Raw genomic sequence first — 576,716 nt, forward strand, 5'->3', positions numbered from 1 at the left:
AAAGCTTTTCATAGGGTCTCCCACAGTATTCTTACCAGCAAGTTTAAAAAAAAAAGTATGGATTGGATGAATGGACTATAGGGTGGATAGAAAGCTGGCTAGATTGTCAGGCTCAATGGGTAGTGATCAATGGCTTGATGTTTATTTGGCAGCTGGTATTGAGCAGAGTGCCCTGGGGCCGGTTTTAGTCAACATCTTAATGATCTGGACAATGGGATAGATTGCATCCTCAGCAAGTTTGCGGATGACACTAAGATGGGGGGAGAGGTAGATACACTGGACGTTAGGGATAGGGTCCAGAGTGACCTAGACAAATTGGAGGATTGGGCCAAAAGAAATCTGAGGTTCAACAAGGACAAGTGCAGGATTCTGCACTTGGGACCGAAGAATCCCATGTACCGCTACAGGCTGGGGACCGACTGGCTAACCAGCAGTTCTGCAGAAAAGGATCTGGGGATTACAGTGGATGAGAAGCTGGATGAGTCAGCAGTGTGTCCTTGTTGCCAAGACAGCTAATGGCATATTGGGCTGCATTAGTAGAAGCATTACCAGCAGATTCAGGGAAGTGATTATTCCCCTCTATTCCTCACTGGTGAGGCCACATCTGGAGTATTGCATCCAGTTTTGGGCCCCTACTACAGAAAGGATGTGGACAAATTGGAGAGTCCAGCGGAGGGCAACAAAAATGATCAGGGCGCTGGGGCACATGACTTATGAGGAGAGGCTGAGGAACTTGGCTTGTTTAGTCTGCAGAAGAGAAGAGGGAGCGGGGATTTGATAGCAACTACCTGAAGGGGGGTTACAAAGAGAATGGAGCTCGGCTGTTCAGTGGTGGCAGATGACAGAACAAGGAGCAATGGTCTCAAGTTGCAGTGCGGGAGGTCTAGGTTGGATATTAGGAAACACTGTTTCACGAGGAGGGTGGTGAGGCACTGGAATGGGTTACCTAGAGAGATGGAATCTCCATCCTTAGGTTTTTAAAGCCTGGCTTGACAAAGCCCTGGCTGGGGTGATTTAGCTGGGGTTGGTCCTGCTTTGAGCTGGACTAGATGACCTCCTGAGGCCTCTTCCAACCCTAATCTTCTATGATTCTAAGTATGAATTCTAGCCAGTGTATGTCATCAGTTAAGCCAACTGCAAACATTTTGTTCAAGTCTTTTCTTCTTCTCAGATTTATTCCATTATTTGCCTTCCTTACATTTAAACACATGTTTGAGAGGCCATGGAAGCTTGCTTTTAATCATACCACATATTGGTAATTCACACACAATCCATACCACACTGTCATTTTAAAAAAAAGCAGTATTCATACAAACTAAATATGAAAATCAACAGTACAAAATCAAAGCAAAGTTTTTAGTGCTGGACTGATGCGTCAGAGTAGTTTAAAAAACATAGCAGTTTCTAGTTTTGACAAACCTATCCAACTTTGTTATTCCCTAGCATATGGTATAACAAAACTAATATTCCATTCTGGCTTTTTTTCAGCATATGGTAAAATTTTAGCATTATGCATTTGGCAACTAAAGAATCGTTCAGTTTAATTAAAAAAAAAAAATCAAAGGGTTCCCTATACTTCCTCTACTCCGTGCTTCTAGTCTGCTAACCACTGTGTGGAAATGGCATTTTATACAGCTATTAATTATGTTGGCTATAATTTTAAATTAACCCTTTATAATCAGTCATTCAACTGCATTTCTGAACCATTCTCCATGGTTTCCTTATGAGCATGTACTGCAGGATGGGGCAGAGGTAGTGAATGAGAAAGTTACCTGACATCTACTGAGCTAAAGATTATGGCCAAGACTTTCGAAAGTGACTGACTGCCTGATCCAACTCTTACTGAACTCAATGGAAAGATTCTGTTGATTTCAAAGGAATTGCACCAGTCCCTAAGTTTCCTCAGTTCTTGGGGTACCCAACTGAGATGCCTTACAGGGACATGACTTTCATAGCATGAGAGCTCTGCATCTTCTGAAAATGGACCCCTTGAATTAGCTACACAAATTTGAAGTATCTCACATCACTACTTACTCTTAAAGTCTTTTCCATAGTGTGGAAACCAGAGTTCAAAACAAAGCTGTGCCCCATAAACTCTGCAGTCTTAAATGAACAAAAGAGGTCTACTGTACTTAACTGAAACATATAAAAGGAGGCACATTGGTGCATGTCTGCAGATTTTTCTATGCAGTGAGGAGGAAGATAAATGAAGAGAGATGTTGGAGAGACATGGGCTCAGAATAAGGGAAAAGAGTATTTGGTATGTAACTTCAGTAATGTGAACACTGAAGAATTATCCTTGAAACTAGATGGGCTGACAATACAGAAAACCATTCAAGTATCTGGGTCCCAGAATATGAGGAAATGGACTAAATTAGAGCTAGGATAAATAAATGCTTGGCTCAAATGGAGAGTGCTAAGTGGTATAGAATGTAACAAGAACATGCAAGTAAAATTAAAAGGGAAAGTTGCTCTAAAATTGTGTTGTCCAGTTTCAATATATGGTGCTGAGTGTTGGGCAACGAAGAAGCCTGAGCAAATCTGTTCCACAGAAATGCAAGTGTCTAGCTGGATGAGTGGTGTAACAAGAGGCACCAGATGAGGAGTGTGTACATTAGACATGCTCAAAGTAACACCTATAAATAAAATGAGGGGAGTACAGGCTCAGATGAGTTGGTCATGTAAAGTGCAGTCCTAACAACCATGAGGATAAAAGTCCAACAGATCAGGACAGAAGACAGATGCCAACTCAAGTAGTAGTGGTGGTATGTCGGTCATGTTAACATGTGGTGTGATAGAGGATATGCCATTGGACGGAGAACTCTGGAGGGAGAGGACTATAGAGCTGACCCTTTGATAGGATTAATGCCAAGAAGACTCTATTAACTGTAACAGTATCCACTTTTTTTTATATTTTTAAAACCCCTATTAAATAGAACTTATTACTAGGGTTGGAGAAATAGTCAATTTTTGACTGATTCCACCAATCTAATGAAATATTTGAATAGTATTCAACATGCATCAGAGCTGGTTTAAAACCACAAAGTATCAATTGACTAAATTATTTAACTAATATGTTTAACATTGTTTGGGGGGGGTTCTGTTTTGACTAATCAACTGCCTAAAACCCTGGCTTTAGCTAGCCTCACTTTCCTTTTTGGCCTCTCTCTCTCTCGTTTCTTTCCTTACATTACCTTCAATATATGTTGTTTTCTCCTTCTCTTATTCCCTACACTTTGTTCTCTTCTCTCCAAACTCTGATGTACTTTATTTTAACATCCAATATCTTTCTGTCCTGCCTACCTCCACACACCTACACATAGAATGTGGAAACTTTCCCTGTAACCTGAGAGGGCAAACTGCTAGTCACATCTAGTTGTGAAAGATGATGATGGGTCCCACTGTTTAGGGAAAATGAACAGATGAGAAGCCAACCTCTGCTTTCTTCAGTTGCTGAGATTCCTACTGGACGATGCCTGGGCCCAGCTTGAGGGCTCTGGCTAGTAGGCACCTTGTAAATTTGAAAGCCTAGTCTCCCTCAGTCCATTTGGGCTGCTGGGAGGGAGAAGGAGCACTTTATCACTCTTCTTCCATTCCAAAACCTCCTGGCTGCTATAATGTTAAGACCCTCTGCTGCTTTACACTTTCCCCAGCTTCCAGGCTGCTATGGAATTGGAGATAGTGTCTGTTATTTGTCCCTTAGCTTGTTGGTGGATTTTTCAAGCCATGATTTACTGTGTGGTGTTTGCTCTGCTAACCTTGTGGTCACCAACTACTAAACATAGTTGAGGAGAATGCTAGCACAGTATTGAAAATAACACTATGTTGTGAATGAAAAATAAGAAAATCTGGAAGGAGTAAGTGATTAATTCATTAGCCTAATTCTTCTGAGTCTGGGTAAATGGCTGCTTTGCTCACAACAGACCGAGTTTGTTGAAAACTTGCTTTGGATGAATGTCTACCTGGCTCAGGAACAGCTCACTGAAAACTTTTGTGGGAGATCTATGGGGTTCTTTGTCGGAAAAGCAGTGGAAGCCTGTGGGATTCTGCGGAGACCCAAATTTTCTCAGTCTAAAGTTTCCTGCTCATGATCGAGTAAAGATCAGGTGCAGTTGAGCTGATCAATTTGATTTCTGCAAGGCATGATTGTACTAAAACAGTCTCAGGGTATGTCTACACTACAGAATTAGGTCGAATTTATAGAAGTCGGTTTTCTAGAAATCGGTTTTCTATATTCGAGTGTGTGTGTCCCCACAGAAAATGCTCTAAGTGCATTAAGTGCATTAACTCGGCAGAGTGCTTCCACAGTACCGAGGCAAGCGTCGACTTCCGGAGCGTTGCACTGTGGGTAGCTATTCCACAGTTCCAGCAGTCTCCGCTGCCCATTGGAATTCTGGGTTGAGATCCCAATGCCTGATGGGGCTAAAACATTGTCGCGGGTGGTTCTGGGTACATATTGTCAGGCCCCCGTTCCCTCCCTCCCTCCATGAAAGCCGCAGCAAACAATCGTTTCGCGCCTTTTTTCCTGAGTTACCTGTGCAGACGCCATACCATGGCAAGCATGGAGCCCGCTCAGGTAACCGTCACCGTATGTCTCCTGGGTGCTGGCAGATGCGGTACTGCATTGCTACACATTAGCAGCAACCCCTTGCCTTGTGGCAGCAGATGGTGCAATACGACTGGTAGCCGTCATCATCATGTCCGAGGTGCTCCTGGCCACGTCGGCCAGGAGCGCCTGGACAGACATGGGCGCAGGGACTAAATTTGGAGTGACTTGACCAGGTCATTCTCTTTAGTCCTGCAGTCAGTCCTATTGAACCGTCTTATGGTGAGCAGGCAGGCGATACGGATGGCTAGCAGTCGTACTGTACCATCTTCTGCCGGGCAGGCAAGAGATGAGGATGGCTAGCAGTCCTTCTGCACCGTCTGCTGCCAGCCAAAGATGTAAAAGATAGATGGAGTGGATCAAAACAAGAAATAGACCAGATTTGTTTTGTACTCATTTGCCTCCTCCCCTGTCTAGGGAACTCATTCCTCTAGGTCACACTGCAGTCACTCACAGAGAAGGTGCAGCAAGGTAAATCTAGCCATGTATCAATCAGAGGCCAGGCTAACCTCCTTGTTCCAATAAGAACAATAACTTAGGTGCACCATTTCTTATTGGAACCCTCCGTGAAGTCCTGCCTGAAATACTCCTTGATGTAAAGACACCCCCTTTGTTGATTTTAGCTCCCTGAAGCCAACCCTGTAAGCCGTGTCGTCAGAAGCCCCTCCCTCCATCAGAGCAATGTCAGACAATCATTCCGCGCCTTTTTTCTGTGCGGACGCCATACCAAGGCAAGCATGGAGGCCGCTCAGCTCACTTTGGCAATTAGGAGCACATTAAACACCACACGCATTATCCAGCAGTATATACAGCACCAGAACCTGGCAGAGCGATACTGGGCGAGGAGGCGTCGTCAGTGTGGTCACATGAGTGATCAGGACATGGACACAGATTTCTCTGAAAGCATGGGCCCTGCCAATGCATGCATCATGTGCTAATGGGGCAGGTTCATGCTGTGGAACACCGATTCTGGGCTCGGGAAACAAGCACAGACTGGTGGGACTGCATAGTGTTGCGGGTCTGGGACGATTCCCAGTGGCTGCGAAACTTTCACATGCATAAGGGCACTTTCATGGAACTTTGTGACTTGCTTTCTCCTGCCCTGAAGCGCATGAATACCAAGATGAGAGCAGCCCTCGCAGTTGAGAAGTGAGTGGCGATAGCCCTGTGGAAGCTTGCAACGCCAGACAGCTACTGGTCAGTTGGGAATCAATTTGGAGTGGGCAAATCTACTGTTGGGGCTGCTGTGATGCAAGTAGCCCACGCAATCAAAGATCTGCTGATATCAAGGGTAGTGACCCTGGGAAATGTGCAGGTCATAGTGGATGGCTTTGCTGCAATGGGATTCCCTAACTGTGGTGGGGCTATAGACGGAACCCATATCCCTATCTTGGCACCGGAGCACCAAGCCGCCGAGTACATAAACCGCAAAGGGTACTTTTCAATAGTGCTGCAAGCTCTGGTGGATCACAAGGGACGTTTCACCAACATCAACGTGGGATGGCCGGGAAAGGTACATGACGCTCACATCTTCAGGAACTCTGGTCTGTTTCAAAAGCTGCAGGAAGGGACTTTATTCCCAGACCAGAAAATAACTGTTGGGGATGTTGAAATGCCTATATGTATCCTTGGGGACCCAGCCTACCCCTTAATGCCATGGCTCATGAAGCCGTACACAGGCAGCCTGGACAGTAGTCAGGAGCTGTTCAGCTACAGGCTGAGCAAGTGCAGAATGGTGGTAGAATGTGCATTTGGACGTTTAAAGGCGCGCTGGCGCAGTTTACTGACTCACTTAGACCTCAGCGAAACCAATATTCCCACTGTTATTACTGCTTGCTGTGTGCTCCACAATATCTGTGAGAGTAAGGGGGAGACGTGCATGGTGGGGTGGGAGGTTGAGGCAAATCGCCTGGCTGCTGGTTACGCGCAGCCAGACACCAGGGCGGTTAAAAGAGCACAGGAGGGCGCGGCACGCATCAGAGAAGCTTTGAAAACCAGTTTCATGACTGGCCAGGCTACGGTGTGAAAGTTCTTTGTTTCTCCTTGATGAACCCCCCCACCCCTTGGTTCACTCTACTTCCCTGTAAGCTAACTACCCTCCCCTCCTCCCTTCGATCATTGCTTGCAGAGGCAATAAAGTCATTGTTGCTTCACATTCATGCATTCTTTATTCATTCATCACACAAATAGGGGGATGACTACCAAGGTAGCCCAGGAGGGGTGGTGGAGGAGGGAAGGAAAATGCCACACAGCACATTAAGCACAGCACTTTAAAAGTTTACAACTTTAAAATGTATTGAATGCCAGCCGCCTTTTTTTTTGGGGCAGTCCTCTGTGGTGGAGTGGCTGTTTGGACGGTGGCCCCCCCACCGCGTTCTTGGGCGTCTGGGTGTGGAGGCCATGGAACTTGGGGAGGAGGGTGGTTGGTTACACAGGGGCTGCAGTGGCAGTCTGTGCTCCAGCTGCCTTTGCTGCAGCTCAACCATACACTGGAGCATACTGGTTTGGTCCTCCAGCAGCCTCAGCATTGAATCCTTCCTCCTCTCATCACGCTGCCGCCACATTTGAGCGTCGGCCCTCTCTCCAGCCCGCCACTTACTCTCTTCAGCCCACCACCTCTCCTCCCGGTCATTTTGTGCTTTCCTGCACTCTGACATTATTTGCCTCCACGCATTCATCTGTGCTCTGTCAGTGTGGGAGGACAGCATGAGCTCGGAGAACATTTCATCACAAGTGCGTTTTTTTTTTCTTTCTAATCTTCACTAGCCTCTGGTAAGGAGAAGATCCTGTGATCATTGAAACACATGCAGCTGGTGGAGGAAAAAAAAGGGACAGCGGTATTTAAAAAGACACATTTTATAAAACAGTGGCTACACTCTTTCAGGGTAAACCTTGCTGTTAACATTACATACATAGCACATGTGCTTTCATGACAAGGTCGCATTTTGCCTCCCCCCACCGCGTGGCTACCCCCTCAACCCTCCCCGTGGCTAACAGCGGGGAACATTTCTGTTCAGCCACAGGCAAACAGCCCAGCAGGAACGGGCTCCTCTGAGTGTCCCCTGAAGAAAAGCACCCTATTTCAACCAGGTCACCAGGAATGATATCTCACTCTCCTGAGGATAACACAGAGAGATAAAGAACAGATGTTGTTTGAACGCCAGCAAACATACACGGCAATGCTTTGTTGTACAATGATTCCCGAGTACGTGTTACTGGCCTGGAGTGGTAAAGTGTCCTACCATGAAGGATGCAATAAGGCTGCCCTCCCCAGAAACCTTTTGCAAAGGCTTTGGGAGTACATGCAGGAGAGCCGCGAATGCCAGGGCACAGTAATCCTTTCACATGCTTGCTTTTAAACCATGTATAGTATTTTAAAAGGTACACTCACCGGAGGTCCCTTCTCCGCCTGCTGGGTCCAGGAGGCAGCCTTGGGTGGATTCGGAGGGTACTGGCTCCAGGTCCAGGGTGAGAAACCGTTCCTGGCTGTTGGGAAAAGCAGTTTCTCCGCTTGCTTGCTGTGAGCTATCTACAACCTCATCATCATCGTCATCATCTTCGTCCCCAAAACCTGCTTCCGTGTTGCCTCCATCTCCGTTGAAGGAGTCAAACAACACGGCTGGGGTAGTGGTGGCTGAACCCCCTAAAATGGCATGCAGTTCATCATAGAAGCGGCATGTTTGGGGCTCTGACCTGGAGTGGCCGTTTGCCTCTCTGGTTTTCTGGTAGGCTTGCCTCAGCTCCTTAAGTTTCACACGGCACTGGTTCAGATCCCTGTTATGGCCTCTGTCCTTCATGCCCTGGGAGATTTTGACAAAGGTTTTGGCATTTCGAAAACTGGAACGGAGTTCTGATAGCACGGATTCCTCTCCCCATACAGCGATCAGATCCCGTACCTCCCGTTCAGTCCATGCTGGAGTTCTTTTGCGATTCTGGGACTCCATCATGGTCACCTGTGCTGATGAGCTCTGCATGGTCACCTGCAGCTTGCCACGCTGCCCAAACAGAAAATGAGATTCAAAAGTTGGCAGTTCTTTTCCTGTCTACCTGGCCAGTGCATCTGAGTTGAGAGTGCTGTCCAGAGAGGTCACAATGGAGCACTCTGGGATAGCTCCCGGAGGCCAATACCGTCGAATTGTGTCCATAGTACCCCAAATTCAACCCGGCAAGGCCGATTTAAGCGCTAATCCACTTGTCAGGGTTAGAGTAAGGAAATCTATTTTAAGAGCCCTTTAAATCAAAATAAAGGGCTTCATCGTGTGGACGGGTGCAGGTTTACATCGATTTAACGGTGCTAAATTCGACCTAAAGTCCTAGTGTAGACCAGGGCTTAAAAACTAACATTTAATTAAGGGAATACTGCATTCCCACTTCCTAATAGTTGTATGTCCTTCAAGTACTCATCTGTAACATAAGGCAGGCCTGAGCGGTACAGACTGTCAGGTGTCTAGAAACTACCTACCAGTGCCAAAACAAAACTTACCAGCAAATAAGTATTCTTAGCTACGAATTTACAAATGCAGTCATTTTTAATTCAAACAAAAGTAATCCAAAGACTAATTTTAAAAAAGTGGTGTCCCCATTTGAGTTACAGCCCTGATTTATAGCACTTATAAAAATTAACTATAACGTAAATAGTTGCTCTCCACTGTTTCCCCCACATATGTCTGCAATTGTACATTATTCACTATTCCCAATATGTTGTTCATTTCTTCCATATATAAAGTAAAAATCTTTCAGTTGCCAATAACTTTCTTATGGTTACAAACTGGATTGCTGGCAGTCTCAATAGAGAGGCCAAAGACCCAACATACATTTTTGCATTGTTTAAAATGGTCCCTCTAGATCACCCTTATAAAAGAACTTTAATATTCTGTAGCAATGGTCCCAAACACTGCAATTTACCATAGTGCTGTTTATATTTGGGATTATTGCAGGATACTGTATCCTGTCTTTATTAAAGAGATGCTTCTGAAACACAACAGCACAACCTGAAGTACATTAGTAGGGAATGCTGAGGAATCTTGCACTGACAGCCTGATCAATACCTGTTTTGTAGATGGAAATTTCTCTCTACTCATCTATTTTCTGCACCTTTCACAAAAAATACCTACCTTCACTAAGAACCAAAACCAGAGAGCGCCTCCATAGAGGCTACAGTGCAGGGTTCCATTTTGGAACCTCTTGGTAACTTGCCAAATGGCTGAAGTAATCTACACAGAGAACAAGGTGGATGAGGTAATATTTAAGTTGGTCCAATAAACTTCTCTTACCAACAGAAGTTGGCCCAATAAAAATGATTCCCCCCCACACCTTGTTTCTAATATCCTGGGACTATGTAGCCTACACAGAGCATTTACCAAGCCCTCACAGAGAAGAGGGATGAAGTTTCCTGTATGCCACCATGTGGGGAGTGATGGGGGTATCTACATAGCACCTGGGTCCACACTGCACCTAGAACTTCACCTTACAATTGGATTCATCCCTAAGAAGATAAAGGAACTATTTGATCACTTTCTCCTTCTTTAATTCAAATCTCAGAATTTATTAAATTCTCTTGCATCGGTATATATGAACAGAAGTTGGCCTGAAATGTTTCATGCAGACTTAGTTGGGCTAGTGGACCATGATCTGCTAAAATTCTGGCTACGTCCACAGAAGGTCCTTATCTCCTCCCTCTGCGGCCATCCCCCCACCTCTTGTCGTATTTATGTATTTGTTGTCCATAAAGTCTGCAATGTAGTTACTTGCAGCTAAGAAACTGGCTGCTTCCTTGCTTCAGTGGACTTCCTGGTCTTCCTTAATTCAGCTGCTGTGGTTAATTTTTCAGTTTGGTAAACTGAATTGAAGAAAAAATGGAAGCAATGCATTTTTTTGGTAAATTTAAAGACTGTATCATTTAAACCTAGTACGTACAGAAACAGTATACACTTGTACTTTGAACCTAAATACATGTGGCACATTAAGGAACATTTATTTTGAATCTGAAAACTTACAGCTATGCTTTTTATTGTTGTAGTTGGTAGCCTTGGACAAGGTACACTGCTTCTTTATTGCACTAGCAAATAAATCAGACCCACACTTTTAGGTAAAGTGTTTCTTCACCCTTGGCTGTATAGGAAGACCTTTGATTGCGTATTTGGATGTACTACCTGTTAGATCCAAATGATCTCTCATCTATTATTACTGAAAGATCAAAGGAACTCCTTGCCAGAGGGTGTTGTGAAAGCCAGTACTATAACGGGGTTCAAAAGAGAGCTAGAGAGATTCATGGAAGATAGGTCCATCAATGGCTATTAGCCAGGATGGACAGGAATGGTGTCCCCAGCCTCTGTTTGCCAGAAGCTGGGATTGGGTGACGGGATGGATCACTTGATGATAATCTGTCTGTTTATTGCCTTTGGGAACCTGTCATTGGCCACTGCCAGAGGACAGGATATTGGGCTTGATGGACCTTTGGTCTGACCCAATATGGCCGTTCTTATGTTTTTGGAAGAACTGGACCCAGCAATTGACTCCCACGGACAGACTGAAACTACTCCAGGGATTGATTTTTAATCTCTGCAACTCAAACTATTTCCCTTTTGTATAAAGCAACTCAGTATGACCAATTGTTTTATAATGCTTTTTTGGTTACTTAGGCCCACACAGATGGTGAGTGTGACTAACTTGGATCCTTAGGTTTTTTACATCCTACACACTGATGTCATAAGCAGAGATTAATTCCAATGAGGTGAATGTCCTGATTTGTTAGCATTTTTTTGCTGTTGGAATACAACAATGGAAGGGGGAGGAGACAAACTACTTTGTAGGAGAAACTGACATTCAAATACAATGTTTAAGATAATTAGTTAAGGAAGTCTTCAATATTCACTCAGTCTTTTAAAATGATTCATAAGATGACAAGACCCATGAACTATATCCATAAATGACTCTACTATTAAATATGAAGACTTTGAGAAGATTCTTCTGAGAAACTGCAAGTGAATTACTGCTGGAAGCTGCATCTTGAAACAGTCATTAATCTCAGTCAAACTGTCCTCTGAACTTTGAGTTAATGCGACTTTCAAAGTTGGATTTGTACATACACACTGTTGCAGGCATAACATATGCACAGAGATCCAATAAGTGTCTCTCACCTTGTAATCTGTAAACAATTACCACAAAGAAATGAATTGGGCCCACTGAGTTCTTAGAGTCAGTTTTTACGACCACTTCCTCACTCTGCACAGTAAATCACTTGTTAGTTTCATTAGAGCTACTCAGGGTGTAAGGGATTACTTAATATCCTAGGTAAGGAGAGCAAAATGCAGCCTCTAATACTTACAGTAATTATAATGACTTATTTCGGAGGTGCTAGCCCCAGAAATAAACACTTTAAAAACTTCTGGAATATAGAAAAATTGTGGTACTAAAAACTGACTAAACACCACCCTTTAAAAATTATACCTTTTGGGGACTTTTTTTAGTATTGTGGGTTTTTTTATGTGCTTTAGTTGCTGCTGTTATATTTTTACCTATGTGGTGTCCTGAGTTTCTTCGTACAAGGGACGGAGTGCTTTGTAATTGAGACATTTTTTTTTTATCCAAAAGGTGTGTTCCTATATTTCTACTTTGTCTTCAGAAAACGTATTCAAGTTTGGAACACTCCTCTGAAGCAACTGATGATAACGCTTCCTATAAAATGTGGTGTTTGGGTTTTTCTAGAACTATAAATTTTTCTGTGCCTCAGTTCCCCATTTGCAATCACTGCATAGCTCAAGTTCCATAACTGAGGGTTGCAACTTTGAGGGGGCTTGATGAGTGTTCAGGAGATGTCACAAGTGGCCTAAAATCCATCCTATCATCCCCCCCACCAAAAACTTTCAAGGACAACACTGCTGTGCAAAGGTGGGGAAGGATTGGAGGGGGCAGGGTCCAATCATGTGCTGCTTTTACACAGTGCCAGCAGCACTTGGCAATCTCTCCTTACCCAGTTCCTGACAGAATCGCTGTTGAACAGCTGAGTTCAAGAATAAGGATCTCCACTGCAGCCTCTTGCCAGAAATGTGCTTCTCCCCCGGGTTGGGCAGACAGAATAAAAAGCAGCACTGAGGCTCGTGTATGCAGTGAGTCCAACTCTCTTTTCTGCTGGCTTGGAGGGAGGAGCTCTAGCTGTTGTCCTAGCCTCTTGTGTTAAGGATGGGCTTTTGTCCCTGTCAAAATCCACCCAAATTTGGTCAAATTATGAGCCTTTGAAAAGCTGCAATTCACATATCTTCAGTAAAGCGTAGTTAGCACTCTGCAGCTAAAATTTAAATCTTGTCTGCATTGGGTATGTTCCAGTTCAGGGTTGAGCAGGACTTACTTGCAATTGAAGCTCTGAGCTGCTGCAGCCTGGGTTGTGCACCGCAATTGAGAGCGGGGAGCCTGCACTCTGTATGATCCCTTGCTGGAGCCCAGGAAGCCTAGAGGTGGCTGCCTGATAATGCAAAGAGAATAAAAACTAGAAGGAGTGGGGACAGACTAGTTGGGGACAAGGAGCTGGGAAGGGGGAAAGGGTATGATTGGGAGTGCAGGCTGGAGTGGGAGAAGGAGGAGATGGATTGGCTGAGCAAGGAAAGTAGGGACTGGGCTGAGCATTAGGGAAGGAAATGAAGATGATGGGGAGACTGGGAGCCAGTGGGTTTTGTGCAGAGAAGGAGGGTGGATTGAAATCAGATGACGTAGTAGGAGAAACTGGGACTTGATGGCTCAGGAGACCGGGAACCAGTGAGGTGGGGTGGGAGTGGAGACAGATATAAGGCGCTATGCTATTGGAGTGGGGGCATAACTGGGACTGGCTGAGTAGGAACCTGGAAGTGCAACCCAGGGAAGAGAGACAGATTGTACAAGGAACAAGAGGAGAAGGAACAGACTGATTAGGCAAGGCCACTTGTTGCAAGGAGCTTATGGGGGGAGGGGAGAGGAGGAAGGGACTGGGAATGGCTGGGCAAGGAGAGTGGGGATCGAGTTAGAAGGGATGGGACATGCAGGGTCAAGGTTGGTGAGAAGTAGAAATCTGACAGAGAAGTTTCTATCCACTAGAGTATGCTTCACTCCAGAGCCTGGAATTTCCAAGATTAGTCTCACCATTCCTTTGCTGACAGGAAATAGCTGTGAAAGCCATGGGTAAATGTCTCATCCCCCGCAGTGCAGAAGCACACAGGGGATAACAACCTGGTATCATTTACTTCATTGGCTCATGTGGCTGAATTCTGTGCAGTGGATCTAAAAGATCGAACCCTGCAAATGATCCATGTGAGTGTCAGTATGACATCACATGATGGAATTTCTGGCTTCTTCAGTTTGCTTTTATTAAAACCAAAGACATTGCATACAAAAACTAGGTTAAAAGAGCAATACAGGTGTGACGGGAAACACTCAAAAGCCAGAATGAAGGTTTCCTGTGCCACCTTAATTTGGCCTCCTTTTGTGCATATACACTGATAGTCTTTAATTGCATAATCACATATTTGATCCCCCCCCTCAGTTTTCAGTCAGTGCACAGAGTGGACCTGTGCTGAAGAAGAATAAAGGACACTATCTGTAGGACCTTTGCTTTACAGAAGTTGAAAGGTGTACAGTGAATGATGCAGGAGACTGCAGGAAGAGAGAGAATGGTCTGATGCTTAAAGCAGTTGAATGCTTTCTTGAAGAAAGGGATCGTATCTTTGCCTCTGCCATAGAGTTCCTATATGATGGTGGGCAAGTCACTTAATAAAACTTCTCATAAGCGGTTGCTAATTGCGTGTGCTTTCCTAACTTGAGACCCTACAGTCTGACTTGCAGCCATGAGTGCTCAGCAATTCTGTGCTGAAGCCAATAGGGGCTGTGCTTTGAGTATATAAGGTACTACATAATATTATGTACTCTAAAAAATCAGGTACTAGGTGTTCCAAATCGGCATCCAAAATTAGTAGATTCTTTTGACCTTAATTTCTCTGTGCCTCAGTTCCCCATCTGTAAAATGGAGATAATACCCCATTCACCTTGCAGGGAAGTTGTGAAAATAAATTCATTACTATTTGTGAAGCATTCTGATACTACAGTGATGAGCACCACAGTAAAGCCTGTGAGGAAACTATTCAAACCCTGCTCTAAGGACAGGGTTTTAGTGTGCAGTAAATAAGGCACAGAGGGCCCCATACTGAACAGTGAGGAGAAAACAAAATACTGACTAGCTACCCTTTAAATAAGAACTATCCATCCTGTGCACAAAATGAGTCGGGGGTCCTATGGGGAAAAATAGTATGATCATGTAATTAGACTGATCATAATGCATATGCACAAGGGGGCCACATTAAGATTAAATCCAGGCAACAATAATACTGGCACTTTCTAATTTTTGAACACCTGATTCTGTGGCCTTAATGTGCTCTTAATGTCTTGTGTGTGTGTGTATAACCAGTCTTGCTGGGAGCATTGTAGTTCAGGGGAGTGACTCAAAATTTAGTGCAGTCTTACTTTCAAAAGGCATGGCATAATTTTCTAAACTGGCAATGCAGGTATCTGTAGCTGAGATTGTTGGTCTCAGTGTTGACCTTATTTTTATTGTTATAGTGATTAGTTAGTTAGTTATAGATTCACTAGTGAATGAAAATGCACATTCTAAAGTCTCATTAGGGAAGGAGAAACTGACCGAACTAGACTCTTAGCCTACTGTTACATCTTAGTGATGTGACCTTTTAAAGGGTTACCAAATTGGTATGAGGAGAGAAGCCAAGGTTCAAAAGGTTTTATTCCCTGCTGCAAAATACATTTGGAGATGAGTAAATAAAGATTTATCTATAGCAATGCATTGTCATGAAAATAACAATGTACAGTTTAGCTACCTTAATTTTTCAGAGATCTTTAATGAAAGTCATGTTCTCAGCTAATCCAGGACCTGTTTAAGAGCACAGCATTTGACCAAAATTCTTCCTTCACAAGCCCTCTTGACAGCTGTAGTAATTCTTCACTCTTTAATTTTATCTTAAAACATGAACTTAATAGTAGTTCTCCTATAATAGCACATAACCTCCACTTAGGAGGAGAACAAGGACCGTGTCCAAGCAATCATGAAGATTAAACTTCTTACACTCTAGTAGGGTGACTATTCCAGGTCAGGCATGAGGTTATTGACTGGACAATATTAGGGAAAATCACTGTTTGGCCTGTGGACAGAAGTTGACAGTTCCATAAACTACATAGAAGAAATATTCTAAGCTCCTCTCCAAGAAACCAATAAGACTTGGCCATAGCCACCTGGCTTGAACAGTTGTATTTACAGTATTTATAAATTTTAGTATTGTAGTTGGTATCGGTATGATGCTTAAAAATACAAGCATGTGGGAATTTTTATAGCTAGAAGTAATTTCTTCTGTATTAGCTGTCACATGGACAGACAAACCAGGTGTGGAGGCGTAATGGGAATATACCACAGCAACCCTAGATGCTCTTTCAAAATGGTTTGGCGTGGTCCTTCTCTAAAATTAAAAGCTAATGTAACACAAGACACTGATCTATGTGCACATTTAATGAAGTTATTTGGCTGTCCTCCCTCTTCACTGCAATTACCCAAGTGTCTTGAGGCAGTCCGCTATATTTGCAATAGATTTAACACAGTATCCAACTGAAAAGCATTTTTTGGCATTGTGCGGTGGTGATAGAGATACTTGTACTTTGGTATTGCTGGGGTGGGAGAATTTTTTTTTTTTAAAGGAAGTAGAGTATTTTGTTGGAGGCAGTCAACATTTGTCTGACATTATTTGAGTTGGGGTAGTGGGGGAGGGGAGAGAGAGAGCTCAGTGGTTTGAGCATTGACCTGCTAAACCCAGGGTTGTGAGTTCAATCCTTGAGGGGGCCGTTTAGGGACCTGGGGCAAAAATTGGATTGGTCCTGCTTTGAGCAGGGGGTTGGACTAGATGACCTAGTTTATTGCGGATGATACTAAACTGGGAGGAGTGGTAGATACGCTGGACGGCAGGGATAGGATTCAGAGGGACCTAGACAAATTGGAGGATTGGGCCAAAAGAAATCTGATGAGGTTCAATAAGTGCAGGGTCCTGCACTTAGGATGGAAGAACCCAATGCACAGCTACAGACTAGGGACCGAATGGCTAGGCAGCAGTTCTGCGGAAAAGGACCTGGGGTGACAGTGGACGGGAAGCTGGATATGAGCCAGCAGTGTGCCCTTGTTGCCAAGAAGGCCAATGGCATTTTGGGATGTATAAGTAGGGGCATAGCGAGCAGATCGAGGGACGTGATCGTCCCCCTCTATTCGACATTGGTGAGGCCTCATCTGGAGTACTGTGTCCAGTTTTGGGCCCCACACTACAAGAAGGATGTGGATAAATTGGAGAGAGTCCAGCGAAGGGCAACAAAAATGATTAGGGGTCTGGAACACATGAGTTATGAGGAGAGGCTGAGGGAACTGGGATTGTTTAGTCTGCAGAAGAGAAGAATGAGGGGGGATTTGATAGCTGCTTTCAACTACCTGAGAGGTAGTTCCAGAGAGGATGGTTCTAGACTATTCTCAGTGGTGGAAGAGGACAGGACAAGGAGTAATGGTCTCAAGTTGCAGTGGGGGAGGTTTAGGTTGGATATTAGGAAAAACTTTTTCACTAGGAGGGTGGTGAAACACTGGAATGCGTTGCCTAGGGAGGTGGTGGAATCTCCTTCCTTAGAAGTTTTTAAGGTCAGGCTTGACAAAGCCCTGGCTGGGATGATTTAATTGGGTATGAGTCCTGTTTTTTAGCAGGGGGTTGGACTAGATGACCTCCTGAGGTCCCTTCCAACCCTGATATTCTATGAGCACAGATGCCCCTTAGCTCTCATGGCCCTGGAAAGCTAACCAATATATGCTATCAGAATTCTGTTTACCTCACTGTATGACACTTGGTTTGTAATGTCCTGCCATAGGAGGAATATTGTGCTATGAGGATGCCTTCAGTGGTGCCCAGATCTGTGGATCCACTGAAACAAATTGTGGGATCCTCCTGCAATATTTTCTGCTGGTGCAGACTCTTATGAAGAGGAGTGCTTTTATTGTCAGTGTTTTCTGGCTAATGCCCACTGTGCTCTTCAGAAATGGTGCAGGACAAGACTTTCACTCAGCAAATATCGTAAAGTTGGTTCACTTCTACGAATCCAGTAACAGTTTTATAACTAATGCAGAGCGTCACCTCTAAGATTTACGTGTGTGTGTGTGTGTGAGAGAAACTAAACGACGAAAGCTGCATGGCAGGAAAGATATTCCTGCTACTTGTGAATCTGGTATACATTTTGCTTGATTCCCAAAAAGAAGAATGTTTGGCCTTTTTATTCTTGAATACACCAATCGGGGAGGGGGAAGGGAAATATTTCTGAGCGCCTTTCAGAAATGGGTCTTATGGAGTCCTGTGTGTCTCAGGCTTCAAAGGCCAATAAGAACTAAATTTGAGAGGGGAGGGAAAAGTCCAACTCAAGTTGTATTGCTGTCTGGCTATTATCTAGGTATGTTAATATTCTGACACTTAGACTTCTCAGGATACTTTCTACTGAGCATAGTATAGTGAAAGTAGTTTGAGCTGTCAATAGACCAGATCCACCATCTACTTATATACATCTCTTGTCCTAGCGTCTTACCATTTTTAACACAAAAAGTACCTCGGATGTACTTGTGAAGCAGGTGCATAATACCAGTTGTTACGGGTTGGATCACAAACCCCTTTGGGACTGCCATCTGATGTTCTGAGACTACCTCAGAGCCCGTTTTCCCTGGCAGCTTGGGACTTCAGACTTCCCTTGTTTGTAGCAGGCTAGCATGTCTGGCTCAGATACAGACCCAGGTCTGAACCACGTCCCACAAACTGCAGGCTTAACTGAAAACAGCTTAAGAAGTCTTCCTGTCTCCAAAACCCAGGTGCCCAGCTCCCAATGGGGTCCAATCCCCAAATCTGTTTTACCCCGTATAAAGCTTATACAGGGTAAACTCATAAATTGTTCGCCCTCTAACACTGATAGAGTTGCACAGCTGTTTTCCCCCCAGGTATTAATACATACTCTGGGTTAATAAGTAAAAAGTGATTTTATTAAATATAAAAAGTAGGATTTTAAGTGGTTCCAAGTAACCAACAGAACAAAGTAAATTACCAAACAAAATAAAATAAAACATGCAAGTCTAAGCCTAGTACAGTAAGAAAGTGATTACAGATGAAATCTCACCCTCAGATGTTCCAATAAGTTTCTTCTACAGATTAGCCTCCTTCTAGTCTGGGTCCAGCAATCACTCACACACCTGGGGTTACAGTCCTTTGTTCCAGTTTCTTTCAGGTACCTTTCGGGGTGGAGAGGCTATCCCTTGAGCCAGCTGAAGACAAAATGGAGGGGTCTCCCAGGGGCTTAAATAGACTTTCTCTTGTGGGTGGAGACCCCCTCCTCTCTCCTGTGCAGAATCCAGCTCCAAGATGGAGTTTTGGAGTCACATGGGCAAGTCACATGACCATGCATGACTCAGTCCTTACAAGCCAGGCCACATTCCCAGGAAAGCTCAGATGTGGATTGGCATCTCAACGTTCATTCTTTGCTTAAGTGTTTCTTGATTGGACACTTAACTTGCAAATTTCTTTCTGAAGAAGCTGATCAAATGCCTTACTAAGGCTACTTAAAATCAAACAGGTACACAGCCAATATTCATAACTTCAAATACAAAAAAGGGTACATGCATACAAATAGGATGAATATATTCAGTAGAGCATAACCTTTACAGAGATGTTACATGACATGTGTAGCATAAAGCACACTCCAGTTATGTCATACATACATTCATAAGCATTTCCATAAAGCATTATGGGGTGCAATATCACACTAGTTACCAGAAATAGTCTGAAAACCAGCAAGCAATTGCATCCCCTTTGATCTCTGGGTAGGGAGAGAAGAGGATCTCTATTCTCTTCCCTGAGCCCAAGCACAACTATGTAGTAGCAAAAAGAAAAGGACTTGTGGCACCTTAGAGACTAACCAATTTATTTGAGCATAAGCTTTCATGAGCTACAGCTCACTTCATCGGATGCATGTCATTCTGTCTAGTAGAAATATCATGAGACTAAATAAAAAATCTAGAGATAAGGAGGGTGAAGTAATAGCTTGTATTGGACTTCTGTTGGTGAGAGAAGCTTTGGAGCTACACAGAGCTCAGTGTAGCTCAAAATATTATAGTACTTCCCCACTCTGTCTTGCTAATCATGGGATGACACAGCTGCAACAACACTGAATGTAAAATCTACTTTAACTTAATCTGGAACCAGAAACACTAAAATACCTGAATTATAATCATATGGTCACTGCGTGGTGTTTGCTACAGGGAAGATTTAGGGTTGTTAGGGCACCTCAACTGTTTGGATTTCTTTATATTTAATATTAAACTCTGAATTCCCTGAGTTTATAATACTTGGTTTGGGAATCATTACTACATCCCTGTAATGTTTTACCCTGAACTATTAAGTACTCTCAACTTTAATGTCACTTTCACACATATTTGTCTGGAGATATATAGTAGTTTGCCATGCCTCTCACTTTTACCACCTCATCCTGTTGCCTTGGACACTTCCAGCTTCACAGAAACCAAGCCCACTGCTAATCCTCATATAGCCACAACAACTGGCACTGCTTCTCAGCTGTTTTGTTATGTTCTTCCAGCTTCAGCCTTATTCAAACTTCAGAGTAGCAGCCGTGTTAGTCTGTATCCACAAAAAGAAAAGGAGTACGTGTGGCACCTTAGACTAATAAATGTATTTGAGCATAAGCTTTCATGAGCTACAGCCCACTTCATCGGATGCATGTAGTGGAAAATACAGTGGGGAGATTTTATATACACAGGGAACATGAAACAATGGGTGTTACCATACACACTGTACCAAGAGTGATCAGGTAAGGTGAGCTATTACCAGCGGGGGTGGGGGAACCTTCTGCAGTGATGATCAAGGTGGGCCATTTGCAGCAGTTGACAAGCACGTGTGAGGAATGGGGGGGGGGAGGAAATAAACATGGGGAAATAGTTTTACTTTGTGTAATGACCCATCCACTCCCAGTCTTTATTCAAGCCTAAGTTAATTGTATCTAGTTTGCAAATTAATTCCAATTCAGCAGTCTCTCGTTGGAGTCTGTTTTTGAAGTTTTTTTGTTGAAGAATGGCCACTTTTAGGTCTGTAATCGAATGACCAAAGAGATTGAACAAAGAGACTGGACTTCTACATAGAGTGCTTCTGCCGATGTGCAAGGGCTGAAATTGTGGAAAAGCAGCATCACTTGCCCCATAACCTCAGCCGTGCAGAACACAATGCCATCCACAGCCTCAGAAACAACTCTAACATCGTAATCAAAAAAGCTGACAAAGGAGGTGCTGTTGTTGTCATGAATAGGTTGGAATATGAAAAAGAGGCTGCTAGACAGCTCTCCAACACCACTTTCTACAAGCCATTACCCTCTGATTCCACCGAGGGTTACCAAAAGAAACTACACCATCTGCTCAAGAAACTCCCTGAAAAAGCACAAGAACAAATCCGCACAGACACACCCCTAGAACCCTGACCAGGGGTATTCTATCTGCTACCCAGGATCCATAAACCTGGAAATCCTGGATGCCCCATCATCTCAGGCATTGGCACCCTGAAAGCACGATTGTCTGGCTATGTAGACTCCCTCCTCAGGCCCTACGCTACCAGCACTCCCAGCTATCTTAGAGACACCACTGACTTCCTGAGGAAACTACAATCCATCGGTGATCTTCCTGAAAACACCATTCTAGCCACTATGGATGTAGAAGCCCTCTACACCAACATTCCACACAAAGATGGACTACAAGCCGTCAAGAACAGTATCCCCGATAATGTCATGGCAAACCTGGTGGCTGAACTTTTTGACTTTGTCCTCACCCATAAATATTTCACATTTTGGGGACAACGTATATCATCAAATCAGCAGCAATGCTATGGGTACCCGCATGGCCCCACAGTATGCCAACATTTTTATGGCTGACTTAGAACAATGCTTCCTCAGCTCTCGTCCCCTAATGCCCCTACTCTACTTGCGCTACATTGATGACATCTTCATCATCTGGACGCATGGAAAAGAAGCCCTTGAGGAATTCCACCATGACTTCAACAATTTCCATCCCACCATCAACCTCAGCCTGGACCAGTCCACGCAAGCGGTCCATTTCCTGGACACTACTGTGCTAATAAGCGATGGTCACATAAACACCACCCTATACTGGAAACCTACTGACCGCTATGCTTACCTACATGCCTCCAGCTTTCATCCAGACCACACCACACGATCCATTGTCTACAGCCAAGCTCTACGATACAACAACATTTGCTCCAACCCCTCAGACAGAGACAAACATCTACAAGATCTCTATCAAGCGTTCTTACAACTACAATACCTACCTGCTGAAGTGAAGACACAGATTGACAGAGCCAGAAGAGTACTCAGAGGTTACCTACTACAGGACAGGCCCAACAAAGAAAATAACAGAACGGCACTAGCCATCACCTTCAGCCCCCAACTAAAACCTCTCCAATGCATCAAGGATCTACAACCTATCCTGAAGGACGACCCATCACTCTCACAGATCTTGGGAGACAGGCCAGTCCTTGCTTACAGACCCTCTCCAGCAACCACACACCACAACAAAAACACTAAACCAGGAACCTATCCTTGCAAGAAAGCCTGTTGCCAACTGTGTCCACATATCTATTCAGGGGACACCATCATAGAGTCTAATCACATCAACCACACTATCAGAGGCTTGTTCACCTGCACGTCTACCAATGTGATATATGCCATCACATGCCAGCAATGCCCCTCTGCCATGTACATTAGCCAAACTGGACAGTCTGTACATAAAAGAATAAATGGACATAAATCAGACGTCAAGAATGATAACATTCAAAAACCAGTCGGAGAACACTTCAATCTCTTTGGTCACTCGATTACAGACCTAAAAGTGGCAATTCTTCAACAAAAAAAACTTCAAAAACAGACTCCAAGAGACTGCTCAAGTAGAATTAATTTGCAAACCGGATACAATTAACTTAGGCTTGAATAAAGACAGGGAGTGTCATTACACAAAGTAAAACTATTTCCCCATGTTTATTTCCCCCCCCCCCACACACACACACTATTCCTCACACGTTCTTGTCAACTGCTGGAAATGGCCCACCTTGATTATCACGACAAAAGGTTCCCACCTCCACCCCACCCCGGCTCTCCTGCTGGTAGTAGTTCACCTTACCTGATCACTCTTGTTACAGTGTGTATGACAACACCCATTGTTTCATATTCTCTGCGTATATAAAATCTCCCCACTGTATTTTCCACTGAATGCATCCGATGAAGTGAGCTGTAGCTCATGAAAGCTTGTGTTCAAATAAATTTGTTAGCCTCTAAGGTGCCACAAGTACTCCTTTTCTTTATTCAAACTTGACGCTTTTCCATCTTTGGCTTTATCAGGTTGTAAATTCTCCATTTTCAGTCACAGTGGACTGTTGTCTCCAGTATCAACCATTCATGAAGACAAACCAAACAAAAATGTGGCCACATTAGGATGATGAATGAATTCAGAAAACTTTGCACTGGGCAGACATAGTATGTTTTCCACAAATATTCTACATGTTAGTGTTTCCTCTGATTAGTGACACTTTAAATACAGATTTATAGTTAGACTTCAGATCTGTGATAGAATACATTTATTATTTTTGATTGCATCATAACAAAGAGGAAAAAATAACACTGCATTTAACAAAGAGAAACCCATCAAGAGAAAAGGCCAACTGAAAAATAAAATGGTCTTCTTGAATCATGCAGGGTGGAAGCAAATCCAGTTAGTACAACAGGACCCTCTTCCTGATATTTTTAATACTCGTTAATAATTTTTAAAACAATGAAAATTGTAAATATCCATTGTGGAAAAAAATCTGCATGAGCATTAATTACCAAAATTGAAATCCGCCTTCTAATATTCACTTAAATACTGATATTTTTTTTTAAAAGAATAACTCTTCAGCATATTAAACAGGGATTTAGCTGGAAATTTCCATGAACTATATATAGTATAGGAACCATGTAGCTAAACTCTTGTGGACCTTGATGGATTACTTCTCTCCTCTCTTCTCTCCCCCTCCCCAGTGTAAACTCTTGATAGTGGAAGAACTAACTGATCTGGTGGATGAGCTTCTCTGTTAAGATCCAATTCTGTAAACCCATACTCATGGTCTGAGAGAATTGTATATAATAGTCTTAGCTTGGCTAAAGAAATGTGTTCATATGATGGATTGATGCTAAAAAATGGCTTTTGTCCAAACAGTATCTTGCATTGTTACTTTACCCAATTATAGTTTTTTTTTCTTTCTATTCTTTAAGGCTGTTTCATAGATTCATAGATACTAAGGTCAGAAGGGACCATTATGATCATCTAGTCCGACCTCCTGCACAACGCAGGCCACAGAATCTCACCCACCCACTCCTGCGAAAAACTTGTTGAGGAGGGGAGGGCTAAGGTGGATATATTTTTGTAGGGAGCCCTTTTCTGGATATTTTCTGATGTATACTTCTGTGAGAGGTACTCAGTGCAGGTGGTCTTTAAAGATGAGGAAATTTAAAAAAAAAAAACTTTTAAAAACACAGTTGTAAGAAACCTTTTTCTAGAGCCTTGATTTTGTGTATACCTTTCCTGTTTCCTTGAACCTCTGTTACAAAGGAGACCTTCTCTCCCTGATGGCTGTGATTTGATATTTGGCAGCTGCTCCCTTCCTAGAAGCAGAGGGTCAAATTGGCCGCTAGTGTAACTCCACTGAAGTCAATTACATCAGCAGAAAATTTGCCCCAGAGTCTGTGACTCTGTCCAAAGCAATTGCCATCCATGACAAATAAGCTTTTGAGAATCCTGTGGGAGACTTGAGTCCTTGAAGCAAATTGACTGAGGGCTTTTTCCTCTAGCTGGCTGCACATGAGTTAACAAAGACAGAATTTCTTCAAAGACACAGCCCAAAGTTTTTTCTCTTTTGCTAGCAATTCTATTTTGGACAGGAATCAGGGAAACCGGTTGTGAGACCCAGAAATGATACCCTCCTAAACATAACTCTGTGAAGCAAGACTCCTGCAATAGACTGGTGATTTGGAGGCAGAATTCCTCCTAACACTTCCAAGAAATTCCCCCACCTCCCTCCATTTAACAGTCTTGACTACTACTGGAATGGGTTAGTAGCAAGAGCATAAAAGCTGAGGTGCTTACTTGGATGAAGTGTACTTCCCTTCAGGCACCTCTGCAATTACTTTTGAGGAGGTTTTTTTAAAAAATAAAAATAAAGACTTTGTGGTAGGCCAAGCTTTCCCCTGAGTAGCTTAGCATGCTGCGAATCTGCAGCCTCCTGGGACTTGTGTGGCTCAGCAGGCTCTGGCTATATTGTGCTGGAACGAACCCAGTATATTTGTGTTCAGTCCCTTAAAATCAGTTCCCTTGAAAGGGGGGTGGGGAAGAATCCTATAATGTTAGGACTGTAATCATGATCTACTGAAAAGACTGGGAAATTATTTTAGACAGAGTTCTGGCAAATATCTAGATGAGTTGTGTTGATGTATGCATACTCCTGGTTGAGAACCACTAGCCTAGGCTGCATTGAACATATAAAACCTGTAGTCCTAATTTTGCACTGGGACAGCTGCGTTAGAGACCAAATTGTTATCTATGAATCATCAAACACTGCATGTCATAAAGCCCAAGATGAGGTGTGTAAGAGCTGGGAACCAAGCATTTTTGGTGTAGGAGATGAGCTGTGGAACAAACTTTCAGTGATTAGATTCTGAATTTACTTTCCTATCTTTAGGAAATACCCTAAACCTTCAACTTTTGACTCTTTGAGTTAGAGCAAGAATGACGCTCGCAACCTTGAAACCCTCACCTACCCAAATACTCTCTGCAAAAGTTTTTTTTAAACCTAACAAACAAAATGCACTAGAATTTTAATCCCAAAAAAGGAAGACACATAGAGGCTCCATGAAGACCAGAGATCTTTGCTTTTGCTCTAGGGCCAGGGTGGGCAAACTACAGCCCGGGGGCCTCATCCGGCCCTTCAGACATTTTAATCCAGCCTCAAGCTCCTGCCCAGAGTGGAGTCTGGGGCTTGTCCAGCTCTGGTGCTCCAGCCGGGGCCTTGTCCTGCTCCACGCAGCTTCTGGAAGCAGTGGCATCTCTTCCCTCTGGCTCCTACACATAGAGGCAGCCAGGGGACACCACATGCTGCCCCCGCCCCAAGTGCTGCCCCTGCAGCTCCCATTGGCTGGGAACCACAGCCAGTGGGAGCTGTGGGGCAGCGCCTGTGGATGGGGCAGTGCATCAAGCCACCTGGCTGCACCTCCATGTAGGAGCCGGAGGCGGGACATGCCGCTGCTTCCGGAAGCTGCTTGACGTAAGCACCACCTGGAGCCTGCATCCCTGATCCCCTCCCGCCCGCCAAACCCCTTGATCTTAGTCCGGAGTCCCCTCCTGCACCCTGAACTCATTTGTGGCCCCACTCCAGAGCCCTCACCACCTCCCACACCCCAGCCCCCAATTTTGTGAGCATTCATGGCCCACCATACAATTTCCATACCCGGATGTGGCCCTCGGGCCAAAAGTTTGCCCACTGCTGCTCTAGGGTTTGGTTTGTTTGGTTGATCAGATAGCATGGTGGTGCATGGTAATATAAAACGCTACGGAGCCCTCCAAGAAGAAATCAGAATGACATGGCTGCATGGAGAATGAGAAATTTAGAGCTGGAGAGAGAATTGTGGGAAATCTGCATAGAGGTGGTGGTGGTTGTGAGCTATGGAACAAATGAAAGGACCTAGTCAGATAGACTTCTTCTCTTTTCACTGTATACAATCAACACAACTATTAGTAACTTGGATGAGGATGGGAGAGAGGAATATGTAAAACTGCCAGGAAACACAGGAGGGGTGGTCAAAGCTATGGTAGGATGAGAAAGGGAAGGATATTGAAACCAGCAGACATACATCAGTGCGAATGAAGACAGATCACCAGATTTGACCGGGAAAAATTGCTAGTGATTTGGATTAGAATAACTTTGGTAAAATGAAATGTGTTCAAAAAAACCACACCCGTGTTACCAGATATGCCCATTACTTTAGGGTATGCTAATTTATTAGGGTTACTCTTCTGGGGGGTTGGTTCTGTAATTCTATTAATGTATTTGTGTGTTCATATGGAGCTCTACTCCTTCCGTCTGCAAGTCCCCTCCCAATGGAGCTCTCCTGGAGGACCTGGGTTCCTCCAGCCCCAGAATCAGATGAGAACACGCGCGTGCACACTAACAGAGCAAGTCTGAGCGGACCAGGTCAATCAGCACTCTCAAGCTAACCCCCTTATGTCCCTGTACTCAATGGGCTGGGTCAAGTAGCACTTTCAAGCTGTCACCCTTATATGCCCCATGTTTCAATAGGCTGGGCCAAGCAGCACTTTCGGCTGCCACCCTGTCATAAATATAAAGGGAAGGGTAAACACCTTTAAAATCCCTCCTGGCCAGAGGAAAAACCCTTTCACCTGTAAAAGGTTAAGAAGCTCGGATAACCTCGCTGGCACCTGACCAAAATGACCAATGAGGAGACAAGATACTTTCAAAAGCTGGAGGGGGGAGAAACAAAGGGTCTGGGTCTGTGTGTGATGCTTTTGCTGGAGATAGAACAGGAATGGAGTCTTAGAACTTAGTAAGTAATCTAGCTAGATATGCGTTAGATTCTGATTTCTTTAAATGGCTGAGGAAATAGGCTGTGCTCTATGGCATGTAGATTCCAGATTTTGTGTCTTTTTGTAACTTAAGGTTTTGCCTAGAGGGATTCTCTGTTTTGAATCTAATTACCCTGTAAGGTATTTACCATCCTGATTTTACAGAGGTGATTCTTTTTACTTTTTCTTGTATTAAAATTCTTCTTTTAAGAAACTGAATGCTTTTTCATTGTTCTTAAGATCCAAGGGTTTGGGTCTGTGGTCACCTATGCAAATTGGTGAGGATTTTTATCAAAGCTTCCCCAGGAAAGGGGGTGTAAGATTTGGGAGGATTTTGGGGGGAAAGACGTTTTCAAACGGACTCTTTTCCAGTAACCGGTGTTAGACGTTTGGTGGTGGCAGTGATAAAGTCCAAGGGCAAAAGGTAAAATAGTTTGTACCTTGGTTAAGTTTTAACCTAAGCTGGTAAAAATAAGCTTAGGAGGTTTTCATGCAGGTCCCCACATCTGTACCCTAGAGTTCAGAGTGGGGAAGGAAACTTGACACGCCCTTATATGCCACAGGTTTAACATGTCCCTATCCCCACTTTCACGTCACAGTTGTACTGGTAGTAACCCACTTGATGAGCAAACGCCACAGTATTTTGGGCACTGCAGGGATCTTCAGCTTAGGTAAAAAGTGTTGCTGCAGAGTAAATGGGGGAAACTAAAAACACAAAAGAGTAAAGCTCAGAGAGAGAGAAGCAACCAGCTTAACCATAAGTTCTTGAATAAGTGATAACTACACAAGGAGAGCCTAAACCAACATAACAGTTACATTATTAAAGGTTAATACCTGAGGTAGAAAAGAAAACCGAGAGAGGGATCTTACCCACTCCATGGAGCTTGAACTAGTCGGGGTTCCCAGGTGATGGGTGGTAGCTCAGGGTCCTGAGTGCTGGAGACAGGCAGAGGCCCCAGCACGATCAGTCAGGAGATGGAGTCCCAGTGAAACTGATGCAGAGTTTGGGTCCATGCATCAGAACACTTACTGGAGGGTGAGTAGGGATTTTTGTAGAGAAAATACAATGGTTCAAGGGAAAACACGAGACTTGTTTATAGGTAAACTGATGACTCAAGGGTTTTCTTTAAGCTAGACAATAGGAGCTGATCATAGAAGATCAGGGTTGGAAGGAACCTCAGGAGGTCATCTAGTCCAACCCCCTGCTCAAAGCAGGACCGATCCCCAATTAAATCATCCCAGCCAGGGCTTTGTCAAGCCTGACCTTAAAAACTTCTAAGGAAGGAGATTCCACCACCTCCCTAGGTAATGCATTCCAGTGTTTCACCACCCTCCTAGTGAAAAAGTTTTTCCTAATATAAAAATCTCCCCCACTGCAACTTGAGACCATTACTCCTTGTCTTGTCATCCGCTACCACTGAGAATAGTCTAGAGCCATCCTCTTTGGAACCCCCTTTCAGGTAGTTGAAAGCAGCTATCAAATCCCCCCTCATTCTTCTCTTCTGCAGACTAAACAATCCCAGTTCCCTCAGCCTCTCCTCATAAGTCATGTGTTCCAGTCCCCTAATCATTTTTGTTGCCCTCCGCTGGACTCTCTCCAATTTATCCACATCCTTCTTGTAGTGTGAGGCCCAAAACTGGACACAGTACTCCAGATGAGGCCTCACCAATGTCGAATAGAGGGGAACGATCACGTCCCTTGATCTGCTGGTAATGCCCCTACGTATACATCCCAAAATGCCATTGGCCTTCTTGGCAACAAGGGCACACTGTTGACTCATATCCAGCTTCTTGTCCACTGTAACCCCTAGGTCCTTTTCTGCAGAACTGCTGCCTAGCCATTCGGTCCCTAGTCTCTAGCGGTGCATTGGATTCTTCCGTCCTAAGTGCAGGACTCTGCACTTGTGCTTGTTGAACCTCATCAGATTTCTGATCACTCTTGGCTATGAGTGGTTTCTTCCAGGGAGCTTACAATGCAACTATGCTGCTTCAGTATTCTTGATATCAATCAAGGATTTATTACTAGAATTGGTCTGATAACTGCTGATCTGGGTGTATGCAGGCATAGATTCATTAACATCTGGAGCAGAGATCCCCATGATGCAGTGCTTCCCTGCTTTTCTGGTCCCAGAGTTCAGTGCAGTTCTCTGTTCTCCATTCTACATGCAAATGGAGATGTCTTAATCTTGTCACCCTTGTCAGGAGGGGTCTAGGTGTGTCTCCCAACGCCCTTCACTGCTCTCTGCAAGGCTTTTCTCTGATCAGTTTTGGTTCAAGCAGTGGCTGGTGGTGAGGTGGGGGGTGTCTTTCATGAGTCAGACAGGCTAGATACTGCACCCTGGTTCCCCAAAAACACAGAGCTGACTGGTATCACCTGGATGTGGGAATCTGAGGGCAAGGAAAAAATCCTTAAACAGGAGTTCATATCCAAAAGAGGGAAATGTTGGTGCTTGTCTTCATTATGGAATGTTACCATGCTTGAAAGAGACAAGGTAGATGAAGCAATCTCTTATTGGACCATTTCTGTTGGTGAAAGAGACAAGCTTTCGAGCTTCACAGAGCTCTTCAGGTCTGGGGAAAGTAACCAGAGTGTCTGAGCTAAATACAAGTTGGAACAAATGAAGCATAAAGGTCTCTCTCATTTTTGTAGACCATTTAAAATTAAGTGGGCTATTAAGGGTTAGCGGGCAGTAGATTGTGTTACCAATTGTAATGAGCCATAAAACTAGTATTTCTGTGTAGTCCATGGTTTTTAGTGTCTAGCAGTTAAGAATTTAAGTTCCCAAGTTTATCTTTTGAGGTGGTGTTGTGAAGGTTGCCTTTGAGGACAAGGACTGAGGACAGATACAGAATGATTGCTTTGTGGAAAGTGCTTGCCCATGAGTGATGTGGTGGTTTTTGTCTCATTTTTCTGTGAGTTAATTTGCGAGTGTTGCAATTGTCTGGTTTCACCCACATAATTGTTTCTGTGGCATCTGATGCACTGGCTGAGGTACACCACATGTTGTGATAATCATGCGTAGGACCTAGGGCTCTTGAGCGTGTGTTGGGGGGAGGAGTATTGATCATCATAACAGTGGAACTGTCTGCAGGTTTTGCCACACACCTCTGGGGGAAAAAGTCACAACACCAAGAATCATCACAAATGCTACAATGGGTTTCTCAAACTGGGGTCCACACACACCTGGGCGGCCACGAGGATGCTCTAAGGGGCACACGAGTCCTGTCTGGGGCTGCCAGCCCCGCTAATCAATTCTTTCCCCGTCTCTCCCAGTGCCTCCTGTGTGCTGTGGAACAGCTGTTGAGTGGTGTGCAGGAGGTGCTGGGAGGGTTGGGTATGAGCGGGATGGGGCCTGCTCGGGGGAGGGAGTGGAAAGAGGTGGGGAAGAGGAGGGGCAGGGGTAGAGCGGGGACAGGAAGAAGTGGGGTGGGGGCAGGGCCTGGGGCTGAGCAGGACTTTTGGGGGTCTGCACAAAATTTTAAATCAAAATGGGGGCCCCTGAGTTGCTAAAGTTTTGAGAACCGCTATGCTACACACACCCCAACCTCACCAACCTATCAAGACTTCCTCTAACTGGAACCAAAGTATCTGTACTCTTTTGAAGTTCACAAGACTGAACTTTTGACCCATCACACAACCTGATAATGTTTGGCTTTGTAGTGATGAGCAGGAGTAGAAATAGAAGCAATTCTATTAAATATATAAATACACAAAAATGAAAATAGATTAAACACACAATGAATTTTAAATTTTATTACTGAAATGTTTGTCACAATATAGGGACCATACTGTTCCATCAGTTCTTAAGGTGGTGTTCAGCTTAAAAACTGATGGAATGATACAGCCCTTAAATTTTACATATTGTAACACATTTTTCCTTAAGTTTTTTGCTGGAATGATCTACAGTGCAAGCTTGTGTGCAATTGAATGATGTTCCAATTTAATTAAAAATCACACAAATTAACTGAACATGCTCTAACTCTGCTTAGATAGACTTCCATACTAATACCCCTCAGCACCATGATGTGTATGACAGTTACTAAACATTCAGAAGTTTTTGGTTTTTGTCTGATTTATATATTTTTCATAGCATAAAAGAAAGGGTAAAATGCATTATGCAGTAGTGAGTGTATTCTTCTGCTCTCATTCAGAGCCCCAAAGCTTTCTGTAATGCTTGTGTGGGTTCAATAAACTATTGCATTACCTTCTGTAATCAATAGGCACCAAGGATATTTTTCTGGCTAAATCAAATGTGGCTTTTCTGACTTTGTCAGACTTACTATGTGACTTTGAGCAAATCGTTTAATCTCTCTCTGCCTCACTTTTTTCATCTGTTAATTGGGTATAATTGTATTTACCCTCGTCACAAGTGTTTGTAAAAACACTTTCAGCTTAAAGTGTAAAGTAACGTTATGTAGTCTGTCCACAATACAGCTCCATCCCTATCAAGACTTTGTCTGCGCTGTTTTTAAGGGACTGCATTATGTACAATAATCTGAGTCCAATGGCATTGGAGTAGTAAATGCTGGCGGCTTGGTTCATTGCTTCTGTTGGCATCTGATCAGATAATAAGTGGGTAGGACTAGCTTGTGTTTTCCTTAGTTCTGTATGTCGACGTCCAGCTTTTGTAAGGCTTGCTACTGCATCTTTTGATATTGTATTTTCAATGCTATAACAAAATACCACTCTTGTATATAATGGTGCTACCCCCTCTCTTAACCTGTGTTCTACAAACCACTCGTCAGCAGATAGTTGGTTGCTATTGCAACTAAAAAAGTTAAATGCCTAACCAAATGGCTCTAGCCTGGTCTAATATTCCTTGAAGAGCAAGTTGGTCTTTCTGCAGCGCCAGCTCCCCCTGGCTCGCGCTTTCCGCGACATGTTTTCGAAATCTTAGCGATGCTGTTGATTTCCAGCCTGCAGAGCGATTTGGGAAGGGTACTTTCCGTGCGCCCTCCCTTGCGAGTGCGCAACCCTGTGTGGGCTAGCAGGGTGGAGGACAGGAGGCTGGCCGGGCGGCCAGGGGAGGCAGGGCCGGGCAGGGTGACGGTACGGTGGATGGGGAGGGAACCGCTTCTCCAGCTCGGCCGGTTTCTCCAGCCGGAGCAGGAGCAGCAGCAGCAGTCTCCCCGCAGCGCAGGGGACCGGCCCAGAGAGGCACCGCGAAGGGCGGGGGGCGGAGCGGCAGGGGGAGGCCGATGCGAACAAACAAGTCGCTGCTAGCTGCGCTCCCCCAGCCTGCGCCCCTCCGCGCCGGAGCTGGCAGAGTCCCCGAGGCGGCCGGGGGCGCGGGGCGGCGCTGGCTCCCTGCAGCCCCAGCAGCATCGCCGGGAGGCTGCGCTGTGCGCTGGCTGCTCGGGGCCGGGTAGGGTGACGGGCTCCCGGAGCCCGGGCGTTGCGCAGCTCCACCAGCCTCACTTGGCAGCCGGGAGCCGCTTCCCGCGCGGAGGCGGTGAGGGGCCGGGGGGCCGGGCACTGCGCTGCCCCGCCGGAGAGGAGGGGCCGGGCCCCGGGCGGCCGGGGCTAGGGTGGGCGGCCGCGGCAGAGGGCGAAGCCGGCAGGAGGTGAGGCTGGGCGGCCGCGGCAGAGGGCGAAGCCGGCAGGAGGTGAGGCTGGGCGGCCGGGGGGCCGGGCACCAGGGGGGCTCCCCGGCTCGGGGCCCCGCAGCGGGGCGGATGGCTGCGGGCAGCATCACCACCCTGCCCGCGCTGCCCGACGACGGGGGCAGCGGCACCTTCCCCCCGGGGCACTTCAAGGACCCCAAGCGGCTGTACTGCAAAAACGGGGGCTTCTTCCTGCGGATCAACCCGGACGGCAGAGTGGACGGAGTCCGGGAGAAGAGCGACCCGCACAGTGAGTACCAGCCTCTCCCCCACCCGCTCCCCATCCCTGCCTCCCACCTCGCCCTCTGCACCCCCTGCCCTGCCAGCTCCCAGGGGCACAGCCTGGCTACTCCAAGGGCTACCGGCTGCCCCCTCCCACCTATACACCGTTCATGGCACGTACCCACTGCGCCCACTCCGGTGATACCCTCACCCACACTCCCCTCCTCAAACCTGCGTAGCCCAAACTCCTCGCTGACGGTAAAATCCTGGCTTCATTGACAACAATGGCAAACTCCTATTTCAGCGGGGGCAAGATTTTACTCTAGGTCTCAAACCTATTCCTGTTACCTTCCTGTCCTCTGGATCTGAGGGCATGACTATGAAGACCTGAGTTCACTCCTACTTTGGTCACAGAACTGCTGTGTGACCTTGGGTAAATCGCTTAACCTCTGGGCTTCTTCACATTAGAGAAGCTTACTGTGTTTGAACAGGATTGGGAACATTTGAGTTAATGACACTGTCAGGACCAACAAGGAGTCCGGTGGCATCACCGGACTCCTTGTTGTTTTTGTGGATACAGACTAACACAGCCACCCCCTGATACTGTCATGACCATGACTTTGCAGTCTAAGTGTAGACTAGCTTAATTCAGGAATGTGGGGGTTTAACCGTGGCTAGCTGATAGGGTATCTCATCCTGGGCTACACCAGCTGCAAACTGTAGTCCGTATTTTGTCTAATTTGAATGCTCCCAATCCTATTCAAGCACAGTAAGATGTTCTTGCATATACAAGTTTTCTGCCTGTCTTTCCCCTGTCTCTGAAATGGATAGAATAACACTTGCCTACTTCAAGTGTTAAGTTTTAAAGCTAGTAACATGAGATACTTAAAGTATTTATTATCTGTACTGATCAGTCAGCTTTATTAATGGACAGTGTAGAGTTACGTTTCTGTTAAAGCAAGCTCACATCTTAAACAAGAAAGAAAAGTGTGGGGCATGTTTGTAAAAGTTTTCATTTTCATGTATAATCAGCTTGGATCAAAGGACAGTAAAAACAAGTGTAAAATACTTTGAATATTACAAAACTTGGCCTATATCCCAGACAGTATTCTTGTGGAAGTGGTAATACCTCTCCCAGTGCCCTCTCTCTCAGGGCAGGAAGAGGGTCCTGGGGTGGGAATGACCATTCACTTCCTTTGTTTTGAAAGGGGATCACAGTACATAGAATAGTTTGCCTGTTCTTGCTAACTGAGGATTAATCAGACACCTTGCGCTGCAGGAGGCCTGTTGTCCAACATGGAATTTTGTGGGTGGATCTTATTACTACTGTCGCCTTTTGCTTAGAGAACAAAAGCCACAAGACTTTTTAAAGTATTGAAAAGTCTGTGAATAGTACTTGCCAATCCAGTGACAATATCTTAACCTGTCCCACAACTGAAGAGCTGCTGGTGAATGATTTCCTTCAAATCGGTTATGCATGGCAGAATTACTATGTATCAGAGGGATAGCCATATTAGTCTGGATTTGTAAAAGCGGCAAAGAATTCTGTGGCACCTTTATAAACTAACAGATGTATTAAGTTTATGCTCCAGTACGTCCGTTAGTCTATAAGGTGCCACAGGACTCTTTGCCAGAATTACTATGCAGTCTTAGTCTCTTGCCATAGAGGATAACAGCCCTCTACCATGCTTCCTGATTAGTATACTACTAGATTTGTACTATGCACTTTATGAACCTTGACTAGACAAGGAACTGCTATGAGACAATTGGCACCAGCTGCAGAGAAAATAAGATTGTACTCAAACAGGCTCTTTTCACAAAGAGGTAATTGTGGCACGAAATTGACTAGGATTATGGCCCTATTTTTCATCGGCTGCTGGCCTGATCCTGAAATGCAAGTGGCATAGAAGGGAGACAGAAGAGGAGGAGGAAGACAGAAACAGAAAGAGAAGACATACAAAGAGAAAAAGGAGAGTAGGGTGGAGAGAGGGGAAAATGGCTAGTGTGCTACATCTTTTCCAATGAGAATTTGTAGACCTCAAAGGCTTACACTTCAAGTGTTCATATCCACACAATACACCTGGAAACCCTTTAATATTTTCTTCCAATTTTGGTTTCTAAATTCTGGAAGATATTTGCCAATAGCTTCTTCTAAAATCCTGGAGAAACACTGCAGGAGCCTGACACATGATCTGGGTGTATTGGGAGTGGGTTGGGGACAGCCTATAGCTGTGTTACTGTGTGATGTGCCTGTACATTCACTTTTTTTCTTGTAGATTTCTCAGATGCTCCTTGAAAAAAGGAAAATATAATGCAAATGTGTGTGGAGTAGTGTAAAATATTAAATTATACTCCATGTTACAAATACCATAAACCTTAATGCCTAAAGTAATATATAGGTATGTGGCCTGATTTTTTTTTTCCAGACATGTTGGTCACTGACCGCTCTGGATGCCCTGTATTAGAAATTGGGACATTTGTTTTGGTGTCTAAATATGGACCTAGCTGCTTAATTCTTTTCTAAAATGTGACTGAAAAGTCCCATTTAAATACTCAGGTTACTAGAACAATTTGCTTTTTCTAAGATTTCAGTTTTCATAAGGAAATGTAAGTTTTACATCATAATAGTAACCCTAATGATGTCCATGCGGTCTACCTTTTTAAATATAATGTACATACCCCGCTCCAGGCATCTGTTTGGGATCAAATGGAAATATTGGGAAAAGTAGGCATTCTTATACGAAAAATCTCATTCATTCATAATGCCCATCTTGTCACCTCATGAAGTAGCTGGGAGAGTAGCTTTGAAAGCTAATAAATTCAAATTTATGACTGAAGTATGGGTCTGTGAGGCAAACGCGCATGCTCTCTCTCTCTCTCTTTCCTGGTTGTGCAACCTCTCTGCATTTTCAGTTTCACCTGATTGCACTCCTATTCCTCTGCTGCCATTTTTCTTTGCATCTCTCTCTTTCGTTCCCTCCTCCTCTCTACTGCTTTGCACTTTTCTCACACTCTCACCTTTTAGTTCTCCAATCTCCCTTCTCCTGACTCCATCCTACTGCCTTTTTCCTAATCCCAGTACTCTTTGCCTCTACTCCCTTTACCAACCTCCTCTGTGGTAGGCTGTGGCACCAGTGAGTAGGCTACTCTTCTATTCCAGACCATCTCGAGGAAGGGCTTACAGGTATGTTTCCTTTAAGGTCTTTCCCCTTTCCTGCCCTCTCCCCACTCCCACATTTCTGCTACTGCTAATAACTTGAGGGGCCTAAGAAAAGGTTGTTTTTGGTATGCCTGGAGCATCATACTGAAACAACAAGCAATAAATAAAAGACAAGTCTTGGACACCTTCCTAAGAGGCATAAGACTGAAAATGTTATAAAGAAAAGTATATCTAAATTAAGTGATGCAGTTTTACCTTATGAAGCCTAACTTTCCCTTTCTTAAACATCAGTTTCTATGAGAAATGCAGTCAGGGGAAATGGATGGAATTATTCCAGCAGAGAAATTGACCTAAATGTTCAAGGACATTGATTCAAGGAAGATTTAGGAGAGATTCTTTTGGTAACTGTTCTTTTCAAGATTTAATTGCCTAAAGTTGTACTGGATGAACCCTGGTTCATTTCTGCTTTCAAAGGAAGTTCTGATTTTAGAGGGTGTGAAGACCTGTATCTGGTTGGAGCTGTGTCCAAAATATAATTCTGTAAAACAGTGTCTTATTTAGTTGTGTATGACTTTTTCCTTGATACTCCTTTAGTACTAAGGAGCATGTGTCCAATTATATATTCTGTTCCCTGTGTGAGACTGGATTGTTTTTTGCATTTGTCGTGTGCTTACATGAACTCTTAAATGTATATTTAACAGAAACAAGAAATAGCAAGTAAAAATCCTGTATGCTAGATGACTGAGATTCACATAGCTATAAAATAGGACACTACATGTATCATGGTAGATATTGCCATATCTCATATGCATTGTAAAATGACTTCAATGAAGAAATGGCAGTATGTCTTCTGACACACCCTGGTGTCTTGTTCGTTCTGAAATGTATGTGGCAAACCAAACACAAGACAAGTCACACTTGTGGAGTTTATCTTTTACAAGAAGTTCTTTGCAAGCTGTGCGAGTTCTTCTGGCTGAACAAGGCAGCACAAAGTATCCAGTCAGCTTAGAAAGTGTTTTAGAAAATCCTCAGACGTCTGTATTGAAATGACTACTGAGCAAACAAAGTGGTTCACTTGTCCATAGCTTCCAGGAGACATCCAGTAGCACAGCTTGTTTCCTTCTTGGTCTTTCTCTCACTTGGAAATAGCTAGAATTGATATAATTCCTTAACTTCCATCCTGCTTTGCCTCAGGCCAGGAGTACAGTATGGCATCCTGGAAGGACTACATTTCTAGTAATCTTTCTCCTTGATCTCCTAGAGACTGTCTAGGAACTTCTGAGACAGCTTTGTCCCTCACTGATCAGGGCGAAAGGTGTTCCAGCCTACTTTGTTCATGAACTCCTGTTGCTTTCCTCTGAAGACTTAAGAGCCGATATACAGTCCTTTATTTATTTGTATATTTTAATGTATTAAGTAACAATTTGGGATCATAACATTTTAAAACCATTATATTTTATCAGGTTTCAGAGGAACAGCTGTGTTAGTCTGTATTCGCAAAAAGAAAAGGAGTACTTGTGGCACCTTAGAGACTAACCAATTTATTTGAGCATGAGCTTTCGTGAGCTACAGCTCACTTCATCAGATGTTTACCGTGGAAACTGCAGCAGACTTTATATACACACAGAAATCATGAAACAATACCTCCTCCCACCCCACTGTCCTGCTGGTAATAGCTTATCATTATTCTAAATTACATAAAGCAAGAAATATTTGAAAATAATTAAAATGTTCACAACCTTTTGTAGTGTCCTGATTAAATAAAGGGGAAGGTAGAAATATGATCCCTTAAGCTGAGCCTAGTATAATCAAATGTGATATGAAAATGAACTGAAACCCTTACTGATCCTGAGCCAGACTTTAAGGCTTCAGTAGCCAGCATCTCTCATTTGGGCACTTAATTTAATGGTTAGATTTTTTTTTCCCTCAAAAGCTTTCTGCACCCAGAAGCTCCTGTTCTCATTGGGATTTGTTGGGTGCTGAGCACTTTTGAAAATCTGACCACTTAAATTAGGTACCTAGATGAGAGCTGAGTGTTTTTTCCAAAAAACAAAACAACAACAAAAAATTAGTCCCAATTGTGGGTTCTGAACACTCCAGAAAATCTGGCCCTAGACATCCAGTCACATCACTCTTTTCACATCACACAAGTTATTCCCTCAAAAAATTATTCACTCTGAAGACCCACCCATTAAGTTACTTTTTAAGTTTTTTTTTTTTTTAAACTGTTTCAGTTGTTAATCCCAGCCATTCCCACAGTGTGTGTTTTTGTCCATTTACAGTAATAGATGAGGAGGTGTCAATTCCAGGAGAGGCAAAGTTGCTTTTGTAATGAGCCAGCCACTCCCAGTCCCTATTCAAGCCCAAATTAATGGTGTTAAATTTGCAAATGAATTTTAGTTCTGCTGTTTCTCTTTGAAGTCTGTTTCTGAAGTTTTTTTGTTCAAGGATGGCTACTTTCAAATCTGTTATTGAATGTCCAGAAAGATTGAAGTGTTCTGCTACTGGCTTTTGTATGTTACCATTACTGATGTCCAATTTGTGTCCATTTATTCTCTTACGTAGGGACTGTCCGGTTTGGCTAATGTACATGGCAGGGGGGCATTGGTGGCACATGATGGCATATAACACATTAGTAGATGTGCAGGTGAATGACCCGCTGATTGTGTGGCTGATGTGGTTGGGTCCTCTGATGGTGTCGCTAGAGTAGATATGGGGACAGAGTAGGCAACAAGGTTTGCTACAGGGATTGGTTCCTGCGTTAGTGTTTCTGTTGTGTGGTGTGTAGTTGCTGGTGAGTATTTGCTTCAGGTTGGGGGGCTGTCTGTAAGTGAGGACTGGCCTGCCTCCCAAGGTCTGTGAGAGTGAGGGATCGTTTTCCAGGATAGGTTGTAGGTCACTGATGATGTTCTGGAGAGGTTTTAGCTTGGGGATGTACATGATGGCCAGTGGTGTTCTGTTATTTTCCTTGTTGGGTCTGTCCTGTAGTAGGTGATTTCTGGGTACCTGTCTCTCTCTGTCAGTCTGTTTCCTCACTTCCCCAGGTGGGTATTGTAGTTTTAAGAATGCTTGATAAAGATCTTGTGGGTGTTTGTGTCTGTCGGAGGGATTGGAGCAAATTTGGTTGTATCTTAAGCGTTGGCTGTAGACAATGGATCGTGTGGTGTGTCCTGGATGGAAGCTGGAGGCATGGAGGTAAGTATAGCTGTCAATAGGTTTCCGGTAAAGGGTGGTGGTTATGTGACCATCACTTAGTTGCACTGTAGTGTCCAGGAAGTGGATCTCTTGTGTGGACTGGTCCAGGCTGAGGTTGATCATAGTGGGATCCAGAAAGTTGTTGAAATCCAGGTGGAATTCTTCAAGGGCCTCCTTCCCGTGGGTCCATATGATGATGTCATCAATGTAGCGCAAGTAGAGGAGGGGCGCTAGGGGACGAGAGCTGAGGAAGTGTTGTTATACTGTGGGGCCATGCAGGTACCCATAGCAGTGCCACTGACTTAAAGGTATAAGTTGTCCCCAAATCTGAAATGGTTGTGGGTGAGGACAAAGTAGCAGAGCTCAGGTGTGCTGTGACCTCATCAGGGATACTGTTCTTGACCGCTTGTAGTCCATCCTCATGTGGAATATTGTTACACTATATCCACCCTGATCGAATTGGCCCTGTCAACACTGGTTCTCCACTTGTGAGGTAACTCCCTTCTCTTAATGTGTCAATATATTTGTCTGCATCTGTAATTTTCACTCCATGCATCTGAAGAAGTGGGGTTTTTACCCATGAAAGCTTATGCTCAAATAAATCTGTTAGTCTTTAAGGTGCCACTGGACTCATTGTTTTTGTGGATACAGACTAACATGGATACCCCCTGATTTTTTTGTCATAGTCCACCTAAAAATTCTTCCCAGCTCTGGGATGCAATTTTCTCAAAGGTAGCACAGCAAAGGGAAGAAAATATATATTGTGTTTTAAGACTTACTGTGTAACATCATCTATACTTGCTGGTATGGCATTGGAGTAGAGGTGCCGCCTGATGAATTCTCCTTTACCGGAATCCAGCTGCCCAGCACAAGTCCCATTGGAACAGACAAAGAATGAGAGAACATATGCCATGGAACATGCTTTGCTAATCCTCCAAGCAGAGCTACTATCTACTGCAGCATACTTGCCTGCCTACTAGATGTGGCCTCTAAGGTAGGGGACCACACTCTGGATGTGGTCAGTGAGTTACCCTAGCATTTTCTTGGATACTGTGGGGACTCTTGGGGAAACTTTGCTTTTTGAGTAAGATAAGCCAACACTTCTCCCAGCTCCCTGGTGTGTGATTTATGCGTTAATGTTTGAAAAGTGCTTTGAGATCAAACGTATGATATAGGTAGTCACTATTTATTTCTGTTATACAGAGTAAATACTGTACCTGTGCTTTAACTATTAATCTTGGCAGCTGTTTATTTAAAGTACTTTGTGAATTCATAGAGATGATCATTTAAATAGCTTGTGGGCCAAAAGCTCCAAATGCTTACTCCTGCCAAAACCAATTTTATGACCCAAAAATAAGGGATTAAATTTATGGGCAATATTCTGGAGCTATGTTAGTGTAAAACCAGTGCAAGGTCAGAATCAGGCTCTAAATCAGGGGTGGGCAAACCCCTGAGGGCGGCAACTGGGTATGGAAATTTTATGGTGGGCCATGAAAGCTCATGAAATTGGGAGTTGGGGTGCCGAAGGGCTCCAGCTTGGGGTGTGGGCTCTAGGGTGGGGCTAGGGATGAGGGGTTGGGGTGCAAGAGGGCTGCTTTGGGCTGAGACCAAGGGGTTCAGAGGGCGGGAGGGGGATCAGGGCTGGGGCAGGGGTTTGGGGAACAGGAGGGAGTCAGGGTGGCAGGCTTTGGGTGGCGCTTACCTCAAGCAGCTCCCAGAAACAGCGGCATGTTCCCCCTTCAGCTCCTACATGGAGGTGTGACCAGGGGTGTCTGCGCACTGCCCTGTCCGCAGGTGCCAACCCTGCAGCTCCCACTGGCTGCGGTTCCTGGCCAATGGGAGCTGCGGGGGTGGCGCTTGGGGTGGGGGCAGTGTGCGGAGCCCCCTGGCTGCCCCTAAGCATAGGAGCTGGAGGAGGGATGTGCCTCTGCTTCCGTGAGGAGTGGAGCAAGACCCTGGCCCCGCTCCCTGGCTGGAGCCCCAGAGCAGGGAAAGCCCCAGACCCGACTTCCTTGTGGGAGCTTAGGGCCAGATGAAAATGTCTGGAGAGCCATCTGCCCGGGCTGTAGTTTACCCACCTCTGCTCTAAATGTTCTACTAAAAGACATTGTCTCTCTTATTACCTTTTTAAGAATAGAAATGTTTGTTCCTGTACTTTCCACTAAGAAAAATTAGACCAAGTTGCTAATGTTTTTTGACCTACAAATACTCATAATACTCTGTGCAAACCTGTGAGTTCATTCTGGGGTTAGAAATGTTTTCCAATAAAAAGCAGTTTATGGAAAGTGAGCTGTGATTATTTGTTGAGTATTATTAGTATTGACGGAATAGACAGGGTCTAACCCTTGAAATCAGTGGGAGTATTTCCATTGACTTCACCATATATTGGATCAGTATACTGGAATTGTTACATCAATTGCTACGGAAAGCTATTAAGTGTCAGCTTGCATTTTGGATAAATGCTGAATAGCAAAAGATGTAACACACTAGCAGAATTATCAGTCCCCTCATTCAAAAGCTGTATAAAATATGACTTATTTCTCATGATCAAACTTATACCCTGAAACATGCCCCCCAATATCAAGGTGACTGGTGTTTTACACCGTAATAATTTGAAAAAGGCCGGATTCTCTGCATGATCAGCTCTAACAAGTAGAGGGCTAATAATTTAATTTAGATGTCAACATTTTATACATCTTACCTTAAGGTATCCATTTTATAAACACTTATTTTTTAGTATTCTTGCAATCCTGAGCTCTGATTCATGCTCTCAATTCTTATGATCAAATTCTTTGAGGTGTGTCGTCAGTTTTCACTGCAGGAGGTGTTATGACCTTGAAGGATCAGGCTCAAATTCTGCACAATATTCTTTCAGTTTCAGCTTTAATTTCCTTTTTCAGAATATTCTATAAAACTTTTTTAAAGTAATAACTGCCTCTTTTTGTACTTATTTAAATTCTGTACTGTCAACTTGAAAACTAAGGAGATTTTACTTCTATTTAGGTCTAGAAATTGAGAATAGGGGGGAAAAATCTAAACTGGAATAATTCCTATATTGCCTAACTTGTTCAAGTAGCTCACCATCTGCGTCCAGAACTGTTTCTATATGAAACAGTTATTTGGGTGGCAGGACACAATGCACGGAAATAATCTGCTTCAGTGCTGATACCAGTTCCAAGCAAGGGGCCAGATTTATCTCAGGTGTAATTCTTTTGTGATTTGTTATAAAGTCACCCCCGGGATGAATTTGGCTGGAGATGTTTAGTTGAATTGATTCATCTTGATCACTTTCTCAAAAGCTTTAAAGACCTCACTGCACTGAAATGTAAAGTTATAAACTATTACATTTTTATCAAACTTTGTTGTGATAAAATGATCTTAATTCAACAAAAAAACTGAAATTTGTATTTTGATTATATTAAGTAATGTTTCCAAGGAATATATTTAAAGTTTACGAATGACACATTCCAAGGTGTTTCAAAATCATTTTTGAGATGAGTGTTCATATTATGAAACTGATTTATAATGCTAGACACAATTGGTGTTTTTTGCTAGTGATGATATAGAAGTGTCCATTTTCTAGACAATAAGACTATGTTCCATTCCTTATGTATAATTTAGTGGAATTACTGTTTCAAGTAACAGAGTAACAGCCGTGTTAGTCTGTATTCGCAAAAAGAAAAGGAGGACTTGTGGCACCTTAGAGACTAACCAATTTATTAGAGCATAAGCTTTCGTGAGCTACAGCTCACTTCTTCCTTCTTCTTTCAAGTAAGGGAACTATTAAGAATGCCTAATTTATTGTGATGTAGAGGCTACATATCTCTGTGAATTCCAAGACTATTGCATATCCAGGGCAAATTTACCCTGAAGTTAAACTGGGATTTAACTGGGATATAGAGGACATCACACCTGACTGTTCAAACATTCACAACTAGTAACTTTCTATTTCATTAGCCAGTGTGTATTCAAGGCTATGTATTTCAAAGTACTTCCTTGCTTCTTAAACGCTCAGCTGTGTGCCTTGTAACATTACCTGGGTCATGTTATAAACACCTAGAAATGTACTGTACTATCTCTTGTGTCCAGCTGATTTCTCAATAATACAATCAAAAAGATGTGTCCAGAGTTCTGATGCCATTCAGAATTCATCTTCTTTGTGCAGTTTTTTTTAAATTTTCAGGATAAAGTCAAATTTCTACCTGAATATCTGTGTACACTTAAGATGATAAACCATTTAAATGAGTTACTGCCATATTGATATGGTGTCCCCAAGGTTGGGTGTGAGTTCTGCTACATAAACTGTTCCTGAACATGTCTTTCTAGATGACTGTTTCTATGTAAGTATGTCACTCTTAAAGATGGCAGCTTTCTTGACTTTTTGGTCTAGAGGGGAAGCACCTGACTGCTATAATGGAGGAAGATATTAAGAGTACTGGGAAGAACTATACTCCCTGTATTAACTTTGCAATGGTAATAGAGTGAATTGGTGGTGTATTACTCTAGTACTTCTAGGCATTGACCTAGTCTTATGTTTGCAGTAGATCTAACAAAATAAGGAGAACTGTTAGATGTGCTGGTTATGAAATATCTCATGGCACTTTTTGTTGTAAGAGCAATTATCAACCCTATTTTCCTGGTCACAATCCAAAGTGAATAATTACATTCTGATGAACTAAGCTTTCTGTGCAGTTTCAGGTACACATGGTGCCCTTATCTTCCACTCCTAAACGGTTGTGCAGTGCTTTTGCTTACTATTAAAAATGCTGCTGTGCTCCATTCCATAGGTATCGGTCTTGGGGCACATCTACACTAGAAAGTTTTTTACTGGCAGAAATTCTGTAGGTGTTCTGCAGTTTACGTAGTTCTTTCAGCTGTGCGTTCACATTTGGCTCCCTTTGCTGGTGCAATGTGTCCTTGCAGCATCAGGCTGTATTGCTAAAGGACACCACTGAACATCCCAGTGTCCCGTGCCACCGCCTGGCATGCTACCTTGTGGGAAATTTTTGCAGAACATTGTGGTGCTGCTGCCATGTTTTTGTGGCATACTTTCACTCCTCTCCGGGAACTATGGAAGTTTGGGGTTAAATTTCCACATCTTTCTATTCTATCTCATAATCTATTCCTTTTTGCCACTGTGACACTATGGATACTCACCCAGAGCAGTTGTCACTGCCTGCGCTGGGTGCTTCTGTGGTGTTTTGGCTCAAAGCCCTGCCCATCAGTAGCATGCTTTCAGCATAAAGTTTTCCCCTGGCTTCACTCAGCCTGGTTACTCTTGCAGGGTGATCCAACAGCCCTTCCAGTCTCGAGTCACCCCAAAGCCATCTCCCCTGCAGTGTCCAGTTCCTCTTGCTGGTTGTTACAGAACTTACCAAGATTTCTGCCTCCAAAGAAACCATGTTCACCATCCTGCTAGGTTATTTGAGACTTTTACTATTTAGTTTTATATACAGCGCTGAAATGGATTTGTAAAAGTGAAACAAGTGCATTAACAGAGCCTAAGTTTAAGTGATATTAGGTAGAAAGAATAGGGATATAAATGGCTAGAAACAAAAGTAAAAAATACGCTTCTCAGACTAAAATTTAACTTAAACTTTAGAGTCCCTTGTTCAAAGTAGCTTTCTCACCACAAAGAACGAGGAGTACTTGTGGCACCTTAGAGACTAACACATTTATTTGAGCATAAGCTTTTGTGGACTAAAGCCCACTTCATCAGATGCATGGAGTGGAAAATGCAGTAGACAGACAGACACCCGTCCCCACCTTCCTACTGTATTTTCCACTCCATGCATCAGATGAAGTGGGCTTTACCCATGAAAACTTATGCTCAAATAAATTTGTTAGACTCTAAGGTGCCACAAGTACTCCTCGTTCTTTTTGCTGATACAGATTAACGGCTGCCACTGAAACATTTCTCACCACAGTCCTTCCAGGGTCAACACAGAGCCTGAAGCGCTTGGTTTCTTTGTTGCCTCAGGTAAAGGATGCCAAAATGGCTTTTTGCCTGTGTTTATATTTTTCTCAGTCAATTGACCCTGTTTAAGAGTTAGGAAGGCTTCAAAGGGGTGCAGTCTGCATCCTCGTTCGAGATTAAATGGTCATCTTCCCTAACTTGCTTGCCTGATGGCTTTGTTTACAGTGCATGTAAGTGTACTTTTTCTGTCTTAGGTCACACCTTGCTTAATTTATAGTGGATACATGTCCAGTCTGTGAAACATTCCTTTGTCTCGGATAGGCTGTACTTAAGCACTGTCTGCTAAACATGTCTGAGGAATGTTTTTCCAGCAAGCATCTAGAACTCTTTATACACTGGCTGTACATACAGCACACAATAGTATTAATGATCTGCATGTTACCAGTTTGCATATGACACCTTTACATGACACCTTTCAGATACTGGTTGTCATAATCTGTGAGATGGGGCAATGAGTGTTGTCAGGCCTGATCAGACTTATTGCACAGGATGCGCTCTGACAGTTGGCATTAAGGTGCTCCCTGGATCACAGCTGCTATCTTGCCACCAGAGATATTGGTGAGATATCAATCTACCAAGCTGACTTGACCATTGTATTTGCAGAACTGAGGATGACTGAGCAGTTGAAAGACTTGCAGGTACCTGCTAACCAACTATACAGGGTACAGCAGCAGTCTTTGGGACCAAATGGTGAACATGGAGTGGGTGGGATTGGATTGTAATGCAAACCTGGGACAACCAGCAGTGGTTTTAGAACTTTCGGATGCAGAAGCCCACATTCCTGGAGTGGTCACGCCAAACTCACCTCAGCCCTGCAATGCAAGACACAGATGAGAGCTGCTCTGACAGTGGGGAAATGGATGGCAGTCTGTCTTGAAATTTGCAACGCCAAATTGCTACTGCTCAGTGGGTAGCCAGTTTGGGGTTGGAAAATCTATTGGGGTGCAAATGTGCAAAGTGATTTAATTGTGTCCGCTCTACAGGATGGTCACATTGGGCAATACCCAGGAAATAGAGGGATTCAGTGGGCTTTCCTAATTATGATGGAGTGATTTTTTGTTTCATTGGCTCATGTAGACTTACACCAAAACACCTGGACAGAAGCAAGGACAGATTTAACTATCATCTGAACCATAGGCGCCAATTCCGTGGGTGCTCCAGGGCTGGAACACCCACAGGGGAAAAATTAGTGAGTGCTCTGCACCCACCAGCGGGCAAGCTCCCCTCACCTCCACCCCACCTCATCTCCTTCCTCTCCCCCCCGCCACCCTGAGCGCACTGCATCCCCGCTTCTCCACCTACCTCCCAAGCACTTCCCGCTGCCAAACGACTTTCCAGGAGGGAGGAGCAGGGATGCGGCATGCTCAGGGGTGGAGGTGGAGAAGAGGTGGGGTGGGGACTTGGGGAAGGGGGCGGAATGGTGGTGGGAAGGGGGCGGGGACTTTGGGGAAGGGGTGGAATGGGGAAGGTGCAGGGGCAGGGTTGAGGTCGAGCACTCCCCAGGAACCGTTGAAGTCGGCGCCTAAGACCTAAACTGGTGGAGCATGCCTTTGGAAGACTGAAAGCCAGATGGAAATGTCTCATGATTAGGTTGGATCTCAGTGAGGAAATATTTTTAATGTTTTTGCTGCATGTTGTGTATTGCATAACATCTGTGAGGCCCAGGGTAAGGTGGATAGGCTATCTGGTGACTTTGAGATGCCTTGTTACAGGCCAGTTGCTAATGCCACTACAGGTGCTGTGCAGTTGAGGGAAGCTTTGAGAGCAGACCGTAGCCGGACAGTGTGTCACACTGGTTACTGCACAGATAGTAATTAGTTTTTTTGGGGGGCAGGGACTATAGCTTTGGGAAATTGTCAGCTCTGTACTAGAAGACACAATTATATCTGGGTTTTTGCAGAGTAGAACTTCAAAAAATGTGGTGTGACTGAAGTGTAAGGTGTCCTATAGCTGCATCACACTGGGCAGTAGATGTATTCACAGCAGTTCGTTCTTGTTCTGTGGGGTTGAATGCAAAGGGTACTGTTGCTGGGAGGATTGGAGTCCCATGGAGGTTGTACAGCACTGGCCAGAAGGAATTGTTCTCCAGGCTGAGTATTGAGTGCCGGCCTTTGATTGCCCTGATCAATTAGGTGCTCCAGCATTTGGGTCCTTTTTTTTTTATTTTTTCATTTTAAAGAAATGTATGATTTCTTTGTGCACCCCCTGCTCCCACGAGTCCTGAGTTTCATGGACTCCAGGCTGTGCGCTCTGGATAAGTTTTGATTGGTTACCTGCAGCCCAGGTAACCCATTGTGGTTGAGAACCACTGGTGTAGACACATGAGCAGTCTTTTAATCCCCATTACTTCATGAGCCTTTAACAGAACACAGCTCGGGGTGTGTGTGTGTGGGTGTGTGCGCTTGTAGACATGGGGAAGTTTGGGAGGGATGGGTTTGCATATCTTTAGTGATAGTGTTGCAAAGATTGCTAAACTTATTACCGATTATCATGATCCTTGAGGATATATTGACCATGAGGGTCTTGGAAGGCCAGAGAATGGATGTGCTTGAGGGGGCTGGCAGTTGGCTGGGGTTGTATGCTGCTTGGATCTTCAAAGTGATAATCACCCAAGAAATCCTTTTTAAATAGTGGAATGGGGAGGTGTTCTCTTATGGCAGGAGAAACAAATATTGTCTAGAAATATCCCAAAGATTAAATACGAATGGCTGAAAAAATTTCTGTGAAATTGTGCCAGAAGACTGCAAAATTGTTCAAGTTAAGAATAGCAGAGGGTCCCTGTGCCTACTGGTTGGTTAGTTCTGTGACTGTACCTCACTCTGTTGCTCCCTTCTTCTTCCGATGCAATGCAAGTAACTGTAGTTTTAAAGTCACTGCAAGTGCTTTGTTTGTTACCATGATACTGAATTTTTCTGGTTTGAAGCAAGTAACATTTCTGTTTTTCCTATTTTGGACTGTTGCCTCGTACTGCCATTTCATGCTCTTAAACTAAAGCTGCTAATTTGAAACAGAATTTTTCTCCCCATGCACAGCTGCTATTTTGAGAAGGGGATGGTGGGCAGAGGAACATTTCAGGAGCAAGCAAAATGGCCTAAATTACTGAGGCAGTCCTAGTAAATTACACCTGTGATATACTATACCTTGTGGTATATCTTGTAACCCCCATATTGCTCATCTGTATGTAACTTTGATATTGCATATAAAGCATGCTACGTGAGGTATCAGGGAAAAGGTTATGATTGGCTGAAAGTCACTGTTCTATCTAAATATGTATATCTTTAGTGCATGTGAAGTTATGAGAGTGCATTATATGGTTGTCACTAAAACATGCTGTAAGTTGGGAAATCAGCTAGATATTAGTTCCCCAGAGACAACAGCAAGGAAAGTAACCAATGCCTGGGTGGGGTGTCAAACAACCATCAACAGCTGCTATCCAGCAAAGGAGCTACAATTCAATGACTCGCCTGCATGAGGCCACACCAGGGAAATTGCTCAACCTTGCCTGGGAACTCAGCAAGGACCACCAGACATGCCTGGACTTGTGTTCTCCAAGCACATGGGACTGAGGGTATAGAACAGAACACAAGGGACTCATGCTTGGCCTTTCTCCTTCCCCCACCTATGCTCAAAGAAGACTGAAGACTCCAACAGAGGAGACTGGCCCAGGTTTAAGGGGCAAATTTATATATTAAGGACTGTATAATATCCAGTGGAGTGAAAAAAAAACCTGCTTAATCTAGACGTTGCCCAGCCTAATAGGGTTGAGAGTTTAGGCTGTATTCTTTCATTTTATTTTGGTAACTAACTCTGACTTTTTGCCTATCACTTTTATAATCATTTTAAAATCTACCTTTTGTAGTCAATAAATTTAACTGTTTATCTTTACCAAACACTTCAGGCAAACTCACTGGTAATCTGCTCAGGTTTGCAAAGGCTGGTGTATATCCACTTTCCATTGATGAAGTGGTGAACCAATTAATAAATCTGCACGGCTTGTCTTGAGCAGTGCAAGACTGTATATTCCTGAGGTACTGTGCTGGGGTAATTTGGCTGGTGCCTTTCTCTTTGTGATTCATGAGTGGCTCTGGGAGCATTCATGCAATCTAGCTGGGTGTGGGGCTCCACACGCTGTTGTGCTGAGTGATCACAGCTCCTGGAGGGGCTTGTTGCTTGTCACTAGCAAAGCATTGTAAGACCGCCTAGGCTGGAGAGAATTAAGTGGGTATAGCAGTCCCACTGTCATCGGCTGCACCCCAGGGATCCCATCACAACACCTACCTGAGTCACGTTTCTCAGTGTTTGCTTGGCTCAGTTGATCTTGCTGGGACTGAGTCCCAGCACCGCTTGTGTCCCCAGTGTATGTGATCTCCTAGTCAGTTACCAGTTCTGGGATGCCATAATACATTAGAATAGTCCCTTAGTGTCATGCCTTTGGGAAATAGGGAAACATTAGTCTATCAGACACATTACAATATCCTGATCCATATGTAATGTTTACAGTCTGATATGAACCCCTTGCTGACTTGTTCTCCAACAGCTGCCTAGACCAGATGAGTCCCAGAATGTATTCTGCTACTTTCATGATTCAGCTCAGGACTCAAGGTGGGGCTGTATTTCAGAGTTTTACTACAAATCTGAAGGAAAAACAGTGCATTGTTAATTTTACTCCACATTCTGGGAGTTTGACAGTATGGTGCACTCAACTTTAAACACCTGTGAGAAACGTAGATACTCCCAGAAAAGTGCAGGGGTGGTTTAGTAAACTGATGGCTTATGAAGCCTTTCATCTTCTGGGCTCTGGTTCATGTTCTGTCCAAGTCGGTAGTGATTGAAAGTTGTTGGCCTGATCATTTACAGCTAGCAGTATTCCCCTGTGAGACCATTATTTAAATGTTGTCATAGGGTGGATATGCAGCTTGATAGGAGGGGAAAAATAGATGAGGAGCATTTAAGTTTCAGGAAGGGAGAGTTCCCAATGTTATCCTTCTGCTTGCCATGCCCAGGAGTGAAATACTGTAGTGTGTGGGGGTTTTAAATAGCCATTAAAGGACTGGATTCTTGGCCATTATAAGATGGTTTCACTTTTAGCCTTGGGGAATCCAGTAACACACAGGTGTGATGTATAGTCAGCCGCCATCTCCTCTCCTCCATGTCCTATGATGAACATAGATCGGTGGGATCCTGAGGATCAGGGTCAACAACTTTAAAGGTTGTGATTCCTAATAGGATCTATTCCTTATCAGATCATGCTACTTCCTTTCCCATTGCCATCACTAACTCCTCCATCCTTGCCATATTCCAGAGTTGTAACCTGAATGTCTCATTCCATCCCTCTCACCAATTTCTGTTTACTTTTATTCTTCATGGCATCTCTAAAATCCAGTATTTCATGTCCATCTGTAATGCTAAAACCTATGTCTAGTGTATTCACCATCTCGACTTCTTCTACAGCAAACTTCTTCTCTCTAGTCTCCCTGTGTTTCGTCTCACCCCACACCAGTTTGTTCTCAACTCCTTACACTTATTACCTTCAAGGCCTTGCAGAATTCTACACTACCTATTTCTCCTCCTGTTCTCATTACTTCTCACTTCTGTTCTCTTTCTCCCACATGCTACTGCCTTCTTCCAGGTTGCTTTATCTTTGCTGCTACGTCTAGCTTCCTGTGTAGCAAATGATCTCAATCTTCAAATCCCTCCTCAAAATGCACGACTTTTGCTCAGCCTTTCAATAATGACCTCTGCAAGATTTCTCTCAATCACCCTAAACTTGTTTATCACCTCAGTGTCAGAACTAGATTTTAGGGTCATTAGGACAGGGGGCATGTTTTTATACTATCAAGTCACTTCTGATACCATTCTCTAGAGTTGCTTAAAGCCTATGAGAAAAATCAGATAACTGGAGATCTTGTCATTTGGCTCAGTGTTACAAGCATTGAAAGGTATGGTGGCAAAGCTTCAGTCCAGAATGGTGAATGTGCTCCTTGGCAACACTACAGGAAGAAGGTTTGCTATGTGTACATGGCATGTGTTCATGGATTTCATAATTCAAATAAATGTTATTTTTAGCATTTCTTAATGGAGGTTGTAAAATATTTTTCAACCATGCACGTTTACATTGCACTTCACAAGACAGAGATAAGACACTTTGTGCTTTGAAGAACTTAAAATGTAGACAGATACGGACAATCAAAAGAGAGAAGATGCTCATTATTTGTTTTTAATTCATGAAGGGTTCCTTAAACACTGAAAGTGAAAGCAACAGCTGTGTAACAGCACAGGAGTTTAGAACAGTAGAATACCCTTTCTGATCTTCTACGGTATATTCTTTGTGCCTTATGGAGCGCACTGTCAGCAGGCAGCACTCAATAATAGAACTGACGTATTCTTCACTTCCAGTACTAAACTGTTGTTTGCTGCTGCTTTCTGCTGCAGTTGTGGGGAAGGGGCACTTCATATCACCATTTAAAAAAAAATTACTCTTTGCTTCCTCTGTCTTCTGAAATATTGTTGTTTGTCTTGGGTCTCAGTTTACCTTCATTACTGTTGGTTGTATAGGTTTATTTTGAAAACACTTAAGAACCCACAAAGGGGTTTGGAAAAATGCATGGTAAAAATAGTGCTCAAAAGATTTGGGATATACTTTAAACATGTGCTTAAAAATTTAGATACGAGTAGTCACGTTGACTTCTTAAAGAACTACTCTTCTGTAAAGCTTAGCATGTGCATAGGTGTTCCCAGAATTGAGGTCTATAAGAATAGCTGCTTGGGAAATAGCATAAGGAGAAGGCTGTGAAGGAGGCAGGGATCTGTATCCAAATGTTAAAGACGGACTTGAAGCCCAAACTAGGAAAACTTTAACTTTGTGTTAATTTGTATTACTAGTTAAACACTAATGCTTTGGCTACTGCAACTGTGCTTAATTCTGCTGAGTCATTCCACCATTTTACATCACTAAATACTAAATTAACTGGAATAAATAAAACACAGCCCATTATTTGCCTTTCCTTTTTGAAGTGAAGTTCTTAATCAACTTTAAGCATTTGTTTATATGCTCAGTGTTTATACACTAACAAATTTAATGTAATTTTAATTTGTTTTAAATCAACTAAAGTTGCATTGGGAAAATTCTGTTGGCAACTTGGTCCTGGCTTGAGTCTAGCTTTCACACCAGAGAACAGTACTGAATAAGATACACTTGTATTAAAATGACTCAGATTTCCCTATTTGGTTTTGACCTTTAGGCTTTAAATGATGCAATCAGTTTACCTGCAATGACACAAGAGGCAGTCTGTTGTTAATTTGTAATACAAACAGTGCCCAGAGGCTCCAAATAGCGTAGGGGTTTTATTATACTAGGCAACTGAGAAACTTTTCGCAAAAGATAGTCCTTGCCATCTAAATTTATATGCAATATCATGCAATCACTCTAAACTTGACTCAGCAACCACAAATCATTTTCACAAGTAAAGCATGAAATAAGTAAGAACTTCTCTGGCACTTCAATTTAAAGCCCTTTACACACATTTGACTGCCCCCTTGTGAAGCTGACAAGTATTATTGTACCTATTTTACAGGTGAGGAGTGGGAGGTAAAGAGACTTGTTCAAAACCATGGGTAGAAATTTAGTACATTACATTATCATTTTAAAAATGATGTCCTGTAGAAGTATAATTTGCCTCCTTTTTTAAATAACAAGGAGCATTTGGGAATACTGTAATCCATATAGTCAGTGGCCCCTAGGAGGGCAGGAGTTTAGGGTAGGAAAGAAATGGGCATAAATAAAGAGAGTGGTGGTGAGGGAGGATGTCGTCTGATTTCTGTACTTTTTGTTAAATGTTAGCCAGTTGGAATATGTAATTGCTGTGGGACAGGCTAGTTCAGTAGGATATTTCAAAAATTTCACAGACATGAAGGTCGCTATCTTAAAACAAAAAAACTTCAAATCCAGACTCCAGCGAGAAACTGCTGAATTGGAATTCATTTGCAAATTGGATGCTATTAATTTAGGCTTAAATAGAGACTGGGAGTGGCTAAGTCATTATGCAAGGTAGCCTGTTTCCTCTTGTTTTTTCCTACCCCCCCCCCCGAGATGTTCTGTTTTAACTTGGATTTAAACTTGAAGAGTGGTCAGTTTGGATGAGCTATTACCAGCAGGAGAGTGAGTTTGTGTGTGTATGGGGGTGGGGGGGATGTGAGAAAACCTGGATTTGTGCAGGAAATAGCCCAACTTGATTGTCATGCACATTGTGTAAAGAGTTGTCACTTTGGATGGGCTATCACCAGCAGGAGAGTGAATTTGTGTGGGGGGGTGGAGGGTGAGAAAACCTGGATTTGTGCTGGAAATGGCCCACCTGATGATCACTTTAGATAAGCTATTACCAGCAGGACAGTGGGGTGGGAAGAGATATTGTTTCATATTCTCTGTGTATATATAAAGCCTGCTGCAGTTTCCACGATATGCATCTGAGGAAGTGAGCTGTAGCTCACGAAAGCTTATGCTCTAATAAATTGGTTAGTCTCTAAGGTGCCACAAGTACTCCTTTTCTTTTTGCGAATACAGACTAACACGGCTGTTACTCTGAAACCTTTCAAAAATTGGGTAACTTACTTTTTATTTAAACCCTTGGATTTATTCTGGTCACCAGAGCTTTTAGAAGTGTTCATATTTCAAGGGTGTGTATTTTTGTTGATGTTTAAAATTTTTAAAGCCCTTACTTCTGTCTGCTTATGGATTTATGCCCCTGGCTGCTGACAAGAAAAGGGATTTACCTAGGAGGATGCTGTAACACAGTAGTAAAGAAATGTGTCTTTATATGTTAACATGACTCACTAATTCTCAGTGTAAAATGTTACTCATGTAGCATCATTTGAACTAACAGATCCATTACTATACAATCATAACTGTTACAGATGACTATCTGGTGGGATACAAAATATTGATTGAGGAAAATTAAATTGATTAGGGTTTTAGCTCTTACCTTGAAGTCAACCGCCTCTAGGTCTTAGTGATCCTTCTAATCCTAAGAACTCATGCAGAAAGGGAAAATGAAGGCCACCCATCATTTGCTTCTTAAATTTTTACTTCGCTTTGGAGACAGGGTGGGGCATGTGAGATGATGTCTGGAGTTCTTTTGTGTTCCCTGCAGAAACTCTTCTGAAGAGCTAAGAACTATGAACCGCAGTTATGAAGGTGGGCGGGGGCGAGAATGTAACCTGGAGCATGAGTTTCATGGCTGGAAGCTGGTTTTGTGTGTGTGTGTTTCTTTTTCTTTTTCTTCTTTTTGTGAGCCTGTGATCTTGTCTCAGGAAGAACCACGGCCAGGACTGGATTTTTCCATTTGTATATAGAATAATGTTTGAGTCTTCTTTCACAATTTTTGTTTAGGAGGTGCTTTATGATGAGCCTATGAAGTAGGCTGATCTTTTTTGCAGTCTTCTGTCACTCACCTGAAAATGTCTCCACAATGACTGGAGAAACATGCATCATAATGAAATATTGGGGGAGGAGTCAGTTTTAGATGATTAGAGACTTTGATCAGAAGAGAACAAAAAAGGAAAAATATTGATGACTGGTTAGAGCCAATAAGAGCTAGAATGGTCATAGGGCGGGAAGCAGGGAGGGAGAAAATAGATGCACTGTGTGTAGGAGTAAACCAACCAGGCTAGTTCAAGAGAAACAATCCATCTTTTTTTCTGTTTGAGTCATCTAGTAAAGTTCTAAACAAATAAGAGCTGGTCTTTTTAATGCCTGCTCTTCCAAGAGACTGCAACAGACCACATCAGTTTATGAAAGGTCATGCTCCCTGTGTTGAACTAAGCATTCACAGTAAAGGAATAGCACTTAATGAAGAGGAAATGCCATCAGCAAGACACCCAGAGATATTAGCAGACTAAACGAGCCTTTAAAATGCTAGGGACTAGAGGCATCCAAGAAGGCCAAAGAATTCACTTAAGAGAATCCCTTACTGTCACCTTCCTCCTCATCCCCTCCCTATTACTCCTGAAAAAAGAGAAGTGGGAGTAGTTAAGAAAGTAAAACCTTTAATTATATAGCCTCATCAGACTTGAGCAGTCCCCAAAAAAACCTTAAAGCAGAAGAAAGCAAATTAATGGAGGAGGGTTCAGGTTTAATGTTACTACATGTAACACCTGAGGAATTCATATTTAAGGGACTCTTGTCTGCTTTTTCTGGAAGTGCTTCCAATTATGACTTGAATATACAATAGAAGAAAATTAGAAACTCATAGAGAAGTGAACAGTGTATTGGTGAAGGAGCTGCATCGTTTTGAAACGGATATATTTAGGATGTAATTATAGTAGAGACATTTTAAACAAAACCATGTTTGTTGTAAAAAAAAAAAAACAAAAACAACCAACCCCAAAAAACCCCCCAAAAGCCCTCTTTAAAAAATAAAATCGACTGATGGCTCTGGAAACTGAAACTTTTCTCACAGAATAGGTGAATAGTGCTAGTTTTCCAGTATTGCCTCATCAGTATGACTAATTCCTAACCTGGAAGAAAACTCTCCAAAGGTATGTCTATAGTGCAACTAAAAACCTGCCGCTATCCTGTGCCAGCTGGCTTCGGCTTGGACTAAGGGGCTGTGGTGTAGACGTTCAGCTTGAAGTGTAGGATCCTGCAAGGTAGGAGAGTCCTAAAGCCCATGATACAATCTGAGCTTGAACTCCTACACTGCATTTGATGAGTCCCTTAGCCCAGATCAGCTGGCATGGACCGGTTGCTGTTGCAGCATAGACATTCCCCAAGAGTGAGAGGTTTCAGAGGAACAGCCGTGTTAGTCTGTATTCGCAAAAAGAAAAGGAGTACTTGTGGCACCTTAGAGACTAACCAATTTATTTGAGCATGAGCTTTCGTGAGCTACAGCTCACTTCATCATCACTTCTGATGAAGTGAGCTGTAGCTCACGAAAGCTCATGCTCAAATAAATTGGTTAGTCTCTAAGGTGCCACAAGTACTCCTTTTCTTTTTAAGAGTGAGAGGGTAGTTTTAGTTCTTATTCTCCTTTAGTCCCTGGATACTTTTGAAATGGCCAGTTGATGCCAATTGTGCTGATAGTCTCAGTCCAGTTCCTAGTAGATAGACATGCCACAACTGACTTTATTCATCCCATTTAATAATCCTAATGGAAGATAATGACTTTCTTTTGCTACCCGCCTGAAGGCTTGACTTGTGCTGGCATCCTGGAAGTGAAAACCCTTAGAGGAGTTAGAGGGTTTTTGGGTTTAGACACTGGACTAGAAATCAAGAGATCAGAGTTGTATTCCTGGTTTCCCTCACAGATTTCCTGTGTGACCTAGGGTAAATCACTTTATGGGTGCTTCAGTCCCTGTCTGTGTAAAATGGGGGCAATAATACTTTCTTCCACCGCTTGTGGCTCTTCTCCATATAGACTGTAAGCCCTTCGGGGCAGGGACTGTCTCTTAGCATTGATACATATCCACCACAATGCGGCCCTGTTCTTTGTTGGGACCTGTAGGAATTAACAAAATGTGAATAATAAACAATCCATTACCAGCCCCTATTTTATCATTTAAATTAATACTACATACATGGGTGTTAGAGTGGAGTAGTTACATAAGGTTACACATTCCTAATTCCAGCATGCAGGTATAGTGAGTAAAGTTTTAGAGCCAGATCCTCAGCTGGTGTAAATGAGCATAGTTCATTTGACTTTAATGCTGGGGTAGAAAGAGTATTGGTGTGACATGGGCTATTGTGGGTCTTGTAGAAGAAGCGCATCTTTAGAGGGGATTTGAATGAGAAGGTAGCTACCTCCATGGACTGGATGTCATCCTATGTGCAGAGATCAGCAGTGAAGAGGCTCAAAAACACAGATGGGGAAAGGAAACTAAGGGATTGAAGTTGACGTTGTTTGTGAACTGAAAAAAGCAAGGGGAGGACCCAGTAAGAAAGAGGATCTGAGATGTTTTCACCATTGCTGTCCTGCACAACTCTGCCCCTGCCAACAAGTTGAAACATGATACTGTAGGCAGGAGATAAGTTTGCATTGGTTGGAGGACAGCAATCGTGCTGGGAAGCTCAAGAGGAGAAGGCTGCAGTAATCAAAGCTGGGGATGACTGGGATATGAACAACAACTTTAGGTGTTGGTACAGAAAGGTAGACAACTCTCTCTTGAATATATTGAATGTCTTGTGAGGAAAGAAGCTGCAAGGACTGATAGTAGCCTGGATGTATAAAGAGAATAAATGAAGGGCCAACGGTAGCCCTAAGACCAGGTATAGTTTACAGCGTGCAGGCGTAAGCTACAGGTGTATAGTATTTACGTGTTGCTTGAATTATGCTTTTTGCATCCTTCTTCTATATTGTGCTAATTTCCTCCAAAGATTCTCTCAAACTATAGCAGTGAGAAGTAGTTGCTACTCTGTTCTCTTCAGTAACTGAAGGTGCAGGGATAGGACTTAGTGGAGTTGGCCCAGTAACTTCACCACAGTATGTGTCATTCAGGGGCCTCATGGAACAATTTTCCTGACAGGGCCTCTGCAAATATGTTGGATATGGGCCTTGAGCCCTTGGCTTGGATTTAGCTTTTCCGTAGCAGAGGCTGTAGTAATGCTAGTCATTGATCCAGAGACATGTAGCCTAAATTGTTGTTTTTTTTTTTCCCCGTGGGTATATAAATTCATTCTTCTTGTAAACTAAACGAGAGATGTTTTGCTAATGATTTTTTCAGTTGAAAGAACTTAGCTGTATACAAGTGAGCGAGTAAATGGCTGAAACTGAGATTGTTTGTCTCCCCGCCCCCCTCCCCCCCACCAGCTACCTCTCTGCTGTGCACAGGCAGCTCTAGTCCTCTCCTTGCTGTGCCTTGATCATGTAATAGAGGTGAATGTGAGCTTGTCAACAGAGAACATAAATCCCAAATATTTTTTGAGAATCAGCTAATCAACATTTTTATACTGGAAAAAGGTGGGGCTGGGCCCGGGTTCACTCTGCACTGCCACCCAGGAGACCTGACAGAACACTACTTCAGGCGTTTACATGTCAGTTCAGAAATAATTATAATAATAAACAGATGTTGCAGTGGTGATGCTGATGTGAAACGTAAGCTGCAATTTATCCCAGAGGCTCACAGCATCTTTTGGCAGCCAATTGATAGTGCCATTGTAATCTTAAAGGAGATTCCTTTCTCTCAGCTGGTTGAAAAGGAGAAGCAGTATTTGAGAGGGGCGGAATGATGGAAAAACTAGCAGTGCAGAATTGTCCGGCTGTGCCAGAAGGACGAGAAACTGGATGTGGTTTAATTAGGCCTCAACTTTATTCCTAAATGTCAAAGTACCTGCAAGATAAGTGTATGGTGCAGATAATTCCATAATCATTTACATATACCCAGGATGTGGCTGCAGTCAGCCCTCCCCTTTTACCTATCCTGGTCCCCAGCCAACATGCTGCTGGGACCTAACCACCCCTCCTTGAATGCAGGTTAAGAGGGGCTATAAAGGAAGAGGGGATTTGTCCCCCTGCCATAGGAGCCCTCCACCCCCATTTCTGCCCCTTTAAAAACCAAAACCAAACAATTCCTCATTTAAATCTTTGCCCATCCATTTTATCTGATGACTGTATCACTTCCGTATGAAGTACCTGCACTGGACTTGGCCCCATGCTTATGTCGAGAGTTGTAACATTGCAGCCTAACCCCAATTTCATGTTTGCCCCAGCTAAGCCCCGAACACACTGTAGGGAAGGTGAAAAAACCCCACATCGACTTGGCCAATCTGGTCGCGAGGAAAACAATTCCTTCCCTGTCCCCGAAGAAAGGAGCAAGTAATGTTTTGCCATGAGCTGCTGTGGGCATTACCTGGTATCTAACTCTTTCTGTGGGTGGGAGGATGGGGGCTGCTCCACCTGGTCCAGATAAGAGGGCTTTTCCTGAAGCAGCATGGATCTAAATAGTGATGGGCGGCCTGTCAGGGTAATCTGCTGGTGGGCCGCGAGACAGTTCATTTACATTGACCATCCACAGGCATGGCCACCCGCAGCTCCCAGTGGCTGTGGTTTGCCATTTCTGGTGAATGGGAGCTGCGGGAAGCGGTGCGGGCTGCAGGGACGTGCTGTCTGCCGCTTCCCACAACTCCTATTGGCTGGGAACAGCAAACTGTGGCCACTGGGAGCTGCTGGCAGGTGTGCCTGTGGACTGTCAATGTAAATGAACTGTCTCATGGCCTGCCAGTGGATTACCCTGATGAGCCGCAGGTTGCCCACCACTGATCTAAATAGTCTCCTCTCTTTTCCAGTCACCTGGGGTGGGGAAAATGGGTCTGTCCCCATGCTGACCTGGTCTGAAGCTGCAACAGCTAGTCGTTTGTTGATTTTTACCTGTGTGGTGGTAAACCAGTTTAGCAAGGTTATGCACATTGTAAATGTTGTTGTACAGCAATAATAAACCAGTACAATGATAATACAGTAGTACAGCAATAATACAGTTTTTACACAGTAACCAAGTTGAAATTAAATGAGTTTATCCTGGTCCAGCTAGTGGTTTTTAGCTGATTTGTTAACTTAATTATCCATATATTGTAGGTTGAGGTGTATTTGACCAGTCTCTTATTTATAAAGCACTTCATTTTTCTTTTCTTAATGCTTAATAGTTCCTTGCAGACTCTACAGGTCATACTACAAATATGTGCCCCCTGACAATGGACACAGCTCAGTCAGTGGTGGGACAGTTCACTGCCTCCTAGGCCAGACAAAGACACTGCCCCAGGGATGTATTCTTGTACACTGGTACAAACATGTTACACATCACTCCTGACGTATTGAGGTGCAACCCCTCTACGTAGCAAGGTGCCGCCTCTCCCCTTGTACATGTTGGTTCAAACAAAACAGTTTTATCCATCATATTACCCTTTTGCCCCGTCTTTAGGATGGGTCAGCCTGTTCCTTGGTATGTGTGTGGAATGTGCAAGTATCGGAGCGTCCTGGTATCTCTAGTGTCCAGTACCTTTTAGGTATGTATTTTTGCAACATCAGCCCTTGCCTTGCCAGCGTCTGTGAGCAGGGCCTGCCTCTGGCTCACAGGTTAACTTTGCTTTGTTAGCAAAGTCTTGACAATTATTTTAGTTCAGGCCTTAGGCCTCATACCGGGACTCTGATATAAGGGTTTGTTTCAGGGCCTCATCTTACTACAGGCGTCACTGTTCTTCTCCAGCTGCCAACAGCTGTCTAACTGGGAGTATGAGAGAGAGGTAGTCCTAACTCAGCAGTGAATAACTTCCAATATATGCAGCTCCATTTCTCAAAAGTACTAAGTCACTAGATCATGCCAAGATCTGCATAAATCAAGTTAGGAGAAGTTGTTAGGCCAAATCATTTGACTGCAGAGCAGTGAAGTCAGTTGGGACTATCTGTATGAGTGGAATATTTGGCCTATGCTACGACAATCAAAACAAAAATACTGATGGGTTGGAAGGACCACAAAAGGACACTTGACCTTTAAAGGTCTTCATTGTACATATAATTGTGCATAGAGCATTATATAGGAGCTTATTTGTAAATAAGATATACACACACTTTTCCACACTCATCTGACTTCTCCTATTTTATCAAATTTCTCTTCTGTCCATGGAAGCATGCAAAAGTTTGAAGTGGAAAAAGCTTTTCAAGACGGGTTGGCAAGATCCAGCCTATAGTGGAAAGTTGGTTAAGCCCTTAGCAATCATAATGTTTAATGCTACTTTTCAACTTAAGTATTCCTAGAAAAATCTCTTTGTAAATTAGCTAATATTAATCTATAGCTATCTCTATAAAATATAAATATTCAGTCTTAATTAGCTCTACCTGCAACCTGTAGACCCATCTTTCTGTCTTATCCCACAGGATAAATGGTTATGAAAGACATACACATCTGCATTTTTACTGTTTTTCTTTTTCCCATGTCTAAGTCTGTAACGACATGCAGGCAGGCAAACAGCTATGCCTGCAGAGACCCGTGTTGGCTTCAGTTGGACTCTGTATAGGCACGGGGCCTGACTGTTCACTCATCTCCTTCCAGGATGGGAGCCTATATTAGGAAAAAGACCACATACTCACATAGCATCAAATGATCTGCAGAGATTGATGTACTGCAAAAATTTTCACACAAAGGCCAGCTAGTCATTCTTCATTTAAGACTTCAAATAGCATCAGTTAAAATTTGATTAAATAGATACTTGTAAATATTGCTAAGTTTAATAGAGGCTATGGAAAAACATTGGAAAACTTTTTACATGTACAGTGGGGCCACATTACTGGTGCAGAATGAGGGTGGGGGATGGACACACCTTCCGTCCTAAGCATTCCAACACAGCAGGTGCCTGATCCAGCTTCTGTTGAAGTGAATGGAAATTGTTCTGCTGACTTGAGTGGAAGCTGGACTGGGCTACAGAAGCTGTAGTTCAGCAGCCAGAGCACCACCAAATGCTCGGAAGCCGGTGCTGGGTTCTAAAGGAATACAGTATCTAAGGTCGTCTGTGAATTTGCTACTCCTAATGTTCCTGGAGACATTATCTCTGCTCCTGCCTGTTTTGGGGTATAAGGCTTGCTCCCGACCCCTTCTTCTTGCCCCATAACATGGCTGTCGTTCTGGAACTTTTAAATGAGGCCCTTTCATTTGCTAAATATGCCTGCTTAAATACTAAGGGCTACATCTTACCCAGGACTAGGTCTACTCATTTTGTTAGCCGGGGGGAAAACGTTTTCAATCTTCCCCACCCACCTCTAGTGGTAAACAAACCGAAACACCATAGCCAATCAGTGGAGGGGATGGGATGGGAACTGCTGGCCAATGAGCAGAGCAAAAACAGCAGGCATTTTTGCACACCAATTAAGCAGAGTGGTGCAATAGTATGGCACTCCCTGGAGGTTGGTGGTCAGGACTGTTACCCAGGGTTTTCTGAACCCAAAGCATTGGTAACTTAACTGTTTCTCTCCAGGCGGTGTCAGGAATAAATCAGTGGGCATACAGCACCTCCATCTGAGAAATGCTTGATCCGGACCAGAGTGCTTTTACCTAAAACTACTTTATTAGGTCTCAAGCACACACATGCTATATATCCTGTAGCAGTAGGTTCAGAGCACCCCAAACATTAGTTAGCCACAGTCTGTGATGATTTCAAGTGATCAGCAGCCAGGCTTCCAGGGACCCTCCTTCCAGCCAGCTGATGGGGAGTTTAGATGTCAGCTCCTGGCCCGAAGAAAAGCTCCCTTGGACTGCTCCGAGATATTTACTTTTACTTAATCGTTTATATCTAACTCTCAAAACACAACTCGTAGTAACCCCTAATGGGTCACCAATTCTCCTAGCTTCAACAAATTGCTCGTTATCTCTTATCAGCAAAGCATTTTTAATCATAATAATAAAACTTTTATATGTCAGGGGCACTCAAAACCAAGGTCACTATCCATTTACTCTCTTCCATGCTTATGGTCTGCTAACTCCTTTCCCCTCCTCCCATTCTGATTAGAAAAGCTGCAACTGCAGCAATTTGGCTTTGCCTATGAGAGTCCTGATAATTATTTCTAGTTATGTAGTGATCTGCTTTTAATCAGGGGTGACTAAATACACCTAAAATGGCTGCTGTTTAATTTGGTCAAGTTCTGTGGTTACAAGACAACCACCCCACTAGCCCTCACTGAGAACCAGCTCTGATCCTGTCTACCTTACTCATGCAAGGGCTCTCATTGCACTCTCACAGGATTTGGTATTGTACAGCTCTCCAAAAATTCAGGGTTGAAACTGAAATTCAGTACTTCTCTAACATGTCTAGATACTACATAGTTTGTACATAAGAAGGCCAATATTTTCAAATTAGGAGATTAAAATTAGTCACCTGTTTTTTATTTCTAAATATGTTAACATCCAGCAACTCCTACTGAGGCCAGTAGAAGCTGTTGGGTGCTCAGCATGTTTGAATATTAGACAAATTAGTTTAAATTGATTGCTAATTTTGAAAATCTTGGCCCATGAGATCACCCATTACCAAGTGCCCTGTAATAATGAAGAATTAAATATGGTGTTTTGGACCAGTTTCTAAATTCTTTTTCTTTCTGTAACTTTAAATTGGACCGTTAACGTTTTGTCATGTTACTATTTACAGACATCTGTTGGGGATTATTTTAAAGAATTTCAAAGCATAAAATCACCAGTGTGCTTCAAAACTGTCTCATCAGATTGAAGGGACTTGATGCCAAGTGTTTCATAACTGACTAATATTATGCAGTGGATGTCAATTGATTCTTAAGTATGGCTAACACAAGCCCTTAAAAAGTTAAATAACTATATAAAATATTTGTGTAAAAATGGTTTAAAAAAACACAAAGCTAATTTTATAAATCATATATTTTCTACCCGTATGAGGACTTGGTTTGAGTGACCATGACTGTAAGCTACAGGGGCATGGGTGATGTACCCAGTGGATGGAGCAGGACCTTATCTGGTGGCTTTGGTGGCAGTTCAGAGTAGTGAGTGTTTGCAGATCCAGGACTCGGGTACCAGACTGGGAGTGAAGGTGGAATCAGGGTTGCCAAGTCCAGGGTCAGAACTAGTCAGGACACCAAGCTGAAGGGTGAGCTGAAGTCAGGGTTGAGAAGCTTAGCCAAAGGTTGGAACCAGAGTCAGGATTGGGAGCAAGGCAGGAAGGAAAGACTAGATTGGAATATAGAGGGGTCAGGGCTGGAATAAGGGCTGGAGGCAGGAACAGAGCAAGTGCAGCTATGGGTGTTGTACACACTGACAGACTGCTGTGGTCCTGCAATGCTCAATTAGTAGGCAGAAGGCTCTCCTGCCCAATCAAGAAGCATCATGGCTGTTTAGAGAAGGCTCACTGGGCCAAGCTGAGCTTTCTGGGTTATCTAGCCCTGCTGGGTTGCTAGCTGTGCTTCTTTATACTGCCTCCTCCCCTAGGGCTCCTTCTAGGGTCCCTTGGTTCTGGTTTGTTGGGGTGTCAGTAGTGAAATTCCTGTAACGGGATTGAGTGTGGATGTTTACTCTGAGCTCCAAGGATTGCTCCTCTGGCTCATATCCCCTTCCAGTCTACTAGGTAGTAGAACTTGCCTGACCCATCTTGTAATTAAGGATTTGGTGGACCTCATACTCTTCCTATTCACCACCCCCCATAGTGATCAAGGGTGGATCCATCTGTCCAGGGAAGGGTTCATTGATGAATGATTTGAGAAGGTAGACATCTTGAAGGAGTTCAGGCGTTAGAGTTTGAAGGTCACTGGATTTATTTTCTGAGAGATATGAAAGGGGCCAAAGTACTTGTGGTCAAGTGTGACAGAGAGACAGGTTGGCTTCAAGTTCTGGGTGGAGAGCCACACCTATCATCTACATTTAAGTCTGGGGTGACTTGTTGATGTTGACTGACATAGCTTTTGTAAGCTTCTTGCCAGCTGCCAAATTATGCCATAACTCCTGATTAATTTGTTGGGTATGGAGGACCAAGGCTGTGGCTGCCGGAATGGAGGGGCCTTCTTATAGTTCAGTAGGAAACTGGGGATGAAAACCAAAGTTTGCAAAGACCATGCTTTGCCGGATAAAGGTGTGGGTTGCTTATTGTAAGTGAATTCCACTAGGCATATCGGGAACCCAATCATGTTGGTGAAAATTTCATGAAACAGTGAAGGTAATGTTCCAGTGTCTGGTTGACTCTTTTGGTCTGGCCATCAGTCTCGGGGTGGGGTGGGTACCATTGAGATGGAGGAATTCCTGCCAAATCAGGAGACTAACTGGGCATCCTGATCAGAAACGATGATGTGTTCTGGCATGCTGTGGTACCAGACCGTGTGGTCCAAGAAGAGACATGTTTCACAGGGTAATGAAAGGGCAAGGCAGGGAATGAACTGGGCTGCTTGTGTCAGGAGATCCACAACTGTTAGGACCAGTGAATAGCCTTGGGAGCAGAACAGCTCCACAAGGAAGTCCATCAAAAGGTGGACAAAGATCATGGCAGTGTGGGAAGGATCTGGAGAAGGTCCACTGGTCTCGTGCAGTGTTCTAGTGTGGGGGCAGAGATCATATGTCCTAACAGTCCTTGACATCTTTTTTTGTAAGGCTGGCCACCAGAAATACCAGATTCCTGGTCTTAAGGTGGCTGAAATGGCAGCGTTGTGTCACATACCCAAATCCAAGAATTGGGGATCTCCTTCAGAAAGGTAAAAGTGATCCCTGTGGTGGTGGAAGCCTTGCTGTAGAAGTAAGGGTAACATTACCCAGGGTATAATCTAGGTTGTTGAACCGCTGTGTCCCCTCAGTTCTCCAGCCTTGAGTGCCTTTTACACGCTTCGCTGTGAGAGCAACCACTCTGGGTCTGCTGTCTCACAGCCTCTAACATGTAAATTACTCCCAGCTATACTGTATGAGTGCTATGGCTAGCCACTCTTGCTGGTGTTGCTCTGCAGTGTAATTCAAATTCCCAGTCCCAGACTTTCTCCCAGAAATGTGTATCTTATACTATCCAGTATTCTCATGGACAACAAAAGCTCATATAAAGTTGGTCATTTTATTAAAAGGATTTGTGCATATTATTTTCTTTTATCTCAAATGTAGTTTCCAAACACTTCACTCCAAGCACACTGGTTTTGATAAAACAATAAAACAAGTTTATTTTATACAGAAAGAAATATGGTAAGTGATTACAAGTATCGAGACATACAGGTCAGAGAATTTGGTTACAAGAAAATAAAAGGTAAAACACAACTAATATCTAACTTCCTGTTCTTGTAAAGCCCTAAGCCCACAAGGGTGAGCTGGGCTCCCACTGTGATAGTTCTAGAAGGAACCTCCATGTCATTAAGCCCATGTGCTTCCTACGTCTGGTCTCTTTGGGTTGCTCAAACTATAATCTGCTGGGGCATGGCCTACCCAACGAGTGGAGCAAGATCTTGTCTGGTGGTTGTGGTGGCAGTTTGGCATATTGGCAAGTGTAGATGTAGGAGTCAAGTAGTGGGCTGAGGGTGAAGCTACGATCAGTGTTGAGGAGCCAAATCAAAGATCAAAACTAGAGTCAAGATCCGCTCACCAAGCCAAAGGGTAAGCCAAAGTCAGGGTCAAGAAGCCAAGTTGGAAGTGGAGTCAGGATAGGGAGCTGGGCAGGGAGGCAGAGACTGGATGGGAGAAGAAGGAAGACAAGGCTGGAACAAGGGTTTGAGGCAAGAGCAGGATAAGTGCAATGGCAGGCATGGTTCACCGTTGAGAACCTGCTGTGCTGCTGTCACTGCAAGGCTCAAGTTGCAATCTGCAGGTTCTCCTGCCCAATCAGGAAGGCTCATTAGGAAGGCTCATTGGCTTGTGGAAAAACCAAGGTGGGAGGGGTTTCAAGTTCTTGGAGGATAGGATTCAAATTCAAAATGATCTGAACAAACTGGAGGAATGGTCTGAAGTAAATAGGATAAAATTCAATAGGGACAAATACAAAGTACTCCAGTTAGGAAGGAACAATCAGTTGTGCACATACAAAATGGGAAATGACTGCCTAGGAAGGAGTACAGCAGTAAGGGATCTGAGGGTCATAGTGGGTCACAAGCTAAATCTGAGCAGACAGGTTAACACTGTTGCGCAAAAAAAAGCAAACTTCATTCTGGGATGTATTAGCAGGAGAGTTGTAAGCAAGACACGAGACTTAATTCTTCTGCTCTACTCCATGCTGATTAGACCTCATCTGGAGTATTTTGTCCAGTTCTGGGCACTGCATTTCAGAAAAGATGGGGACAAATTGGAGAAAGTCCAGAGAAGATCCACAAAAATGATTACAGATCTAGAAAATATGACCTATGAGGGAAGATTGAAGAAAAAAAATTGGGGTCGTTTAGTCCGGAGAAGAGAAGACTGAGGGGGGACATAAAAGGCTGTTACAAGGAGGAGGGAGAGAAATTATTGTTCTATCCGCAGAGGTTAAGGAGAAGAAGCAATGGGCTTAAATTGCAGCAAGGGCAGTTTAAGTTGGACATTTGGAAAAGTTTCCTAGGGCCATGTCTACACTACCACTTTTGGGAGTTTCTCATGCCAATAAAGCTGCCGCAGCTTGTGGACGTGGTTTTATTATGCTGAAGGGAAAATTCTCTCCTGTCGGCATAGAGCAGCTACACAAGTGATCTTAAAGTGGTGTAGCTGCATCGGTGCCACTGTAAGCTGTCTAGTGTAGACAAGCCCTAACTCTCAGGGTGACTAAGCACTGGAATAAATTGCCTAGGAATGTAGTGGAATCTCCACCATTGGAGACTTTTAAGAGCAGGTTAGACAAACACCTGTAAGGATGGTCTAGTTAATACTTAGTCCTGCTTGGAGTGCAGGGGACTAGACTAGAAGACATCTTGAGGCCTCTTCCAGTCCTATGATTCTATGAAAGGGCTAGGAATATGCTGCAGCATTAAAACCAAACTTTATCCTGCAAGTAATGGGTATTATAATACTTTATAGCTTTAGAATAATGTAACATATTTTAGCTATTAATCTAGTATAAATGTTAGTAAATGTATTATTCAGAATATACATTACTCCCAGAAGATCATCTTGTCAAAACACAAATATCCAAATAGTCAAAGGTTTCATATTTGGGAAGGAGCTCATCTTCCTTTTATTTTGTCCCTGATTTGCTTTACCCACTTATTGGAACACTTCAAACACCATTCATTTGACAATCCCTCCAAGAGCTAAATTTTGACTGTTGCAGTTAGCTGTAGAGGTTGCCATGGATCTTTATAGGAAAGTAACTTTGCTCACATGATTTTCTGTTGGCAAGATGTAGAATTGCCACACTGGAAATCTGAAACTCCATCCTCAATTAGCCGCTGGAGAAAGGGTTTGTAAGTGATCCCTTTGTGGAAAGCATTTTTCAAGTCAAGAGGATGACAAACAGATTGTGACTTAGAAAAGTTCCCATAAGTAACTGCAAAAAAACTCATTTGGCTAATGAAATGGCTAAATCTGCTTTAGTAAATCCAAGTTAAAGATCCAGGTGTGTACAATTACAGGTGTTTTTACTGTGCTGCATACTTAAAATTATGAAGTGAACCAGGATACTGTCATGTCACATACACCTCACCTCAGAAGCAGATGTGATTGGAGCACTAGCATCATCAATTAAAACAGCATTGTAACAGATAAGTAGTTGATGAGATGGGTACATTCCAGCTGTTTTTATACAGTCTTGAATTTGCTGCTACTTGTACCTAAGAGCAAATACTTCCCTTTTTAGATATGTGAGTAATAAATCTAGCCAGGTAAATTTTGGAAGAGCAGGATATGGTCTTGCTTTTAGAACTGCCCAGGACTGCTCTGCACTGGTGCAAATCATCAGTAATGCTTTTTTGGGGGGGCAGGGAGAGGTATGTATATATAAATTGTATTAGAAAAGCTTAGCAGTCTTTCCTTTACAATTGTTTGTGGGTGTTCACTGTAAATCACTTTCTACATCTACTCAGGGCATTTGAGAGCCAGGCTGCCAGGCATAAAGCAGCTTGGGCAGTATCTTCAAGGCTATGTCTACATTAAACACCATTGGCAGCAGTGTGTGGGAAATATGTAGCTACACCGTGCAGTGAAAAGCAGGCCTCGTCCACACTGCTTGTGTAACTACACCATGTCAGTGAAAGACTCTGGCAGCCGGGAAATGCTTCAGCGGCAGCAGGGAGCTGGAGACTTTCACTATGGTGAGGAAAGGCTTTGGCAGCAGGGAAGCAGCTGGAAAATCCTCTTGCTAAAGCCTTTTCCTGCTACAAGGAAAGGCTCCAGCAACAAGGAGCTGGTGGAGTTTTTCCTTGCTGTCTTCCTGTTGCTGGAGTCTTTTCCTGCAGTAGAGAGCTGCCTGAGCCTTTCTCCTCTGCCTTCCGCATGCCAGAGCCTTTCTCTTCCACAGAAGTCTTTTCCTGTGGCGGGGAAAGGCTCTAGGAGCAGAACACTGTGGCTAAAAATAGCAGTATGGGTGGGGTGGGGAAGAGCCACTGCTTGGGCGAGGTAGAGAGCATATAGGGCATGGGTGGGAAACTTTTTGGCCCAGGGGCCACATTGAGGTGCGAAACTGTATGGGAGGGCTGGGTAGGGAAGGCTGTGCCTCCACAAACAGTCTGGCCCCTGCCCCCGACTGCCCCCCCTGCTCCTTGTCCGCTGACCACCACCTCCCAGAACCCCTGCCCCCCCCCCCCCGAGCCTCTGCCCCATCCAACTGCCCCCTGCTCCTTACCCAACTGCCCACCCCCTTATCATGCTGCTCAAAGCAGCATGTCTGGCAGCTGCACTGCCCAGCCAGAGCTAGACATGCTGCCACTCTGCGCTGCAGGAGCACGCAGCCCTGCTGCCCAGAGTGCTGCCCACGCAGTGGCATGGCTGTGGGGTGGAGGGACAGCAGGGGAGGGCCCGGGGGCTAGCCTCTCCAGCCAAGAGCTCAGGGGCCAGGCAGGACGGTCCGCAGGCCGGATGTGGCCCACGGGCCGTAGTTTGCCCACCTCTGGTATAGGGTATATACTCACGTACGTACATAGACGATTGAGGCATGTCTTGATTCTACTTGCCTAAGCTGAGCCTCACTGGCTATACTGTTGTTTATACCCATGTTGAGAGGCTACACATGTATGTATGTATGTATGTTACATGCTGCTGAAAGAAGTGTGCAGTGTACATATATCTTTTTAGAATGACCCAAGTTCTTATTCTTTTTCTCTACAAAGCTCCAGTGCAGCTTGTACTTGGTTTGGCAGAGCCCATATTGTACATATAAATTGCTTTTAATAACCAAACAATTCTGTCAGCTATTCAGACACTAACTAGTCAAAGGTACAAGTTTCACACAGACTGTAGAAAATGTGGAGTTTCTATGCCAAACTCTTCTGTAGTTGTGCTGAATCTAAAAAGATTGGGGGAAATGCTCAGATTTTCTGTTTGTAGCTCCCATTACCCCACAAAAAGTTTGTGGCAGAATAGGGAATTGAACCTGTCTCCTGAGATTCAGGTAGGTGCTCTAACAGCACCATTCTTCCTCCATTTTTACTTATGCATAATGCTTTTGTCTCCCAAAGGCCTAATCCATTTTGCCTGTTACTTCCCAGAAAAATTCCATCCTGGCATAAAATTACATACATGAATTGTCAGGCCTATGGCTTATTTTTGGCTGTTTTTTTTTCCCCCAGTGGGAACATTTGGCTCATGGAAGGATACAGTATTAAAATATACTGGACTAAGTGGATCATTGCTGTAATCTGACAAGGCAGTCTTTTATGTTCTTAATCCTCATTGAGGAAAGACTGTCTATTAATAACACTGCTTATGTTCCTCAAGCTGCATTAGGAGCCATATGTGCTTTATTATGTATGCTCCTATGCATTTTATTTAACATTTTGATGCACAGAGATACAGTACTTGTCAGGGTCAGATCATTGGTTGGTTAAGGTTTTATTCCTATACTGCTGGCACTCTAGAGGAAGACGAAATCCTTGTGTGTTGCAGCTGGCCTTTAGTTATAGTGCTGTGGCATAAGGGGTATTGTTTCCTAACCCATGCAGGATTTTAGCTTAGCAAACCTATAGCTTTAGTTTTACTGGTGTGATATTGTTTTAGTTTGCAAAGATCACTAGTAGTGACTAATGTATCCAGTCCTATTTTTTGTAGACCACGTATGCAGACTATTATATTGGTATATAATAAAACTAAGACAGCCTGATGATCTAGTTCTCATCTTTGAGACGTTCAGATGGGGTGCTTAGTTTTCTGTCAATGTTAGGTGCCTACTGATTTTTGTCATGCCTTTGCACTTGGCATTCATTGTATAAATTGAAGACCATGCCAAGAATTTATGAACATGGAGAGTGAAATACTTTTTCACTCCACAAGGTGGGGGAAATCCCATTCAGGAGAGTGCCAGAGCAATGTGTGGAAACATACAGTTTAGTCCCCCATTTTATGTTTGGTTGATCTGTTTTTTGTTTAAAACTATCCTACTACTATACTTTAGTTCGTGAGAATAAATGTTTCTTGCCACAACTGCAGATAAATGCATCTTTAGAGGATAACTCTTTACTGTCATGTCACATGCCTGTCTGACAAACCTTTCCTTAGGGTTATATTTCCAAAGACTTCTCTTGCAGAAGTGGCACTATGAAACAAATTTACATGGATGCTAGGACCAAATTTAATATTTCCATAGTTAAATATAAAAGAATTAGTTAATGTTTTACTCTTCCTTATAGTGCAGGTCACCAATAACTGTCTAACCAGGGGTGGGCAAACTTTTTGGCCACAGAGCCATATCGGGGCTGTGAAATGGTATGGAGGGCTGGGTAGGGAAGGCTGTGCCTCCGCAAACAGCCTGCCCCCTGTCCCCCTAGAACCTCCGACCCATCCAGCCCACCCCCGCTCCTTGTCCCCTGACCCCTATCCACACCCCCGCCCCCTTACCATGCCGCTTAGAGCGGCAGGACAGGCTTATTGGAAAGCCTAGGAGGTGGGCTGGCGCAATCCGCGCTGTCCGTGTGGCTGCGGGGAAAGGGGGAAAGTGGAGGAGGGGCCGGGGACTAGCCGCCCCCTCCGGGAGCTCAGGGGCTGAGTAGGACTGTCCCATGGGCCGGATGTGGCCCATGGGCCATAGTTTGCCCACCTCTGGTGTAACCAGAATGTTAGGTACAGAATGCAATTAATTATTTTTTACTTCTCATGGGAGATGGGTTAGATTACTTCCATTTCTCGACAGAATTTACTTAATTTTCCCTTTAAAGTGGTCAATTGTTTTTGGCCTGACTAACTTGGCAACCCTGTATGCTTACCCTGAGAATTTCATACAGCTACAATCTCTTCCATGTGGTCTGATTTGTATATCTAAAACTATTTGACTGTGACCTTTTGACTTTCAAAGGGGTTTAAATTCCCCACCTCTAACCCTTAACTTTTTTTGTTAAGCGCATAGACACACAAACACCTCAGCAAGCTCTTGATCCAGACATTACTGTCAGAATTTCCTCTGCACGTGTTCTCTCAATATTTTGAAATTAAGGTTTGATGTGATTTGATTTGCATGGTTCTTACATGTTTTTAATGTTGAAGGCTAGCTGACTGAAACTCAATACCAATGAGATCCTAATTGCTGCTAAGGATGTGATGTGACTTTTAAAAAAGTTTATATTTTTCTTTTCCAAATACTGTCTCAACTTTTATAATACATTTGTATATGGCCAGATGTGAAGCCTATTGAAATTATTGTATTGGGACATAAAGCATACATAAAAGTGTAGATTAGCACAGTGTATCTTGGAATCTTCAGTTCAGTAAAAGACTGTGTTAGCTTGCATCATAAGTCAAAGTTCCTCTGAGCCAATGGCTCATTGGGTTGACACAGTTAAGGCACATCAGTTTCTTAGCCAATGGTATGCAAGAGTGCTGTGGCCAGCATCATGTCCAACCATCTTTGACTGCCCTAACCCAGTGGACCAGGTACCCATTTTGCAGCTGGGTGAGCTGGATGTGGCCTTTCAGCATGAGTTGAGCAAGACTTAAGTCCACATTCTTCAGGAGCATAATCAAGTGCCTTAATCACTCAACCACTGCACTTCACTTATGGCATAAATGGCAAAGAAAAACATTGCATTATCCATTTTACTAACAGCCTCATAAAATATTAAAAGTGAAACCTTTAAAAATTCAGTTTGTCAACATTTTGGCTCTGTTTGCTTTGTATTTCTCAGCATGGACAATGAAAATCAGTGAGGTCAGTTTCTCTTTGGGGCTCTTAATGCTGCAGTAGTTTTGAAATACTGAATGGGGATGTTTGTTTAAAACAACACTTTTCACTATTATTTAATTGTGGAAACAATTGTACAGGTCTTCAGTTTTTTTAAAAAACTGATTTTCACAATTTAAACTTTGGTGCATATTTAATTTGACAGTGCCCCTATAACTTCTTTCTGAAAGACACCAGGAAGCCTAATGAGCCCTTACCAGATGTAATCCAATATTACTTTTCACACCCAATTCACACAGCTGTATCTAGATAGTCTCATTAAGTGTATGGTGAATGCTTCCCCAGCACAGTTACTCTCCATGCTTTCACCTCACCCAGCAGTACTGCAGATTTCTGGAGCTATTTACAAGCACAGTTTTGATTTAATTGGCTTAAATGGGAATTGTAATTTTGACACTCTAATAATCATTCCATTATTAAACATTTCAAATGCCTGTTTATGACTAAACAGGTTTCTGTACTACATGGAAAGTGTCCACAGATTTTTAAAATCTCTTAACTGTACATGTCTCTCTGTGGTGGCTTGCTAAAGAGAAATCTCAAAAGAAAAATCCCTTTGGATTGCAGTAAAGAATACATAAAAATAGGCCATAAGTTCTATTCCCCTTCCTCACAGGAAAAAAATCTGTAAAAGAAAGGTTTCAGAGTAGCAGCTGTGTTGGTCTGTATTTGCAAAAAGAAAAGGAGTACTTGTGGCACCTTAGAGACTAACCAATTTATTTGAGCAAAAGCTTTCGTGAGCTAAAGCTCACTTCATCTGTTGCATCAGATGAAGTGAGCTGTTGCTCACGAAAGCTTATGCTCAAATAATTGGTTAGTCTCTAAGGTGCCACAAGTACTCCTTTTCTTTTTGTAAAAGAAACATTGCCTAATTTTAAGTAGTACCTAGTCCCTTAGAACTGTTTTATTCTTTACTATAGGTTACTTAAAGGGTACAAGTCAAATGTTCTTCACAGTAAACTATTTAAATATTACACCGAACAGGATCGTGGAATATGTAAACTACTTAGAACAGTTAAGCAACACTTGAACATTTTGGACTAGAGCCTCCAATAGTGTAGATTGGTGTAGTTAAGTGGTCCTATCCCAGTTTACATCAGCTGAGGATCTGGCCTGTTCAATAATCTATTCTCAAGGTGAATCTACTCATCTGGTTAGTTTTGTTTCTGTATAGTATCAATTCCATCTTCCTGCTAAGAGCCACAGATTGGTTACAATGGATACTTCCGCTTGCTTACAGCTGGAGGGGCTGAGGGGGGCACGTAAGATCAGTGAGTCACTGGCACCAGGGGACTACCCTGCCTGCTGAAGTTCCTTCTAGCTTTTTCCGCCTTCCCAGTGGTTGGTGGCTCGGTCAGGTCTCCCTGCTGCAGGACGCTTCTGAGGAAAACTAGAAACCTTTATTAACAATGTTTTGCAATACAGTGTGGCTCAATGTGTCCATCTTATTCCCAGCTGTGTCCTAGGGCTTTGATGCAGGACTGTCTCTTACTATGTCTGTATAACATAATGAATCCCCTGGCTAGTATTGTAATACAAATAATAAATGATCTTAAGATGACAGGCCGTGTGCACAAAACATTTCTTCTGTGCAAATTTTTGTGCGTGCAGTGTTTCGCCGTGTGTGCGGGGTTTAGGATTTGTGCATGCGCACACAGCTTAGAGGGAACAGTGGTGCAGATTCATGCCTTTAATGCACAAAAGTCTAATGTCTAATATCCAACAATCTAGACTGAATGTAGGTACTTCCTTACAAGTAAAGTGTAGAAAATATTGACTTTGAAATGTTAGGAAACATTTTACTTAAACAAATTACATAGAAATTCACATCGTATGAGCAGTTAACTGTGCTGAACTTTGAGACTAAATTCAATCATTAAAGTGTGAAACAAAGGGACTTCTGTCCTACTTTAAATGTGAATGTCCTCTCAACCTTAACTATGACTTCCCCAATACAACCACCATAAATGTTCCTGTTTTTTAGGAATTTGTGCTGATTCTGACCTACACATAGAAGCATATGTATACATAATAGGTATGCAAGATCCCTTTATAGGGTTATAGTGCAAGTCTGGTGATAACTATTTAATTTGTGTTGTGTTGTGCATTTCCTTATTAGATTCTTGAGTCAGAAAATTAATTTTTCCACATCTAATCTTCCTGTAATATGCTACTGTGACATTGCTCTCCATATGCTTTATGAAAATATGCTTATGGATGTGAATAAGAATTGGGCCAAGACTAGAAAGGAGTCTAGTCTGTGAAAGAAGCTTATTGGAACATCTTGGAGGGTGAGCTATTACCTGTAATCAGTTTCTTAATCAATTAGGCTTAGATTTGCGTGTTTTCACTTTATTTTGCTTGGTGACTTACTTTCTTCTGTCTGTTTTATTACTTGAAACTACTTAAATCCTACTTTTTATCCTTAATAAAATCACTTTTGTTTGTTAATGTACCCAGAGTGATTGATTCCTGGGGGTATTAATACCCGAAAATAGCAAACCAGTAGCCACTTTGTCTGTTCTCCGGCCAGCACACTTAAAATCACTACCAGTATCTCAAAGCAATCAGCTCAACTATGCCACTGTGATGGGTTTGGTCACAGAGACCTCCTTGGGACAGTCACCTGATGTGCTGAAGTTACTTCTGAGTCTGTTTTCGTGCATAAAGCTCATACAGGGTAAACTCATAAATTGTCCACCCTCTGTAACACTGATAGAGAGACACGCACAGCTGTTTGCTTCCCCAGGTATTAATTACTTACTCTGGGTTCATTAATAAAGAAAAATGATTTTATTAAGTATAAAAAGTAGGATTTAAGTAGTTTCCAGTAATAACAGACAAGAAAGTAAGTCACCATGCAAAAACACGCAAGTCTAAGCCTAATACCTTAAGAAACTGATTACAGGTAATATCTCGCCCTCCGAGATGTTCCAATAAGCTTCTTTCACAGACTAGGTGCCTTTCTTGTCTGGGCCTAGTCCTTTCCCCTGGTACAGACCTTGTTAGTTCCAGCAGACATCTTAGGTGGAAAACAGGGGCTCTCTCATGACTGGCAGCCACCTTTGTTCTGCTCCACCCCCTTTTTTAGCTTTGGCACAAAGCGGGAATCTTTTGTCTCTCTGGGTCCTCACCCCTCCTTCTAAATAGAAAAGTAACAGATTTAAGATGGATTTCATCATCAGGTGACATGGTCACATGTCTCTGTAAGACCTCATACTTCATTACCGACAGGCTGGCTCACATGTACACAGGAAGGCTTGCAGGTAAATAAACCACCCACAACCAATTGTCCTAGTCAATGGGAGTCATCAAGATTCTAAACCACCATTAATGGCCCCTACTTTGCATAATTACAATAGGACCTCAGTTATACTTGATATTTCTAGCTTCAGATACAAGAATGATACATGCATACAAATAGGATTAATACACTCAGTAGATTATAAGCTTTGTAATGCTACCTTACAAGAGATCTTTTGCATAAAGCATACTTAGTCATTCATAAGCATATTTTCATAAAGCATATGTAGAGCAATGTCACAGCTACATCCAGGTCTTTGTCCAGCTTAATCTTCGTTAGATGATGAAACAGCAATGGCTTTGAGAACTGACTTTATCTTTTTGTTCCTAGTCAAATTGCAACTTCAGGCAGAAGAAAGAGGAGTGGTGTCAATCAAAGGCGTATGTGCAAATCGTTTCCTTGCTATGAAGGAGGACGGCAGATTATTGGCATTGGTAAGCAACGCTAGGTTCATTCTTTACTTCACCTTCTTTCATGTTTAGCAGCTGCTGTTGGAGACATAGGAGTTACTCAGGTATCCAGTTACATCAAATTGTTTATAGCCAAATTGTGCCTACAGCACCCAGCCTGAATAATGGGGCTCAGCACTGGAAAGAGGCATCCTTCCCCACGCCTAGGCAGCAGAGCCACACCACACTGGCTCTGCCTGCAGAGGGCATAAGGCCAAGAGAAAAGTTAGTGATTTTGTTTAAAGGGAATGGGTTGATTTAAAAAAAATCCCACTTATTTCCAAAAATGGAATTACTACCATCGTTACAGTAATCTTAAATGTAAGTGAAAGCAATTCGATGGGTGAAAACTGTGGTTTTGGGGTTTTTTTGGTCCCCTCTCCCCCCAAGTTTGCTTGAATTTGTATTTTTTGACCGTGGTCTTTCATAGTTCTGTCTTTATAGTGAGTCAGTTTCTCTTGTTTTGTGAGAATTTATTTTTATCCAGACTGGGAAACGAGGAGGGACGTTTTTGAAAATGTCTGTGAAACGGCACCACTTAGAGTAGGTAGAGTCAAAGAGCAAGTGGAGCACCTGAAACCACTTACCTTTTTAAAAAATTAACTGGTTTTCAAGCTCTCAGCGCTCCTATATACTTTAACATCAACCTATAAAAGATGTTTTCAATTCTGTTTCAGGACCTACAGTGTTGGGGCCATTTTCATTTTACTTACAACACACATAATGTCTATGTTCTGAGGGTTTATTCGATTTAAGTGTAAACTTTTGGTGTCTTTACCTGTACATTTTTCATATAGATCCATTTAACCCAAACACCCAACATTAGTGACCAGCCATTATATCACCGTAATATTTCCTTCCAGAAGTTCTCTACCAGCTCTTAAGTGACTCTCTAGTACTTTGGTTATTCTGGAACACAGCAGTGTAAATATTCCATGAAATTCTTCTTAGCTAAAGACTTATTGGATTAGTTCCTAACTTTCAGCTGAGCTCCAAGTAGTGAAGAATACAAGAGGAGGGCTAAAAGTATTTTCTGTTCTTCTAATCCTCAAGGCAGTTGAGACCCAGTTCAGCCTCCTTTCCTCCTGCCTCCCCATAATTTAGAGCAGCCTCAGGGAACCTCTAATTTATGTAGGTTAGGAGCAATCCCAAGGGACTGTTGTACCAGCAGGATTCACTGGAGCACAGCACAGTCTGGTACACACCCTCTTCTGCCCCCAGCAGACTCTCCATACCAGGACAGATCCACAGTTGTCCTTTTTAAGTCATTTTTAATGGTCTCTTTACACCAGATGAGCAGCAGGAAGGGAGTAGTGTGTGGGCTGAATCTGGCCCTTGTTTTCCTAGAAAGTCTTCAGCAGTGCTGTCTGTAAGGTCGTGCAAACAAAAGGGAGATGATGCAAGGGATTGTTTGTAAGGTGGTGTCTACATGGGGAGGTTTACCAGTATGACTGTACTGGTATAATTATACGGATATAATTAACTTCCTGTGTGGACATTCATATTCTGGAAAGCGTGTCCACAGGAGGAGGTATAGCAATGCTGTAAACTTATCTGTGTAGACAGGTCCTGAAAGAGACAAATATATTTCCTGGCCTCCGTCACATGACTTATTAGGGTTACAAAAGGCTGTGTTTTAATGACATAGCAGGAATTAATGTCTGTTACATTTTTTCCTCTAACAAAAAATCAAGTGTAAATACAAAACATCAACCAAGAAACAGCCACAAACTGCTAGAGCCAATCAATAAAATATGCAGAAACATCAGAGGAGGAAAGTCAGGATATGAGACATCTGACACTAGCTATAATCTGTGAACCTCAATGGCTTTCTGATCATACAACTATTTCTTATTCTCCGAACCATTCATTTTGCAATGCAATTACATGGATCCCTGCCCTAGAGCCTGTGTTGGGGGTTCCTGGTGTTTTCTATTGCCATTGATTAGGTGGGTGTGTGTTTAATTTTGCCACTAACTTTCTGGATGCCCTCAAGAAACAGAGACCCAATGTTGTCCTTAGTTTTGTTTTGATATCTTCTTTTCCTCCTAGAAGATGGACCTATGACACATAGCTTTGGTGTGTATGGTAAAGCTGTGTTTGTAGTCACTTTTTTTATTTAATCTTTTTTTCAACCATTTGCAGTGGAATTAACCATTGGCATTCTTTTCATAATTTTTCTTTTCTCCTGCTTTGGCTTACATTTGTGTGTGGTTTCTGTGGTTGGTGTTGCAGTTTTTTTTTTTTTTTTATCTTACGCTTATTGGATGTTGGCAATAAGGTGAACAAACTGTTTTATCAAGTAACAATGTCATTAACCTGTGGTGTGCAACAGCTCAGTTGAAGACAATGCAAGGAGTTGTCTTCGGAAAGATAATCTTTCCCAATTAATTCAAATAGATCTAAGCCATTCTTGCACCAAGGGCAATCAGAAATTTCATCATGTGACTTTGGTTCTTTTGCAATAAACTAACTGCAAATTTCACACTTGGATACTTCTTTGGCAACATTCTTGCCTTGCCAGAATAGGACCTCCTCAGCCCTGTCCTTGAACTTCTCAATGCTCAGATAGGTTACACTTAGCATTTCCAATGTCATACTGCATGATTGTGTTACATGATGTTCTTTGCATAGAGTCCCATCATATGCAGCAATTGCATCTTGATAGTTCCAGTAAGATGTTATCCTTGGAGAAGTCTGCTTTTTCCTGTTGTCCACTACAGAATTCTTTCTCAAATTCTGGCAAAGTTGGGTCATTTTGTGTTTCTCATCTGAGCCTGTGAAAGGTTGTTTTTTGTTTTTTTTCTGGAAATGGATAATATTTAAATAGTTGTGTAATGCCTCATCCTGCAGCTCCCTACTTTTTCTATTTATAGGAGCTCTTGAAAATAGTCCATTATAAGATTTTTTTTTTAAACCTAACCACTATTTCTCTTTTAATGAGTACTCTCAATTTCATGCTTTTTCTGACTCAGAGGTGCAGTGTTTCCAATTACAGTGTTTCTGTAATATGGCTTCTAAGAGTTTGTCACCTATGTATATTGCTACTGATTTCTGCCCATAAACATTTAAGAAATTAAGAACTGAAAACCATTGCTTTGGAAGAGTGTACTGCTGGACTGTCATCTTGCAGAAGAACTGCTCCCAATCAACATGAATTTGCATAATCTGAAATGTTAGGTTGTTAATCTCAAATATTTCAGTATGGTTGCTTCTGGATACCTTTGTTTAATTCCCCAAAATGTCATTTAAAAGTCTTAAATGGTGTTCTCTGTTTACCTTAAGCTGCATTCTGAATCAAACATTTTATTGTGACATTTTAAAGGAAATTTATCCCTAATTAATATTCCCTCGAATTTTGAAGGCTTCCTTGTTTTGCAGTCTTTCCATTAGTACAGCTGCCCTTAACATTTCTTTGACCTGGTTAATCTGCTTGGTCATTTGGAATGTCTGATACGATTAATCTCATTCAGCCCAAACTGGTATTTGTTTCTGTTTAGGTTTTTATTCCTTGGCACACTGCAGATAATTAGTGTCTCTCATTACATTGTTCACTTTCATCCAAAATCAACAGTTTATTGTCCCTTTAAGAGGGAGCAGAGCCAGTGGCTTTGTGATTTATCAGTGGCATCATAATTGGGCTTAAAAGTGGGCAGTTGGGCCCTAGGGGGAGAGACTGAGACAGTGATAGGGTCAATCAGGAAAAAGAGCAGGTAGAAACTGCCTCGGTCAGCCAAGAAAAGGGGCCAGTGAGAGGTCCACTGATGAGAACCACCAAGACACTGAGAGGTCCCAGAGGGGAAGCTGTAGGTGGCGTCTGGGAGAAGGCTGAAGGTAGGAGAGCAGCAAGATGGATTTCCTGGATGACTTCTTCGAGCCAGAGAATCAAGACTAGAGAGCTGAAGGCCAGAGAGCAGCAGAGGGAGTTGCCTGCTGACTTCTAAGCTGGAGAGCTGAGGCTAGGAGAGCAGTGGAGGGGCTTACCCACTGACATCTTCCAACTGGAGAGCTGGAGCCGGAGGGTGGGAAGAGGGCTCAGGGCCAGGGGGAGTGAGGGATGCTTCCCTGGTGAGGGTGAACTCCCGGCAGAAAGGCTGTGGGGGTGCCTGCTGGGATGAGCTGAGTTCCACTCCAGCTGGGTGGAATGGAATGGCTGTCCTGGTAAGATGGGAGAGAACCAACAGAGCCCAGTGATGGTGGAAGATGCTGGAGTGTGGTAGACTGTATTTTGGCACTCATGGACTAGGATGTTTAAATAAACCAACCCCAAGAAGAGGCGTTATTGAGGCAAGAAAACTTGCACAGCGTAACTGGAGACTCTCTGAAGGAGGGAAACTGAGATGCCCTGTTCTGCCACTGGTGGGTGCTCCAGGCAAGGTCACTTTATGACAGTAATCCAGTATTATTTCTTCTCCATTCAGATCCTCCGAGGTCTGGGACTAGATACTTTGCTGCTGAGGCAATGCAAAAGGGAAATCACTTAAAGATTGATCTACCAGAAGGGGAACAGACGGCATAGAGTTTTGCACTTTCAGCCATGAGTTGGACCTGCCAAACCCTTTGACTTGCATTCAGACCTGAAAATATTCATGCATTTTGAAGTCTAGACAAGCCCTTCTCAATACCTGCCATGAGGCAGTGCTCTCATTTGATGACATAATTGAGATCTTTTTGACCCAAAGAAATCCATTACTTTGGTCACTGTAATAAAACCATACTGTTATCCCTGTCAGTATGAGTCTATATTGAGTGATATTACTGAAAGTAAAACACCCAATTTTAGCATTTGGGCCAATTCAGCTTTTACTTTATTTTTCAGTGCTAATAAGACACTGGATTGTAAACAGATTTTGGAGCACACTGGAATCTATAAGAATTATTGCAATTACAATTATTGTATAAGTATTACATTGTATCAGCCATGGCCAACCTGTAGCTCCGGAGCCGCATGCATCTCAGAAGTTAATATGTGGCTCCTTGTCTAGGCACCGACTCCAGGGCTGGAGCTACAGGTGTGGGGAGGGGGAGGTGCTGATTGGGGCTCCTGGTGGGTGGGAGGTGCTGAGAGCGGGGCAGGCTGCTGACATATTAATGTGGCTCTTTGGCAATGTACATTGGTAAATTCTGGCTCCTTCTCAGGCTCAGGTTGGCCACCCCTGCATTATATTATTCTTACGCCATTCCAGTCCATCCACCACTTCATCAAATTCTTTTAAGAGTATCTTTTGCATTCTGTAGAACAGACAGCTATACACTCATTTGACCATCAGCACATATAGATTTCTCTTCAACCCAAATACCTACTGACCTTTTCTTTTTCAGTATTTCATGCTATTTTGGTATCTGTCCTTACACAGACCTGCCAGCGTCCTTTCACCCACTCTACAAAACAAGTGTTGGTTTTTATTTTAACATCTGGAGGTCTGTAATCATTCTGCATATCTGTTGTGATTTACATTGATAAGCTCCAGTATCTCTTTTGATACTCACTTTTGGTTTTATTTCCAGATATCGCACATCAATTAGTTATAGTACCTCTTTGTAAAATTTACTGTCTCAACCAAAAACTCATTCTGAATTAACTTCATCCAGAGCTTTTACTTGCTCTGAGTAGATGTTCATAAGTGTATCTTGTCTTAGCATAAATGACAAAGAAATACAAAGTAGCTTCGTTTGCGAAATGGCTTATTGCATGTCTGACACTGCACCTCTTGGGCTGAACTCCTGAATTGTGCAGTGATGTATTTTTCTTTCTAGCTTGGTATGAAGTTTTAAGTAGATGTACTTCTGATTTCTGTAATTGTTAACAGATTAATTTGGGAAACACCATTTTCACTAGCTCTGTCCCTTCCTGCAGTGATCAGTAATCAGAAGAGCTGGTTCAAAAAATTTTGGTGGAATGTTTTCCCATAAGAAAATGCTGTTTTGAAAAAATCAAGTTAATCAAAATTTGATCAGAAATTATCAAAATGGTGCATTATAATAAGGTTAAAATACTTCATTTCAACTTTGGTATTGTAATATCAAAATAATAGCCTAAACTAAACATTCAATTTCATAAAAAAATTAACATTTTGGAATATTTTCTTTCAGTCATTTGAGATTTTTACTTTTCCTCCTGATTTGATGAAAGATGAAACTTCAAAATCTCAATTTACTATGGGATGAGAATTCCATTTTTTGACCCGCTCTTATCAGTTTTACTTCAAATAATTTGTCTAATTAGGCCATCTGTTAACTGGGCATAATCATGTGACTTAGCTTTGTCATGTAGGTCTGAAACATAATGGTCAATGGTCTCACCTGGCTGTTGTCTTGGAAAGAAAACCAAGAAAACCCTTATAACCTAGTGACATTCTTCCATTGATCAGAATATCCTTCAAATTTCTGAATGACTGGCTTGCAGTTTGCAGCCCTTTCAGTATATTCTAGTGGAAATGTTAAGATCTCCAGTGTCTCTGAGCATGCTTCCTGTAGCAATGTTCAGGAGTTCAACCTCTCGGGTTTCTTTCCAATCATGCTTGTCTTCAGGAAACTTGGAAGTGCTGCACTGCTGTCTCAATTTATATGACGGATTCGCTCTTCCATTTCCCAAGACTTATTTACTTTGTCAAACAATAAGTGTTTTCTTCTAACACCTAGTAATAGGGGTGTGACCCAAAGATTGCTGGTAAGAGACTAATCTTATATTTCCTGGCCCCAGTCACATAATGGCATTTGTTTTTTGTAACCATGATCTGTTATCACATGAGTGGGTCAGTATCCGCTGACTCCAATAGCTACTGTTGCAGGTTAACCTTCCACTTTTAACCAGTTTATAGTCTAACAGACATCACATTGAACTTTAGTTTTTAATGCAACTTTTAATTCTTAATATGAATGGTCTAGGATTTCAAATTAGTTCAGACTGAATTTGTTATCTTTAAGGTGGGTGCAGTTTTCTCTAAGTGAATCAATCAGTGGTGGCAGGCACTGCAGTCTACAGTGGAAGAATTTTGACAGGATGTTACTCTTACCTTCAGTCAGTTCTGTATTCAGTGAATCATGACTATTTCAGTAGAAGCTATGGTTTGGCTACTGTGCGGGGTGCTGCAAAAGAGACTGTTGAACCAGTTTAACTACAGCCAATACTGTTAATGTTGCCACTTTCCATGTTTTTATTTAGTGGTTTAGACTTCTTCTGGCTTGAGTACTCAGTTTGGTAGTAGACAAAACATTTACTCACAGATGACTAGAGTCTACAATCCTTATTCAGGCTGAGTGGCACTCACTCACACGAGTAGTTTGATCAGCTTCAGTGGAATTACTCATGTGAATGAGTGCCACTTAACATTAGGGTTGTAGAATATTCCCCAGAATTATTTTCACTGTTTGCTCTTTTATAGAGGGACTGTATAGCTTAAGTATTAGAAATGGACAGTGGAGTCTTTCACCATGTTGAATCTAGCCCTGATCAATATAATAAAGACACTGTACAGTGGCCTGTGAAATGAGTCAGTGGTCAGAATCCCATTCCTATTGGACAGGTGTCCACATCCTACATGCCAGTCAGAAGAAAGGATGAAGAGTGAATTGATCATATTGAGTGCATCACCCTCTCTTCCCTTGAGGCGGTCCCTCCAAGTCAGAGTAGAACTACATTTGCAGGACAGTATACAAACGATAGCAGCAGTGCAAGCTTTTTTGTGGATAAACAGAGGACTTGAGTTTCCGAAGCTGTCAGTCTGGCACCCTTCACAAATAAGAGCTAGTCTATCTAATTATTTAGTTCATGGCGGGCTAGAGTGCTGCAAATCTACATCACAGCTTGATGTGCACTAGTGACTATATAAATTCTCTTAATTTTTTTTGTCTTTCTAAAATTCTTTTTGGCTTGAAAGTCTTTTTCGGGTGTTTTGTTTGTGTGTGTCGTCGTCTCCCCTCCCCACCCCCACCCCCCGGTTTTTTACCTGAGAAGTATCAGGAATGGCAAATCTGGCTTTGCTGGGGAACTCACTGGAGGTCTCAGCTGTGGATTGTGAGCTTTTATGTGCAGTCAGTTGAAGGAATAGGGGTTGTTGATTTTTAACAGAACTCTTTTCTCCTAAGCATTTCTTAGGCCAGGGACCAGCAACCTTTGGCACGTGGCATGCCAGGATAAGCCCCCTGGCGGTCCGATATATTTATCTGCTAAGTTTGCAGGTTCGGCCGATCACAGTTCCCACTGGCTGTGGTTCACTGTTCCAGGCCAGTGGAGGCTGCGGGAAGTGGCGGAATCCCTCGGTCCACGCCGCTTCCCGCAGCCCCCATTGGCCTGGAGCGGCGAACCGCAGCCAGTGGGAGCTGTGATCGGCTGAACCTGCGGACGCGGCAGGTAAACAAAGTGGCCAGGCCCGCCAGGGGACTTACCCTGGTGTGCCACGTGCCAAAGGTTGCTGATGCCTGTCTTAGGCCTTATAGTTAAACTGGATGTTAACAAGTTTTAAGCAGTCTGAGTGAAAAGCACTTCCTCTTTCAATTAATGAAGTTTCACCTCCATAATCTCTCATGTTATAATCTTATCAGTTTGCTAGTCATATATAGTTTTTACAGGATAGACAAGACCAGAATTCCTAACATTAAAAACTTAGAAGTCTGAAAGAAAAAAAAAATCAGACCACCTTGTTGCATCATAAAGAAGAAAAAGCACAAACCCATTTTTCCTCTTCATAGGTGACATTTACATTTATAATATGACAAACATGGGTATTTTCTATAAATTGGAAGGTTTATAATGTTGCTAACTTCCATTAACATTGATAACTCCCACTCAGGGATGAAACAGTTGAGACTCCAGATTGCTGTTCTAACCACAGTATCTTTCCAGTTCCCATCATGTTGCATCTTAAGTTACCTCAATTTCAGACAGAATGTTAAACTGGTCAGCCTATTTGTAAGGCTGGCAGCCATGTCATCTGACTGTACTCTTATCTAATTTCCAAACTTAGTGTTGTCTGGTCATTACTTTGATTGGAGATCACCAGTTGGAATTGCAGGATATGAAATTGATATTTCAAGAGAAGTTCTGCAACCAGTGCTTCAATATGGTATGAGTAGAAATGGTGCTGGTGGAGGTGTCTGCTTTTTGGATAAGATGCAAAACCAAGATCCTGACCACCTGTGATCACTTAGGTTGTGTCTACACTGCAATTAGACACCCACGTCTGGCTCGTGCCAGCTGACTCTGGCAAAGGGGCTATTTAATTGTGGTGTAGTCATGCAGGCTTAGGCTGGAGCTTGGGCTCTGGGACCCTCACAGGGCCCTAGAGCCCGGCTCCAGCCCTAGAGTCTGAATGTCTACACCACAATTAAACAGCCTCTGAGTGCAATCCGTGTGAGCCTGAATCAGCTGATATAGTGATTCCTTTATACTTTCTTGCAAAAGCCTTAGCTGAACATTCAATTTGGCAGTTATATTGAATCTACATAAATTCTGCTTCTGAACTGAATTCAGTGCTTTTTATTCTCCTTTCCTTGTGCAATTTTACTGTGTCTTATTAAAGCTACAGAGTTGGCTGCACATCATTGGTGGTTGAGACGATTAACGCATATATTTGCGCATAACTGAAGTGCTTTGAGATTTTCTGTGGTGAAAGATGCTCTATGTTAGATTATAATTTTGTAATCTTTTCTTTTGGAGATAGGACACAAAACGTGAGACAAGTATTGGTTTGACTATTTCAATTTTTTAAAATGTTAGTGATTTAGAGGTACATGAGAAGTCAGCACATGGATTCTGTTAGAAGATCTTCACAAATCAAGAGTAGTATATAGAAATGGCTGCAAGTATCTATAGTCTACTGCCAAAACCTATATTTGGAGACTGAAGTTTGGTTAGGTCTTTAATACACAGCAGACTCCTTATTCCACACTGTAGTTGTGCATTTAGTTGCTCATAGCAACAGAAACCTGACACAAATGTTAGGATTCAAGATTTTCCCAAGTATGTTTGCATACACACTGTTTTGAAACCTGGTTATGAAGCTTAGTTGTTTTCAGGTTTGGGTTTAGTTGTAGTTAAATACTTAATTTTTCAATTAATGGTCATAAAGCAATACAGCAGTTCTGTTGGTAACTAACTTGGCAGATGGGCTCTTCATTTAGGGTGTATTTTGGTTTATCTGTTTTGATTCCCTTCCAAGATTTCAGACCCTTTCCTTCTAATGATTAGCTTATTCTGTCATTTGAAAAACTTTTCTTCATAGAATAAATGTATGTGACTGAATGTGATATGGCTGAGATATGAAAAGGAGGTAGCTCTTTCTCTTAAATCAATGCTCTGTTCTATTTTAGTTCTTCCCTTTTGAGCGCTCCTCCCATCCCTTTTTAAGGAGACAATTCTGCAACCAAATGAACCCCAGCACAATGGCTCTCTGTCTTTGTACAGGGGTCAGTGCTAAAAGATTTACTGTGAGGCACAGTGTGGCTGCAGTGCAGCTAAATATAGGAGGAGAGATTAGTGTTTCCCAATAAAATATTTGAGTTTTTTCATGTTTTTCCCCGCCTCCCTTTGTTGAAGTGGAGAAATATAGTGGTGTTTTTCCTCTCTGGTGAGATCCAGAGGGAGAATAACTCTTCCAGTTCTCTCCTTATTACTAACAGCCATTAAAACCTACCTAGTCCAGCAGTGGCTAATTTTAAAGATCCCAGTGAAACAATTCCAAACATGCATAATCTAAGGGTTAAATACTGATGCCTTTACTCATGTACTCAACCAGATCCTTTGACATTAGTGGGATTATTTGTAGAGTAAGGTACTATTCAACACAAGTGATGGTGTCAGACTCTGGTCCTGAGGGAGCAGGGGCTTCTTATATGTGTAAAGCTGTGCAGCAGAAGATGGATGGGAGTGGATTGGCTGGTAAGAGGAGTTCACTGATTTTTCTCTTCTGGAGTTTGAAGAAGATGAGAGCAATTAATAATTCCAGATGCTCGATAAATATGGAAGTGGGGAAATATTTGGCATCAGAACATCACTGCAAATCACTCTTTGTACTGCAGGGATGGCGTGCATCTTGGTGACACAGGAAACGTGAGTCATGGAATCTTTAGCTGCATTTGTTAAACTCTGTCAAGTGAAAGATTAAAAACTTACTGGCTCTAAAGAGAGCTTATAGGGTTTTTTTTGAGGCAATCAAGAATGTAATCTCCCTCAACAATAAGCCACTAACTCTTAAGGCTCTTGTAAAGAAAAACACACTTCAGGGTGCACTTTGCTTCAATTTGGTGAGCATGATATACAGGTTTAGGAGGGAGTAAAAGACCCACCTATTTCTGCTGTGCTGTTTACAGTGAAATTAGTTGATTTGTACATACAATAGAATCTCAGTTATGAACACCAGAGTTATGAACTGACCAGTCAACCACACGCCTCATTTGGAACCAGAAGTATGCAATCAGGCAGCGGCAGAGACCAAAAAAAGCAAATATAGTATAGTACTGTGTAAACATAAACTACTAAAAAAACAAAAAACAAAGGGAAAGGTTAAAAAAATATTTGACAAGGTAAGGGAACTTTCTGTACTCTTTCATTTAATTTAAGATGGTTAAAAGCCGCATTTTTCTTCTGCATAGTAAAGATTCAAAGCTGTATTAAGCCAATGTTCAGTTGTATACTTTTGGAAGAACAACCATAATGTTTTGTTCAGAGTTACGAACAACCTCCATTCCCAAAGTGTTCATAACTGAGGTTGTACTGTACATTGTTGTTTCCCTTCCCCAGTGTTGGCTTGTCTGTCTCTTTAGAATATGAGCTTCTTGGAGAGGGTACTATCCCTGGGTGCTTGGAATGCGCCTAGCACATAATGGGCAATACCCATAGATAAAGATCACCACTTTCAGAAGCTCTGTGCGAGGGAGGTGATGGAGATGGAGATAGAATGGGGAAATGGGTTCCTGGGAACAGGCTGGGGAGACAGGGGATTCCATGGGAGTTAATGGAAGGAAGGACAAAGTGGGTGAGTCTTTTGGCCCCCCCAAGCTCATTCATTTAATTGAAACAAGTCAATGTAAAGATATTAACGTGTATATACTTCAGCATCCTAGTATTTCAGTAATGGTTGGCAAATATGAGCGCTGGTATCTGATTCTCAGTTCCTGTGCTTGAGGCAGGAATGAAGAGGTAGGGGGAGGAAGGTGGTTAAACCTACAGCTGCCTTATCTTTGGATCTGTGAGGCTTGAAGGGGGACTAATGCATGTAGCTCTATTTCTTCACTGTGGGCCTGATTCCATAAAGGAGTAAAACATGTGAGTAATTCCATTGCTACTCAGGAAAGCACATAAGAATGCTCATCTTTAAAGTCAATTGGACTATTTATATACTTTAAAATGTAAGATGTTGCTGAATCAGGACCCATATTCAGATCCAGGAACCCACTGCAGGTCTAGGAAAGGTGGGTAGCACGCCATGAAGGTGTTACCACCATGACCACATGTGGGCCTTTGTCCACAGCTGTGCAAATAATTGGGCCTTCTATTCCAAAAACAACTGTTCTATGTTATGATTTAATATTTTTTGTTGGCCACTGAGAACATTCACAACACTACTCTTGGGGGAATTCTACACCAACAAATTAAAAGTTCAGTGCACTATATTTTAAAATTCTGCATATTTTATTTGTCAAAATAACAAAATATAACCATGCCATTTTCAATTATTTTGGTAATTTATTTCAAATACCTGTCAGCAAGTATGTCTGTAACAGTACAGACAAAAATTCAGGAAATGTTTTTTTAACATAAATTACTTACTAGGCATATTAATACAGAACTCTGAGTAATCATTCATTTAAACTACAATACAGAAACTTATTTCCGGCACCCCTCAGAAGCAGCCCAAAGGGTTGGGGGAGGCAGGGGTAATCGAGGAGCTGAGGGAGAGGGAAGCAATTGCTGTAAAGGAGCCTGGGAGTTAGGAGGGATGTTGGGTGTGGATGGGAGAAGTATGAACAGGTTTTTTTGGTGGGAGGGATTGTTAGGAAGCTGGGGAGCCTCCCCCATGCAGACCCCACCTTTGCCCCTGTTCTTGCACCCCTACTCCCATTCATCCCCTGGCTCTATCACCTCTCTAACTCTTGGCCCCCACCTATCCCCTCCACTAGCTCTTCTGAACCCCAGTCTGCAAGATCTTCCCCCCCAGCAGCCCTGTGTTCCCTGCTCTTTTCCCCTATTCCCCCTCCCCCTGTGCCGCCTCTGGACCTGCAGGCAAGGCGTTGTGAGGAAGGCAGCCTCTGCCCCTTTCCTCTCTGCGGGTAGTTGCTCCGGCTTGTGAGCCAACTGCCCTCTTCTGGTCCCACATCACCCTCAGTGGGTGAAAAGTGTAATTGCAGCATGATCCCTATCATGGCTTCCCTTTGCCTCCTAATTCTGTGCTTGCACAGTGGCGCAGAATTCCCCCAGGAGTAGACAAAGTTCCTGCTCCAGAGATCTTACAATCTAAAAAGTATTTTTGCTTTTCATAGTCAAAATTGTATTAAATTATTCCTTTTGAAGTGAGATGTATTATTCTGACATCAAAATCATTAGCCCTTGCAGAAAAATCTATAACAAATGTATTGGTTGCATTGTTCTACATCAGTAAAAATGGGTGAAGTGTGTTTGTGTGTGTGTGTGTGTTTGGGAGGGAGGAACAGCAAGGAAAGGGCTGTTTGTGTTCAGCATTAGAAAATTACTAGAAATTTGAGGGTCGTAGCTTATTTAATTCTAAACTATGTAGGTTGAATTCTAAAGGTGAAAATTAGGGCAGTAGGTCATTTGATGAAAACATTTCTATAATCTGGCTGTCAGGAACAAATAAGGGAGTGGGGGGTGGCGTGTATTCAAGCTCATATGGCATGCTTATGATGCCACTGGACTTTAACAAGTTCCCAGTATTTCCTATAACTAATTTCTTTAGAATGAGGTAAAACTGCAGTAATTGGTTTGTGCTGAAGATATATGTGTATTTGGGAATTTCTGCTTCTGCATTAAAAACTGAAGTGTGTGTGTGTGTGAGAGAGAGAGAAAATCCTTCAGGACTTACTGTCAAGTAGGATTTAGCTTTAGATGAGGAAAATGTACTTTAAAGTTTCTCTCTACCTAGATGTTATCAGCTATTGAGGCTGATAATCAGTGTCATAATTGGGAAATATTAATTTCCTTTACAGATTTAGAGATTAACTGTAATTTCCTGGATTTTGAAATGCACATTGCAAAGCATATTGTGGAACATATCTGAAATGGAGTAAAATTTTAGTTAACATGAATGTTTTTCCTGGCTTAGGTTCCCCTGTAACAATGGATAGAATAAATATAATTTCCACATGGGATATGCTCGTTAGATTTATTTTTTTCTTCTTAAAGAAATCTCATTATTATCATCATCTTGGTAACAGAATAGGCTCACTACTATTATTTTTGTTACTGCACAATAGTAGTATAGGAATTGGCTTCAAGAAAATTAAAACAAACAGTTTGGTCCTAGGCTGGACTGCTAATAATCTATTTCTGACAAGTTGATAAAAAGATTTGGCAGGGGCAAATGACCCACTTCATACTTTTTCTCCTGTTATAACTAGGCAAGAGGGATAGCTGAATTGTCTGACTTGGAAATTAGGAGCTACCAACAATTACAGCAGACAGGATTCTTCATTCATTTTTGATAAATGGTGGAAAGGAACAAAGAAATATAGTATGAAGACTGATTACTCTGAGCTTTATCTAGCTCAATGGCTGCTACAAAATATCATGCAGTAGTTCACATAAAAGTATGTTTAATATGAATTCCTTGAAATCTGTTCTTCAGAAAAGAATATCTTCTGAAAATGTCCCTAATACTGTGATACAAATAACTTTAATCATCAAAAAGAAAAGGAGTACTTGTGGCACCTTAGAGACTAACAAACTTATTTGAGCATAAGCTTTCGTGAGCTACAGCATCCGATGAAGTGAGCTGTAGCTCACGAAAGCTTGTGCTCAAATTTTAGTCTCTAAGGTGCCACAAGTACTCCTGTTCTTTTTGCGGATACAGACTAATACGGCTGTTACTCTGAAATTTAATCATCAACTAACTCCTCTCATTAATAGGCATTGTATGTGATTTGTTATGCCAGAGGGGATGAACATGAATAACACTTTTTTTTCTTTCCCTTTCAGAAATGTGTAACCGAAGAATGTTTCTTTTTTGAGCGCTTGGAATCAAACAACTACAACACTTACCGGTCACGGAAATATTCTGATTGGTATGTGGCATTGAAAAGAACTGGACAGTACAAACTTGGACCAAAAACTGGACCAGGGCAGAAAGCTATCCTTTTTCTTCCAATGTCTGCCAAGAGCTGATTTCAGTGGTAGATTCTATAATCTATGCCACAACACACTAAAGTGGTAGTTTCCTCCACTCCTTTCAAAAGTAGTAGTGTGAGCAAATATTTGATAACTGCTTTTGCAGATGTCTGATTACCAAATACGTTTGTATAGTATAACCTTGATGTTACTGTATGTTTGGAAACAATTGTGCCAGTGTCCAGAGGAAAAAGCCCCAGGAAAATATATCGAAATTTCAGTATCAGTGCTTCATGTATTTTTCCTCGAGTTAGAGCTACTATATTAGCCTTACAGTGTAAAGGAAACTTAAGGATGTGCGCACATTTACAAGAATATTTACCTTTTACAAGAAATGATATATATCTTACTAGAAAATAAAAAATTCCAGCAAGAACAAAGTCCAGGAATATTTTTAATATGGTACAAGTAAGCCCACAATTTAAAACAATCAATTCTAAATTATTATTTGAATAAAATGTGAAGCTTATTACAATTCTGTCATGTTTTTAAAAGTATCTGGCAGCTCCCTGTGGTACAGCTTATAAAACAGGCCAGTGTAAACAGCTGGAAATTCTCTCATGGTTATATCAATCTTATCAAACCCTTCTCTGTATCCATAAAGTAGCAGTTTAGCTACACTGCTGGTGATGGGAGTAGTGTCTTTGGTCTTAGCAAGTTCCTCAAGATCCATCCATTCGCACCTCAAGCACTCCTGCTGGCAGAAGCTGATGTTGAATGAGGAAGGCTGCAGGCGACAGATGATATACATATCTGATATCCCAAAGGCTCCAGGGTGCCTATGTTGCTGCCTTACGCTTAAGAGGGACTTGAACTCTGACTTAATACCAGTCTCTTCAAAAACCTCTCGAACTGCTGTGTTTCCTAGATGGAGAGAAATATTCCTACAGTACATGTAAGAGGAGACTACATTTCAAGAACTGTTCACCGTGAAAGATTTCCAACTCATAAAGTATTGCTGATGGTAACACCTTTTTGAGACTGTAAAGGCTATAAACTCCAACACTACAGTAAGCTCAGTTTTTGGGCCTTTGAACAAAACTAATTGCAATGGACTTTTTTTTTTTTTGTGGATAACCTACAAAATGATGAATGTTCCTTAATATTGTACAAGTATGGTAGCTCTGAAACCGATGCACCAATGCAGTATACCCAGCTCTTATCTAAAAATATTTAAATATTTTCAGTTCTTTGATCCTAACTAATACATTTTTAGGTTTACTTTCAATGACTGATCTTCCTGTTGCAGCCAAGCACTTTCAACTATACCTGATTGTGGGAGCAAATCAATTAGTTCAGTGGCACAAGTACACAATTTATCTTACAGATGTAAAAGTGTGCAAACAAACTGGCCTACAGAATGAGGGAGGACCCTCACCCCTTTTACAAATTTATCCTTAGTTATATTATTTTGCCAATCTACCATGAAATCTATTGATGCATGGGGAATTCATATTGATAATTCCTATTAACTTTGCATATGTAAACCTTTTGTACACTGACCAAGAGGAGATAAAAACCTCTTACATTTCTCATTATAAAAATCAGTAGGAATGGAGGAAAAAAAATCCGTTAACTTGGGCCCTAGTCCAGGAATGTCCTTGAGCACAGGCATAGTGCCACTGAAAGTCAGTGGGACTACTTGTGCTTAAAGTTAGGCACATTTTTAAGAATCTTGCTGAGTCAGGGTCTAAAAACAGCTAATCGTTGGCAGGGTATAACTCATTCACTCTCAATGATTAGACCCAGTCCTTCCACTAACCAAAAGCTAGAGTTACCTCTGAACGGGAATCAAAGTCAAAGATCCCAGGAGGGCTCGAATAGCCTCATCTGCCAAAATTTAGCTGTTCCTAGGCCTTGCAAAACTCTACAAATCCACTTGGGTGGAGTATTTTTTGGATGGGTAAAGAGAATTATTAGATTATTTGTTTTTTATCCTCATGGCAAGGGAGGTGACTGTTTTGTCTGAGGTGTTAAATGCCCATGGCTATTTTGCAAGGCAACTTGCTGCAGTTAATTAGGAATTAGAATGATGGTTTATATTTAACAGAATTACATTCATTTTAACAAAAACCTTTTAGTGATTCTCCCTTGCCGCAAACCATCATCTTGAAAAGTCAGAAGTACAGAAGATGTAAATTTTGGATTTATTTTAAAACCACTGAAAATAATTTCAGGACATACAGTAGCAAACCATAAGCAAAATCTCTAACAGCCCTTCTTGCAGACAATAAACATTTATATAGTAATGGCCCTGATCCTGCAAACACTTCCATGTGTTTAAAGTTAAACACATTAGTAATGGCATTGCATTTAATGGGACTAGTTGCATGAGTAAAGCTTGACACATGAGCATGTGTTTGCAGGATTGGGGTGGGGGTGGGCATTACTATATAAATGTTTGTAGAGCATTTTATTACAATATTAACTACACAGCTACTCCGGGGGTTGTGGGGAGAGAGCTCTCTGACTCCATGTCTCTGACACAGTTGTAGAGATTACTGAGAGTATGAGCCATTACCACTCCTGGCTCCTCTGGGCTGGAATCACTGGAAGTCCTAATGGAAGGTTCATCCAGTCTTCCTTGGTTAGAAGAGATGTGGAAATGAAGCAAATTCCCTACAGTGTATTTGTGTAGTATTCTTTGGACTTAAAGTGGGAAAGGAATAAAAGGATAGAAATCAGGGATGCTGAGGGAGATCATGCTACGTAAGACACAATCATTAGACCAGGGATTTCAGTCTAGATTTGAGCTTTGCTTCAAGATAGTACCTTATTGTAGTTCCCTTATTTTTTAATATTTTAAAATATTATAATAAGTTAAAATAGAAGGAACATTTAGGGCTTGAGTTTAAAAAATCGGCGAGCCCCCAAATGTGTGCAATTTAGTGTTTAATTTGTTCACATAACTACCACAGCTGCTTGTGCAAACTGGTACATGTGAATAAACACTGATCTGCAAGCATGGTAACTGCACTCCTACATTTTTGAAAGGTAGGCCCTTAAATGTTTGAGACTTAATGTAAATGAAGGAAAAATAAAGTTCTGTTATTTCATGCTTCATTAATTTATATCTGTTAAAATATAGTAATGAAAATAACTGTTTGCTACATCACATCTTAAAGTTCCCCTCATACCACTATTAAAATATTAACACACATATATTTTTCCCAGTTTTTCTGATACCTATTTGCTGTCACCCCAGCAACATTTACAGCCTCTCCTATTTTTAGAAGGATGTGTCCCTAGCAGTCCTGTGTACAGCACTCGTACAGTGGAGCCATGCTCAATGCTGGCCATTCTTTGCCTATCAATAATGTAAAAGTTCCTCCAAAGTCCCCTTCTATCTTGGACCCTTCCCTTTCAATCCTTCTCTAACCAGACTCCCTTTTTGGTACAAAGTATACAGCATGTAGTCATGGAATTATGTACTCCTCTCCAAACAAATGTTTGACATGTAAGCTCATGTTTCATAAAACTATACAAGCAACATCAACTAAAGCTCAATTCTGTAACAAATATTTGAAGGAACAGCATTAGTACACATGAAATATGTTAAAACGGTACATGAAATTGCATATAATGACTGAAGGGCTAGATCCACAAAGAGGACTTAAGCATTGCAATGCTCAGTCTAACATTTAGGCACCTTGCCATCTAGTGGAAGCCACAGCCCAAGTCAGGCGTCCACTCTCCCTCTACAAGACCTGCGGAATGTTAAGCACCTAAGAATGAGACCCACAAAAGTTAGCAAGATGAGTAGGTAGCTGCCTAATGTAGCCAGTAGGAAATACCAAAGAAAAGGGTATAACCTATGTCAGTGGTGGGCAACCCGCGGGCTGCACGCAGCCTGTCAGGGTAATCCGCTGGCAGGCCTCTAGACAGTTTGTTTACATTTGCATGGCCGCCTGAAGCTCACCAGTGGCTGCAGTTCGCTGTTCCCAGCCAATGGGTGCTGCGGGAAGCGGCGTAGGCCACAGGGATGTGCTGGCCACTGCTTTCAGTGCAAATGTAAACAAACTGTCTGGTGGCCCACCAGTGGATTATCCCGATGGGCCGCGTGTGGTTGGCAGGTTGCCCACGCTAGCTTAAGTCCTGCCCCTTAAAGGGACCTAGGTGCCTGAGTCTGGGCCTGAGGGAGAGTCCTTCTCTGCTCTTGATTCACAGCTCTGAACCCTCTACTGGAGTTAAGGGCGTAAGTCCTTTGCAACAAAGCAACAACCACAATGAGGAGGAGAAAGATGGTGGTGTCACCTCCTCCATCCTGATAATCTCATGCAGCTGTATGTATGCTGAGTGGCAGAAATTTAGGTGCCGGGGGATTTTAGGTGCCTACAGGGTGTGACAGATGAGCAGGGATTTTAAGGATTTAAAATTTTGAGGTTGGGTGCCTAAAGTGGCAGGTAGGCATCTAAATCCCTTTTGTGGATCTAGACCAAAGTTGAGATGTATAGTGGGAAACTACTGTCCTGTCCATTATAATGATGATGTGTAGAGTTTGTGGCCTTGGACACTGAGGGGGAGAATACATTTGTGGCTAAGGCGTAGGAGTCAGCACATGTGGGTCCTGTTCCCAGTTCTCCCAGGCTGTTTCTATATTACTCCAGCAATGAAGTTAACCTCTTTTTGTCTGACCTTACTCATCAGTACTGTGCAGATGATACTCAAAAATCTGAAATAGTACTGAGGAAAAATGTATTAATGTAAGAGTGCAGAATGTAGTACTGCCCAGTGGAGGTAACTTTTGAACCCCAAACCTACATGCTGTCTCCTATATACAGAAAAACCTCCAGTCTATATTTTTTTAAAAACCTAACCTTTGCATAAACTTCTGTATTGTAAACTCATTGGTCCTGTAACCCTTTAACAGAACTTCAGCAGTACTGTAGGATTAACAACCATCTACATCACATTAGTTTAAGTGAAGTATTTCCTCAACTCAATGTCAGTTCACCTTTACTTTAAGAGTAATTATTACTATTTGTAATACAATAGTGCCTAGAGACTCCTGCTGAAAGCAGGGGCTCATTGTGCTAGTACTATGTACTTCATAGTAAGAGACAATTGCTGTCCCAAAGAGCTTGCAATGTAAACTTCCAAGATGGACAAAGTGTGGGAGAAGATATGTAGTTAGTCCCATGTTACAGATGGGAACAGTGTCAGGAATTTTTATTCAGAATATTGCTGAGTTTATCACCTGGTGCTTCAGGCTGTGCTTGAAGTATTTTAATTCATTTATTTCTATGCTATGTTCATCTTCCTTACACTTTTGGGTTCATATGACACAATGTCAAATAAGCCTACAAATCAAACACTGCACAAAGTGAAAATAAAGAAAAATGTGTTAAATGTAGGGCCTTTTCACCATGAACATGGTGAAGCATCAGGCATCCTCTGCTGAAGTGTCTGTTTTAGGATGCAGGATCATGTCACCCCACCTCTCAGACACCAATTTTAAACAGATATTGACCATCACAAGAGTAATCCTGCAAAACTACTTTGAGCTACATACCTCTGTATCAGCCAACTAACAGAGGGCACAACTCAGTGGACTTCAGTGGAGTTGTGACTGCATATGCTGCTGATGTATTTGAAACATTGTCCAGAGACTTACCAATGTCTTCACCTGGGTCTGACAGGCCTCCTGGAAATTTCCATGCATTTGTAGTCTATAATGGAGCAGAAATATTAGCAAGGTATACAATCTGTTTTGTTCTCCTAATACAAAAGGACAAAATGATTCCTCTAGAATTCCTAATCACCCTAATATGTACATGAACTTTTTAAAGGTGATAACATGTTACTTCTATAATTATCAGTTAAGATTTAAATAAACTTCTGTTTTTGCTAATGTGATCAGACAGCTACCTGTCTATATGAAATATTGGAAGAAAACATCTACTGATTGAAAATATAAACTGTCTAACAGTCATTAGACAAAGTTGCTGCTAGTTACTAGTTAAAAGTAGTTGGACATGAAAGAAGCTGCTATAGATATAGACTGTATAATCTTCTTTTTAATCACTAATGTATTCTACTTCAGTGTTTTTTTGGCTTTTTAAAAATAACTGTACATATTTAATCTTCAAATAGATATTATGATTGTAGTATTGTTCTATACTGCACTGGCTTTAAAGTGATTTAGTGTCTGTAATAACCATGTAGTGTAACTTTGTCATTTTGTTTTCATGGAGAAGAAAAATAAAATCAAGACCTTTTTGGTGTGTGACCTCTCTACAAACTCATTTATTGAAATTCAGCAGAATAAAGTTGAATAATTAGCAGCCTTGGCATTGTAACATTGTAAGAGCGGGTGAGTAGGGGGCATTTGCATGGATAGTGCCTGTGTTGTAGCTGTTCTGTAGCTTTTAGCCTTTCAATTAAGCACTTTCAATAAACATTCCCTCCCCCTAAGCACACTTCGAAGAAAATAAATACACCAGTGAAATGTTTGACAGGTATGCCAAAGGCTAGAGGAAAACTTTTTAAATGGAATATTTTTTTAGAAAAATACAGCTTATTTGTATATTCTGTAATACTATTCCCTATCCCATTTTTTGTTTGTTTGGGGGGCTTTTGCCTTAAAATAACAACTTCATCTTTTTCTTAAAAAAATCTGTCACTTAAGGCTCGTCTACATGGGGGAGTTATTCTGAAAGAGGTGTCCCTGACTAACTCCCTGGGCAGATCCTCTTGTATTCAGGAATAAGAGTGCCTTGTTCTTGTTTAGCTTAACCTGCCTAGGATGTCCAATAAGCTAATTTGGAATAAAACAATCTTATTCCTGAATAGAAGTGTGCCCGCACATCTATTCCTCTTTAAATTCATATCCTAATTTCATCCAAATTCATTTCTTAGACAAACCCTTGGGTCCAAATCCTGCAAAAATTTATGCACATGCATAATTTTACTCAGTAGTAGTTTCACTTTAGTTCATGGGACTACTGCTATCAGTAAAACTATGACTAATGTAAAAACTAAATTACTAATAAGTAATATGCTCAATTCTACTCTATCAGGACTGTAACTTGGAACTTTCTGATGCCTGAGAGGATTCTCGTTTAAGATGGGCAAAATAAGCATCTATGCCAGATGAACCTATAGGAAACACAATTGTGTTATGCAAATATCTTTCTTAAAAATTAACAAAAGAATGTTCCCCTCCCCCTTCTCTGAAAGTGACAAAAGTGGTCTCTAAACAGAATGATTTTCAAACATTTCCATGAAATGTTGGCAGATATTTATATTTGTGTTCTTTTTAAGCAGTGCAGAGATAAACATATGCTCTAGATGAAAAACAGGAGCTCTATGAAAAAAGTCTGTGCCTTTTTTTTTTCTTTTAAAGCAGAAACTGTGTGCATCCTTTTTTAATGGCTTCTCTCACTGGATGTCAAAACAGCCTCTCTCTTGCCTCAGCAACCCTGGCAAGCTGTACCTGCCATAGGATAGTTCTTGCTTCCTTGAGGCAGCAGTGACAGAGTTGTAACTAGCATGCAACTACTGAAGACCACTTTTGTGTGTGTTCTCTAACTTATTTTTTCTTTATCGCTGGCTTACTCACTACATCTGTCTACTAGCTAGGAAGGCAGGCAGCTTCCTATGAGGCAGGAGTATTATTTTAGGGGCAGCTGCTGCTAGATGTGAACTTGTCTATATTGGCACAGTGCTGGCACAATCCACTAAGTTGGATGCAACCCTCTCAACAGTTTGATTAAAATGGCTTCTGCCAAACAAATTATTGCTTTAAAGTAAGTGTATAAAGGGGCTTTACAATATATGTTGGACATGAAACTATACTGGGGTAATTAGAGTATTTAATGACAAAATAATTCTTTAAAAATGTAGTTAATGTCAATTTGGTCACTTTTAGTGGTAATCGGGATGTTAAAGAATGGGAATGTAACAAACAAGGTTATTAACATCAAACTGAGTGTTATGTTTAAAGTAGCAAATATCCAAATGTTTGATTTGTTTTGAGTGTCCTGAACAATAACTATCTAAGCAATATTTTCTAGTTCTCCTTTCCCATGTCTTATTTCAGATTGAGTCCAGGTGTATTTCTCTAAAAGGCAGCATTCTCCATGTTTGTTTTTAAACATAAATACAATCGGTAACACGCACATATATGTATGTATATATGTTCAGTTGTAAGGGTTATGACAAAACAGATGTTAATAGGCAGGATTTCAAACTTATGTCTAAAATTTCCGCTGTACCTCACAGGACTCTGCTACCCCCCCCCCCCCCCGGTCACTTGAAACCCACCTCCATTTAACAAGAGATGAAATAAAAAGAGCACAATTCTATTCAGGTTTAGAGTAAGGCAGGTTAACCTTATCAGCCAAGGGAATTTCCTTGCTTTAGTTTGTGTCACCACTTTAATGTTTCAGCATAGTTTTCTCCTCTCTGAAATTTCATGTTTTAATAAAGAAGGAATTCTGCTCTGTTGCGCAAATCTGTAGTTGGCTGATCATTAACCTCCTAGACAGGCTGTTGTGTCCATTTGGCTGTCATGCAGTCTGTGCTAAAATTCTTAATGAAATTTTATTTGAAAAAGTCACTGAAGATGCCCAGTAGACGTATTTATAAATGTCAATCTAGACTGCTTCCCCCCCACCCACCAAGAACGATCAGGTCATACTACAACAAGCAGTTTGCCACATATATGCATAGAACAAGCTGATAGTCTATAGTGCAGCCCTTTATATATTCATTCTTCAAGTAGTCGTCAAGTAGTATAATATTCAGTTAAGCACATTACTAGTTCATTCAATTTTTATCCATTTAAAATGAACAAAACTGAGAACTGACTGCAGTACAGCAGCCTTCAAAGTTTACAATTTTTTACTCCTTTTTAAATACACAGAGTAATCTATAAAAAGAAAAGGAGTACTTGTGGCACCTTACAGACTAACAAATTTATTAGAGCATAAGCTTTCATGAGCTACAGCTAACACGGCTGCTACTCTGAGAGTAGTTTATAGTTAAGCATTCAAAAATACCAGTGGAGAAAAGTAAACTTCACTGTTCTAACTTATCAGAAATGAAAGCTAAAAAAATCTTTGTTTTATACAATATTCAAAGCCCATTTAGGATTAATTGGTATTTTAGAATAATAACAAACTTACTTTATTTTTGTCTTGTACAACCAATACTTTTCCAGTGTCTACATCCAATGCAGCACCTGTTGGAGACAGAATATTTTCTGATAACTTTAGAAAGATAGGTTTCAGAGTAGCAGCCGTGTTAGTCTGTATTCGCAAAAAGAAAAGGAGTACTTGTGGCACCTTAGAGACTAACCAATTTATTAGAGCATAAGCTTTCGTGAGCTACAGCTCACTTCCGGGAAGTGAGCTGTAGCTCACGAAAGCTTATGCTCTAATAAATTGGTTAGTCTCTAAGGTGTCACAAGTACTCCTTTTTTAGAAAGATAGTATCCAAAACTATTTTCTAAAATTTTAGAATTCAGAATTTTACACAACCTAAACAGAAAGCATGATAAACCTTTTGAGGGACTCATCAGTGCTCAGTGCAAGTTTAGTCTACGTGATTTATCAGAAAATTGGATTGTGCTAAATGAAAAAAGTACATCAAATTACAGGTATAAAAGTTAAAACAGTGGTTCTCAAACTTTTGTACTGGTGACCCCTTTCACACAGCAAACCTCTGAGTGCGAACCCCCTAATAAATATATAAAAAAAAGTGTTTTTAATTTAACACCATTATATATGCTGGAGGCAAAGTGGGGTTTGGAGTGGAGGCTGACAGCTTGTGATCCCCCCAGGTAATAACCTCGTGACCCCCTGAGGGGTCCTGACCCCCAGTTTGAGAACCCCGGGGTTAAAACATCTCAACATGAGGGAATGTGCTTTCCAAAATTAAGATGTAGATATCCTATGTAAAAGAAAAAAGAATCTTAAGTTTTATGTAAAATGACTGCTAGTAAGGTTTTAAGGCCAAGAAAACTATTCCAAATAATCTAGCAAACTAGATTGGAAGTCAATTCCTTTCTTCAAGAGAGGTCTCATTTAAGTCCATGAGAATCTTTCCATTGACTTCAGTATGCCTTGGATCAGGCCCCAGCTGAAAACCATCCTGGGTGAAATCCTGACCCTATTTAATCAAATGACGAAGCTCTTCCTAATTTCAGTGAGGCCAGCAGGGTGGATAAAAATCAACCAGATTTTTTGGATAAAATACTTTTTGAGGAAAAAGCCTATCTAAAGATAGTTTTAATTAAGATACATTATAGCTCAAAGATATCTAATCATGGAATATGGATTACAAATTCTAATTCTATAATATGAGACAATCACGTAATGTTTAAGAAAAGATTTGTAAATGAGTTCCAATAGTTCATGGATTAGGGACCCAACCTTATGGGGTTCCAGGGGCTTCTGTATAGATTATTTAAATTAATCTTTCTATCTACCCAATGGGACTCAGTGCTCAGTCTAGAAGATCCCAACAGAGATGCTTAGTTTTGCAGTTCTCAAACTGGATTTGTGTTTCCAGAGATAACATGCTTGTTAACAACAAAAATGTTTTTACATACTATATAGAGGTGAGAAATAACAGACCTCAACCCTACTGTCCCTCTGCAAATTTGTGTACACAGAGTCAATCCCTTACCTCTCTCTAAAAGTACAAAGTTTCAAAAAGTTCAATTAATAGATGATTGTGGGGGATCTGGACAAGGAGAAGAAGTCTGGAGATAAATATGAGAAGGGAAGGACAGGCGGTAGAGACAAAAGTGAAACTGTTTGAACAGCATATTCCAGAGGTCTTGAGGTCTTTCTGAGTGCAGCCTTCATTGATTTGAGATCTACCATACCATTCTCTCACTAGAAGGGAAAACCTATAATAGCAGCGGGCCATAAAAGAGACCCAGTTTGGGAATAAGAACCATTCAAAAAATATGTTTGCTGATGATGTTTTGAAGAGAGTCACACCAGTTCACTTAAGCACTTGGATTCAGAGACTGTTGAAGTGATGATCTCACTTTTAACAGCAGTAGCGGCTTCTGCCAGTGTAGGAAGAGTATTTTCTTCCTTTGGACTAATTCATTCCAAATTGAGAAATTGTTTGGGACCTAAAAAAGCAGGAAAGCTTGTTTTTCTTTTCCAGATTATGAACAAACAGGAAAATGAAGGTGAAGATGACTGAGTTAGTTGTAGAAGCCAATATTTTAAGTTTCTCATGTTGACCTTGCTGACACAGGAGTTCCGTCAGTAGATATGGGTACTTTCAGACTAAAACAGGCAGAAAATGACATCAGCTTATCACTAACACATTTTGAATTCAGCAGGTTGGTTTTATGGATGATGAAATTATTCTATCAATTTGCTTATATATCATTTATATTCTCTCTAGATAATCTGAATTCTTTCTAAAACAGCAAGCCATAAAGGAGTCAACCGGTTTATCAAATAGCACTGCTCCCCAAATGGTACAGAACCACCTTTACTTTGGTGGAAAAAAATACAGGTTGAAGGGTCTGACTGAATAATTAAGCCTTGCAGTGTACTCTGGTGCTTGCAGTTAGCCTGTTAACTTTCTTCCACGGAAAACAAGTTTCCTTATTTTTCTTAAAACTCCGTCTGTTTTCAGGTCTAGTCATCCTATCACACCTAGTAATCGTTCTTGAAAGGATTCCACTTTAAAAACAGCTGTCCCTTTTAAAACAGACATTTTACTACCCCAGACTCCTTTTTGACAGATGTTAGATTTGTGCTCTGGTAAGCACAGTGAGTACAACTTACAGTGCCCTTTTCCACATCAATTGTGCACTGATTTAAAATTAGTAGATAATTACAGGAAGAACTGTTCCTATCAATTTTGAGCAGATGGAAGCCTATGTGGTTAGTACTCTGATGATGCATACATCTAGAATATTATGGAAAATATTTTAACATAAGGAATGAATTTTTAGATTGAAAACATCCTTTCCTGCATAATACTGAAATGGGAGTTTTCTGTTTAGGAGCAAGAAATAGCAACCCTGAAGTCAAGCTCTGTGAAAGGAGATACTTTAGGGAATTAGTCGTGTATCTGTTTCCTTCACCCTCCCTGTAGATCAGTAGTTCTCAAACTTTTGTACTGGTGACCTCTTTCACATAGCAAGCCTCTGAGTGCGACCTCCCCCCCACTTATAAATTGAAAACACTTTTTTTATATATATATATAACACCATTATACATTCTGGATGCAAAGTGGGGTTTAGGGTGGAGGCTGACAGCTCGTGACGCCCCATGTAATAACCTCAAAACCCCCGAGGCGTCCCGACACCCAGTTTGAGAACTCCTGCTGTAGATAGATAGCTGTATATTGGTTAGTGTGGAATCCTGTGCAGGGAGGAGGGGAGAGAAGGGGGGATGCCGGGATCAACTTTTATGCACGCTGGGGGTGTAGTGGTTATTTTCTAGAAAAGCTGCTCCTCAGACATATGGCTTTCTGAGACCAAGAATGGCCACTGGAAATGGCACAGCGGTCTGGCTTAACTAGAAAGAAGGGTCAACTGCTTCTCTCCTCTGCTCCCAACAAACGGATACCTGTCAATGTAACTTTGAGCACTGTGAGGTGCCTAGAACCAGTCATAAGTAATGATTTAAATCAAAAAGAAGATAGACCACCACTAGCATTTTTTCCTGCTTCTGGTCTCCTTTATCAGAGATCAGTAGCAGGCTCTGGAATTTGGACCTGTGACTTTAGAGAGTATTTCAAACCTGATGCTTTGAACCACAGTGACTCTCTGGAAAGGTTTCAACCTGTCCTCTCTCAAGGCAATAGTTATTAGAATGCTATTTTGTTCAATCACTAGTGTCTTGTCTCCTTTTGGAACAAGATGATAGAATTAAAAAAACCTCTGCAGTATTAGAGAACAAAAAGCAGATATCTAAACCACTTATGAATAAAATTATAAAACAGTTTTAACTTTGTGTCAGCAACAGATGTTCAGAGTCCAGGTTCATCTGTGGCTCACTTAATGGCTATAAACACTGAATGCATGTGCTATAAACATTAACTGACAAATATGAATTATTTTGAAATATGGAAAACTGTTTTTAAAAATCCCAAAACTGCTTCGGAAAGTCCATAACCTATTTAACGTTATCATTTCCTGCAATTTCACACGGTCATTTGTAGCAGCATACAACTGTGGCCCATGTGACATCCTGAGGGCCATACAGGTAGTGTGTGTGTGTATACCCACATAACACACACAGAACTGCAGATGAGCCCACAATGGCCAACAACCTGAGAACCATTGCTCAATGGCCAAGATTATGGCTGCTGTTTTGTGTAGGAGGGGGTAGTCAATAGTACCTACCTGACAATATGAACGGACCCTGAAAATCTTTTTATTTACTTATTATTGTTGAGTTTTTAAATTATTTTCTCTGGAGTCTGAACCTTGATCAAAAGCAATTAACTACCTTGAGTGTAGGAGGACCCTCCTCCTACTCCAACTTGAAGTACTTTCTTTCTTCCAATAACCATTTCAAAATTTGAAACAATGAAAAAGAATATTCATATTGTCAGGTAGATACCAAACTAGGGGTGGAGGAAGAAAGGAAAGATTAGATTCGGTTTCAGGGTATTGATCATGTACAGGTATACATATCCTTAACTCCTAACCTTCTCGGGTCTCATTACATAATATTGCCTTGTGAACAGAGAATATCTAATTTAAAATATTTGCATGCTCTTGGGCTTGCAACATGATTTTCTGTCCTTAAATACTGGATGACACATGAAAGTATATGGATATTTGAGAATGAATCTGTCCCTCCCACCTATTCATGGGAGTTAAGCATCACTTTCTATAAATATCTGGAGATATCTGCAACATTTTGGCATTTCAAGAATACCTTAAACGTCACTTTTATATATATGGGAAATGACTGAAAGAACCCCATTTTGTTGAAAAGTAGTTGCATGTCTAAAAATCCCTTTGCTGCAAATTGATGCAATAAATTCATAATCCATACATAGGGGGAAACACCACAGATTAAACAATAGTAGATAGCACCTGTGAGTAATACTTTCTACCATCTCTAGCTGGCTAAGCAACTCTATGCTATGCTGGTGAACAGTGACCTGGCCTCATTTATTCACACCTTTGTCATCTCTTGGCTAGTCTACACAACAATACAATATAGCTGGGCATGAACACTTCAGGCACCTGAGAAACTCCGACTGGTACAGAATGCTGCAGCATGTCACCTCAGCAACAGTGGCTACCACAACCACATCAGACCTATTCTCTGCTCTCTATACTGGCTTCCCATAGGATATGGAATCAAGTGGAAGGTCTCAGTTCTTATCTTCAGTGTGCTCCATGGCCAGGGCCCAAGGTATCTAAAAGACTGCCTAAAGCTCCAGCATGAACACTGTGGTCAACAACTTTGTTTTTCTGGAACAACGGAACTTTCTACAATGGGGTGAGCTCATCTGTGAAGGAGACAGCTTTCTCAGGAGCCAATCTGGCACTGTGGAATGAACTCCCACAGGAGCTGAGGATCACCAAAAATCTCACCACCTTCCACCCCCCGTGCACTTCTTTTGCCTTGCCTTCTGTACATGAACATATAGGAATGTGTGTGTAAAATATATATAATCCAAAAGAAAACTCTCCACTGCACCTATATAGAAGAACTTGTATAGAATAGAATAGCACTGCTACTACTTTACTTAAATAAATCAGCTGATTTACACTATCATGTCTTCCTGATCTTTTCCTTCAACCAAAAGCTCCTAATGAAACCTGCTGGATTCAAAAGCAATAGCAGAAAATAAATATATAAATAGTCTTAAGGTTAATTTTTTAAAAAATTATTATTATGCAGCAGTGCTTGATATCAATATGCCACAATTTCTGGAACTATTTAATTGCTTCTGCCCTTGAAGTTAGTTCTTATTTGTATAAAACAAAGCCAAAATGTTCACCCCACAATAAGAGACAACCAGATGCTAGTATTTCAAAGATAGTCTCCACATATATTATTTTGGTTTTGTAGTATATAAAACAGGGTGGGTTTTTTTTTTAAAGTTATGACTTTATAAAATTACATTTTGAGTTATGTAAATCCTACTTCAGGAAAATCCCTTTTCAGTTACTTCTATTTTCTCAAATATGTAAATTGTAACCATAAGGAGTAATACTGTACTTTTGCAAAGGGAACACATTGTCTGACCTTAGTTTAATGCCACATATTTTAATGATGAGGTTTTCATACCTCTGGAAAACATGTTCAAACATGTCCATTGAAAAAAAAACCCCCTCGGCTTGTCTTAAGCATTTTCAGCTGTGCTGCCCTCTGCTGATTTGCACTGCAAAATGTGTGACCGGCAACTCAATTTGCAAAGCTGTGTTACAATGCAAATCAGAACAAAAAAGTTTCTTTATAGTTAGATTTTTTTTTACAATATAATGAAACTTACCTGTATAATCTTCCATCTCACATGAGTATCTCTTCACTAGAACTTGCATATGACTGTTTACAGGCTCTCAAAAATCATGTGGTGGTCAGCTAATCTGTACACCAGTGTCTAAAACTGAAGATTTTTGCCCCTCCCCATTCCCTCAAATTGGTGGTGTGACAGAATTGGAGCTGCTCTGGAGTAAGCACATTTGAGCCATTGGGTGCTATAGCCCAGGACCTAGACTAAGAATGGGAGAATTGTGTGTGATTCAACCCCTGGGAAAGTAAAGGCAGGAGGTGTGAGACCAAGGGGGTGCCCCCAAGATCAGAGATTCAGCTAGTCCTATAACCATGACAGGTATTTTAGCATGCATGGGTGCCCCCAAGAACAGGGTCCACGTTTACAGTACATACTATACTTTAAAAAGACCCTTGTATATCTTCTAATTTTTGTAAAAAGATACTTATTAGTTCTAATTTTTTTATTATAGTTCTGGAGCCTTAACATTCCATCTCTCCTGGAGGACATTTCTCTCTCTGCAGGGTGAATGCCATGGAATTCCTGGTTTGATTTAGTTTTTTTAAATAGAGTCCAATAGGACAGGTGAAATTTTAAAGCTTCAGGACCATATCCCCTTCCACGTTTAAAAAAGTTTTTGATCCTGAAAACTGAGACATTAGCTTACCAGTTTGGTTTTATTCCAACATAGCACAATATATTTGTTCTACAGGGACACTCATGACTGACAGACTGCACTTCACAAAGTTGTCCTACAAGTTTGTGTAGTGTGGAAGCCTGGCTGACTTATTGCTGAATCAGGTCCTAAACCATCAACTGTTTTTCTTAAATAGAATTGTCTTTAGAACTAACCTGCCACTCCTAACTGATGCGTGGCGTACCCTGGTAACCTGCTGTGCCCTTCTCCTAGCCACAGTGTCAGCGTGGATGAGTCTGATTCTGCATGGTGGAAAGTAAAACCCTGCAAAGCAGCAGTGGCTATAAATTTGCTTTGGAGGATAGGAATGTGCAGCCAGACTGCTATTCTGCCTTCTGCTCTCCATTGCTTGATAGACTCTGGGGAAGGAAAAAAAAAACAAAAACAAAAAAACCAAAAACATAAAACTCATTGTATACTTTCAAATCGTGAAAATAAAAGCTGTTGTCTTCTGATGGCCACTGCAGCCCCCCTCCCCTTCACTTTATACTAATTCTTTAGTTCTGATGAACATAACAGCAGAGCTTAATGTGGAGTAACAGTAGTCGTCAGAAAAGCGATTGTGAAATAATATTGTCATATTCCATATTCATTCTCTTTTAGGGCCTGATTTTTAAAGGTTTTCAAGCTGGCCTCATTTATTGTAGGAGCAAATAGGTGAAAAAATGTAGGTGAAATCTGACTGCAAAAAGGGGGTATGGCACTGCAAATCTAACTCAATTTCTATTCCTACAATTTACCCTGTTTACAAACCAAAAACTTTGCTTTCAAGTGTCAGTCATGAAAATTGCATCTGGGATCTAAAAATTCATGTGTCCTTTTTGCTTCTTACATGATCAGTAGTAAACAAGATTTTCCAGTCAGGATTTATGTGATTATTTTGTTGAGTAAGAATGATAAAGAGTAGAATCTAGTTCACTTTTCTATAGCTGCATTAACTTTGCAGAGATAACAGTAGTAACTTATTTTTGTCAGAGAACACAGGCCCCAATCTTGCAAGCACTTAGGCATGTGCTTAACTTTCCATCATACTTACATGGCCCTCAGTTCTGTAACATCTGAACACCTCACAATCCCCAATGTCGTTATCCTCACAGCACCCCTGAGAAGCAGAGTAGTAGTATTATCCCCATTTTATAGATGGGGAACTGAGGTAAAGAGAGGCTAACCGATTTTGCCCACAGAGGCACACAACGTCTGTGGCAGAGCACAGACTTGAATTCAGGTCTTGCAAGTCCTAGGAAGAAGCCCTAACCAGTTATCCATCCTTCTCCATTGGGACTACTCCCCATAGTAAAGTTAATTCTATGCCTGTTTGCTGGCTCAAGATTTTGATGGATCAGACTCATATATATTCAGAAGAAACTACTAAGTAGAAGAATAAATTACCTTATTTGCAGTTACTTCTTTGACTATAGGTACAATCCAACTTTTAATTCAAATAACTGTCTTCTCATAATAATTTTGGGTAACATAGTGAAAAAACTTTACTTAGTTAAGAATAACAATGAAAACACATCTCCAAAGAAGACAGCAACTGGCAGTAAGGACACTCATTTTGAAAATTCAAATAATTGAACAGTCTCTTGATCAGTCAAGTTATTTGCTACTATCACTGGAAATTGAAGTACAAGAGATTTTTATCATTGTTTAAACAGTGGATCTCCTGTAGTGTGGTTTACAATATTATGTTGTTTGTAGGTTTTCGGTGGAACTCTATATACGTTTTGCTTACAGCTTTACACACAGGATAATGCAGATTCTGCACTTTGCATGTATTCACTTTTTTCCCTTCAGAAGTAATAGAAGTTAAAAGTTGAATTCTGTGTTGTGCAATTGTAAACCCAAGGTTACACAATTATTCCATCCTGAGGAAAGAATTAGATTTGAGGCTAGTAGGCCAGCTAGGTAAGTATCCTTTCTCTTCAGAGTAAACAATGACAGGTAGATGTATACAAGGAGGAATGAAAAGGACATTTCAAGGGATTACAAAATGGCCTTTAGGAAAAAAAACCATTATGACTTAAATTTTATCCAATTTTGCTTGTCAATGTACCGTTAACAATTTAGAATAATTAAAACTTTTTAAAAACACAACATACTTGTAATCATTAATATCTACTCCCTGCCTTTTACATTGCATTTATATTGGACAATAAAAACAGATTCCTCAGTTACTCTTTCAAATTGATATCTGATTGCATAAGGCTGCTACTGTTGGGTTGAAGATCCCAAAGCGCAATGTTTAAATCTAATTTTTTAAAAAAAGATAGTTTCAAACTGAAATAAAGGAAGCCATTCAAAATACATTCTGCTGGGTGCTTTATAAAATCTCAGTTGGGGGCATTCAATATACCAAATTTTAACTGCACAATGAATAAATTACTTTATTTGGGGCTGGTGCCGCCAAGGGGGTTCCCAGTGAAGGTAAAGGGAGGTTTGTGTGAGGATAAGATTCCTGGCAGTGTGTGTTGTTATTGTGTGGGTTATGTATGTTGATACCCTGCTTCCTACTGGACAGAGTAGAGAGCCCTGGCTGGGGGAAATCCTGAGCCCAGTTTAGTCAGTGGGAGTTTTGCTACTGGTCCCAATGAGACCGGGATTTCAGCACCCTGGGTGAGGAGATCACTTCTTTATACAAGGCCTGATCTTCTCTAGCTGCTGCCCTCCAGCGCAGTCCCCTTGGGCCCACAGGGGCAGCGGGTGGCCCTGCAGGCTGCTGCGCGGGCCCCGTAGCCCTGAAATGCACTTGCCCTGTAGCCATCTCTGGAAGGTGACTTGGTCCAGGCTGTCTGGAGCGTGAAGCTGAGCCAGGTGCACGGTTACCGCGCCAAACTTATCCAGCTGCGGTTGGAGCCCGGCTGCCGCCAGGCTGCGACCGGCTGAGCTCCCCAGGCGGCGGCCGCCCGGAGGGACTCGGGCCGGCTGGGGCCTTGCCCAGTTCAGGGCGCGCCGTGCAGGGAGAGCCCAGCGCGGCGCCCGGGCCCCCAGCATGGCTCTGCGCCGGCGGGCGGGCGGGGCGGGGCGGGGCCTGGGGGGCGGCGCCGGCCTTTGCACTCTGGTTAGGAAGCACTTCCAGGGGCGGTGCACGTGTTCGCTGCCCAGCCGGCTCCTCCTGCCATGTCGGCCTCCAAAAGAAAGAGCAGGGGACGGCTGCCCCCCGAGAGCGGCTCCCCCGGCGTCACCCTGGGGCCGCCGGAGCGGCCCCCCGCTCTGCTGACGCTGGCGGCTGCAGACTTCTTGGAAAAAGGTACGGTGCGAGCGGCAGGCGCCGGGGGGGCGTCTCTCCAGCCAGGCGGCTGCTGCTCCCTCGCTGTGCCGGGGGCTGGAGGGGAAAGTTTGCTTGAAACACCTGCCCCCTGCAAAACCCTCCTCCCTCTGTGCCTGTGGGAAGAGACTTTAAACCCTGTAGAGACGAACAAATGTATTTGAGCATAAGCTTTCGTGAGCCGACGCAGTGAGCTGTAGCTCGCGAAAGCTTGTGCTCAAGTACATGTTGTTAGTCTCCAAGGTGCCACAAGTCCTCCTGTTCTTTAAACCCTGTAGAACAGTCATGGGGAAAACAGGTTTTGCAACAGTCCAGTTTGCTTCCCCCCTTTCAACTGTTTGACTTTTTTGTGACTTTCCTGGACCAGTCGATGTTCATGTTGGATTGTAAGACATCAGCACAACTTTGGGGTTGTAGCATTTTAAACGTGCTTAAATTCAAGTAAAGTTCTCTGTGTGTGTATGGGGCGGGGGAGGGGAAATATGCAAATTCAAAAATTCGGTTTTTAAAGCCCGCATTTTGGTGTTACTCTGCGTGACCCCACAGTGTCCTCTTCAAAAAACAAACCCACAAACAAACAAAAATGTTATGTGCCATCTGAGATGCAAAGTTGCATACAAACATTTAGTGTGTGTTTGTATTTATAGATCGTTTAATCAGCATACATAGTGCTGCATATCTGGTGAATTATTCAACAAAAATAAGACTGTAATTGTTATAATGTAAAGCTGCAACTTTGCTATTGGTGCCCTACAGGCCTGTGTTTTGATCATATACTCGTGCAAAGGCACGCTGGTATAGATCTGATAGGATTGGAACCAAAAAGCACATCTGCTACAATGCAGCACAGTGTATATAGTATGGAATAAATGTAGGCCCTAATCTTGCAGATACTCTCTCATGTGAGTATTCCCATTGATTTTAATGGGACTTCTTATGTGTAAGTATTTGCAGGATTGGAACCATATAACTGTTCTTCAGTGTAAAAACAGATGTTAAAAGGCTTGTGCAAGAGCAGGCTACCACCCACTGAGGCTGGCTATCATTAAATGGAGCTTTTGGATTTTTAAAAAATTGTGTCTTTTCTGTATGCAACCCTATTTATCCAAACATAAATAACTCCACAGTAACTACGAAGTAAAGTTAAAAACAAAGTAAGAAAGCAGTAATGTTAAATGATTTAAAAAAAAAGACATGATCATTGCGCCTTTAAGAATGAAAGTATACTGTTCTCTGTTTTGGTTTCTATCTTCATGCTGCAGCAGCTCCCAATTAAACTGAACAATTCATTAGTAGACTCTAGTACTTAAAAAAAAAAAAAAATCGCTCCTGTTGCAGAAATATTTTCATAGAGACATGGCTCCTGTGTTGTGCTGTTCTGTTCATTGCCATCTGCCCACCACATTAGGTATTGAAAAGATCTGGACTTGGTAAGGGACATGCAGACCTTCTCCTCTGTATCACTGGTTCAAATCATGAGCAAGGTGATACAGACCAAAAGTTATGATCAGATAACTGTTAAGAAACCTAGCTGTATAGGACAGAACTGCCCCCCCCCCCCCCCAAAAATAAAAATAGAGACTGAATGGCTGAAGAAACTGGTTTTCAAGGAAGATGAAGAGGAGTTGTAACCTCTTCCATCTGAGTGGTAGTCAAAAGGTAGCACATGTATCAAGCTGCCTTGAAATTAATTGTGGCTATCTGTCCAATTCCTCATGTGCTAAAGCCACAAACCCCACCATCATGATTCGTTCTCTAGCGTTAGAACTGAATAGGCATAGATACTGAACAGGCATGCTTGTTTTTCTGGTGTAGTGAATCTTACAGCAGGGGTAATGACAATACAACCGTTTCATGTTGGAACAGAGTTTTATTTGCAGTCTTGTCCCTCTGAGTTGGCACATGTTATAAGCACTAAGTTCACTTACTGTACAAAAGAATGACATGTTTTCTCTAATATTTTAGCAGATGACAGAGTTCCTACAATGTACAGAAGAGTTCTTGTGCAACTAGGACTCAACAGTATGAAGTCAGCAAATATATGCATAGGTCGACCAGTCTTGCTTTCCAGTGCAGATGGAAAACAAGAGGTGAGATTTCTTTTCCTGTCTGTTAAGCTAATTTTGTGCTTGGCTAAGTGGTGGATTGGAGTTCGGTCACAAGTGGGAGATGAGTTTTGAGATTTCAGAATTCCAGTTTTGAATTCTAGTTCTCCACACAATTTAGTGCAGTTATGTGTTATACCTCAGGATTGGAAAAACAGATGAATTGTGTATCAGGCTATTTTTGCAGCTTGGTGTTGAGACTTGTGCGCAGCTTCTGATTGCTCTATGCCTGGATTTAGCTAGCGCCATTAATTGTTTTCAAGAATAATAAGTCACTCCATTTTATTTCTTATTTTTAAATGGTGAAGGGGAGTGAACCCCAGACAACTGACTATGTTCTTTCATTATCTACAGAAAAACTCTGCCCTTAGTTATGTATTCTCTCTCATTCACAAAATTTAAGCCGTATATTTTTAGAAAGCATTTTAGTTCAGCCCTTAAGGAGTCCAGTGCTAATTGCCTTGCATTTTAAGTGTTTGTGGAATATTTCATTTTAACCCAATCCTTAATCCCTTGTGGAGTTTGATTTAAAAGGCATGAAGGTTTTTTCACCTTTTACTAGGGAATGACAACTGAAAAAAAGCTCTTAATCACCAAGTGGTTTTTTGTTTTGTTTGTTTTTTTAAATTTGAAACTCTATGTAGGTTTGTACAGCTTGGCCAATTGCAGGCTTCCCAGGAGGGAAAGTTGGCCTAAGTGGAATCACTCAGAAGAATCTGCGAGTGAAACCTGGTGAGGCAGTCACTGTCCAGCCTGTGGTCGGTGCAGTGGTGCAGGCAGAAGAACTAGATGTGAAGCTGAGGTTTGGAATTTTTCTGTGAACATTACTTCCCATGTTCTGGAATCTGTGTTATAGATCAAGTTCAGGCTTGTTGTAGGTAGATGCAGGTCCGCTTTGCTTTTTAATGAGACTTAAAATATTGACAGGATTGGGGCCTAATTTTGTTTTGGGAAGTAGCATAATACTGCCTCCTGTAACCCTTCCTGGGCTGGAGCCCTGTGTGAGTTCTGCACTCAGAAGATTTGATGAGTTGGGCTTTAGCTAAACTGACTGAAAGATTTAATGTAGCCTGTATCCATTTATAAATTGCATATTTGTGTCTCAGTTCTCAGGTAACTGATAAGCACTTCCTGGTGTCCGGGTGCTGCAAAACTGCATTAAGAGGCATCTTGGTGCTACTAAACTGAGAGGAATAGTCTGACTAGGTTTGAAGGGGCTTTTGTTCCCCAAGTCCTTTTAGTATAGTCTCAGATTCCCTAACGCCAGGAGGGATTGAGGATAGCAGCAATGACCACTGGTTGCTTTGGAGCTTTCCAAACCCATCCTGCCCGGCTGGTATATCGTGGTGTGCTGTCTTCTTGTAGGATCAGCGTATGTCCTTGAGGGCAATTTCTCTGAAGCTTTCCAGGAGTCCCTCTTGGGAACCGTAGAGCTGCTGTCTCCCAGCAACAGTCTGGAACCTCCTGCTTTAAAACCCTTTTGCCACCCTTGGCTAGAGGGGCAGGATTAGCTCAGATTAGCTCTTCCACCCCTGTGTCACTGGTGTGGGGTTTGTACACCCCATCACAATTTGTTATTGATAATTGAAAAGGAAAAATGAAATCATGAAGGGAAGCATGTCAGGATAATAGGAAATAGGAGCTAGCAGGTGTTTTATATATTTATTAGTTTCTTGACCTAATATCTCCTGTAGAAACAGAAGTTGTGCTAAGTTGGTTCTAGCAATTCTTTGTGACCATAAAACAAAAAAAAAATGTGTTTAATTTGGTTTCGGGTTATTTAAAGGATGAGCATGGTCTCTGCTTAAAAGAGATCCTGTCAGGTTAAAAGAAATATTAGAAAAACTCATTACTTGTGTGTTGTGAATATTGTAATTAAGAGGCTGATCATAGAATCAAAGAATATCAGGGTTGGAAGGGACCTCAGGAGGTCATCCAGTCCAACGCCCTGCTCAAAGCAGGACCAATTCCCAACTAAATCATCCCAGCCAGGGCTTTGTCAAGCCTGACCTTAAAATCTGCTCAGGAAGGAGATTCCACCACCTCCCTAGGTAATGCATTCCAGTGTTTCACCACCCTTCTAGTGGAAAAAGTTTTTCCTAATATCCAACCTAAACCTCCCCCACTGCAACTTGAGACCATTACTCCTTGTTCTGTCATCTGCTACCACTGAGAACAGTCTAGATCCATCCTCTTTGGAATCCCCTTTCAGGTAGTTGAAAGCAGCTATCAAATCCCCCCTCATTCTTCTCTTCTGCAGACTAAACAATCCCAGTTCCCTCAGCCTCTCCTCATAAGTCATGTGCTCCTGCCCCCTAATCATTTTTGTTGCCCTCCGCTGGACGTTTTCCACGTTTTCCACATCCTTCTTGTAGTGTGGGGCCCAAAACTGGACATAGTACTCCAGATGAGGCCTCACCAACGTCGAATAGAGGAGAACGATCACGTCCCTCAATCTGCTGGCAGTGCCCCTACTTACACATCTCAAAATGCCATTGGCCTTCTTGGCAACAAGGGCACACTGTTGACTTATATCCAGCTTCTCATCCACTGTAACCCATAGGTTCTTTTCTGCAGAACTGCTGCCTAGCCATTCGGTCCCTGGTCTGTAGCTGTGCATTGGATTCTTCCGTCCTAAGTGCAGGATTCTGCACTTGTCCTTGTTCAACCTCATCAGATTTCTTTTGGCCCAATCCTCTAATTTGTCTAGGTCCCTCTGTATCCTATCCCTACCCTCCAGCGTATCTACCTCTCCTCCCAGTTTAGTGTCATCTGCAAATTTGCTGAGGGTGCAATCCACACCATCCTCCAGATCATTTATGAAGATATTGAACAAAACCGGCCCGAGGACCGACCGTTGGGGCACTCCACTTGATACCGGCTGCCAACTAGACATGGAGCCATTGATCAGTTGAGCCCGCCAATCTAGCCAGCTTTTTATCCACCTTATAGTCCATTCATCCAGCCCATACTTCTTTAACTTGCTGGCAAGAATACTGTGGGAGACCATGTCAAAAGCTTTGCTAAAGTCAAGGAACAACACGTCCACTGCTTTCCCCTGATCCACAGAGCCAGTTATCTCGTCATAGAAGGCAATTGGATTAGTCAGGCATGACTTGCACTTGGTGAATCCATGCTGACTGTTCCTGATCACTTTCTTCTCCTCTGAGTGCTTCAGAATTGATTCCTTGAGGACCTGCTCCATGATTTTTTCCAGGGACTGAGGTGAGGCTGACTGGCCTGTAGTTTCCCAGATCTTGCTTCTTCCCTTTTTTTAAAGATGGGCACTACATTAGCCTTTTTCCAGTTGTCTGGGACTTCCCCCGATCACCATGAGTTTTCAAAGATAATGGTCAATGGCTCTGCAATCACATCCGCAGTGCATCTGGCCCCATGGACTTGTGCTCGTCCAGCTTTTCTAAATAGTCCCGAACCACTTCTTTCTCCACAGAGGGCTGGTCACCTCCTCCCCATGCTGTGCTGCCCAGTGCAGTAGTCTGGGAGTTGACCTTGTTCGTGAAGACAGAGGCAAAAAAAGCATTCAGTACGTTTTGCTTTTTCCACATCCTCTGTCGCTAGGTTGCCTCCCTCATTCAGTAAGGGGCCCACACCTTCCTTGACTTTCTTCTTGTTGCTAACATACCTGAAGAAACCCTTCTTGTTACTCTTAACATCTCTTGCTAGCTGCAACTCCAGGTGTGTTTCCTGATTTCACTCCTGCATGCCTGAGCAATATTTTTATATTCTTCCCTGGTCATTTGTCCAATCTTCCACTTCTTGTAAGCTTCTTTTTTGTGTTTAAGATCAGCAAGGATTTCAATGTTAAGCCAAGCTGGTCGCCTGCCATATTTACTATTCTTTCTACACATCGGGATGGTTTGTCCCTGTAACCTCAATAAGGATTCTTTAAAATACAGCCAGCTCTCCTGGACTCCTTTCCCCCTCATGTTATTCTCCCAGGGGATCGTGCCCATCAGTTCCCTGAGGGAGTCAAAGTCTGCTTTCCTGAAGTCCAGGGTCCGTATTCTGCTGCTTTCCTTTCTTCCCTGTGTCAGGATCCTGAACTCGACCATCTCATGGTCACTGCCTCCCAGGTTCCCCTCCACTTTTGCTTCCCCAACTAATTCTTCCCGGTTTGTGAACAGCAGGTCAAGAAGAGCTCTGCCCCTAGTTGGTTCCTCCAGCACTTGCAACAGGAAATTGTCCCCTACACTTTCCAAAAACTTCCTGGATTGTCTGTGCACCGCTATATTGCTCTCCCAGCAAATATCAGGATGATTGAAGTCTCCTATGAGAACCAGGGCCTGCGCTCTAGTAACTTCCGTGAGTTGCTGGAAGAAAGCCTCGTCCACCTCATCCCCCTGGTCCAGTGGTTTATAGCAGACTCCCACCATGACATCACCCTTGTTGCTCACGCTTCTAAACTTAATCCAGAGACTCTCAGGTTTTTCTGCAGTTTCATACTTGAGCTCTGAGCAGTGATACTGCTCCCTTACATACAGTGCAACTCCCCCACCTTTTCTGCCCTGCCTGTCCTTCCTGAACAGTTTATATCCATCCATGACAGTACTCCAGTCATGTGAGTTATCCCACCAAGTCTCTGTTATTCCAATCACATCATAATTCCTTGACTGCCAGGACTTCCAGTTCTCCCTGCTTGTTTCCCAGGCTTCTTGCATTTGTGTATAGGCATTTGAGATAACTCAGTGATCCTCCCTCTTTCTCAGTATGAGGCAGGAGCCCTCCCCTCTCGCACGCTCCTGCTCGTGCTTCCTCCCGGTATCCCACTTCCCCACTTACCTCAGGGCTTTGGTCTCCTTCTACCAGTGAACCTAACTTAGAGCCCTCCTCACTAGGTTAGCCAGCCTGCTTGCGAAGATGCTTTTCCCTCTCTTCGTTAGGTGGAGCCCGTCTCTGCCTTGCACTCCTCCATCCCGTGGTCAAAGAATCCAAAGCCTTCTCTCCGATGCTGCAAAGTCCCTACTGATTGAGTAGTTGAGGCCAAAAGAAGTATTTATATGAGTGTGGAGTTTTCATTAGGAAGGGTGAAATAATTTTACAAATCTGACTTCCCTTTAAAAATGTAAATTGTCTCTGGACATGCTGTTAGTGTAGATTTTGCATTTGCTTAGGTAGAGCAACTAGACTTGAGCCCTATGATTTTATATAACTTTTGTAGCTGTCTGTGCTCTCAGAAGAATATATGCTCAAACCAGTGGTCCATCTAGTTCTGTATCCTGTCTTGTACAGTAGCCAGTAACAGATGCTTCAGAGGAAGGTGTAAAGAATCCCTGAGTTAAGGAATAACCAGCCCTTTGGTCAAGCTTTTTCTAACCTCATCAGTTAATGCTTGGTTTAAGCCTTGAAGCAGGGGTGGCCAACCCGAGCCTGAGAAGGAGCCAGAATTTACCAATGTACATTGCCAAAGAGTCACAGTAATATATCAGCAGCTCCTCAGCTTTTTATGTAGCCAGTTATAAAACTAGGCAAATATCTAGATAAATTGATGTACCCCTGGAAGGTGTTTGCGTACCCTAGGTGTATCCATACTCCTGCTTGAGAACCACTGGTCTAAATGACTTCAAGAGTTTTACTTAGATATGTAAAAGTAATTAAATACATATGTTTGCTGCTTTAGGGTCATAAAATTGTATGGCGACTTGAAGTTTCTCAAAAATTTATGATATGTTTCTTGTCCTAGAATTTTCTCCTTGATCAGTAAAAGTATTTGGGAAGAGACCTTTTGTGATTAGTAGACTTAGAACTCCCTCTGTTGACCATAATTTTAGTTGCAGTTTCTGTATCTGGTGTGTTTTCTTTTTTTTTTTTTTTTTTTAAATGTTTTGGTTTAATTTTGTTTTTGAGAAGCATCTTTCTTTCTTTTAGTGTAAAGGGGAAAAGGATAATTTGTGATGATCATCTACAAATATTTCAAGGGTGTAAATATAAATGCCAAGGAAGTGGAAGAATTATTTAACATGGTTACGGAACAAGGTAAAATTAGGGACGAGAAACAGAGAGAAAATTTAGGCTAATTATCAGGAAAAAAAATCCTGAAAGTGTGGTGTGTTAGACAATTGATATTCTTGAGAGGTAAATGGTTTAAGAGCCCACATTTAAAACTGGATTGCATGAAGTACAGTACTAGAGAATATATCTCAGGGAAAACCTTGCATAGTTGGAGTAAAGGTCAGTCCTCAGATCTGCAAATGCTCACATTTGTGCTTACCTTTACAAATGCATGTATTGCCCATTAAATCAATGGATTACTCGTGTATGAAAGTATTTGCAGGCCTGTGGTATAAAATGTGGTATTTACTGATTAGGAAAATGTAGTAACCACCCTCGCTGTAAGTCACAACTGTAGTCACTTGGGAGATGTATGTATCTCATGCTTCTCATTTTAAGGAATGATAAACCTTGACTTATATTGTTGTAAATATAGTATTTTATATGAAGAATCCAAAGAAATGGTAATATTTAAACTGGTTTTTAATGAGCTTTAGAGCAAATATATTTACATTGTATTTATCACTAGACTACAATGAGTGAAATAGAGCAACTTGTAAATTTTCCCGTCAGTTTCTTCTGTTTGCAGAGTTAAATTATATCCTATACTGCAAAACAAAGAATTTACTGTTAATATGAGTAAATCATGGTTTATCAATATTATAGACTGATTCTGTTTTTAGAATTACTGGGGGATTGTAAAATTGTTTTTCATCACAACCACAGGGACAAAGATGCCTGTATTAATGTTGAAGACTTGTCTGTTTGTCTTTTGCGAAATCTAGGTAAGTGGTTTGTGTTTTTTGTTTTACATATATATATATATATATATATATATATTAGTAGAGAAGCTGTTTCTTGAGAGTAAATATCAGTCACCTACTATCTTCATCAAAGGCTTATTCCAAAATGACTTTTGCCTTGTTAGCATTGGTCATAGGCCTTTAGCTTGTTTTACAAACTCTGTAAACTTTTTATTGACCTATTCATTCTGGGCGACATCACCTCACTATGATATAAATATCAAATAATAATATACTCGCATGAAACATAGTTTTCAGTCCGTCATGGTTGCAGTCAGTTCATTCTGAGATGGTTTAAAAGTCTTCCTTGGTCTTCTGCATTATAATGTGATGTACTCCAAACAACTGTGGTTATGAATTTATTTCTGTTATGAGGAGAGAGAATTCAAAACTCTGCCATGAGGTTTAGTACAGTTTTTAGTGTATCAGTATTTACATTCAATATATTTGACACCCTGAGCCTCCCATCATATTGGACAAAACTGATGCTCCTTGTTTTGTAGATAATTTCCTATCCCTTTTTACATAGCTAAAAATGTTTAGTCCATCTACTCAAACATTTAATTGCTATAGAGTAGAAGCAATGGATTGTACTTCATCAGTACATTAATAGTGGTATTGCCAACCCCAAAAGTAAAAAAATCATGAGATTGGATTAAAATCTTGTGATTAAAAATAAATTTTGGGTTCTTTTTATTTGCCTTCTGGTTTTGGGCTGTTAGGCTGCATTGGTTGGGTTATATTTTGAAGCTGTTCTCTGCAACCAGGAGGGCAAATCTTTTTTTAAAAAAAAAAGAGAGAGAGAGAGCTGAGATTCTCACGTAAGCACATGACTCCAGGAGCTGGGATTTAAAGTAAAACATCATGTCTCATAAGAGTTGTGATAAATCTTGAGTCAGTGGACAACACTAATAAATAGAGAGTTTCTATTTCTAGGAAAGACAGTTCCTTAATCTGCAACTTTTTATGAGCTCCAAAATTTAAAACAACCAGAAATATTCCAATGGCCAGTCATTCAGAATACTTATCCTTATATAGGCTGGCTATGTTTGAAGGCATCATTTTAGATAAGAACTGTATTTTCCTGTCTTTTATCACCTTGTCTTTTAGGACAGTTAATTTGTGACATCCGTTTTAGAGGTTTGCTGATGGAAAAATTGTTCTAATTCATTTGTATTTGAAAATTATTGCTGGAAAATAAGATTAATATGTATGGTTTTTTTTTTTTTTTAAATTTAATCTTGTTGTAGATGGGAAGATAGTTTTGCCAGGCAACCTTTTGCATCTCACTTTCTATGGCAAACCTTGCAACTTGATGGTGACCAGGGTGAAAGGAACAGATGGGGTCCTGCTGAAAATGCAGAGCAGTACTGTTTTCAGTGAAACACAAGAGCCAGTCCTTGAGAAGACTGATTTGGAGACCAGCGCTCTAAACTTGTCTTTGCAGCTCAGCAAGTTGGACATAGAAGACAACCAGGAAGGAGCATCTACCAGCACTCCATGCAAGCTGATGGCTCAAAGTTCACCAGTTACTTCAAATGCTGTGGTGATAGGGGGTGAGCAGGATTATGACCGGACAGATGAGTTCTGTGACGAGGGGAATGTCAGAGACCTTATTGATGGCTCTGAATTAATCAGAGACAAAGACAGCATGAGATTGTTGCCCATTGGCAAAACTGGAGCAAAATGCAATTTGGATACATTTTACTTCATTTCTTCAAGAACTAGAGTCAATTTCATTGAGAATCAGACCATTGCAACAGAAGAACATGACTGTAAACCTAACCTTACCTATGACATGATAGGTGGTTTAAGCAGCCAGCTACAAACTATTAGAGAAACAATTGAACTGCCCCTGAAGCAGCCTGAATTGTTCAAGTGTTACGGTATGATGTCTAAGAGTTGGTTTTCGTCATCTAAGACAATGTTTTTCTTTAACTTACCATTTCTTTCATCCATTTTAACAAGTCATTCTATATGAAACACGCACTCCCTCTCTGTGTGATACAGATTTGATGTACTTTAGTTCCCAACTAAACTCTGTTATAATTATCTTCTTTACAGTTGTTCCTTTTTTAATAACCAAATGTTTAGGTTGTAAGGATCATGCCTTAGAGAGAAGAGTCTGTGATGGTGTAGTTACCCAGGAGAACTCATGACAAGCAGCAAGGAGTTACAGAGTCAGTCACTTGAAAAATAAAGGTACTCTTCTGTAACTCCACTGCTTAAAGTCTGTTTTTATAGAGTTCAATTAAAAAAAGTGCATTCAAATTAAAGATCGTCTGGCCAATCAAATTCTAGTTTTTACCCTCTTCCCTCTCCTCTTTTAATTCCCTCTGTCTGACCCAGAGTTTCTGCAAATTATAGAAAAGAATATAGTGCAATTCACCCATCTTTCCCCCTGTGAATAGGAAAGGATGCAATGATTTAAATGTTAAAATTATTTATTATGATGATTTCTTAGATTAAATCACAATGCTTGGAACATTGTAACACAAGATGGAACAAAGCACTAGAGCAGTGGTTCCCAAACTTGTTCCGCCGCTTGTGCAGGGAAAGCCCTGGTGGGCTGGGCCGGTTTGTTTACCTGCCGTGTCTGCAGGTTCGGCCGATTACAGCTCCCAGTGGCCGCGGTTCACTGCTCCAGGCCAATGGGAGCCGCTGGAAGCAGCGGCCAGTATGTCCCTCGGCCTGTGCCGCTTCCAGCGGCTCCCATTGGCCTGGAGCAGCGAACTGCGGCCACTGGGATCTGCGATTGGGCGAAACCTGCGGACGCGGCAGGTAAATAAACTGGCCTGGCCTGCTAGGAGCTTTCCCAGCACAAGCGGCGGAACAAGTTTGGGAACCATTGCACTAGAGAGTACTGTAGAGAACAATAATAATTCTTCACTTGCAGCAAATGAATTAGATGATCTTAATACGTGTTTTCTATCCATAATTTCTAGGAAAAGTTAGTCGTGGGGAAGTTTTTTCTAGAAAGGGAATAGATAGAGGTAGGAGAGTGGTGTGGCTGCTATTCTTGCAGGTTTTTTGAGGTAAACTCTGTCTGCTTTGACCCATAAATCACTCTGAGTGGAGAGATTGTGCTCTAGGTGAGAAGAATCTGCCACGGTGAGGGAAATAACCAGGTTTTCACCCTCAGAATCATGATGTCAGTAGGGGGATTACTTGTCTCTCTCTGGAATGGCCAAGGTGTTTGACCCCCCCCCAACCCATGTATGTTCTGAGATCCATGTGGTCCTGGGATATGGGCCAGAATTATTCATTCCAGGGGCGCTATGCTTGTGCATTGCTTCTCCTCTGGGGAGATGTGGGTTGACGGAACAGAGGGACAATCCATGTTAGACAAAGATGGGTGTGTCAGTTGAAATTGCATAGGGCTTCCCTCTGGGTTTCTGTGGGATACTGCCATGGAGAATGCCCATCCATGCTCTATTTAGAGAACCCAAACCTCAAGATGCACCAGTGAATTTCATGTGTCAGTGACAAGGGATGCTGCTGCAAATCCTGCACCATATCACAGGTGAGGTCTGGATAATCAGCACCTCCTCTGCTAATGGAATCAGAGAGATGATCAAGCCGTATATTTGCTTCAAGATCATTAGGCTTGAATATGTGGTTATCTCCAGTACAGTAGCATAGGAATTGAATACTAGACCAGACACTTGGTCTCTTTCCTTCACATTGACAAGCATCAAGGAATGTGCAACTATTCCCTCGGTGGACTTTAAGGAGTAACCTGGCAATAGTGGAAGTTTCTTCCTAACTCTTGTCAATTAATACTTAGTTTTTTGTTCTGCTTGCATATGTACTCCTAGGGGTTGGGCTTTGTATCCCTACAGAATACACAGTTCTCAGGAATTTTATCTCATTAGGTTTTGTTCCCTTACCTCTGTGGTACAATTGGTCCTTCTTGTAAACCTGGCAATAAACTATACAATATTTCATTGACTGTTTGTCATTCTACCGTATTTCAGTAATGCTCATTCTGCCAAGGTCCCTTGTCCATTGTCAGGAATTCTAGTTCACCTATTTTTTGGCTTTTAAACTTCTTGTTTTTAATTTTGGGGCGTGGGCCTATTTTATTGGACTCTAGGCTGAAACTGTTTAATTTTTTCAGAATATACTTGTGTTCCCAATCTGTCTCTCAGCTGTAATTTCTCTTGAGTTTTAACTATATGCAGAGACACCTTGTTTTACCGACATCCCTAGCAGATGCCCTTGTCTGACCTAGTGCTCATCAGTAGCTCTCAGCTATCCCCAATCTCTAATATTTGCTATTACAGAGGCACATTCATTCTTATTTTTGATATTTCCAGTGTTTTTTTATATTATTATTTAGGGTGTGCATACCTGTAATGAAGTGGAGTGGTTTTATTGTGCTGGAGTATTTGTACAAACAGTATTGTAGGAATCTTGAGTAACATGATAAAGATTTAATTAATGTTAGGCTTTCAATCAGAATTATTTCAATAGGATTACTGGGGAAAAATAACATTTTATATAATTTTTATTAAAAAATAGTATATACCTATATTTCTTAAATAGAAGCATGCAGAATATAGAAATCAGTAATGTAGACATATATATTGTAGAGCGGTGGAGCATAGTGATTTGATTTGTTCACAACTGTCTTAAGCACAAGTAACGCTTTTTCTCTCTGTTTTGTGTTTGTTTAAAGGAATTCCTCCTCCTAGAGGGGTGCTACTCTATGGCCCCCCAGGTACTGGGAAGACCATGATTGCTAGAGCTGTTGCAAATGAAGTGGGAGCCCATGTTTCAGTTATTAATGGTCCTGAAATTATAAGCAAGTAAGTTCATCTAATTTATTACATCAGTAACTTAGAGACATCGGGACAAATTCTGTACTGGCTTATATCCATTGGAGTTGCACAGTGTATAAATACGTAGAATTGGGTCCAGTACATATGTCCCAACTCTCAGAAGTTCATGGGGAAGGGATTACGCTGCTTATTGTTCTAGAGTGAAAAGTACAGTTGTCACCCCCCCCCCCAGTGAAATGAAGTAACAGGAGGCTGTTTTCTTCATTCCTTTGAAGAGGAGTCTTATATTGTATAGTACAGAGGGGTATGTATGGCAGTGGAATGGGGAAAAAAAGGACATAATTTGATAAATAATTAGAACTGCATCTGCTTGCCAGTTGTATGTCCAACAAGGAAAAAGGATGGTTTGTTAAAGCACAGTAAAATAAAGGATGAGGCTATAGATGAGAATTTGTCCAGTTTGACCAATGTACATGGCAGAGCAACATTGCTGGCACATGATGGCATATATCACGTTGGTGGATGTGCAGGTGAACGAGCCTCTGATATTGTGGCTGATGTGATTAGGCCCGATGATGGTGTCCCCTGAATAGATATGTGGACACAGTTGGCAACGGGCTTTGTTGCAAGGATAGGTTCCTGGGTTAGTGGTTCTGTTGTGTGGTGCGTGGTTGCTGGTGAGTATTTGCTTCAGGTTGGGGGGCTGTCTGTAAGCAAGGACTGGTCTGTCTCCCAAGATCTGTGAGAGTGATGGGTCATCCTTCAGGATAGGTTGTAGATCCTTGATGATGCGTTGGGGACACCATCATAGGGCCTAATCATATCAGCCACACTATCAGAGGCTTGTTCACCTGCACATCCACTAATGTGATATATGCCATCATGTGCCAGCAATGCCCCTCTGCCATGTACATTGGTCAAACTGGACAGTCTCTACGTAAAAGAATAAATGGACACAAATCAGATGTCAAGAATTATAACATTCATAAACCTGTCGGAGAACACTTCAATCTCTCTGGTCACTTGATTAGAGACCTAAAAGTGACAATTCTTCAACAAAAAAACTTCAAAAACAGACTCCAGTGAGAGACTGCCGAATTGGAATTAATAAGTAAAACTATTTCCCCATGTTTATTCCCCCCATTCCTCAGACGTTCTTGTCAACCGCTGGAAATGGCCCACCTTGATTATCACTACAAAAGGTTCTCTTCTCTCTCTCCCCCCCCCCCCCCCCCGGCTCGACTGCTGGTATTAACTCCTCTTAAGTGATCATGCTCCTTACAGTGTGTATGGTAACATCCATTGTTTCGTGTTCTCTGTGTATATAAATCTCCCCACTGTATTTTCCACTGAATGCATCCGATGAAGTGAGCTGTAGCTCACTAAAGCTTATGCTCAAATAAATGTGTTAGTCTCTAAGGTGCCACAAGTACTCCTTCTCTTTTTGCGGATACAGACTAACATGGCTGCTACTCTGAAACAGTTTATAACAAAAATTCTTCTTGTTAATCCCTAAATGCACGACCTTGCACTTTTCGCTATTAAATTTCATCCTATTACTATTACTCCAGTTTACAAGGTCATCCAGATCTTCCTGTAGGATATCCCTGTCCTTCTCTGTATTGCCAATACCTCCCAGCTTTGTGTAATCTGCAAACTTTATTAGCACATTCCCGCTTTTTGTGACAAGGTCAGTAATAAACAGATTAAATAAGATTGGTCCCAAAACCGATCCCTGAGGGACTCCACTAGTAACGTCCTTCAAGCCTGACAGGTCACCTTTCAGTATGACCTGTTGTAGTCTCCCCTTTAACGACATCCTTATCCACCTTTCAATTTTCATATTGAGCCCCATCTTTTCCAATGTAGCTAATAATTCCCCATGTGGAACCGTATCGGATGCCTTACTGAAATTGAGGTAAATTAGATCCACTGCGTTTCCTTTGTCTAAAAAATCTGTTACCTTCTCAAAGAAGGAGATCAGGTTGGTTTGGCACGATCTACCTTTTGTAAAACTATGTTGTATTTTGTCCCAATTACCACTGACCTCAATATTCTTAACTACTTTCTCCTTCAAAATTTTTTCCAAGACCTTGCATACTACAGATGTCAAACTAACTGGCCTGTAGTTACCTGAATCACCTTTTTTCCTTTTCTTAAAAATAGGAACTATGTTAGCAATTCTCCAATCGTACGGTACAACCCCTGAGTTTACAGATTCATTAAAAATTCTTGCTAATGGGCTTGCAATTGCATGTGCCAGTTCCTTTAACATTCTTGGATGAAGATTATCTGGGCCTCTGGATTCAGTCCCATTAAGCTGTTCGAGTTTCGCTTCTACCTCAGATATGGTAATATCTACCTCCATATCCTCATTCCCATTTATCATGCTACCATTATCCCTAAGCTCCTCATTAGCCTCATTAAAGACTGAGGCAAAGTATTTGTTTAGATATTGGGCCATGCCTAAATTATTATCCTTAGGTTTGAACGCCATCTTGTGGCAACTCAAGGAATAGAGTCCCGCCCCAACTGGGAAAACAATAAAAGTTCTGCTTCTAAAATATTGTGATTGTTTCAGGTTTTATGGTGAGACTGAATCAAGATTACGACAGATATTTGCTGAAGCCTCTCAACGGTACATTCATTTTCGTTCGTTCTGATTTACATACATGTTCATGTGTGATACTAATTTTGACATTATTGTGTAAAGAAAAGCTTATGAAGTTCTCTGGATTGTAATATTTTCCCTGCAGAGGTATTTTAAATGTAGATAAGTTTTATTTATATACAGCTTGGCACAAAGGAGAGTAATGAAGTTCTAATCTACACATTTTGTGTTTTTGGTCACTTATAATAAGTGCAATGTCATTTAAGGAGGAGGTTGCATAGTATTCCAAACCAATTAGCGTGTGTCCTAAATAAAATATTAAATTCTCATCCTAGTTGGTGGTAGAACTCAAACCTCTCATTTGCAATAGAAAGGAACCCAAGCCAGATACACTGGATCCAGATCCAGAGTTCGTTTACTTTAGTTCCAAGGGTGTTAAGAAGCAAAGATTTAGTTTGGGCTGATTTCTAATTTCCGGTGGAAATGTTCTGCCACCTGAGCCAAAAGAGATACTCATCTTAAATCAGAGAAGCCCATCTTTTGTTTTACCCATGTTTCATCATAGAAACAGAATGGTAGAAAGTTGTCACTAACATTATTGAGCGGAAAAACAAAAACCTTGTTAAAATCTTAGAGAATTTTAATATTGTGGTTTTTTTTTTTTTTTGAAAAACCTGTTGGCGTGGACATGAAAGTTGTGATTACTGTGGGCATGTAGTATGTACTCAAGTGCTTTTAATGGCTATCTGAACCATGTGTGACTGTACCTATAGGGCCAGATTCAGTACTAAAATATTCTCACTCAAGTTTAACCAATAGAATTGTAAACTAAATTAATTTGGAGGGCCAAATTCAACTGAGGACAGGAGCAAGAGAGAACCCAGCTTGACTTTTAGGTCCCAGTTTAAATTTGCAAGGACAGCACCTAGAAAAGCCATCTTTTTACTTGTAAACAGAATAAGGTCAGTATAGAATCTGAGACACAATAAACATGGAATCACACAATGCAATTATTTTACAGAGTCGTTTATTGGAGCAGAAACATACTTCAGGTCTGAAAGTTTCAGTCACCTAAGAGATTTGGATGCCCCTTAATTTTAATGGAATTGGGTGTCCATATCCATTAGTTTTGAAAATCAAAGCCTAAATGTTTTAAATGCTACTGTGCACAATTAGCAGATAAGTTGCTTTTATTTATTTTTCTTTCAGTCGTCCATCAATTATATTTATTGATGAGCTGGATGCACTCTGTCCGAAGAGAGAAGGGGCTCAGAATGAAGTAGAAAAAAGAGTTGTAGCTTCATTACTAACATTGATGGATGGCATTGGCTCAGTAAGTAAAGTATATTGGTACAATTAGTGTATTAAGGGGAAGAATTGAATAAACTGCATTAGGTTTTGTAGCACAGTCAGGCCAGCATAAGATGAATCAGAAGACACTTTTAGACTGCAATCTAATATCCTTATTGGATTTAAAGGAAGAGAAGACGTGTGTCCCTTACTAACTATAGACAGGGTTAATACTAATAAGTGATTTCCTTCAGTAAATTACATTTATTTTAACAGAGTACAGCACCATATTGTTGTGACACTTCATATATATATAAAATGAGATTTAATTTATGTGTGTGTATTTTGACATTCAGAGGCATTTTTGAACTGCAAAAGAAAAGACTATATAGCTTCTTCCATTTGCTTTTTGTCCTTCCCCATCTCACATTTATCTCCAAAAATCAGAGAAGTGGAAGACTTCAGAGGCATCTTTTTAGCAAGTCAAAGCAGATACCAGATTATTTTGCAATTAAATGAAAATACTGTTGGTAGTGGTGGTGTTTTGTTTTTGGTCTGGCCTGGATTGCTGAGGGATCCGAAATCCACATTAAGATACCCTTTCAGTTCCCACACTAAATTTTTCTAGGGCCTTATTCAAAGATCATTGAAGTCAAAGGAGCCTTGCCATTGACTCGAGTAAACTTCGGGTTGGGCCTATATAATCTATTAATTCCTGGTGTGCCACTGTCTAATCATCAACAGGATGGTAGGAGTGGGAGGTCTGCGTCTTTCTGCACAGAGTTAGAAGCAGTGTGTATAAAAAACTTGTGGATGTTAACTGCAAGTTTCCCTTAATCTCCTGCATAAAGTTTTGGCAGCTCAAATAGCCTTCTATATATGGCTATAGGGAGGGGATATTTCCTATTAGCGAAGAGTGATGGATCTTCTTTGTCAGGATAGAGTCTCTCTGGGGACACTCTGAACACCACACTTTCAAATCTGTCTCTTAACAAATAATAGCACTACTTAGCTCTTATATAGAGCTCTTCATCGATAGAACCGAAAACACTTTACAGAAGACAGTAGAAGTCCTCACCCCCCCCTTTTCAGATGGGGAAACTGAAGAATGGAAAGGTGGAGAGAGTTGAGTAAGGCCACTCGGCAGGATAATGGGAGTGTGGCTAAAACATAGGTTTTATGATTTCTAGTCCAATAACCTGCTACTGCATAGTGGTGCCCCCTGTATCATAGACTTGTAGACGTTAAGGTCAGAAGGGACCATCATGATCATGTAGTCTGACCTCCTGCACGTTGCCGGCCACAGAACTTGCCCACCCACTCTTGTAATAGACCCCATAATCTCTGGCTGAGTTACTGAATTACTCAAATCATGATTTAAAGACCTTCCCAGTCATCACTCTAGAACAAATGTTCTGACACATACCATTAAATCAGATCCTTTTCCAAGAGGAAGACCATTTTCATTGTCTGGAAATATGTAGTTAAATACAGAGTGAGCCCCACGTTTTTGGAGAGGGTAGCCTTTTCTTTTATAAGCCAGAAATCAAATCTCCGCCTTTTTGTCCCTGTTCCAAAATAGATCAGTGTGTTCTGGTTATCCTAAGGAGTAGTATCCTGCTGGAGGAAGACTGTCTGTCTGTGTCTCTCTCTCTGCATAATGGGCATGGAATACCTTGTAAAGAAATGAGTCTTTTTTCTCTTTTGTCTTGATTACTTCGTTCATGAATTTCTGCTCCTGCTCTCCCCATCACTGCCCTACTCCCCCTCCAAAAAAGGGTCACCTTAGAAATTTTTTGATCACTTAAAAAAGAGGAAAATATTATTATTGTTAATGTAATATTGTTACCTTCTTGAAATACTTTTAAGTTTCAGACTCTTAAATTTTTTTAGCTTTTAGTGCTTTAGCTTTTCTCATATTTCCAGAGAAAAATACTCTCATAATAAACATATAAGAATAAAAATACTTGAGGGGGTGGAGGTGCTTCTGGATTTTAATAAGTGAACCAGTTCATAAATTATAAATTCTCTTTGGAAACTCTGTTTGCTACTTTACATTGTGTGACAAAGTTCCTCCTCTACCTGGGTGGGTCTTGCACTTATTGGTGGATTTGCTCGCCTTGGAGCTTCACGGCAGCCCTCAGTTTGGCTGTTTTCGTGAACCCACAGTCCAAGTCAACTTCTCCTTTGTCTGACCAGGAGTTGGGAGGTTTGTGGGGAACCCGGGCCCGCCCTCTACTCTGGGTTCCAGCCCAGGGTCCTGTGGAATACAGCTGTCTAGAGTGCCTCCTGGAACAGCTGTTTGACAGCTACAACTCCCTGGGCTACTTCCCCATGGCCTCCTCCCAGCACCTTTTTTATCCTCACTATAGGACCTTCCTCCTGGTGTCTGATAATGCTTGTACTCCTCAGACTTCCAACAGTACACATTCTCACTCTCAGCTCCTTACACGCACACCACAAACTGAAGTGAGCTCCTTTTTAAACCCGGGTGCCCTGATTAGCCTGTCTTAATTGATTCTAGCAGCTTCTTAATTGGCTGCAGGTGTTCCAGTCAGCCTGTCTGTCTTAATTGTCTCCAGAAGGTTCCCGATTGTTCTGGAACCTTCTCTGTTATCTTATCCAGGGAAAAGGGACTTACTTAACCTGGGGCTAATATATCTGCCTTCTGTTACTCTCCTGTAGCCATCTGGCCCTGTCACAACTGACTGACTTGAAAGATGTATATTTGCATACTCTTTATGGGTTAGTCCAACTAGCGGTTTCTTCTGTTTGCTAGGGACAGTTTTAATTTCTGTATTGCTTCCTTCTCTTTGATTGTCTGCTTGATTATATTCATCAAAGTAATAGCCATCATCTTGGGTGATTTGAGGTGGCAAGGACTGTCATAACGCCTGGCTCATTTGGGCCAGAACGTTAAACCTGACCCAGAGAGCAGCATCCAAGATTTTGTAGAAATTTTACTTCCTGGGATTAGAAAAAGAGCTCCTTCCCCCTTCATTAAGGAGATTAATCCATCTGGGAGCTATAGTAGGTGTAGCCAAAGGAGGAGATAAAGAAGGTTATAGATGTCACCTCTGAGTTGAGGTTAGAGGAGATAAACATGACAGTGTAGAGCAGAGGTGGGCAAAGTATGGCCCACGGGCCACATCCAGGCTCCAGGACCATCCTGCCCGGCCCCTGAGCTCCCAGCCTGGGAGGCTAGCCCCCAGCCCCTCCCCCGCTGTCCCTCCTCCCTTGTAGGTATGGCACTGCGCGGGCAGTGTGGCTTGCGCTCACCCACCTCCCAAGCTTTCTAATAAGTCTGTCCTGCTGCTCTGAACAGCATGGTTTGTGGGAGGGGGAGGCAAGAGGTCCCGGGGGGCAGTCAGGGGACAGGGGGCGGTCGGATGGGGTGGGGGGACAGGGAGCGGGGAGTTGGATAGGGGGTGGGGTCCTGGGGGGGCAGTTTAGGGACGGGGGTCCCGGGAGGGGGCGGTCAGGGGACAAGAAGTGGTGGTGGGGTTGATGGGTCAAGAGTCTGGGGGGGGCCTGTCAGGGGGCATGGGTGTGGATAGGGGGCAGGGGACAGGGAGCAGGGGGAGTTGGATGGGTCGGTGGTTCTGAGGGGGGCAGTCAGGGGGCGGCAAGTGGGAGGGGGCGGATAGGGGGCAGGCGCCAGGCTGTTTGCAGAGGCCCCCGCCTGGGGATTCAGGGGGTCCCGGGAAGGGGAGGACAGGGAGCAGGTAGGGGGTGGGGTCCTGGGGGGGGCAGTTAGGGGGAGGGGGCAGTCAGGGGACAAAAAGTGTGGGGGGGATTGGTCAGGGTTCTGGGGGGCCTGTCAGGGGACAGGAGTGTCAATAGGGGTCGGGGCAATCAGGGAACAGAGAGCTTGAAGGGGGCAGTTGGGGTGGACAGGGGGCTGGGGCCAGGCTGTTTGCGGAGGCACAGCCCTCCTTGCCCAGCCCTCCATACCATTTCACAACCCCAATGTGGCCCTCAGGCCAAAAAGTTTGCCCACCCCTGATCTAGAGGATTACTGGAACCCATTGTAGTCTATCATGTGTTGTCTGTTTAATGGGAACTACAGCTGGTCAGGATTTTTCTGTTGCAATGATTTTCGAAAGGAAAATTCAGTTTTCTGCAAAATTCGAAATTTTTGTGGGAAATGTATTTATTTGGCCGTAATTTTTCAGTATTTCTGTAGGGAAAATCAAAATTTCTCTTTAAATTTTGGGACATTTTCATCTGTTGAACTGACCTGAAACAATTTTTTGGCGTCAGGTCAATTTTAAATTTCATTCCCTTATTCTAGTGAATTGCCCCATGGGGATTATAGTTCATATTCCCATGTTCTCCAATACGATTATATTGCTCAATGTGCAACACTGTCTTTCCTGGGACTCATCAGCATGGTGCCTCATGGTAGTTACATGTCTGGAGGTGCCTCATGGAAGATGTAATCTGGCCAGGGAGCCTGGCCCATGAGGAGGATGGAGGCATCAGGCTCCTGAACTGCAGCTGCCGTGAGGCAATGTGCTACAATGGGAGAATGCAGTTTAATGTTGAGCTTACTCAAAAAAAAATGTTTCATGTTAGTTCAGCAAACCAAAATAAAGTGTTTATTCATTTCTGAAATGAAAATTTTCAGAATTCTGTATCCTGCAAAAAATTAAGGTATTTCAACTTTTTCTCCCAATTTCGGACAAAAACAAATGTTGAAATATAGAAATTTCCTATGGAACTGAAATTCTTTTGCTCAGAGAACATTGCTATCCTCCCCAACTTGATACCAGGGGCTCAGTTCCTGTCCCAAAAGTTCCAGCACGTGATGTTTCCTCATCTGATGAGTTGGAAAGTGCCAGGCATGAATTCTTACTACTTAATCTTTTGGGGTTAGGAGTAGGCTTTAGTTTTGCTACCTAAACAAATGCATAATTCTTGTGAAAAGTAGACAGTGGAGGTTGTCATTACTGTTGAAATATGTGTAAATTGTGAGGTCTTTAACACCATTTTAAAATCTAACTTGTTTTTCTGTTTGTCTCATTAGGAAGACAGTGCAGGGCAACTTTTGGTACTGGGTGCTACAAACCGTCTGCATGCACTTGATACAGCACTACGTAGACCTGGACGTTTTGATAAAGAGATAGAAATCGGGGTCCCCAATGCCCAGGACCGATTAGACATCCTCAGGAAACTTCTTAATAAGGTTCCTCATCTGTTGACAACAACAGAGTTGGTGCAGCTGGCTGATAGTGCACATGGCTATGTGGGAGCAGACTTGGCAGCCTTGTGCAAAGAAGCAGGTAAGGTATACTACTAGTCCCACTGTGAGTTCACTTACTCTAAAAATTCACCTGTCTGCAAATGGTACGCACAGTACATCCCACAGAATGACTTAAAACAATGAAATCTTTTCTCTGTTTTCATACTTTTGTAAAGTTTTGTAACAAAATCCACAAAGGGCTTTAGAAAGTTAACAGATTATTGGGAAACTGGGAAACTTAAGCGGGTTGGTAATGGGATCTGGAGCCTTTTGCTTTCCTGCCAACAGTTTGACTCTAGCCCAGGCTGTTTGAGACCATGTGGTTGTTCTCAGCCCCTTTTTCACCACTGGCACTTCTGTTGTCTGGTCAAGGACTGAAGACTGAAATATTCTCTCTCCATTAAAGGAGAGCAGTACGAGGAATATTGGTCTGCTCCTTCCCTAGCCATATTGTACTATGGACAAATAGAATACCTTCAAGCTACCAGATCTGTAACAGGCACTTAAAATATTTTTTAAAATAATTTTTAAAAAAAGATGACTATGGGAATCTCCATGTCATCTTTAGCTTATTATATAAAAAGTCTCTCTCTTGTAGGGCCATTCTTATGTTGGATTCTATTCTGACCCATGCATCGTGAATGAAATTGTCTGTTAAGAGTGCAGAATTGTTATTATGGGGGATGATGCATGAACCGGAAAGATTTATACTTTGCCTCAGTCTTTAATAAGACTAAAGAGGATCTTAGGGATAATGGTAGCATGACAAATGGGAATGAGGATATGGAGGTAGACATTACCATATTTGAGGTAGAAGCGAAACTCGAACAGTTTAATGGGATTAAATTGGGGGGCCCAGATAATCTTCATCCAAGAATATTAAAGGAATTGGCACATGAAATTGCAAGCCCATTAGCAATAATTTTTAATGAATCTGTAAACTCAGGGGTTGTACTGTATGATTGGAGAATTGCTAACATAGTTCCTATTTTTAAGAAAGGGAAAAAAAGTGATCTGGGTAATTTATAGGCCTGTTAGTTTGACATCTGTAGTATGCAAGATCTTGGAAAAAATTTTGAAGGAGTAGGTAGTTAAGGACATTGAAGTCAATGGTAATTGGGACAAAATACAACATAGTTTTACAAAAGGTAGATCGTGCCAAACCAACCTGATCTCCTTCTTTGAGAAAGTAACAGATTTTTTAGACAAAGGAAACGCAGTGGATCTAGTTTACCTAGATTTCAGTAAGGCATCTGATATGGTTCCACATGGGGAATTATTAGTTAAATTGGATAAGATGGGGATCAATAGGAAAATAGAAAGGTGGATAAGGAATTGGTTAAAGGGGAGACTACAACAGGTCCCACTGAAAGGTGAACTGTCAGGCTGGAGGGAGGTTACCACTGGAGTTCCTCAAAGATCGGTTTTGGGACCAATCTTACTTCATCTGTTTATTACTGACCTCAGCACAAAAAGTGGGAGTGTGCTAATAAAGTTTACGGATGATACAAAGCTGGGAGGTATTACCAATTTAGAGAAGGACAGGGATATCCTACAGGAAGATCTGGATGACCTTGTAAACTGGAGTAATAGTAATAGGATGAAATTTAATAGCGAGAAGTGTAAGGTCATGCATTTAGGGATTAATAACAAGAATTTTAGTTATAAGCTAGGGACGCATCAATTAGAAGTAACGGAGGAGGAAAAGGACCTTGGAGTATTGGTTGACCACAGGATGACTATGAGCTGCCAATGTGATATGGCCGTGAAAAAAGCTAATGCGGTCTTGGGATGCATCAGGAGAGGTATTTCCAGTAGGGATAAGGAGGTTTTAGTACCGTTATACAAGGCACTAGTGAGACCTCACATGGAATACTGTGTGCAGTTCTGCTCTCCCATGTTTCTGAGGGATGAATTCAGACTGGAAGAGGTACAGAGAAGGGCTACTAGGATGATCCGAGGAATGGAAGACTTGTCTTATGAAAGGAGACTCAAGGAGCTTGGCCTTTTTAGCCTAACTAAAAGAAGATTGAGGGGAAATATGATTGCTCTCTATAAATATATCAGAGGGATAAATACCGGAGAGGGAGAGGAACTATTTAAGCTCAGTACCAATGTTGGACACAAGAACAAATGGATATAAACTGGCCACCAGGAAATTTAGACTAGAAATTAGACGAAGGTTTCTAACCATCAGAGGAGTGAAGTTTTGGAATAGCCTTCCAAGGGAAGCGGGGGGGGCAAAAGATCTATCTGGCTTTAAGATTAAACTCGATAAGTTTATGGAGGAGATGGTATGATGGGATAAGATGGTTTTGGTAATTAAATATTCATGGTAAATAGGCCCAATGGCCTGTGATGGAATATTAGATGGGGTGTGATCCGAGTTACCCAGGAAAGAATTCTCTGTAGTGTCTGGCTGGTGAATCTTGCCCATATGCTCAGGGTTTAGCTGATCGCCATATTTGGGGTCGGGAAGGAATTTTCCTCTAGGGCAGATTGGAAGAGGCCCTGGAGGTTTTTCGCCTTCCGTGCCCCATGCTACAGAGGGTCACTTGCTGGAGGATTCTCTGCTCCTTGAAGTCTTTAAACTACGATTTGAGGACTTCAATAGCACAGATATAGGTGTGAGGGTTTTTGCAGGAGTGGGTGGGTAAAATTCTATGGCCTGCGCTGTGCAGGAAGTCAGACTAGATGATCATAGTGGTCCCTTCTGACCTAAATATCTGTGAATCTATACTTGATAATCAGAGTTTACAGGGCTGTCTGTCAAATATTTATCCGTTGATTTGTGTACAGATTAAATGAAGAAGATAAATATGGACCTTTGGTGTCATTTTAACAGAGTCACTTTGCAGGCTGTAACCACACTTTGCTAGCTTGCAACTTAATCATTCTTTCTTGTTAAAACACACAAAAAACCCCACCATTTCCCCCCCTGTTCTGATTTGAAAAATCTCAGTCTGAGACCCCCTTCCCCATTTCCACCCGCCCTCCCCCCCCGGTGGACATTGAGGTCCACATTTCCAAGGTGTTTCAACCCAGTCTCTACTTGTGCACATTCAACTTTTCTCTGTGACCTTGGGCACTTATTTAATGCCTCTTTAAAATGTCAGGTATCTTAGTTATGCAGACCTCTATGCTTTTGTTGTGGTTTGTATTACTACTATAATACAAGCAAGACTGGGGGCCCAACTGTGCTAGACCCTGTACAAACATACAGTGAGAGACCATTCCTGGCCTGAAGAACTTATGGTTTAAGTAGATAAGATAGACAAAGGATAGGAGGAGAAACTGGGGTGCAGTGACTTGCCCAAGGTTCCACAGCAAGTTAGTGGTAGATTTCTGGAATAGAACCCAAATGTCCGGACTCCCAGTAACAGTAAGTTTCACATAGTGCACTGTTTTCTGTGTCTCGCTTATGTTGTTAGAATATGATTCTCAGGATTACAGAACAAATAGAAACAATTTACCAATTTTTTTTGTAAAAATAAACGTTGAATTTCTGTTATAATAATATTTGTAAATTGTTATCCTGGAGTGACCTCTGCTGGAGGAAGATGCAGTCCTGCCTTTGAAGCTGTGTGCAGGCTAGTTTGTATTTTTCCTCCTCAAAGAATTTAAAAAAAAAAAAGGAATGACTTTTTGGCTTAGAGACTTACAGGAAAGGAATTTAAATACCTTATGTATATATAGAACAGCAATGTCTGTTTTTCCTGATGATTAATTTTTTGATTTTTGAATGTCTACTTTGCAAAGAAAAGTCATTAGGTGTCTTTCTGCAGCTTGTAAAATATATGGCATATTCATCACACATACATAAAAGTGAGAGATGGAAAAGATATGCCTACATAGTATATAGCCCACTCTGTTACCTGTGAAGACTTCTTCTGGTACATTTTGTAATGTTTTCTTTTGCCTTATTTTGAAGTCCCAAGCAATGGGCTTGCCCCACTTCCCTTAGGAGACTATTCCACAGCCTAGCACATCTCACTGTCCAGGAGTGTTTCCTGCTATTCAGCCTAAGTTTTTATAGGTTAATGTTATCCCATTATTTCTTGTTATGTCCCTGTATAACACATTAACTCTCCTTCCTTGGTGTTTACACACTTCAGATGTTTGTAGGCTGTTATCATATCACCCCCATCACCTCATTCATTACTTAACCAAACTATAAATATTTAGCTCATTTTAATCTTTTCTCATAAATAAGTCCTTCCAGCCTCCTGATAACTTTTGTTGTTGTTCTCTGAACTCCCTCCAATTTGTCAAAAACCTTTTTGGTAATGTGGTGCTCAAAATTGAACTCAATATTTTGTGTATATTACAGCACAAAAAGCTGCATAAACATGTAGTTAAAATTGCTTAATACATTCCTAAATAATCCAAACAGTTAAAAATCAGAGAATCCTCAGTTAAGGTTCTTTCACAATTTTAGAAATAACTGCTACTTTCAGTCAATACCCTTGCATATGAGTACAAATAAAAAATGGGAATTCACATGACTACCTTAATTCTGACCACAAAAAATATAAATTCAATTTATGGTATATCGTGGTAGTAGTATTTATTTGTATTGAGATATTACCTAGAGGCTCCCGTAGAGAATCAGCGTCCCAGTGTTCTAGGCACTTTACACATACATTTACGATGGAAAGACAGTTCCTGCCCTGAAAATCTTACATCTAAATATATTAATGTGCTTACAACAAGTTTAAGCTGTTTCTCGAGAATTCTTCATTCTTAACAATTATATTGAAAACTTACATAATTTTATATGTATGCTACTTTCATTAGCAGAAGGTAATCTGTGTATGATATGGTAACCCAGTGCTATTGTAGGCCAAGCTGTTCAACTGCACGTATAGTTAAGGTTGCCTATGACATTTCATTATATGCCAGGTTTTTCTAATGGCTTGTTTATATGGAGGCACTCAGGAAAATTAATCCAAATTAACTAAAAGTGTGCATGAAAAGTGGACTAGTTAAAATGCATTAAACTTCTCTGTGGACACTGTCATTTAGAATTAAAGTGGCCTTAATTCAGTTTACTTCAATTCACTTGAATTATGAGATATTTAAACATAATATATTTTGGGTTCTTTTTATTTGCTCTTCTGATTTTTGACCCTTTCAGATACATGGGGGACACATTTTCAAGCTTTGCATCCAAGAGGGCTAGAAACGTACTTTCGTTTTTGAAAATGAAGCCTGAGGTTATCACTAATCTCCAAAGTGGATTGATTTTAAATCAAGGTGATTTATATCATGATTCAAATCTCCAAGTTGAAAGACTCAACCAAAACTGATAACTGAAATACACATGGAAAAGTTTATTTAAATAATTTTTCTAAAGAAAGGAGCATTCTCATTGGTTAAGAGAACCATTAAAACACGTTGATTTATAACTAAATGGCGCCTTTACACTAAATTAGATACATCTTTTTGCTGTTGAGGAGGGTACACTAGAACTACATGTATTTAAGTGATTTTAATATTTTCAGATTCTTATTATTATAAATGTTTTAATATATTAGGAAATGGTGAATGATATATAGCTTATTTACTAGATAATTAACTTTTTGCTCATGATTTGTGTCAATCTGCGTTAGGATGGTGCCTGGAATTTAATTAAACACACACAACAACATATAACATTTATTTGTATTAAACAAAACAAGCCCTTAATGCAGTACATGACCTGTTGTGCCATATTTATAAAGTGTGACCTCAAAAGTTAGATATTTTTCCTCTGATTCTTTCTAAAAGCAGCCTTTAAATCAGTTTTTGAGAGAAGCTCATGGATTCAGCATATTTATTTTTTATTTAAATGTTTAAAGAGATAAGTTTAGGCCTTAACATATTTTGGATTAAAATCTGATTTTTTTTCTTAATTTTTCAGGTTTATTTTTAAAAAGAAAAAGTCTTATTAACAAAATTTTAAAAAATCCCATTTAAATTAAAAACTGATTTTGTTTTTGTTTTTCACAAAAATTGACTTGTATTCATCCCTGCTCCATGTTATAGGGAAAAACACCAAATACCGTGAGGCTCACAATAAAATCGTGTGAGGTGGCAACACTACTAACCTGTTGTTGAGTAACTCTGCGCTTTTCAGCCCTGATTGCTGAGCAAGGCCCATGTTAGGAGGAGGCAGGCAAGTATTATTGATCCATTTTACAAATAAGGTAACTAAGGGCTTGTCTACACTGTGCCGCTGTGTGGACTATGGGGATTTGAATCGCAGAGTACACCAAAATTTTGCTCTTTAGCTGCCTCATGCGGATGTTGATGGCGCGAACTAAAAGATATATGGTTTGCGTTAACATAGTCTTCTTTCAAACAGGACTATATTAATGTGCACTAGCTACCTTTTTAGTTTGTGCCAGCAATGCCCACATGGGGAAGTTAGAGTACAACATTTTGGCGCACTCTGCAATTCACACCACACTGTAGTCTGCGGTGCAGCACAGTGTAGCTATCCTGAGAGGTTGCATAAGCTAACTTTTTGGCAAAGCTGGAACTAGAATGGGGTCTTATAACATGGCAAGTCTCATTCACTTAGGTCAGGCAAGGGGCCTTTCATAATAAATATGTCGGATCTATGTGCTTGGTTGTGTTATCTGTAATCACTAGACACTCCCCGCACCCCACCGCACACCTGTTAAGAGCCAGAAAGAGAAACCAGGATTCCTCATTCACAATGTTCCTCTGTGGCAGTGTTTTTCAACCACTATATTTGCCTATATTTCCAAAGGGGTCTGCATCTCCATTCAAAATTTTTTAGGGGTCCACAAATTGAAAACCACTGCTATACTGTCTAGCAATTAGCTGTGTAAGCCATGGGCAAAGTATGTGTTGCACCCTCCTGTAATGGCTGATTCATTTATAGTAAACAGTTAATATTGGAAAGACTTGCATTTACTTTAATTGTTATTGGATCAGGCCCTATGGCTTCAGGCTTGAAAGGAGCTTCAAATGGCACATCCCCATGGACTTCAGTGGGGAGCTCTGTGTTGTTTCAGGGGTCTGTCTGCTCAGAGCTCTTGGGAGGATCTGAGCCTAATTCTGAACCCAGTTAACAAAGCCATGGTTTGGGGGCTAGAGGAGGTTTCTCGTGTCCTAAATTGCTTAGTGGACTACCTTTTCAGCATGAACAGCTGTGTTCTGAAGTGTTTCATCTCAAACAGACATGCTGTTTAGAAGATAGGTTGTGACACATCCTTGCATATAGTGTCTGTTTGTATTCCCCTGGGCTCATGCTGCCACTCTAATTAATTGGCCACACAGCCTTTTATTAATTCTCTAAAAAATTTATAATGGTTTAAATTAACAACAAAGATAAGCACTGCACTTTTTTGGAAAACATGAAATGTTAATTATGTAGCAGGGACATGAATGATATAAACTGTGCTGAATGTTAGAAGATGCTTAGCAACAAAGGTTTCCAAATATAGCAATTTATTATAAACTTATCCTTCTATGGTTGCCTGTAGCATTTCAACAGGGTGAATATAAATATAGCTTGATTTCTTCAAGAAGTGGATTCAGTCACATTGTTTACAGTGAAAGGAAGTATTTGCTTTGTAATTTTTAGAATTTATCTTGAACATCCTTGTTCGTTACACATAATTTCAGTGTGCTGATATAAAACACTTGGACCCTGATTAGATAGTATCATCAAGAAAGGAAGAACAAATGCCCTTGTTTAAACAGTGGGCTTCTTGCAATAACATCTAATTGGTTGCAGTAACTTCCACTGTAACTCTGAGCCTTTTCTGAGGTAGAAGCACTAATTTTGTTTTACATCTGAAAGATTTACAAGTTTGGCAGTTTCTTTAATGTAACTGCACAGCACAGACAAGTGTCACTTCGCTTTGTGAAGTTGGGGGTTGTATTGGCTCACTTAAATTGAGCTTGGCTGCTATTTCCTGAAACGTTGTAGAAATAAGATTCTCAGTGATGTAACTCACATAGCTCTACTGAAGCCAGTTGAGTTTCCAAGCAGCTGAGGAGGCAGCCTTTCATCTTTTAAATAAAACATAGTTTTCAGAATAATTTAGTTTAGGAACCATAGTGCTCAGTTCTCTCATCTATTCTTTAAATTTCAGTGAACAATTCACTTAATGCAGAATCTCTAGTATTTAATTTACAATCGCAAAATGAGCATGCAAGTTGCATTATTTGAGGGGTCTGTCTTTAGCATGGTTTGCCAGGCTCATGAAACTTTTAGCTGTTAACTCCTTGCATCACCGTCTGCTAGCCCAAACTCTGACTTGTGTCCCATCTACCTTCCTTCATCCCCGCCGAAAGAACCCGGCTCTTGTCTGTCATGCTCATATCCTCTCTACGTTAGGGTGAACAAACAATACAATTTCAGTTTTTACAAATAAATAGAAAAATCCTATGCCTCTGAGACCAAGGAATATCCCTGTTTACAGGATCTTTGTTTTTTCTTGGCTTTTGTAACTTGATCAGGCTGTCTGTCTGAAGGAGCTGCTGGCCTGTTGAGCTGATGAAATTGACAGCAGGCTGAGTGAGCCTCCCTATATGCACTACAGGGACAATCCCCAGATTTGTCATACTACAGTACTGCCACCATGACCTCCATGAGGCTTCCCAGTGAACATCCTCCTTGAACCAAGCCTTCTTCACACGCAAGCCCTATTTATTGTATTTTTTTTTTTTTTAATTTCCTACTGTTGTCAATGCAAGGTCAACTCCACTGGTGTTAGCCACACCTGGTGCCCTCATGTAGACAAATCATTGGGTACCAACTCTGTTTTCAACACCATGTTGATTAGACCCGCTCTTGAGCAGCTTGAGTCTGAGGAGCTACTCCTTTGCTTCCACTTTAGCTCTGCAATCTTGCGGCTAGGTGTTGCACCAACCATTTTACAGGTGGTGTCGGACTGTATTGGAGTCCCTTTTGGAGCACATCAGTGCCATCTGGTGCTCTGCTTGGAGAAGTTATGGTAAAAATGGCAGTGTGGTTCCGCCTTTATTTTCTCTTAGAGAATCCAGGTCAAATGTCCAAGTAAAAATATGCTCCCGTCTCCCTCAGTTTTTAGCCTGGCAAACTCAAAGTATGAGATCTGAAAGCTGAGCTGTATTTTTTTCTTCTTTTCTCTTCTTTGTAATCTGTAATAAAGATTCTACAGTCCAAATAATGATGTGAATGAGAGATGGCCTGAGCCATGAAGTTCAGATACAAAGATAGTGATCAATGGCTCCATGTCTAGTTGGCAGCCGGTATCAAGTGGAGTGCCCCAAGGGTCGGTCCTGGGGCCGGTTTTGTTCAATATCTTCATAAATGATCTGGAGGATGGTGTGGATTGCACTCTCAGCAAATTTGCGGATGATACTAAACTGGGAGGAGTGGTAGATACGCTGGAGGGGAGGGATAGGATACAGAAGGACCTAGACAAATTGGAGGATTGGGCCAAAAGAAATCTGATGAGGTTCAATAAGGATAAGTGCAGGGTCCTGCACTTAGGATGGAAGAATCCAATGCACCGCTACAGACTAAGGACCGAATGGCTAGGCAGCAGTTCTGCGGAAAAGGACCTAGGGGTGACAGTGGACGAGAAGCTGGATATGAGTCAGCAGTGTGCCCTTGTTGCCAAGAAGGCCAATGGCATTTTGGGATGTATAAGTAGGGGCATAGCGAGCAGATCGAGGGACGTGATCGTTCCCCTCTATTCGACATTGGTGAGGCCTCATCTGGAGTACTGTGTCCAGTTTTGGGCCCCACACTACAAGAAGGATGTGGATAAATTGGAGAGAGTCCAGCGAAGGGCAACAAAAATGATTAGGGGTCTAGAACACATGAGTTATGAGGAGAGGCTGAGGGAGCTGGGATTGTTTAGCCTGCAGAAGAGAAGAATGAGGGGGGATTTGACTGCTGCTTTCAACTACCTGAAAGGGGGTTCCAAAGAGGATGGCTCTAGACTGTTCTCAATGGTAGCAGATGACAGAACGAGGAGTAATGGTCTCAAGTTGCAGTGGGGGAGGTTTAGATTGGATATTAGGAAAAACTTTTTCACTAAGAGGGTGGTGAAACAGTGGAATGCATTACCTAGGGAGGTGGTAGAATCTCCTTCCTTAGAGGTTTTTAAGGTCAGGCTTGACAAAGCCCTGGCTGGGATGGTTTAACTGGGAATTGGTCCTGCTTCGAGCAGGGGGTTGGACTAGATGACCTTCAGGGGTCCCTTCCAACCCTGAGATTCTATGAGTCTATGAAATCTGAACTTCCCTGGGGGTGTTGGGCCTGGTGTTCTGTTTTGGGCCCATTGCTAATATAAATGTTAGTTATTGCAAATATTTTGCCTGGTTTACATTGTTAAATAAATGTAGTATGTATATGAGTGGTGTGCACTTGAAAGCTTAATTTTGTTAATGTGAATAAATTACCAGGGTGATGGAGTGTTGTTGTTTTTTTTTAAATAGATTGCAAAGTTGGATTTTAGAGAGACATCGCCAGTTGCCACACTGGCTGTTTTGATCACTTATAAAAATGGAAGGAGCGTATTCTTTCTGCCTGAAGATTTTGTTTTAACACTGCAGAAGATAACATTGGGCAGCTGCAAATAAGTTATTACTGAGTAGTGCAGCCACGTGTACATCCAGAGATGGTCATGTGGGGAGGTGGAAATGTTGCAAACCTATTTATCTTTATAGGGTCCTGTACCTTCTTCTGGGGTTATATGGAGTTAGGACATCAAAAACAAAACTGAATCTGTATGAAAAAGTGGAAGACACATTTATTCAGAAATGACAGAACATAGAATTCTGATACTTTTAAGTGATGTAATCCAGATGTGATGTAGAGGTAAAACTACAAATTTATTATTGGATTGTAATAACTGAGGCCCAAAAATTCTCTCTCTCCGATCTTTTACTCTCCTTTCCCTTCCCCACCACCCCACTTCCAACCCCTTTATTTGAATGTACATTTCTGCAGGGTAGATAGTAATGTTATATTGAAAGGAGGATGACTTCTGCTTACATAATACTTTATACACTCATTAATTTACTGGGTAATGGTATCAAGTGAATCTTGGTACCTTCTTCAGGGCTCATGAGTGTTTTAAATCACTCTAATGTCATGTAATTTCCAAATAAAATCACGAGCCCCAGATCTTTATTTTTTAAAGTGAAGCAAACATAATTTGCTCTCCTAACAGGTTGTGTACAAATGCATGCTTGCTTTGCACGCGCGCACACACAAACTAAGCAGAATGGCTTTTTGTTGGCTCAGGCTGTAACATATGTTTTTGGATTGTTTTTAAGAATGCTAATTCAGAGTGATTGCTTCTATGCAGAAATGGTTACATCTGCATATTAAAGTGTGGCTAGAGGGAGCATATTTAAGACTGGATGGAATGTGTTGACCTTACATTTGTCTGTGGAATTACTTGTCTGTCTGTCTGTCTGTCTTTGTCTAACAGAGGAACAGGCAGAATTACTTTCAGAATTACTAATTAGTTGAAACTGTTTTTAGTTTTTCCAAGACTTCCTATTTAACCACCCCCTCACACACACTTTATTTGTTATGGGCCAGATTCTGACACCTTCATGCCTGATGAATACTACCTTAAGTAGATTGTAAGCTCTTGGGTCAGGGACCTTCTTTTTTGTTCTGTATATGTGCAGAGCCTAGCACAACAGATAAAGTAAGGCTCTTCTGTGATAAAGTGGCTCCATTGACTTTAATGGGACCATTTATGGAATAAGATGGCAACCAACATGGCTAACAGTATCAGAACCTGGCCCACTGTATGTAGTGGCAGATTTCAGGATAACAAATACTCTGCTTTAGACAAAATCCGTATTCTTTAAGACAGTAAATGGAGTTTTGATTGGTATACTTGTTTAGAGTGGAGAGGGCATAAAAGCCCAAATGTATTATAATGTATATTTTTGTAAGGTTTTGATTTTTTTTTTTTTATTTCAGTGTCCGGTTCTAGTTACGTGCAATACAGTGAATTCTGTTCTGTGGATGGTACAGTGCTTATTCCAGCCAGGGCTATTGGAACTGACTATTTTTGTAAAACTTTTCTAATAATCACTTAACTTAAAACTTTTGTATCCGAAACTAATTTTCAAGTAGTTGCACATTGGAATTCTAAATTTCTGTGTTGTGTATAGTTGTGGGTTGAATGCTGAGTAATTTATTTAAGCCCTATGCATGTCTTTGTCTTGGTCAATTTCTCATGCTTGCCTACTCATATTTATATGAGCAAAAAATAAAATGTATATGCACAAAAATATAGTTCATATTTTCTTCCAATTATCACAAACTCCTCTACAAACTCTGATTAAGCATCACAGTACCCCTTTCAGGTAGGCAAACATTATCATTTTATGTACAAGGAAAATAAGTCATGGAGTTTGTAATTTGCTTCGTTCACACATTGGAAGAGCTAGGAAAAGACCCTGGGAGTTTAGTCTCAGGGTTTCCTTGCATTTGCCACAAGATATGCTACACGGTCCCTCAGTGATCAAAGAACATATGCAGATATAGAAACCGTCTGCCTGATCCAAAGCCTATTGAAGTCAATGGTAGCCTGTCAATTGACTTAAATGGATTTTGGATCAGACCCTGTATACAAAAGGAAGACTATAAACATGTAACTTAATGTAATCCTAAATTCTCGATATACTTGTTCTATTCACTTTTTTTTATAGTAATTAATGCAGTAGTTGAAATTTTAAGTTACTCTTTTGAAAAGCATATTCCTTAGTGAGGGAGTCATGCAGTGCCTCTGCTACAGTGACAGTACTCTTCACGATGTGCTTTGGGGAAAATTGTGTAATCCCCACACAGTGTTTTTGGACATAGCGCAGTGTGCATCCCCTGTTGCATTAATCTGGATGGAATAGATGGGCTAAAGATGTTAACATAACCCAGTCAGTGTTCAGCATTAAACAGTATTAAACAAGGTATGGGTTTGTATACAGAGACCTCCGCTTGCTTAGTGCAGTGGCAAACACACCGTTTAAAATCCTTTTAACCAAAGATAAAAAGAAAGAAAAAAAAAAGAGTGAAACCATTTGAAATGTGAAGTATTAAGTAAGGCTTTCATTTTGATAACGTCCCTTGCTCCCTTTCCCTTTAGCTGGAGAGAGCTTTTAGAAGGAAAATGTCCCTTGTTTGGCAGTCTCTTAGATGGCATTAAAAATGGTAATAACTGACCTTTTGGGGAAAAGAGAAGTGAGCTGAGACGGGCTGGAGCTGTTGTGCTGCTGGTCTTAGTCTGATCCTGTTTCCTCCCAAATGATGACTGGGATTCAGCTAGAGCCAGGAGAGGTGGGGATGTCATCTGACTCCCTTTTCCAGCCTGATCTGGTCTGGACATATCTGATGATCAGGATGACGATGGCCTGGGCTGCCAGGAGACAGTGTGAGTGGCAGCCATGACGGTGAAGCTTGCTCTAGTAGCCAATTTTTCTCCCCCGTTTTTCTCTTTAAGAACCCACAAAGAAAGTGGTGGGCAGAATAGCCTATCCCCTCATTATTTTCCCCACCAATTATTCCTGGTTTCTCACCCACCAATTTTGGTTCACTGATTTCTGGTTTACTAGGCATGATGTTAACACAGTCCTTGAGTTATAGCAGGAAGCCTTTTTATTTGGACTAATTCAGTCTTTTTGTCTCCTTTCCCTATCTTTTCCCATCAGCATTTGTTGTTATAGGTTATTGTGACATCTTATCAACGTACTCACTTTTTACAGTTGTGATCACAATTAGGGTAAATTGGTAAGCCCAATTGTCACACACCCCAAAACAAGGTAACGAATGTGGGTGTAGAATGTCGCAGCTTGCATCAGTTCAGTTGCAACTTGATTCAGAGACTCTATGCAATGTTGGAGTAAATGAATCTGTCTGTAACTCCATGATATATATGATATAGATTGGAGGACATGTGCTAATAATAATAATAGAGGCCAGGTTTTCCTGGATGTGATAGCTGACAGATTTCTTCACCAAATAATTGTTGAACCAACAAGACGTGGTGATATTTTAAATTTGTTATTGATGAGTAGTAATGACCTCATAGAAGAACTGGTTGTAGGGGACAACCTTGGTTCAATTGATCATGAGCTAATTCAGTTTAAACTAAATGGAAGGATAAACAAAAATAGATCTGCAACTAGGGTCCTTGATTTCAAAGGGGCAAACTTAAAAAATTTAAGGGAATTTAGTTAGGGAAGTGGACTGGTCTGAAGAACTCAAGGATCTGAATGTGGAGGAGGCTTGGAATTACTTTAAGTCAAAAGTTGCAGAAGCTATCTCAAGCCTGCATCCCAAGCAAGGGGAAAAAAATTGCAGGGAAGGGTTTCAGACCAAGCTAGATGAGTAACCATCTCAAACAGGTGATTAAGAGAAAGCAGAAAGCTACAAAGAATGGAAGATGGGATGGATCAGCAAAGAAATCTACCTCTTGGAGCTCAGAAGGTATAGGGATAAAGTGAGAAATGCCAAAAGCCAAGCGAGTTGAACCTTGCAAAGGAATTAAAAGTAGTAAAAGCTTCTATAGCCATACAAATAAAAAGAAAATAAGGAAAACAAGGTTGGGAGATGTCCAGGTAATCTCCACGCCGGATTTTAGCATTGAGAGGAAAGAAAACAAAGTAAGAAAGGACACAGCGTTGGGTAGGAGAATGGACATAAGGAGGAAGGGGCAGTGTGGATACCAGTCTAGTAGGTCATACTGGCTGTAGAATGACTGTGCCTAATCGGGTACAGAATGTGAGCGAGGCCAAAGAGCAAAAATTAAGATGTTTGTACACCAATGCGAGGAGCCTAGGTAACAAAATGGAGGAACTAGAGCTACTGGTGCAGGAAGTGAAACCAGATATCATAGGAATAACAGAAACATGGTGGAATAGTCGTCATGACTGGACTACAGGCATTGAAGGGTCTGTGCTGTTTCGGAAAGACAGAAATAAAGGTAAAGGTGGTGGAGTAGCATTGTATATCAATGATGAGGTAGAATGTAAAGAAATAAGAAGCGATGGAATGGATAAGACAGAGTCCGCCTGGGCAAAAATCACTTTGGGGAAGAAAACTACTAGAGCCTCCCTGAGGATAATGTTTGGGGTGTGCTATAGACTGCCAGGATCTAATTTGGATATGGATAGAGCCCTCTTTTAATGTTTTTAATGAAGTAAATACTAATGGAAACTGCGTGATCATGGGAGACTTTAACTTCCCAGATATAGACTGGAGGACGAGTGCTAGTAATAATAACAGGGCTCAGATTTTCCTAGATGCGATAGCTGATGGATTCCTTCAGCAAGTAGTTGCTGAACCAGCTAGAGGGGATGCCATTTTAAATTTGGTTTTGGTGAGTAGTGAGGACCCCATAGAAGAAGTGGTTGTAGGGGATAAATTTGGTTCAAGTGATCATGAGCTAATTCAGTTCAAACTGAATGGAAGGACAAACAAAAATAAATCTGTGACTAGGGTTTTTGATTTCAAAAGGGCTGACTTTCAAAAATTAAGGAAATTAGTAACGGAAGTGGATTGGATTGAAGAATTTATGGATCTAAAGGCAGAGGAGGCCTGGGATTACTTTAAGTCAAAGCTGCAGAAGCTATCGGAAGCCTGCATCCCAAGAAAGGGGAAAAAATTCATAGGCAGGAGTTGTAGACCAAGCTGGATGAGCAAGCATCTCAGAGAGGTGATTACGAAAAAGCAGAAAGCATACAGGGAGTGGAAGATGGGAGGTATCAGCAAGGAAAGCTACCTTATTGAGGTCAGAACATGTGGGGATAAAGTGAGACAGGCTAAAAGTCAAGGAGAGATGGACCTTGCAAAGGGAATTAAAACCAATAGTAAAAGGTTCTATAGCCATATAAATAAGAAGAAAACAAAGAAAGAAGAAGTGGGACCGCTAAAACACTGAGGATGGAGTGAAGGTTAAGGATAATCTAGGCATGGCCCAATATCTGAACAAATACTTTGCCTCAGCCTTTAATAAGGCTCATGAGGATTTTAGGGATAATGGTAGCATGATAAATGGGAATGAGGATATGGAGGTAGATATTACCATATCTGAGGTAGAAGCAAAACTCAAACAGCTTAATGGGACTAAATCAGGGGGCCCAGATAATCTTCATCCAAGAATATTAAAGGAACTGGCACATGAAGTTGCAAGCCCATAAGCAAGAATTTTTAATGCATCTGTAAACTCAGGGGTTGTACCGTATGGTTGGAGAATTGCTAACATTCCTATTTTTAAGAAAGGAAAAAAAAAAAGTGATCTGGGTAACTACAGGCCTGTTAGTTTGACATCTGTAGTATGCAAAGTCTTGGAAAAAATTTTGAAGGAGAAAGTAGTTAAGGACATTGAGGTCAGTGGTAAATGGGACAAAATACAAAATGGTTTTACAAAAGGTAGGTTGTGCCAAACCAACCTGATCTCCTTCTTTGAGAAAGTAACAGATTTTTTTAGACAAAGGAAACGCAGTGGATCTAATTTACCTAGATTTCAGTAAGGCATTTGATATGGTTCCACATGAGGAATTATTAGTTAAATTGGAAAAGATGGGGATCAATATGAAAATTGAAAGGTGGATAAGGAATTGATTAACAGGGAGACTACAGCGCATCATACTGAAAGGTGAACTGTCAGGCTGGAGGGAGGTTACCAGTGGAGCTCCTCAGGGATCGGTTTTGGGACCAATCTTATTCAATCTTTTTATGACTGACCTTGGCACAAAAAGTGGGAGTGTGCTAATAAAGTTTGCGGATGTTACAAAGCTAGGAGATATTGCCAATTAAGAGAGAGACCGGGATATCCTACAGGAAGATCTGGATGACCTTGTAAACTGGAGTAATAGTAATAGGATGAAATTTAATAGTGAGAAGTGTCAGGTCATGCATTTAGGAATTAATAACAAGAATTTTAGTTATAAGCTGGGGATGCATCAATTAGAAGTAACGGAGGAGGAAAAGGACCTTGGAGTATTGGTTGATCATAGGATGACTATGAGCTGCCAATGTGATATGGCCGTGAAAAAAGCTAATGTGATCTTGGGATGCGTTAGGCGAGGTATTTCCAGTAGAGATAAGGAGGTTTTAGTACCATTATACAAGGCACTGGTGAGATCTCACCTGGAATACTGTGTGCAGTTCTGGTCTCCCATGTTTAAGAAGGATGAAGTCAAACTGGAACAGGTACAGAGAAAGGCTACTAGGATGACCTGAGGAATGGAAATCCTGTCTTATGAAAGGAGACTCAAGGAGCTTGGCTTGTTTAGCCTAACTAAAAGAAGGTTGAGGGGAGATATGATTGCTCTCTATAAATATATCGGAGGGATAAATATCACGGAGGGAGAAGAATTATTTAAGCTCAGTACCAATGTGGACACAAGAACAAATGGATATAAACTGGTCATCGGGAAGTTTAGACTTGAAATTAGACGAAGGTTTCCAACCATCAGAGGAGTGAAGTTTTGGAATAGCCTTCCAAGGGAGCAGTGGAGGCGAAAAACCTATCTGGCTTTAAGATTAAGCTCAATAAGTTTATGGAGGAGATGGTATGATGGGATAATAAGATTCTGGCAATTAATTGATCTTTAAATATTCATGGTAAATAGGCTCAATGGCCTGTGATAGGATGTTAGATGGGGTGCGATCTGAGTTACCACAGAGAATTCTTTCCTGGATATCTGTCTGGTGAATCTTGCCCATATGCTCAGGGTTCAGCTGATCGCCATATTTGGGGTTGGGAAGGAATTTTCCTCCAGGGCAGATTGGAAGAGGCCCTGGAGGTTTTTCGCCTTCCTCTGTAGCATGAGGCCCTGGTCACTTGCTGGAGGATTCTCTGCTCCTTCAAGTCTTTAAACCATGATTTGTGGACTTCAATAGCTCAGTCATACGTGAGAGGTTTATCGCAGGAGTGGGTGGGTGAGATTCTGTGGCCTGCATTGTGCAGGAGGTCAGACTAGATGATCATAATGGTCCCTTCTGACCTTAAAGTCTATGAATCTATGAAAGAAGAAGTAGGACCGCTAAGCATTGAGGATGGGGTGGGGATTAAAGATAATATAGGCATGGCCCAACACCTAAAAAAATACGTTTTCTCAGTTTATAATAAGGGTAATGAAGAGCCTGGTAGGGTGGCTAATGGGAATGAGTATACGGAAGTAGAAATTACCCCATCAGAGATGGAAGTCAAATTCAAACAGTTTAGTGGGACTAAATTGGGGGCCTGGATAATCTCCATCCAAGAATATTAAAGGAACTGGCAGATGAAACCGCAAACCCAATCACAAGGATTTGTAATGAATCTGTAAACTTGGGGGTCGTACCCTATGGCTAGAGAATTGCTAAAATGGTTTCTGTTTTAAAGGAAGGGGGAAAAAACGTGATCCAGGAAACTACAGTCCTGTTAGTTTGACCTCAACTGTATGCACGTTCTTGGAACAAATTTTGAAAGGGAAAGTAGTTAAGGGGACACAAGTAAATGGTAATTGGGGGAAAAAATACACCAATGGCTTTATAAAAGGTAGACGTGCCGGACCAACCTGATCTCCTTCTTTGAGAAGATAATGGATTTTTTTAGAGAAAGGAAAGACAGTAGATCTAATTAATCTATCTGGATTTCAGTAATGCATTTGATACAGTTCCACATGGGAAACTATTAGTTAAATTGGAGAAGACGTGAGTAATATGAGAACTGAAAGGTGGATAAGGAATTGGTTAAAAGGGAGACTACAATGGTCATAGTGAAAGGTGAACTGTCAGGGTTTATGCTTGCCAAGGATTTTCCCTTGCTGAAGGAATCCTCAGCGGCCTGTTTAGGGCAACTTTGAAACAAGCAAGGCGGGCTTAACTAGGTCTAAGCATCTGGCCCCTTGTGTTGACTTCAAAATGTCTGAGCACTAATTCACTTTCCTCCCTTAAATCTCTGAAGCTCAGGTATAAGCAAATCTTTGCCTTGCTGGGATACAATATTCTGTATAGTGAGCCAGGTTTGCTTGTCCCACTTAGCATCTGTGAAATGTGCATGTATTCTGCATATTTAAAAGTCTTTTCTCCTCTCCAGTGTGGTGTGTCTGGAGCCCAAGGGATCCTCTCCACTCTCTTGAATTTTCCTTTCTTTGCTCCCTACCCACTTAAGACCTTCATAATGGGGTTCAACCCATCCTTCCAGCTAGAGTAGGTTAGTCACAGCAACCTTTAGCGCAACCAATGTTGCTACTGAGTTATTACAGATATGAATTGAAATCTTCCTTCTTTCAATGGCTGCGTTAGTAGCCCTCTAACCACCTGCCAGTAACTTACCAAAGAGACAAAGTACCAAATCTCAGATTGGCATCCCTTGTATAGAAGAGTGGTTTTTCTACCTCTAGGCTTCCGGGCTGAATTTATTTAGGGTTTTGAATTTGCAATATCAATATATTACTTGTTTAAAATGACATTTCAGATTTTTGAGAAACCTCTAGTGAGGTCTTTTATTTTGTCATGGTACTTCCTGCTTTATTTCATCCACCATTTTCCTCTTATGTACCACATATCTGTAATTAATTCGAAGCATTTTGTTTTTCAACATTACATTTAATTGCACACACATTAGTCCAGTTATGTTTTTAGATCTAAATCTCTGAATTTTGGCTGACATTTCTCTATTTAGTTTTCTTCTAATTCTGTGTCTGCAAGTTGGTTTATCTGTTTACATACTGTAGGTAACAATAATATAGATTCCCACTGAACTGAAATGCACCAACCTCTCTGAAATTAATTTCATTTTTCGTCTTTCAACTCTGATTCATTGTCCAGTTTCAGATATAAATTGTACAAATGTAGGGGTGTGTGTGTATGTATGTATGTATGTATGTATGTGTAATATATATTAAAAGATTTTTGAGGTGAAATCCTGGCCATATTGAAGTCTGTGGGAGCTTTGGCTTTGGTGGGGCCAGGCTGTCAATGTCTGAGATAAGAATGAATTCTTCAGTAACTGGCACTGAACAGACTAACACAGCTGCTATTCTAAATTTAAAATATCCATAATTTAAAATGCAGCTACTTCTGAAATGTGGTGTGTAAAAAAGGTGCTATGAAGGTTCCATATTATTGACTGTTGGAGTTCCAGATAAAGACTCTCTTTACTTTTCAAGAGTACATTTTAACTGCCAGCATTGCAAACTCAACCTGAGATTTGAAAGTCAAGCTGGGTTCTCTTTGGCTTAATTCAGCTACAGTTTTTTTTTTTTAAAAAAAAGTCTGCAGTTGGAATTTAGCTAAAAATTCTGATGATGCTCAAGCCAGAGAAGAGTCTGGCTCACACATGTATGCCTATTAGCTCTGCAGGAGTGAAAAAACTGTAACTCTGTGTATTTGTGTGTAAAATAAGCAGGTAAGATTATGAAGCAGATCTGTTAGATAAGAATGTGGCATTTCCTTATAAACTTTTCTTAACTTCATTCTGATTTGCAGAATTTATTAGCAACAGTTACACTAAAGTTTTGCCTCTGACCCTGTCTTTGCCATTAAACTGTCAGGATAATGGGCAGCCTTTTTCTTTCTTACTGTGAACATATGGCTAACCTTAAGCAAGGTGTCTTAGACTTGAGTGGTTTGGAAATAAAGGAGCTATGGTATCGTATTTTTATTTTATTCTAGTTTTTAGTTTTGCTATAAGTTGTGGTTGTATAGTCTCATCTGGGAGCAAATTATTTCCTGTGTGCCAGAACTTTTGGAAATGCAATTCCTTCTCCTCCCCGCCTTCCCCCTGTTGTACCTCCCACCAGCTTCTGCTCAGTTCTGTAGACATGTTCCAGCAAATGTCAGACTATTCATGAAGGACTATAAATTGTGTACACAATCCCTACAGTAGATTAGTGCTCAGGTTAGCTGAGTGAACTTGCAATATTATGGTTACAGGGGATTTAAGGGTATTATCATTCCTGTGCAAACAGTACATAAAAGTTCTTCAGAGATTTTTCCATATAACTTTGGAAGTTAATGCAGATTATAGAATATGGTTTCAAAAGTAAAATGTGGTTTGTGCTTTTGTAATAAACACAATCTCTAAATTGGGTGTGCATTTATGATTAGAGATTAAGTTAAAACCTATAACACTTTCATGTGGATATTTCTCCTCCTATGAATTTGTCACCTTAGTTGTCCACATGGTGGCATTTAAAAAAAATTCCTTGGATGATATACTTTTAAAAGATGCAAATTAAAGAATTCATCTAAACTTGTTGAATCTGTGGTGGTGTAGTCAGTTGTCCCAGCACTGTGGTCTGTGGAACACTAGCTGATGGCCACCTGGTGCTGCCTTTCCTCTTTTTGTTTCCAGCTGCTAAATTGCAGTAAAGACAGCTAAAAATGCATAAAATACTTCCTTGTGTTTTTTTTTTTTCATATCAGCAAGTGCTGTAGTTGTCACGTGAATGTTACATGATCATGGAATGGAGGGAAGGTGGTTGCTAGATTTGAAAATTGGATGAAAGGTTGTCTGTGTGATTGTGAATAGGAGAGAGTGTCTCACAGATACAATCTCCCTCTGTTAAGATAGGTTTCAGAGTAGCAGCCGTGTTAGTCTGTATTAGCAAAAAGAAAAGGAGTATTATTGGCACTTTAGAGACTAACAAATTTATTTGAGCATAAGCTTTCGTGAGCTACAGCTCACTTCATCGGATCTGTAGGGAAACTTCAAAATGGTAGGGAAAGAAGAAACACTTATTTTTCAAGTTGACTTAAAATTAAAATTACTATTGTTTGAAGCCATTCTTGGATTTGGTGAGTCTTGCCCATATGCTCAGGGTTCAGCTGATCGCCATATTTGGGGGTGGGAAGGAATTTTCCTCCACGGCAGAGGCCCTGGAGGTTTTTCGCCTTCCTCTGTAGCATGGGGCACGGGTCACTTGCTGGAGGATTCTCTGCACCTTGAAGTCTTTAAACCACGATTTGAGGACTTCAATAGCTCAGACATAGGTGAGAGGTTTATCGCAGGAGTGGGTGGTTGAGATTCTGTGGCCTGCGTTGTGGAGGTCAGACTAGATGATCATAATGGTCCCTTCTGACCTTAATATTTGTGAATTTGGAATGTTAGAACAAGCCTAGGGGAGATAGGATAATGGAAAACTGGAAGTTAGGCAGTCAAAGGAGTAAGATAAATATACTTCGTCACATCCATTTCCACATATATTTGTTAGGGGGCTTATTCCTTCACCCACTTACTTCCCTGGTCCTTGTCGCATGAACAGAGAGCAACAATACCCGAAGTCCAAAGATGCAAACAATTTGATGTTTATTGGGGTGAACTTCCAGCAAGCATGATTCCAATTTCCTTCCTTAATGTCCCCCTTCCCAGCTCTGACACCACAGAGGCTTATCTGTGTCCCTGTTCCCATTTCCCCCTTTAGCTAAACATGATTCCAATTTCCCCACCCCCATTCCCTGTTCCCATTTCCCCCTTTAGCAAAACATGATTCCTATTTCCCAGCCACCCATTTTCTGATTGACTGCAGACTATATAGTAAAACTTGAGTTCAGCCTAGCTATACCTTAACCAATCATTTTACTGAAATTTAACTAACCAATCCTAACATATTGTAACATGATTATTTAACCAATTATACCCCACCACCTTAATTAGTTTACACCCAGAAAAATTAATTATACAGCAGACAGAAACAATCACAGAACCAGACAGAGATTATACAAACAAACAGTGGGGAAATGGGGACTACAGTGATAGAACAAACACAGAAATGAGGATTTCACATTCCAGCTATTGATAAGTGAGTTCTTGTCAGACAGGATGCTATCAAACTAAGTTTCCTTTTACATCTTCTAGGCACTTCCTTTTCTCTGGAGGCGACAGGCATTATCAGGACAGGATTGTATTCCTAACAGCCCAATAGCACCTTATTTCAGTGTGACTAATTTGGAATGTGAGGAGGTGACCGGTCACTTCCCAGCTTATGGCTGCCTCTGTTGCTTAGCCAAAGGCCTTAGCCTAAGAACAGGGCCTCAGACTGTCACATTAAGAGAAGGCTCTTACACTGGCAGACAGTGATTTTGATTCTTTCTTTTATACCTCTATAACTAGCCAAGTGATAAGAATACACCTAAGTTCTTAGAGTATAGGCCTTTACAGACAGGCCTGAATATGTATATCCTAACAATATTGTGTATACTCAGTCTGTCAAACCTATAGTACGCATGTGTTGGGTATTCATGTCGTGCATAATTTCTGTTTTCTGTGTTAGTGTGTAATAAGCGTAGACTCTGACAAAATTTAGCTATATGGGAGTAATTATTCTTACACTTGTCTACGTGCAATCGTAATGTGCAGACATCTAACCATAGCTATGAACCAGAATACCTTAAGGGTAAACAATGCTACTTGCATCATAGTTTGTAAGGGACGGAAAAGAAAGCAGCTGTACTATGACAAATTGTACAACCCGCTTGTTTCCTCTGTCCTTAGAGACAGGATGAATTTGTGAGGGATAACACGCAATGCTGGGGAGTGGAACGAACTGTTTGTTTTTTTCCATTGTTTTTTATGATGAATATCATACACTCATGTTTTTTGTTTCTTTTAGTTTATTTCAGAGTTTTCCATTTATGCCGAGCTTGAGAAGCAGTGTTCTTCTCCATGGAATATACTCTTTATGTCCACCTAGTTAAGTCCCTACTGTGCATAGAGTACAGTGCTGTGGACCAATCCTGCAACCCTTATTCAAAATAGGTATCTCTTACTTGTGCAAGTAGTCCTGTTAACTACCTGGAAAGCTAACTCAATTTTGTTGTGTTTTTATTTTTTGTTATTTCATCAGGACTACTCACATGAGTAAGGGTTACGGGTCTATGAGCGGGCTGCAGGAATGGCACCTAATTAGTCAGAATTAATAAAATCTGACTACTCATTAATCCACTGAAAGTTGATGATGTCTGAATAGGGTCAAGTCAAATTGATACATAAATGTGCTCTCAGAGCCAGTTTACAATACAGGATTATATCTATATATATATCTATATATATATCTGACTCAAAACAGGTGAGACCAGCGGTTCTCAAACTGTGGGTCAGGACCCCATTTTAATGGGTTTGCCTGGGCTGGCTTAGGTTTACTGGGGCATGGGGCCAAAGCCCAATCCCCTCTGTCTGGGGTCGAAGCCTGAGAGCTTAAGCCTTGGGAAGTGGGGCTGAGATTATAGGCCCCCTGCCTGGGACCGAAGCCCTTGGGCTTCGGCTCCTCTCCCCCCGGGCACTGGGGCTTTGGCCCCTCCACCTGGGGTGTCAGGGCTTGGGCAGGCTTAGGCTTCCGTCCACCATCCTGGAGTTGTATAGTAATTTTTTTGTCAGAATGGGGTTGCGGTACAATGAAGTTTGAGAACCCCTGGGCTAGACAAATCCTATGAAGAGGCTCATCTGCAGAGACCAAATGGGTCTTTCGGATGAGAAAATATTGAATAAAAAAGAACAGGAGTACTTGTGGCACCTTAGAGACTAACAAATTTATTAGAGCATAAGCTGTTGTGGGCTACAGCCCTCTTCATCGGATGCATAGAATGGAACATACAGTAAGAGGATGTATAGATATATACATACAGAGAAGGTGGAAGTTGCCATACAAATGGTAAGAGGCTAATTAATTAAGATGAGCTATTATGAGCAGGAGAAAAAAAGGTTTGTAGTGATAATCAAGATGACCCATGTAGACAGCTTACAAGAAGGTATGAGGATACTTAACATAGGGAAATAGATTCAATATGTGCAATGACCCAGCCACTCCCAGTCTCTATTCAGACCCAGGTTAATGGTATCTAGTTTGCATATTAAATATGAATGTTGTTCACTATTTTCTGGGATACAATATTTAAAATTGCATGGATTAAGAGTTCGAAACTTTATATCTCCATAGCAAGAAACTTGCGGGTACCACTGTGGGGGTATTTTGCAAAAAGTTTCTAGCAGTGTATATTACCTTAGATTTCCTTACTTTAAATGCATGTTTTCCATGGCTCAAAGTTGGGACGTGTTTTTTCAGTCCTGGAAGGCCATTCACTGTATTCTTCCCTAGTTAATAAGTCTCTTTCTCTTCTCCCCCTCCCACCCACTTTGGGCAGGAGTCAGTGGGAAGGGCAGGAAAGAATGATTATGATAACAAGAGGAAACAGGAAGAATCATGCTCTCATTTTCAATCTGTTTTTTATTATTGTTTAAATGTAAAACATTGTTTCAATTAAATATTGACCTGCATGTTGGCAGGTACACACACATGCTTTAATGAATTCAGGCTTTGTTTGGAGAGCTGTGACCTTTTTCTCCCTGTTCTGGATCAGAGCTGCTGCATTTCAAACACACTACTGATCACTGAAACTTCACTCCGGTATGGTTAACAGCACGGGCAGAGCTTGACTTTACACTGGCAGTGGCCATACAGAAGAATGGTGTTCCCTTTGGACATTTTTATGTTATGACTAAAAATTGAGTTATCCCTTTAAAAATGAAAAAGATAGCTGTGATATAGTTACAAACTTCATCAAATGGTCTTTTGTGGTAAAATGTGTAGCTGATGGAAAGGATATTTATAAATGAAGAACAGAGATCTGGATCAATTATTTCCTTTCTTTTATGACATAACTTTCTCTGAAGCTGTGATTTATTCATTTATTTTAAATCACTGATGCCTTGTGAATAGTCATCGTAAATGCTTAGGATCAAATGCAAAACATAGGATTAAAAAACTGAAACTAAAACAAAAACTCATCAATTGTATAACTGCAATAACATAGTGTGATTAACCTATTTGGTGGTGGTTGGTTGTTTTTTTGCTTGCACACGTGGCTGTGAAATTACAAATTTGTGTGATTGAAATGATGTCCTGTTATGTAATAGTTCTTTTTAAAAATAATAATAGAAGAAGAGATAAAAAGGAAAAAGAAACAAGCACAAACAAACAAAACAAAAAGCCCTTCTGAAATTCTTTTAGTGATGTTGAAGTGAGTCAGTAGCATTTTTCACTTCTCTTCTGGCAACTAGCTTTGCAATTTCCTATTTGACCTCATGGAATGTTTTTATTTATGTATCCTGTTAGTTCTAAATGTTCCACATTTGGGTAAAACCCGAACTACAAACATTTTTTATTGTATTAAAGAGCTTGTGTATTGAACGCAGGTGTTCATGCTCTGTAGTAATTGGCAGTTCAATAGAGATACACCAGCTGTACTGATCCACAGGGGAGATATTAGATCTATTCACACATTACTTATATTGTAGGAAATTTAGAATTCCTGTAATTGTCAGAAATCTTGTATGTCCAAGTTCATAAGTGCTCCCATAGAAAATATACAGTGATCCTCTTATAGTAAAGCCATTTTTATTTTAGAAACACCTTATCCCTTATCATTATTGTGTTTTCTTGCAGCATTAATTGACATTTTGTTCAGTTAAGCATAGAAATTTTTTTTTAAATATTTGTATCTGTTTGCTTGGCTCATTTATGTCAAACTGGTACCACATATTTTTGTAAGCTACATCAGTTAAATTCTATTACCTTCAAGATTTATTTTACTACAGTAAAATTTATAGTATATAAATCAAGTTTGGAGATAGAGGCAGGAAGAACAAAATGGGAGTAAAGCTTGAAAGAAACAAACTGAAGGGTAAGGAAAGCCAAGGTGCTTTTGGATACCAACGTGTCCCTTCATAGGAAAAGGAGTTGGTAGTCCCTCTCCATATGGAATGGTGAGATCCCCTATATAATAGTGTTCAGTTCTGGGTACTACTACTACTTAGCATATGTGCAACTTGACTCAGGTGGCACGTGACCATGATTCATCACCAAATTTAGATCATTGGCTTCCTTGGCCTGGGCCAGGTACTGATGGGGAGTAGGACGTGAAGGCTGATCCATGCCCCCGTGGGTGCTTCTGTACCCAGAAAGATATTGATAAATCAGAAAAGGGGGGAAAACAGAGCTTCTGAGTTATAGGGAAAGACTGTAGGAATGCTGTATGAATGGTTTGGCTAAACAGAGGGGAAGCAGGGAAGTGCTTGTTTGTTTGAAAGGTGTGAACGTGGTGGAGGGAAAGGCATTATTCATGGTAGTTCAAGCCAATATGAAGAATCATGTGGAAAATGGGTTGAACATGAAGAAAAACCTCCTAATGCTGTAGTTTTATTAGACCGTGAAAGCTCTCAGTGAAAGTAGCAGAAATCTCATCATTTTAAATCCTATTGAAGTAGATTAGGTAAAGAGAGCACTTGGGGCCCAATCCTGTATTGGCAGGAGAACAGACAAGGCAGCCAATCTTACATGAATTGGTGGTTCCTGTGTAATGTTTGCTAGATATTTGTATTTTTTCTCATTATAAAATGGCTATAAAAATTATCTAAACTAGTTTTTCTTGTCACCTTCCCTATCCACCCTATAATGGTTTTCCTGGGAATTACGGCTATTTCAGTCTCTTTTTTGGAGCTGATCTGTTCTATGTGTATATGTGGTCATAAAATCCCCATTCCCCTTCATCAGAAATATCTGTTGTGTTCTCTGAGCTAGCCAGAGCCTGACGCTGGGACGTTCTGTTTGACGATAATTTCCTTGCCGGTGCTGCAGACTTTTGTGCCTGTATGTGTTGTACGTTCTGTATTTGTGGGAAACAGGATGAAGTCAACATGTGTTTGGTTTTCTTTGTAGGTTTGTGCGCTTTGCGGAGAACATTGGGAGAACAAGCTAACCTGTTAGACAGCGAGGTGGCTGGGTCAGTGATGATTACTCTGAATGACTTCCTGCAGGGGATGAATGATGTCAGGCCCAGCGCCATGAGAGAGGTGGCTATTGATGTGCCAAAAGTAAGTCATGTTCCACAGAACACTAGAAACATTGTTAAAGCTGAGTGCTGTAAAGTCATAGTGGGACTTCGAAGAGCCCTGTCTGCAAAGGTTCATTTTAGAAAATAGAGGTCTCCAATAAATGTTATGCATCATTTTTTTTTTTTGACATGTCAGATTTGGTTTTTTTGTTTGTATTTGTTCAGCATGAAAAGTAGGCACTGCAGGAGGACCCGTGTCTCTTGTTGACTGTATACTCTATTCTCAAGATTTGAATAGGTTAATTGATTAAAGCCCAAAAATGTAAGCTTGAAACAGGCACTGACTAGATCTGTACATCGGAGCCACTAGTATTGCAGCAACCAATTCAATTAGAAACAAAGCATTGGCATTTGCCACCAAAATATATTGAAACAAGGCTATGAAAAGGTTTGTGTAACTGTATGGAGCATAGCTGATAAATTGTCTAGTTCAACAAGATCTGAATCACTGAAAGCATAGGGACAAATTCTGCCGACACTCATACTTCTGCAATCTCACTGGCTTCAGCAAGATTGCAGAGGTTTAATTAAGAGCAGAATTTGACCTCCTGTGTGGGTCATTACTGGTCAGCAGTGATCACTTCCAAAGTGATCACTTTGCCTGCACAACTGTGTGTGAATATGCTACTCGTTCATCTGAAAAACTTAGTTACTTTTTGGAAAAGATATACATCTATCACCTCCTGTCACAAATTTTTCAACTTACATTGAAAAGAGCGGACTGTAAGCCTTTCAAGGCCAAGGATTATCTGAGATAACCAGATAGGTATTCTACAATGTTCTAATAAGCCCTGTGTTGTTTGAGACAAACAATATGTGCCTAAAAAAACTAAAACAAAACCCCCCAAACCAAATTACTTAACTCTGATAATCAAAATATTTGTAGGCATTAACTTGTCTACTCGCTTCTAGGGGAAGGTGGTGTGTGAATGGATGGATAAACGGAAATGTGCGATACATACCCCTTCTATCTTGTTAATATTGGCAAAATTAATATTTGTGCTTTATATTAAGAAAATTCCAGAAAAAGGGGGGCATATAAATCAACTCCAAGTCAAAAAATTTAAACTAAAAGCAAGTTATTAAGCATCATTTCACATAGATGAATCAACAGGGAATTCAATCACATAGTAGGTGGTTATTTCCAAACTATGGGAATAAGTAGTCAGAAAAGTGAATGCTACACTTCATTTAGTAGCCTGTTTGTGTATTCTGCACTATGGGCCAAACCTGGCTTTGTTATGCTATTGAAGTCAGTGGAATTACTCTGCATTTACAGTAGAGTTATTCAAGATTAATACGTCTGAAATCAAGAATAGAATCTGGCCCTGTCTATTTCACTTACATATACCTAAATAGCTCCCGTTACCATACTAATATCTGAATGCCTCAGAATGTATTTATCCTCATAATACTGTGAGGTAAGGAGGTACTATTATCCCCATTTTACAGCTAGATAACTGAAGCACAGAGACAGAGTAAATGATGTGCCCTCGGTCACACAGGAAGTCTGTGGCATAACAGGGAATTGAACCCAAGTCTCCTGTGTCCCAAGCTAGTGGCCTAATCACTAGAGTCTAAATTCTCCTTCTTCTCAGTGCCTTCCTCCTTATGTCTCAGTCCCTTTTTCCACAACTTTAGTCATTAAACGGCTATTTCAAAACATTTTTTTATTGAAATGAGTACACAAAAAGTGTTGTACACTAGTTTGGGCTTTTACAGATATAGGGCTTGGGCTTTTACAGATATAGGGCTTGTTCTGTCAAGACTTAAGCAAATGCTTAACTTCATTGACTTTATTGGGACTCCTTGTGTGTGCAATATTTTAGAATATTTTTGAAACATACATTCTGATTTTTAGCTAGATCTCAATCTCAAATTGTAAGCACAGTCTTGCTCTTGCAATTAAAGGGGATGAAAAATTGCATATTCAATTAATTGCACTTACACTTGCACCTGTTTGGATACTTACGTACTTGATTGTGAGTGCAAACCAGGTACTTGGCAACTAAATGGGTTCAGTTGCAGAGTCATTTGGGGCCCATGATCTTGTGCCAGCAATATTCTAGGCTATTTATGCCCTAGCATACTTTACTATTTGGGGTCATGATGTATGATTGTCCAGTCTTGGAACATCTATTGGGAAACCTCTGGAATTATTTGTTCTTCACAAGAACTGGAACCAACATTAGTTATAAATACAATAAGAAGTTCTTCTTTTTATTCCCCATTCACCTCCTTTCAATACAATATTTACAGTTCATGGTCTTGGGCCATTTTTCCATCCAGGACTTTATTAGCTGGCTTGAGGCCATGGTGCACTGTGATATGTTACTTATGTGCTCTGTAGTAATTTACACCAGTGGAAAGTACTTCCTTGCACTAAGCTTATTATGTTCATATCATATGGTAAAAGTTATGGTTTAAACAAAAAAATCCTAATGGAAACCAAATAGGCTTAATAATAAGTAGTTCATTCCTGCAATTAGAGTCCTATAACTTCAATTCTCTTTTTTTTAGCTAGTGCATGTGCTAATGTTGCAGCATGTTTAGTTATCTTAAAGTGATTAATCTTCAGATACTTTCACCTGCTTATTTCTGTGAGGATAGGCTTCTTCTACAGCCCCCCCCTCCCAAAAAAAAAAAAAGCTATCTAAGTAGACAGGTAATCATGTGTGTTACTTTTTTGGTAAATAAGGGATTAAATTCCTTTTTTTGAAAAGTGTTTCAAAGTTTGACATTAATTCTGTTTGTCATCTAAAAAACCCTTGCTAAAAATATATTAAAGCATGAAATAAATGACCAACCACAGGAAACTTTCCAGTAGGAGACAATAGCTTGGGTATGGACTATATTACTCCATTAACTGTTCATTTTTTTTGAAGATATATTATTACAAGGGTCAAACACGTGCATAGATGCAACTTTTGGGCTATACAGTGAGTTAGCATTGAAATCAAATACAGCCTTAAGAAAACTGAGAGACACGTTCATTATGTTAGGTTAACATTTTTCAGTTTAAAATTGGCTGTTTTTCATGTTGGGGCTGTTTAAAAGTAGCCCTATGAAAGCAAATGGGAAAAGACGTAGCAAAGGTGGGGTAACCTACTATAGTTTAAACCATGAATAAAGGCAATTTGATAAAAGGCTCATTCCTGCTTTGGTTTTGTGCCGATACCATTCTCTCTTTGCTACTCTTGTATTTTCCTGAAAGTGTAACATCCTCTTTCCACCACTTAAGATAAATAATGCTCCGTTTCATCATGAAATCTGCAGAGACGTTAGTCAAAATATGCAGGATTTTTCTCTAAAATCTGCACCATTTTGAGCAGGGTGGTGAGTGGGAGGTTTTTCTTGTCCTAATTAGCTCTCAATTTTTTAATCTTAAATTTCAGAGAGAATTGTAGGAGGGTTATTATATGTAGTATTTTATTAAACTGAATTGCTCTGGTTGCGCTAATTTTTAATAGAAAATCAGCAAAAGCCACACTGCTGTGCCTACGCCATTTTACTTCTTGCACAGTATACAACACATTTCCCTTACCTTGTAAGAGCAGTATCGATCATCTGCATTATCTGAATGAGGAAGATTATCGGATGCAATACTTAGTTTTTCTATTCAAAACATACCCAATTTATTGATGGGGAAAGCAGTCAGATTACGTGAATTTTTGGAGAGGGATTTAATGGATAGTGAGCTTGGTTGGAGGACAGAAGAGGAAAGGAGTGTCCAGGTGTAGAGGTGGCACATTACAGTCCACTTCCTGGCGTAGTATATATTTGCATTCCCTTGGCGCTCCATGTATGCAGTGAGTACTATGCGGTGTGTTTGTGTGTGGGGAGAATGTAAAATGTTTGTATGTTGACTGCAAGAATCTGAGTGTCCTGTACGTCTTCATTTTAACGGAACTTCTCTTGAACTTCATTACATGTAACCTCTTTGGAAGACTGCTCTGGTGTGTCAGGGACTTGGAGATGGGGGGTGCATGTTATGCATCAGGAAGTTAGTTCTGTGCTTCAGTGGTTTGGGAAGTTCTGCTATAGTAGCCATTCCTCCCTTTTCTATGGTTTTTTTTAGGATTCTCTGTGGAGCCCTGAGGGTTTTCCCTGCCTGTTTTTTGTCCTATTGTAATTCAGCACACTGAGATTTACACCTTTCTAGCCAAAAAGTTCTAGATGAGACATCCTTTGGTGCATGTCTGCTTTGTTTATTACTTGCTGCTTCATAACCGTCTAGGGAGTTACAGTTCTGCTTCACGTTCTCAGCCCTGCTGACTTGGAGAGTTAAATATTTAGTGCCAGGAATGAAACCTAGATGTCCTACATTGCAGAGCACTATCCCTATCCCTCTGAGCTTACCCCTGAGGGAATTCTGTGCCAAAAAATTTAATTAGTTAGGCTGAGACCCAATCAGATTATGAAAAGTCCCTAGTAATAAAAAGTAGCAAATGAAGCAGTCTCAGTGTCATAGACTCTGCATTATAGAAATTCTAGATAAACAAGTTAGCTAAACATTTAACCCTGCATGCTATGTTAGTATGAAAACTCATGATACTCCTCTTTCTATCTACCTACCTACCTACCTACCTTACAGTGCAGTTTCGAGGAATCAAACATTAGCTTTCCTTCCTAGCATCAAGTTCCAAAAGGGAACTTATCTAGAGAGAGTCTTCAGGATTTTCCACACCTGTGTTTCTCAAAGGCCGCCCTTTACCTCTCTAATTTCACCTTTTTCATGTGCACCTTGTCTTGATGGTAAATGGCATACCGCAGTGGAACAGACACAGCGTGTTTGCAGAGTTATTTGAACAGTGCTTCAGGGTACTTTTGTCATAAGTGTCCTTTCTCTGAATTTTTTTAGATGTGCAAGGTATCACAAAACTCATTTTGCTTGTTGCTTCTGAAAATTTTAGTAAATTCCTGGTAGCGTATTCCACGGTAAAAGTTTTTTCCTCTGCATGACACATAAGGTTTCTGTTACAATCTCCTGTGTCCAGCTGTCTCCACTAGAAAGAATCATAGAATTCAGGAGGTCATCTAGTCCAACCCCCTGCTCAAAGCAGGACCAGTACCCAATTTTTGCCCAGATCCCTAAATGGCCCCCTCAAGGATTGAACTCACAACCCTGGGTTTAACAACCCTGGCTTTAGCAGGCCAATGCTCAAACCACTGAGCTATCTGTCCCCCCACTGGAACATTACTGCTGGAACAACCAGTCCATCTTTTACCGATGTGAATTAATATAATAAAATAATACGGTTCTGAAAATTAAGGCAGTCTATTTGTCTCTTCTCCTTCCCTAGGAAAAGTATGCTGCTGTTACTATTTCACTGTCCAGTTAATTTGGAAATTTAGAAATTTTGTTTCATGTAATGTATATGTCTTTTAAGAGAAGTGTTTTCCAGCAGTGTTAAGAAGCTACAGAAAACATCTTTCCTGTCTCTTTACTAAAACATATTGTGTTGTAGATTATTTTTTCTTTTTATTTATTTCTGTTAAAGTTGAGGAGACATACCAAGACTTGGTCTTAAGAATTTGTATCTTTGCTTCATGCTAACTAAGACTCTGTAAATGTGTCTGTCTCTTATTTTGAGGAATTAATTGCCATGCAATTTTTCAAGTTACTGTCTTCTGCTTCATTCACTATCTTCAGTAACTTAGTTATTTCCCCCCCCAAAAATAAGAAGCAACAACGCGCACAACTATGTGTAGCTGTGGAAGCCCATTTACTACTATTTAACTACTGTTTATTCATTCAGGCCTGTTTTTATGATGGAACAAAATCAAAAATGCTCTTTCACAGTACTTCTCTGAAATAGCACATTAGAAATAAGTTTTAGCACTGGCAGGTAGCAAAATTTGGGGTATGACAAATTAGCAAAATTGGCAGGCTGCTTTGGCAGTTCGTAAACCCTAACCCCTCATTCCTCAAATACTAGATTCCTTAGAATCGGAAACAGCAATCCTCTCTTTTCTCTAAATTGATGTTTCTCTTAACTTTTTTTTCCCACAGCAAAATTCCGCCATTAGCTAGTTCATCTGTACTCTTCTTAGTAGGCAATTGCTGTCAGTTGCGTGTATTTTTATGCTTCCTTACTCAACCACAGTAGTTATTGATTCAAAAAGTAGAAGTTGATTAAAAATAAAAAATTAAAAATAGAACTTTTTTTCAGGGCTCCTGTAACGTTTTCCCTTGGATGCTCTTAGCTTGAGGGTCATGCTCTGGTGGCAGCAGATCCTCAAGCTTCTTACTTCCTATTAGCATTTTAGCTCGGCTCGCTTTTTAGCGGATGCCCTGTGTGTGGATCTTTGTTTTTTTTCAGACATGTATTATTTTGTCATATATTAAAATAAGACCACCAAAGAGACATTTTTAATGGATTTGGAATTTGCTCATTTGTTCTAGGTTTGCTTATTCCTCTTAAGCACCCTGCTGATGCTTGTTCTCAGGCTACAGTGCTTTACCCAGAAGTAACATTACATTTTTAGTTTCCAGTGTTGAGATATCAGACAAATAGCACTAAGAAGGCGATGTAATTGAGCGAGATCACCTGTTTACAGTAGCCTGGGAGGGGGACAGTTTTCTAGGTCAGGAATAAGGATGATATATGCTAGGTTTTTTTACTCTTTCTCCTCCTCCCCCCATCACAGGCACCTCTTTCTCCACAGCCCTTGTTCTTTCTGTTTCCCCATCTTTGTGTCTACCTCCGTCAAGCACAGATGAATCTTAAGAGGGGAGTCCTGATTTTATAGCCAGTAAATCTGTTGCCTGTCTTTGAAGGCTACCTATTTTAGGAGAATATCATCTCAAAACATAAGGTCAGCTGAGTCAATTGCCTCTTATTGTGAAGGCTTGATATCTTTAATATCTAAAGGAAAGTTGAATTGATGCTGACAAAAACAAGGGGCATAATGGCAGACCACTTATTGCAAATAACAGAAAATAAAAGGAATTATCTGGGGTGGGGAAAATTATCACAGTCTTCTTCACAACTATGTAAGAAAAGGTAGGGCTCATTTTACCCACCATTTTGAATAGGCTACATTATATTTAGTGGTATACATCTGTTGGGGTCTGTGCTTTTACACATTATCTTTAGCAGAGCAACTCCAACTGCAGTTACTCCTTACATTTTAATCTTTAATAGGCAAATACTGATCCAGTATTTTTTTAACATACTACTTAAATCTCCAGTGCACAAGTCCAGGGTGGAATAAATATTGTTGCAAAGTGATTTAAACCATTTCAATCCTTCAAAAACTTATGCATGTTAGTAGTCCCTACTATGTGACTACTTGCACCTAGGATAAGTTTCTTTAGTGTGCTAGATGAAAATAATAACCTCTTAAATTGACGTAGAATTTTCCCCTAGAAGGATACCAAAATATTTTACAAATGATACACCGGTATAAATGTCACACACACAGGAATTGAAATGATGGGAATTATCTAATGATCCTGCAGAGTTTATAGATTATGTGGGTGGTAGTATTGATACTGGGTTGTATTTTTGGATAACATCAGTTATTCATCTTTGAAATAGATGTTTAATATATGAAATTGTATTTTTCCCCCCTTTCATTATGTAAATCTGTAATTATGTAAATTCACCATTTTTCCTTTTTTCTTTACTGATAATTTATCAGATGCTGCTTGTTTAATTTAAAAGGCTTTAAAACTTAATGCACTTTTTTTAAACTTCATGAAATAAACCTGTTGAAAAGGAGATACATGCCATAGTTCTATACAACCCTCCATTCTGTGCTAATGTGTGGATTCAGCAAAATGGTCTGTGTTGTAGGTACTATGGTCCGACATAGGAGGACTTGAAACTGTCAAATTGAAATTGAAGCAGGCAGTGGAATGGCCCCTCAAGCATCCTGAATCCTTCATCCGAATGGGGATTCAGCCACCCAAAGGAGTACTACTTTATGGACCTCCTGGATGCTCAAAAACAATGGTCGCGAAAGCTTTGGCCAATGAAAGTGGCCTCAACTTCTTGGCGGTGAAGGTAGGTCCTTTACTTTTATTTTTTCTTAATCTCAGGGTAGCGTATGGCTTCAGACAATACAAATGTTTTGTATTTCAGACCAACTTTCTGCTGCACAGCTTCTCTCCACATTCATTACTCACGGGCGGATGCCGCCACCTGTGGAATTTGGAGGCAGTCCAATGTTGTTGGTGGAGGCTCCAGGACTGGGCTCTACTACTGGCTGCAGCTCAGGCAGCCACCGGATTTTCCTCTTCCAGAGGTGGTGGAACAAGTTGGCAGTTCGGTTTCTCCTGGCCCGTTAGTTTTATTTTTTATTCATTTTTGTGCAGTGGTGACTTATACTCTTCCCGGCATTGGGTAAATAGCAGCAAGATAGTTTCAACCACCTGGATCTGATGCTGTAGTGTCCTCTGCCAGGCCCTTCTGCTCCCACTCAGGCATGGCAGAGCTGTCCTGCAAACACCTGGCTAAATCTAAGCGGAGCTCCTTGCATGAGGCAGCACTTTCCAGGCTCTGCAGAGGGTGAATGGTGCCCTCCTGTTGCCAGCCAGCCAAACTTTGTGCTGCTAGGGAATGAGACTCGGAGTCAGACTGGCATGTTGGCAAACCTATCCTGCCCCAAGGAGCTGAGACTCCAGTGCAGAAAAGCCTGATCAGGAGCTTCTGAGCTTTTGTGGAGAGGGTCTAAGGATGAGGAGGAAGCTATCTGGCCGGCACAGGGCCCTCAATAGACCTAGGCTTGGGAGGAGGGGGAGCCCTGAAGGATCCAGAGTCATCTGCCCCCTGCCCTCAAGATACTGAAGTGGGTCCTCTGCTCCCCTGGGGAAGAAACAAGGCTTTTGCACAGCTCCTCATCCTCCTTTTATGAATTGGGGGGGATTCTCATTATACTCTGGGATAAGTCCTGTAAAACCCAGAGACTCTCAAAAAGGCAGAAGGAAGTATTGCCTTCACAAGGCAGTAATTTAATATTGTTAATGAACGACTGATGTGAAAATCAGAGGTGAAACCCCCGCTCCCCTGAGCGAGGGTTCGCTGGGGCTTTCTCCTATAAAGTCTCTTGCTCAGTGCTCCAGACCATGCTCGCTGCCCCTCCCGCACCCTGCAGCATGTGTGGGCATGCAAAGAACCCTGTGCAGCCTGCCTCAGGTTTCAGCCTAATAGAAATTGTGCCTGTCTGGGACCTCGGGACCCACTGTACCAGGGAAAGGACTCTGAAAAGTGGGAAAGGGTCTTTCTCGCCACAGCTCCGAAGGCTGTCTTCATAAGGCTTAAAGCCTTGAGCACTTCAGGGAGCCCATTACCCTGAGGTTTCTGCTGCCCACAAAGTTGCACCTCTGTGGTATTACTGTGGCATAACATCCCTGCCCTTGTTCAAAATTATCCTGATTTACTGAGTCAAACCCTGAGTGATACCAGGCTGGGCCTACAGTACGTACTTGGGTGCTACCCATCCTGGGGGAGCAGGCACTTAGCGTTTCAGGGTCATGGGAACATCTAGCAAGCTACTTCCACAATTGAGATATGTGTTCCCGCTCTGTTGTGTGCTCCCCATGCCAAGATGAATAATGTAGTACCTCCCCCCATAAACAGCCAGGGAAATAAATACTACACATGGAAATGAAACCTCCCCCCCAACCCCCACCTCTACAGGACTTTTTCAGGACAGGATGTCAGTCAGCAGCCTACCAAGGAACTCATTAATAAAATAATCTCCCTTTTCAAGCATTATTAGATACGTGTTTTCCCATTAATGTCTCCTTTGAGGGCATCATAACATCTAGATGACAACATCTAATTAAACCAAATGTTCAACTAAAATGTTTATATAAAAGCAAAGAAATTTCATAAATTTGGGAACCTAAGGTTGGTGCAACTCCACCAGTCAAATACGTCTTCAGAAGGGGCCTTTCTTCGAAAAGACACCATAGACCAAAGCCTTAGCTATGCTTTTCAGACCAAAGATTTTTCATACACTTAGTAAGTTTGCCTTCTGTGTGGGGGGAAAAAGTGGCTCATTGTCGATAGATACGATCCTTGCTTAGAATGAGACATCTCGGGTTCTGTCTTGGTTAATCCTTTGTTGTGATTTGTGACAAGCAGTAGATTCTGACTTGGTGGCTTCCAGAATAGCATCACTGATCCTAAACAGATGTCTTGTAAATACTAACTTTCAGGTGAGGAATTATTGGGAGAAGCATTAGATAAATTAGCTGCTGAGACTGCCAGAAGTGTCAGCCATCACTGTCAAAGCCAGCATAGCAACCATTGGTTGCTACCAACATCAAGGGTATCCAGGAAGGGATTATTACTCTGACACAGGGGAAGAATCTAGAGCAGAAGCTTCCAAGGAAATCTAGATACATTTTCTTCCAGATCAACAAAATCTTCCTTGTAACAAAGGCAAAGAGTGTTTACATACCCAAGCTCACTATTCCTGTACAAGACTCTTCCTTCTGATCTGCCCTCTGCACTCTCTTAAGAGGCTGGTGGCAGTCATAGCAAGACACAGAGTTCACATTGTGCACTTTTACCCATGAATAGACAACATGCCAATCAGTACCCTGTCCAGAGACACAGACCCATTCAGAAATGAACAATTGCTGAAAAGGATTCATAGCCACCAGTTCTTGGAAATCAAGAGGAGCTTTTGATCCCAATGGAGATAATTGCTCAACCAAAGGTCAAAACAGACACGTATCTGGCTGTAATTGTACCAAAATGGTAAGTATTTGCAAAGATTCAAAACTTCACTGTATCAGTCATTCCCTGAGGGGTCATCAGTAGCCAATTATTTCAGATGGCTAGGATTGCTAGTGCTGTGCATTGACTTCCTTCTCTGAGTGGGTTTCTCAAAATGTACCTGCGGAAGTTCCTTCTGAGGACATAGAAACATGTACTCGATGCGATGCTAAATTAGGTTGTGTTCTCAGATAACATCCAGTGCCCCTTTGTGGGCAGGTAAGTTCAAACAATATGCTGAAAGCCAACCTAACTTTCACTCTCGACTCTTGTGTACTCACTATAGAAGCAAGCATGCTTGGGAGACACATTTCCAAAATTTCATAGTACGCATCCTGTTAGTTCATTTCAACTTCTCTATCAGGGTGTGGCTGGAAGAAAGGAGAAAAAAAATGGGGGGGAGAGGGGGAAATCTGCAGTCATGGACAAAGGGGATAATTCCAGTTGTCCATCTACTCCAGTATCTTGTTTCTGACAGTGACCAGTACCAGTTGCACCAGTAGAAGGTGCAAGAAACCATAGTAGTGGGCAATTATGATACTCACAGAAGTCGTCCCTTCCTAAGGTTGGCTTATGATTGAGGCCATAAGTGTTATATCCCTTCCAAAACCAGGGAATAACCAGAGGTCAAAGCTTCTCCTTGGAAATGGAAATAATGTTCTGGGTAGAAGAGTCTGCTACCTTTCGAGACAGTTTACACAAGGCATACAGGAAAGAGGGAGAAGGAGAGTTGGGGTCTTCCTCCTAGTCCTGCAACAACCCAGGAGATGGCATTTTGGACATGCTAGATAGCCAAGGATCCCACATTGTGCCTGCAGAAAACCCCAGAGCTCTTGAAGCAAAAACTCCTTCATTCAGACTGGGCTGTATCCTGTTCATTTCATTCTATCCAAAATGCCAAGGCTTTCAGGCCTCAAGCTTGCTGTGGGCAAGATGTAAAAATCCTGCACCAGTTGGCATGGTAGGCTTCTGGGAAACTATTCACAGAAATCCCTAGAGGCACTGGGGGGGAAAGTGTACGAGCCTCAGCTGACAAAGGTTAGCTAAGTTAGTTTCTATTCCTCTGCAAAGGGATCCTTTGGTACGAAGGTGTTCCTGTGTTGGTTCACACATTACTCTTTAGTTTATAAAGCTCTTGATTTATATGGGGGGAGCGTCCATTCCTGCCTGTTGTTCTACTATAAAATTAAACTCTTCTTATCCTTTCCCTCCCTATTTCTGGGATTCACTGCTCGCTACTTCCTATGAGTAATGAATAAGAGAGAAGCTGTGCAGCAGAATAAGAAATTTCTTACCTGAACGTTTTTTTCCTGTTAGCAGCTTCTCTCTGATTTCAACCCACCATGGTAGTCTGGTGAGATACCAAAATATAAATGAAAGATTTTTCTCTAAAGGGAGACTTAAACATATATTGTCTTACGGTTAATTTAATACAATATATCAAGTTGTCTTAATGTTGATAACGTTCTACACCTCTGGTCTGAGCTGAAAGGTGGAGCCTAGTCCTGGAGCCTCCAGCAACAATGTTGGACCACCTCCGAATTCCAGAGGTGGGGGGCACTGGCCCAGGAGTAATGAATTCAGAGAGAAGCTGCTAACAGAAAAAATCAGGAAAGAAATTTCTCATTCCTTTATTACAGTTTGCTGTCCCTCATTGTTCCTGATCATCTTTTGTGTATATAAATATCAAGTACGTTTTTTGCCTTATTGTCAGAGGTTTATTTATTTATCTGAGTCTCAATAGTCTGCAACATCTCACTTTAAAAAGACTAAGTTTTGAATCAGGTGGAAAAAAATAAATCAAAGTAAAAAACTGAAATGTTTAATGGACGGTTAGATATATTATAGTAGAGATCAAATGCCGTTTCTTATTTAGTGAATAATCCTAAATTATTATTATTTTTTTTTAAAGTTTTAAAATTCATACACAGTTAAGGTCTCTTCTCAGAACATTACAAATGAACTGCTAAGCTTATTGGATAAAGTGTACCTATTTTTACAGGAACGGTACCCCGTTTAAATGAACACATTGCTACCTCCTCTCTTACTATCTCTTCCCATCCCCCTCAGACGTTCTTGAATGGTATGGTTACACAAACTTGTTGAAGATGTTTGATTACAGGACTCTTTGCCTCCATTACCACATCTCTATAGGAGTCTTAGCACTGTCGTTACTTCATCATATTTAAAAGGTTTGCAAAATAAATTGTACCTACAGTTTTCTTGCATAAGTGGGATGTTTTCACAGCCCTAGGATACTTCAGAAGGATTTTGCCATTTAATACTATGGTACTAATTAATTAATAATTAAAAATGGTATTTAATACTGTGGTAATTGATTCATGTGAGAAGTATGGAAAATGTATGAAAGGAAATCTTTGATAACTTTCCTGAACGCCAAGGTATGTTAACATAAAGAAGTAGCAATGTGGTTCCAAGACAGGCAAAGTTTACAGTCATAACAAAAATGCTGATGAAACCAGACAAAATGCAAGAAGAGAGAATTGAACTTTAAAAACCATGTTTTTTGAAAAATAGACCTACTTACAGTAGCCCATGTAGGCAGTGTTGGTACTGTAATCTTCTGATGACCATCTCATTGCCTCACCCTATTGTGCTCTCATCTCCTACACAGCTTCCTTCTCTGCCCATTCTTTTGATCAGATTGTAAATATAATTCTGTGCCCTTTCATCTCTCTGAGGCTGAGGCCTTTGAGTTGCATCTGTTCCTGTGAGTACCCATCCATTCAATCTGATGGTAGCTAGTCCTCTGTATGTACTTTTCAGTGAAGACATTCAAAAATAAAACAATGTAAACCTTTAGAGCCTACAAGTCCACTCAGTCCTATTTCTTGTTTGTCTGAGCAATTGGCTGAACAAGTTTGTTCAGTCACAAATTTAATTAACACTTTATTTTTCTAATGAGCATCATGAGCATGGAAGCATGTCCTCTGGAAGCCTGTAGGGCATATGAATGTTTAGCATATCTGGCATGTAAATACCTTGCGATGCTGGCTACAAAAGTCCCATGCGAACACCTGTGCTCACTTTCTGGTGACATTGTAAATAAAAAGCGGGCAGCATTATCTCCCCTAAATGTAAACAAACTTGTTTGTCTTAGCGATTGGTTGAACAAGAAGTAGGACTGCATGGACTTGTAGGCTCTAAAGTTTTGCATTAATTTGTTTGAGTGCAGTTATGTAACAAAAAAAAATATCTACATTTGTAAGTTGCACTTTCATGATAAAGAGATTGCACTACAGTACTTGTATGAGGTGAACTGAAAAATACTATTTCTTTTGTTTGTCATTTTTATAGTGCAAATATTTGTAATAAATATAAAGCGAGTAGTGTACACTTTGTATTCTGTTTTGTAATTGAAATCATCATATTTGAAAATGTAGAAAAGCATCCAAAAATTTAATAAATTTCAGTTGGTATTCTATTGTTTAACAGTGCGATTAAAACTGCGATGAATGTTTTTAATCGTGCTTAATTTTTTTGAATTAATCGTGTGAGTTAACTGCGATTAATCATCAGCCCTAATATTTTTATAAGTCAGTAATGACAAAATAATGCCTACATTTCCAGAAAACTCAGGTCATTAAAAAAGTAACCAAGTTACAATCCAGCTCGAAAGTGAGAGACACTGAGTGTTGTAAATAGAACTAGTTATAACAGCAGTATTTTACAAGTTGATAGCAAAAAGTGTGTGCGCATTAGTAGTGAGCAAATTAGCAATGCAGATAGTGCAGAATATACCTCTTAGATATTATTTGTATTTAGTTAACTGATCCAGCTAGAGTTAACAATTCTGGTATAAAATGGTCCTGACTCCCCTTTTTAAAAAAAAAAAAAAATCCTTTAAGCTCTAGCTCTTTTTTCCAATCATCCAGTGGTTACAAAAATATACACTGTACTCAGAGCTCTGACTTCATCTTGGCTTGTGCTGACTTCCTGTATCCCCCTGCAGATGCCTTTGTGCCTCTCTCTGCGTTTGACATATGCTTAAGTTTAGTTTGTCATCTGGTCAGTTACGTCAAAATATTTTCCAACTGAAATTTCCTCTGACTTTCTCCTTTGCTCTTGGCTGTAGCAGTTAAAACAGATTAATGATGTTTGGAAAGGCTGACTGCCTTGCTTTATGAAGAACTGTCATTGAAGTTCTGGAAGAAGATTGGTTATCCTTCGGACAGGATTTTCAGCAGGTCCTTCATTAGTTGCCTTTCTGAGCAGAAGTGTGAAATAAGAAGGTTCAGCAGCCATGACTAGCTGAGCAAAGGGTATTTAAAAGAAAAAAATTGCATCAAGGTCTTATGGAAAACTGTGTCGCAGACCCATTCATTAAAAATAGTAATAAATCCCCCAAGATTGCAAATCTGCCTTAATTAACAAATATTGAAACTAACATACAACCTCTGTCTGAAAATTATCAAATCTTTATTTAAGGTTTTCCAAAGTAGTAGCAATTTGAAACATTTTAATTAACTCATTTGAACTCAGAGATGGAGGAAATATAATATACTCTTTATTTAAAATTAAATAGCAGAAATAAAAGTAAAACATGCCTCCTGTTGTATTAATTTAGATGGAATATATGGGACTAATGGTGTTAACATACCCAGTCACTTTCCAACACTGAACAGTTGTAAACAAGGTCTGAGGTTTGGTATACAGAGATCTCAGCCTGCTTAATGCCACGGCAAATGCAACCATTAAAAATTATTTTAACCTTTTATTAAAGATACAGAAAAGAAGAAAAAACAGTTAAAATTTGAAATGTTAAGTATTAAATAAGGCTTTCATTTTAACAGCATCCTGTGTTCCATTTCCCTTTAGCTGGAGAGAGTGTTTAGAAGGAAAAAAACCCTTGTTTGACAGTCTTTTCGATGGTATCAAAGATCGTAAGAACTGTCCTTTTTAGGGAAAAGAGAAGAAGTCAATTAAGATGGGCTGGGCTGGAGCTGTCGTTGCTGTTGTAAAAGTCCGATGCTGTTTCCTAGCAGACAAAAGGCAAATGCACACAAAAGGGAAGAGAAAAGAACCGCAAAGATAGAAAACAAGGCTTCTGTCTCTGGTGTTCACTTTCACTTGCAATCTCACTGCTGGAGAGAAACAGGCACAGCACACGGTCTTACCAGCCAATCCAAGACCTGGCAAATTTATACCAGAATCAGGCTGTTTAGGGCATTGCTTTTAGTTGCCTCTTTCTGGGCACAGGTTTACAGACTTGTTGCAAAATTACAATCTTAGCTGGCTAAGCCAGGCTTGTATTTCACAGGAAGAAAAAGGAGAGGGACAAGAAAGAGAAGAAACAAGATGGGGAAGGAAAAGGAGACTTCGCAGGAGGGTGGGGGCTGGAGGAATGCTCACTTCCAGGTGATGTTGGGGGTTCTTCCAGAGCTGGTGAAGGTATCTCTGTTCCCTCTCTCTCTCTCTGGCTTCGTCTGGTCAGGACATCTCTCAGGATTAGGATGAAGCAGGTCCAGGGTCCCAGGAGACAGTGGGGATGGCAGCCATGATGGTGAAGCTTGCTCCTTCCCCTTTTTTTAGTCAGCCAGTGTAGCAGTAGCCTCCATCTTTTGGTCTGTGTTTTGCACCAATGTCTCTTTCATTAAGAACCCCAAAAGGGAGTGCTGGGCAGAATAGCCTATTCCCTCACTATTTTGTCCACGTTAGGCCAAATTTCTGACACACCAATTTTGGTTGATTTAATTTTCTGTCTCACAAAGCTCTTGTTTATCAGGCATGACGTTAATTAACACATTACGGCCGCTTCAGTAGGCTTTTTTTGTTTGGATTAATTCTTTCTTTGTCTCCCTTCTGCAATTTTTTCCCATCAGCATTTATTTTTATTATAGGTTATTGCAGAGGTGGGCCGTCCTGCCGGCCCTTGAGCTCCCCGCTGGGGCAGCTAGCCCCCAGCCCCTCCCCCACTGGCCACCCTCCCCTGCAGCTATGCTGCCATATGGGCAGTGATCTGGGTGGCGGGATAGTATTTTTCAGTTCACCTCATACAAGTACTGTAGTGCAATCTCTTTATCATGAAAGTGCAACTTACAAATGTAGATTTTTTTTAATTTATTTATTTTTTGTTTGTTTGTTACATAACTGCACTGAAAAACAACTCAATGCACTCTGGCCGGGCGGCGTGGCTCCAGACATGCTGCTGCTCTGAGCGGCATGGTAAGGGAGCCAGGGCTGGCGGGCAGTCAGGGGGCAGAAAGCAGGGAGCGGTTGGATAGGTGTGGTAGTCCCAGGGGGCGGTTGGATGGGGCAGAGGTTCTGCGGGGGGGCAGTCAGGGGATGGGGAACAGGGGGGTTGGATAGGTGTGGGAGTCCTGGGGGGCCTGTCAGGGGGCAGGGGTGTGGATAGGAGTCGGGGCAGTCAGGGGGCGGAGGAGTTGGATAGGGGGTGGGAGTCTCGGGGGGGCTGTCAAAGGGCAGGGAGTCCCGGAATGGGGTGGTCAAAGGACAAGGAGCAGGGGTGGTTGGATGGGTGGGAGGCTGTGAGGGGGGCAGTCAGGGGGCGGCAAGTGGGAGGGGGTGGGGGCCAGGCTATTTGGGGAGGCACAGCCTTCCCTACCCAGCCCTCCATACAGTTTTGCAACCCCAATGTGGCCCTCGGGCCAAAAAGTTTGCCCACCCCTGGGTTATTGTGACATTTTATGAGCTTTCACTCACTTTTTACAGTTGAGCTGACAATTAGGGTAAATTTGTAGGCCCAATTATCACAGCACACTCTTCTCACCCCGAAACTGTGAATATGTAACATCAATCTAATGGAAAATGACTGAAAATTAATTTTTTATCTTTGCTTCCATACCCTTTTGCAGTCAGCTATCAAACTCATTCTTACAGACACTTAACCACTCTAGAGAGTATACAATATGGGATTTTAAAATTAATAACTACTTAGCACTTATTGGTAGATTTCAAAGCATTGAATAAAGGTGGGTAGGTACAGGTGAGTCGCATCATACACACATTTAACTTACGTGAATTCAACTATACACGCTCGGCAAAAAAAAAGAAAAATAACAAGATACCTGTAAATAGTGCAGGTGATTCGGCCCACCCTTCCACTCAATGAGCGTATGCCCTGGAGTGAGCGTGAGACGGGAGACGTGAATCTGCTGTTCCCTCAGTCGGTCTCAGTTCCCGCGTGCCTCTCATAGTGTGAGTATCTCGCCGTGCTGAATGTGATTCTAGTGTTTAAAGATACGTATTTTTCGTACAACATGGCCCCTAAACGCAAGCCAACTACTTCATCTGGTGCTCAACCGAAGAAACTGCGATCTGTTCCAACGCTGGAGGAAAAACTGGCTGTGCTGGACTTATTGAGAGAGGTATGTCAATCTCCAACATGGCACGTAAATATGGCTGCAACTAATCTAGTATCCGTTCCATCAAGATTTGAGAGAGAAAAATTCGTCAAGCCGTGGCATCAAGTGCTCCAATAACTGCTAAGGTGACGAGCCAGGTGCATGTAAGACTTCAGTGAAGACTGAAAAGGCATTAAACTTATGGCTGGAAGACATGAACCGTAAACGTGTGCCTATCGATGGCAACACGTTGCAAGAAAAGGCTCTTGGCCTCTACGCGCTGTTGAAACCTCCCACTGAAGAGGGATAGCCTCCTGATGAGAAGGAATTCAAAGCCAGCCAAGGTTGGTTTACCAGTTTTAGGAACTGCTTCAACCTCAAAAACATGTAGACTACCGGTCAAGCTGCATCTGCCAATGAAGAGGCAGCAAAAGCCTACCCCGAACAATTAAAGAAAATCATAGAAGAAAAGGGCTATCTTCCAGAAGAAGTTTTTAATGCTGACGAGACTAGGCTCTGCTGGAAAAAAAAAATGCCCAACCACACTTACATTTCGAAATCAGAAAGACAAGCCCCTGGCTTCAAAGCAGCTGAAGACCGAGTGACTGTGTTTGTTTTGTGGCAATGCGGCTGGGCATTTAATAAAGCCGGGCTTGCTCTACAGGGCTGCAAATCCCCGTGCCCTAAAAGGCAAGAACAAAGATCTCCTGCCTGTGTTCTGGCAATCAAATAAAAAGGCTTGGGTGATGGCAGTATTATTTCTGGATTGGTTCCACAAATGTTTCATTCTGGAAGTCAAGCGGTACCTCGAAGAGAAAGGACTTGACTTTAAAGTGTTGCTGATCGTAGACAATGCTCCTGGCTGCTCTGTGGCACTCCAGTTTGCACATAATGACATTGAAGTAGTCTTTCTCCCTGCCAATACCACCTCCAACCTCTCGACCAAGGCATGATTCGCTGTTTCAAGGCCACGTACACGAGGCTTACGTTCTCACGGATACGTAGCGATATGGATGCTGATCCCAATCTTAATGTGATGGAGTGTTGGAAGTCCTTCAACATTGCTGATTGCATCCATTGCCTGTTTAATATAAGTGATACAATCAAGCCTGAAACAGTCAATGCATGTTGGCGAAACCCATGGAAAGAATGTGTGAGTGATTTTAAGGGTTTCCCGACCATTGACAAAGAAGTGAAACGCATTGTTCAGGTGGCCAGGCAAGTGGGTGGTGATAGCATCATTGACATCCTTGAGGGAGAAATTGAAGAATTAATTGAGAGCCATAGAGAAACATTGACCAACAAAGAGTTAGCGGAACTGATAAAATAGTCTACAGAAGACTAAGATGATGATGATGACTAACAGGAAGAGCCAGTAAGTTGGAATCTTCATAAATTTGCTGAAGTGTTCCAAGCAGCGAAACACTTGCATGATTTAATTTCGGAATACGATCCCTCTATGGAATGAAGCCTCCAAAATCACACGTGGTATTACAGATGATTTGAGACTGTATCAAGAAATGTTTGAGCAGCTCAAGAGATAACAGCAACAGTTGCCGATCACCATGTTTTTAAAGGAAAAACAACCACCAGCAGATGAGCCTCCGCAATCAACTTCTCGAGCTGAACCAGAGCAAATCATTGTCTACGACTCGCTCTCCATCACCTCCGTCTCCTGAATCAACATCAAGCCCTGACGACCCCCTGTAATTAAAAATACAGTACTGTAAAATATTTTGCATATGTACTCTTCATTACATACTATACACATTATACATTTATACATATTACTGTACATGGTTGTATACACACAACCGTGTACAGTATACTATACTTCATGGGCGATATAAGGGATTTTCAAGGGTAATTTTGACTGTACATGATTTTCGCCTTACGTGCTGACTTTACAACCTAACCCCGGCATAAGATGCGACTCCACAGTATCCTTATCCCTCTTTTTCAGATTCATGCCTCATTTATAAACAAAAGTTGTATTGCTTCAGCTATACTAGTATAGTTAAAGTAGTACAATGCTCTCTAGTGTGGATGCAGTTATACTGGTGTAAAGGTGCTTATACTAGTATAGCCTATTCCTGTACTGGATGGGGAATAAGATGTATTGTTATAAGACGCATGTATATTGGTATAACTGTATCCAAGCTAGAAGTTGCACTAGTTGGATAAAAAAATCACACCCCTTACTAAAATAGTTATACTGGTACAAAGTCTGTGTGTGTAGACCAGGCCTAAGTGACTTGTATTGCAGAGAGGAGAGATTTGAAGTGAAGTATTTTTTCTTTGAGTAATGGTTCCCATCGTGGTTTCACCTGAGGCAATCAAGAGCAGGGTGGACCGACAGCATCTCCAGTTCCTTCTCACTGCTGCATGGTCCAAGTCGGAGCTTCTGCTGACCTCTCATGTTTAGTGACATATTTTCTAAAAATTAAAAAATCAAAAAAACAAAACCTGTTCATACTTTTGCCCATAGTTAGGATTTTATAATTTTTTGTTGTACTTTTCGTAATTCCTAGCAATTTTTAAAATTAAAGATTTGGGATTTGGGATGCTGCTTCGGCTGTTTTTTCCCAGAAAACAATCCTAAACAAGTTATTCTTGTTTGTATTCTGCTTTAATACTATCTTTTTCCCTGAAGACGTGAAGCCTTCTCCAGGAAGGCCAAGCCTCACAATTTCAGAAATACTATTCTAGGGACCTCAGTTAGGTTCCTGCATAGGGGTCTAGTGTAAATGAACTCAGTGGTTCCATTGTGCTACACATATAAACCACACTCCGTAGTTTAACACTATTCAGTGTGGCAGTTTGTGTGATTGTTCCCAGAACTACAATATAAAGATATAACTGTATTTTAGGTCAAGATGGACAGAGTTGTGTGTGGGAGAATTTGGAACAGTGTCCATCTGGCGCGGCAAGTTTTTCATTTTCTTGACTATCAAAATAATAAAGTTAGATGTGCTAAGGAGACATTTATTACTAGTAAATTTCATATTAATGTCAAGATAATTACCCCAACACCTTTAGGGGGTAAAATCCTCAAACAGACCATAAAATGCTGCTTTTTTTTTTTTTAAATACTACTGGTCTTTGTTTCAAGGATTCCCTATTCCAGATGATGTTCTTGCCTTTAAAAACTCTTTAAAGCACCCACATCATAACAGTGTGTATACAAGCTTATCTCCTGTTTTAACGTGCATGAAGTGGTTTTATCCTTTGTGACTTTAATCTTCCAAGATCTAATCCTGATCATGTTCCAAATGCAAGAATGTTTCATTTTTTTTTAATGAAAATGATCGTAGGGTTTTTGGTTGATGAGAACAGAATAGTAATCAAACAGAGCCTGCATGGAAACTGTTGTCTATCCTGAGGCTGAATAAACACCACTTCATGGATATTTGAGCAGTGAACAGTGTCCCAGAATTGGCTGGATTCATGCTCTGAGGCTGGATAGCACCCTCAAAGTGTTCTGCTCATTGGAATAGCTCTAATATCTCTCCTTCTTGTTCTCTGAAAACTGCTTCCTCCAAATCCTTTGCTTATGTTGAAATTTGTCAGGAGACTGGTCAGAAGGAGTATGTTCTGTTTCTTCACCTAGTATGATGTGGAAGAACATCCTTCATAGAACAGAACATAACTATTTATAGAGTAAGTCACTAAACTTTAACAGTTGTTAACAAAACCTTGTGGTCAGTGGTCAAAGGCTGATGCCTATTAAAAGAAATGTCATGGACACTGCCTGGCATAGGACCATGGTCAGGAGACCATCAATCAATGAGATTTGTGCAATCTGTATCAGCCAAGTCTAAAGCAAAGCTGAAATGAATAGAAGACATGCAAGAGCCTTAAGTGACAGCAGAGTTGTTGCAATATAGGCCTTGGCTACACTTGCAAGTTAGAGCGCATTAAATCAATCCTGGGAGCCCTAACTCCTAAGGTGTCCACACTGGCAAGGCGCTTAGAGTGCCTGGACCCTGCAGCTGGAGCGCCCTGGTAATCCACCTCCACGAGAAGCATAGAGCTTGCTGTGTCCTGGCTGAAATGCCCGGGTGTCAGTGTGGATGATGTATTGCATTACTGTGCTGTGATTGGCCTCTGGAAATGTCCCATAATCCCTTGAAGTCAAGTGGCCATTCTCATCATGGTTTTGAATTCGGCTGCAGGCATGCAGATATCATCTTTCAAAGCTCCGTTTCTGACATCCGGCATGTTTATCTGCTCTGGGACAAAGCAAACCATTACTGTGGAATGCTGCTGAGGCATTGTGTGAGGGGGCGGGGGGCTGATGTCAGGGTTTTGCCCTGCTGCTGTCTAAACTTACAAGACTGCATGCTGACACACTCTCTTCCCCCCCAAAACACACGGTCTCTCCCCCCACAAACACACAACACACTCCCTGTCACACTCCATCCCGCTCCCCCACCCCGCCATTTGAAAAGCACGCTGCAGCCACTTGCACACTGGGATAACTACCACAATGCACTGCTCTCTATGGCATTGCAAGAGCTGCTAATGTGGCCACGCCACTTCGCTTGCAGGTGACCGTGTAAACCCACTGCAGCGTTTTCCCTGCTGCTGTCTCCGAGGGCTGGTTTAACTTCTGGCACTCTACATCTGCAAGTGTAGCCATGCCCATAGTCGTCTTAACCATCTTTCAAGAAAAGGGTGAAAACTGTCAACAGGTGGCTTTTTTGCTAATGGTCTAATGACTACTTTTTGGCGGGGAAACTGATTCCCTCCAACAACGAGGTGTTAACAATCTTAGCCGACAAAAGACTCAATACTCCTTCACTTGCATTTACAAAGGGTGAGGAGCAAAGCTATGGCTTGCATGTTAGAGCTAACCCAAGTCCAGTTTGTATGCCCAGCTTCTTTAAGTTCCAGTCTTTGTGGTGTGGATTTAGGAGTATGACTTCAGAGTGTGGATAAGATGAAGTTTATGCCAGCACCTCTTCTTTTTTGTGTATTCTTACTGCTATTCTGGATTCCCCGTCACCATGTATAGTAGCAGAGTTCCATGTTACTTGTAACAAAAACTCTGCTCATGAATTGTAATTTTGGTGCCATTGTTAAAAGATGAGTTACATGAGCTTTTTGACCAGCTTGTATGAAAATACTCTGCAAAGGATGCATAGACATTTAATGCAGAGAGTTCCCTCCTTTGATTTTCTCTGTCAACTTGTGTTATTTTTTGATAAATAGAAAAATGGAAAAAAATTTAATGTTAAAGTATACTAAACAAGCACTAATTCAAAACATTTCTTCCTCTGTGGAAGAAATTTATTGCTTTGTGTTTATCTTGATCTTTTTTTCATACTTAAACATAATCTTCAAGCACATGAAATGCTGTTGTACAGCAGAGTTCAGAGGTAGCAATTTTTGTTAACAGTCAGCGACAGGAAGAGGAATCCTAGGACAATTTGATATTGTCTATAATTTTGATGCATACTGTAATGGAATCCAGTAATGCCACTGATGTCAGTAGCCCAATTGGCTTCAATGAGACTGCTGATGTGAATGAAGATTACTTCTGTGAATGAGTGTTTTGGTGGACTGGGTTCACAGCTCCAAGGAAAAAATTATGGAAAAAGAAATCTATGGTTCTGGGTAGAATCTGATGAGGCTTCTCAGTGTATCGGCCTGGTTTAAACAAAAAAGCAGGCCAGAAAGAGAGAACTGCCTTTCTAGTTATTTAAGGACTTCTTGGACTCTCATTATCAGATTCCGCATCTGCAAATGATCATGATGGATAGCTGAGGCCCAGAGCAGCTGGATATTGTCTCCTTGAGCTACAAGCCTGTTCTGCATAGACTGCTGCATGCTTCTTTTTCTTGGCGTTTACAATGAATAGGGGAAGGCCTGGTTTTGTTCTGTTGCTTTTTTTCTTCTCTGGGATAGAAGAATCCTGAGCTCTTCATCAGTTACATGCCTGGAAAATTATTTTTTTCATGCAGGTATTCAGCAATCTCAAATTTCCCAAATGGTTGAAATCCTGCAAAGCATCCAGGTGACATTTTAATTTTGCCTATCACAGCAATCATTTAAAGGGAGTTGAATTGGGGAAGCATTGTTTCTATTTCCTGCTGGCATGGCACATGCTACTCTCCTACCAAGATGATGTGTTAACACAGTTAGACCTCTCTGTATAACACATTAGGCCTGAGTATGCATTCATCTCAGCTTCTACTTTGTGTCATGAGCTATTTTCAGAAATTGTACTACCAGAAACTCTGTTTTTAATTTGTCACATAAACAGTATATTGCTTCGGTTTTAAGGCGATCTGTATGTCTCTCCATACACATGCAGAAACTCCCACTGATCTTTTAGAATGGTACCAACTACAATGTATGTTCGGTTCTATAGATGCTATCACAAGCCTGAAAGTGAGAGTGGAGGAGGAGATTGGAAAAGTGTCACGTGTTCTATTTTATTGTAGTAAACCCGTCTTCTATTGATGTATGTATTAATTCCAGACTGTTCCACTCAGAGAAAGAATGTAACAGCTGCACCATTACTGCAAATATATAAAAACATGTCTTTCAGTACAAATTAATGCGAGAAAGACTGTTGTTTAAAGCAAGCTGTTCCATACTGCTTGGCCACCGTGCCACAAGGGTAACCTGAAGGACTCATAACATCTGGGCATGAGAAGGTAGTTCAGTTTCCATACCCATTGGCTTCTCTGTGGAGAGTTGGGGAAAATGCTATTTGTACTGGCGGAATTGCGAAGAGAACACCTGTTCACTAGAAACGGGACTGCAGCCATCAGCTCATTTCACGCAGGGCAGCAAGCAGCCATCAGATGGTCGTGACTGTAAGTCGTTGTTGACATAGACCAGATTTAAATCAATGACTTATTATCAATCCCATGAAATGCTTAGTCCCATTAAGAAGTGTTATTTTTAACAATCTGGTTTACAGTAAATAGCAAGACACAGAGGCATTGAGAGTTCTTCCTGGCTGGTTTGTTTTCATAATTGTAAGTATTTGTTTAAAATACAAATGTTGCATTTGCAGTCGCGGTTCAATCCCTAGGAGCCAGGACTCCACATTACAAAAAGCACTACCACATTTGGCAGTTTTAGCAAAGAGGTAAAAGAATGAATGGGCCTGGATTCTGAACTACTTTCTCAGCATAAAGAAAAGGAGTACTTGTGGCACCTTAGAGACTAACAGATTTAGCCGTATGGGGTGGATTTTAAATTTTTTAGTCTCGAAGGTGCCACAAGTCCTCCTTTTCTTTTTGCGGTTACAGACTAACACGGCTGCTACTCTGAAACTTTTCTCAGCATAATGTATGATATAGTACCTCCAGATTATATTTCAGGTGTGTGGGTGGGGCAATAGGTGACTATTTTGTCTTCCTGTTCTGGTTCAGCAAACCACTTAAGCAGGCATTTAAAGTTAATCCCATGCTTAGGAGTTTTGTTGAATAGAGATAGATATTGAGCACACACGTAAGTGCTTTTCTGCTCCGTTGAGGCCCCTGCAATGCTGTCAATCAAGTACCCTTCGTGATCAGTAAACTGTACTTTAATTTTTTTTTAAATGCTTCAATTCCTCATAAAACTGAAATGTAGGAATTATGATGCTAAGGTCAAATCTTCACGCAGCTTCTAAATGAGAATACACCTGACCTACACACACACAGTCATCTGTGTACCCAGTAATGGGACCAATGGAGGGAAACTTAGTGTACGGAGGAGACACTACAGCCAAAGGAATAAAACTTTTGCAAGTAGTGATTTAGTGTTTTACGCACAAAATGCTGTGTGAGAAGATATTGATAGTGACATACCAGTAAATGAAGTTAGAATGATAATTTTTAAAAACTGCTTTCTTCTGTTTGTGCAGGGACCTGAATTGATGAATAAATACGTTGGTGAATCTGAACAAGCTGTGAGAGAGGTAAGAAGATGCGAGTTGCAAGTCAGGGCCCATTGCATGTTGTGCTGGATGTGTGCTTGTTTTTCAAACTTTCCATGTTAATAATACATTGTCTGGTTAACCTTAAGCTTTCAAAAAAAACCCCTAACCAAACAAAAAAACCCACCCTCTCTTTGACCAGAGATTCTGAGGCAAAATGAAGTTTTTTGTGTTTTTGTTTGCTTTTTGCTTTTAGAAAGTTAGTGGGGTATGTCAAAATCAGGCTTACAGTGAAAGTTGCTATTGAAGCTACATTATATAGTATGATGTAACTTAGCTCCAAAGTAAGCCCAATTTTAAAAAAAGGGCCACAAGATGTTATTCTTTGCCCTTTGCCTTTTGGAGTTCGAACAAGGTGTTTGAATGCATGAGTTTTGTCCAGAAATTCCCCCCTCCACCCCAGTAAACTATTTTATTATTGTTTCTTTAGATCTTCAGGAAAGCCAGAGCTGTGTCGCCTTCCGTTCTTTTCTTTGATGAAATAGATGCCTTGGCAGTTGAAAGAGGGAGGTAAGGAATACTTTTACAAAAATACTCCGTGTTCATTTCTGTTCTGATAAGTGACTTTAGAAATGGATTTGTTGAGATCCCAGGTTTATTGTCTTTCTATAATTCCACATCATATGTGTACCCTTTTCAAGTAAAAGGAGGTCCTTCATCACTGCCAGTCCAGCATATTCAAGCTGGCATCTGAAGGCAAGGTGGTGGTTCCTTCCTTTCTCACATCATTACCAGTAACAAAGATTCTACAGACCAACTCCATATCCTTCAGTTCCCTTCAATGGCAGGGATCTGGACTACCTGCTATTTAGTAACAGGTCTTGTCCATTGCAAATCTCTGATTGGGTTCTATTAATTAATTTTTTATTTGTCTCAGGGCTATTGCATTACAGTATAAGGCCTCAGTCCTGCAAAACACTTGAACATATGCCTGAATTTAAGCAGGGGAGTAAGTCCATTAAAGTCCAGTTGAAGTGCTTTGCTGGACTGGGCCTTGATTAAATGATTTTGAAGTATCTATTGTCCTTAATGTGTAAAGTGAAAAAATCCTGTGTAGCTGAGCAATAATGCTAACAATCTTTTCATACCATCTTGCACTAAATCGAAGGGAGTTCAGAAGTTTTTCCTGCTAAAGAAGGATAGCAGTTTTCAGTTGGTGTAATTTACTTCCTTATTTCGGTAGAAGTAGTATATTTTTTTTCAAATGTACCTACTTCCTCTTATAACTTAAGCTTCTGCAATTAGACTTGATATGGTTTAAATTTTTTAAAACAATTTCTTCTCATTAGTAGCCTGTGTGGTACTTGTTGCACGTTACCATCTCCTTATTCATACAAATCCAATCCACTTACTGGGAGGAACTTTTATTATGACAATTCTAGTCCCAAGTGTTGCCAATAAGGCCTAGTCTACACTTTAAACTTATACCAGCACAGCTATGTTGGTCAGGAGTGTGGGGGGGAAAAACACCCACCCCTAGTGACATTAGTATCGACAAAGCCTCCAGAGTAAATGCAGCTATGCTGACAGAAAAGGGTTTCTGTCAGCATAGGTAACATTGTTCAGGGAGGTAGTGTTACTACACCTGCGGAAAAACTCCTTTCTGTTGGCATAAACTGTATCTACTCAAGGGACTCTGCCAGCATACCTATACTGGCATAGGTTCTCTAGATAGTGTGGCAAATTGCTGGCATGATTATGATGGGTCCCACGCTTCCTTTTCTTGTGTGGGGGTTCAGGATGCAGTTTCCTGCCCCTAAACTAGGGTATCTACTGTCCCACTAGTAACCTAGAGAAGGGTAGTGGAGAGGGAGGGACCCGGGCCCACCGTCTACTCTGGGTCCCAGCCCGGGGGCCCTAGGGATAGTGGCAAACCACTTGAACTAGTGCTTCCTTCCCCTGGGCTACTTCCCTCTCCTTCTCTTCAGCGTGTGGGGCTTCCTGCCCTCTCTCTGCACAAGCCGGGTGTCTCTTTACCTAGGGTCTTGGTCTTCTTCTAGCCAGCCACGGCATGTCTCCAAACCGCACTCTGCTCCAACTCCTTCCCCTGGCTGATTGAAGCAGGGGGTTTTTAATCGGGTGACTGGCTTCAGGTGCTCTAATTGGCTTCAGGTGCTTTTAATTAATCTATAGAAACCTTTCTTCCCTCTACAGGGAATAAGGTTTCTCCTCATCCTGGGACTTACATATCTCTCCTAGATCTCTCTTCTGCTGCCTTCTGGCCATGCTGTATCACATATCCTCCCGCCCGCTCAACACCATGGGGTTGGCCTACTTGGGACGAGAGACAATGCTTTTGTGACAAGCCATCTGCGTTGCTGTGTTGGCTTCCGGCCCTACGCTGTACTCGGAAATGAAAGGGTTGCAGAGATAGGAACCATCTAGTCACTCTTGCGTTCTTCTCCTTGTTTCCGTGCATCCACTGGAGCAGGGTGTGGTCTGTCACCAGGGTAAATCGCCGCCCCAGTAGGTAGTAGCGGACAGTTTCCATGGCCCTTTTTTCGCCAGACATTCCTTTTCAACAACGGCGTACTTTTGTTCCCTGGGGAGGAGCTTCTGGCTGAGGTACAGGATCAGGTTTCCTCCTCCCCTACCATCTGCGAAAGGACGGCTCTTAGCCCTACCTCCGAGGCATCTGTTTGTAGGAGTAATTATTTCTTGAAGTCTGGGGCTATGGGTACTGGATGGCAGAAAAGGGCTGTCCTTAAATCTGTGAATGCTCCTTCTGCTGCATCAGACCACTTTACTATCTCAGGGCCCCCAGCCTTTATCAGGTCCGTCAATGGCCTAGCTCTTGTGGTGAAATGAGGAATGAATCTGATAGTACCCTACTAACCCGAGAAATGCTCTGACCTGCTTTTTACAGACTGGCCGAGGCCAATCTTGTATTGCCTCCACTTTGTTCCATTGGGGTTTTACCAAGCCTCTCCCTACTACATTCCCGAGGTATCTAGCCTCAGCTAGTCCTATCATGCACTTGAGAGGGTTGGTAGTTAGGCCGGCCTTCCACAATGCATCTAGTACCACTTCTACTTTCCTTAGGTGCGTTTCCCAGTCAGGACTATGGATGACCATATTGTCTAAATAGGTGGCGGCATACCTGGCATGGAGTCACAGCAATTTATCCATAAGTCATTGGAATGTTGCAGGGGCCCCATGGAGTCTGAAAGGGAGGACAATGTATTGCATCAGGTGTAGAGAAAGCAGTCTTCTCCTTGGCGTTCTTGGCCAGGGGAATTTGCCAATATCCTTTGGTCAGGTCCAGAGTGGTTTGGTATCGGGCCTTGCCTAACTGATCAACTAGCTCGTTGACACGTGGTATCAGATAGGCATTGAATTGGGATACTTCATTCAATTTCCGGAAGTCGTTGCAAAACCTCAGGGTGCCCGTCAGGCTCGGGTACTAGGATGATAGGGCTGGACCACTGGCTGTGGGATCCTTCAATAACCCCAAGTTCCAACATCATCTTTACTTCTGTCCGAAGTTCCTCTTTTTTAGCTTCCGGTATCCAGTACGGTTTTATCGTCACCCTTATTCCAGGCCTGTTGACGATATGATGTTGGACCAGTGTCATACGGCCTGGCTGTGTACAGAATACATCTCGGTTCCGTTGAATCACATCTGTTTGTTTGTTCTGGGGCTAATTTGGGGGATATCCTCACCTGCCCCTGTGGGTCGTCCATCTGAGGTGGAGCTCTCCAAATGACCAGGCACATCTCTCGGTCACGCGAGGGCTTCAGTAAGTTTGCGTGGTAGATCTCTCTGGTCTTCGGCGGTCTGGTTGTCTGACCTCATAGTCCACTTCCCCAATGGCTTCCACTATCTCATACAGCCCATGCCAGCTGGCCAGGAGCTTGTTTTCCGCTGTCTGAACTAGCACCATCACCTGTTCTCACGGCTGAAATTTCCGTACTTTCGCCCGGCGGTTGTATTATGTCCACTGGGTCTCTTGTTGTTAGCCGACGGCCAAGGATGTTTGGTGAGGTGCCAGCTATGCCCGTTTATACCATCCGTGACTTTAACCGCTAGGACGCACTGTCCCTTCGCGGCGGGCAGCCCGGGCTAGGCTGACGGATGCCCCAAGGTCCTAACCACCCGTGACTTTAACTGCTAGAGCTCAGAGTGCCCCAAGAGTTTGCCCCGTGGAGGCGGCACAACTCAATGCTAGGCTCTTAGTACTCTCACCTAATGGCCAGGCTTTAGAGCCAAAACGACTGAGGTTCTTTAATTGTGTTGGCTGCTTTACAGTAAACCAGAGAAAACAAGTCAGGCTTATGCATAAATGGTTACCAAAATTTATTAAGCTAGATTCTAATCATGTGGTTACAAAATTGCTAGTGCCTACTTATTTAAATGTAGAGATGTTACACACACACAAACAAGTTACAAAACTAAAGCCACAATCCCAAAGAAAGAAAACAAAGTATAGAGCTCTATTTCAAAATATGTGTACACTAAAGATAGGAGATCAGGTGTGGGTGCTTCTTACCCTCCTTGCATCTCTCGATTCCAGCGGTGCCAAGCCAGGATCGGTCACTCAATTCCGCGGAAAGACGAATAAGGGACAAGGCGTAGGGACCCTCTTAGCTGCAGAAGCCTTGGGAGGCTGTCACTTATCTGACCAGTAGATAGATAGTGAAAAGCACTCAAAAATCATGGTGCTGTAAGTCCCCTACTTATACCTCTGTACTCCTTTATTCTCTTTCTCCTTTCTTATGCCAAATTGAGGCTGGTCTGTCTGGGTGACGCCAGCTCTCGCAAGAGTAGTTTACACTTGCAAGGGAGAGAAACAATAAGTTTCGACTACTGGACATTTCTTTTATCAGGGTAAATATTTTCCCACCTAGGATGTTGGTGTGTGTGAATCACGCTATTTAGTAGGGGCTAAGAGCCATGTCTGTCACAGGGCCTCTGCCTGCTGTGAGCTTAATCGTTGTATCTGTTCCCAGAGGCACATTGTAGCAGCACACCTGTGCTTTCACAGCTTCAAAGGCTGTGCTGGAATATATGTTTAAGTGCCTTGTTCCGGCTTCCTTCTGTGTTTCCAGCAATGCTGGTCTTAAGCGGGGGGGCTGGCTGTCTGGCTACACTTGTGCTTTTTCCAAATGTTCTCGTACTTTCGGGGTTACTCGAGCTATTCGCTCTCTCATCTGTGTCACATGCTCAGTGACATTCTTTCCTGGGTTGGGTTGTTCTTCCCAGTCCTCCTTGGTGATATCTAATATTCCGCCTGGGTGGCGTCAGTATAGTAGCTCAAAGAGAAAGAAACCGGTGGATGCCTGGGGGACTTCCCGTATTGCAAACATTAGGTATGGTAGAAAGGTATCCCAGTCTTTTCTGTCCTGTGCTACCACCTTCCGGATCATACCTTTAAGGGTGCGGTTAAACCGCTCGACCAGTCCATCTGTTTGAGGATGGTAGACTGAGGTCCGTATGGCATGGATGCGGAGCAGGGTACATAAGTCCTTCATTAATTTTGACATGAAAGGGGTTCCTTGGTCAGTCAGGACCTCCTTCGGGATGCCCTCTCTGGCAAAAACCTGAAGTAGTTCTTTTGCTGTTGCCTTGGATGTGGGGTTTCTTAAAGGAATGGTTTCTGGATACCGTGTGGCATAGTCAAAGATGACTAACACGTTTCGGTGGCCCCGTGCTGATCTTTCCAGTGGGCCCACTAGGTCCATGGCTATCCTTTCGAAAGAGACTTCAATAATAGGCAAAGGTACTAATGGGGCCCACAAGTGAGGTCAGGGGCTATGCAACTGGCATTCTGGGCAGGAGGTACAATAGCGTTGGACCTCTGCGCATATTCCTAGCCAATAAAATCTTCTTAGGACTCTATCAAGTGTCTTGTCTACTTCTAGATGTCCCCCAGATAAATGACTGTGAGCTAACTCTAGTACTGCCCTTGTGTGTTTCCATGGGACTAAGAGCTGCTCTACTTCTTCCCCTCGTATTTACACTATTCGGTACAACAGATCACGTTTGATCACATAATATGGTCTTGGGCCTTTGGTCTTTCCTTCCACAGGTATACCATTTATTTCCACTACCTCCTCCCTCGCATTTGCATATACCAGGTCATTGGCTTGGTCCTGCTCGAAATTTTCACATGCAGTACCAACCTGACCTAACTCCATGGGACCTATTTTTTTTTCCGCCCCTTGGGTTGCCCCTACTTGGGCTAGGAACCGCCTCTGAGTCCTCACTGTCCTGAATTGTCTCCTGGCCTCCTGAACGGGTTCGCTTACCAACAAGGGAGGCTTTCTGGTTCTCTGCTAGAATCCTGGTCCCTAGCTTTTTATCTGCCCTCTTTTCCCACCTAGACTTTCGGGGTTTCCTGGGGTATGAAAATAGCTTTGGGCAAATTCAGCAAAAATTGGGGTGAGGCTATCTATCTGTAAGTGCCTCTGTCTCAGCCCTGGGGTTGCTACCCTCCCCTGGCTCTACTGGGGGGAGTAAGTTCTCAAACCCAGGGAAGTCCCTACCAATTAAGACCGGGTAGGGGAGCCTAGGGACTACCCCTGCAGTTACCCTGGTAACGTTTCCCTGGATCTCAATCCATACTAGGATTGTGGGGTAGAAATTTATGATGCCATGAACACACGTCGCCCCTGTGGTTTTGGCCCGGGTTAGTTGGTCTTGCCCCACCAACTTCCCCGAGACCAGTGTGACAGCACTCCCAGAATCTACTAATGCTATGGTCGCAATACCATTCATTTTTACTGACCTTATATACCCATGTGAGGTCATTGCGACCCCTACCAGGCCGATTAGGCCACATTGTTCCCCAGGATCCCCCAGATTGCACTGTGTAGGCTCTTCCCTGTTGGGGCATTGGGCTGCTATATGCCCCAATTCCCCACACTCGCAACACCGACCCCTTATCCTGGTTGCAGCCCTCTGCCTGGGGCTATTTGGTCAGCCCCCCGCCCCCCCCAGCCCTCTCTTCTCAACCCCCCAGGTCTCTTCTTGGCCTCGGGCCATTCCTCAGTGTCTTTCCTCCCAGTTCTGGTGGTTCTGTAGTTCTCGACAATCCGGGGCCTTGGGTTTGGGGCTTGCTTCCTGGTTTGCCGTGTCTCACCCCCTGGGGTCTGGAACAGTTCACGGGCTGCAAGCTGAATTTCCACGAGGGAGACCAACTCCTCGTACGTGGAGGGGTCATTTTGGCCAACCCAAGCCCAAACGCCTGGTGGTAGTCCCCTCATATACCGGTCCAGTATCAGGAGCTCCATCATTTTCTCAGAGCTGAGGGCCTCAGGGCGCAGCCATTTCCGGATCAGGTGGATCAGGTCAAACAATTGCGATCAGGGTATCTTGTCCTCTGTATACTGCCATTCATGAAACCTCTGGGCTTGCAACGCCATCGTTATTCTGGATCTGGCCAGGATCTCTGCCCTCAGCTGAGGGTAATCCTCTGCAGTCATATTGTAGTAGACTTTCTAGGCCTCTCCACACAGGAACGGGGCGAGGATACCAGACCACTGATCTCCGGGCCAGGCCTCGCGCAGGGCTGTTCTCGCATACCTCTTGGCGTTTGACTCCTCGTCATCCTCCCGTGTCATTTTCTGTAGGCAGTGGCTGGCCGGTATAGTCGGGGTTCCATCGCAATTGTGGTTCCGCTCCATAAGAGCCTTCATCTGGTTTGCCAGCTCTTGTAGAAGAGCTCGGTCCTGGGCAGCCTGATTCATCAACATCTGATCAGTCTCCTGCTGCACCCGAGTCACCTCCTGTTGGGCAGTTGCTTGGATTCGGGTAGCCTCCTGCTGGGCTGCAGTGACTTGTATTAGAGCCTTGACCACGTCGTCCATCTTGGGGACAGGATGGTTTTGGCTAACCCTGGTTTAAGTCCCCAGCGCGGAGATCCCACTGCTAACATCACGTGTGGCAAATTGCCGGTACGATTATGATGGGTCCTGCGCTTCCTCTTCTTGAGGTGGGGTTCAGGGTGCAGTTTCCTGCCCCTGAATTAGGGTATCTACTGTCCCACTAGTAACCCAGAGAAGGGTAGTGGAGAGGGAGGGACCCGGGCCCGCCCTCTACTCTGGGTCCCAGCCCAGGGGCCCTAGGGATAGTGGCAAACCACTTGAACTAGTGCTTCCTTCCCCTGGGCTACTTCCCTCTCCTTCTCTTCAGCTTGTGGGGCTTCCTGCCCTCTCTCTGCACAAGCCGGGTGTCTCTTTACCTAGGGTCTTGGTCTTCTTCTAGCCAGCCACGGCATGTCTCCAAACTACTCTCTGCTCCAACTCCTTCCTCTGGCTGATTGAAGCAGGGGTTTTTTATCAGGTGACTGGCTTCAGGTGCTCTAATTGGCTTCAGGTGCTTTTAATTAATCTATAGAAACCTTTCTTCCCTCTACAGGGAATAAGGCTTCTCCTCATCCTGGGACTTACATATCTCTCCTAGATCTCTCTTCTGCTGCCTTCTGGCCATGATGTATCACAGTAGACATAACCTAAGAAGAGAGAGAAGTAGCAGGATCTGTATCCATACCAGTTTCTGTCGAGGATACCAGCAAAATGGGAAGACAGGGATAAAAGATGTCAGTGGGACTCTTCAGCAGTTTCAATACATTGTTTAGTGTGTGGTGGTAACTTGTGTTGAATATAGCTGTATTTTAAAATCATTTACAAATAAATCCTTATTTTCTGCTGAAATTTTAAAAGTTGACACATTGTACAAGGCTTCCCCATCAGTCTTCCTGTCAATGTATAATTTCTGCAACTAGAAAATTTGTAAACTTTCTGGAAATGTTAACAGTACTCTAGTAAATCATTAGAATCACCAGCCTGCTTATCACAATAGCTGTAGCAAAAATATGTCTTGGAAGAAAGCCAAAATAACAAATCTACCCATGATAGAATTGTTAATGTTTAGAAACTCTACTTCAGCAAGAGGAAACTTTTTTTTGAAGAATAAAAGTAATTTTTTAACCAGCCTTTTCAGTCTATGCCATGAGGCTCTGAGGTTTTCTGGATTCTTTTAGGGGGTAAAGAACCCAACTTCTCTTACCTGCAGGGGGAAAAAATTGCCTTGGGACAGCTTGTTGAAATATGTGGATTGACCTGCTATAGTCATGTTATATTGGAGACATCTGGTTTTGGAGCTTTAAAAAGAACAGGGTGGGACACACAAATATTTCATTGTAAAATCTGAAGCAGATGGGAGGTAAAATATGTAGCAGAGTTCTCATAAAATTCATCTGAAATTAAACAATGTAGGAAACCAGACAAGGCACTTATTAGAAATAGCCTGTTTTTACAGGCTGATTTTGCACAGTAGGAATTTGCAAGTGCATTAGAGATGCTAATGATTTGCAGCCTCTGGAGATCCATTTCCTGTGCTATTACTAACCATACTGAAGGAAACACCTGTTTATGTTGTCCCCCGCTTCTCTCAGTGAGTTGAATTGTTTTTCTCTATCTTGACAGTGCAGAACACTATCATACAATTTTTTTGTAAGGATTTTTTTCCTCTTTTTAAATTCTGTTTACAAATTGTCATATTTGTTGACTCCATTTGTACAGAAAATGAGCCAGATCCATGGAACCTGGAGGCAGGTAACCTCTTCTGGTGCTGGGAGACATCTCTATGGGAGAAGTATATCTCCATTGACAGACATAGGGAATCATAAACTGTTATGGTAGTTTTTTGAATAGTTAAGTATTCCATTTGTGGATACTGTTTTTATTAAGTTTGTCTGTCTAATCCTCACAGTACAACTAATTAGCGTTCTCCCCACTTTATAGATGAGAAAATTTCAGGCAGAACGACTGACGTGACTAAGGCCAAAAGCAAGACGCACTGTTAGAACCGGGATTAGAATTTAGAAGTTCCTGGCTTCTGTCCCTTTGTTGAGACTATTAGACAATGCCTCACATAAATATGATTTCCCAAATTAAGATACGTAGCACTGCAATGTTACTGCATCTCACCGATTTGCACATTGCTAATCCAGAGTCCCGTAATTTAATACACAATCTAGCATTCTCTCCCTACGGTGGTTCTTGGTAATTGTTTAATATTACAGCGGAGTGCTGTAGAATGCTCCTTATTAAGACTGCATTACCTTTACAAAATATACTAATGAACAAATGCAAAGGAAGTAGAGAGAAAAACAACAAAAATATCAGGCTCTGGAAGGATTGAGATTGAGTTTTAAATATATATCCATAGGCACATATGAAGGGGAAGACATAAATCTATAAATACGTGAAGGGTGGAAACAACAAGGTTTGGGAGGAATTACTGAGGACATTACAAGTGGTTATGAGTAGAAATAATGAAATTAAGAAAGGGAAAACAACTGCTGAAAAACTGTTTTTTGACAGTGAGATCTTGTACGCTGTAGAACAGTCACATGGGAAAGGGGTGCAGTTTGTTTGGCACATTTCAAACAAAACTGGACAAACCACAAATTAATGTACAACAAGGGCACTGGCAGAGAGAAGGACTAGATGACATAATAGATGTTTTCCATCATTCCATGGTTCTGACTAACTCTAGGTTCCATTAGCTAGTTATGTTTTTCTCTAACTTCTGTAAAATGGTGTTATGACTGTTTGCAGAAAAGACTATGACATTAAGGTCAGGAACACATGGCTGGTCCAGATACAACAGTGAGCAAGGAATGTTTTCGTTCCAAGTAATCCTTTCCCCTTTCAAAGCTTAAAACTCTTAACAAAAGTGCGTAGCTGCAGAGAATTATGGGTACTTGTTATTCCTTGGTATCCGGACTATGTAAAACCTAATTCTTCTGACCATTAGAGGTTGCCTACAGGAAATGGCTTGGTAATCAGACTTGAAAGTGATGAATGAACATGGCTCTGTGTAAATGCAGCACAGACACTCTGTTTGCCTAATTTAAGAAATCTATGTTCTTTGGAAATGGGTTATTGTTTATATGTGTAAATTTTTAGGATTTTTGGGGAATAGACTTATTTTCCTTTTCTTGCTTTTCTGAAGCAAGGTAACTTTTTCCCCTTAGCTGCAAAATCTTGTAACCTAAGACATAAAGCATTGTTGGCTGGAGTAAAAGACACTGTTAAATTCCTTTTTTTAAAAAAGATCCATGCTGTGCAATATAAAATCCAAGGCTGAGATAGTTATTAGGCTGGCAGTCAGGTTTTTTGGGCAGAGGTGGGCTGATGAGGAGAGGGCGACCTTGGTACTTCTTAAATAGCAGCCCATCCAAAGAGTAATATAGCAATGATATTTGGGGGACATACTTTCCCCCCCTCCTCTCTGTGCATAGATTACATTAAAATGACTAAGCCATGGTGGGAAGATAAATCTATAAATTTATAAGCCACAGTTTTCAAACCTATAGATTTCAATGGGAGCTTGGGTTGCTCAGTATCTCTAAAACTATGCACTCTATTGAAATGCCAAAATATGGGTTTAGAATCCCAACTTTAGGCATGCAGGTTTGAAATTTTTTGTCCTGGAGGAAATGAATCTTCTGTTTACAATGAGTGGCATCTCTGGTTTTAATAACAAGGGCTGTGTAAATCTTCTGTCTTTAAGCCAAATTTGGCTTTAGCACAAAGACAAATTATTGGGCTTGCAGAAGTCCCTCGGTGAAGTCTATGGCCTGTATTATGCAAGAGGTCAGATTGATCAGAATGCTACCTTCTGGCCTTAAAATGCATGAGCTGGATGTGCGCAGGGTAAAGTGCCCTAAAATAGGTTAAAGGGTCCCAGCAGAGAAGTCTTCCTGTGTAGGATGAATGTCCAGTAGCACACAGTTGCTGGAGTTGGCACAGCCCCTCTCATCTGCCCCAATGTCCCATTATTGGTGTAAAAGGATGGGAGGAAGCCTGGTAGTGGAGGGGAGAGGAGATGTGGAAGAGCAGAGCTTAACTAAACTTGAACCTCTGCTGTTGCAAGGGATGTTCTGCCAGCTGCATAAGTTGCCGCAGGTCTTCTCTTGCTTTAATTTACCCTGGGGGTGGGTAGCCCTGAATGGGGAGAACCTCAACTGATTCACTACCACTACCATTTTCTAGCACATCTAAGCTGCATTTGGATGCTGTGGAAAATCCAGGCCTTTGAATCTCTGGCTGTTATTGTCTGAACTCTTAATATGCTGGAGTTAGCTTCAATTTAGGAAGAGTGGCTGGAGAAATAGGTTGGCTCCTCTGAACTGGATTTCTAGCAGAACGAAAGTTCCAGGCCTAATGAGGATTTGTAAAGGGCTAAAGTGTTTTTTTTTTTTTTAAATAACTTTTTCAGAAAATAGGGTAAGAGTTTACTTTGGAATAGCAATATTTACAAGCTGCACTGTCCACATGCTGTTTAAATTTAATGAATGTCTGACACCTGTATGTACTCAGTGAAGTTAACTGCTAAAGGCTCTTGTCTAGCATAAATACTCTATTATGAATGCCATGTCTTAAATATTCTTTAAGTAAATTTCTCTTCTAATTTTAGCAGACTACATATTTTTAATTTTGTAATTTGAGCTCCCCTTTCTCTTGAAGGTAGTAGGAGCTTTTATTGACGTGAGTGGATTGGACTCCTAGACCCTGACCCAATAATAATTTAGCCCATGAGTAGTTTAACTGACTTCAGTGGGACTACTCACATGTGTAAAGTTAAGCATGTGCTTTAGTGCTTTCAGGTTCAGGGCCTTAGTTCTTATAAATGTATTTCTTTTGGAAGAAAAAGGAGACCTAATCGTATTTAGAACCAATTAAATATTTTAGGCTTAGTTTATAATCCAGCTGGAAGTACATTGGCATTGTATTTAAATATTGATATAATGCATGGCTCTAAAAGTGAAATCCAGACTAGTTATTCACATTCTAGTCTGTAGTACTTCCAGATTAAACTTTAGTTGCTTCTATGGTAGACATGATTGATTACAGTTTTCAACTTGATTAACTTTCAGGAATGCACAGAAGGAGAAATGCTGAGGAAACGGAATGAAGGGAAATGGAAAATGTACTGTGCATCAGGTTTCTTCTTTTAAGACAGCTGCAGTGCAGACAGAATAACAGAATTCTAAGTGTTAGCATCTTCCTGTTGTGCCTAGGCATTTGCAGCACAGATGGGAGAACAAGGTTTTAGTCTCCCCTCAAAACACATGCCACTACTCTTATGCGTAGACAAGGACATATAAATGGTCTGGGTAATATCTTTTGGCCAACCACCTAAATAATTATGAATTCAGTGTGTATGTGTTTGGGGTTGATCCATTGGAGGGAGGTCTGTGGGTATCCTTCTGCAGGAAATTCTAATGGCTGTTTGGTGCAGTCTGGATCCTTTCAAAGGCAAAAACTTTGCTCTGCAGGAACCAGCTATTACCTTTGTGTATACAACTCCAAAGTAATTCTTAAAAAAGATAGTTTCTGTAAATGTGCATGTGTATATACAGTGATATGTACACATACATAATTGGTTTTATATTTTAATGTAACTTTTAGAATTAAACTTTTTTTCCGTACATGGTGTTCTTTCCCTTACCTTTCCTCAGTCTTTCTTCTATTCCCCGGCAATTTTCCTCTTCCCTGTTTCTCATCTCCCCTTCCTTCCTCATGCTGTCTCACTATTTTTCCCTTCTGATTTGTTCTCTGTCCTTCCCTTTTATTTTTCTGCCCTCAGCCCCTTAGAAAGAATGTTTTATCTCTTCTCATGTACTTTCTCCCTCTCCCCAAACATACCATCTTGCCCCATATCCACTCCTCTTTCACGTGCATATATGTTTGCTCAGCACCACCTCAATTCACTAGCTCTCTTCCCAGTCACACACCACTCCAATCCACTTTTTTCTCCTAACCACACTTGGTGAACTGCCCCCAACCAAGACACCCCCCTTTCCAATCCAGTCTGTTTTCTCCCTCCCTGGAAAATGCATTTGGTATTCCATCATCTCCCCGCACCACCAAATGCTTTCTGTGTATCTCCCTATGCCCTGCTCCCAGCAAAATCCATCCCGTGTATGTCTCTTATTTCTTCACTCATTGTCCTTATAATATCTTTTGTGGTTGAGTTGAGGGAGGAGTGCTGGGAGAAATCTGATTCCCAGATCTCTCTGGGGAACAGGAAGGCTATAGGGAGCACAGTCTTCTTCTCCAGGCTAGGGAGACAAGAGGCAAAGTTGTTCACAGTCTCTCAGAGAGAGCAAGCACAGGCAAGACAGCTTCTGTCCAGGAACAGAAGGAGTGAGTGACTGCCGGATGCTCTTTCCACTTTCCCTCTCCCCACATTGGGGTGGGGGTGCAGGAGAGAGTGAGTGGTTTCAGGGCTCTTACTCTTTCTCACTAGGAGGAGATTCGATGGAGGGAAGGTTAGCAGCTCACAATGAGAGGGAGCTCTGCCTGCTCTAATATGAGAGCAGACCGAGCCAGTGGAGAACAGCTCACAGGACCCATTCTATACCAGCTCATTGACCAGAGTGGGCCTGTACAGTTGGGAGAACTCTCAGAAATTGAAACACAACACTGTGAATTAGGGAGGGTGTAACTCTGACTTCCCTTTCCTTGGTAAGTTAAATTCAGTCCCTGAAGAGTAACATGCATTTTTGCAAGGCCTTTTTGTTTTTCATGGTTGTATCCTTCTACAACCCGCTTTCAAACAGACTCTAATGCATGGTTTCCTTTCCCTTTTCCTGGATTGCTTCGCTAATTCCGCCAAGTAACTGATGAGAGGTTGTCGTAAATGGAGAAGATACATATGTATACAGACGTTCATGAAGCCAAAAATTTAACCCAAGCGCTGTATTACATGACTTGCCCAGGTTCTTTCCTTTTGAGTCATCTGCAGTCGTGGGAGAGGGGGAGGACAAGGATGCATTACAGTGGGTACTGCCTGACTATAGTTGGGTAGATAACGTATGGCAGCAGTGTAAGTAGTGTCCAAACATAGGGTGTTGGTGGGGAAGTGGGAGAAGGGTTAGAGTTATGACCCTCTTTTGTAGCTTTGTCACCACCATTACAGCCAAAGCAATTGCCTGTTTTGAAGGAAGATTTCTTATTTTAATGCTTGTCATACCCTACTTTTTGATTGGCCACAATTTTAAATTGCTTAACTTGCAATTAATTTACAAACTATCAATTATAGGGTTTTCTATAGAGTCCATCACATTAATATATAAACAGTGGTCTGACTTCGCTGTTGGCCTAATTGACAAACTTGAGTTGAGTTGTGCCTGTGTATGCCAGATGTAAATTTGGATTAATATTTCTAAAAGATAATCAGTAATAATCAGTTTCAGTAATAGTTACACACAGTTTTGCTATCCATCTGCTTTGTGAGACACCTGATTTGCTGGGGGTGGGGTGGGGTGGGGTAAGGAATCATTTAACATCACTGTAGCACAGTTTCTCCATTTCTAAAGTGGTAGTAATGTTTACTTTGACGGGATAATGAATGGATGCATGGAAATTATGTTGAAATCCTTGAATTAAACGAGGAGTCCGGTGGCACTTAAAGACCTAACAGATTTACTTGGGCATAAGCTTTCGTGGGTAAAAAACCCCACTTCTGCAGATGTATGGAGTGAAAATTACAGATGCAGACATAAATATACTGACACATGAAGAAAAGGGAGTTACCTTACTTACAAGTGGAGAATCGGTGTTAACAGGGCTAATTCAGTCAGGGTGGATGTGGTCCACTCCCAATAACTGATAAGAAGGTGTCAATACCAAGAGAGGGAAAATTGCTTTTGTAGCGAGCCAGCCACTCCCAGTCCCTATTCAAGCCCAAATTAATGGTGTTAAATTTGCAAATGAATTGTAGCTCTGCAGTTTCTCTTTGAAGTCTGTTTTTGAAGTTTTTTTTTTTTTTTTTGTTCAAGGATGGCTACTTTTAAATCTGTTATTGAATGTCCAGGAAGATTGAAGTGTTCTTCTACTGGCTTTTGTATGTTACCATTACTGATGTCCGATTTGTGTCCATTTATTCTTTTACCTAGAGACTGTTCAGTTTGGCCAATGTAAATGGCAGAGGGGCATTGCTGGCACATGATGACATCTATCAAATTAGTAGAAGTGCAGGTGAATGAACACCTGATGGAGTGGCTGATGTGGTTGGGCCCTCTGAGGGTGTCGCTAGAGTAGATACGGGGACAGAGTAGGCAACAGGGTTTGTTACAGGGATTGGTTCCTGCGTTAGTGTTTTTGTTGTGTGGTGTGTAGTTGCTGGTGAGTATTTGGTTCAGGTTGGGGGGCTGTCTGTAAGCGAGGACTGGCCTACCTCCCAAGGTTTGTGAGAGTGAGGGATCGTTTTCCATGATAGGTTGTAGATCGTTGATGATGTGCTGGAGAAGGTTTAGCTGGGGGGCTGTACGTGATGACCAGTGGTGTTCTGTTGTTTTCCTTGTTGGGCCTGTCCTGTAGTAGGTGACTTCTGGATACCTGTCTCTCTCTGTCAATCTGTTTCCTCACTTCCCCAGGTGGGTATTGTAGTTTTAGAATGCTTGATAAAGATCTTGTGGGTGTTTGTCTGTGAGGGATTGGAGCAAATTCGGTTGTATTTTAGGGCTTGGCTATAGACAATAGATTGTGTGATGTGTCCTGGATGGAAGCTGGAGGCATGGAGGTAAGTATAGTGGTCGGTAGGTTTCCAGTGTATGGTGGTGTTTATGTGACCATCACTTATTTGCTCTGTAGTGTCCAGGAAGTGGATCTCTTGTGTGGACTGGTCCAGGCTGAGGTTGATGGTGGGGTGGAAATTGTTGAAATGCAGGTGGAATTCTTCAAGGGCCTCCTTCCCGTGGGTCCATATGATAAAGATGTCATCAATGTGTGCAAGTAGAGGAGGGGCGCAAGGGGACGAGAGCTGAGGAAGCGTTGTTCTAAGTCAGCCATAAAAACGTTGGCATACTGTGAGGCCATGCAGGTACCCAAAGCAATGCTGCTGACTTGAAGATATAAGTTGTCCCAAGATCTGAAATGGTTGTGGGTGAGGACAAAGTCACAAAGCTCAGCCACCAGATGTGCTGTGGCCTCATCAGGGATACTGTTCCTGACAGCTTGTAGTCCATCCTCTTGTGGAATATTGGTGTAAAGAGCTTCTACATCCATGGTGGACAGGATGGTGTTTTCAGGAAGATCACCAATGCATTGTCGTTTCCTCAGAAAGTCGGTGGTGTCTCGAAGATAGCTGGGAGTGCTAGTAGCATAGTGTCTGAGAAGAGAGTCCAAATAGCCAGACAATCCTGCCTTAAGAGTGCCAATGCCTGAGATGATGGGGCATCCAGGATTTCCAGGTTTATGGATCTTGGGTAGCAGATAGAATACCCCTGGTCAGGGCTCTAGGGGTGAGTCTGTTAGATTTGTTCCTGTGCTATAGCAGGGAGTTTCTTGAGCAGATGGTGTAATTTCTTTTGGTACTCCTCAGTGGGGTCAGAGGATAGTGGCCTGTAGAATGTGGTGTTGGAGAGTTGCCTGGCAGCCTCCTGTTCATGATCCAACCTGTTCATTATGACTACAGCACCTCCTTTGTCAGCCCCTTTGATTATAATGTCAGAGTTGTTTCTGAGGCTGTGGATGGCATTTCATTCTGTACGGCTGAGGTTATGGGGTAAAGTGATGCTGTTTGTTCACAATTTCAGCCTGTGCACGGCTGCGGAAGCACTCTATGTAGAAGTCCAGCCTGTCATTTCGACTGTCAGGAGGAGTCCACGCAGAATTCTTCTTCCAGTAGTGTTGGAAGGAGGGTTCCTGTAGATCAGTGCACTGTTCAGTGGTGTGTTGAAAATATTCCTTGAGTTGGAGATGGCAAAAGTAGGCTTCCAGATACAGACTAACCCGGCTACCCCTCTGATACTGGGCATCCTTGAATGAAAGGTGCTACAGGAAACAGAAGTGTCAGTTGTAACCATATTCTATTGCCTGCATGAATGTAATGACCTATATTTGCAAGGCCAGTAATTTTACTCAAGAGCTGGAGATGTTTCTTGAAGTCCTAGCAGTGTTTAAGAAAAGAGGCTCAACTGTAAATTAAGGTCCTTATCCACTTTAAAAGCTTTTTTTCTTGGCAAATACCTTAATTGTCATTGTGAGACATTACTATTCTCTGGGAAGGTATTGCCGCCATTATTTATTTATTTATTTATTATATTTATTTACTAGCCACTATGCTATTGGAGTAAAATTTTCTTTTAATACTGTGGAAAACATGGAACTTCCAAAGCCATATTTCATCAACATTTGTGAGGGAAGGAAATAAAACAGTGAGACAGTTAATTACGATCATGGCAGTTGGACTGAAAAGACTGACTTGGCAGGTGCTTCTTGCTGACAGTTTACCCCTACAAAGCCCTGACAGAAATGTCAGACTCAATAAAATCTTTCAGACAGTGTGAGCGGAGTGATTTTTGTGTGGGAGTGTGCTGGCAGGGGTCTTTGGTATTTCAGGAACCCTTTACCTCAGTACCTTATAGAGAAGTTCAGAATTCTGGTCTATTTGAGCAGATATTAATTTTTTGATACCAACTATTTTGTTATGTCAATGAGTTTTACGTTTGTGTCCATGTTAATTTTTTTCCTTCCAGTTCCAGTAAAAGAAGTAATTTGAGATTGCCATTTGCAGGAAGATTTTTAAAGCTCATACCTTTCAATATTTACTTTAACTTCTTTGGTAAAAAGACTAAACTTTTATGTAGGTCTTGTCTAATATCATGTGGTAGATACAATGGGCCAGATTGTCCCCTTCTCCGCCCCCCCAATGAAAAACTGTGGGAAACTTTTCCCATAGAAATCTCAGTGATGATTCCCATATGGAGATTACCCTACAGTATGCTATTGGGTGGAAGGGTTCACCTATGTATGGTAAAGCCTGTGGGGTCTATCCCCTAACCTGGTTATCTCCATGAGTTCAGGGTCATCTGTGCTGAGATGCTACCCTTGCCCATGGCAGCCCTCTCCAACTTCTCCCAGGCTTACCAGCAGTGTAGTCCCGGTGGATCTACCTGAGAGTGATGTAAGCGTTACATTCTCCTTGAAATCCATCATAATCAGTGTTCAAAACCTGGCATGGTCAGCTCACCAGTTGATACTTCACAGGTAGATAAGTTGAATTCCATGTTTTACTTTAGTGCCCTGCCTGCTCTGCATAAACATTAAGTTCCATGGCGCATCTTGTCAGAGTAGGTGGTTCTCCTGGAGTGCCCTTACACCGTTCTGCAATATCCTGGGTGTCCCCTGGGCTGCCATCCTTCTCTCTTTCTTAAAAGGCTGACTTTGTGGTGCTCTGTACTTATTTGCCCAAATCCTGTTCATTTTACCCCTATGATCTTTAGTAGTACTATTCATGTGAGTAAAGTGAGAAGGATTAGGCCCACGGTTTGTTAATTCAGATGATTTGAGATAAATGCCATATAAAAATGTAAATTAGTCTCTTAAACCTCATTTAATTTGTCAGAGAGGTGTCATCTGTGAGTCTGAGCACAGATCCAAGACCAGGAACTGCTGACTTCTAATCTCAGTTCTGTCACAGACACTTCTGTATCTTGGGCAAGTCACTTAGTCTCCCACCACCTGTAAAATGGGTACAAAAATATATATCTACCTCATGGTTTTATGATAAGGGTTAATTTGTTAATGTTTGTATGGAATTCTTAAGTGGTAGGTGGTGGTATTTATTTTGTTATTACTTTACTATTTTTTTTTCTTTTCAGATTTACTTTTGTCCCATGAGTGGGGTTATGCTTTCTCTTATCAGCCTACTGCAAATATAATTTACTGTGACCCTAAATCTGTTTTCTTTGAAGTCAGTTGCAGCACTGTCTTCTGTGGGAGCAGCACTGGCCCTTTGTATGCAGAATAGTAAGCAGTCATTGTTCAGTCATTTTTCTGGAAAGTTGAACAGCATAGTCACTGTTGCTGAAATCAGTTGAGCATGATGTAGTTCTCTTACTGATTTAAAAAAATGTAGTTGAGTTTGGCCTCCAAGTTATGTGGCGGCTTCAGGATACTGTATTTAAACCAGATAAGAGGAAACAGGAACTTCATAATTCTTACAGGTATCTTCTTTAGGTGCTTAAAGCATTGTTTTGAAGGAATAAGTAGGTTCTTGGGTTGATTTTAAGATGTTAATCCAAAAGACACTGGTGAAGCTTTCTTTTGATTTTCTTGGAATTTACCTTCATTGTGCAATCCTTGTCTTCCACCTTATCTACTACATTACGGTCCTGATTCTGCAACTTCACTTTGTTCAGGGTTCCTGCACCAAGCCTCACTGAAGTTGACAAAGTTCTGTGCAGGCAAACTGCTGAACCTGATCAATTTCAGGATCAGGGCTCAAGTAAATTTCTGAGTTAAAATGTTATATGCTGTATTCTGCAAAACTACTCATTTTAGATCAATCCTGCAAACACCTCTAGGACTAAGGGTCTGTCTGTGTTTTCATTATGAATGCTTGTTTACAAATTTCTGTAATGAGCTGGACCTTTAACTTCTCATTTTGGGGAGATATATCTTTTTAAATTTTAAAAAATCTGTTCAGCTTTTTAAGTTTAAGAAGTGGAAAAAATAAATAGCAGATGATTATCTCAAAAGTGGCTTCCTTTTTAAAAACTAGTTATTTAGCCTTGGAAGGCTCAGCTTGGAGCTAATTTTAATGGGCATTGGATCAGGCTCCAGGAGCCGGGAGGAGGAAGGGAAACTGAGGTTAACCCCTTGTTTGTCGTGGTACCAGTGCACCCTGTCACAGAATCCCATATGTTGAGCAGCACATATGCTGCTTTGGTTGTCAATCAGATAGCAATGGTTAATTTTAAGTCTTGCATGCAATATAAATACACCTGTATTCTAGGAATCTCTCACTTCAGAATGCACATGGGAAATGGAGCTTTCACTACTATTGAGGCCTAATCTGTCTGTTTTACACTAAATAGTGCCATAACTATATAAATAGTTTCACGTGGCATACTTTGGAATTCAGGGAATTTGTGTTATGAGTAAAGACATGCATACGCATGCTCTCTGAAATCAATGGGCTACCTGCACAGTTATTTACACTTCAGTGGGAGTAAGGGTGGTAGTTTCTGGCTGCAAGTGATTTAAAAAAACTAAGTGCTATGCTTTAAGAGATTATTGTAAATGTGTAGAAAGTGGTTTAAAGAGGATTTGACAAAAAATTTAATCCGTACACAGAAAGAATGACTTGCAAACTGATTGTAATGCTTAATACTTAGCTACTGCTTTATATTTTTCAGAGCACTGTACAAACATTAATCCTATTTCATATTTTTAAAAAGAACTGTGTAATTTTATTTTCACAACATTACAAAGGATTTAAAGTTCTCAGGCAGCAATGAAGTTGCCAGATTTCTCTTACCCCCTTTTTTATTTTGGAGTTGTGGGAATTTGTGGTGAGGGTGAGGCACGCGTACACTCTCTCAAACTCTTAATTTTGACTGCATTCATTCTCAGTCAGTTTGCTGACAGGAAATGAGTCTGTACCGGTACGTGCCTTTTGAGGACTATTTCTGTGTAGTTGTGATGATGAAATCAGTGTGTGGAAGTCAGGTAGGGTGGCGGGGGGGTGGGGGTGTCTTGGCTGGCCGTTGGTTGTGGAAATGTGTAAGTAGGATTGGAGGGCTAATCATAATTTGTTTTTCTGACTGCCGTATGTATCAAAAGTCCAGGCAGCCTTAATGAGCATTGCCTGCATTAATTTGAAACCCTTGCTGGGAAATCATGGGAAAATGGAAAAATGCATATTTGTATGTCACCCTTCAGATTAACAGTTTATGCAGCACTGGAGCTCCTCGGAGCACATGGTGGTGATGCAGTTCTGGAGCAGCTGGTGAAGAAATCTCTAGCGATAAATGTCTGCCTGTCTGCATTTTTATAGGATATCCTGTTAAGCCAAAAGAATCATAGAATCATAGAATATCAAGGTTGGAAGGGACCTCAGGAGGTCATCTAGTCCAACCCCCTGCTCAAAGCAGGACCAATCCCCAATTAAATCATCCCAGCCAGGGCTTTGTCAAGCCTGACCAGTTTATTTACTGTAGAATACAGGCTAAATATGTTGCGCAATATGACAATCTAGTTTGAGTAAATACATGCAAATTCCAGGCAGTTGTCTGTGTATCAGACATTTTATTTTCAGACATTTTATTAATTTTTTTTCAGCCACCTGTCTTTACTATAAAATATTTTTCCTCTGCCTGTAGCATATTCCCTATCTGATGCCAAATAATAGAAAAGGCCATATTTCTTCACTGGGATCTGCTATCTTGGGCTGTTGGTCTGGTACCAAATACCATTGACTTCAGTGGGGCTCTGCATGGATGTAGGAGTTCATACTGTTGGATTAATGTACAGTATTGGGGGAGGGGGGAGAGTATGTTCTTAAGCCTTATGTATACATAGCATGTAGGTTGGAATTTAACTTTGCTTTTCACTCTTTGAAAACATTTGGGGATTTTGCCATCAATGAGATTAATTTAGATGCTGTTCAGTTACTTTCCAAGTCCACCCTGTTCATGATTTTTATACTTGGGATAAACATTGTCTCCATACTGAAACTTGCAACATAGATGTTCGTATCAGGAGGGATCCAATGCCTCCCCCCGCCCTCAAATAAAAAATAAAAATAAACACGTATTCCTGCATTTCTTAAACCAAAAAAATTTGCCCCCTCTCCCGGTGACTTCTGGTTTCAGACCATTTTCACGTGCAATTTTCATTTAGACCCTGATCTTACAGAGGCTTTCATGCCTAATTGTTTGTCTATGAGTAGTCTCACGGTTGAGATGTTAAGCCTATGTATAAGTCTTTTCAGGATACAAGTTTTACAAAAGTTGACTCTAATTTATTTTAAAGATCTATTTCCTTTGAAAAGTATTTACTAACCTGCAAACAACTATAGTATTGTATCACATTCCGCTCCTTTTAAATAGATAGGGCTGTGACCTCTCGGTATGTTAGAAATGCACTCATTTCACTGGGGAATTGTTAACACTGCTGCAACACAACAAAAAAAGCTGACTAAGAAACGAAGTCCCTTCTCTAATATTTCTCAGCAATCCCCTTGGCTCACCCCATTATTGTGTTAGGCAACATTTATTTAACCAGGAAGCAGATGTCTTCCAGATTCTGAATATCAGCAATAAGTTAAAAATCTGTTCTTTCCCCCTTGAAAATTATAGAAACTCTAGTTATTTTAAATATATATATTTTTAATTGTTGCAATGTTAAGGCTTCTTTAGCGATATAAGTGGTGCTGGGGACAAAAGAAATATTTACCAAAGAAAGGAGGATAAATTGAGCATCACTAGGAAGGTATTATAAATAATGGAGAATAACATTTGTTAAAATATATTGGAAAGTGTCCCTTTAAATACAGGGAGACAAAGTGGCACAAAATTATGAAGAAATGTGAGTAGTCTGTAGGGAGCAATCCTGTTATGGCAAGGGGGCTGATCCTGGATGATTTACTGTGTCTTTTACATCTTTGGTGGGCAAATCCTATTTGATAACAGTCTGAGTTTTACCCTGCGTAAGGAGCAGGCCTTAATTCGATGATTTAAATTCTGTTATTTGAGGTCAGTAAAATTTTAGTCTTAACACTGTTTGGCTTTACTCCCCACCCTTTCCTCCCCCACCTGTTTTAAACTTCTCAACTCTACTTGCAGCAGTTGTTCAGCAGAGGGAGCTTTTGGAACAAGCTGTTGATTTGTCTTTGCCTTCAGGAGACCAGTATTTTGGCTTAGCCTCATAGAAAATCTCACCCATCTCAGAAATCAAGAGTTCAGAGTCTGGTCCCAAGCCTGTGAATTTGTAGGCACAGCTTTGCTTCCATTCAGACGTATTAGGGTTTTTTAAAAACACATTTTAATAATAACTCAACCTTTATTCTGATTTTGTTTCAGATACTGTTATTGATGCTGACTTTTCCATTTCTTTTCTTTCAGAAAAGAACTGGCACTTGTTTAGTTTACCTTTTCTGTACCTCATTGTATTATATTTTCATTATATGCAAAGATGATCTATTGGCTTTGATATTAAGCTTCTTTCGTGTGTGTGTGTCTCTCTCTCTCTCACACACACACACACACACACACACACACACACACAAGACGTATGTGTATATGGCCCTAATATTTCCTAGGTCTTGCATCTTAGTATTTTTTGATAAAACAATATGCCCCTAGTTCTTATAACGTTTTTGAAATAAAGTATATTTCCCGCTGAATTACTAATTTTACCTATTATTTATTTACCTATTATTATTATCAATTTATTTACCTATTATTATTTGATGATGTCTTCAGACCAAAGCATAACATTTCAGAAAGGTTTTGTAAGTGGGATTTAAGTAACCGTACAGTTTGTTCCTTTACTTTGAGTTATTCAACATCTCTCTTCTATGTACATACATTTACTTGGGCAGAAGGCAGTTGGCTGATTGTACAGTGAGTTAACCCAAGTGTATTGTTGTTAGTTTAAAAAAATTAGAAGCTGTAATGAAAATACCAAATTACTTTTTTTTTTAACATGTCTTTCACGTGTATTTAAGAGTTTTGCCATTGACTTTGTGTGACTTTAGTGTGACTAGAATCCGTTCCCAAACTTCTTCAAAGGCATAAAAAATATTTTGCCTTTGTTTTGGGGTTTAACGTTTTTGGGATTTCAAATCTTGATACTTGTATCTTTCTTTCCCCCAACTTAACTTTTTCTTTTTCTGTTCTTTTCTGTTCTGTTCTCCTGGAGAAACAGATGGATAAATTATAAAGGCAGGAAATGCGTTTATGAGTTAGCTGGCTAGCACTCAAATTGGTCTCATTTGATGGAGGTTGAAGAAGTGAAAATATAGTGGAACACTGCAAAATGAATAAGTACTTGTACTTTGTACTGGATGGGGTGGCATAAGCAATCACCTGGGTAGTGGTAGGAACTGAGGTATTGTCTCTTAGGAAGCCTTTTGAATCCAACTATTCCCCCCTTAGAAATATTTACACCAGACTATTTATATTGTGTGAAAACCTTGTCCAGTCTGCCATGTCAAGGTAGTAAATGACAAGCTCAGACGTTTTTATGAATACGGAGAAATCTTTTGAAGGGCTAATTCTGGAATATACCCTTAACTAGTTTACATGATTTATGTTATTTTTCCCCTCAGCTACTGAAGATGAAAGTGAAAAATCAGAAAGCTATTCTATAAAATTGAAAAGGTTTTTTTAATGGTTTTACAGAAGAGTAAACCCTTTCTCATTTGGTAATTATCTAGGAAGGGAACAACTAATCTGTTGCATTTTTGTTAATCAGGTCTTCAGGTGCTGGGAACGTAGCAGACCGTGTCTTGGCTCAGCTGTTAACGGAAATGGATGGGATAGAACAGTTAAAGGACGTGACAATTTTGGCAGCTACAAACCGACCGGATATGATAGACAAGGTAAGAATAGTTGCATTGTGGTATATTCTGGTCTCTTGTGAAAACTGGCTTCTGAAATAATTTGATTCTCTTTCAGTGGTTTCCCCTAATTCTCTAATCCATTTTCTGTTGAAGGGAAGATCTTTGAAAGACAAAGACAAAGGGAGAGGAAAGGGTTGTGTCTGCATTTCCTTTTTTTGTTACATGAGGCTTAGTGAAAATAAAAATGTTCTGCAACATCCTTAAGTATCAGTTTTCTGAAAAATTATTTTTCTTTTAAATCAAGCTCCCAGGATGTCTGTAAAATTTCTGTAGAAGCACTTGTGTCTATTTTGCTTTCAGAGTGTGTGTTTGTTTATGAAGGTGTTTGCTGGACTGCTGCATTAGTTATTTCCTTTGAAAATATTTAGTAATCCATGCTGCTAGTTCAGCTCATTTCCAGCCATAGCTGTTCCAGGTGTAAAACATTACAATTTCTTTTTAGATACCGAGTTGAATATATCTGGATAATAATTACAGCCCATTTTACATTTTGAGTAACCCAAATCTGTAGCTTACTGCAAAAAAAAAAAAAAAAAAAACCAAAACACTCCACAACTCCCCCAAATCACTTTAAAACAGTCCACAGCCATGTTCTCTTGTCCGAGTAAAAAAGGATGGAGTGGACCAAGTTTGAACTACTTTCCTCTAAGAAGCATTTCTAAGTGGTGCTCCTTACTCAAGGAAGTCTTTCCTTGCTTGACTTTGCCTCCAAAAAACACAACCCTCTATCACTTGTGTGCAAGAGACGGTCCACTGATGGCTGTTATCATTAAGGCTTTTTTATATGCTTTGTGTGTTAGCCACTAGGGTAGAGCAGGTCAGGAATTTTCCCCTCAAATAAATTTCAGTTGAAAATGTCATTTCTAATTGAAACTATCTGTGGGAATTTTTTTGATTCTTGCCAAAAAAAATTAATTTTCTATTGAGAAAATGTACACTAAATATTTAATTTGGCATCAGGTCAACCTGAGTTGAAACATTCTGATTTGTCATATTGAAGAGAAACATTTCCTTTTGGGTCAGTTGGATGTTATTTTCTGTTCACCTGAACTGCCACAGTGCTTCCTGGAAGCTGAAGTTTGGGTGCCTCATGCCCCCATTTCCCTCTATGCGCTGGACTCCCATTATGAACCATGGTCTCCCCTCTGGTTGGACTATCTATTTTGAAAAATAAATCTAGTCTTCAACTTTTTGTCCCGATTTGGGAAAATATCAAATTTTGAAACATTGGCATTTCCCTATGGATGGAAATCCCAATCTTTGACCAGATATGCTATAGAACAGGTTCTCATCCAGGGGGCCAGTGTTAGACTCACTGGGGCCCAGGGCAGAAATCTGAAGCCCTGTTGCATGGAGCTGAAGCCCAGGGCTCTAAGTCCCGCCACTGGGCGCTAAAGCCAAAGCCTGAGCAACTTAGCTTCGTGGGGGCCCCTATGGCATGGGGCCCCAGGCAATTGCACTGTTTGCCCTTAACGCCGGCCCGGGCTTTTATAAGCAGAAAATCAGTTGTTGTGGCACAGGTGGCCCGTGGAGTTTTTATAGCATGTTTTCGGAGGGGGGCTCAGAATGAAAAAGGTTGAGAACCCCTGCTCTAGAGCAACATAATCACATTTGAGCAAGACATTCCATTCAGAAGAGGGCAGTACAACACAAACACGCTAACTACTAAATGACAGTAAGCAAAACTCATCCTCGAAATTCGCCTTCTCCAGCAACCGGCTATCAAACCCAACAGGCAGCTACCAATCTGTAATATTAATAGCTGCTCAGGACTTCTGTTACTAGCAATACTGCATTCTGCAGCTACAACTTCTGCTGCAAAAGCAGACCTCTGTCATGTAGACTGGAGGATTTTAAATTTCATCTGCTGGTTTTGTTCTAATCTCACAGTATGCAGTGCTGGTCCATGCATGGATCTGTTTGTACATCCACTTCTTTTGGAATAGTTTATTTTAGTTATCAGCTGCTGCAGAGCAGCAGAGGGAGGAGGAGATATACTGCTGAAGACAGGAACCAATGAAAGGAGATTTAGATCTATTTAGAAATTAGCCAAAAGGTTGAAATTTTACTGAACTTAAACAAAATTTCACCTATGGGTAATAAAGACGGAAGGTGACGAAGCCCTTTTATCATCCCTGGCTTCCCTCAGTTTTGCCATTTCTGGCAAAGTGCAAAATAAATGGTTCCGCTGAACAAAATACTATGTAAATACCCGCAGTAGAAACCCTGGAGCAAGGTTGTAGATATTCTGGTGGTTGAGAGGAAGAATTCTGTTCCCTTATATCTTCATGAAAGTCACATTTCCCATTTAGCTGAGATTGGAATTGGGTGACGAGGATTTCCCTCTTAGTGAGGGAAAGGGTTTTCAGATGAATATAATTTAAATGCAAGGGTTGCTGTTAACTATTAGCTTCTCTTCTTTTATCCTGTGTAATTTGGGCTGCTATGTCAGGAAGTTCTTGCTTTGACTTCAAAACACTAGTTTATGTGTCTCACTACAACTTGCCCAGTGAAAATGCCTAGGAAGCTCTTGATTTTGCCAACAGACAACGAAGAGGGAACACATGCCCATTAAGTTATAGTTCGTTCTGAATAGAAAAGGTCTTGGACTGCCTTACAAAATTTAAAATCTATGAGAAATGGATAAGACTAATTTTCTTACATTATTTTTTAAATACAAATTATGCTTCTCCAACTTCCTTTTATTGCTGATTTTTACAGAGCTGTATCGTTGTTTTATTTATTATTGAATTGGACAAAAGGAAAGACAAGGGAGAAGGAAAATAAAATCATTTTCAAAAGATTTAAAATATTTTCTTCTAAGGAAAAGAAACTCTCTTTTAAAGGGCTATTTTATAGATGGGTATAGATTAGAATCTTGCCATTCCACACTGACTGTGGGAGGAGAGAGACCAAGTGCAACTTAATGAAGTTTGAGAACCAGTGAGTCAGTGTGGTGGTGTTTGTACATTGGAGCTGGAAAGTGTAATTTCCAGCTCAAATGAACATGCCCGTGCTAGCTCTGATCAAGCTGGCACTCTCAAAATAGCAGTGTAGCTGCAGCTGCACAGGCAGTGGGATGCGCTAGCTACCTCGAGTACAATCCGATCTGAAATCCTAGGCACGCTGGAGGCACAACTGTTAGCCATGCAGCCACAGTTACACTGCTATTTTTAGTGCACTAGATTGATCAGAGCACAGGTATCCCTACCCAAATTGGAAATTACTCCTCCAGCTCTAGTGTACATGTACCCACAGTGACACCATGCTTCCTACAAGCCAAGTAGGTTGCACCATTATGCTACTCTATCCCAGGAGTCACGGACGCTTACAGTGGTTGCTCTTTCTCTTCTTTGGAAGGGAAAAGGGAGAGGGGTGAACACTATAAGAACATCACTATTCTGGGCTTCAGTAAACTAACAACTGGAAAATGTTGCAATGTGGATTTGTGGTTTACATTATGATTAGTCAGTTTCCATATATGCCTTTAAAAACTTTTTAAAAATATGAATTAATGTAATGTTTTAAAATATTCATTAGTGTAATCACATATTTCCAATCAATATATGCCCTTCTCAAGCATTCATATGATGACTGTATGTTCACTTTAATGTGTGTTTCTTATATACTGTAAAAAATCACAAGTACAATGCACATCTGTGTTCTTTGCTTTGGTGTTGCAGGGATTGAGGAATACAGTAAATGTTACTGGAGGTTCTATTCTTAGCTTTGTAAACAGAGAAAAGTTTGGAAGGTGTTTGTGATATGTCTAGATGTATTAATTTACCAAAAGAGTAAACATAAATCCAGCATATTCCTGTTTATGTAGTTTCTTCTTTATCTATTAATATACAGTTTATGGTACTTTCCTATAATTTGAGACAAACTTTTGAGACTATAGAGAGCAAGTAAGTGGAAGATTATTTTTCCTCAGTCTGATGCAGGCTTTGCTGTCATTGTAAATATGGATATCAGGACTCTCTTATTTACACATATTTTTAGCCATCCATTTAACTGTAAACTTGGTTGGTACTTGTGACATACATTTATTAATTATAATAATTTCTTGGACTATCACCATGGTACCTAAGCACTATTGCCAATAACACAACCCCCACATTTAAGACTGTGTGAGACATTTTAACCAACTTCATTTCTCACATGATGCTAAGGTTGTTCTAGGTGGTTGCTACTTTCCTCAGAGAAAATGTCTTATTTTACGTACTTCTCTTGTTCCCGTATTTTTTCCCGTCTAATAAAAATTGCTCTTCCTACATTCACACGTGTGATGGGAACAAGATGTTCAGAGCATTTATTGAAGGTGCTGATGAAACAAAACACTGTTATGAGTAAATAATAATAAAATCCTTCCTGTTGTGCAACAGATAAGCTTAGTTTTCACCACCTGTGGTGTCTGGGGGAACAGCTGTGGGAATAGAACTGATGAGACAGACTTACAAGTATGGGAAATGATTTTAATTCATGCTGACTTCTAGGCTTGGGGAATAATTTTTGGGACCTAAAACATTTTAGGATCTTGTATACTCTTATTCAACCTAAAATTAAATGTTTTAAACAGACTTGTAATTGAGTGTGCACATTCTTTCCAAAGTGCTCTCTACCAAATTTCCTTGGAAGGTAACCTATGTGTTTTTCCTCCTTGGTATTCGCTAATCTAAACCAACTTGCTTCTTTCAGAGTAGCAGCTGTGTTAGTCTGTATTCGCAAAAAGAAAAGGAGTACTTGTGGCACCTTAGAGACTAACCAATTTATTTGAGCATAAGCTTTCATGAGCTAAAGCTCACTTCATCCGATGCGATGCTTCTGTGTCACAGAGTCTCAGCATACCCAAGGTTTTAGTAAAAAGAAAAGGAGTACTTGTGGCACCTTAGAGAGATCTTAACTCTTAGGTGAGAAGGGTGGATTGCTATCATTGTTACATGCCCCATGCAAATATCTTCTTCCTCTTGAGCAGTATTTCAATTTCCATTAGCAAGGGGACACTGAAGCAAGACACTGTTTGATCCCAAGGGAGTTCAGTGAGTGTTTCAGCACAGGAAGTGAGATGTATGTAGCTGAGAAATCAAATAGTTTTACCTCCTGCTGGGTCAAATTTGAATGTCAGACACATTAGATGTGATGTAAAACACAAGGTGTTGAATGAAGTGATAGTCTGTGGTCTGGGATGGCACCCTGGGGCTTTTAACAGCCTTACTCCCCCTTATCACGGAGTGCAGAAAAGTTGCATCCTCAAGTGTGTCATTTGCATAAGAATGACAGGATGTGATGGGACAAATGAAGATGAATGAGATGATGTGATGTCAGCATAGCCTATTGTTTTTAGATTGATGATGGTCTGGATTTCATCAGTGTTGAGAAGCTGGGAATGGGCGACGGGGGGGGGGGGGGGGGATGAATCACATGGTGATTACCTGTTCTGTTCATTCCTTCTGGGGCACCTGGCATTGGCCACTGTCGGAAGACAAGATACTGGGCTAGGTGGACCTGTGGTCTGACCCAGTATGGCCATTCTTCTGTTCTTATGCTTCAGAGCAGTATAAAACCAAAATTGTAGTGATGCACAAATAATGCAATGAATGCCAAAGAACTAGGAGTTTATACATGCTTTTTAAAAAACTGTGAATAGCCTGGAAGAATATGGGTTCAAATCTAAGATGTCTTGCATGCTGCTCATGAGTATGCTCTAAATATGCCAGTACAGAGGAACATTTTTCTCCTTTTTGTATTTTTACTTAGCCCTAAAAACTTTTTACCAAAAACACTGGGACCAAATTATTCTTTGGAGAAGCTTTACCACCCAGGGTTGAATTTAGCTCATTTATTTAAAAAACATGTGGACGCAACCCACTGTTCTGATCATGTGAACAAAATAAAACTGCAGCATGTGTTGTCCTCAAACTGCCAACAGTGAGGAAATGGAATGAAACTCTTTCCCCACAATCCTGTTTGATCTTGCGTGGTTTTGGAGGGTCCCTTTTGGTCAGAGGGTTCATACAGTGGTTTACAAAGTTAGTCTGACCCTCAAAATGTTGATCACTCAGTAGCTATGGGACAGCTCTAATTCAAAGTGGCTTATTTTGATGAAAATAAAAAATATATTTTATGGCGGTTTGGCAGAATCAGCAAAGAAATTCTAATTTCTGGCCTGCAGCAAAAGAAAATAATCTTTCCTCTTTAGAAACTTCAAAGTTCTGCCTTTCTTGAGGCTTATGGAAGAAATTCAAATATTTAGGTTTGCAGTTTTACGAGTTAAAGGAAATAAAGAATCTTGCATATTTATTAGTTATTGTCTGGAAATGTATCTGTTATTAAAGCAGGTGATACTGTAAGCATGTTTACCAGTCAGGTTTGCTGGCATAAATTACAGTTCCTATCACAGTATGCTCATTTATTTGTGTATTTGCCTATTTGATTACTTTAGGGCCTGCCTTGTACTCTTCATCTTGATCACACACACGTCTTGTTTATGTAATGGCTTCAACATGATAGGATTACAGTTGCCCTGGTTACAAAGAAAAGCTGAGCTGGGCTTTGTACTTTGTGTATTCTACACCTGGCATCCCCTGATTTGATGGGGATGGGATCATAAAGGAGAACTTTAGCTTTCATTTACAATAAAAGTAAATCTTCCAGTCCTGTTCTTTACAGAGAGAGCCTTGAAAACGTAATATAAACCGACTGCTAAGGTTGAAACGAGGAAGAAGTTATACTTGACTTCTGTAGGATTTTGGGGGAATCTAAAGGTTCTGCCTAATGATGCCGTTACACACAGGGTTGGATTAAAGGTAGACACTATAGTCTAGTGCTCAGGGCCGCAATGCTTACAGTGATGTGACTCCATCAGAATGTAAACTTAATTTTTGTTTTCTAAAGATAAGTTTCTAGTCTTCATGATCATGATGAAAACCTTGAGAACATGAACCAAGCGTAACTGATGCAGTGAGGCCTACTGTGAGCCTGAAAAATAACTCTGAGAACTGCTGCCTTCATTTTATATAACTAAGGCCCTACCAAATTCACAGTCCATTTGGTCAATTTCACGGTGATAGGATTTTAAAAATTGTAAATTTCATGACTTCAGCCATTTAAATCTGAAATTTCCCAGTATTTTAACTGTAGGGGTCCTGACACAAAAAGGAGTTGGGGGGGGGGTCGCAAGGTTACTCTGGGGGGGGATGTGCAGTACTGCTACGCTTACTTCTGCACTGCTGTTGGCGGCGGTGCTGCTTTCAGAGCTGGGCAGCCAGAGAGTGGCGGTTGCTGGTCAGGAGCCCAGCTCTGAAGGCAGAGCTGCCACCAGCAGCAGTGCAGAAGTGTCAGGGTTCCCTCCCAACTCTGAACACTAGGGTACAGATGTGGGGACCCGCATGAAAGACCCCCTAAGCTTAATTCTACCAGCTTAGGTTACGAACTTCCCCAGGCAAAAATTCTTCCTCGTCCTTGGACGGTATTGCTGCCACTACCAAGGGAGTTAGACAAAGATTCAGGAAAAGGACCACTTGGAGTTCCTGTTTCCCTAAAATATCCCCCCAAGCCCCTTCACCCCCTTTCTTGGGGAGGCTTGAGAATAATATACCAACCAAATAGATAAACAAGGTGAGCACAGACCAGACCCTTGGGTTTTTAGGACACTAAAAACCAATCAGATTCTTAAAAACAGAACTTTATTATGAAGAAAAAAGTAAAAGAAGCACCTCTGTAAAATCAGGATGGAAGGTAATTTTACAGGGTAATAAGATTTAAAATGCGGAGGATTCCCCTCTAGGCAAAACTTAAAAGTTACAAAAAAACAGGAATAAACCTCCCTCTTAGCATAGGGAAAATTCACAAGCTAAAACAAAAGATAATCTAACACATTTCCTTGCTTTACTTACAATTTTTGTAATCTAGATGCTTATTTCAGGTAGGGTTTTAGGAGATGGTTTTTCCTGCCCTGGTCCCTCTCTGTCCCAGAGAGAACAGCAAAAGACCACACAAATAAAAACCTCCCCCCACAGATTTGAAAGGATCTTTTTCCCTTATTGGTCCTTTTGGTCAGGTGCCAACCAGGTTATTTGAGCTTCTTAACCCATTACAGGTAAAGGAGGGATTTTATGCTACCCTGAACTGTATGTTTATGACCAGAAATAAGGAGGGCAGGGTGTGGTGTTGCCACCCTTACTTGTGTGCTGCTGCCTCCAGAGCTGGGCTGTCAGTCAGTGGCCGCCAGTGTCCAGCCCCCACCTCTGAAGTCAGCAGCACACAAGTAAGGGTGGCCTGGTATCCTATATTCACCCTTCTGTGCGGCTGCTGGTGGGGCGCTGTCTTCAGAGCTGGGCACCTGGCCAACAGCCGCCGCTTTCCGGCCCCCCAGCTTGGAAGGCAGCGCAGAAGTACGGATGACAATAATATGACCCCCCCCCCTAAAATAACCTTGTGACCCCACCCCTGCAAATCCCTTTTGGATCAGGACCCCCAATTTGAGAAACTCTGGCCTCCCCCATGAAATCTGAATAGTATAGGGTAAAAGCACAGAAAAGACCAAATTTCACGGGGGGAGACCAGATTTCACAGTCTGATTTCATGCGTTTTTCATGGCCGTGAATTTGGTAGGGCCCTATATATAACAGTAATAAGACCTACTGTTTGGGAGTCCCTCAATACCATTCATGCAGAGAATTCTGTGTGAAGAGAAGGAGGTAGATGCAGCCTGATCAGACCCCCATTAAAGCAGATAAACTCTGGCTACTGAGATAAGAATTGCAGGCATGGTTCCCTCCTGCTGTTACTCCCGCCCTCTCTTGGATAAGAGGGAATTCCTGTTGCTGCCCTTGTTACTCCTGTATGGCTGTTGGTGTGTGGGGAGGGTCCCTACTGCTGCTCCTGGAAGTCAGCAGTCTGACCTAGTGATCAGAGACACAGCCTGACCTCAGGGTCAGGAAGTAGGAATCAATCCAAGGGTCAGAGTCAGGGGTCTGAGCTGGAGCCAAAGGTGAGAGCCAGAGTCAGAAGCTGGGCCAGGGGAGCAGGGCTGAGGTGGGCTAGAACAGGACAGGAGCAGACTGCAGCAGGATGGGAACAATGCTGGGAACAAGGGAGGCACAGGAGTGATCGCAGCTGTGGGTATAAGCAACGAACAGTCAACAACCTGATGCTAAGCCTAAATGTAAACCTGTTGGCTCCTTTCAGCTGTTTGGACCAGGTGGCCAATCAGGCAATTCTGCTGCAGCCCTGTTAGGCTCATTAACGTGCCTGAGGGCTGAACTGGTAAGGCCCAGGCTCAACTAAGGGAGCTCAAGCCAATGGTTGTTTTGAAACTGAGAAGAGTACGGAAGCTGCTGTTACGAGGCAGGCCATTCGTGCGGTTTGAAGCAGGACGGTCCTACTTTTGTGCAGTTTGTGTCCGGTCCAGTACAGGTATAAAACTGGACGTGGTCTTGTCTGGTGTGCATGAGAATGCCATGCTGAAGAGTGTGCTATTCTGCTCCCGCTGGTATGACCTCACTCACTGTGCTTGTGATGTCACGCTGGGGGGGGTGGGACTGTGTGCTCTTCAAAACGGCATCCTTTGTGGACCATGGCCTTGCATGCACAGTGCGTGTGAAGTCATGCCAGCAGGGGTTGGGTGTCATGCTCTTCTAAATGGCATTTTCCATGTGGCGTGACGTTGCATGCACACCGGGAGCGTTGGTGTCATGCAGGTAGGGGTAGGCTCATGCCATTCCCAGAAGTACCAGAATGTCTGGTATTCTGGGTGCACATCAGTGTCGCCCTTGCCTCTCTGAGAGGGAAAGGGACCTCCTGCCACTGTCACAGGGACCATATTTTGTGGTGTGCTTAGGGCCCTGGATTGCCTAAATGTGGCCATTCCTGCACACAGTTTTTTAAAATTGTAAAATGAGTCCGTGACGTGTGGCATGTATCTCAACCAATCATCTTGTTAACTTTCCTGAGATTATATAGGCCAACTGGTGTGACAGGAATTGGTTACTTTTAGAGGGAGGCAGTGTTGTAAGGCTTAATGGTTCCAGAGTGTTTTCGGATATTTGAATGAAAAGTGTTAGTTAAGTGAAATATTTTTATACACTTAGCCCTGGTCTACACTAGGACTTTAGGTCGAATTTAGCAGCATTAAATCGATGTAAACCTGCACCCGTCCACAGGATGAAGCCCTTTATTTCGACTTAAAGGGCTCTTAAAATCGATTTCCTTACTCCACCCCGACAAGTGGATTAGCGCATAAATCGGCCTTGCCGGCTCGAATTTGGGGTACTGTGGACACAATTCGATGGTATTGGCCTCCGGGAGCTATCCCAGAGTGCTCCATTGTGACCGCTCTGGACAGCACTCTCAACTCAGATGCACTGGCCAGGTAGACAGGAAAAGTACCGCGAACTTTTGAATCTCATTTCCTGTTTGGCCAGCGTGGCAAGCTGCAGGTGACCATGCAGAGCTCATCAGCAGAGGTGACCATGATGGAGTCCCAGAATCGCAAAAGAGCTCCAGCATGGACTGAACGGGAGGTACGGGATCTGATCGCTGTTTGGGGAGAGGAATCCGTGCTATCAGAACTCTGTTCCAGTTTTCGAAATGCCAAAACCTTTGTGAAAATCTCCCAGGGCATGAAGGACAGAGGCCATAACAGGGACCCGAAGCAGTGCCGCGTGAAACTGAAGGAGCTGAGGCAAGCCTACCAGAAAACCAGAGAGGCGAACGGCCGCTCCGGGTCAGAGCCCCAAACATGCCGCTTCTATGATGAGCTGCATGCCATTTTAGGGGGTTCAGCCACCACTACCCCAGCCGTGTTGTTTGACTCCTTCAATGGAGATGGAGGCAATATGGAAGCAGGTTTTGGGGATGAAGATGATGATGATGAGGTTGTAGATAGCTGACAGCAAGCAAGCGGAGAAACCAGTTTTCCTGACAGCCAGGAACTGTTTCTCACCCTGGACCTGGAGCCAGTACCCTCCAAACCCACCCAAGGCTGCCTCCTGGACCCAGCAGGCGGAGAAGGGACCTCTGGTGAGTGTACCTTTTAAAATACTATACATGGTTTAAAAGCAAGCATGTGAAAGGATTACTTTGCCCTAGCATTCGTGGTTCTCCTAGATGTACTCCTAAAGCCTTTGCAAAAGGTTTCTGGGGAGGGCAGCCTTATTGCATCCTTCATGGTAGGACACTTTACCACTCCAGGCCAGTAACACGTACTCGGGAATCATTGTAGAACAAAGCATTGCAGTGTATGTTTGCTGGCATTCAAACAACATCCGTTCTTTATCTCTCTGTGTTATCCTCAGGAGAGTGAGATATAATTCATGGTTACCTGGTTGAAATAGAGTGCTTTTTTTCAGGGGACACTCAGAGGAGCCCATTCCTGCTGGGCTGTTTGCCTGTGGCTAAACAGAAATGTTCCCCACTGTTAGCCACGGGGAGGGAGGAGGGTTGAGGGGGTAGCCACGCGGTCGGGGGAGGCAAAATGCGACCTTGTAACGAAAGCACATGTTATGTATGTAATGTTAACAGCAAGGTTTACCCTGAAAGAGTGTAGCCACTATTTTATAAAATGTGTCTTTTTAAATACCGCTGTCCCTTTTTTTTTCTCCACCAGCTGCATGTGTTTCAATGATCACAGGATCTTCTCCTTCCCAGAGGCTAGTGAAGCTTAGAAAGAAAAAAAAACGCACTCGCGATGAAATGTTCTCCGAGCTCATGCTGTCCTCCCACACTGACAGAGCACAGATGAATGCGTAGAGGCAAATAATGTCAGAGTGCAGAAAAGCACAAAATGACCGGGAGGAGAGGTGGCGGGCTGAAGAGAGTAAGTGGCGGGCTGAAGAGAGGGCTGAAGCTCAAATGTGGCGGCACCATGATGAGAGGAGGCAGGATTCAATTCTGAGGCTGCTGGAGGACCAAACCAGTATGCTCCAGTGTATGGTTGAGCTGCAGCAAAGGCAGCTGGAGCACAGACGGCCACTGCAGCCCCTGTGTAACCAACCGCCCTCCTCCCCAAGTTCCATAGCCTCCACACCCAGACGCCCAAAAACGTGGTGGGGGGGCCTCCGGCCAACCAGCCACTCCACCACAGAGGATTGCCCAAAAAAAAGAAGGCTGTCATTCAATAAATTTTAAAGTTGTAAACTTTTAAAGTGCTGTGCTTAAAGTGCTGTGTGGCATTTTCCTTCCCTCCTCCACCACCCCTCCTGGGCTACCTTGGTAGTCATCCCCCTATTTGTGTGATGAATGAATAAAGAATGCATGAATATGAAGCAAGGATACATACAGGCATTTCAACATCCCCCAACAGTTATTTTCTGGTCTGGGAATAAAGTCCCTTCCTGCAGCTTTTGAAACAGACCAGAGTTCCTGAAGATGCGAGCGTCATGTACCTTTCCTGGCCTTCCCACGTTGATGATGGTGAAACGTCCCTTGTGATCCACCAGAGCTTGCAGCACTATCGAAAAGTACCCCTTGCGGTTTATGTACTCGGCGGCTTGGTGCTCCGGTGCCAAGATAGGGATATGGGTTCCGTCTATGGCCCCACCACAGTTAGGGAATCCCATTGCAGCAAAGCCATCCACTATGACTTGCACATTTCCCAGGGTCACTACCCTTGATATCAGCAGATATTTGATTGCGTGGGCTACTTGCATCACAGCAGCCCCCACAGTAGATTTGCCCACTCCAAATTGATTCCCAACTGACCGGTAGCTGTCTGGCATTGCAAGCTTCCACAGGGCTATCGCCACTCGCTTCTCAACTGTAAGGGCTGCTCTCATCTTGGTATTCATGCGCCTCAGGGCAGGGGAAAGCAAGTCACAAAGTTCCATGAAAGTGCCCTTACGCATGCGAAAGTTTCGCAGCCACTGGGAATCGTCCCAGGCCTGCAACACTATGCGGTCCCACCAGTCTGTGCTTGTTTCCCGAGCCCAGAATCGGCGTTCCACAGCATGAACCAGCCCCATTAGCACCATGATGCATGCATTGGCAGGGCCCATGCTTTCAGAGAAATCTGTGTCCATGTCCTGATCACTCACGTGACTGCGCTGACATCGCCTCCTCGCCCGGTATCGCTTTGCCAGGTTCCGGTGCTGGATAATGCGTGTGGTGTTTAATGTGCTCCTAATTGCCAAAGTGAGCTGAGCGGCCTCCATGCTTGCCTTGGTATGGCGTCTGCACAGAAAAAAGGCGCGGAACGATTGTCTGCCGTTGGTCTGACGGAGGGAGGGGCGACTGACGACACGGCTTACAGGGTTGGCTTCAGGGAGCTAAAATCAACAAAGGGGGTGTCTTTACATCAAGGAGTATTTCAGGCAGGACTTCACGGAGGGTTCCAATAAGAAATGGTGCACCTAAGTTATTGTTCTTATTGGAACAAGGAGGTTAGCCTGGCCTCTGATTGATACATGGCTAGATTTACCTCGCTGCACCTTCTCTGTGAGTGACTGCAGTGTGACCTAGAAGAATGAGCCCCCTAGACGGGGGAGGGGGGGAAGCAAATGAATACAGAACAAATCTGGTCTATTTCTTGTTTTGATCCACTCCATCTATCTTTTACATCTTTGGCTGGCAGCAGACGGTGCAGAAGGACTGCATGCCATCCACATCTCATGGCTGCTCGGCAGAAGATGGTACAGTACGACGGCTAGCAATCCGTATCGCCTGCCTGCTCACCATAAGACGGTTCAATAGGACTGACTGCAGGACTAAAGAGAATGACCTGGTCAAGTCACTCCAAATTTAGTCCCTGCGCTCATGTCTGTCCAGGCGCTCCCAGCCGACGTGGCCAGGAGCACCTCTGACATGACGATGACGGCTACCAGTCGTACTGTACCGTCTGCTGCCACAAGGCAAGGGGTTGCTGCTACTGTCTACCGCGTACCGCGTCTGCCAGGAGACATAGGGTGATGGTTACCTGAGCGGGCTCCATGATTGCCGTGGTATGGCGTCTGTACAGGTAACTCAGGAAAAAAGGCGCGAAACGATTGTCTGCCCTTGCTTTCATGGAGGGAGGGAGGGAACGGGGGCCTGACAATATGTACCCAGATCCACCCGCGACAATGTTTTACCCCCATCAGGCATTGGGATCTCAACCCAGAATTCCAATGGGCAGCGGAGACTGCGGGAACTGTGGGATAGCTATCCACAGTGCAATGCTCCGGAAGTCGACTCTAGCCTCCGTACTGTGGAAGCACTCCGCCGAGTTACTGCACTTAATGCACTGAGAGCATTTTCTGTGGGGACACACACACTCGAATATATAAAACCGATTTCTAAATAACCGACTTCTATAAATTCGACCTTATTCCGTAGTGTAGACATACCCTTAGTTTGGCACTGTTAGCTTACTGAAGCAGTCCAGTATGTGTACTTGCCTTATTTGAAAAGTTTTAATAGCCTTATTTTCAACTTTCTAGGGAATGAAATTGATTTCTTTTTTTAAAGTTTGCAAACCCTTTAGACCAACTGATACTGAACAGCTGACGCCAGTCTTCAGGGGGCTTCATAGGGGTGGTTACGTCACTAGCACATTGCATGCTGGGATGTGATTCAGAATGAGAACCAGAGAGTCTAAACACAAGAACTATGCACTCCCACCCCCCAAATTAACTATTTTTAAAAAATTGTTTAATGCCTCTTTACTATTTGGGGACATTTAACTTATTTTAAAATGTCAGGATTAAATAAATTTTGTAGGTCACCCTTTCAATCAGACAGCAATGAGTGCTTACATCATTTTGCCCAGGTGCAGCATGGTTCTTTGAAATAACTGAAGATATAAAATTTCTTTTGAAGATAAGATTGTTCTGCAACATATAATAAATTTTAAGAAAATGAAGCTCTAGGGAGAGACATCAAAATACATGCTGTGGAAGAGAGTATCAAATATTAAAAAATGGTTTGTTTCAAAATCTTGGCACACGCAAAAGTTCCTTTCTCTTCTCTCTGTTCCCATTTGCTTTCTGTGATATTAGTTTTAAGTCAATCTTGTTGTACGTGACAGTCTCGGCAACCATGAACAGCTCTATACTCTGAGAGGTGTTACATTTGCCATGGTTAATAACAGATGTTGATTTATTTAGGTGGTAAAGAGTGTCCCAAGATTATCTGTAGAATTAAAACTGAAGACGTGAGAGAAGGATTTAAAGTTGTTTCAGAAAAATGATCTGCCAAACTTGAAATGAATGGCAATTTGAGGAAATATTGGTTCATCCCGTCCACCCAGGAAAACATGTACATACTGGATGAACACAGATGTTTATTGTTTACACAATTAAGCTGCAATTCTACAGTGGGATTGGCCAGATGGCCCCTTCAGCCCATGCAAAGTCCCACTAACCCACATAAGACACTGTGGTTGCAGTGACATTTGGTTTCCACAGGAACATGTGATATTTTTATTTAAATCAGGAATTGTGTGTTGAGATTCATTGAAGTATTTAAGTTGTTTCCAGTGGAAACTTTTTTGTACAAGTATGGCGAATAAATATTTCCAGGTGTGCAAAAGTGATTTTTGTTTCTAACTATTTGATTGTCAGAGTGTGGAGAGCTGAGCAGTAAATCAGCCTTAAGGCTGCTAGAATATAACCCTCCCCAAACCTCAGTGGTGACAGTTGAAGAACATGGTGACTTTTTCACTTAAGATTTATTATTTACCTGAAAAGAGAGGGTGGAGGTAAAACTTGTTAGGCTGCATATTTTCTCTTTCAAGAGATATAATATAACTCTAGGATAGATTGGCTTTATTTTGTCTGTGAAAACATGCATCCAGATAATGCATGTAAAATATACATACAGATAATAGTTTGAATTCATGGAGAACAGAAAAGTAAATATGCATGCTCTTATGCTTTATAACAGATAACATTCCTTACCTTGAAGCGGTCATGTATTTTAGCCTTGGTAATACTTTCGTAATCTTCTGCACAATACATGGTGGAGAGCTAATTTGAAGCTATCAAATCCTTTCTAGGGGTAGGTACCAAACTTATGTATTTCATCTGGAAAAGTGCAAAGGAGGATATTTGCTCTCATTCATACCTTTCATCTTGCCAAGTGAAGGGCACAATGTGTGACAAAGATCCAATTCAGGAAACTTAAAATGCTCTGGGATTAATTCCTTTAAAGTAAAAAAACTCTTTCTGCAACCAGTTCAGTGATTTGTGATGTAAATGATTTTTCAACAATAAAATTAAAGTGGACACCAAATTCATGTGGAACACAGGTAATTTTAGGGACTGAAATGAACCATGTTCCTTGAAGTGAGGCGCTCTTGAAAGGTACATATACGCTGGTGTAAAACTGGAGTTACAGTGGATTTATTGAGAGTTATTTTTTTAAGGAGTTCTGTAATGCTGTAAGTTGCTTTTTTGTGCGTGTATATACTGGGAGAGGTAATTTTTCATTGTGATTATAATGGCAATAGAAAAGCTTTATTTCAGAAACTTACGTTTCTTGAACTGAGTTTAACGTATCCACAAAGTTAATGGTAAGCAACTACAGCCAGCGTGGTGCCATGGATCAGTTAGTTAGTATGGTCGAGTGCTGTGTGAACGGTCAGAGCCTTGATCACATTTAATCTGGGATGTTGAATTTTATGACAGAAAGGTTCAACTTCAGCAAGGTTTGTTTCACAATCTGTCTATTAGATGGCATAAGTCTTTTTATCTGATAAGCTTCATTGGCTAGAGATAACAAGTTGAGCAAGAGTTATAGTTCCAGAGAGACTTGTGGTTTTTTTTTTGTTTTTTTTTTTAATATTTAGTGGAAATGAAGTTGAAACAAATGTTATCACAGGCCTGGTAGGTCAGAGAAGACATACAAAGAAGGGTACAGTAGCTGCAAATTGTGGTAGTTGGGTTGTAGCCCCAAATGCATTTAGGGCTCAGTTTTCAGTTGGGCTTCTGCCCAGCTTCCCTTTTTGTAGATGCAAAATATACACTGTTTATATCTGTGAACAAGAAACTACATTATCAAGTTTGCAAAATCAAGCTCTCAAAAGTTAGGAAATGTTTTTTTAGGAACAAAGTTACGAAAGTTAAGAAATGCCTATGCTCAAAAAAGACATCCCGACACAAATGCCAAACGCCGGCTCTGCCAATTTAAAGTCACTTCTCCAAACCATGGGGACATGAGAGCTTTTCAAAGAAAAGGCCTCTGCAATTCTTTAGCCTGGACAAAAAAATGTATTTTCCCTAGCCTTATTCTTGGAAATGGCTGAACCATTTTGGCTTAGAATTTCCAGAAATATTTAGCCTGAGAAAGAAGCCTGACATGAAAAACTTGAGCCTAAAAGGTTAAAATTTGGCAAAGTTATAAGCCACTGAAAAGGGTCTTTTTATGGGAAGTGTCGGTGTTGGACAAACTTAATAGGCAGTGTTTCCAGCCCTGCCTGCAATACAGCACTTAAAGTAAACTTGGAACTCACAGTGAAACAGAATGTCCTGAATTGTTTCAGTGCCCTGCAGAGTGAATATTTTAATAATAGCTATAACAGATTTCAGTTACAAAGATGACGACCTATGGAGGTGGGGATGACTTCATTATAAGGTTTCTCTACATATTAGCACAATATAAGGCACTGATTTTAATCTTTAAGTTTATAAAATCCTCCAACCCTAAACAAAATAAATCCAACATTTCTTTATCAGTGACGTGGAAGAAAGATCCTGTTTCCTTCACTAGTAAACAGCTGTGAAGAGCTATGGGGTCTAGCTGACATGATAGTCCTTTCAGCAAGAGTAATTTTTTACAAATCAACTTTTTCCTGAAACTTGACGAGTGGTTTTGTGTCTTAGTTGATAGTAGTGCCTTTGTACTTTTACAAAATCTTGGTAAAGAAAAAAACAAAACAATTTTCCATTAGTTAATTTTTCACAATGAAGAAGCTCTGGCCTAACATTTATATACTGAGCCAGTGATAAAAGCCAAGTGCCTCGCATATATAGGATGTCAGTTGTTTATGGATGAGACAAAAGTAGAAGTACTGTGTTTATAAGATATTTGTGTGGGTGGGTGTGTGTGTGACAAAAGTAGAAATACTGTGTTTATAAGATATTACTGTGTGTGTATCATCTATCAATATAGATATCTATACCTATATCAATATATATTAGTGTTTGTTCAGGAAGAGCAGATTCTTTCTTCAAGACTTAATGTTTGTTTTTTAAAGAAAATTAACATCTAAATGAGGCACAGGAAATCTGTTGATTTGTTGAGTAAAGAGAAAATGGAACAGTAAAGAGGACATGCAGCCATTTATTTGTAAAGTATAATTTACATAAGGTTTGTAGGGCAACAACTATAATTGTAAGCAGGAGCACCAGGTTTAGGCCTTTATTAATGTACTATATAAAGATTTTCAGATAGAACGAGATGACAGTTCCCTATGACAAATGCAAATCAAGAGGAGTTCCACTGAACTCCTTGGCGTGCCTACAGATTTATTTACACTGATGTGAGAACAGAATCTGCTGCTGTAATTTGGTAACACAAGCTGATAGAAGTGAATTTTATGTGGTTTGCTCTGGACGACTCTGCAACTCAGAGAGCTGCAGGAGAATTTGGGTTGTTTGGTAAATTTTTGAGTAGCTAACCATCAGAAGACTGTCAAAAACATAGACTAATGAGCATGTAACGTGAACTGGAAGGTAACTGTTCAAAAGTCCAATGGATATTTCAGTCCAAAAAATGGAGAGGCTAAAAAATAGTGTGTCAGACTTGTCAGCAGCTCTTCTTCCTTTGTGAAGAGTCCAGATTGTACTCCTTATCTTGGTTGTCTAAAACACATTCTTATTTAATTGGACATAGTGATTTACACTAAGCATAATTACTTCTTTTGTTTTACAGTTTTGGTTTGTTTCCACCATGGTAAATTAAGGTTAGAATTATGAAAATGTACCTCAGGATATTTATTATACCAGTGGGAAAGTATTTATTATACTGGATTTTGGTTTAACAAAAATTCTTTCCTTTCTTGTTTGTACCTCTAGAGTGCTCAAGAATGTTATCTTAACTCATTGTTAATGTGCATGGTTCTATGACCAGTGTGTGCTATCTTTCCTTATATTGTGGCATCATTTGTACTATTTTTTGGCGCTGATGAGTATCTCTCTCATGCTAAATATTAAAATGTTTGCTTGCTTTGTATTTCTAAATAATTTAAACCTAAAATTGAATTTCTTCTGCCTCCACCAACCAGTAATTCAGATAAGTTATATGTGCAATTTTTATTGCACTGATATCCAAATTTTAATGTATAACTGAAATTTTAAAAAAGAGCTGTGTTTGAGATTTTGGTTGGCAAAGTGATTTGAAATGAATAGAACTTTCATGCATCACTACTTAACTTTTCCCCAAAGAGTTGGATACCGGAGTTAATAGTGTATGGAAAGCAAACAAACAAATAGGGGAGCTTCCTGCTGGAATTCTGTGTTAGCTTTCCAGCAGGCTACAACCTTCACCAGGCCTTATGCAGACCTGCATAGGAATAAAATCCTTCCTTTAATGAAATCTGGTAGCAGGTGTAGTGCCATCCATGACATTGCTAAGATAAAGGAAGGAAGTTTCATCAGTCAGTGTGGCTCGGAGGCAAGTACATACAGCTAAGCATCAGCTATTCATTTTAACTGTTAGCTCTTTCAGTCACAGATTCATAGATAAGCCAGAAGGAGACCACAATGATCATCTTCTCTGACCTCCTGCATAACTAATGAAGGCCCTTGAATTTCACCATGTGATAAATTGTCTGAGTCTTTGAAGAGTTAATACTTATATGTTTATTATGAAGCCCCCAATCCAAACCTCACCACAGTGCTCAGGGTGAAAAGTTAGTATGTTGTAAAAACATATTGTAACAATCCCCACGCTCTGAAAATTCAAACAGAATAAAACAAACAAGGTGTGACTATACAAAATGAAGGGAAGAAGGGAGTGGAGATTGGAATTATTAAATATGGAGCATAAGTTCTGAGGGAAGATGTTGGTGAAAACTCATACTGCTGCCACCACTGCTGCCTCCTTTGGCAAACATCAAGAGGAAACTGATCTTTGCCAATCGCTGAGCTGTTGAGATTCCTACAGGATCCATCCTGTGATATTTTCAGAAGGGGAGAGAAAAGTATCTGCCTAGAAAGTAGTCGTTATAAGTAGAGCTAAAATTGTTGCTATTTTTATGTTCAGTTTTACTCAAAAAGCTTGACTGGTGTTCTGATCAGTTAGTAGATGTTTCTATATTCAGCTGTGCAGCACTTTGACTTAGAGTAGATTCTGAACTGAGCATAGACTGAATTTGAGAAAGTTAGTGATACCCCTATAACTGAAAACTTGGAATTGTTTTGGTTTGAGGCGGGCAGGGAAGAGATGAATTTGAAGGATATTTAACTTCTTGATTTTTATCATAAACTGAAATCAGCTGTATTGTAATTGTGTATGTGCTTTCTTGTTTATAAAGCAGTATTCAGTTAAAATAATTGGATATTAAACTTCTCAGCTAGAATAGGCTTCCAGACTGTGTCAGTGGTCAGTTGCATAAGAGTTTAGATGCTGTACTGCCATGCTAAGGTAAAAATGCAGTCTGTGTTCATGCTGAGCAAAGTTATCCCTATATTATTTCACAGTAGTGAAAAATAAAGTGGCACATCTGGCTTGCTATTGATCTTAATTTTTTTTAAGCAACTGGGTGGCTCTCCGGACTAACTGTTGAAAAATATGTTCTATTACAGAGCCATATTTTACAATGTGAATATTAGAAATGCAATCTTGGCTTATTAACCGCATCAACTCTCCATAGCATTGTTAATGATTTAGAAGGATTGATATTTTATAGAGGAAAAATAGACAAGACACAAAGGATCTGCATTATGTGACAAGATACAAGTATTATAGAAGACTGTTCTATGTATTCGTCTCCCTACATAAGCCCTGCCAGGACATGCAACTGTCTAGAGGCAGACTCAGACAAGCAGTTGGCCCAACAATACCAGAGAAGGCAACATACAGTTTATAATGAACTTTTACAGTTTGGATTGTTTTGCACTGTTGCACGTTGATATAGAAAAATAAAAGGAGCAGAGCAATAAGCATGACAATGGTCACAGCATGTCTGAGCATCAGTCATGGCCAGGATAGATGAGCTACAAGTCTAGATATTGGTATCTGCATGAAATTAAGACCTGTGAACAGCTGTAGGAGAAGCTGGAGAATTTCACAAGCTGGTTCCCAGTGGACACAGAAACCTGTTTCTTTTTTGGTGTGTCATCTTACATTTTCCTCTAGAACTTATAAAATCTGTAAATGTTTAGGCAAAATAAACACAATTATTTCAAAGAGGAACAAAAAAAAGTCTGATGTCTGAGATATCTATCTATCTATATCCGACTTTTTTTGTTCCTCTTTGAAATAAGTGTGTGTGTGTGTGTGTGTGTGTGTATATAATATAAGATAAAAACCAGAATTCCTAGAAGAAGTTAAATCAGATATCATATTATCAACCTTATCTAATACTCTACATTGTCTAGAGGGTTGCAAGAGCACATTTGACTAATAAAGGGATGTATAGCAATACTATTTATTATTTATTATTTGTATTACAATAGCACCTTGAAGTCCCAATCAGGAATCCGGGCCCCTTGTATTATGTACTCTACAGACTGGAATAGAAGAAAGGTGGTACCTACCAAGTCTTTGTTTCATTCATCTATGGCATCTTTCTATAAGTGAGTGGGTTAAGGTAGTGAGGAAAAAGGTAACAGTGAATCAAGCAAGTTTTGTACAATAACCTATAGTTGTAGTACCTCACTTTCCAGCTAGTACGGAAAAAGGGGAATCTGGAAAAAAACTTTTGTGGTACATGATTTCTTTGCTAGTAGATAGCAGGATATGTTGAAAGATGCTGAATGAAACACAAAGAGGATAAATGATAATGATAAAGCAAATGGAGATGCTCACACCTGATAATGATAAAGAAAATGGAGATGTTCCTTGAAGGAGGAGAGGATGTGAATTAAATCACAAATAGCTCAACTTTATTTCAGGAGTTGCTTTTTAGTGAATGTTTTCTGCAGAGGCCACAGATCAAGAAGAGACAGCATTAACCAGACTGCAAGACAAGTCTTATTCCATGACTTAATAAGTAGCATGTGGCATATATAAGCAAGAACACACGCCAGGGTGTGTGTTCATCAGTCAACACACGAGGTGTGCGTAATTGGCAAGCACACACCCTGGAACATGTTACTGCACTTATAATATGACCATTTAATTTACTTTCATGAAGGCACGTAGTACTGTGTGCTGGGTTGCAAAAAGCTTTCATTTTTTAGAACAGTGTACTGTATTTTCACACATGTAATTTAGGTGAGTTAAAGATTTAAATGCCAATTTTAATTTTTAAGTACCTTTCTTTTCAGGTACCTAAGCTGCTATGCCATCATTCTGTGTTGATGATGCCATTCCCTGAGTGGATGGGAGGAAATACAGATGCTGCTTTCATTCAAAATTTCCTCCTGCTGTTCCCCATTTTTCTCACTGCTCTGAGATGCCCCATCCACTTCTGGGGCAACGAAGCCCAATTCTCAAAACACTTTGAGTGTAGACCTGACACTCCAATAGGAAACGCTGACATCAGAGGACATGCTCCTTTCACAGTGACATGGTTACATACCTGCAGCATGCCTGTATGACTGTTGTTTCTGGTGATTAATGCATGAGAAAGAACGAACCCAGTTTAACTTTCAGATCCAGGTTACATTTGCCGGTCTTGTAGTGTGGAAGAACATTTGTCTTGTGTAAACTGAGCAGATTTTAACTGGAGGATGCTGAGATACAAATATAGAAACCCACAATACCATTTGAACAGTAATATTTCAGAACAGAACGGTATTTTAACAGGCTTTGGAATGAGAGCAAAAACAGCTGGAGTAGCTGGGAAAAGCTAGATTGGATATTTTAATCTTTAAACAATATTTTTAAATAAAATGTAGGCTTTTGTAAATAGTACTATTTTTACAATGGAAAATGGATCTTTTCCTTTTACCAGAACTGCTAGAAAAGACAGGTTTCAGAGTAGCAGCCGTGTTAGTCTGTATTCACAAAAAGAAAAGGAGTACTAGTGGCACCTTAGAGACTAACCAATTTGTTAGTCTCTAAGGTGCCACTAGTACTCCTTTTCTTTTTGCTAGAAAAGAGTTGATCATTCTGGATCTTGGGCAGATTTGGACCATCTTCAATCCAAGCTCAAGTCTTTTTCCTTTTCTCAAAAACCACTAACTGAGTTGGTCTTCAGTTCTGCAAACATTTATGTGTGCGCTGAGCTTTAAAGTTAAACATGTGTCTAAATGTTTGCAGAATCAGGGATCAGAAAACATGACTCATATTAGCATCTGATGCACCATAATCTGCTCTTGTTGCAACCACTAACTGGGCTAAAACAGTATCTTCTTTTAGAACTTGTAAGCACCTTGGGTTTTGATATAGTTCTCCTGTGTCAATGTGATGACCCTTTTTCCTTTCCTCCTCTCCTGGTACTGCCAATGTGAGGAAAGAACTGCAGCTTTGCTTAGGGACAATCGGATGAGAAAGAAATTTAGAAAAAAAAAAAAGAGAAATGCTGGCTGGCCATCCTCCAAAACAGGTGATAGTGAAAGGAAAACAAATAGAAAAAGCATCCATTCACAACATCAGGGATTCCTCACCCCTCTTACACTACGCACTTGTCTACACGCACAATTTGTACCACTTTAACTATACTGATATAGTTGAAACAGCTCAGCCCCCTAGTGTGGATAGTTGTACCAATATAAAACTGTCTTATACTGGTATATAGCTATTCCCGTATGGGGAGGGGAATATACTATTCTATATAGACATAAGCTGCACTGGTACAAGGCACATTTACACTGATATAACTTGTGGCACCTTAGAGACTAACCAATTTATTAGAGCATAAGCTTTCGTGAGCTACAGCTCACTGAGCTGTAGCTCACGAAAGCTTATGCTCTAATAAATTGGTTAGTCTCTAAGGTGCCACAAGTCCTCCTTTTCTTTTTGCGAATACAGACTAACACGGCTGCTACTCTGAAAACTGATATAACTGCATCCTAGTGATTAATTGGTATAACTATTTCTGCATAAAATCAGACCCTTAAACAAAATAGTTTATATATATATATATAAAAACTGTGTGTAGACAAGACCATGACTCAGCTGTGTATTTGTGAGTTTATCCCCTTCAGAAAACCTGATTGATCGGATATCTGTTGTTTGGAGGAAAGGGAGTTACAAAACATGAGGATTTTGAAAATAATTTGTTGTAACGTTTATTTGTTCTAAATATATTATGAAATAAAACCAAGTGGAAAGGAAAACTTAAAATAACATGAAATATTCTTACAAGTATTTCTGCAACAAGTGAATCAGTGTCATTTTTCCATCCAAAGAGTTATAAAGTTAGTCGAAAGCTAATTTTTGCTTCCTTGCATTCAGAGATTTCTTTGGTTGTAGTCCTTAGCTGTTTAAATTCATTTTTTTTCTTTCTCTAAGGAGCTGTTGTGCATGTTTTCACTATTTCTCGCCACTGTTTTTACTGCACGTTTGTCTCAATAATCCTCTCATGAAAACACAGCAGATTATTTGTTTGTTTTTGTTTACATAGAATTGTAAATGTACCTTATCTGAAAAATCACAATAAAGTGAAGTCCGATATCCTAATGTTTTAGTATGTTGGTCTAAGTTGTTGTGTTTTTAATTTGAAGCTTTAATACCTCCATTACAGCTCTGTCCCATATCCTATTCTACCAAGTACTAAGAAAGGAAGCCTGAGTATTTCTAAAGCTTTTCATGCACATCTCAGTGATTCCTGTAGTTGAAGAAACGTAGGATCAGCAGATGGCAGTCAAACCAAAGTTCAATCTGTTAGCTTGCTTAAGGTTTCAAAAGGCTACGCATATAAGAGTCTAGAGAGACAGACAGACACAATGGTTGATGATTTGTGCCAGAGAGGGTGTTCTTACAAATTGGTAAGAAAATATTGGTTTGTCAAACATTAGAAAAGAAGAGCTTTAATTCCTGCCCCTCTGGGATTTGTATTTTAGATCTTCATAGTTAGGAAGCTCTTGTAGTTTTTGGCTGCAGCTGTGAATGTTTTTTTGAAAAGTACAAAAATTGGTGATTGGTTTGTCAAATATGGAGCTCTGTTACCATCCCTCTTTTACCAGACATCTCACTTGTGTACTAAAAATTCTTTAAATGTAAAGATGTCTGCTTTCTCTATAGCTGCTAGGAAGAGATTTATTTTTGTGCTGAGGTCTCTTTCACCCTTTGAGATAATATGCTATTTTAATCAGTTATTTTTTTTTTATGGGAACCATACTTTTCTGCTAATCTCAATGAATAATGAGCAGAGTAAAGGACAATTTTTGTTTGTTTGTTGTACTTTTTTAATTATGCTGTTTCGTAGAATCCCAGATAAGTGGTTAAATAGTTCAGTGGGATATGGTATTTTTATTTGCTTCCTGTCATAAGCTATTGCAACAGTTGCTGCTTTGTATCCCAGACATGGCTACATTTCAGTGGCTGATGGAGTGATTTCCTATATTTACATCCCTTTTCTATTTCATGGTTGTAGTCAGGCTTAATTAGCCAAAATGTAGACCCATTAACAAAAGGCACTGCAGTATCATTAAATATTAATAATTACTTTGTCATTATAAATCCATGTCTGTTTTTCAAAGACATGTTAAATTTACTCACCCTTGCCATGCCACATCCTCCCCCACACCTTTCTTTCACTTGAAAACTAGTCTTGATTTTTAAATTACACTGTTTGGTTGTTTGGCTTCAATTCTGGCTCAGTTGTGTAGTCTACTTGAAAAAAAAAATCTGGGAAATACTGTACATTTTATCATGAGTCTATTTTTAGTGCATACTTCATATCTCATCTCCCCTAAGGGGTTAATTTTGTGCTATTAACTGATGAGCAGAGTTTACACTAAGCATTATTTAACATATACTGGTGGTATTACTGTACTTCCTGTTTTCTATTTGCAATAATAGGTTTGTAAAGAGGTGCCTTTGTGTAAATTCCTCACTGACATTCTAGGCAAGTATATTCATGTCTTGAAGTAAGCAGGGAAGAGTAATGTGTTGGAACAATGCTAAAGAAGGAAATCTCTTTGTTTCATAAATGATACTCTGAAAGCACTTTAAGAATAATTTTTTAAAATGTCAGCTATGCATTTGTTTTGTTTCCTTGCTTATATTATTCTGGCTTGAATTTGTTCTGAAACCCATAGAAAAAAAATCATTGTGATCAACCAGAAACTGTATGTTTGTAGTGAATTGGATTGTAAGACTGACACTGTTCTGTAACGCAAGAGCAGATTCACTCAATAACATGTGTATTAGAGAGTTTGAAAGTTTGAGAATAAATGTGTGTACCATAACTGGATGAAATGCTTTCCTGGTATATTTATGAATCCAGTTTAAGGTTGCTGGTTAAATAAATGGGTTTGGAGCTTTTTACCCCCTAAAGCCCTGTGTCCAGATTTTTGTTTGAAATGGTTATGGAATTACCAAGATACTTAGGATGACCAAAACTGACATCACAACGGAGAGTGTCTAAACTAATTAGGTTTTGTTAACAAAAGCCATTTTTTAATGCTTACTGACCATCTGGTTATTTTTGAAGTGCATTTTGAGTCTCCAGGGAAGTAGAGAGATGTTACAGATAAAGGCACGAGGAACATTTTAAACATTTATTTTGGAAAGTAATTAAGTGTCCTTTATTGTGGAGGCCAAGGGATTAAAAATCCTGTGGTAAAGCTTTGCGTGTTGTACTCTCTTGACTTAATAAGTTTCAATCACAGAATAATTTTGGAGAGAGAGTTCATTTCATACTGTTTATGCTCCTTAGGACTTAGTAAGTAGACAAGTTGTACCACTTTAACTATACCAGCATAGTTAAAGCAGTACAATCACCCGAGTGTGGATGCAGTTATATTGGTAGAAAGCTGCTTAGGGAGCCCTCTCCCACCCTTAGCAGCAGGAGTATACAAAAATACACCTGTATTTGGAGCTAGTGTGGATCCGATCCATCTTTGTCTTGCACCATGTGTAGTCATTTGCACCAGTGCAAAGGGGATGTTAAACATTGCTGTTCTCAGTGGCATTTTACACTCACTTTGCACTGGAAAATGACTACACAAGGTGCATGACAGTGGTAATTTGGGCTTTCTGTGTAGTGGCGGTTTACGAGAGCAGCCTAATGGCAGTGAGCGCTTTGTACTTTTATTTTGAAACTACAAAACTGTACATCACAGTATGAAAGGGTATAATATAAAAGTACTAGTATTACCAGTAGATGTGAAAGCAATAGAGGGGTGTGGGGGTGGGAATGTATTGCGGGGGTGCAGAGTGAGTGAAAACTCTAAATACTGTATTATGTAAAGAAACAGGTTAAAATCTTCCAAAATTACCTTCCCTGCAACTAATTGAGAGGACTTTGGATATACTGGTTAGCCCTGCTTTTCTTCCAAAATATTCCAGAAACTTTGAATGATAGAGAGGCAGGATCTTTTGCAACTGTTGATGTTTCATCAAAAACTTGAAGGGAGCAGAGTTTTGATCATTCCTATATACATAGATTTAAGGAGGTTTTATCTGTCCCAGAATTGTTCAGTCTATTTAAATTTGATTTCAAAGACATTGCTGCCTTTGATGAAATTTTGCTAAAATCAAAATCTTCCTTGAACCCTGCCAAACTGAATTGTTTAGATCAATGCCATACATATATTTTATTACTTGGAATAACAAATTCCTGGGCTTCCATAGTAGTCCTGAAAGAGTAGTATTGGGTACAGGTTCTTTGGATGATGAAAGGATTCTGAGTCTATTTCATATGGCAATAGGAACAGGAACATTTGTGCTATAGCAGGGTTTGCAAGGTACTTTACAAACACAGAGGAAGCCAGACTGCCTTTGTTTGGGAGTGTTGGTGCAGATGTGAGTGCCTTGAATGCAGGCCCTAGAGCCATTTTGCCTGTGGGGCAAAAAAAGGCAAAATATGTGCAAGGGTGCTAGAAAACTGTGCTCATATTAGCCACTTACATCTCCTTTTAAGAGGAGCAATGTGTATCCATCTCCCCTACCCTCAGTACTAGCATCAGCATCTAAGCACTAGCTGTTATGTAGGAGATCCCCTGCCTCATCCCCAAACTACATGACACTATTTAGAGTGTAGAACACAGCTGGCCACGTTAGCAACTGCCCCCAGCTCCACCTTCAGCCCAGGGGTACAAACACTATCTTCTAGTTTCCTCCTGCAAGGGTGGGAAAGGGCTTTCTGAACCTGCCCCCTCCCCCCACTATGTGGTTGTGCAAAAAGCAGCCATAATCTAGCCCTAACTAGAAAGATATGTCACCACAGCAAGGCAAGGGGAAAGGATGGGGGTGGTGGGGGTAAGAAGGCAAAGCAAAGGGAAAGGAGGAGTGAGCTAGAAAGAACATGACTTTTTATTTTTTTTCCTTTTTCAATGACTTGTCTCCATTTTGTAACACGGCTTTTTATATCAACACTATATGCATAGGTTAGACATGGGAGTGTCTACAGGAAGTTTCCAAATGAGGGGGTTAGTAGAGGAAAGCAACCCAAAAGAGTGGGATTTAAAAGAGAGGGAAAAAATAACATAAGAATGGTATTGTCACTGCTGGTGTAGGTTATAAGATTTATGTAGAACTTTATTATGTTACTCCTGCTGAATCAGTTCTTTTTTTAAATATTCACTCCAGGATTATGTGAAATCAGAGGTCTACAAATGGTTAAATTAGCCTTTTAATAGTTCTCGTATTTTGAAGATTACCTAAATTTATGCTGTGACTGAAAACAAATGCAATTTATTTGTTTAAATAAAAAAAAATCAATCAGCCAACCAACAAGCTAAACAAATGTACCTGTATATTCATTCATTCTACTGTTGCACTTAACGTGACATTGTTTTTACTTTTTCTATCCTTTCCGTTTCATGAAAAATTTTCATGGAGAAAGATAAGTTAAGAGCAAGTACTGTATAATTAAACTTTTTAAGACAGAGACATGACACTTCAGCAGCAAAAAGTATATATCTTGTCACGGGTTATACTTTTTCTTTTTTTTTATTAGCTTTTGCCATGTATTATATACACACAAGTGTTCCCTATTATCAGATCACTGTTTTGTTAGAACAAAGACAAACTAGATGAAAAGCACTGGTGAATCTATAACTACCAGAGCAGTTCAAATGCTATTTTTCCTTCAAATTCAAAATACTAGCTATATTACACTTTTACCAGTCAGATCTTTTAGCAAATATAATTTAATTTTGTAAATTACTTGTAAATACTATGGAAAAGTTAAATATTATAGAAGAGAAGTTTCTGTTCTTTTGCTCTTTGTTTGACTTCAGTTTTCAACTGTTCTTTAAATTACATTCTAAGGAAGCAGTATGTTTAATCCTTGAAATCGTCATCCTGTTGTATAGTCTGAAGGGGGGGGGAGGGGGAGTAGGGAATTTCCTCTTCAGATATTCTTGTTTCCTGCTTTCTCCTTAAGCTTTCTGTAAGATAATGTTTCCTCAAGTAACGTCAACTGGTAAAAGGCTAACAGTAGCAATTTTGCGTGTACAGTACATAGTTTGAGAGAAAATTTGAAATCAATTCATACTTTTGCAAATGTTCCTGTGCCTAGGACAACAGAAATTGACCTAATTTTAGACCTAAATAGTTCCCTTACAGTAGTATAAAAGAATGCCTTTAATTTTGACACTCTGCCTCAAATCCTTCTTAGGTCCTCTCTGCCACAAAGGTTGGACTGCTTTAACTGTACCTGTATAGTTAAAGTGACACAACCCCTCCACTGTGGATGCAGTTATGCTGGTACAAAGCACCTTTATATTGGTATAGCTATTGTACACAAAGGGGAATAAGCTATATCAGTATAAGACACCTTTATGCTGTATAACTGTGTCCATGCTAAGGGTATGTCCACACTACGAAATTAGGTCGATCTTATAGAAGTCAATTTTTAGAAATCGATTTTATACAGTCAATTGCGTATGTCCACACTAAGCGCATTAAGTCGGCAGAGTGCATCCTCACTACCGTGGCTAGCATCGACTTACAGAGCGGTGCACTGTGGGTAGCTATCTCACAGTTCCTGCAGTCTCTGCCACCAATTGGAATTCTGGGTTAAACACCCCATGCCTGATGGGGCAAAAACATGCAAAAACACCATGTTTTGGTGTGACCGTTGTGTTTCTCTCCTTGATGCAAACCCACCCCCTTTGCTGATTTTAATTCCCTGTAAGCCAACCACCATCCCCCCTTCGAAATAAAGTAACTATTGTTTTGAAACCATTCTTTCTTTATTAATTAAAAAAAAATGAGATAGTTGACAAGGTAGCCTGGGTGGGGTGCGGGAGGAGGAAAGGACAAGGCCACCTTGTTTATTGTAGCCACACTGAAAACCCAACTGTTTGAATGACAGCCTTCTGTTGCTTGGGCCGTCCTCTGGAGTGGAGTGGCGGGGTGCCCGGAGCCTTCCCCCCAGCGTTCTTGGGCGTCTGGGTGAGGAGGCTATGGAACATGGAGAGGAGGGTAGGCGGTTATACAGTGGATGCAGTGAGGGTCTGTGATCTTGTTGGCTTTCCTGCAGCTCCAACAGACACTTCATCATGTCCGTTTGCTCCCCCATTAGCCTCAGCATCACGTCCTGCCTCCGCTTTTCGCGCTCACTTAATTCTCTCCTGGCCTCTGCCACTGAATGCCTCCATGCATTAAACTGTGCCCTATCAGTGTAGGAGGACTACATGAGCTTGGAAAACATCTTATCGCGAGTGCGTTTTTTTTCGCCTTCTAATCTGCAATAACCTCAGGGTCGGAGATGATAGGGGGAGCGTAGAAACATTTTCACCTCGGGGGAGATAAAAAGGGTGAGTAAAATTGGGTTGGCTTCTTATGCCTTCATAACATGTGGGAATGTTTTCAAACTGCAGCCCCCTCCTTTCCCAGAGCAAGCAATGGGTTGGGTTTCACATTTAAAAGGAGGGGCTGCAGTATTTGGGTAGATGTGCAACACGCACCTACGCCCACCCCACCGCGTGGCTATTCTCCGGGGTGATCCCTTTTAGCCAAACGCAAACAGCCCAGCATGAAGGGGGTCCTTTTACTGTTCCCTTACAAAAATTCCCCTATTTCAACTAGGTGACCGTGAACACTATTGCTTTTAAACCCTTTACTGTAGTTACAAATGTGCACTCACCAGAGCTGCCTTCTCCGCCTTCAGGGTCGGGGATCCCGCCTTGGAAGTGTATTGGCTCCAGGGAGATGAAAAGGTCCTGGCTGCTGGGGAGATTGGATTCACCGCTTGCCTGCTGTGCATTCTCCTCTTCATCCTCCTCCACTTCCTCATCCACAAAATCCTCCTCCGTGTGGTGTGAGACTCCTCCCTTGTAGGTGTCCACAGACAGTGGTGGGATGGTGGTAGGTTCCCCCCCCAGAATGGCATGCAGCTGTTCATAGAAGCGGCATGTATGGGACTCTGAGCTGGTGCGACCATTTGCCTCCTTTGTCTTTTGGTAGGCTTGCCTGAGCTCCTTAACTTCCACGTGGCACTGCTGTGTGTCCCTGGTGTAGCCTCTGCCCTGTGAGATTTTGGCAAATATATTTACATTTCTTCTTTTGAATCAGAGTTCTGTCTGCGCAGATTCTTCTCCCCATACAGCAATCGGATCCAGTGTCTCCCTTTTGCTCCATGCTGGAGCTCGTTTGTGATTCTGGGACTGCATGGTCACCTGTGCTGCTGAGCTTGCCACGCTGACCAAACAGGAAATGAAATTCAAAAGTTCCCAGGGCTTTTTCTGTGTACCTGGCTAGTGCATCGGTGTTCAAAGTGCTGTCCAGAGCTGTCACAATGGAGCACTCTGGGATAGCTCCCGGAGGCCAATACCGTCGATTTGTGTCCGCATTACCCCAAATTCGATCCAGCAAAGTCAATTTTAGCACTACTCCCCTCGCCGGGGAGGAGTACAGAAGTTGATTTTAAGAGCCCTTTAGGTCGACAGAACAGGGCTGGTTGTGTGGACGCAGTCATTTTTAAATCGACCTAACGCGGCTAAATTCTATCTAACCCTGTAGTGTAGACCAGGCCTAAGGGTTGACTGGTATAACTATTTTTGCATAAAATCCCACCCCTAACTTTAGTCCATAGGCTTTTGCTGTGCCTTAAGTGATCACTTTTAGACATGGGCAAAAAACAATTTTTTGGTTTGCTGGCATTTCTGAAAAAAAAAAAAAAAAAATTGGGTTGAACCGAAAATGACATTTTTCAAAAATTTTCAATTGAAGTAAAAAAGAGGGGGAAAATTGAGTTGAAATGAACCAAAATGTTTTGGTAATGTCAAAAAATTAGTACCTGAAAAAAATTGTTTCAATTTTGAGAAAAGGAAAGGACTGCAAAACAGACAAAAGAGGTGGTGTTAGCGTCTCCCTTCTAAGCTTTAGCCCAGGGAAAAGTGAGACATGAGCTCCATTCCCCCTCTGTCTGATGTGGAGAAGAGTTTTGAACACAGGTCTCCCACATTGCAGGAGAGTGCAGTAGCCACTGGGCTGTGGAATATTCTCAATTGCTCTTCTTAAACCTGTTCCACTTTTTATAAACAATTAAATAGTCATTGGAGCAGGAATTTGAACTTGGGTCTCCTACATTTTAGGTGCCTGCTTTAACTGCCAAGCTATAGAGGTTTTTCCTCAGTCTTGTTCCTTAGCCCAGTGACTATTCATTGTTGTTCATAGTGGCACTTCACAGTCATTCATGAGGACATTAAACTTGGTGTGGACACTCTTAGGGCTTGTCTACACTGGCCATTTACAGTGCTTCAACTTTCTGGCTCAGGGGTATGAAAAAACACCCCCTGGAGCATAGCAAGTTTCTGCGCTGTAAAGCACCGGTGTAGACAGTGCACCAGCGCTGGGAGCCGCGTCCCTCATGGAGGTGGTTTTTTTGGCTTTTTTCTTTTTTTTTTTTTTTTTTTTAGAGCTGTGTTGCGACCACACAAGGCACGTTAAAGCAGTTCCAGTGTAGACTAGCCTTTATTCAGAATTAAAGAGGCCTTAATTTGATTTAGTTTATCCACTTCTCAAGTGAATTCTGACTTTTGGTTTCTACACAGGGGTTTGATGTGGTTTATCTAATCCACTTTAAATTAACACTTTTAGGTAATTTGGATTAATTTTTCTGAGTGTCCCAGTGAAGACCAGCCCTAAATTTGGCCCTTAGGGATTTCTGTAAAGCTTGAAAATAGCTGAGCTCTGGCTGGCACAGGCCAACCATGTATTTTTATTTGCAGTGTAGACATACCTTCTGTGCTAAATAGATTGGGGCAGTATGCTCAGAACTACTCCTGTGCAGAAGGCTCAGAGCTAGATGTCAGCTGCAGCCATCACACCTCCATTTGGGAAAGGGAAAGTGCCACTGGATGAAGAGCTAGGAGGAAGCCATGTGTTCTAGTCTCAGCTCTTCCACTAACTTTTACTTCTGTTCACAACTCTTACAGATAAGGTCTCATGTAGAAGGCAGACAAGTATCAGTCACCTGTTTTGCTAGTAAAGTAAGTGAGAAGTTGCACAAGGTCACTTCTGGCAAAACCCAGTTATCTGATCTATCAGATATCATCTAATTAGTCACACGGCCTTTCAGAAAAAAATGTGCCTGACCTGTGCATTTGGTTTTGTTGCCTGTAACCAGGAGATCCCACGCTCTGCTTAAAAGCCAGGAATAGAAACCAGGATCTCTAATTCTTAACATTCTTCTGCTGCCTAGCAAATAGCTGTGTAAGCCACTAGCAAAGCCCCACACGTCTTGCCCTCATAGAGAATAATGGTCTGTTGTTGCCAATTGCTCTTCTTGTTCAAGTGGAAGAGGTCAGTGCTGTCGATCTGTTATCACTATTTGTGTTACCATAGTGTGGAGGAGCCCTAGTTACGGGCCCGGACCCATAGTGTTAGATACTGTAAAAACTCAGACCAAAAAGCCGGGTCCCTGCCCCCAAAGAACTTGTGGTCTTGGGTTCTCACATGGCAGATGTCCCATTCCAGGGATCAGTATTGTTTCAGATGATGGAATCCCCCCCCCCCCCCCTCCCAGTTTGCTTTTAAAAAACCTAGAAAATTATATATCAAAAATATGCTAAAAGAAGGGTAAGGTTGCAAAGTCCAGCATCAGAAGTTAGGAAATGCCTGAATTAAGGCCACCTGTGCAACCTAATTTGAACCCTTTGTGCATATGCATTATGATAGTGTCTTTGATTTCATGATCACATACTATTTGTTCTACAGGATTACTTAAGAATGAATGTAGCTCAGTGAAAATATTGACTTCATGTGCAGCAACAGTCAAAAAGCATATAAAATGTTAAGGTGAATTAGGAACAGAATAGAAAAGGGTTTTACATAAATCAATACTATGCCTTCACCTGGAATGCTCTGGTTAGGTCTAGTCACCTCCTCTCATAAAGAATACTGTGGAAATGGAGCAAGTTCAGAGATGAGCAATGAGAGTGATTGGGGAATCAAGGAGAGATTGTAAACACTGAGGCTATTCACCATAGATAGATGAGTAAGAGGGGATGAATGTGTACAAAATAATTAATTCCCCAAATTAATGGAATAAGAAAGGAGACTGGGAATGTGTAATTCATCATTTCTTCTAATACGAGAGCAAGGAGACACTAAATTAAATTGAAAGATGGCAAATTCAAAACTGGTGAAAGGAAGTACTTCTTCACAGAAGGCATGATTAATTTATAGAAATTATTGCTATGGAATATTGATTAGGCCAGTAGCTTAGCAGGGTTCCAAAAATGATTTGATATCTATGTGCATAGCAAGATTATTCAGAAGTATAATAAAAAAAAATTAAAATAAGTTTTGAAACGGATATAAATACTTCAGGGCATAAGCCAACCTCTTATAAATAGAACTAGGATGAAACTTTTAAGGGCTTATTTATTTCAGAATCATTAAGTAGATTGGGTAGGTGCTTGCCCATGAGCATACTGTGCCCTGTTTGATGGAAGAGAAAGGTCTGGGAATTATTATCATTTAGAAAATGCAAATATTTACATGTTATCTTTGTCAAAAAGAAGGTGCCAAATGAGATGTTATGGTTAAGGCTACATTTTAGTCATGGGTATTTTTAGTAAAAGTCACAGACCGGTCGTGGGCAGTAAACAAAAAGTCACTGCCCATGACCTGTCCATGACTTTTACTAAAAATACCCATAAATAAAATTTGGGCGGGGGGGGGGGGGGCTGCAAGTGCTGGGGGAGGTGGCCTGGGGGACCCTGCTGGTGGCGGGGCTGGTCAGTGCGGCTGGGATCTCCTGTTGCTGGAGAGGGGTTGGTGAGGTTCCCTACCCAGCTCCACATCCCCGCAGCTCATAGGCGGCGGAGGGGGCTCGGTGGGCTGCTCCCACCACAAGCACCGGCTCTGTCACAGCTCCCGTTGACTGGGAACCACAGCCAATGGGGGCTGCGGGGGCAGGGCCTTGTAGGTGCGAGCAGCATGTGACACTGAGCCCCCCCCCCCCCAGCTCCTTCACTACTTAGGTGCTGCAGGGCCGTGGGATCCGGGGAGCCCCTCTCCCCTAGGTAAGCCCCCCAACCCCTTCCCAGTCCCCTGCCCCTTCCCACACACCCAGACTGCTGCTGCTGGCCAACTTGGGCAGCCCCAGAGCCAGTAGCAGCGGCTGCAGAAGTCATGGAGGTCGCGGAATCCGTTACCTCCGTGACAGACTCACAGCCTTAATTATGGTAGAAGACAGATCGGAACACTTTAGGTAAATACTGAATAATGAGACTATTCCTGCAGTGTTGACTGCAGGATTTTCTATTCAGAAGCAATACTTGTTTACATAACCCTATACAAAAATAAATTTTATAGTGTTGGTCCTACAAAATATCACAGAATGCTTCCTTGCCATTTATAGGAAGTGCATGCAAATATCAGTAAGCTAGAGAATATAGTATATTCCACTAATAATGTAGGAATTACAAAGGTAAATACAATTTCAACTGTATGGAAAGTGCTTTCTTTCCTAGGATGGGAATTTTCTCTCCTATAGAAAGTGACTGTAGCTGTCTATTTTTTTTGTTTTGTTTTGTTTCTTTTTCTGTGTTCAGCTACTGTATAAAGATGACCATCGAAATGTTTTGTTTTTGTTTTAAAATGGTGCTTTTAAAATTGCTTCTTTATGTTGCATGAAAACCTGAAGGCAAAAATATTTTTCCTCCCTTCAAGTATCAGAAGTGTGTGTCTGACCTGGTGTTGCTGGAGGACATCCAGACCGTCTCAGATCATATATGTTGTGGGTCTTACTCTCACCCTTAATTAAAGGGAGCTGAGGAGTTGAATTTCTCCAAGATATTCATTGGCCATTGTAGTTAAATAGCTATTGACAAATACTAATAGTGGAGTTATAAATGGTCTTTCACTTTCTTGCACTGTCATGGCACGATTTCACAAATTCCTGTCACTATATCAGAATTTCTAATGAACAGGAAAAGCAGAAACCACTCCCTCCCTTCATTCATACTTGGACATTTTCAAATAGCAATACTTACAAAATGCAAATAATGAACACTGAATTATGTATGTCTGCTCGGTTGCTAGACTGAGATCTGATTCTCAGTGTTTTAGTAGTGTAATTCTTCGTGTCTTAGTGCTACTTATTAACCTTTACCTCAGCTTTTAATATTATCTGTTTCACTTTATCTCATCTATTTCACTTTAGCGTAAGAGAGAAAGGGAAGAAAAAAAGACGGCACACGTGCAGGGAAAACCTTATGCCTGTGGAGCAGATTACCTCCGGGATATGAAGTTGAAATGTTTGAAACGCCTTATGAGTTTGGCAGCTTTCCGTTTGCTTTCCCTTTTCCTTCCTTTCTTAGTCCTCCAGTAATAGCTCCCTTGTTCCTGAAGAACAAAACCAGCACTTAGTGGTCATTCAGAAAGACTCATTAAAAACAGGAATGGAGTAATTGTAAACAGGCCCACCCCCCTTCCATTCTAGCCTAGGGCATAGCAGTCTTATGTTGTCTGGCTCCAGACAATTTTTTGGGGAAAATGAACAAGAGTCTTTGGAAGTTAAAATCCTTCTTTGACAGTTCTTAGTCTTAGAAAACTAAGAAAGTAAATGAATTTTTATACAGTATTAATATTTGTTAAAAAGGACACTCTTCTGCTGATACACTCATCTCCCTTTTATAGTAAATCCTTTGCAAGTGCAGGATCTTTAACAGTTGAAGGCCCAATTGTGACTAGAGTTGCCAAGCGTCCGTTTTTTGACCGGAATGCTTGGTCAAAAAGGGACCCTGGCTACTCCGCTAAAAGTCCAGTCGATGGCGTAGTGGGGCCAAGGCAGGCTCCCAGAAGTGGCCAGCATATCCGGCTTCTAGGCACAAGGGTGGTCCCAGCAGCTCCGCGCACTGCCCTCACCCTGAGCGCTGGCTCTGCAGCTCCCATTGGCCAGCCAATGGGAGTTGCAGGGGCAGCAAAGGCTGCACAGTGTGCTGCCTGGCTGCCTCTGCACTTAGGAGCCGGACATGCCGGCCACTTCCGGGGGCTGCCTGAGGTAAGCGATGGGTGGCTGGAGCCTGCATCCCTCACCCGAGCCTGCACTTCAACCCCCTGCCCCAACTGGGAGTCCCCTCCTGTACTCTGAATCCCTCATTTCTGGTCCCACCCCGGAGCCCGCACCTCCAGCTGGAGTGCCCTCCCCACCCCATCCCAGCCCCCTTCCCCAGCCTGGTGAAAGTGAGTGAGGGTGGAGGAGAGCGAGCAACAGAAGGAGGGGGGATGGAGTAAGCGGGGTGGGATCTTGGAGAAGTTTTTGTGCAATTAGAAAGTTGGCAACCCTAATTGTGACTGTTTTCCTGTGGACATGGGTAAAGGCTATTTATTAAAGTGGTGATTCATTTACTAACAATTATCATTACTAGTAGGTAATCAATAAGTATTTCAGGCTGATTAACCTGTGTGAAGACCAAGAATTAATGGCAGTGATATACTTTGTGGGAAGTAGCAGCAGTTTGCTGGCTAAATGACATTTGCTGGGATTATTATAGCACTGAGGCATAGATCTTTTATTACATAATTATGGAAAGGGTCTTTTGGTCAATTTTTTTTTTTTTAACATCATTGACCCTCTGTAGCTGAGGAGATCTTGCAAACAATTTCTGGTTTATCTTTGGTACCGATGTTCTGTAATTACTGGACTAAATTCAGCCGTGGTGAAACACTGCTGATTTAAATTTAGCTGCCTGTGTGTGCCAGGACTGAACATGGCATTCTTTATTTTATTTTATTTGCTTCATTGTGCAGTTACTGTCTTCTCATTGACCACTATGTCTGCTACCACATATATGTCTCTGTCGCTAACAGACACTAAAAGTGAGCATGTGCGCACATTTGCCAAAGCCCAGAAGTGGATTTAAAATTTCTCAGCATACCTTAGATACATGAATATACAAGGGGAAAAACAAATGCAGAAGTATTTTAACTGATGGAGCAGATTTACTGGAAAACTTTATCTTGTACAGGTGGTCATCACTGACTGACTTGCAGCCAATCATTAGCACTTATTTCTTGCTTTCAATAAATCCATTTAAGGATTTTTGCAGAAGGGAACATGTTAATAATACCTTCCATATACTTAACTATATTGATAGCATCTATACTGATATAAAAAAGCACTTCACAACTACAGAATTGTCTGTTTCAAGAGCAATGTTAAGGTGCAGGCAGAGATTTTCACTGCTAAAAGATGCAGAGCTCAGGTGCAAATGCCACTAGGAACCAATAGCAGTTTTGTGTTACAAACAAAATGTCTTTGTTTATGGGGAAAACCAGCGTTATTAAAAGCAAACTAAATCCATCCAATTTATTGACTTCAGTAAATTATTGGTAGGAAATAAAACTGTTAACGTACTGATTACATGAGGAAACATTTATTTTGCTTAGTTTCTATTCATCCTCTATTTTAGTAAAATCTCACAGTTACTGTTTTCGTTTTCAAAAGCTAAGGACGATGGAAGGGGAAGGCATGTGGCAGGACAGTATGTACATGTTCTCTTTATATAACAAATCCAATGAGACAATTTTTCTGTGTGGAGTGGCTGGATTGATAGAATGTGGCATGGCTTCTTTCACCTGCAGCATAACCTCATGGTTGAAGACCATATAAATGGTCTGCTTAAGTGATAGCTATATCATGGGAAGTCGTGCGTATTTATTGACTCAGAGCTTCACACCTGTTCTGTCATAACTACTTCCTCTCAGAATGTGGGGAAAAGAATGAAGTGCTCTACTTTCTTGCAAGATTGCCAGAGGCATTATGTCTGTGAATCGGAAAAACTTTTAAGTTAAACATCTACATTAAAGAAATCCACTTGTAATTTTATAGTTTACTCTGTGCACTTACACATTTTTAAAATGGCTTAGTAAATGGAATTTCTGTAACGTAATAAGTTATTTTAAATATTGTTTGTTTCAAGTGCCGTAGTTTTTACAAATTTTACTGTAAATGAAAAAAGTACATTCTGTAAATATGATTTTTTATATTATTTTTTTAACCTTTGATTAGTTAAGTAGACTTTGACTATGGAAATTTCGGGCCTAATTCAACAAACAGATCTGGCTTCAGACACTAACTGTGGAATATGTATATGAATATGTATGTGGTTATATATTCATTGTGAAACTGGGGTCAGGTAGGATGGGAGTGGTAATAGTTTACTTTACAATCTCAAATTTTTTTTTACATAAAACGTAGCTTGATGTTTCTGCTAAGCCTGAAATTATGAACAATGGTAATGTTGCCAACTCTTACATTTTAGTGAGGGTCTCACAATTTTTCTTGAAGCGCCCCATCCTTAAGTCCTGTGATTAAGAAGCTCAGATTTTTTCTTAAAGTAAGTTTCTAGGCCTCCTGGCTGTAGCAGAAAGCTTAAAAATGTGATTGAGTTCATCCTAATGGCTCAACTCATGTTTTTTGAATACTTAGCAATCCCGATATTAATATCATTAGGCTTTGGAGTCAATGCCCCCATTGAAATGAAGGAGGGGCAGTTCACACTTTTCTTAAAGTAATTGTTTTTATCTGCAGATCCAAGAAGAGAAATATGTTTCCATAGTGCTGGAGGGAGGCAAGCAGCAGTAATCCTCTGCAGAGGAAATTAGTATTCCTAGATATGTTACGATGCAAAGGTCTATGGGGGGTTGACAGAATAGCAGAAGCACGTGCAGTGGATCTGCAAACAGTGGTGAAGTGCTGGGCCAGAAGCACTGTGTGTGAGGTAATGCAGTAGGACGTGATGGCTTTTCCTCATATCCAGGAATATCATTGACAACCCTCAAGCATCAAAGCCAGCTGGGCTGGGGACTGTCGTTTAACTCCATGATTAAGGATATGAGTACAAAGCAGTTTGGAGGTGCTTTTTGTTGTGGGTAGACAGACACCTGCTAACTCTGCTGGAGCGAGTGCACTAAAAATAGCACTGTGGCTCTAACAGCATGGGCAGTTGCTCTGGCTAGGCACCCAAGTACAGTTCCGCCCGAGCTGCCAGCTATGCTGCTATTTTCAGTGCACTAACAGGGAGCAAAAACAAGTCTGGAGGTTCACGGTCTAACCAATGGTTACATGCAATTGGCAGACAAGAGATTTATGGGAAACTTCAAGGACAGGAAGAAGGAGAACGAGAGAGCTTGATAAACTAACCATTTACTTTAAAGCACGTGGTATTAAACTAAAATACATTGTTTCAATTTAATTCAAAAATGCGGCTGAGGGAAGCGGGACAGTAACAGAACAGAAATTTCCATTTTATGAGTTGCAGTGTATACCGACAATAAAACGCTCAGAGAGCAAGCAGAGTGGTACTTTCCCTTTGTGCTCTAATCCTAGCTCGCCTTACAGCTAGACGGAGAATTGGAACAAGTTCTCTGGTCTGCTAGCAAAGCTTCTGTGTAAATACCTTTGCTTCCTGATCCTCATGAGCCCCAGCAGCTCTGTTAATGTCTGCAAATAACTTCAGTAGAGAAACCTCAGAAATCATACTGAGGTGAAAGGATTAATTAAATATTATAACACCTGGTTTTTTGTGGGGGGATTAACTCCCTATGTTCTCCCCAGTTAGATTTCCAGGTAGAATTGTATTCTAATCTGATGCGAATTGACCACAAAATGCTAGTGTTTTTAGATTACTGGACACAGTGTCTGCACTGCTATTTTTAGCTCGCTTCCTGCTAGCGCAAGTCTGTGTACTGGGACTGGGACTTTAAATTTGGGACTAAAAAGAGAAGAGGCCCTGGTTGCTAGCAACCTCCAAACTGCACTTGGACATAGTGCAAAGGAGGGGCTGCAGAGAACCAGCTGTGGCTTTCTGATTTAGAGTGCCTGGCCCTGGTGAAAGTTAGGGCTGCACAGGGGCAATAAAGTGGCTTTAGTGGACCAGGTAATCTGGCCCAGAATGTCTAAAATAGAAACCACTACACTCTGAAAAAATTCCCTTGTACATTTATGGGTGTTTATGAATTTTCAGGCTTCTGCTTACATCCAGCCACAATTTCTGAAAATGCCATTAAAAGAAGCAAGTATCTCATGTATAAAACAAAAATATTGGTACACATTACTAACCCATTGACATACTTCAATAATTTGAAGCGTGCAACTTCCCCAAGGCATCTTTAAATAACACAGCCTGTGAGATGCGATTGAAGTACTGCAGATTAATTCAGAATGTGATATTTTTCGTATTTCTGTGTTTGGGCACCATCTTATTAGTTTTGACTTCCACAGTTGACAGTATTCTCAATAGCTTCCATGATGGACAAACATACAGGTGATCCTGTCCACTAGAAGAGTTATTTCCGATCAGGTCTCCCATTGAGGAAAAAAATAGTAATTTTTTAAAAAACACAGGCCATGGAAATTATATCAATGTGTAGTTACTTTTGAAGTGATAAGTGCTGTAGTGTTACTAAAGCTCCCTTCCTTTCCTTTGTTCTGTCATTACCTAAAATGAGATTGTTGTTTTATAAACAAGTGTTCAGCATTGGGTGCAAGATGAAAGCAAAGCCAGGAGATTAGATTACATTATCAAGGGAGAGACAAAGGATGATGCATTGAGAACAGGTCTGCTCTAAACCACCAGGTAATTGTCAAGCTCCATAATTATAAAGGGGCAGACTCTCCTTTCTAATGTCTGTTTTATATGTTAGACATGATTAAAAGCAGATAATTTATTTGAGAAGGAAGTTAGGTACTTTGTTTTTTCCAGATTGTTGTTGAAACAAAAAAGCCACGAAGATGTAGCAAGGGCACTGGTAGCACATGTTTCCTTTGGAAATTGTTCCACAATTCTGAGAGGCTTGAACTCCAAATCTCTTGGTGGTGCTGATATAAAAATCATTTTGAAAGTAAAGCACAGGGTGTGCTATAGGGAAAATTGCTTTTACCCTGGGTCATCATCAACTTACTACTGGGGGAATTCTGCACAAAAAAAAAAAATAAAAATTCTGTTCACACTATTTTAAAATTCTGCCTATTTTATTTGTCAAAATACCGCAATATCATCACTTTGGTTTCAATTATTTTGGTCATTTATTTAAACTACAATAAAATGGATGAAGAAGGGGAGTGGGGAGCATTGGAGGAAATCCCCAAACCCCATTTCCTAACAGTAATGTAACTAGGTTTGACCCTTTATTTCTAGTTATTAGTCAATAAATGTATGCAGCCAGATTCTCAGGGTTACATCATAGATAAGGCTACATTTTAGTCACAGGTATTTTTAGTAAAAGTCATGGACAGGTCACGGGCAGTTAACAAAAATGTATGGCCTATGACCTGTCCATGCCTTTTACTATATACCTCTGACCAAAACTTGGGGTAGGGCAACCCAGGGGGGCACTACAGGTGCTGGGAGGGAGTTGGCGGGGCTTTGGTAGGTTCCCTACCTAGCTTCTGGGAAGTGGCAACCTCCAGTTCCTAACTCCACCTGTGGGCAGGGGCAGCACATGGAGCTAGGAGCTGAGGGAGGGGAGTTTCTGTATCCCTTCTGGGGAGCCCCTCACCAGGTAAGCATCACCCCACACCCCCAATCCCCAGCCCTGAGCCCTCTCACACCCAAACTCCTGCTGCTCAGGGTCAGGGGGGCCTGAGACTGCCCCAGAAGCAGCTGGTGCGACTCACCCAGGGTGCCGGAGCTGCTCAGGCAGCTCCCCGACCAGCTGTATAGGCCACTGCAGAAGTCATGGAAATTCACTGAATCCATGACCTCTGTGACAAACATGGAGCCTTAATAGGCAACTGAAGAGCAAGTAAGGCCTGGGGAGTCAAACTCGCAATTTATACTGGCTGCTGACCATCTCCAGGAAGGTCAGTAGCAAACAGTTCATGGAGCACATTTTGGTAGGAAGTTTTTTCAGTCCAAAAATTTAGACTAGTTTTAATCACTAAAGCACCATAAGCATTTATAAGGCCATATTGTCTATTACACCACTCTGGCAATGTAAAGGAGCCTTAAAACTTTTACATCTGCTTTATGACTCCTGGGGGAATTCACAAAGACAATGGGAACAATTCACTAACCAGGCAGGCTGCTACATTCTGCTCTGCCTGGGAGGACAGACCCTGCCCCACACCTACCTCCTCAGAAACACCCCGAAGCCCTGCCTCTCGACGCCGAGCATGCTGCATTAGTGAGCGAGAGGGACAGAGTGTCTCTGTGTCTCACGTGCATGACTGCCTGGCATGATTTACATCTCAACCAGCTGCTCCAGTTCCCAAACCAACCTACCTGTGCTGCTGGGAAGGGGTGCATGACCGCTCTTGCAGCTTCCCTTTGGTTCTCCGTCCGAAGTCATTTTTCTGCGGGGAAGCAAATCTGCAGGAGACATGAATTCTGCACACATGTAGTGATGCTCAATTCCCCCAGGAGTATCAGCTTTTCAAAACAAGAGGCTATCTGCCAGGGAGAGCAAGTGGGTCTGGCTAAGATTCAGTGATATCATTAGTGACAAATGGATGTGTAGCTTTACATGTAAGCAGACAAAAGATCACTCCTGAGGATGTGACCCTCTAGTGCCTTAGTGAATCCACTGACCATCCCTGGCCTCTTTGCAGTAGCCCTCCCTCCAATATCAACATAGGGCATTCATTATAGGTGGAGGAGAGTAAAGGGTGTCCTAAGGAATATGGTTTAAAATGGTATGTATCCTATCACCTCTTCAGTGTTTAATGCTGAGTAGTTGGAGGACAGGAGACCAAGTTAAGGCATGGCTCTGCACCTCCATTGCCATAATCCAGTAGGGTAAAGTGATTCATCTTGGCATTCACTTTAGGTTTTTGCAACTAGTTTTACGTTACAGATGTCTATACTGCTAAGAACAATATTGCTTTGCTTGTGTTGTGCTTTTCATGTGAGCATTCCAAAGTGCTTTACTAATAGAAATTAAATCCTACGACCTCCCAGTAAGGTAGATACGTATAATACACATTTTTAAAACGTAAGATGAGTTGCTAAGAGGCTCCAGAAATAGAACCTAGGGGTCCTGACTCCTAGTGCCTTGCTTCAATCACTCAAGTCACATTTGCTCTGTGTTTCTCTGTTAATCTGATTGTAATGCCAACTTTTCTATTTGTTTCAAAACAGCATCATCTTCTTCATGTGCTGATCCCTATGTGTATTCCACTGTGGGTACTCATGTGCTCCATGGACCCAGAGCCAGAGAATTTTGAAAGCTGTTTCCATTGGTCTGCACGTGTGCCCTGGCTCACTTAATGCCTCCAACCAAGAAGATAAAGGGCAGAGAGGACCGACTGTCTCTCCCGTTCCTTTTCACTGCTGCATGGTCCAGGTCGGAACCTCCAGTGTCCAAAGCTTTGGCTTTCTTTTTTATCCATGAAAATATATTTATATATCTCTAAATAGTTTTTTTAATTCTAGAGTTTTAAAGTTTTTATCTGATAGTTTTAGTGGTTTGTAGTTAGTCTCCCCAACCTGGGGAATACTGCCCCCCCCCCCTCCGTATGTCGTTTGGGTACTGGGCTCTTCCTTGCACCTGCCTCCTATTTGGGTACTACTTGTCAGTCACCCACAGTGGACTACACATAGGCTCCAGCAAACGAGTAGAGTGTTATTTACCTTACAGTAATGGGAGGTTGTTTGAGATGTGTGGTCCCTATCTGTATTTCACTACCCATTCTCCTTTCCCTCTGCTTTGGATCTTCTCTGGTTCTCAGTGGAGTAGGAACTGGAGTGGCAGTTGGTTTGCCCCACCCTTTATCTCCTAATTGGAGGCATAAGGTGAGCCAGGGCACATGTGTGGACTCGCGGACATGGCTTCCAAAATTCTCTGGGCGCATGGAGCACATACATACCCACGGTGGACTACAGATAGGGACCACACAAGTCACATCTCATTACTATGAGGTCAGTAACATCCTCTTTTTTCCCACTTAAAGAACTCATAACAGCAACCTTTCCACATACATTGATGACGAGCACAAAAGCAGGAAGCTAATTTAAGTATTTTTTCCTTTCATATTTTGTGTGTTTAGTCCACCCTAATATAAAACTTTTCAGTTTTAATGTAAGCACATTTCATGTCATTTCATATTATAAATGGCTTCACTCCATCCCTGTGGCATGGGAGGATCTCAGAAGTTAACAAAAATGTTTACATCTCTGTTCTCAAATGCAAATTTCCTGAGTGCTTACTTCCCATTTTACATTCTCCACATTGTAAAGAGTTGAACTCCGTCTCTTTTTCTCTTTGGTAAAGCCTGAGGGAAATAAAGAGAAAATAGGATAGTCAATTGCTCATTTATAGCTCAGTTGGTAGCAGTAGCAGGCCAGAGGTTTGTGGCTATTTGTGGCAGTTGAACTTGGGCGCCTTTCCCAGTGTTGACTCTGATTTGAAGAGCTGGGAACGTGTGGAAAGGAAGGCTGAGAAATCTGGATGAGATGTATGTTAAACCAAAAATCTATGTCTGTCTGTACTTGATCCAGGGGGAAGTTAAAGCTCCCATGGCAAGAGCGGTGATAAGCCCAGCGTTCTCACCAGCTTCCCCTTTTTCAGTAAAATAGACCTCCATAAAACAAACAAGGCTGTGTGTGAATTACTGCTGACTGCTTAACAGCTGCTATCGTTACCTATACAGTACAGGGGTAGTTGATGGTGACGTTATTGTATAATGCCTTGCTATTCTTTGGATTTGACAGGCACTTTGTAAAACTAAGTGTAACCAATGGGTTCCAGACCATTTTTCAGATGGATTAGGCCTGGTTTTGGCTAACTATTATATTAAACCAGCAAATCTATGAGACACTGGGTCTAACTGTCAAAGCTATCTATTCATCACTGAAAGGGAAGCATATTCTTACTTTATACATAGAACAGTCTGTATTTGGTCTGTTTTCCTGACAGTCATTTACATTGTGGAAATTACAGCTTGATTATAATCTGTGTGTAAAAATTAAATCTTTAAAGAAAGACAATATGGTAGACAGCAACTGCAAATGTTTCAGGTATTCCCACTAACGTCTTTTACTGTCGTGTTTCATGTTTTGAGCTATGGTCATACAGTCCTGTTGATCTCAGCCAAACCTCTCATAACACACCTGACCAACTGTGCAATGCTAAACATGGGAAAGAAATCCTTTCTGATATCTGTACCGATCATTTTACACCCTGTAACATTAGATTTTATTACCCTTATCTTAGCAGGTGTACCAAGCTGTTAATATTTAAGGCAAGGTGGTTCCTTCCAGGTTTGATATCTCTTGTTGGATATGCAGTGGGACAAAATTAATCTCTAGTGCAAGCATGCTGACATGTTCTTTGCTAGTTGTTAAGGATTACTGTGCATCCAGAACATTTGTTTGTCCAAGTGTAAAAATTGCCTAAAAATGAAAGTCCAGGACCCCATATATAACATAATTGTACACCAGGGTTTAAGATTTAATTTTTATAATACTAAAACTCTAGTTATGTCTGTCTTCAGAATGAGAACCGAATGTAAACCAGTGCAATGATATCTTCCTGAATCCGCAGACAGGCTCAAAAAATAGATATTAGAGGTTTAAACTGTTAATTGTCAATTGAATGTTAATCCTGAAACCTAACAATGGAGAGTCAAATGTCAACATTAATTCACTGCTGTCAATTTTAGCAGAAATATTAGCCTCATGTCCTTTCTCTATAGTTGTTGGCTATAGTAGCACATATCGGGATGGAAGACAACCACAGCTAGTTGCAACATAGTGTTACTGGGAAGGGTATTGAAGAATGTAAGGCCTCTTCACTTCAGTTCTAAATCTCAGGTAGGGAGTGAATTACTCTGTACTCAGAAATACTGATGTGTTTCCTACATAGTCACAACACGACCAGTGTCCGCTACTTCAGACCCCTACTTAAAGCCTTGCATCAAACCAAGTTCTATTTGAAGTGGTTACCAAATTCCATTCTCAATGTGTGGGTGGCTTTTCTTGTTACTCCTTACCTAACCCACACCATGTACTGTTCTGTTCAGAGCAGCCCACTGTAATTTCATGGAAGTTAGCACAGTCCCAGACTTCACAGAATTTTCTTTTAAGTTGCACTTTTGTAATTGCAATATTACTACATTTTTCCAGTACAACTCATTCAGGGTGTGTTTTAGAGAGAAACACTGCTTGACAAACCATTGTCTCTGGAAATCAAACACGCCCACAAGATATTTTTCCATCAGGAACTATTGACTTAGTTCTCCCCTGCATCCTGATCAGCGAGAGAGATTGTAAAAGTAGGACGCTTGCAGTGAATAGACTGTTTTTTTGTCAATAGCTTTGTAACTGCCTGCCAGAGCTCGCCTGCTTTGTGCTGTCATTTGTTTATCATCCCTTCCTTCCTATGAAACAAAATCAAAGGGCTGACAAAGAAGCAAAGTACACGTTTGGGTAGGATTTAACAGTTTGAAGGCTGAATGGGTTCATAAGGATAATTTGGTGGTATGCATTAGTTTGTTCATACAGTTGGGGGTGGGAAAGTGGAACGATCTGAACAGTTGCTAGGGTGCCAACCTCTGAAGTTGAAAAAACAGTAGGGCACTCATCTGTGCAGTGGATACATTATCATAATTAAAGATAACGACAAAGCTAAGCTTCTGGAACATTTATAGTAAGTCCTGTATTTAATGTAGGAAAAAAGGAATCTGACCATGTGAATTAGCTGTATCTTGTGTTATGTTAATGCAATATCATATGTAATAAGTTGGTATACGATCTTTGTTAGGACTATAGTTGCTAGTGGCATTGATACTTTGCATCTTGCAGTAACTGGAATTTTCCTGAGGACATTCAGGAATATATAGTTATTACGCATAGCAATGGTTGTCATTGTCACATGGAAAAAAAATCTTAAGTCGTTATAGTTTTAAGTTCTTTAAGATGTAAGATGACAACACTGAGAACTCTAGTTCTGTGTACAGAAAACAGGATTCCTAACACTGCCCTGCTTATATTCCTCAGCCTAGACGGGAAGCGATTACTTTTAGTAGCTGACAGTATGGCTGAGGTTTTATCTACATGGGAAAGTTTATCGGTAATAACCCCCTGTAATAAATTGGTTAGTCTCTAAGGTGCCACAAGTACTCCTTTTCTTTTTGCAAACCCCCTGTAGGGACACTCTTATTCCAGTACAAGAATAACTTTTTTGCAGGTTTTGCTTAAACTCTCTTCTGAGCAATGTAAGCAAACCTGAAGAAGCAACACTTATATTAGATTAAGAATGTCCACATGGGGGGTTTATATTGGTATAGCGATATCGGTTTACATTTATGCTTTTAGGTTATACAGGAAAAATTGTCCTGTGTAGACATGGCTCATTCAATCCTGCATCTCTTGTTAGGCAGCTCACAATTGTATCAGTTATAAGTGATAGTTTTAGTAATGATGTAAATTCCTGTCCACTAGTAAGGGAACCAAGCACCATCACATTTAACTGAACATCCATCAGATGATGATGACATTTGATTTCTACTGACCCTGGGCAAATTTAGATCAGTGACCTTAGAGGTTAAGGGCTCCATATCCTATTACCAATCTCTTGAGTTGTCCTGTCCCCAGAAGGACAAGCATGGTCACATGGGTGTTTTAAAATGTTGGACATTCAAAGGGGGAAACAGTATTTCAGTGTGCCATTTTCTTTTACAAAATAATTTGTTTTTTATATATAAATGACAGTAGTTCTGTGTATTATTACTGGAGCAACTCTGATCTTCATTTTCATACTCTAACAAAGATTTTATTAATGGAAATATTTTTAGGGGTCTGTTGTTTGTATTGCAGCAGCACCTAAGAGTCACAGAGATTGAAGTAGATGCCAATATTGCCTGTCTATCCCACAAAGACTTGAAATATTTGTTTATATCCTTGTTACCGGCTAAGAAAGTCATAAAAACCTCTATCACTTTCCCAGAGAAGAAAATTACTGTATGTTAGTAAGACATGCTTATGACATGAATAAGCACTAGTCTAGTAGGTGACACGAGAGTGACTGGGACACTTACTGCTGTTGTCAGAGACCCTCCCAGAACACAGAGTTTCCAGCATCAATAAAACAAGGCAAAGAGGTCCAGGAAAGTGAAATATGTTTTCTGTAGCAAGCCTTTGGTGATTATCAGTTGGTGATGAGCTGATATGAAATGATAATGCAAGAGTGGCTGTGGTAATTGTTGTGTTGTCTGTGTCTCAGGAAGAGGTGTGTCTGTTTCTTGCCTGCAGGAAAACTGATGACATGGTCTGATAGACAAGTGCTACGGAAAGACTGAGAGGAATTTATAGACACCTGAAGGCAATACAAGCCGATGATGAAAGGCGTTCTCAATGTTAGACACTAATTCATAGTGAAATGAAATCCTCACAAGGGCTTTGTGTCTGCAGTACAGCTTGCAAGGATGAAAGCCCACCTAAAACTTTCAAATGGTTGCAGATTGTAATTCACGTGTTTTTGGTGCTATAGTGAAGTTCACAGAAGAAAGTAAGAGTATTAATTAGGCCTTAACTACAAACTTCTTATTGTAACTCTTTCGTAAACATATTTTTCATTGCCTATAGCACTCTGTACTACCTTCTACCCTCATGCTTACCTGGTGACTTGATTTTATCTTTTTGTTTTCTTAAATATAAATCATTTAATACACTAATAACACCGAAGAATACTTCTGAAGTAGCTTAAAACACGTCTGGTACTAATTAGGTTAGAAATCTGGGAGTCTTAAGACTACTGTATCTGCAGCAAAAGAAACATTTTGTTCTGTGGAATAATGCACTCTCCTCCCCTCCTCCAATGTTTGATTTATCTAGTTCATCAAAAAAAATTGAAATTTGTCTACAGTAAAACTTACTTTAAAATGACCAGCAAAAATTGATTGCTTGGCAGAGGGGGGCAATCTAAGAATGTGGAATAGAACCATGTTCAGTACATTTTGGAATACTTTGGGGAACTTTCTGAAGAAAAGCGTTGTCTAGTAAGGGTCATCTCTTGTACAGTTTTTTCTTTCTTTTCTAAATGATTTCACAAATCATTTAGTGGTTGTTAAGGTGTTAGAACTATTGTTATTAAAATTGGTTTTGATCATAGATCATTGATATTTATTGCTGAAAAACAGCTTGAAAAACCGCTTCACTTATCAGTCTCCCATTAAATGATTATAAAATCTAAATAGTAACTAGAAGAGGAGAATCCACTGGTAGTCACAGATTTATAACTAATACATCATCTATAGAGGAGAAATACATCTTACACTTGACTCTGGATGGTTTCAACAATTCTTATAACTGCACTAAGGGCAGTGGAAGTTCTGATTTGTCTTGTATTTGCCTCTCAAAAACTTCATATCAAATATGTTCAGTTTACAAGTGAAAAAAGTGCTTTATTTTTTAAGCTGTCAGCCCTGCAAACTTAGCTTGGGATCTGAAACTCCATCTGTGTGGCATCACAATAATGTGGATTCTGTAGACCAGGTTTCTTCCTGGACAACTCCACTGTCTTCAAAGTCTACCCCCAGCTACTCATTTGCAATCTCAAAGAGTGGAAGATGAATTTGAACATATACTGTTATGCTGGAATTTAGCAAAAACTTTGCATTGAATTTATATTTCAATAATTGTCATAATCTCTATCTTTTCTCATGCATTCAAATACTAAGGGTTATTTTCTTTTCAATAAGCTATGTCAGTAAATTGGACTTCTTGCTGAGAATGACAAGCATTATTTGAGAAACAAGAATGGTCACATTTATGGTGGTGATATAACAGTGGGTATTTTACCAAAAATATTGGATTACAGTTACTGTAGTTTTGAAAGACAGGTCAGTATATACATTATGCTTAAGCTACCTGAGGCTGTTCTGTAACCACACAATGCAATGCAATTGTTCTGTTTCCAAGTTTAAAATTCCACTGCCTTGTGAGTCCTTCTTTTTAACCACCTTGTTTGATCTCTGTCTTTGGATTAAATCTCTTCATTCACCATTTCACTCTTTTGAGCTAGTCTCTACCAAGCACTGTTTTCTTTCAAATCTTTCTCTGTCTTTGTCTCTTCCTCTTTTCCATCTCTGCTAACACTCTCTTGTCTTGTCACTCATTCCTTTTGGCATTGCCGCTCTATTCAACTCTTAAAGTTCTCTGCTGCTTTCAGCTGGACCTTTCTTCATGTTGTTGGCTGTATGTCCTTTAATAAAAAAAATATTTTTTCTCTACTCTTTACTTCTGCACTTGCCTCTTCCATCGCACTGCCTTCCCCTCTGTCACTAATCTTAGTGCGCGCCCCCACACACACACTAGCAACTTCTCGTCCTCTTTTTGTGAAACTGAGCATCTTTTGAAGAACATCTTCCACTTTCTATTCATTCTCTCATTCCTTAATTCTTCCTGCTTCTATTTTAAGTGACTTTATTTTCCACCTTGATCAGTTCTTGTACTATCATTTTTTCTCAAGCACTCTTTTCAGATTCTCCTCTCTACCTCTTACTGTGCTGAGTATATTGCCATTTAAAAAAAATCCACAATAAAACAGACAATGTCCAGCAAGATTTTTCCTCATCTCTTATCATTCCACACCATTCTCCCTTTCTTCCACCCCGGTTTCACCCCTTCTTTTTTTATCCCAATCTCTGATATCTCCATTCTGTCTGCTTATAATCCCTTGATCCAGATCCTTGTCCCTCTTAGCTCTTCCATTCATTCACTACCTCATCTTTAAACTTGGCTCCTTTCTGACTGATTACAACTGCACTGTTGTGTTTCTGTCCTGAAAAATGCTTCCTTTATTTCTTCTGCCTATAAAACCAGTGCCCCATTGGCCGACCCCTTTGTCTCCAAATCCTGGATCAAGCTGCCTACTCTCACTACCTAACTTGTTATTCTCCAACTTTTTCTCTGATCTTTCCTCCTTTTCCATTCCTATGAAACTGCACTTGCTCAGGTAACCTGACAACCTTCTAGCTAAGTGAGAAGGAAATGACTCTGATCTTACTCTTCTTTGAACTCTCTGCTGCCTTCAGATGCAGTTGATCACTTTTTATCATTTTAGCATCACTGTTTCTGTACTTTTCTTGTTCTCTTCCTACTTCACTGATTTCTTTAGTGTCATCTTAGTTGACTCCCCATCGTCTCCTTTTATTTGGCATTCCTGAGGGACCTGTCCTCAGCTCCTTCCTTTTTAATCAGTCCGTACCTTAATTTTTATAAGTGATTATTAAGAAGATTAATTTGGAGTGAAATGCTAAATTAAAAACATTCTTTGTTATTTTTATCAGTGAACTAAGATAAATCATAAATTCAAAAACTATAAATGTTTTTACCCTGAAAACAAAATAATTCAGGATCATAGAAGCAACTTCTCTGTTCCTGTTGGACGTAAAACCACACAGATGTTGGGAGAGTAAATAATCTCAGGACAAACTGTTTTGTAAAACATCATGCTTGTGCATGCTAGGAAGCAGTTCAGGGAGAAGGAGGAATGACTTTTCATTTTAGAGTAGACCAACAACTTCAGAGCCTTATAGGTTTTTTTCTGTCTCTCTGCTTTTTTTCTGAACTTCTCTCTGTCCCCACAATGTTTCTTTCTTTTCCAGTTGCTTTTTTTCCCCCTAGTGTTTTTTCTATCCTTTCCTTTCCTCAAGTTTCTTATCTTCAGTTGACATTTCCTGTTGTGTGTGTCAGACTATTCTTTGTTTTTCTGCAACTTTCTCAGTGAAGTTTGGTCTCTTTCCTCTTAACTTCCACTCTTTGTGACTCCCCTCCCATGATCTACACAGTTACTCCTCTTAAATAGAACTTCCTCAAGCTTCCTCACCTCTCACTAGTGATATTGTTTTGGCAACTAGTGTAAAGCCAATCACTGGTTGTCTCCAAATCATTGGTTTTTAATACGTCATCAGCTGTCTCTTGATGTGTTCCAGATCCTTTTCTAAAGTGAGTAATGGGTTTCTTTGGTAACCAGAGTAATGCTGCCAGCCCTGTGCCCTTCCTCTCCACTTCCTCCTTCCAGATGCAGTGAATTAAAACCAACAATAAAAAACAAAACAAAACAAGAAAGCGCATGTGATGGTAGAAGTGGCTCTGCAGCATTTCTCTGATTAATATAGAAAGCTTAATTGTCCATTTTATCATGGAGCATGTATACATCAAGAGGCTGTGCTAATGACGTTTATTAAAATAAGATCTGAGGCTGCTGTAAATTGGAAGAAGACCCACAGGATTGTACTTAGATATTTCTTTTGTCCGTTTTCTTATCCTTCCTGGTAGAACTGTTTGCAAAAACCATTTTGTGCCCATCCAAAGCTTTCCATCCACTCCCAACCCAAACAGTAAAGTTACATTGTTTAATTTGGCAAGTGTTTCCCAAAAATACAAATTGTAAAGATGCACAAAAGTCTATTCTTATTTAATGCACATGTTAATGAGACAATGTGTTTATCAAGGGAAGACGATAGACCTTTTTACATATATCTTGTGGAATACATAATAATTTAAATTGGATTGGATTGAGGAAAAGATAATAAAAATTTATACTAGCATACATACACTATATTGAAGTTAGATTTTGAAGGGTTAGATTTTTATTAATAAATGTCAGTGTCAATTTCACCATACACCCAGAAATACAAATAAAATTTCCATCAATAATAAACTAAATGTATGGATTGGTAAATTAAGAAAAATGCTGCTTATGAACTTCTTAGTTTGATTTAAGGATATTTACTTTTGTTTTGACATGTGATATTGATAATTTGTGTTTTAATGTTTATAAAGCTTTAACTTATTTAATGACAATAGACATTGAGATTCAAAAATTGTCCGATCCCTCTTTGTCAGACCCACGCCCATGATTTCCCACAGCTGTGAACATTTAAATTGATTAAAAATGGTGGGGGACGGGGGACGCTCACATCACATAATTTTGCACAACAGTGAAAATTTAAGGAGATAATTGGAAAAAATATTTAAAGATAAATATTGATATTATCTGTTGAAGTTATATTTTTTAAAAATTGGTTTCTATCAAACCTGATTGTAGTTGTCATTACCTTCTGTCCTATTGGATTAACATTGGTGTAGAATGAAAAAAGACAATTCTCCAGCTACAGTACAATGTCTAAATCACAGTCAAAACCTTATGACAAAATCAAACTTGAAATAAGTAAATCATTTTTGTTTTTATGGTGTTCTTAAAACTCAGATTTGGTTTGCATTCAGTATTTATAATGGTAAACATAAAAGCTTGCCTCTTTTGTCTTTATAGATGAATATAGATAAAGTTTTGTCAGTACTTGCAGTATTCCTCATACTTCCTTGTAACAACTGTAGGAAATTGGGAATACTTTGGTAATGTAATTTAGTTGTCTAAAATAATTGGCAAGCTTGAAAAGGTGACCGCTATAAATGTATTGTGCCAAATTCTGACACATTAGTGCCTGTTGATTTGATCTGAGGGCATATTTAGCCTAATTACCTAGATATGATGCTTTTGCCATGTCTCATGCCAACACTATGTGCTTTGTCTCTCTGATTATATTTTATGTATTAATGCTTTTCAATGTCAGTTTTCCAGTTAGTGAGAAATGTTTAAAAAGGTGGGGAGTGAGTCCAAGATCTCACTTGGAGCTTCTAGATGAGACCATACTACAAATAATAAATATTACGTTTACCAGTTCAATCTCTCTATATAAGACTTGAATGCTGTGTATAAAAGCAAGTATTCTCTGCCTTTGTAAAGGTAGATATGAAGCAGGCATGCTGAATTGTTTATTTGTATTTAAGTGCCTACCCATAGACAGCAAAGTTAGGAAATTTGAGCACTGGTGTTTTAGAGAAGTGCCATAAGATCTAATTTTTCATCCATTCCAGAATTTCCATTAGAGATGACCGAAAGGACCTAGAATTAATATTTGGAACAGTAAAATGTTGAGGTTATGGTTCTCATTTGCATAACTTGTTTTTCCCACAACTGCATGATGGAGTTGTTTGTGTCAGTTTTGTCCGTAAAGATGTTTGAGCATATGTATCCACTCATTTTGCATATGTGCTATCACCACTTTGGAGCAACTGAATTGATATTTCAGTCAGTGTTTTCCTCTTCGTGAATATGTTTCACATTTTTCCTTATTAATAAATTGCAAAAAGTGTTGTTACAGTACTATCCTAGTCTACCCTAGCTGAAACCACCCTAATTCCAGACAGAGGGGACCGAGGTGCTCTTGCTGGGGCTAGCCGATGGGGATTACAGGGACCCTCACAATTGAATCATGTCATGCCTTTGTATTGGGTTGTCTGACTGGTCACTTTAAGTAGCAGGGCTGGACTGTTGCCTCTTCTTTAAAAGAGTGTTGAGGGGATGCAGGGATTCATTTTATAATCTCTTAACACCCACCATGAATCCTACCCATCCACATATTCACAGGAGTGGAGGGATTAGTTGCTTGAGTGGGTTGTGTTAAGTTCCTTGAAGTTCATATGCTACTTGTTTTTCCTGCTACTCTCAGGAAGTGATATTGTGGTCTGCAGAATAATTGTTTTGTACTCACTTTAAATTCGGGGATATGACATAAGAAGAATGAGACTTGGGCATGAATTTAATGTGCGGGACATACATTTCTACTGTGGTCACTTTTTTTAAAAGAAAGTCTGTGTGTTAAATTCACTCCGGTGTAACTTCACATCAGGGATGATTTTGACTTTGCCTATATAAGTAGACTCGTAGACTTGAAGGACAGAAGGGACCATCATGATCTTCTAGACTGATCTCCTGCACATTGTAGGCCACAGATCCTGATCCACCCACCCACTCCTCCAATAGGCATATAACCTCTTGCTGAGTAACTGTAGTCCTCAAATCTTGATTTAAAGACTTTAAGTTACAAAGACTCCACCATTTACTCTAGTTCAAAGCAGCAAATGAGCCATGCTACAGAGAAATAACCTGCAGGGTCTCTGCATGGGGGGAAAATTGTGTTAACAACTTTAAATTATTTGTTGTGGTTCAGTGTCACTTAGGCACATATATGAGTGTACAGTGGGGTTTATACATAGATGAAGGTGGAATATAGTCTCATGTGCATCTCGTTGCATGTACATCTCTGCCTAACTGAAATACTTTCCAAAATTCATGGATAGTGGGTAGGTAATAGAATAGTGCTTTCATTCTATTTCATTCTAAGTTTCATTCTATTTCATTCTATTTCATTCTATTTCATTCTAAGTTTCGTACTAGAGCTGTATAATGTGGGTCTCTCCTTTTTAAATTAGGAACAGTTCAAGCCAGGGAAATGACAGCATGCAACCTATACAGTTTATCCACCAACGGGTGCTTTTATAATTCCCTTTATACACAGGTGTAGCACTGAAGGAGTAAACTGATTCTGTCAGAAGGATGAGTATAACCACGATTTGTTTTATGTTGCCGAATGGTTTTTCACCCTTTCTTTATACCTGCTTACATTATATAAGGTTTATCTCCAATAAATACTGATGTGCACAGTTTCCTAAGTAAATTGTTGAGTGAAGGATATTCTGCCTCCGCTTTATTCTACCTGTTGCAGGTGACTGGGTTTTCATTTTTCCTTATATGTCATTTCTTAAATTCAGCTCTTTTGACATTTTCTTTCCTAGAGCATTGCCTTTTTACAATTCAATACTTCCATTAGCTTAAGGCCCAGCTAAGCAGATCCTGTTCTGTGTTAGTAAATGTCGTGCTTCTTGACAGTTGTTTCAGTTAGAATCTGATGGATGTGACAACTACAGCATTAATGCTGCAGTGATGAGAAAAAATCCATATCTTGTCAACTCTTGGGAGAATCAAAGTTCATCTCTCTCTTTCAGTGGAGCAAAACAGTAGCTGCTTTCCACTGCAAGTTCAAGTATGAATGTTTCATTAAAAGATACATAAAAAGCTGTAGACACCTTAACTACCTTTTGCAAGTTACTTCCACTCCTTGTTGTGGAGTTCGTAAAGTAATATGTTGTCTGGTTTTTAAATGGACTTTCAGTGCTAACTAAAATTTACCATGATGGAGGTACTTATAAGTATTTCTACAATACAAAAGACCAACTTCTGCTCTTTGTTTTAACCATGCTACCTTGCTGGCTTTACTGGGTCTGCACAGTTGTAACTAATGGCAAAATTTGCTCCAGAAAATGTGATCTTGTTGTATCATGTGTACTTATCCCATGAGAAAGATCAGCCATTCAGTTGTCTAAAAGTTCTTAAGCTATGGTCCATGGTCCACTGTGGATCTGTGAAAACTGGTTGGTCTTGTGTTGCTGACTCTTCTCTTGTTCCTAGCTAACAGAAACAGGACAGGTGGGTAGAGGAAATAAAGGACTGGTCTTCACAGATAAATTTACTGGTATAATTATACCGCTATATCTAAAGTGGTAAAACTTCCTGTTTGGACACTCTTATTCCAGAATGAAGAGTTATACTGGTATAGTTCTAACAGTGCAATTATACCAATATAAGTATGCCAGTAAATTTGCCCATGTAGACAAGCCCAAAATGAAAAGCCAAAACATACAGTGTGATAAACTTTAGTTTACAAGGGCAAAATAATTATCAAACCAAAGGCATCAGAAGTATGCATATACTTTCCTATCACTTTTTCACTTAAGCAGTTACTGTAGTTGTTACACGGATGTTATATGATCATAAATGGAAAAGAAGGTGATCCTTGTATCACGAATACAAGGAGAGGAGTCTGAGATATCTCTATTTACATATGATTGATACTACAGGAAAATGTGAAAACCCTTATCCACCTCAAGATATTGCAGTAAGGGCCTGATTCAAAGCCTGCTGAAATAAGGGGGAAGCCTCCCATTGACTCCAATTGGAAGCAGATTGGATCCTAAATAACTAACTGGCTGATCACTTGTTATGATCATCTTCTCTGGTAGGCAAGAGCATTAAACCTTAGGTTGTGTTGAGTCTGTTGGGAGGATGGAGTTTGCTGAGAAGTGAAGAACACTTAGACTGTTATAGTATGAGAAATGTGATAATTAGGGAATACTTTATTTAGGCTCTTCATAATCATCTTTCTCCACTTCTTTTCCCAGTAAAGACCTATTCCTTGAGGTAGCCATCGTAATGCACTGAATTCAAGAGAAATTGTTTTATTCTTTTTAATTTTGTCATTATGTTCCATTGCCTGTAGGACTGTTTTGGAATTTTACGAATAAAGTGTTGGCATTCCTGAAGCAGTCAGCATTGATGTAACTGTTTCTACTGAAGTCAACAGTTAGGCCAAGGCCAATTAGATCAATCCTGAGCACTTCTGAAAATGTCTTAATAATGCTGTCCTTCTCCATTTGGCAAATATTTCTTCTTCCCTTTGTCTAAAATAATTTAAACCTAGAATAACATGTTTCCATTCTTGGTTGTTCACTTGCCTTAAATAACGTGAAATAATGTCAGTATTGCTTTCAGGTAAGGTTTGCCTGTTAATTTGTGCTGGTTCTGTTAGCTCTATAGCAGCATTGTGTAGTCTATTAATAATGGCTGTCATGTTTTTTGTTTAATTTTTAAATATCTCTTGTTCTCAAATGAGATTTGTTTGGGCCTACCGATATTTTGGCTTTTTATTTTTATTTTGTTTAAGTGACAAATGAAGTCAGAATGTCGACCATCATGGCAGTATTCTCAATGTTTGTGTGACAAGTTCGGTTATATTTAGGAGAATAATTTTTTTGCAAGGAGTTTTACCATTAAAAAAAATCTTCTGAAGTTGTTTATATTTGTCATACATAGCATGTGTGGAGTGTTGTCTGTCTTCTTAATTATACTCTGTAGGTACTGATTACATGTACCTTTTGACTATATTCTTTGGCATCCACAACCCTAAACAAAGCTGTAGACACTAATTGCTTCCCTTTTCCTACCAAAAATCTGATGTGCTTTTGGATTAAATAAGAATTCCAGAGTTCTAATGGGGCTTCCCCATAATTGTAAAGGTGAGTTATTTCCCTTAATGATACTGGGGATTAAGACCTGAATTAACAAACAAATAGAAAATCAAGCTACGTGACAGAGCTTGTTTAAAATATATATTATAAATATATATATATATATAGAGAGAGAGAGAGAGAGAGAGAGAGAAACAGTTTTAATTGTTTGAATTAGTTCCTTTCCATGACAGTGCTAAATTGTCCTGAGTGATTGTTTTTCTATGATTAAAGGCTTTGAAAGAGACAGCGATCTTATTTTAGTAACTGAGAAAAGGGTTGAATTTAAAAAGAAGCTCCATTAGTTCAGCTGTGGGAATATATAATCTGGTATGTCAAACTAATTTCATGATGAGGGCTGAGTTACCCATCTGGTCATAGTCCATGGGCTGGGAGTGAAAAGCTCACTGAAAAGAGGCAAATATTACAGTCTTGTCTGACTACAGAATGAGCCTTTTTAGCTAGCAAAGGTGTGTGGCATTTAAAGACCAAAGCTTTATTAACAAAGTAAATGCATCGATGAAACCTCCTATCTACTGTCAGTTAATGTACCCACTCTTTTCCGTCCGTCGTCGTCCCCCCCTCCCCCTTTGCTGTCCCCTGCCCTGCCTGCACAAACCTTTCTGGGAAATTTCCCAACTCCACTTTGGAAATCTTCCTTCCTTAACAACGCTTTGAGCATTTACCCTTTGTCTTTGTTTTCCCCTCTTCCCTCCCTTTTGGGGATTTGTCCCACTTCTCTTAATCTTCCCCCTAGAGAGAGGGGCAGTTTAGAAGCCGCCTCTCCCTTCACCTGAACCCATGGTGCTTGGGGCAGTGGCGACAGCAGAGAGGACAAAGTTGAAAAGAAGCCTCCTCTGAACCTTGTGGCAGGGTCAAAGGGGAGAAAGAGGTGGGGGCTGCTGTTGGGGACTCATCAGAGATGGGGTGGGAGAGGCTGGAAAGGAGACTTATTTAAGCCACAGTTCTGTACAGTTGAGGCAGAGGCTGTACAAAAGGCCAATGCTAGGAAAGCGGATGAGATGGCTGAGGCGCCTGGACTCGGTCAGGAATGAGCTCCAATCTCAGCTTCTCCTTCTCAGGCTGTCTCTCCTCCTGGCTCGTTGTAGCAGGGAGGCAGCATCCCTATGTAAATTACAGAGGAAGCTTCAGGTCGGAGATGAGGATTTTGGACTTCAGGGTAAGATTCAGCTTCAAGACTCTGATGCCCTGCTTATAAGTATTTGAGCAAGTTTGCTACATTCCATCCAGTAGAGGGCAATTGTGTGCATGTGTATGAGCCACTATGGCATACTGGGGGTTGTACTTCCCAGCCGCTAGTGTTGTGTGTTCTTGTTCAGGAACCAAACCAAATTCCTCTCAGTTATTCCCAATCCTTCTTTTAAATACATACATAAAAAAGTTGAGGGGAGAGTATAGACTTATTGCTCAGCTTGGTATGCCGGAAGGGGTCACCAAATGATACCACATAACAGAAAGTAAATATAGTTGATTACACCTTCAGAAGAATGTCACAAGCGGAGTGACATGAAATCTACAGGTTACAGATTTTATGAATATTTGAGATCCGAAGCCAGAATCCACTGAATAAGGCTCAAACTTGACTTTGTTATATTGTTTTTTCCAATATACCGATTGGCAGTTAGAGCTGGATTTCTGCAAAGTAGCTTTAAACTATCTAGAGATACCCAATGGACTATTCCTCCTGCGTAGGGGAAGCTGAGACATGTCAGTATGTGGCAAAGCTGAGCTGAACTACATCCAATCTTCTGCTGGCTGAAGGAGTCTCAAGTCAGCAGCATGAGTTAGACCAGGACCCATCCTGCTGTAACTTATACTAGAGTCAGGTGGCCCTGAAACAAGGAGCTGAATCTGGCTTTCTGTGGCCTCCCTTCTCACCATCGAGACAGGAATTTTCCCAGCCGCTCTGCAGTTAAGAATAAGGCACTCTATAAACTTATGAACTACGGATAGATAATGCTGTCTCAGAGGAAAGCCAGATACTTTAAGCATCCCCTCCACAGGCAGTGTTAAGGTTATTCAGATTCCTTTAATCATTTTGTATAATTTCCATTTTTTAAAAACACATTTTACTTTATTATTACTTACTGTCTATTACAATTTTTTAAATTACAACTACAAGTTTTCAGCCACTGCACTTGATGCCTATAACAAAAGGACTGCCCTAAATATACCTATCTCAGCCCACACTCTCCTCAACACCCTTAGTAAAGAGAGAAGAAGAATGAGCTTTATAGAATGCCCAGGAGTTTAATAAATCTGGTTTATCTGTTAAACATTAAAAATCCAGGAAAGTAACACTTCATCATTCCGTTTTCCCCTTCTTATGTTACTGATGCATTTCAAAACAAAACAACATAACCACAGAAAAATTAATATGCTTGGAAGGATTAGATTTTTATCTGAAAATGTTGGTAACATCAGTTTCACCATACATACACAATCTTGACCAAAAAAAATGTCCACCGATAATCAAAATTTACAGATAGATTAAAGTAAGAAAAATGCTGCTTGAAATCTTACTAGAGTTTGATTTACAGATATTTACTTTGGATATTTTGACATGTGATGTTGATAATGTGTGTTTTTTAACTGTTATAGAGCTTTATCTTTATGAATCTCAATGTATGCCATCGTTAAATATTTATTGTCTGACCCTCCTATTGTCAGGCTCTCCCATAATTTCCCACAACTGTGAAAATTCAAATAAATAAAAATAGGAAAAAAAAAGCATAAGCCCAATAATTTTGTGCAACTGTGAAAATGTCAATCAATAAAAATCAGAAAAATGCTTCAAAATTAACATTGAAATTATCTGTCAAAATTATAAAAAAAAAAATTGAATTCTGCCAAGCCAAAAAATGAGCAACAATTCCTCCCCTCATGAACTATCATGAGAGGTACATGTCTAAACAGAGTAGCCTTGTAATGTTCCTGTAAACTCTGTTTTACCTTACCACATGTCTGTTTATTATCACTTATTTTGTCATATCTAAATCAGGATTGTGACCTTCCTGGGGCAGGAACCTTATCTTTACTTGTTCTGTAAAGCATCTAGCACAATTTTAGGCTCTATCAAAACAATGAACAATTATGATGATGATATTAACGTTCATATTAACAACATATTAAGTCTAGTTTGAAAAATTTTTGTGGGTCTTTTGTCACTTTTTCATATAATATAAGACAAAGGCAGAATCACTTACAATGGTGAGAGGGACACACTTTGGAAGGACTTATGTAGTATTTCAGAATAATTAAGATTACTAGAAACCTTCAAAACTAGCCTGCTAATGTCTCAGGCACAGCCTGTTAAGTTTGACACAATAAGCTTTTTCTCCTGGCTTGACTACTACAATAAATGTATCTGCTGTGCGCTGTCCCCTAGAACCACAAAAGGGACTTTATAAACTGTTAGGACAAACGCTGACGTGCATCTAACTTTGTTTATCACTGAAGCCAGGCCAAACACCGCTAATTGGAGTTCTTCTGCTACACAATGTTTATGTACTAATTAGTCCACTTCCTAAACCAAATGTTCCAAGAAAAACTAAGAATGCATGGCAAACTGCCACTAAGTTGCAGTAGCATCGAGCATGTTGTTTTACAAATACAGCAAGACACAGATAGGTAAAATATAATACATTTATGGAGGTTTCAGAGTAACAGCCGTGTTAGTCTGTATTCGCAAAAAGAAAAGGAGTACTTGTGGCACCTTAGAGACTAACCAATTTATTTGAGCATAAGCTTTCATGAGCTACAGCATCCGATGAAGTGAGCTGTAGCTCACGAAAGCTTATGCTCAAATAAATTGGTTAGTCTCTAAGGTGCCACAAGTACTCCTTTTCTTTTTACATTTATGTAGTTACACAGTATACTGTAACACCTCTAACATGAGACTCTACTCTCAGGTTGTTTTAAATATAGTATCTGAAACTGCAAGTCAGTGCAAAGGTCTTTATTTCCAGTTGTTAGTGAAAGTATTGAATTAACAATGCAAGGGGAAAATGTAACATTATATGAAACACGAATTAAAGAAAAAGCGAATAAACATCTGAGGAAAAAAAACAAAATAATTGTTTTAACAATTTATTTTTCTATATTCGGACAGCAGCATCAGTAGATTTCTGCTGTTATTCTAAAGTTTAGTGCTAGAGTGCTCTGCTTCGAAGATAAAGACCATCTTCCTACTAAATGGTTTACAAAGCACTATTATTCAGATAACTGAAGGTAGCAAATTTACATAATACAGGGGAAAATTCCAGTTCCATTTCAGAGGAAAGGAATGGTTGGTGGGGGCATGAAGAGAAACTGAAAATGTCTGGGACTGCAGTGAAGGCAAATGTTAACTTTTATAAAGGGCTTTACGTACCAGTCTGACAAAAATGTATATTCAATTTGATCTTTGGCACACAGACTATCATTCAGTAGACCCTTGTAAAGGCCTTAGCACAGTGGGGCCCTGATCTGATTGGCTTCTCAGTGCTACTGCAATATCGTGTTCAGTATAAATACGTTAACTTACTGCTGCATCTGGTATAAGGAGGAGAATTTCTAGACTTGTCTCTCTGTTCACAATTTGTTCTCTGTTCACAAATTGTCTCTCTGTTCACAATTTGCCTGATCCAAAGCTCACTGAAGTCAGTCTGAGTGATTATTGGAGGCTTTGGATCGGACTCACAGACCGCATGTGCTGCCACCCATGAGGTGATGTTAAGACATAGAACTATCATATTTATGTATTAAAAACCTCTCATAGTTAAATAAAATTATGCCACTTAAATGGAGAAAACAAAGGTTAGTGTAGTTATGAAATTCTAAATCACGCTTACTCCACTATCACAGATATGTATGTACAACACCATTTCTAAAACCAGTTTTCTAAGGTTCACATTTTTGATAGCTAACTAATAAAAGGTACCTATAGCTGCAAATTTTTCCAAGCACTTAAGAAAAGTCGTTGATCCAAAAATAAACTTAAGAATTTACTGTTGAAACAAGCTGTTGCTGTGGTAGATGGGAAGTGATTGGTGCATCTTGGGACACAGTGTGTTATTCAGTGGCCTTTAACTGTGTACTTCTGCACTTTCTAACATTTATTTTTCCTTTTTTGAAAGTTCTACTATAACCTAATTTTTTCTGAGTTAGTAATGATTTTTTTTTACCATTCGGTATTCTTTTATTGCTCCCCTGTCTGCTACTGATGCTTGATATGTAATAACATCCCTGATTCCAGTGCAATGAAGTTTTTTGTCAGATAATTTCCTCAAGCGTTTGATCAAATCTCCAAGTGCATATACTTGTACTCAGCCATATGGAATTTATTTCTTCTCTTAGAAGGATGTAAATTGGTTATATTTTATATCACAACTTTATTAATTAGGAAATATTGGTCTCCTGCCTGCTAGAACTACTTCATATTACTTCAAAGCTACAACTGTGTACTCCTTAAATTCTTTTAACCTGTTTTAGGAGCTCAAAGGGAGACCCCATTGGGTTTAGCCACTGAGGATCTTGTAAGAATCTCACCGTTGTAAACTGAGGTTAAAAGGTTCATAGCAAATAACTCCAAATTTAAGCATCCTCATTTTCACAATGTTCATTTTCACAGAGGACAGTTACATAAAAAAAAAACAGAGTTCATATTCTAACCTGTTTTTAAGATATGCTTTCCAAGAAATACATCCTTTTTTCCTAAAAGAAAAATTCAAACCTTTTTATTGACTCACACATCTTAAAAACACCATATTTGATTCATTTCAGAATTGACCAAAATTTGTCACCGTGTACAAGAGCAAATATCAGGTGGATTGGTTTAGATATGGAAAAGCTGGAATTGCCAAAATTGGGTTTGTAGTGGAAAGCTGGGTGTTTAAACTGCTTGGCTTTTTAAAAGTCTGCCTGCTTCCCTCCATTCCTTAGAGGCTCTGTTGCGATTCTGAAACCAAACCTGCCCTCTAATCCCTACCACACTTGCCAATTAAAATACTTCCCCCAAGAGTGGTCACAAAATTTCTCTTCATTGCAGAAAAGCTTTTGCAACCTTAACAGTGGAGAAGCTGTTTTGTTTCAATATTACTGGCATATATCTTTATACCAAAGTAAATCTGGGTTATTTATATGTATAAGCTGGATACAAGCAACTGATAGAAAACGTGTAATGGGACATAACCATAACAAAACCCATTGAAGCCTATCTAGTTAAGCACCTATATAGCCCTCATCGCCTTGTGTTTGAGGGCCTCACAGTCACTAATGGTTTTATCCTCTTAACACTCCTGTGAGGCAGCAAAGTGTTAATAGGGATCTGAGGCACAGGGTAGATTAAATGATATGTCCAAAGTCAGGAAGCAGGTGACTGAACCAGAAATTTAACCCAGTTCTTCATCCAAATCCAGTGCCCCATCTGCCAGACTATTCTTCCTCACTTCTTTCCATTGACTTTTCAGTGGGCTTTGGAACAGACCTATAGGGAAGAAAACAGCGGCTCGCATCTTCTGCTGTAGTCAAGAAGCACACAGGGCAGTTAGCTACGTGCCAGTAGGGTGTTCTTTGTGCTTCACTATTTCTGGTTCAGCTGTGTGGCAGTTTAATTTAAAGCGGTTTTTAGGCTGCTCTAAATTGTCTGTTGTGAGCCATTCCCCAGGGAACAGTATGACAGATGGCTGGAGAAGCCCCTACCATGGTACCTTCCCCCATCCACAGGGAATGTAAGGTGATGAGTGACATAAATACCGCAATGCAGGCTCTTTGCCACCAGAAGCTCCTCCTTCAGTAGAGTGTTACTCCAGGGGCCAGGTATACCAGTTCTAGGATCATATTTTGCCAGCATGACAGTGTAAAGTTGCTATGCCATACCCCATAGACTCGGAGAATGGATTGGATTCTTTCTTGTCAGTGAATATTATAGATGTGCCTATTTGGAAAACAACTGTATGGGTACACACTATGAAAGAGCAAATCTAAAGAGTATGATTTTGTCAATTTACAGATGCTAAAATTAGTTGATTTGATGTTGCAGAATTCCAGCCTAAAGGCGATTGAAATTAATGGCATTACCATAGTGTTTTTTTGCTTGCTTAACAGAGCTGGTTGGAGATTTTTCTGTGGAATGTTTTTTTTCCATCAGAAAATGCTGATTTGTAGAAACTGAAATGCTCCTTGGGAATTCGTCAATTTAGATGACAGTTCTGCTGACGCCTGCCTAGTTCCCAAGTTCCCCTGCAGCCCATCTGGTGGGCTGTCATGAAACAGGGGCTCCCAGGGCTTCCAAGCTGCCAGCTCCTGAGCAACCCACTTGGCGGGCTGCTGCAGAGCTGGGGCTTCCAGGATTCCTGGCTTCATGTTTGCCTGAAAGGATGGGAATTCCAGTTCTCGCCCAGCTCTGTTGTCTAGTTTAGGGATGGAATAAAGCAGCCAGCTACCACCATCTTCACTGTATAGCCGAATATTACCTTAGTTCCAAAACTACACATCTCAATATCTCTTAATAGTTCCAAAGTTCACAATATATGTAATTACTTTATAGTATAGCTTAAGAAATGGAAGGGGATAGAAGAAAGAGTACTGTTTGGTGTTTGTAGGCTAACCTTGAATGCATAATCCTATTAAGGCTTTCAAATCTTGACCTAAAAATGTAGCATTTCCCCCAGGAGAACAAGCTACTGTGATTATAGCATGTTGCAGCTTGTTGAAATAAAACATGCCCACCAGTGTAAAATGAGAACATTAATATTTCATGTGGGAACATGACTTTCGCTTCAAACTGACACAAGAGCTTTGATAGTAAAAAACAACCTAAAACTCCAACTAGCTCCAGAAAATGCTATTTTATGTAAGTTTAAGTAAAAATATTGTTTATTGAGAGCACCTTTAAAAAATTAGAATCTCTTTGCAACCACCGACTTCTTGGCTGTTATGATATATCTGAACACTAAAGCTAATTACCTTGTGCCAGAAAAAAAATCTTAATTTGCCATTCCCAGTAGTATTAGGTTCTTTTCTTCATTATGGATTTATCCAATTTGAAACAAATTGAATCTCATGTATCTTTATATTTAATAGATGTTTTGCCCTGCACTTTTAATTCCTTTCATCTGTCGTTCAGAACTCATCCTCTCTCTCTCTCGGGGAAGCTTACTTTTCAAAGAGTTGAGTTGAAACAGATGGTCAATTTATTTAAAAAAAGATGTCTTCCTTTCTTCTGGAGTCTTCTTGGTTCTTTTTTTACTTTACCTTTTCCCTTGCAATGCCCATGTTGCAGCACCTTCACTGCAGCAGAAATTTGAACCCCATCCCAAGTTCATAGGTATATAGTATTGTTCTGAATGTTCGGACTACTCTGTTTTCTTTGACTACAATGTTGTAGAGGCAGCATTATCTGAAAGAATTATTAAAGAGCCTTAGGAGTCAGGAAGTCCTAAGTACTACTGAAGTTCTGCCACAGACTTGCTTTGCAGCCTTCAGCAAGTCACTTCATCTTTCTTTCTGTTTCACACTCTATGAAATGGAGATGGTGATTTGCCCACCTATCTCAAGTATACGGGGTAAGGATTAATTAGTCAGTGTGTCTACAGTCTTTTGCATATATAAACTGCTGTTTAAATGCTAAAAATTAATGGTCAAAATCCTTAGCTATGCCGACTTATACATAACTTAGCTATGCCGACTTATACCCTGTGAAATTCTAGCTCGTAGTTGTCACATTATGGCTTTGTGGAAGTGTATGTTTTATGGTATTTCTTCACATTTTAAATCATAATTTAATGTGTTTGTCTAGACTCAGGTTTAAAATTGATATGACCAAAAATTTAACTAGCTTCCAAAAAAGTCATATTTTATACTTAGGTTATTAAAAAATATTTCATATCTGCAAATACATAGTCATCTAAAAAAATCATAGCTGAGAAATACTTTTTGAACAGTGTACAATGCACAGGAACAATTTTTTAGAATAATTACCATGAACAGTGCTGTCACTTCATATATGTTGCAGGTTCCAAAATCTTCCAGTATCAATTATGGTACCCAGCTAGGATTTTCTTCTAAAAAGGAGAAAACCCACTCTCTGTTTCTGAAGCCTTAAAAGCTTTTATACAGTCAGAAAGGAATATTTGAACATAAATAATGCTCACTTATTTTTACCAATAAAAACGTGGCTTTAAAATCTTCAGGAATGTCAGCAGGAAATTCTAAATAGAAAAACCAAGTTAATTTCCCCTTTTGAAGCTTCAAAAGGGGCTTAGCTACAAAAATTCTATCCCAGTGAATTAGAAATTCTTGCATAAAATAAAATAAATAGAACTATTTATACGTGTTGATAAAGTATCTCCAGGCTAACGTATAGGACTTACACTAGTTCACAAAAATATCGCTAATCTGTTGGATACAAAGAACGTAACACAGGGAAACTAATATGTAAGTCTATATAGACATCTTAAAGGGCTGACAATGTCATACACTGATATAGGCATATTCTTGAGGTTGCATTTGTGTCATTGGAACACCTGATTTCTTTACAGTCTTTTAATTCAGAGAGTAAGCGAGACAGAACATGTTATATACATACACACAAAGTAAATGTCAGTCTGGTTTATTCTTTTAAAATTAACATGAGTGAGATTGGACTTTCTGTAAAAAGTTAACTTTAACTTGAATAAATATTCTTGCCAGTGCAACATTAACATAACTGATGAAAGGTGTCTTGGTCATGAGAGTCCTTGAACAGCAGAGTCATTTGTAATACCGGCTCTTTCAGGAATTTTACAGGTAAATTTTGGAATTAACTGGAATTTTAAAAATGTGTCTCTTTGATCATTTCGGTAAGAGCTGACTTTTTCTTTTTATGAGTTCCTGTTTGGATCAGGCAGAACATATGTTTGTCTTGGAAATAGTCTGTACTTGTCTTGGTGGCAGGAAGTATGGAGGGGTTTTCTATTGACGTTTCTGATGTTTCTATCAACTCTTGAGGCCAAAGTATGATTTTTTAATCTGTGTAAAATGAACTGAATGAACTGTACATTTGAAAAGAAAGCTGGAAATACTGTATTCTGCTTCTGATGCTCCTGACACTCCCACACATAAATCCCAGCCCCTGAAATCCTCTGATCAGAGTACTAGTACTTCATAGAGGTGGTTAAAACCTGAACTTAGTTGTTTCCCCAAAGCCGTATGTTTGTGCTCCACCATCTCAGCAGTTGCACTAGAGGGCTTTCATTCCAGTTATCGTGGCTAAAGAAAGTCTCCCTCTGGATCATTTGTATGCTTTGTAATGCTAATTTATTTAAAAAAAAAAAACAGGCTAGAAAAGAAAGCCAAGCTGGTTTGTCTGAAAATACTGAAATGAATTACCGTCTTAGCACAATTGGTCTGTTTATCTACAAATCCAGCTATGGTGAGAGTTTTCATGTTATGAAAGTTAGTCATGTTGAAAAGTATCTTTCTCCACAGAAAGTAATGGGATTTCTTATGGAGTAAGGTGTTACTCACTATGAATAAATGCGTCCAGCACTTTGCAGTACTGAGCTGCATATAAGGGAAGTTATTGAACAACAAAGCCAAAGAAAGATGTAACCAGAGGTAACAATTAATTTCACCTTTGCATGTTGATAATTTAAGTAGATATTTGTTTTTCCAACTGGATAGGTTTAGATGTTTTGAACACAGTTTATTATTATTTCATTCTAAAAATCTAATATTTTTTAGACAGTAGGGGGCAAATTTCAACCTTCATGTAAGCCTTTTAGTGCTAAGGAACAAAGCATTTGTTCATATAACTTGAGCCAGAGAAAGCAGCTAACTAACTAAGGATTCAGGTGGAGATTCAGGAGGGTGATTTGTAGATATAAACTGGAAAGGAAATCAGCTCCTTTTTAAAACATGGCTGGAGGTGTTCATTATAAAATGTAAATAATGAAACATGCTAGGAATACTACCATTGGAACACATTACCACTCTTTTCCCCTCACACACAAAAATATTTCTAATTTTAATTTAGTCCTATTGAGCAAATCAAGCCCTCTCATGGTGACACTGGTAAGGAGAGCAGATATGCATTAGTATCTTCGGCACTGGTATATTGTAGGATGGTAGGATTCCTCCTTCGAGCACAGAAGGAATTACTCATAATGAGCATAAGGAGGAAAGATATGACTCAGTTTGCATGTCCACCTGTCTATGTACAGTGCAAAGCTCACGTGGTAACCTAGACATGTTGATCCTGTCGTTTTTAGACTTTGAGTCCAGTTCATTATATGGGGTTTCTTTTTACATCTCTTCTCTTTCTATAAGCAAAGCTGACTTTTCTGTAACAAAGCTACATGTAAGGCTTATCTGTTTTATAAAACCAGACCATTCTAAATCATAACATCACCACTAATATTGACGTATTAGTTCTCTTCCATCTGCATCGAAATTGGAACGTGCTAAAAACTTGGCACCGAGCAACCATATCCAGTTGGCTGTGCCGCTGCTACTTGCTTCCCAGATATTTCACCACTGGTGACAACAGAAGGACTGCCACTTTCCAAGGCATTATCACCACTTTCTCCATAGCTTGTGGAATATCTCTACCCTCTAAGAGTTTTTTTGAGGTATGGAGCTCTCGTACTCAACTGCACCTCAAAAGTGTGGTGGTGTAAACCATGGGGAACGTCCTCAAAGTAAGGAAGTGAGGCTACCCTTCTTCAGAGAAGCTGAATTATGCAAGGCCTATTGATAGACCTTAAAACCTTTGCAATGCACAGGGCGAGGGCCTCTTTCTGCTCAACTGCTACCAGGTCTCAGCAGAGAGCAAGAAATGATCTATACAGACACCTGACAGATTAGAGTTCCACTGGTGGGGCAAAGCACTTGGGAATCACACTTACAGAGATTTCTGAGGTTAGTACAAACGGGGGGGCAATATGGTCTACTGCAGTGGTTCTCAACTAGGGGCACTGGGGGTAGGCAGAGGTCTTCCAGGAGGTACATCAACTCATCTAGATATTTGCCTAGTGTTACAACAGGCTACGTAAAAAGCACTAGCGAAATCGGTACAAACTAAAATTTCATAGAGACAGTGACTTGTTTTTACTGCTCTATATACTATATCAATGTTTTGCAATCAGGGTGGGGCGGGTGTCACGATTTATTTTATAATTGTATGGTAAAAATTAGAAAGTAAGCAATTTTTCAGGAATAGTGTGCTGCGCCACTTTCGTATTTTTATGTCTGATTTTGTAAGCAAGTAGTTTTTAAGTGAGGTGAAACTTGGGGGTATGCAAGACAAATCAGATTCCTGAAATGAGTACAGTAGTCTGGAAAGGTTGAGAACCACTGGTCTACTGGATAGGACACTGGACTCTGAGTGAAGAGACCTGTGTGTCTTCCCAGCTCTGCCATGCACCTTCTGTGTGTCCTTGAGCAAGTCACTTGACCTTTCTGTGCTTCACTTAGAATCATAGAATATCAAGGTTGGAAGGGACCTCAGCAGGTCATCTAGTCCAACCCCCTGCTCAAAGCAAGACCAATCCCCAATTTTTGCCCCAGATCCCTAAATGGCCCCCTCAAGGATTGAACTCACAACCCTGGGTTTAGCGGGTCAATGCTCAAACCACTGAGCTATGACCCCTAATGGGGATAAAATGCTTATACTCATTTTGTAAAATATGTTAAGATCTCCACATGAAAAGCATTACAATAACTAAGTATTATTATTATGTATCTTTTTTTAAAAAAAAGTCTCTGAATTGTACAAGAGAAGCTCTGATAAATATCCCAGTTCCTCATTGGATATTCAAGTGGGTTCTTGTTAACTTGGGGAAGTGAAATTGGCATTCTATGTGATTTGTCCAGTTCTCAAGAAGTCATAATTTGAGAAATTGGTTAAAGTTGTGTGTGACAGCCTCTTCTAATTGACCGGTGCTCAGAGGCATCCATGCACCTTCAACTAGCTTCATAACACATTCTGTTGTAGCTGGCGTTGCAAGGTATTTATGTGCCAGATATGCTAAACATTCATATGCCCCTTCATGCTTCAGCTTGTAGATAGCACTCTCTTTTTAAAAATCTTTTTTACAGTGCAAATGTTTGTAATAAAAATCATAATATAAAGTGAGAACTATACACTTTGTATTCTGTTGTAATTCAAATCAATATATTTGAAGATGTAGAAAAATATCCAAAAATATTTATAATAAAATTAACTTGGTATTCTGTTGTTGTTTAACAGTTCAATTAAAACGACGATTAATCACGACTATTTTTTTTAATCTCGCGATTAATTGCAATTATTTTTTTTAATTGTTTGGCAGCCCTAATAAATTGATATTATTCAAAATGCAGTAAATTAATCTGTTAGTTAAAAATTGGTTACTAATGTAGTTCTAGGATTCACATTCATATTTTGGCAAACAATTGTCTGGGCATCAAGCAGAGAAGGGTATGTGTTTGGGTGGTTGTTGTAGCTGAGCATTAAGTCTTTGGTTGCCTCCGGTTTCTACAAAGATTGGAGAGAACTCAATAATCAGAGCTAGTGGAGATTTTATTTATAGAAATGAATGATCACGTACCAGGTCTTTCATGCCTTTCATATTCACACATAGTACTTAATGACAGAAGTAGTCTGAATTTGCTGAACTTTTCTCAGAGGGGGATTGTCTAGTCTAGTACATCCTCTGCAATATTTAGGATGATGGAAGACTTAATTTAGCCCCTGTACCTGAGTTAAGGTCTCAGGAAGAATAATGCAGTTTGGTATTTTAAATGTAATTAGAAGGTTCTTTTAACATTGCTGTACATGATATCCAATCAGTAGCTCATTAAATGCCATCACCATGGGAAAATTCCTCATTTTTAGAGGCAGTATTATGTGAAACAGTATTTCCACTACCCTGGACAGTACTGTAAATTGTTGATTATTGAAGGTAAGATAAATATATGTGGTCAAGAAAAATCTGAAGAATGGATTATGTATGTAAATTTGTGTATTAAAATCTTGGGTGTTTGGTAATTTGGCTACTCTTAAAGAATATAAAAAGTATATAGAGACTAATCTCATTTTAAAGCAGAAAAATATATTCCGTGAGAGATGAAGTACTTTGATGTGCAGTGATAATCACTGTGCTATATTTTACATAGTGTCCCATTCCTGAGAACAATTGCTTGTAGCACATCTCCATGACACTTACATTGACATTCTAAGTTTGTATAGATTTATGGTCTTGTGTGAAACTAAGATACTCATGGTAAGAATCAGATATTAAATAGAAGAGGAAAAGCAGCTCAGGACAAGAACCTATGTTAGTGAATTAAATTTCAGAATACATATTGCAACTTTATTGATGGTACCATTGTGTTGCTATCAAATATTCAAGCATTCATGAAGCATAATTTAGCATATATATTCCCTCCCTCCCTCCCCCCCTTATATTGCTATACCATGCTTCATCAAATAGGAATGTAACAGAAGCTTTGCTATCTTTCTTTCTCTCTCTCCCTTTTTAAAATTATTACATCACTATATCATAAGGGCCAAATTCTACACTTTAATGCAGGGAGACTGCTGATCCAAAATTGTTACCATGACTACATCAAAATATCAAGAACTCATTCAGGCCTTCTTGGGTGAACCAGGTTTCCCAAAGGAAAAGAGTCAAACTCTTGGCCAGAATGCACAGGGATCCTCCCAGTGATTGATTCTGTGACTTCACTTTAAACTTAAACTCAGTTGGTCAAGGGAGTAAAGGGGTATCAGTCTACCAAGGGAGGAAAGTATTGATCTCTTGTCCATGTTTCCCTGCCACAGTGTCATCCTGCATGTTGTTCCATCCTGACCCTAAACTTATTAGTAATGGTGCTTGATCACAAGTAGCAGAAGCACTTCAAACAGGGCTCCACTGCCAAAGCCTAATCCCAGCATGAGAGACTTGCTATAGGAGAGAGCCAAAAGGTTTGAAAGGAGATGTTGATTAAAACTTGTTCTTCTATATATTTTTTTCTCCTATGACTTTTGATAGGAAGGGCTCCTATAGAAAGCATATGGAATTTGCAGCTGGGAGCTGAGGGATAAATAGAAAACATGATAAAATGTAAATTCTTCCAGTCTGATTTTTTTTTTTTGAGTAAACTTACTGCTCAAGGTGTTTATCTGGATCTTAGCACCAAAGGTGATGCATCACCAATCTGCAATTATTATTTTGTGGTCTTTTTGCAGTCCTAAATACGGCATCATTCTTTTCCTGTTGCTTTAGCACCTGGGAGTTCAGTCTTGAATGACATTTTCCAGCAGATGTGACTATCACCGCTTGTTTATTTTTAGCGGGGGATTGTGCACCTTGATCTCGGTGGGAAGCTTCCTGTCTGCATTGTCTTTTACAGCCGGTTGTAAAGGCAAGTGGCTCATAATGACCTGCCCTTATTTCCTCTCGTTGGTTCCAAGAGACACAGGAATGTCATCATCAAATGTTATCATTTACTCAGGGACTTTCCAGCAAGGACCTCACAGGGTTAGTCTTTCCAAAAGCTGTGTTTATTCAACAGGGTAATAGTGTTGATAGCTTGGCTGTTGGGGCCAGGGAATCACAGGATCATCTCATATCTTGGTTAGTTTTATCCAGTGAACAGCCTTCTCTCCTGTGTTAGAGAAAGAGGTGATCCTACATTTTTCACTCTAGCATGCCTGTTGCCACTGAGCAGCAGTAATTTAATTCTGATAATTCAGTGGAATATAATAGCACTATCAAAAAAATGTCTATTTTTCAAGCTTGGCTCTACTTTTAAGATTTCTCAAAAAAATTGTTACTTCAGGAAATGTTAAGAAGTCATACAACTGTTTCCCTTTTTTAAACTACATACCTGTTGCACTTAAAGTGTTTCTAAATTCTTGTACGATGCTATATGTAATAGACTTTAAAAATACTTCCTCTGTGTCTGTATATATTTATATTTGTGCGTATGTGCACCTGTGTGTTAGTAGTGTGTTAGTTTAAAAATGGCTTGATAGGGATTTGTAATATCCTTGAGCTGAGACCCTATGTACCGAGTTAGGGTTGTTTATATCTTAAATTAATAAACCCCTAAAAACAAATGATCATAATAAAAATGCAGGCAGAACCCTAACTATCCTGCTAGTGAACATGGCACTGTTTCCATTTTCTGTTAAAGAAAAAACATGATCAAAAGAAGAATTTCATTTCAGTACTTGTACTTTCTCTGACCTCTGTCTGATATTTTTTTTCTATTGTTACATGAAGAACAATAGGCAGATTTCCATCTATTCTGGGTTTTAGAAGCTAGGTAAGGTAATCCAAATGACTGTTAGTTTCAATGGATATGATTTTTGGAAAACAGCAATAACTGGGGAGTCATTTCATTTGGCTTATATGGCTCATTTTGTCAGGATGGTGGGAAAGGATTCCAGTTTATCAAAAACTCCATGTGGAAAATGCTGGGGTAATTGCATGCAGACAGCCCTCAAGAGGGTCACTGCTGAGGCCATCTGTACCAGTGATCTACAGATTATACTTTGTTTATGTCAGCATTCTAGAATTTTGGAGAAGAGCAGTTTCTGCGGGTCACATTTTGATGTGCAAAAGAGCATTAGCTCTTTCTTTACCTCTGATTGCCTCATGCACCTCAAACAATCCAAAGGTATGTGAGTGATATTGGCTAAATATTTTGATATCTGATGAAGTCACTTGCAAGTATTGGAACATTTCATTCTCTGGGATTTTTGCTGACAATCTCACCATATAAGAGAAGCTGACCATTTTCTCTGAAGGAGTTGCCAGAGAACATTAGTGGCATCCTTTTTGGCCAGGCTGAAAACTTGTTCGCCCTTAACTTGAGGGAAAGTTGATGGATTTTTGTTTGGATGGTGGGCTTTGCAAAGGAGAGAATTTTTCTGATGGTCCTGGAATTGGTTTTGCTCTTGGGCTAAATTGTGTGTTGGAAATTCCTGTTTCAGTTAAAACACTGCAGCTTTTAGGTGCTTTCAGCACTGTAGAAACAAAAAAACAAACAAACAAAAAATTGTTTCTTATATCCCCTCACAAACTTAGGTACTTATATGGCCCCTGTTACCTAATATCTAAATACCTCATAACAGCTCTGTAAGGTACTATTATTCCCATTTCGCAGATGGGGAACTGAAGCACAAAGAGACTAAGTGACTTGCCCAGCATCACACAGGAATATTTGTCTGAACAGGTTCTCCTAATTCCCTAACCACTGGACCATTTTCCCTCTTCCTGAATTCTATCTGATACACTGTAGGCGACATGGTCAGAACATCATAGCGAACTTTATATTCTCTTTCCAGTATGGATTTTAGCAACTCTTTATTTCATTAAATAAATGAGACACTGTTATACCATGAAAGAAAATGACAGCACTTTACTAGTGCTGTGAATTCTTTAAAATCTGTTTTTCATTCAGTATGTGTTTCAGAAATTTGATTCTTTTTACATTTCAGCCAGTTTTAAGGGCTAAATGCTGCCCTTGCATGTACATGCATGGCTGCCATTGGCTTCATTTGGAGCTATGCATGCTTCAAGGACAGAATCATAATTTGGTGTTTAATCTTAAGTGGTTTAAACTAAAAGTTTTATTGTTTAGCATCCTAAGCCTATGGAAATCTGTGTGGTGTTTATCCCTCTGTGACACTATTTTTTTTATTGTACTCTAGAATAGCTGCTCACCTGGCATTTTTCATCCATAGAATTCTAAACACTTGACAAAGTAGGGGAAGTATTATTATCCCCATTTTACACATAAGGAAACTGAAACAGAGAGACAGGTGAAGTGACTTGTCCATAGCTACATGGCAGGAGAGTGACAGAGCCCAGGAGTTTTTCCCTGACCCGGTTAATTGATGAGGACTCTGAACACTTCACACTGGTGTAACTAATGCTTTTTCCCAAAAGATGATCACTTCTTCCTTTCAATGCAGAGGACTTATGGAGCATGCATGCTGAGTTGGCTGGACTTTTCTTTTCCCCTAATATTTACAACATGAACTTTTATTGATTAAAAACTTAAGTAATTAATATGAGAAGTTTGTTGTATGACCTAAACCCTTCCATTTAAAATAACCTTCTTGGTGCATTACATGTGTATTCTAAGGTCTCTCGTGTTAAATATTTGTCAACAATTCTCTACAAAGTGTGTGTGTGTGTGTGTGTGATATGTATAAAAACATCTCCGTATGCACTCAGCAAAATGGTCTCTGAGGAGCTGCTAGCCCGGTAAAGAGAACTTCCTCACTTTTACTTAGATCAGTGGTTCTCAAACTGTGGGTTGGGACCCCAAAATGGGTCACGACCCCATTTTAATGGGGTTGCCAGGGCTGGCCTAGACTTGCTGGGGCCAGGGGCCAAAGCCTGAGCCCCACTGTCTGGGGCTGAAGCCTGAGGGCTTCCGCCTTGGGCAGTGGGGCTGAGATTACAGGCCCCCTGCCTGGGACTGAAGCCCTTGGACTTTCGCTTTGTCCCCCCGCCGTGGGGTAACAGGGCTTTGGCCCCCCACCTGAGGCTAAGGCTTTGGCCCCCCCCTTGGGGTTGTGTAGTAATTTTTGTTGTCAGAAAGGAGTCACAGTGTAATGAAGTTTGAGAACTCTTCACTTAGGGCATTTATGTGTATTTATGGTACAGATTCTGAAAAAATCTTGTATCTGCAAAGCTGTGTTGAATGTCACATCCTGGCATGTGAAAGGAGACATGGTGAGACTGAGCTACCTTAGAGAAGGTTCAACATTCCTGTGGTTGAGGCACTGCTTTTGAGGAAAGAAAAGAGAAGGCTGGGGAGGTGCGTGGAAGCCGATTGGGGCGGTTGGGGGGAAGAAAGGGGAGGCTTGAACAGAGACCACATCCGTGTTTTCCCAGGTGTCTCTTTTGTAATCTTTGCTTTTTAGAAGAAAAGAAGCAGCAAATCCAGTCATTCAGAAAGATAAGTTATGACAAAAGAGAGAAGCTAGGCTTGTGCTATGCTTTCATATATTGTTTCACTGCAGTTATTGCAATCTACACTCTCTTTTATAATACTTACTCCATTAGAGTACATCTCCCACACTTTCATTCTCTGTTATTTCTTCACAGTTACTTTCTTGCTCTTTTTAATTTTTTAAAACATATATTACCCACCTCTAAAGTCACTTGCAAAGTTCATACTGCTGTTGTAAGATTTTACCTACCGTGAAAATTGATCGAAACAAACTGGATTGTTCCAAACTGTTCGGGTCCAGTGTGACAAAACCTTCCTTGGAAAATCAGCATAGAGATGAATGACTGCTTCACTGATGAGAAGTAAACTGACAGAACCCACTGTGTCAATGTCTACATTAATCTTAAAATGTTAGGTAGACCCCCACAATACTTGAAACAAATATTTTAATTATTTATACATAAAAGTGTACGTATTTTACAATATTTAAATTAACAAGATAAACTGGTTCATGCTCTGCATTTTTGTAATTGCCCAGGTCTTTCTGTACTAGTAGTAGACTTCAAACTCAGTCAAAATGCTCTTTATAACCAAAGGACTTGACATCAGAATTAAAACAAACTATATAAATAATTGCTCATATCTTTCCGTTTAATTTGTCAACATGATTGTTACATAAGAAATCAATCTACAAACTCTTCAGGGCCCTTTTAATTACAAATATTTAATGCACATATTTCCACTGAAGGATATCCTGCAAAACAAAGTTCTGTGGAGTGAAAAATATTCAGTGCATGATTGATGAAAAATCTGTGAATTTCTCTGTTTGCATACATCTTAAAATTCATATTTAATGTCACTTTTACTAAAAGTAATAAATCTGTCTGGAACTCTGCATAGGTACCTCTTTATGACTAATTGTTATGGTTGGTTTTGACTGTTGTCTTATTGTCTTGCTACGTTTCTTTTCACTCTGCTGCCTCCTACTTAAAATGACATTTGCAGGCGTGCAGTCTGCAGTAGGGCCATCAAGTGCCGATTTCAGTTAGGTACATATTGAGTAGAGAAGGCTGATTCGGGCTTCGGCTTTGTGAAACCAGATTAGAATGTTATTACAGGTTGGTTCATTTACAAGTCAGTGTATTACCTTAAATTAGTTTGAGAAAGGAGAGTAATCTAGCTTTATGTAGCTGTTCTCTCTGGGATTTGGGGGAAGGTGAAGAAATCCACTCAGCAACTCATGGATCTGGTGGGTTTTTTATTGTTTTGCTTACTAATTTGCTAATCATTTATGCTAATCTGCAAATTTCCGCTAAACCTTTTAACATTTAAGGAAAAACAGTGAAGGAAGAGCAGCTCTGGGTTTCAGTGGTGTGGATGTTAGCTGCATCTGATATTACAGGTATTTCACTTTTTCAATAATAGCAGTACTGGCAAGGTACCAAAGTAAGAATTAACCCCCAAAATGTGCTACGTTTTATATTACCATCTTTCCACCCCAGCCCTAATTATCATGAAAAATATGCTCTTCTGATTGCAGAGTCATGGCTAGATTGCACTAAAATGAATTGAGTACTTTGAAGTATCACTTTTCTGGACGATTTGCATATTTCCTGTGTATGTTTAGTAGTCAGCATAAAGGGAGAGGGTTTGAAGGGTACCAGTATCACCTTCCCCTTCCTTCCCAGTGAAATAACTTCCTGTATTAGTTTACTGTAGTGGGCTTATACTATCTTCATTCATATAGATAGGTGAAAGGGGGAGTCCATTCCACCTGAAACGATTCAGGTGTTGTTAAGAAAGGGCATGTAAGGTGTCAGAACAACACCTATACAGCACTATACTAGCTATCCTATTTTTTCTTCATCTCTTTTTTCATAAAACATGATACTAGCATCATAAAATTCCGTGTGAAAATAATAATAATAATAATAATATTGAGGTGAGGAGAAAGTAGACCAAGAATGTGAGGGGAGCATCTTGATATCTGCTTCCATTTGTAAATTATGCTGTATCCTTCTTTAACTTGTTTTTTGGCTTTTAATGGTTTAATAGTTCAGTTAAAGATGGAGAATCCACTTCTACAGAAAAGTTTTGTCTGCTTGAGAAATGTTAGTGTATTATTAAACTACAAAAAAGCCCACCATCCCAAACAAAAAACCACTTTGTATTCAGAAAACCAATTGAAATCCAGAAATTCCTCTGGCTAACATCAAAAAGTGCCAGGAACCACTTAAGACTGTAATATTTTACTCAGAGTTTAAAATACAGCTATGGTATAATATATATTTTTATTGTTAGATGCAGAATCACAGCTGAATTCAACACACCCATAAAAGGAGGGGGAATATGATTGAAAATGCTAGTAGGCTAATAATTATATTTGTGGAATCATGATTTCTGTGTTCCCTCCTCTTCACTACCCTGTGTGCTTTTGCCTGAGAATAGGGGAAATAGTCTGTCATGGCTATACAATGAAAACATCTTATTTTAAGGATCAGAAATTTCAAAATGCCTTTCTGAAATTATTTGCTGCCTTTCATCACCATAAGTATAAAGCTCTGTGAGAGTTACAAAATAGAACCAAAGTGGTATGTATATTAAGAGATTACCATTTCTGGTTTTTATACCTGACAGTGTAGTAAGTACAAAGCTCAAGAGTAATTTAAAATACTTAGTTCTTTGGAGGCAACGTGGTTTTAAAGAGAGAGGAGGTAGTATTCTTTGTGGGGAGGTTTAAGAAACTCAGAAATTATGTGCATATATGTGCATGACATTCCCATCTGGAGCATATGAAATCTTACATGACTAAATTTTTAGCATTAATTTCCAAGAGTTTACAATGTATTTTCTCTCTTTTACTATAAAGAAATCAGTGCAGTCACTGTTCTGTAAAATGTAAATATCTTAGAGCCTCATCTAAAACACCTTTGGATCAAGTCCTTGGGAGATTTAAAGTATGCACAAAAGAGGAATTTATTATTTCTACTCACAGAAACAATTTTGAGGTACAGTACAGAGGAGCTCTTCATAATTTATTTGATTACTCTATTAAATCATGGCTTAACTGACAGCTAGTGCTGTACCCCAAGTATAGAAGAGTTGTCTAATATTTTCTCGTATATGAAAGCTATATTGAGTCATAATACAAAAGCTTCCATATTAAAGATTAAAATGTCCACATTAATGACAATTATTTTAAAATAGATATTTCAAACAATAAACATACATTTTAGATATAAACAGTTCCATGGACTTACCAACTTTAATTTTTTTTAATTGCAAGACCAAATTACTACATAAAATATAAATTAAATGATAAAGACCACTAGCCTATTTATTATACATATCACCTGCACTGGTTTAACTTTGTTGTGTATGCAGGTAGTACTACAACTGTGTAAAAACAAATAGTATACTTACATATGGAGCCTCAAGTAACTAATGCTGCCGGCCCATATTTTCACTATGGCTATTTAAAATGATACATAATGCATACATTCTACATAAATCGTGTTGATACACTTAAAGCAGGTAGCTATAGAATCTTTTGTCATGACTGTCAGTTCTTAGTTTAAAATGATCACTGATATTCCTGTTCTCATTATAAGTATCCTGCTTTGCAATTGTGTTTCAAATATAGTCAGATGAATTGTCTTAGTAAAGGAAGCTTAAGGATGTATGCAGTTGTTAGATAGTGTGTTGGGTCCCATTCCAGTGCTAAATAAGAAACTATTTGTTACTTTTTTTTAAAATGCAGCAGTAAGAAGTTTTAAAATTAAAGCACTGTGGTATCTGGTGCCTACAAGAAAGGGATATAATATTCACTTAGCAGCCAGTGAATGGATGATTAAAATCTTAAAAGTATTTAATAAGATTGAGACAGAGCAGGGCTGTTCTTTGGTGTAATGTTACAGAAAAAGTTCACTGGGTCAGAGAAAGAGTACTGGAGATTGAGCTTTCAGTTGCAAAAGCAATGCTTACATCAAGAAACTCTAGAAATGTAGTGATGTATTTTTTAACCTAGAAGCAGCAGTTTCACATCTATAAAATGCCTAAAAAAAATTTTTTAAATAGAAGTGTCATCACACATGCTAATAAAAGAAACTACATAGAATGTCTGCCTTAGCTTTTGGTTAAAGCAGACACCCCCACCCACACACACACAGAGCCATACTCAGAAAACTTTACAATTAAAAGGAAGTCTTAATGGTGTCAGAAGCTGATGTCCCTAGTGTTTTGAAAGGAAAGGTACAGTGCAATAGGGCATTATTGCTCCCATCAGTCTCTTAGTTTACTTCATCTGTTTCCTGGTGTAATATGGTAATTAATTCTCCTTAGTTGTTGCATCCTGAGGCTGTATTAGCCAATTGCCAATATTGACTTGTATAAAGTACCTGGTCATGTGGAATGCAGTATCATAGAGGCTAAATTCTGGTCATCACTTTTATTTTGATAAGGTAACTTAAACTGATTCTGAATCAAGGTAGCCTTGGTTTAATGAATTCCTCAAGCAAGTGCCTAATTTTACTGCATATGAGTAATTGCATCAAGGCTGATAGCTTCAGTGTACCTTGATGAATTGTGGTATAACTCCTGAGTTGTCTTGTTTTCTGTTACAAACTTTATATTCATTAAATATTTCTGTATTTGGTGAAAAATTCTTACCATCTGAAAGTGATCTGAATTTCAGGCACCTTTCTTCTATGGATGAGATAAAGCTAAGCTTGTGGGCTGATTTAAGAAAATTGTATATATCCAAATGAGCACAGACCTTTGTTTTAACACATACTTTTTGGTACAAAATACATTCAGTGAGAAGAAATATATTTTCCCTGTTTTCTATCTCGCATCACCAAAAACCTTCAATTTACATTTTTAAAAATATTTTTAAAGTTTTCTTTTGAAAAGCATAGATGCTTTTAAATGTGTGGTTGTGGGGTGTAGGGAACAGGGTAGCAAAAATGATAAAACTATAGCTGACACTTATGTTACTCCTGGGCGAATTCTGCATTGCTGAGCATGCACATAATTGAGTCATGCATATTTTTAATTTTTTGCACATAAAAGAGCTTCTGCTGGAAAGTTGCTGCAGTTCTGCCTTTTGCCCACCAGAAGGTTCTGGTGTGATAGAACAGAGCAGCAGCTCCCAGCCAGTTAGGGAAGAGAAAGAGCCTGCCTTCTTCACAGCGGCTGTCAGGCCAGGTCAGGAGACAGGGGCTCTGGGGAGACCGATAATGTAGGGCTGCTGGAGGCTCAGACAGAGTCTCATAAGGACTGGTGGGGGAGGACAGACTGGGGCAGGGGCTGAATGGGAGTGGAGACGCAGGGCCACATAGGGACAGGGAGGTGGCTGAGTGGGGGCACAGAGACACCTGGGGAGAGAGTGAGGGGGTGCAGGGCCACATGGGGATGGGGAGTGGGTGTCTGAGAGGGGCTGGAGGTCACATGGACAGGGGGTGTAGGGACATATGGGGACAGGGACAGGTGTGCCTGACTGAATGGGAGAGGCTGGGGTCAGTCTGGGTCTGCATGGGGGAAGTTCCCTAATAGTCCCCTCCCCATCTCCTCACCCCCCCCCCAAAAAAAAACCTGTTCCATACTTTTCCCACCCATAGCCAACAGCCCTCCAAGTTCACACCCAGGCTCCTTCCCAGCAATTATTTCCCTTTCCCTCAACTCCTCCGTTACCTCTGACTCCCCTAAGCCTTTGCACTGCTTCTGTGTGGTGCGGGAAATATGCTTCTGTATTGCAGTTTAAATGAATTATTACTCAGAGTTCTGTATTAATATGCCTAGTAAAGAGTCTGTTTGTCAAAAAAACATTTCTTGAATCTTAGTTCATTACAGACATACTTGCTGAGGTGTTTTGAAATAAATGTCCAAAAATAATTGAAACTGGTGTGATTATATTGTGTTATTTTGACAAATAAAATATGCAGCATTTTGCAGAATTTGAAAATATAGTGCACAGAATATTTAATTTTTTGGTGCAGAAGTCCCCCAGGAGTATTATGTGCTACCAACAAGAAGACTTGCATTATTAACACTTGTCCAGCAGTTCAGCAAAAACAGTCCCATTTCAACAGATTTTAAAATGTCAGACTCTTTATTAATGAAATGTGAAGGAATTAATAGTCTAGTTAGTAGATCAGTAGGTTGGCTGAAAATAATTTCCATGAGGCCTTCTGTGTTTAAAGTTGGACAACACTAAAGTTATTAAAGTATATGTCTGTATGCCAACTCGACCATAGGATGTGCATGTGTACATGCTCTCTCCATTGGAGATTTTAGCTAGCTGTGTCCATAGTCCATATCTGCACATTACACCTCTTCGTGTTCTTGTGCGAAGGCAAATAGATATGAATCTGCCACCACTCCAGTTCCTTCTCAATCACCCTGGGCTCGAGATGGCTCAGAGTGGTCTGTACTGCATTTGTAACTGTTGTTCTTTTAATTTTACTTATTATAATTTTAATTTCATTTTATTCTCTTGTATTTGTTTAGTTTCACTTCCTAAGCACACTTGTGTTTTCTGGTGGATTCCCTTCCTCAGACTTCTTTTCTGTGTCCAGGACCTTTTGCCCTCAGCTATTCTATCTCCAGCTTTCTTGCTTGGGTTATGCCAAGGACTTTGGGCTCCAAGCCTTGTCAGACTTGCCAAATTTATTTCCCCTTTGGCAGTGGGCATTCCAGCTGCCTCCGAGAGTCCCATCTGTGTGCATGGTCTGCACATCTTCCAAGCTGAGGGAGGATAGGGGGAAGTTCCATCTTAACAAGTGCTTGCTGAGACCCATGGGGGCCAAATCCTCCCCCCTCCCTCCCCCCCCCCAATACACTGGCTCAGTTCTCAGGTCATGCCAGTGCCTTCAACTTTGGCACATAATGACCATGGGGTTGCTTCAGAATTGAAGTATTCTAAGAGAAAGAGACCTCATTCCCCTGGCATGGCTTCTGCAACCACAGGTACCAATGCACCAGTACCCATCAAGGGGTTGTCCAGCAAACACCTGTTGGCTCCAAAGTCTGTACCTAAAGAGGATCTCCCTAGATGCAAGGAGGACTCTAGAGGCAAGGACTCCTCTAAGAAGTCCGTGTTGACCACAGTACCGTCTTCTTCTGGTCACAGCCACAAGGACCAGTCCAGTTGTATTTCGGCTCAGTCCCTGGTACCATCCTCCATGGCCTACGTGCATACAGGGTGCACAGACCGCACCTTCATACTGTCTCTGCTGCCTTTCCAGCTTCCCTGTGTCTGTTCCACTCTCCTGCATCCTGGTACAGCTCAAACATTGTGGGGAAATCAGGGCTGTGCTGTTTAAAGTGTTGACGAGAATGAACCTGCCCGACTTCTGTTAGAAAGGTTTTTAAGTACCATATTCTTCATCTGAAACAGGTTTTGTAGTAGCAGTCATGTTTCTTTTTAAAGAACTGTGAAATAAATATTGACTTGAAGTAAAATAATTGCAATGCTAAACACACAATTTGAGGGGGTTGGGGCGAGAATTGGTTTGGTGTATTTAAAAACATCCTGGAAAGAGAATTTAGAACTTGTGAAAATGGCAGTTTTCCTGTTCCATTGACCAGTGTTTACTTCCCTGCAGTATAAATAACCTGGTCTTTGTATTTTCTTATCTGGCAGGTTTAAGTCAGTAATCTGCATCTGATAGATTTTCAAAAGTACATGCTTTTTAATATAATTTTTTTTTAATTTCACTAGACTGCAAAATTAATGTTAATCTTCAAGTTTAAGAAAATAGCTTATTAAGATAAGAATCTTAATCCTTTAAACAAAACAACAACAAAAAAGCCAGGATAACAGGTTTCTTTAACATAGAAGTCTATGGTATTACAAATATGTTTTTCCTTTTTTCTCTTTCACTGTGATCCTCACTCGTCATACACAGAGCATCATGATGCTCACTTTCCCTCTCAGTATTAGTGGCGGCAGCCAGTCTGACCTGGAAAGAAGCTGACACTCTGGAGGTCTCCTTTCAAACATGGAAGTGTCAGTAATTCACTTCACTCCTTGAGTCAGCTCTGTTTATCTATGGCACTGAAGTGCCTGTTTCACCTGACTGCATGGTCAGAAGGTAGCCTAAGGCTTGTGTAGCAGTGTCTGCAGCTGACTGGGTTTATGAGTTTTATTTTGGTAAACACTAGGTACCATGTATGGTTTTGTCCAGGGAAAGCGGATATTTTCTTTTATAAGATCGTACAATTTCTGTTTAATTTTTTTTTTTTAAAGCTAACTTAGTACTTGTGAAAGGTGCCAGATTGATAGCAAAAGAGGCTGGAATACTCTCTTTAGCCATAGTTGCCACTCTGCCCTAGAAGACTGATCACCTCTTGGGTTGAGAAGGTTGCTCACTCTCCACTCCTCCATAAATGTAAGATTTGGAGTTGTTATTAATGCTATTGTGACAAAGTTTCTCCTATGCCTTGGTGGGTCCAGCACTTTTTGCCGGATTTGCTCGCCTCAGAGGTTCATGGCAGCCCTCAGTTTGGCCACTTCTGCCAGAGGCTCAAACCTGCCGTTCACTCAGCTAACCTCATTGCTGGCCAGCATGGGGGAAATGAAGAACAATACCTGCAGTCTCTGTGTCCCACCTAGTGGGTCAGGGTCAGGGACAGGCCAGATCCCTTTCCAAATTAGACCTTCCCTTCTGGTGTTTTTCACAGACCAGATCAACTCCTCCTGTGCCCGACCAGGAGATGAGGGGATGGGGGAAACCCAGGCCCACCCTCTACATCAGGTTCCAGCCCAGGGCCCTGTGGATAGCAGCTGTCTACAATGTCCCCTGTATCAGCTGTGTGATAGCTACAACTCCCTGGGCTACTTCCCCATGGCCTTCCTCCAGCACCTTCTTTATCCTCACTGCAGGATCTTCCTCCTGAAGCCTGATCACACTTGTACTCTTCAGTCCTCCAGCAGCACACCTTCTCACTCCTTGCATGCCCCCTCAGTAACTGATGGGAGGTCCTTTTTAAACCAGGTGTCCTGATTAGCCTACCTGCCATAATTGATTCTAGTAAGTACTTAATTGGCTCCAGGTGTCTTAATTAGCTTGCCTGTCTTAATTGGTTCTAGCAGGTTCCTGATTACTCTAGGGCAGCCCCTGCTCTGGTCACTCAGGGAACAGAAAATTATTCATCTAGGGGCCAGTATATTTGCCTTCTACCAGACTCCTGTACTCCACTGGTCTGGGTCTGTCACACTATGCAAACTCTACTGAGTTATGGTTTGTTTGGATTATGTGAACTGAACACAGTGGTTCACTTACAGACCCTGCTGATTCACTTACAAGTTCAGATTCTACAAACTCAAACCTCTCCTAAACTCTCTCTCTCCCCTTTTCCTCAGGCTATGGTCCCTCCCTTACCATTAGATTCCTGGGGGGATTTAAGAAGCAAACTGGTCATGGGATTTTGTGCTCCCTTAGCAACACCTACACAACTTAAGGTGAGGACCAGAGTGGCTTCTCCCTTTCTTACCCCAAGGTCACTACCAACCCCAAGCCTGTAAAGGCTCTTTGACAAGTGACTGGATGTTTCACTGACACATTATATTAACCTTCACTTCCTGTTGTAGACCGTTTGTAATCTGATTGTGCTACCTTCTACCCCTGAGGTAACTCTGATTTAGTGGTGGATAAAGTATCTTCCAGTATAGACTGTACTTTGTAAAGTGCTTTAGGAGCCTTCAGAATTAAATGAGGTGATATAAACATGTTGCTGGTTTGTCCTGTAACCATGTGCCTGGATACATGAGTTAACTGCATGAGGCATTATGGGCTATAGTGGAGGAATCAGTGTTTCTTGTTTACTGTTGGTTTGGAAAGCACTGCTTGTGATTATACACTTAACTTTTGCTCCTGACTTGACATGTTTATCAATAAAACCGTTCTGTGATTTAACAACAGAATCAACACTGTGTTCCAAATTAGTCATTCTCAGTGAAGCAGTATCTAACTTGTAATCAAATGAATCATACTTTATTTTTCAAAGATCGGGTTGCATTATATATTGTATCTAAAGAAACCTTCGAAGAAGCACCAGTAGCTGCACATTTAGAGGATAATTCTTTTTCCTGATTGTACAATCTCTCTAAGAGAAGGAAACAGAGATAGTGTTCTGATGAAAGGCAAAGGCCTTTTCACAAAATTTTCTGGTTTTTTTACATCACTGAAGACTTAGCTATTATACATTTTTCTATTAGTTCTTTCCTTGCTCTATCCCCTTTTTGGAGGAAATAATGGGGGGAAAGGCCACCTTAAAAATTCCAAATATTGCTAGAAGTGTAAAAATTGCCCATGGAGAGAAAAATAAGAAAAAATATTGAGAGGGAAAAAAATACTAAAAACAGAACAAAAATCTTTAGTGGCCATGCCGAATTGAGCCCAGAAAATTTTCTCTCTCACATGCATACTCTTACGCATTTCACATGTGTGCAAACACACACACACACACACATACATACACATTTATGGCATTAGCAATAGTAACAAGACAGAAAGGGGACGCAACTGTCTCTCAGGAATCCCAGTGCAGTTTTGAACCTTTAGCTGTGTTCCAGTTTCCTGAAGCAATTACATTTGCTCTTTTGTTTTCAGCAGTAATATTTTTAAAGTAAATGCAAATATACTGAAAAAGCTTGATTTAAAAGTAAAAAGTTTTAAATAGATTTGGATTTTATCTGACAAATAACATTTCTATGGTAGAACAAGTTCTCAGAAATAAGTACTGTATACTTTTGCCTGGCTCTCCCAAACTCAAGAAGGATTGAATATAACTCAGAATATCCTGAAAAATGGACACACTGATGTAACAACTGTGATTGTTACAGTCACTTTATATACTGTACACTTGATATTATGTGTGTTAATACTGCTGTTGTAGTACATACAGTATGAAGTTACCAATTATACATATTTTGTGTCCAGATTTTCAGAGGTGCTTTTTCTGAAGACAGTGGGAGCTGTGAATGATCAGCATTTCTGAAAACTCTGCTATCCATGGCTATAGACCTCAAATAATTCTAAAAATAGTTATCAGTTTTTTACCATTTTTCAGATTAAGGTGTGTCTAATAATGTCAAGAGTATGAGGCTTTTGTTAAAAGACAAAACAAGCATACATGGACGTTTTTTTCTACCTCATTACGTCTTTCTGTTAGTCATATACAAAGAGAGTGTTTATATTCCAGTATGCTATGTGTAGTAGACCATTGACTGATGTGGTGACACTGAGATTAATCAAAATAATTTTTGTTCTGTCTGAATCAGGTATTCCTGTTCTATCCCTTCACTCTTGAATTTTAATTGTCAAGAAAAGATTTGAAGAACTGTCCAATGTTCAATATAGAAATGGCATGAGTGGAAGTGAGACTGGGACTACTCCTATAAAAACTCGTGCAAGAGGACTGTGCCCACACCTTCCTTGGAGGTGTCCATGGACAACTTAGTTTTTTGCTTATTGTTATAGTACCTCAGGGCTGAGAATTCTTTAATTAACTTCTTCAGTTTCTTGAACTCTTTATTAAGATTTGCATCTCCTGGTCATTGGACACCTTTGCACAATAGCACTCAGAGACTGCTGGTTTGGGCAGCCAGATTAGGTACAAATTTTCCTAAATAGTTCACCTTTCCCAGGAATCTTTGTATTTCTTCCTTGTCTGTTGGGACAGGCATGTTGGTCGTAGTCTCAACTGTAATGTACCTGTTACATCTTGCTATTTTCATTTATCTCCCAGGTATGTTCTTTTCAATATGTGGAATTTACCTTTTGTTTGGTTAGTTTTACCCCAGCAACTCTAGTTGTTTCCAAAACTGCTTGGAGACACCTCCTCTACTGGTTTTCCCCAAGATCAAAACATCATCCACATAAACCTTAGTATCCTTTATACCATCAAACAATTATTGTATTTTCTGGTGAAACACCTCGGGTGCTGAATAGAACCCAAATGGCAATCTGCAGAAACATGTTTCTCAAAGGGGGGTGTTGAATGTGTACAAATGTGAGCTCTGTTTTTTTTTAAGGACACCTACCAGAACCCTGCTGATGCATCGAGTGTAGAAAAATGTTTGGTATCAACCATCTCCCCACAAATTTCTCACCTTGTAGGTAGTGGAAGATGATGTTTCCTTTGGTATTCTGTGTATGAATACTACTGTTGTAGTACATCCAGTATGAAGTTACCAATTATTCATAGGTTTCAGAGTAACAGCCGTGTTAGTCTGTATTCGCAAAAAGAAAAGGAGTACTTGTGGCACCTTAGAGACTAACCAATTTATTTGAGCATAAGCTTTCATGAGCTACAGCTCACGTGAGCTGTAGCTCACGAAAGCTTATGGAGCTGTAGCTCACGAAAGCTTATGCTCAAATAAATTGGTTAGTCTCTAAGGTGCCACAAGTACTCCTTTTCTTTTTGCAATTATTCATATTCTTTCTGTACATAAGCACAGGGTTCCATCTTTATTTTCCTGTAATGACAAATGACAGCATTCCCACTTGATTAGTGAATCTACTCACTCTATGATTTCCAGAACAATGACTATCAAGCTCCTCTTTTAGCTTCTCCCTTAGGGTGAAGGGGTCTTTCCTAGGGACAGGAATTGTGGGGTGGTTGGGTGCTTTCTGTTGTATTCTGTTGAGAGCTTCCATATCCCCTGGAAGAAGTCCTCAAGCTCTTTCTCAGTAAATGTTTTGGTCCCTGACCCCTCCAACGTCTGTACCCTCTTGATGAGACCAAGAGTGTGACATGCTTTCAACCCAGTAACAGGTGTGCTTTTCCTTGGTGCTATTACAAATTGTATCTTTTCTAGTTTATTTACCCATACATTTAGTTCATATACACCTTTAGTGGGGATAAGCTCACTTCTGTAAACCCAGAGTTTTACCCAATACACTCCAATATCCATGGCCTTTCTTTAATGTTAATAACACTGTTTTTGGCAGCACATTGGCTTGTGCACAAGTGTGCAACTTAAAATGAATAAAAGTCCAATTTGCTTTCAAGTTAATAGTCCTCTCATCTTCTATTGCAAGGTTATCGATTGCTCTTACAAAGAATTCATCTGAGCTAGTGGCCCTGTCATCATTCTCCTTGTCCCACATTGTGTATACCTTGTTAGTGCTTGCAGACTCTTGCAAAGTGATGTAATTCATTTCATTTCTTGTATCTTTTTCTATATGCCAGGCACTGTCTTGGCTTGTGTTGGTTGCCACAGCATGTGCAGCTCCTACTTGGACTCCTGCTTGGAGCATCATGTGCCTTTTTGCTTCAGTTCTCTTTTCTCATAGTATTTTGGATTCTCTATCATGTCCGCAGTGTCAGAGCACTGTCCACCCAGCTTCATTCTGGGTGATTTCTGTTGCTTCGCAAATTCTAAATTCTTTGTCAAGGGTTAATTCTTGATCTTCCAGTAGTGTCTCTCTCTCTGATCCCAGTCATGATCTGGGCTCTTATCAGGGATTCAGTTAGCCACCACCGCCTCCCACCCCCCACCAAAACAAAACAAAACAAACAAAAAACTGCAAGAGTGAGCCTTCAGTCCTAGATGAATCTCAAACTCTGTGGTTTCACCATCTTTTTGTACTCTAAAAACCTCTTTCTCCTGTGTTTCAATTTTGTGTGGAGTGCAGTAATCCTGATATTTCTATAATATAGTTTCATACTTAGCCCCTTCTGCCTTAGTTAACTGAAAACTGTTAAACCCGTAAAGTGCTTCAGAACCAGCTATTGTCAGAAATAAGGCTACCTTCTGTCTTTCTTTTTATTGGCACCTGTTGCTTGCAGTTACAGAGTAAAGCATTCTTCAAATGTTCTTCAGTTGTTTCCCACATTTCCAGAGTGTTTCAACTGCGGTGTTCTACCATTCCCGTTATTTCGTAGTTCCTTTTTACTCCTAATGATATGTGGTGTTCAGTGATCACTAAATGCTCAAGATGCTTGTATGAGATTTGTTTTGTTCTGTGCCTGGTTCCCAGTGGCTGTGCATATCTATAACAAGAGCACCGCAGCGCCCCAACTAGACTCTCCGTCCGGGAAGCTCAGCCCTTAAAGGCAGAGTTCCCACGATCACAGTGAGGATAGCTCAAGGAGGGTTTTGAAAGTGAAGACAAGCAGCTTATGTTTGATCCCCAAGGAATCAGAAGCCAATGGAAGGATTCAAAGAGGGGGGTGACATTGTCAAAGCAATGGCTAGGAAAATTCTTGCAGCAGAACTCTGAATGAATATGCGGAGAACTAGATTGCATTTGTCAAGGAAGAAAAAAAGATGTTGCAGTAATTTAAGGGCACGGCTACACTTGCAGATGTAGAGCGCTTTGAGTTAAAACCAGCCTTCGGAGAGCACAGTAGGGAAAGCGCTGCAGTCTGTCCACACTGACAGCTGCAAGCGCACTGGTGTGGCCACATTTGCGGCACTTATAGCAGCATTGGGAGCGGTGCATTATGGGCAGCTACCCCACAGAGCACCTCTTCCCATTCTCACGCTGTGGCTTGTGGGAAGGGGGTGGGGGTGCAGAGCATTCTGGGTTCTGTCCCAACGCCCCATGATGCATTGGTTTGCATCCCAGAAATCCCTGTGCTTCCATCCACATTTAGCACCATCTTTCAACATTTTTTGTAATGCGCGCTCTGTCTTCCCTTTCGGTCTGTGGGAATGGAGCCCAAACTGCTGAGGAATATGCTGATGAGTCTCGCCAGCACATCATGTTTGGCAGTCGAGTTACTCCTTAAGATCCAGACTGACAGTGAGGACTCCGATGATGATATAGACTCGAGTAACACATACAACATGAGATTGCCTGTGGCATTCACGGACATGCTCACCACCGTGGAACGCTTTTGGGCTCGGGAAACAAGCACTGAATGGTGGGATCATGTTGTCATTCAACTCTGGGATGAAAAGTAGTGGCTGCAGAACTTTCGGATGAGAAAAGCCACTTTCATGGGACTCTGTGATGAGCTTGCTCCCACCCTGCAGCACAAGGACGCGAGATTGAGAGCTGCCCTGACGGTGGAGAAGCGGGGTGGCTATTGCAGTCTGGAAGCTGGCAAATCCAGACAGCTACTGATCGGTCGCTAACCAGTTTGGAGTGGGAAAATCGACTGTTGGAATCATGTTCATGCAAGTTTGCAAGGCCATTAGTCGCATCCTGATCAGAAGAACCGAGACTCTGGGTAACGTGCATGACATTGTGGCTGGCTTTGCACAAATGGGTTTCCCTAACTGAGGAAGGGCAATAGATGGGACGCATATTCCAATTCCAGCACCAGCCCACCTAGCCTCAGAGTACGTTAATTAGAAGGGGTATTTCTCTATGGTTCTCCAGGCATTTGTGGATCACCGTGAGCATTTCATTGACATTAAGGCTAGCCTGCAAGACGCACGCATGCATGACGCATGCATCTTTTGCCTGTTCAGAAAGCTACAAGCCGGGACTTCTTTCCCAGACCAGAAGATCACCATAGGGGAAGTCGAAATGTCCATTGTGCTCCTTGGAGACCCTGCTCACCCTTTAATGCCATGGCTCATGAAACCCTACACAGGGAGCCTTGACAGCAGCAAGGAGCAGTTCAACAACAGGCTGAGCCGGTGCAGAATGACTGTGGAGTGTTCTTTTGGTAGTTTAAAGGGCTGCTGGCGCTCCCTATATAGGAAGCTGGACCTGTCTGATGACAATGTCACCGCGGTTATATCTGCGTGCTGTACCCTCCATAACATTTGTGAAGGGAAGGATGAAAGATTCAGTCAGAAATGGAACTCGGAGGTTCAATACCTGGAGGCTGAATTTGAACAGCCAGAGAGCAGGGCTATGAGAGGGGCCCAGCGTGGGGCTGCAAGGATAAGGGATGCCTTGAGGGAGCAACTTGAGGCTGAAAGCCACCAGTAATGTTTGGTGCCCTGCACGGGAGTGAAGTGCAGTGGTTCCAATGTTAGTAGGAATCTGTTTTTTCTATGCTGACTTGCAGTGCCTCTTGCTTTCCTGGGCTAAGGTATCTTTTACTTCATGCAATAATAATGTTTTCAAAACCAAAAAAAACATTTATTGAAAAGAAAATGCATTTATTGAAAAGAAACACAACTGCTTGGGAAACAGAAGGGGCAAGGGGGTGGAGTGGGGTGCGGAACGGTACAATCACAGATTTGCGTATGTCCTGTTATCATACTCAGCCTTCCTGCCTGGAGTGCTGTGCAATGAGTGCTGCACTTCAGGATGGCTATAACACATGGTGCTGGGGGTTGAGTGCCATGGGTAAGGGTCGTAGTTTTCAGGCTGGGTGGTGAAGCTACAGGTGTTGCAGGCAGCTGGTGGCGACAAGAACCCGGATGTTGGGGAAAGTGGGTTGGAGGTGACATGGGGCCACAAGGGAAAGAGTTTTGGGACAAGAGCTGCAAGGAGGGGTGGGTGCGGTAGTGCTCCTCCTGCATGGCTATGAGCACCTGGATCGAGTCCGCTTGGCACTCCATAATGCTTATCAGCTGCTCTGTGCTTTGCTGCCGGAGCTCCACGCTTTTGTGCCAATGCTCCTCATTCTGCTGGCGGATCCTCCTTTCACTCTCCCTCCACTCCTGTGCTTTTTGATTTTCATTAAGGTACTGCTGCATGACTTGGGGAGGGGAGGAGGGATAGCTCAGTGGTTTGAGCATTGGCCTGCTAAACCCAGGGTTGTGAGTTCAATCCTTGAAGGGGCCATTTAGGGATTTGGGGCAATTTTGGGGATTGATCCTGCTTTGAGCAGGGGGTCGGATTAGATGACCTCCTGAGGTCTCTTCCAGCCCTGATATTCTATGATTCTATGACTTCATACAGCATGTCTTCTTTGCTTTTACATGGCCTCTTCCTAATTCATTGGAGTCTTTCGGCTGGTGATAACACAGGCGGCTGAGATCTCAAGGTCGCATCTGTAAAGGCGAAATGCAACACTTAACAGAGGCAGCATTGTTCACACCAGACAGCAATGATTCCCCCGTACTTAAGGACAAGTGCAGTCTACACAATAGCATAATTTGTCCATCCCAAAGCGAGCGCACATAACCCACAGGAGCCCCAAAATGGTGAGTAAGCACAGGGTCAAGCGTGACTGATTGTTTCATGTCTGTACTGTCCTCTGGGTTTCTGTGCCTTGGGGAGAGCCAACAGCTGCAGGGGGCCCCTATACTGAACACTCTCCCCACATTTTCCACAGAAGTTCATCCTGGAAGATACCTTGCTGCTGAGGGTGACCTGGGAAGCAAAGGAGGGTCTTCTACTACAGTGCGGCTTCCACCCTGGCCCATATACAGCTTGCCTGTGTGCAGCCACGGTCCCTTCACGGTACAGTGGCGCAGACATGTTAGCCTAATTGGGACAAGGACCACAGTGGCTCTCCCAAGAAACCTGCACAAGTGCATTGCCCAACTTCTGGATGAGACCTTTGAAGAGATCACTGATTCTGATTACTGTGATGTGAGAGAGCACATCAACCCCTATTCCGCATCTAGTCATACATGCCCTTACCCTCCTCGCCCCAAGAGCCCGCACCAGATAATTTCCTTCCCAAAATAAAAGCCGCTTACTGGGCACGTCCTCTGAATCATAGAATCATAGACTTTAAGGGCAGAAGGGACCATTATAATCGTCTAGTCTGACCTCCTGTACAACGCAGGCCACAGAATGTCACCCACCCACTCCTGTAACAAACCCCTAACTTAGGTCTGAGCTATTGAAGTCCTCAAATCGTGGTTTAAAGACTTCAAGGTGCAGAGAATCCTCCAGCAAGTGACCCATGCCCCACGCTGCAGAGGAAGGCGAAAAACCCCCAGGGCCTCTGCCAATCTGCCCTGCAGGAAAATTCCTTCCCGACCCCAGATATGGCAATCAGCTAAACCCTGAGCATGTGGGCAAGACTCACCAGCCAGACACCCAGGAAAGAATTCTCTATAGTAACTCAGATCCCACCCCATCTAACATCCCCTCACAGGCCATTGGGCATATTTATCATTAATAGTTGAAGATCAATTAATTGCCAAAATTAGGCTATCCCATCATACCATCCCCTCCATAAACTTATCAAGCTTAGTCTTGAAGCCAGATATGTCTTTTGCCTCCACTGCTTCCCTTGGAAGACTGTTCCAGAACTTCACTCCTCTGATGGTAGGTTAGAAACCTTCATCTAATTTCAAGTCTAAACTTCCTGATGGCCAGTTTATATCCATTTGTTCTTGTGTCCACATTCGTACTGAGCTGAAATAATTCTTCTCCCTCCATGGTATTTATTCCTCTGATATATTTATAGAGAGCAATCGTATCTTCCCTCAGCCTTCTTTTGGTTAGGCTAAACAAGCCAAGCTCTTTGAGTCTCCTTTCATAAGACAGGTTTTGCATTCCTCTGGTCATTCTAGTAGCCCTTCTCTCTACCTCTTCCAGTTTGAATTCATCCTTCTTAAACATGGGAGACCAGAACTGCACACAATATTCCACAAGAGGTCTCACCAGTGCCTTGTATAACGGTACTAACACCTCCTTATCTCTACTGGAAATACCTCACCTGATGCATCCCAAGATCCCATTAGCTTTTTTTCGTGGCCATATCACCTTGGCGCCTCATAGTCATCCTGTGATCAACCAATACTCCAAGGTCCTTCTCCTCCTCTGTTACTTCCAAATGATGCGTCCCCAGTTTATAACAAAAATTCTTATTAATCCCTAAATGCATGACCTTGCACTTTTCACTATTATATTTCATCCTATTACTATTACTCCAGTTTACAAGGTCATCCAGATCTTCCTGTAGGATATCCCAGTCCCTCTCTGTATTGGCAATACCTCCCAGCTTCGTGTCATCCACAAACTTTATTAGCACACTCCCGCTTTTTGTGACAAGGTCAGTAATAAAAAGATTAAATAAGATTGGTTCCAAAACCGATCCCTCAGGAACTCCCCTATTAACCTCCTTCCAGCCCGACAGTTCACCTTTCAATGTGACCTGCTGTAGTCCCTTTAACCAGTTCCTTATCCACCTTTCAATTTTAATATTGATCCCCATCTTTTCCAATTTAGCTAATAATTCTCCGTGTGGAACCATATCAAATGCTGAAATTGAGGTAAATTAGATCCACTGCGTTCTCTTTGTCTAAAAAAATCTGTTACCTTCTCAAAGAAGGAGATTAGGTTGGTTTGACATAATCTACCTTTTGTAAAGCCATGTTGTATTTTGTCCCAATTACCATTGACCTCAATGTCCTTAACTACTTTCTCCTTCAAAAATTTTTCCAAGACCTTGCATGTTACAGATCTCAAACTAACAGGCCTGTAGTTACCCAGATTGCTTTTTTTACCTTTCTTAAAAATAGGAACTATGTTAGCAATTCTCCAATCATACGGTACAACCCCTGAGTTTACAGATTGATTAAAAATTCTTGCTAATGGGCTTGTATTTTCATGTGCCAGTTCCTTTAATATTCTTGGATAACGATTATCCGGACCCCCCAATTTAGTCCCATTAAGCTGTTCGAGTTTGGCTTCTACCTCGAATGCGGTAATATCTACCTCCATATCCTCCTTCCCATTTGTCATCCTACTATTATCCCTAAGCTCCTCATTAGCCTCATTAAAGACTGAGACAAAGTATTTGTTTAGATATTGGGCCATGCCTAGATTATCCTTAACCTCCACTCCATCCTCAGTGTTAAGCGGTCCCACTTCTTCTTTCTTTGTTTTCTTCTTATTTATATGGCTATAGAACCTTTTACTATTGGTTTTAATTCCCTTTGCAAGGTCCAACTCTATATGGCTTTTGGCCTTTCTCACTTTATCCCTACATGTTCTGACCTCAATAAGGTAGCTTTCCTTGCTCCCATCTTCCACTCCTTGTAGGCTTTCTGCTTTTTCTTAATCACCTCTCTAAGGTGCTTGCTCATCCAGCTTGGTCTACAACTCTTGCCTATGAATTTCCCCCCCTTTCTTGGGATGCAGGCTTCTGATAGTTTCTGCAACTTTGACTTGAAGTAATTCCAGGCCTCCTCCGCCTTTAGATCCACAAGTTTTTCAGTCCAGTCCACTTCCCTAACTAATTCCTTAATTTTTTTAAGTTAGCCTTTTTGAAATCAAAAACCCTAGTCACAGATCTATTTTTGTTTGTCTTTCCATTTAGTTTGAACTGAATTAGCTCATGATCTCTCAAAGCAAGGTTGTCCCCTACAACCATTTCTTCTTTGAGGTCCTCACTGCTCACCAAAACCAAATCTAAAATGGCATCCCCTCTTGTCGGTTCAGCAACTACTTGGTGAAGGAATCCGTCAGCTATTGCATCCAGGAAAATCTGAGCCCTATTATTATTACTAGCACTTGTCCTCCAGTCTATATCTGGGAAGTTAGTCTCCCATGATTACACAATTTCCATTAGTATTTACTTCATTTTAAAACATTAAAGAGGTCTCTATCCATCTCCACATGAGATCCCGGTGGTCTATAGCACACCCCAAGCACTATCCTAGGGGAGGCTCTAGTAGCTTTCTTCCTCAATGTGATTTTTGCCCAGACAGACTCTGTCTTACCCATTCCATCGCTTCTTATTTCTTTTAGTCTACCTCATCATTGATCTTCAATGCTACTCCAACACCAATTGCCTTTATTTCTGTCTTTCCTAAACAGCACATACCCTTCAATACCCGTACTCCAGTCATGACGACTATTCCACCTTGTTTCTGTTATCCCTACAATATCTGGTTTCACTTCCTGCACCAGTAGCTGTAGTTCTTCCATTTTGTTACCTAGACTCCTCGCTTTGGTGTACAAACATCTTAATTTTTGCTGTTTGGCTTCGCTCACATTCTTTACCTGATGGGGCACAGACATTCTACCACCAGTATCACCTATTAGACAGGTATGTACACTACCCTTCTGCCTTATGTCCATTCTCCTACCCATGGCTGTATCCTTTCTTACTTCGTTTTCTTCCCTCTCAAAGAGAAAAATCTGGTGTGGAGATTACCTGGACCTCTCCCAACCATCTCCCCCGAATTCCTAGTTTAAAGCTCTCTTGATGAGTTGTGCCATCATCCATCCTACAAGTCTATTTCCCTCCTTACTCAGGTGAAGTCCATCCCGAGAGAACAGTCCTCTGTCCATGAATACTTCCCAGTGGCCATGCATCCCAAAGCCCTCCTTATAGCACCACTGCCTGAGCCATTTGTTGAGCATCATAATCTTGTCACACCTTTGTTGCCCTTTTCTAGGAACAGGCAGAATCCCACTGAAGATCACCTGAGCCTCGATTTCCTTAAGTGTCTTCCCCAGCCTGGCATAGTCTCCCTTGATATGTTCCAGTGAGAATCTAGCCGTATCATTTGTTCCCACATGAAGGACAATCAGTGGATTCTTTCCCACTCCCATTGGGTTCCTCCTTATCCCCAGGTCCACATCCCGTATCTTAGCACCCCAGACAGCACACCCTTCTGTTCTCTGGATCAGCTCTTGTTACAGGCCTGTGTAGTCTTCTTAGTAATGAGTCCCCAATCACGTAGACCTGCCTTTTCCTGGCGATGGTGTGATTCTCCAGTCTATCCCCTGTTCCATCTGGCAGGAAGTCCTCTTGATTCCTTTTGTCCCTTGCAATCCTCTGCAACCCATCCCATATCCTCCTGGGGCTCATATTTGGTGTTATCTCCATTGACTCTTGCTCTCTTCCTATAGAACTAGCTGCTCTTCTCTTCTTCCTTGCCCTCTCACCTTCAGTGACCACCTGCTGTGCCCCTTCTTCATTTTCCAACTCTGCAAACCTGTTGCTGAGCTCTGTTTCTCCTTCACTGCCACATCTTTTCCTCTGCCTGGTTCTCTTAGTCACATGCTTCCACTGACCATTTTTTCTCACCCAGCAGTCTCCCCTCAGAGTTCTTTAGTCCTGCTACCATCTGCAAGTCTGAGCTTTTCCCTTTAGCCTCCTCATGTCTTTGCTCCATCATCTGCTCAAGCCCCCTTCTAAACTCAGCCAGAGTCTCCACCTGCATCTCCAATCCTCGGATCTTCTCTTCCATCAGCTCTATCAGGCGGCACTTCATGCAGACAAAATTCTTTTCAGGTACCCCCTGCAGGATCATGTACATGCCACAGCTTCTAACATCCAGTCATCTTCATTGTGTCTTCCACTACTTGGGTCACTACCACGGCTGTCTCTGTATCTGTCATTGCCTTCCCACCTAAGTCCTGTTAGTCTGGGAAACACAAACCAAACCAAAACACCACCACCCTCAGCAAAACAAACCCCCAACAAGCACGAAAACACTGCTAGAACACCACACACTCCCTTCACTAGCCTGTCTGTTCCTTTGCCTGGCTCTTATTCTTCCCCCAAAACTCCCCTTACAAACTCCCACTCAGACTCCCTGTTTACAGCTCTGTTTGCTGGCTCCTGTGTTTGTCCTTCCCCAAGCACCGGCTACTGCAACTGGCTATCTTCCTCCTGGATTGAGAACAGATCCTGGCTGCATGCATCTAGGGATGCCGGGTTGTCTTCCTCCTCATCAGCACCCTCGCCCCTGCTTTCCTTCTCCTCCTCCTCCTGCCTTGTTGAACTGGGCTCTGAAGTGTCCATGGTGGTACTTAAAATGGAGGTGGGATCACCCCCCAGTATTGCGTCCAGCTCTTTGTAGAAATGGCAGGTTGTGGGGGCAGCACTGCAGCGGCGGTTTGCCTCACAGGCTTTGTGGTGGGCATTCCGCAGCTCCTTCACTTTAACCCTGCACTGCAGTGCATCCCAGTCATGGCTCCTTTCCATCATGTCCCTTTGTATCTGCCCTAAGGTATTGTGATTCCTACGGCTGGAGCGCAGCTGGGACTGGACAACTTCCTCCCCCCAGACACTGATGAGGTCCAGCACCTCGCCATTGCTCCATACTGGGGATCGCCTGGCGTGTGGAGGCATGGTCACCTGGAAAGATTCGCTAAGAGCACTCCACGCCTGGCTGAGCAAACAGGAAGGGGATTTTCAAAATTCCCAGAGAATTTAAAGGGCGGGTCTGACAGTTGGTCACCTGAGGGCAGGGCAGTAGAGTTCAAAGTGATGACCAGAGTGGCTAGAACAGGCATGGTGGGACACTTCTGGAGGCCAATCTGAGCTCAGTGACAGTCCAGGGCATCCACACTGGCGCAGTGGCGCTCCAGCAGGGGCGCATCAAACGTTATTCCACTCGCCGAGGTGGATTACCAGGAGCGCTCTAGCCGCAGAGTCTGGGTGCTCTATGTGCCTTGTCAGTTCGGATGCATTGTGAGTTAGAGTGCACGGGGCTGCTTTAATGTGCTCTGACTCACAAGTGTAGCCATGCCCTAAGAAGTGAGATGGTGAGAGTTTTAGCTGTATGGATGAATAGGAAAGGCCATATCTTAAATACATTATGCAAAAAGAATCTGCAAGATTTAGCCATATTTTGGATCTGAGGTCTGAGTTGAAGATATCGCCCAGGTTATGGGCCTGAATGACAGACAGGACAGTGTTGTCCTTAGTTATTGAGAAAGAAGGTTGTGGGATAGTTTGGGGGAAAATATTAAGAGCTCTGTTTTAGCCATAATGATCTTGAGGTGACAGCTAGACATCCACAGGAGTCAGAGAGACAGTCTGAGATTGTAGTTCAGACAGAGTGAGACACATCTGGAGGAGAGAGAGTCAGCAGCATAAAGATGGTATTTGAATTTTTGTTCACAAATAAGGTTATCCAGAGATAAGATGTAGAGGGAGAAGAGAAGAGGACCCAAGGACAGAGTCCTGTGGAATCCCCACAGAAAGTTGGAGGGGGAATGAGGAGGATCCTCCAGAGGACACACTGAAGGAGCAATGGAAGTGGTAGGAGAAGACCCAGGGGAGGACAGAGGCACGGAAGCCAAGAGTGGGCAAGATTTCAAGAAGAGCATTGACTGTAATGAAAGTATGTGACAGGTCAAGGAGAATGAGGGTGGAATACTGGTTCTGAGCTTTGGCTAGAAAGAGGTCATTAGAGACTTTGTCAAGAGCAGTTTAAGAGGAGTGCAAGAGGTAGAAGCTAAGATGGAGAGGAACTCCAGCCACTGATTGTAGACAGTGCATACAGTGAGCTTAGAGATAGGGTGGTAGTTGCAGAGGCATGGTGGGACAAGGGGTAGGGACAAGGGGTAGGTAGGGCAAGGGGTAGGTTTTTTAAGAGAGGAAAGACTCAAGCACGCTTGTATTGTGAAGGCAAATAACCAGAGGAGAGTGAGAAGAAGGAGAGGAGTCAGGGAGGGGATGAGAGTGGGTATGAAGGATGTGAAGGGATGAGATGGGGTCACTGAAGCAAATGGAGGGGTTAGAGAATGAGAGTAGGCAGTCTGTGACGGAGAGAAGGAATTGAGAGTTGCAGCAGGGGGAAGGGAAGGCGAGCAGAGGGGAGGGAGAAGGCCACTGCCTATTTTGTCAGTTTTCTTTTGGAATGTATTGGCGAGATCTTGTGCAAAGAGAGAAGTGGAGGAAGGGAGGGTTTCAGAAGGGAGTCAAAGATGGCAAAAAGCCAGCTGGTGAATGCAGGTGTGGGATTCAATTAAAGTTGGAGCAGAAGAACTGTTTATCCAGGAATATGGCAGAACTGAAGGAGGAGAGAACAAATTTCAAGTAGAGGAAGTTGGCCTGCTCATGGGATTTCTGCCAGAGATGCTCCACAGCGCAGGAGCGAGGAAGCAGATGTTTGTCCAGTTGGGAACATTCAGTTGTGTGCCAGAAGCTTGGTTATCAGTTTGTCAGTGAATGTAGCTGGAGTGTGTTGATTCATTGTTTAAAAATTTGTTGCTCTGAAAAAAACCCAAGCATGTTGTCTTATTAAAGCATATTCTTGTCCTAACACGCTGTATACAGGCAGCATGAAGTGTGGCTGTTCCTATGCTGTCTGGAATTTGGACAGCTGTTGGCTTTAATCTCTCTACTAAAGGTAACAATAACAAGATGTCATGACTTTTTTTTTCTTTTTGTATAAATTATAGACTTTGATTTAAAAGGAATTTAGGATTGCAAACTAGTTTCTGTCCGTTTTTCCCAACCAACATTTTAAATCACATTTGATAATAAACAGAAAGGGTTTACCTTCAAAACAAAACAGAACCAAGTACCCTGAGAGAGGTATTTTAAGAATTCACAGAAAAAGATTATACTGAAACAACAACAAACACAGATAAAGTCACATTCTCTTCTCAGAAGATCTCAGTGACATGAACCAAGCAAAAACAGGGAATACAGAGTTAGGAATGATACTCTGTCCCTAGTTCTCCTAACAAACAACCCCACCTGCCCCCCATCTGTTTAATGTAGTCAGTAACTTACATACCCTGGTCCTAGTTTTCATGGACTTTAGGTTGTAGTCTATTCTTTGGCGTATCAGTGCTTTATGAAGGGGGTTAAAAATTAAGTTCCATCCTAAATTGTGGATGGAGATCCTTGCTTTTATTAGTTGCAATAAAACTTTAAGGTTGAATCAAAATATTTGGTTTTGTATTGCAGTTTCCTTTTATTTTTAATAACTCTTCAAAGAAATAAAAAGTTCTTTGGTGATGTGCATGGGTCACTTAGGTATATCTACTTTCATGAAAAAGACACTTCAATATGTATTTACATTATATACAATTCATACAGTAAATGTCAATGACTGTTTCAGAATTCTTGGGAGCAATAAATACTTTAAAACAAGTATTTTTAAATAATTTAAAACAAGTACAAAATAAGGATTCTTAAAGGAAACAGTAAAATCTCCTAAATTTGTAGAACTTCTTTGGAGCCCAATCAAACCAAAACTAGCACATACTACATAGATGCAGAAGATACTTGTGTTTCTTGGAGAGGGATTTGGTGCATTAGATAGCTTAATTTTCTACATGGAAACTGTATTCTTGAGAAAATGATGCTCAGGGCATCCCCTTAGTGGCTTAATAAGTGTACTGGTTCTCCCTATCAGTCAGGAGTCAATCAGCTGTCGAAGAGCTTTAAAGAGGTCATGGTCAGAAGTGTTACTATTGCGCTCTTTCTTTGCCTCTTAAGATCACTCAGTGAGGCCTGTCTGTAGCAGCCATTTCCTTCTATTTCTCTGGTATTGATAGGATGGCAAAAGCAGATGATAGAGACTTGCCATTACTGACTATGGAATGGAGCTACCATTTAGCAATGAGTAATAACAGACAGGGACAGTATTTGACATTGGTGATGTCTGAGATACCTTATTTCCTATCCTAAGTAAGGGGGAAAGCTGCTTGCTCTAGTATCATTGTGTGGTAAGAGTGGGTACAAGTTGACTTTCAAATGGACATTTTATTATATAACCAAAATGTCTGATTTTGTGTGGTGGTGGAAATTGGCTTTGTGTGGTGGTGGAGGATGAGAACACCAAGGCAACACATATGTGGAACCAGGAGCCAGAAACTATTGATTAGTAGTCCCAGTTTTACCACTGACTGTCTATAAGGTTTCTACAAATCACCGAGACACTCTGTTCCTCAGTTTCCCCATTTGTAAAATTGGGATACTGCTAGTATTCCAGTGGTGTTATGTAGATTACTGTAGATAATATTAATAAAACACTTTGAAGATGCAGAGTGCTGTGTTAATAGTATAACTATTATCATCAATCTGATTATGATCAACCTTTTTCTCACTATCCCTTATAAATGTTTGTATACATGTGATGGCCTTTAGTTGAGAGCAACAGGATTACAACAGGTACCACAGAAAAAAGGGTGATTTATTTTGTTCCATCCGTTCATAGGCCTAACTGCAAAACTTAAACCTTCTAATTATGTTTCACTTGCTGGATAGCTTGCCTGACAGGAAAGTCTACTTCACAAGGGCTGTTTGAAGCTAGCAGGCTCCATCTGCAAGTCATCTTCACTCCTAGGGCTTTGAAACAATGATCCATTTAATAGCTGGGTTACAGGATAGGATGGGAAAGAGGAGGAGATCAGGTGGAGTATTAAAGCAGCCTTTAAGCAATTTATAAAGAAACAAACTCATGCAGGCCTGCTGACGGGGTGGGAGGACGGGGACAAAGGGGGCAAGTGCCCAAGGGCCCTCAGCTCCGCCCGGCCCAGCCACCACTCCACTCCTTCCCCAAAGCCCTGTTTCTTCCCACCCTCGCTCCACCCCTCCTTCCCACCCCCACTCTGCCCCTTTCCCACCCAGTTCCTCCCCCAGCACACTGCGCCCTCGCTTCTCTCCCTTTCCCCTCAGCACCTGCAAACACTGCGAAAGAGCTGATCCGCAGGAGGAGCTGGGAGGGAGAGGGAGGCGGTGATCTGCGGGGCCTGCTGGCGGGCAGGAGGCGCTGGGAGGAGATGGAGGGGGAGGTGCTGATGGGGGGCTGCCGATGGGTGCTCAGCATGCACCATTTTTTTTCCAGCCCCAGAGCACCCACGGAGTCGGCGCCTATGCCGCCGGTGGCAAAGGCAGCCGGGCGGGCATGTGGAAGCCCTGGCCATGCCGGAATAGCGTGCCCAGCACTGCAGCTAGCAGCTCACCGAGCACCAACAGTGCAGCCGCAGCACTGCCCAAATGTCAGGTGGTCTGTGTTCGCGCAGGAGCGGCTAGTGCCGCGCCCATGTTGCAATGCCATGCCGGGCTAGCAGCAGTGTAGGGCCCGGCTCCAGCCTGCCCTGCACAGGCTTTCTAGGGGGCTCATTGACTCTTCTGCCCTGGGGCCCAGAATTGCTGTGGGCACACCTGAACTCATGTTTCATTTTTGCTTCTAACTTCTCTTGGTGACAGGAACAAACTGTTCTGTTAAATGAAACACACATTCTGCCAAGTGTCTTTCCCAGTAATACTACACTTCTTTGTATTTTATATGCATTTATGAAAGAAAGGAAATTGTTTAATGTCAAAGATCTGACTTAAATACACTGCCCCTCAAAAGTCTGCCAAGTCAATGTTTAAGTGTAATTCTGCCCACTGAGCATCCTCTTGCCTTTAGTTATTCCAAATTAGTGTGTATGGCTCCTTAATACTAAGGACCTGTGCAATCTTGACACAACATGATGTATATGAACTGTAAAGCAAAAAAGAAAAATTGAGTTGAACTGTAGTTATGGTTGGAAAAGTGATGGTAAAGCAGATTTGTTTCCTTTTTGCATCTTGAGTCGCATATGCTTTACTTTTCTGTTTTTTTTTTTTAAAGAACAATTTGACTCTCCAAACCCAGGCTGATGTAGACGCCTTTGAGACACAATAACCATGTAATCACATGATGCCTCTCATTGTCAGATGTTGGGACTGGAGAGGGGATGGATCACTTGATGATTAGACTGTTCTGTTCATTCCCTTTGAAGCATTTGGCATTGGCCACTGTCAGAAGACAGGATTCTGGGCTAAATGGACCGTTGGTCTGACCCAGTATGACCTTTCTTTATGTTTTTATGCCATTTCAATGTATTTATTTTCTTTATTTGGACTTATAAAACTCATTCAATGCACATTATGTGTTTGGGGCTCCCAAGGCATAAATTGCCACATGTAACACTAACTTAATACAGTATTATATAAAAGGCCACTCAGCATACCTTAAATCACAATTATCCACCAGCAAATATATATGTTAAAAAACAACCAACAATAATGCATGACACTCTAAATCTCTCCAACCCTCCACCCAGCCCCTCTTTTCAGAGTAGAATAGAATTTTAAGCTCTGATTCAGATGTGGAATACACTTGCTGTACAGGCATTCGGGGGAGGGGAGAAGGGGGGGCATTCAGAGATGAGTTTTCAGTTACGTTTTATTTTCCCTCCCCACCAGCAATAAAATCTTTTTGTGTTACTTCATGCTACGCTGACCTCTCCCAGAAAGCAATCTGTGTGACGCATCAAAATTACCCTGGATTTCAAAGACATTTTATGTTTTGCTACTGATTCAGAACTGTGTGACTGTGGCACCTAATGTAAAATTTTTCTGTGACTTAAGAGCCTAAATCCCATTTCCAAAAGTGACTTAGGCACTTCAGAACCTATGTCTTATTGAAAGTCAGTGAGATTTAGGCCCTTTGGCAATGGGACTTGAGCTCCTAAATCACTTAGGTGCTTTTGAAAATTTGACTCCTAATCTATTTGTGCCTTCCCAAGCTGTGACTGAGGGATGGTTGTTGTCCATCCCAGCAAAGTGCTTTGAGGTGCTGTGGTATAAACTTAGATTCAGAAGTCACATGACCTTTCTATGCCAGACCTGGTGCCAAGTTTGTTCTTCTGAGACAGTGCTCCAGAGGGAAGAGTGCAGGCTTTTTACAATGCCCTTGACTATGCTTCCTGGCTGTCATGTTAATATTTTTTGCCTTCCTTGAGGTCATAATTCCATTTTTTTGTGACTGCTGGCATATATAACATTTCCCAGATATGACAATCAAAGTAGTTCAATTTCAATTAAACAAAAGTAGTATTTATTATCTACTAACAGAATTGAAAGAAAATAAGTTAAAACGTATGTACATTAGTTGAATGCTATCCAGAGACAATGGAAGCTAGACTGATTTGATTAATTCAAGTTAGATTACAAAGCCTAATTCATTCATGCCTGGGATAAGGAGATGTAACTCTAATGAAGTTAATGGATTTACACCCACTTATACTAACTCTGAATTTGACCAATAGAAGTTGCCGATGAAAATGCCTTGTAGGTCATCTCCCTGCCAGTGCAGAACTGCTCTCTGTAGTTTAAGCAGATTGAAATATAACCTTGTCTCCTCTAATGCAGAAATTTTCCTGGCTTCTGATAGTCATCAGAGATTTAGCTTGTTTGGGATTGGCACCTCTTCAGAGAAATTGCATGTAACAGGTATGGATAATTGTTCTAGGTCACACCTTGCTCCAAGCAAATCTCTGTTAACAACATGTAAACTACAATTTCATACTAGTGTCCTTCTTTTGCTCTGGAATGAAATATATTTTTGGATGAGATATTGGTAGAGAAATACAAACACACAGAAAATCATAAATGCAAACTCGGACAAAATACTGGGCAGGTGGATTATAATGTCACATATTCTGTACAAGTGCATTTATCATCATCATGCAGTAAAAATTAGCTCTCCAACGATAAAAGTGACTAGCTTTCTATTATAATCCTCACTCTCCCCACTAGCACCCTCTAAATTTGCAAAAACTCAATCAATTCAATTGGCACTTCTCATATGCTTCCCTTTGCCAGAAAATTATTTAAACATTTTTTGGGGGAGGTGTTGGGGGTTGGAAGGAGTTTGTGAAACTGATTTTGTATGTGAGAGAGAACATCATTAAACTGTTCTTATTTTGGGGAGGCCTGGAATCTCCAAATACACTTTCTTTCACTGAGCTCAACTAGTAGAAGGAGAGGAATAAAATCCAACCGGATTGTATTCCCTACATGGTGTACTCTTTTTCACCTGTGACTTATATGGCACATTTATTCAATAATATCAAGGTGCTCTACAGACATGTACCCTCCTTTACAGATTGAAAAGCTGTGACTCATGCGGTTTCAGTGAGATTGGCAGAAGTCACACGGCAAGTGAGAAACAGACCTGGTATTAGAACCTATTCTTCTGACTCTTATCTCATACCTAGTCCACTAGACCACACTGCTTCCTGAGCAAGTCACTTTTCCCTCTGTTTCTTTTTCCCAGTTAATACTACCAGTTTATCCACTGCACAGAAGTGTGGAGAGGGTATTTAGAGGAATTTGACTTAATTTCCAGGCACAAACAATTTTCAGTGTAAATTAATCATCTGATTTTCTTGAACACAGATTGTCTCTACTTCACATTCTGTTAATCAAGAGGGTTATAAATCCCCAATTTAACCCAAGACAAATGACGACAGCTTTGGACTAAGGGACCAGAAGAAGCCTTTTGATCTACCTAGACTGTTCCAGACCTACCGTTCTCAGATTCTGTGGGAGCTGCTCTTTTAACCAAAGAGAGAGAAAGAGACTGAGCACATGATTGATTACACACCCAGTTCTTTCATTTCACTTATCCAGTACAAAGTTAGACAACAATACTCCAATACAAAATTGAACAACAGTACAAAGCTCTCTGTAATATATATAGTACAATACAAATTCCTAGGTAAGCAATAGATTCTAGGCCAAATAGCAATACTTCATTGTATTCATAGCCAAAAATCTTTGCTAAACTGGAGTTAAGATTCGAAAAAGGTATCCATAATTTAAAGGATAAAAACCTTCATAAATACTGTACTTAAAAAGAAAGAGCCAAAAAATTCAACGCTACAGCTATATTTAAAAACACTCATAAACATTGGAAACTATACAGCAAACAACCTTAACTCTGCCTACTATTTCTACCACTATGTGCATCCTCCCACCTCCCTAAAATGCTACCACTTGCCTCAACAGGTGGGGAAACTTGATGGGGCTGGGGCAAAAGGAGGCAGTCCCAACAGTTTGGGAGGTAGGCACGCCCTGAGAGACACCAGTTAGCTCCTCCCCCACCCTTTGGAGTCTCTGGTACCCATTGGTCAGCTGGGAGAGAGAAGCGGGGCTGATTGGCCAGCATTCCCAGCTCTCAGGATTTAACTTGGAACAGGGGCCACGTGGAGCCTCTCTCGACTCCATTCCAGCAGTCCCACCCTATCCACGCTGAATCAGCAATGGGAATCTGGCCTGACAGAAGATATGGGTTATGTGGCAAGAGCCCGGTAATCCCTGCACTGGAGCCGATTAAATGCCTGGTATAGGAGAGTATGGGTGACGGGTGGGTAGCACCTCTCCCCTGTGTTAAAGTTTAATACAAATTGTGGCCTGCCACTTAAAATCCATCATGTGTCTGACCTCATTTCACAGCTGTGTCTACATAAGTCTTCCCATATCCCTCTGTAAAGCACCACAGCTTGACATTGTCCATACCAGTTTTCCTATTTTTCATATGCTGCTGAGAAATGGCCCACTTCTCTGCTCCTAGACCTGTGCTGGTATCTGTTGTGGCTTCTCCTGATTCTGCTTCACCATTGGAGCGATGAGTCAAGAGTGGCTAGCAAGGGAGGTGGACCATTTTAAAGTAACACTAGGGATTAAAGAAGGTTTCAGCATGAGCGGATGGGATGAGGTGAAAGAGAGTTGCTCCAGACCAGTGTCCTGAATCACCCTACCAACCAACTGCAAGAAACCTTTCCTTCCTTCCCCCCCCCTCAAAATTCTTAGAAAATAGTTAATTTCCATATGTATAGTCTCCACTCATCACATGCATTTTAGTTGGGATGTCTCTATGCTACAGTTTCCCATGTGTTAGCAAATAATTTTAAAATGGTTTTAACAATTCTTGCTTATAGGGTACATTTATAAATAGATTATACACTGTTAATAAACAGTTAATAGCTGTTTTAGACTATTATGGAGTCCAACAGGTTATTAGGTTGCTTATTACCATCTATAATATGTATTGCTCATTTTTTCAACACGTTTACAACGTTTGTTAATCAAGTATTAACCCTTTACAGACTATTTAAGAATGTACTCTCAATATAAAGCATGACCAAGTTGATCAGCCATGCTTAAGCGCAGTTTAAATTTGGTTGTGGTTGAAACCAGTTCTAATGTTGCTTGATTGTTCAATTCATTTTAAACAAATACTTATGCAAATTTCTACGCCTGGAGATGAGACCCGCATTAGTAACTGTGAAAGAACAAATTATTCTCTAAGGAGGACACTGATTATTCACTTTCAGTTCTTGATCCCTTTTAGCAGCGTTGATATTCAGTGGATTTTACCTTGTATCCTTCTCTGCTTTTGTGAGAATGCCATGTGTCTGCTGTTTTCAGGCAGCTATATCTTTGCTATAGAGTAGCTTTGCTTTTTGGATAGGCCTTATTCTTGTGGTAATAAAAAATAACATAGAATGATATCATTAGTTAAGTTAAAAAATAATGAAACCATATTTTTTTCTCTTTGGAATATAGTAGGATCCAAAATGCTGAAAAATATATAGTATTTTCACTAATATTCAAGACCATTTTTAAAAATGGATTTTTACTAAGTTGGGCCTGATTCACCTGTGCATGTTACTCCAGTTTTACAAGCTACTGAACCAGGTCTGTTGTTTCAGGCAATAATGGAGAATACATATGCCTCCTTACTGATAAGATTTGATGCTCTGTAGGATTTATTTTTGAATACTAAAACATAGTTTTTTGTTTTTTTGTTTTTCCAAAAATTGGTGCCTAAAGTTAGGATCCTAAATCATTATTTTGGTCCCAGTTCAGCAAGGCACTTAAAGATATGCTCAACTATAAGCATGAGAGTAGTCCATTGATTTTAATATAACTTCTTATATACTTAAATTTAGGTAAGACCTGACTTAATCAAGACCTAAATAAATCCTGAATCAGATGATGTAAATAAATGGCTGGGTTTTAAGTGGTGAGCACCCAGCAGCTCACATTAACTTCAATGAGAGCTACAGGGTTCTCAGTTTGTTTGTTTTTTAAAATCAGAACACTGATTTTGGAGCTTAATTGTAGTCATGTACTTTTGAATACCTTGTCCATTATTATGAAACTAAGCAGTTGAAAAATAAAAAGTAGATCTTTTTTCTGAGTATTTTGTTGTTTGGTAAATAAACTGAAGAATCTCCTGTAGGAAAAAAAAAAAATGAGTGCCGAGGGTATGTATTTAAGAGTTGTTAATTGTATTTACAAAGTAGAACTTGTTCTCTGTCTTTTGTAATCGGCATAATATTTAAAGCAGAGCCAAATGGTTTGCCAAACTTCAGTGGCTTCCAGGCACCTTAGGATGACTGTTCTCTCATATATATATATATATATATATATATATGTATATATATGTATATTGAGGTTACTGAGGCTCTCCATAGTGTATAAAAAAGAAGAAGCAACTGAAAAAGAGTTCAGTTACTTCAGAGACTTGAAAACAGATGTTTTAACAGCCCCAGAGGTATCCAAATGTGCTTGTGTGTGTGTGTGTGACCATGTATGCATTGTATCTATCTTACCAGAGATATTTCAGTTGATACACAGTGCCCTTCTAGCTGCGGACATGTTTTGTACAATGACACGGAAAGACAGCATTTCTCTGATCATTTGAAAATATTCCTAATGTCAGTAATGCAGTACAAATCCAATTTTTAAAGGGTTTGGAAGACATCTGAGAGGATTTGGCAAGCCAGGAAGTACATTCGTGATGTGTATTGAAGATTAGTCATGTCTCCAGACAGTGGCTCATTGGAGCTGGATATTATTATGATTTGTACTGCAAGGAAGACTAGGGGCCCCAGTTAGGGATTAGGGTCCTATTCTAGTTGCTGAACAAACACATAATGTAGAGATGGTCTCTGCCCTGAAGACCTTGCAATCTAAGTATGAGGCAAGGGACAATAGGTGGGTACAACAAACAGAAGGGGACACAAGGTAACAATGAGATGATTAATGGACAGTTAACAATGAGATGATTAATGGACAACCTTGTGGGATAAGGACCATACAAAACTCTGTTTTTTAAATGTATCTGTTCTCAGTAATTCTAGTTCTTGGATAATTTTCAGAAAATACCTGTATATGATCATATTTCCCTTTTGGCATATGGTAGAGACATGTTCCATCCACATTCCTTCTGTTGTGGGGATATATTGTAGTATATATCTCACTGCAAATTTTTGTTTCCCCTTTGTTCTTTTCTTTTTTTTAACCCCACCTACACAATATTTTCTAGCCAGAACCTTTTAAAGATGATTCTTTAAGAAGATAGCTTTAAAATCTTTGTTATGGACACACATTTAACATGTAGGGGTGATTCTCATTTTCTATTGTATATTGCTTCTGTCTGCCAGGTTTTCTACCAATTAGCTGGAGAAGGCATTTTAGGGTCTTTTCTCTTGGGGAATTTATAAACTGTTGTTCTAGTGGCAGGAGAGGTCTGACTTAAAGGTACCTGATGCTGCATTTCTACTAGACTCCAAATTCTTGTTGAGGGCAAGTGGAGTTTTGGTAGTTCAAGTAATACGAAAGTGAGTCCCAATGGTGAGTTAGGTTAGGATGGCATGTAATGACGAAGGGCCTGGTTCTGATTTCATTGATATCAATTTGACGCCCATGTGACTGATGGAGTTGCTCACTTACTCTGATATAAGTGAGACCAGAATGAGGCCTTGATCTTTAAGTACTTGAAGTCTGCTGGTTTTAGTAATTTGTAATTATTTTAGCAACTTCATATAGTCTTTTCAATGTGCTATTCAATATATGCATATGTGTGAACACAGGATACTGTATATATCTTACAGACCTATTTAACACTTACTAAAAAACCAAATTCTTCTAATGCTGTCTTGTCCCAATCTCTGATCCCATTGTTTTCCTTTGAAGTTCGTCATGTGGTTATCTTTTGATCACTCTGTGTCATTGCTTCAGAAGGAAGCTCTTAGCATTCTAAGCCAATTGACAAATAAGACTGCCTGTGCTGCTAACAGAAAAGGGGTTGGGCCTCACATAGCCAGTGGTGTGTGAGTATACGTGTAACTGGAAACATTTGTTTTCCTCTGTTTGTGAAATTGGGGAAGGCCCATTGCCTGGAGAGGAGCATCAAACAATGTTATAATGCTGTTTGATGTTTCTTATTGGGGCATAAATCTTGCTCTAACGTTAATTTGTTTTTGTTTTTGTCATCTATTGGGAGAGAGAGTATTAATTTTTCTAGTGGTCTGAGTCCAGCATTGGGAGCCAGAAACTCCCAAGTTCTGTTCTTGGCTCTAACATTTATTTTTTTTGTAGTTACTCTTTGACTCAGTTTCCCCATATGTAAATAGAGCTGTCAATTCCAAGGTAACATTAAACAGCAATATCGCTGGCCCCTGGACACACACACACTCCCTCTCTTACCCTCTGTGACCTGGGAGCCCTGACTTTAAAAGAACACCTTGATGAAGTTTTCATCTAAACCAGTAAGTCTCTGTCAAAGGTTTTGGCTTTGACAAAACAGCATATTTATGACTAAATGAAATTTTGTCAAAAATGTTCAGACCGGTTCTAATTATAATACCTGCATATCATGCCAAACTGTTATAAAGCTTGATTAATTAGTTCAATGTTACAAAATCCTTTGATTATGAAAAGTGTAGTATAAATTCTTAGTATTATTAGTATGATATCTTCCCCAGGTGGTGTAATTTTAGGTATTTATTTTCATGAAACCGTTAAAAGGTTTTTCCTGTACAGCTCCAGAATGCAAAATGTGAATGATTTGTGACCAGTGCATTGAAGGTAGAAAAGAGTAAGAGAACTGTTTTACAGCATGGCTAATTTTTAATATAGTTCATCAAAGGCTAACACTTTTACTGGAGGTTAGTGTATGACTCACAATGATTATCCACACCCACTACCTCTCCTTCTACTTATACGTTTAAAAAAAAAGGTTAAAGCTATATATAAGTAACAATAATTGAAAGTTGACACACTTCCAAAGCTCCCAGCTAAAGAATATTGAACTGTAGAACTGCAGTGCATCAGAATAAAATTTGGACACAAAACTCTCATCAAACCACATGCATTGTTTTTTTTATTTTGTGTTGCTACTTTAACTCACTCCTTTAACAGTAGAGTTGTGAGTTTTATCCATAATACTGCACATGTGAAGTAAGCTGTTATTTCTGTATGAACTATAGTTAATAGTCTCAAGAGACGGTGGTGCCCCCTAGGGGTGGTGGTCTTTCCAGTGTACAGTTTAAACAGAGAGGTATTTATGGATGGATAGGGTCTTCAGCCTCTCTCTGGACTAGACCTGGTTGGGATTTTTCTGATGAAATTGTTTTTAATTGGAAAATGCCAATTTGTCCAAACTGAAATATTTCATAGAAATGCTCAGGTGTTGATTAATATTTGACAGAAATATATGCAAGTTTCTTTGCCTGGCAGGCTTCTTGGAAGCCAGGGCTTCCAGGGTCTGTGATTCTGGTCCACCACACCATGAGGACTTCTCAGAGTTGGAGACCCCAGATTTCTAGGACTTCTCAGAGCCAGGAGTTTGGGAACCCTGGCTCTAGATCAGGGGTTCTCAAACTGGGGGTTGGGACTCCTCAGGGGGTCACAAGGTTATTACATGGGGCGCGAGCTGTCAGCCTCCACCCCAAACCCCGCTTTACCTCCAGCATTTCTAATGGTGTTAAATAGATAAAAAAGTGTTTTTAATGTATAAGCCACTCAGTGGCTTGCTATGTGAAAGAGGTCACCAGTACAAAAGTTTGAGAACCACTGCTCTAGATGGAGTTTTCAGGGCTTCTAGGCTTCCCAGTCTACAGTGGGAGTCTTCCCTAACTCCCAGGGATGACCTGAACTGCCAGTGAGTCCCTGGGAACAGCCCAGGAAGTCCCCTCAAGGCAGGGCAGCTGGCTGCTCTATTTCTTTTTTTAAAAAAACCAATGAACTGAAACAGTTTGATTTTTCTGAAATTTTTTTATTTCCTTTCTGTGGGAAATTTCTTAATTTCAGGTTTTTGTTTCGAATCAGAATGAAAACTTTTTTGAAATTTGAATTTCCTGTGGAACGGAAATTCCAAGTTTTGACCACTAGCATTGTAACAAAGTACACCTTTTTTTTCTAGCGAGAGCACGGCTGTAAGATGGAGTTTGGAACTATAGGCGGCGATGATAGCCTCGTCAATGGTTATGGTTGCCCAAGTTTCCTTTATAAGATACTGTTTTCAGTTGCTTATAACTTTGCCAAACGTTAACCATTTGGGATGAATTTTTATGCTGGGTGTCTGATGCAGGTTATTTTATGGAAAATTTCCCCTGAAATGGTTGAGTCACCTCCCAGAACAAGATTAGGGAAAAATAAATTGTTTTGTCCAAAGTATGTTTTGACCATGTTAAAAATTTTCTTACAACCATTTGATTAAGAAGCTTAAGCATCTCCATTTTTTGGAGCAGAGACTTGAGCTTTGGCAGGCATGTTGTTCCTTTCTCGGGTATGTGCCTTTTGACATCACAGTGCAAATCTGCCCAAATTTAACCAAGTTATGAGTCTCTGAAAATCTTAATTCACACATGCTCAATAAAAACTTGTTAGAGTTTGGCAACTAAATTTTCCAAAGATTCTGCTGTAATGAGTTCTCAGCATTCCTGTGCTGTCAGCAAATAGCTGTGATATCTACTGGCATAATGTGTGCTTTATTTCCTTCTAGTGGATGGCCCATATAGTGGATGACAGCCTACTACAGCTATCAGTATATCTGTTTGTTAGTTGAACTGTGCTGTGAAGGCTCCAGCCCTACTGGAGAGATGACCACTGTGGGAGTCGATATGATTCCCTGTGATGGAAATGTTTTTATTTTTAAATATCTAAGTAATTACACATACCAAATTTATGAGAGAAAAGTTTTCCCCCGTTTTCTATTTATGCTATTTATATACAAAGTTATAGCAACTTCAGCACTGATACAAAGAATCCATGTAGTCATAAATTTTGTCCCATTTGCTTAAAAATAAAAAAAAAAGACTAAGAAAGAAGAGAAAGCACAGACATTAAGAACATAGTTAAATCCATATGGATATGTTTTAAAAAACTGTATATGAAAATGGTGGTATAGGCAATAGCAAATACAACTTCAGTGTGCTAGGGATTTAGTCTCAGGTGTTTGGCTGGTATCCCAAGCTATGTCAACTATACAAGGATAACCTATCATTGTGTGTTATGTGTAAAAGATACTGAAGGCTTGAGGGTGACATGTTTAGACAATGGGAAAGGTTGGGTATATTCCCCAGAGCAGGTTCAAAATGTGCTTATCAAAGGAATTTAAAGAATATCCATTGTTCTACAGTTCATCTTTCAGATGAATTTTCCATTTCTGTTTAGAGGAGGTCTTATCTATCAGACTGTGTGTGTATTCATTGTGAATATCTCTCCAGCTCTACTTGCAAGCTAAAGTGTTACACTTCCTTGTAGGAACTTCTGTGCTAGTCAGAAACACTTTTAAACAAGATTCTTCACAGTAACATTGTTACAGAATGGTTTCTGTAGCCAATGTAAAGATGCCTAGACAACAATTTGTAAAATGTTTTGTAATATGGATTTCCTGGTCTTTACCAGCCAGGGGAACCATTTTGAAACCACGTTAGCACCTTTCTGTAAGTAGAAGTGTTAAAAGTTCTGGCTAACAGTTTCCTTTTAACATGGATGGGACCTAATGAAACTTTCTTTTCCTCTTCTGAAAATTGCTTAAATACTGTCATTTGGCATCTTGTTGAAGAAAAGTCATCCTCCTTGCTTGGTATTGTAGGTAACGTTGCTGAAGGGGTTTCTAGTCTATCAGACCAGAATAAGATTGGTAAACTGTTACTAGAAATGGTCAAATATTTTCCATTGAAGTATTTTTGATGGAAAATTAGATTCATAAAAAGTGTCTAGTTTCCAAAGAGAAAAATGACTTTTCGTTGAAAAACCCAAAACTTGAAAACCAAACCATTTTCAGTTTTTTGACTGAACCAAAAAAAATCTCTTTGGAAAGGCTGCCATAGTGCCCCCTGAGAGTAGTAATTCAAGCATCTGATGCCCCCATTCTTCCTGATGGTCTGTGTTCTCCCAGTGGACTATACCTCTCGTGATGCACTGGAGTCAATTAATCCCATGACACACCACTGCCACTCAGCAAGAGGAGCAACTATGGTACATCATAGGAGATATACTCTAGTAGGGAGCCCTACCTGAAGAGGAGAATAGTGATGTAAGGCACCGAAACAAAAACTCCCTTGAGACACCATGGCAGCATTTCTGAAACAAAGATTTTGGTTTTTAGGCCAAAAGCTTTTGGGTTTTTTATTTTGATTGCAAAAAAGTGGAAAAAATTTCACAACGGGGGGAAAAAAACCCATACGTTTTTCAGCAGTATCAAGATGACAGAACTCCTGAAGGAAGTGCAGAGGAATTTGAAAATTTCAAGGTTATATGAACTTTGCTGATATATACTACAGGGAAGCCACTTGCCACCATTTAACATTTAGGGTCACATCATCAGCTGGTGTAAATTAGCATAGTGCCATTGAAGGCAATGCTAATGCTACACAGATTTATAACAGATGAGGATATGGCCGTTACATCTTCACAGGAATGTGCGTATACATAGTAACAATGACTTGTCACAGATAGCTAAGAGTTAGATTTCATTAAAGTTAAGAGAGCTACCATGGGAGTAAAGTACTATTCAGCACAAGTAAGGGTGTGTACGAATCTGATGATGGGATTATTCACATGCTTAAAGTTAGGCAATGTGCTTAAGTACCTTGCTGAATTGGGGCCAATGTTTTTAGGACCAGATTTACTCCCACTGAGATCCATCAAAAGGGAAAACTGGTGGCAACGACCTCCCTTCTGTTAGGGTGCACATAGCAAGCCATCATAGTCCCAAAAGAGTCCAATGGTTGGGGAGGGGGCCTGGCAAGGGGAGGTGCTTATTTAGTGCATTCCTCACACAGCCATTGCTGGACAAGGTTCTAATTGAGCCTAGATCACAAGTCAAAGATGCCTTCTCTTGGCGGAGTGCTCAAGTTTGGACTTGTGGCGGCATCTCTGTTTGCCCTCCCTTGGGATGATCCACTGTGGGACACAAAGGGATCAACTAGTGCTGATTCAGCACACTGTGCAAGGTTGGATATATTCAGCCCGTTCTCTTCTTAAAAATAAGACGTGATAAAACTAATGCACTTCAATACAGTTTAATCAGATACGACTGTCACAAATTGAACATAACTTACTACCTGACTCGGTGCCACTACTCTAATGGTGCATTAGGATCCTGATGCTTTTATTCAGTTACTGGTGGGTCACTGTGATATTCAACATGGAATCTGGGGGAGGTAATAGAAGGGATATGTTAAGCATTGTAAATAGTAATGCAAAGCAGATCCTCCAAAATTTTCACAGTGAAGTACCTAAAATTATGCACCTAAATCCTTATTTTAGGCACTTAAATATAAAATAGCCTGATTTCTTTTTTTAGAGGGGATAAGCAGACCCAGCTCCAATTTACATAAAATATATATAATACACACAAAAAGATGTATAAAATAAAAAATCATATTTAAAATGTTGGCCTTTATGTAGACATGCACTAGCTAAATAATCGCCTGGGAAACGAGCTATGCGTCATCTTTGGGGGAACATATGCATGATCCCATCTCTTGTAGCTGGACAGTGAAACTGAAAGTGACTCACTGGATGGAAAATGTGGTTTATTTCCCTTTATTCACACGCACTAATGCTGTCTAGAAAGTTATAATTCTTCCATTGATTACCTCTGGAACTTACTTGGAATGCTTGAATTGTATCAGTAACCATTCAAATTTTTTCTAGATTTTTGGATATGGCAATATTATATCAAAAATATTGTAGCGTTGTTTTAAAAGTTAACACAAACTTAATAATTTTACAAAAAAGAAAAGAAAATCCGATTACACCTTCAGTTCCATGAACTTGTTACTGATATTTTGGATCTGTTTCTAGGTTAGTGTAACAGACTTTCATGTGTTTCACTGTTCTAATACATTCCTGCAAGGTAGATGCCACTGAGGAATTAATTCAGTGTATGTGTGATGCATTATTTGGCCTATGTAATAGTTTAGTCATGTTCTCTGTTTAAGTCCCGTTCTCGGATATTACGTCTGGTAGTATTACTTACTAAACTATTTTAGAAGCACTGTGGAATAAGTTGCATCTGCTTTACCTTTCAAATAACAGCTTGTAATTAATGTAAAATGACTCAGATAGAACCATTCTCTTTGAATAAACATACCATTATTTAACAATTCCTATGGGTTTGGGTTTAAATTACTTTGTGTTAGGGCTAGATGTGCCAGGAGGTACTGTTTAAAAGCTAGTTTGGTTAAACACTTTTGCTGTATTTATTACCTCTTATAAAGCTGTTTCACTGAAATTCGTTGAAGTAGAGTGTAGAAAACAAGGGGAAAAGTATAGGAAATGTGTAATGCAAACATTTATTTGGAACTATTAAATGTGAAACTTAATTTTTTTAAAAATAGGAAGTCAAAACAACATCTTCTGACATAACGTATAGTGTAAGAAGGTGGGTGAGGTAATATCTTTTATTGGACCAACTTCTGTTGGGGAAAGAGACAAGCTTTTGAGCTACACAGAGCTCTTCTTCAGGTCTGGATACCCCTTCCCAGATTGTGAAGAAGAGCTCTGTGTAGCTCAAAAGCTTGTCTCTTTCCCCAACAGAAGTTGGCCCAATAATAGATATTACCTCACCCACCTTGTCTCTCTACTATCCTGGGACCAACACAGCTACTGCAATATTGCAAATAACTTAGTATGGTAATACCAAATTCTGAAATAAAGATATTAAAATCAGCTGTATTACAGTAATTGGTTTGAGCCAACCATTTATATACATTTAAAATAATGTTAAAAGTATTTTTCATTGCTTTCTAGTTTATCAAGTTTATAATTAAATAAAAAAGAATCAAGTGAGCAATTGTCTTCAGTACATGAGATCATAAGAATGGCCATGCTAGGTCATTCCAATCATAGAATCACAGAACTGGAAGGGACCTCGGGAGGTCATCTAGTCCAGTCCCCTGCACTCAAGGCAGGACTAAGCATTATCTAGACCATCCCTGACAGGTATTTGTCTAACCTGCTCTTAAAAATCTCCAATGATAGAGATTCCACAACCTCCCTGGGCAATTTATTCCAGTGCTAACCACTCTGACAGTTGGGAAGCTTTTCCTAACGTACAGCCTAAACCACCCTTGCTGCACTTTAAGCCCATTGCTACTTGTCCTATCCTCAGAGATTAAGAAGAACAATTTTTCTCCCTCCTCCTTGTAACAATCTTTTATGTACTTAAAACTGTTATCATATCCCCTCTGTCTTCTGATCTCCGGACTAAACAAACCCAATTTTTTAAATCTTCTCTCATAGGTCATATTTTCTAGACCTTTAATCATTTTTGTTACTCATCTCTGGACTTTCTCCATTTGTCCACATCTTTTCTGAAATGTGGTGCCCAGAACTGGACACAATACTCCAGTTGAGGCCTAATCAGCGTGGAGTAGAACGGAAGAATTACTTCTCATGTCTTGCTTACAATACTCCCGCTACTACACCCCAGAATGATGTTTGCTTTTTTTGCAACAGCGTTAACACTGTTGACTCATATTTAGCTTGTGATCCACTATGATCCCCTGATCCCTTTCCTCAGTACTCCTTCCTAGGCAGTCATTTCCCATTTGTATGTGTACAACTGATTGTTCCTTCGTAAGTGGAGTACTTTGCATTTGTCCTTATTGAATTTCATCCCATTAACTTCAGACCATTTCTCCAGTTTGTCCAGATCATTTTGAATTTTAATCCTATCCTCCAAAGCACTTGCAACCCCTTCCATCTTGGTATCGTCCGCAGACTTTATAAGTGTACTCTCTATGCCATTATCTAAATCATTGATGAAAATATTGAACAGAACCGGACCTAGAACTGATCCCTGTGGGACCCCATTCGTTATGCCCTTCCAGCATGACTATGAACCACTGATAACTACTCTCTGGGAACAATTTTCCAACCAGTTATGCACCCACCTTATAGTAGCTCCATCTAGGTAGTATTTCCCTAGTTTGTTTATGAGAAGGTCATGCGAGACCGTATCAAAAGCCTTAAATGATCCATCTAGCCCAGTATCCTGTCTTCTGGCAGTGGCCAGGGCCAGACACTTCAGAGGAAATCACAGAACAGAGCATTTATAAAGTGATCTGTCCCCTGTTGTCCAGTTCCACATTCTGGCTGTCAGAGGTTTAGGGACACCCAGACCATGGGGTTCCATCCCTCACCTTCTTGGCTAATAGGCCTTGATGGATCTATTCTCCATGAACTTATCTAATTCTTTTTTGAACCCAGTTATACTTTTAGCTTCCATAACATTCCCTGACAATTAGTTCAACAGGTTGACTCTGCATCATGTGAAGAAGTACTTTCTCATGTTTGTTTTAAACCTGCTGCCTATTAATTGCATTGGGTGACTCCTGTTTCTTGTGTTATGCTGAGGGATAAATAACAGTTCCCTGTTGACTTTCTCCACACCATTCATGATTTTATAGACTTCTGTCATATCCCCCCCGTAGTCATCTCTTTTCTAAGCAGACCTGTCAGTCTTTTTAATCCTTCCTCTTATGGAAGTTGTTCCATACTCCTAATAATTTTTGTTATCCTTCTCCGTACCTTTGCCAATTCTAATGTATCTTTTTTTAGATGGATCAACCGGAACTGCATGCAGCATTCAAGGTGTGGCCATATCATGGATTTATTTCAGAGAGAGTCAGTTGTGTATTCCTTTAAACAAATGTTGATAAAAGACTTGTTGTGATTATTAGAGAGAGAGAGAAAAAGATGTCTCTTCTTACAATTTTACTTTGTAAGGGAGATTTTGATATATGGTCAGAATCTTCTACCTTTACGCACTTTGAGTAGAACATTGCTCTTTGTAGTTCAATGTCAATAATCGTGTTGGTATAATGTAAAATTAACAAGTATCATTAACTCAAATCAAGTTTTCTTTAAAGTATGAATGGTTTGCAAAGTATTTGGAGACTGGATCTAGGAGAGATGAACGTGTAAAAGGAGGACCAAATCTCATTTTAGAACTGAGAGAGCTATACAGTATATTGCCATGGTCTTAGTTCAAATTAAAATTATTTTCATTTTAATTCACTATGGAAACCTTGAAAAATCAGTTTTTCAGGGGTTGTTATCTATATCCAATATATGATTTAAATGAAAATGACCTTCTTTGTAAGTGAAACATCACACACATTGCCCAGATCCATGACTAAACAAATAATTTAATCTAATGGAAAAGTCTTTATCACTCAGCTACTAGCCATTCTGTTACTCTGCTCAGTAAACTTTTTTTGTTAAATCTATGATGTATAAGTCCTATTGCCATACTTCACCTAAAGGAACGTGTTAAATGCATAAACACAAAAAAAGATGTTAAACTATGGAGTTAAAATTCCCATTCCAAGCTTAGGCCCTGAACCTTCCATGCACTGTGCACAAGCATAGGCTGTGCGAATCTACAGCCATTGAAGTCTGCCCAAGGACACAACACAGCAGTATTAGAGCCTTAAATCATCCATGATTTAAATTCTGCAGGGCACTAAATTTCTAGGACATCTTCCTGTACAGAACCCCCGTTCTATAAAAAATATTTACCTACCTCACAGGGACTGAATTGCTATTTGTGAAGTGCTCTGAGATCATTAGATGGTGCAAAGTGTAATAACTATTTTTTTTTTATACTGCATGTTACTTTGAATTTACAATTATGCCTTTTGCATTTTCTGGATAGGTGCATTACATTGTTTACAACACAGATTTTTATCAGATGTACGTATTTTATTTACATTTAAAGTTACAGTGTCCACCACAGTATCTATGCAGAACTGGCCCTGAGTGTTGCACCATCTTTGTCTCAGCTGAGATAGGGGCTCAATAAATGTACAGTACTGTAAATAATCTAAATATCCTTCTTTTCCCAATGATTTCTCTGTCTCTTTCAGGGAAGGATGAAAGACTGGAATGTGGATTGTTTCCATTCAGTCTGGTTGAATATATTTATGGGTATGAAACTGAAAAGAGCGTTCGCAAAGGAAAAAAAAGAGGGAAATAGCAATCCACAGCTGCAGATGGGGGGCGGGTGCACAAGTGTAATGCTCTGTGTATAATTATGCATCCTATATCCACCCCAAATATCTCATCTAGCAATGGAATGGTTTCTAGCTGAGCTAGAGAGAGAATTTTCTTAGAGCTTCAGCGGGTGCTTAACGATTAAATCTGAGCAATTTAAAAACAGATGAAGACTAGTGTTCTAGAGTACACTGTGGAGCTCCATATACTTGAACATATAAATATCCCCTGTTCAGTTAACATGAATCCTAGGCAGTGGGCCAGGTCCAGAATTACTCACAAGACAGAACCCAATAATTAGGCACAGCTGTAGCTGAGTAGGCCTTCATCAGTTTCTTCAGCCTTGGAATTAAATCGAATTGATATCAGACTTCCACTTATAAAATGAAATATTAAGTACTGTGAGACAGGAGAAGGCTATGCGTTGTGTGCAGGGACTTGGAGAGTTTACAGAATGTATTTCCTATGCTCAGGGAAGAAAAAAGTATGACGGGGGGGATATCATTCTGAGTTTCTTTATCTCAGGAACTTCTGAGCCCTCAGAGTGTCCAGTGGCTGTCAAGTTGAATAATAAATCTTCCAGAAAATCTGAAACAATCTGAATTGTGACACACTAATACTGTTTATACTTAATTATGTGCAGATCTGCTGGGAATGAATATCAAAATCTGAGATGTTCGTATTGCAGATGCAGGAGAATATTACTGCAGAGGACTTCTTTCGCACTTATCCTAGTACCCATCTGTGGGTTAGATGAATTCTGTTTCTTTTTTTTTGCTAGGATAATGGTCATTTTGTAATTTGGTTTTCAGAATTAAATATTTAAAGGCTGTGTGCTGAAACCTGTGTTTTGTATAAGAGTTTTTCCCAAAGCTTTGACTTGGAAAGCATACAGACTGATACTTAAGTAGAGTATGTATGCTGTAGAAGCTTGAAGGGTAATAATCAAAACTGATTTTTGACTTATTTTAAGTAGAAATTCCTTAAAATCTGACATTAATCCAGAACACTGTTTGGGCTATAACGTATCCAGATATATTTTAGTTGTTCCCTTTTTATGGGAACTTCTCTTTTTTTAAAGAATCTTTCTATTCACTATCAATCTATTCACTATCAATATACATGATCATGTAAATTAGAGGCAGGAAAAAACCTATAATAATTTCCTTTATAAAGTCATAGAGTAATATGAAACAGTGGATATTTCCTGGATTTACTGTAGAAAAAATTTGTAAAATTTTAGATATCTTTTCATGGTAACTGTTGGAAAACGTTGACTTCTTAATTGCTTTAGGTCTTCTAATCAGTCACTCTGCATATGCAGAAATGTTCCCTAAAGTACAATTTCTAGTGTGTTGTCCAGTTTAGTTTTCAGTTTTTAAGCAATGGGGGTTTCTGCCACTTAATCTAGAAAACTGTTCCACAGCTGAATTCGTCTCATTGCCTGGAAGTCTTGTAAAATACTGTCTTTACCAGCCTAAGTTCCAACAGTACATTGCTTGTTCTTTTCATATGTCAGAAGCAAAAGCCAAATCTTTTCAAAGCCACAGAAAACTCAATAAAAGAATCAGAAATGTAGGGCTGGAAGGGACCTCAACAGGTTATCTAGTCCAGTCCCCTGCACTGAGGCAGGACTAAGTATTATCTAGACCATCCCTGACAGGTGTTTGGCTAACCTATTCTTAAAAACCTCCAGTGATGGAGATTCAAAAATCTCCCTAGCTAATTTGTTCCACCCTGTCAGTTAGGAAGATTGTTCATTTTCTTCATTTGAGTCAGGTGTCTTGTGGAGGATCTCAGTATTCCCAGACCAAGCCAGAGATTACCTCAGATGCCTGGATCCTTTCCGTGGTCATAGAATCTTTCTCTCTCACTATCTCATCTGATACTTTCTTTTCCCTTCCATGTCAGCCTCCTCAAGAAACATAATGTCCTGTTCGCACTCCATCTAGTGGACATCCAGGCTATCATTTCAGTTCCAGTGGATCAGTTGAGGATGAGGAGGTTTATTCAAGGTATTTTGTAGTTATTTAAAAATCTGGGGCTCCAAGGCTTAACTGAAACAAAGATGGCTCACTCATAGAATCATAGAATATCAGGGTTGGAAGGGACCCCAGAAGGTCATCTAGTCCAACCCCCTGCTCAAAGCAGGACCAATTCCCAGTTAAATCATCCCAGCCAGGGCTTTGTCAAGCCTGACCTTAAAAACCTCTAAGGAAGGAGATTCTACCACCTCCCTAGGTAACGCATTCCAGTGTTTCACCACCCTCTTAGTGAAAAAGTTTTTCCTAATATCCAATCTAAACCTCCCCCACTGCAACTTGAGACCATTACTCCTCGTTCTGTCATCTGCTACCATTGAGAACAGTCTAGAGCCATCCTCTTTGGAACCCCCTTTCAGGTAGTTGAAAGCAGCTATCAAATCCCCCCTCATTCTTCTCTTCTGCAGGCTAAACAATCCCAGCTCCCTCAGCCTCTCCTCATAACTCATGTGTTCCAGTCCCCTAATCATTTTTGTTGCCGTTCGCTGGACTCTCTCCAATTTATCCACATCCTTCTTGAAGTGTGGGGCCCAAAACTGGACACAGTACTCCAGATGAGGCCTCACCAATGTCGAATAGAGGGGAACGATCACGTCCCTTGATCTGCTCGCTATGCCCCTACTTATACATCCCAAAATGCCATTGGCCTTCTTGGCAACAAGGGCACACTGCTGACTCATATCCAGCTTCTCGTCCACTGTCACCCCTAGGTCCTTTTCCGCAGAACTGCTGCCTAGCCATTCGGTCCCTAGTCTGTAGCTGTGCATTGGGTTCTTCCGTCCTAAGTGCAGGACCCTGCACTTATCCTTATTGAACCTCATCAGATTCCTTTTGGCCTAATCTTCCAATTGGTCTAGGTCCTTCTGTATCCTATCCCTCCCCTCCAGCGTATCTACCACTCCTCCCAGTTTAGTATCATCCGCAAATTTGCTGAGAGTGCAATCCACACCATCCTCCAGATCATTTATGAAGATATTGAATAAAACCGGCCCCAGGACCGACCCTTGGGGCACTCCACTTGATACCGGCTGCCAACTAGACATGGAGCCATTGATCACTACCCGTTGAGCCCGACAATTTAGCCAGCTTTCTACCCACCTTATAGTGCATTCATCCAGCCCATACTTCCTTAACTTGCTGACAAGAATACTAATACTCAGTATGTGATGTGGTCAGTGGTAGTTGCTATTGGTAAAGGTGACTTGCATATTCTGATCGTTCCTTCAGATTCATGGCTCTCACTTACCTTGCTATCGCTAGACACTTTTACTTGGTCTAGCATCCACACAGAGTACCTTCACAAAGATTACACTTGTGATTGCAGCAGCCTTTTATCAGGACTGGGTATGTGTGAACTCTTATCTAGACAGTTGGTACATCTCCACAGAATCCTTCAAGGAAGTATGTAGAGCAGTCACCAGGCCTCCATCGGTTCTGGATTCTGGAACACATCATGAAAGGTGCTGAGTTCTTTGACACCCTGCCAGAAACTCTCATCGCTGAGTTCAGGTATCATTGCTACAGAGAAGAAGTTTTTCTGTTGCCAAAAAGAATATTCAAACTCCGATTTTAACTATCAAAGTAGTCTGGGGTGATGAGAGTATATCTGCTGGACCCTGAATGTGTCTAATGGGTAAGGTTAAGGTTTTGTCACAGTTACTTTTAGTAGAAGTCACGGACAGGTTGTGGGCAATAAACAAATATTAACGGAAGCTTGCAACCTGTCTGTGACTTTTACTAAAAATAATGGGGAAGGGGCCTGACAGGTGGAGGACTGAAGCCTGAGCCCCATGCAGGATGGGAGGGGGGACTGAGAGCCTGAGCCACGCCTGCAGAGGGGAGGGATTCCAGCCCCCACTTCAGCGGCTGACAGCTGCGGAGCCCCTGCCGCAGCCTTTTTTACAACATTTCCATAGAAAGGTAAGAACTCCATTTTACAGCTGGAGTAACAGGCACAGAAAAGTTGAGCCACTTGTTCAAAACTATTTAGCAAGTCCCTGTTAGACCAAATATTAGAACCCATGGTATATCTACTAGTGCATAGTGCCTCCCAAGCTAGTCACTTAATACCTTTTCAGGATAATATCTAGCTGAAATCTGAGAAGCTGTTTAAGACCCATGCTTCTGTGGACATTGTAAGTATTTCTTGCATCCACTTTTCAAAGGAGCAGCAACTCCCCAGTGAGATTAAGTTGGAAAAACACTGGGCATGGGTTGGGGGAGAAGATGATGAAGTTTTGTGTTTTCTACATTTAACAGATCCATTGTAGCTCTTTGTGAACTGGGAATTGGAAACTGTTTGTGACATGAATAGCAGAATAGGACATAAATAGTCTCTCAGACTTAGCTTGGAGAAGGTTCCATATAAATGATTATATTAACATCTCTTTGGTTTTGAAACTTTTGAAGTTTTACATAATTAGCATTCAATAACAATACATGTTTAAAAAATATTAAGCAACACCAGTTTTTCTGTGGCTACACTAAAGATCAAATTTAAGAAAAACAACCCAACACCCCCCACCGCCAACCCACCACACCCCGCAAAAAAGCACTAAGAAAATTGACAGCAAAAGGCTAACAGAAGAGATATTGCAGCAGCAGTTCAAATTGAACTGAAGAACAGATTTCAGGTGCTTACAAGACAGATCCACCACAAGACATCGTCATTGACATGTTATGGTCCTTTTTATGTGATAGTGTCATGGATATTGCAATAACTGTAGTTCATTTCCAGGAGAGCATACATAAAGTCTGGGTAAGTGAGAACACACCACACAGTTGAAAGAAGAGCCAAAGCAAATGTGAACTCCTCAAAAACACCTTCAAGAAAAAAGAAATGAAAAATCAAATATAAAATGAAGGACAAAGCTCTAAAAAGTGGTGCAAGAAGAGGCAAGAGGAAATACATGGAGAACATCACCAAAGAAGCTGAAGCAACTGCTGAAAGAAGTAATAATAAAACACTTCATGAACTTCCAAGCTTACACCAGCTGGAGGGCCTGTTAAGGATAAACAAGACCTTAACAACAGAAAGAAAACAAAAAGGGTGATAGAGCTCTTTCAAGAATCGTGTGAGGGCCATACCCTTACCCTATTAAGGAGGAAGTTAACGAGCTTTTTTGGGCTTGGCCAGCACTAACTAGATGCACCTGCAATACTTGCTCTGCCTGGAGGGAAGAAGCTTTAAAAAAGCCTGCCACAAGAAGGGGCAGTAACTAGGGAAGACTGCTGTGCCTCAGAAATAGCTGATTTCAGGGATAGATAGATAACAGAGGTAGACAGTGGCTGCTCCAGCTACCCCTAAAACTGCTTGGACCAGGTACAGTCCAGGTGTTACCAAAAGGGCAGTTCTGGTGGTGTAAAGAAGGAGTCTAACCTGATCAGGACAATAAAAAGCCTACAGACAAGCCAGGGCCCAGAGAGGTGGTGGCAGGTAGACTGCTGAAGTCCGAGCACCTTTCCTTTCTTTTTCCTTTCTTTACTTTGTTTCTCCCTCCCCTCAGCAAGGGGGAAAGGAACTCTTGTTTTTGAGAGAGAGACACTCTTGTATACCCTGAGCAGGGGAAGGACTCTGTGAGTGTTAGAGAAGGACTCAATCCAAACAATGGTGCGGTTGGACATTCAAGGGGCACCCACCCTTCACAAGGCGGTAAACAGACCAAACCCACAAACAAACTGTTGACTTTTAATAAATAAACACCCAGAACTAGACATCATAATATCTCAAAGCACAGTCAAAAAAGCGAAAGACGCAATAAAAAGTGAAAACCTGGGAGAGCTGCAGGTGAAGACCAATGCATGGGGGAAATGTTGAAAGCTTGTGATGAGAAGACCATTAGTAAAATCACAGGTTTCAGAGTAGCAGCCATATTAGTCTGTATCTGCAAAAAGAAAAGGAGTACTTGTGGCACCTTAGAGACTAACAAATTTATTTGAGCATAAGCTTTCGTGAGCTACAGCTCACTTCATCGGATGCATGCAGTAGTAAAATCACCTAACTTTTCAACAAAATGTGGGACCAGAAAAAGCCTCCAGAGCAATGGGGAAAAGTCATTATGGTCAAAATACAAAAGAAAACTTATTGAAGCAACTGCAGTAACTGACAAGGTGTTACACTCCTTTCAGTGATAGTCTTCTGTAGTATTATCTTAAGCAGGATAAAAGAAATAGTTGAGGCAAAGCTAAGGCTGGATTTTGACACAGAAGATCATATGTTGACCAGATTTGAATCCTAAAAATAATCATCGAAGAGGGCGTTGAATGGCAAAACCCACTTACCATAAACTTCGTAAGAAAGCATTTGACAGCCTCCATTGCACTTCACTCTGGAACATCTTGAAGTGTTATGATATGCCAACAAAAATAATTACCAACATCAACGCTTTATATTAAGGTGCAGCATGCACAGGTAAGTAAATGCAGACTTGAGGGAATGGTTTAACATAGACACTGGTGTCAAACAGGGATGCATTCTCACTTTTCCTGGTTGGTGCTGCCATTGACTTTATTATGTGAATAGTGTGGAAAGACAACACAGACAGCACATGGTTTAAACACAGGCTAGAATGTTTAGATTTTGCTGTTGATGTAGCTCTTCTCAGAGACAGCTCAACTAACATGAAAGCGAAGACCAAAAGACTGTCCAGCCAAAAAAGACTCAGTTATGAAAAAATCAAGAAGGTTCTATGAAGAACCCCAGGAATTCCCAACTCAGAATTATGTTAGAAAGCAAAAGAATAAAAGAGGTAAGTCAGTTCACATATATTGGCTGTAACATGCAAGCCAATGGGGATACCTCAAAGGAAATAATGTCACAAATTAGCAAGGTGGCATCTGCATTCACCAGCTTAATGTCCAAACTATGAATCTTCAACTCAAATATAATTTCCACCTTAATATATAGATGTGAACTTGGAAATCTACCAAAGTTATAAACAGACATCTAAGTGCCTTCAAAAGCAAATGCCTCAGGAAAATCTTAGATATTAAATTGAATCAATTTATAACAAATGCTGAGATTTGTCAGAGATTTCAACAACTCTTTATCTCCAAAGTTTTCCAGAAAAGAAGATGGAAATTTCTGGGATGTGTTAAGAATGAAACCAGAATAGAGATGGAAGATGGAAATTTCTGGGATGTGTTAAGAATGAAACCAGTCCCTTTACATGTCCCTACAGCTGTCTAATGGCATGCTCTGGCAAGCATGCCATTAGATAGCTGTAGGGACATGTAAAAGGGACTGACTGAAAGGATCTTTCCATCAAACAATATTTAGAAAGGGAAAACTTGTGGGACTTAAAAACATGGAGGACATGCAAAGAGCAGCCCAGATAGATAGGATGGCAGAGCCTTGTTCAAACCCTAAGTGATATATAATGGCACAGGAAGGATTCCAATTCTGGTGGTTCCTTTTTTTTTTCTTTTTTTTTTTAAAGGTCCAATATTTCATGCCTTACTAGGGTCTAGTAACATTTTGTCAGACCTGTAAAATGCTCACAATACTTGCTAAAGCACTGCTCCTGGACCAGCAGCTAACAAGGATACATTTGAATCCAAGAGTCCAAGCAGAACCATTTACTTGCACCCAGCAGCCACAACCCAGGCATTATAACTTACCTGCACTCAGCAGCACCCAGAAGCCCCTAGGACCAGCTCTTAAAGTGAGTTTCAGCCTGTATTAGGGAAGAAACCACTAGGTAGTCTTCCTGCAGCTAGATGAAGGAAATCAGCGATTTCCTGCCTACAGCAGTGAGAGGGATGTCAGCCTTGGCCTGTTCTTGTAGCATAGCATCTTAGTGCGTGACTTAGCCAGTCCACCACTGTTCTTAATTAGGCTATGTCTTGAGTATATTAATATCCTGGCATGTAACTATCTGGGATTTTATGGCTGAGCTTGCACTTCTTTGTACTAACCACACATTTTCAGTCTTTGGCACCATGTCACCTGCACGCTTATGTCAATGGACGTCCTCATCAACAAGTCTGACTCTTTCTTTCCTTGAATATTCTTTCCTTGAAGGCCGGAAGGCAGACACACTGGCGAAAACAAGGCTCCTTAACTGTATGGCCATGTTCAAAAGCATGTGTAGCATGACTTCCACTTCTACAACAAATAATGCTCTAAAGAAAGCACAATCTTTTGTAGATAATAAAGGGTTTCCTTTCTACCATTCCTTTTTATTCTTCCCCCCACCACCACCCTTTTTTCTTATGTTAGAATAATACTAGCTAGATGGTCAGGTGAAAAGTGTCATCTGTGAGAGTGGGTTCATTTGAACTCTTTGTATGTATGGGCCAAGAAATAATGGGTTAAAAGCCTACACCATGTCTTGTGATTACTCCCATTTGTACTGATTCTGGGGAGAGGTTGCACCTTTAGAAGATGAGAGATTAAATCAAAGTTTTCCTATTTCTGGTACCTGTACAATTAGAAGATAAAAGTTCCATGACTTTTCTTTGAAAAGAGGAAGGGATCACCTTGGTGTCCTGATCAGCCCTCCTCTTCCATTATAAATAGATTTAATTGCCCAGGCTGTGGGCTTGTTCTCTCCATGTTCCATTAGCCTGCAGTCACTCCACTAACAGTATCTAATTCTTTGCTTTATAATGTTCTTTCAGATCCCTTGATTAAGAAAAGAGATCAGATTCACTTTTATTGAGTTTTGGCCAGTATAACTGAGACTTATTGATTTAATTTTAAACTGCTTCTGGAAACCAGTCCTCTTTACCCTTCTTCATCCTCCTCAGAAATAGCTTGTTGCACATGTCCGTTGTGTTCTATGAACATTTCATGTAGCTGTGATTTGATAGCCAGATCTGTAAAGTTTGGTCACAGGCCAGATAAGCTCTGCAGGATTTTTGTTATAGGATACTCACAGAAGTAACTATGTATAAGCAATACAGAAATTGATACAACTAAAAGTTATATAAAACATATCATGTGGGTTTTCTAATATGTCTTCCTTTCACGAAAAACATTTTCACTGCTGTTTGTCATGCCCTAAAATAGTTAGATCTTGAGAAGAGCTTCGAAGCACATTTAGTTAGCAGAGCTTCTTGGAAAGGTGTTATTAAGCAGGCACAGTCATAACTGACCTGCTATGTACTTTGTCATTTGAGGATGACTGCTTTTCTGAAAAGAATCTTATCCAGTGCTGGTAATTGAATCACTTGAGGCAATGGTAATGCAAAAGCATAGGATATGTATGAAAAATACTGTATTATGTGGTAGATTTTTGTTATAGCTTTCAAAAGCTTTTGAAGAGACTTGCAATATTTTGGCTGGAGTTCAATACTCTCTTTCTTTTCCTACAAGGAACGTTTTTTTTTTCCTCTCTAACATGTCATTTTGAGGTTATACAGTAACATCTGTCAGAGCTATGCTAACCTCTGTCATCCAGCTGTTGAGCTGCGGTATTTTCCTTCCTTTTCCTTCTCTTCCCTCTCCCTCTCTTTTTTACTCCCTCAGAAGGGTGGGGGGAGAACCCTCCCTCCTTTTATACCGAAACTTCAGGTGGAATGAAGTGGTTATAAAAGCATCTATCAACATAGCAGTCGCTTGCCAAGCCAAGTATTTGGGTTGGAAGTCATGCCTTCCCAACTGCTTGAAAACAGGAAGTATCTCTGTTAAGTGATGGATAGCTCTACTTTGCTGAGAGGAGGAAAAGGCTTTTTTCACCTCTGGGTCAATAAATGAGTTCTGCATTTGTTCCATGTATGTAAAGAGAATTTTACGAGACACACACACACACATGCATATATGTGTGTGTGTGTGTGTGTGTCAATCTCTGGCGGGATATATAAAACTTAAAAAACAAAAGAAAACCAAAGCGCCCTTTATACATGAGCAGCCCCTGTGAGAAGCCAGCCCAGGCACATCTTATCCCAGTGATTCCTGTAAAGCACTCAGAATCTGTCAGAAACAGCCTGCAGGATGGCAACGGCTCCTGGGTGATTAATTGCCAAGAGAGTCTGGTTCCAGGTTCCATTACACATAATTGTTATCTTTTCTAAAGGGGTTCTTTTATTAAAACCCCCACCCCAAAAGGAGGGGGGGAGTAACTAACATTCCTGAGGTTTAGCACTTCTTAGTTAGGAGTACCAAGGAGTTGCTTTTGTAAACAGGCACCAAAGAAAGCGTGTTAAGTTGTTTGTTAGCTGATAGATTTGTGGGGTTTTTTTTATTAATTTTAATTTTACTGAAAATCATTTTACTAGAAATCAAGGAGGAAGTGCTATCTATCAATTAAAGCAGAAGACTAGGAGTCAGGACCCTGTTCTCTATCAAAAGCTGACTGTGTACCCTAGCAAGTCACAAAGGGCTAGGTTGTCCCTAGATATAGACCGTATATGGCTATATGCAGGAAAGTAGTGGGAAGTAAAGACACCCTCACCTCCTGCTCTGAGTGTGGCTGAACTAGGGCTGCATATCTGAAACTTCCATCACAAACCAAGATGAAGGGAGTGGCCAGAACTACGAGTCTGCTCCCCTCCATACACTGGGCAGCAACCTTGGCCAGGCACAGGGGAGAGAGAGTGAGCTGTACCCTGAAAAATGGCAAAGTGACTTATTCCTCCTCAAAGTAAGATGAGAACAGGGGAGAAGTAGTGATTGTGAGCTCCTCCTGTGGTGTTGAGGCTTAGGGATTGTCTACACTACCGGCTGGATCAACAGGCAGCGATCGATCCATCGATTTATCATGTCTCGTATAGACACGGTAAATTGACCGCCAATCACTCTAGCATCAACTCCGGTAACTCCACCTCAATGAGAAGCGCAAGGGGAATCGACGAGCGAGTGTCTCCCATTGACACACCACAGTGAAGAGACTGTGGTAGGTGGATCTAAGTACGTCGACTTCAGCTACGTTATTCACGCAGCTGAAGTTGCGTAGCTTAGATTGATCCCTTTCCATTGATCCTTTCAGACCAGCCCTGAATCTCTTCATCTGTTTATTCATCTGTAACATGGCTGCCCATAGATGTTAAGGCTAGAGAGACCATTATGTTCACTAGGTCTGACTACCTGCCCCATGCAGACCATGGAATTTCTCCCAGTAATTCCTGCATCATGCCCATAACTTGTAGGATGTTTACCTATCCCCAAAAGATAATAGGGCTTCATTTATTAGCTTCCCAGTTACTTCAGTGGGAGTTTTGGGTGTACAGGGAACACACAATAGGACCTGGATGCTTAAGAATCATATACAGTACAGAACTTGGGACTCATCAACACACAATAGGACCTGGATGCTTAAGAATCATATACAGTATAGAACTGTACTCAGCAGAGGGAAGCAGTGGAGGCAAAAGACATATCTGGCTTCAAGATTAAACTTGATATGTTTATGGAGGAGATGGTATGATGGGATAACATGCTTTTGGCAATTAACTGATCTTTAACTATTCACGGTAAATAGGCCCAATGGCCTCTGATGGGATGTTAGATGAGGTGGGATCTGAGTTACTACAGAGAATTCTTTCCTGGGTATCTGGCTGGTGAGTCTTGCCCACATGCTCAGGGTTCAGCTGATTGCCATATTTGGGGTCGGGAAGGAATCCAGGGCATATTGGAAGAGGCCGTGAGGGTCTTTCGCCTTCCTCTGTTGCATGGGGCCCAGGTCACTTGCTGAAGGATTCTCTGCACCTTGAAGTCTTTAAACCATGATTTGAGGTCTTCAATAGCTCAGACATAGGTGAGAGGTTTATTGCAAGAGTGGGTGGGATTCTGTGGCCTGCATTGTGCAGGAGGTAAGACTAGATGATCATAATGGTCCCTTCTGACCTTAATATCTATGAGTCTATGAGTCTAAGAGGATAAAATGGACAGCTGTGATGCAATCCCTAAACTGGATGCCCTTCTTTCATAGCTAATTAAAAAGTCTACAGTATTCCTGTATTTTCCAGTTTTGGCTGGTCAGGAAATATTTTGGCCTTTCTCATGATATTTCAGTCCTGTTTCTATCTGTTTCTATCTGTTTCTATCTTCAACCAGGAAAAACTGAGGGATACAAGCTCATTTAAATAGTGTAGTACTCTTCTCAGAACAGTTTCAAGTTTGATTTCTGTTTTGCACAAAGATGTTCAGGACAGTTTTACTTTCTTCAAGCAATTTTGGCAATCCCCATTACGATTCACATTTATTTGTCACCTACACTTCTGTTCTAGTTCACAAAAGTTGCTGGATGTGACTCTAATTTGCAGTAAAACCAAGGGAGCTCAACAGTGCTCTGTTTATCCTGCTGGCAACATAGTATATAGGAGGAAATCTTGTTTCTTGAAAAGACAGTTTCCAATATTTTAGTTTATCCCTGCTTTATGTAAAGATGAGTCTGTTCTCCTGCTTAATGGAATAATAGAATAACATTGGGTTTTGATACAGTATGGTAAACATGGATACAGAATGCTGAAAAGGGATTGAAGATCTATTAAGCCAATGATATTGAGTATTTTATTCCTTATTGCTACAAAAAGAGAGTCTCACTTCAGGCTGTACTGTGAGTTATGTAGAAGGATTGTACTCTACTGACATAATGCATTGCAGCAGAGTACAACTCAAAACAGTGCTGAAGAAAAAAATGTCTAAAAATACTGATATGTCTCTGTTGTACTAACAGGTATCAAAGAGCAATGGATGGCATTTCCCAGTTGACTGTGAGGGATAAGTTATATGTAGGTTTTCTTAGGTGTTTTTCTGCTCCATCCTTTTATTGTTTTCTCTGCTGACTATTTTGAAATAAACATTGTCTCTGTTTGAGTTGTGTTGCATCTCGCTGGGAGATCAAGCCGTCTGTTTCCTTGCTTTTATTATTACATTTTGTTAATAACCATGTAAAATGTTCCTGCCCTGTTCACTGCTCTTCACAAAATACTGCCACTCGATATTGCACATTCTTCCTGAACACCTGCTGTCAAACGCATCAAGTCTTTTCTTGTCAACTTGCACAATGCTCCAGGTCTTCAGTAAGACTGACGTGACAGAAATGTTGTGTAGCCTGATTTTTATATAATGTGAATTCCTTGTATAAGAACTGATAATAGAAGAATTAAAACATTTTGGAGGAATTATTTCTTTGTGACCCAAATAATTTAATAAAATTCTCATTTATTAATGCAATAGTTAAAATAATTGTTCTTAAATAGGTTTAAAAATCATACTACCCCACTCTGAGTGCAAATTTAGATGTTGTGTAACAAGAACAGAGATATCTGCAGAAATCTTGGGAGAGTCAAGAGGGTAGTGGCTGGCGAATAGGTCTTCCAAGTAGAGAACGGGTAGGAGGTGTTGCATGAGCTGAAGGTGGTGGAAGCTTTCCCCCCCACACCCCCCCCCCAGTCAAGCAATTTGAGAAACCAGCAAAAAGAGTCTCCTGTACCACCTGGGAGCTGCAAGTACACTGGCTCCTCTCATTCAGGCTTCAGGTCAGGGCACAGCACCAAGATAGCACTTCTTACTGTGGTTGATGACTCCTCCTGTCTGAAGACAAAGAAATTATATTCATACTTGTCCTGCGTGACCTCTCCTTGGCATTTGATACTATTGATCATCAAATAAACTGCAGGGGTGAATGGAAATGCCCTGAAATAGCTCAGGTCCCTTTGCAATTAAACTGCGAGGGGCATTATGGACAACGGTTCTCCACCTCCAAACCTTTCACCTCTGTGGAGCTCCACATGTCACGGTCCCCCTGCCAGATTTGCAATGTGTATGTATAGCTATTGGGGAAACTGATAAGACAACACTGACTGAAGGAGCACGACAGTGAGTTTTATGTCTGCTTTATGTCACTCATAATAACACCATCCCCCAGCTCTCTTATTGCTTACGCCCAAATCAGCTGCTGGATGAAGAGTAGCTGGTTAAAGCTGATCCCAGGCAAAACTAATATACTGATATAAAGAAGGAAGAACTTCAAAGAACTTGCCTCCTCTGTAATGTTTGCTCTTGATTGTCAGTCCACAACCATAGTGTGCTTTTGGAGTCCTTTCTATTAGATGCTCAAATAGCAATCATAGTCAAAAAGATCCATTCCCGTTTGCAACTGGCCAGATGATTGTGCTTCATCCTAACCCAGGCCTAACATCAGGCCATGATGTTCTATGCATCCTCTGGACTTGAATATTTCAACACATTGTTATTAAGGAATTAGGAATTAAGACATGCACTCTGGAAAAAAAAAATCCAGCTGATGCAAAACACAGCAACTCATCTATTACCAAGACAAGCCAGTTCCCATTGAGTTCAAATTCCAGTTCAGGGTCTATGTCCTACATCACACACACAGACACAAAGCCCTGGTAGAGTTCCCTATGATTGGATGCTCACCAGGCTGTTGCATTTGTGCCTGCTTTTTAACCCTCCTGAATCCGAACAGAGTCCAAATGCTGCCCTTGGTTGGGGAATCTAGGCACACTGTTGAGGTATAGGTCCTCTGTCTAGCACCCTCTTCTGAGAGCTGAGACCCCCCAGGGACTAGTGCTGACCTCTGATTCCCCTATAGCTTAAGGACACCCCTTCCAAAACTCCGGGTGTCTGGGTGCTGTGGGTTTCCATGTCAACTCTTGAGGGCTATGTGACTGGAAGTGAACAGATACACAGGCAGGCTTTGCACAGGATTTCAAACACCATTATGCTTTACTTAATGCAAGAGATACGTGGGTCTAGAAAAAATAATAAACACAGCTGTATGGTTTCCCTGTCTGTTTCCTCCCCACTCTGGAGAGTTCTTTGAGCTTGGGCAGAGTCCTCTGGGGTGTCCAGGATCCTCCACCTGCAGTTCATGGCTTTCCTTCAGAATCATGGAGTCCCTCTCCCTCTCTGTGTCAGCTAGCAAAATGACAACTGCACAGATAACACTGAACATGAAGGGGTATTAAGTTCAGGAAGTAACCTAATTTAAATTGCAGGATTAGTGTGTTGAACATTCCCCATTGTAATGAGTCTCAAGAAATGGGTTCTTATATTAAAGTAGGACATTTTTCCTTTAAATTACCTTTCCTACAGAATCTATATAGTGCATCAAGAAGGTAGTTCAGTCCAACCTTAGAGCCCATTGGGATCAGACCTGAAATGAGAGTTAGAGAACTGAGAGAAAAGGTGGGTAAGGTATATCTTTTATTGGACCAACTTCTCTTGGTGAGAGAGACAAGCTTTCCATACATCTGCCTCAAATAACACTTCTCAAATTAAAACATTTGAGAGATTAAGGAACATTTTTTTATAAACAATAGTATTTTCATTTTAATTGAAAATGTTATATTATTATTTGTGACGGTACATGTTACTTGATTATCATTTCACTCTTCTGAGCCCTGGTGCCCCACTGGATGCTACTATGCAATCTCTGTTAATAAAATGTTCCATAGCCTGCAACCAGTAACCTATGGCTTATGTGCATTCAGGCCTCCGTTTGACACCTGCCAACATCTTATGACAAAAATAAACACATATGCATAAGTATTGCTTGATGGTATATAGGGTTTCTACCCAAACTCCAATTAATTAATTGTATGCCCTTCTAGCCCCAAATTTTGTATCTCTAGCACCTCACCATAAATTAATTATGTACCTCCTAGCCTTACATCAATTTATTCTGGCCCCATCAGCCCCCACTAGTAATTTGTGTGCTTCTAGCCCCAAATCAATTTTTCATATTTCAGCAGCAAACAGTTAATTCTATGCTCCCCACAATTCACATCAGCCTCTTCATCTTGCACTCCCCTTTGTTCCTGCTGCAGCTGTGGTGGAAGCTCCAGGGATTCTTCATTACCACTTCCTCATGTGGGGCGAGGGTGAACTCCAGTGGCTCTTTCCTTAGGAACATAAGAACGGCCGTAGTTAGTCAGAACAATGGTCCATCTAGCCCAGTATCCTGTCAATGCCCTTCAGGGCTGGGGGGGGGGGGGGGTGTATGGCGCCAGTGCTGGATGCTTCAGAGGGAATGAACAGAGCAGGGCAATTAGCAAGTGATCCATCCCTAGTTGTCCAGTCCCAACACCTGGCAGTCAGAGGTTTAGGGACACCCAGAGCATGGTGTTGCATTCATGACCATCTTGGCTAATAGCCGTTGATCGACCTATCCTCCACACGCACCTCTAGCCCTGAAGCGCAATGATCAGTTCCAGGGATTTATCACCCATGCATGCATACACACACACAGCGCTCATGTGGGACAGGGGAGTCGGCTCCAGGGGTTCTTCAACCCCTCTCTCTCTCCTGGCCTGGGCTTGGAGATTCAGGGGGCATCTTAGCCATTTTTTGTAGGAGAGAACAGAGTGACCTGGAACAGCTGGGTTCTTTCTGCTTCCTCTTCGACACACCTCTTTTGTAAAAATAGTATCTGCTGTTCTTTCCTCCCCCACCCAGAAACTGCTCTCAGATGCTTAGGGAAGGGGAGAGAGCTCTGACTACCACCTCTGGTTACCTTCCCCAGGGGTGAGGGATGGAAGGTAGTTTTCCCTGCACACCCAGCGGAGGAAATGAAAACCTGTAGAGATGTCAGGTGTGTGGCTCAGGAAAGTACTTAAGCATGTTCATAAAGTTAAATGTGTGACCTAAAAGTGGTTCATGTTCTCTCAAAGTAAAGCACAGTAATCATTCTGACATCACAGATAAAACATTAAAAATTCTACCTACATACAAGGCCTTGTCTACAGTATGAGAAAAGGGGTAATTTAAAAAAAATAAAATCAAGTTAGCTAACCTGATTTGAAACACCACTTAGTGTAGACACAGTTTAAACACCTTTAAAATAATGTTAGCTGGTCACGGTGTATCCTAGGGAAGAATCTAGATTACAGCAAGATCAGCTCGTGTATTTGTAAAGGTGTTAAACTGTGTCTGTGCTAGGTACTAAGTGATGTTTCAGATCAGATCATTTGATTTAAAAAAAAAAATCCCCCCCTAACTAGACAAGGCCTAAATCAATTAAAGCATTCCTTGTAACAATCTTATTCCAATGGACTGCTAGTCTATATTAAATCTGTGGTCATATGGTAGTTTTCATTGTGGAAGACTCACATTTGATTTTAAGATTTAGCCTTTTATTTATTGTGGTACGGTTGGCTGGTCCCAGAGAGAGATCCAGCAGGAAGGAATTACAGTTGCTGAGAAGCATAGTCAATCTGAGAAGGAGGTGAGATTTAACAGAGACAAAATGATTGGGGTTCTCAGAAGGAAAAATAATCTTGTAGCTAAAGAACAAGCCTGGGAGTCAAGAGATCTGGGTTCTTAGCCTCATAACTGCCATGGACTTTATGTGACCTTGAGCGAGTTACTTAATTTATCTGAGCCTTAACTCCCCAGTGCGAGTAATAATGCTTAGGTACCTCACAGGGGTGTTGAGTTTCAAACAGCATTTGTAAAACACTTTATAATTCTTGGTGAAAAGTGCTCAGGAACACAAAGAACTATTCTTATGTGTGTGCATACCAATATATCTTTTTTCACTGCTCTACCTTTCACCAGGGCTAGCACAAACCTCAGAATCAAGCAACTCCCTCGCCACCATTTGTCTGGTCCCTTGAAGAGCTTGGATGTAGGAGAAAGTTTGTCTCTTAATCTCTCTGTTCCCATTTCCCAATCTGTACAATAACTATTCTTCCTCTCTTCCCTTTGTCTTATTGATTTTAGATGGTAATCTCTTCAGTGCTGGTATTGGTTCTTATTATGTGTGTAACCAGCAACTCGCACAGGATGGCCCTAACTTGGTTGGGGACTCCAAGCACATCCATAACTCAAATTTAATTTAAAAAATTCTCTTTTAAGAAGAAAATATAGTAAAGTCAAGGCCAAAATATGACAGTATCTTTTATTTGGGCCATCAATTAGAAATTACATAAAACATGAGGCAGTCTGAAAAGACATTGAAGTGAAAAATGGTGCTAAAAAAGGCACAAAAATAAATATGATATTCACTGCATTTCATCTTTAATTGTTCTGCTTTTTGAATTTCATTAGATAACTTCTTAGATCTTAGAATTTAATACTAATACTTTTTAATACTGTTTAAGTACCACTTTCACAATTAAATAGCAGTCATTGTCATTCCCTATTATTAGGCTAATTGTATCCACAGGAAACATCCTAACTGAGTAGGTTTCCTTATTAAACCAACCCTACGTTTCATGAAGTTCACCATTGTACTCGTGAACATTTCAGGATTTCTGTGTGTGATAAGTTTAGCTATAAGCATTTCCTTAGGAGCAAGTGGAATGCAATATAATACCGAATATCCTACCTTTTGTAGTGGTTGGCTCACTACAAAAGCAATTTTCCCTCTCTTGGTATTGACACCTCCTCATCAATTATTGGGAGTGGACCACATCCATCCTGACCTAAATGGCCTTCAACATTGGTTCTCCACTTATAAGGTAATGCCCTTCTCTTCATGTACCAATATATATTTATGCCTGTTTCTGTAATTTTCACTCCATGCATCTGAAGAAGTGGGATGTTTACCCACAAAAGCTTATGCCCAAAAAAATCTGTTAGTCTTTAAGGTGCCACTGGACTCCTCAACATGTCTACCCCTCTGAAACTTGCCACCTTCCCAGGCCATTCTTGAAACTTGCAAATTCCTCTATCAAAAATGTTGAGGAAAAAATGGCAGTGTCCTGATATAAACATGATGTTGACATTGAATTACAAACTTGTTGCATCGTCTCTTTAGTGTGTCAAGTTCCTAAATAAACACACCAGTGCTGCTATGGGTAGCTAGTTGGAATTCATTGTATATAGTGCAGCTTCTCTAGTTGAGAATTGTCGTGTTTTAGTTTTAAAAATAACAGGACATCTCTTAACATTCAGGATACATTTTTCCACCCCAAAGCACCACAACAGTCTTTTTAAAGCAACTTTAGGAAGGGTGTTAACTTGATCAACGCTGTGTAGGAAGGAAGGCTCTTTCCTACTATTTTTTCAGCATGACTTTCACTGACATGATCAGGCTGGGAAAAGACTTATTGGCTGACAGCCCAGGACAACTATGCAATATCTCAAGTCAGCTGGAACTCAAACTACCCTGCCCAAGGGAGAACTGTAACATAAAAAGAATTCAGGTTATAGGCTGGATCTTATAAACATTGTCCAGTTTAAAGTGTATTTAAATATTATTTATGTGCATTCAGCATGTATATATCTCTCAGATGCTCTATCAGCAAATAAAACATTAACAATATTAAACCATTTCTAGACTTGTTCAAAAATATCAAAATGACTCCCTTTGATCTCACAAATTAGGCAACTGACTCCTTATAAATATTTATGTTTACTTAGGAATTAGCCCTTAAGTCCTTACTCAGACAAAATTCCCATCACCTTCAATGGGAATTTTGCCTGAGTAAAAGACCTCCGAATTGGTCCAATAATTCAGCTTAGCAATTTTACATATAGAATTCAATGACGGTTCCATCTTGGGGACAAAAATAATGGAGTTCTTAAAGGGGGCATTTACTATTATTATTTTCAAGTTATGAATTGAGGTATACATTCATTCTGGTTCACAATGGAGTAGGTTTTATTTTCTTTTTCTGTTTTGTTTGTATTTTATCTTTGATGCACTTTTAGTGCTGCTGACATAGCTTTAGTTTTTATTTCACTGCTCTACTTTAAGTTTTCCTCTTGGAAAGACTTGAGCAAATACTTAACATACATACTGGGAGTAGTCGTACTGAAGCCAAAGTGACTACTTACAGTGCAGAAAGTTATACATGTGTATTAAGGGTATGTCTATACTACGAAATTAGGTCATGTTTATAGAAGTCGATTTTTTAGAAAGCAATTTTATACAGTCGATTGTGTGTGTCCCCACATTCATGCACTAAGCTCATTAAGTCGGCAGAATGCATCCACAGTATCGAGGCTAGCGTCAACTTTCAGAGCATTGCACTGTAGGTAGCTATCCCACAGTTCCCGCAGTCTCCGCCGCCCATTGGAATTCTGGGTTAAGTTCCCAATGCCTGATGGGGCAAAAACATTGTTGCGGGTAGTTTTGGGTACATGTCATCAGAAAGCAACGGCAGACAATCGTTTCACGCCTTTTTTCTGTGCAGGCGCCATGCTGCTTTCAGCAGACGGTGAAGTAGGACTGCAAACTTCAATCCATCGGTGATCTTCCTGATAACACCATCCTGGCCACTATGGATGTAGAAGCCCTCTACACCAACATTCCACACAAAGATGGACTACAAGCCGTCAAGAACACTATCCCCGATAATGTCACGGCTAACCTGGTGGCTGAACTTTGTGACTTTGTCCTTACCCATAACTATTTCACATTTGGGGACAATGTATACCTTCAGATCAGCGGCACTGCTATGGGTACCCACATGGCCCCACAGTATGCCAACATTTTTATGGCTGATTTAGAACAACGCTTCCTCAGCTCTCGTCCCCTAAAGCCCCTACTCTACTTGCGCTATATTGATGACATCTTCATCATCTGGACCCATGGAAAAGAAGCCCTTGAGGAATTCCACCATGATTTCAACAATTTCCATCCCACCACCAACCTCAGCCTGGTCCAGTCCACACAAGAGATCCACTTCCTGGACACTACAGTGCTAATAAACAATGGTCACATAAACACCACCCTATACCAGAAACCTACTGACCGCTATTCCTACCTGCATGCCTCCAGCTTTCACCCTGACCACACCACACGATCCATCGTCTACAGCCAAGCTCTGCGATATAACCGCATTTGCTCCAACCCCTCAGACAGAGACAAACACCTACAAGATCTCTGTCAAGCTTTCTTACAACTACAATACCCACCTGCAGAAGTAAAGAAACAGATTGATAGAGCCAGAAGAGTTCCCAGAAGTTACCTACTACAGGACAGGCCTAACAAAGAAAATAACAGAACGCTACTAGCCGTCACCTTCAGCCCCCAACTAAAACCCCTCCAACGCATTATTAAGGATCTACAACCTATCCTAAAGGATGACCCAACACTCTCACAAATCTTGGGAGACAGGCCAGTCCTTGCCTACAGACAGCCCCGCAACCTGAAGCAAATACTCACCAACAACCACATACCACACCACAGAACCACTAACCCAGGAACTTATCCTTGCAACAAAGCCCGTTGCCAACTGTGTCCACATATCTATTCAGGGGACACCATCACAGGGCCTAATAACATCAGCCACACTATCAGAGGCTCGTTCACCTGCACATCCACCAATGTGATATATGCCATCATGTGCCAGCAATGCCCCTCTGCCATGTACATTGGTCAAACTGGACAGTCTCTACGTAAAAGAATAAATGGACACAAATCAGACATCAAGAATTATAACATTCAAAAACCAGTCGGAGAACACTTCAATCTCTCTGGTCACGCGATTACAGACATGAAAGTTGCGATATTACAACAAAAAAACTTCAAATCCAGACTCCAGCGAGAAACTGCTGAATTGGAATTCATTTGCAAATTGGATACTATTACTTTAGGCTTAAATAGAGACTGGGAGTGGCTAAGTCATTATGCAAGGTAGCCTGTTTCCTCTTGTTTTTTCCTACCCCCCCCCCTCCCCAGATGTTCTGGTTTAACTTGGATTTAAACTGGGAGAGTGGTCAGTTTGGATGAGCTATTACCAGCAGGAGAGTGAGTTTGTGTGTGTATGGGGGTGGGGGGGATGTGAGAAAACCTGGATTTGTGCAGGAAATAGCCCAACTTGTTTATCATGCACATTGTGTAAAGAGTTGTCACTTTGGATGGGCTATCACCAGCAGGAGAGTGAATTTGTGTGGGGGGGTGGAGGGTGAGAAAACCTAGATTTGTGCTGGAAATGGCCCACCTGATGATCACTTTAGATAAGCTATTACCAGCAGGACAGTGGGGTGGGAAGAGGTATTGTTTCATATTCTCTGTGTATATATAAAGTCTGCTGCAGTTTCCACGGTATGCATCCGATGAAGTGAGCTGTAGCTCACGAAAGCTCATGTTCAAATAAATTGGTTAGTCTCTAAGGTGCCACAAGTACTCCTTTTCTTTTTGCAACCTATCATTGTCATCCACTGCTTCCGCTGCCACTCTGCTCTCCTGATGCTATGAGTCCACCTCGCAGGTCCTCTATATGACTGTCATCATCCACCACTTCTGCTGGCACTCTGCTCTCCTGGTGGTCTCGCAGTGCCTCTTCCACTGCAACTCTGCTCGGCTGATCTTGTCTCGCCGTACCACGGCAAGCGTGCAGCCCGCTCAGCTGTTGTGTCCTGGCAGCGACCTGTGCAGTAGGTCTGCAAAACTGGTCATCCAACCACTGCTTCCCCTGCAACTCTGCTCTCCTGCAGACACCACACCATGGCAAACTTGGAGCCCACTCAGATCACCACGGCAGTTATGAGCATTGTAAACACCTTGCGTATTATCGTGCAGTATATGCAGAACCAGAACCTGCAAAAGCAGGCAAGGAGGCGATGACAGCACGGTGACGAGAGTGATGAGGACATGGACACAGACTTCTCTCAAAGCACGGGCCCTGGCAATTTGGCCATCCTGGTGGCAATGGGGCAGGCTCATGCCATGGAACTCCGATTCTGGGCCCAGGAAACAAGCGCAGACTGGTGGGACAAGATAGTGTTGCAGGTCTGGGATGATTCCCAGTGGCTGTGAAACTTCCGCATACGTAAGGGTACTTTCATGGAACTTTGTGACTTGTTTTCCCCTGCCCTGAAGCGCAAGAATACCAAGATGAGAACAGCCCTCACAGTTCACAAGTGAGTGGCGATAGCCCTCTGGAAGCTTGCAATGCCAGACAGCTACCGGTCAGTCAGGAATCAATTTTGGAGTGTGAAAATCTACTGTGGGGGCTGCTGTGATTCAAGTAGCCAAAGCAATCATTGAGCTGCTGCTATCAAGGGTAGTGGCTCTAAAAAATGTGTAGGTCATAGTGGATGGCTTTGCTGCAATGGGATTCCCTAACTGGTGGGGTGATAGATGGAACCCATATCCCTATCTTGGGACTGGACCACCAAGGCTGAGCCAGTACATAAACCGAAAGGGGTACTTTTCAATGGTGCTGCAAGCACTGGTGGATCACAAGGGACGTTTCACCAACATCAATGTGGGATGTCTGAGAAAGGTACATGACGCGTGCATCTTCAGGAACTCTGGTCTGTATGAACAGCTGCAGCAAGGGACTTCCTTTCCAGACCAGAAAATAACCGTTGGGGATGTTGAAATACCTATAGTTATCTTTGGGGCCCCAGCCTACCCCTTAATGCCAGGGCTCATGAAGCCATATGCAGGCACCCTGGACAGTAGTCAGGAGCTATTCAACTATAGGCTGAGTAAGTGCAGAATGGTGGTAGAATGTGCATTTGGACTTTTAAAAGCTCGCTGGTGCAGTTTACTGACGTGGCTAGACCTCAGCAAAACCAATATTCCCATTGTTACTGCTTGCTGTGCGCTCCACAATGTCTGTGAAAGTAAGGGGGAGATGTTAATGGCGGGGTGGGAGGTTGAGGCAAATCACTTGGCCGCTGATTATGTGCAGCCAAACATCAGGGCGGTTAGAAGAGCACAGCAGGTTGCGCTGTGCATCAGAGAAGCTTTGGAAACCAGTTTCATGGCTGGCCAGGCTACGGTGTGACAGTTCTGTTTGTTTCTCCTTGATGAAAACCCGCCCCCTTGGTTCACTCTACTTCCCTGTAAGCCAACTGCCCTCCCCTCCCCCCTTCGATCACCACTTGCAGAGGCAATAAAGTCATTGTTGTTTCAAATTCCTGCATTCTTTATTAATTTGTCACACAAACAAGGCAACACTGCACTTCAAAACTTACTGAATGCCAGCCTTCTGTTGCTTGGGCAATCCTCTGTAGTGGAGTGGTTGGGTGCCTGGAGCTCCTCCCCTCCCCCCCCCCCCCGCTTTTTGGGCATCTGGGTGAGGAGACTGTGGAACTTGGGGAGGAGGATGGTTGGTTACACAGGGGCTGCAGTGATGGTCTGTGCCTTTTCTGCACCTCAACCATATGCCGGAGCATATTAGTTTGATCCTCCAGTAGCCTCAGCGTTGCATCTTGCCTCCTCTCATATGCTGCCGCCACCTTTCCTCTTGATCCCGCCACCTGTCCTATTGCACGTCCCTCCTGTCCTCGCGTTCATTTTGTGCTTTCCTGGACTCTGCCATTGTCTGCCTCCACGCATTCTGCTGGGCTCTTTCAGTTTGGGTGGACTGCATGAGCTCAGAAAACATTTCATTGTGAGTGCTCTTTTTTCGCCTTCTTATCTGCGCTAGCCTCTGGGATGGAGATGCTAGTGGCAGTGTTGAAACATTTGCAGCTGCGGAAGTCAAAAAAGGGAGAGTGAAACTGAAAAAGACACATTGGCCATTTAAAAGGAGGGGCTGATGTTTTCGGGTTAACGTGCAGCACAAATCCAACTCATCCCCCCACACACACACACACACAATTCTCTGGGATGATCGCTTCACCCCTCCCACCACTGCGGGGCTAACAGCGGGGATGATTTCTTTTCAGCCACAGGCAAACAGCCCAGCAGGAACGTCCACCTTTGAATGTCCCCTTAATAAAATTCCCGTATTTCAACCAGGTGACTATGAATTATATCACTCTCCTGAGGATAACACAGAGAGATAAAGAACAGATGTTGCTTGAATGCCAGCAAATACCGGAACCACATGCTGCCATTCTTTCTTATACAATGATTCCAGACTACATGCTACCGGCGTGCCGTGGTAAAGTGTCCTACCATGGCGGACACAATAAGGCTGCCCTCCCCAGAAACCTTTTGCAAAGGCTTTGGGAGTACCTCCAGGACAGCTTCATTGAGATGTCCCCGGAGGATTTCTGCCCCATCCCCAGACACGTTAACAGACTTTTCCAGTAGCTGTATTGGCCGCGAATGCATCCCAAGTCTTCAGGGCAAATTAATCATTAAACACGCTTGCTTTTAAACCATGTATTATATTTACAAAGGTACACTCACCAGAGGTTCCTTCTCCGCCTTCAAGGTCCAGGAGCCCACCTTGGGAGGGTATTGGCTCCAGGGTAATAAACAGTTCGTGGCTGTCGGGGAGAACGGTTTCTCCGCTTGCCCTGTGTGCACTGTCTTCAACCTCCCCCTCCTCATCATCTTCCTCGTCCCCAAAATCCTCATCCCTGTTGTGTGAGACTCTCCCCTTGCAGGTGTCCACAGACGGGGTGGGGTAGTTGTAAGAGCATCCCCTAAAATTGCATGCAGCTCAACGTAGAAGCGGCATGTCTGGGGCTCTGACCCTGAGCGGGCGTTTGCCTCTTGGGTTTTTTAGTAGGCTTGCCTAAGTTCCTAAGTTTCACTGCTGCGGGTCCCTGTGATAGTCTCTGTCCTTCATGCCCTTGGAGATTTTTTCAAATATTTTGGCATTTCATCTTTTGGAATGGAGTTCTGATAGCACGGATTCATCTCCCCATACAGCGATCAGATCCAGTACCTCCCGTTCAGTCCTTGCTGGAGCTCTTTTGCAATTCTGGGACTGCATGGTCACCTCTGCTGATGAGATCTGCACGGTCACCTGTGCTGATCAGCTTGCCACACTGGCCAAACAGGAAATGAAATTCAGAAGTTCGCAGAGCTTTTCCTGTCTACCTGGCTAGTGCATCCGAGTTAAGAGTGCTGTCCAGAGCGGTCACAATGGAGCACTGGGGGATAGCTTCTGGAGGCCAATACCATTGAATTGAATCCACACTACCCCAAATTTGACCCGGCGATGTTGATTTCAGCGCTAATCCCCTCGTCGGGGAGGAGTACAGAAATCGATTTTAAGAGCCCATTAAGTCGACAAAAATGGCTTCATTGTGTGGACGGGTGCAGGGTTAAATCAATCTAACGCTGCTAAATTCGACCTAAACTTATAGTGTAGACCAGGGCCAAGACTTTGCCAGATTGGGGACTTAGATTGTAGCTCTCTTCGTTTGTTTAATTTGTGTCCTGTGGCACAGGAGAAGAAAAAACTGTTCCACTGAGATCGGACTATACTGATGATCAGAATTATTAAGCTACAGAGTTCGTGAAACTTCATGTTTTTCGTTATTGAAACTGAATGTCATTGGTTGCTGCCTACCATTACCTTTTCTGTCTTTAAAAAAAAAAGAGGGGGTTAAAAGGATTACCTTTCTTTCTGTTCTAAAGACTGACAAGACGTTAGATCAGTGCAAAATAACAAGGATGTGTAACATTTATATTTTCTAACTTTATTGCTGTAGTTTTAATTGAAGATCATAACTTGTGGCAAGAATAGCCATTTATCCATCTGTCAGGTTCCAACACTCCTTGAAACAAGTCTTAGATTATTTTTAGGAAAATGTCAGTTATACTTTGGTTTCAATACATGGCTCTATTGGAATCTGAGAAATAGCATTGGTTTCTCTTCATTTACTGAAAAATCCTAATATACAAGCATAATGCTATATATTGATGGCCTAACTGTTAGTATAATCAGAGGGAAAAATCCTCCATGTGTGATTTTTATTATTGAGTTGCTTCGTTTTTGTTAACTGGTTTTGTGTGATGTTTTCCTTATAGGCTTTGATGAGACCTGGACGAATTGACAGCATCATCTATGTGCCTTTGCCAGATACCAAAACTCGAAGAGAAATCTTTAAACTTCAGTTTCGCTCCATGCCAGTCAGTGATGAAGTCTGCTTAGAGGAGCTCGTCTTACAGACGCAGAAATATTCAGGAGCAGAGGTAAAACGTTCTGTACTCTGCTGGTGGCTGGGGAGTGAAAACGCAGAACTATCCTTCTGAAAAATCTAACACAAATACCATCAACTTACTTGAGTGAGGGGAATTCTAAAGGCAAATATATATATACCTACTTGAGAATACAATATTCTTTCCTTATTTGTCAGGTTCCTTGGAGATTGCCCAGAAAAAATAGTACAGTCTTAGGCTGTTATCTTTACCATGAAGTTCCCACTGCACCAGTGGTTCCAAACAAAGCCATGGTCATGGGGATGGGATGGATGGATGGTCCCTGGGAAGATGGCTGTATTGGAATCATGCTAACAGGAAATTTGGGTTGTGGGGATGGGCGCAAACTTAGTGTGAAGGCACAGGTCCTCTGAATGATTGGCTCTGGCCTCCCACAGATCTATGGGCATCTTTAATGTTTGATGGGTGTGGAGGGAGACAGCCATGGAATATTGTGGGGGAATCTCTATGAGGAGTTAGTTTCAGACAATTTCTTCCCCAGCACCCCTTTATAGGTTTCTCTGTGAGAGAGAGCAAGGTAGTTCTATTTTCCAGCTTACAGAATTCCCTATGAAAAGGTCAGCTTTTGTCTGCAGATGTTACACAGTTACCACAGTTCTTTCCTATTCTAATAATAGGGGGAAAACTCATAGTTCAGATACTGTTGTGTGGTAGTTGCTGATAAATATTGGCATTTTAATGGCAACCATGTAGTCCTTGCTTACTAGTTAATTCAGTTTCTCTGTAGAACCTGTGATCCTTTCCTCATTTTATTTAGTTAAATTAAATGTTAAAAAAAAAAAACTGTTAAAAGAATGTTATTATGGTTGCAAAGTCAAACACTCAAAAATTAGGAAATGCCAGAATTAAGGCTGCCCAGGCCACCTTCATTTGGTCCCCTTGTGCATATGCAACATGACCTGGGTTTTAATTATGTAATCACTTACTATTTTTTCCACAGGACCCCTGCTTCATTCAGTGTACAGGATGGACAATGTTCTAAAAATTAATAAAGGCTGTGTCGTGAATGAGGCTCTGGTGTATAGGACCTGTGTTGTATTTGTTGCAGAAGAACTGAAAAAGGGTCTTATAATGGAAAATGTTGGGCATGCTTAACTATTGGCATGTTACGTGCATTGCCTATACTTAGATTCTACTAGGACAGTTATTGTAGATGGAGGTGGTAGGAGCTGCCTGTAGTTAAGGTTGTCTAAAACTTTCTATTGTAAGAACCTGTTTTCAGTTGCTTTTCAACTTGCCAGTCTTAAACCATTTAGGCTGAAATTTTGCATGTTGGCTGTCTGCCGCAGAACGAAGATAGGAAAAACGTGTTGTTTCCCACATTTTTAAAAAAAAACCTCTTGCAATCATTATGTTGAGAAGCGCTAGCTCCTCCATGCTTTGGAACAAGGACTGGAAATTTGGCATGATGCCTGGTATCAGGGATGTGCCTCTTGCCATCTGTTGTGAAAATTCACCCAAATTTGGCCAAGTTATAAGCGTCTGAGAAGATAAAATAAAATTTTTGAAAAGTATCCTCTCCCCAGAGTGCAACTGCTGTGCATGATACCAGAAATTCAGGATATTTGGGGGATTCTATTGAACTTGACTCAGCTAACGCACAAGTGGTGACTTCCTGTAATTTAACTGATGCTCACAGAGAAGCATCTGCCCCTTGACTGTGGCTTTGTGCAGAGTCAAAATCAAAATAACCTAACTTGTCATTGATTGCATCTGCTCAAAAAACTGTTCTTGGGATAGCATATATTGTAATCTTATTTATGATGGTGTTAATATTTTTATTTTTTATTGTTCAATGAAGTATAGTAATAGTGACAGAGAAAACCAGCACAAAGAGAACTTCTAAAGTGAGTGTTCCTTGGAAGTGTATGTAAAATGTCTGATGGTTGGCACTGACAGTGCACTGTTTCATTAAGGCCTTTTCTTCCTGGTGTCTCCAGTTTCCAGCTTTACAAATAATTTCCGCTGTTGAATGGCAAGTTCCCATATCCACTGTTCTACCCTTTTGTATACCAAAGAAATAGGAAACACACTTGGTTTTGTGTCTATAAGATGCTGTATAAATAGGGAGCTTCTTGTAGAGATGTGTTGAACTATTGCAAAATGAGCTGAATAGATAGTGAGTAATACAGATTAATCTAAGTAAAAATAGCACAGTGAGTAATAATAGCATTCATCTAGCCTCCGTGCATGGCATTTTTTCAGATCAGATATTTGTATGTTTTCCTATCATCACTTATGACCCTCAGAAGTATCTCTGTTCATCTGCTGGGTGTGCGTGTTTCCTTTCTCTTAATGAACATATTTGTTGTTACATCCTCCTTGTGCCATGGTTAGTGCACAGAGTGGAAACTCATCACTCCTTGTCATTATCTAAAGAACATATACATAAATGATGTACCAAGATAGTCTGCTAAATAATGTACATACTCTCCCATTTATCCGAATGGTCTGGGGGACATCTGAAACTTTTGGATAACCAGGCATGCAGATAAACGGAAGTGCTATTTTGAGCTACATTTTCACTGATACAGAAATACGGGAAATGAAGGGAGCAATGCAGATGTTTGCTTAATACTATGTACTTTATTACAGAGTAAATAAACAACTTTATTGAGTCTATTAAAATATCAAAATTGTATTATCACAGTGGACATAATTTAATTCTGAATTATTTATCTTTTTTATGAAAATGATTCATCACAGTCTGTCACTTGTCATCATTGTGCCAACGGCTGCAGCAAATCTCTGCAGCTTGTCCCTTGCCTTCCAGCTATCACAGATGGTGGAGTTACCAATGTTGCAGTGGTGCACTACATCAACAACTTTTTCTCCCCTTTCTAGGACCTTTGGAATCTGTAGTTTCTGTTTTAGATCCAACACAGATTGTTTTCTTTTGACATTTTCCTGCCAAACTGCTCTTGCATCTGAAACAGGATGCTGCTAGGTCTCAGTAGCTGGAGGTAACCGCTCAGAACTGCTATACAAATTCAAAACTGTTGATTAGTGCTAACAGGCACTAAGAAAGTAATTGACATTGTATTGGTGGCTGATTAACTCATATGGGGCTGCATCGGGGACACAACGTGCATTCGGATAATTAGGAGTTTCTGATAAAGGGAATTAGGATAACTGAAATTTTACTGTACTTATTTTTCAGCATTTCATTTGTGAGAAGAACCGACATAAATAATGAGAGGAAGAGTTACAAGTAAATTGTGAAGTCCCCTCCTTCCCTTATAAGTGTAATGCTAAAATCAAAAAGTTCATATTATTTAACTGAGAGTTTGTCATGTGTCAGTCTATATTACACAACAGATATTGGACCAAACAAACCCCTATAACTGAACACCCCCAAACTCTGGAGAGGTTTGGTTTCAGATCTAATCTTAACGTCTCAGGCCCTTGTCTAGTTACACAGATGCTGATGTATGTTCAGCATATATGCTTATGGCTCCTAAAATGCCTAAAGTAAACTTAAAGGATCATTTGAATGGCTTAAAGTGTGAGTGACATGAAGTTGTTTTGACAAATGTTTGAATACTGTGATTGGATTCGCCTCCTGTGCCAAGTGATGGAGTGAGGAAGAATAAAGCCTTCTAGGAGCCAGGACCCAAATCTTTGCTGAAGTGTGTGCCCTCCCTCCCCAAACAGACTTCTCTGGCTATAGACCCCCCCCCCCCTTAAAGGCATTTCCCTTTTTCTAAGAATTGCTGGCAAATTTTCCCTGCAGTTGCCAGGACCAAGCTATTCACATGGTAGGTCTGTCTGCAGCCATGCCAGGTCTGGCTTAACCAGATGTCTATCTTGCCCCTGCTTTTAGGCTGGATTACAGTCTCTCTAAAATGCTTCATATTTCTTGAAAGCAGTCAGTCCCTTCCCCTGTTTCCAGATCCCTTCTAGGAAGTTCTGCTGACAATCCTCAGAGCTGCTGCCTTCTGACATAGCAGAACCACTAAAAGGAAGCTGTGTGACTCTGCTCTATTGCTACCTTCATCCTCCTCTCTCTCAGTATGGTAGTTTGCAAGTTTTTGGCAGTGGCTTGTTTTAGTGTCCATACAGTGGTGGGTTTTTTTGTAAATTCTGAATTTCAAGAGCCTAAAGTCAAAGAAACTGCCTGATGATGCCTTGTATCAGAGGAGTAGCCATGTTAGTTTGTATTCACAAAAACAATGAGGAGTCCGGTGGCACCTTAAAGACTACCAGATTTATTTGGGCATAAACTTTCGTGGATAAGGAACCACTTCTTCAGATGCAACTGTACACTACAGTTTTTTTGATGACACCTTTTCACTGTTGAGCATTTTGAAATATGAGCACTTATTACCATTTCCCTCCTGATTTACACACCAGGTGACAGTGAAATCACTTTCATTGAATTTCAGTTATTTTGTAATGAAAACTTCACACACAGTCAGCTGTTTTCTTCATGCACCAGGAATATAGAATGGTGGTGTATGGAGTGACAGGTACATTGAAACCGAGGTATGCTCATGGTTATTGTGACATCATTGGAATCATACTGAAACCAGAGACTCTCAGGACTTGAGCTCCTAGCCTCCACATATGCAGCTGGCTGGTGGAAGACATTGCAAACCTAAATAACACCAAAGAGGCACAAATTCAAGAGATCTACCAGAGAAATGAAGTCAAGCATTGCTGCAGGTGCAAGGGACAGGGAAGCCATTAGGAAGAAGTGAGATATGTGCATCGATCCATGAGACCCCATTGAGCACCCAAGAACAATAATAAAGGGTGTCAGTTGTAAAAACACCCAGACGCAGTACTAAACATTGTCCTTGACAGAGTGACACCATCATCAGTCAGTGTAGATAACGCAGTTACAATTGGAATTTGCCAAATGCAAGAATTTGAATGTAGCTGGCCCACAGGGTTCTATGACACAATACCAAGGATAGCAGAAACGCAGTGGTAAAAAAAAGCACAGACAGGTTAGGCCAACAAAGGTATTTGACACTAACCTTATCTATTCAAGAATGATAGGCTAACAAGCAATTTCACAAGAGGTTGAGAGCAAGAATATTTTGTCACATGAGTTGGTTCCTGTACCTGTGTCAATGTTTACTGACTCTGATGACATGAGGATTGCCAAGGATAAATCTAAGCGATAGAAGCAGCTGCAGACAGAGATGTCAACTAAACATATTTCACAAGAAGTCACCTGCACAATCATTGATGGTTCCGCAGTTCTTTGGGCAGTACGCAGGCCAGCAAGTGGAATCATCAAGGACTTTGTGACCAGTTTGAGTCTACATTGAATACAAGCTAGCCCCAAATGATGTATACCTTGTATATATCTTTGACAGATACAAAGTCTTCAGTAGGAGGAGTGTCACAAGATCTAGCAGAGCTTCAGAAGCAAGCAGAGTACATCAGTTGAATACAAATACACAGTTGCCTTGACACTTACAGAAAATAAGAAACATTTGATTGACATAATTGATTCATTCAAGATGAGATGTTTCACCAGTGACACACACTAAAGCACAAGCTAGTCATCACAGACAGAGACAACACCCCATCTGAAAATACACCAAGGAGGTAAGGTGATGAACAGGGAAAGATATATATTCATCTCACGTTACAAAGCCGACAACATCTTATACAACAAATTATAATGGCTGCAAAAGACAGGTGGGAATATTAGTATTATCAGATGATGCTGATATATTTATCTTACTCTTGCACAATTTCCTCAAACAGAGCCTAACAGAAACCCACAATCCAAGAGAGCTGTAATAGATATCCATGCTGCTGCAGAGCAACACTGGAACACTGTATCAGGACTGTTAGCTGTCCATGGACTCTCAGGCTGTGATGCTGTAACTTCCTATTTTGGCCTCAGCCAAGGAACTGTGTTGAAGATTCTGCAAACTCACTCTCTCTCTCTGATGGGTGACATCATGGCTGCATGCTATGTACAATCAGAGTGTGCCACCATGTTGAAAGCATGGGAGAAATCATGGGCAGTGCTGTCAAAGTCCTCAGACTCCTGGATGTTATACAGGCGAGCTATTGTCTCCTGCAGCGACCAAAGAAGAGATAGCAGTGGTGTTAGCGACATGCCATTTTCCTCCCATTGAGGGTTCTTCTTTGTAGAGTATCCGGGAGTTAAGAGATGGGGGGGAGCTCCTCTCACTGTATCAAATGAAAATTGAGGTCCATGCTATACCCCCACTCCCTTTCCTCATATACTCCTATTATCCAAATATGTAATGTTGTTGATTGATATTGCAAAGGTTAAATACAGGCATTTCATGTATCAGAACTCTTCTACCTTGATTTTGTACACTTCAGATCACGCAAACTCTTACTTATTGTAGGGGTCTCGTGGTGGCAACTGTGGGATGAAATGTTGATATTTTAAAATGCTAAGCAGTGATAGTGTCGTCAGGCAGATTCTTAAGACATTCTCATGGTCTTGAGAGACCAAATCCACCAAAAAAAAAAAAAAAACTTGGTAAGGACACTAAAGCAAGGTTGACCAGAATGGCTGCTGGACTCTCCAAACAAGGGGTAGCGGTAGGGGAAGGGTTGAGAAAGATACAGTAAGTAAGCATATGTTATTATTAAGATTAAAAATAACAACAACAAAGACCTTGGCATAACTAATTCTTTACAAAGTTATTTTTAGTGTTCCTGCCCTTTAATTAGTACAAATGGGACAGCATATCTAGTTACAAAAGAGCTTGTCTTTATAAAACTGAAATCATTATTGGGTGCTTCTATGTTAATATGATACCTGCAAACAGAAATTTTAGGCTTACCTTCTGGACCCCAGAACTTCTGGAGAAGTTTATTCTACATTTATTTTTTTAAAAAAGAAAAATAATATTTTACATGACTATTATGTTAGCTATCTAACCTTCATTTTTTTCCAGGTGCTTTTCACTGTAATATCTAGTACTAAGAAGTTCTAGGGACAAGTTTGAGTAGCCTATGTGATCTGTTTCTAACCGCTTCCTGTAAATAAACAGATTGACTCACTGAAAATCACAACGAATAAGTATTTTTTAAAATATTTGCCAGCTAATGCAAGTTCCTTAAATCTCACTCCTTGGACCCCATAAATTTCCTGCAATGGAGCAGTCCTTTAATATAGCAGCCTTGAATTATAAAATACCTGCCTTAATAAAAGCTCAGTCACACTATCCTTGTCTTATAGGGGTCAAAATTAGGTTTTCTCAGTCATTTTCTGTTCTCTGTTATAATCACAAATACAAACCATCAAAAGCCCCAGAGCACTTTCTTGTGCAAGTAAAAACGAAATCATATGGACAATATCTGAGCAAATTGCTTGTTCTCTAATGTTGAAATTATATATTGTCTGAATCAGAAAAGAAGAGAGGTTGTAGCTGGAACATGTCTTGGCACAGAGGAAGAGGGACACCTGCCTTTTTAAATACAAATTTTGATCTTTGTAGTAGGTTTGACTTACAATCTTTTTTTTATTTAGTTTTTTATCACCTTCCTTCACAAACTAAATAGGGAATTTGAGCTCTGAATAGGGAGGAGTGGGGACAGGAAATGTAATTTTCACTGTTGAAATATTTAATTCAAGAATTTAGCTGAATAAAAAAAGGGAAAAACAGAAGGGCAAGAGGGCTCCCATTCACTACCTGCGCCGCTGACTCAAAAGAATGTTGTGATTAAAATCCAAAAGGCAACAGCAAGGAAGGAGATTGTGAGTGGCAATTTAAGTAGTATATGGAGTGTTTTTGAATTTAGATCTGGTTAGAAATCATAAAAATTGAAACACTTTGGATAGTACCAATATCTCCTTAGGACAAATATGTTTATGAAAAATTAGCTCTGGGATTGTCTATTTTAAAATTTATGGAAGGCAGTTTGTGGTGTGAGAGCAACATCTGGCATATTTATAGTATATCGGTTTCCATGCTTACAGGAAATAACAGTAATGAGAGGGACCCATAAATCTTTCATTTATCCTTAGTCGAAGTAGAAGAGTTGATGTAAATGTATCTTTCTCACTTTGCAATAACTCACAGAAGGAACATAGAGAATGCGAAACAAAATGCCAACCAAGTTTCACTCTGGCTCAAATGAAAGCCTGTTTGGTGCCAGAAAAGGATCTTTGCAGCAGCACACTAGCTGTAATACAAAGCTCTTTATCTTAGAGTGCTCATTCCAAAATGCAGGGGCTAGTTTGCTAGTATTTAAAATCTGAACTTATAAAAACTTCATTTCACTACTAGTAGTATTAAAGAAGCCACCATGCTAATAAAAAGTGATTGTATATTACATCATGAATTCCCTACATGATGTCAGTGTTTAAATAAGAGTTCCTTCCCTAAAGACCATACATTCTAAAGGTATGAGAGGTTGGGATAAAGAACAAAATGATTTCGAGCAAATGAGAACAGGTGTGGTGTTTATACTTGCAGTTCTTCATGCAGTGGGATTTTCAAAAGCTTTCATTAAAGGACAGTGAGGGATGTTTGGCTAACATTAACCTGGAGACTGAATCAATCATGAATGTTGGCCTAAGAAAGGCACAATATTGGGATTGGCTGAAGGAGACAAAGGGAACTGTCAGGGAAGAAATGTGAATGGGGCACAAGAAATGTGATTGCTCTCTCCCATTTTATATCATGCAACACAAGTTTATATCATTTTATATCATGCAACACAACACAAGATATGAGAAAAAAATGCTGCATTGTTCGTTTTGATTATTATTGCCACCTATTGTGAAAATCTTGCTTCAACAATCATCCTAGCATCTGATTCTCATTTTCAAACATGAGCACATGTTGTTTTGCCTTTAAGGACCCAGTTTTCAAGATGCTGAATCCCCAAAACTCCCATTAAAGTCCGTGGGAATTGAAGATGCTCAGCACCTCACAGATGTTCAGCTCCTCACAAGACTGGGACCTAAATTTGAACTTTTCAGATATCATGGCCAATGTTTCTATCTCAGACTAAGTGTATGGTAGGAGAATGTACTTTGTGGGAAATATCTAGTTTGTCCATGACCAGAATTACTCAGAGTTGACTCTTCTGGCAGGCGTAGTATTTGCAGAAGGTACATTTTGCTCAACATAAAGTATTATTGAGCAATAAATATTTTTAAGGTTGAGCCGCGTGAGACCAACAAGCGGCAACATTAAAGTGCCCATCCCCTCAAACGTACCTCCTTAAGTTTTTTGTGGAGTGGTGCATCAAAATTGTTTGTTTCAATCATTGTGAATTGAAAATGCTTGGGTGGGTGAGGGGGAAAAACTAGGACTCCCATCCAACAAAGGTGAAGTGGGATCATCACCTTCGTACTCACTTTTATCAGCTCTGAGGATGTGTGTTTGGCACAGGTGGATAGAAGATGAGGAAAGAGCTGGCATTCAAAATGTTTTCACAATGTGTTCAGAATAAATGAGGTGAATCACTGTAGAGATTTGTGGGGTTTTTTTAAGAAAGTAACTAGTTTCACAGGACTTCTCATGAAACCATTGTTTTCCACTGTTCTCACGAGAACCCTGCATGTGTAGAAGACGTGTAATTAGTGGGGCTGCTCAGCACATGAAACCCCTAAGGTGCCAATAGTGTGCCAGGTGTACCACAACTTGGAGGCAAGCACTGTAAGTTCGTTAGCAGGTAGTCCTTGTAGGCACTAGCCCTTGTGGGTTGCAATAACCACTCGGACACATGGCTAAGTGAAAGGGTATTTTACCAGGGCTGGCAGGAAGGGAACGATTGCAGCTTAAACAGTTTCAGTTCCAAGTGAGGATTAGTTGTTCTGGTTTTGTCCACTGGGGCAGTCCACTCGAGAGTCAGACCTTCTCAGGGCTAGTGCCAGAGGTGTCCTCTCCAGGTCAGTCTCCGTTCCAAGCAAATAGGGTGCTGTCATGTTTCCAGGCAAGGCTTAGTGTCTCTCATTGGAGCCCCTCTGCACTGGCTCACTGCCCAGCCATTGCTGCTCCCCCATAGGTCCCATGCAGACCTGTACTCAGTTGTACCATCCAGCAGTGACTGCCTATTCCACACACAGCTCATTGTACAGTTCTTGGGGATTCAGCTCTGAATTCAACTTATCTCAAGTTCCCTGCTTGCCACCTGGATGCTCTTTCAGCTTCTGGGCATCTCCTTGCTGACCATGTGGCCACCACTTCCAAATAGAGCCTGGGTACTTCCTGGTTCAGGAGGTTTCCCTTTACCTGGCTAGAAGAAGGGGATGTGCTGTGGGAAGTGGGCTGATAGGACCTGTAACCCCCTGCTTAGCAGAACCAACACAAGTGCTTGGATATCACAGAATTTAATGCATCACAAATATCTCGAAAGATTTGCACACCAGGATACTAGCTCCAGCAAGATTATCAAGAAGTCCAATTACTTCTCTTCCCTCCATATTACCATGTGAGATACTTTTGGAAGATTAAGTTCATAATTGTTGTAGCACTTGCAACATTAGGTATTTTTGCTGTTGTGCGTTTACAGTAGACAATCCCGGTTCATTCCTGATTGGGGGAATGTCTTTTCTATTCAAACAAAAAAACCCTCAGTGAAAATGTTTGTGTAAGTGCCCCCACATGTACTTAGGAAATGGTAAAGGTGGAACATTGTGTGTTGCATCCTTCCATCCAGGGAGAAAAATTGAGACAGTGATGGGGTTTGTACGCTTCTATAAGTAAAGAGAGCTAGAGAGAGTGGGGTGGGATGGTCCCTATAGGAACAGAGGGAATTGGGTTAAAGGAGTGAGTGGTTTCTCCCTTTGTTTGTTGAGGAGAGGGTAACTTAGCGGTGCCTTCCCTTAGGAACAGAGGAATGTGGAGTGAAGGTTTGGGAGTGATGGCAGTGGGCAGAAAAGTGGGAAGGAGTGGAAGTGTTCCTGTTTGGAGAGGGGTGAGTATCAACTACAGGCTGGATGAGCAATATTCCGTTGCTAGAGCTGCTCAGTACTAACAAGATTAGACACGTTTTGTAAAAACTGCTATTAAATATCAGTCCACATGAAGTTAATCAATACAGTCATGGCTACAGGAGTGATACTAACTCCTCGTACAATTTGAATATTACCTACTAACTCTGTTGTTTGCCTCCTTCCCCTTTTCTCTTCCCCCACTTTTCCACACTACTTTGTACACAGAAGTTGTCAAATATGCCTCTGTATAGAGCAGGGGTGGGCAAACTATGCGCCGTGGGCCGGATGCGGCCCACCAGCCATTTTAATCCAGCCCTCAGCTCCCACTTGGGGGTGGGGTCTGGAGCTTGCTCTGCTCCAGCGCTCCAGCCATGGAGCAGGGTCGGGGGCCGCTTTGTGCGGCTCCCGGAAACAGTGGCATGACCTCACTCCGGCTCCTAAGCGTATGGGCAGCCAGGGGGCTCTGCTCTGCATGCTGCCCCTGCCCCAAGCACCACCCCGCTGCTCCCTTTGGCTGGGAACCGCAGCGGTGCCTGCAGATGGGGCAGCGTGCAGAGCTGCCTGGCCGCGCCTCCACATAGGAGCCGGAGAAGGGACATGCTGCTGCTGCCGGGAGCCATTTGAGGTAAGCACCACCCAGAGCCTACACCCTCTGAGCCTCCCCCCATTCCCCAACCCCCTGCTCCAGCCTTGATCCTCCTCCCACCCTTCAAACTCCTTGGTCCCAGCCCAGAGCACCCTCCTGCACCCCAAGCCCCTCATCCCTAGCCCCACTCCAGAGCCCTCACCCCTCCCGTACCCCAACCCCAATTTTGTGAATATTCATGGCCCGCCATACAATTTCTATTCCCAGATGTGGCCCTCAGGCCAAAAAGTTTGCCTACCTCTGGTATAGAGCATAACAGAAGGAAGCGTGTCACCAGCACAATGGGGGATGCTGTAACTAAGCCGGGGCTACAGAAAAAGTGACTGAAACTAGCTATCTATTATCTATCTTTGCTGCCCTCTGCTCTTCCCTGTGGCCATGCTGCTTTATTGTCCTGTACTTGGCTGTGGTTCTGAGTAATGGAAAAACATGTTGCTGTTTAAAAGCAGATGGGACTTCATTCTGGGAGGGAAATAATGGGTTGCTGCTATTGTTCTTATTTGTTTTTATATTTTGCCTGTGAGTTATTTGTTGCAGATTTTTTAAAAAATTATCTATTCTTTTTCTCAAACTATCCTGGTCAGTTTTGAAAAATCTTATATCTCCACATTCAGGAGACAAATTGTCACATATGGAGGCACATGAAACAGAGACGAACTGATTTTGTGATGAGCCGTGTTCATGGCAGAGTAGACAATAAATAGTCAAATATTTTGATTAGATGCCTCTTTTTAAAGTCTTTTATTGATGTAATCTAAATGTATAAGTATTGTCTGATTGAATTTATGTTCTGTACAGAAATATTTGTCCCACCAGTATTTACTTCCATGATTTAGAGTGGTAGAATTGGCAGCTGCTCTTATGGGCAAAAACTATATATAGCACAATAGCATACCGTTGAGATTTAATTTCTTCCACTACAATAACATGGATTTGATTTGACTGAGTTTGGTTATTTCTGGCTTTTTTCTTGATCTGATGCTTTGGGTTTAATTCAAAGCCTAAAAATTCTAAGTCACCAGGTAAGTCATTGCATTTGATAGAGAATGAAGTGCCTTCCTAGACAGTGTCACTGGGACTGTAGGAGCCAGATCCTCGATTTGTATAAATGGTTGTAGCTCTGTTGAAATCAATGGAGCTATAATAAAGTATGCTAGCTGAGGATCCTAGTCCTACTTTTTTGAATAACATTCCATAGGTCTATTGATTTTTGCCAGTGTGCATATTGCAAAAAGAAAAATAACTGAATGTGTTTAAATGTCCATAGCATTTTCTTTATGCCCTAGACAAAGATATGACTAGAAGGTTTACTAAAGTGTTCATTACAACTACCAGTGCTATTTCTTGTCATTGAACAACAAGATTTCAGTGTTTAGCTTTCTTAAACTCTTGATGTCTAGGTACACAAACACTCAGTTCTACCCTTTCCTTAATAGACCAATCCACTATCACCCTCTCAGCCCCAAAATAAAGCTTCAAATGTTTACCTTATTGGCATTGAGAACATTTAAATTACAATTACCTGAAGGCTAATTCAGATAGGATGTTTATACAAACTATAAGCCATACTCAGGAACACCTTGTGCTGCCCTACTTGCATTTCTGGTACTGTGCCAATTATTTTGAGTTGCTGTCAAGCTGCAAGGAACACTAACAAGATGCTGGCGCTCAGGAGACGAGGATATGTAGGAACAGGAGGAAGGGTTATAATTGATTGGCTTAATGCACTTAAGTACTGTTGCTGTGACCAAAGATAGCGTATTTTAATTAGATAGCTTCCTGTTTGCACTTCATTGAACTGTGCAGTGTATATATATGTGTATGTTTGTGTACATATAATTTAGGATGTTTGCAATTCATAGTCATCAGTGGAACCCTTGTTTCTGTTGTGCACATTCCATATCCATTAATCTTTGTACCTGACAAAATCAACAATTCTGTTATCTGACTAGGAGTATCTTGTTTGTGTATTGTACTGAATATCAAACTCAGTCTTTTGTTATGGATGCTGTGTCTGTACGTAATTCCAATCAGCTACTTTAGTGGCAGACAATTTATCTTTTAATTTGAAATTTATTTTTTCTAACATAAATGTTCAGTTCAATTTGTGGCGGTCTAGTCACTGTTCAGATAATGTCTGGAGTGGAGGTTTTTCATTTTAACTATAATATGCTATATTTTTTTCTGAACGGTATACATAAAACCCCAAGGCTCTTACGATTTCCTCGTAATGCGGGTAGAATGTGGCTCCTATTTGGAAGGTGTTCTCATGTCTATGTAAATTATTTGGGATTTCAAGTGCCCTATATCTTGTTCATTTTTAGGGGGGTGGTTGAACTTATATAACTTCATGTCATTAAGTTTTTTTCTTTTTCTAAAGGAATAGTTGCATGAAATACTCACTATCTCCCATTAATCTTTCTCATTTGGCCAATGTATTGGCATCTACCTAACACCTGTGAAGGCACTACTGAAGTTGCTGACTTCTTGGTTAGATCATGGCTATGCAGCAGTAATTCTTAAATAATTTGAGAAGCAGATTTGTAATTCTTAAATATTCATTTGACTATAAGTATAGAAATAAGCAAAACTTTCTGGCATTCTCACTGTACTGTACCAATCCTCTTTGTTTCATGAAATGCATAGTGATGTTTATGTAAGACTATGCAAGGGGGTGAATTATTTTCAAATTACATTGCATAAGCAAATAAATAGATTCCCAGCTGCTCTTTTGCAGTTGCTTATGTAATAAAACCAAAAAAAATAGAACTTTGGTAAGGGCCCATCATTACTCTTTGGACCTTCAACTAGAGCAAGGTAGAAAAAAAATCACAAAAGTGTCAAAATTTAACTTTTTGCTTCTTTCATAGGAACCCACAAGGTTAGGTTTTTCACAAGAATGCTCAAAGCAATTCTTCTTGGTTTCATTAAATAAAAGGTTTAAATCTGAAATAAGCAAATGTGGGAAACAAAAATTTCAAATCAATGCTGATTTGATATTACACAAGCAATTCCTTCTGTAACTTAGAAGAACCTAGCCATCTCCACTGATAAGCCTCACTGTTTACACTGCTCTTATCTCCTTTATATAAGAACTCCAGCTTTAAGGCTAAGATGTTTTCTAAGCACAATTAATGTTGTGAATCCATGGATGAGTTCAGACTGACACATGAGACTACTGATAAACTTCCATTTCTCAAGTGCCTGTTTTCAGGAGTGAAGCCTCAATCACAGCAAAGATTCCAAATCATTCGTTAGGGAGAAGAAGCTCCAGCCTCTTACTGATCTTGCTTCTTTAAGTTACTTTTCTCTGTAACTTCCACCATCTTAAATTGATTTCCATGTCATTTCCACCAAGTAAGTAGTTCATGATACATAATCAACCATTCCAAGTCTTTGACTAGGACATGGAATAGACAGGGGCTAATGGATTAATTTTAAAAATTGTGGTTTTGAAGTACAAATATAAATTTATTTTGGGATCCTAATAAGGATCTTTTTATTTGTATAAAAGCTTTTCTGTTGCTTTTTCAGCGGTAAACTGCAGTAGAAGCTCTTAAGTACTGTATCGGAGTAGTACTCACTACAAAGTCACAAACACTACAGTAGCTCAGATTTCTAGATGGGAAATTGGCATAATTTCCAAATTATCATTTACTGCTTCCAGAAAATTTTATAAAATTGTAAAGTTTAAATTGCTTTTTGGCAGCTGGATTAAACAATTACTGGCAGATAGAAGTATTGGTGAGAACCCCCAGCAAATTGAAGATAACCTATCGTTGAAGATAATTCTTGTGGTGTTTTAGTTTCTTTTTAATTAAACGGTTTTTAATTGTTCACCTAGCCCTTAGCCCAGCTCTTCTCTCTTCCCTTCTTTCATTAGTGAGAAGGTCAAGGATTGAATTGTAAATTTAACAAAAATCTTAAGGGCTTTGTTGGTACATTTAAGAAATTATAGAGGCCTAGCCTGTAGCCTGCTTTTATTGGAGAAACTCAGTCCAAAAGATGATCAGATGGATATTGCAGTAGTGCTTGACTTAGACAGCTACATTGTCCGCCAAAAAAAAAAAGCACTTCGCTCAGTATGAATGCAACATTAGAGTCAGAGCTGCTGATCTTTTGGCAAGGAATTGATTAGGTGACATGTCCAGATGATCCCAACAGGTGAGCCATGCCGCATGATGCAAAGGAAGGTGGAAAAACCCTAGGGTCCCTGCCAATCTGACCTGGGGGAAAATTCCTTCCCAATCCTGCTCTCTTTTGATCATTTTGACCCTGAGCACATGAGCAATCCACACTAGTCAGGCAGCTACAATAAGATGTTTTCTGTGTTGCACGTCAGAATACTGGTCCACCCTATCTGGTGTCCTGTCTCTAGCTGTGACCAGTCTCTGATCCTTCAGAAGAAGAGGTAAAAAATAAAAATCGAGATTACATCTAGTCAGTTGTGCACCAGAGGGGTGAAAAAATCATTTCTGACCCCTGAAGGAGACCAGCTGAAGCCATGAAACATAACAGTTGAGTATAGTCATTATGGAGTTAAATGACTCATGCTATTGACAGTATTTTTCACTGGTAAATTACAGACTAATCTTATCTGTTTTGTTCATGAGGACTTGCAGAAATATTGCCACACCGTAAATATACACCCCCTCATTCTACTTGGAGGCTCCTTCAGTCCCATTTGTGGCTGTACGTACTTAAGAGTTCTGTAGAGTTCCCTCATCTGAAGGTACAGAAACCTTAATGTAAGATCATAAGAATGGCCATACTGGGTCAGACCAGTGGTCTATCCAGTCTAGTGTCCTAGCTTCTGATGGTCGCTGGTTCCAGGTGCTTCAGAAGGAATGAACAGAACAGAGCAATTAGCAAGTGATCCATCCTCTGTCCCAGTTTGGGACCCCCAGAGCATGAGGTTGTGTCCCTGACCATCTTGACTAATAGCCATTGATGGATGTATCTTCCATGACTTTATCCAATTCTTTTTTGAACCCAGTTATGCTTTTGACCTTTACAGCATCCCCTGGCAACAAGTTCCACATGTTAACAGTGTGTTGTGTGAAGAAGTACTTCCTTCTGTTTGTTTTAAGAGTGCTGTCTATTAATTTCATTGTGTGACCCCTGGTTCTTGTGTTACATGAAGGGGTAGAGAACACTTCCTTATTCACTTTCTCCGTGGTCATGATTTTATAGACCTCTATCATATCTCCCCTTAGTTTTCTTTTTTCTAAGATGAACAGTCCCAGTCTTTTTAATCTCTCCTCATATGAAAACTGTTCCATACCCCTAACCATATTTGTTGCCCTTCTCTGTACTTTTTCCAGTTCTAATGTAATTTGTTTGAGATGGGGAGACCAGAACTGCATGCAGTATTCAAGGTGTGCATGTAACCTGGATTTATGTAGTGGGATTATATTTTCTTCCTTATTATCTGTCCCTTTCCTAATGATTCATAACATTCTGTGAGCTTTTTTGACTGCTGCTGCACACAGATATTTTCAGAGAACTATCCACAATAACTCCAAGATCTCTTTCTTGAGTGGTAACAGCTAATTTAGACCCCATCATTTTCTATGTATCGTTGAGATTGTGTTCCAGTGTGCATTGCTTCCACTGTACAGAACCTAGAAAAGGATGCAGGTTCTATGGTGCTGTTTCTTCATGGCATCTTCCAATTTCATTGGTCACTTGTGCTTATTTAGGTAAGGTGTGAGTGGGAAACGGGGGAAAAAAGTAATGAACTGCACTTTTTCACTGGAGATACAGAATTTGACACTAAGAAAAATTTCAGTAATTTAATAAAAACTGGATGCAGAACAGAATTATTGTTCTAATTTTCTCTCCCATAAATTCCAAACCTTAAAAATCTCTCATAAATCCTGGTGATAGTGCTTTACAAACAGTTTTAAATGAGCTCTGATAAGAAAATTCAGTTACTTTTAAGACTGTACTACAGTATTTATCCTAGTACAGGGTTAAGTAGGGTATTATACAGTGCCTAGCACAATGAGATGCTGATCCATGACTAAAGCTTGTAAGTGATATCATAATACTACTACTATTACAAATAATATGTTGAAAATTTAAACTTCTTCATGCAACTGACTTGCTGAAGTAAAACTCTCATAAAATAATTAATGTAAAGTTAATAAAATAAACTTTAGGTGCCAAAAATTATATGTAAAGATTTGGAGGCTACTTCATTTCTCCCCTTTGGTTGATGGAAAAAATAGAACAGTTATATTAAAATCTTAACATTGCTATTTGAAGATATGATAGTGTATGAATGATCTTCCCTTTGTTGTTTCATAACTTCATGATGTATTTATAAGTATAAAGTACAGTGAATATTCATATGTATTCTACACACCTGTCTAGATTGCCCAGTTCAGTCCATGTCATACCTCATTCTGCATCCCTGTGAGTTAACAATGCACAAAAATACATTAATACGGTTTAAAACTCAAAAGCCGTCTTTATTTTGGAAGACCTATATTTTATTCCTGTTTACATTTATATAATCCATACTCTCATCCTGGAATTGCAGCTAAATTAAAAAAAAAAAAAAAAGATGGTGTCTTCTGACAGCCTTGGAGATTGGGGGAAGAGAGTAAGAGGGATTCAGACGATCTTTTTCTAGTGACTCATTGTTTACAGTTGAAATGACGAGTTGAATGTATAAGGGAGTGTTATGTTTTGGTCTTTTTTTCCCTTGTAATTCATCCATCTTGGTTATATAAATGTTCAGTCATTAATTTACGAGTTTCAAATTAATACACTTCCTGACTGGACTTGGTTGTTTCTGCATGCATCAGTGCTGTAGCAAAGCTTAATAGTTTATCAGAGCTGGTCAACCATGTGATATGGAAATATGTTGTTTATCGTGGAGCGCTAATGAAGGGGAGGGTGAGCCTTTTGTTACTAATGTATACAGGAAGCATGATTGTGAAGTGAAAATGCCTTCTGAATATTTTAATTACCTCTGTTACTTTAAACTATAGCAGAAAAGGGCTACTTTATGTTGATAAATGTTAGTCCCAAATACAAATATTTTCCTTTCTTTCATTATTTTAGAGTAAATAAAGATCTGTTTTTGCAATTAAAGTAAGTCTGTTTGGGTCAGGATACTATAACCTATCCAAAAAGTTTATCTAGTGTGATAAAAATAGATTGTAGCTCTTGTTTGTTAGACTTTTTAAAAAATTGCTTGGTTGATATAATAAGGGTTATTATTTAATACATGTTTTTAAATACTCTGGGTGGTTATGACGGCACAGATTCCCTTTACCCAAAAAGCAAGGGCAGCGGAGAGCAGACTGATATTTTTTTTTTAAACCTGCTGCTCTTCATGTGTTTTTGAAGTGGCAAGTGGTTTATGTTGCCCTACGTAGGACTAATGTTCCAATTTGTAGTTGAGCAAATTCTTTTAAAGTACTTTTGTGTGTAGAAATCAACTACAGAAACAGAGATCTGAAGATGTGCAAGTAATGAGTTATCTACTGATTCAAGCACCTTGAGGTAATTCAGATTAGCTGTCAGGATGTGTAATGTGGGTGAAGTCACATTGCATTGTTTCATTAGTGCTGTATCAGATCAGACAGCCATGAAACACAATGTAATATGACATGTCTCTCACTTAATTTCTGATGGTATGTCAGAGTCATTTTGGATAATGGCTGTGTGATGTGCATGGACACTGATAAATGTCTGTGTTTATAGTAAACACAATGGCCCACTGACTACCTCAAATTATTTTAAATAAACTGCTACAAGTTAAAAGAAGTAAAAGAAATCAACAGTAGCCTTTTGCACTGTATATCTTGATGACAAGTGCATTACACTTTTAAACTAAACTTGTTTAAAAGTTCCATGAAGAGCCCCTGTAGGAAGTTTATTAATTTTAAATGATAGAATTAAAAAAGTAATGTGATAAATCTCTTTCTCCCTGCCTGCCTTCCCCACCAATCCATGCTCCATAAGTACGGCCCTATCAAATTCACCATGCATTTTAGTCAATGTCACGGTCATGGGATTTTAAAAATCATAAATTTCATGATTTCAGGTATTTAAATCTGAAATTTCACGGTGTTGTAACTGTAAGGGTCCTGACCCAAAAAGGAGTAATGGTGGAGACTAGCAAGGTTTTTTGGGGGGGGGTCCTGGTATTTCTATCCTTACATCTGCGCTGCTGCTGGCGGTCAGAGAAAGGTAGTCTCTGGGCAGCCAGAGAGAGGTAGCTGCTGGCCGGGAACCCAGATCAGAAGGCAGCGCTGCTGCCTTCAGAGCTGGGCCCTCAGCCAGCAGCCACCACTCTCCAGCCATCCAGATCCGAAAGCAGCACAGAAGTAAAGGTGGCAATAACATGACCCCCCTACAATAACCTTGAAACCCCCGCCCGGCAACCCGTTTTCTCACAGCCATGAATTTGGTAGAGCCCTATCGATAGGGAACAATCCTGCACTTGTTGGAGGTGGATTGGATTATCTAATAGATCTTTTCCATCTCTGATGGTTCTGTGATATTGCACATATTCATGTGATAAATAATTTCATATGACCTATTAGGTAATAAACACAATTGATTTCAAAACCAGAAAGGATGCAGGCATAATTTCTTTTATTATTTGAGACCTTGTGACAGGTTTGGGGGAAACCCCATCCTGTGCAGGATGAGTGCGCCTGCCCCTTTTAGGGGAAAAACGGGGGGGGAGGCATACGTATCTTACGACTGCGTCCCTCCCAGCCTGAGTCCATACACTTGCCCTTATCAGCAGGGCAGTATGACCTAGGGGCCAGAGTCCATAAATTCGCCCTTGTCACTGGGCAGTAAGGCCAAGGGACCAGTGTCCATCAATCCACCCCTTTTTGCAAGGCAGTAAGGCCCAGTGGCACAAGTCGATAACTTCTCCTCTTTTTCCAGAGCAGTAAGGCCTAATGGCCAGAGTCAGGAAATCTGCCCTTTCTCACAAGGCAGTAGGGCCTAGTGGCCCAAGTCAATAACTTTGCCCCTTTTTGCAGAGCAGTAAGGTTTAGTAGCCAATGTCAGACATAGAGGGAAAGGTTGCACCCCCCAGCAGAGAGGGATCCAGGCCCTCCCTCTCCACCAGACTCCAGCCCAGGACCCTGGTAGTGACCATATCGTGGGCCACTGAGTCAGCAGGGAAAGGCTCCTACCGAAATACGCTGACTCAAGGCTTTGGCTCACTCACTGGTCCGCCGTCAGATTCTTTTGGGCTGCTTCCTGCCGTCATCCCTGCTGATGTGGTCTGGGCCTCCCTGTTACCTCTAGTTTCTCTGGTCTGCCCTTTCTCCGAACCCTGCGAGGCCTCCGGGGTTGCCTTGGCATCCGCCTCTGCTGGGGCATCTCCAGCTTCTAAGGTTGCCGGCTTCCGCTGAGCCTTGGCTACTTCAACAAAACATAGCAGAGTGACAGAAGGAATCTAGAACCTCCTCCCCCATACAAAAAACAAACAAAAAGTAAGAAACAAGAAAAAAAATCAGCATGGTTAGATGGCATAACTCAATAGATTATTCAGGCCAAACAAATATCCTTTAGAAAATGGAAATTCAGCCATAGTGCAGAAAAAAATAGAAAGACTCATAAATCGTAGCAAGTAAAATGTCGCATGGAAATTAGGAGAGATTTTGTAGCACAAAGACGTAAAAAACAAATACGTTATTAAGAATATCAGAAGTAGTCAGCCTATGAGAGAATCATTCCATCTGTTGAACTACTAGGGAATTAAAAGACCAATTAAGGAGGATAGGGATATTGTAGAAAAAAATAATTTTTTTTTTGCATCAGTTTTCACCACACAGGATGTTGGAAAGATATCTATCTAGATCTATTCTTTACTGATTATAAAGATGAGGCATTATCTATCAGAGATTAAAGTATGAAGGGTATGTGCTGGAACAAGCGGATAAATTTAAGATTAACAAATCTACAGAACCAGATGGCAATCAACCCAAAGTTCTGAAGGACTGTAAAAATGAAGTAGCAGAGCTACTAACTAAAGTGTGTAATCTCATTTAAATAAACAGCTGTACCAGTGAGTAAACTACCCTTGTGCTCCCATCATCAATAGCACTGCTGAAACTGCACTGGCATACAGCAATGGAGGGAGATTTTGAGAAAAATGTCATTGGAGTTGTAGCCAGGATTCATTTATATGGATACATTAGAAAATTTAGAGTTATATTAGATAAGATTAATAGACCTTCAGGGTATAAACCAACCACTAGTTTACTGAGGTTAGGAAGAAACTTCACCATGGAAGGGACAGATTATTCTATAATTCCTCTGGCTTCATGCACCTTCCTCTTAAGCATCTAGAACTGTTCGTTGTTGTCATTGACAGCATGCTGAACTAGATGGACCACTGGAACAATCCAGCTTGACAATTCCTATGTTCCTAATACTTTGCCTGAGACCCAGCACAAAGGTAGACCCATGTGAAAACCAAACAGGTGTGTCATGCCTTAAATAATATTATAACCTGAGGCATTCTGGGATGTCTGTTTCACATGCTAACATTAACTTGCTCATTTGGATTCATCACCACGTCCTCCTGCTCACCCTCTGGTGAAGATGGAATATAAGACTTATCAGAAACTTAAGTATACAAAGTATTCTCAAATGATCATTGTTCACATTGTGGTTACTCAAGGTGAACAAAACAACCTTCTGAGTGTCAAAAAGATAAACTAGAGCCATTTCCTATCCAGTCAGAATCCATATAGAACAGGTTGTTCCCTACATGTCAGAACAACGCTGATAATACTTGGCAGCAGAAGCAAATACACACACATTAATATCTGAGCTGTGATAACAGACCGGCTTTTATTTTGAATTTTATATGTGATAGTAACCATTTATCTTTCTCTTTGTTACTCCTAAATAAAGTATTTCTTTCTTGAAATACTTTATTTAGCATAAAACAATAGTTCTTTCACCGGTGTTAGAGAACACAGAAAGAAACAAACATTCCAAATATATTTACTGTCCACAATTTTTGCTGGTGTTATTTCCTGTACTTTAATGTCCTACAAGAGTGCACTCTACTTTCAAACAGCAGGCATGTTTTGCCTGCTTAAAACCCTTGGTTTTCATCTGTCCAGCTGTCTGGAGTGGCTCACCCATGATTGCCAACCTCAGGGCAGACTGTCAAGAAGCAGGGCACAAACCCCAGATTGGTTGTATGTTCTATAAGTAGATTTAACCAACCAAGTACCAAGTGTGAACTCCTCAAGCACTATAACAACCTTAACATGTAGTGACAGACAGTCCCCTTGGGGACTTCTGTCTATCTTGCCACTGGGGCAAACTGGCCTTTGTGATAGATCATAGATCATAGAATCATAGGGTTGGAAGGGACCTCAGGAGGTCATCTAGTCCAACCCCCTGCTCAAAGCAGGACCAAACCCCAATTTTTGCCCCAGATCCCTAAATGGCCCCCTCAAGGATTGAACTCTCAACCCTGGGTTTAGTAGACCAATGCTCAAACCACTGAGCTATGATCCATTATACAAAAAATCACATCAGTATTCAGGTTATTCCCAGTCCCAGAACACCAATCCCTTATCTCAGGTCAAGTGCATCTTAGATCTTTCACCAAAGACAACACTTATAGCCAATCCTCTAATAAACTAACTAAAGGTTTATTAACTAGGAAAAAGAAATGAGTTATTCACACGCTTAACACAGGCAAACATACACATACACGAGATATAGTATTAGGTTCCAAAAGATTATAGTAGCTGCTGTAATATACAAGCTTTATATGTCCTTTAGGGCTAACCCAAGCTAACAGCTGGAGACCCCTTGCTTATGCTTAGAAATCTTCACCTTTCTGAGTTCAAACGGCACAGGAATAACAATTTCTCCTTAACAGGGATTTTTATTCCCTTCCATCAGCATTCAAGCTGTGATGGGATGAGGGCTTGTGCATGTACCCTCTTCAGGTGTGTGGGGGAAGGTAACAACAAAGCCTTTTGTCCACTGTTGTTCCACAATGGCTTGTCTGGTATCTATAGGCTCTCTTTTGTTGGGGAGGAGGAGATAACACCTCTTGTGGTAAACTAGTATTTCACACCTATTAATTCTTTCCCCCTGGCTGTGGGGTTTTTACAGTCTTAGCAAACATTTTTATAGTTACAGAGCAAACACTTAAATATTACCTTATAACATGGGATACAGACATTATAAGGAAGATTAATACATGTGACGTCCTACAAGCATTTCACAGTCTAGACACAGTCTTATAACTCTAATATCTATTTTATCAGTACTACCACACAGGTGACATAGACTGGTTTCCACTATGCATTTGTAGGTGTTCAGTGAGGCCCACAGGAGTTGGTATGAGTTGGCACCTGGTCAACCAGCGTCACATCACCCACTTAGAACCCAAGAGTTTTATTATATTAGGTTTTCAATATGCCAGTACTTTTTAGCTACCAGGCATTTTTTTCACTTAAATGAGGCATGTTGGGTGAGGGAGTTACTGTTATTTTTTCTTTTAAGTCACTTATGCTAGAAATAGCATTTAATAGCAAAAATTTAATTAAGACCAGCATGAGAAAAAAAAAAAAGCCTTAGTTTTCAGAGAGAGAGAATTTAGTAAGCAGTATTTAGACAGGAATTAATTACAGAGGCTGCTTGTGATTTGGAAGTAGCCCAAAAAAAATTTTTTTTTAGTTTGTGAAGAAACATGAATGGATATAGATACTTCCATGTATATGGCAACATAGGAATACAACTGCATTAGGCATAGAGCAATTAAATATCCCTTTAGTAGTTATACTGAACCAAAACACTGTTCTCCCAGCCTCACAGGAAGCAGAACAAGATTTCAGTAGGTGTGGTTTAACTAGGCCACAGCTTTATTCACTAAAAATATATGTAAACACCCCACAATACATCATACCATGCAAGTCATCATTCTTTCCTTAATTGTTTCCACCTATTCGGGAAGGCTTCCATCAGCCCTCCCAACCTGTCCCAGGCTGCTGCTGGGATCCTGTCACCCTCCCCCTTTTCAAATTTAAGGGAGAGGCTGGAAAAACGAGTGGGCTGTCTCCCCTCTGAACTAGACATCAAGAGCCTCAATTCCAGCTTCCTTAGGAGATACATTTCCCCTAAGACTCCTTCCAACTCCTGTTTATCAGGAAACCGTATCCCCTCCTGCAATGACTACCTGCCCTGGACACCTGACACACCAGCTACCTACTAAGTTGCAAACGCTTGACATAACCTCCTTACTTATCCCACTGGGTCCCTGATGTGGAGTAGGCAAAAAAACCCACCCCACCTGGGGCAAACTGTCAGTAAGCAAACAACTCCTTCTCAGCCCCAAAAGGAAAAAAGGCAACTAGCACAATGCCTACAGCGAATCATAAAAAGTTCTATTCTGATTCTATGGATGGAAGGATGAGTGCTGCTGATCCGTTAGTGATGAGAGGGGCTTCCTTCTGAGATGCACCAGGTATAAATGCCCACCGTATTCCAGTGGTGCACAAGGTGGATCAGTGCCCAAAAATCTGGCCACTTCCCGTTCCCTCCTTTGGTTCCACTCAGGTAAGTCCTCTTTTCCCCTCCCTTATAACCCAACTGCAGTAGGGATCCTTAAAGGAGCCCCCACTCATGCATTTCCTGCCAGCCAAAGACCCACTGCATTCAGTTGCAGTGAGAACTTTCTAGCTTGTAAGAATCTTTGATGGTGATTGGGATTGGAGCTGATCTAGAAAGCTTTCAAAGCTTGCAAAAGTCCTATGCTCTTGGGAGCCCATCCTTAAAGTGAAGCAGTGGGATAGGTCTGACATGGGGACTGGCAAGCCCCAAATGCCCTCTACTCTGAGAGCCCATCCCCAGAATCTTCTCTAATATAACATTTTGTAACTGTGGGTGCCAACTGATACAGGCAATAGTCAGTTTATGCTATCTTTATGTGCCCATGGAGTTTGAACATTTTCAACTCTATATGTTTTTTTAAATGTTGTTCATTCTCCATCATTAAACAAGGTCCCGCTCAAGAGTGGTATGTTCCATGTGTACATATATGTATATTAATATAAAATAAACATACATTTAAATTTTTGTTTTAGTTTCCTTTTCCCACCTCAGCCTGTCAAAAAGAAATTGTTGAAAAGTGATTTGTAGTTTTAAATAATTTTCCAGATACCACGTATGTGGAGTTCAAATGAAACTGGAAAATGAAAAGGCCAATGGGCAGACTGATTACTTATTCTTCAAAGAATATCTTGACTTTTGCACTGTTATCAATACTTGCGGGGGGTCGGGGGGAGGGAGGGAGGAGAAATACTTGTAGGTCCTGATTCAACAAAGCATTTAACCAAGTGCTTAAAGTTAAAATATCTGCATAAACCCCTCCCTGTTCAGCAGGTTATTTCAGCACATTTTTTTGCTCAATAGCGATAGACATTAATTTGCTTAAAGTTAAGCACATGCTTAATGCTTTTCTGAATCATGTTGCCATGGTGAGGAAGATCACTTGTTAGGATGACACAAAAACTCTCACATGCCATCTCAGCAACATGTGGTGAAAGCATTTTTTTTTTAATATTTTTTTTTTTACTTCATTTAGACAGGTTTACAGCATTATTCTAAAATGTATTTGTAGAAGCAATATCCAGGGATGCTTTTTAAGAAAAATAAATAACTTCTGTTACTAGTTTTTAAAACAAACTTTTATTTAATAAAAAATAACTATAAAAGCCAAGGCAGTTCATGCAATCTTGTACTTTTTTTATATTTTTTATGCATGACTATCAAAAAATTTGGATTATCTTAAGTTTTGGTTAAGTCTCATAACATAGAATTGGTTGAACTCTTGACTAACTAAAATATATACAACAATTGTGCAATAGAGTTTCTCTTGTAAACTGTATGTTCCTCATGGGTAGTGTGCAATAGTGAGGAAAGAGGAAGAAAGGCTAACAACATACCTAGTTCCTGGCAGTTGTGCACAAATATGAAAGAAAACTAAATTTGTTGGGAAGATTCCCATAAACCGGAATAAATCAGATTTGTCTTGAACAGATTGCATTTCAAGTGGAAAACCAAACATAAAGAATTCCTCAGCAAATTCAGGTAGGGTGGGATGCAACAGATGCTTATGTATTTTCGTTATTTGTTTTATCATAACACCTACGAGCCCTTGGTAGTTCATAGGCAGCAATGACTTTTAGTTAGTTTCTGGGTGCAAGTCATCATTTTTCCATTACTAAATAAACTGTTTGATCAGAACAGATATCAAGAACACAATGCTATCCGTAAATTGCCCTTTCAGACCATTGTGTTGCTTTATCCATATTAGCTTTCAGGTTGGTAAGTTTTTGAAGATATTTCCTCACCTGTAGTTTCCAGAGAAGCTACAGTCCCTTGTACTGTAGACAAAGCTTTCTGCCTCTGGAGGAAAGGGTAGGGGTATAGGAAAAAGGTGCTAGTCATATTATGAAGGAACATTTAGTTTCTCTGTAGTTTAAATTAATATTTTTCTATTGAAAACTTAGTTAAATGATGTACAGTTAGACATATTTGTGGGTGACTAATCTAATCTATTGCACAGATCATGGGAGTAGTCATCATAAAAAGCATTCATTCTGAACATAAACCCAGATGTGCCTCTTCTCCTAGCCATTCTCCATATGTTCTGCAAGTAAATAATAGAGAAAAGTTGAGGAAAGAAAAGAAGCAGGCGAATAGGATTCTGCAGTGTTACAACTGTACCCATATGGTTTGATGATATAGTTTTCCTGTTTTTTAAATAAATGACTTAATAAATATGTTCCATAGACCTAAGAACACTTTGAAAGATGCAGCAGGAAAAAATAAATAAAAGCAGTGTTAAATATCTTACCAGAAAAATGAACAAGTGGAATAAAGAGAAAATTATTTGTACTCACAAGATTTTTGTTTGAGAGAGGAGAGAGAGCTATCAGGTCATCTAGTCCAGTGGTTCTCAACCAGGGGCACGTGTACCCCTGGAGGTACCCAGAGGTCTTCCAGGGGTACATCAAGTCATCTAGATATTTGCCTGGTTTTGCAATAGGCTACATAAAAGCACTAGCGAAGTCAGTACAAGCTAAAATTTCATTCAGACAATTCCTTGTTTATACTGTTCTATATACTATACACTGAACTGTAAGTACAATATTTATATTCCAATTGATTTATTTTAGAATTATATGGTAAAAATGAGAAAGTCAGCAATTTTTCAGTAATAGTGTGCTGTGACACTTTTGAATTTTTATGTCTGATCTGTAAGGAAGTAGCTTTTAAATGAGGAGTACGCAAGACAAATCAGTCTCCTGAAAAGGGTACAGTAGTCTGGAAAGGTTGAGAGCCACTGATTTAGTCCATTTCTGCCATGGCAGGATTGTTTCCTACAGTATTCTGTGTTTACCAATTATTTTTCCACTCTAGATTTATTAAGTGCTTTATTTAGTTTCAATAACAAATATTAACAAACACAAAGAAAAATTGCTTTGGTGTACACTATAGTACACCAAATTAGAGTCAAGTGTCCTTTGCTGCCAATTGATCTTGGAAGCTGAGCTCTATAGCTTCAGTGGCACCACTCAAGTCTTTCCAACATTCACGGTGTGTGGTCTTTTGCACAAGACGGATGATCTGAAGGATTTGCTGATCCCCTGAGACAGCCTCTTTTTCTGAGTCATCGTTTGTCTCATCCATTAGTTTAGTAGTTCAGAGACCACAACTGCCAAAATATCCTCAATCTGACAAGCTCATCATCTGTTTTGAACTCATTGTCTATGTCAAAAAATATATTGAACCTGTCATCCTGACATGTTCTGAAGAAACTGGGGCATTATAGATGGTCTTCATGGGATGGTTCAGAATCTGATGTGATCTGATCTGAGAGGACCTTAAATACTCCTCTTGTGAAGCAATTAACCATTGTGCTAATGGAAACTGCAATCCAGGATTCATAAACAAGATAAAATGCCATCCAACTTGATTATTTCCTGAACAGTATTCAGTACCTTGTGTTTGCTATCTGCATCAAATGACTAGTAGTGACCCTTGAAACTATTTGAATGCTGAATCTGACATGGCTGATAGAAATTGTGTTTTGCACAAGGATCACCTGCTTGATATTGGTCACTATGACACATGCTCAAAGACTATTGTGTTAATAGGTTTCAGAGGGGTAGCCATGTTAGTCTGCGTCAGGCAAAACAACGAGGAGTCCTTGTGGCACCTTAGCCCTGCTCTACACTATTCGCGTAGCTGAAGTTGGCATATCTTAGGTCGACTTACCTGGCCGTGAGGACGGCGGCGAGTCGACCGCTGCCGCTCTCCCTTTGACTCCGCTTCTGCCTCTCATGAGCTGGAGTTCTGGAGTCGACGGGGAGTGTGTTCAGGGATTGATTTATCGTGTCTAGATAAATCGATCCCTGATAGGTAGATCACTACCCGCCGATCTGGTGGGTAGTGAAGACCTGCCCTAGAGACTAACAAATGTATTTGGGCATAAGCTTTCCTGGACTAAAACCCACTTCATCAGATGCATGGAGTGAAAAATACAGTAGGCAGGTATATATATTACAGCACATGAAAAGATGGGAGTTGCCTTACCAAATAGGGGGTCAGTGCTAACGAGGTCAATTAAGTCAAGGTGGATGTGGCCCATTCCCAACAGTTGACAAGGAGGGGTGAATATCAACAGAGGGAAAATTACTTTTTGTACCGCTAACGAGACCAAATCAATCAGAGTGGATGTGGCCCCATTCCCAACAGTAGACAATGGGCCACATCCCAACAGAGTGGATGTGGCCCATTCCCAACAGCAGACAGTTTTCCCTCTGTGAGTATCAACAGAGGGAAAATTACTTTTTCTAATGACCCAAGCACTCCCAGTCTTTAATTTGATGGTGTCAAGTTTGCAAATTAATTCCAGTTGCGCAGTTTCTCGTTGAAGTCTGTTTTTGAAGTTTTTTTGTTGAAGAATGGCCACATTTAAGTCTGTTGTTGAGTGTCCAGGGAAATTGAAGTGCTCTGCTACTGGTTTTTGAATGTTACAGTTCTTGATGTCTGATTTGTGTCCATTTATTCTTTTCCGTAGAGACTTGCCTGTTTGGCCAATGTACGCGGCAGAGGGGCATTGCTGGCACATGATGGCATATATCACATGGGTAGATGTGTAGGTAAATGAGCCCCTGATGGTGTGGCTGATGTGGTTAGGTCCTATGATGGTGTCCCTTGAATAGATATGCAGACAGAGTTGGCAACGGGATTTGTTGCAGGGATTGGTTCCTGGGTTAGTGTTTTTGTTGCCTGGTGTGTAGTTGCTGGTGATTATTTGCTTTAGGTTGAGGGGCTGTCTGTAAGCGAGGACTGGTCTCCCAAGGTCTGTGAGAGTGAGGGATCATCCTTCAGAATGGGTTGTAGATCCTTGATGATGCGCTGGAGAGGTTTTAGTTGGGGGCTGTAGGTGACCAGGAGCGGCTCTACCAATTTTGCCGCCCCAAGCAGTCGCTGCCGAATTGCCACTGCCGCAAGAGGAGCTGCTGCCGAAAGCTGCCACGGCGGGAAGAGCGGCAGAGCTGCCACTGAATTGCCGCCGAGGGACACGGACTGCTGCCCCATTCTAAATGACGCCCCAAACACCTGCTTGGAAAGCTGGTGCCTGGAGCCGGCCCTATAGGTGACGGAAGTCAGTGGTGTCTTGAAGGTAGCTGGGAGTGCTGGTAGCATAGGGCCTGAGTCTCTATGCAAAAGAATAAATGGATTTTTCACTCCATGGATCTGATGAAGTCGGGTGTAGCCCACGAAAGCTTATGCCCAAATAAATGTGTTAGTGTTTAAGGTGCCACAGGGACTCCTCATTGTTTTTATTGTGTTAATGGTACTAATGTTATATGTATGTACACGGGCTTGCTAGTGATTGTATTCCTGGCTAAATGAGTGAGCTAAAGCAGTAGTTCTCAAACTTTTTCTTTCTGAGCCCCCCCAACATGTTATGAAAACTTCATGGCCCACCTGTGTTACAGCCACTGGTTTTCTATATATAAAAGCCTGGACTAGCATTAGGGAGTAGCAAGCAGGGTAGTTGCCCAGGGCCCCACACTACAGGAGGCTCCACAAAGCTAAGTTGCTCAGGCTTCGGCTTCAGCCCCAGGTGACAGGGCTTGGGACCCCAGACTTCAGCCCCATATGGCAAGGCTTCGGCTTTCTGCCCTGGGCCCCACTGTAGACCCCCTGGGCCTGGCAGACCCCCTGAAACCTGCTCACAGCTCCCCAGGGGCCCCCGGACTCCTGGTTGAGAACCACCGAGCTAAAGGATGCTTCCTGCAGGAACTAAAGTCAATGGGGGGTGGGGAGGCAGTAAATTAATGCAAGTCCCCAGTGCTGAAACAATGTAGGTAACAAGCCTTTTGAAGCTTCATTCGCTGGAGAAACAGCACACAGTTTGGTCTGACATGGTTCAAACATCTAAGAATACAAACTGTATAAAATAATAGTCCTGACCGTTGGGTCACTCAGACCATTTGAAAACTGACGGGCATGAGACTGTGACCAAAAGAACCAAGTTCCTGTGGGAGGACCTGAAGTATTTTAGACTTGCCATGGTTTCCAGGTGGAGGATGGGTTTTCTCTGCAATGCTTTTGTTTTGAATAGATAGTTCTTTGCTTTGTGAAAGCTGGTTCCATAAGTCCAAACCCTCCTCCACGTGGTGGGAAGGTGGAAACAGGGCAGGTAGAGGATTGCCTTGTAGGGTGACATATGGTTGGTGAGCTATTCTGTCTGGGCCGCTATGGTATCCATGAAAGCCTACAAGAATCTATTCCAAAATAACCAGGCTAACAGAGCTCTGGTTGAGCACACCAGGCTTGTTAAGTCTGGCAACTTTGCAACTGGTCTAAGAGATGGTCACTCCGAAAACAAACCTGCAGCTAACAAATCCTTCAGTTGTCTTGGCTTTACGCTGCCACTGGAAATGGTCTGGCTGGCCAAGAGAGTGTGTGAATCGGTGCAACACTGCTCATCCATTTTAAACAAATTCCCAAGCAGTCTTCAACAATCCAATAAGTCCTGCAGTGATCGGAGAATGGTGAAAGTGACCGGCAGTGGTCATTGTTGGGAGTCATAGTTGTGAACCTACACATGGGCTGGTCAAGACTTTTGTCACTCTATATTGAGTTGGGGTGACACTGTAGTTTGGGGAGGCTTTCGTGCTCAGCAGATCACCGTTGACATGATTTTCATCATTAAATGTTATGAATAGCATCAACCTTTCCACTTTGTGTTTCTATATCTAACCAAAGCTTTCAACACAATCAACTGCACTGCCTCTGGAAATTGCTCACTAAATTTGGATGTTGAGTCAAATTATTAACATTATTCAGTAACTCCACAAAGGCATGGTTGGAAGGGTTAGTGTTGATAGTGATCTAACAGACTCATTTCCGATCACAAATGGAGAGAAGCATGGATGTGTCCTTGCTCTTAGCCTTTTTGAGCTATTCTTTGCTGCAATGTTAAAGGAAGCCCTCCATGGCTCTTCAAATGGCATCTTTATATGCTTTTGCACTGGCAAGTGTTTAATCTCTCTCATATACGTGCAAATGCCAAGGTGATCAAAGTGTTCATCCGGAAACTGTTCTATGCCAATGATTGTGCCTTGGTGGCACACTCTGAAGCACACTCTGAGTTATTTTCTTGTCTCAGCTATGGAGCCAGTCCTTGAAAATCAATAACATTCTCCAGTGGAATTTCTCAACACTACTGACAGCCTAGACTTTTCTCATAAGTCACTTGTTCTAGACCAGTGGTTCCCAAACTTGTGCAGGGAAAGCCCCTGGCGGGCCGGGCTGATTTGTTTACCTGCTGTGCCCGGAGGTACGGCCGATCGCGACTCCCACTTGCCGCAGTTCACTGCTCCAGGCCAATGGGAATTCCTGGAAGCGGCGCAGGCCAAGGGACGTACTGGGAGCCGCAATCGGCCGAACCAGCGGATGCGGCAGGTAAACAAATCGGCTAGGGGCTTTCTCTGCACAAGCAGCTGAACAAGTTTGGGAACCACTGCTCTAAACAATCACAAAAAGTTGTCATTTCTTAGTTCCAGTATCTTAGGTTAGGAACGTTGCCCTTAGGGTAAATCACATAGCCCTGGTCTACACTACGGGGTTAGGTCGAATTTAGCCGCGTTAGGTCGATTTAAAAATTAATGCGTCTACATAACCAACACCATTCCGTCAACCTAAAGGGCTCTTAAAATTGACTTCTGTTCTCCTCCCCGGCGAGGGGAGTAACGCTAATATCGACCTTGCTGGGTCGAATTTGGAATAGTGCAGGGGCAATTAGATGGTATTGGCCTCCAGGAGCTATGCCAGAGTGCTCCAATGTAACCGCTCTGGACAGTACTTTCAACTCCGATGCGCTAGCCAGGTACACAGGAAAAGCCCCAGGAACTTGAATTTCATTTCCTGTTTGATCAGCGTGGCGCGCTCAGCAGCACAGGTGACCATGCAGTCCCCCCAGAATCACAAACAAGCTCCAGCATGGACCAAAAGGGAGACACTGGATCTGATTGCTGTATGGGGAGAAGAATCTGTGCAGGCTGAACTCCAATCAAAAAGAAGAAATGCTAATATATATGCCAAAATCGCAGAGGGCTTGGTGGACAGAGGCTACAGCAGTGCTGAGTGAAAGTCAAGGAGCTCAAACAAGCCTACCAAAAGATAAAGGAGGCAAACGGTCGCTCTGGGTCAGAGCCCCATACATGCTGCTTCTATAATCAGGTGCATGGCATTCTAGGGGGGGACCCTACCACTACGCCACCACTGTCCATGAACACCTACAAGGGGCGAGTCTCACGCAACAGGGAGGAGGATTTTGTGGATGAGGAGGAGGAGGAGAATGCACAGCAGGCAAGCAGTGAATCCGTTCTCCCCGGCAGCCAGGACCTTTTCATCACCCTGGAGCCAATACCCTCTCAAGGCGGGATCCCCAACCCTGAAGGCGGAGAGTACACATTTGTAACTACAGTACAAGGTTTAAAAGCAATAGTGTTTAATGTTTGATTTGAATTGGGATGCATTTGCAGCTAGTACAGCTACTGGAAAAGTCTGTTAACGTGTCTGGGGATGGAGTAGGAATCCTCCAGGGACATCTCCATGAAACTCTCCTGGAGGTACTCTGAAAATCTTTGCAGAAGGTTTCTGGGGAGGGCTGCCTTATTTCGTCCTCCATGGTAGGACACTTTACCATGCCAAGCCAGTAGCAAGTAGTCTGGAATCATTGCAGCACAAAGCACGGCAGCGAATGATCCTGGGTTTTGGTCTCATTAAGCAACATTCGGTCTTTATCTTTCTGTGTTAGCCTCAGGAGAGTGATATCATTCGTGGTCACCTGGTTGAAATAGGGGAATTTTTGTAAGGGAACAGTAAAAGGACCCCGTTCATGCTGGGTTGCTTGCACTTGGCTAAAAGGGATCATCCCGGAGAATAGCCATATGGTGGGGTTGGGGGAGGTGAGTGCCGCACATCCACCCGAAAACCGCAGCCCCTCCTTTTAAATGTGAAACCCATCCGGCATTGCTCGCTATGGGAAAGGATAGTGTTGCAGTTTGAAACCATTCCCACATGTTATGAAGGCGTAGGAAGCCAACCCTGCGTATCAAAAGGCTTACCATGTCTGCCTGGAAACCGAATTCTGTTGCCCAGCCGTTTGTGATGTGTCACCATACAGGCAGGTGCTCAATATAAAAGGCAAAATGCGACCTTGTACCTAAAGCACATGTGCTGTCTGCTGTGAATTGCTTGATTCACTGTGAAAGAGTCTCCCTTTTGTTCTCAGAAATGTATCATCTTAAATTTTACTCTCCCTTTTTATCTCCCCCCACGTGCAAATGTTTCCATGCTCCCCCTGTCATCTTGTCCCTGAGGTTATCGCAGATTAGAAGGCGAAAAAAACAGCACTCGCAATGACATGTTTTCTGAGCTCATGGAGTCCTCCCGCACTGATAGGGCACAGCTTAATGCATTCAGTGGCAGAGGCCAGGAAAGCATTATGTGAGCGCAAAGACCAGAGGCAGGAGGCAATGCTGAGGCTAATGGGGGAGCAAACTGACATGATGAAGCGTCTGTTGGAGCTGCAGGAAAGCCAGCAAGAGCACAGACCGCTGCTGCATTCACTGTACAACTGCCTGCCCTCCTCCCCAAGTTCCATAACCTCCTCACCCAGACACCCAAGAACGTGGTGTGGGGGAGGCTCCTGGCACCCAGCCACTCCACTCCAGAGGATGGCCCAAGCAACACAAGGCTGTCATTCAAACAGTTTTGATTTGTAGTGTAGCTACAATAAGCAATGTGGCCTTGTCCTTCTCTCCTCCCACACCAAACCCCACCCGGGCTACCTTGTCAGTTATCTCACTTTTTTTTAATTAATAAAGAAAGAATTCATGGTTTCAAAACAATAGTTACTTTATTTCCTTTGCCAGCTGTGATCGAAGCGGGGAGGGTGGTTGGCTTACAGGGAATTAAAATCAACAAAGGGGGTGGGTTTGCAGCAAGGAGAAACACATACAACTGTCACACTGTAGCCTGGCCAGTCATGAAACTGGTTTTCAAAGTCTCCCTGATGCGCAGTGAGCCTAGCTGTGCTCTTCTAATCGCCCTGGTATCTGGCTGCTCAAAATCGGCCGTCAGGCGATTTCCCTCAACCTCCCACCCTGCCATAAATGTCTTCCACCTTACTCTCACAGATATTGTGGAGCACACAGCAAGCAGCAATAACAATGGGAATGTTTGTTGTGCTAACCTAGTCAGCAAACAGCGCCAGCGAGCTTTTAAACGTCCAAAGGCACATTCTACCACCATTCTGCAGTTGCTCAGCCTATAGTTGAACTGCTCCTTACTACTGTCCAGGCTGCCTGTGTACAGCTTTATGAGCCAAGGGAGCAAGGGGTAGGCTGGGTCTCCAAGGATAACTATTGGCATTTCAATGCCCCAACAGTAATTTTCTGGTCTGGGAAGTAAGTCCCTTCTTGCAACTGCTCGAACAGCCCGGAGTTGAGCGTCATGCACCTTTCCTGGCCATCCCACGCTGATGTCGGTGAAACGTTCCTTGTGATCCACCAGTGCTTGCAGCACGAAAGCTCATGCTCAAATAAATTGGTTAGTCTCTAAGGTGCCACAAGTACTCCTTTTCTTTTTGCAGCAACATTGAGAAGTACCCCTTGTGGTTTACGCACTGATTGGCAAGGTGGTCCGGTGCCAAGATAGGGATATGCATTCCATCTATCACCCCACCACAGTTAGGGAACCCCCATTGCAACAAAGCCATCCAGTATGACTTGCACATTTCCCAGAGTCACGACCCTTGATAGTACGTCAGTGATTGCATTGGCTACTTGGATCACAGTAGTCCCCACGGTTGACTTGCCCACTCCAAACTGATTCCCAACTGACCTGTAGCAGTCAGGTGTTGCAAGCTTCCACAGGGCTGTCGCCACTCGCTTCTCAACTGTCAGGGCACTCTCATCTTGATATTCCTGTACTTCAGAGCAGGGGAAAGCAACTCACCAAGTTCAAGGAAAGTGGCCTTATGCATGCAAAAGTTCCGCAGCCACTGTGAATCATCCCAGACCTGCAACACTATGTGGTCCCACCAGTCTGTGCTTGTTTGCCAGGCCCAGAATTGCCGTTCCACTGTATCAACCAGCCCCACTGCCGCCCTGATGTCCCAATTGCCACAGCCCATGCTTTCAGGAACGTCTGTGTCCATGTCCTCATCACAATCATCCTCGTGCTGGCATCTCTTAGCCCAGTTCTGCACATACTCCAGGATAATGTTCGAGGCGTTTACAATGCTCACAACAGCAGCGGTGAGCTGAGCGGGTTCCATGCTTGCTGTGGTATGGCGTCTGCAAGGGTAACCCAGGAAAAAAGGCACAAAACGATTGTCTGCCGTTGCTTTCATGGAGGGAGGGGCGACTGACAACATGTACCCAAAACCACCCTCGACAATGTTTTTGCCCCATCAGGCATTGGGAGCTTAACGCAGAATTCCAATGGGCAGCAGAGACTGTGGGAACTCTGGGATAGCTACCCACACTGCACCACTCCATAAGTCGATGTTAGCCATGGTATTGAGGACACACTCCACCGACTTAATGCGCTTAGTAGGGACATACACAATTGACTGTATAAAATCGATTTCCAAAAATCGACTTCTATAAAATCGACCTAATTTTGTAGTGTAGATATACCCATAGGCTCTCCATGCCGTGGAATCTCTGTGACTTTCCTGACATCCTTGTCGTCTTTCATGGGCTGCAAAAGTATTAGCTTTCTAAGAGCTGAAATGGTGCTTTGGAAGACTATAGAGGGAAAGCTGGTTTCAAACCAAGGGTAGTAGGATATATTTGCACAGTTCATAAGATAAAGCCAATCCTCTTACTGTCTCTTAGATTGTTGAGACTTCAACCTACGGCAGATTGCACCCATGGATTTTCTCTTTGTATTTTTAAGGACATGTCTACACTAGGAAGTTATTCTACAATAAGTTATGGTTTGAATTTAAAGCACAATAGCTGTTCCAGAATAGCTCCCTGTGTAGATAATACCATGGTGAAATGACTTATTCTAAAAAACAATGGAATGACATCAGTTGGAGTTGAAGATACTCAGCACTTTAAGAACATAAGAATGTCCACATTGGGTCAGACCAATGGTCCATCCAGCCCAGTATCCTGTGTTCCAGCAGTGGTCATTGCGAGGTGCTTCAGAGGGAATGAACAGAACAGGCAGTCATTGAGTGATCCATCCCCTGTTGTCCGCTTCCGGCTAACAGTGGCTAGTGACACTCAAAGTATGCAGTTGCATCCTTGACCAACTTGGCTAACAGTGATGGACCTATCCTCCATGAACTTATCTAGTTCTTTTTTTAACCCTGTTATAGCTTGGGCCTTCACGATATCCCGTGGCAATGAGTTCTACAGGTTAACTGTGTGTTGTGTGAAGAAGTATTTCCTTTTGTTTGTTTTAAACCTGTTGTCTATTAATTAAATTGCGTAACCCCTTGGTTATACTCTTATGTGAAGGAGTAAATAACACTTCCTTATTCACTTTCTCCACACCAGTCAAGATTCTGTAGACCTCTATCATATCCCCTTTTAATCTTCTTTTTCCAAGCTGAAAAGTCCCAGTCTTTTTAATACAGAAACTGTCCCATACCCCTAATCATTTTTGTTGTCCTTCTCTGTACCTTTTCAAATTCCAATATATCTTTTCTGAGATGGAGTGACCAGGACTGCACATAGTATTCAAGGTGTAGACATACCATGGATTTATATAGAGGCATTATGATATGGTACCTTGATTATGATATGGTCCCTTGCAGTACCAGGCAGCCAAACTCCTCCTGTAAAGTGGAGTGATGTCATAAAGCCTTTGTGTTTATTCCTGTCTCTACTAAGAGAACTTACGCAGCATAGACAGATTTCCTTAATTGTTGGCAGCAGCTATTTTTTCTAATTCCTGTAATATGCATCCAGATATCACAATGACCTCAATATACATATTTAAACAAATGAATGTCATGATTTATTATTGCTCTTGTGAAATGTCATGGGGGAGGGGGATAGTGCTGGAACCAGGAGTGTTACTTTAGATAACTTGTAAATGCAAATAAAGAGGTATTTAAACTTCAAGTATAAGTTATGGAGAATAGTATTTGCATTTTAATACCATTGTTATTACCCACATTCTCTCATATATATTCATATCTAAGGTGTCTCATGCTCTTGGAATAGAATGAAAGAAAACTACTTGTATTCTGCATGGCCTCAAGAAGAAAATGTATATTTACCCTGCATTTTTAGAAAAAGAAAGGGAGATGAAAAATATTATACTGACATTGCTTATACTGACAAAGTTTGAGAGAAGTGTGTATTTGCACTCACTCTTACACAGGTGAACAGAGTGTTAAATTATACCACTATTATGTTTGTGGGGTCACCATGATATATTTTGTGCCCATAATATGTAATGCAAGTGTTCTCTATTTTTTATGGTCTGCTGACAATTATCATTTGTTTTTCAATTTTTTTTTAATTAAATGGAGATTTAATTAGTCCATCTGGGGAGCATAGCACATTTTTCTGCTATAACTTTCCATTATTTCAGAAACACATTACCAGATGCAGATTCCATAAACAAACACATATGGCTGTCATGCATAAATCAGCTGCAGGATAAATTACTGCTGATCCTGTCTGATTGCATTACTTTGTCTTCCATTACATTATTTAACCATGGAGTTTTTTAGGAGCTAATGGGTTTTGGGGGGTTTGTTTGTTTTTTAAAGCGTACCGCCCAATGTTTAATTTTCACATTTGTTAAATATATTTTTATCCTGCTTGTTTTCATTCATATTTCAGTCTTCTTTTGTTCATTCTCCAAGAACTGTTTAAAGAGGAATCTTCATGCACAATTAATATTTCTGAGGTATAGTATGTAGCAAGTTACACAGAGGAAACAATTTTCCAAACACCAAAACAGCTCTTTACTACAGGAATAAATTTTAAAATAATAATAGGCCAAATTCTCTGCTATCATTGATTTAAGCAGTATTATGCCAGAAGAGAAATTGACCTAATGGTGAATAAGATATAAACCTAATGAAAGAAAGTATATGGTGCTGAACCCTTTCAAATATCATTACAGCCATTGGGCCTGTTCCTGGTAGAGCACTCAGTACCTAAGGCCAGATTCATAGTTGCCCTTTGAGCTATCTGTGCTGGCGGAAAAGAGCACAGGGCAGGTGTAAGGCTGCTTTGGTGATTAGTGCTGATGCAGGTCACTTATACACCATGTACAGAGCCTTCTTTCTGCCTTTTTCATAGCATTCCTAGTTGCATGGTATGTTCTATTGTGCACAGAGGATGTAGTGGAGGCAGAGCAGGGGCAGACTAGAGGAGGCATGGCCAGAGGAGACTTATACCCAATGATTCTGCATCCCTACAGTGGCTGGTAGGGGAGCTGGTGCAAGTTTATATTAAAATACATTTTATTATATGACTGACAATCTCTCTCTCGGGAGCCTACAACTGCATATTATATAGATGAGTGTTTTCGTCATAAATACTCATACTACAATATATACATATACACTATATTGCCTTTAATGTGTTCAGTGGGTCAATGTACTTTTGGCTGCAGGCCCCAGCCTAGTTTCGGCTGCTTCCCACACGTTATGCACCGACCTGAATCCATTTACACAGTCTTACAGTTATAGCCGCCTCCAAGCATAGCTTTCTGGCTCCTGCTGCAGCCTGTTCCCCTCCTCGCCACATTCACTGGCTTCCCCAGAGAGAGATTGCTTCCTGGGTGAGATTCTTTCAAAGAGTTTCCCTCCTCCTTCCTCTGTTGGCCAGGGCATGGGATATTTCTGCTTGTCCATCCTGAAGAGTCATAGTTCTGCTGGGAATAGTAATTTCCCATTTACCAGATTCATCACACTACCTTCCAATGAGAAAAGGAGTACTTAGAATCATAGAATATCAGGGTTGGAAGGGACCCCAGAAGGTCATCTAGTCCAACCCCCTGCTCGAAGCAGGACCAAGGTACTTGTGGCACCTTAAAGACTAACCAATTTATTTGAGCATAAGTTTTCGTGAGCTACAGCTCACTTCATCGGATGCATACTGTGGAAAATACAGAAGATGTTCTTATACATACAAACCATGAAAAAATGGGTGTTTACCACTACAAAAGATTTTCCCTCCCCCCACCCCACTCTCCTGCTGGTAATAGCTTATCTAAAGTGATCATTCTCCTTACAATGTGTATGATAATCAAGGTGGGCCATTTCCAGCACAAATCGAGGGTTTAACAAGAACCTCTGAGGAAGGGGGCGGTGTGGGGGGGTGTTAGGAAAAAACAAGGGGAAATAGGTTACCTTGCATAATGACTTAGCCACTCCCAGTCTCTATTCAAAACCAGACTCCAGCGAGAGACTGTTGAATTGGAATTCATTTGCAAATTGGATACAATTAACGTAGGCTTGAATAGAGACTGGGAGTGGCTAAGTTATTATGCAAGGTAACCTATTTCCCCTTGTTTTTTCCTAACCCCCCCCCTTCCTCAGAGGTTCTTGTTAAACCCTCGATTTGTGCTGGAAATGGCCCACCTTGATTATCATACACATTGTAAGGAGAGTGATCACTTTAGGTAAGCTATTACCAGCAGGAGAGTGGGGTGGGAGGAGAGAAAACCTTTTGTAGTGGTAAACACCCATTTTTTCATGGTTTGTATGTATAAGAACATCTTCTGTATTTTCCACAGTATGCATCCGATGAAGTGAGCTGTAGCTCATGAAAGCTTATGCTCAAATAAATTGGTTAGTCTCTAAGGTGCCACAAGTACTCCTTTTCTTTTTGCGAATACAGACTAACATGGCTGTTACTCTGAAACCTACGTTCCAATGGTTAATTGTTAATAAACTCCAGTTAACTTTTTATGAAGTGCTATTCTGTAAACAAGGACAATATACTCATCAAGCAGTACATAAACAGTTCCTTATTTTTATAAAGAAGTGCATGGTTGAACACCGGATAATAGCTGTACTTGAACATGTGTTTATCAAATTCTCGAGTAGGTTTTTATCTTTGCTTAGAGGACAGAGCATAGTATTACAGAGAAGAGTTTATTCATTCAAACATCCTGCATATTGTGCCTTGGATTTTTCACTCCTATACAAAAGTCTGTATTGAGACAAAATCCTTCTCATGATTTGTGATTGGATATCTCTGTTTCATTTCTGTCACAGTGATATTCAGATTCCTATTAGGTGTGGAATACCTTAGAGCAGATTAATGAACTAGACAGCAAATATGTCAGTAAGATTATTTTACCTTAATAGGTCAGTATTTAGCACCTACAGAATTTAGCATTTTCAGTCTTCAGAAGGCTATATTAACATTAACTAAATAATCTTCACAATCCACTTGTGTGTTGGATAGGTATATAAATAGGTAAGTATCACTGACATCCCTATTTTACAGATGGGGGAAACTAAAACAGAGGAGTTAGGGGTAGCTTTTTAAAGTATTTAAGCACCTAAGGTGCAGACTGGTGCTTAGTGGGATTTGCAAAAGCTCCTAGATGTCCATGAAAATCCCACTAGGGGCCTGTTTGCATCTTTATGTGACTAAATACCTTTAAAATTCTTGCCCTAAGTGACTTGTTAAAGGCCAAAGAGGGCATTATTATTGGAGTCAAGGACAAGAACCAGGAATTTTGACTTCCAGTTCTATTCTCAGACCACTAGATCCTCATGTTTACTCCAAATTTCCCTTTATTAGAGAGATCAGTTTCTGAAAAGAGGTGATCGATTTTTAACTGTTTAATATTTTAATGACTCATACAGTAGGCAATAATATGAGTATTACTACTATATTTATTTATATTGTAACACTGCCAGGAGGCCCCAGACCCATTGTATTAGGCACTGTATAAACATATGCAAAAAAACCAGTCCCTGCCCCAAACAGCTTACAACTCAGGGATGTCACGCAATCACAAATGGGAGGAGGTGGTCCATGCAATTATGAAAGGGAGGAAAGGTGGTTCATAAGAGAATCTTTGTTAAAATGAGTGTGTTTGAGAATCCGTGATACAGAATGCTACTGATGTTGTGCCTCATTCAGAATACTGTCCTAGAAGAGGTAACTATTAATTAATATTTCTACTATGCTTAAGATATAAAGCACTATGTTATATGCTATGTTTATTAATAAAGATTCTTTTACCAGTCTTCTGAGCCATCAGTACCAGCACAAATATGTTGGCATTAGTTATTTAATCAGACTATGAATACTTGGGATCCCACATAAGAAGCAGTCTCTATGGTATGTGGGAGTTATCTAGCTTATCAGAGAAATGGGGCCCAAAGATTTAAAATCCAAAGGTGCCTTCCTTTTCAAAAGAAAACTGGTAGTTCTGTGACATGGAACTTTATGAAAAGTCATTTTCCTTTAAGAGATTAGCAGATACTGGGGAGGCGGGGAAAGAATTACTCAGAGGTGGTTGTTTTTTGGGGGGTGGGGAGAATTGTCACATACTCTTTAATAGAAGTAGTCTTATTATTGAGTCTGAAATCTTAAAGGACCAAGAATAATTTGTCTGTTAGTTGAATACATGCATGGTAAATTTCTCTGTGGGACTTTGCTTAGGCCCCAAATCAGAAAAGCACTTAAGTATCTCTATTCAGGAAAGTGCTTAAGCACATGTCTAACTTTAATCATATGCTTAAGGCTTAGTGACTCCAGTGGAGCGTAAAGATAAGCATGTACTTAAGTGCTTTCCTGAATAGGAATGCTTTCTTGAAGCAGGGCCTGAAAGAGAGAAAGGTACCTCTCCCCTTTTTAGGTTCCCCTTCTCTTTTCATGTGTGAGCAGCATAGTTTCCATTTAAATTTAAAAAGGCAAACAACCACATCCTGTGAAAACTTACTAATTTTCTAATTCTGTCTTCATGTTCAATGATTTTTTGTTAATGACATTTGGTGCCCTACAGAGACAAAGTGATGAGAAATCGTAGACGTCTGACAGATGATTTGACTAGTCATGTTTATATAAAGTCCTGTGGTCACACTAAGGACTTTGTTTCCTTGTTTGATTTGTTGTTTTTTTTTAACACTGCCTTAACTACAAATGTTTAATGAGCATAGAATCTTTGTGGTGAAGGGTGATTAGGATGAGGAAAGGAAAATCCTAAAGACCATGACTTACTGAGTTGCCAGTTTAAATCTAACTGTTGTTTATGCAGTTTATACTATTACTCTGATACTTATAAAATGTATGGAGAAAGTCAATGTTTGGTGCCTCTTGGTTAATCTATATTCTTTTTAAATCAAGGATGCCTAACAATAGGATGAACTATAAACTTGATTTAAATAGTTTTAGCAGTTAGTCTAGATCCTCTGAATATTAACAAATAAACACAATGGGATGTACATATAAACTCTGTACTTGAAAATAATTTCTGAATATTTATTTGCTTCATTGATTGTTTCCCCCACATACTTGTAACAGTCAAACAAAGTTCTACTGAAATTCATATTTGTACATAATTACCATAAACTGGCAAATCTCATGTTTTTGCCAGCCGCCCAGTTTATTTTTTGGTTAGTTGAATAAATGATGTGCTGAAAATCAGGCTTCCTATTGCTTAGTAGATTAAGCCATAGACTTTGAAATCTTCTGCTGTGATTTGTTTCTCTGGCAAGTGATTGTTCCATGAAGCCAAATGGTGAGTTGTATTGTTTCTAAAATTATTTATATTGTAGCTTTCTAGAGATAAGGCAAGTAAGATTTTATTAATTAATAGTAGTGATGGTATTGATTAAGTGCAGATGTCCTAGCTGGATTTCAGCTACCTTTCTCTCTGCCACTCCACCAAAGTTTGGGTTATACTTAGGGTTTTGGTTAAGTCTAATTATGCAGATGAAGTTCAACTCTGAAATTCAGAGCTGGGTTCAGATAATGAACCTTCCCCGCCCCAATGCACATGGAAGCAAAATTCTGAGGGTATTCAGATCTACTGTAAACTTGCATTAAAAGCTTTCGGATGATGTGGACCTCATTTTAAGAGAGAGAATCATCTCATGGAATATATCTCCTCCCATTAGTCATATAAAGCCCTGTGGTAATTACAGCAGTTACATGACCAATAATATTAGGACAGTATTTAGCACATTTTTAGTTTTCTTTGTTTCCCAGGTAATATTATTCATTAAAGGGGAGGAGCAAGCCCCATGTGACAAGCCAGTTGTTCGTGGATAACAGCAAGTGCTTTGCGGTCCACCAGTTTGAGAAGGATAGCTAGAGCGCTGGGTTAGGCACAGCTAGAAAATTGTTTTAATAAAGAAATGAAATGATGATCGACTTCAACACTGGCTACATAGCTGACTTGTTCTCAAGATGTGTGACTGAACTTGCTCCTAAATCAAGGAAACTCAAAAATGTTAAGATTACCATGACCTGACAATTGTCAGCTATAAATACATCTCTCTTCCTGTTTGTCGTCTCCTCTTCTTCCTGCCTGTTGTAGCCCACCCCAAACTTATCTCTTTCACCAACAGAAGTTGGTCTAATAAAAGCTATTACCTCACCCACCTTGTCCCGCTAATATCCTGGGACCAGCACAACTCTAACACTGCAAACAATATTAGGAATATGTCATTTCCCAAGGCAGAGATCAGCTCTAGATACATTTCTGACTTCCATGTATAGTTCTCCTGTTAGTATGTGGTCCCATTTTTAACCTATTTGCAGATTCCCTCGATTATCCCAAATTGCTTTCACATGGAGCTGAGGTTAAGCTTTATTTCTCTTGGCTTGTCCCTTCTGCAGCAGACACTTCCTCTTCACTTTGAAAGGACAAAGCAATGTTCAGCTGCCTGGGCCTGAGCCCAGGATTTGATTTATACATTATTTAATTTCCTTTAGAAAATTGGAAGCAGGACTTTTAGGAATGGAAGTCAGGACTTTTCATTTGTTTAAGGACTCTTTTAGGGCTAATATAATCATCAGTAGTAGACGTGAGCATGATTAGGGTGACTTAAGGTAAAATAAAGAACATTGAATAGAAGGAAAAGGCCTTTCATAATGGAGAAGGTGCAAAGATTTATAGCTATCTGCAACGTATGCGAGTTGTGAATTGCGACATTAGAAAAAAATGAAAACAGAAAATCGTGAAATTTTGTGTGACATGTTTAAGACACCTGTATCCCTTTATGGAGAGCCCATTATATTACGTTTGTAATCATTTTTTGAATTGCAGTGGTTTCTGGAACTTAATTTAACCATCTAACCTATTTTGCAGAAATTGTTCAGTTAGTCTGGAGGTTTCCATTAGAGCTGACTCTGCATTCACTCCTGCAATTAGGTCCATGCATGCCGTGAAGTGAGTGCCAAGACTATTTGAAAATTTCTCATGCAACTTCGTCAGGAAATTAAAAATTAACTTTGGGAAGGACGTGATATAATGTTTGGCAGTGAAATTTGAATACTGTGTCCATTTGGGAGTTAGAAGGTCTTCGTCTCCCCAAAAAAGCAGCATAAATATTTAAATATTTGTTACATAGGATTTTGAATGATCTGTAGCAAAGTAAAGTATCCTGTTGGGGGAACTAGTGGTATACATGTGCATAGCTTTACAATATAACGTGCTTATTGAAGACTTTATTTTAGTGAAACACCATTTAATGAAGGCAAATAAAAGTTCCAAATTGTTTTAGTGCATTGCAATGTGACAATTGCAATTTCAGTAATGGTTTTGTGAAATAATTGACTTCACCAATTGATTTCACTGTGCCTACACGTACATATTTATTGCCAGAACTATCATAGTTACAATGTAAATATTACAAATCACATACAACTGCTAAATAGAAGATGTACATTATATTATTGGCCAGATTTTGAAAATTTGAAATGTCATTGTGTTGCACAACTTGCACACTCAAAGGCAGCATTTGAACACACATTTCAGATATTTCATGCACACATGATCAGCTTAGACAATTTTGTATGCCTGACTTTAAAAATTTGGGCATATGTGTAAATAAAGGAATGCTGGGTGATACAAACCAACGGAAACCATGAAATCCCAACCTGACATTGACACTTCATCCTTTAAAATGTTGCCTTATAGGATGAAAAATGTGCATGATTACCCTGAAGTCTTATGGTGATCATGGTATGTACTGCAACTTGATATCAGTGGTGGGAATGTGGAGACTTTTTTTTAATCCTTCCTTTCTTTAAAAAAAACAAACAAACAAAAAAGCAGACAGACAGAAAACATATAATTGATTCCAGGTGCTATACACAAACCAATGCATGTACAGCATCTGCTATCAGACTCGCAGTGCATTGTTGTTTGTAAGTCCAGGAGTTTTCTTTCTTTTATTTTGTAATTACCTGGGAAGTTGTAATAAAGATTATTATATGCCATTATTTCCTAAATCCTACACACCTACCTACCTATCTACCTGCAGGAGCATATACCTCAAAGCAGAAGTGCTAATCTGCCTCCACTGCCTGATATGGGAGTAGCAAGCCAAAGTGAGTCTATTTAGAGGGGTCCACTCCCTGCTCACATGCTGTGTTCTGTAGGGCTTCCATTCACATTAGAGCTGGGGGAAATCTGTGCGGGCAGGTTGAGGGAGTCCAGGGTTCATGGCCAGCTGGTCCATAACCAGGTGGTACCTTATCTAAACCCCTCCTATGGGAGTAGAGATGAAACAGTTGAGTCTAATGCAACCCAAATAAATTTGTTAGTCTCTAAGGTGCCACAAGGACTCCTCATTTTTTTTAAGTCTGTAGCAGTTCACCTTTTTCATCTCTTTCTCCACATGTCCCCAGTCATCTAAGGGAGTTGCAGCTTCTTCAAGCAGCCATTTCTCCCCAACTTGCTTTCATCCCTGTGATGGTATAGGAGTTTACCCTGGCAGGGATTCTGTTTGCAGTCTAGAAGAAAGGGAGCCTTTGGGCACTACCACAATGAAAATAAAAATAATACCCATGCATGAGAATGTCCACAGAGAGTAACAAAGGACATGGGACATCACAGGGTTCTGGCAGGGCCTGGTAGCTGAACACTAAGCTCAATCGTATACCAAACCCTAGCATTCTGTTTGCCCAAAGGGGAATGACTCCCTTCCTGCAGGTTTTCCCCAGAGAAGTTCCCTGGACATTTAGGCACAGGGGAATGTTATATACAAAGGCAAGAGAATTTGTTATGGACAGCACAACATTTCCATTAAGGTCCAAGGGCCTTATCTAATTAAAGTTTTGCTAACATCCCCCTCTCCACATATGTGTGTATAAATGGTTAAACAAAAATGTAAATCACTGGTATAATATCATTCTCTCATCTATTGGTTTTGTACAGCTGCCCATCATCATAGGATCTGTGCCTTCCATGTTAAACCAATAGAAAATAGTAAAGTTCCTAGTGAATTTAACTGAATTTCTTGCTCTCCTCCCTTTATTCAAGGTAAAAACTCTCCTGGTTTTTTGTGTTTTTGGCGGGGGCAGCTTTCTTTGCAGGATCGGTGGCAGACAGCCGTGGTCACTATTCAGAAAAACAACCTGCTGCAAAGAATCAGAAACTAATTTAGACCACTACCTACTGGGAGTTGTGAGGCTAGTCAGGTGGAAAGGGGAGAAGAGTTTGATCATCTTTATGCCACAGACTTTTCTGTCTTCCTTTCACTGGCTGAAGCAACCCACAGAAATTACTAGAGCACTAGCTCTTGATCTGTGACACTCTCAGGAGTGAAGGACAAGTCCAGGGTGTTCTTTGGTTGTTCAGGAAGAAAACAGAGGGAGGGAGAAATCTCTTACTCTTGACCTACTAAAGAGAGGGCTGCTGTCCCAGTTCCCACAGACAAGTAGGGCATGAGGAACCTTACAAAATTCCTTCTCTTTCTTTACGTGCCTTGTTTGGACAGGAGCCCAAAAGGTCTCAATTTCTTCACCCAGCTGAATTTTAAAAAGGAGTAATCAGACTGGGAGAAGCGAGGCCCAGCTGACTAAACATCGGGCAGCTGCAGAATATTCTGTCTTCCCAGGCTACATTATGATATACACTGTGTGTGTCACCTGACATCATGTCAAAGTAAGATGGTCTCCCTAACTCTGCTCCTGAGAAGAGAGCAGTCATAAGCAGCTGTTTAATGCCATAACTGTAATGCCTGTTGTAAGGCAGCAGCTGTAAAGGCAGTTTTTTTTCTACACAGGTCCCTAAGATAGCTCTACGAGAGCTATGACATGTCCTGTAAGTCTCAGAAGATTTTTAGTTGGCATAATTCAAACCATCTTGCTGCGGGGCATTCAGCATACTAATGGTGGCTCCATGCACGTGTTCTCTGCAGTAACAGTGTACTGTAAGTGAGAACACACTACACTGTGAATTACTTTTAATTTATAAGTGTTTGTATGTGTATGTATAAGAAAAAAACTCTTTTTTTTAGATAGATAGATACACACACACACATGTATGTATAGTCTTTCTGGTTTTCTAGAGGCTTGGCTTCCTGCTCTTCCTCTAAGGGAACAGGTTACACTTTCTCATTGAAATATTTATATAAAAATGAAATAATTTTTGAGTTTAACCAGAAATGCAGCTTAAACTTGTATGGCAACACGTGGGGGCTTTTTTTGTTTTGTTTTTGTTTTAAGTTGCACAAATATAGCTGAAACTACAAGTTGGCAGAGAATGCTGTTTAAAAATATTTTGTCCCAGCATGTAAAAACTCGTCGTGTTACAGAATTCTTTTGTTAAAGGTTCAGCTATGCCATGTCTCTGCCAGAGTGATGGGATCCGTATCAACTTCGTACATTTTGGAAAGTAACCGGCATTTTGGGCTTGTAGTTACAAATGTTAAATTGGAATTTACACGTTTAATATATTGCTTGGAAAGATACCATGTGTAGTAATTTTTTAAAGAGACAGTAGAAAAAATAAAGATTACAACTACATTCAAAAATTCACTCTGGCTGTTAAATCATGCCAGAATGAATAGAAATATATGCAAAGACTCTTTTGCATATACTGTTGAAGATCTTGATTTACTCCATTTAGGCTCATCGTACAAACAGAATGCTGTAGTTCCTGGATAGTCCTTGTGGTCGATTCTAGGCATGTACCTCCTCTATCTCTTCTGCTCTCTGTGTATATGTGTGTATATATGTATGTAAGCATCGTAGAATGATAAGCATCACAGATACATGTATATTTACAAGTCTAGCTCTCTGTGATGTTTACCCATATAAACACAAATGACCCTAGGTTTTGCAGTGCCAAGTGAGCAATTGCATGTGCTGGTCATGTCAAGCTCATTCTCTTCCTATAACATTACCCCTGCCTCTATATTTCCATAATGACTGCCCAGTTGCCCGTGATCACTCCCTCACCTGTTTGTGAGGTTCTGTGGGCTCTGGTGATGACAGCTGGAGACACCACAGGCATGGAACTTTCATTGTCAGATTGTGTGCACAAGTGGTGTGAGCACTTGCAAAACCTATGCTACACATTTGTCACAAAGACCTAATGCCCTCCTCTCTGTGTGTATAAATGGTTAAACAAAAAAGTGAAGCATTGATTTAATACTAAATATAGAAGCAAGCTTGTAGTAATACATGAGAAAACCTCAATCATGAATGGCAAAGCTTTCCCCTCAAGCATGGCATGTTGTTTTTTAACCTGACGCTCATGTTTTGTCCTCTTTTCTAAACACCAACTTCCAGTCCTTTAATGATCTTATCTAATAAAATCTGTAGAGATGGCAGGTTTTGTTCATTACATTTCTTCAACCTGCTCTTCTGAACCTGTGTCTGGCTAGCAGAGACTGGTCGACCAATCTTTTGGATCATAGATGGAGGATATACATAAATTATACTGTCTGTCCTCTCTCATGTTTACAGGAAATCCTCATCAATCATGAATTGCAAAGTTCTGTTGTCTTTCCTACAAGTCTGTTTTTTCTTTAATAAACTATTCAATGTTATGACTTTTACTGAACTCTTGTTTTTATTAACCAGAAAGAGGAAAGAAGCACACTGATTTATATAAATAATATTTTATTAAAGCACCTTATTGTAGAGGAGAGTGTCAAAATAAAAGCCCATATGTCTCAAGATGTTTCTCATGTATTTAGGATGCTATAGGCTTTATCTGATCTTTGAACTTTTACTTGAAGAAATTAATAACGTTTCAAATACATATTATTAAAAACTGAAGTGATATCTGTGCGTCTGTCTTAGACGCATATGATCTCCATTACCATAGTATCTGAGAACCTCATAATCTTTAATGTATTTATTGTCAAAACACCCCTGTGACATAGGAAAGTAATATAAAATAGTGATTACTGGTCAAGATCTGTGTAAACTAGTTGTGGCTCTAATTTAGTATTCAGGTATTTACCGTAGGCACTCAGTGCTACAGTGATGGGCATAGTATAAGAACTTGTCGAATGGATAGCGAGATTCTTTACAGAATGTGAACTGTATTGTGAATGTACTTTTACTTCACTATGTTTGTGATATATTAGTTCTTTTTCAAAATTGCCAAAAATAGAACACAACCTTTTAAAAAGCAACTGTATTCAGCATAATGAAGAGATTGAAGATTGTTTATTTCTTGCTAAGGATTTGATGTATCTTTTGAGTAACTGATCTAAGTAACATTTCTGGTTTTGTATCAATGGGGATACTTTGCACGATAATCAGAGTTATTCCATCCCCTTTGGAGTTATCCTTTTCCTAAAGGAGTAAAAATATTATAATAACCTAAGAGAAGATAAAAAATTCAGGCACAGCATTCATTATCATCCCTGAGGTTCTTTTGCAGACAAAACAAGATTATTTGCAGTAAGATGCAAATACTGACTTAAAACCTTTAATTTTCAAATATGATACCCAAAACTTCCATTTCTAGCTACTTAAAAGCATTTTGGTTCAGTCCTGTTTTAAAGAAAATTGAGTTTGCAGGGCACCTTGATGTACTTTTTATCCACTTTTGTATGAAAAGCCCAAACCTAAGGATACCTAGTTATTGTTTGGTTCTCATTGAATCAGTGGGAAGCAAAGTTCAATTTTAGCACACAATTAGCGCGCTCTCTGTCTCCATACCTCCTCCTTGTCTTCTGTGCCTGCAACAGTTCATCTGCCAGGCTGCTCTCTAATCTGTGATTTTTAAGAGACTTCCATGACAAACTTCATGGGTCTGATTCTCTTCTCACTTAGGGCTTCTCTATATGGTGCATTAATCTGCACTAGAGGGGTGTGGATTCCAGTGCACACTAGCTTACTGGCCTCTGTGGATCCTGCTGGTGTGAACTAAAAGTTCCCTAGTGCACATTAATGTAGAACTGTTTCAACTGAGAATTACTATACTGTTCAAACAGTAGTACATAAATGCACAATAGGGAACGTTTAGTGCATGCCAGTAGGGTCTGCCTGGGCCCGTTTGGGCGCAACATACTAGTACACACAGCCCTCTGGTGCAGACTAATTCACTAGATAGACATGTCGTTACTCTGGTTTTACACAGTGGATTCATTTCTTGTTTACACTACATGAGAGGAGAATCAGACATCCTGACTTTGATGGGAGTTTGCATGAGAAAAGACTGAGGAAAAACATAGATCTTCGCTATCAGGGTTTGGCCCTGGGATTATTCATGTCTTTTTTAAAATGTCATTTATGAATCTTTTTCACTCTTCTGAATGCTGAGTGGGAAAATTGGCACTCCAGATCCATAGTCTTCCTTTTAGAGCGCCTAGTTAGGTGCACACCATGCAGAAACAGTCTTTCAGGTAGTCTTCATCCAGGAAGCACCACAATTTGCACTATTCACAAACCACAGGATACCATTCTGGTTTAGGTTCCTAATCCCTCTCACACACAACCTCTTACAACATCTACTTGGGGGTGCGGGGGAACAAGCTAGAAAGGAAGGAAAAAAAGAAAAATGAAACAGTGTGCAGCCAGCCAATCAGTATGGCAGTTACCCATGTACAATCAGCACCAGCTGCAGCCCAATTAAACTCAACATTCACAGGTGTTCCCAGCAGCCTGTGTGTTAACAAAATCACTTTCTTGAAAATACCTCAGACTTTAACACAGAAACTCATTTCTTTTTAAAGTTCTTGAAAGCTATTTAGAGCACTTTAAATACAAAGGAGCTGAAAAGGACTTTCAGCCCACTGGAAAAGAGTTGGTGCTTAATGCCAAAATGGGTGGGAGTCAGCCTAGTTGAATCAGCCAGTGTAACCATTGGTTTGGGGGAGGAAGGGTTATCCTGAGTGATGCTTATTTAGGAACAGTAACTGGTGCTCATTTTATTGTTAAGATTTAAATCTCTCTATTTTAATATCCATCATATTTGTAATAAGCTGTGAGATCCTGTGTGGCTTTGTGGGGGGTATCAGCTCAGATGGCAAGTGACAATTTTTCTTTTTTCATACAGTCAGTTCATAAATTAGCTTCCTTGACTTGCATAGTAAGATTTACAAATTAGTTAATTTTCCTCCTGAGCTTAGAGTTCCCTGTGGGTGGTTCAGCTTCTTTGTTAGCACCTCATGTTTTTGTTAATCTGTTTTATTAACGTGATTAGAAAGTGAATGATATTCTGAGAGATGATCCAAGCAGTCAGACTAATGTGAAATGTAGTTCTCTATCATCCCATTTAGGAAAAAAAACCCATATGTGTAAATATTTGTTTTAGTTTTAGCTTATAATAGCACTAATAATTTAAATACTTTTCTGTGTTCTATATGGGATTAACAGCCTTCGGCTACACCTCAAGCCTTCAGCTCCTCCTAGCTGGTTACTAATACCCAGGAAATGCCCTGCACCTCTACAATAATTTGGTAATTACATATTGCCTGGTCTGTTGCTAATTGATTAATCACTTTGTTGTTTCTGACTTTCATTAATGTCTTCATCATCATTTTACCAGTCAATGCTGCCAGACAAAGAAAATTACTATATTTTATGTTGTATTACATATCCTATATGTTTGTCGGTAGCTTTACCATAACTTCACTTTTCTGAAGGGGACATAATATTATTCTTATTTTTCATAACATGCGAAGTCCAGCACACTTGGCTCTTTTGCCCTTTTGCACTTGAAGATAGGATAACTGGATTTCCTAAGGTTCAGTGCTCAAGACATTTCATATCATGGGAAATTTCTTTCTCCCACCAAGACTGCAGTTGTCTTATATAATCTATTTATTGCTTTTCTCTGACCTTCATGCTATTGAAAGGATACATACTTGTACTTGCCTGTATTAAATTTGCTCTTTTTAATAGGATGGTGATAGCATGAAGTCATTCATTGTTTGGATTATTTTTCCATACTATTTTATTGTTCTCATTTGCTCACTTTGCTGTATGCCTCCCTGAATTTTAGGCCTTTGTGAATAAAACAATATTGGATATGTGCACAAGAAACCTTAAATTACTTCTATTGAAAAAAGCAAATGATTCATTGCATCCATGGTACGCTGAAGAAACTTGTAGTTGCGCTTGTGTTCATATGCCATCTCATTAGGAAAAATCCCGTTTCCATCCACATTTGGTGAGACTCAGGGTAAGGTGATGAAGAATGTGGCAGAACTCTATCAAATCCCTTTTCCTAAGAAAGTTAGGGAGTGCCCTTTGCATACCTAAGATAGTGGGAACTTGTCCAGGTGTTTCTGAAAAGTTGGCAGAGTATTTTACGTATACATAACATGGCCCAAACATATTTAAGATTACTTGTCCCTTTCCACTGTAATCCTTTTGTGTGTCTGAGGGGAAATTTCAAGTGAATTTCCATGTAGTGAAACAAAGTTCCAGGTGGGAGCTCCTAGTTTTAAATAGGATAGCAGTGGATTCACGATTTCCTGATCTTTTGTAATCTCCTGGAAGTGTATCTGCATTTCCCATTAGCCCTGCTTATAGTCTGTTCATGCTGTCCCTAAAGAAAGAAGGCTCTGTTCTATGTCACATTTCTTTTCTATCTCCTTCTTGTGATGGTCATTTCAAGATTAAGGGAGAAAGATATCAGCATCTTTTTTTCTTTCGTGGATAAATTAATGTTCTCGGCCTGTCGTTTTTGGAAATGAGCGCCTAGCTCGAGTTGTTTAACAGTTCAAGACTTTACCATTAACATAGACACACAGAAAATTCTGCCTTTTCCAAACCCAAGTCCAAGTTTCTGTTTTCCACAGAAACCATGACCAAAATCCTTTTATGTGCAAACAATAGGTTTGGGTGCACGAAGTATGTTGTGATGACAAGCGCTGACTGTCATTTGCCTCCATATCCTAGGAAGCTTTTCTTACTCTTCAGGACAAGAGCTAGAACACAGAGAGTTGCTTTGGGATTCTGAGTGTAGTCAGGGTGTAATTTTTTGACCCAGTTGATTTGATATATCCATATTTCTAGTTGAATAAATTAGACTTTTGCTGAAATTCAGTGGAAGTGCTAAAATCTTTATTTCCGTGAACTGTATTTCAGGTGGTTCTTAGAAAATCTCAGACTAGTTTACATTATACACAGAGGTAAGTATCTATATTACTTCCATCATTTTCCCAATTCTGGAGACTGCTAAAATTGGCAAAATAAAAATTATAAGTGTTGCATGAGCAACCACATTTCACTTGCAGTGCATCCAGTCATTTCATATTGTTGTGGTAGAGGTCAGCAGGTGGTGCTATTATACACAGTCTTCCAAGTTCCTTTCCTTGGTGTGTGAGCAAGTTTTTACTCTTGGAAGGAATGTTTGTGGTGGTTGGTAGTCTTGATCATACACGACTCTGGCTGGAGAGAGACCTATGCAAGCAGGAGTGTTTACTGTTGGGTTCTGATTAGAGTCAATTCTGGAGGCAAAGTTGCTTCCCGGTAACTAGGCATTGGTGTTGGACTGACATTCCTGGAAAAAAAATTACCGCACGTGCTGTTTGTGACCAGGACTGGCGTATGTGTATAAATAAACAAGATACACTTAGAATGTACTCAGACTCTGTGTCACTGATTTCTCCTATACTGGAAGTTGTCCTGCAAGGCTTAGGGTTGCCATGTGTCAGGTTTTTGACTGGAATACCTGGTCAAAAAGAGACCCTGGTGGCTCCTGTCAGCACCGCTGATCAAGCTATTAAAAGTCTGGTTGGCATGGAGCTGGCAGGCTCCCTACCTGGCTCTGCGCAGCAACGTATCTCTTGGGTCCTAGGTGGAGGGACCGCCACGGGAGCTCCGTGCGCTGCCTCCAACCTGAGTGCCAGCTCCACAGCTCCCATTGGCCAGGAACCATGGCCAATGGGAGCTGCAGGGGCAGAGTCTGTGGGTGGAGGCAGCATGCAGAGCCGCCTGGGTGTACCTTCTCCTAGGAGCTGAAGGACATGTTGCCACTTGCGGGGAGTTGCCCAAGGTGAGCACCTCGTACAGCCCTCACCCCGAAACACTACCTGCACCCCAACTCCCTCCCAGAGCCCTCACCCCTTCCCGTGGCCCTACCCCACCCCTGAGCCCCCTCTGGCACCCAAACTCTCTCCCAGAGCCCTCACCCTCTCCCATGCCCCAACTCTCAGCCCTGAGCCACCTCCCACACCCAAACTCCCTCCCAGAGCCCACACCCTGAACCCCCTCCTGTGCCCCAACCCCCTGCCACAGCTCAGAACCCCCTTCTACATTCTGAACCCCTCGGCCTCAGCCTGGAGCCCCCTCCTGCGTCCCAAACCCCTCTCAGCAGCATTGATTTCCACCAGATTTCGTTGTGTGTTTCTGCCAGGTTTGGAGAGAAGCTTGCTTCCAGGCTCTTCAACTTTCTTTCAAAAATCCGTCCATCCCACTAGCCCTGTAACTGTAGGGTTTATGTGGCCTCCTGGTATGGGGGGAGAGCATGCTGTTGAGCCTTCTCTTTCCTTCTAGTGGTTCTGTGGTCTTTCTCTTTCTTTTTCTCTTTGTCTCACTGCATTCTGCATTGTGCAATCTAATACTAATTGTTCAGGTAGGCAAAGGAACTGGAGAACCTGTAATAATACGCACTTGAATCATAGAGCTGGGCAAATAATGCAAGTAAATTTATCAAACCAAATTCAATTTCAAATCACTTTTATGTTCTCTTTCCACAAGTGTACATAGGGTTGAATTTTACTAGTGAGAATGCTTGTTGGAAGAATATTTTAAGCTTGCACACTTGAAACTTACTTCAAATTTGCTTTCCTTAATCCTCCACTTCACCCACCTGATATTCTAAGGCAGCAATGGACTATAAATCATACCATGTAATTTAGATGACCAATCACAATGCCCTACATTTTGAATACTGAGTAACAGAAAGCCTTGGAGTATATGAATGATAATGTACATAATTACATTATGCCAGATTTAGTCAAACAGTTCTGAATAATAAAAAGTTTGAGTTTTGAATGTAACTAGAAGAAGAGGCAAAATTAATAAAATAAATTATTTTTTTGAATTATTTGCTTTTCTCATCTGAGCAATTCAAATAGTCCTGAAAATCAAACAAAATTTATTGATTTAGTGGGATTTGTTTTTATCCTATAATTTTCAAATACTGTGAAGCTTTCTTGCACTGACCTTAAGAGTAAAACTAGAAACAAAAGAACTCCGTAGCCTTTGAAAGTTAATTATGGTCACTGTTGCTGATATTCTTGGCAGGAGCCTAGAGGCAACATAAAAACCACTGAAAGTATTGGCTAGTAGGCAAATTCCTCCTCCATATATCAGTATATGAGTGAAACAGAGGGAGATAAAGTAGTAACATTTGCTTCCTCTTTTTCTAAAGTCTTATTACATCTGCCAAACCAGTGCTCCTCCTCACTCTGTCCTACACTGGAGCTTCCAGCAGTAAAAAATACGCAAGCCATTCACCATTGGATTTCTGCTGGTTGAGTGATATTTTGCTTCAGTAGCTCTTATGTTCTCGATGATTAATGATCATTATAGGCAGATTTGTCCAAGCAAAATCTGTTGTTCTTTGTTTCTCCATTGGTGGATCTGAAAAGACTTTAGAAAACAAATTATCAAAATGTAAAAATGAGTTATTCCGTTTGGTCTAATGAAAAACTAATGCAGTGGCATACTGTGTATTAGGGAGAAAAGGGCTGAACTTCAAAGATCCACATTATTTCAAAGTTCAGGGTGGGTTTTTTGGATGTGGTTTTGGTTCAGGCCTATTTTTAGTCTACCATTTCACAATAGTGTTTGCTCTCCTTCTAAAGGTTTTATTTAATTTGAAGTAGCTTTATAACTGTGATAGATAGGAATTGGGAAATATTCCCCTTCTACTAGAAAATATGAGTGTAATGGTCAGGATATTGACATTAGTTTCTAGAACTTTGCAAGGTCTTATTTATCTCTGTAGGAAGTCGATGCACTACATCTCAGCAATCCTTCAACAATTCGGTGTCCCTGCGCTACTGAAAAGCATTAAAATACATAACAGCAGTGTTTCAGCTTCACTGCTCATTAGAGGAGCACAGAACTAATAGTAATATTGTTGTAACTGGACAAAGCCATCTAAATCCATGCGTGTGTTTTTGTGAAAGCTTCCTAAACATGCTGCTAAATCCTCTAAAAAGCTACTAACAGCTTTGGCAACTATTAGCCCAGCATAAGCAGTGGAACTCTTTTCAGTAAGTGAACAAACAGAGAAAATATGCTGAATGGCTGGACAAATGCGTTTCAGCTGGCTCTTTCATTTACAGATATAAGGGTGCAGTCAATATCAATCACTGTTTTCCCTGTTGCACTGGAAATCACCATATCTCTTTTCATTCCACAAGCTCTTTTCACCACAGTAATGTGTCTTTAGAGTGACACTGGCATTAGTCTGTTTCCGCTGTCTGAAGTCCAGAGAGTTTAAAAACACATTTCAGAGTATGAGACCATAACCCTCTTCCCCTTCTACACACCTCTCTGTCCTTCCTTCCTTCTCCCAGCTTTCCTCTCTGAATTAATTGTATTTACTACTTTCCCAACCGAGGTTTTAAGAAGGAAAGTGGTCACAGGAATTTGGAATATCTATTCTTCTGGTTTAGCGACAGAGACGTGTCAGATTGTTTGTCACTGATCATTGGATTTGTAATTTATCAGGTGTTGTACAGAGTTTAGAAACACTAGAGCAGCATATGGTAATTAAATTAGAAATAATGGTGACATTATGATTTGAAGTGTAATGGACTGAGGTTTTAAGTTCAGTCTGTTATAGTTACATTTTTCAGAGGTTCTGAGCACCCACGACTCCCATTCAATAGAAAACAAGCACTAGAAGCTGAACCACTGTAAAAACCAGGCCATCAGCATATACTAACGTTCTGCTGTGATGACTTCATTTGCCGTGTTTTGCTTCAGATCATGTTTGGTCTGGAAACAAAGGTGAATTTTCAGATTGAAAAAAAAAAGGTGTGTACATTATTTTTGTTTTTCATTTACAGATAACAGCAGTCTGCAGAGAAGCAGCCCTTCTAGCCCTCCAGGAAGATATCCAGGCCAAATGTATTTGGGGACGACATTTTCAACATGCATTGAGTATTGTGACCCCTAGAATTCCTGAGTCACTAAGACAGTTTTATGAAGATTATCAGCGGCAGAGTGGATTACATACACTTTGAGAAATGAATATGTGCATTTGCACTCACTTGTGTGTGTGTGTGTGTGTGTGTGTACACATGCTCATTTCACCTGTATACAGCAAATTTTCTTTAAATTCTTGAGAGTTTAGGAGTTTCTTATTGTAAATGGAATGTCTGAAATGAACTCCATTTCAGAAATTTCATAGTAGAAGTATTTTGTGTCGATTGTGAACTATGTGACTGCAGTGGAAGTGGTTGAAAATTTTGTACTTTATAATAAAATGGTATAATCTGTGTTGTTATCATTCAGATTGCTGGTTTAAATCACTTTGATCTGCAAATACATATCAGTCTGGAAAAGAAAGGACTCTCAACTCAGTAATTTTTAGGCTTATCCTTGATGGTCTCCTTGAAAACATTTGCAACAGCAACCAAGTTTCCCTACAGTCTTAATCTTTGTGTGTCTGGTTGTCCAGTTCCACACAAAGGAGCATCACAGAGACTGGGAGTGGCATGAATACATGCTGAAAAATAGTCTGAAATCTTTGATTTATGACATTCAAAGAAGTTGCCAAACAAGCCTGCCAAACATTCAGCTTTCCTCTCTCTCCCCCCTCCACCCCCCCCCCAACTTAAGGTGTTCCTAATTGATCACAGCACAATGTTTAACTTCAGTCTTGGACATCTTCCCTTTCCTTATATTATAAGGTAGGAATATAAATTAGAAGGGTACATTAGGCTTGTTATAAAGATTGGGAAAATGGACTGTTTTTAATTTGTGGTTAATTTATAACTATTTCCAGATGTCAGAGAGAGAGGGTTTGTTTGTTTTTATTTAAAAAAAAAAAATCTGAGTATCTTGTTGATTGGGAAAATTGTACATTTCTTACAGATCTATGTACAATTTTTTCTCTTTATAATATATATAGAGAGAGATGGTATTTGATCTGATATTTAATCTACCAAGCACTGTACCTTGATCTATAGAGGACACATTGTAAAACATAATGGGAAAAAGTTGAGAGATGTTAATTACTTCTTGATACAGTGCATGTGAGATGTGCATTTAAACTGCACCACCAAAAATCTTTGGAATTTCATAGAAAATCTAATGAGTAAAAATATCTAGTTGATAGAACTGATGCAAGTGGCCACAAAAATGTGGGGGTACAGATACAGATTTTTCAACCTATTTCATCACTGATTTTTTTTACTGAAACCACAGCAGGTTGTTTCTTGGACATGTATTCTTGTACCTTCAGTAAACAAGCTGATCAGGTAAAATTACTTGCAGGGTAATGAGCTACTGTATACCAGATATGACTAGAAAGGCAGATCAATCAAAAGCAATAATTAAAAACGGGGGGGAGCCAAAAGGTGATAAAAACTGAAAGGATCTGACTTTATTTCAACAGGTAATTGCATGGCTTGGCTAATGTTTCTTCCAGCTAAGCGGAAGACCCTTCGGGGTCGAAGCATTAGCCAAATCATGCTGTTACCTGTTGATGTCAAGTAAAATAGTTTCAGATTTTATCACCTTTTGGCTTATTTTTTGGATTTATTGTTGGTTTTGAAGAATTTGGCTTCTTATGGTAGTTCAATATTTGTTTATGCAAGAGTTTTATGTCTGTTTACGCCCACCCCTTCTGTTTTTTTTAAAGAAATAAGCTTTAGATTTTGTTCAGATGATTTCTTTGTTTTGTTCAGTTTCTCTCATTAAATATAATCTGTAAGGGGCTACTCTTACCTTAAAAATCACACATCTGCCCGCTATTTAACTTACTCTTGCTACAAGTAAAGTTTCAGATTTCTATAACTGAGAGAGATTAGAGGAGGAAAAACGTAGTTGTGTATTTTTGTGTTGTTGGTTCTAGCTGTATTGGTGATTTCAAAGTTTCTCCTGTGTTGCTTGTGTGGGTCTTCTGCACCAGACCAGAAGAGAGAGAAAAAAATTTAAATAGGAAAATGCGAAAATTGGCAGAAGGATGCAGGGGCAGATGTAGTAAATGAAACTAGTTTTAACTCATTTTTTCTAAAGTGGCTATAATTCAGGTTGAGGGTATCCAAAGCATTTATCATAACAATTAAATCCTGGATGTTTTCAAACAGTCAGTAGTCATACCATTATCCTTCTGAACTTTGTGTGTATGTTGCAGAAAAGAACCATAGAACTTAGTCCTAACCTAACACAGTTCACAAATCTGGCCTCTAAATATCTACATGTTGATCTGGATGAGAGAAATCATTGTTGCCATTTCTTGGGAAGTGCTCAGATATCATGGTAACAGGGACCAAAATGAGAACCTGGACTGGGAGAAAGAAACATGTGATCTCCACTTCTTGTGAAGGCTGCAGAATTGGAATATCAGGCATTGGGGAAGAGATGGGATCTGGCACCCAGCCACCGATTGTGCCTGTGAAAATCTTCCCTTAGAATTCTTCATTAAATGCACCATCTTTCACTTCCCTCATTGTACCACATATTCTGATGTAGAGCTGTGTGAATTAATAAATGTTAAACTGGAAATATTTCCTCTTTTTGCTGGGTTTGTAGAATAGAAAAGGCAATTTAAGTTTTATTGTAACTTGTTTTTTTTAAATATGGCAAATTGATGAAATTCATCAAATATTTCTGTTTTGCAACTAAATATTTGTTGCGGAAAACTCAGGTAAATTTATGCCACTTGAAAACTTGCTCACTCCTGATAGTAGATAGTTTGAGATATAAAGAAATGTATGATTGCATATACCCAGTTCCATATGAAAGGTACAGTCCAATGTTATAATTGAACAGCAACATTGTACCATTTAATCAGAATAGTGGAAAAATAACAGACACTTTGTGTTGGAAAACAATTTTGATGAAAGCTCATTGGCAACAAAAGAACTTCACAACCGTTTTGAAAGTGCTTTGGAAAATACTTTGCCAAAACAGCTGCTGTGTGTAGCTTAAGTTTACATGCCAGAGAACATGATCCTGTAGCATGCACAGCGCCCGCAACTGTTGTTGGAGTTAATAGATGAGGACACAATAGGACAGAGCATTCCAAGGGTATTCTGTGCTAATGAATTATTTTAAATGATCATTTTTAACACATGAAATTGAGATCTAAACTTTTCACATCATGCTTCACTCAGTATATCATCCCTTGGTATTGCACTAATCTCTTAATTCTAGGAGACCATATAAACCTTCGTATCTCCACACCAAAGGGTAAGTTAAAGATGGAATTTTACCCGTAACTCTGAATGTCCTTGCTTCTAGTGAGTTACTCCCCTTCATGTTGTTTGGGTACTTTTGTATGATTTAATTTTCATAATTACAGGTTTAGTGAACAAGAAAAACCCACAATGTAAAAGGTCATATTCCCCTTCTCTAGAAGTAGTTTCAGTACTTATTTCCTGACATTCTTTAGGGATAAGGCTTTTCTGTCTGTCCCCCCTGCCCCAATTATCTTTTGGAGCTTATCTTTGGCTCAGACACTGTTTGAGTTGTGGAATTGTTAACATTAAATCGGCTTTTCAATGTTTCAGGCAAACTTCGTTTAAATACAAAATTTAACAACTTCTTCCAATAACAACATCTTGTGAATAGTGTAAAATGTCTTTCAGCTGGTTTGCCAAAAATGAACAAAATGCTAAAATGTCTTTACTTAATTTGAAAAAAGTCCAATCTTGTATTTTCCCTAATGCATGGAACAGATTTTCACTGCAGGTACAATGTACAGTTTTTTAACTCTGTGGAAAAAGAATGTAGTATATTAGCATGATTTTCCTTGAATCGCTAAATGAGAATAGAACATAATGTGTAGTTGGTTCGCATGCTAAGGGAAAAATTTTGGGATAGATTAGAGATTATTTTTGAAGATTATTCAAGAATATATCATTTAAATTTATCTGTCCTACTGAATTTTTAATCTTTTAAAGTTGATTTTTCTGGCCTATATATTCTGGGTCTCATCTCTTAGTTTCTCTATTCATTTTAAATGTCAAACTGCACTTCTGCTTCAGAAACCTATATCAAGCAAAGCACTCCCATAATTAAGCATATGTTGGTTAGAGGTATTGAAGAACTATAGGAGAATACGTTTTCTTATGGTGCATGCTTCAGACTCAGTGCTTATGGAGTGTAGATGAGAATCATGAGAGAGCAGTGCTGGTGAGTGTGGGTCTGTAAAATGAAGTAGTCTGAGGGAAGTGAGCACTGCAAGTTGGTAGTTAGGAAAAACCACTGAGGCATTGAAAATTGGCCCGGTAGACATATTGATTTATTAGAACTATTGGACACGTTTGTGTCTGGCCCTCATGGAGCAAGAGGTGATTCAGTGGATGAAACAATATTGCATTTAAAATACTGGATTTGCAGAAGTATTCAGTGATTTGGAGTGGCTCAGTTTTTTTTGGTGCCAAACATGAGACATCTCAAAGGAACTTGACTTTCGGAGGTTGGGTACTCAGCTCTTTCTGAAAACCTAAGCCCCTTTTAGGTGTCTTAATTTGGGCAGCCAAAAACTGAGGCTCACAAAATCACTAGTCACTGTTGAAAATCTTGGCCAGAGTATCCCAAACAAATTGGCCAAGCTAATGATGGACAAATGTAAAAGGTTTGGCTCATGTAATATAAACACAGCAAATTTGGACACATAACTGAATTTTTCTAAAGCTTCTGAGGGAACCCCTTAATCCAGCCTTCTATATAATCTGAGAAATTACACACCTACTTTTATAAAATACTGGTTTTACCATATCATGACTAAGTAATTGGTTTCTGATTAATCTCAAAAAAATTACATTTTATGTAAATGCAGCAAATTTCTAAAAGGATTTCCTAATATTGCTATTTTTCCCATCACATGGAATCACGGTCAAAAATAGTCTCCTTTCTTATTCAGCTCTCTTTCAGATCATTGTACGTCTTTACATAATCATTATTCTTCTTTTACAACGTTGTAGCCGAAGGAATTGCACCATGGATAAATTTGGCCAGGTGTTTAAAGTACATTGAGTTCCTCAGATGCAAGGGTCTACATAATTGCAATGTTTTATTGTTATGCACACGTTTTGAAAATCTGTCTCAAGTATATTGTGCCTTTAGTTCTCACATTTTAGAACCCTCGCTTGTGTGCATAAACCTAAGCCATGTTCTCTTCTTCTGATTGTGTGAAAGGGTCATAAAACCAGCTGATCTCCTGAGCTGACATAGCCCATTCCTACACCACCACCATTCCATGCAACCTCAGCATTGGTGACAAGTGAAGGGTGAGAAGGGGAGGTGGCTGGAGTAATACTTTCAGCTGGTATACTGGCCCCTCGGCAGCATAACCAAATGGTATACCTTAAAGCATGTCAAAGTTGCTCTAAACTGTGCTGAGGTCAGGTTCAGCATGGACCCTGCCTCTGGGGAAATGCAGATGGTTTCTTTATGACCCTGTCAGCTTCCTAACTGTACACAGCAGACACCGTGTGCAATGGAAAATCTGGGCCTCCAGTCTAGAATATGAGTTTTATATTTATAGTAAGTCACTAGCCTTTTATATAGAGAGAGATATAGATGATATAAAATGTACTTCAAAATCTGTTCATGGCTAACCCTTTTTTCCACCTTTGATACAGAAGAAACTATTGTAAGTAAAGAATGGCAAAACACTTTAAATGTTAAAAATGGACCATTTCTTAAAGTACTCTATCTGGTGTATAAATTCAGATAAAGAACATTTTTGATTTCTAATGTGTAAGTGGCAGAGACATGCAGAGTTGCAGTTGTTTTAAGGAGGTTCAGTTTTGATTGGTATTGTTAACATTGGGAAGACAAATAATGCTTATTAGAGTTACAACTGAAAAGAAGTTTTAATCTTGGATTTGTGTCTGCTGTCTCTGCAACTTCCATTTATTCATTTATTAATCTTCAATTTAGGAAGCCTAACCATGCAGTTTCTGCAGGGCTTTATCCTGTTTCTGTGCGCGATATTTTAAACTAGGTCACTTGTTTCTACAGATTTTAATAAATTGACTCCAGTATTCTGCAAAAAGCTGGAGGAGAGGTATGTTTTTCAAATAAACCCTTCCGCCATACCATTGCAGACTATGATTTAAGTGTTTTTAACAATTAAAGTAGGGACGGTCCTAGTCAGTGTTTGGATGACAGCTCTCCAATGAAAATGGAAGTGTTGCATGAGATGGTACTGGGGATTTAGTGGCACTCATCCTTTTCGACTAGTATTGAGCCAGTGTCCCAACATGATGTTAAGGTGTATTATGCTGCTAGGGGCATGCTGTTCAAATGAAATATGAAAAATAAGGTACTGACCACTTGCACTCAATTACAAGCTGTGGCACTAAGAGGTTAAGAGGTTAACGCCTCTACCCTCTGTGTTTTCACCAACTTGTGTAATTATATCCTACCTATCTAGGCATTTTTGGAAAGCTACTGTATTCTTCTCTTCCGATCAGAAACTGTGTCTAGCAGTTTCTACCTTATCACCATTTTCATTTCGCTGTTGGGGAAGTGATCTGTGTGTAGCTTTGTATATCAGTTGTGTGTGTAAAAGAGCTCTGGTATCCTTCAGCATTAAAGATGCTATCTGTGAATTCAAGATGCAAGTACAGAACTGGGATCTGCAGCACTAGGACATCCAAATGCTGTTGTGGTAGGTCCATTGAGGCTCTCCCCTTCTCTGATGTGAGGAATTCTAAAATGGGGCTTGGCAAAAGAATGGAATAAATTGCTAAAACATTTTTTGGGGAGTGGAGTTACAGTGCTCTCTCTATTGTACTGTTCTAATCCTGTGTACTGTGCCTTTAAATGGAAAGATATTGATAATAGCAGTCACAAGAGTAAAAATGATTCCTAATATATAGTGTGTGTGTTAAAGGCCTATGGATTCTGAAGTAGATTAGCAAACAAACAAATCCTTTAATGTCATGGAATGCTTCCCCCAGTATGAATGGGGATTAATCCGGCAAACCAGCAAATTCTGCATTTATTATACAGCAGTGATAATAAGCAGTTTCCTTAAAAAATAATGGTGCAAAAGCATTTTGGTAGTTTTTATTGTTTTTTGGTTTTGATAAACTGATTCTTGTTAATATTGTTTGCTTTAAGGTAGTTACTATGGTCCTGGTGCATTCACCCATAGCCTATACAATTTAAGCTAACTGTATGTTGTCACTAATGTTTGGTTTAAGGAGCTCACTAACACTTAATCCACAAATGTATAACACATCTAGCATTTTCCATCACACTGGTGCAATCTTGGTGAAGCTTGCTTTCCCTCTGAAAAGTGTAGAAACAACTGGTTACCTCAATCTGATTCCACTTCCATGCTTTCATCATATGTAATTCTGTAAAAAGCTACTTCGTGAACATGTAACACATGGTAGTAACCAGTTACATTTTCATTACAAAAGGGTGTTTATTTTCCTTTTGGGATGAATGGTAATCAAGAATCAGCTGGTAGTGCCAAGTGCCTTGATAACACAATTGAGCACATACAGCTTTGTTAGGCCTCTTCTGGCACTTCACAGAGAGAATTAAAACCTCGAACTGATGGAGATTTGCTCTTTCCAAACTTAATTGGTCTGGGGCTGATTTTTCAAATAACTAGTCTGATCGGTGATGGAAAGGTAAATATCAGAATCAGGAGTGCATTAATATTAAACCCCTATTAAAAGAAAAAAAGAGAGAAGGAGGAAGGGGAATGGTGGGGAAATGAGCATAGGAATCAAGAGGATTATCCTAATATTAAACACTTTTGTGATTTAAACATTAAAAAGGAAGGGGGAAAACACCATGTGGAGTAAAATGAGGACTATTTTGTTGTTTCACTGGAAGTGTGATTCATCACTCCAGTTAACTGCACTGATTTCAGTGTGGTTTCACTGACATTAACTGGAGTAAGGCTGTGGTCATTCAGGCTCTGTGTTAGCAAGTGTGATTCTCTGCTAGCCCCCAACTGATTAGAATTCTATTTCTCCCCTTTTAACCCAATCACTGCTGGATTAGCAGATACGTGTGTTGCTTGATTCTTTTAAATACTTGTGTTCGGGTAAGTATGCAGTTGCAAACATTACAATATTTGGTTCTTTCAGATTTAGGAGCTAACTTCACAGAGGCTGACACCGACTTCTGGGCACTGACCTTGCTGGGCCTTTTTTCCCCAAAGCCAGAAAATCCACTGTCACAATTTTCCCCTTTGTAGAGATGCTGCACAGCCCCTAAAAATGGGTGGTGTTGGTTGAAGAAGGGTTCTGCTCAAGGCAATAGGATGCACTGATTTAGCACACTCTCACTGCAGCTCTGGTGCTGAGACTTCTATGAAGACCCCAGTGAATTTTAAACTTGCCCTGATGTTTGAAGGATAGCAATGATGGATATATTGCCTTCCTTTACTTATGGGTGCATTCCTCAGAGGATACAGTGGGTCTCACCAGTGCAGAGAAGTGAAATCTGCACACATAGACCAATACATGTACATACCCTAATGGAGCTATATCTGACCCCTAGAATCTTAATGTCACCCCCAACTGGGATTTTACGTTGTTGTTGTTACTCCCTTTCCCAAGCAAACCCCACCCCATTGTAGCGTGTATAGGTTTAATCTGTTATGAGAGCTGGTTGACCTTTTTTTACAAACCAGTCTTTTCATTAACAAAAGGGATTTTAATGAAGGCAAAATTTCTCTCAGAAAAAATGTCATTATTTCAAACTTTTTAAACACAATTTATGTTTTTTGAAATTTTCAATTTTTTCGTTCAAAATGCTGGGGGAAGAGTCCCATTTGCTCTAACAATTTTACTTTTTTGCTGCTTTTTTTTTCCATTTAGAAAAAAGAGGGAGGGTAGTAAAAAAGTGGGGGGGAGGGATTTGTATAACCCCCAAACAAGCAAACAAAAACTTGTGACTAGTTTATATTTTCCACTAAAGAGGAGAGTTTCAAAAGAGCCTAAGAGACTTGATCTCCTAAATCTCTTAGGCAACTTTTAAAAATCTTCCAATTTCGTGCACAATTTTTATAAGGCCTTTAAAAAAATTAAAAAAATATTGGTGTAAGATAAAGCAAAAAATATCTTAGGTTTTTATCTACTGTGGCACCTATCTAAGCTACAGTATCTACGCACTGCACAAAATGAAAGTGCATAGAAACTCAGAAGAAAGAAGTGTTTTTGTAAGTCTGTTTCTCCAGGGCAAAGGAGCTGACTGTGTGGGGGGGGGGGTGCGGAGGATTTTTTAAAATATATTTGTTTGTTTGTTAGTAAGAGAAGCATGTTGGAGAAAGCTTTGCATGGGAGTGTTCTGTATACCCTGAAATGAACATGGTCAGGCTTGGGCTCAGTCTGACCTTTTGTATCAAGGAGTTCCACAGCCTGGATCCTGCCACTGAGAATATTCTGTTTCTAGTGCCTCATAATGAGTACCTGGGCTAATCCTCTGCATCATCCCAATGGAACTTGTTTGTCTCAGAGGACTATGAAATGTAAAGCAGTGTCTAATATCTAGGTCCAGGTATATGAAGAGCTTTGTAAATCGAGACCCATCAGGACTTTGAACTCTGCACTGAACTGAATAAGGAACTTAGTGGAGTTTGCAAAGCATGAGCTTGGGTATGTTCAAGTTGGCTTTTGTAATGAGGCATGTTGATACACACTGCACCAACTTCAGGCTTTTTGCAGCAGTTGGATCCAACCCCATTGATCGTGAGATACAATATTTGTCTCTGGAGGAGATGAAAGCATGGCTCACTGCAGATAGGTCCTCATCAGAGAGGAGTGAGCAAGGCCTCTTAATTAGGCCAAAGAGAGAGAAATCTTTTCTCACCATTGTGACAATGCATGTGTCCAGGAGTAGCAAGGAATCCACCGAGTCACAGAATTCACACCACCACCACCATCTGATGCACTTGATCATTGTCAAATTCCTCAGAGTTTCCTACTTTGTACAAGCAACATTTCTGTCTTTCCTGAGTTGATCTCAAGCCAATTGCTGTTCTCCCAGGTGAATTAAAATGCATCCATGCATATAAAATGTAAGTAAAATTAGGTTCCCAATGGCACCTGAAAATTTTAATCCAACATCTAATTACTCACTTGATTTAAAAAGTATTCTTTACGGGGATAAAAATAACCATGTTTGGGCAGGTTTCCTTCCTTTGCGAATTAAACTTCTTTTAATCAATGAAACAACTTCAATTTTTCCTTCTAGGCTACTTTTCCCACTGGCTAAAAAGCCCTTGTGGTCCAGTAGAGAAGCTACAGAGCTGGGAGTCAGGAGACCTGTGCTGTATTCTACTCTGTCACTGACTGTCAGCTTGGGAAAGTCACTTTACCTCCCTGAGACTGTTTCTCTTTCAGTAAATTTGAGGTAATTATACTTATCCGTCATGGTAAAGTACTTTGAGATCTCTGGTTGAAAGTACTGTATCAACATAAAGTTACACTATATAATTATTAAAAACCTGTGTATGTTAGAGAGAAGATTTACTTAGAAACTTGTTTTTGTCTTGGTTTAGCACATCCAGATTCTTCCTACGGACTTATGTGGGGTACATGTAACAAGAAATGAACATTATGATTTCCAAAGGCAGAATCCAGCTGTGTTGACATCTTCAGCCTAATAGTGCTCCAAGCAAAATCAATTTGTTTTTAATTTCTTAAAAATATAATTTGTCCTGTGTTTATTTGAGCAGAGAGGATAGAGGGTTGTTGGAGATTAAGTTAAGAGGAATAAACTAATAGTGTAATAAACTCTTGATGAAAAAGGGTCAGAGACTTAACTTGTTATATAATCACTGTTAAACTTCCTCTGGGAAATTCTCCATGTCAGTCTGAGTTTCATACAAGTCTGTACATAGCCGTTATAAGAATCTGTATAAAGTTGGGTGGGGAAATAGAGGGAGTTGGAACAGAATTTAGTTGCAGACTAAAGTCTAGCTATGATGGAGTGTTTTCTTTTTATTTAAAAAAAAGAGAGAGAGGCTTGCATCTTACCAGGTAATTTCAGCAAAATAATCCTTTTGTGTGGACTGTTTTTGGCACCTTATTCTTCTTTGAGTTATTGTTCATATGGGTGCTTGTAAAGGTTCGGACTCACCCCTGCGGTGCCTCCTGTTGGTCATTCTTGGGAATTAGTTCAATTTCCAGCCCAGAGCGCTCTCCGCAGGCCGATGATCCGCCTTACCACTGATCCCCATGTCCCTCCCAGACCCAGTGCCCTTGTCTTGGGTGCTGCCCCCTGGCAGTACCCCCACTCCCTGGGTTTCCCCACCCTGGGGAACCCTCACCCACTATCCCCACGTCGCCTCAGTCGTGGCTACTGCCAGTCACGGTCTAGCCCCTGCGCCCTGGGACAGACTGCAGTGTAAAAGCCAATCATCACAGGCAACAAGGGGTTTGGACTGGCTGTGTTTACCCACCCTCAGGCTGCCCCTCTGCAACCCCAGTACCTATATGGGCCTCAGACCAGGCCCTGCAGCCTGCGGAGTTGCTGGCCTAGGGCTTCCCAGCTCCTGAGGCCTTTCCCCAGCCCTGCCTTACTCTCGGTCCCCAGGTAAGTTCCCCTGCAGCCAGACCTGTCTCTCTCTCTAGCCAGAGAAAGACTCTGCCTAAGCTTCTGGCTCCCAGAAGATGTTACGGGGTGTACTAACCTCTCATGAGTGCCCCATTGGCCGAGTGCGTGTGCCTGGTCTCTCTCTCTATCTCTGTGGGGTGTCTTCAGTGACTCAGCCCTCCAGCCGAGTCACACACAGTCTGTCTGTGTGACAAAAGCAATGCAAAATCCCTTCTGGGGTACAAGTCCAAAGGAGTCTCTCTGAATGCTCCCTGTAATGTCTCCCACAAGTTGTCCCTGCTCCGGGATAGAGCAGTGCCCCAGAGCTCCCTCCCTGATGACAAAGGTTTTGTCCTCTTGGGGCCTTTCTGTCCACAACTCTCCAGCTGGGCTACTGCAGTTCAGTTCCCACCTCTGGGGGTGCCTCGATGTCCAGGCCACTTCTTCAGCGACTAATATGGTACCCAGGCCCACCCACTACTCTGGGTTCCAACCCAGGGACCCTGTAGATAGCAGCTGTCTGCTGTGTCCCTTTGTCTAAGTTGCGCTGCTGTGCTAATTCCCTGGGCCACTTCCCCATGGCTCTACGCCGTCTTCACCCTTACCTCAAGGCCTTGTCCTATGGAGTCCCCGCAACAAGCTCAGGGCTCCTTCTCACTCTCCCTGGCTTCCGGCAGCAGTACCTCATCCAAGATCCTGCAGCTCCCTCAGCCAACCACACACCATCCACGCTCCTCCAGCTCTAGCAAGGAACTGAACTCTCTCTGGCCCTGCAGCTCTTGTTATACTAGCTTGCTGGGCCCTGATTGGCTGCTTCCCACACAGCCACTCTAGACAGCTCAGAGGACCTCTCCATTGCCCTTTTCTTGGGCGGGGCCACAAGGCCTGCAGCCGTGGGCCCCTCAGGGCCTATACGAGAAATATTTTAGTGTCCTACTAGCTTGCAAAATGTACTGTTACAAAATAGTTTAAGATTTAATTTAATACTATTAATTTCAATACTTTCAATGGCCCACCAAAGCTCGCGGCTTCTCAAGTATTCCCAATAACTTCACTTTCTTAATGGAGTGCCATATTTCTTTTCTATTTCCTTCAAAAAGTTTAATCTTTTTTCAGTTGTCTCAGCCTAGAATTCTCTTTAACTTTTCATATGACCATTACTGCCAGCAGAAATGCAATGTTAATGATCTAATATGGTTGAGCTATAAAAGCTAGGGAACTTGTTCTAGTGCCATTTGGTGCTCTGGTAGTATTTTCAGTGTTGGTACTGAGGATAAACCAAACATTCTTCACGATCTGCACAGGTAGATCTAAGAAATCTCCATTGTTGCATTAGAAAAATTCAGTAAGGACCTGATTTTAAGAGGTGCTGAGCACTTCAAACACACTGTTGTCACAATTGCTCAGCAACACTGAAAATAAGACAGTAAGTGGTTCATATTTCATCCAGAGTCAGTAATTGGCGCATAATTTTTTCCTGTGGAAGCAAGATTAAAAGAAAATATGATGATGGTTGATGGCCTTAAAAATAGCTTTTTTGACAGTGGCATGCTTTTTATTACTTTTTCATACTAGTTGTTGTTGCCACTAAATAAAATACGAGCATATGACTTACCTGACTTACTATGAGACTTTCAATAAAACCAGCATGCATATTTTACTTTTTTATCATGCTTAGGTGCATCAGAAATTCAGTGTGTAGAAAATGTATTGGAAACTCATATTCTACATGCACTAGAAATTCACATACAGCTTCTAATTTCTCAAATTTTCTGGCAGCAGCAGTTTGGAAAAGAAATAGAGAAATAAAAATAAGATTTTTCAGCTAAGAAACCTATAAAAATAGATCAATATTTAGGCCTATCAACCCTAACAGTGACTCTCTCAGGAGTTAAAAATTGATCAGTTCACAGGGCAGCTATTTCACTTATCTTAGGGTATCTGCACATAAATACCAGTTGAATACAGTAATTGAACATAATTTATACTCAACTTGGGAAGAGATTTCTGGTTATTCTTTAGGTTTTTATCTTCTATGCAAAGAAAACTATGAAAGACTAATAAAACTGGCTTTTTTTAAAAAAACAGGCAAGACAGGAAATAAGTACAAATACTGAATTAATTCTGGCGGTAAAATCTATGCTAAGTACCTATCATAAAGAGCCCAACCGTTTTATAAGGCAGCAAACATCGGGCAACATGTTATGTTCAGTGCTGCTCCTTGTTTTACATGTTAGAGCATTTACCAAAAAGAAAAAAAAAACAAAACCAGAGTAAGGAATGAAAAATACAAAATGTAGGGCCTGATCCAGCATCCAAAAACTCCTATTGACTTTAACAGTCATTGGATTAAGCTCTTAATTACCAAACTGTATGCATGCTTATTTATTCTCTGTTTAAGTGGATTTTTTTGGTCCAGATTTCACCTCTAAATATATGCAAACAACTGTAGGCAAAGGTACAGTATTACCCTCATTCAAAACACTACAATATTCTATGGTAATGGTCCACAAACCTCATACTATACCTTGAGGTATTATAAATAAAATACAAGTTTTACCAGTAGACAAAGATTTATGCATTAAAGTTTCCTTGGCAGCTCAGAAGTAGCAGGTTTAATGCAACAGAGAAACAAACAAATATAGTAGAAGAGGTTTCAAAGTACTAAGTTGTCAACAGAATCTAAGAGAAGCAAACATTCCTCCATGTAACCTCCAGTGTCATAACATAAATGAGTTAGCATAGTAGCATATGTGAATCTGTGCACTGTCACTTGGTAAAGTATTTATATTCATTGTCAACAAGAGCTTCCACTATAATTTGCCATCTTTTCTTCTTTTTCACTCACTGCTTCTCCTACAACTTCATTTTTTCCTCTGTGCAATAGATCTTCAGCAGCTGTTGGATGGTGTTTGGTTTTTGAGAAGAGAAGTAAGGTAGGATGTGATCTCTGTAGCTAATTCTGATCCTTACTTTCTCCCCATTGCTGGAAAGGTGCATGATCCATAAACCATTTTAGTCAGGGAGTTGCCTTCATTTGAACTGTAACAAGGGGAAAGGAGAGCTTCCCAAAGTATACCTGGGTAAAGTGTGTGTGTGTGTGTATTGTACTGAATTTTGCTGAGAGAATTCTTCCCCTTGCACATTAAAAGCTTTTAAGGGATAATCTCAGTGTAATCTAAAATATATTTGAAACTTCAGGACAGTTTTCCTATCTTTGAAGCTTCCAGAGGAGACCAGGTTGCATGCTTGAATTTGGACCTGGCTGAGAATACCACAGAGTTCCAGTCCACCTCCCATGGAAGATACTGGAAGTTTTGCTATTGCCTTCAGTGGAAGCTGGATTGGGCCCTTACTCTCTTAATTTTTGTGAGAGATAATTGCTGCTAAACAAAGAGCACCAGTTCAAGATGTGACTAGCATACTGTCATATGGTATTACTGAAAGCAAAGTACACCAAACCACATCAAACATGTAAGCAATATTTCAGCACTTAATACTTCCATTGCCAAAATACTAAATAAAATATTTAGGAGGATTAAGGCCCAGAGACAGAAGAAGTTAGAACATATAGATTAATAGCAAAATAGCAAAAGTACATAAGATCTTCTCATATAAGGATACAGGAAACTGTTACTGGGAACTGTAATAAGAATGGAACACAAAGGAATACTGGTAAGAGATTGGTTTTCAATACCTCGCTTCAGCTACATGGGTCAGTTAAACAAGGTTATACCCTTGTGATAAGTCAGTATCCATACATTTATAAATCAAAGGGGCAGACCTAACGGTCAGAGATATACATGTGACGGGTTTGACCCCTTGGGATTCCACCTGATGTGCTGAGATACCACTGAGGGTATGTCTACACTACAAAATTAGGTCGAATTTATAGAAGTCAATTTTTAGAAACTGATTTTGTACAGTCAATTGCGTATGTCCATAGTAAGTGCAGTAAGTCGGCAGAGTGCATCCTCACTACCGTGGCTAGCATCAACTTACAGAGCGGTGCACTGTGGGTAGCTATCCCACAGTTCCCGCAATCTCTGCTGCCCATTGGAATTCTGGGTTAAGCTCCCAATGCCTGATTGGGCAAAAACATTGTCGCGGGTGGTTTTGGGTACATGTCATCAGGCCTCCCTCCGTGAAATCTATGGCAGATAATCATTTTGCACCTTTTTTCCTGGGTTACCCCTGCAGACGCCATATCACGGCAAGCATGGAGCCCGCTCAGCTCACCATCACCGTACGTCTCCTGGGTACTGCTGGCAGACATGGTACTGCATTGCTACATAGCAGCAGCTCCTTGCCTTCATGGCAGATGCTGCAGTAGGACTGATAGCTGTCGTACGTCTCCTGGGTGCTCCTGGCAGACCTTGGTGAGATCGATCAGGGGCACCTGGACAAACATGGCTATTCTCCTCTTAGAGCACCGAATGGGAGCCAGAGACTCCAGGTTAGTCTCTTCTTTAAGTTTTGTCTCATGGAGATTCAGTCCTGCCTGGAATATCATGTGAGCTGGAGGCTTCTGCCTCAGGCTGCACTCCCAGCTGGCAGCACCACGCGGTTGCACCTACCTCAGCCTACCCCTCGCTCCCATGGCTCATGAAGCCTGGACAGTAGTAAGGAGCAGTTCAACTATAGGCTGAGCAAGTGCAGAATGGTGGTAGAATGTGTCTTTGGACATTTAAAAGCTCGCTGGCGCTGTTTGCTGACTGGGTCAGACCTTAGCGCAACCAACATTCCTATTGTTATTGCTGCTTGCTGTGTGCTCCATAATATCGGTGAGAGTAAGGGGGAGACGTTTGGCAGGGTGGGAGGTTGAGGCAAATCGCCTGGCATCCGATTCTGAGCAGCCAGATTAGAAGAGTACAGCAAGGCACACTGCGCATCAGAGAGGCTTTGAAAACCAGTTTCATGACTGGCCAGGCTTTGGTGTGACAGTTGTGTGTGTTTCTCCTTGATGCAAACCCACCCCCTTTGTTGATTTTAATTCCCTGTAAGCCAACCACCCTCCCCACTTCAAAATAAAGTAACTATTGTTTTGAAACCATGCCTTCTTTCTTTATTCACCTTAGAGACTAACAAATTTATTTGAGCATAAGCTTTCATGAGCTAGAGCTCACTTCATCGGATGCATTCATCGGATGTAGCTCACGAAAGCTTATGCTCAAATAAATTTGTTGGTCTCTAAGGTGCCACAAGTACTCCTTTTTTTTTTTTTTTGCGAATACAGACTAACACAGCTGCTACTCTAAAACCTCTCTTTATTCTTTATTCATTAAAAGAAAATGAAATAATGGACAAGGTAGCTCGGGTGGGGTGGTGGAGGAGGGAAGGACAAGGCCACATTGCTTATCCTCTGGAGTGGAGTGGAATGGCTGGGTGCCCGGAGCCTTTCCCCCCTCCCCCCATCGTGTTCTTGGGTGACGAGGCTATGGAACATGGGGAGGAGGATAGGCAGTTATACAGTGGATGCAGCGAGGGTTTGTGGTCTTGTTGGCTTTCCTGCAGCTCCAACAGACACTTCATCATGTCCATTTGGTTCCCCAACAGATGCTTCATCATGTCCGTTTGCTCCCCCATTAGTCTTAGCATTGCGTCCTGCCTCCGCTCTTCGCGCTCACTTAATTCTTTCCTGGCCTCTGCCACTGAATGCCTCCATGTATTAAGCTGTGCCCTATCAGTGCGGGAGGACTGCATGAGCTCAGAAAACATGTCATCATGAGTGCATTTTTTTCGCCTTCTAATCTGCAATAACCTCAGGGACAGAGATGATAGGGGGAGCGTAGAAACATTCTATGCTCTACAATTCTGGGGGGACTGCATGGTCACCTGTGCTACTGAGTTCGCCACACTAACCAAACAGGAAATGTTTCAGAGTAGCAGCTGTGTTAGTCTGTATTCGCAAAAAGAAAAGGAGCACATCCAATGAAGTGAGCTGTAGCTCACAAAAGCTTATGCTCAAATAAATTTGTTAGTCTCTAAGGTGCCACAAGTACTCCTTTTCTTTTTGCAAACAGGAAATGAAATTCAAAAGTTCCCGGGGTTTTTCCTGTGAAAAGCTGGATAGTGTATTGGAGTTCAAAGTGCTGTCCAGAGCAGTCACAATGGTGCACTCTGGGTTAGCTCCTGGAGGCCAATACTGTCGATTTGCGTCCGCACTACCCCACATTCGACCCAGCAAGGTTGATTTTAGCACTACTCCCCTCATCGGGAAAGAGTATAGAAATCAATGTTAAGAGCCGTTTAGATCGACGGAATGGGGTTGGTTGTGTGGACGCAATCATTTTTAAATAGACCTGACGCGGCTAAATTTGACCTAACCCCATAGTGTAGACCAGGCCTGAGTCTACCTGTTCTGCCAGCATGGGCCCCCTTTAACCTGTCTTGCTGAGCCAGGCTATTAAAGCCTCCTCTAACACACACACAGGTAGGGCCACACCCAGCTGCAGATCAGCTCTGGGAAGACTCAGCTTAAGGAACTTGTTTCAGCACTCAGGTGTCCACCTTCCTTGGAGTGCAGACCCAAAGATATATTATGAAATCTGCCTGCTCCCTCAATGTGGATGAAGGTATGCATAACTTCTCACCCCTTCCCTTCATTTAGAAATTACAGAAACTGGGTTATATTCTAAACAAAACAAATTTTATGAACTACAAAAGGCAGACTTTAAGTGGTAAAAGGGGTAGCAAACAGAACAAAGCAGATTACTAAGCAAATGAAACCAAACACGCAAACTAAGCTAGTTTCACTAAAGAAATTGGTTACAAATAGTATTTCTCACCAGTGATATTGTTGCAGGTAGATTACAGAAAGTCTTGAAAGGCTGCTGCACTGGTGTCCCTCTTGAGACCTCAGGTATTATTAGTCACAAGCTAGACGCCCTCCCAGCTTGGGTTCAACCCTTCTCCCCTCAGCTCAGTTTTTGCTTCTAGGTCTTTTTCAGTGTCTCTTTGAGTAGGGAGGCAGAGGAGAACCCTAATGATGTCACTTCCCTGCCTTATATAGCTCTTGTGTAAGGCAGGAATGCTTTGTCTTTGAGTGGAAAACCACTGGCATTCCAAAAGGGGAAAAGAGGTATCCAGCATCAGGTGACTCGGACCCATGTCTCTACATGGCTGTGGCAGCCATTGCTTGTAGGCTATCTCCAGCGTCCACAGGAAGACAAAGCTCTTTCACAGACCATTGTCTCTTCTAATGGCCCATTAGCCCTGTCTGGATTTTCCGTTCTTGTACCTGAAGGGTTGGATGGGGTTGACACCCAAAGTAACACATTTGAAATACAGATACTTATTTAATATTCCTAATTTCAGATACAGAAATGATACAGGCATACAGATTGGATAATCACACTGAGTAAATCATAACTTTTCCAATGATTTTTACGTGAGCCATCTTGCATAAAGTATATCTCAGTTATGTCATATTCATATCATAACCATATTTTCACAAGGAATATGGACATATAAGCATATTTTCACAAGGAATATGGAATGGAATGTCACAGTACGCATTTCTGCTATCAAAGTATGTCCCAGCATGTCTATTTGACTTGGGCCAAATCCTGGCCCCAATTAAGTCAATGACAAAATTCGCATTTATTTCAGGGTTTGGTCTCTAGACTGTTTTCTTTTGTGAGCTTTTTCATGTAGGTCTATGGATCACATCAGCTGGTATTTTCATGCCATTACATTTCATGTTCACCTGTATTATGCAACGAATGGGAGCCTGATAATCACCATTTTTTGGTACAAGCTTCATGGAAAGTGGTTAAGAGCCAGAGAAACTTCCTCCCTGCTCTGCTGCCTAAGATACAAGATCATGCTTAAAGGTCTTGCTGACCCTCTCTTTTAATCAATAAATCAGAATTGAGAATCAGTTCTATCTGTGACATGGACATCACTTTTATCTTCCCTGGGGTAGCTGTTACTGCTGCAAGAACTGTATGGGAGCCTCGAGTCTTAGTTATCAACACACCATTCTTGAGAACAACAAAGGAGATTGTATTCATTAGGCCCGACTTGTCATTCTTACTAAAAGCAGTCTCAGGTTTCCATGTATATTTTCAAATCAAATTAGCAACGCTGTGCCCGAGACTTCATTGATCTGACAATGACAGATTACACCCCCTAATGAATGGTGAGCATTCCACAAAGATGCAAGACACATTATAAAAGTCAACAGTTTCATTTCAGCCAGCCAGGTTAGAAGAACTCCTAATACCCAGGTCTTCAGTAGTGAGTGGACAATATAAACATACACGTAGTCATCGATTTAAATTAGCGCAGAGCTTTCCCACTTCCCTTGATAATGTATTCCAAACTCAGGGCATGGCTGCTGCTTCAACAGAAAGGGGAAAGGTTTGCATCTCAATTGTTTTGAAGTGCTATTCTATTTATCAGTTATGGTAGATTTCCTCTGGCTAGTTTTTATCCACTATAATTAAAACAGTTACCTTCTTTCACCCAGCTCTCAGCACATACTTATACAACTAATTTTACAGTACTTAACCCCACTATGAGAATTTCTGCTGCTCTAGCAGTGAATTACTTAACTGTGCTGCAAAAGAAAGCAAGAGAAAATGAAAAACAGGTGTACTGACTTTAAAAGGGCCCTCATTTCTATTTGCAGGCATAGAGATATATACAGTCCTGCTCCACCTATTGAATCAGCACATTATTGAAATGAAAAACTGTTATGTTTTTTCTTTACAATTTGTAACAAGGCTGGATGTCATCTGAGCACCTGCTTATGGCCAAGAGGTGCCTCTGCAGTGCCCTGCCCCTCTTTTCCCCTGCTTCAGGGCTCCTTCAACAATCTCCACACAGCCTCTTCAATCGCAGCCTCTTCAAGCCTCTTCTGTGGGGGCTGAGTCTTTATTAAATTAACAAAGTTTTCAAAAGAAACAAAAAACAATCTTCCCCGCAGGCTTAAGCTGGGCACAAGTCTCCTCCTTAGGAACTGTCCCTCCCTTGGGGCCACTGCAGGAGACCCTCTCTCCCTGCAGCCTCATTCTGCAGCTTCCTACTGTCTTTACCCTGGGATCACTGGATTCAACCCAGGTGTGGCTTGTTCTGTAATCACGGTTGGCTTAGCCCCAGGCTCTCCAGACTAGGCGAAAGTCACCCTGTTACACAACTATATTATGTCATGCTAAAAAGAAAAAAAAATTCAGCCAAAAGAGCCAATGCAATTTGGGGTAGGATGTCATGGCTTACAGGGGACAAGATCTAGTGTATTTTTTAACTTTCGCAGATGTAGTCATATATGATAAAGGATCTGCTGTAGGAAGGGAAACAAGAACTACTTCACAGTGCATAATCCTACATTGTGTCCTTTGCCATAGAAATGAGATTTCACATTGAAATGGCTATGTTATACTGCTTCCTTTCTCATAAGGAAAACATCTGGGAGCTGGGAGTTGCTTTGCCATCTGCCCCTACATGTGGTAAGTCACTAGGTGGAAACTGATCGGACAAAGAATGGGTGTTGAGTCAGACAGCAGATACTGAATAGGAGGTAGAGCAAAGGAGGCAACTGAGCAACTATTGTGTTGTTAAAAGACCACTAGATTGTTTGTGGCTTTCCATTAATTTGTCTTTTTATTTCCTCTCTCTGGCCCCCATCTCAATTAATAACAGTAACATTTAGCACCAGCCCCCATCTCAATTAATAACTAACATTGAGCACCACTGTGACACTTTTCATCTTCAATGAGCTTTAAAAACATTAACTATTTAATTCTTACAATCCCCTGTGAAGTAGGAAAGTATTATCTCCTTATTATAGAGATGGAAAATGGGGACAGATAGGTTAAAAGGGACAGTCCCCGTTAAAAATTCCTACTTCTGTCACTAACAATTCCTCTGAAAACATTTTAAAAATAATAAATTTTCCACTATGGATGTTTTTTGTTTAATAGTGGCATTTCACTCATCATGAGGCAATGTCTACACTATGAGTGCTTTGCTAGTCTAGTTATACCAGTACACTATACTAGCAAAGTGCTCCTAGTATGGACACAGCTTATACTGGCAAAAAAAGCCAGTCCTCGAGGTGGAGTCTGCTAACAAGAAGGCCCTAGCCCTTTTCTACTCCCTAGGCCTTCATCTCAATATATAGAAATCAACTTTGACACCTGTGCAATGCACCAGGGCCACCCTAGACTCTGTGGTAACCAAAGCATATCTACCTGCAGACAGGTTCACCATGGTGACCAGCCTAATCACCATGCTTGAACAAAACCCACAAATCACAGTGAAGGCTTGCCTCTGACTCCCAGGACATGTGATGGCCTGTACTTTCATAACTCCCCCATGCAAAACTGCACTCTTGGTGCCTTCTAGTATTGCTCAAGCCTGCCCACGCACTCAATGAACACAAACTGTGCAGAGGGATATCAGTACATGGGATGGCACTTGATTCCTTCAGCTGGTGGAAAATACCTTCAGAAAATCAGTGTGGGAATCCCCTTCTCACTGCCTCCTCCCCTGCATGTTATCACCTCACCTCCAGGATCATATAGCTCAAGGCAGGTGGACACCTTGGCTGTTGTTACTTCACATCAGTGTCCTCAAACTCTAAGTGATCTGTTATGCCTGTCTTCACTTCCTACCTACTCTCAGGGCCAGTATGTCAGGGTGATGTTAGATAACTGAGTGGCCATGTAGTATATAAACCACCAAGGAGGGGCAAAATCTCCATCCTTTTGCAAAGAGTCAGCAAACCTATGGAACTATGAAGAGTTGGCCATAGACCATTAAATAGATATTTCAGTGATTTATGTGCCAGGACTTCAGAATGCCATTGCAGACTCATTGATCAGAGTCTTCCATCAAGAGCATGAGTGGGAACTGAACAATTCAGTCTTTTCAGATTACAGGTAAGGCTGAAATGAAGTGATTTAGCATAGGACCTTTGGGGGAGGTTATCTTGAGCCAAAATCTGTCCTTCCACCTTCTCATAGCTGTATGGATTTCACAGAGTCAGGGCAGAATATAGCCCTGTAAGCACCAGTTTGCTTAATCCTTGCTGAGAGGGAAGGGGTGAGTGAAGCATCACTGGTAATTCAGCAGTGCAATCAATGTGGATAAATAGTTATTTGTATTAGCAAACGTGAACAATAAATATTTAGTAATTGTTCATTTTTCCACAGTTTTATGCAGGCAATATAGCAGTGGGAAGTGAAATAATTAATATTTATTAGCTAATGACTAGTAAAGGGGAAAGACTGATTGAATTTACAGTAGTGAAGATGTCATCCAACAGTTTAGTACAGCAGCTAGTATAAAGCAAGTCGTGTAGCATAGTAGCTAAACATAAAGAGACACTAGGCAATATAGTTAGGGGAGAAATAAGCCTGACTAGATGACAAAGAAAAATCTACTTTGAGGAGGAAAAGTGAATGTGGCACTTGCCAGTGCATCAAGTGAGCAATGAACATGCTTCCTGCGGAGCTCTTAGAAGAATGAAAGGAAACCACAGGCAGCTCCACTTGTGCAGAATTGTCACTGCAGTGGGAGGGCCTACACACTGGAACATAGCATACAAACATCTTTTCTTCAACACAATTTATCCTATGACATCGGTAGTTCTACTCTAGTCTCCCCTATGACAGCAAGAAAGCATAAAACCTTATGATTTGTAAAAGGGACACAGCCTTATCAATTTGACCTCCATTTATCAAGTAGTAGCCTTCTGTGTTTCTTTCAGAACATATAACCCCTTTGGAGAAAATGGAATGGTCAGTGATTTGCAAATACCTAAAATAGCCAAACTGAAAACAATATCAGCACCTGTAGCCAATGAGAGTGCTTGGGTGCACACCCAGAGAATACCCTGGTTCCTGTTCGTTGAATGCTTGAGAGGTAAAGGGGAGTGAGATCCTGCATCTTGAACTGAACAGAAACCTTGCGTCATTTTCCTTTGGCTTTTGATTTTGGTTGGGCCTGAACCAAAGCCCTAACTCTTGAACATCCCTGTGCCTGGGGGAAGTTTGACTCCAGATCCAAACTTCATGGTTGCATCAAGTTTTGCTTTCAGCTCTTCATTCTTGAAAGCATGCTGCGCTGCTGTGTCTTCCTCTCTGTTCTGCTTCTGAGAAAAACAATGCTATCTTCTTGAAAAAACATCAAGATTACATTGCAACTGAGAATTTCCCATGTGTGTACCCACAGCCCGTGCTCTGACAGCAAGTTGTTGTATGTTCATGTTGCTGCATTTCTTCATCGAGCTTCAAGAATGCTCTTTGCACAGAAGCAGAAGAAATCCCCAGCCACTTGTCCTTTAGATCTCAAATAAAGATCAATGTGTCTACTGGAAAGTGTGACTGGAAACTCCACCTCACATCATCCTTCACTTTCCCTCACTTGCACTAAAATATTTCACTGTGACTTTAATGCTCTGCTTCCTCCCCTCCCCGACAGTGTTTGTTTTATGATTTTTTTACTTCCGCTCTGCATGGTAGCTTTATTTCATCTCATCCTCCACCATCAATTTTAGCCAAGTCCTGCCTGCAACAATTTCTCATTTTTATAATTAGGAAAATGTGTTCCCCTGCTGTTGCTATTAGTAATAAATAAATAATATTGTAACAATATGTAGATAATCCTTTATTTTAAAATCCACAATCTCAAGCCAACATATAATACATATAATAATACTTTGTATCCTTGCACTTGTCCCCTAAGGATCTCAAAGCATTTTACAAATATTGGCCCTGATCCTGCAAACAGATATACACATGAGTAATCCCACTGAGTTCAAAGTTAAAGTTACTCATGTGCACACGTTTAAAGGATCAGGGTTCCAATTATTCCCCATTACACCCAAAAGTGTACACTTACATTGGAATTTATTATTACACCATGAGAGGTAAGTAAGTATTCTATCCATTTTACAGGGAAGAAAACTGGCACAGAGAAGCTAAATTCCTTCCCTGAGAATAATTTTTAAAAATACCTATATTGTAAAATATGAATAGTGTATCCTATTATCAAGACTAATGCTGTTTTTAAAAGTGAATGCTTAAGCACTATATAGCTATAGGAACTATAAAGGAAATATTGTTACTGTTGTGCGGACCTGTTATTAACTTTACTGTAACACTTCCTCCTTCTCTCCGCTGAATTTCTTCAATTGGCTCAAGATATCTATCACTGGGGAAGAAGACTCACTAAGAGGAAAAAAGAAGATTTTTCATGCATAAGATGATTTTCACCTGTTTTGCCTGCCATGTTGCAATGGGATTTTCCCCCACTTTTCACAAACTATGCCACCTTAGACCGGTTAGAACTTGGATGGAAAAAAATCCAGGGTGTTATGTAGGAAGGAGTGCTGCTGATTCAGTAGGTGGCACTCTTCCCATTGAGTCATTTCTGAACCATGCCTCAACACAGATGTTCAGTAAAACGTAAGCCCTGACTGCTCATAGTTAATAATGGCAAGATCATGGTTTGTCTTATGTGCCCTTGGGAGTGTATAGTGCACCCGCCCTAACTCCACTCTGTGGGCTGCTGTTATTGCAGTTCATAGCCCGGGGTGAAAATAGACTCAGGGTGTAGAGGTGATGGAATGGATAGAAATGTGACTTTACCCCCACCCTTTGCAACATGTTGACTAGCATAGCTAGTGCCTATTCTATGCCTGTGCCTAGTAAAGAGTTGGTGCAGATTACTTCCTGCCTACCATCTCCAATCTAAAGGGGAAACCAGGAACCAGACTGTGACTGTCAGTCCCCCTTCAGTCCTTGGACTGCTCCTGGTGTAGTGAAATTGAACCCAGGGATCAATTAGGCAGATGTGCAGCAGTAAGGCATACCAGCACCATATTGCTCAGCATAAGATTATTACTATTTTAGTAATAAACCAAAGCTATTCTACTTGGCAAAAATTCTAAACACAAGTGCCCACTTTTGAGCTATGAGATGAAAGGTGCTATAAAAGGATATGATTCTGCTCCCATTTAAGTCAATAACAAAACTCTCATTGACTTCAATGGGACCAGGATCAGTTTCTAAGTGTAAAGTACTCAGAGTTTATTTAAACAGTGTTTTGTTTATAACACACATTTTTTTTCAGCTTGAAGTGAACCAGAGGTGGTAATGGTGAGAGATCATATTTCCTCATTTCCCTTAGCAATATTAAATTTATTTTTATGATGACAAGGCTTTTTCACTCCTTTGTTTGTTACTGAGATTTTGGTAGCTTCCAGAATTAGGAGATTGTATTTATCACTTGTCAGTGACAGTACCATGTTAACTCCAGCCTCAGAAACATTATCCTTCATTAGACATGTTGGCTGGATATCCATGCACCAGTGAAGTGTATGATGATGATGTTCCATAAGGTCAGAGTTAAGGTTTTGCATTGTAGCATTACAGTAAGAAATGTAGTGTGTATATTGTGTTGCTGGATATGTTGAAGTTGCATGGAATATATTTTTAGTGCATCAGTGAACGTGGTGAATATGATGTATGGTGGTTAGGGTATGTTAAAAGAAGACACCTTAAACTGGTATTTCCTTGCTTTTAAGGGTGTATATGGGGTGGATATTCCTCTTATGCAACCTTAACTGTTTTTAATCAGTTTCTTCTTGGGGGGCATATGATTTTCCTGAGAGACGTGGGGAAAAAAATTATAGAGAAATGATCAGCTTTTTAAGATTAAAGGTATACCAGGGACCTCAGAAATGTGTAGCAAAATACTAAAAAGCATAACAGTCCTATTTCATCATGCCTTATTATGGTATAATTGTCAAAATGTTACAATTACTATTTCTATTGTGATTTGTTTCTTTGTTCTTTCAGTTTAAAGTTAGCTTTTTGAAAACAATTACAATATTTTAATAATTTGAAGATAACGTGCCTTACAGAAATAACGAATGACCATAACAATAAGTGGTAGCCTTTGAAAACTTAGTTTAATGATTTTCTTGAAATTGTTGTGGAAATATGTGGCAGAATTAGGGATAGAATCCAGTTTTCATGGGTTCCAATTTAGTGTCTTAATGGCAAGATCATCCTGTAGAGCAAATGGGGTGAGATCATGAAATTAAAGACCTCAGCCTTCATCTGAGTTTCTCCCAGTATGTGGTAAAATGGGGCATTCAAAAGTAGTCTTATTTTGTGCAGAATATATTCAAGCATGCAAATTTGACCTAATTTTTTTGAGACAACATAGCTCAGTTCCCAGTTCTGCCAGAAGGGGACTGGTGAAACAGTCCTGGTCAGAAATTTTCAGATGGAACATTTTTCTGTTGGAAAATGTTGGTGTGACAAAATCAAAATGTTTTGTGGGAACATGGTAATTTTGACTTCTGACAGAACCAGGGAGGTTTCCAAAGAAAATCTGCTTAATTTCTTGCCTGCTCCCCATCTGCCTACCTGCCTTGCCAGCCCCTCTTGTAGCCCATCTGCTGGGAGCCCAGAGAGCATATTTCATTCCCTCAGTGAGAATGTTTTGGTGGTTCCAAAATGAAATATTATGGAATTTCACTTCCAATTTGGGATTAACATTTTCCCAAAACCTCTTCTTTTTTTTTTTTTTTGCAGAAGTGAAATTAAGTTTCCTAGCCAGCTCAGCTGTGAAACCTCTCAGATCCTCCATTAACTCACCTATCAATAGGAGGACTGATACTTTCCTGACTTTTGATGTCTTGCTCAATAATAGGGGCTGTGTGAAACTCACAGAATTAACATGTCAGTGGAAGAGATGAGATTTGAAGTTCTGGGGTAAAATCCAGACTACATCAAAGTCAAAACTCCTCTTCATTTCTTTGTTGAGCCTGTGTTGGTCAAGAGGTATGGAACCTTCCCTGTATTAATTGGATCATAAGATTCTTTTCGAACCATGCATTCAGAAGAACTTCTGAATGTATCAGGTGAAACCCCCTTCATGAAAAACGCCTTAGAAATCTGAGGCTCTGCCTGGGCAGCTGTAACACAAGCATGTGTTCTGCTTGCTAGTTCTGCTTGCTTTCAAACTAGCATTTTGATACCAGCATGAGTGCACAATGTCCATTGCAGGGAGGAAATCGGTAGCATTTAATATGTGGGCAAAGGAGGGGTTTAGTGTGATAGTAGATAAATTGAAAACTAAGCATGGAATGTTTTTTTCCTTGAGCAAAACCCTCCTACCCAAATCAGGACAATTCCATGAGGACTGGGCCTTTAAAAACCAACCAGAAGAAATTCACACCAAGAAAGACAGTCTAGTGGATAGGGTACAAGTCTGCGATTCAGGACACCAGATTAAGTTCTCTGGTCTGCCACAGATATCCTGTGTGACCTTGGGAAAGTTATACAGGCCTTATTTACATGGAATTTACTATGCACTCAGTTGTTGTGCATTGGCTGCTAGGCAGTACATAAACTGCAGTGATAGCATACACAGGGACAGTTTTTTCAATCCATATCATTGCATACACATGACGGGCTTTGTGCCAAATGAGTGTGCAGTATTCTGGGTGGATATCTAATGGTGCTTTGCTTCACTGCTGGTCTGTGTGCATTCTGGGATTAGACTCTCTGGGCCTCAGCTATAAAATGGGGACAATAGTCCTTCACTACTTCACAGGGCTGTTGTGAGGATAAACACATTAAAGGTTGCAAGTACTCAGATACTACTATAATGGGAGGGCCCTATAGGTACCTCAGATAGACAGATGGATGATAGATAGATATTCCCTATCTCTAGGTCCTATTTAAAATATTCTTTTGTCAAAACACACATAAAAACCACTCATGCTGGGACAGGCTCAACAGCACTCTAACCTATCAAGAGAACATAGTGGGATGCAAGCCCACCAGAAATAATCTTCTATCAGATGAGATCTAGAAGGAAATGTATATTTTTTCTCTAGATTTTTTTCATGTCCAGATGTGTCATACTTTTTTGCCGATTTTGATAAAGGCTGAAGGGAATGATCAAGAGAAATAATATGTTAATGAGCACAAGAATTTTAAGCTCAATGTCTGATGTACTTTAAAAATGTTGATAGTAGGTTGGAGAAATCCCTTTGTGTTCTCTCTGTTTTCCTTTAGTTCACACGCAGCCCAGAAACTGAAACAAATGAATAGCCATTATTTTTGTGGGATTTATGAAAACCCAATATTTTTCACTCTCTCTGCTGGCTCAATAATAGCAGTGAAGTAACACATTGTCCCAACAACTGTGATGGCAATTATCGTAGAATCATAGAAATGTAGGGCTGGAATGGACTTCGATAAGTGATAATGTCCAGACCACTACATTGTGGCAAGATCAAGTAAACCTAGACCATCCCTCACAGGTGTTTGTCCAACCTGTTCTTAAAAAGCTCTCGTGATGGGGATTCCACAACCTCCCTTGGAAGCCTATTCCAGAGCTTAACTACCCTTATAGTCGGAAGTTTTTCCTAATATCTAACCTAAATCTCCCTTGTTGCAGATTAAGCCCATTACTTCTTGTCCTACGTTCAGGGGATATGGAAAATAATTGATCATCGTCCTTTTTATAACAGACCTTAACATATTTGAAGATTATTATCAAGTCCCTCCTCAGTCTTCTTTTCTCAAGACTAAACATGTCGGGTTTTTTTAAACTGTTCCTCATAGGTCAGCTTTTCTATACCGTTTATCATTTTTGTTGCACTTCTCTGGACTTCCTCCAATTTGTCCCCATCTTTCCTTAAGTGTGGAGCTCAGAATTGGACACAGTACTCCAGCTGAGGCCTCACCAGTGCCGAGTAGAGCATGAAAATTACCTCCCTTGTTTTACATATGACACTCCTGTTAATACCCCTCAGAATGATATTAGCCTTTTTTTCAGCTGCATCGCATTGTTGACTCATGTTCACTTTGTGATCCCCTATAACCTCTAGATCCTTTTCAGTAGTATCACTACCTAGCCAATTATTCCCGGTTTTGTATGTTGTGCATTTGATTTTTTCTTCCTAAGTGAAGTACTTTGTACTTTTCTTTATTTAATTTCATTTTGTTGAATTCTGACCAATTCTCCAATTTGTCAAGTTCATTTTAAATTCTAATCCTGTCCTCCAAAATGCTAGCAGACCTCCCAGCGTGTTGTCATTTGCAATCTTATAAGCATACTCCCACTCCACTAACTAAGTCATTAATGAAAATATTGAATAGTACTGGACCCAGAACTGACCGCCGCCAGGCCCCAGTAGAGACGTCCTCCCAGTTTGATAACAAACCATTGATAACTACTCTTGAATATGCTCTTTCAACCAGTTGTACACCCACCTTGAATTAATTTAATCTAGACACGTTTTCCTGGTTTGCATATGATAATGTCATGTAAGTCTGTATCAAAAGCTTACTAAAATCAAGATATAAGAATGATACTGGTGCAGAAATGGATGCATTTTGATGGAAACAGTTGAAATCGTTTCAAAACACATGATGGGGAAAACATGCTTGCCAAGTGGAAAATGATAAAGTAAGGAAAACGTATCTCCCACCATCTGGAAGAGTAAAATCAATTTAAAACACCTTGATAGGAATTTTGTCAATCATATTACTCGAATTGGTGCAGAAGTATCACGGTATGTGTATGGCCTTAAGTATAAAATGGATGCATGTATTTTAGAAAAGTACTCAATTACTTTGGGCCAATTTGTAGAGGCTGATAACCTCTTGCTTTCATTCCGATAGATAGACGACGATGTTGATAGACGCTGAGCACTCACAACTCTTATTTTGTTCATTGCAAGTTGTGGATGCTCAGCACCTTTCAGAATTTGGCCTAAAATGGATAAGATTAATTCAACCTTGAACATTAATAATAATAATAATTAATTTTTCCCATAGAGTCCAAAACATGCTAGGAACTGTGCAAACATCAAAGAAGGCATGGACTCACTGCTTCAAAGAGCTTATATTCAGAGGCCCTGCTCCTGCCAGCACTTATGCATGTGATTAACTTTATTCATCTAAATAGACTCATTGACTAAGGTCTGATCCTGCAAGCTGTTCTGTGAGAATGGACCTCTTGTCCCTGTGCTAAGCCCCCTGATTTCAATGGGATTGTGTGTGGGCACAGAGGTCTGCCCACAAGGAACAGCTTGCATGACTGGGCCCTAAAAATATAAGACAGCCATGAAAGAATGGTACGGCAAAGAGGTAAAACGCACAAGTAAAGTGATTAGAGCAGGGATTGATCCCATCTTGAGAATACAGTGTTTGATAACATAGGATTTCTTTGTTTGGTGGTTGTTCTAAACTATGTAAACTGTTCACAGTTACCCCTCAATCTTGTCATTATCAGAGGTCTAGATTCTTGTTGATGTCACAGTACAAATGAGTCGTCTTTGAATGTAGAGAGGTTAGTAGCCTTGCGGCCCATCTCCGGAAGAAGAGAGATGATTGTGAGAGAAGTGGACAGATTTGCAAGTGCTAATTTTTGATGGGGATATTATGGGGGGGGGGCAGAAGAGTGAGTAGGTTTTGTGCCTAGGCTAGTGTGATTTTGACAGTATTACAGGGCTGTGGCCTTAAAGACATGCTTAACTTTCAAGAATTAATGGTCCTAATTAGTTTATGGGACCATGTAAGTGTTTGCAAGATCATGACCTAGACCCCCCTAAAGTTGATAAGATATTGGTACAGATAATAAATGTATGTGTGTGAGAGTCAATCTTGTATTACTTTCCATAATGTTAACATATTTTCATAGGGTAGCAAGTAAACCTTGAGATTTGCCGGTGCAACTGAATGAAGAAATGGCTGCCCGGTTGTAGAAAACTCCATTCCAGGATTTCAGGAAAGCTTTCTGAGTGACACATTGACATCATTGGAGGCGTGACTAAGGATGGAGGCGGGGGCTCAGCGCTGAAATGCTGCTGTGCAGAGCTGGAATTACTCTGTAACAGCAACAGTAAAGCCATAGCAGATTGCAAAGTGATAGCAGCAGACAACAGTGAGCAACTGGTGTCTATACTGGTTGGGTTGAAATTAGCTCCAGTTACTTCAAATGTGCTTTGGGAAGCAGTTTTTAATCTTTGTATTAGGTAAGCATAAGCAGAGTTCTTTACTCTCCTTTTTTGAAGACGTTTAAGAACCGATCAGGTGCTTAATGTTTGTTCTTGTACTGAAGGGGTCTCTTTAATCTCTTGTTTTAAGGTCTAAGCTTAATGGTTGCTTTGCCAGATGCAAATAACATTTGTATTATGAACTGAAATGCTGTTTTACTGCTAATACTTTCATAGAGAGCATAGTGATGGACTTTTATTTGCCTCTTTGCAGTTTAACTCTGCAACAAGTTAACTTCATGAAATGCTTATATACGTACTATGCTGAATTATAGGCAGAAGAGCATTCTCTTGAATTCTCTAGTAAAATAGGTAAAGCCAGTTATAATTTGCTGGCAATTGTACAACTTCCAGTTAAGTAATTGTGCCATCCTTGAATTGTCGGTCTTGCTTAATGCAGAGATTTCTTTCTTGCGTGCTGGAACGTTGTTTGCTCCACTTGAAATGCCAAGGAGTTTTAAAAGCACTTCATGCAAGAAGTTTGTGTCTAGAGTTGCATTATATTTTAGTTTTCTGACTGAGATGCTGACTGTGTTCCAAGCCTGTCAATCAGTCTGCAACAGCAACAGCAAGCACATGGCAGTTTGCAGAGAGCTCTGAGGCAGAGCCATTGCTTTCTGCCTCTCCCTTGCTTGGAAGTAGTTCCAGTTATTGTAGATGTGGCTTGAAAATAAGTGTCTCTTCATTATTATCTTTTCTTTTCTTTTTTTGTTCTAGGCATTCTCATTGCACTTTGGCTGCACGGAGGTCGGAGAGCTTGCAGCAGGACCATGTGGTGAAGCAAAGCTGGATTCCGGGACGTTGTGCACCACGCAAGTTCAGTGTGGAGGGCTCGTGTGACTATCCCAGTCAGAGAAGGGAAATAAAAGTCGAAGTCGGTGGAAGAAAGGAGGAATCCTGTATTCCTTGCTCTTTTGTATCTTGTTGGAGATCTTCACGTTGCTGCTACTGCAAGTAACTCTGTAGCTGCTTCTGCTCCTCGGCGTCTGCAGGCAGCAATTGTGCCTGCATCTTGCGATTTTTATCCTCCACTAGCTTGAGATGAAGTATTTGCAGCAGGGGCTTGATTGTCGTCACCTATAACAGGAGAGAGAGAGACAGACTTGCAGCCGGAGAAATTGCTTCCTTCGGAATCCCACCACCGAGTGATTTACTTCTCTCAAGAGAATTGTGCCCACTCAATGAACAAGTGAGTTAGGGTAACGCAACCGTTGAATGTTTGTTTCTTTGAGCGGGGGGAGGGGGGTAGAAGTGGATTTCCCTCCGCTCGGTGCATAGGACTTGGTGATCTCTGTGTGCTTTGCAGAGAGGAGAAAATACGGAAGAATTATCCTCTCCAACCAAAAGAGGGCTGGAAAAAAAGAGTGGGGGGCCACAGTCTCCTCTGAGAGGGAAACGAAACCCACCCTTCTCCAACATTTAATGCTTAACAGTTGCGCTGCCCTATGGATCTCCAGTGTGGTGGTTTTAAATGGATTTCCCATTAGTGACTTCTTGGAAATAAGTAAGTCCTTAATTACGTTCACGTTCTTACTCAGCTGGGTTAAAACGATGGGTTCTGCCTGCAGCCGCCGCCTTTTGCACGTGTCGAGTTGGAGGAGTTAGCAGGTGCCGTTGCATTTCCCCCCTTAATCTTGTGGGCCAGGGGAAGGGGAGATCAGGCTGCTCCCAGCCAGGTGCTGGTGCTGAGGTCCAACTTAGGCTCATGTGGGCCTGTTTTTTTTTGTTTGTTTGTTTTTAAACTGACGTTCAGGGTTATGTTTTAATCCTGGGGCTCTGAACTTGCTCTGGCCAGGGAGCAGGCTTGAGTGTGCAGAGGGGCGGGGCGGCTGGAATCAATGGCTTAGAGATCCTTGCAAACCTGGGCTGTGCATTGCTAATGGCTGGGACCGGGTGGGGGGTGGGTGTGTGTGTGTGAAAACCTTGTGCCCCAGTTAGCCCGTAATGATCGCGGGAGAAGAGTGGTGGGAAGCCGCGGTGTAGGTCCTTCACCGGAGGTTGGTTTTGATCTGTGGTTAAAAGGACACTCTGCCAAGGGACTAGTAGGCTAAACGCGGGGTGTGTGGAGCGGAGAAGGGGTCCTTTCAGTGTCACAGCCTGACAGTCCTGGGAACGGGGGGGATGTTTAAAGTGAGACCTTAAGCGCTTCATTGAAACACCTAGCAAAATCCTCCATCCGGGCAGAGCTTTCTGAAAACTGCACTCATGAATCCAAAAGGAGAGAGCTGTCCTCCAATTCTGGGTCGGGTTTGGCAGGGCAGTGGAGGTCGGGAGGTTAAAATGATGGGATAAGAGGAGAGAAACGTTCCCCTCCCCCTCCTTTCCCCCTCCCTCAGAAAGCCCACAGGGGAAAAAAAAAAACCCTGTGCACATAGCAGCACACCCAGACCTTTCAGTGCTGTGCTTGAAAGGCACAGGCAGAGGGAGGGGGAGCGCGAGGGAGGGAGGGCGCTGCCGCTTTAAGTATTGGAAAGTCCGCCCTCCTGAGGTAATGGTAACCTCAGTCTCTTCCCCTCCTCCTGCAAAAGGGGGGAAAAAGCCCTTGTTTTCATTCATAACTTTTTCCTCTTCCTTCCTCTCCGTCAGCTATTTATTCATCGCTTCACTCAGCTCAGATTGCAGAGGGCGCAGCTCCACCACCGTAGCTTTAAGTGTGGCGATACTTTGCTTCCTTCCCCCCACACCTTTCTGTGTATCAAACAAGAGCAAGTTAAAACGCAGCATGCAGATGGTTGTAGAATTTATTCAGACGGGGATGCTGTCTTTTTGAAGCTGATCCGGGAGGAAAAAAGGGGGGCAGTCGGGGAGAACTGGAGAACTGGTTTGGAGGAAATGCTGACATACTGTACATTGTGCTAAAATCTGCAGTGGTTCTGAGCTTGGGCACAAAAAAATGGGATCTTACACTTTTGTTTGCTTTACCTTTTGGAAAAAGTAATTTTTAGATCTTATTTGCAGTGGGGGTATTTGGTTCTTTCCATCAGAAACTATTATGTGGTGTGCAGCTGCCTTTTTTTGTCTGTCTTTTTTGTAATTTGTATTGTCCGTCTGAGTGTTTTATTAATATTGCATTTTTTTCAGAGATGGCACTTGTCCTACTCTTTTAAAAATAGTGTAATCATTCTTCCCCTGAAAGTCCCACTTTTGATCTCTGCAGCTGTATGTCTTTCCCTTTCTGTGTTCATTCATCCCTAGCACTTTGTGTGCTCATATTAAGACTTATGAAAAGAAGAGCCTTGTTATGTGGGATGAATAAAGACTGACTGAATAGGGGTGGGGTTTTGTAATCTTAAAACCCTAGGTCCTACACAGGTGATATTTAAGCATAAAAGGAGACCTTTGGCCTCTGGTTTGTTTAATGCTTTCTATGCCCCAGTGTAAATTTGAGATAAGTAGTTAGTAGTTTTTTTTTTTTTTTTTTTTCCAAATTCTACAACTGCCTATTGAAGCAGTGTCTCTTAACAGGATTTCAGTGTACTTTTGCTCTTCTCCTCCCCTGTGTATTCATCCTCTCTCTCCTTTTTCTTTCTTGAATTGGGAATATCTCCATGTCAAATATGCTCTGGATATGCAAGACAAACTTACTTTTTCCAGGGTTATTGGATAAGTTGATTTGGCATGTATTCCAGACTGAAAAAGGAAAAACATGATTGTATGCAATTTTACTTTTTTGTGGGGCTGGGGGGAATAAATCTTCCGTTAGCTGTTGGTGCAGGAAAGTAAATGTTTGTTTTCCCACGATGCTTTGTGATCACTACAATGATGTATAAACAATCTGCCCTCCTTGCCTCCTCCCCCCCATTACATTTTATATAGGTACAGCCCCTTTGCAGAATTGTCCAAATCAACATTGCAATAGTCTGTGTCAGTAACTTGAGATAAAAAGATGTAAAAATGAATAAATAGCTCCAGTTACATTTGTTTTATTTTTATCTATCTTCCAAAATTAGTCTGAAGAGCTTTAATTAAAATTTTTTTCCCTAGAGTAGCTTGTGAAAACTGAGATGTATTTTTTAATTTATTTTTTCATGAGAAAAGGTACATGAGAAGACATAAATGTGTTCCAGTTTTATTTTACTACCTCATCTCCCCACACACCCAGCCCTGTAGTCTCAAAACACTTGAGAGCTGTTGTATAACATGTTGTTATTTACATCTGGTGTCTTACTTTAATAACGAGTTTGTTACATTATTTGGAACCTGTGAGCTTTCTACTGGGAAATATCCTTCAGTTTCCGACATTTTTGTCGGATTTACTTAGGGATTTCTTAATGGATGCATGTTTCGTTTTAAAGATGGATCATAAGCTTAAGGCAAGGGCAGGTACTGGAGTACATTTATGATACAGCATTCACAGACTGACAGAAAAGCAAGAGTTTGTGCAAATTTCATTATGCAGAATATAAATCTGATACTGTTCATTCAGGTATCTAACTTGATTTGGAGTACTCAGTATTACTGTTGCTGATCTGTTCAGTAACGAGAGAGGCATTTATTTCCCATACCTTGCCAACTAAACATACAGGTTAATACTTCCTTTATTTGTTTTTAATGGAAAAAGTTCTGATTTTAAATGGCACAGGGTCTCCTCTTACATTCCACATCTGTCATGCCAGACCCAGACTCCTCACCCTCTCTCCCTCCTTCCTTCCCCTTCCCCAATTGGCCTTTGGCCAGGTCTTCAGCATCGTTGTAATCCACTGCTGAAGGAGATCATTACCAAGTGGTTAGGGCAATTTGTGGCTTGCCATGACATTTTTATTTTTAAAAGCTTCCTGTGACTTATTCCTTTTTCACCTTTGATTTTCTCTTTTTTTAAACTTTTTTTTCTCAGGATTTCAGATGCATGCCAGGTTCCCACTGAATGCCAGAAGTAGAGATCGCTACAGATGGAGCCCCAAAGTCAACATGGCAGTGGCGGTTCATTAGTTGTAATCCAGCAGCCTTCCTTGGACAGCAGGCAAAGGTTGGACTATGAAAGAGAAATTCAGCCGACAGCTATCTTGTCATTGGACCAGATCAAGGCCATAAGGGGCAGCAATGAGTATACCGAAGGCCCATCTGTGGTGAAAAAGTCTGGTCCCCGGACAGCACCAAGACAAGAAAAGCATGAAAGGACTCATGAAATTGTACCAATTAATGTGAATAATAATTATGAGCACAGACCCAGCCACTTGGGACCCGTGGCACACCAACATAACGCCAGGGCTCCTGTGTTGAGCAGATCGACTAGCACTGGAAGTGCGGCTAGTTCTGGAAGCAACAGCAGTGCTTCTTCAGAGCAGGGGTTGTTGGGCAGATCGCCCCTATCTAGGCCAGGTTCAAGCCACAGATCTGAAAGGACAATCCGGACGCAGCCCAAGCAGTCATCTTTGATGGTAGATGATCTGAAGGGTCCCTTGAAAGAGGACTTGACGCAGCACAAGTTTATCTGTGAACAATGTGGGAAGTGCAAGTGTGGTGAGTGCACAGACCCGAGGGCCTTACCTTCTTGTTTGGCCTGCAACAGGAAGTGCTTGTGCTCTGCAGAGAGCATGGTGGAGTACAGCACCTGCATGTGCCTGATCAAAGGGATCTTCTACCACTGTTCCAATGATGATGAAGGGGACTCGTATGCGGATAATCCCTGCTCTTGTTCCCAGGCACATTGCTGTTCTAGGTACCTGTGCATGGGAGCAATGTCCTTGTTTTTGCCTTGCTTGCTCTGCTATCCTCCTGCTAAGGGATGCCTGAAGCTGTGTCGAGGGTGTTATGACCGGATCAATCGTCCTGGTTGCCGATGTAAGAACTCCAACACTGTCTATTGTAAACTGGAGAGCTGCCCGTCTCGGAGTCAGGGGAAGCCCTCATAATTTTGGAGGGAGACTTCACTTCTTCAAACACTTGCTTTCAGGTTGTGGCTAGTTTTCTGTTGGTGTGGGGATTTACCCCCACCCTCCTTCCCTTCCTTCTCCACTTTATGTACCCAAGTTCTTTCCTTTGCACCCTTCGTATCCCCTCTCTCAACTCAGACAGGTGTGGAGTATTTTACTCAGTCATGTTTATTTCAGTCTTTGGTAAGCATGGACCGTGTGCCTGCGTTTGGCTCCTCAGCTTGACAGGGCCTCTTAGGTTTGTAAGTAATCAATACATGAAAGAGGCAGTGAGGGCTAATGGGCTTCTCTGCAGCCTTTGCTCTGCAAACAACTTCCCCAGTGTGTCCTTTTGTTCTCTGCAACTGTGTGTCTTTTTGGTTCCAAGAAATAATTCTACCTTATTTAATGAGCAAGCTGGATTAATCTTGAGGGGGTTGGAACCGTAGAAAATATAAGGCTGTCTTTTACTTAATACTGCTTTTCCCTCTGTTTCCCAACCCTCTTTGGAATTGTCTCAGTCCAGAGACTGGCCTGGCTGGTACATTTTATTTTTTTTTTCTTTTAAATGTAGTTTTGGTTTTTACTTCACTATATAGATCTTCACATTGGAGACATTATGACTGCAATTTGTTCATCTGTTTCTCTTGCTTTCAAATCTGTGAAGGACATCACCCACTCCACCTCTTTCCCCATGTTTCTGTGGTCATTGAGATCCTTTTGATACTGATGTTAAAGTTGGTGTTTGCATATCTGAATAATTTTCAGGTGTCATTGAATTAAGTTACCTAAATTTTCCTGGATCTTTAACACTTCTCTTATTCTCTTGGTTAGTGAATTTAGCTCTGCCTTGTGCTTCATAACTTCAATGTGTTCCATGTTTTATTGCCTTAGCCACAAATTGTGGTCTTTTTTTTTTGTATATTTTATGTATAAAACACAAAGTTGAATTCTGACTATTTTTAAGACAAAAAGTCTGTTTAAAACTTTTTTTATTGTAAAGAATATTTATTATGTGAATCTCTATTATTTTATGATATTTATTGCAAAGGACTGTTTGAAAAATGTACTCATGTCTGAATATAACAAAATATCAATACTTAACAAAAATAAGGGTGACACAAAGAAAGTACATATGTTAACTATAATGCAGAAAATATATTAATTAATGAAAATGTCTCTTGAGTTTTTCATTTTAATATACTGGTAGGTTGTGTTATGATTTCCATGTCCATATTGCTATAAGTGTCTTGCTATTTTTTTTCCTCCTTGTGCACTGTCGGGGTGGTTGAATAACCAATACTGTGAAGACACTAGTATGTGTTCATCTTGTTTGCCTAATTCTGGTGTGGAAAATTCATTATCAAATGAGTTTTCACTATGAGATATTTAATAAAATTGAATGTGTGTAATTTGCTTGATGTTGCCAAGACGTTTAGGCCACATGTATTTATCAGAGCATTCTGGAAATGCAACTATAGACAAGGACCCCTCACTTGAATAATTCTTTTTGTATTGTTTTCTATAGAATATCAAATTAACATGCAGAAAAAGCAAGAGTAGAGGGGTAAAAATAGTCTTGGTGAAGTCTGTTCGCTCAGGAAACCTAAGTTGTTGTTTTTCCCTGTTGTAATTTGACTTTCCCAACCACAACTGACCTCCCCGTTCCTTCTAATTTAAACTCTCTTGAAAGTAATATAGGTGTCACAGCTATTTGCTGAATTCATTCATATTTAAGTGGTCAGAAATAGGCTTTGCATTAGGATTATGGAGAGTCTCCCACTTCCATTGGTGCGATTCAAGTCCTCCCTAATAGCAGAATCTAAGTAGCAGTATCAAGTATCAGAGGGGTAGCTGTGCTAGTCTGTATCCACAAAAACAATGAGGAGTCCGGTGGCGCCTTAAAAACTAACAGATTTATTTGGGCATAGGCTTTCGAGGATAAAAACCCCACTTTTTCAGATGCATGGAGTGAAAATTACAGATACAGGTGTAATTTTCACTCCATGCATCTGAAGAAGTGGGGTTTTTTACCCACAAAAGCTTATGTCTAAATAAATCTGTTAGTCTTTAAGGTGCCACCGGACTCCTCGTTGTTTAAGTAGCAGTGTATTGGCTTGGTATACTCTAAGTTGTGTTCATAATGTAGAAGGCCAGAGAAACGGCACATTTAAAAAACATAATTTCAGATTCAGGAGACTACATCAGACTTTGCAAATGAGTTCTCAAATTTTGTCGCTTTGGCTTCTAATTAAATTGTTTTATCAATATCCCCTCAGAATATAGAAAATTTGATTAGACTGGGCTCTTGTAATTAAGTGTATCAGCACTGACTTCCTCAGTGTCTTTTGTTGTTGGAGCCCTGGGTATAATAATAAGTTTGTGTAAAAGCTATAAGTCATTAAAATGTTGTTAGGAGTTGCATCTCTTGTTGAAAGAAGTGTGCAGCTTTTATGACAATAAAGTATACGGAATTATAACTTCTGGTTGACCAACAAGAATATGCTTCTCTTATAGTATAAAAGTGATAGTCCACTCTTGAGTGCACCAGCATAACCCCAGCACCGTACTGAGAAGTGACAAGTTTACATGATCAGATTTCTTAACAGATATTTGTCTGATGGCAACATAGAGATATTTACCAATATTTTCTTTGTTTTTTGCATGTGGTAGAGCAAAGCTGATAGAACAATATTTTGGGAAGAACTTAATTTTTTTTATTCTTTTTCGTTGGTAATTTGGTCCAACAATGAGCTGCAAACAGTTTTTAAGACACTGAACTCCTTGTCAAACAACTGCCATTGGTCTGATACAACGGCTTGCCCAATAATATGCCAACGTTCAAAGTCAAGACTGAGCAGCTTTAGTCTCATAATTTGTGACAATCTAATATATGTTGAACAGTTTTAGTCTCATAGTTGTTATTTTTATGTAATCCTCTTTATTTCACTAATCTGTGTCTGAATCCTTTGTTTTTCATAGCTGTAGTTTCTTAGCTCTGGACTTCCAAAAAACCAAAATATACAGCCTGCTTGAAAACAAAGGATCCATGTACATTGTGTCTCAATTCATTATGCTTTTCAAGATACAGAACACAATCTGTGATAGCTATTTTGCCTTTTGGTTTCTTGAAGATTAACACTCTTCTTACTGACTAACTCTGGGAAAATTGCAAGGAAAATTCTCCCTCAAAATATTCAGTTCTTCCATATAATTAAGTTTTCTAACTTCAGTATGTATAGTTGTGGTGCACTGTTAAATAGTTGCCACATTTCATGCCAGAGGTGGCTACCTTTAAGCAATTGGAGTGATACCTTTTTGTCTAGTTGGTATATTTTGCATCCTTAATGTATGTTTGACTTTTGTGATGCACTGTGGGATCCTTCAGAGTGCAAGGTTTTTCATACCTAACAAATCTGTGACACCTCACAGTCTGAGAACGTCTATGCTTTGGGCCAATTAGTTGCATATAGGGCTGGGGAAATGCGTTTTTAGTAGTAAAAAATGAGCAAGTAGACAAAAGCGTGTTAAATGCTGTACCTGAGAAGCTCCACAATTTGAATAACCTCTTGCTGTTAAGTCTTATTTTAAAGTGGTATACACCAATTGAGGTTATTTCCCCTTTGCTAATTAGTTTATATTTTTGTTTCAAAGTATACTCTCATATATTGTCATTGTACACAGTCTTCATTTAATCCATTTGCATAACTTGTTGAAAGGGAGCCCAGGTTTGATGATGCTAAATGCACCCAGGATCTTAATAAGATTAGAATAGGAATAGACCTCAGTCCAGTCTTGGATTCAGTAAGTTATTTGGGGCAGGAACTGCCACTTTCTATATGTTTGTGTAGCACCTAGCACAGTGGGGCCCACCCATTTTGCTTCTAGGTGTTGTTACAGCATAAATAAGTGGTACTGTTCCCTTAATTAGAAAACCCAAGTTTCTTCTGTGGTGATAATTTTACTTTGAAATATTATGCTTAGGCTTATTAGAGAGACAAAGCGGGTGAGGTAATATCTTTTATTGGATCAACTTCTGTTGGGGAAAGGGACAAGAGAAAGAGAACTCTGTGGTGCTTGAAAGCTTGTCTCTCTCATCAGTAGAAATTGGTCCAGTAAAAGATATTACGTCACTCACCTTCCTTTTGTCTCTAATATCCTGGGACCCCACAGCTATGACAACACTGCACATGTAGTTAGGCTTGGCAGAATTCAATTTTTATTTTTTTAATCATTTTAGAGGGCTAGTATCTATTTATAAGCATTTTTTCGATTTGTTTAAATTTTCACCGTTGTTGGAAAGTATGGGGAGGTCAGAAAACAATTTTTTCATGACAGTAGGTGTTGGGATTCAGAAAGTTAGTTTTTTAACTGTTAAAACACAAATTTTCACCATCACACCAAAATATGCAAAGTAAATACCCTTAAATCAACTAATAAATTTTCAAGGAGCATTTTTCTTATTTTGTCTATCTGTGAATTTCAATTACCAATAGAAATATTTTTTCATCAGCTTGTGTGTGTATGGCAAAATCCATGTTTACCAAGAGTTACTGGTAAAAATTTAATCCTTTCAAGCCTAATTATACTGCAAGAATATCCTTCATATGACAGATTTCAGTTTGTAAAATTGTTATAAAACAAAAATTCTATCATAAACTGATGTACAGTAAGTAGGTATGAAGTTCAGCTGAGTGACTATCCCAGTCATATTAGCTTGGGTATATTCAAACGAGGCAACCACCTGCTTGGCATGGTGGGGTTCTGAAATGTACTGCACAAGGTCTTGGATGAAGAAATGGAAGGAGACTTTTGTAACTAAAATTCCAGCCTTGTTTTATTTGAAAATGTCCTGAAAGTCTTATGATGAGAGAGACTTCAAGGAGTTTTGCAATCGGATGGTAAATGAAGAGGTAAATACCTGCTGGAGAGAGAGAGATAGATAGGGATAGTATTTTGAGATGGTGATGGTGCTATTAAAGCAATCTCATAACAATAATTCTAACATTGTCCAGTCAGACACTAGTCAAACTGGATAACTCTTAACAAAGCCACTTGCTCTCGAGTCTGTGTATACTTAGTGGTGAAGGGTGGGAGAGGTTTAGCTCTGTTGAATGTAATAAAGAGAAGCTGTTAAGAGGGTTTTAATTTGTTTTAAATTAATGGGGATGATGTAAACCAAGTATCGGATTTGTTTTGGAGTATTCAGGATTCCCCTATACTTTTCTATCCCTTATTTTGCTACGTTTGTTGCCTCAGAACATTGAGGAATCCCGACTAGTTAATGTTTTCTTTCTTCTAACTGGAATATTACGTTGTGGTAATTGTCTCTCCCAAGAAACAGGAATAAAACCCGTCCTGGTATCACATGACTACAGATAACATGTATTACAGGATCATGGGTTTGGCAAGTGTTCTTCCAGTGAACTTTCCTCTTTGGAAGTCCCCTTTAAGCAGCCTTCATTTTTTGGGGGGAATAAATTTAAAACTACTCTCCTTACTAGGTGTGGTAGCTTCCCAACTTATTTCCTGTGCCAGAGCAGAGGTGGCAAAGGCAAGGGTTTTTACATTGATCCTGGAGTATGTACTTTGGTCTATCAGTACAACTGTCCGACGTGAGTCCTTCATCTGGAAAATGAATTCATTAGGCTGCTAAAAGAACATCTGTGAATGATGCATAGAAGTGAGATGAAGCTACGTTTAATGTGTCAATCCCCCTCCTCCCCCGATTGGGACAGTGTGCCGGATGTACTAACAGCAGAACTATTGAGTGAAATTGTGCCAAAAATCGATGTATATTTTATCAAAATCACAAGCACAAACTGAGAGCTATCATTCTTTCCATTTTCCCAAATCCATTGTGCACCATTAAATTTAAAATATTCTCTGCAATAAGCTTGCTGTAAGATCAGGGTTCCTGCAAAACAAACAAACTAACCAAAAAAACCCAGCCTTACACAAAAACCAAGGATGACATGGGTTCCTTGCATCTTCTATTTAATGCTAACCAAAAAAATTTTAAATTGGGTCTTTTTGTGTATTTTTACTGGAGTGTATAAAACAAAGATCATTTTGGAATTCAGGTAATGTTTTTTGAGAATTGACTCGATAACTGTTGCTTCAACTTGGGTGCAAGAATGCGATGCTACTTTTATACAGATTATTTCTTAGGATTCATTCATTGTTGTTATTGTAGCATCTAGAGGCCCTAATCAGGACCCTCTTGAACTAGGTGGTGAACAAACGCATAGTGATAATCTCTGCCCCAAAGAATGCATGATCCAAAAAAATGGAAGTATGAGGGAAATGTGCCTCAGAGGCAATTAAATATTAAATGCCAGATTTGAATATCTAGTCTGGAATCCTGTTCATATTGAAGTTTGTGGCAAAACTAAGAATTAGAGGGGTAGCCGTGTTAGTCTGTATCCACAAAAACAAAACTATTGACTTCACTGGGGCCTGGATTTCACCCCTTGTCTGTAATCCCCCTGATTTATACGGGTATTTGGAATTAAACTTCAGCCAGTATTGTATGACTGAAATAAACTGTGCTTTCAAGTAAATAAAAAGGCCATTATATTCCACAATATTACCTATCTCAACTTTTGAAAATGTCAGATTATTTTAAATGTCTATTCTTTCTAAGAGAAGAAACCAGATATTTTCACTCAGAATGCTTGTGCACTTTTGTAAGGTATGTTTGTGTAACCACCCATGTCTTGCACTGCAAGCTTACTCTGTTTTGTAGTGCATCAGTACACTGTTATATGAATTATTAAAACAAACATGTAACCCTTTTGATAGTATATTGTGTGGAAGAATTTGAGGTTAGCTCTTCATGGAGCCCTTCTCTTTGTGTTTCCACAGCACCTAGCACAATGGAACTCTAGTCCTGACTGAGTTTTTTGGGCACGGCAGTTGTATTACTGTTTTTATAACCACTTACAGAATTCATCTGCATGATGGGTCAAATTCATCCCTGGTATAATGCAGCTGAAATGGCTGGATTTACACCAGGGATTAATTTGGCCCTATAACACTGAACTTGTATGTTGAACTAGTATCTTGTTCAACCACAAGCAGCTCTGAGTGGACTGTAGAATGGTGGTTTTTTTTAAGAAAGGGAAAAAAAGTGATCCGGGTAATTTATAGGCCTGTTCGTTTGACATCTGTAGTATGCAAGGTCTTGGAAAAAATTTTGAAGGAGAAGGTAGTTAAGGACATTGAAGTCAATGGTAAATGGGACAAAATACAACATCGTTTTACAAAAGGTAGATCGTGCCTAACCAACCTGATCTCCTTCTTTGAGAAGATAACAGATCGTTTAGACAAAGGAAACGCAGTGGATCTAATTTACCTAGTTTTCAGTAAGATGTTTGATACGGTGCCACATGGGGAATTATTAGTTAAATTGGAAAAGATGGGGATCAATATGAAAATTGAAAGGTGGATAAGGAATTGGTTAAAGGGGAGACTACAGCAGGTCATACTGAAAGTTAAACTATAGGTTGGACGGAGGTTACCAGTGGAGTTCCTCAGGGATCAGTTTTGGGACTAATCTTATTTAATCTTTTTATTATTGACCTCGGCACAAAAAGTGGGAATGTGCTAATAAAGTTTGTGGCTGATACAAAGCTGAGAGGTATTGCCAATTTAGAGAAGGACTGGGATATCATACAGGAGGATCTGGATGACCTTGTAAACTGGAGTAATAGTAATAGGATGAAATTTAATCATGAGAAGTGTCAGGTCATGCATTTAGGGATTAATAACAAGAATTTTAGTTATAAGCTGGGGACGCATCAATTAGAAGTAATGGAGGAGGAGAAGGACCTTGGAGTATTGGTTGACCACAGGATGACTATGAGCTGCCAATATGATATTGCTGTGTAGAAAGGTAATGAGGTCTTGGGATGCATCAGGCGAGGTATTTCCAGTAGCGATAAGGAGGTGTTAGTACCGTTATACAAGGCACTGGTGAGACCTCTTGTGGAATATTGTGTGCAGTTCTGGTCTCCCATGTTTAAGAAGGATGAATTCAAACTGGAACAGGTACAGAGAAGGGCTACTATGATGATCCAAGGAATGGAAAACCTGTCTTATGAAAGGAGCTCGGGTTGTTCAGCCTAACCAAAGGAAGGTTGAGGGGAGATATGATTGCTCTCTATAAATATATCAGAGGGATAAATACCAGAGAGGGAGAGGAATTATTTAAGCTCAGTACCAATGTGGACACAAGAACAAATGGATATAAACTGGCCATCGGGAAGTTTAGACTTGAAATTAGACAAAGGTTTCTAATCATCAGAGGAACGAAGTTCTGGAATAGCCTTCTAAGGGAAGCAGTGGAGGCAAAAGACATATCTGGCTTCAAGATTAAACTTGATATGTTTATGGAGGAGATGGTATGATGGGATAACATGCTTTTGGCAATTAACTGATCTTTAACTATTCATGGTAAATAGGCCCAATGGCCTGTGATGGGATGTTAGATGAGGTGGGATCTGAGTTACTACAGAGAATTCTTTCCTGGGTATCTGGCTGGTGAGTCTTGCCCACATGCTCAGGGTTCAGCTGATTGCCATATTTGGGGTCGGGAAGGAATCCAGGGCATATTGGAAGAGGCCGTGGGGGTCTTTCGCCTTCCTCTGTTGCATGGGGCCCAGGTCACTTGCTGGAGGATTCTCTGCACCTTGAAGTCTTTAAACCATGATTTGAGGTCTTCAATAGCTCAGACATAGGTGAGAGGTTTATTGCAAGAGTGGGTGGGATTCTGTGGCCTGCATTGTGCAGGAGGTCAGACTAGATGATCATAATGGTCCCTTCTGACCTTAATATCTATGAGTCTATGGTTTTTACTAAGTGTGATGCTCAGATACAGTGTACTGCATGGGATGTATGTATATACTTAAGATGTTTTTTCTTGGTTATAACATTGAGTACCTGTGACACAATGGAAAATAAGTATTAGCAGCCAAGTATTGAGTAGCTGGAATATGCTGAATATAAACTTGGAAAAAAATGTTATCTTATGCTGACTGTATACAATGCCACTTCATAATCAATGGCTCTAACCTCAGGCATTTTAATTTAAATAACCCTTTTTCCTGGAAATCCCTCCACTAATCCTTCCAGTGCCTTAAAGATTACCTTTTCCAACCTTTAAATTCTCATTTTCAAAGCAAGTTGTAGTTACCTCCTACTTGAGGACTGGGTAAGTCCCTCTTCAAAGTGCCATCACTCCTAATTTGTCCGGAAGGGTTAATGTCATCGTCTCCTTATGCCACTGTATCTGCCAGCTCTGGAAGCAGCACAGTGAAAATTGAGCCCAGAAGAGCCACATGGTTTACTATATAGGATTCTTTTAGAAGAGACTAAAGCCTGGTGTCTTCAATTAAATCTGGATATCGGAAAATCTTATGATACTTTCTTTTTAATAGTGAAGTTTGTTAGCTGTCCTTGGTCAAAATCCACCCACTCCGGCTTCCTTGTTCTGTATCTGTTGACTGACCTCTCCAGTCTGAGGGTTAACTATATTTCAGTGTTATATGTGTTTATACAGCAGGCACAGTGCTTCTGGGATCCTTCGAATGAAAGGCACTATTGAAGCATAAGTAATTATTATCTTTGTGTGGCACTGTAGATTGTTGCCTTAAGGACACCTGTTCTTTTAATTCTAAATGTTTATATCACTTTTGATGAATCACAATAAAGATGGGCCTGCACAGCCACAAAGCCTTGGAGAAGTTTGGATCTAGGGTTTTGCTTTGGCCCATTTATAAAGATAGGGCTAGGAGTAAAGTTTATCAGATCTGGATATGAACTTTGTCTAAGTTCAGGAGCACCTGGATTTTGGGGTTTAGGTTTAATGACAAGCAAGTTTACATAAGGTAATATCTTTATAGTTTAAAAACACTCTCCTGGTCTGCCAAGAGACAAAAGACCGCTCTAAAAGCAGGTGCTGGAGTTCGAAGAAGAAAACCGGAGATCGAAAAGGACTTCTCATGTGTGCGTTTTTCCAGTTTTAAAGTTGTTTTTTCATGCTGGACTGAAAGCACTCAAAAAGGCAATTGCACAGATGTCTATCACTATTAACAGGTGCAGGTAATATTCAGTGTAAAAGTTGAACTAGTTTGCAGTTCCAGCAAACAAGTTTTCCATACACGATTATGGGTAATTTTACCCTTGAGGCTACTAGAATGGGAGAAAATACAGTGCCATTGTAACATCTGCCACCTCCTGATGATCTTAAAGCACTTTATGGATACATTTCTTAATTAACTAAGCTTCATAACACTCCTGTGGGTATAGATTTCCCTTTTACTGATGGGAAAGCTGAAGCTCAAGGAATTTAAGTGACTTGCCTGAAGTCATGTAACAAGTCTGTAGCAGAACCCACATCTTCTGACTTTCAGCCCTGTGTTTTAAGCACTATTAGGTTAATCTTTCAAAAATACAGGTGAAAGAATGGGGCCCTGCTAAACCCTAAAATTTGACAGGTTTCAGAGTAACAGCCGTGTTAGTCTGTATTCGCAAAAAGAAAAGGAGTACTTGTGGCACCTTAGAGACTAACCAATTTATTTGAGCATAAGCTTTCGTGCGCATCCGATGAAGTGAGCTGTAGCTCACGAAAGCTTATGCTCAAATAAATTGGTTAGTCTCTAAGGTGCCACAAGTACTCCTTTTTCCTAAAATTTGAGTGTTTCATCTAAAGTCTTAATAAGTTGTGTATATCATTAAATGTAATCATGTTTTTTATGCAGTTGATTACTTTGATTTAGAATTAATATTAGTGCTTTTAATTAGAAAATATGTAATCCAAACGTACTGAGACAAATTTAAAATGTTTTTGGAGTTCTAATCATATGGCACATTTGTACAATATGATCCAGCTAAACCATCTGTAATAGACAGTTGGCCTCATATTAGTTTATTAAATACTATTTGAAAATGGCAATGATCCTGATCATTTGGCTTCTACCTAGTCTCACCAGACAGTCAAAGCAGAACTATAAATAATACATGTTCCTTTCAGGGCCAGGAAAGAAAAGCCAGATCCCATTATGGTCTTCTAATTTTAAAAAAAAACCTTTTATTTCTACAGATTTATTCTGTGGTCCTTTCTAAACAGATCTGCCTTAGATTTCTAATGGTGAATATTTTAGCAGGAATGTAGCCTTTGTTACTATGAATAGTTTAGTACAGATTAGCGGTATGCCAATTTCCTGTTGCCTTTCAGAGCTGCAATTTGAGCCCTATTTGCTTCTGGCTGTTGCACAATTGAAAACAATGGGTGGCTTCTTTTAGGTTTCACTTCAGAGCTCTTAAAAACAGGGGAAGTGACTAAAGCCCTACTTTACAGGTAATTAACAATAGATAATGTTTGCTCTGCACTTTTTTATTTTAGAGCCGATGAAGGTAGAAATACACATGGACCTCCCAGTTTAGATTCTGTGCTGTAGTGTTCTGGGTGCAATCACTGATTTAGTCTCAGCAAGGTGGCACTGAATGTCTGGGTCAAACATATGCCTGATTGAGTAACCCAACAGATGATTTAAAAAAAACCAGACTAGTCATTCATTACATTTTGTTATTCAAAATGCTGAAGCCCAGGCAAACATGGTCTATTTCTTCATTTTATTTCTTCATATTTCAACATGCAATGTGGAGAACTATGCTTTTTTGATTTAGGGACCGTTTTTAATGTATTCTATATCTGTTTTATGAGGTGCTCACTTTTCATGCTTTGTTGATGTTTATTTAAGACAAATAAATATTTTCTTGTGTATATTCAGTGCTAGAGAGCCACTGGTCCTTTAAAAATTTATCTTTAAGTAGGTTTCAGAGTAGCAGCTATGTTAGTCTGTATCCACAAAAAGAAAAGGAGGACTTGGGGCACCTTAGAGACGAACAAATGTATTTGAGCATAAGCTATGAAGTGAGCTGTAGCTCACGAAAGCTTATGTAGAAATAAATTGTTAATCTCTAAGGTGCCACAAGTACTCCTTTTCTTTTATCTTTAAGTAGAAAAGTTTATATTTGCCGCATGTTAGTTATTAGACACAGATATCTTTCCCTATTACATAAAGAAGCACCGATACCTAGTAGAAAACAGAGAGAAGCATTCTCTTTCCCTGCCATCATTAGGGTAATTTCACTAAAAATATAAATGCAGAAAAAATGTTGAGTTTTGGATGCAGGGCTCCTTATAAACAATATTGGGAAGACTTCGACATTTTTCTGATTTCAGAGTAACAGCCGTGTTAGTCTGTATTCGCAAAAAGAAAAGGAGTACTTGTGGCACCTTAGAGACTAACCAATTTATTAGAGCATAAGCTTTCGGAAGTGAGCTGTAGCTCACGAAAGCTTACGCTCTAATAAATTGGTTAGTCTCTAAGGTGCCACAAGTACTCCTTTTCATTTTTCTGATGTTCACCCTCAGTCCAAACACAGAAATTAATTCTGTCCTTATATTTTACAGGCCATAAACAGACATGTTGGCTTCGTACTACAGAAAAAAAATAAAAATCATTAAACGGAGGGATGCAGGGAAGTCTGCTTACATTTGGTGCTAACTTGTCATTTGGTCTCTGACTTGGTCTGGTTCAGATAGTGTGCAATTTTCAGAGCAAATGGGTGTTAGCACATATTGAGTAGTTATTAGCTCGCATGCAAAAGCATATTCTATGCTTGTAAACTTTGCACATGCACAAACTGGAGGCCAGATGAAAAACTGAGGCCTATTCTAGTAAACTCTCTTTCTTACATGAGTAGCCTCACTGAAGTGTTCACTACAGATGGAGCTGTTTAGAAAACCGCATTCAAACTCTGCTCCCATCTCCTCCTTTTGCCCCCAAACTGGTTTTAAACACTGTTGGATGATAGGGCTAAGCTGTTCAAAACTAGTTTAAAAACAAAACTTGAGACTGTAGTGTAGATGGCAACCTTAGAATGCAGCACAGATTTCTTTTGGAGAATTGACTATGTACATTCATTTGCTCTTGCCTGTTACTCACCCACCTGAAGTCATATTTCTATTTGTATGAGTACAGTACTGATTACTGTGGAGAGTGTAATGATGTGACCAAACACACAACTGTGATTTTGAGTGGGGAGTTGGCAGCAGAAACAGACGAAATCAAAACATTTTTTCTCATGCAAACTTTCTAAGTAGTGGGGAAAAAATTTTGACAGGAACAACGTGTGTCAGAAACAACCTTGTTTTATATTTCCAAGTTTTTTATAAAAAGAAAAGGAGTACTTGTGGCACCTTAGAGACTAAGTCTAAGTCTCTAAGGTGCCACAAGTACTCCTTTTCTTTTTGCGAATACAGACTAACACAGCTGCTACTCTAAAACAAGTTTTTTATAAGGCTTAATACACTTTAATATTTCATTAGAGTGAGATCTTCCACTATGAGCATTACTGCTCCCTGCTCTTAAAATCTAAATGGTGAGTGGAAAATTGTCTAACGTAACAAACTGCTCTTATTTTTCTTCCTTCCTGCTCTAACCAACCCTCCTACCACAATAACCTGATAGACATGTTTGACGCTTTGCAGTAAAATACACCAAAAAGATAAAGAAGGATGCAAAGGATCTTTTTAAATTTTGGGGGCTTACTCAATTTGAACAGCTGGTGGAAGTGGGGGAAGTAGACCTGTACTGATGTTCACTCTCAGCAAACCTGAAAGAGAGAGGGGAGTGGTCTTAGCTAGAGGCTGAGTTCTAAAGCTGCGGAGGTCACTGACTTTGTTGTATGACTATTTTCCTTAGTTTTCCCACCTATAAAATAGGAATAATATTACATGTGTATCTGACCTCCCTTTTGGAAAACTCCAATGCAATTTAGTAAGGTTTGAACAATTGAATTATCCAGAAATGATTGTCAAATTTGATACAATTCAATAGACACATGTATCCTGCTATAGAACTCTAAGGTTAGTTTAAGCAGGTAATAATGCTCTATTAAATTCTATAGTGTTGTAGAGAAAGTTCTATAGATTATTAGTTTCATGCTTATTAAATTCTATAAAAGTTTCCCATCAGGTTGAACAGGGTCATCCCTAAGTATGTATTGATGTGCAGCTGCACAGATCCCTGCTCTCTGTTAGCATCCATTCCTAAGATGCACCCATGACCTTCCCCACCTGTGGACCTGCAATAACTCTTCCACTTAATATTATGAAAGCCCACACCCTTCCCCCAAGCTCCCTAATGTTCTATGTATGTTGCAGATATCTTCCTTAGGGCCAAACATTTTACTTCACCCTCTCAGGGTAAATGTTAATTTTCTCCTGCAAAAAATTATTTTATTTCTGAGAAATATATGATCTCACCATTGGTGAACAGAAAACTGAGAATTACTTTTCTCTTAGGAGATTCGAATATACAAAATTAATTCTCACCACACCTCAATAAGGCAGGTAAGTATTATTATATTATCCTAATTTTACAGATAGGGAAACAGACCCTCTGGGTCACATTCAGCCATAGCATAAGTGAGTATAGCTCCTATTAATTTTATTAGGAGGTGCACCCACTCACAAAATGGAATTTGATTCTGAGAGTAAATTACTTGCCCAAGGCTACACATTGCCTTGATGTTACACCTAATTTTAGAATCCAGGAGTTCCTGAATTCTGATCTTGCTTTTAGTCCACTCGACCATAATGCCTCTCAGAAGACCTTATGTCAAGGTCATGTAGAATTGTATTGTAGGCACTAGAAAATGAAAAGAGGAGATACTATGTGTTGGCTCTTCAGTTTTTTGGCTGCAGAATTACAGAAAAATGGAACCCTAAAATGAGGCTCTGAAATTCATATATAGGCATCTAAATAAATGGTCCAATTTTCAAGATGCTAGGAGAGCATCACTTATAAAATAAAAATTAGGCCACTTATTTAGGCCTAGTGGATCCTATGGATTTAGGAGTTTAACTTTAGGCTACTGCTTTTGAAAATCTTGGCCCTAAACTTAACAAAAACAAAAGATCTCTTCTGAAAATCAAACATGAACTGATCCAGTTCATAAAGTCTGATGAGATCAAGATAAAGCAAGGTTGTCCACATTAACATACAGATTCAATGGGAAACTGGGCTCAGGGAAATGACAACTATTAGTGGAACTGCAGAGAGAGTGAATCTTTCCATAATATTTGGTAAGACTACTCCCAAATCCAGGAGTTCTGGCCAACTGCATTTTGGATTGCTCTTATTTCCAATGGGCCTTCTGTTTGATCCCTTACATTTTATCCCTCTTAAATTTAACTTTAAAGGATGTGAAATGCCAACCTCCTGTGTTAGTTTAATACATACATTCTGAACTGTTTTCCTACGCTTACTCCAAATTCAGGTTCCTATTCTGAAATCTTTTCCTGCCAATTCCTGAAGTACTTCAAAGGAGCTGCAGGGGCCTGTTTCACAGTAACTTATGGGGTGCTCTTGTCATCTGAAGAACAATGGTTGCAAATTGTTGCAAACCAGCTCCCCATTCCCAATTGCTGGATTTGGTTAACTCACAGGCAAAGATCCTCTTATTTGATTTTTAAAAGTGGAGGATTGCTAAAATGACTCTATTGGCCTAAATGAGAAGATGATCAGGGGAGAATTTGGACACGTGAGTATGCCGCCTTCTTGGCTACAGAAAGGACAAAACGTCAGTGGCTACATGTGAAAGTCTGTTACTCTAAAAAAATGCATTAATGTGTTAAGAATACTTTGTGCTTGCATAGACACTTCTACATGTACCATCAAGAATAGTTACATAAAATGTATTCTATCGTATTTACTTGTGGTGTTGGGCATGGAAGATGTAGTCATTATAAATCATAGGTTATCAGAAACTGTGTGTGTGTGTGTAGGTGTAGGTGTAGAATGTGGAACATGCCCAGAGTGAATCTGAAATAAAATTGAATATTTTCTTTTCTTTTGAAATCTGAGTTGAGCCAATGTAAACTACTAAAGATAAGCATCTTTACATTTTTGTATGAGTAAACCTCAAGGATATATTTTTTGTACTGCTCTCAACTAGTCAAGCTAGAGCATGCCATACAGCTTGAGAATCTCCATAAAGTGGCTGAGTGTATAACTTTTGTACAAGTTTTCATCTGTACATGTGTCTATGAACCATCTTCTTTCATAAATTCTTCCCTGAGGATGGTACTGCTTCTTAGCACTTTTCACCACAACAGCTGATTCTGAATTGCAGAACAAAATTACACTAATGGCACTTTCATTGCAAACAGCACGTTTTTCTTTCAATCATCTAGCAAACTGTAATTTGGTTGGTATTGCTCAGAAATCGCTAACCTAGCTATCAGCATTCTGTGTATCCGTATATTGTATCATTTATATAAAAGTCTATGGTGTGCTTCACAGAGAGAGAGAACTATGACTATCTAGTTTGGCTCTCACTTGAATGCATCACTTTGCTATGACTTTATGAAATAATAACCACTTAGTTACTTAAGACATTATCAAGATTTTTCCCTATATTTTCTGCTCCTGTTGTTTCTCCTCTTAACTTTGATTGTAACATCTTTCTGTCTCTGTAAAGTGTCATGCCCATCAATGGTGTTTATATATAAATAATTGCCATAGCAATCAGTTACTCCTGTTTTTATGCTCTAGGTGTATATAGATACACACACACACACGCCTAAAACATTCAGTCAGCCATTTTATATCCAAAATTTCCATAGTAATTCAGACAACTTGTTCATCTTGCAAGCGGCAGTGCTAATTGGTATATGACATTCTTTTGTAAAAATGATGCCTCTTTCCTGTTTTCCAATGAAAGTCTTCATTTGCCAAAACAAGTGATGCACATAGGAATATTTGACTGCCTTGTTATGATTTTATGTAACCTTTTCAGTATCATTTTACATTGACTCTTAGATAGGTAGGTGTCATGCCAAAAAATAGAATATTTAAAAACTGTAATGATCTCATCTGATTTTTCTATTTTAAACAAGGTGCTTTTTGATGGTTTACTAGACATGACGTAAACAGTTTCCTGTTTCATATTTTAGCTATGCTAGAGAGTCATTTGCCTTGGATCTGCAACTACAGGGGCTAACATCCCTCAGTAGTAAAATAGTCACTGTTTAATAAGTGTCAGAGGATAGGGGAAGTAAAAGAAACAGTGGACGAGGTGGGCAAGGATGTGCCATATCGGAGTGAGAGGGGCACATTGTTTTCTAATAGCATCAGCTAGCCTAAAAATTGGTTCATGTGGCAAAATTGTTTTTGGCTTAGCTGAGGGAAAAGGAAATTTTAAAAGGATGGTGGCAGACTTTTAGGCCTCAAGGGTCTTCCACCAAAATAGCTTTCTTTTTTTAAATATAAATCTACGTTCTGTCTGGACAGTTCATGTTCTTGCCTTTGGTGCAAAGGGGCTGTGCCCTATCCTCATAAACATGTGCTCTTTTCTGTAGAGATGTGCAGGACAGCACAAACTGAAGACTGAGCACAGGATTGGAAATCCTGAGTTCAAGTCATAGTTCTGTTATCGATCTGCTATAGTTAGTTATAGTTTGCTTAGTTTCCCCAACTGTACAGTGGAGATAATATCTACTTCACAGGCATGTTGTGATGGTTCACTACTTAATGTTTATACAGTACTTTCAACACATAACTCCACTTTCATTTCAAAATTGCAAAATATTACTCATGAATTATGCTACATATTTTTCTTTGCTTGCTGGAGAAATCAGATGAGAGATTATTGAAAGTGAACCCTCCTGTTTATATCACTATTAAAAAACAGCTCTTAAGGTAAAAGAACTTAAGGACTTAAAAGGTTGACTGTCACTTCAAAAGTTAATATATCCTATTTGAACGTTCAGCAGACACTGAGAAATTGCCTCCTATTGCTTATGGACATAGCTGCCCTTGGCATTTTTGGACAGGCCTGTATAACTTTTGTGTTTTCCTTTTTTTTCCCCCCCAACACACCCCCATACCTAAGCATAACGTGTTTCTGTCCTTTCTTATCACAGTGCTTTGCACAAGGCCAGGCTAAGGATTCTGTAGAGAGGTGGCCAGATGTTTCTTTGGGAATCACCTTAATCTTAATTCATTTTACATTTAAAAAAACAAAACAAACTTATGTCCTGGATCTCTAGATCATTCTCTTGCTGCAGAAATGGAGCCAAGGTGCTATTCCTGGTGCCCCTTGCAAGTGGTTTGCATCTGTGTATACTTGTATATTTATATTTGCAAGGCTTTCGTTTCAGGGAGAAGAGCTAGAAGTCCAAAATTGCCAAACTTGGGCATTTACATGAAGTTGGCGACAGCCAGAGCTCTCAAACGTGTGGCCATATGGGGTATGCTCTACATTGCGACAGATTTTGCCTCCCTCTCCCAGTGCACTACAAATTCAAGCAGTGCCCTACAAGATAGGGAGCGCAGGGGTGAGGGTAGAGCCCCTTCTTCTCCCGCTACAAGATGGGTAGCTCTGGGCCTCTGCTTCTCTTGGCCTTTCTGCCTCAATAGCCAGAGAGAAGATCTCAGGGAGGGAGCCCTCAAACCAATGGGTTTTTTTGGGTATGAGGAGGGAGTAAGCTGATTGGGCTGATCCATTATTGAGGGAGGGAGGGAGAATGGAGTAGAGCAGGCTATGAGATTTTGAGCTCTTCACAGGCTGGGAGGCTCCCGTCTCTCTCCCCCCCAAAGCCCTTTGTGGAAAAAAATGTAGCAGTCCAGATTGTGCCCTCCAAAAAAAAAAACACTCTGGAAAACAACTGTCAGCTCCGGGGCAACAGGTCCTTGGATGGGAGAGGGAGCAGGGGCACCCAGAGATGTTCAAAGAGTAGCAGTGAGAACCTCCTTGAGGGCAGCAGCTGTTAGCCCTGAAAAGCGGCAAGGCTTCTCTAGATTAATGATAGTGGGTATGGACCATCCCACTTTTCCCTGGCACCACCATCAGCCTGAGCAGTTTATACAACCTCTTGCTAGCCTGCTCCTCCCGTGGAACAGATTGCAAAGATGTCTCAATTTATGCAGAGAGGAAATATCCTTAAAAAACAGGGCTGATACTTCAGAAACTGAGAAAACAACCAGCTTGGGTCAGGGAGAGAGCTCCTTTCTGCATTTCATGGCTGTGCTGTTCCTGCTTCATTGTCTTCTGCAGATCCAAGCCAAGGGAATCCCCTCACCGGAAGGTAACAAAGACAATGCAATGGGGAATGGAGTTCTCCATGTTAAAATGGTGCCAGGAATGCAGTCTTTGGAAAAGCTGAAGCTACCTGATCTCCCTCTCACTCTTTCTCTCCCTCTTTCAGAAGCCTGGGGTTGGCGTAGCATTGGGTGAAATAGCAACCTTCATTACAGCCTGGTTTGATGTATGAAACCTGAATCCCAGCCCTGCTTTGCTGAAAGATTCCCAGAGGTTAAGGAACCTTTCAGTGAACCTGGTATGAATTTTGGGTGAACTCATTCTGATCTATGAATGGCAAAGAAAGATTTATTTGGTGGGTTGGGGGTGGAAGTGGAAAATGATGTGAACGTCTGTAGTTAATTCACCCCCCACTCCCTCTCACCCCCGAAAAAGAGAAGTCACCAGAAACCATCAAACATACAGGGATCTAACTCTTGCTCCAGAGATGATCACTCAGCGTCAATAATTTACAAACTATCCTATCTCTAATCTCCCTTTCTGGAGGGAAGTTTACTGAGAAGGTGGTGTCAGGTCAGGTACAGCACCCCTTGGCTCCTCTAGTTATTCATATCACTTCCAATCAGGCTTAAGACTTGGATAAATCACGGAGATGGCACTGATGGTATTGACAGATGATCTGCTCTATGCTATGGACAGAGACCGAATGTTCATGCTAAAACTATTAGAAGTAATCTTTGACACTAGGGGGATCAAAACTTTATGCTAGCAGGTCCTGCTGGGAGTGTGGGGTTGATGACACTATTCTACGATAACTTTACTCTTTCCCATCCAACAGAGGATGATGATAAACAACTTCCTCCCCACAGAATTCTCAAACCTGACATAGTTCCCATTTCACATCTGTGTCAGACTTCCAGGGGAGACCATCAGACACTGTGGCGTATGATATCAATAATATGCTGACGATAAATCCAGCTTTATGTTGTCTAATCTCTGTGTGGGGACAGTGCTGTCTCCCAGATGTCCTACTGTCTGGATGTAGTAGGGACATGGATGAGAAACAATTGGCTTAAATTCATGCTAGGCAAACAGACATGCTAGTTGGCAGGGGGAAACAATTTAAGGAGCTTAAGAAGTCTGTGCCTACCTCCTCAGCTGATAGCAACTGTCTCCCTATTGTCAAGCTGATGAATAGATTAGTGACCAAAATCCCTTCTTTATCTAGACCTGGCCAACAGACTTCATTCGTTATTATTGGGTAAGGAATGGGGATTTTACATTGTACTCTCCCTGGGTCTGATCATAGAAGAGCCCAATTAAAGCTGGGGTGGTATGTGTCCGCTTGCCTGCTAAGCAAGACAGAACACTGAGAACAGTGCTTTACGCTCTGGGATGGTTACCTGTCTGGGTCAGGGTCAAATTCAAAGTCCTGTCCAAGTTCTAAGCAGTCAGGGACCCTTGTATATCAGGAACCACCTCTGCCTCTAAACCCAGAGCAGCGGTATACCACTGGATACGCCTGATGGGGCAGGGACAGACTTTTCTCAGTTGAGGGCCCCTATGTGAGGAAAAAACTTCTGCCAGTGATTAGTCCGAGGTAACATTTTACTACTTTCAGAGCATACTACAAGACCCACAATTTTGCAAAGGCATTTCCTTAATGGATTTGGAGTTCCTACTCTTCACCTGGAGTCAGACATCTGATGAGAAGCTTTGTGAGAGAGAGGGGCAAGGGGAGCGCTGCTGTTAAGCAGCATTCCATGTATTAGATGAATCTATGTAAGGGCAGCCAGGTACTGTGGCACCAGACATGTTAGAAATGCGTGTTGATAACAATCAAAATGTTGCAATGTAAATCAGTTTCTCACTTGCTTCAGTTTACAGAAGCGAACTATAGTAACGGGATGTAAACAAAAAGCTGACATTTTACACATAGATATGTTTCTAATTACTTAGATTGTAAACTCTTTGGGGGAGGAGCTGTCTTCTTGTTCTGTTTGTACAGTGCCTAGCACGGTGGAGTCTTAGTTCATGACTGGGGCTCCAAGGCGGTACGGTAATACAAATAAATAATAAATTGTTAAATCAGAGTTAAAGCCTGGTGAGTGTAGATTTGTCGGTGGGTGGGGAGTGGTTTATTTGGGGAGTATTTACTGTATCTGACAACCTGTAATATGTACATCACAAATTATGGCAAGTTCAGGAAGGTGGCTACTTGCAGCAGGAGGACAAATGCCAATCGTATTTAAAACCTGTATTTTCAAAAGTGTGTCATGGTTTGTTCATGTTGAGAAGTGCTTCCTACCTGTTAAATTTTTTGGTTGCTGAGTTCAGCTGAATGGGGTTAGATTTTCTCTTAAATCACAAAGCTCCCAGGTCATCCCAACATCAGTTGAACTGGAAGCCAGGCTAGCTACTTAGCGCTTATTCTGGAACAACTGGGGCAATTTCTGGTCTCAGGAACACTGGTGTAAATCCAGAGTAATGTCACAAAAGTCATTGGTGTTACTCTGGATTTATACCAATGTAATTGAGAGCAGAGTTTGGCCCAGAAAGTCGTCTTAGTGAGGGTTTAATGTCTCTCTTGGTTCTGATAATGTATGAGAATTATGCCTTTCAGTGGTATTACTAAAGTGGGTGGCATGAGGCAAGGCTGTGTAAGCTCCCCTTTTGTCTGATTTATCAAGGCACCTAAAGGGTTTATGAGTGGTAATTGGTCCTTTAAAAGCTATTTGTAGTTTCATACTGTAGGTTGTGAATCAGGAGCTTGGCCACTATTGCCTCTCTCATAGCCCCCAAATATAATACTGTAGAATCTAGATTTCATCCATAAATGGCTTGGTTTTGGAACAACCATTACATTCCTCCACCCCTCAGAAAAGAAAATGTCACTATCAATGGTTTATGGCATCTTTCATCAATGCTTCTTTTCTTAAAGAACACAGAAATTGGTAACATTTTACCCTTATTTTCCTTTGCTTTAAATTTGTGTACTTCACTTTCCGTCCATATTAGCGTTCTACGGGAGGGGGTGCGTAAGTCATGGAACACAGGTTCCATCTTTGATTGCCTATTAAATAGGGCCTGTTGTTTGATTCAGAGCAATCTGTAATCTGTCAGTGTTCTCTTTGTACTCTTAAGGAAATGTCTGAATGTGGAAATATACCCCTTTGCATATGCTTCTCCAGCATTCTTTGGGATATTCTTCTCTGGCATGGTGTCCTATTAATATCATATGTAATAATCTAGCTAGGCCAGTGTTCACCAAACCTTATGGAATACACTCTAGCTATGTAAGAAAATGAATAGAAATCTATGTGGAGTGGTAAGAGAAGGAGCATGGTTTGTGTGGTGTTTTGCCAGATTTGGTTGCTTTGTCACTTTTTTTAATGGTCTATTTTAACATCAGAATTTCCCTCATTTCTCCAAAATGCCAAATTATCTCCTATATATTCTCATATATGTTTGCTAAACTATCTAAACCCCCAGCAAAATTATGTAATAGTCCTAGATCTGTGACATCTTACAGGGTAAATTCATTTTGCAAATGTTACAGTACTTTCTTGCCCATCAAGGCTGATTGATCAAAATGGGTCTTTTCTGGTGTACACCATGTAGTTTATAGAGTGAGTTATGTCATGCTTCATATTTCTAGCTACTTTTTAAGTTAAAAAAGCATAAGTGTACAAGTGAAAGTGGGGTGGGGGAAGGCTGGATTAGTTAGTGGACATTTGCTCAGATCCCTATCTTTGAGCTTGCTGGGACAAAAATTCAGGATGTTCCTATTTAGAAACCAATGAATGTCAAGCTCAGCCTCTGAACTAACCTTTCTCGGAGATCAGCCGTCGTGACTGGCGATGAGTTGCAAACAGCACAGCAATGCCCCCTGCCAATCCCCCCAGAAAAGGAAAATTTGCCCAAAGCACCAGGGACACTCCTAACTTCCTATTCTGTGAATTTTGGATTACTTTGATTTGGACTGCATTACTTCACTAGTGAACTGAGGATGTGTCTAGGTGCTTGAATAGCTGCACTGATTCAGTTCCTAGCTGTGTCATGCCAAATGCATCCAGTGCAAATCACGTATTGAGGGAAAGTAAGGACATGTACTACTATGGGGGAGGTTGTCGCATTTGTACTGAAATGTTTGTAATTCTGCTCTTTCAAAGGCCATGGCAACTGGACTGAATGTAATCTGGCTCTTTTATTTTCTTGCTTCCATTCAAATAAGGCCTTATACCAAGGAGAGAGAGAAAGTGTACATGTGTGAGAAACAAAGTATGAGGTATAAATAATAAAGAAGACATATGCCAAAGAATTAAAATTTTTTTTTTCATTATGCTTTAGAAAAGGTTCTGAGTGGATATAAGTTTAATTCAAGGAGGTTGAATTTTTAATTTTTTTTAAACCATCCCTTTAAAATAAATAAATAAATAAATGAAACCTGCCTAGTTCTCCATGGGGCCTTGTTCACTGATAAGACCCATCTATCATTATTGAATTAAAATGAGGGATGTGTCTTGTAGTCGGCATTCGATAAGACGTGATGTCCCTCTGTTGGGAAAGTTCTCTTTTTTCTGTTGGTGCCTGGGAAAGCTGCTTTTAAATTACAAAAAGTTTGAATCATTGCACAGAGTCACTGGCCCCTCTGAGGCGGCTTTCTCTCTCTTCTTAAGAACAGACCACGCACAGAGCCAGATGGTTCCCGTCTGCTGGCTTTATTCAATGCACTTCCTCCCACAGACGGGAGCCCTTTTGCCCTCCTTCCAGCCCCCCTCCCCTCCCTTTCAACCATCCACCACTGGGCCTTTCTGTTCTGCGGCTGGAAATAATCTTTTATTGCCCAGTTGTTCGGAAGTGACCTTTTGCCCTTGATTAGATAGCACCAGGCTCTATCACCGGATTGCTTTTGAGCTGGCAGTTGCTTTTTTGTGTTCACTGATCCGGTGTCAGGGAGAACAATGCAAGTCTTTGCAAAATTTTAGTACAGCTAAGGCCTCATGTGGGATAACTGGGGGAGAGGAGGAATGGGGTTGTATAAAGCAGCCTCGCAGACCATGATTAATTGTAAAAAAAACATTTCCTTTAATAAACTGCAAAACAAATTCTGTGTTTTTATACCCATCTTACATGTATTTACAAATCACCTTTCCCTCCTTTCCAGCCAGCTTGTGGTTACAGTCAAAGCTAATGAAGAGAAACAGGGAACAGATTCCCTTACAGTGTATTGTACATGTATGTACAGGCATGTATGTTTAAAGTGTGCTGAGAGTCTGTGGCAGACTTGGAGTGTAAAAGGCTGTCCCAGTTGATGTTAGAGTTCAAATCCCAGTCTCTCACTGCTTCAGGACTTGAAGAAGAGCTCTGTGTGGCTCGAAACCTTGTCTCTCTCACCAACGGAAGTTGGTCCAATAAAAGATATTGTCTCTCTAATATCCTGGACCAACATGGCTACAACTACACGTATATTATACCACAATTCACTCGTTGACTAAAAAGCTATAGTCAAGGAAGTTTGAATTGGGTTTCCAAAATGTGTTCAATATGACTTAATCAATAGCACAGTAAAAAAAATACATCTGGCTTCTATTCCTTTAGGAGTTAATAAAGAAAGGTCACCTTTCTGTAGAATCTTTGTACCAGCCTATAGGATTCTCGAGCAGGGATGAAATTTTCCATTAAATGTTATGGAATGTTTAGACTAATTTTTATAGACTCCTATTGCTTCCATTGCTACCAAATTTGATAGGACTTTTATATATAGGATATTTTGGCAACCCAGTCAACCCCTTCAAAATTACCTTACACTGTAGTACACAGCTCAGAAGCCAGGTTTTTTTTATTTTGAACTGTGCCCAAAATAAGTGTTTTAAATGTTCTTTTATATATCAAGTCTTTGTGAGTCAGACCAACTCATACATAACTTGTCTTAGATTTTTAATTCAGAGTGCCAAGATGGTTTATTATTTGTATTACAGTGATACTCAGAGGCCCCAGTGGTGTGGTGACCCATTTTTCAAGACTCTGTACAAACACCTAGTAAGAAACAGTCCCTACTCAAAAGAGCTTGCTATCTAAATAGGGACAAGATGTGACAAATAGACACAATACAGCAGGAGATGAAGGAAAGTGAAAAATGACAGTAGACTTAATCATGGCAGTAACAGGAGCACAAGGTTGCATATAATTGCCAAGTGTCCAATTTGGAGGCTTCAAAGTTTTGTTCCTGTCGTTTTTGTACATGTGTATGTTTTGAGAGACAAAGTGATGAAGAGTTATAATGAATCACTATCAAGCCACCTGCCTAGTCATTATCCTATGATGCAGTTAATCAGAGAAATCATAGTAAAGGTGAGTCCACTAAAGGGTTTGGAAGGAATAAAGGATCGTGGCTATGCTGTGCACATCAATCAAGGAGGCTGCTCCATGCATAAGGGTAAGCATGGAAGAAGGCAAAGATACTTGAGGGAGAAGCAGGCCAGTGGGTGGTCAAGGCTGCCATTTGTAGTAGAGCAAAGGAAGTGGGTTGCAATGCTATAAAATAAGAGATTGGCTGAATAGGAAGGAGATGAAGACCAGAAATTTATGTTGCAATGATGGAGAAGGAAGAGGCAAAGGACCCAAAAGAGGTGGGATTTAAATTGAGCTAGGAAGATGATTTAGTTACTTAATTGTGTGTGTGTGTGTGTATTAATTTATTAGATTTATGGAAGGGCACCTATCTTAAGTTGCAGGAACTGTCACATAATGGAAAGTACACAAAGTCTCAGAAAAGAACAACTCAGCCCAGCAACACAGTCCGCACCCACTTAATGGGAAAAACCTCAACAAACATTACAGTTTCTAATATATATTAGAAAGCCTGGGAATTTAACCGAAGGTAATATAAGTATGATTGCCGTCCCTTTTCCCCCATGACACTCAGATTGTAAAAGAAAAAGAAAAAAGGAAGTGTGTGATGGTAGGGATCACTTAATACCCAAATTGCCCATTCCATAAGGGGGCATCACCCTGCTCCCTTCTGGGAAAGATCTAGAGAAAACTGTGAGGGAAACTTCTTGGGAGTTTTCCATCTGCCCCCTTCATATTCTTTTTTTTTCTCAGAAAGAGGCAAACTACCTGCATGTGTTTACAGTTTTAACTCTGGTATAGCACATCTTTTGTCTTATGTGTATATATAGTATGTATTTATGTGTGTGTATGTATATAATATACACATGCACTGGGGTGGTGGTGTAAGAGCCGGGACCCAAGAGGGCAGGGGGAGGAGATTGGGACAAGAAGCTTGGTAGGGGTGTGGAGAGGTGGAAATGGGACTGGCGGCTGGCAGGGGGAAGAGATGATTGGGAGTTTGGATGGTGAGGAGACTGGGATATGGGTGAGGAAACTGGGTCTGGGAACAACGGTGGAGAGTGGGACTGTGACTAGCTGGGCAAGGAGACTGGGAGCCAGTGAGGAAACAGAGAGGGGACTGGGAGCTAATACACAGGGGTGAGACTGGGACAGGACACTGGGACTGATAACCCAGGGGGCAGAGGGAAGGAGGCAAGGTGGGAGGGGAGACAGATCTGACAAGGAGCCAGAGTGCTGGAACAGGCACTGGCTTGCCAAAGAGACTGGGCCAAGGAGCCAGTGGGGGAAGAGGGTCAGCAAGATAGGGGACACTGAAATAAGAGAAGGAATCTGGGGAGAAAGACTGGAACTTGGAGCCAGTGAGAATGGGGAATGTGGGGGGGGGGCACTGAGACCAGGGTGTGGTGCAGGCGGGGACAGATTAGACCAGGAGCTGGGAAGGTGGGAACTGTCCATGGAAGGATACTGGGACTGGAAGTGGAGAGAAAAGAAGAAGGATGGAGAGTTCAAAGGGGCAAGGCTAGGATTTCATGATCAAGAAGACTGTGACTGGTATGGGAAGCTAGAGGAATGGAGATAGGGACTGGCTAAGTGAGGAGAATTGGACGGGGATGAGGAGCCAAGAGTGCAGAAGATACTGGACTGGGACAGGGACAGGCTGAAAGGGGCAGGACCGAAGGGGTTAAGCTTGAGGGGGAGCTTGGAATGGAACCCCAGATTCCTGAGTCTCTGAGCCATTCCGCTTCTGACAGCTAATATCTATGAAACGCTGTGTACCTGGTGGGAACTCTCCCACATTGGGGGATATTCCTAGCAGGGGACTTATGGGAAGTTTTCACTACCTTCATGCTCCTGATCCAAATTCCATTCAAATCTGTGGCAGTTTTTCCATTTATTTCAGTGGGCTTTGGATCAGGCCATAGGTGCTGGAACTAGGGATGCTGGGAGTGCTGCTGCAGTGGTTTGAAGCAGTTTCCATCATATACCGAGTTTACAGTTTGGTTCAATGGCTCCCAGCACCCCACTATACAAATTGTTCCAGCACCCCTGTGGATCAGGACCTTGGCAAGGGTTTGCTAAAATGGTGATTAGTAAGACCACTTGGTTAATTTGCATGTAAAGCATCTTGTACAGCATATATGGTAAAAAGAAAAGGAGTACTTGTGGCACCTTAGAGACTAACAAATTTATTTTGAGCATAAGCTTTCGTGAGCTACAGCTCACTTCATCAGATGCATTCGATGAAGTGAGCTGTAGCTCACAAAAGCTTATGCTCAAATAAATTGGTTAATTTCTAAGGTGCCACAAGTACTCCTTTTCTTTTTATGAATACAGACTAACACGGCTGCTACTCTGAAACCTGTCATATATGGTAAGATGTTGCTAAATATGCTTGTAAGACAAAATGAAGATGGAGAAGAAGAAATTTAAAACAGTTTTGGCTGGGTGAGGCTGATGTGACTGCTGAAATTCACTGCAAAGTAATGAGAAAGGGCCACTGAATTCCCGTATCTACTAGCAAAAATGGTTGGAGTTGTGGATATTGCTCTGAATTCATCTGCACAACGGTTGGCAGTAGTGCAAAAGGCAAACAAGATTTTGGGGGATGCATAGCAGTATCAAACGTTCCTTTACAGAAGTTATTGTCATACTATATGCTGTACAGTATGAGGCACTAGGAGCAGAAAAAATTATTTAAATTACTGTGTACAATTCTAGTCATAGTACCATAAAGTTGTTGAGATTCGACTGGTGGAGCAAATGGCAACATAAAATTGATCCAGGGCTTTTGGGTTCTGTGTTATGAAGAAAGTTTAGTCAGACTTGGCTTTAATTGCTTAGGATAAAAAGAGAGAATTTCATGTAGCTCTAGAATTGGTGGAGATCAGAGGCCAATACAGTTTCCTTTGTTAAAATAACATTTCCAATATATAAAGGGGTGGGAGACCAAGTAAGGGTGCTCCAACCATTTTCTCTTGTCTACGCAGCATTAAAAGCACTGTAAAGGTGAAAAAATCAAAATGATGTCAGTAGGATGTTTCGCAAAAAGAAAAGGAGTACTTGTGGCACTTTAGAGACTAACCAATTTATTTGAGCATAAGCTTTCGTGAGCTACAGCTCACTTCATCGGATGCATACTGTGGAAACTGCAGAAGACATTATATACACAGAGACCATGAAACAATACCTCCTCCCACCCCACTCTCCTGCTGGTAATAGCTTATCTAAAGCGATCACTCTCCTTACAATGTGTATGATAATCAAGGTGGGCCATTTCCAGCAAAAATCCAGGTTTTCTCACCCTCCGCCCCCCCCCCCCCCAACTCACTCTCCTGCTGGTAATAGCCAATCCAAAGTGACCACTCTCTTTACAATGTGTATGATAATCAAGGTGGGCCATGTCCAGCACAAATCCAGGTTTTCTCACTTCCCCCCCCTTTTTTTTCCAAAAACCACACACACAAACTCACTCTCCTGCTGGTAATAGCTTATCCAAAGTGACCACTCTCCTTACAATGTGTATGAAAATCAAGGTGGGCCATTTCCAGCACAAATCCAGGTTTTCTCAACCCCCCCCACCCAGCCCCTCCCCCCCAAAAACTCACTCTCCTGCTGGTAATAGCTCATCCAAACTGACCACTCTCCTTACAACGTGTATGATAATCAAGGTGGGCCATTTCCAGCATAAATCCAAGTTTAACCAGAACATCTGGGGGGGAGGGGTAGGAAAAAACAAGGGGAAATAGGTTACCTTGCATAATGACTTAGCCACTCCCAGTCTCTATTTAAGCCTAAATTAATAGTGTCCAATTTGCAAATGAATTCCAATTCAGCAGTTTCTCGCTGGAGTCTGGATTTGAAGGTTTTTTTGTTTTAAGATAGCGACCTTCATGTCTGTAATTACATCACCAGAGAGATTGAAGTGTTCTCCTACTGGTTTATGAATGTTATAATTCTTGACATCTGATTTGTGTCCATTTATTCTTTTACGTAGAGACTGTCCAGTTTGACCAATGTACATGGCAGAGGGGCACTGCTGGCACATGATGGCATATATCACATTGGTGGATGTGCAGGTGAACGAGCCTCTGATAGTGTGGCTGATGTTATTAGGCCCTGTGATGGTGTCCCCTGAATAGATATGTGGGCACAATTGGCAACGGGCTTTGTTGCAAGGATAGGTATTTGCTTCAGGTTGGGGGGCTGTCTGTAGGCAAGGACTGGCCTGTCTCCCAAGATTTGTGAGAGTGTTGGGTCATCCTTCAGGATAGGTTGTAGATCCTTAATAATGCGTTGGAGGGGTTTTAGTTGGGGGCTGAAGGTGACGGCTAGTGGCGTTCTGTTATTTTCTTTGTTAGGCCTGTCCTGTCCTGTAGTAGGTGACTTCTGGGAACTCTTCTGGCTCTATCAATCTGTTTCTTCACTAATCTCAATCAATCTGTTTCTTCACTTCCGCAGGTGGGTATTGTAGTTGTAAGAATGCTTGATAGAGCTCTTGTAGGTGTTTGTCTCTGTCTGAGGGGTTGGAGCAAATGCGGTTGTATCGCAGAGCTTGGCTGTAGACAATGTATCGTGTAGTGTGGTCAGGGTGAAAGCTGGAGGCATGTAGGTAGGAATAGCGGTCAGTAGGTTTCCAGTATAGGGTGTGTTTATGTGACCATCGTTTATTAGCACTGTAGTGTCCAGGAAGTGGATCTCTTGTGTGGACTGGACCAGGCTGAGGTTGATGGTGGGATGGAAATTGTTGAAATCATGGTGGAATTCCTCAAGAGCTTCTTTTCCATGGGTCCAGATGATGAAGATGTCATCAATATAGCGCAAGTAGAGTAGGGGCGTTAGGGGACGAGAGCTGAGGAAGCGTTGTTCTAAATCAGCCATAAAAATGTTGGCATACTGTGGGGCCATGCGGGTACCCATAGCAGTGCCGCTGATCTGAAGGTATACATTGTCCCCAAATGTAAAATAGTTATGGGTAAGGACAAAGTCACAAAGTGCAGCCACCAGGTTAGCCGTGACATTATCGGGGATAGTGTTCTTGACGGCTTGTAGTCCATCTTTGTGTGGAATGTTGGTGTAGAGGGCTTCTACATCCATAGTGGCCAGGATGGTGTTATCAGGAAGATCACCGATGGATTGTAGTTTCCTCAGGAAGTCAGTGGTGTCTCGAAGGTAGCTGGGAGTGCTGGTAGCGTAGGGCCTGAGGAGGGAGTCTACATAGCCAGACAATCCTGCTGTCAGGGTGCCAATGCCTGAGATGATGGGGCGCCCAGGATTTCCAGGTTTATGGATCTTAGGTAGTAGATAGAATATCCCAGGTCGGGGTTCCAGGGGTGTGTCTGTGCGGATTTGATCTTGTGCTTTTTCAGGAAGTTTCTTGAGCAAATGCTGTAGTTGCTTTTGGTAACTCTCATTGGGATCATAGGGTAATGGCTTGTAGAAAGTGGTGTTGGAAGGCTGCCGAGCAGCCTCTTGTTCATATTCTGACCTATTCATGATGACATGTGGGGTGGGGGGGGGGTGAGAAAACCTGGATTTGTACTGGAAATGGCCCACCTTGATTTTCATACACATTGTAAAGAGAGTGGTCACTTTGGATGGGCTATTACCAGCAGGAGAGTGAGTTTGGGGGGGGGGGGGGGGCGGAGGGTGAGAAAACCTGGATTTTTGCTGGAAATGGCCCACCTTGATTATCATACACATTGTAAGGAGAGTGATCACTTTAGATAAGCTATTACCAGCAGGAGAGTGGGGTGGGAGGAGGTATTGTTTCATGGTCTCTGTGTATATAATGTCTTCTGCAGTTTCCACAGTGTGCATCCGATGAAGTGAGCTGTAGCTCACGAAAGCTTATGCTCAAATAAATTGGTTAGTCTCTAAGGTGCCACAAGTACTCCTTTTCTTTTTGCGAATACAGATTAACACAGCTGTTACTCTGAAACCAGTAGGATGTTTGAAAGTATAACTTTATTTGAAAACAAGACAACATGGACCGAAGGTGAGAGAGTAAGCAATTCAGGGAAAAGTTCTTTACTTTAAATTACTGAAATATGGGAAGTTTCATAGTAGCAGCTGTGTTCGTCTGTATTCGCAAAAAGAAAAAGAGTACTTGTGGCACCTTAGAGACTAACCAATTTATTTGACCATAAGCTTTCGTGAGCTACACTCATTTTCTTTTTGAAATATGGGAAGAAAACAAAGAAAGTCATATCTTGTGGTTGAAGAAGTAGTTGTAATTATTCCCCCCCCACACCCACTCTTCTGGAATCGCTGTTATTACAAACTATTTAAATGACTTAATGTTGCCTTATGTAATTTTTCTGTATTTTGGAATGGCTCTGATAGCCCAAAGCTCAGAATACTCCTGGACGACCTGCACAGGAAAATTCTTGCTAATGAATTATTTTTATTTCTTTCCATTTATTGGATCTTTTATGTGAGCTTGATGCTAGCTATATGATATTTAGTAGTCACTCAAGAACAAAATAGAATTTGATGCCTGTGGAAGAAATTGTATTAAGAGTAAATGATGACTTTTATACAGGGGAAAAATATTCCCCTGAATCACACAAGTACTCCTTTTCTTGTCACACAGCATACTGTGTCTATTTCTCATCATCAGATATAAGAACCCACAGAAGTGTATTTTAAGGCTATTTCCACTACCAACAACTGTCATCATTAGCAACCTGTAAGACATGATGACATAAGGCCATTTATAACATCATTTTTAGTTATGTGTGACAGGGTGTGTTTGCCCCACACTGGACGAGAAGGGGTTAATCCCATACTCTGGGCAGAGGAAGCCACATCCCCTCACCCCTGCTGCGCATATTCAAACTGAAGCATCAGTATAAGAGGGAGCAGCCCAGCTCAGTCAGGGAGAGAGGATGCACTTTTCAGGCTCCTTCCCAGGAGCTGCTGGGCCCCAGATCGCAGAGGCCAGCCACAGATACCTGGCTACCTGTGGATGCCTGAGAGACGTCAGAACTGTCATGAGCTTCAGAGGCTGGAGACCCAGGTGACCCATGGACCACGCCACTGGGAGAGAGGATAGGAAGTTGCCCAGGAGAGACTAGCCATTGATCTGATTGTAGAACCGAGCAATAAGTCATCATGTTTCAGTTGGATCCCCGCCGACCCAATGATGAATACACTCGCCTATGACAGGGCCCTGGGTTGGGGCCCGATGGTGAAGGGAGGGTCCAGGTCCCCCTACTCTTGCTATCACCCCCCTGGGTGATGGCCCAGCCCCCTCTGGCCACCAGGCCACACTGCCCCCCTAAGGAGGGCAGCCTTATTGATTCTGGCTGTTAGGCCACCTAGCACTGTGTGGGAGGGCAGCCATATTGACTCTGGTACCTAGGCTGTGCAGCCCTGCGAGAGAGGGCAACCATACTGACTCTGGCTGCTAGGCCATACAGCCATTGTAAGGAAGGCAACTGTACTGACTCTGGCCACTAGGCTATACTGCCCTGAGGCTAAGGGCAGTCAGTTGGACGCAGCCGCAGGACTGTAACGCCCTTTTCCCCGCCCCAAAGGGGGATGGGGAGTACTTGCCCTGCAAAATTATGTGCGCATGTTTTCAGATTTTTCCATTCCCATACTCTGGGCAGAGGAAGCCACATCCCATCACCCCTGCTGCGCATATTCAAACTGAAGCGTCAGTATAAGAGGGAGCAGCTCAGCTCAGTCAGGGAGAGAGGATGCCCTTTTCAGGCTCCTGCCCTGGAGCTGCTGGAGCTCCAGATCCCAGAGGCCAGCCACAGCAAGACCCAGACGGATACCTGGCTACCTTTCCATTGATTGTGACAACTTTTTACCCATTATGTACACTTCAGAAAGGCAGACCCAAGACATAAACAACTATGCAATCACACTGTGAGGATTTTTGTCACTTGGTTAAATTGTACAACAAACCTCTTCCTGTCCCTGCAGGTGCCTCTGAGAGGTATTTTCCTTTTGATTTCCTGCTTGATTATTGGTTTATGCATCATGTGTGCAGTTTAGTGCCTATTTTAGCTACAATTTTTTAAGAACAAACATCAGGGAAATCTTTAACTTCACATTTATTTTGCAAGATTAAATTAGCAACAAAGATCTCCTTTCACAGATACCTGAAATCATGCAAAATTCACTTGTTAAAAATGCAAAATTCAGACCAACTTTGCCAGCAGATTCTAAGGTCCACAAATCATTTGAACCCACCTGGCTTCATTCACAGGTTGCATCTAAACCATGTAAAGCACGTGATGTAAATTGGTGCTTCCAGTTGAGTGTTGCTTGAGATTTTTGGGTTCATCTTAATCCAAAATTCAGAGCAATAAAAATACTGTACATAGATCAAAACCTAATATACTCTAGTAAATGTAGATGCTGCTGAAGGCATAAATCATTAGTACTTTGCAATGGTTGATTCCTAGACCAAATATAAATCTATCTATTATAGATCATTCCTGTTAAGGCTGAAGATTTTATACAAATAAATTTATGGCACAATTTGCATATTTTATATTTGTATTATTTATAAGTGTATATTCTATAAACTCACTTAAATAAACAGCAATGTTCTATTTCCCAGAACTTATGCCTGACAAAGTTGCAGCACGGGACAAACTTTAGGAACACATGAATTGCCTCACAGGACTAGACCATCTGTTCATCTAGTCCAGTATCCTGTCTCTGGCAGGGGCCAGTACCAGATGCTTTTGAGGAAGGTGCAAGTAACTCTATAGTAAATAAGTCAGATAATGTACTCCCAGGGGAAGATTAATTCCAACCTATGTCAGTAAGTGGTTGGTCTAGCTCCTGGATCAGCAGGGGCTATGTTCCATATTAAAAAAAATAAAAAATCCTTCCTCCAAGCATTGATGCCAGCTTACAGAGTCACCACTCCTGCTCCCTCTGACCTGACCCATGGACCATGGCATTGTCCACTTGTTTGTTTTGTCTCATACTTAAAATATTCTTCTTGTTCTGGCTTCTGTTGCAACAATTGCATTATGGACTGTGCAATGTAGGGCCTAGGGCTAACTGCTTCTATTCGACCCTGGGAATATGTCTACGCTGCCTCTGGGAGTGAGACTTCCAGTCTGGGTCCACAGACTTGTGTTAGTGGGGCTTGTGATAGCGTTCATAAATAGTTGTGTAGACACTGTGGCTTGGACTTTAAAGCCCTGGGGTGGTGGTGGCAGGCTTCAAACTTGAGCTCCATCCTGAGCCACAACATCAAAGTAATGTCTAGACAGCTATTTTTTACATGCTAGTGCGAGCTCCACTAACACAAGTCTGTGGACCCAGGCTGAGAGGCTTGCTCCCAAATGCGGTATAGACACACCGTTGTTAGGTCTTCTGTAGGTTAAACGCCTAGCCAAGAGAACTCTCATCATGTCTGCACTGCAATCATGGGGTGTGGTTGCATCTCATGAAGACATAACCAAGTTAACTTTCATCTAGCCATACGGGCCCACCTGGAACCCTGGGTAATTACTTGTGGGCTAGCCCTCACTGAATCATGTACTGCTATGGCTTCACGCTTTGGACCCAAGCTAGCTAGATTACAGCTAGCTCAGGTATGTCTGTATGAGGTACAATCACATCCCGAGTTTGCAGTATAGACATACCATATCATGGGGGTCCTCCTAGCCTAGAGCAGACTTAATCACAGTGATGCCACCTAGAAGATCTCTACTGCTATCCAGAATGGGAGACTGAAGCTCCTGACCAGGAGCTATGTAGAAAGTAGCAAAAAAAGAGAACTTCCTTGCCTAACTGGGAGTCTTAAGAGAGTGGTTGAATATTTATAACATAATCAGCAGTGCAGAACATAGGCACTGTTTTCATTGATTTTTCATTATTTAGCTTAACATTATCAGTTTAGAAGGTGTTAAATATGAGGCAGAGTGTTCTTTCCTTGTCTGAACATTTTCTCCTAGTATCTTTCTAATTGTTTTGATAAAGAGAACATGTCGGAATAAATTACATTGAAGACATAACACAATATAAATGACATTTAAAAGTGTGTGAAAAATAGACTATAAATACAAATAAAAAAGAATAGTGCTGAAATCATTTCACAAGTTTCAGGATATATGCACATACATCAGACAAAATGGCATTCTCTAAATTTCTAACCTAGTTCTTTCCTATATAATGCTACTTTCTTGAGACATAATGTCTTTCTTTTGGTTTTGTTTGTACACTTTCAAGGAACTGAAAATCAGTCAATGGGACTACACACATGCAATATATTTGACTATCTGGGTAAGTGCTTGTAGTATCATGGCCATACTTTTTATATTCCTGAAAACTCACTAATATTTTCCAGTTTTAGATTAACTTTAAAACCTGTTAAAAAGATGTCATTTAAAACCTGTTAAAAAAAACTTCAAACAAAATTTAGTCATTGTAGGCAGATAACAAACCTGAAGAAAATTATCTAAGCATTAATTTTAATTAATTAAATACAATGTGGCATGTAGCACTTTTTCTCTGCTTTAAGAACACATTATGGTTTAGTAAATATATTAAATTACATTAAAATTAGGAGCAAAATTCTGGTCTTAGTTCCACTAATGTAAATCTTGAGTAACTCCACTGAAGTCAAAGAAATTATTCTAGTGAGTAAATATTGTTCACAAAGCAGGCTTGTAGGACTGTACCCTTACACTGATGAATCTTTGATCAGAATTTTGCTGTGAATATTTACTACTTGCAGTTGTTATATTTACAATGTTATTTGCCCTGTCTCCTATTCTGAATATAGAGAACATTCAGGTACCTCAGTAAAGGCAAATACCGCAGTTCAGTACAAATCCATTTTTAATGATTCATGCTATACACTTTTGTCCATTGTGAAAAAAACACCACCAGTCATCCTAGTATTTTCCATTTTCTTCCAGATCAACCAAACCATGTTATATTCTATCTATTTTTGTGATGGTGATTATGAAAAGGAAACAGTTGTAACAGGAAACTTTCACTTAGGAAGATGGGGAATGATTTAGAAATTGTTGTAATCATATATCCGCTTTATAGCAGTATTTGAGTGCAGTGAGACATGGCTTATTGCTCTTGTTAAAGCTTCTCAGCATGGAGAAGATTTTGTCTCAACATAATGATTTTCCATTTTAATTTGGAATGCTTACATTTTAAGAGTTCTACCTTAATTTAAAAGATACCGATTGCTCCAAAAGATTCAGACTTTCCCCAAATATACTTGCAGTTGGTTTTATAACAGGGAAAGGTGACCATTCAAGTCTGGGAGAGATTGTTTTGTTCTAATCTTAACAGATCATTTGCAGAAGACCTCAATAAAGGTCCAAAAGTAGCTTGTCTTTTCCAACCCCCTAAAAAGACCCATTCTGTTTAGATTCTAAATTCCTTATTAGGATCTAGGACTACATCTCCTGTATCTTGTGCAACGCTGAATACTTTTCCAGAAAGAAACAACCAACAATCCTATCAAAATAAACCAACTCCAAAATGGTAGAAAACAAAAGAGAAGAATACTATATAATATGGTGTCTTTTGGCTGAGAACATTTCTATGATGCTAGCCCTTAATGTTACTGGCTTATGAGATTTACATAAATTAGTCATCATGTTTTCTCATTTTCCTTTTACATATGTATGGCTATTAGATGTGTGTGAAAAAATGTCAGGAGTATCAGAGCTCTATTTGCATTAGAATTTCCAGTGGAAATGTCAAGTGTGACCTTTTTCTTGTTTGGGTGGCTAATCCCATTTGAAATTCTTGCCATGCTCCTACAGAGGGTCAGTGCACTTGTGAATCAAACCACTGCACCTGCTGAAACTCCCCACTCCTCCTCTTCCTCTCTCATGTTATGACTGGAGAAACTTACAGCTTGCAAACAAGAGCGGTACGCAGTCTTAGTGCCTTGAATGGCCACATTTCACAACATTTCATCCCTGGGAATTTTGTACTAAATCATTTTGTTGTGTTTTTAATGTTATTTGTGGAAGCCAAAAATTAAAGGAAAAAATATTATATGAAAAGATTGATGATTTGTGGCTTTGTACATTCAAAATGGAGGAATAACTATTTGCAATTGAAGCTTTAAAAATGAATAATAAATGCCTTGCCCACCTTGGGGTTGGTAGGTCCTCTTGTATGTGTGAAATGGGAAGGGTCTCTTTAAGATATATTAGACTACTACGTTGAAAGAAAAGGAGTACTTGTGGCACCTTAGACAACCCAAACTCATGAAAGCTTATGCTCAAATAAATTTGTTAGTCTCTAAGGTGCCACAAGTACTCCTTTTCTTTTTGCAAATACAGACTAACAGGGCTGCTACTCTGAAACCTGACTACATTGAGTCCTCCACCATGGCAAATCAATACAGACAATGTAAACAGGTGCAAATGGCAGGATATCCACACACACTTACTGCTACTTAAAGACAATGCTAAAATAAACTAAACCTGTTTTGCCAACGCTTGGCTATGCTGACAACTTCCCATTATAGGAAACACTAGGGTATTAACAGGAAAACTGGCTTTAAGAGTATAACGCTCTATTTCTGCATACATGTTGTTATAACTTTTTATACTACCATAGAATGAAGGAGCTTAGTTAGAAAATAAAAGATCCTTTAACAGATAAGAAAGCAACTTTTATAAATCTGCTTATCCCTGATTACATTTTGTTGTTGTTTTTTAAAATGTCATGTTATTTAAATATTTACAGTGGGAAATAATCATCAGAGATTAAGTTCTTGTTTCCTGTAGTAACTTGGATATTATGAGTTTATGGATCTTTTCTGAAACAGATCTCAGTCAAAGCTTTTCTGTCAAACTGCTGCTGTATTTTCAGGGTTATACACTGAGCCAGAATGAGGGTGCCTTTAAAACGAGCCCCTGATATTAAAGAGGGAGAAGGCAACTTCTGAGCCTCAGTGGTTTAAAACACAGGACTGAGAGACATAGGTTTTATTCTGGGCTCTGCTGCCAATTTACTGAGTGAACATGGGCCGGTAACTGACCTGTGTGTGTGTCTAAGATTTTTCCATCCGTACAATGAGGGTAAAACTCACATTATGAAGATAAAAGGTGTGGTGGAAATATCCCATAGCAGCTTGCATTACACTGGGAATAAAATACTACAGACTATTTAGTAATATAGTATGTGCTATATTAAAGTGCATGATCTTATACTGAGCATTATAGGAGCAGTAAAGAGTTTGCACTATAGAATAGTTCTCAGAGTGGTAGCCGTGTTAGTCTGTGTCAGCAAAAACAATGGTGAGTCCTTGTGGCACCTTAGAGACTAACCATCTTATTTAGGTATAAGCTTTCGTGGGCTAAAACTTGTGGCACCTTAGAGACTAACAAACTTATTTGGGTATAAGCTTTCGTGGGCTAAAACTCAGTGGGTTTTAGCCCACGAAAGTTTATACCCAAATAAATTTGTTAGTCTCTAAGGTGCCACAAGGACTCCTCGCTATAATAGATCTGTACTACGTGTTTGTAGCTCAGAATAATTTAACATTGTAACACTTGACCAGTTCTGCACTTTCCAGCTAATTTTCCGTCCATAATCTTTTTTACTGGTTATAATGGGAGAGAAGGTTTCATAAAAGATGTGCAGAGCCAGAAGGGTCATGTGAACTGAAAAATATTAATGGTTTAGCACTTAGCTGAGATAAAGTACAACAGTCTTCGGAGAGTGCAGTGAGGCAATCAACACTGGAGATAGCAAACCACTAACAGCCCCTGACACTACATATATGTCCTGCAACGAAGCAGTGAACTCTAGAGATGTGCAGTGTGCCGGGCAGATCCCATCACTTTCTTCCATTTATTTTATAGAGCGCCCCCCCAACATCTAATTAAAATAGGCCTTGTGTGCCTTCCACTGACTACAGGTTTACAGTGCAGAGATTAACATTTGTTTGCTGACTCCTACAATGATGCATTTTGGTGGAACTGATGACATTCTCGATTAAAGCATGACCACTGCAACTCTTTTCCTGAGGAAGTGAGCAGTGCTGACAAATTAAATCTGTTTATCTAGTTAAACAAAATAAACAAGCAAATGGGAAATGTGTTATATTGGAAAATGACTCAGTATGTGATAGGAGGGTTGCTTGTTATAGGCGTTTTGTTTTGTTTGTAAGTGTGAGGAAAACCCACAGTCACACTTGGGCTGCTCACGCAGGTGCCATGACTCACCCCTCAACAGAGCCTGCAGTGACTCATGATGCAGGCATGTTGCAGTAACTCAACTGCGTTGACTCAGCCCTTATACATGCTGCAGCTACCTATCCCTCTGCAGGGGCTGGGTCAGATGACCAGCAGCATAGGTTTCGGAGTAGCAGCCCTGTTAGTCTGTATTTGCAAAAAGAAAAGGAGTACTTGTGGCACCTTAGAGACTAACCAATTTATTTGAGCATAAGCTTCCGTGAGCTACAGCTCACTTCATTGAATGCATCCGATAAAGTGAGCTGTAGCTCACGAAAGCTTATGCTCAAATAAATTTATTAGTCTCTAAGGTGCCACAAGTACTCCTTTTCTTTTTACCAGCACAGGTGTTTCACTGTCTCTCCCAAAGCAGCAAGTTAGTCTGTGCTACAGCACTGCTCAGCCAGGAACCTGCCCGCTCTATTATAGATGCCTTAGATGTTCAGCCTGCCCTTGCCCTGTTTCAGCCCACTTCAGCCTTGTCCATGCCCTACTCTGACCTTGCTCCAGCCCTGCTTCTGCCTCTGCCTCTGCCTCCCAGACTGACTCAAGCCTGGCTTTGATATTCAGGCTGCATTTGGGTTGTCTATGTACTCTGACCTCAGTTCTGACCCACGGCTTGTCTGCAGACCCTGGTTTCAGCGGTGCCGCTTGGCCTGGGTCCGATTCTGCAGCTGCCTCCCACCACCAGGCATGACTGCCTGGAACCCACAGCCAAACAGTAAGGAATTATATAAGATGACAAGAACATATCTGTTATGACTTAAATTAAGGGGCTTGGTGTGTGGGTGTGTATGTTGGAAATGTGACTCAATTTTACAGATATGTAAGATCTGGGCTTTTTAAATTCCATGGTCAAAATCTGTTTCATACTGTTCATTGGGATTAATTCTTTAACCATTATCTTCTGAGACTGTTTTTTAAAGGCAACCTCTCTCTTAATAGATTTCATAAAAGTGACCCCATTGGGCACCAAAGGAGTTGCTCTTGATTTACATCAGTGGAAGTGAGATCCGAATCAAGCTCATTGGGTACAATGCTGCTCTGCTATTGTTAGAAATAACCCAGCATTTTCAAGCAACCGGTTTTGTATATTGCCTTGTGTTCTGAAAACAAACTATATTTTTGACAAAGATTAAATTTACTTAGTATTGTTATTTTGACATTTTGACAGAGCTTTTAGCCTCCGCAGGATATCCCACAGTGCCTAGGTGACCACTCTGGCCAGCAGCTCTGCTGCTGTGATGCCAGGTAAACAAACATCCACCCCTCACCCTGTAAAGCCCCAGGAACCTTAAAACTCCCCTTCCTGTTTTCTTGCAAGTGCTCACTTATCATCTGGCCAGGTGACAATGCCTGCTCCACGGAGCAAAGGATCCCCTGCTTGGAGCAATGCTGAGCTACTGGAGCTGATCAGTGTTTGGGGACAGGAGGTTGTGCAGGGACCCAGAATGCCATGTGATCACCCTTTCCCCCCTCTTCCCACTAGACTATCATCAAAATAGAGAGAGCTGCACTGTGGCATAGCTGGCCAGTGCGTTGCTCTCATTGCCAGCGGAAGTGCTGCAAACGTAAACATTCTCTGATGCCTCTGGAAGTAAGTGAGTACACAAATCAGCACTTTTCTTTCACCTGTTCACTGTCACCATTGAAACTGACAGTGCAAAAACTCTGCAAGTATAGACATAGCCTTAAAGAACCCATTACCAATAGCTAAAGCTCTTGCAGCAGGGGGCTTGAGTAGTTCAAGTCAAAGTTGAAATAGTCTTCAAAGCTTCACTTGAGAAGAATTTACTAATAACAGCTTTGCTGTAAGTTAGTAAAACTAAACGGTAAGAACATTACACAATGTAAGTATATTAAACATACTGGGTAGGCCAGAACCATAAACAATCTTCATCTGATGTATTGCGACAAGCAAGAGAAAACTCTGTTTTCAAAGGTGTACTGTTATACTTGGCAGGATTCTAGTGGATCCTTGGGCCTGCTGAGTCTGCTCTGCTCCAGCGGTGCAAAGTAGAGTTAAAACAAATTTTAAATGGTCAGGTAAAGATTCTCCAGATGTAGGTGGGGCTCCACTGCTGTTACAGAGATGGGGTAGTCAACCCTACATGGCTTTCCCACTCATAGCTCCTGCCAAGGAGAGCTGGGACCTAAGGGGTATGGCTGGAGTGCTAAAAATCAGTGACTGCTAGAATGGTCCCTTGGAAGCTGTTGCAGCTTAGTGCAAATGAAACCCTTGCTGAGGCTTCTTTAAGTTATGGTCGGGGGCTGAGACAGGACTGTGAGGTGTAAAAAAGTGGCATTGGCACTGCCCCCCTCCAAGTAGTCTGAGGCAGAGGTTAAGGGACTTGCCTGAGGTCACAGCAAATAGTCAAGATCAGAGATCTGATTAAACTCGAGTTCCTGTCTTCCACTACTTTCCTTACACTACTAGAGAAAATAATCATTCTGGCCCTGATTCAGCATAATGCTTAAACGCATGCATAACTTTAATCATGTGAGTAGTTCCCTTGACTTCAGTGGGGCCGCTTACATGATTAAATACCTTCCTGAACTGGGACCTCTATGATTGTAAAATCCTTCCTATTCAGGATAACAAGCACCCATAGGTTTTCAAAATTTGGATATAAAATTTCCTAAAACACAAAATATCTGACAAATGCCACTAAGCACTGGATAAAATAAACATTAGATTGCTTGACAAGTAGATTTTTTTTAAAGTTTCTGTATTGTATATAACAGTGATTTCAAACATATGTGGTTATAAGCTTATCAGATTTCCAAAAATGAACTTTCTATAAAAATCACACTGGGCCCCTCAGCTGTGTTTTCCTCCATTATTTATAGACAAATTGAAAACAAATGTTTTTTTTTTTTTTTAAAAGCACAATGAACTGGAAACAGCTGTCAGAATGTGCCTTTCCTCCAAAATACATCTGCAGTGTGAACCTATATTAAAGCAAAATTATTTCCTTTTATCTGAAGTGTTATCTCATTTAATGGTGGTTTCAGGGACAATTTGAATGAAAAGTAAAGAGAGAAGTCTGATTATTGCAACAAGACTTAAATGATTTTTTTTTTTTAAAAAAGCACAAAGTCAGAATTTTCTATAAAAGAGGAGAAAAGTTTTTCTGTGGCTGGGATATGATTATTTCTTATTAGTGTTAATGTTTGCATGAGATTTTTGGGTCAGAATCTGCAGCCCTTACTCGAAGTCAGTGGGTTTCCTCTCATGAGTAAGAGTTGCTCCAGGATTAGGGCTATTGTGAGCATATATCGTATCCTGGTCTGCTCCAGTGTAGCAATACAGTGGTCTTTCTAATCTAGTATACTTTTTTCTGAGTGTACCATTGCCAGATGCTTCACAGGAAAGCATAAAACCACCTAACTGCATTACCTTAACTTTACAGTATGAGAGGAAGTGTGGGAAGGATTCCCTATTGACATTTACTGGTTATTAGCTTATGCCCAGAAGCACGTAATATGATTTTATAGCACATCCGCATTTATGGGAATTGCTTTTCATGAGTAAGGCCCTGGGTACACTACAGTCCTGGACGCTTAAAAATCCACACATGCTGCAGGGGATTTCTGCTCCGCAGGGTGGATTCCACTGAATAACACTGAGTTTCTGTTGTGGGTCTATCCTACATTCGTAATATAATTTTATAAAAAGAATGAACATATGGGATTAAGGATCAGCATTTCTTGGGCCATTAATCCCTGTGGTAATATGCCACTGATACCAACAAAATTAACCCAGGGATGAATTTGGCCTTTTTTGTCTTCATGAAACATGATATTGAGGTGCATATCTAGCTGTGTGATTATCAGGGAGAAGTTATATGTCTGTTCTGTGTGCTGCACCTTTACATGTAAGGAAGCTCTCAGCTTCTCTGATGGCAGCCAGTGTGATTAGTCAAGTCTAGACGGCTGTTACAAGGTGAGGCACACTGTTCTTTTTGTGTCATGGAATGTTTTTATATCTGTTGTTGCTTAATTCCCTTATTCTCGAATCACGAGAGGCTGACGTTCTCTGCTCAGAGAACAGGCACAGTGCTGGCAGCAGCCATGTGGGCTTTCCTGTGTTGCACCAAAACCAAAACTAGGCATCCGATGAAGTGAGCTGTAGCTCACGAAAGCTTATGCTCAAATAAATTTGTTAGTTTCTAAGGTGCCACAAGTACTCCTTTTCTTTTTACCAAAACCAGTGTGTCTCAGGTGAAGTGGAGGGGCCAACTCAGTGGGTGAGAGGGGTATTTGGTCCTATGTTGATACACTACAGGCAGGCCAAGGATTGCATGCCAACATGGGTGCACAAAGAAGAGGTAAGTAATAATGAGGACAGGCCAGTCACACACAGCGATCTGGATGGTTTGGTAAGCTGGGAGCATTCAAACAAAATGCATTTTAGTTCAGCCAAAAGTGAAGTTATACATCTAGGAACAAGGAATGTAGGCAGCACTATAGAATGGGGAACTATAGTCTGGAAAGCAAATACTCTGAAAAGGAGCTGCGGGGGGCAGGGTCATAGTGGACAAGTAACGTGACATGAGCTCCCAGTGCGATGCTGTGATAAAAAGGGCTAATGTGATCCTTGAGGTATAAACAGGAGTAGTGAATAGGACAGGAAGTTGTATGCTCTGTAAACAGCATTGGTGAGACAATCCTGGAATGCTGCATACAGTTCTAGCATCCACATTTTTAAAAGGATGTTGAAAAATTGGAGTAAGTGTGGAAAAAAGCCATAAAAATGAAGGCTAGAGAAAAGGCCTGATAGTGAGAGACTCATAAGCTAAACTGGATGAGCTCTTTCACAAAAGAGACTGAGATGAATTGATTACAGTTGATAAGCACCTTCACAGGGAGAAAATACTGGCCTGGCCACTAAAGGTCGTTTTAATGTAGCAGAAAAAGGCATAATAAGAACCAATGGCTAGAAGGTGAAGCCAGGTAAATTCAAATTAGAAATTTAGGTACGACAATTTAACAGTGAGGGTGATTAATCACTGGAACTAACTACCAAGAGAAGTGGTGGGTTCTCCATTTCTTGATGTCTTCATATTCAGACTGGATGTCTTTCTGGAAGATACACTTCAGTTAAACACAAGTTATTGGGAGCAATAAAAATGTAACCAGGTGAAATTTAATGGCCTGTGATATACAGGAAGTCAGGCTAGGTGATCTAATAGTTCCTTCTGGCTTTAAACTCTATGAAAGAGGATGACTTTTATGCTATGAACATCTGTCCAATAGATACTGGACTGAGAGAGCAACAGCTCATTTCACACAGTCCTTGGAACAGTTTGTGAAATCATTTAAAAATAGTTCTAAAGGAGAACAGCAGTTGTTATATAACTTCTTGTTATATCACAAGACCAGAGTAATTCTTCCGGTTTTAGGTCCTGTTGGACCAGGTCCAGTTTGAATGTCTTTCATTTCTATAGTGACTCTAAATCTGCAGGTTAAAACTGTCAGATAACAACTTTCTCTCTCATACACACACAATAAAGGAAGCTTCCTATTTTTATTTATTAGCCCTTTACAAAATATATAAAATCCACAATAGCAAAAGAATATATTGCTCATGTTGCTGTTCTTTCTGCCTATCTGCCTGCAGACAATCTTCTGTAAACCTACCTGAGAATGGCAACAGTTCATAAGTTTGCAAAAGCTAGTAAGAACAGTCTTTACAATGGGAGGGGCTAAAAATGAAAATCGTGAATGGAGGCTTTGATACTGTAGAATGATATAAAATTTCTGATAGCTGAGATGGGGTAAGAAAAGAAAACAACCCTTTAATCTTTGGTTTAAACTAAAGGGTGTGTCCCCTGCAAGGTAGTTCAAATTCTGAGTTTCAGACCTTGCAGAGAACTGACTATAAAGGTTACTCTTGGTAAGATCACATTTGAAAATGCTTTATGTTCAACTCCAGCATCTCTGTTCTATCTACCTAATTCCCATTCCCCAAAAAATCCACTTCCCCGTTCCTTATATTCCAGGTGGAGGTCTGCACCGGCCACAGTGAACCATCAGAACTTCAGCAGCCTTGTCAAGGGTTCTGCAACCTAATGGGAGGTGGGTCAGCATAAGAACCCTGCTACCTTCTAATACAGACATTAATGCTGGTGGCCACTGACTCTCTCTTTGTATAATTCATTTATTGTATGCTCAATGTTTGAGACACCTTGGTCTGTTTCTCAGAGCTGCTGAGAAGTATTTTTATGACCCTTTTAGAGATGGGGAAACTGAACCAGAGTGGATAAGGGACTTCCCTAAGCCAATCACAAACTTCTTGAAATTAGAAAATTCTTTTATAGGCATGATATTGCAAAATTGCCCATAATTTTGTGGGATTTATTTATATCTTCCCAAGCATCTACTTCAGGCTACTACTGGACAAGATGGACTATTATTTTGATGCAATATGGAAAATTCCTGTGTTCCACAGAAGAAGCAGAATCAGGACTAGTGAGGACTCCCTGATTCTTAAGCTTGTGTGTGTATGGGCAGATAGGGGTGTGTATATGTATTACATAAAAAGTATAACGTGTATCACAGTACATCACTTGTTAAAATACTTAAGTGATTTTAAATGTCTTGTCTTGATGTACTTGGTCCACTGGTCTCCTAAAAGAGAGATTGCATCCTTTATTATATTATACTCATCATTTTTCCATCCTTCTGACTTGCTGATTCATAAATGCTAGAATTATGTTCTCTTTTTTTCATGTCTTGAATTTTACAAACATTGAAATAATCAAGCAAGGAACTGGTATCTGTCAAGTGAAGAAAGATGAGAATTGCTTTTGTTTTTGATTCTCACCAGCAGAAAACATTCTCAGTAACTGGAAATGATTGAAGTACAATATTCATTAGAGCTGGGTTACTGCCTGTAACACACTACGAAGTCTTTGCTTTCAGAAATCACTGAGTTCAAGGAACTCCCTTGCAGCCCCCCCCCCCCCAGACACCCCATTAACAATGCTCTTTGTCTAGTATTGTATTGCAACCGATGATAAACAGATGGATCTTTAGTCACAGAATTAATTCTAGAGAGTCATTTGGGCACAGTATGGTTCATATTCCCACCCAGCTGCCTCCTGTTTCTGTCCTCTTGAAACCTGCTGAAAATTGAGGGCTTCTTATTATCATCTAGGCAGGGCCAGCTCTAGGTTTTTTGCTGCCCCAAGCTCCGAGAGCGCAACTGCCCAAGCCAAAAAAAAAAAAAAAAAAAGATGGCCGGAATGCTGCCCCAAGCACCTGCTTGCTTTGCTGGTGCCTAGAGCCGGTCCTGCATCTAGGTGAGATGAAAAGTATCTTTTTTTCTATGGCTGTAAACTATTTTCCTACTCATGATTTATGTAGCATCTTGAAAAAGAATATGCTAGTCTAGCAAAAAAAAAAAAAAAAAAGAAAGTTTTGTGAGATCAGCAAAAGCTAGGAATCGGTATCTATCAAGTGAAGAAAGCTGAGGATCATATGAAATTTAATTCTCTTGTGTGTGTTGGGGAGGGGACAACTTTGCCCACTAAAATAAAGGCAATCCCTGTCATGCTAACCATTCAGTCTCGTGTTTAGATTTCATAGCTATACTGAAAATGACACATACCAAGTGCTACACAAAATTAAACTAAATATGTCAGTTCAGATGATTTAGGCTCCCATATCGGACAGATATATAAAAAGATTATCATCTGTTAAGGAATGTCCTCTGGATAATTGGAACATATTTTCAAAGGGCAATCTACTCAGACTCAAATATGACATGCTGTCATTTGTGGGTGTATTTCTGTGCACACAATCTGTCTGAGCAAATGGCTGCATGCAAAATTCGAAGTCTTGGGCCTGAAATCAACAGGAAATAGTTTGGTTTGGACCTATAGCTTTAAACATATGGGGTGAAATTCTTGCCCCATGGAATTCAGTGGCAAAACCTCCCCTGACTTCAATGGAACAGGATTTCACCCTTAATTCTTAATTACTTAATTTTTTAAAAAAAGAGGAAAAAAGAAAATAAGTATTTTTCCAGAGCACATGAAACACTGTGTAAACTGGCTCCTCAGCTGGACATTCTGTTGTTCAGATTGCCTAATTAGTAATCTTCATCCCAGATGTGGCTGCATTTTACTGATTGTCTATGTATTGAACTTGTAGAGTGGTTTTGAATGAAATTCTTAGTTCAAGCTTGCATTTTTTTTTTTTGGTAGGGCAAAACTCCAACTTAAATCAATTGGAGTTTGGCCTTAGTAAGAGCTGCATTAAAATTGAATAAGGATGTGATGATCTGGCACGTAATAAAGTACCTTCCTCGCAAACCAACTCTGGTGTCCCATTGATTTCAAATGGAGTTTTGCATGGGCAAGAAATGCAGGCTTGAGTTTTGGGAGTGATCCGTTGTATTGTCCTTTGGATGGAGCTTGAAAGAGTGAGTGGGTATGTAAAATAGGGTGTACCATGTCCTATTCTGTACTCTCTAACTACAAGAGATGGTTTCATGTCTGAACATACACTGTTGCATTTAAAAATGAAATTAAGAGTGAGGTATGCTTTTGAATTTCACATCATTTTGGGATTCTGTTTTCCTTGTAATTGAGATTTCTCCCTCCCCCTAACCCTGATGATTAATTTTCTTGCTATAATGACCAGTCAAGAGAGACTGCAGCAGTGCTCTCAGGAAATAATTATTTTTATAACACTAGCACTCCAGATTGAGGCCTCATGATGCTCAATGCTGTACAAACATAAAGTAAAAGACAAGCTCTGCCCCAGAGAGATTACAATCTGAATGTTAGGATTGTGGAGACTATGGGTACCAAGGCAAACATACACTGATTCTGTTTTAGGAGCATCAGCCTATCAACAGAATCAACCTGTTTTAGGAGCATCAACTGGCTGTGCAAAGCCCTCACCTCCATCCTATGGACCAGATTTTGTCATACTTATTCACAAAAGGAGGTTCCATATTCAAGGAGTGGTTCTACTGATATCAGTGAAACTACTCAGAGTAAGGTACTACTCACGGTGAATAAGGAGACCGGAATCTGTCCTATGTTGCCAGCAACAGGAGTAATCTGTATGTATGCATGCATGTGCTTCAGGGGCCAGGAGCACTGAAACACCTGGAACAATGACCTGTCTTGTAATGAGAGGGGAAGGCAAGAACAGGAAGATCACAACAGCTTCTGGTCTTTTTTAGCCCTAAGCTTTTCTAGTACATGCACAGGAGCAATTGGTAGTCAGGAGTTGACTAGATAGCCCATATTTTTAACTTGGGTGCCTAATTATGACTTTAGGGTCCCATATTTGAAAATTGGGTGTGTGGGGAGAGATGTATAAACAGTGAGCAAATATACTTTTTCTTTAAGAGCAAGGTTAATGCTGGAAAATGATAATTAGTACAACGGAGAAACAATAATAAAGATCCCAACAAAACAATACAAACAAGAAAACACTGGGATACAAAAAGACACATGCCACTTTACTGCTATAGCTTGCGCTGTTTCCCAAGTATAGATTAAAAAAACAAATCAGGACAAAGGAATCATCAAGAAATGTAAACTCATTATTGGCTGGCTTCATGTAGAAAGATTGGCCTTAATTTTGAGAGATTCCAATGCCCTGTGTATTCAACGTTTGAAAGCTGTATTTGCTGTTGGAAAGGTTTGAGGGGCTTTGATGTATTTGAAGAGGGAGACACTGCTTTGTCTTTTCTCCTCCCGTTTCCTCACGTTCAAGAACAGGCTTTTAAGGACATTTCAGCTTCTGACTCCTGGTGCTTTCCAATGACCCGAGCGCTTGACAATCCCAATGGTAACGATGATGCTGATGATCGTTAATAATGTGTGCTGCAGTCGTGCTGAATGCCACTGCGGCCAGTTGGTAAAGCTCGCACACCCTCTTAGCCTGGTGACTCATTAGGGCAGCTTGCAAACCGGTTGCTGGCGGTGGGGGTTGAAAAGTTAGGGACACTGGAGGTGCTGTTGAGTACATGGCCTCATTTGCATTTCAATGCGACCTGCTTGTTGACTCAGTGCCCGGCGCTTCGGCAGCTCCCACCAGAATCTGCCTTTGTTGGTTTTAGCTCCGGTCAAGTCCACTCGCTGCACCAGGGGAGTTGGGCGCTTTGAGTTTGTTTAGTCAGGCAGAACGCTCAACAGGAAGGAAGGAAGAAGGGGCTTCTCTGCTCTGCCATTGTCTGGGCAACGGGGCTTAAGCAGCCCAAATGAGTATTTAGTCTGTAAGGTGCACTTGAATCCCTCACAAATCCTCTCAGTGTGGAGCAAGAGGGAGCCCAGACAGGGACAGATGGTGCAAGCCCCCCTTTGTTTAAAATATGGAAATTGTCTCTCTTTTTTTCATTTACGTAAGGTAGCCTGCGCTTTTCACTGTCTCTGTCCGCCCCGCCTCCCCTTGCAAGTCCCAGAGATCAGACGATAATTCATGGCGGTGTTGATCCTTGCAAAGCTCCTCGCGTTTTATTGCTGCCGTGGGGGCTGCTTTGTCTCTGGAGCCATGCTTTACAGTATCGACGTCGCTGGTGTCCCTGGGACTTAGGCTAACACCGGAGATGGGCTTTGCCTTTTATCCTCCCGCAGAGCAGCCGGGACAGACAATGGCCTTTCTCCTGCTTGGGGTCTGCGGGGGGCGTGCGGTTAAACCCTGCTTAAGCCTTCGGCGGTGTGCATCCAACACTTAGGGCTGGGGATGCTCCCCCTGGTAGAAGGGGGCAGGAAGGCTGATTCAGAAGCCGCACAGACTAGCTCCGAGGGTTGTCCCATCCAGGCTTGCTCGGTCGGAAGGCTGGCATCCTTGCTCATGAGGTCTCGTGTGTGTTTCCCGTCGGAGAAATGTAATTTAGGATTTGTTCAATGTTAGTTTGTGGAAAGTTTAAAAATGTTGTCTGCGTGCTCTCTGATATCGTCCCAGAAGGGAAAAAAAGACTGGAGGGCACCCCAGGCTCCTTAAACATGTTTAGTATTTCACATAACAACGTTCCCCCTCCTTTTGATATGAGCTGCTCTGAGAAATTCCCCTTCCCCGAAGAATGCATTGTAAGTTATCCAGACACCCCTTCCCGCACAAGAGAGAGAAACAAACAAACAAACCCCCTTCTAGAACCATTGGGGCACATCTTGCATTCAGTCTGAAATGGGGTCAAGCAACTGTCAGCTAGTGACCCATTTTCCCAGCTGATGCTGAATGCATTTAGCCATGACCATGCCTGAACTCTAACAACATTACTCAAAATAAATGTTAACAAATGAAAAGAAAAATAGAGATTAAAATGAGTCTGTATTTAGCAAACAGATGAGCTTCTAGCTTTATCAGGCAGTTTAAAAAACCTACCTCCACGCTTTGAAAAGGAGAGGTGTATTTCAATAGCATTTAGAAAACAAAAAGGTTTCAGAGTAGCAGCCATGTTAGTCTGTATTCGCAAAAAGAAAAGCAGTACTAGTGGCACTTTAGAGACGAACCAATTTATTTGAGCATAAGCTTTCGTGAGCTACAGCTCACTTCATCGGATGCATAGAATGAATATTCCTGTCTGTGTGTCTTTTTGTAACTTAAGATTTTGCCTAGAGGGATTGTCTATGTTTTGAATCTAATTACCCTGTAAGGTATTTACCATCCTGATGTTACAGAGGTGATTCTTTTTTACTTTTTACTTCTTCTATTAAAATCCTTCTTTTCAGAAACTGAATGCTTTTTCATTGTTCTTAAGATCCAAGGGTCTGGGTCTGTGGTCACCTATGCAAATTGGTGAGGATTTTTACCAAACCTTCCCCAGGAAGTGGGGTGCAAGGGTTGGGAGGATTTTGGGGGGAAAGACGTTTCCAAACAATGCTTTTCTAATAAAAATAAACCCAGATAAACGTTTGGTGGTGGCAGTGGAAGTCCAAGGGCAAAGGGTAAAATAGTTTGTACTTTGGGGAAGTTTTAACCTAAGCTGGTAAAAGTAAGCTTAGGAGGTTTTCATGCAGGTCCCCAGGTCTGTACCCTAGAGTTCAGAGTGAGGAAGGAACCTTGACATGCATCCGATGAAGTGAGCTGTAGCTCACGAAAGCTTATGCTCAGATAAATTGGTTAGTCTCTAAGGTGCCACTAGTACTCCTTTTCTTTTTGAGAAAACAAAAAGTTTGTCTAATTATATAATGTAACCATAGAAATTTAGTAGTGGAAGAGAGGGATTAGCTCCTCTTGGTTTCTTTTCTAAGACAGTTCCCTATTGTAAATTTCCTAGTGTTTTGACAAGTCTAGTTTTAAATATCTAAAGCTTTTAAAAATATTTTTAGACATCTAGGTCTTGACACTCTTAAACCATTTAGGGGGTGGTTTTCACAGATGCTGAGTACCCATGGTCACATTTGAAATCAGGTTTGCAGGGCACCTCTGAAAACCAGATCCTTTCTCTTTGACTCTTTTTACCGGATTCAGATATTAACAAATGCTATTTGTATATTAAGGAATTATATAAATAAAATAAAACATACCATAATGGCCATGCTGTCCTCCTCATTTACGGTCTGCCCATTATGTTACCTCACACGGGACTGTCTTTAATATTATAGTTTTCTGAACTGCTTCTAAACCATGATGATTTTTAAAAAAACCCAAACAACCAGTTACCAAATGTTTTCTCACCTTAAAGTTGACTATAGCTTAAAATACACTGGTACATAGTTTGGGATTGAACATTTTCAGTCCTGTACCCCAGATATATTTGTGATCCAATATCTCCTCAACCACTGGGGCTAGAAATAGCTGCTTTATTCCACTGGGAAATCTCCCTTTCCAGTGATGTAACATTTGTATTTAGTTAAATTAGACTTTTTAAAATTGTGACTAAGGCAGTCTGTCTTTACAGGTGGAGAAAGAACAAAATATCACCAATAAAAATGTATTTAATGCTCAATTTTTTTCTAAAAAAAGAATTGCTCTGTAAAAAATATGGCATAAAAATACATGACGTTGCAGTGTAAAGGTCTTAATGTCATGCCTTGTGTATGGCTTTGCCAATCGTGAATAATATGGCCATCCCAGACTAGGGTTAATAAAATTGTTATTGTACATTACTGTGCACCAGGTATTGGCATAGCCTGCCCATGAAAGGGCTGAACAAAAGGGTTGTGAGTGGAAATCTTGGTGAAAGTCCACTGGGACTTGGAGGAAGCTGGGAATTGGAGGAAGGAGGGAGCAGATGTGTGACCACAAGTGTAGCAAAGAAGAATGAAGTTGACCTAGGGAGGGGAGTCATAAGGAGGGCTAGGAACTCTTGGTGTGGTCACAGGAAGTGGGCTGTAGGCATCACTGTGAGTTCCCAAATGCACACTTAGGACTTTTATTGTTATAATTTAGATAATTTATGCTTTAAACCCTTTACACATATGGAATCTAAAGGCTGCAACAAAAACAAGGAAACTCAAAGCGAAGACTAGCAATCCATCCTTGGCTGCTCTCATTGTGTCCATAGGATTTTCAGATCACTGAAGGATTTTAGCAATTACGTGGTGCAATAACTAGGTACAATGGGATAAGCAAAGGAAAGAGTTGAATTTCAATTTCTTTGCTTTTCTCAGTTCATGCCACAACTTTAGTGATGCTTAAAATGTCTCCATGTGCACTATATATTGTTCAGTACTGGAAGACTTGGGGAAAGAATTTCAAAAATTGGTGCCTACGTTTCATTTGTGAATGGCACATGCACATCACCCAATTTAGTGCAGTTTCACTGATGCTCTACAGTGCCTGTTTTGTGGGCACAACATTGGTCCCTGTCTTTGACAAAGTTGCCTTCAGTGTATTTGTAGACTCATAGACATCATAGTTATCTAATCTGCCCTTTAGCAAAATTCAAACTGTATAATTTCATGAAGTAATTCCTGAATTGAGCCTAATATTAAATGTTTTCCCCTTGTTCTACAGTCACTGTCCTCACTGATGTATACAGTGAGAGTGAAATAGTGTAATGCCTTAAGGACCAAATCCAGAGCCCTATGCCTGTCCTGAGTAGTAAGGCCACAGAGCAGCCTAACCGTGGAGTAGGAGTCGTCCTCTCAAAGTTGTGGCATTAGCCCAGTAGTGGATATAACCTCCAGTGACCCTTATACTGCTTCCCCATGAGATTATATGTTTTCCCTCCCCCATGCAGCAGAATTGCATCAGTTGCACAACTTTGCATACTTCTGTAGCTGCAGAAGAATGGACTGGGCTTGGCCCTAAATTAGCTCATGGTGACAGCCACAGAAAACCCCATTACAGACATCCTTTCTTAAAACCCCAGAATACACTCTGAGTCTGGAGCCTGACTCCTAGTCAGAACAGTTAATCAAAATGTTAGCCATGTATTGTACGAGCTCCTTCACAGTTGATGCATATATCTTTTAAACATCTGCAAAACAGCATGGCTTGTATAAGTTTCCATTACTACTCTGAGGCTTCATTGGCTCTTCAGAATGAGTGAAGAGGAGCCAGACAACATAAAGGGCAAACAATCAAAGCTTTCAACTCTTAGATCCTTGCAGATGGACTTTCTGATGAAATGACTAACAACTGTTGCCAGATCAGCAACTACAAAGCACCTGTATTTATTTAACGCTTCTAAATTTGCATTTCATCAGATAACCTGTCTTTGTTTAGAATATAACTCTCAGGGCCTCTTTTTTTCTCACTAACACAAGTGTAAATCAGGAGTAGCTCCACTGAAATCAATAGAGCTTTGAGATCAGAATCAGGCTCACGGTCTCTATAAAAAGAGCCTCTTGCACACTTAATCTGAAACATCTTTATCTATATATTCCAGAATGGGGTTGGTTGAGCACATATCAATAATTTAAGAGTAAAAATCGTAAGGATGCTTTGTTTATTGTTAAAAACACAATACAAACTATCAGAAGGCTATTAGAGAGACAAGGTGGATGACGTAATATATTTTATTGGACCAACTTCTGTTGGTGAGAGACAAGCTTTCAAGTTGCACAAAGCTGCTCTTCAGGTCTGGGAAAGGTACTAAGAGTGTCACAGCTAAATACAAGATCAAGCAAATAATTAGCACATATTCAAAGGGCCTGTTCAAGATGAATAACTTTGCTAGACACTAAAAATCATGGTCTTAATGAAGAAACTGGATTCAGGGTTTATTACAACAATCTGAACCCCCCACCCCCTTGTTTTTTGTGTTATGAATACAGAGGTGTTAACAGGCCACTTCACCTTGAATGGTTCCTCAGAATATCTGCTAACTACTTATCTAGGACTGGAAGGAACCTCATGAGGTCATCTAGTCCAGTCCCCTACACTTATGGCAGGGCTACATATTATCTGACCATCCCTGATGGGAGTTTATCTAACCTGCTCTTAAAAATCTCCAATGATGGAGTTTCCACAGCCTCCCGAGACAATTTATTCCAGTGCTTAACCACCCTGACAGTTACGAAGTTTTTCCTAATGTCCAACCTAAACTGCTTTTACTGCAATTTAAACCCATTGCTTCTTGTCCTACCCTCAGAGGTTAAGAAGAAATTTTTTTCTCCCTCCTCCTTGTAACAACCTTTTATATACTTGAAAATTGTTATGTCCCCCATCAGTCTGCTCTTTTCCAGACTAAACAAACCCAGTGTTTTCAGTCTTCCCTCATAGGTCATGTTTTCTAAACCTTTAATCATTTTTGTTGTTCTTCTTTGGACTTTCTCCAATTTGTCCACATCTTTCCTGAAATGCATTGCCCAGAACTGGACACAATACTCCCGCTGAGGCCTAATCAGTGTGGAGTAGAACAGAAGAATTACTTCTCGGGTCTTTCTTACAATACTCCTGCTACTACATCCCAGAATGATGTTCGCTTTTTTTGCAACAGTGTTACACTGTTGACTGATATTTATCTTGTGATCCACTGTGACCCCCCAGATACCTTTCTGCAGTACTCCTTTCTAGGCAGTCATTTCTCCATTTTGTGTGTGTGTAACTGATTCATAGATTCATAGATATTTAGGTCAGAAGGGACCATTATGATCATCTAGTCTGACCTCCTGTACAACGCAGGCCACAGAATTTCACCCACCACTCCTGCAAAAAAATCTCTCACCTATGTCTGAGCTACTGAAGTCCTCAAATCGTGGTTTAAAGACTTCAAGGGGCAGAGAATCCTCCAGCAAGTGACCTGTGCCCCATGCTACAGAGGAAGGCGAAAAACCTCCAGGGCCTCTTCCAATCTGCCCTAGAGGAAAATTCCTTCCCGACCCCAAATATGGCGATCAGCTAAACCCTGAGCATATGGGCAAGATTCATCAGCCAGATACTACAGAAAATTCTTTCCTGGGTAACTCAGATCCCATCCCCATCTAATGTCCCATCACTGGCCATTGGGCCTATTTACCATGAATATTTAATTACCAAAACCATGTTATCCTATCATACCATCTCCTCCATAAACTTATCGTTTCTTCCTAAGTGGAGTCCTCTGCATTTGTCCATACTGAATTTCATCCCATTAACTTCAGACCATTTCTCCAGTTTGTCCAGATCATTTTGAATTTTAATCCTATCCTCCAAAGCACTTGCAACCCCTCCCATCTTGGTATCATCCACAAACTTAATACGTATACTCTCTGTGCCATTATCTAAATCATTGATGAAGATATTGAACAGAATTAAACCCAGAACTGATTCCTGAGGGACCCCACTCGATATGCCCTTCCAGCTTGACTGAACCACTGATAACTATTCTTTTGGAATGGTTTTCCAACCAATTATGCATCCACCTTTTAGAATCTCCATCTAGTTTGTTTCAGAGTAGCAGCTGTGTAAGTCTGTATCCGCAAAAAGAAAAGGAGTACTTGTAGTACCTTGGAGACTAACAAATTTATTTGAGCAAATTTATTTATTTATTTACTCTAAGGTGCCACAAGTACTCCTTTTCTTTTTGCATCTAGTTTGTATTTCCCTAGATTGTCTGAGAAGGTCATTTGAGACAGTATCAAAAGCCTTACTAAAGTCAAGAAAGACTACATCTACCTCTTCCTCTCTATCCACAAGGCTTAATACCTTATTAAAGAAAGTTTTTAGGATGGTTTGATGTGATTTTCTGTTGACAAATCCAGGCTGACTGTTACTTATCACCTTCTAGTGTTTGCAAATTGATTGCTTCATTATTGTCTCCATTATCTTTCCCTGTACTTAAATTAAATTGACTTGTCTGTAATTCCCTGTTTTGTCCTTATTTCCATTTTTATGGATAGACTATAATCATGGGGATGTTCTCCTCACTAAGGTTGAACCTTGTTAGTAGACTTCTCCAGTGCCCGTTCAAAAGACCAAAGGCACATTCAACCACCATTTTGCACCTGCTGAGCCTACAGTTGAACCATTCCTTACTGCTGTCCAGACGGCCAGTGTATGGCTTCATGAGCTCTGGGAGCGACAGGTAGACTGGGTCCCCCAGGATAACTATAGCCATTTAAACATCATCAATGTTCATTTTGTGGTCTGCAAAGAACATCCTGGATTTCAGCTTTTTGAACAGACCCGAGTTCCTAAAGATGGGCGCATCATGAACCTTTCTTGACCATCCTACATTGATAAGAACATAAGAATGGCCATACTGGGACCAAAGGTCCATCAAGCCCAGTATCCTGTCCTCTGAGAGTGGCCAATTGCAGGTGCCCCAAAGGGAATGAACAGACATATTATCATAAAGTGAAACATGCCCTGTCACCCAATCCCAGCGTCTGGCAAACAGAGCCAAGGGACACCATTCCTGCCCATCCTGGTGAATAGCCATTGATGGACCTATCTTCCATGAATCTATCTAGCTCCCTTTTGAACCTCGTTATAGTATTGTTCTTCACAACACCCTCTGGCAATGAGTTCCAGAGGTTGACAGTGTGTTGCATGGAAAAAATACTTTATTGTGTTTGTTTTAAACCTGCTACCTATTAATTTCATTTGGTGGCCCCTGGTTCTTGTATTATGAGGAGGAGTAAATAACACTTCCTTATTTACTTTCTCTATACCACTCATGATTTTATAGACCTCTATCATATCCCCCCTTAGTCGCCTCTTTTCCAAGCAGAAAAGTCCCAGTCTTATTAATCTCTCCTCATATGGAAGCTGTTCTATACCCCTAATAATTTTTGTTGCCCTTCTCTGAACCTTTTCCAATTCCAATATATCTTTTTTGAGATGGGGCGACCACATCTGCACTAGTATTCAAGGTGTGGGCTTACCATGGATTTATATAGAGGCAATATGATATTTTCTGTCTTATTATCTATCCCTTTCTTGATGATTCTCAACATTCTGTTTGCTTTTTTTGACTGCTGCTCCATATTGAGTGGATGATTTCAGAGAACTATCCACAATGATTCCAAGATCTCTTTCTTGAGTGGTAACAGCTAATTTAGACCCCATCATTGTATATGTATAGACAGAGCTGGAGTAAGACCTTTAGAGGCCCTAAACACTGAAAAGATTATGGTGCCCCCCCATATGTAATTCAAAATAAAAGCTTTTGGGAACCTTGTGAATATTGTTCATCAGATAAGTCCATATTGTTTAGAAAAGAAAATCTACTTGATGCTTCTTTGTACACTTCACCTCTCCTCTTCATATGAGCTTCAAGTGTATCAATTATAGCGCAGTAAGTAGATACGCGAAATTTGTCTCAAGGATTTAATGCTGTTTCTGTTGCACTGCTATCATTTGCTTGTTTTTTCCTGATTCCCTTGCGAGACTGGGCTTCTTTGTAGTTAGTATCAGGCAAGAAATCTTTTGATATGTCTTCACATTTTTTGAAATCATTCCTCAAAGTGTGTAAGTGGTCTGCTAATGATTGACAGAGGTCTGCACATGTTTTCAAATCCAATTCTTTTTCTTGGAGAGATTGACTTGTGTGGTAAAAGTGTTGTAAAATTTCATTCCACATGGGCAACACGAATACAAACTCTAGTTCTTGCATATTGTTTGTAATGTTTTCTGCCTCTCGTATAGTTTCTCCCTTTTGTGATTGGTCTTCCGCTGTACTTTCTAATGCATCCACAATCTTTGAGTAGGACTCCAGAATTGCATTTGTTGCCACTGCATGTGCCTCCCCGTGAGTATTAGAAAGAGATTTCAACACACGATCATTGCCCAAATATGTTTAAGAACTGCCCATCGGTGTGTTGAGGCAGAGAAAAATGTATAAAGTTACTGAACTGTGGAGAAAAAACTTACTGCCACCAGACAACAATCAATAGCACTGCGGCCAACAAGACTGAGAGAGTGTGTAGCACATGGTATGAATATGGCATATTTGTTCTGTTCTAAAAGCTTCTTCTGCATTCCTTGATAACGCCCTGACATGTTGGCAGCATTGTTATAAGATTGACCTCTGCATTTTAAGAAATCTATTTTGCAAACTTGGCACAGATAATGCAGTACTTGATTTGCCATTTCTTCACCAGTGTGGCTTTTCAAATTGAGGAATGTTATAAATCATTCAACTAGTTTTCCATCTGTGGGAGACACATATCTTACTACAATACTCAATTGATCAATATGTGAAAGATCAGGTGTGGAGTCAACAGATAATCTGAAGTACCCATCAGTACTTATTTCATCCACAATAGCTGAACGAACTTTGTCACTCATTAGACCAATAAGTTCATCACATATTGTCTTGGATAAATATGATACAAGTACGTATAACTCAGAAGACTATATCTATAATAAAACATAAATTTATTGCAATACATGACAGGATCTGATTTCCTCGCATTGTTTCGATCTACGCCTCCCTGGTTTAGGTGGGGATAAGTAATAAAAAGAGAACAGAAAAACGGGGGGGGGGAGAGTGTGTAGTGGAGTGTAAGGAAGTCTAACAAAGTCCTGATTTTTCCCATGATGACTACTTCGTTGCTTTTTTTGAAATATCAAATATCAATTAAAAAAATCTCATTTTTTTTGGTGCCCCCTGCTTTGCTGGTGCCCTAAGCACGTGCTTAGTCTGCCTATTGGATAATCAAGCCCTGTGTATAGTTAGGATTATGTTTTCCAATGTGCATTACTTTGCATTTATCAACATTAAATTTCATCTGCCATTTTGTTGCACAGTCGCCCAGTTTTGTGAGATCCTTTTGTAGCTCTTTGCAGTCTGCCTGGGACTTAACTATCTATGATGTTGGTGAAACGCCCCCTGTGATCCACCAGTGCTTGCAACACCGTTGAAAAGTATCCCTTTCAATTTATGTACTCTTTGGCAAGATGGTCTGGTGCCCACATGGGGATATGCATGCTATCTATCGCCCCACTGCAATTAGGGAACCCCATCATAGCAAAACCATTCACTATATCCTGCACATTTCCCAGACTCACTGTCCTTTGTAGCCGTGGTCCCAACTCTCTTCCTCACCAGCCAGTAGAGTAATGGTGGCAGGGATGTGAGCCCATGTTGCACTTTTTAAAAAAAGGGTGATACAACTCCTTCAGCACACTCCCCGCCGTGGCAGCTGGGGGCATTCTTGCTGGCTCAGTGAGAATGCCTGGAGTAACTCTCAGTGCTGCACATGACCCTTACCACATGTGACTTAAAAGCTATAGCCCTTTAAGTTATATTGGGTGCAAGGGCATAGGGCTATGAATTCATGCACTGGAGGATTTCAGCTCATATTCTGATATCACTGAAATGCTGCTGCTGTTCACTGGCTTATATGGAGTTATGTGAACTTTGTTGCACCCTGTCTTTGCTGATTTACATAACACCATTTCCTTTACCTTGCCACTAATTATTGTTGCCTTGGACGGCATGTTAAAAAAGTGGCTACCCATTCTTCTCCTGTCCACGTCCGGGACAGTTGCTGGCTTTACGCAATGTTTTACATTTGTCAGGCAACTCAGACTGTAAATGTTTTGCCTGTTTCAGTAGGTTTTTTTTTTCCCTTGAAGGGGACCTCCCCGCTCTGAGGACTTGTTACTAGGTAACAGGGTTCCATTTGCCAATTGCTACCATTTCCTTCTCACCATACTCCAGGCCTTATTATTAACATTTAGTTCAGAGAAATTGCTGTCATTATGTGAAGTAACTTCCTTCAGAGGTTACTCATTAACCTTAGGTATTTTACTGTGTGATTATAATTGCCAAACGCCATAGGCATGGAAAACCTTTGAACTCCTCCAGGTATTACAGTATGAGAGAAAAAAAATCAGTTGTGACTTTTATATGCTTAACTGTATCCTTGTTCCACCTCCTCCAAGGGTCCCTGATCAAATAACCAAATGATTGTGAATTTCTGGATGTGAATGTGCTGCCTGCTAACAGGGACCATAGCAGAACCAAGCAGCCTTCAAGAAATACCTGCAGGAAACATATGCAAAACAGGCAAAGAGCCAGGAGACCTGACGCTTGCCCGAGCCACAGCTGTTTGTGTCTGTCCCTGTCTGCTCTCTCTGGAACGGTCCTCTGACTGCTCTGTACAGGACTCTGTATCATAAGCTGTTTTAAATTAATTCTGCAGGTGGAACCCACGGTTACTGTATGTATAAACTCTCGTTTAAAAAACGAAAAACAAAACAAAAGACCAGGGACCAAAGCTTCCCTCAGTTACCTTTGGTAAATCTGAAGTAAATCTACTACACTCAGTGGAGTTACAGTACATTGTGTTTACACTGGTATCAATGAGGACAGCATTTGGCCCAGTGTCTTTGTTACAAATCTGCATGATTGGGAAGCCAATAACCCAGTCTGTTGTGGTTCAGAATAACTTATTACATATCTACATGCTGTTCAGTATCTATAGTAGCATCCATAAAAAGGGGCTCTTCTGTTGTGTGTATGTAGACTTTTTTTGCCCCTGCTAGGGCAGACTCGCAATCAACCCTAATCTGACTGGCAATGACCGGTATTCAGTTCAAGGCTCAGAAGGCTTCAGGCAGGAACTCAGTTTCTTTTGTTTTTCTTATTAGTTTTTTAAATCTCCATTTTCCATGTAAAGAGAATCAGCTCTAATTTGCTCAGTACCTCAGGGTTTGTCTCACTGGCGCATGTGCTCTCTGGAAAAATCTTACAAAACATATTTGTCCTTCTCCCCCACCCCACTTCTCCTTTAGAAATGCATCAACATTCTTGGTAACTTGATTCCCCTGACAGGATGGAGCAGGCTGCTGTAGCTGTAGTGTAGCCTGGACTGCCACATGACTTCAGTAGGGAAATGTATATCAAATTCAGGAAATTAAGGGACAGCTGAGATATATGCATTGTATTTAAACTGAATAAAGAAAAAGGGGATGCAGTCCATAGGCACATTTAACATGTACCAGTCCTAACTTTGATGATAGGAAATGAAAAGTTGTGATGGGCAGGAGAATCTTTCTCTCTAAAATCTTTTAAAACACAAAGGCAAAATGAGTGCTCTAAGGTGAAAGGAAAAAAAGTGGGGGAACTCATTGCCACAATGCAAGTCTGAACTAGGGAGAAGAGCGCAGCAGGGGAAGTACGAGTGAGTTCTGACTGTTCTGATCAAGGCCTTGAGTTAAAACTGGTTTTTCTTTTCTCCGTCTCCTTTAGCTTTCTATGTCCTTTAAATCTTTGCATCATTTAGAAAATTCAATTGAAGAAGAAGAATAAAAAAGAAACCTTTATGTGTGTATTCAATGTCTAGCACAACTGGACTCTGATCCTTGACTGGGTCCCCAAGGCACTACTACAATTCTTCTACTACTACTAATTAATTAATTACCTGCAATGTAGCGCATTGACTACTATGGGAAAAGAGTGTTTGGAACTACGGGGCTAAATCCCATGATCCATTCTAGGAGAAAGTTCCGTGGATTTCAGTGGATTTTCCAGTTTGCTGAAGATGTCCCAGAATGCATATTCTGTGATATCAAATATACCATGAGTTGACCAATGGTATATATACCATGATGCCATACAGTAATGCACTTTGAGGAAACTTAAATGAGCCAGGAAGTCCAAGCAGGATTTCAGGGAAGAATGTGGGTAGTGACTTTTTTTTTTAAGTTGAGTTAAAACATAGTGCTTTGCTGCATTCTTGCCTGCCCCATCCTTTTAGCTCTCATCTTCCTCCAAATCTGGTAAGTGAGGGCATTATTTAGCACAGAAGTGTGGGATTAACTCAATTTTCACTTTAGCTTTGTTGATAGAACACTGCTCAGCGGAAATTGCTTATACAAAATTAGAAAGGTATTAGCAGAATTTGTGTCTGACATACTGCTTGGTGAAATGAAAAGTATGTCAGATGACACATTTTAAGATGTGGCATGTTATCGAAGTGAAAGGCATGCCACAGCTGGCAGACATGCATGCTACTTACTTGAGGCAGGAACTGTCTTTTTGTTTTGTGTGTGTACTACACCTAGCATACATGGAGCCATGGGTCCATAGCTAGGACTCCTAGGTGTTATGATAGCATAAATAACAAAGCTTACAATAAAATGCCACAAAGCTTACAGCTTTCTTGACTAACCTAACCTTTTGGTACCAGTAATGACATGACACATCCATTACATAATATTTGGCTTTATCATGATATACAACACTTGGTATATTTTTGGGATGATTTATCATGGAATAATATTTTATACTATTCACTGGGGATCTTGGGCTTTCTGCAAAAGCATAATTGGTGCTTCGGATAATGCTCTTTCCATTTGCTGAACATGCAAGGGCAGATGAAGTTTTAGACTGATAGTTGGAGGAAGAGAAGAATTAGGGGCTTTGTACACAGAAAGGTGTGCACACAGTGAAAGACGTCTGTATCTACATATGGATAACATCATATGGGGAAAAACCTGTAGAGCAGCCTATGCGGCACATACACTGCAGACAGAAAGGCCCAGGGTGTGGTACAAATTCTGTTATCTTTATAGCACACTGTAAGAGTCTGAAATCGTCATGTGCACATTTTATTTTTAGGGTTTGTGCCTGAGTAAGACTTATTAGGAATCTGATTTATTAATCTTGAGCCTCTACCAAAAATCCATCAAGTTTAGTTGGCTTGCTTGCTTTCTTAGAAAATACATTTCCACTGTGCACAAAGATTGAAACACAGTTTTACAATTCATTTCAAATATGTTACTACTGGTGGCTATTACAGGGTGATGAATTTTTTGTCTGCTACAATTTTGAGGCCATTACTGGTTTATTAATCTTATAATGCCTTTTCTCCCCTCCTGACATGCTATCAAACTGCACACATTGTTTATCTTCAGTAGTTTCACTGAACTTGTATTTAACAGCCACAAATCTGACTAATGATATTGCCTACCAGTTTGGAATTTGTAGAGAACACAGTTAGGTATAATTGTGCACGTTTCAGAATATTATAGTGGAATAAATATGGATTGTTCTGGGCAGAGGTTGACATTCATCAGAAAAAAGAATTTCATCTGGCCAATGTGGGCAGATATATGGTGAACTAAATACGCTGTAAAAGTTAATGATTGGGTATTTCTTGCTTTCCCCACACCTCTATTCCATGCCCCTTTTTCTTGCTTTCCCTCTTTCATCACCCACAGACTGTAGAAATCTGTCTGGAAAAATTCCTGTAATCAAAAGATTGTTAAACTGAGGAACACATGAATAATATTTGGATCTTGAGAAGGTTTGAGAAATAGCAGAGAGAAACAGCTGTGGAATCTAGTTTATTGGACTGCTGACCACAGCATTTGGTTTTGTATTTGACTAATTTTGTGAAAATGAAAATCAGGATCCATCATTTCCAAGAAAATATCTGGTGAGCTGCATGCTCTTAAAGTGTATATAATATTTCTTTCCCCGATTCCCCATCCCCCAATGTGGAAGCTGTGGATCTGAAGGGATTTACTACTTCCTTCTAGAATCACCTGTGCTGTAGCTTTAATAAAAGTTTGTTTCTTCAGCTGTCTAACTTTTGGGTTTATCTGACTCAGGTTGACCCCTTAGTTTTATAATGAGATAGTTTATTTACTTGTGCAAATTGGGGTTTTCTTAGACAGAAATATAACAGACCTGTAAAGAAGCAAATCTCTTGATCATTTCCCTTTCCGAATGGGGAGATGTACAGTATCTTTCTGCACTCACTGGGCACCCTATCGGTTGCTAATAAAATTGAGTTACTGCTCCTACACATTTAATGGGGTTTTTTAAATACCATCTTGTAAAGTCTGGTGCATAGAAAAATGTTGTTTCTTCTGCCTGTGATAGAAATATTGACAGGGTTTACAAGCTAATTACTCTTCTATTCACAGGAAATCCAGAGTCTTTGCTTAGCAACCAGGCTAATCATTTCTAATTCTTCTTTAAATATACCTTTCTATTGCACCTACAGCCCTGCTGACTAGGAGTTCTAACCACTTATCAAAATCCTTGGGAGAAAACAAGGAGTAAACATTTTGTGAAAATGGTGCCAGTTTTTTCCTCGACGGGACCTGAGCCTGTAATGTAGGCCAACAAAGCAGGGCATGATGTGCCAAAAAATCTTTTTAATAAACAACACAGGCAGTAGGAAATAATGCTGGTCGGGGCTTGTTTGTCTGGCTCAGGGCCTCATTCCAACCTGTTGCAACCAGCTATAGAACAGCTATAGGGACACCCCCGTACAGGAGGCCCCGTAGAGGAAAGGAACTTTTACATTTCTGTTTGACTGGGATCCTTGCCAGTGGCTAAGTTCAAAGTGCAGTTTCCAGTAATTTGCTATTACTACTCTGTGCGTTTGATAGGCCAGGACAGAAGCATGCAACCCGAAGTAATATTTCCTGATTTCTGTCATTTCTCAAGACATGAATGAAGGCTGCTGTGGGACTGAGATTTAGAAAAGTTTTCTTGGCTCCAAAGCCTTCAGTGCTTTCCCCTTGCCCAGCCCCCATTTCTTCCCTTCAGATCAGATCCCATGCCATTGTCAGTCCTGTACTTGTATGAAATTCATGCTGACTGTTTCTCTATGCAAACATTGTGAGCCTGTTCTTATGCAACGAGCAAAAATCCTATTGATTTACTGAGTGTGAGGATTATTTACATTTATAAATTTTGTAGTGATGATAACACTTCCTCTCCTCCTCAGAATTACAATTAACCTTTTACACAGTTTTTGTTTTTTTGTTTTTGTTTTTTTTTGGGTGGGGGGAAGGACTACTCTCCCCTCAGCCTATTAGGTTGTACAGAGATGAATAATAACACTAAAGGAAAAGACCAATGTAATAGCTACTGTTCTTTCATATACATCTTTCGAGGCATGTGTATGGTATGCTGTGGTAGAAGCACCATCTAAAGTTAAGGTTACATAACCATTTATATTCTAATCCTTTTGTATTCAGTCATTTAGTGTTCTACAATGTTTACCTTTCAGGCTGATATTTTTCAGGCTTGATCTCTGCCATATGGTGAATTTTTGTTTTTTAAAGGTGGAACACAAATATTTCAGATATTTTTGAGCATGAGAAGTGGCGAGGAAGTACGTTGTCCCTATTTTACAAAGATTTTTTAAAATTCTTTTATTTCAAATAGGTTCAAAGTCAAAATAGATCTGGATAAAAAGTTGGAATTTAGCATGGAGATAGCCCTCAAAGCAGAAAAGCACCTTTTGAGTGCTTTGGTGAAAATAAATTTTGATTTGACAGTTATGCCACAATGCAAATGATTGATACTGTATTATTTAGGTAACAGTATGTGATAATATGCAAAAATCCCACTGTAACATGGGGGGTTGAGTTAAGATTGTGAGTGAAAACTTCATTCCTTCATTTCCTAATTTTTCAGTGCTAAATTGTGCAGACTTAACATTCTGTGCATGTGTGGTGTGTGCATACATACAGTGTGCATATAAATAGAAATATATAAATGTCAGGAGTATGGGAAAGAGCTGTAAGTATTCATACATGAGCTAAATTATGACTCAGTTGGTGTCACAGGAACTTGGTGGGCTAAGTTCCATGATTAGAATATTGGTAAAGTGGGTATAGTGTGTTGAGGAAGAACAGGCAGGATGAAAAGGGATGAGGTGTTACATTGTACATCAAGAACATACATACATACATGTTCCGAGGTCCAGAAGGTGGTAAGAGGCAGAACAGTTGAAAGGTTAAAGAAACTGGGTATGTTTGGCCTCGAGAAAAGAAGACCGAGAGGGGACCTGATAAGTCTTCAAATATGTTAAGGGTTGTTATAAAGAAGATGGGAATCAATTGTTCTCTGTGTGCACTGAAAGTAGGAAAAGAAGTAATGAGCTTAATCTGCAGTAAGGGAGATTAAGGTTAGATGTTAGGAAAAATCTTTCTAAGGATATAAGAATAGCGAAGCTCGGGAACAAGCATCCCAGTGAGGTTGTAGAATCCACATCTTGAAGTTTTTAAGAACAGGTTGGATGAACACATATCAGGAATGCTCCAGGTTTACTTGGTCCTGCCTTAGCACAGGGGGCTGGACAGACAGCTGCAGCGGCACAGGAGCTAGCAAACAGAGCTGTAAACAGGGGAGTTTGTAAGGGGAGTTTGTGTTGTGGTGCTTGTTTGGGGTGTGTGGGTTTTTTTTTTTTTTTTTTGCTCTGGGTGGTGTTTTGGTGTGGTTTGTGTTTCCCAGATTAACAGGGTTTAGGTGGCAAGGCTATGACAGATACAGAGGCATCAGTGGGAGTGACCCATGTAGCGGAAGACACAATGAGGATGACTGGATGTGGAAGCTGTGGTATGTACATGATCCTGGAGGGGGCACCTGGTAAGAGTTTTGTCTGTATGAAATGCCATCTGATAGAGCTGATGGAGGAAAAGATCCGAGGTTTGGAGATGCAGGTGGAAAGTCTGGTAGAGTTTAGGAAGGTGTTTGAGCAGATTATGGAGCAAAGACATGAGGTATCTGAAGGGAAAAGCTCAGACTTGCAGGTGGAATCAGGGCTGGGGAATTCTGAGGGGAGACTGGGTGAGGAAAGTGGTCAGTGGAAGCATGTGACTAAAAGAATGAGGCAGAGGAAAGGACGGGCTAGTGAAGGAGAAATAGAGCTCAAGAATAGGTTTGCGGAGTTGGAAAATGAAGAAGGGGCTCAGCAGGTAGTCGCTGAAAGTGGAAGGGCAAGGAAGAAGAGAAGAGCGGCTAGTTCTATAGGAAAAGGGGAAGAGTTAATGGAGATTACACCAAATATGAGCCCCAGGAAGGTACAGGATGGGTTAAAGAGGATTACAAGGGAGAATAGGAATGGAAAGAACTTGCAGCCAGAGGGAACAGGGGATAGACTGGAGAATAGCACCGTCAATAGGAAAAGGCAGGTCTATGTGATTGGGGACTCTTTACAGAGAAGAATAGATAGGCCTGTAACCAGAGCTGATCCAGAGAATAGGAGGTGTGCTGTCTTCCAGGTGCTAAGATACGGGATGTAGACCTGAGGTTGAAAAGGATTCTAAAGGGAGCAGGAAAGAATCCCCTAATTATCCTTCATGTGGGAACAAATGATACGGCTAGATTCTCGCTGGAAAGTATTAAGGGAGACTATGCTAGACTGGGGAAGACGCTTAAGGAAATCGAGGCTCAGGTGATCTTTAGTGGGATTCTGCCTGTTCCTAGAGAAGGGCAACAAAGGTGTGACAAGATTATGACTATCAACAGATGGCTTAGGCAGTGGTGCTATGAGGAGGGCTTTGGGATGTATGGCCACTGGGAGGCATTCATGGACAGAGGACAGTTCTCTCGGGATGGACTTCATCTGAGTAGGGAAGGAAATAGACTTCTGGGATGGAGGCTGGCAGAACTGATTAAGAGAGCTTTAAACTAGGAATTTGGGGGAGATGGTTGGGAGATGTCCAGGTAATTTCCATGCCGGATTTTAGCATTGAGAGGAAAGAAAACGAAGGAAGAAAGGATACAGCCGTGGGTAGGAGGAAGGGCAGTGTAGATACCAGTCTAATAGGTTATACTGGCTGTAGAATGCCGTGCCTAATAGGGTACAGAATGTGAGTGAGGCCAAACAGCAAAAATTAAGATGTTTGTACACCAATGCGAGGAGCCTAGGTAACAAAATGGAGGAACTAGAGCTACTGGTGCAGGAAGTAAAACCAGCTATTAGAGGGATAACAGAAACATGGTGGAATAGTCGTCACGACTGGACTACAGGTACTGAGGGGTATGTGCTGTTTAGGAAAGACCGAAATAATGGTAAAGGTGGTGGAGTAGCATTGTATATCAATGATGAGGTAGAATGTAGAGAAATAAGAAGCAATGAAATGGATATGACTGAGTCCGTCTGGGCAAAAATTACATTGGGGAAGAAAACTATTAGAGCCTCCCCTGGGATAGTGCTTGGGGTGTGCTATAGACCGCCGGGATCTAATTTGGATATGGATAGAGCGCTTTTTAATGTTTTTAATAAAGTAAATACTCATGGAAACTGTGTGATCATGGGAGACTTTAACTTCCCAGATATAGACTGGAGGACAGGTGCTAGTAATAATAATAGGGCTCAGATTTTCCTAGATGCGATAGCTGATGGATTCCTTCACTAAGTAGTTGCTGAACCGACTAGAGGGGATGCCATTTTAGATTTGGTTTTGGTGAGTAGTGAGGACCTCATAGAAGAAATGGTTGTAGGGGATAGTCTTGGCTCAAGTGATCATGAGCTAATTCAGTTCAAACTGAATGGAAGGATTAACAAAAATAAATCTGCAACTAAGGTTTTTGATTTCAAAAGGGCTGACTTTCAAAAATTAAGGAAATTAGTTAGGGAAGTGGATTGGACTGAAGAATTTATAGATCTAAAGGTAGAGGAGGCCTGGGATTATTTTAAATTAAAGCTGCAGAAGCTATCGGAAGCATGCATCCCAAGAAAGGGGAAAAAATTCGTAGGCAGGAGTTGTAGACCAAGCTGGATGAACAAGCATCTCAGAGAGGTGATTAAGAAAAAGCAGAAAGCATACAGGGAGTGGAAGAAGGGAGGGATCAGCAAGGAAAGCTACCTTATTGAGGTCAATTATTTTATTGTGGGGATAAAATGAGACAGGCTAAAAGTCAAGGAGAGTTGGACCTTGCAAAGGGAATTAAAACCAATAGTAAAAGGTTCTATAGCCATATAAATAAGAAGAAAACAAAGAAAGAAGAAGTGGGACGGCTAAACACTGAGGATGGAGTGGAGGTCAAGGATAATCTAGGCATGGCCCAATATCTAAACAAATACTTTGCCTCAGTCTTTAATAAGACTAAAGAGGATCTTAGGGATAATGGTAGCATGACAAATGGGAATGAGGATATGGAGGTAGACATTACCATATTTGAGGTAGAAGCGAAACTCAAACAGCTTAATGGGACTAAATCGGGGGGCCCAGATAATCTTCATCCAAGAATATTAACGGAATTGGCACAGGAAATTGCAAGCCCATTAGCAAGAATTTTTAATGAATCTGTAAACTCAGGGGTTGTACTGTATAATTGGAGAATTGCTAACATACTTCCTATTTTTAAGAAAGGGAAAAAAAGTGATCCGGGTAATTATAGGCCTGTTAGTTTGACATCTGTAGTATGCAAGGTCTTGGAAAAAATTTTGAAGGAGAAGGTAGTTAAGGACATTGAAGTCAATGGTAAATGGGACAAAATACAACATCGTTTTACAAAAGGTAGATCGTGCCAAACCAACCTGATCTCCTTCTTTGAGAAGGTAACAGAATTTTTATACAAAGGAAATGCAGTGGATCTAATTTACCTAGATTTTAGTAAGGCGTTTGATACTGTGCCACATGGGGAATTATTAGTTAAATTGGATAAGATGGGGATCAATAGGAAAATAGAAAGGTGGATAAGGAATTGGTTAAAGGGGAGACTACAGCGGGTCCTACTGAAAAGTGAACTGTCAGGCTGGAGGGAGGTTACCAGTGGAGTTCCTCAAGGATCAGTTTTGGGACCAATCTTATTTAATCTTTTTATTACTGACCTTGGCACAAAAAGTGGGAGTATGCTAATAAAGTTTGTGGATGATACAAAGCTGGGAGGTATTGCCAATTTAGAGAAGGACAGGGATATCCTACAGGAGGATCTGGATGACCTTGTAAACTGGAGTAATAGTAATAGGATGAAATTTAATAGTGAGAAGTGTAAGGTCATGCATTTAGGGATTAATAACAAGAATTTTAGTTATAAGCTAGGGACGCATCAATTAGAAGTAACGGAGGAGGAAAAGGACCTTGGAGTATTGGTTGATCATAGGATGACTATGAACTGCCAATGTGATATGGCCGTGAAAAAAGCTAACGTAGTCTTGGGATGCATCAGGAGAGGTATTTTCAGTAGGGATAAGGAGGTTCTAGTACCGTTATACAAGGCACTGGTGAGACCTCACTTGGAATACTGTGTGCAGTTCTGGTCTCCCATGTTTAAGAAGGATGAATTCAAACTGGAACAGGTACAGAGAAGGGCTACTAGGATGATCTGAGGAATGGAAAACTTGTCTTATGAAAGGAGACTCAAGGAGCTTGGCTTGTTTAGCCTAACTAAAAGAAGGTTGAGGGGAGATATGATTGCTCTCTATAAATATATCAGAAGGATAAATACCAGAGAGGGAGAGGAATTATTTAAGCTCAGTACCAATATGGACACAAGAACAAATGGATATAAACTGGCCACCAGGAAATTTAGACTAGAAATTAGACGAAGGTTTCTAACCATCAAAGGAGTGAAGTTTTGGAATAGTCTTCCAAGGGAAGCAGTGGGGGCAAAAGATCCATCTGGCTTTAAGATTAAACTCGATAAGTTTATGGAGGAGATGGTATGATGGGATAAGATAGTTTTGGTAATTAAATATTCATGGTAAATAGGCCCAATGGCCTGTGATGGGATTTTAGATGGGGTGGGATCCGAGTTACCCAGGAAAGAATTTTCTGTAGTATCTGGCTGATGACTCTTGCCCATATGCTCAGGGTTTAGCTGATTGCCATATTTGGGGTTGGGAAGGAATTTTCCTCTAGGGCAGATTGGAAGAGGCCCTGGAGGTTTTTCGCCTTCCTCTGTAGCATGGGGCACGGGTCACTTGCTGGAGGATTCTCTGCTCCTTGAAGTCTTTAAACTACAATTTGAGGACTTCAATAGCACAGATATAGGTGTGAGGTTTTTTGCAGGAGTGGTGGGTGAAATTCTGTGGCCTGCGTTGTGCAGGAGGTCAGACTAGATGATCATAATGGTCCCTTCTGATCTAAATATCTATGAATCTATGAATCTATGATGACCTCTCAAGGTTTCTTCCAGCCCTACATTGCTATGATTGTATAAAGCAACATATGGATATAAAACAAAAGTTAAATTTCTAGACTGAACACCTTGTATGAGTCTCTTCTATAACAGGATTAACCAACTCTGAGGACAAAATGGCAGCTGTCTGCATAGGCAGATTCCATAGGAATTTAAAAGTGAATGAAACAAAGACTTGACAATGTGATGCTTATTGTAGCATAGTGAGATGAGTACTTGAGTGAACAAGGTTTTAACCCTAGAATTATAGTCTCTGATGTATTAAGCTCCTCTTTTCTCTTCCCCCGAAAGCCTTCCCCAACTCTCTCTTCAAAAACAGAATTGAAATTCGTTTGAATCAAATTTGCACTTAATGAGTTCAAACCAATATTTTGTGTTCAGAATGTCAATACAAGTGTTCATGTAATTTTAGGCTCTCATTATTAATCATTAAAGTAGTTTCCTCAAAGCATAGGAATTTTGTGTCAATTCTGCTCTCTGATCACCCTGATTCACTTCACATTCAAGATAGTATATTTGTTATCTCATATACCTGTACACCAGGTAATCAAAGAAGCTGGAGAGAGGTGGTTGTCCAAGAAGAAAGCAAAGAGACCAAAGAGGAAAGTACACCAGGCCTGAAGAGCTGGTAGTGTGCTAACTTCATTCTCTGAACCCGCCTTATGTCTGCACTAGCTATGGCAAGGACTGTTGCTTGAGAATTGGACTTCTTAGCCACTCACGATGCTGCAGTATGACACACAGTACCTGAACTGATTTGGCACTTACACCATCATTTTTCAAGATGGACTGTTGCCATGTATACATCCATATAGACTGAAGGTAGTAGGAAGAACATATTTTGTGGGGTGGATATTTGGTATGTTTCAAGTATTCTAATTGTATTTGCATTGTACATGATTTATGCCATTTCCCCAGTTTTTTTACTTGGTTAGTAATACTGTTGGCAGGGGGGAAAAAGCACGAATACCAAATGGGAACAGAATTAATCTTATTTGTCCTTGGCAACTAATTTGTTGTGCACCATTAACATGATAGTGTCTGTCATGTGCCATGCAGGTGTGTTCAGTGAACAGCACTTAAATCCAATGAATCACACTGAATTCAGTGGGAGGCCCCCATTTTGAATTTTGACCAGAAGTATGGTGGAGGAGAGAAACCCACAACCTGGCCTGAATTTTTTATTGTGTGCAAGAACAATTCTGCAAAGGCTGACTGGACAATTTGTTAAAACCTTAAAACGTTAAAATCTCCTGTGGTAACAAAACCTTTGGCTATATTTCAACTGCTGTGATGAACAACGTGCAATTCAAGAATGTTGGGTTGTACCATGAGACGAAGCAGCAGGAAAACAAAAGAAGCATGCCATGTTCAAACTGAAATTACGCCTCATAAATCCAGAGGATTCCAGCAAGCTTTGAACAGCCGTGTTGCTAAGAAGAGGACTGTGGAAGCAAGGTCATTAAATTAAAACTTTTTGTGAGATGCTAGCATTAAATATGCAACCTGACTCTATTGAGAAGGACACAGAACTTGCTAGATTCCTCAGGAAGTTATAATATGTAATCATGACTTTTTTTTGCTTAGTCATGCCTGATGTGCCAACAAATATAAATAGTGATGATGACTGTGTTATCTATGTTCTCCAGTGCTGATATGTGGAACCAGAGTAACATTACACAGTCCTTTTCTGAAACTAAATACTGGATAGACTATGGATTTAACAGGGGAACTTTGGTTCTGCATTGTGAGACTTTCTATAGAAACTGGCTTTCAAATAACTCTCTGAAAATACTAGAAAATAGGAGATAATGAAAGATAGCTGCCATCTTGTTGTTTATCCTTACGCAAGCATTAAAAAGCCTTTAATGTTTCAATGTTTATAGCTTGGATGTTTCATTCATATGTTATAGTTTGGATTCACTATATTATATCACAGTAGAATTTGAGTTTTCAGATGTTAAAATCACACACTGAAAATGTTCGCAAATGATTGTTGTCCCATGCTTTAAGTTGCATCATCTCTGTTCTGCTATCACAGCTGTGATGCCAAAACAGCCACGAACAAGTGTTGCTAAAGAATGCTAATATCTGTAGCAGTTAATGAAATATCAGGAGAAGGGGACAGAATAGAAATTTCTTCCATCAAGAAATCATGGGTGGGTGCTAAAAGTCTGCAAATAGTTTATTCAGTATAGAGACAAAACTGTTATCTCTCTGAACTCTGTATGCCATGGACCAGGCACCCTTTTGTATAGTGGAAGTATAGTGGTGTTCATCCTCCAAATCTTGCTGTTTCCTTAAGGTTATTCCTGTGGGTAGAAGTAGATTTTTTTGCCTGAGAGTGCAGAGTGACTGGTCTCTTTTTAAACAGAATTTGCCAGTGATAAACGGGGAGATACTGATTAACCACAATTTATCTTCAAAAAGTCATGGAATATCTGACAGATTCCAGAGGACTGGAAAAAGGCCAGATATGGTGCCAATCTGTAAAAAGGGAAATAACGACAACCTGGGGAATTACAGCTCAGTCAGCTTAATTTCAGTACCTGAAAAGATAATGAAGAAAACAATGAAACAACCAATTTGCAAACACCTAGAAGATAATAAAGTGATAAGTAACAGTCAGCCTGGATTTGTCAAAAACAAATCATGTCACACCAACCTGATAGCTTTCTTTGATAGGGATGCCTTGGGGCATGGGGGGGAAGAAAGAGGAGGGGAAGTGATAGATGTGGTATATCTTGACTTTAGTAAAACTTTTGATACTGTCTTGCCTGACCTTCTCATAAACAAACTAGGGAAATACAACATCGATGGAGCTACTATAAGGTGGGCGCATAACTGGTTGGAAAAATGTTTTCAGAGAGTAGTTATCAGTGGCTCACAGTCATGCTGGAAGGGCATATCGAGAGGGGTCCTGCAGGAATCAGTTCCGGCTCTGGTTCTATTCAATATCTTCATAGGTGATTTAGATAATGGCACAGAGAGTACACATATAAAATTTGCAGATGATACCAAGATGGGAGGAGTTGCAAGTACTTTGGAGGATAGGATTAAAATTCAAAATGATCTGGACAAACTGGAGAAATGGTCTGAAGTTAATGGAATGAAATTCAGTAAGGACAAATGCAAAGGACTTCACATAGGAAGAAACAATCAGTTGCACACGTACAAAATGGAGAAATGACTGCTTACGAAGGAGTACTGCAGAAAGGGATCTGGGAGTCACAGTGGATCACAAGCTAAATACCAGTCAACAATGTAACACTATTGCAAAAACAGCAAATATCATTCTGGGATGTATTAGCAGGAGTGTTGTAAGCAAGACACGAGAAGTAATTCTTCCCCTCTACTCTGTGCTGATTAGGCCTCAACTAGAGTATTGTGCCCAGTTCTGGGCACCACACTTCAGGAAAGATGTGGACAAATTGGAGAAAGTGCAGAGAAGAGCAACAAAAATGATTGAAAGTCTAGAAAACATGACCCATAAGGGAAGATTGAAAAAAATGGGTTGGTTTTGTCTGGAGAAGAGAATACTGAAGGAGGACATAATAGTTTTCAAGTACATAAAAGGTTGTTACAAGGCGAAGGGAGAAAAATTGTTCTCCTTAACCTCTGAGGGTAGCACAAGAAGCAATGGGTTTAAATTGCAGCAAGGGCGGTTTAGGTTGGACATTAGGAAAAAATTTCTAGCTGTCAGGGTGGTTAAGCACTGGAACAAATTGCCTATGGAGGTTATGGAATCTCTATCATTGGAGATTTTTAAGAGCAGGTTAGACACTTGTCAAGGATGATCTAGATAATAGGTAGTCCTGCCATGAGTGCAGGGGGCTGGACTAGATGACCTCTCGAAGTCCCTTCCAGTTCTATGATTCCATTGACTTCAGTAAGACTTACGGCCCTTGGCACTTTACTAAAAGTGCTCAGCACCTCCACAATATGGACTAAAATATGTAATCTAATAAAAAAAATTGTTTGGCTCCATTGTAATAATGCTGCAAGGCAATTATTATTAAGGGCTGGATTGTGGTTTTGTCATTCTCTGCCAACCAGGGGAGCAAGTCTCCCGTCCCCTGGCATAGGCTCGCTGAGTGGTGGACCCATAGATTACAAGGCCAGAGGGGACTATTGTAATCATCCAGTCTGACCTCCTGTATAACCCAAGCCACAGAATTTCCTCTCAATAATTCCTACAGCATATCTGTTAGAAAAAACATCTCATCTTGATTTAAAAATTGTCAGTGCAGGAGAATCCACCGTGACCCGGGTTCATTATTCCGATGATTTATTACTCACCATGGAAATTTATGTTTTATTTCCAGATCTCATAGCTCCAACTCTCCAGAATAATTTCCTGTGAGTAGCTGGCCAGCTGACAGGGTTCGGGGACTTTCAGGGGCTCTGTTACCTTACTCACTTGCCACATGAATGAGAGGGGAAAAATTGTGACAATTCTTTCCCAGAACTAATCCTGAGGTAGAGCCCTTAGGCCCCATCAATTGCTCAGGGCTATGCCTAGGGACTTAATTAGTATCTAGAATGTTGTAATCATTTAAACTCAGATTTGTATGAATAGTCATTGTTAATTTAAATTAAAACCATTGCACCTTCAAAAATAGACTCTGCCTTTCAAAATTGGAGCCAACTTCTTCATTAACAGTTTTGTGTGTGTGACAATCAATGGAGAACCCCAAACTAGCATCTTGCCAAAAGCCTTGTGTATTTTAGTCCATGATTGCTAACAGAAGTTTGACTATTCAACTAATAATTCATACTCTGAAAGCAGTGAAGTTATATTAAGTTAATTTGGAGCTTTAAAACACATTTATACTGGTCTAACTGTGTAATAATTTTGATAGCTATGCTAATAATTATCAATTTGACATCAGTGGGAGTTCTGTATGCAGTGGGCTTACAAGTTTGGCCCTTTATTGCACTGATAAAATAAAAGATATGCAAGAATTTGTTGGGATAAATTTTAAAAATATCTTTGCATTTATATTTATCTTAATGTTCCTATATTTGTTATAACCTTATTTAGCTAAGTAGCAAATGTGCAATTCATCCCATCCCTACTGGATTTAGACCAGTTCAACTTCATTCTCTCACTGCATATGACATGGTAGCAAAACACAGCATTAGAGGGGTGTAAACAAAATCCCTCTATACACTAGTAATTACACTGAAGAGATGTGTGGGGATGGGAGGAGTGATGTAAGAAGGGAGAAAGAATGGCTGTCTGAATTAAGGGATAAACGAGAGCATTTATCTCTTCTCTCTCATGGTGCCAGTCCAGCCTGAGGACTTACATGAAGCAGCTTTGATGCTCTTACTTTACAGAAGTCCATAAACACAATTTGGTACAACCCAAGCAGGACTGAACTAGTTTGGAAACTAAATTACCTGGTGTGCCTTGATAGTGTTCCCTTCCAGCTCAGGTTGAATATCCTGGCTTTGTACATCACAGAGACTGCATTGCAGCTGGCTGTACAAACAAGATAGATTAATTCATTTGTCCAGCACTGCCTGTCCTTTATGCTTTACTTTTTACAAAGACCATGATTTGTTCGGGTCTTACTTTGGCCAGCAGATTCCCAAATGAAAGAGAAAGCAGCAAATTATTTGTTTCATAACTACCAGGCCTGAGAAAAATGAAAAGCAATGGGTGTAGCTCATTTAATAGCTATTAAGCTTGTTTAGTACATGGATGCAATGAAAGCTCCAACTATCACTGGTGGCTTTTTGGCTGATGTACAACTATAAAAGAGAAGTGGAACAACTGTAGAAATGTTGGAAGCTAAGAATCAATTAAACAAAATTAATGACCAGCAGGGTGGGCAGTTAGTGACCAGTTGGAGAAAGTGAGACTCTAGGGTGAAATATCTTAATAATGAAACTGCACTATCTTGAAGTGTGAACTTTCCACATCACTTTAATGAATAGGAATGCAATATGCAAAATAATGAAATAGAACTGTATGATGACTGGCTGTGATACCTTTGATGTCACAATCCCATTCATTCTCTGACAATAACACATTAATTTATAACTGCATGGATATCAAACTGTAAATTTTAAAGAATTCTGAAGGTTTTTTTTTATTTTTCAGTATTTTTGATGTTATGCTAACTGTCTGTGCAGAAGAGCAGAGGAACATTTTAGTAATGCATATAATTTGGCATAATATTTGAAATGTAGAAGAGTAGTTATTAGGGGCTGAATCCTGAAGATTTTAATTTGTAGACTGGGGTCAGAGGTGTTGAAAATCTGTATGTATTTGATCTCCTATTTTCCTCCTCTCTGCAACCTAAACAGCAATAAGCTCCTCCTGCCCCCAAATCTGTTACTGCTTCTAACAATGTCATACAAGTGTATTAGCTGGATATATCTGCTAAAGTGATCTGCAGTAAAATAATTAATAATGGTGACCTCTGTATTGCAATGTGTAGGCTCCAGATTCAACATCACATTAAGATAAATGGGGCAGATCTGATGCATTAGAGTGATTGTATCAGGCTGCCAGTCTGCAGTTTCAAGAAGATGACATTGTATTGGTTTACATTCACATTTGGAAGATTATCCTCTCAATTGTTCGTGGGTGAAAGGTTTTCTTCAGAACCATAAGGACTGGAAACTTAGTGGGGTTTTTTCAGTGAAATCTTAGAATCTGCATGGTATATTCTGCAGTGAATTCCATGGGCCACAGACTTACAGAGCACACAGGATTCTGACTATACAGGGTACAATAAAGGTTTCAAAAAGAGCACACAGCAGTCAACCAAGTGCAGGAGTTGCAACAATAGATATATGCCTAGTCTTAACTATTAGAGAGATGTAGCTTTCTCACACGAACAGTGGTAGTAGTGGGATATAGGTTGATGCTTCCATAGTTAAGCTATGGGCACTGATTCTGTGTTTCCCTTCAGAGCCAGTTTGTTTAACTGTGGATTGTCAGGAAGAAAAGAAATATTGATTTTCTGGCTGACTTTTCTCACCTGATACAGTGTGACACATCACACTGGGTTGCATCAGTCCTGTCATATTACACTGTGGGATGTGACATAACATGAGCTGACTCTCACTGCCTGTAGTAGCTACGGGAAGCCTGAAACGGTGGTTTCCTGAAAGGGGTTAAAGTACGCACTTTTGCTTTTGAAGAGGGTATTATTGGAAACTCCATGAGAACTCATGTCAAAATATCTACAAAGTTGCCATTTACTCATAAGGCATCTGGGCCTAAATTCAACAAGGAACTTATGCACTCAGTCTGGTGCTGGAACAATTTAGTGGGGGTGCTGAAGGTGGAAACCATGTAGTGTATTTGGCTTGTTATTACTATTTCAAGTCAGGGGGTGAGGCAGCACCCCCAGCATTTCTAGTTCCACCACCCATGTATGCCCTGGGCTAACTTTTTGTACCTTGACTTCAGCAGGACTACACATGTATGTATTAGACACAGAGTGATCACCTAGGCTACCATGGTAAATCGACCTATGCTACGCAATTCCAGCTACGTAAATAATGTAGCTGGAGTCAATGTACCTTAGGTCGAGTTACCGTGGGGTCTAAACCGTCGGGGGTTGATGGGAGAAACTCTCCCATTGACTTACCTTACTCTTCTTGTCGGGGGTACAGTACAGGGGTCAACTGGAGAGCGATCTACTGTTGATTTGGCAGGTCTTCACTAGACCTGCTAAATCGACCGCCGGTGGATCGATCTCAGAGCATCAATCCCGGCTGTAGTGTAGACCTGCCCTATGCCATACACTATGTATGTTTTAAAAAAAAAAATTAAGAAAAATCCAACATCAGCTACTTAGTGTGGCTGGTCTAATAAATTATGGCCACATCAGCCTCTTGCATTTGAATAGCACATGCAATGCATGTGGGTGTTTACAAAGTGTATTTTTTTTTGTGGGATAAAAATAGTGCAATAGTTTTTAAAGCTGGTATAAAGTGGCATGTGATTGAATTATTCCAGATGATGATCTGGTTCAGTAACGTTAGGGTAATGAGCAGCTTATCTGAAAAATGCACTTCCCAGAATATATAAGAATTTGGTGTTAGTGACACTACATTCAAGTTGCTAAATGGATGGCTGTGATGCTGTGTTTAATTTTATCCAGACCAGTTAGTGAAGGTGGTAGAGCATAAAGCTGTAAATTTCAGTGTCACGGATTTGAGGCCTGCATTGCAGCAGTGTAATTTTAGGTGCTGAGATACCATAGTATATGTCTGTGGTACAAAACCAGAATACAATAGAATTTGTCTCATCAGTCTGTGTATGTTGTTTTAAATATTCTTCTGATTGATTCACTTGTAATTTTTTCATTATTTTCCTGGTGCTTCAATACTGAATTTCATATCTTCAGCTGTCAGGTAAAAATGTGTTTGAATTTAAGGACAACTCTTGGTTCTCTTTCCTTCATTATGTGGGGCCTGGATGAAGTTGTAAGGCTCACCCCTGTCTGCAAATACGAAACATTACTCGTTTCTTCTGTATGGTGTCTCCATCTCGCCAAGGGAGACTGTAACTGCTACCTGGCCACAAAAGCTTATGTCCAGCCCAGGATATAGCACAGGACTCCACCACAAGGGTCCTGTCACAGAGGAACTTAAAGATGACTGAAGATGGAGCTCCTGGCTGACAGTTGAGGCCTGGCTTATGTACAAAGCTGCATTAGTTTAACTGAAGTTGTGATTCTTTTTGTACTGTTTTAGTTAAACTACTGTAACTTTGTGTGTGGACGATGTTCTTAAATCAGTTGAAATTTACAGGTGCAAACTAAACTGAAATAACCATTTTTAAAATCAATATGAGAGTTTCAACACAGTTCCACCAGTTTAACAAAATTGGTTGTTTACTCCAATTTAAGCTAAAATGGTGCAACTTGTGTGTGTAGATAAGCCCTCAGAAATGGAAATATCAGCCATTAGAAATCAGGGCAAAGATCACCACAGGCTGAGAGGATGAGAGAAGAAAGGTGAGAGAAGACAGATCCCTAGAATAGTTAATACTTTTCTGTTGTGTGGGACCTGAATGCACCTCTTCAGAGACCTGCTGTCTCCTCCATGCACTGCCAGGGGATTTTTCTCAGCCCAGGGCTGCATTAACTGTGCCTGATTTATGTGGGGAAAAAGCGAATTGTAGGATGCAGGGAGGGTGATCCAGTTTGCAGGGAGCTAATTTGCAGTAGCAGCACCTTCCCACTCTAAATTGTTCTGCACCACCCTTCCTGCGGGACTGCTTTGTACTCAATTGCAATCTGTGTAAAAGCAGTCAGCTCACTGCATAGCAAAAGTACCCTGACTCCTAGGTAAACATGGGCAGGCACTGGCCCTTCATTAAATCTTGAAATTTGGGTTCCCTAGTAAACTGAGTCTGTGGGTGTGTATAAGATAGGAAAATATTTTCTTACACAATTCAGTCCTTTGTGTGTAACTTAAACATAGCCTGTGCACTATGGGTAGGGCAGAGCCACACTGCCCCTGGGGGGATCTCAGACATGTATTCTGCATCAGGAGGGCAGAATTTCTCCTGGAATTCCCTGGCTCACAAGCGGCACATGGCCACTAGTACTTCTCCCACAAATTGTCATTGGTGGTGAACTCCTGGAAGATGTTGAGCATTTCCCTTACCTTAGTAGCCACCTCTCCCAGATCTTGATGTGGAGATCAAACACAGGATCCATTGTGCCAGCACATCCTTTGGAAAGTTGCTTCATCTTTATTGACAGAGATCTGTGGATGGAAACAAAGATCCCGGTCTACAATGCAGTGTAGTCATCCCCACTCTTTTTTATGGGTGTGAGGCATGAGTGAGATACCAAAGCCATCTTAAGAGTCTGGAGTGGTACCACCAGCGCTGCCTTAGAAAGATTCTCCATATCAGATGGGAAGATTGTCACACCAATGCCAGAGTTCTCTCTGCAGCTAACATCACCAGTGTTGAGGCAAAGTTGAAACATCAACTTTCCTGGGCTGGCCATTGTGTGTGGATGGCTGATACTTGTCTTCCGAAGCAAATCCTCTTTTTCACAGCTTGGTCACAGCAAGAGGACTCACGAGGGACAGAGGAAATGCTACAAGGACACCCTGAAAGTATATCTTGAGGGAGGCATTGACCCCACAACTTCGGAAGAGCTGGCTTGCAATAGACTGCAATGGCATTGCATCATACATCAAGCCTCAGCCCATTTTCAAGAGAACTGCTTTGCTCAAGAGGCTGAGAAACAGCAGAGGAGGAAGGAAAGTACAGCATCCTGGCCAGTAGTTGTGCTCTCTCCAAACAACCACGTGTCATACATGTGGAAAATCCTGTGGAGCATTGATTGGAGTCCTCAGCCATCTTAAGTCTCATCAATGACTTTTTTCCCCTTGGCAGACATCACCCACATATCGGGGGATAGCCAATGACAACACCTTCTGCAAATGCTTATGCATATGAGTAGCTTAACTTTATGTGAACAGACCCACTTAAATCACTGTTGCATTTGCAGGATTAAGCCCTTAATAACAATGCAATTTTTGTGAATGTGTGTTAGTGAGTATCTTATAGTTCTTCACTCAGAGGATTGTTGACCTTACATAAACTCATATATGTATCTTGCATTTGTGAAGTGCATATGTGTGAACACATACACAAACATACATGGCTCAGCATTCATTTTAGTGGACTAATACATATGTATGTTAATCCCTGAAGTGAATGTCTAGTCCTGTACATGTATTTGTGTACACTATATAGCATATATATGTAATATTTACATCAGTATATAGTAAGTCATCAAAACATCTAAATTTCACTCTATACTTTGTGTGAGAATCCTATACTAGCTGAATGAATGAGAAAATTTTATCTGCAAAAAGACCTTCCTCCACAGACCAGCAACGGACACATGAAGCACAGAATTAATGTTGACAGTTGAACACTTTATTATAGGGCAAAAGATTCTCTTAGGAAGGCAAGGTCAACAATCCTCTGAGGTGAAGAATTTCTTAGGCACATCAACACACCAATGTTTGATGTTGAATCCTTTCATATGATTTTTGTGGACTGATTTCAGCAGGAATGCAGAGGCAGGTTTTCAGTAGCAGAACAGCTTGCTAGATAAGAAGTTACTTTAAGATATGTATTCAAAGGTGACCCTGTACTAATTCTTTTAATTTTGTGATGGTGTCATGGGCCAAATTCTGTAGCCCTACCCAGTTTTTACTTCTCTTTTCTCAGGCAAACTCTTGTTGACCTTAATGAGTGTTGTGTCAGAATAAAGATTTTAAAGATGTGAACTCATAAATTGACTTTCAAATCTTTTCAATTCAGTTCTTCTGATGCAGATGACTTTAATGCTTTCTATTTATGACATCACACTTTGATGCATGTGACTATGCTATTTAGCCTTCTACAGAAACATTTGAGGAAAGTCAGGCCCTTCTGCAAAATGTCCTTATAGTACAATTTACTTCTCTTTCAGATAAGAAGTAAAGGAAAATCCTAACCACTCTGTCATTAAGTATCCCATGGCAATTTTCCTTAAAGTGTGGTGCCAGTCTGATTCTCCTGTTCAGTCCAGTTAAATACATGCTGGCTACCTAACTTCCCACTGCAGTTTCAAATACATACAATATTTTTCTTTTGTGTGAAAAGTTTAATAACTCAAAGTATTAATAATCTGACATTGCAATTACATTGTCTTGACATGTATAGGTACATATATTAATACAGAATTAATATTAATCAGTCTATAGTATATTGACCATATCTCGTTATATTATTTTCCTTTTTTTCCCCAAAATTATTTAAACACAACCTTAATATGGGGTGTGTATATGTGTGTATGTATACACATGTAATCATATTATATTTTTTTGGGGGTGGGAAGCTGAATGTTTGGAGGTGAGGGGAAGAAGTCTTAAGAGAATAAAAAAGAAAGCTTAAAGAAGAGAGATGTAATTCAGTTATCCTCTGTGTATATTCTTCTTGGCTATCCCACAAGTTATTCTTTTTATTTAATTCCTTACATTGATTTGTACTGTAGCTGAGTGCTGTTAAAAGTCTACCTCTTCTCTCTCCAACCAGTTGCATTTCAGTACTGGATGAAGTTTATGTGACCCTTTGTTAAAGTGATTTTTGGTATACTTTATAATAAAAGGTACTATTCACATGTAAATTTGTTATTTTATTGTTAAGTGGCTAAATATATTTGTAAACATGTGCAGAAGATCCCTTTTTCTTGTTGTCCATATTTTGTTTAGAAAACCATAGTACTAAATCTTTATACATCAACTACAACATTCCAAGTAGTTTACTTTCTTCAGGGGTTACTTTTTCTTCCTTTCTGAACTTGTTGTGCATTCCTTACCCATCAAATGAAAAATGCCCATTCCAGAATCAGCAACTGAGGAGTGCATAGTTATGAAAAGAATCTTCATTGTCAAAATGTCTATGTGTCTATATGAAGAAATTGATACTTATTTCCGTTCCTTGGTGTACACTTTCAATATCAGGCAGTCATGGACCTGCGCTCCATTGAAGACCCTAATTACTCCTCTTCTGGTGATTTCTTTGTGGGTAGATATCTAGTGAGAATACAGACCTTCCAGAATGTCATAGAGAGAGAAATCCATTCAGGGATGTGAACAATTTAATCAATTTTTCCAAGTTTCACTGTGATGTGAGTTTCATGGTCTTTTTTTATATATCTTTGCAAATACTTTCATGCTTTAAAGGGAAGTGGTTATATTAGCTGGTGGAAATAGCCTCTAAAGGTCTCGTTCCTGGTATGGCATTGGTGAAAAGTGATTTTTAAAATCTTTTCACAAACTAAAATGTGCTTTATTTGCTGTTGATGTGAAATTTTCCACACAATATTTCTAGCCCTGAGTTACATGGGCTTTTGGAAATCTGAATCTGCTTTATCCCAGTTTTTCTTCAGGTGAAAATACCTCAAAATGCAATATAATATGGAAATTGAAGTTGTTAGAGACATTTAAAACCAGACTGGAGAAAGCACTAGGTAACGCAATAAGCTGTAGGGAGCAATCACTAACCAAAACACTTCACAGGTCTTTTCCCTCCCTGATTTCCATGGGTATCTAAAATGCAATTAGACATATTTGGGATCTGTTCATATAATCATGGGGGAAGGGTTAATGCTGTATTGAGAAAATTATTCTTTGATCCAGTGGAGGAAAAATGTATTTGCAGAGCTTCCCAAGAGACATCTGCAGTAACAGGAGGCCTTGAGGACTGTGGAACTCAGCAATGAAAGGGTTATCTGCCCTCTTGAGTATGAGAGCACACCCTGCACTAGCCCGGAGGCACAGAGATAATAATAGCATGGGAGGGTGGCAGCCTGCGCTCTGGAACAGTTTATGAGGAGGAAGTCTGCAATTATATATTTCTGGACAAACATTAACCAAGACTGAAGCCCAGCTTCCAAGAAGAAAGACAGACAGGAACCTCCAGTAATATAGCTGTTATGTGGACTGAAAACAGCAGTCACTCACTCATGTGGGTGGAGGTAAAAGCAAAGGTAAAAATGCCGAAGGAACAATGCACAAGGCTTGATAACATTTAACAACCTTGCAGAAGACATCCCTTGCATGTCTCTGCTACACAGTGGATATTGCAGAGAACTAGGCGATTTCTGAAGTATTGTCTGACTGCGTAACAGACCAAAGCCACAGCAATGAAACTATTGTTTGCTGCATTCATAGCCTAATCCATTTATATCTGTGGTTTCAGAGCTTGCCACCAAGCATTGATACATCTCCCTTTAAACACAAGTTACTATGGGCATCTCTTAATCACTGTGATTGCCACACTGGGAACAATTGCTATTCTGTGCTGTGGTTTTGTAAAGCAATATTCTTATTTAGGGCTCTATGTGCTAAACTTATATGTACCATTTTATCATTGACTCTGCGTACCTAAAAGTGGAACTGCTACACTAAAATTAGGTAGGCATCTGAATGATATGCATTTCCTTTGCTTTGTTTTTATGGTAGACCACAACCCTAGTAAAGAAATTGTCCACTCATTACTGTTTGCCCTGGGGAAAGGGAGGAGTGACAGAATACAGACCAATAAAGGAGGTAGAGTTATCCCAAAAGAAACACTTGCTGAAGCAAGCATAGTATGTAAATTCCAAAGTTAAATGCTTTGAAAAATGTCCAAGCAATGAAGAGACATAAATTGCTTTTGGGGGGAAGGGAGGGGAGCAGGAGGAGGAGGGGAAAGGAAGAGAACTGTAAATATTTCTGTAAGGAATATTTGCCTTACCATTACTTCTAAGTGAATAGATGACATTTCTCTAGAGAAATAATGGCAAGACAGTTGAAAATGAGAAGTCCAAACTTGGATTAAACTGTTAAAACCAAGCAAAATGATTAAAATTACCACATTTTGGCAATTCAATTTTTGACAGTTTTAGCTAGGGCAAGGTTGTCACTTCTAGGTCATCTATCCCCTGCTGGCCTGTTCATGACCTGGAGACTCAGTCACTAACATCTGATAGCTCTTGGGTGGCATATACGAAACTAAGGTACTGTCTCAACTGGGAAAGATAGTGGAAAGATGTTCCTGTCATAAAATACACCCTCACAATTCATACTAATTAGTACTCATGTTGGCAGGCTCAGAAGAGAGATTGAGAGGGAATGCAGTCTGAACTCACCCTCAAACATTGTCTGTATTTGAAGATTATGATTATGTTGGAAAGACTCCACTGATTCTGCTCTGTCTTTTCAAAGGATGAACAGAGATTTTCAGCCTTCAGGGCTTTTATTAACACTCACATTTTTTTTAAAATAGTCAAGTCAAAGTATGTGGTGGTAGCCAGCTAAAATACAATGTGTTTTAATGAAATAGGTAAAGTGGATTATAATCACTGCAGAGGAATGAATTGTGCCATGTCAAATGTTTGCATTTTTGAAAGTACAGCATAGCAGTGTAAGTACCATTTTGATATAAAATGTGTACTTGATGGATTCTCGCTACAAACCAATTAAGAAATGGGGTACAAGATCTTCAACAGCAATATTTGAGTTTAGGGCCTGATCCAAACCCAGTGGTAGTCTTTCCAGTTACTTCACTGTGTTTTGCCTCTAGATATGTTACGGGTTGGTGCTTAATGCAGGGACTGTTACTGCAGTATAACAAATGCCACCTTCAAAATCGAAGATCTCTCTTCTTACATGGAAAATATGAGGCCTCAAACAACACTTCGTTTGCTTTGGAATGACTTATTAGAAACTCTCTGGTAACTCCAAAAACTTTTAAAAGTTACTTGAGAGAGAAAACTGGTCCTGGACTGTGTATCAGTATGTATCCATGCTGCCACAGCGGTGGATCGTCTTATTACAAAAGAGAGGAGGTAGGTGGCTGGCAGGGAATTATGAGGACTCTATAACTTGCACTCGCCCCTCCCCCAGGTCAGAAAGGACCTGAATTTGGTGATATTCTGGACACACTGCAAAAGACTCTGATGTGATAGGGTTTTTGGAGAGGGTTAAGGTTTTGCTTCCCAGGATGATGAAGGGGTAGAAAGGAGTTTCTGTAGGTAGTTGGCTGGCTGAGTTTCTATTGAAATGATTAATAGTTATAATAGTTATTAATAGTGTGTTAGGGCACCTACAGCCCTGGATAGCTGTCTCTTATTAGTATTTAAATCTAAATAAAATTAACACATGTATGTACAAAACAGGGGTGGGAAATGGGGGGGGGAGTAGGAGGAGACTAACAAGAAGCTTTACTTTCCATCGAAAAGAGAATGCGAGTGCGAGCTTGTTGAATGCACTTTCTTTTGGGGATGGAAAAGGCTTGAGGCTGAGATGTGCACAATCTTTCAGATTTGTGTATTTGCATCTTTAGATTTTGAATAACTTCTTGAAAGGGCAGTCTCTGAGCTTGTTGTTAATCCTTTTAGTAACTCATCAGTACAGCAGGCAGCACTAAAAAGACAGGTCCAGTTTTTGATTGGTAGCTGAACTTCATGTTGAAAAGTGTCTTTCACTAGTGTATATACTTAAGTTAAAGTGGCAAAGAGTCCTGTGGAACCTTATAGACTAACAGACGTATTGGAGCATAAGCTTTCGTGGGTGAATACTCACTTGGTCAGATGCATGTAGTGGAAATTATGCTTATGCTCCAATATGTCTGTTAGTCTGTAAGGTGCCACAGGACTCTTTGCCGCTTTTACAGATGCAGACTAACATGACTACCGCTCTGATACTTGATACTTAAGTTACACATCTGCTGTCAGACAATCTTAACTTCATCTTAATAAAGATTTAAGAGTATATATTAATATATGAAGGGTAAAATTCTTTGAGAATGTTGAAATTAGACTTTTTTTTAAAAGTTAGGAAGTTCATTAGGCCACCATTAGCCTTTGTAGACTCATCAGTGGTCACCTCAAGTTCCAAATGAGCTAAAATTGGCTTTCACAGAGTCCAGGGAGCCAAAATATTTGGCTAGCTCCCAAAGAGTCAAAGTGTGCTCCCTGGGGACTAACAAACCTACTTAGGCTTGCACGGAATCAGGAGTTGTATAAATTTGGCACTACATTTGGTTCGGTAGTCTTGGAAATATAGTAGTGTCAACGTGATTAATGGTATTCCTTGTCTCTCTTTCTTTTACTTTCCCTACTCTGTAACTGTGAGCTGGGAAGGAAGGTTTGGACTAAGCACTGCTGGCTACACATTGATCCATTTCCAGTGGGGTCAAAATGACTCCTCCTTTTCTACCTCCCACGCAGCCTATTAAGACTTGAGGAGACTTACAAGGCGGTACATAGGGTCTGATCAGCTCCTAGGGGTCACTAGGAGCTCTGCCTTCTTGTGGATGTGCCTTTGTGTCTCCTCCCTTCACACCTCAGGGCACACTATGTTGTGCATTTTTATTAATAATGTTAATAAGTAAAAGTCTTAAAAGGACACTCCCATATTCCCAACCTCAAAGCACCCTATTGTCAGGAAAAGACTCTGCTCTAACTACTGAGACTCTGGTGGACCACATTAGCATATACCAGAGATATGAGGGTTTTCACGGAAAGAGTCCTGTACCCAACAACACATTGAATAGAATAAAGTGACTACTAACAATTGCATGAAACATGAGTCTCTTGCTCTTGTAAATAACCCCTGTGATAAACCCCTCTGATATGAGGCAGAACATACTGACTCCTTAACTCTAGTGCTTCAGGTTGTAAAACTCAGCAATAATTAGTGTGAGAGGAAAAGGCCCTATGAAAACAGAGTAGTGTTGACAAGAAGCTTGTACCATCTGCCTTCTTCCTCCACAAATCCATCAGCACCCACCCAGCAGCTTGACCTTCATAAGAACATGGAAAGAAGATGTTCTTGGGATTAATCATTAGCAAATGTCCCTTGACTCTTTCTCCATTTCCCATCTGAGTTTAATTCCAACAGAAGGGAACCCTGATGTATTTCTGCCTTCAGGTATAATTACCTCAAGACAGACTGACCATTTAAGCACAAATGACACTGCTTAGCTTTAATTAGAGTAAACTGGCAGAATTTATATGACTGACAGTTTCGGGGACTGTGAGATTCATGAAAGCATATTTTGCATATCATTTCCTGCTGAGGCTAAGACCCTGCTCCTAGCTGAGAGGCTTGTAATGAGGGTTAAATTTCGTTAGTGATTTTATTCTGTCACGGCTATGAATGTGAAGTAACAGGCCTGGGGAACTAGTGATGCTGAGGCAAAAAACCAAACAAACACTCTCCCCTCCCAACTAACATACACAACGTGAAGCAAGGAATTAATGAGGGTTCTTCTCTAAAGAATTATTGGGGTTTCTAGCAGAAACTTCACATCCACACATCTCAATTTCTTTTTTTAGAGAGGTGATTTGACACTGGTAATAAGAGAATGCATGCGATACTAGGACACACATCCATTTCTAACTCAGTCCCAAAACATCTGCAGATAATTAATCTATTACAAATAGTGCAGGTGTGTGTGTGTGAGTGATGGTGGAGTGTGTGTAGATAGATCCACAAAAGGATTTAGGCACCTAACTGCCACATTGGGTGCCTGAATCCAAAAGCTGCAAAGTGTGAAGGAGAAATGTTTTTTTTTTTTTTTTTTTACTCTGCTGTACAGGCATTGGCATATTATACAGCAATATGAGCACTGATGGATGTTATCTATGTCTGGGATGCAGGTGTTACAACAGATATTTGCTAGCTTGCCAGCAAGTGAGACTGTATTTTATGGTTGTGAAAGAGGAGTGGTCCCCAGCAATTTGTAAGAAAGAGATGGTAAGAGCAGAGGGGTAAGTTGATGCATGAAATTAAGTTTTCTGTGTGTGTATGTTTGTTTAAAAAGAGAGAGTGTAGCTGATATTGGATTCACTAACCAGAGTATCCTGAATAGAAGTTGGATGAACAACTCTTGCAAAGAACAGGAATTTCTGCCAGAGCTGTGCAAAACTATTAGGTCCCAGTGTAGTAAATAAAATTGTTTGCCTGCAAAACAGCATTACATTCACTGATAAAAATACGGATTATGAGCCTACAATAGTTTCTGAGAAAGCAATCCCAATCCCTTTCAATGACTAGAGTTGTCAGGGTATGCTTAGGGAAGGTTGCATATATAGTGGTGCTATAGCAATAGAGCTACCTTCTCTTTTGCATTTTCTGTTGTCACTGGCCTGTATGGGGAAGCTGGGGAGAAGGACTTAGTCATGTGCTTAAATTGGTCAAAACAACCTGAAATCTGCCTAAGACTGGAATGTGATGTTAACTCTGCCATGGAGACTTGGACACAGCAATGCTGTGAGCGCATTCCAAATATTCCAGTGAGTTTAGGATTTAATGAAAGCTTAATATTCCTCTAGGGTCTAATGACACAGTTTAAAGCTGTTCTTTAGCTAGTGGGACTGAAGCAATACTGGCACTTAAATACAATAGAAATTGGCACCATTTAAATACAAAGATGAATGGATATAGATAGATGGTTCATATTGACCCCTAGTAGAGGCAGCTAGTCTGGCTCTTCCTTATTTCTAGCTGCTTTCACAGACTTCCTGACTCTTCTTTCCAATTAAAAACCTGGATGCCTGTATAATCAGTTGAAATCAAGAGCAAGCACCATGTAACTACTGCCAAAAACCATATCTTGAATTACAAAATACTACATAATCTACATGATTACAGTGATGATACTATTTTGCAATTCTATAGTGGCCTTCATCCGATTATTTAAAAGTGCTTCACAAATACTGATAAGTTAAGAACTTTGTATTTAAAAACCCTCTTGGGAAGTCACTGGTATCTTTACTGTAGAACCTCAACAATTCAAACCTCAATTACCCTAACTTCTCTGTTTTCCAAAAAGGGGTTTTGCTGCCCCACAGTCTATTAGTTCCTTTGAAAATTTGTTAAGGTTTTGGATAATCAAACTATCATACTATATTCAGAGAATCCAGGACGTAACATGTACCTAGATGAGATAAATTACTGAGACAAGGTCACACAACAAGTAAATAGAAGAGCTAGAATAAGAACTTGAGACTTAAATTCCCATTTTCTTCTCTAACCACTCTTTCTCCTTTAATGTAAATTTTGCAGGTGCAATTTGCACTAGCAAACTGTTTACCTGCTTTTTTGTGCCTAGAACATTTAATTGTAGGGCCAAAAATGTGGTCTCAAATTTTGTGGGTATCATTCCTGGCCACAGAAACTTACCTCTGAATGGTTATTTTTCTTAGCTGTTATTTTTAGTATAAATTTTAAAAAAAGAGAATAAATATTATACAGTGTAACAGTGAAGTTTGTACTATGACTAATCAATTAATTTTTTAGAAGACTCTTCTACAGAGATTTTCACAAGAGAAACCATAGAATTGTATTTTTCACTGAGATGTCACAAATTAGGAGCTTGGTCCATGACTACTAATAATTGCCCAAATTTTACTCTTCAGGGAGTCTTTCTTCAGGAAGGCTGTTCGTGCTAATCTGGTTAAATCTGAATATTTCCCTTTCTTATGTTGTTTATTCTTCTTTGAGGTAGTTACAGTTCATTTATGTCTACTGAAATAACAAGTAGTATTTGCTATTGTTTCTTGCAAGGATTCATGGGAAACTCATTTACATATTCCTTGTTACAAAGGCAGACCACATCCTGGCTAAGACAAAGTGCTGTCTGATCAACAACTTCATATACCAGTGTCTGCCTGGAGGAAAGCCAGGATGTGGTCAGCCTTTGTAACAAGGTGCTGTTTATTCTGTGTGGAAGTCAAGGGAAGGGACAAACTAACTAAATCTTTCTTTTCATTCTCAGGCAGAATTTTCATCAGTCAGAACATATGTATGATTCACTTTAGGCAATGCTATAGATAAGCTTGGCAGAATAAGATATTTTTTTTTATAGTTTTGATTGATAATATTTATGCATTTTTCAATTTTTACTGACTTAAATTTTGTTGCAGAAAGCTATGGGGGAGGTCAGACAATAATTATTTAATGACAGTAGATGTTGAGATTCAAAAAGTTTTTTATAACAGTTAAAACACAAATTGTGAACATCACATGTCAAAATATACAAAATAAATATCCTTAAATCAAATTTCAAGTTCTCAAGCAGCATTTTTCTTTCTTTACTGTCCGTAAAATTCAATTATCAGTGGAAATATTCTTTTGTCAGTTTGTGTGTATGCAGTGAAATTGATGTTTACGAATGTTTACCAGGAAACACCTAATCCTTATACTATAGCTAGTCATGGATGTTTTCCTGCAGAAAGTTTCTTGCTTGCTCATATCTAGGAAAAAAGCATCCTTCTCCTCCATACCCCACTTGTTTCTGGTCTGGTAAAATGTTTAGTGAAACTTGGAGACACCAGTTTAAATAAATGTGTTATACAGATGTTCCTTAGTTAGATGGTGTCTTTGCAATATACTAATAGTTTACACAGCTATCATCTTTCATTGAGGAAATTCAAAGCACTTTTCAAGAACTAATGAATTAAGTTTCACAACATTTTGTGAAGAAGGTTGGTAAATATAAATTGTAAGCTCATATAGGCTGGGACTGGCTCTGCTGAACAAAGCACACAGTAAATGAACACAGTGGAACCAGATCTGTGGGCTCTGCGTGTCATACAAGTAATACCAAAAATGATCTCCTCCCCTGCCCCCAGTCTCACCTATGGGGCCTGATCTGGTAGGCATGGTCAGAGCCTACTGGATCAGGCCCTGCATAAATCTACCACAGAAGGAGAAGGGATTCCCCTGACCTTTGAACCTTTATCCCTGTGGTTAGAATAGTTGCCCAGGTTGTGGGTGACCTGGGTTCAAATCCATGAAGTACCTTAGGCTTACTTTTTAGAGTAGGGAATACATCTTCACATGTGTTTTTGTACAGAGTCTAAACTAATAGGGCCCGGCTCTAGACTGGTGCTTCTGGGCACCATTGCCATATAAATATTTAACAGAAAACAATCATGAGAATCCGTCAGGATGAAAAGCCTTTTGTAAAAATACCATCATTGTCTGAGCACATTTGGTAGAGAGGACTTCAGGGCAGGGACCTGTTGTTCTTTCTATAAAGCATCTAGCACACATCCGCTATTTTTGGAGAGAACAGAGTGACGAGCTGTGCTTCCCTCCATTTTCACAGGCTGGTGAAGATCAAGGTTGGATGATGACCTGTCCCTTGCTATCCCTTTTCAGCAATTAGCAGGGCCTGCACTTCCCAGACACAGTGCGAAGATACTGGGAGTTTTGACTGAGTAGAACTTCAGGACATTTTTCTCCTGTATGCCTGCATTATGATACAGTCTTATTATATGAGCTGATTTTTTTTCTGCTTCATTCAGGCAGTTGTGTAGTTAACTGGTCTGCGGGCCTGTAGTGAGGTGGTGTGGCTCCCTGCTGCCCCGGAGAGGGACGAGCCCATCCGGGTGCTGGAGTGGGCGGAGCCAGGGAGCTCTGAGCTCACCCCTCAGCAGGTTAGGAAGTATAAAAGCTCACCCTCAGAGCTCACTGAGGGCCCAGCCGCTGGGGAAGCCAGACGCCTCCAGCCTGGCCCGCAACTGGGAAGCCCCCGTGGCACAAGGTGCATGCCAGGAGTTGCTGGACCTGCCCTGCGGCCGCTACCTGGAGGAGTTGCTGGGCCTGCCACTTGCCCGCTTCCCTGAGGAACCCCTGGTGCTGGACACCCCGGAGGACACCGCCTGGACCCAGGTACCCCAAGAGGGAGGATGAGGAAGTATCCCGGGGACAGCTGACCCTAGTCTGGCTGTAACACTGCCAGAGCCCATGTCAGTGTGTTGCGGCCAGGATCCCCACTGACACAGCAGTGGGTCTTCTGCTGCTGCTAGGGCCCCGGGTTGGGACGCAGTGGAGTGGGAGGGCCTGCGTCCCCCCTGCCACCCGACTCGTGGGTGGCAGTCTCCCCCTCTCCCAGGTCCTTTAGGGCCTGAGCCTGCTAACATTGGAACTGTTTGCTCAGCCCCTGCCTGAGGTACTGACTTGGTTGCCCCACCCTGATCCAGGGCCTGGGCCTACTAACATTGAACTATTTGCGCAGCCCCTGCCTGAGGGCCTGAGCTACTGACTTGGTTGCCCTGCCCTGATCCAGGGCCTGGGCCTGCTGCTATTGAACTGTTTGCTCAGCCCCTGCCTGGGGGCCGGAGCTACTGACTTGATTGCCCCGCCCTGATCCAGGGCCTGGGCCTATTTCTATATACTGTTTGCTACTGCTCAGCCCCTGCCAGAGGGCCTGAGCACCTGACTTATTGTTGCCCTGCCCTGACCTAGTGCCTGGGCTTATGGTGCTTGTTTCAGTTGCCGCAGGGGCTGCCGAGGGAGACTCCCGCGGCCAGACTAATTTCCCCAAACATTATCTGTGTGTTGTGAGCTGGTGTGGCTCCCCACCGCCCCGGGGAGGGTCGAGCCCCGGCTAGCCGCATTACAGGGTCAGATGACCCTTCCCATTTATTGCATAAATTGTACAGTGCATAGTGTTTAAGGTACAGGTCTTCTGGAAAGGTGATGCCTACTTCCGTGGTTGAGACACTCGCTCTGGGACCTAGGAAATCTAGGTTCTTTTCTGGTCCACAAGCTTCTTATATGACACTGAGTAAGTTACTTAGGGCTAGAGACTTGCAAATCCAAAGAGACTTGCACATCCAAAGCCAACATTTGGTTGCCACAGAAAGCCACAAAACTTCAGTTCAACTGCTGCCTAACATAACATGCAACCAAGTTTGCCAAAGATTCTTAAGTTTCCATTGGTGGCATGCACAAAACTGCGTAAATCCTGATGCTGCCAAGCTGGTTGGTGCCCTAGCTCATACCTAAATGCCAGTGGGATTACAAATTAGACATTCACAGACCCTGCCTTGCAGATTGTGCCTCTCCTAAAACATCCAGCACCATTTGGATCCAGAATTCTTGGGCTGAGATCATTTGGGGAGTGGAGGAGAAGAGAGGGAGTGTGACTCTATAGCCTGGTGGTTAGAGTGCTCCCTGGGATGTGGGAGAGCCATGTTCAAATTCCTATTCCAAACGGAGTAGAGCAGGAATTTGAAAACTGGGCTCCTACTTCCCAGGTGACTACCCTCACCTTGGGCTGTTGGTTATAATGGAGGAGGAAGAGGAGGAGGAGAAGGGAGTGCATGTGTCTCTGGTTTTGGTGTGTTTTTTTGTTTTGGTGAGAAAGGGCTGACCTGGCTTAGACACCTAACTTCAGGTGCACGTTTTTGGCTGAGCGATCCAGGTAACTTTGAGGGGGCAGGGATTAGGCCCCACCTTTCTCCCTGGTATTTCCTGCTGGCTAGTTTAAGTGGCTCCCTGCTCAGTTTGCTGGCTTCTGTGAGTTCCATTCTTAGGTGTCTTATTCTCCCCTTGCATTGTGGGCACCTAACTCAGGGCTGTGGAGTCCATTCAACAGCCTGGGGTCTACAGTGAGGCAATGCAATGCTCAGCGTTGCATTGCCTAAGTCCCTTTGTGGATTTAGTGCTTTATCTTGCTGCTTCAGTTCTGACTCTGTAAAATGGGGCCAATAATCCTTCCTGATCTCACAGGAATGTTGTGAGGGCTAATTCATTAATGTATAGGAGGCACTCAGCTAATACACTGATTATCACAGAAAAGTCTCCAGAGAAAGCAAAACATCCTATTCAGTTCAGGTTTTGGATAATGTATAGCAATGGATGATGATACAATGAACAGCTATCTCACTGACCAACAGCGATGCACAGATGGTGAAATACATCCATGTGCATAGGATCTGCACAAATGCTCTGCATCATAGAATCATAGAATCATAGAATATCAGGGTTAGAAGGGACCCCAGAAGGTCATCTAGTCCAACCCCCTGCTCAAAGCAGGACCAATTCCCAGTTAAATCATCCCAGCCAGGGCTTTGTCAAGCCTGACCTTAAAAACCTCTAAGGAAGGAGATTCTACCACCTCCCTAGGTAACGCATTCCAGTGTTTCACCACCCTCTTAGTGAAAAAGTTTTTCCTAATATCCAATCTAAACCTCCCCCACTGCAACTTGAGACCATTACTCCTCGTTCTGTCATCTACTACCATTGAGAACAGTCTAGAGCCATCCTCTTTGGAACCCAGAGCCATCCTCTTTAGAACCCTATCACTTAAACCCTATTTGAGAACCGAAGTAGGACTTGAGTGGTGCAGATCTCTGCTGGTGCTCTGTCCCATTGTCTTCTTATAGAGACTTTTTCTTGAAGTTAATACTGTAACAATAAAACTATAAGTAGAAATGGACCTGTGCCAAAATTCAGATGTGGATTTCCAAACTGCCTTCCCCTGTGATAATTGAGGATGTTTGGATCTGGATACAGGGACCAGCTGCAAAATTTGGGTTCATATCTGGTTTAAGATTCCAAAGCATTCTGTCTCACAAAGTTGGAGCATTCAGATACGGGATTTCTGAACTGGCCCATCTATCACTTCAAGTGATTATCATATCTTTCATTCCACCAATATGCCCATAGGTCCTGGAACTAGGGGTGCTGAGGGTGCTTCAGCATCCCGTGGGTTGAAGTGGTTTCCATCATATAAAGGGCTTACAGTTTGGTTCAATGGCTCTCAGCACCCCACAATAAAAATTGTTCCAGCACCTCTGTATATGCCCCCTTGTTTGCACCCCTTCTTTTTGGAGCCAATGTATTTATGAATTGTTCTGCGTACAGCCTTTCTCAGGCTTGGCAAGCAAAGACTGATTTGACTCACAGAATCATAGAAGATGAGGGTAGGAAGAGACTTCAGTAGGTCATCTGATCCGACCCCCTGTTCAAAGCGGGACCAACACCAACGAAATCATCCCAGCCAGGGCTTTTACAAGCCGGGCCTTAAAAACCTCTAAGGATGGAGATTCCACCACCTCCCTAGGTAACCCATTCCAGTGCTTCACCACCCTCCTACTGAAATAGTGTTTCCTAATATCCAACTTAGACCTCCCCCACTGCAACTTGAGACCATTGCTCCTTGTTCTGTCATCTGCCACCTCTGAGAACAGCCGAGCTCCATCCTCTTTGGAACCCCTCTTTAGGTAGTTGAAGGCTGCTATCAAATCCCCCCTCACTCTTCTCTTCTGCAGATTAAACAAGCCCAGTTCCCTCAGCCTTTCCTCGTAAGTCATGTGCCCCAGCCCCATGATCATTTTTGTTGCCCTCCGCTAGACTCTCTCCAATTTATCCACATCCTTTTCTGTAGTGGGGGCCCCAAAGCTGTATTCAGTACTCCAGATGTGGCCTCACCAGTGCTGAATAGAGGGGAATAATCATTTCCCTCAATCTGCTGGCAATGCTCCTACTAATGTAGCCCAATATGCCGTTTGCTGTTTCCTCCTAACAATTGCAATATAATTGTAGCCTGCATATTGATCACTGAACTAGTGATGCCCAGCTTCTTATTTGTCAAGCCACTTTTCAGGGACTGGACAGTGTGCCTAGTGCACCGCCATCTTTTCCAAAATGGAAAATATTGGCACCAATTCATGTCAATTGCTTCCTAGCTTGCTATATTGGTAACACTGCAAACTTGAAGGGCAAACCATCTGGAGGAAGGGGGAGCAATCCTTATGAAAGTTTCTAGGTCAGTATCAGTAATGATTTCAATAATGGTGTCAGTTGCACAATGGGGTGAGTCATAAACTAGGTGTAACTTGCACTGATATGGCTTTCCCAGGGTGAGTGAAATGAGTGTAATTTAGGTACTGAAGAGGTAGAAAAGTGGTGTGTACCCAAGAAAAGTAACAAAAAAGAGGCTGTTGGACTAATTGGTTCCCTCCCTCACTGCTCTTAAATCATCACTTCCAGGACCACATTTGGCCTGTACAGAGGCACAAGTCCTTTTGATTCTAATGGGAGTTGTAACCTTCTATGCCAGGGCTGAATTTGGCTCCTGGAGAATTTCTAGATTGGTATGTTATACTCATCATGCACATCCACTGAATGTACATGCCTGGAAACCAAAAGAGTTGCTACAGATTTACAATGGTATAACTGAGATCAGAATCTGGCCAAAAGTGTTATAACTACATAAAATGGTCTCCTTTTTTAAAAATAAAGTACTTACTGATTGGTATTATTCTGTTGTAGTTCTGTGGTGACCAGTATTCACACAGTGTTAGGAACCAAATAAAAATCTAATTTACAATCTTAAGATGATGTGATTTAAATATATATATATATATATTCAATCCAATTATAATATATTTTGCTTCGCCACTAATGCATGTGTTCAAGTTTGTCTCCTCCTTACATATACACCAATTCATTTTATATGGATAAATACTGAAGATGCTTCTATGGTGTTACTGAAAATTAGATCCTCCTATGCTGTCTGTCTGTAATGGCACTGACAACATTAACATTTTAAATCTTGATTAGGGGTGTGGTAAAACCACGGGCTTAAAAGTTTTTGGAAGCATTTTCACCTGGCTTACTTCAGTTGTCTACTATGACTGGAAAGTCAAAAAACACACAGCAAGTTTGTTAGGATTTACAGAGACAGTATATACTATCAAATCTATCTGGTCTACCATCATCACCATAAGAAACGTGCATTTGACCAGCAAAACTTTACAAAAACTCAAGTACAACTTGTAGCTTGGAAAATAGGGGCTGTTGTATGATTAGTAGAGTGCATTACGTTTCTGATGGAAAGTTTTGCAGCTCAGTTAATGAAGCCTGCCACAGAGTAATCAAATCTGGCAGCTTGACTGGCAATATTTTTTAAAACTGCACCAAATAGTACTGAACTGCGTTATTGCAGTTATAAAAACAAGCGAATATAATACAGAGTCTGGGATTATGTTGTTATGGCATTATGTTAATTATGCAGCAGAATCTTCAAAGCACAGCCCAATGCATACAACATGTAATCCTTCAAAGACTAAAATATATGGGCCTGATTCTGATCTTGCCTCATACCAATTTTACATTGGTGTATTTCTATTGTCCTCAGTAGAAGACAATGGGCCAGATTCTCTAGAATACTCTGCACCTAAGGTTGCCAACTTTGGCTGTATGAATTTCTGGAGGTTTCATCACATGACATTATCTTTAATTAAAGATTAATCTTTAATTCCTGAAGACTCCAGGACAATCCTGGAGGGTTGGTAACCCAGGCTGCACCTTTCTGACCATCTGGCAATCCCCCTTGCAATAGAGGGCACTCTGTTGGCATAAGGCTGACAGAGGCAGACACCCTTTCTATCCCCACATATGGGTTGTATTTGGGGGAAGCATAGGGCAGGGTCAATTGAAGCTCTGCTATACAAATTCTCTGTGGCCAAGCATGTGCCAAAAAGTGGGGGAGGGAGGGGCAAGAGAAAGGGGCCAGCCATATTCAGTGGAGCAAAAATGGCCTGCCATTCTGGGCAGAGCTCTCTGCCCACCCCCAAAGCCAAGCAGCACCGTGATTCAGCACTACCTAGAAGCTGATATCCAGGGTAATCAGCTCTGACAGCAGATGTGGGGCTACTCTAAACACCAGGGCTGGAAAGCACAGAATTGCAGAGTTGGAACTGGCTCCCTGATCATTCTGCCCCCTATTGCATCAATGAATTGAGCTGAGTTTTGGTGTGGGGGAGATCTTGAGCCTCCTGGCTGTACATGGGTTTAATTCCGTTGAAGGCAATGGAATTCCTGATTCTCACCATTGTGAAATCAGAACCAGACCCTACATTTCAGCAAAACATATTTATAGGTTGGTATCAGAACTTCTTGAACGAAATCAATCTGGGTGAAATTTACTTTCATTCAAAGGGCCAGCTCTAAGATCAATTCACTTCTCAAATCTCATGTAAATCCCTCAAAGGACTTATGTGCTACATAGGCCTTGGGCTAGCCCTCTGCACATGGACGAATATCACCAGCATGAATAGGTATAGTAGAATCTGACTTTACAACACTCTTGTGAAGTAGGTACAGATAGCATTGACTTAGTCCACTGCTAAAATGCAGCCACAGCAAACATATTTACACTTCTAAAAGGAAGTGTAGAAGAATACTTTAACAGTTTCAAGTGGCAAGCATAATTTAATAGGCAGAATATAATTACTGGTTGTGGAATTTCAGCCAGGACGCTTTCTTACAAAAAGTGCCATAGAAATGTAGGGCTGGAAGGGACTTTGAGATATCATCTAATACAGCCCCTTTACTGAGGCAGGGCCAAGTATACCTAGACCATCCCTAACACGTGTTTGTCTAACCTGTTTTTAAAAACCTCCAATGACATGGATTTTACAACCTTACTTCGAGGCCTATCCCAGTGTTCTACTATCCTTACAGTTAGAAAGTTTTTCCTCATATGTAACCTAAATCCTTGCTGCAGATTAAGCCCCATTACTTCTTGTCCTACCTTCAATGGACATGGAGAAGAATTGATCACTGTCCTCTTTGTAATAACCCTTAACATATTTCAAGACTGTTATCAATTTTCCCACTCAGTCTTCTATTTTCAAGACTAAACATGCCTTTTTTTTAACCTTTCCTTTATAGGTCAGGGTTTATAAACCTATTTGTAGCTCACTTCTGGACTCTCTCTGCTTTTCAACCCCTCCCAGCTTGGAGTCATCTGCAAATTTTATAAGCATACTCTCCACCAATGAAAATATTGAATAGTACTGGACCCATGTCAGACTCCTGTGGGACCCCACTAGATATACCTTTCTAGTTTGACAATGAAACATTGATATATACACTTTGAGTACATCTTTTTAAACAGTTACACACCCGCCTTATAGTAACTTCATCTAGATTGTTTTTCCTAGTTTGCTTATGTGAATGTGAATGTCTTATAGGACTGTCTCAAAAGCCTTACTAAAATCTATTGCTTCCATCTGGGCTCTCAGTGTTGTGAATGTGTAATTACATTTAAAAAAAAATCCACTGAGGGTAACGAGACTGCATGCACCTGGGAAGTGAAGTCTTTATCTTTTCACAGTGATACTCAGTCACAGAATTACAATGCTGATGTGGGGTGGGGACTTTTGAATGGGTGCGACCTTTTTTGTATCCAGTTTAGCTTGAAAACGTGGGTTCAATTACCGCAAAGGATCGATCCTGTTGTTAGATAGCAGGTGAAGGAAAAAAATTCTTGAAATGGCAAAGACTGCAAAATACTTTGCAGTTATTCTTGACTGTAGTCCTGATCTGATTCACCAAGAGCAGATGTCCCTTGTGCTTCATTATGTTGACATGACTTTTGAAGAAGTTAAGGTAAGGGAGAATTTTACTGACTTTCTTCCAGTTCAAGACAAAAGTGGACAAGGACTGTCAGATTCTCTCATAGCTGTGCTGGATGGACTTGGCCTTCATATTAGTGATTGTAGGGGTCAGGGATACAACAATAGGGCAAATATGAAAGGCCAGAAACAAGGCATACAGGCGCACATCCTTCAACTCAACTGCTGAGCCTTTTTCACTCCATGTGGCTGCCACAACTTAAATCTGGTATTGGGAGATATGACGAAATGTAGTTCAAAAGCCATGATTTTTTTGGAGTTGTACAGCGAATGTACAATATATTTGCAGCTTCAACTAATAAAGGGCAAATATTGAGAGCACATTCTCCCTCTCTAACGCCAAAGCTGTTGTCAGACACTACGAGGGAATGTTGAGTAGAGAGTGTAAGAGCTATTTGCTACCGGACAAGTGTTATCAAGAATGCCTTGCTTCAAGTTGCTGAAGAATGTGACGACTCAAAAGTTAAAAATGAGGCTGAGTCCTTGGTCAACCACAAACTTGAAAATTTGAATTTCTGTTTGCAATGGTTGTGTGGTACGACATCATGTTTGTCATAAACATTCTGAGCAAAATACTTCAATCCAGGGAAATGCAGCTTGATGTAGCTATACCACACATCAAAGGACTAATTGACTTTCTGCGGAAATACAGGAACACTGGATTTACCTCAGCCAAGAACACAGCAGCAGAAATAGCATCTGAAATGGACGCTGAACATAAATTCAGAGAACGACATGTGAAACAAAAGAGAGGTGAGGAGGAGCTGGAGATTTTGCCCGAGAAAGTATTTGAAACCAATTACTTTCTGGTCATCGTAGATCAGGCTCTTGTGTCACTGGTCACAGGATTCGAACAAATGCAAGCATATGCCTGGTTTCCTGTATGATGTGAAGAAACGCAGAGAAATGACGGAAGATGACACGAGAAAGCCGTGGATTTGGGCACTGCGTTGTCCGATGGAAACTCTTACGATATCGACAGTGCGGACCTTTTCTCAGAGCTTCAGGTGCTACAAGAATTCATCCATGAAGGACCCAGTACTGCACTTCAAGCCCTTCAGTTTTTTAAATCACTTGTTGGTGCCTTCCCAAACACAGCAATAGCATACAGGATTTTACTGAAAATCCCAGTCACAGTGGCTTCAAGGGAGCAAAGTTTTTCCAAATTAAAAGTTATTAAGAACTACCTAAGGACAACTATGTCTCAAGAGAGGCTGGGTGGACTTGCCATTCTGTCCATTGAGAAGGAAGTAGCATCAAACCTGGACTACCAGGATCTGATGTCAGAGTTTGCTGCAAGGAAGTCCAGGAAGGAGGATTTCATAATGTAAGTGGCGTGACACTGATCGTGATTGGTGAGGTTTTATTTTATTATATGAACTTCATTATAATTATAAAAAAGAACTGCAATATAATATAACAACATTATAATTATACAGCTGGGCGCTATCAATATTTAACCTGCAGCAAGCAGCTGCCCTTGAAGTTCACTGTAACCAGATTTCACCTGTATAAAAATGTTAAGGGCGGCCCCATACAGGCTGATTTGCCCCAGGCCCCGCACCCCATTAAGGACAGCTCTGGTCATAGTAACCAGTTTCCTGCGTATAAAAGCCAGGGGGTAGCAAACAGGGCAATTGTCTGGGGCCTCATGCCACAGGGGCCCCTGCAAAGCTACATTACTCAGGCTTCGGCTTCAGCCCCAGGTGGCGGGGCTCAAGGCCCTGGCTTCAACCTCATGTGACAGGGCTTTGGCTTTCTGCTGTGGGCCTGAGTGAGTCTAATGCTGGTCCTGCTTGGCAATCCCCCTGAAACCTGCTCACGGCCTCCCAGGACCCTTGGTTGAGAACCACTGGTCTAGTGGCTAGTCTTGGGTTATATGCCTCTTTTTGCTGCCACTGATTCATTGGATGATCTTGGACAAATCCCCTTAACTCTTTGTGCCTTATTTTAACCATCTATAAAACAGATATAATAATACATACCTCAGAAAGGGAGAGTGAGAACTAGAATAACCACAGTAAGATCACATGACTGCTCAGTAAGGCAGGTACATAACACTGTTTCCTGTGTGTGTTTGTCCTACCCCATCACTACTGTCTTGCAGGAAGACAGAAATGAGTTTTTTAAGAGGGATGTCAATGGGGCAAGGGAGGTGGCTTGTTGGAGAGATGTGGGGTGGGTTCTCCAAACTTGAGAAACAATTATCTCCAAAAAAGAATACAGGCTTGCTCAGTGCAGCTGCTTGGTGGTGGTGGTGATTTTGATTATTGCCCCAAAATGGGCTAGGTGCCTCACAAAGACAAGTGAAGAGGCAGTTCGTATCCCAAAGAGCCCACAACCTAAATCTGAACTGATGCAACAAGCAAGAGCCAAAAACCGATGGAAAAGGGGGAGGGCAGAAGAGAGAGCTGAGTGTGACAAGAATAAGCTCACATGGTTACTTAAAAAGGTGTGTACCAATCTTGATGGTTCAGATGAAAGAAAAACACTTGTCACCTTTCCTCTCCCACGCTTCTTGTTAGGTAGTATGGTAGTCATGGGAGATTTGAATAAGGAGAGGGAGATGACTTGTTTTTAAAGTATTTTGGCTCATGGGGTCATGATTGGGTGTACTACTGTATCTTCAAGGGACTCCTTTGGGTTTTGTTGTTGTTTAGAAAGGCCAAGTCTTGAAAACAGATTCCTACTGGACAATCAAGTACTGAGCATGACAGGCTTGGGAACAAAAAGGAGTCTTGTGAAACTAAATGTGAACAATCCTTCAGTGCAGGCAAGAAAAGGAGAGTGAGTGTTGTGAAAATACTAACCGAGAAGATGAACCTCTCATCTAGTCATGCATCAGCTTTTTATTTTTTAATTTATTAACGTATAATACTTGTTGGGTTTTTTCGGTCCTGTTTTGTTTTTTGTTTTTCAAGAGGCAGAGAACAAAAATAAATGAGAAGCATTAACAGCTTTGCAAGGTCACTAGAACCTGAGCAGAATTACTAACTTGTTCCCTCTCGCTCTCTCTCAAGCACTCTGTATTCACTGTATCACAAGCTTGAAGCCAGACCTTTATTTTACTGAGCAAAAAATGGTCCTTTTGTTGCTGTTTTTCCCCCTAGTGTCATCTCTCATGGTTGCCAAGGAAACCAGTGTGTATCCTTTCAGCATAGGTTATTGGGCCTCAGGAAGGAAGTGCTCCAGTGTTGGCCTGTTATTTTTATAGAACCGTTACATAATACAATCTATTAGAGCTTCCTCTTGGTGTTTTATTGCACAAAGGGGAAATTAAGTTTGATGACTCCTAACTGTTTGATGGAGGATATCAGGTGACTTCTGGATTGTTTTGTGCTGGTTGCATAGCAACAATATTTCTGTATGCAATTTAAGAAGAACAAATACATTAATGCCATTGGCAATATTTGTCTGTATGTAAATAGCCAAAGGAAACTGAATTCTAAGCAGTGCAAGAACAAACACTGTAAAAGCACACAGCGCTATCAATCTGGCAGGGTGGAATGGCAAAGGAGCTTGACATTTTATTGACAGAATGGGGTAAAGGAGTTTTAAAGGGAAAGCACGTGTCCACGTTTCAGAGCAGCGGAATATTGAATAGTGGAATTGAGAAGCATTGTAATAAAACCATAGCCACGATGCCATAATGGCTGTCTCCATGATGACATCATGGATACTCAGAACTTAGATTTCCCTTCTCCAAAGGCATAGGCCTCTACCACTTAAGAGAATGGCAAACCTCCTGATAGAGTTAGCAGTTTTGGCTGTATGGTATACTTGTACAGTTCTGTTCCCATCCTGATGAGGGCATTATTTTACACACACCCCAATATGTTAGCCATTCATTTTGAAAATGTACCCTAAAACTAAGAACAAGATAAAGGCATCTGATTTGACTGTAATAGGTCTTTCTGATTCTCTACAGTCAGCTCTCTCTATACACTGTGCCCTCCAATGTAGTATGTCAGCAATTTAGAGGAATAGATAGGGTATCAAGTAGACTAATCAGTGCTTCATTGGTTCTCGCCTCTTCTTATGGAGGGAAGGATTCAGATTTAAAGGTAATACTTTCATTTAAATTCTTGTAGGAAAGCATTTTATTTGTTTATACTGAAGATGGTGAATTTTGAGGCTGTTGTGATTTGTTGTGGAAGGAAGTTCCAAACCCATGGCCCAGCTGCTAAAAATGCTTTGTATCTGTAATGGGGAAATTCCATTGTTTCTATGGAACATAACTACCATGCGGAGGTCCTGGTTACAGAAAGTGGCAATCTTTGAGGTAGCGTGAGTCATTGTAGGCTTTGAAGATAGGACCAGAATCTTTCATTTGGTATGTGTGTGAGAGAGATATGGACAAGTGGTGCATTGCCTGGGGCATGGAGGAGATGCTTAGTAGCTGGGCTGCAACATTTCAACCAGCTGTAGTTTTTTATAGTGGCGATGGCTCTTTCTAGGGGAGGCCTGGAGGTGAAAAGTATGTGGATCACTGTGACGAAGTCAGCATCCAGTAGGATGGGGCACAGTTTCCAGGCTAACACTGTAATTGAAAGAAGGCATTTCTGATGACAGTTGCTATTTTTGTATCCAGTAACATTTGAGATCCCAGGAGAATGTTGAGTCTTCATTTATGATTAATAGAAGGTAGACTACAGTGATTGATGAGAATCTTGCCATCCTTATTAAAGAATATCCCTCATAATCACTTCTGCCTAGGTTGGACTTAGCTTCAGTCACCTGCATTTATTCCTGATCTTGCCATGGCACTTTGTAAAATGAGGCAGTACAGTTGAGTGTTATCTGCATACTGAGGGTAACTGATGTCATGTTTTTCATGATCTGTACTGGTGATTTTATGCAGAGGCTTGTGGTGCTCCGGAGAAGGAGCAGGTGCTTGTCACAATTCTCTAGAATTGTTATGAGGGGAAGGGACTGAACCAGCATGCCACACTGCTCACCCATGACAGATCAATGGGGCAAGTCAGCTATATCTCATGATTGTGGTGAATGCAGATGACAGATCCAGTACTGCAGATATAAATATCTGTCCCTCATCTGCTGCCTGGCAGAGATCAATTACCAGCTTAACTAACTGGTGCCATCTGTGTGTCCTGTTGTATAAAAAGAATTCAGGTCTTTTCCAGCTTCTAGATAACTTTGCTTGAGAAAGGGAAATTAGAGGTGGTATGTGGTAATGTCTGTTGTACTACTGTATACTTTAGGGCGGTTGGGAAACTGCCTTCCTCAAATGACGACTAGAAAAAACACTTTCCATTCCTTAGTATTGATGTAAAAAAAGAATCCTTTACTTCTGATATCAAAAACAGCCAAGGCAAAATGACTTCATTTCTATGCAGACAAAATACAAAAAAATATTGGAGTTAAAACTCCAATATTTGAAGCTTTGGAAGAAGTTTCGTGGATATTGCACATTGCATTGTATCCCGTTAGATTCATCCTTGGTCCAGCTGTATTAGCTTCTTCAGGAGATGGCTGTGATGACTGTTTTTGTAATAGTTAGGACCAAAGAGAGTGAATTCTATTGCTGTGACTATTAATTAGGTACAAAAAACCTCCAAACCTTGTGAGCTCTTCAGGACACTGTTTTGAGAGAAGATCTGACCGAAATAAGCTTGGTGGAACTTGGTACATACAAACATGAGACTTATGCAGCTTCTGCTTATGTGCTTCCACTGGTATCCTGCAAACTACCAGAAGCCTGATTCACATGCTTCATTTTTGACCAGAAGGTTATGTGAGACCCGAGGATGTAAAAATGTATAGCTCCCAAAGGAGGAGTTGGGGAAGAAACAGAACTTGGACAATTCTACTAGGCTGTAGTCAGCAAGTGTGCAATGAAGTGCTCTGTATTTGTGGCCTGAGTTCGCGCAACGACGTGTTTCAACACAATGGCCCAAATCCTATCTTACACCAAGTCTCCTTTGTTCCACTATAGTGATGTGAAGGGAATGTAAAACTGCCCTAGGAGGCCAGCTATAGAGTTACCTTGCACAAAAAATTCCCAGATGGTGTAAATACCTATGAAGGGGTGCATCTGGAATCAAGAGAGTGAAATCATCACTTTATTAATAGCTCCTATGGGGGAAGTTAAAAGCTAGAGAAAGTTAGAGCAGCCACATGGCTGCTCTAACTTGTGCCAGTGTCTGAGTTACCTCCTAGTTGCCCTAGAATTGCAAGAGAGGGGGCTGGAAGGCGGTGTAATGCCACCTTTGCCCTCACTCCCCTCAGGTGCAGAAAACTGAGCTCAGTGTATCTGAAGACAAAGCACATTCATTCCATAATGATACTGTCAGGAAGCCACATCATTGCATAAGAACATGTATGATGTTTCTTGACACTGTTATGATGTTTGATGTTTAGGTAGCTTTTATATTATATTTGTATGTGAGTTCAGGTCCTCATTGCTGCTTGAAGTTCTTAAGTCACAGCCCATTGAATCTTTGTCCTTTTGCCAACTGGACTGAGCTCTTTTGCAACACTACAATATCTAGCTGCATTATTTATAGTTATTAAAGTTACATCTGGTAGAATTCCCTTAGATCTCTGGACTCTTGGTGTAGTGTTTGTTGTTGTTGTACTGTCTGCACATTTAAGGATAGTGTTTTTTGGTTGTTTCAAGATAATTGACTACTTCACTGGAGTTCATTTTGAAATGCTCAATAATTTCCCTTATGAAATTTTTTGTTATTCCAGAGGCTGGATTATGAATTCTTCTGACTGTTGGTGATGGAGTCTTCTGACTGTTTGTTTGGTTTTGTTCCACTTTTCCCAAAGTCAGACTATGATGGAGCAACATAAGAATGTCCTAGGCTCTGTCATTCCTTGAACAAAAAGAACAGCAAAGAGACAAAGGGTCCCTTGAATTTCATAGAAATCCTGCATTATGTAGTTCTGGCTAGAAAATGACAGTTCTGTTTCACAAGAAATGTTGAGGTTTTGAGATATTTGGTTCTAATGCGGAATGGAAGTGAGCCCTTTCAAAACATCTCATGGAAAAAATGAGAGATGGACGCACCCCAGAATAGACCAATAGCCTGGTGGTCAGTGCAGTCACCAGGGAAGTTGGAGATAGGGCTATTGGTCTACTCTGAGGAGGGGGTATCTTTCCAGAAGTTCCATCCTGAACCTAAGAAACAATTTTGTCAAGACTGATAAGTTTTTGCGAAACATTTCTGTTTCAAGAGAACAGCATTTTCAGATTGTAAAGAAGTTTTGGCAAAAAAAATTGAACCACTTCTAGGAGAGTGGAAATGCTTAGCAGGAGAAAATGAAGTGGCAGTTTGAATGGTGAAAGGTGTATGTGAAACATTGGCAGGGGTGCTTCTTGTATTTGCTTTGAAAGCCTTTATGCATAAAAATCTCCTGTTTGCTTTCAGAAGGAGCTTCTGGATGAAAACAACTGAGGGCAGGAAAGTGCAATATGTACAGCTGGAATTATCTGATTTTTGTCCCGTCAAATATTAAACTAACCAGGACGCATGGAGGAATTTTCTTTTTTCTGGCAAATACTTCCCCAAGCTTCTTATGGGGTAAAATGGGCAATAAATAGCAGGGTATTTAATGGCATCATTCCAGGCCTCCCAGCTACTGGTGTTGGCATGGTCCTTTTCTTACTTGTTTTTCGAGCGCTGAGTTTTCAGGGGGTGGAGGGAGGGTCTGCCATTATCAGTGAGGGGTCAAACTACACTGGCTGGCTTCCGTAGCCCTCTTACATCCCTGCCAAACTGGAGGAAGTTGAGCCATATTATTCACACTACTAGGAGTTTTGTCTTTCAAGTGAGACTTCCTTTAAATTAAAACACATGTGCATGCACATATAATAAAACAGAACTCTGTGTCCTTCTCAAAAGCTCTATTTTAAATATATCTACATCTTCCTCTTCAAGCCTCCCACTGCCTACCCAATTTAAAAATGCTCCCTTGAAAGTTTAATCACTGGCAGTACCAGTATTGCTCTTGAAAAAAGATGCTGAAAAGAGAAGCTTCTGAGGACAAGAGGAGAAAAATCTTCCTTATATTTTAATAAACACTATAAAAAGTGATCTTTGTGAAAGCTGCATTCTGGGCGCAGTACATCTACAGGTTTTTCTCTGGTCTGTGCAGTCATACGAATAGTAGAAACTACAATCAGATCTGTGCAAAATTAAGTGGTTTTGCTTCTCCGAGGTTTGTGTAAACACTCTGGGTTCACATCAAAACCACACTTTTTGCATATTCAATATAATCCCACAAACCATAGAATCATAGAATATCAGAGTTGGAAGGGACCTCAGGAGCTCATCTAGTCCAACCCCCTGCTCAAAGCAGGACCTATCCCCAACTAAATCATCCCAGCCAGGGCTTTGTCAATCCTGATCTTAAAAATATCTAAGGAAGGAGATTCCACCATTCCAGTAACGCATTCCAGTGTTTCACCACCTTCCTAGTGAAAAAGCTTTTCCTAATATCCAACCTAAACCTCCCCCACTGCAACTTGAGACCATTACTCCTTGTTCTGTCATCAGCTGCCACTGAGAATAGTCTAGATCCATCCTTTTTGGAACCCCCTTTCAGGTAGTTGAAAGCAGCTATCAAATCCCCCCTCATTCTTCTCTTCCGCAGACTAAACAATCCCAGTTCCCTCAGCCTCTCCTCATAAGTCATGTGTTCAGTCCCCTAATCATTTTTGTTGCCCTCCGCTGGACGGTTTCCAATTTTTCCACATCCTTCTTGTAGTGTGGGGCCCAAAACTGGACACAGTACTCCAGATGAGGCCTCACCAACGTTGAATAGAGGGGAACGATCACGTCCCTCGATCTGCTGGCAATGCCCCTACGTATACATCCCAAAATGCCATTGGCCTTCTTGGCAACAAGGGCACACTGTTGACTCATATCCAGCTTCTCGTCCACTGTAACCCCTAGGTCCTTTTCTGCAGAACTGCTGCCGAGCCATTCGGTCCCTAGTCTGTAGCGCTGCATGGGGTTCTTCCGTCGTAAGTGCAGGACCCTGCACTTATCCTTATTGAACCTCATCAGATTTCTTTTGGCCCAATCCTCTAATTTGTCTAGGGCCCTCTGTATCCTATCCCTACCCTCCAGCGTATCTACCTCTCCTCCCAGTTTAGTGTAATCTGCAAACTTGCTGAGGGTGCAATCCACACCATCATCCAGATCATTTATGAAGATATTGAACAAAACCGGCCCAAGGATCGACCCTTGGGGCACTCCACTTGATACCGGCTGCCAACTAGACGTGGAGCCATTGATCACTACCCATTGAGCCTGACAACTTTCTATCCACCTTATAGTCCATTCATCCAGCCCATACTTCCTTAACTTGCTGGCAAGAATACTGTGGGAGACCATGTCAAAAGCTTTGCTAAAGTCAAGGAACAACACGTCCACTGCTTTCCCCTCATCCACACAGCCAGTTATCTCATCATAGAAGGCAATTAGATTAATCAGGCATGACTTGCCCTTGGTGAATCCATGCTGACTGTTCCTGATCACTTTCCTCTCCTCTAAATGCTGCAGAATTGATTCCTTGAGGACCTGCTCCATGATATTTCTAGGAACTGAGGTGAGGCTGACTGGCCTGTAGTTCCCAGGATCCTCCTTCTTCCCTTTTTTAAAGATGGGCACTATATTAGCCTTTATCCAGTTATCCGGGACTTCCCTGGATCGCCATGAGTTTTCAAAGATAATGGCCAATGGCTCTGCAATCACATCCGCCAACTCCTTTAGCACTCTCGGATGCAGCACATCCGGCCCCATGGACTTGTGCTCGTCCAGCTTTTCTAAATAGTTCCAAAGCACTTCTTTCTCCACAGAGGGCTGGTCACCTCCTCCCCATGCTGTGCTGCTCAGTGCAGCAGTCTGGGAGCTGACCTTGTTCGTGAAGACAGAGGCAAAAAAAGCATTGAGTGCATTAGCTTTTTCCACATCCTCTGTCACTAGGTTGCCTCCATCATTCAGTAAGGGGCCCACACTTTCCTTGACTTTCTTCTTGTTGCTAACATACCGGAAGAAACCCTTCTTGTTACTCTTAACATCTCTTGCTAGCTGCAACTCCAGGAGTGATCTGGCCTTCCTGATTACACTCCTGCATCCCTGAGCAATATTTTTATACTCTTCTCTGGTCATTTGTCCAATCTTCCACTTCTTGTAAGCTTCTTTTTTGTGTTCAAGATCAGCAAGGATTTCACTGTTAAGCCAAGCTGGTCGCCTGCCATATTTACTATTCTTTCTACACATCGGGATGGTTTGTCCCTGTAACCTCAATAAGGATTCTTTAAAATACAGCCAGCTCTCCTGGACTCCTTTCCCCCTCATGTTATTCTCCCAGGGGATCATGCCCATCAGTTCCCTGAGGGAGTCAAAGTCTGCTTTTCTGAAGTCCAGGGTCCATATTCTGCTGCTCTCCTTTCTTCCCTGTGTCAGGATCCTGAACTCAACCATCTCATGGTCACTGCCTCCCAGGTTCCCATCCACTTTAGCTTCCCCTACTAATTCTTCCCGGTTTGTGAGCAGCAGGTCAAGAAGAGCTCTGCTCTTAGTTGGTTCCTCCAGCACTTGCACCAGGAAATTGTCCTCTACCCTTTCCAAAAACTTCTTGGATTGTCTGTGCACCGCTGTATTGCTCTCCCAGCAGATATCAGGGTGATTGAAGTCTCCCATGAGAACCAGGGCCTGCGCTCTAGTAACTTCCGTGAGTTGTCGGAAGAAAGCCTCGTCCACCTCATCCCCCTGGTCCGGTGGTCTATAGCAGACTCCCACCACAACATCACCCTTTTTGCTCACACTTCTAAACTTAATCCAGAGACACTCAGGTTTTTCTGCAGTTTCATACTTGAGCTCTGAGCAGTCATACTGCTCCCTTACATACAGTGCAACTCCCCCACCTTTTCTGCCCTGCCTGTCCTTCCTGAACAGTTTATATCCATCCATGACAGTACTCCAGTCATGTGAGTTATCCCACCAAGTCTCTGTTATTCCAATCACATCATAATTCCTTGACTGCCAGGACTTTCAGTTCTCCCTGCTTGTTTCCCAGGCTTCTTGCATTTGTGTATAGGCACTTGAGATAACTCGCTGATCGTCCCTCTTTCTCAGTATGAGGCAGGAGCCCTGCCCTCTCACGTTCTCCTGCTTCCTCCTGGTACCCCACTTCTCCACTTACCTGAGGGCTTTGGTCTCCTTCCCCCAGTGAACCTAGTTTAAAGCCCTCCTCACTAGGTTAGCCAGCCTGCTTGCGAAGATGCTCTTCCCTCTCTTTGTTAGGTGGAGCCCGTCTCTGCCTAGCACTCCTCCTTCTTGTAACACCATCCCATGGTCAAAGAATCCAAAGCCTTCTCTCCGACACCACCTATGTAGCCATTCGTTGACTTCCACGATTCAACGGTCCCTACCCAGGCCTTTTCATTCCACAGGGAGGATGGACGAGAAGACCACTTGCACCTCAAACTCCTTTATCCTTCTTCCCAGAGCCACATAGTCCGCAGTGATCCGCTCAAGGTCATTCTTGGCAGTATCACTGGTGCCTACGTGGGGAAGCAGGAAGGGGTAGCAATCCGAGGGCTTGATGAGTCTCAGCAGTCTCTCCGTCACATTGTGAATCCTAGCTCCTGGCAAGCAGCAGACTTCTCGGTTTTCCCGGTCGGGGCGGCAGATAGATAACTCAGTTCCCCCTGAGGAGAGAGTCCCCGACCACTACCACCCGCCTCCTTCTCTTGGGAGCGGTGGTCGTGGAACCCCCAACCCTAGGACAGTGCATCTCATGCCTTCCAATCGGCGGAGTCTCCTTCTGTTCCCTGCCCTCAGATGTATCATCTAGTCCACTCTCTGCATTAATATCTGTGGAGAGAACATGAAAATGGTTACTTGCCTGTATCTGCGTTGCTGGTACATGGACTCTCCCCTTTCTTCTTCTGGAGGTCACATGCTGCCAAATTTCTTCACCGTTCTCCTGTCCCCGCTGCACAGCCTGCTCTGAATCTTCAGAACATTGTGCCCGTAGAAGCATATCCTGACGAGCCTTATTTCAGTCAAAACTGGAACCAGATTTACGTTACAGGTTCAGATTTGATATTTGAACATGAAACAAACTTTAAACCAGAGAAATTTAGTTTGTTTTTGGCTTTTGATGTAAACATTTCATGCAGTTCTATTGGCAATATGATTTCAGATCCATGCAAGCCCATCATGTCTGCTGTTTGTTTGCTGTATGGCATGTTTCTCAGGCAAACCAATCCAACCCAATCTTCAGTGGTTTAAAAAAATAAGATTTTCTTCCTGACTTCCTTTTCCAGCTGTTGGTCTCAGTGGTGACTTTAATGCTCATCTTGTGGTAGGCGATGGCTCAAAAATGCGTTACAATGATGCCATCCTGCGAGGGTACCTCAGGCAAAATGTTGCCTGTGGGAGCACATGAGGAGCATAATCCTGTAGTAGTCTGACTCTCACAGGTAGTCTGAACTTCAGCAAAAGTACTTGTCAAAGTAGGTATTATAGGGCAGGGAGGATAGCATCACCTATTATTAAAGATGCCTGATGCTTCCCATTATAGACCTTGTTTTCAACTGCTTATAACTTGGCCAAATTTTAACCATTTGGGCTGAAATTTTCTATATCGGGCATCTGTCTCAGACTGAACTTTCTTTGGAAAATTTCAGCCAGAACAGCTTACTGTTTCTCAGAGCAAGGGTAAGAAAAAGTTATGTTGTTTAAGAATGTTAAAAATATTCCAGGAACTCTTTTTTCCAAAAATTTCTCACCCCATCTCCCATACTGTGGAGTAGGGACGTGAAATTTAGCATGTGGGTAAGTCATGGGCGTACTTCTGGCTGTTTTTGCGACCCCTACTCCTCCCCAAATTTGGCCAAGTTATATGTTTTTTTTTTTTTTTGAGAAGTCTGAGTTTGCACTTGCTTAGAGACTCCTTCAATGTTAACAGCTAAAATCTCCAAGTATTCTGTCCTCACTGAGCATGCCCTTAATCTCTCTGTTGCCTCAGTTCCCCATCTATAAAATGAGAGTAATACCTCATCATCTTATAGGGATGTTATGAAGATAAATATGTGTGAAACACTCAATGCTATGGTGGTGAGCGCCATAGGAAAGCCCATAAGGAAATGAATAGTTCTATTTTAAGAGCAGAATTTGGATAGTATGCAGTAAATAAGCCACTGAACAATGATAAGAAAACAAAATATTGAATAGTTGCTCATTAAGTGAGTACCATCCAGTCTGTGCACTGAATGAAGCAAGTGTACTGTGGAAAAGATGAGATCATGTCATTAAAGATCGTATCAGAAATAGAGATGGCTGGAAAAATTCTGACAAAATGTTTTTTCATCAGAATTTACTGATTCATTGAAACCAAAATGTTCCATGGAGGCAGTTTGATTTTGATGTAGGTCTGACAGAACTCTGCCTGCCAGGCAAGTTTCTGTCAGAAACCTGCTTGGTTTTCTGTCTGTTCAGCTGCCTGGCTTCTTGACAGCTTGTCAGGTGTACTGCCTCAGAGTCAGGGACTCCAGGTCTTTCAGGTGCCATTCTCTTTGATAGAAAATATGGGGTTTTATTCTGAAGTGGAATGAAACCAAATTTCAAAACATTGAGATCCTCGTCAAAATGGGATTACTTTTACTAGCACAGTTCTAATCATAATGCACACACGCAAAGAGGGCAAATTATGGTTGCACAAGCAATATTAATTCTGGCATTACCTAATTTTTGAATGCTTGGTGTTGCTACCTTACTCTTTTAATGTAATGTTTTGTGTGTAATTTTTACAGGAATCCCTAGAGGCCTCAGTATGATCTGGGCCTCATTGTGCAAATATATAATTGGAGATAGTCCCTGACCTGAAAAATTTGCGGTCTGAGCTAGATTGTGACTTTACCTGGAGCCCAGAGCGAGGGGAAGCACCTGGCTGTGTCATCCCAAGAGCAGTCTAAGGAAGGAATTGTGACCACATACACTTGCTCTCACAAATTCAAATCCTGGGAAATACAGAGCCAGATTATGCCCCATGATGCAGTTCCATTATATATTTTTGGTTTGTATATGTTTTGAGAAATAAACCCCCTTCATGCCACTAGAGTATTTAAATATCCCTTGAAGAATACCTTGGGAAGAGTGGGGTTCTCCAACTGGCCTGACAGGTCTATTCTGGTTTTACTTC

The 576,716-nt window shown here is 41.0% G+C and overlaps 4 protein-coding genes across 12 annotated transcripts; 3 read left to right on the top strand and 1 right to left on the bottom strand.

The window, feature by feature from the left end:
• The first annotated feature begins 32,945 nt into the window (after positions 1 to 32,945).
• On the top strand, positions 32,946 to 95,420 carry FGF2 (fibroblast growth factor 2). The gene is made up of 3 exons (XM_073341071.1): positions 32,946 to 33,225; positions 76,903 to 77,006; positions 92,173 to 95,420. The coding sequence occupies exons 1-3, from the start codon at positions 33,048 to 33,050 to the stop codon at positions 92,356 to 92,358; spliced, it is 468 nt and encodes a 155-aa protein (XP_073197172.1). The 5' UTR covers positions 32,946 to 33,047; the 3' UTR covers positions 92,359 to 95,420.
• Positions 92,743 to 111,517, bottom strand: NUDT6 (nudix hydrolase 6). Of its 2 annotated transcripts, XM_073341070.1 has the most exons (5): positions 111,256 to 111,517; positions 108,658 to 108,861; positions 101,490 to 101,545; positions 97,976 to 98,030; positions 92,743 to 93,225 (listed from the first exon to the last, which is right to left on the bottom strand). In XM_073341070.1, the coding sequence occupies exons 1-5, from the start codon at positions 111,494 to 111,496 to the stop codon at positions 92,831 to 92,833; spliced, it is 951 nt and encodes a 316-aa protein (XP_073197171.1). In that variant the 5' UTR covers positions 111,497 to 111,517; the 3' UTR covers positions 92,743 to 92,830. The 2 variants fall into 2 exon arrangements, with proteins under 2 accessions (XP_073197171.1, XP_073197169.1); XM_073341068.1 differs by lacking the exon at positions 108,658 to 108,861 and having other exon boundaries at positions 111,256 to 111,511.
• A 17-nt stretch (positions 111,518 to 111,534) lies between these two features.
• On the top strand, positions 111,535 to 424,286 carry AFG2A (AFG2 AAA ATPase homolog A). Of its 4 annotated transcripts, none has more exons than XR_012158550.1 (17): positions 111,535 to 111,752; positions 113,736 to 113,860; positions 114,520 to 114,677; positions 120,611 to 120,669; positions 121,938 to 122,573; positions 125,369 to 125,498; positions 128,053 to 128,109; positions 129,292 to 129,415; positions 134,402 to 134,657; positions 162,299 to 162,453; positions 170,276 to 170,485; positions 170,564 to 170,764; positions 188,402 to 188,455; positions 188,904 to 188,983; positions 213,701 to 213,827; positions 258,587 to 258,791; positions 364,584 to 364,651. XR_012158550.1 is itself a non-coding variant. In XM_073341065.1 (17 exons), the coding sequence occupies exons 1-17, from the start codon at positions 111,623 to 111,625 to the stop codon at positions 423,510 to 423,512; spliced, it is 2,844 nt and encodes a 947-aa protein (XP_073197166.1). In that variant the 5' UTR covers positions 111,535 to 111,622; the 3' UTR covers positions 423,513 to 424,286. The 4 variants fall into 4 exon arrangements, 3 of the variants coding, with proteins under 3 accessions (XP_073197166.1, XP_073197167.1, XP_073197168.1); XM_073341065.1 differs by lacking the exon at positions 258,587 to 258,791 and adding an exon at positions 423,336 to 424,286 and having other exon boundaries at positions 364,584 to 364,748; XM_073341066.1 differs by lacking the exon at positions 258,587 to 258,791 and adding an exon at positions 365,716 to 365,930 and having other exon boundaries at positions 364,584 to 364,748.
• A 30,587-nt stretch (positions 424,287 to 454,873) lies between these two features.
• SPRY1 (sprouty RTK signaling antagonist 1) lies at positions 454,874 to 462,327 on the top strand. Of its 5 annotated transcripts, XM_073341074.1 has the most exons (4): positions 454,874 to 455,029; positions 455,768 to 456,239; positions 456,357 to 456,554; positions 459,885 to 462,327. In XM_073341074.1, exon 4 carries the CDS (start codon positions 459,940 to 459,942, stop codon positions 460,900 to 460,902), a length of 963 nt encoding a protein of 320 aa, XP_073197175.1. In that variant the 5' UTR covers positions 454,874 to 455,029; positions 455,768 to 456,239; positions 456,357 to 456,554; positions 459,885 to 459,939; the 3' UTR covers positions 460,903 to 462,327. The 5 variants fall into 5 exon arrangements, with proteins under 5 accessions (XP_073197175.1, XP_073197174.1, XP_073197173.1 ...); XM_073341073.1 differs by having other exon boundaries at positions 455,768 to 456,554; XM_073341072.1 differs by lacking the exon at positions 456,357 to 456,554.
• Positions 462,328 to 576,716: the final 114,389 nt, after the last annotated feature.

The sequence above is a fragment of the Lepidochelys kempii genome, chromosome 4 (assembly GCF_965140265.1).
Source record: "Lepidochelys kempii isolate rLepKem1 chromosome 4, rLepKem1.hap2, whole genome shotgun sequence".
NCBI lineage: Eukaryota > Metazoa > Chordata > Testudines > Cheloniidae > Lepidochelys > Lepidochelys kempii.

Coding starts and splice junctions, on each gene's coding strand:
- AFG2A (XM_073341065.1), top strand. CDS start 111,623: ATGTCGGCCTCCAAAAGAAAGAGCAGGGGACGGCTGCCCCCCGAGAGC. Junction 188,456..188,903: donor CTGAACAAGCTGTGAGAGAG/GTAAGAAGATGC, acceptor TTGTTTCTTTAG/ATCTTCAGGAAAGCCAGAGC. Junction 213,828..364,583: donor GACCGGATATGATAGACAAG/GTAAGAATAGTT, acceptor TTTTCCTTATAG/GCTTTGATGAGACCTGGACG.
- FGF2 (XM_073341071.1), top strand. CDS start 33,048: ATGGCTGCGGGCAGCATCACCACCCTGCCCGCGCTGCCCGACGACGGG. Junction 33,226..76,902: donor GGAGAAGAGCGACCCGCACA/GTGAGTACCAGC, acceptor TTTTGTTCCTAG/TCAAATTGCAACTTCAGGCA. Junction 77,007..92,172: donor ACGGCAGATTATTGGCATTG/GTAAGCAACGCT, acceptor TTTCCCTTTCAG/AAATGTGTAACCGAAGAATG.
- NUDT6 (XM_073341070.1), bottom strand. CDS start 111,496: ATGCTGGGGGCCCGGGCGCCGCGCTGGGCTCTCCCTGCACGGCGCGCC. Junction 101,546..108,657: donor GCATCAGTTAGGAGTGGCAG/GTTAGTTCTAAA, acceptor TGTCTCCAACAG/GTGCTGCATTGGATGTAGAC. Junction 98,031..101,489: donor TTGTACAAGACAAAAATAAA/GTAAGTTTGTTA, acceptor GCTCCATTATAG/ACTACAAATGCATGGAAATT.
- SPRY1 (XM_073341073.1), top strand. CDS start 459,940: ATGGAGCCCCAAAGTCAACATGGCAGTGGCGGTTCATTAGTTGTAATC.